Here is a 576,716-nt window from a genome sequence, read left to right as displayed (position 1 = left end):
CAGCCCTTCTCTGTACCTGTTCCAGTTTGAATTCATCCTTCTTTAATATGGGAGACCAGAACTGCACACAGTATTCCAGGTGAGGTCTCACCAGTGCCTTGTATAATGGTACTAACACCTCCTTTTATCTACTGGAAATACCCCTTCTGATGCATCCTAAGATCACATTAGCTTTTTTTCATGACCATATCACATTGACGGCTCAGAGATATCCTGTGATCAACCAATACTCCGAAGTCCTCCTCCTCCTTTGTTACTTCCAACTGATGCTTCCCTAGTTTATAACAATAGTTCTTGTTGTTAATTCCTAAATGCATGACCTTGCACTTTTCACTATTAAATTTCATCCTATTACTATTACTCCAATTTACAAGGTCATCCAGATCTTCCTGTAGGATATCCCGGTCCTTCTCCGTATTGGCAATACCTCCCAGCTTTGTCATCCGCAAACTTTATTAGCCCATTCCCACTTTTTGTGCCAAGGTCAGTAATAAAAGGATTAAATAAGATTGGTCCCAAAACCGATCCCTGAGATATACCACATATTGCGATAGGCATGTGTGGGACCCATGGATCCTGAAAGATGTGTTGTGGGGGGTGTTGATTATTGTAGCACTGGAGATCTGTCTGCAGGTTTTGCATCTGTTTTTCTGGCAGGGTCTGGTGCTGCTTTGAATTGGTGTGGTCTGTGGGGAGTTTCATCTGATCATGAGCTTAAAGAGGTTGGGGGGGTTGTTTGAAGACTGGAAGAGGGGATTCAGGAAAAACTTCTTTCAGGATGGGGTCCCCATTAACTTGTAGTTGTCTGATACACCATATGTGTTCTAGTATGGGGTGGTAGCTGACAACTTAGGGTGTGCAGTCGGAGGGGGTGTTGTTTCTATATTGAAAGGTTCTCTTGGATATTTGGATGAGTCATTCCATGATGCAATCTACTTCTCTGGTGGAGTGTCCTTGTTTGATGAAGGCAATTTTGAGTGTGTGAAGGAGTATATATAACCCAGACTTTTTCTCCTCAAAGCATATTTTGCAGTATCTGCATGCCTGGCTGTAGATAATAGATTTCTTAGTGTGGTTACAGGATCTATGAAGGTAGGTGTGGTGATCCAGGGGTTTCTTGTAGAGTTGTCTGTAGGGTTTCATTGTCAAAGCTAATTGTGGCGTCCAGGAAGTTGATGCTAGTGTGGGAGTGTTCCAGAAAGAGTTTAATGGATTGGTGGTGGTTTAAGTCATCTGTCCAGGGATGAAAATATGATTGATGTATTTCAGGTATATCATTGGTTCATTTGTCCAGAAATTCTTCATGGTGGCCCATGAATGCAACATATAACTATTATAACTCTTATGAAAAATTCCAGGACATCAGTACTGCTAGTGTTGATGCCTTTCTGATGGGATTCAATTCAAGGTTCTGAACACTTCTGGTCAATAGGATTGAGATTTTCAAAGCCAATTTAGGGATTGGGAACTCAAATCCCTTAAGGCCTCAGGAAATCTCAGTCCTAGTGACAAGAAGTGGTCAGAGCCTTACTTTTAAATTTCCTCTGCAAGACAGCACCTCCAGCACATTGTACCCCTTCATATAGTTCTGGGACATAGGATCAGTACTGGCTCAGAGAAAAGAACACTACCCAATTAATTTCCTATGGAAAATGTAATGTCAAAAGGTTGCTAAATACATGGTATGTGAACAATGCTTTCCCTCAGGAGCATGTTCTCATCTTCTTAATGCAAGCTGAATTTCACTCACCTCCTCCCATCAAGGAAATAATAGGTACCTCATTCCCAAAAATAATCAATTACATCACATGTTAAGAGAAGGTTCTATATGTGGCAAACCTGTGAGAGACCTAAAGGCAGCCGAGTTTGCCACAGGATGAAATGCCATCTAGAAAGATTTGTTTTGAAGCCAAAGGATGTGTAATTACCATACTAGGAATGCTCTTGCACTGTCGAGATGACCTAATACTGCTGGCCTTTTCCGCCTTTAATTTTGATGAGTACAAGTTACAGCAGATATTCTTCCATCATTGCAATTAATTGTCAGCACTTGCTTCATTCATTCCATGATATAATACATGGAAGCCTGTGAAAGCTTGTAAAAAATGTGTTTGCACATTATTATTATTTGATATTGATGTCAAAATTGGAAGGTCGTATTAGGCAAATACATAATAAGAAAGTGACATCAGAAGAGTGCATGATGCAAAGCGATTGTTCATACATGGGAATTTAATAAGCATCCAAAATGAAACATGAAAGTATTAGACCTAATTCTGGGAAAGGGAGGGAGTGTTTAGGACAGGAAAGAGACTAACTAAAGGAATGAGAGACTAACATGGCTAGGGCACAGGACACAAGCTGGTGGAATTATTCATTGTGAATAACTTTCACTGTGAATTAAGAGTTTTTCATGGTTGTGGATTGCTCACAACTGACCTACTTTCTACATCTGCAACTGACGAGTGTTTGCCAGATAATTTGGATGAATGTAGCCTGTTCACAAAGTATTTGCCTTGGCTAGTCTTTGTTTGTCCCTTAAGGTGAACAATTGGTCACATGGTATTGTTTAGTGCATCCCTGATGAATGACTTTCTAAACAAGAGAATGACTGACAAATAATATCTCTAGCAATGCATGTTCAGAGGAATAATCATTCATGCTAAACTCTGTAACTTTTGGGATCTGTGAGCATATTCATGAATACCCAGCAATCATCTGAATACTCATGAATAAATGATACGGACCTGTACATAGCAGCAGAGCAGTCATTCCATTTATCCAAAGGTATCTGTGAAACTGTTTTCCATTATTCTGCTATGTCAGGGAACTGACATTGAAAAACAAAGGGGAGAAGTGTGGTCAAGGGTTGGGCACACTCCTAGGACTTGGGAGGCATGAATTCCATTCTTGTCTTTCTGTGCCTCAGTTTTCCATCTGTACAATGGGGATAACAGCATTACTCTACTCATGGAGATTTTGCAAGGAGGAATACACTAAAGATTGTGTGGTGCTCAGATATTACAATCATGGGGCTCTAGAGGATCCTAGGATAGATGGAAATGTAAAATGACTGACATGCAATAACATTGGCCAGGATGGACCTATCAATTGTAAGGATGTGCTGGTTGCAGGGGTGTGTGGATATCTGGAAGGTGCTTCAGGTTAAAGAGAAGCTGGTTGGTTTAGGAGTCTGAGTCTGAAGTTGACTCTGAATGGGAGGGAGCTTTTTCCTCCTTCCACTGACACTTCTACATTTGATATTTTAGCTGAATGCTGTAATAGAACATGGAAAACGTATGGAAGCTGTTCAGAGAATGCATGTTTCTTATTTCCTCTGTTGGACCATTATTGTGCACATCACTATGGTTACTGCAGTAAAAATGAGGATTTATTTTCCTTTTAGCAAAGCGCTAAAATAAACAAATATTTGTTACAAAATAGTAACTAAATCCCCAGTGTTCCCTCATCACCAAAAAAAATCTTAATTATCAAGCACAATCTTTTTAGGAATCTGCAATACTAACTGACATGCCCAATTGTTGGTATGTTGATGTTGTGCTAAGGTTTTAAATAAAAACAAAAAAAAGTCTTTTCAACAGAGCTTGGAAAATGATTTCTTTTTTTTTCCTTTGATCATACGGGTTTTTATGAGTTATCCAATAAATCTAACATAATCACTCCGGGGATACAGATGCACACATGCTGCTTTCATTCTTGATGAGGGGAAGAGAAAAGTCAATCTGAAATGTATTAACTAATCATTATTTCTGAGAAACAAGAACCTAATAGTCCCCTTATCCGTGAATACTAAACATCTCTTTTATACCAGGACTTGCCTGTCATTCCTACTGTCAGACTAATATTGGTGCCTTCCAGTGATGACAACTCTGGGTCAAAATTGCAGCTAGGTCACTACAACTTGCCTTAGCTCCACATATGCTCATTACTTAAGGTGAATTTTATAAGACCCCCTTGGTATAGTGTTAGTGAAGCTGACAAGCTGGAATTCTCCTGGTGCTGCCTTGGAGCCCTCTGTAGGAACAGACTTTGCACATTACTAAAGAACACACCTGGAATAATCCTGTGGGGCCAGACTTTTAAGTACCTGGCAGTGCCCACCCAGCTTTTTAAAAGAGCTGAGATCTCAGTTAGACAGGCAAATGAAAAGGTCAGATTTTCCAAAAGGCCCAGCAGTTCCCATTTTAACACTGAAAGTCAGATTTCCAAAACAGTTTAGCATCCACCAGCTCTTTAGAAAATCTGGCCACATATTTGTTGCCTAAAATGGGCTGTCATGGTTGCCAAGGTAGGACAATCAAATCCAGCTACTTTTGCCTGCTGGAAATGAGTGAAATTCACCTCTGTCCAGAAAGCCAGCACAAGGCATGGGATGTGTCTGCACTGCAATCACGGGAGTGATTGCAGCCCATGCCACATACTCATGTTAGTTTTAACCTACTTGAGTAGCTCCTGCTCTGCCATAGCATCACTGTTACAGTGCCCGAGCTAGCTGGCTTAAAGGTGCCTCAGGCATGTCTATATGAGCTGCAGTCACACCTTATGATTACAGGGTGGACATACCCACAGGCACCACTTTAAGCCACTGTCATAAGTATAAAGGAAAGGTAACAGCCTCCTGTGTACAATACTATAAAATCCCTCCTGGCCAGAGGCACCAAAATCCTTTTACCTGTAAAGGGTTAAGAAGCTCAGGTAACCTGGCTGACACCTGACTCAAAGGACCAATAAGGGGACAAGAAACTTTCAAATCTTAGTCGGGGGAAGGCTTTTGTTTATGCTCTTTGGTTTGGGAGTTGTTCGCTCTTGGGATTAAGAGGGACCAGACATCAATCCAGGCTCTCCAGATCTTTCTGAACCAGTCTCTCATATTTCAAACTTGTAAGTAACAGCCAGGCCAGGTGTGTTAGGTTGAACTTTGTTTTCTCAACTTGTAAATGTTCCTATTAACTGAGAGGATTTACCTCTGTTTGCTGTAACTGTGAACCTAAGGCTAGAGGGGGTTCATCTGGGCTCTTTGAAGCTGATTATCCTGTAAAGTTATTTTCCATCCTGATTTTACAGAGATGATTTTTTTTACCTTTCTTTCTTTAATTAAAAGCCTTCTTTTTTAAAAACCTGATTAATTTTCCCTTGTTTTAAGATCCAAGGGGGTTGGATCTGGACTCACCAGGAATTGGTGGGGGGAATGGAGGGGAAATGATTAATTTCTCCTTGTTTTAAGATCCAGGGGTTTGGATCAATGTTCACCAGGGAGTTGGTGGAGAGAGATATTCTGGAGGAGGTAGACAAAGTTTCCCAAATAACTCTTAAAGGATTTGGGTGGTGGCAGTAAAACCAGATCTAAGCTGGTAATTAAGCTTAGAGGTTCTCATGCAGGTCCCCATATCTGTACCCTAAAGTTCAGAGTGGGGAAGGAACCTTGACATCCCCACTACAACCAGGGCTTGTCTGAGCCCCTTTTGTTCTGTTGGCTGCTGCTACTTCAGTCATCTGTCTTACACTGAATGCCACTTTCACATCCCTGAATAGTGTTAGCATTTTTCCACATTAGCTGAGCAAGATTTTTAAAAAAAAATAAACAACCCTGCATCCCTAGCAAACTCCCATTGGTTTCAATATGTTTCATTTGCATTCATCCCTGTCCGAACTGCTGTTTTCCAATCCTGAAAGCAAGTACACAACATACTATATAATGGACATTAGAGGCCACACGCACCCCTGAAACAACTCCATTGATTTTCAGGAGGTTCCACTAGGGGTGAACTTGACCAGAGGGGTCTTTTTCTTCTCTCAGTTCTTAGTTCTTGTTTACTTTAGTGGGAGCTCCTCCTGTGGAAATGACAGCAGAACTCAGCCCCATGTTCTGCATGGCTGGCCCTCAAAATATCTGTCAGATTACAGTGGAAAGAATCTAGACTTCATTAAAAATCAGGAAAACTAAATAAAACTGCAGAAATGCCAGTTTTATTGTTTCAGTTAAGGATCAAATTTGATATATGTACAGAATCTATTCTGGTGTAAAAAAAATTTAAAAATCCTAAAAATGTAGGTAAATCTTTGAGGTGTATCTGCAATAAACATTGAGTAACAAAAAGGGCAGGAACATGGGAAGGGATTTGGGGTTTTAATGGCATCAAACTGACACACATTTGGCTTGTAAAACAGTACAATTGGATGATTTAGGATGGGAGAAGAGCAGCTCAAAAGAGCAGTAACAAAGTTTAATTATGCTCCTTCTATTACTCTGGGGTTACGTTGAGCACTTTGTCAGGGTGGGGTTTTCAAGAAGAGGAAATAAGGACTTTGGCTTGAGAAACACAGGTACTTGAATAGACAGCCACTGGCTTTGAATACTTATCTCTGTTCAGAAGTAGAAAGTGATTACGAAGAAGCAATAAAGGTAACAAGTCGTCAGATAATTTCTAGCCAAATTAATATTTAGCTCCATCTGTAACATTTAAATGAATTCAATTCCTTTTGCAATTTTTCCAACTTGTGGGTAACATTTGTGCTTAGAACATCCCTTTTAGGGAAAAAGCAATCTTCCAGGAGAGAAATTGTGTTGTAGGGCTCCTCCTGTACCTGAAGGCTTTTTAAACAGAGTTGCAAACAACATCCTCAGCCCAATATACACAACTACCTCAATATAATGCTGTCTTTGGAGGCCAAAAAATCTTCCTGTGTTATCACAGAATATCAGGGTTGGAAGAAACCTCAGGAGGTCATCTAGTCCAACCTCCTGCTTAAAGGAAGACCAATCTCCAGGCAGCTTTTCACCCCAGTTCCCTAAATCACCCCCTCAAGGATTGAACTCACAACACTGGGCTTAGCAGGCCAAGGCTTAAACCAATGAGCTATCCTTCCCCTTTTTGAAAGGGAGATGAGTCTGTCAGAAATGTCAGTTTGTGAGGGCCCAATGGGAGCCCAGCTTTCAGGGACCCACCCCTCACTAGGGCCAATGGGAGACTAGTTGTCAGAAAACACTAAGCAGGCCAACACCAGCCACCACGACACGGCCCCTCTTCTCAAGCACCCAGACAGCGCCCCACCCCCGCCTCTCCTCTGCCCCACACCAGCACAAGGTGGCTCTTGTCACTCCCACCGGGAACCACCAATGCACGAGCCTCAATCCCTCCCCCACATTCTGCTCTCTAGTTAGGTAACAAGGACACCAAGCCAAGATCAAGGGCTGGGGAAACAATTGCTAGTCAGCGCTGCTCCTAGAACAGAAAAGTTCCACCAGTTCCAGCCCCATCCATATCAAACTTGCTTTGATCCACCGGAGTGTGCAGCCCCACGCCCACCGGAGTACTGCTTTACCGCATTATATCCGAATTCATGTTATATCAGGCTAGAGTAGTACACTATTAACCACTATTCACAGCTCGCTCCAGATGGGGACAATACTATCTCATTGTGTTTGCATCTTTTGACTGGAGAAGCTCAAGAGCAAAATATTGTGAACATGACTGGCTGCTCCATTGTATATGGAGGGGGTGGAGGAAAGAATGAGTTAATTCTTATACCATTAATTTTCTTTCTTAATGCAAAGTTTAGTTCCCAGGCATGGTGCTGAATTAATAGCACTGAAGATGCACAGTTGCCAACTTCCTTGATTTTTATTGTCTCCCAATCTTTGATGTTTTTGTTAAAGCCCCAGGTCCTGGAAGCATGTGAATATGTGAGAATCTCAGCTTTTGTTTAACACAATTGCTCCATGGTTATGGAGAAAAGCTCAAAAAATAAGTCAGATCCCATCATCTTTAAACCAGTCTCATGATATTTTGGAACCTGACTCCTGGTTTTTGAATGTTTGGCACTGGTAATGCAGAGAATGACACCCTCTGTTTCATACATAGAACAGGTTCATAGCAGAGTTTGAACATTAGCTTTCTCACCCCAAATGGTCCTTGACAGTGTTCTGAAGGGACCATCTCTAAAGGTGAGAAGGTAATTTAGGGGCACTAATGTCATAACCTAGTCCCAGATTTGGACCTTAGCATCCAAAATATGGGGGTTAGCATGAAAACCTCCAAGCTTAGTTACCAGCTTGGACCTGGTAAAGCTGCCACCACCCAAAAAATTAGAGTGTTTTGGGGCACTCTGGTCCCCCCAAAAACCTTCCCTGGGGACCCCAAGACCCAAATCCCTTGAGTCTCACAACAAAGGGAAATAAACCTTTTCCCTTCCCCCCATTCCAGGTGTTCCTGGAGAGATATACAGAAGCAAGCTCCATGAATCTAAACAGAGGGATTCCACCCTCTCTATTTCCAGTCCTGGAAACAGAAGTACTTCCCTCTTCACCCAGAGGGTATGCAAAGTCAGGCTAGTAAATCTAACACACACAGATTTCCCCCTGACTTCTTCCTCCCACCAATTCCCTGGTGAGCACAAACTCAATTCCCTGGAGTTCCCCACTAAAGAAAACTTCAACAGGTCTTAAAAGAAAGCTTTATGTAAAAAGAAAGAAAAAATACATAAAAATGGTCTCTTTGTATTAAGGTGACAAATACAGGGTCAATTGCTTAAAAGAAATATGAATAAACAGCCTTATTTAAAAAGAATACAATTTAAAGCACTCCAGCAACTACACCATGTAAATACAAAAGAAAAAAACAATAACCCCTATTGTATTATGATCTCTGTACTCACAACTTGGAAACAGAAGATTAGAAAGCAGGAAACAGAAATCCTCCCATAGCCGAGAGAGAGACAGGAAGAAGACAAAGAACTTAGACACAAACTTCCCTCCACCCAGATTTGAAAAAGTCTTGTTTCCTGATTGGTCCTCTGGTCAGGTGTTTCAGGTTACTTCTTTCCAGGTGAAAGAGACATTAACCCTTAGCTATCTGTTTATGACAACTAATTTCAAGGATCAGCGTCACCCTCATAGTTTGTATGGGCTTATCTTTGCTGTAAAGGTATCTCGAGTTATAGTTCTAGAATTGTCCCAATATCTTGTGTAAGAAATGGTAGCTAGTTAAAACTGGAGGTTACTAATCCAGAATCCAGACTTGGAGGTAGACAAATGGTAGGTATATTATTATGTACAAAGTACAACCTGCCTTTACTGTTAGTCTGTCTTCCAGTTTGCAAGCTAAACTTAGTACAGATCAGCATCCAGTATTTTGCTCTGTAACTGAACTCTGTTTAAGGGACTGCAATTAATTGTGTCAATCGTTCATGAGTATTGGATGCAATCCGCGAAACAAGGGCATGGCCTGGGCTGCTCCAAGGATTCGAGTGGTAATCCCCTCAATGTCATGAGTAGAGCTGGGTGAAATATTTTGGATGAATAGTTCGTTCACTAAAATTGCAATTACAGGTCATTGGAACTATTCAAATTCAGATTGAAAAGAAATGAAAAGAAAATTGAAAATGTCAAAGTTTTGTTTTGCTATTTTTAAATCAGGCATTGTCCCCGCACTTTGGACTACTGGGCTGTGAATAGCAGTATGCACCAAAGTACTCTGCCGTAACCACACACACAACCCTGCCCCTCTGCATGGTTGCTGCAGGAAGAGGACTATGTTAGCGCAAACTAGGAACCTTTTATTTTGCACCCATGGTATCCACATGGGGGAGTTTTCGTGCTGCACTTTGGTGTACGCTGCTGTTTGCATCCCCATAATCTGAACAGCAGACAGCATAGACAAGTCCTTAGTTTCATTTAGAAATTTAGTTAGATTGATTTTTAAAAAACAAGGGTAAACAGACAAAAATGAAGAAAAAATCATTTCAAATTGAACACAATATTTTGTTTCATGTGAACAATTTTTTTTACTGAAAACTCAAATTTTTCACGCAGCTCTAGTCATGACTAAGCATTCCCATATCCAGAGGTTTAAAACAAAGGCATATTGGTAACTATATGGCCATCAGAAGGCCTTTCCCTGATGCTGACCCATCCCTATCCTTTAATGGTAAACTACATGACTGCGAGGAATTGCGCTTCATTGTTAACTGACTTAAGAGCAACCTGATCTCCCAGAGCACTCAGATACTGCCAGGGGAGGCTCTAGGCATTTTGCCACCCCAAGCACGGCAGGCAGGTTGCCTTCGGCAGCTTGCCGGCAGAGGGTCTACTGGTCCCGCGGCTTCAGAGGACCTCCTGCAGCCTGCCTGCTGCCCTCGCAGTGACCGGCAGAGTGCCCCCCGCGGCTTGCCGCGCCAAGCACGCGCTTGGCATGCTGGGGCCTGGAACTGCCCCTGGATACTACAGCAATGGGAAGCAGTATAAACCCCTAAGATAGATCATCTCCTGTATGTGACTGGAGTTGTTGAATACTGATACTAGCTGGTGCACTCAGTTCTCCAAAGCATCAGGAACTACTGTGACAAAACCCTGTTAGTCACATTTAAAAAATTATGCTTTTCTACATTCACCATGAATATGGAGGGGAGGACTGCACTGGGAGAACAGCAGTATTTTGACTGTGTTAGTTCCACTACCTATTCATGATTTTGGAAGGTTGTGATGTGGGAGCAGAGACAAGGTACCATGACAATCACTGGGACCAAATCTTGCCATTCAAGCAGTCACAGAGCTGCTCTAAATTGTACTGGCTTGAATAGGTCTCTAGGAGCTGTTCCTCCAGTGTAAGATTGGTATGAGATTTCCCATCGCGTTCCCTTCCTGCCCCAGAATGTTTGTGCTCCACCTCCATCTGACAGACTTGCTTCTACTGTCATGGAAGATCTAGGAGGAGCTCATGGAAAGCTGGATATAATGACTTTATGCAAACACAGGATTCTTCTGTATCAGGGGACTCCTCATCATCCCTCTTAGTGCTGGTTTAAGGTCCCCTTGCAAATGGATCTTAGCAGGGACTGCAGATCTGATTCCATATGTACTAGAATCAGTTTCACACATGTTTACCAAAGCAGGCATTTATCTGGGTAATAAAAAGTGTAGCTTTGCACTCTGATTTACTGAGAAACTTCTCATAACGTAAATGACCCTTTGTTTTATTTCTTGTTTGATTTCACTGTCATTTACTTGGACTTTCTGCACAAGGCAAAAGACACAACTGTCTCTTCTCTGTGGCTTTGTTCTCAACATTGCCGTTTCAAATATCACTCCTTACAACAATTTTCCATTTGTATCAGCCTCTTTTATAAAAAAAAAAAGGGGGGGCAGGGAAGACTGTAAAAATGCCTTAACTGGCAGCACATCATGAGCTAAGAAAAATGTACATGATCAGAACATTTGTGCCTTTGGCATGGTTCACGTGCATTCTAGCAGCATCTTAGCTTCAGTAATTAATCCATAAAGTTGTTTGATTTTTTTACATATAAAAATGGAAGAGCTGCTTCCAAGTTTTCTGATTTATGATGTGATGATAGTGAAATATCACAAGACAGTCCTTTTTTCTCATGTTCTTCATTCCAAAATAAACTTATTTAAAACCAGATTCAACAATCTCCAGTCTTTTTTTTTTTTTAATAATTAAGTTTCTCCTTTATCTGGAGTCAAACTGAACTTTTTTTGAAAAGTCAGTTCCAGACTAATATTTTGTGCTGACTTGTGCCCCATCCACCTTCAGGGAAGTCAATGACACTGCACTGGGATAAGTAGACCTTGAAGGTAGCAGGTCTAAAGGCAGAATTTAGCCAAATTGTGTCTCAGCATGGAGGCACCCAGCTAATAGATTCATAAATTCCAATGCCAAAGGGACCACTGCGATCATCTAGTCTGATCTCCTCTATAACCCAGGTACAGGACTTCCCAGAATTAACTCCCGTTTGAACAGAGCATAGCTCATAGAAAAAAAAATCCACTCTTGATTTTACAATTACCAATTATCCAGAGTCCACCATAAACATTGTAAGTTTTCCAATGGCTAGTTACCCACACTGTTAAAAATATATCCCTTGTTTCCAGTCTGAATTGTCTTATTCAGCTTTCAGCCATGGCTTTTGTTACACCTTTGTTTACTAGGCTGAAGAGTTTGTATCAAATATGTGTCTTGGGTATGTCTGCACTTCAAGCTGGAGGTGCGTTTCCCAGCTTGAGGAAACGTATTTTTGCTAGCAATGATCTACCTAGCATGCTAAAAATAGAGTAGCCACCACACCATGGGTGGTGGGAGGGGCTAGCTGCCCCAAGTATGGCCAGAGCATATTGATCACCCCTTATCCTTCTTTTTGTTACGCTAAATAGATTGAGCTTCTTGAGTCTACCACTATAAGGCATGTTTTACAATCCTTGAACCATTCTCCTGGTTCTTCTCTGAGCACTCTCCAGTTTGGCAACATCCTTCTTGAATTGTGGACACCAGAACCAGACACAGTATTCCAGCGGCAGTAGCACCAGTGCCAAATACAGAGATAGAATAACTTCTCTACTCCTACTCGAAAGTACCCTGTTTATGCATTCAAGGATCACATTAATCCGTTAGTTACTTCTGAATAGAAGAGTACTTCATCACCCATGCATTACTCATCTTTCAGTGCATCACCACAAACTTCAGGTCCTTCAGCCGATCTATCTGAACAGGACTCAGAGGAGTTTTGGTTTTAAAAAAGACTTCTCTCTTTACTTAGAAGTCCCTTCTTTTTAGACCATGATCTTTCTCTGCCTCTGCCAGAGAAGTGATCTGTGTGCGCCTCTGGCCCAGACAAGATGGTTCTGATCACGGGCTTTATGTAAGTCCACAAATGCTGAGAATCTACTGATTAATACTGCTCAAAAAACGGGGGAAGGAGGAGAATCATAATTTTTCTTTTTTCCATAATTTTCTCAATTTCAAAATTTGGAGCATTGAGCTACAGCTTGCTGGGAGTTTTTCAACAAAAACTTTTACACACACACACACACACACACACACACACACACACACACACACACACACACACACACACACGCTTGATTTGTCAAAACTTAGACTGTTCATGAAGTAGGTCTGGTTCGGAGACATCTCCAAACTAAATTTTTGGGAGAAAAGTTTCATAATTGTTGAAATGGGACTTTTTATCTTGCAATTTTAGTAAATGTAGCCTAAAAGAGTTAAAAGGAGAAAAGGCCAAACTTGAAACGAAACATTTTGAAATTATCAAATTATCCCAGTAATTCTGTTCTTCTGCCTACCAAATCCAGCAAAACTCCTCCTGCCTTCCCCTCTCCATGGCTGGCCATTAAGAACAAGGTCTTCTGGACCGTCTTTTCAGCCATGCTGCAGTTACATCTCCACTCACTCATCCTGCCATATGTGCAGCATTATGTGATGATGATGAAGTCATGAAACAAAAACTTGTCAAACTGACGTGCTGACTATTCTATTTTCCAGACACAAAAATCAGATCTTGCTTGTTCCCTCCCAAAGACTCTCCTTCTAGATGAGGGAAAACAGCGAGGAGAGGATGAATAGATGGTAAGTCCCCACAAGATGGAATGTAGAATGTCACTGTCACTGGGCTAGGTTGGATTTTTAGACACTGCCATTCAGAGAGTAGTGTGGCTCCATTCTATCCCATAGAGCCTAGGTGGGAATGTGCCTCAGGGAAGGACTGTGGCATGATCCCTAAACCCACTGCTGCTGGATATGTGCTCTGGTGCCATCCAGAGTCCTTTGATAGTTAAAGCAGCTTCCTGTAGGAGGGGAAGCCTATTCTCCCAAGTGTAGTCTTCACAAAGGCAGTGAGTTCATGATTCTGTTTCTTTGAAGGACAAATGCCCCTAATGGTGCATAAAGCCGCAGTCTTTGTGTCCCCCATAATTCCTCCCTAGGCCCTTGCAAATGCCAGAGACAATCTGTCTCTCTGTACCATTCTTTAGTTGAACAGAAACACAAAATGGCAGCAGAGGTGGGGAACTTCTCTACCTTCAAAGGTGCAGTGTGCAGAAGACAGACCAGCCTCTCCTTTGTTTCAGACCTGCATATGCCATAATAATATCCTGGTTCTTTTACACATACTAGCCCCTGGCTGGCTGGGATTCTTCTCTTCAGAGTTTTCCCAGTCCTATTAGCAGTTGCTATTTATTGGTCAAACTTACCAATTCAACTATGCATCCACTAAGGATGTTATATCATCCCCTAGTGTCAGGTACATCTCTTTACAGGTCAAACAAGAAGGATAGAGATCAACATAATAGAACAAAATGACTGTCTTTATTTTTCGTTATTCTGAGATCTAAGGCTGTATGGCTTCCCCCTTTATGGAACACTTTAAAGGACAGCTGGGTTTTTTATACATGATCACCAGATCATGCAGTATGAGTTTCAGATTATGGTGTGAGAAAATACATTATAATAAAGCAGGCCTGTCTAGCTGGCAGCTCATTTCTATTGTATTATACAAGAGGTTCTTGAATTCCCTATAAAAATAGCCCCTGAATGCTGTGTGGACAGTGCGACATACATAGTGTTAGGTAATCAGCAAAGGCTCTGAGGCCGTGATTGTGGAAGTAAAAAAAAGAGAAAGAGATGCAAAAAAATGCTGTACTTTGTATCTTCAAAATCTGTGAATGCTGGAGGAAAGTGTATGTGTGTGTGTGTGTGCGCACACACGCAGTGTGAGCGTGTTTGTACTGCATCAGTCTAATATAACCTATGGTTAAGCCTTGAAAGGCCAGATCCAAAGTCCATAGAAATCAACAAAAGACTCCCATTGACTGCCATGGGCTTTGGATCAGGTCCTAAATGTGGTGTGGCTTTGGTTCAAAGCAGTAGCAGAAATTTCCATAATTAATATTTGTACCCAGAGGGAAGTAGAAAAGCCCTTGATGTATATACACTCCGATTATAGGCATAAAAATGAAGAGGGACATGAGCATGGGCATGTACTTCAGTTTTCATGGCTATGAACCTATATTTTGTAAGTAGATTTTTCTAGAGGGAAAGAAAAGTGTTAATGGGGTAAAACGTCAAGTTATACATTAAAAATATACACCTGGCGCAGTATGGCTACATCTGGAGCATTTCACAGTATTTAAATTACATTTGGCTTGTCCCTTTGTGTTTCACAGCTGTTATGGTGCAAGGAAGGATAATTAAAAGCAGCAGGTTACTATGGCATTTAATTGACTGCTGCTGAACAATTTGTGCATTTGTGATCCAAGTTAACCTGCCCAGCAAATAGTGCTTTTCAAGGTAGAAGACAATGTTGCAGAAAATAAGATAATCAAAGCATTGTGCATGAGGTGGGAAGCAAAGGTTTGAGCTGGTAATAAGATTGTTGTGGTTTAGACACAGCTGGATTTGGAAACTGCTTAAATTAAAACTAACAACCGTACTTTGCTAAAGACAACATGCATTGCCATCTAATTAGCTCTATATAGCAATGACTGGAGGCTGCGTATAACTAGCTAAAGAAGAGAACAAATGGAAAAGAAGATGGAACGTGCAACCTCTCTTGTTGCTTAATGCTGGGTTCAGTATGAAAATTAATTATATCAGTGTAAAGTGCTTGCAGTGGAATCTAAATCCTCTCACCTGGTTTTGCCTGGTTTGTTGAAAGATTTGAACTTAGGCCCTGTTTCAAATGAAAACTGGCTCATTTTATGATCTTACACTGGAAGTACCTAGGCCTTCTTGATTGGGGTAAAAATTTTTGCACATTCCCATGACTCCAGAAGTGAGGGCTTTCAGCAAACCATCAAATATTGTGAAACTCAGGGCTTGTCTACATGGGGAAGTTAGTGCTTAGTAAGCTACGGTGCAAATTAAAAATGCACTAGCTACTCTGCACTAGTTCTCCATGTGGACACTTTTACTGTGCACTAAATGTGTCCTCAGGTAGTTTAGCTTTAGTTCACTTCCAAAGCATATTAAGCTAATGCACACAAAGACCCTTTTAGGGCATGTCTACACGGGCAGAGTTACAGTGCCTCTCAAAGAGCATTGAAGGGAAACCGCTGTTGTGTGTTCACACTGACTGCTGCCTGCACGATAGCGTGTTCACACTTGTGGCACTTGCAATGCTATTCAGAGAGGTGCTCTCTGGGCAGCTATCTCAGAGAGCACCTCTTGCTGTTCTGCTGCTAAGAGTTGTGGGAAGGTGGAGGGAACTGCCGGGCATCCTGGGTCCTGTCCCAATGCCCAGTGATCCATTGCTTCACATCCCAGCAATCCCTGTGCTTCTGTCCGCATTTGGTGCCATCTTTCAACAGTTTGTGTACTGCACACCCTTCCTCTTCAGGATGCAGGAATGGATCCCGAGCTGTTGACAAGAATGCTGCTCGCACTGACCAACACGTCATGAGTGGCAGTGGAGTTATTCCTTAAACTACAAAGGCAAGAGGAGTGTGATGTTGATCTCACCACGCGTAGTAGCTACGACAAAAGATTACTTGTGGCTTTCACGGAGGTGATGACCACAGTGGAACGCTGCTTTGGGGCTCAGGAAACTAGAACCGACTGGTGGGATATCACATCGTGATGCGCATCTGGGCTGACAAGCAGTGGCTGCAGAACTTTCACATGAGGAAAGCCACAGTCATGAGACTGCGTGATGAGCTCGCCCCCATCCTGTGGCACAAAGACACAAGAATGAGAGCTGCCCTGTCACTGGAGAAGCACATGGCGATAGCACTGTGGAAGCTGGCTACGCCAGACTGCTACCAATTGGTCGCTAACCAGTTCGGAGTGGGAAAGTCGACCATTGGAATCGTGTTGATGGAAGTGTGCAGGGCCATTAATCACATCCTGCTCCTAAAGACCATGACCCTGGGCAATGTGCATGACATTGTGGATGGCATTGCACAAATGGGCGTCCCTAACTGCAAAGGGGCGATAGATGGTGCACACATTCCAATTCTGGCACTAGACCACCTAGCCCCCGAGTACATTAATTGCAAGGGGTATTTCTCAATGGTTCTCCAGGCACTTGTGGCTCACTGTGGGCATTTCACAGCCATTAATGGAGGCTGGTCCGGAAAGATGCATGACCCACACATCTTTTGGAACACTGTTGTATTCAAGCAGCAAAGAGTCCTGTGGTACCTTATAGACTAACAGATGTTTTGGAGCATGAGCTTTTGTGGGTGAATACCCACTTCGTCGGATGCATGTCGTATGTTGTATTCAAGAAGTTGCAAGCAGGGACTTTCTTCCCAGACCAGAAGATCACCATGAGTGAAGTCAAAATGCCCATTGTGATCCTGGGAGACCCTGCCTACCCCTTAATGCCGTCGCTCATGAAGCCATACACGGGGCAACTTGACAGCAGCAAGGAGCAGTTCAACAACAGGCTGAACAAGTGCAGAATGACTGGAGTATGCTTTCGGCTGTTGAAAAGCCTGCTGGCGATGCCTCTGTGGGAAGCTAGATATGGCCAATGACAATATTCCTATGCTTATAGCCGCGTGCTGTACACTCCATAATATTTGTGAAGGGAAGGGTGAAAGCTTCACTCCGGGCTGGACCACAGAGGCTCCGTGCCTGGAGGCTGAGTGTGACCAGCCAGAGACTAGGGCTATTATAAATGCACAGTGTGGGGCCATAAGGATCAGAGATGCCTTGAGGTAGCAATTTGAAGCTGAAAGCCACTAAGATTTGTTGCTGTGCTCAGGAGTGCAGTGCTTGTAATGCTAGGAGGTGATTGGTGCAGACGATGCAATATGTGGGTTTAACATAATTGTGTGTTGCTTTGCTGTGCTCTTTTTGCTTTCGCTTAATAGAATAAAGATTGTTTTCAAACAATCACAATTCTTTTATTGAAAGACAACAACCGAGGAGAGAGTCAAACACAAAAAAGACATCACCAGTGAGGAGGATGAGAGAAAGGAAGGTCCCAGAAGGAGGTGGTGTTCTGGGATGGCTACAGATTTGTGTATGTCCAGGGATCATATCCAACCTTCTCCTTAGGAGTATAACGTGGTGGGTGCTGTACTCAGCAGGGCCAAACTGCAGAGGGATGGGTGTGGAGTGCAGCGGGTAGTGGGAGTCCACTGTGCTGGACTGTGACGGGGGGAGGAGTGGAATGCTGCAGGTGTAGACTGGAGCCAGGAGGTTGATAACAGTGTGTTTGCGTTGTGTGTGTGTGTGGGGGAGAGCATGGGAAAGAGTTTTGTGACAGCAGCTGCAGGAGAGGGCGGGCACGGAGCTGTCTGCTTTGCAGAGCTACAATCGCCTGGAGTGTGTCTGCTTGGCGCTCCATAACGTTTAAGAGCTGCTCTGTGGCTTCATTCTGGTGTGCTGCGTTCTCCTTTCATTCCCTCTTCGCGCTGTCCTGCCACTCCTTCAATTCCTGTTTCTCGGTGGCAGAGTGCATCATAACCTCATGGAGAAAATCCTCACTTTCTAATTCTGCGCAGCCGTTCAGCCTCCGATAACAAAGAAGTAGGCTGGGCTCCCAAGGTCATCTCTGTGAAGTTTAAATGCAACATTTTACAGAAGCAGTATTCTGTGCAACACAGACAACACTGATTCAGTGCTTTGAAACACAGCCAGTACTCTCACACCTGTCACTAACTGGCTGACCCCAGGCAAGCACACATGAGCCACAAGACCCCCAAAATGGTGAGTAGCTGCAGAGGCAGGGGAAATCACCGTTCCTGGACCCTGATGTACACTGTACCATGGCCCTACTTCTGGCCATGGCCCCAGCCACAACTCCAGCCCCCAAGGCCATTCCCCTCCCCCCAGCTCCCAGCTCTGATCACGGCCCCTGGCCCTGACTGCAGCCCCTTGGCTCCTGACCCCAGCCTGGCCCCGCTCCTGACCGCAGCTCTCTGGGGAGGGGAACGGACAGATTCTGTTACAGGTAAGCGGGGGTGTGAGAGAAAGTTTGTGGACCACTGATGTAGACAGCTTTAATAACTCTGTACTCCAGCTGTGGAATATTTTAGAGCAGCAGAAAATCGTGACAGTTAGAACATCCTTCCCTGTTTACCTGGAATCAATGTCTGACAATAATGGATGAATCTGAGCTCAGTTAATTTATACACACTCCACTTGTGAACTATCTGCCTTGCCATCTGTGCATGGGGATAAAGAAGTTTCCGTGGGGTTGCTTTCTACCTCTTTTCAGAAGCAGGCATGCAGGAAAAGGAGGGAAGTAGATGGCGCTTGTCTCTGCTCACCATATGCTGGCCAACCCAGTTGAGCTGCTGTGAGGGAGGGGAAGTAATCTACGCCAGTAAATGTCTGACACATTATTTCTGCTCCTGAGGCAGTAGAGCCATATGCTGCCCATTACTGAGGGCTGGTGTCAGAGCTAAAATTGAGCCCTTTCTTGTGTTTCTGTAGCACCTATCATTTGAGATTCTCCAAGCACTAGATAAGCTTCACAAAACCCTTACGGTGTACAGTGGGTAAGAGCTGGATGTAATTTTGACCGAGCGTTTTGTTGAATTTCAGTTTGCCTGCTCTCAAAAATCCACATTTGGGTTTACATATTTTGTGTGTTTGGCAGTTGTCATTGTTGGCATGCTTTTAAAAATAATTATTATAAAAGCCAGGCCAGTTTTGTATTTCACCTTCTATATACTTTTCTTTTCCAGGGAGGCATGATGTCAGTATGTTTGTAGTGTAGCTGTGCAAAGCAGTTACACCACAGCTAAGCTATGTCTCAATATCTGTTTCAAAGAAACAACATTTTGCAAAGGTCAAGAGACAATAGAAAGAAAGGGCAAGTGAAGGAGTAGATGTTTCAGTTCGATCTGAGCAGGAAGTAATTGTTACGTGAGCAGGTCTGAACAAGGAAGATGTCTGTTTCTTCAGAAGGCAGAAATGATCCTTGTTACAGACATGTAGTAAGAAGGATTGGTAATTTCCTCCTTGTGAGCTTCTTTTCTGATGGGCTTATAGATTCACCAGTCTGGAGACTGTTCCAGAATTATTCTTTGCTACCCACAGTGACACCAGAAATGTATGTTGTTGTGCCAAGTGTCTGTCCCCTTCAGTTTGCGCTTGCATTCCAACAGCAGTCATTCAAAGCCAGTACTAATCCCAAGGTACTTAGAACTTGATACATCAGACAATATTCATATGAGGAGTCCTTAGACATTGGAATATATTCATTGATTTCCACAGGGTTATTTTCAATTAGTACAGATTTATCAGTCTTGCCAATGGGATCTTGCCTGAGTAAAATCTGAATAAAAAAAACTAAGTAGGGAATCTCAAAATTAGGTCCCATGAGACTAAATATTGATAGTAAAGACGAATCCAAGCTAAAAACACAGCTGGCAGATTTAAAACACTCCAAAGCTGGGGGTGGTACTCAGATCTATGGTTTTGTGTCATGAGAATCGCTAAACACTAGTAAAATGTAAAGTGAATTGCAATAAAGCCCAAATTGTCACAAATATTTTGAGGCTAATAATAATATAACGATAGGTCTTATATAGCATATTTCATCGGTAGATCTCAAAGCACTTTACAAAGGAGGGCAGTATCATTATCCTCATTTTCCCAGTGGAGAAACCGAAACACAGAGAAGCATGACTTGCCCAAGGACATCCAGTGGCAGAGCCGAGAATAGAAGCCAGGGCTGCTGAGTACGAGGAAAAAAACACTTTGTTGAATGGAGGCACATCTTCCATTCATTCTTCATCTTTTGTTCAAGAGAGGTAGGATGTTCCAGTGTAGTAGGTCTCAGACTTTTTCAGGTGGGTGTCCCCTTCTTTGTTGCAGAAAAATTTCTCATCCCCACCCCATCACATTTGTAAACTATGTATCTATGCTAATAATGCTAAGCTTAGATAATTTGTGTGTCTTGAGAGAGGTTTATGGAGAATATTTGACCTTGAAGTATAGGGGAGCAAGGTTTTCTTGACTTTAGACTGTAGTAAAATTTTCAGAGCTTGCAGCCCTTGCTGATTGCCTTTCATAACCTCCCTGGAGGTCATGAGCCACTCATGGAGGAACACTGCTCCAGCAGCTAGGGCACTGGTCACAGGTGCCAGCTACCCCCTCCACCTGTGGGTGCTCACACTCCCCAGCCCCTGGCCCCTCCCCAACTCCACCCTTTCCCCACCCCTGCCCCGCTCCCATTCCAAACCCTTCTCCAAAGTCCCTGCCCCAACTCTGCCCCCTCCCTGCCCCTATTGGACCCCTTCCCCAAATCCCCGCCTGGCCCTGCCTCTTCCCCGAGTGCACTGTGTTCCCCCTCTCCCTCCCAGCCACACAAAACAGCTGTTTCATGGTGCAAGCACTAGGAGCTAGTGGGGGGAAAGCAGGCACACATCGCGCTCAGGGAAGGAGGCAGAGGCGGCCCAGAGGTGAGCTGGGCTCAGGGGGCAGGGAGCTGCCGGTGGGTGCTGAGCACCCACCAATTTTTCCCCGTTGCTGCTCCAGGAGCACCCATGGAGTCAGCACCTATGCACTGGATTGAGAATCAGGGCACCTGGAGTATACTCCCAGCTCTGCCACTGATGCTCTGTGTGACCTTGGGCAAGTCACTTCCACTCTGAGTCCCTCTCTGTCTTGCCTATTCAGGTGATAACCTCCACTGGGCAGGGACTGTTAAGCATCTGTTTGCTGGATGAGATCTGAGTACTCAGCATCTTGCAGGACTGAACCCTTTATTAAAACATTATTTTGATATACTTGCAAAAAATTAGCCAGTATAAATAAATAATTAAGCCATGTATAAATAAATCTAAAATAGACGTCTGTTTCTAGGACTACCAGGATGCCATTAAGAAGGGGAAAAGTCAAACAAGATTTTTTTTAACATGTATATTTCTCCAGTTCTGTGGTTTCATATCTGAAGCAATATCAAGCTCTCTTCCCCTCTCAACCAGTCAATATTGAAAAGCTGCTAGAATTAACCACTAATCCTAAATAATTCATAACTTGATTCTGTTCTTTCCTGCTGTCAGCATTGGACACAAAATTGCCATGCCACTCCATAAACCCGGAATAAAGATGGGGGATTGAAATTGCAGACAAGGATTGGAATGATGCTCTGCTTCGTGTCTCTAAATCCCTCAATATTCAACAAATATATCCAGATGCAGTACTGCAATTACGCACAGATTAAACTATTCCCTGACTCTTATTAAGAAAATCTAGAGGGATTTACCCACAAAATGTCCCAAAGCCCTTACCCCCAATCAATGCATTTGTCACTGTTTTGGAGTTTTCCCCAAATGCACAATTCGCATTCTCATATCTATAAATTCTGTTTGGAAAACACTGGAAATCCTGAGCTATTTAGTACTTTTCATGCCTTCTGGGAATAGACTGTAATGAGGTTTGGAACAAAATGGATCAGGAAGTTGCTAATACCGTGTGTTTGACAATAAATAAATTCTGGATTTTAGAATATTGAAAACTAGTGTGACCATCAAAACTTGGAAGCAAGAACTGACCAGCTCTCTCAGACACTTACATGTGACATACAGCCTATGGAAACAGTCATATGTGTTTTATAATAGTACATATCAGTGATGGAGGAAATTGAGGCACAGGGGCATGAAGTGACTTGCCCGAGGTCATCCTGGAGTCAAGTGGCAGAACCCATTTTGGAAGAAGATGAAGACAATATAGAATACCTGGCACATTTGAAATGAGATTGTACAAAACTCTAGTAAATCGACATGAGAGAACCATACTGCACTGGCAGGCAGACTAACCAGATACGGTCTCCCACAGTATTCTTCCCAGCAAGTTAAAAAAATATGAGCTGGATGAATGGACTATAAGGTGGATAGAAAGCTGGCTAAATCGTCAGGCTCAACGGGCAGTGATCAATGGCTCCATATCTAGTTGGCAGCCGGTTTCAAGCGGAGTGCTCCAAGGGTCAGTCCTGGGGCCAGTTTTGTTCAATATCTTCATTAATGATCTGGAGGAGGGCGTGGACTGCACCCTCAGCAAGTTTGCAGATGACACTAAACTGGGAGGAGTGGTAGATACGCTGGAGGGTAGGGATAGGATACAGAGAGACCTAGACAAATTAGAGGATTGGGCCAAAGAAACCTGATGAGGTTCAACAAGGACAAGTGCAGAGTCCTGCACTTAGGACGGAAGAATCCCATGCACTGCTACAGACTAGAGACTGAGTGGCTAGGCAGTAGTTCTGCAGAAAAGGACCTAGCAGTTACAGTGGACGAGAAGCTGGATATGAGTCAACAGTGTGCCCTTGTTGCCAAGAAGACTAATGGCATTTTGGGCTGTATAAGTAGGGGCAATGCCAGCAGATCGAGGGATGTGATCATTCCCCTTTATTCGACACTGGTGAGGCCTCATCTGGAGTACTGTGTCCAGTTTTGGGCCCCACACTACAAGGAGGATGTGGAAAAATTGGAAAGAGTCCAGCAGAGGGCAACAAAAATGATTTAGGGGGCTGGAACACATGACTTATGAGAAGAGACTGAGGGAACTGGGATTGTTTAGTCTGCAGAAGAGAAGAATAAGGGGGGATTTAATAGCTGCTTTCAACTACCTGAAAGGGGGTTTCAAAGAGGATGGAGCTAGACTGTTCTTGGTGGTGGCAGATGACAGAACAAGGAGTAATGGTCTCAAGTTGCAGTGGGGGAGATTTAGGTTGGATATTAGGAAAAACTTTTTCACTAGGAGGATGGTGAAGCACTGGAATGGGTTACCTAGGGAAGTGGTGGAATCTTCTTCCTTAGAGGTTTTTAAGTTCAGGCTTGACAAAGCCCTGGCTGGGATGATTTAGTTGGGGTTGGTCCTGCTTTGAGCAGGGCGTTGGACTAGATGACCTCCTGAGGTCCCTTCCAACCCTGATATTCTATGACCTGGGAATAGAGTCTATTTCTCTTGAGTCTCAGTCCTAAGCAATGGGCAATGCTGCTCCCATTTTCTTATTGTGTCTTATTTCCAGTTATTTTTTCCTAACTTCTCATTGAATTCAATGGGTCTATTCACCTGCTTAAGGTTAGGCATGCTTAAGTACGTTGCTGAACTTGGATCTATGATATGTTATTGAGAGAAGGACTGCATAAAGAAGTGGACCATACTTCGAATGTTGCTAGAATCAAGATAGTCCTGATTTCCAGCCACAGAGAATTCCATAGCCGAATGTCCTCCCGTGAGAATGCTCTGCCTCTGAGCTTCATAAATTTCACCCTATTGGCCCCCAGGTTCAGTGCACATGTTTGTTGCAGCTCCCCCTGTTGAGTATAGAGAGGGAATTAGTCTTTGGAATGATTAATCCTCTGCCTCATAAGTGCAGGGACCTCAAACCCATTTTAGAAGGAGATGAGGACAATGTAGAATACCTGGCACATTTGAAATGAGATAGTACAAAACTCTAGTAAATCTACATAAGAGAACCACGCTGCACTGGCAGGCAGACTAACCAGAAGATCTAATACGTCTTTTCTATCTCTTGATTCTATTAGTTTCATTTCTCTGTTTTTTGTCTGGCAGGGATTCTTCCTCTGAAGCAGATGCAGTGTCTGAATATGCAGAAAAAGCAGCAACAACATGTCATCACTTTGTGCCTATGTAATCCTTCTGCCCCTCTGAGTTGGCAGCAACAAGGGCCGGGTTCAGTATCCAGGGATTCCGTTTCAATAACACCATGCATAACCGGCTCAAGTCCCCACCCAGTGACCTGGGACAATTACATACCACCCCCCGGGCGCCTCTAAGGGGCAATACTTCCCCTCTCGAAAGCACGGAGTCTGAGTGTAGCAAAATCCTTTTAATAAAGGAGGGAAACAATGTGGCATCATATTGGGGAAACACCACAAAAAGGATTCATAACACAAACCATGAGCAAAATACCCACCTCCAAGTAAATTTTGGCAATGGCCTTTTCCCCCTCAGGGTCTTAAGTCCAATCACTCCAAAGTCCAACAACCCAAAAGTCTCTGTCCCTGGTCAGTGCCGCTCCAGAGTTCAAAAGTTTATCTGCAGAGTTTTACCCCCCACAGCCTGAGTGGAAATGGGGGGAGGCACATGGGGTGTTAAGGGGCACCTTACGTGATCCAAGGCTGACTGCCCCGCCTTTCCGTGGAGTTCTGCTGCAGCCTGTATCACAAATGGCTCCAATCCACCAGCCACTCTGCTCCTCCAGCCGTCCCCGCAAACTACTCTGCTCTGCTCCGTGGGCCACTCCAACTGTCTCACTCACTCTGCTCTGCCAGCCGCTCCACTCCACCAGCCGTCCCCACAAACTGCTCAGCTCCACTCTGCTCACTGTTCCATGGACCGCTCCAACCGCCCTGCAAACTGCTCCGCTCTGCCAGCCTCTTAGTGATATATCTTCAGGATCCCCCCCTAGTTAACACGGCACTCAGTAAGCTTAGCTCTTTTAGTGATTTCAGCTTGTAGTGAGGGAGCCCCAGTACTATTGGCCCAAAGTGAATTCAGTTCAACAGCCTCTAGCTAGATTCCTAATGGAATCAAAATTAGCTCTGCTATTCAACAGTGGAGAGAGTAGAAGGTGCAATTGGTGTCCCAGGCCCTTAAAAGGGACCTGTACCCTCAGGTACACATACCTACCCCCAATCTCTCTCAGTTCACTGGGTTTTGGAATCCATGTCCCTTGTCTAGCGAGTGCTACTTAGTTGATGGTGAGACCCTCTGTCATAAAACAATTTTATTGCCCTTCATTCACATAATCAGAGTAACAACACTTTATTCCTCCTGCCCCAGTAACAGAGAAATTGGGGATCCCACAGCTGTCAAAGTGACCATTTGGGGCAGCCATGGGTTCATGCTAGGCAGGGTGGGTGTACCTATGCAAACAAGATCAGCCCCAAAGTTCTTTTCCACACTCCCCATAATTCACCACCAGATGTCAGGGTAGAGCTTATCCTAACTCTCCTTACACTCCCTTATTGCTGTAGCAGAGGTGGCTAATTTATTCTATTTAGAATGTAGCAAAAGTATGTAGATTGTCACATCAAGGCTGTAAGCACTTTGGGGCCATGGCCATGTCCCATTGACTGTCTGTAAAACACAGAGCCTACCATTGATGCTACAAAAAAAAGATGTCATAACAATATTTATGAATTGGCAATGTGGAGGCAATCATGCAAACAGATGTGGATTGCAAGGAAGATGTAAAGAGATCAAAAGCCATAGCTGAGTTTTGATTTTGAACTATGGAACAGCAGATAAGCAATGCTTACTCTCTCCAAGCATCACCTGAGTGTCCTCAACAATCACATGAGGATTATCATAAGTAGTTAACCCCTCGATAGTACTCATCAGCATGTGTATTCTTTGACAGGTTTCCATGCCCTGTTTAGGGTTTATGTTCCATCCTCCGTTCCCATTTCTAGTCATGTACAGGTTTGGCACAGGCAGCCATTTTGGGGAAAAAATATTTTTCTATGTTGGACAGGGGAATGTTGTGTGTTTGTGATTTGGTTTATTTTTTTAGAGAAAAAGTATGAAAGAATAGAAAGAGAGGCCTTAAAGGAAAGGAGTTTAAATAAAAGAAAGATTGTTTGGTTAGCTTTAGTAAGGAGAGATGTTGATTATGAAAGAAAAAGTATGAAAAGAGTAAAAAAGAATAGAAAAAATTGAAAAGAATGAAAGAAAAGACAATTTTTGAAATAAATTTAAAAAGTAAAAGGTTTATTAAATAAAGAGGAAATTATGAACGTGGCTTGAAAGAGGTTGGTTATTAAAGAAAAGAAAGATTTTTGGTTAGGTTAGTTCAGAATCAGCTCTATCAAGGTTCTGTAAGAGTAACAATTGTTGCTTTGGCCGATAAGATGGTTGCCTAGCGTGATATCCAGCTGGTTAAAAAAGGTGGTGATGGAGTAGTTTGTTTGGGCAACCCTGGCATCATCGTCAGTGTCTGACCCATTTTCTTCTACTACTTCGCAGCACACATACAGCAGCAGGGAGAGATAGTTCAGTGGTTTGAGCATTGCTCCGGATGGGAACACAGCGCAACATCGGCACGTAGTAGTCCCCCACTAACTGATGTTCTACTATGTCCATGTACATGTATAAAGAGTTAACGACCCCAGTAATGTCTGCAGTTCATTTGGAATCGTTTCCAATATTGCTGCCAATTCTCCCCATGTGGAAAAAAAGTACTTTTCATTTGCTTTTAATTGAACCCTTCTAGTTATCATGTTGTAAATGATGCTGACCTCCAGTTTCTCAGAATCTTTGTCGATGCTCTCGTTGATGTTCTCTACTAAATGCTGAATGCTTGATAATAACCAAATTTTACATAGTAGTATAGGGATTCTTTTTTTGACACTATCACCAACAGCATATCATGAGGGATTGTATTCCACGAATGACAATAATGAATTTCTGATAAAGCAACATTCCAATAACCGCTCAAATTTAAAGGCTTGTCCAGTTGTATTGTAAAATTGGAACTAATATTTTGAGGAAAAGCCCCTGCACAGGTGTTGCTAGGTAAGAACATGAAAAAAAAAAGCCCTTCAGTCATTGTTCCCTTTATTAGAGGTCCTAAAATTGAGACGCTTTAATCCAACTGTTACATTTTTCAGCCTATGGTCTCCGTTTCACCCAAAAAATACTCGTTTCTTCTCTGTCTTTTCTTCACCAGAATATTTTCTACCCTGTAAACGCAGTCGTGGTTAGGGTTTCCTTTTTTGTAATTCTCCAGGATAAAAAGATCCTGCAACTTCCTCTTCTCCGTAATCTTTCAATGTGTACACATACCACTGTCTTCATAATAAAATCCTAGACATGATAAATATTTCACGGTAAAGGTTTGCTGATATCTCTTTTCAAAAGTACCCTTCATTTTAAATACTCTTAGGTGATCCCACTTCTTAAAAATCACTTGTGGTACCTTTATTTTAAACTATCACTGTAGATGGTTTTCCACATGCTCAGCAACAAAAGGATCTGTTAGACTCTTGAGGGAGTCACCCTCTTTCCTTTGGTCAGTTTGGAACTGCGATGAGGTAATGCTCACCTGACTCTGAAGGGTGGGGGGAGGCAAAGCCAAGAGGGAAGAAAGGATGAGAGAAAAGGGAGAGACATTTGCCATGCTCTCTCTCTCCTCCATCTCCATCTACAGACATCATCACCAAGCGACTGAAGCACTGATCAGGGGGGATGTCCTGGCTGAAGGGCAGCCAGCCAGCCTGTGGTGAGAAGCACCTAAGTTTGTAAGGGCACTGAAAGTGTTAAGATCAGCTTAGAATGCGTTTTGCTTTTATTTCATTTGATCAAATCTGACTTGTTGTGCTTTGACTTATAATCACTTAAAATCTATCTTTTGTAATTCATACATTTGTTTGTTTATTCTGTCTGAAGCAGTTTGTTTGGACTGAAGCATGCCAGAGACTCTCCTTGGGATAACAAGCCTGATACATATCAGTTTCCTTGTTAAATTGATGAACTCATATAAGCTTGCTGTGTTATGATGGAGTAGGGAGTGGGGAGTATTGACGTGGGAGTTTTACTGGGACTGTCTGCATTGGGGATGGGATATCAGGGGGTGACTTCACTTGAGGGATTATACCTGAGCCCAGGAGGGGTTGGATCCAGGTGACACCCTTTGCCTGGGAAACTGGACAAAGGCTGGAGAAGGAGCTGGGTGGTGTGGTTGGAGGAAACTGTTGGAGGGGGTTTCAGTTTGGAGCTGGCTAGGGAAATGGAGGGAGACCCAGGGCTGGGGTCTAGGGTCCCTGCCACCCAAGATGGACCTGACTGAGGGAGTCCTGTTGTCTGTATCTACAAGCTCTGTTTTGGACTGTGTTCGTGTCGTCTAATAAATCTTCTGTTTTACTGGCTGGCTGAGAGTCACAGTGAATCACAGGAACTGGAGGGTGCAGGGCCCTGACTCCCACACACTCCGTGACAAGTTTCCAGCAGACATAATGGACCCTGCAAGACAGAGATTCCTAGGATCATGTCTGGGACCAGAGATATTGGCTAGTGTCATTCGGTTGCACAATCCCAGCAGTGGCTGGCCGAAAGTGCTCACTCATGTAGCTGGGAGCAGGTTACATGCTAGAGCAGGGTTGGGCAAACTTTTTGGCCTAAAGGCCACATCGGGTTTCCAAAATTGTATGGAAATCCAGTTAGCAGAGGCTATGCCTCCCCAAACATCCATTCATGGCCCCACCCGCCCCCATCTGACCGCTTCTCCTTCTCACCTCCCCCCGGGACTCCTGCCCCATCCAACCTCTCCATTCCCTGTCCCCTGACATCCCTTGGAACCCCTGCCCCCTGACTGTCCCCTACCACCCCATCCAACCCCTCCTCTCATTCCAGACTGCCACCATTCAACCCCCCTGTTCTCCACCCTCTGACCCCCTGACAGCATCCACACCCTCGCCCTCTGACCATCACCCCAAACTCCCCTGCCCATCACCCCAAACTCCCCTGCCGTCTATCCAATCCCCCTTGCTCCCTTCCCCCAGAGCACCAGGACAGACAGCCTCACCGCTCGGCTGGAGCCAGCCATGACACCGCACAGCACAGAGACCTAGTCAGGCTGCACTGCCCCAGGAGCTCACAGTCCCACTGCCCAGAGCACTGCTCCGGCAGCAGAACGAGCAAGCTGAGGCTGCTGGGAAGAGGAACTGCAGCGGAGGAGCCTGGGGTGAGCATCCTGGAGCAGGAGCTCAGGGGCTGGGCAGGAGGGTCCCGCAGGCCACATCCTATCTCTGTGCCAGAGGCTGTGTGTGAACAGCCTGGGAGTGGGGGTTCTCACAGCAGAGCAGGGTAAGGCCAGCTCCCAGAGTTGAGGATTGGAGTGACCTAGCTGATTACCAGTCCAGATAACATCAGGGGAATGTCACAAATGCCTTTAAAGCTTTGTTTAAAAATTCTTATCCTCGATCTGTCTGTAATTTTTGAGGCACACAGCCTTGTCTAAAAATAGCTTTAAACACCTTTGCGACCTCCTCCCCGATCTTATTCTTTAGAGATACTGCCCAGGCGTATTTACACAAAATACTTATCACCATTAAAATATATTTACGACCATTGTTGTGGTTAGAATAGGGGGCCATGTCGACCAAATCTGCCTGCCCTTGTGTGTCCACATCAGACACAACCGTTTCATTTCTTTTCAATTTAATTCTTGCCTGTTTATGTAAAGTATAAGTATCTTGATCCACAAGCCAAGCTCCAACTGCTTTCTGCTTAAAGTTTTACAGTGTTTTTAGTGGTCTGAAATGATGGTGCTACACCACCAGAACTCCCAACTTCCCCTGGAAAGTAAGTAATTTTCTTTAGCAACCTTGCCATGTATAACTCGTCTTACTGTAAAACACGTATATACACACAATCAAGTTTTGCTGTTGTTTAATACAGAACTGGCTATACACATCTTACTTTTTGAAAGACTAGTTTTTATTTGATGCAGAAGCAGAGTAATATGGGATATGGCTAAACAAAATGTATTTAATACAGAAGCAAAGGAATATAACAAATGGTTATACAAGTCTTTTTTATTTTACATTGCATCTTAATCAAAAGTCAGGCTTTTATTTTTTAACCTTTAGGATAAGGAACTGGCACGTAAAAAGTTTTAGGACTAATTTTATGGACCATACTACACACCGATCAGCCAATTTCTGCTGACACCTTCTTTGAAAGAACTACCAGCAGTACCAATGGGTCTAGTGTCTTTGTTCCCTCTCTAATCGTTTTGACAGCTTTGGTTACAGTTTCAATGGTCATGTTAAGCTGCTTCAGTTTGTAGGCTTCAACCATAATTATATTTAGGACCTGAACCATGTTCAGATGAGAAAAAATATATCTTAATCTGGTGAAATGTTTCTGAGCAATGCCGAGACAAACAGACATGGCTGAGATCATTGGAAACCTCTCTCACACATGCTGCAGAGTTTTCAAAAAGCTCTTTTCAAACAATGGTAATTGGTTTTTACTACAACTGCCCTAATAATGTCAGCCATAATGTCATCTTTGCAGGTCTGCTGATCAACCTCCTTACTTTTCACAGTAAACCATGCTTCATGCGAAGCCAGCAGGTTCATATCACAGTTATTCCTCTCAAAGTACATCTCTCTTTATCCTCTTCATCCTCTGAAGATGTCTGTCAAAAGCAGAGAAAAAAGAATGTTTTAAATTCTTTGTTGCAATCTTTTAAAAATAAAAAAAGCAAACAATTTACTTGTGCTACCTAAATCATACCCTCGTCTGTTTTTGACTCATCATCCCCAGCAGTCGCGCCGTCAGAAACTGTATCAGGTCCCTGTTATTAAACCCCGCCTTATATATATTTTTTCTTTCAGAATAATTTAAGCCATTTTTACCTCATCGTGCATTTCTGGATCTGGATCTGATGGCCACTCTCTACACACTAGAGCTGTGATCCTGTATGGTCCTGACTCGGTTATCTGCTGAAAAACAAAAAAAATCTATTTTAAGCACATAATTGTAATAATTTTTTCACAACTGGTAAAACTTTCAGTTGCTTTTACCATAACAATGTTTCCATCTTTTCATGATTCATGATCAGTCGATTGGCTTTCAGCATCCCTATCCTCCGACGATCCCTCAGCTGCCATGTCCCCATATACAGGTTCTTCTTCCATTCCTACCTATAAAAAGCACAAATATATTTAACTATAAAATATAAAACATTTATAATTTTTGAACATTTTATTATAAAATAATACAAATCACCTTACCTCCACCTTCGAGTCTGCTTTCTCCAAAGCCGGCAACAATTTTTTTCACATGCTATTCCTTTCCTTTTTTTAGAACCAGCTACAACTCCATAAAGTCTTCCTGGTTCTTTGGTTCTATTTCAGGCTGAAACACTGGGTTCAGCATTGCAGCTGTCTCTTTAGCAAAATAAGTGTAAACGAGGTGTCACTTCTGAACACAATTAGGGGCACCAAAAACAATTTGGGCTTCTGGACATCTATAGGCATCTTGTAAAAGGACATGGCTGCAGTGTCTAGGCTCCCAATTTTAAAACCACCATTCACAAAAATGCACAGCTTTATACACATGGTCAAATGCTCATTGGCTAGAGTTTTTCAAATAATCTATTCCACGATAGCCTGCTTCTGAAAAAATGTGTTCAACGACAAAGTTGTAAAACAGCTTCTGATTGGTCCAACATAATTTCCTATCAAGTCTTGCCACCCAGAACAGCTATCATTTCACTACCTGCAGCTGTAGGGGTAGGATGCTTCACTCTGCATGTGTTCAGCAACACAGACTCTCTTGCTGCTTTATTTTTTGTTTGTTTCTCTAAAACCCTTATTTCTTTGCCCTGTGCTTCTTTTTCTTCTTTATAGACTCATAGATTCATAGACTTTAAGGTCAGAAGAGACCATTATAATCATCTAGTCTGACCTCCTGCACAATGCAAGCCACAGAATCTCACCCATCCACTTCTGTAACAAACCCCTAACCTATGTCTGAGTTATTGAAGTCCTCAAATTGTGATTTGAAGACATCAAAGTGCAGACAATCCTCCAGCAAGTGACTCGTGTTTTCTATACTTTAAAACCCTCTTTCCTTAATAAACCTAACCAAAAATCTTTCTTTTCTTTAATAACCAACCTCTCTCAATCCACCTTATATTTTCCTCTTTTATTTAATAAATCTTTTGCTTTTTTAATTTATTTCAAATATTTTCTATTTCATTTTTTTAAAAATTTTCTATTCCTTTTCACTCTTTTCAAACTTTTTCTTTCATAACCAACATCTCTTTTTACTAAACCTAATCAAACAATCTTTCTTTTTTAAAAACTCCTTCCCTTTAAGGCCTCTCTTTCTATTCTTTCATACTTTTTCTCTAAAAAATCAAACAAATCACAAGCACACAACATTCCTCTGTGTCCAACATAGAAAAATAATAATAAAAAAAAATTCAAAATGGCCAACCACACCAAACCTGTACACAACTGGAAATGGGAACAGAGGGCAGGACATAAACCCTAAACAGGGCATGGAAACCTGTCAAAGAACACATGGTGATGAGTACTATCGAGGGGTTAACTATTATGATGAGGACAGAGAAAATCCAACTGTCACAACTTTCGTACCAGCGTGCTACTACAGTATGATTTTGTGGAGGAAAGCATTTAAACACCAGTAAAGGAAACCAGCCCTCTCTGAATTTTTTATTTTCAAGATTTATAGTTTAGAATTTTGACTTTATAGGGATTTTGGTCCGAAGCTTTTGGGGCCTGTGACAGGGTGGGATAGTGTGATCAGATGTCTCAATTTTATAGGGTGTTCTCCAGGCCATCTATACAAACTAGTGCAACTCTGCATTTGCAACACCATACCATAGGCACCAAATCCATGGGTGCTCCAGGGCTGGAACATCCACAGAGAAAAATTAGCAGTTGCTGCACAGCAGCACCCACCAGCAGCCAAGCTCCCCCAGCAACTCTCACCTGCCAGCAACCCTGCTGACCAACTCCTCCCCGTCACTCCCAGAGTTTCCCGTCCACTGCAAACAGCTGTTTCACAGGGTGTAGGAAGCCCAGGGATGGAGGGAGAGGAGTAGGGATGGGGCATGCTCCGGGGAGGAGGCAGGGAAGAGGGGCGGGAAGGGGCAGGGCGGGGACTTGGGGGAAGGAGTGGAGGAGGAGGTTGAGGCTACAGGGGAAGTCGGAGCCTATGGACCATACAACCTTTAGTTCACTCGGCCAAGGAGGGTGAAGACAGAAGGGAAATTCCCCCTGAGAGATCTCACCTGGCTCTGACTGAAAATCCTGCTAGTCTCTGTCACACACCCTGCACACCTGAGCACTTCCTTTCTGTGCCTTGTCAGGGATGGGCTAGATAATACTTGTCCTGCCATGAGTACAGGGGACTGGACTAGAGAACCTTTCACAGTCCCACATTTTATGATTCTATTATTCTATCCCCTGGGAAATAGGCTAATTAGCCTCTTAGGCTCTCCTCAGCCCATCCTAATCTAATTAGGCTCAGTTCTTCCTAATCAAGGCTACTCCAGAGCCACTATTTATAGTTTCACTGACCAGAGTTCTGCATCAGTTGCTTTTTGCACAACATGCTGTCACAGGGCCAAATTACACACTTCCTGTGGAAACAGAGGTGCCTGGAAAAGCCAAAGCTCATCTCACAGAATTTTCTTCAAACCATTCCTTCAGAGAGACAAGGAAGGGGGAGAGTGTGACCTTTCAAATTCACAGCTTCAGGGGTGGCTCCAGGCACCAGTGCTCCAAGCGCGTGCCTGGGGTGGCAAGCCACGGGGGGCGCTCTGCCGGTCGCCGCTAGGGTGGCAGGCAGGGTGTCTTCGGCGGCTTGCCTGCGGGGGGTCCACTGGTCCGGCGGCTTCACTATGGGAGGTCCGCCGAAGCCACGGGACCAGCGGACCCTCCATGCTTGGGGCACTAAAATGTCTAGAGCCACCCCTGAACAGCTTTGCAAGATCTTTGAAGGTGTGTCTTCTCCCCACAATGCAATTGAATATTCACCCCACCTCTATGACGTCCCCTCTGCCCCTCCTCACATATGTACAAATCTCTTAGGCTGTGGTCCTGCAGACCATTACACAAGTGTTTAATTCTCATTTAAGTCTAGACATGATGGATGATAGCTCTCATAGAAGAATTGTTGGCTTCAAAGCCTGCTGTGGAGAGGGCCAGGGACTTTATCCCCTATATATCTGATACAGATGCCACCTAAAACAGTGGTGACTGAAAGGTGGTACCATCACCCTACTGCTCAGTGGCTTATCATAGACAAAGAGTTGAAGATCTAAGTTCAGTTCCTGGTGGACAAGTATCTCTTTGAAAACCACTATGGCCATTGCTCATCAGCCATCCCAATGGCTGAGTGGTCAAAGTCTGCCTTACAGTTTCACACCTAGAGGAAGTCATTTGGGCTGTGGAGTATGAGGAGGTTTGCATTGTGTTGTAGTTGCTGTACAGATAAGTAGAGGCTATCAGTTTCCAGTGAATTCTATCTGGCATCATTCAAGTTAAAAAATATATAATCAAAGTTTACCATCTGGTTGTGAAAACCATTGGGTAAATGAACATTTTCCTAAACACATAACGTGACTATATTATGTACAGCTGATAAAAGTATGACAAATATAAAAAAGCAATATTTGAAAATTAGCCCAATTCCATGAACTATGTGGAAATACCCACTTGTGTAGGTATGAAAACTATTTTCTCCTTCTCTTCTCCAGAGCTAAAACATGTAACACCTCCATAATGTATCTGAAACCAGGAGTTTCAGCAACTCATTTTAAGTCCAGTATGTGGGGTTCACAGAACTCAGTTCCTGCCAAGTGGCTGAGATTGCCCATGTTGGGGTTTATGCACTTAGGGGAGATTTTTAAAGCACCTAGAGTAGGATTTTCAAAAGGTGCCTAATGGAGTTAGGAGCGGAAGTCACATTGAAAGTCAACGGGACTCATGCTCCCAAATCTGATAGGTGCTTTTGAAAAACATGCTCTGAATGTATAAAAGAAATGATGGAACTGACTCATCCCAATAACACTGGGATGAGTGGCAGGAGTGAAATTCAATGGGACTCATGCTCCTAAATCCCATAAGTGCTTTTGAAAATCGAGTTCAATCCAGTGCCTATTGAAGTCAGTGGAAAAACCCTTTAAAAGTAAGAATATTATGTATCCATTGGGGAGACAGCACTCCCAATACATGGACTCACACTGCTCTCAACTTGTGCAGCTATCTCTGGCCAGCATGCACAGCAAGAAGCGGCAGAGAGAGCAGCCCTCAGCTGCCCTTGGCTGCATGGACGACGTGGACTGTGTGAGGGAAGTAAATCAAGGATTCCCCTGCTCCCCTCCCCGCAACAATCTCTCTATATATTTTGTTGTTCAATCGCTTCTCGGCTATCTGAGCTAAGAGGTGAAAACATTATCTAAAAGTTCCAGCTTGGTGAAATCCACCATTTGGAAGGGGTGTCCAAGAGAAGTGCTGGCCTTGCCTTAGGTGTGAACGGCTTCCCTCGGAGAGATCCGTGATGTGTGAATACAGGCTTGCAGATAGGTATTGTACCCACTGAGCCAGATTCTGGTGTCCAACTCCAGGCTCTGTCTACTGCTCCATCAGCATCAAGAGATCACAAGGTGCTAGGAAAAAATTCCTCTGATTCAGGAACAGTTAGTAGCCCTACTCTGTCATCTCTCAGAGCTTGGCATACAGGGGAGGTAGTGGGCAGAGGAATGAGGATGGGACAGGGGGCATGCTCCTAGTGCTTAGCGCTATGGAGATTCAAGGCTGGGTAAGGCTGCCATAAGTTACAGCACGCCCCAGGCATTGCACTAACTGATACTAGTGTTTGTTTTGGTCTCTGCAGCAGTCTAGAGTCCAGGTAGCACAGAAGTGGCACCATCCGATCTGCCCCCTCTTCCTGGCCTATGCCTTTGCTGCTTTCCTCCAGAGGTGCAACCTAGAATCCAGCACCTCGTTTCTAAGTGTAATTGCTTTAGCATTGCCCTGGCATTGAAATCCTTGGTCCTATGACTGCAGTTGTTATGCCTTTTAGGCATGCCAAGAATGTAGTGATAACTGTCTGTGTAAGAGAGAGAGGAAGAAATGCCAGAGGTGTGAGCAATTTGGATTCCACTGAGGATCTCAGAGTGAAAGGGACACTTTTCCTCTCACACTTGTTAAAAATTAAAGGGCTGGAAACCCTTTCTTTTGCCAGTCCTCCTTTCCCTCTTTCCAACTTATTCTGGCCCTGTGAAAAACGCTGCCTGCTCTTTAATGGGGTTGGGGACTTGTTGTTTCATATGGTAATAGCAGCCTCTGGTGGTTTAAAACAACCTTTACAGCTGTTAATGAACTGCAGCTTATTTCTTTGGCTACATAATAAAAATTAGCACTGAGAGAATGTGTTCAAAATAGAGAAGAGACTTCACCCAAATGAGAGTTTGAATGTAACCTGAGTCTGGTTTGGCAGTTAGAAAAGTGTCCCACCTTCTCCTCTTATGCCCAACTTTCTCCGAGAGGAATTTACCTCTTTCCCAAAGGATCATCAGTATCTCCTTCCCAGGCCGGTGGTGTACCTCAGCTAACGTTGTATTCATGTTACAGTAGCACATCAAGGCTCCATATGCTTCTGCCTTGAAGAGTCTGCCAACGAAAGAGAGAAGGCAAACCAAAGGAATATTATTATCTCCATTTTGTAGGTGGGGAGCAAAAATGCAGAGAGACTAGTTCCCCAGTCCAAGCTACACAGATGGCGGTGGGAGCGGGGCAGGATTTGATGGCTTGCAGAAAAAAAATAAACAAACAAAATATATGCAACTGATGCACACTATGCTTTGCTTTTCCTGTTTAAACTCTCATGCTTTAAAAACAAGCTGGTATAACTGCTCATGACAAGAAGTTTGGGGGCTGAAGTGTGGATTTCCTGTCCCACCCTTCCCACCCAAAATATACGAGCAGGTCTTGTTCTGCATCCACCATAATCCTGAGGGTTGTTGAAACAAAGGGACACAGACTGTAATGCCACTTTACATTAGCTCTCCCTAGTGGGTTAGCTGCATTATTGCATTAGAAGTTGGTCTGGTTATACGGTACTTTCTTTGCTCCATTACGTTGTTAAGTTACCTAAGTTTCCTGGCATGTGTTTTCATGATTCCTTTTGTGTTTTGTGCTAGTGCATGAGATAACGAAGAGGACTAGTGATGCACATCAGCATTGTAGTTTTGTGGTATACATACTCGCCAGCCTTTATCTGGAAATCAGAGAGTACCATGGAGGGTTCTTTGACTTCAAGAAAACATAAACATACTAAGAATCCACTTAAAAATAGACCTTCTAATTACTATTTGAATGATAAAATGGCTCCATAATTTTGTTCCCTACATTTCACCTTATGGTACATCAATGCACAATTAAGCATATTGTGAGTGCTTACATCTTTCTCTGATGCACCCAGTATTAACCAGTCTCACCAACAGGAGTTTAGACTATATTAGCACCTAAAAATATGTGCCTCTGCTCTAATTGGCCTCTGTACACTACCACAATATAAACATTAGTAGTAATAGATTCATAGACTTAAGGTCAGAAGGAACCATTATGGTCTAGTCTGACCTCCTGCACAATGCAGGCCACAGAATCTCACCCATCCACTTCAATAACAAACCCCTAATCTATGTCTGAGTTATTGAAGTCCTCAAACCATGGTTTAAAGACCTCAAGGTGCAGAGAATCCTGCAGCAAGTGACCAGTGTCCTACACTGCAGAGGAAGACGAAAAACCTCCAGGGCCTCGGCCAATCTGCCCTGGAGGAAAATTCCTTCCTGGCCCCAAATATGGTGATCAGTTAAACCCTGAGCATGTGGGCAAGACTCACCAGCCAGCACCCAGGAAAGAATTCCCTGTGGTATCTCAGATCCCACCCCATCTAATATCCATCACAGACCATTGGGCATATTTACCTGCTAATAATCAAAGATCAATTAATTGCCAAAATTAGGCTATCCCATCGTACCATCCCCTCCATAAACTTATCAAGCTTAGTCTTGAAGCCAGATATGTCTTTTGCCCCCACTACTTCCCTTGGAAGGCTGTTCCAGAACTTCACTCCTCTAATGGTTAGAAACCTTTGTCTAATTTCAAGTCTAAACTTCCTAGTGTCCAGTTTATATCCATTTGTTCTTGTGTCCACACTGGTACTAAGCTTAAATAATTCGTCTCCCTCCCTGACATTTATCCCTCTGATATATTTATAAAGAGCAATCATATCTCCCCTCAGCCTTCTTTTGGTTAGGCCAAACAAGCCAAGCTCTTTCAGTCTCCTTCCATAAGACAGGTTTTCCATTCCTCGGAACATCCTAGTAGCCCTTCTCTGTACCTGTTCCAGTTTGAATTCATCCTTCTTAAACATGGGAGACCAGAACTGCACACAGTATTCCACATGAGGTCTCACCAGCGCCTTGTATAATGGTACTAACACCTCCTTATCTTTACTGGAAATACCTCGCCTGATACATTCTATAACCGCATTAGCTTTTTTCACAGCCATATCACATTGGCGGCTCATAGTCATCCTGTGATCAACCAATACTCCAAGGTCCTTCTCCTCCTCTGTTACTTCCAACTGATGTGTCCCCAATTTATAACTAAAATTCTTGTTATTAATCCCTAAATGCATGACCTTGCACTTTTCACTATTAAATTTCATCCTATTACTATTACTCCAGTTTACAAGGTCATCCAGATCTTCCTGTATTATATCCTGGTCCTTCTCTGTGTTAGTAATACCTCCCAGCTTTGTGTCATCCGCAAACTTTATTAGCACATTCCCACTTTTTCTGCCAAGGTCAATAATAAAAAGATGAAATAAGATTGGTCCCAAAACCGATCCCTGAGGACCTCCACTAGTAACTTCCTTCCAGCCTGACAGTTCACCTTTCAGTATGACCCATTGTAGTCTCCCCTTTAACCAGTTCCTTATCCACCTTTCAATTTTCATATTGATCCCCATCTTTTCCAATTTAACTAATAATTCCTCATGTGGAACCATATCAAATGCCTTACTGAAATCGAGGTAAATTAGATCCACTGCATTTCCTTTGTCTAAAAAATCTGTTACCTTCTCAAAGAAGGAGATCAGGTTGGTTTGGAATGATCTAACTTTCGTAAAACCATGTTGTATTTTGTCCCAATTACCATTGACCTCAATGTCCTTAACTACTTTCTCCTTCAAATTTTTCCCAAGACCTTGCATACTACAGATGTCAAACTAACAGGTCTATAGTTACTTGGATCACGTTTTTTCCCTTTCTTAAAAATAGGAACTATGTTAGCAATTCTCCAGTCGTACGGTACAACCCCTGAGTTTACCGATTCATTAAAAATTCTTGCTAATGAGCTTGCAATTTCATGTGCCAGTTCCTTTTAATATTCTTGGATGAAGATTATCTTGGCCCTCCGATTTCATCCCATTAAGCTGTTTGAGTTTGGCTTCTACTTTGGATGTGATAATATCTACCTCCATATCTTCATTCCCATTTGTCATCCTACCATTATCCCTAAGCTCCTCATTAACCTCATTAAAGATTGAGGCAAAGATTTGTTTAGATATTGGGCCATGCCTAGATTATCCTTAACCTCCACTCCATCGTCAGTGTTTAGAGGTCCCACTTCTTCTTTCTTTGTTTTCTTCTTATTTATATGGCTATAGAAACTTTTGCTATTGGTTTTAATTCCCTTTGCAAGGTCCAACTCTACATGGCTTTTGGCCTTTCTCACTTTATTCCTACCTATTCTGACCTCAATAAGGTAGTTTTCCTTGCTAATCCCTCCCATCTTCCACTCCTTGTAGGCTTTCTGCTTTTTCTTAATCACCTCTCTGAGATGCTTGCTCATCCAGCCTGGTCTACAATTCCTGCCTATGATTTTTTTCCCCTTTCTTGGGATGCAGGCTTCTGACAGTTTCTGCAACTTTGACTTGAAGTAATTCCAAGCCTCCTCCGCCTTTAGATCCACAGGTTCTTCAGTCCAATCCATTTCCCTAACTAATTTCCTTAATTCTTTAATGTTAGACCTTTTGAAATCAAAACCCTAGTCCCAGATCTATTTTTGTTTATCCTTCCATCTAGTTTGAACTGAATTAGCTCATGGTCCGGGCAGAAACAGATGCATCGTGGAGGTCAATGCCTGGCTGCAAAGATGGTGTCGCCAGGAGGGCTTTGGCTTCCTCGACCACGGGATGCTATTCGAGGAAGGACTGCTAGGCACAGATGGTGTTCACCTTTCGAGGAGGGGAAAGGCCTTATTTGCACACAGACTGGCTAACCTAGTAAGGAGGGCTTTAAACTAGGTTCGACGGGGACAGGTGAGCAAAGCCCACAGGTAAGTGGGGAACAAGACCTGGGACATGGGTTGGAAACAGGAGGGAGCACGGGCTATAATGGCAGAGAGGAAGGAGGGTCAGGGCAAAGCTGGGAGGCAAGATCAAACCAGTATCTTAGATGCCTTTATACAAATGCAAGAAGTATGGGTAATAAGCAGGAAGAACTGGAAGTGCTAATAAATAAATACAACTATGACATTATTGGCATTACTGAAACTTGGTGGGATAATACACACGACTGGAATGTTGGTGTGGATGGGTATAGTTTGCTCAGGAAGGATAGACAGGGGAAAAAGGGAGGAGGTGTTGCCTTATATATTAAAAATGTACACAGTTGGACTGAGGTGGAGATGGACATAGGAGACGGAAGGGTGGAGAGTCTCTGGGTTAGGCTAAAAGGGGTAAAAAACACAGGTGATGTCGTGCTGGGAGTCTACTACAGGCCACCTAATCAGGCGGAAGAGGTGGATGAGGCTTTTTTCAAACAGCTAACAAAATCATCCAAAGCCCAAGATTTGGTGGTGATGGGGGACTTCAACTATCCAGATATATGTTGGGAAAATAACACCGTGGGGCACAGACTATCCAATAAGTTCCTGGACTGCATTGCAGACAACTTTTTATTTCAGAAAGTTGAAAAAGCTACTAGGGGGGAAGCTGTTCTAGACTTGATTTTAACCAATAGGGAGGAACTTGTTGAGAATTTAAAAGTAGAAGGAAGCTTGGGTGAAAGTGATCATGAAATCATAGAATTTGCAATTCTAAGGAAAGGTAGAAGGGAGTACAGCAGAATAGAGACAATGGATTTCAGGAAGGCGGATTTTGGTAAGCTCAGAGAGCTGATAGGCAAGGTCCCATGGGAATTAAGACTGAGGGGAAAAACAACTGAGGAAAGTTGGCAGTTTTTCAAAGGGACGCTATTAAGGGCCCAAAAGCAAGTTATTTCGATGGTTAGGAAAGATGCGGCAAAAGACCACTTTGGCTTACCCTTGAGATCTTGCGTGACCTACAAAATAAAAAGGCGTCATATAAAAAATGGAAACTAGGTCAGATCACGAAGGATGAATATAGGCAAATAACACAGGAATGCAGAGGCAAGATTAGAAAAGCAAAGGCACAAAATGAACTCAAACTAGCTATGGGAATAAAGGGAAACAAGAAGACTTTTTATCAATACATTAGAAGCAAGAGGAAGACTAAGGACAGGGTAGGCCCACTGCTCAATGAGGAGGGGGTAACAGTAACGGGAGACTTGGAAATGGCAGAGATGCTTAATGACTTCTTTGTTTCGGTCTTCACTGAGAAGTCTGAAGGAATGTCTAGTATAGTGAATGCTTACGGGAAGAGGGTAGGTTTAGAAGAGAAAATAAGGAAAGAGCAAGTAAAAAATCACTTAGAAAAGTTAGATGCCTGCAAGTCACCAGGGCCTGATGGAATGCATCCTAGAATACTCAAGGAGTTAATGGAAGAGGTATCTGAGCCTCTAGCTATTATCTTTGGGAAATCATGGGAGACGGGGGAGATTCCAGAAGACTGGAAGGGGGCAAATGTACTGCCCATCTATAAAAAGGGAAATAAAAACAACCCAGGAAACTACAGACCAGTTAGTTTAACTTCTGTGCCAGGGAAGATAATGGAGCAGGTAATCAAAGAAATCATCTGCAAACACTTGGAAGGTGGTAAGGTGATAGGGAATAGCCAGCATGGATTTGTAAAGAACAAATCATGTCAAACTAATCTGATAGCGTTCTTTGATAGGATAACGAGCCTTGTGAATAAGGGAGAAGCGGTGGATGTGATATACCTAGACTTTAGTAAGGCATTTGATACAGTTTCGCATGATATTCTTATAGATAAGCTAGGAAAGTACAATTTAGATGGGGCTACTATAAGGTGGGTGCATAACTGGCTGGATAACCGTACTCAGAGAGTAGTTGTTAATGGTTCCCAATCCTGCTGGAAAGGTATAACAAGTGGGGTTCCGCAGGGGTCTGTTTTGGGACCGGTTCTGTTCAATATCTTCATCAACGATTTAGATGTTGGCATAGAAAGTACGCTTATTAAGTTTGCGGACGATACCAAACTGGGAGGGATTGCAACTGCTCTGGAGGACAGGGTCAAAATTCAAAATGATCTGGACAAATTGGAGAAATGGTCTGAGGTAAACAGGATGAAGTTCAATAAAGATAAATGCAAAGTGCTCCACTTAGGAAGGAACAATCAGTTTCACATATACAGAATGGGAAGAGATTGTCTAGGAAGGAGTATGGCAGAAAGAGATCTAGGGGTCATAGTGGACCACAAGCTTAATATGAGTCAACAGTGTGATACTGTTGCAAAAAAAGCAAACATGATTCTGGGATGCATTAACAGGTGTGTTGTAAACAAGACACGAGAAGTCATTCTTCCGCTTTACTCTGCGCTGGTTAGGCCTCAACTGGAGTATTGTGTCCAGTTCTGGGCACCGCATTTCAAGAAAGATGTGGAGAAATTGGAGAGGGTCCAGAGAAGAGCAACAAGAATGATTAAAGGTCTTGAGGACATGACCTATGAAGGAAGGCTGAAGGAATTGGGTTTGTTTAGTTTGGAAAAGAGAAGACTGAGAGGGGACATGATAGCAGTTTTCAGGTATCTAAAAGGGTGTCATCAGGAGGAGGGAGAAAACTTGTTCACCTTAGCCTCCAATGATAGAACAAGAAGCAATGGGCTTAAACTGCAGCAAGGGAGATTTAGGTTGGACATTAGGAAAAAGTTCCTAACTGTCAGGGTAGTTAAACACTGGAATAGATTGCCTAGGGAAGTTGTGGAATCTCCATTGCTGGAGATATTTAAGAGTAGGTTAGATAAATGTCTATCAGGGATGGTCTAGACAGTATTTGGTCCTGCCATGAGGGCAGGGGACTGGACTCGATGACCTCTCAAGGTCCCTTCCAGTCCTAGAGTCTATGAGTCTATGAGTCTATGGTCACTCGAACCAAGTTTGTCCCTTACAACCATTTCTTCTATGAGGTCCTGACTACTCACCAAAACCAAATCTAAAAGGGCATCTCCTCTTGTTGGTTCTTCAACTACTTGGTGAAGAAATCCATCAGCTATTACATCCAGAAAATCTGAGCCCTATTATTCTTGCTAGCACTTGTCCTCCAGTCTATATCTGGGAAGTTAAAGTCTCCCATGATCACACAATTCCCATTAGTGTTTACTTCATTAAAAACATTAAAGAGGTCTCTATCCATATCCAAATCAGATCCCAGCGGTCTGTAGCACACCCCAAGCAGTATCTCGGGGATGCTCTAGTAGCTTTCTTTCCCAGTGTGATTTTTGCCCAGACTCCGATAGTAGATGGATGATGGATCTGTTCAATTACAGCAATTCCTAGGTCTCTAGAAGTGTCCTGTTGAAACTGACTAATATGACAGGAGTTAGCTCCACCAGATCTCATCTTATAGATGCATCAACACATGTCTTGTTTAATCAAAAAAAAAATGTTGTTAGGCTTAGATGGCACCAAGGAGCAGTGTTTTGTTGGGAATCATAGTTTATTGAAAAGATAATGGGAATGATACCTTTCTAAAATTGCCTGTATTGTGTAAGGGTACAGTGCTTCAGGATAAGACGAACCCATGGATAGACATTGAAGCTGGACAAATTCAAATTAGAAATAAGGCACATTTCTAACAATGAGGGTGCTTAACTATAAATGACCAAGATAAGTGGTGGATTTCCCATTTCTTAATGTCTTTAAATCAATGTCTGCTTGCCTTTCTGGAAGACGTGCTTTAGTCAATCACTGGTTAACAGTCTCACTGCAGGGGTAATTGCATGAAATTCTATGGCTTGTGTTATACACGAGGTGAGACCAGATGTAATGGTCCTTTCTTGCCTTAAAATGTAAGAACCTATGAACTGTAAAAGCTTATAGAATAATGTGAGATATCACAACTTTGATTAGTGGCACAGAAGTCCTGAAAGTTTTCATGGTTTACTTTTCCAGAGCCAAATACAGTCAATGCCACTTATTAGCAACTCAGCTCACGCCCAAAAGTTGTCATTATCTGACAGTTGCCAATAAGTGAAAGTCTTGGTTTCAAGTGAATACATGCATGTGTGAGTGAGGAATTATGATATATTGTAGTTGCAGAAACATGGAAAATGTTTATTAACATTTTGTTTGATACAATGTTCAAAAAAGCAAACCTGCCATATTTGTTCCCGAGGTCAGTATTCTAATAGAGTACCACGGCAAATAGAGCTTAGGGAGAAGAGTGGCCTGAGATCTCAGGAAGACGTGCGTCAGTGATAGGAGTGTGCTTTGGGTTTAGTTTGGTTTGGGTTTTTTCAAAATCTAGAGCTTGCAGGTATGGGAGCTTGAAGGCTACCAGCCTTGAAGAGAAGGCCCGGAGAAGCAATGACTTGTGCATTCAGACAAGTGCGGCAGAGTTCGTTCAAGTTTTTAGTGACACCCATGTTCATGACAGAGGTTGTGTTTGGAGGCAAGGATTTAAAGCTGACAGGTAAAAGGAGTTAGCAAAGAGGGGCTAGCTGGAAAGAATCTGAATCTGACGGAGGGATACTGCTGGCCTGAAGTCAAACCTTTTGGGCGGAGAGATACAGACTCCTTTTCTGAGGAGCATGAGTCTGTTTTGCATGATAAACCAGCTCTGGGAGGAGAGCTGGGGATTCCTGAACTTGGCAGAGGATACTTGTTGGTATTAGCCCCAGTGCCAGAAGAAGGGTTGGATTTGAGGGGCTAATGGCGAGAGGGTGCACTCTTTACAAGGAGTTAATAAATGAGAACCCACAAAGAAGTCGTCTTGTTCTCTGTTCCTGTATCTGAGTAAATCATCGCAAGACAGCAAGGTGGAGTGAAAGAGGCCCTGCTGTGCCAGAAGGGAGTGTGCTCAAGGACTAACTATGCCAAGGAGTAGTATACATTTTGCTCATACCGCATCTTTTTATTCTTTGCATCTGCATTGCTACAGCCTATGCTAAAATGAACATGTCATGGAGCACAGGTGTGTGGTGTGCATAGCCTCCTCAGACCTCTCTGGGTAGTTTAATTGAAGCATGCCCAAGCCTTTAAATAATATGTGTGTCATGCAGTCACACAAGAATCAGAGCTAGACAAATCAGAAAATATTCCAGAGCTTGGAATAACATGACAGGACCACAGAAGAGGGAATGGATTAGCTTTGACAGAAACAGTAGTATGTGCAAAAGCAATCTTTCACTTGAAAGGAGTCAGGAAACCGTTTCGCTTTGGCAGGAGCTGGGAAGCCATTTCTGAAGTACTTGCATAATGGAAAAGTGTCTCTCCAGCCTGGATCAGTCCCATCAACTCCGAGGAAGCTGCTTAGCCAGCTTCCAGAATATATGTACAGGGCTTGCCATATGTGAGGCAACAACAAAGCCGTGCAGGCTTTTCATACTATTCTGTATTCTCTGTTTCATGTATGTATTATCTCTCTCGGAGAATGGGATTGGGAAGCCAGAAACTATGTTGAAATGTATTTCTACTGTGCTCAGTAAAAACTATGCTGATAAAAGAAAAACCAGGCTTCATGATATGTGGGGGGAAAGTGTCAGTAAATAATATCGGCCCCATAAAGGAGCAGAAATGACATTAGCAAATTGAATGAAAACAGTGGCCCATCTTTGGTCCCCAACTCCCCTTCCCTATGTTTGACTATTTCTAAAGAGTATTTATTTGTCTTTCTTATCCTTTGTCAATGCCCAAATTCCTAATAAAGTAATGATATACTCCCCAGCCCCTACCATTTTTCCTTTTTTTATTACAAGTTACTTTCTCTCTTCATATATATATAATTCACTTTCTTCCCCTTTTTTCCAGTTCACTACACAGAAAGTCTCAGAAAATGTCAAAATCGGGTTCATTTCCAAAATTGTACCCTGGAAGCTGAGCTGGAACAACATCCTGCCACTTCATCTCCCTTTCCCAACAGGAGGCCCAAACTGCAAGAGATTACCAACACCTGGGATATAGGCAGAGAAACAGCAGTGAAAGACATAAGAGGGGACAATCCTAGCCCTATTGAAGTCAGTGGGAGTTTTGTCATTGTCTTCAATGGGGCCAGAATTACATATGGCATCTTCCCTCGTCCCGCCTTAAAAATTGTATGACGAAACTGCACTTTCAGTGCAATATAAGATCACCTAAATAGAGGTGCACCTTATTTGAGGATCTATAGGTGGGATTCTCAAAAGCACTCATCACTTGCCTAACTCTGCTGCCATTGGGAACTTTACCATTGACTCCCAGAACAGAGAGAGGTCAACAGTGGGTGTATTGGAAAATCCCATCCTATCAGTTTATTTTTTTTATTGTGTGCTGAGAAATGAACACAGCTGAGGACCCAATTCTCACTATTGCCCAGTCCTCTTTACACAAGTCCAGTAATGTAAATGAGTCTTCCAGTGGGCACACAATATCACTTCCATTTTGTCATTGGTTTTATTTTTCACCTTATAACTTACCAAGTGGCAGCAGTTCATTTAAACTCAATGTCGGGATACTTTATATTATTACATGTACCCTCACTTCACATTAATGCCCCTCTATGCTGTTTAAAGGGGTCTTTAGTGTAAAAGACTATCAGGCCCTTTGCAGTAAAAGTCTTCAGGATCTAGGGCCTGGTCCAATGCCCACTGAAGAGTCTCCCATTGACTACAGTGACTAGATCAGGCTTGCAGTGAAAGAGACAAGGGAAAGAATCCCATTTCTTTGTGATGTTCCATGCTAAGGCCTTGGATTGCCTCTCTGTGGTCAGTGCCAGTTATATTTTGCCTGAAAAGTCAGCATGGAAAGTTCTATTTATGCTCGTATGGCCTGGTGGGGATCTGGCTCAGGAATCATCTGAGAGAGAGTGAAATGCTGAGAGCATGTAGCTGATTATTTAGGAGAAGACTCTAATCTGTCCATCCTGGTATTTTAGCTCTCCTTAAAATAGAACAATAAATGCACAAGTCAAAACACAGCAGCAATTTTGGCTTGATGCAAATGCAGCAGAGAATAATGTGGCAAGAGTTTAGTTTTAGTAATTTGTTCTCAATTAGCCAGAGTGGGTTGCCTGGGCTATAAGTGAAAAGTGCCTTGAAAGGAGAATGTGCCTCAGCTAAGCTGTTGTAATGTACCTTAAATTCATCCTGTACAATTGAAGTGTGTACTGGTCCCTTGGGAGATGAAATGTCAGTTTGTATCAAATGGGCTGCTCACACCAGAGACAACATTCCAGTTAGGAAAACTGCCACAGTTAGCGCTAATTCCCTTGGGCCTGATCCTCTTTGAAGATGAAGGAATGGTGTCCCTAGCCTCTGTTTGTCAGAGGGTGGCAGGAGAGAGCTCACCTGTTAGGTTCACTCCCTCTGGGGCACCTGACATTGGCCACTGTCGGTAGACAGGACACTGGGCTGGGTGGACCTTTGGTCTGACCCAGTATGGCCATTCTTATGTTCTTATGAACCTCTCTTGTGAGCTACAATCAATGGGAGTTGAAGGAGCTCAGCACTTCTTAGGACCGGGCTCTTGGATGGTTCAATTGATATTTATGAAAACATGGGATTTGGAATAATAAACCAGTACAAGTAAATTATAGCTATAACAATGTTTGTACAGCACCTGACACAACAGGGCCCTGATTCTGACTGGGGCTTTGGGCACTACCAGAATAAAATAAATAATAATAGTGATACTTGTGGCAATTTATTTCTAATATGGCACTTATTGTACAGAGACATCAAGATACCTGAGCACCATTGTCTCTGAGTGCTTCACCCACTTTATCTTCACAACACTCATAAACATAGAAAGAATTATCATCCCATTTTTATAGATCTGGAAACTGAGGCACCGAGACATTAACTGACTTGCTGACGGTCACACAGGTAGACTTGGCAGAAATGTAATCCAGATGTCTTGAGCCCCTCTCCAGTACCTTGACCTAAGACTCTATTTCCTCCCTAGGGTAAGTGATAGTTAAGGTTGACTAAGTATTTCTGTTATAATTCCCTAAAATTATGAGTGACCAATCAGGCTGAAATTCCCCAAATGAGGACACTAGCAGCTGACTGTTACTGATAGTAGCAACTCAGGAAGAAAGAGGGAGAAACAGGGATTTTTTAAAAGAGAATTTAAACCTTCTTTCCTTTTCTGGTGCACATAGGCATCACCTAAAGATCACAGAAAAGTTAGTCTACTGAAAGATTTATTGGTTTGGTTCAAAGTTTACTACTACTATGTGCTATTGAATTTATGTGTTTATTTATTTAATGTATTGGGAGTGTTTTCCTGCATTAGGATTGCCAAATTGGGCCTTTTATATTGACTACACTACTGAACACCAAACTATGTTCTAGCTCTTTAAATCAAGTTTATTATTCTGCTTTCAAAAATGTTGTTGAACAAAGTTTTCCTAGTTTGCAATCCCCAATCTTGATTCACAAACCCACCAACTTCTCCTTCAAATCTCCTTACAACTCATTTCTTCTTCAGTGCCCACAGTCACTGTACAGCGATAAGGGCCAAACCAGTTTGGTATCCACAATGGAGGCAGTGTGATCTAGTGGATAGTGCACTGGACTGGGACTCAGGAGACACAGGTTTTATTCCTGACTCATGCAAGCCACTTACCGCCTTGTGCCTCAGTTTCCCCATATATAAAATTAAGATGATTATATTGGCTCCCTTTGTAATATATGTTGATATCTATTGATGCGACATATTATAAAAGAGCTAGGTATTAATTTTATTATTGATTATTAAGGGGAAATTGGGTGTGTTAGAATTTTGAAACATGTTAATATTACAAGGTGACTTACTGGAGATGATTTACTAGGATTAAAAAAAATCTTTGCTTTAGGGACGCACCAAGTGATAATGAAGCAAAGTAAATAACAGCAGGGTCAGGGCAAAGTCTTGCCGTGGATTAAGAACCACTGAAGTAGTAGCAAGCCAAGAGGTGCATCTTCTCCTCAGGCTAGAGAGAGGTTAATAATGGGGCGCACCATGGAACACGTTAGCACCACTGATATCTAACATATTGATGATCTGGAAGAGGAAATAGGCAGGGAGCTGGTAAAGTTCGCTGGAGGCACTAACCTGTTTCAATTGGCAAAGAATATAGGAGATTGGGCAGCATGCTGCCTGGTGTAATCCAACATGGATCAGTGTAAGGGGTTTCACATTGGCCAAAATAGTTTAAAAGTCTCCTTTACACTGATGAATTTTTGAAGAAAAGTCTTAAGACATTGTCCTGGCTCAATGCAGATGCCTCCCTATGTACAGCAGCAGGATAAACCGGCCAAGAGGCTGCTTTAGTTAGACTATAATATAGAAAATGTTATACTGACATTCCATCCTCACCTTAAAAAGATTTTAAACAGAACGACAAATTAATTTAATCATAGAATATCAGGGTTGGAAGGGACCTCAGGAGGTCATCTAGTCCAACCCCCTGCTCAAAGCAGGACCAATCCCCAACTAAATCATCCCAACCGGGGCTCTGTCAAGTCTGAACTTAAAAACCTCTAAGGAAGGAGGTTCCACCACATCCCTAGGTAACCCATTCCAGTGCTTCACCACCCTCCTAGTGAAAAAGTTTTTCCTAATATCCAACCTAGACCACCCCCACTGCAACTTGAGACCATTGCTCCTTGTTCTGTCATCTGCTACCACTGAGAACAGTCTAGATCTGTCCTCTTTGGAACCCCCTTTCAGGTAGTTGAAAGCAGCTCTCAAATCCCCCCTCATTCTTCTCTTCTGCAGACTAAATAATCCCAGTTCCCTCAGCCTCTTCTCATAAATCATGTGCTCCAACCCCCAAAATATTTTTTTTTTGCCCTCTGCTGGACTCTTTCCAATTTTTCCACATCCTTCTTGTAGTGTGGGGCCCAAAACTGGACACAGTACTCCAGATGAGGCCTCACCAAAGTTGACTAGAGAGGAATGATCATGTACCTCGATCTGCAATGTCCCTACTTATACATAGGGTGACCAGACAGCAAATGTGAAAAATCAGGATGGGGGTGGGAGGTAATACGAGTCTATATAAGTTAAAGACCCAACAATCAGGACTGTCCCTATAAAATCGGGACATCTGGTAACCCTACTTATACAGCCCAAAATGCCATTAGCCTTCTTGGCAATAAGGACACACTGTTGACTCATATCCAGCTTCTTGTCTACTGTAACCCCTAGTCCTTTTCTGCGGAACTGCTGCCTAGCCATTTGTCCCTAGTCTGTAACAGTGAATGGAATTCTTCCATCCTATGTGCAGGACTCTGCACTTGTCCTTGTTGAACCTCATCAGGTTTCTTTTGGCCCAATCCTCTAATTTTTCCAGGTCCCTCTGTATCCTGTCCCTACCCTCCAGCATATCTACCACTCCTCCCAGTTTAGTGTCATCTGCAAACTTGCTGAGGGCACAGTCCACGCCACCCTCCAGATCATTAATTTTTTTTATTGTTAGCAGCAAAATTTTATGTTGCACATTATTGGAAAAATGTGACTTCTCCGGTGGAATTGTGGCATAGTAAAATATAGACTGTCCTTATAATGGAAATGCTTTCACACCTATACATACATAAAGAACCACAAAAAGAGGAAAAAATATTTAGAAGTGTGATCACCCTTTTTACTGTACTCAGAGGAGGATGGCTTCTCATAGACTCATAGACTCATAGGTCAGAAGGGACCAATCTGATCATCTAGTCTGACCTCCTGCACAAGGCAGGCCACAGAACCCCACCCATCCAGTCAGCAAGTCAGACTCTAGCTGGGTTCTTTGAATGTTGACCTGATCCTGAATAAATATAAGTAACGTACGAGGATATCCCAAGAAACGTTCTCATTTTTTGTTAGACTGAAGGTTCTCCTTCTCCTGAAACACACACTGTTATTAGCGTAGCTGGACCATCAGCCTCATCACTTACTGGAAATCTTGTTGCTGAAACCTCAACTATAGTGTTGCAATTTACTTAATGTTTTAACATTTAAGATTCCATATTGTGCTTTTATTAATCTTTTTGATCTCCTGTCACATGATAGGAGCAATCCTCATGAGGCTGGAATCCCCTGCCAGGAACATTTGTTATTCGTTACATCAGGAGGATGAAAAAACAAGTATCAAAAGAAATTCCCCTGCTACAAAAATCAGCTCCCCCCAGGCATCACTGCACTTGTCACAGGGGGCTGGGGTATCTCCCTGCCTCTGGTTCGCTGCTTTTCAGTCAGAACAACTAGGGAGTGAAGTGGGAGATTTGTTCAGTGCTGAATATTAAAGCTAGAGTCCTACCAAATTCTCAGTCCGTTTTAGTCAATTTCATGATTCCAGCTATTTAAATCTGAAATTTCATGGTCTTGCAAATGTAGGGCCCTGACCCAAAAAGGAGTTGGGGGCGGGTCGCAAGGTTATTGTAGGAGGGGTTGCTGCCCTTACGTCTTCACTGTTCCAGCTGGCAGTAGAGCTGGGGAGCTGGAGGTGGCTGGGAGCCCATCTCTGAAGGCAGAGCAGTCACTAGCAGCAGCACAGAAGTACGGATGGCAGGGTCTGGTATTACCACCCTTCTGCACTGCTGCCTGCACAGCTGGGTCCTCAGTCAGCAGCCGCCGCTCTCTAGCCACCCTGCTCTGAAGGCAGCAGCTCAGACGTAAGGAAGGCCGTACTGTGACCCCCTAAAATAACCTTGCAAACCCTCTGCAGCTTCCTTTTGGGTCAGGAGCCCCAATTTGAGAAACATTGGCCTTCACCATGAAATCTGTATAGTATAGGGTGAAAGCACACAAAAAACAGATTTCACTTGGGGAGACCAGATTCCACCATCTGTGACACATTCTTCATGGCCATGAATTTGGTAGGGCCCTAATTATACAGTTTGGAATGAGTTCTTGTACAGGTAGCGAGATAATTCTTTCTTCTCACACTCCAGGGGGAGCAACTTTCCTCTGTACAGAAAGGAGAAAGATTTGTGGTTTAGCAGCATCCCTCTGTCAATCCCTCTTGTTCTTCTCTTTCACCCTCACCCTTCTTTTCCCTGATTTTTCCACACTCCCTCCCAGAGAGGCAGTGGGACTTTATAGTACAACACTGGACTGAAAGAGACCCAATCCTGGATCTCAGCACAAATTCCCTCTGTGGCCCTGGGATAGTCAGCTTCACCAAACTTTTCATACCAGGGACCTGATATTAGACTCTTCCAGGGCTGACATTTGGGGTAGGCCACCTGGGTGACTGCCCAAGGGCACCATGGTCAAGGGGGTGCCATGCGGCAGGGCAGAGGTGCACACTGCCAGTGTAGTCAGAAACTCCTCCTGGTTTGCACGGGAGTGTTGCGTAGAGGGCACCCAGATTTCTTCATGCTCTCTCCCAGCGGCGGGGAGGAGAGTGAGTGATGACACACGGATACTTTCCCCACCTGGGCTGTGCTGTGAGGTGACCATCATGAGCTGCTCTCCTGCCCTCCTCTTACGCAGTCTGGGTGAAGAAAGTGAATAGTATCATAGAATCACAGATTCTAGGACTGGGAAGGGACCTCGAGGAGTCATCTAGTCCAGTCCCCTGCTCTCAAGGCAGGACTAAGTATTATCTAGACCATCCCTGACAGGTGTTTGTCCAACTTGCTCTTAAAAATGTCCAATGATGGAGATTCCACAACCTCTTTAGGGAATTTATTCCAGTGTTTAACCACCCTAACAGTTAGGAAGTTTCTCCTAATGTCCGACCTAAACCGCCCTTGCTGCAATTTAAGCCCATTGCTTCTTGTCCTAGCCTCAGAGGATAAGAACAATTTTTCCTCCCTCCTCCTTGTAACAACCTTTTATGTATTTGAAAACTGTTATCATCTCCCCTCTCAGTCTTATCTTCTCCAGAACCATTTTTTTCAATCTTCCTTCATAGGTCATGTTTTCTAGACCTTTAATCATTTTTGTAGCTCTTCTCTGGACTTTCTCCAATTTGTCCACATCTTTCCTGAAATGTGGCGCCCACAACTTGACACAATAATCCAGCTGAGGCTTAATCAGCTTGGAGTAGAACAGAAGAATTACTTTTCGTGTCTTGCTTACAACACTCCTGCTAATACATCTCAGAATGATGTTCACTTTTTTTGAAACAGTGTCACCCTATTGACTCGTATTTAGCTTATGGTCCATTATAACCCCCAGATCTCTTACCGTAGTACTCCTTCCTAGGCAGTCATTTCCCATTTTGTATGTGTACAACTGATTGTTCCCTCCTAAGTGGAGTAGATTGCATTTGTCCATATTGAATTTCATCCTATTCACTTCTGACCATTCTCCTGGTTGCCCAGATCATTTTGAATTTTTATCCTATTCTTCAAAGCACTTGAAACCCCTCCCAGCTTGGTATTGTCTGCAAACTTTATAAATGTACTCTTTATGCCTTTATCTAAATTATTGATGAAGATATTGAACAGAACCGGACCCAGAACTGATCCCTGCGGTCCGTTCATGCCCTTCCAGCATGACTATGAACCACTAATAACTACTTATCTTTGAAGTCATGGAAGACAGGAGAGATTCCAGAAGACTGGAAAAGGGCAAATAGAGTTCTAATCTACAAAAATGGAAATAAGGACAACCCGGGGAATTACAGACCAGTCAGCTTAACTTCTGTACCTGGAAAGATAATGGAGCAAATAATTAAGCAATCAATTTGCAAACATGTAGAAGATAATAAGGTAATTAGCAATAGTCAGCATGGATTTGTCAAGAACAAATCGTGTCAAACCAACCTGATACCTTTCTTTGACAGGGTAACAAGCCTTGTGGATGTGGGGAGCGGTAGATGTGGAGGTATATCTACACTTTAGTAAGGCTTTTGATACTGTCTTGCATGACCTTCTCATAAACAAACTAGGGAAATGCAACCTAGATGGAGCTACTATAAGGTGGGTGCAAAACTGGTTGGAAAACCGTTCCCAGAGAGATATGCAGGGAGCCCTGGAATTGCTCCTCACCCCCCACCCCACCCCACAGTCCCTAAGGGTGCGGGCGCCAACTTTCCAATGTGCTGGGAGGGGCAGGGGCTCGACTCCCAGCTCTGCCCATGCCCCATTCCCACTCCACCCCCTTCCTCCTAGACCTTGCCTCTTTCTGCCCCATTCCACTCCCTGACCCTAGAGTGCCGCACCCTCTCTCCTCCCGCTCCCCCCAAGGCCTCCTGCGCTCCCCAAAACAGCTGGCTACAGCGGATGGGAGGTGCAGGGAGAGAAGGGGAGGCATTGTTCAGTGGGGCCTGCCAGTGGGTGGCAAACACTAGGGGGATGAGGGGAGCTGATGGGGGGCTGCTGGTGAGTGCCCAGCCCCAGAGCAACCACAGAGTTGGCACCTATGCCTAGGGGTGCAGTGTTGGAGTGGGGGAGTGAGCAGCAATGCCAGCTGCTCCGTGCATCCATGTCAGTTTGCTCACATGGACACAGGTGGGAGGGGCAGGGGTTAGGGGTGCAGGTGGGAGGGGCAGGTGCCATAACCTATTCCCAGATTTGGACCTTAGCGTCCAAAATATGGGGGTTAGCATGAAAACCTCCAACCTTAGTTACCAGCTTGGACCTGGTAAAGCTGCCACCACCCAAGAAATTAGAGTGTTTTGGGGCACTCTGGTCCCCCCAAAAACCTTTCCTGGGGACCCCAAGACCCAAATTCCTTGAGTCTCACAACAAAGGGGAATAAACCATTTCCCTTCCCTTCTCCCTTCCAGGTGTTCCCTCTCTGGGTTCCTGGAGAGATACACAGAAGCAAGCTCCGTGAGTCTAAACAGAGGGACGCCACCCTCCCTGTTTCCAGTCCTGGAAACACAAGTACTTCCCTCTTCACCCAGAGTGTATGCAAAGTCAGGCTAGTAAATCTAACACACACTGATTTCCCCCTGACTTCTTCCTCCCACCAATTCCCTGGTGAGTACAGACTCAATTCCCTGGAGTTCCCCACTAAAGAAAAACTCCAACAGGTCTTAAAAAAGAAAGCTTTATATAAAAAGAAAGAAAAAATACATAAAAATGGTCTCTCTGTATTAAGGTGACAAATACAGGGTCAATTGCTTAAAAGAAATATGAATAAACAGCCTTATTCAAAAAGAATACAATTCAAAACACTCCAGCAACTACACACATGTAAATACAAAAGAAAACAATATAAACCTTACTGCCTTACTATATTTGTACTTACAACTTGGAAACAGAAGATTAGAAAGCAAGAGACAGAAATCCTCTCATAGCTGAGAGAGAGACAGGCACAGGACCCAAGAACAAAGGACTCACACACAAACTTCCCTCCACCCAGATTTGAAAAAGTCTTGTTTCCTGATTGGTCCTCTGGTCAGGTGTTTCAGGTTACTCCTTTCCAGGTGAAAGAGACATTAACCCTTAGCTATCTGTTTATGACACGCCCCCCCCAAATTGCAGACAGTGGGGAAGCTCACTGGCGGCGATTTCCTCCTAGAACTTTAAAATAAACAGATTAATACAACACATGCACCTATACATAAACCACTAAGTATATAACTAACAGACTTCTACATTTTAAGAACACTTTTTAACTACTGGATTCTGGGAAACTCTCACGGGAGAGAGCATCAGCTACTTTGTTAGAAGCGCCTGAGATGTGCTGAATTTCAAAATCAAAATCTTGGAGAGCTAAACTCCAACAAAGAAGTTTCTTCTTGTTCCCCTTGGCAGTATGAAGCCACTTTAGTGCAGCATGGTCAGTTTGTAGCTGGAACCGCCGTCCCCAAACATATGGGCGTAGCTTTTCCAGGGCGTACACAATGGCATAGCATTCCTTTTCACTGACTGACCAGTGACTTTCCCTCTCAGACAGTTTCTTGCTGAGAAACACGACAGGATGGAAGTTGTGATCCGTTGCTTCCTGCATGAGAACTGCTCCTATACCACGCTCAGATGCATCCGTGGTTACTAGGAATGGCTTGTCAAAGTCCGGGGCCCTGAGCACAGGGCCAGACATGAGCGTTGCCTTAAGTTGGGTAAAGGCCTTTTGACACTCATCAGTCCACTTAACTGCATTTGGCTGGATCTTTTTGGTCAGGTCGGTCAGTGGGGCAGTGATTTGGCTGTAGTGTGGTACAAATCGCCTGTAGTACCTGGCCAAGCCTAAGAAGGATTGGACCTGTTTCTTTGACTTTGGGACAGGCCACTTTTGGATAGCATCCACCTTGGCCTGTAGAGGGTTTATGGTTCCTCGACCCACCTGGTGTCCCAGGTAAGTCACTCTGTTTTGGCCTATTTGACACTTTTTGGCCTTAACAGTTAGTCCGGCCTGCCTGATGCACTTAAAGACCTTTTCCAGGTGTAGCAGGTGTTTGGGCCAGGAGTCTGAAAAAATGGCCACATCATCGAGGTAGGCAACTGCATATTCTCCCAGTCCTGCTAGTAGACCATCTACCAGCCTCTGGAAGGTGGCGGGTGCATTTCGCAGCCCAAAAGGAAGGACATTAAATTCATACACCCCGGCATGGGTGACGAATGCTGACCTCTCCTTGGCAGGTTCATCTAGCGGTACTTGCCAGTACCCCTTGGTTAAGTCTATTGTAGAGATGAACTGGGCACGTCCCAACTTCTCCAATAGCTCATCGGTGCGTGGCATTGGATAGTTGTCCGGACGAGTTACCGCATTTAGCTTACGGTAGTCCACGCAAAAGCGTATTTCCCCATCTGGTTTGGGTACCAGAACCACTGGAGATGCCCATGCACTGGTGGATGAGCGGATTATACCCATCTGTAGCATGTTCTGGATCTCCCATTCTATAGCAGCTTGGGCATGAGGAGACACCCGGTAGGGTGGGGTTCTGATTGGGTGAGCATTACCTGTGTCAATGGAGTGGTATGCCCGTTCAGTCCGTCCTGGGGTGGCTGAGAACAATGGGGCGAAGCTAGTGCACAGCTCCTTGATTTGTCGCCTCTGCAGACGTTCCAGGGTGGTTGAGAGGTTCACCTCTTCCACGCCACCGACTTTTTTCCCGTCGTAGTAGACACCGTCAGGCCACTGAGCATCATCTCCTTGGACTATAAACTGACAAACCTGTAAGTCTCTGGAATAGAAAGGCTTGAGAGAATTAACATGGTACACTCTGGGCTTTAGTGAGGAATTGGGAAATGCTATGAGGTAGTTCACAGTTCCCAGGCGCTCTTGGACCGTGAATGGCCCTTCCCATGATGCTTGCATCTTATGGGCCTGTTGCGCCTTCAAGACCATAACCTGGTCTCCTACCTTGAAAGAACGTTCTCTGGCATGTCTGTCATACCAGGCCTTTTGCTCTTCCTGAGCATCCTTTAGGTTCTCTCTAGCAAGGGCTAAAGAGTGTTGGAGGGTGCTTTGTAGGTTGCTTACAAAGTCCAGAATGTTAGTTCCTGGGGAAGGCGTAAACCCCTCCCATTGCTGCTTCACCAACTGTAATGGCCCCTTAACCTCGTGACCATACACAAGTTCAAATGGTGAAAACCCTAAACTGGGATATTAAGCAGATGTTTTCACAGAACTATCCACAATGACTCCAAGATCCCTTTCTTGGCAGCTAACAGCTAATTTAGATAGAGCTTGTCATTTTGTACGTATAATCAGGATTATATTTTGCCATTTGCATGACTTCACATTTATCAACACTGAATTTCATTTGCCATTGTGTTGCCCAGTCACCCAGTTCTGTGAGATCCCTTTGTAACTCTTTGCAGTCAGTTTTGGACTTAACTATCTTGGGTAATTTCATATCATCTGCAAATATGGCACCTCACTCTTTATCCCTTTTTCCAGATCCTTGCTGAATATGCTGAACAGCAGTGGTCCCTGTACAGACCTTTGGGAGACACAACGATTTACCTCTCTCCATTCTGAAAACAGACTGACTATTCCTACCCTTTGTTTTGTACCTTTTAACTGGAGTGCCTGGCAATGCTTTCAGGATCATCCAATGATCCTTAATTTAATTGAATGACAAGCCTTTTGTTATCTTAATCATTCTGCCTCTGGTTATAAACAAACTCCCAGGCCCAAAGGGGGAAGCTGAGAGCAGCACAGAACTTATCACATTCCACACTCAAGCTGTGCTGAAGCTAGGAGCTTCATCTGAGACCAGGGCATGCGCTGTGAGCAGACCTCTGGTCCAAAACACGGGGGGCAAGAGCCCTCCTCTGCTCCCCCCAAACGGTGCCCCTATGTGGAGTAGGCAGGAGGCACACATCTCCTTAACCTGCACATCCTGAGGATCCAGAGATCTCTCTCCAGATCCCAGAGCTTCCAAAGAGCCAGATGGCCTCTGGCCTCTGGCCTCTCTCCCTCCACCTCTTACCAGGTCTACCCACAAGTGAGCTTTCCTACTCCCTTTTAAATCCTCTCCCCCCCCCCCCCCCCCCCGAGTCTGTGCTTGCCCTGCCCCCAGGTGTGTTGGGGTGGGGCTGGCTGAGGCCAGAGCAGCTCCTTAACTCCTTGTTGCCCTGTTACAAGAGGTAAGAAATAAGGTCCTGACTTCCCCAATTACTCAGGGGAATCCTCTCAGAGCAAGTGTATGGCTTTATGCTTCCCTACAAACTGATCACTTTACATGGGGTTTCAAGAAGCTGCACACCCCTTGGCAACATTAACTGCCAAAGGGATTTTTGCTCTCAAAGCGCCAGAGGGAAGGATTCTGTGGAAAACAGGCATTTTCTTTGCTGCAATCTGGGCTCTGCTGTTCTGATGCTGCAGAGCTTATATGGTAGGGTTGGGGGGCTCCTGGAGTGCATGCTGCAGCACCAGCAATCCCATGCTGCCATGGCCATGGGTGGCAAGTTGTATGGGCCCGTGGTGCCTGGGCTCCAGTAATCTTGAGGGCCAGGGTTCCCAGCTCCACTAATGTTCAGGGCCGGGTCTATCCCTCAGTCCCACCTGCCACCCCCACGTGCCTCCCCTGAGTGTCCCCTGGCCCCCACTTGCTGCCCCTGAGCACCTCCCCCTGGCCCAGAGCATCCCTGTCTCTCTCATGCAGCTCCATGCTGCCTTCCTGCATTGACTGCCACTGCAGGGTCCTAGTGCAACCCATTCACTACTGCCAGGGCAGACTGACCCTGAGCCTGCCCTTCCCCCTCAGACTCTCATTTTCTAGCGGGACACTCCACCAGCACAGGAGATCCCCTCTGCCTGCAGTCACCGCTCCAGCCCCACGCTGGACAAGGGGCAGCCCCACCTCCACCCCAGTGAGGCTTCCCCCCCTCTGCAACACCCATCACAAGGGGAGATGAGGGAGAGGAGCATGTGCAGTTATAGTGGTGCGAGGTGAGTGTGCTGAGGATGTGGGAGGGGAACGTAGGGGGGTCATCCCCCAAACCTTGCTGCTGCCTGTGGGAAGAGGACTGGGGGAATCCTTCTCTCTGGCCCTTGCCCCAGGGCAACCTGTCTGCACCCCAAACTCCTCATCCCCTGTCCTGTCCCACCCCAGAGCCTGCACTCCCAGCCACAGTCCTCACTCCTCTGTCAAGGTTTCTTCTTCATTCTGAGGTACAGACGTAGGGACCCACATGAAAGCCTCCTAAGCTTATTTCTACCAGCTTATGTTAAAATTTCCTCAAGGCACATATCCTTTGTCCTTGAACGGTATTCGCTGACACCAAGTAACAATGCTGGTTCTGGCGGGACCCAATTGAGAGTGCCAATTCAGGACAAATTGCTTAAAACAGGGCAGTTACACCTAAGGCTGGGGTTTTTCCACCTCAAAGGCAAACCAAACCAGCCAGCCAGAGAGGACTTTGGTCTCATCCCACTGACTAACCACAAGTCACACAAGCAATTCCCTTAGACACTCCAGTTTCCCAGTATCACCACCAGTGCCACTCGTTATGGGGACAAATGGTTATGAAAACCAACACCCCAGTAAAAGAAAAACGAGTCTCTTGATCCCAAAGGATCAAGTCCCGGACCCAGGTCAATATGCAAATCAGATCTTACCCAGAAATCACGCTGTTGCCAATCCTTAGAATCTAAAATCTAAAGGTTTATTCATAAAAGGAAAAAGATGAGAGCTAGAATTGGTTAAATGGAATCAATTACATACAGTGATGGCAAAGTTCTTGGTTCAGGCTTGTAGCAGTGATAGAATAGACCGCAGGTTTAAATCAAGTCTCTGGAGTACATCCCCCGCTGGGATGGGTCATTCAGTTCTTTGTTCAGAGCTTCAGTTTGTAGCAAAGTCCCTCCAGAGGTAAGAAGCAGGATTGAAGACAAGATGGAGATGAGGCCAGTCCCTGCATACTTTGCTGAGTCACAAGGCATATCTGCCTTCTCTCAATGGGTCAGTTGTATAGCTGATGGTCCTTAATGGGCAATCAAGCAGGCTAGGCAGAGCTAGCATCAACTTCTCTGGGATGTCTCCCAGGCCATGGCTACACTTACAGTTCTGCAGCGCTGGTAGTTACAGCTGTGTTCGTATAGCTGTGTAGGGCCAGCGCTGCAGTGTGGCCACACTGACAGCTACCAGCGCTGCAGTGTGGCCACATTTGCAGCACTTGCAGTGCTGTTGGGAGTGGTACATTGTGGGCAGCTATCCCACAGACCACCTCGTCCCATTTTGGCGCTGTGGCTTGTGGGAAGGGGATGGAAGGGTGGGGGTCTTTCCGCTTCCTGTTCCAACGTCCCATGGTGCTTTGCTACACATTCCAAGCAGTTTGGCGGCATTGTGAGTCTGCAGTGCGATTTCTGTCGCAAATGGAGCCCAAGCTGCTAAGGACCTTGCTGATGAATGTTGCCAGCACATCACGCATGGCAGTGGAGCTATTCCTTCAGCTGCAAAGTGACAGTGAGGAGTCAGACGGTGATATTGATTCACCTGACGCTCAAGACAGTAAATTGCTTGTGGCAGTAACAGACGTGCTCAGCACCGTGGAACGGCGCCTTTGGGCTCGGGAAACGAGCACTGAGTGGTGGGATCACATCATCCTGCAAGCCTGGGATGACGAGCAGTGGCTGCAGAACTTTCGGATGAGAAAAGCCACTTTCATGGGACTGTGTGCTGAGCTCGCCCCTACCCTGCGGCGCAGGGACACGAGATTGAGAGCTGCCCTGCCAGTGGAGAAGCGGGTGGCTATTGCAATCTGGAAGCTGGCAACTCCAGACAGCTACCGATCGGTGGTGAACCAGTTTGGAGTGGGAAAGTCATCCGTTGGAATAGTGCTGATGCAAGTTTGCACAGCCATTAATCACACCCTGCTAAGAAGAACTGCGACTCTGGGGAACGTGCAGGACATTGTGGATGGCTTTGCACAAATGGGTTTCCCTAACTGTGGAGGGGCAATAGATGGGATGCATATTCCTATTCTGGCACCACCCCACCTGGCATCAGAGTACATTAATCGCAAGGGGTATTTCTCCGTGGTTCTCCAAGCGCTTGTGGATCACCGTGGGCGTTTCACTGACATTTACTCAGGGTGGCCTGGAAAGGTGCATGATGCACGCATCTTTCGGAACAGTGCCCTGTTCAGGAAGTTGATGGCCGGGACTTTTTTCCCAGACAGAAAGATCACAGTAGGGGACGTCGAAATGCCCACTGTGATCCTTGGAGACCCCGCTTACCCCTTAATGCCATGGCTCATGAAACCGTATACAGGGAAGCTTGACAGGAGCAAGGACCGGTTCAACTACAGGCTGAGCCGGTGCAGAATGACTGTGGAGTGTGCTTTTGGCCGTTTGAAAGCCCGCTGGTGTTGTCTTTATGGGAAGCTAGATTTGGGGGAAAGCAGCATCTCCGCTGTTATATCCGCGTGCTGTACCCTCCATAATATTTGTGAAGGGAAGGGTGAAAGATTCAGTGAGGAATGGACCTCCGAGGTTCGATGCCTACCGGCTGAATTTGCACAGCCAGAGAGCAGGGCTACTACAGAGGCCCAGCAAAGGGCTTCAAGGATTAGGGATGCCTTAAGGGAGCAATTTGATGCTGAGACCCAACAGTAATGTTTGGTGCCTTTGCTGTGCTCGTTTTTCCCTTGGGGTACAGTATTTACCACTTTCTGCAATAATAAAAACTATTGTAAAAGCCATGAAATCCTTTATTCAAAATACAGTACATAAAAGGGCAGGGGGGTAGAGTGGTGGACTGTACATTCAGAGGTTTGAATATGTCCTGTTTGGATTGCTGTTCAATGTCTGCTGCACTTCAGGATTAATATGCTGCAGCATCATGGGGGTGGAGTGCACAGGGTAAGAATTGTAGTTATCAGGGCTGGTAGGTGATCGTACAGGTGTTGGGGGCAGCTGGGGGTAGTAAGAAACAGGCTGCTGGAGAAGGGTGTTTTGTGCAAATACTGGGGAACAAGAAAAAGAGCTTTGGGAGGGGTGTGGGTTACCACGGTACAGATCTGCCTGCATGGCTACGAGAGACTGGAAAGAGTCAGTTTGGCGAGCCAGGAGGCTTATCAACTGCTTCGAGGTTTTTCTGGTAGCCAATTCCTTTCTCCTGCTTTCTGTTTGCCTCCACTCATGCATTTTCTCTCTCCATTCCTGAGTCTTCCTACTTTCTCTGGTGTACTGATTCATAACTGCTTTGATCAATTCTTCTTTTGGATTTTCTCGGATTTTTCCTCAAGTTCTGCAAGCGATGGGCAGGCGGTGATCCGGCTGCATTATTCAAGGTCACTTAAAAAAACATAGATAGAAACATGTAATACACAGAGGCTACATTGTTTATTATCACACAGTGAAGGAGTTTGTAGACTTTTTGTAGCATCATTCCCACATACCTAACATAGCACAGAGAGGCCACAGAAGCAAAGGCATGGCGAGCAATGGGGCGAGTGTTTCTGCCCCGACTTCACCTGGGAAGGGGAACTGCCTGATGGCTCACTGGGGTTTCTCTGCACTGGGTAGAGGAGGGAGCTGGTGTCCTGCACAGGGGACAGGAGGGAACAGGAAGCTGGCGACCTGCAAGGGGGGAACGGACCGCGAAGCTGGCGACCTGCAGGGGGGGGGGACCGCGAAGCTGGCGACCTGCAAGGGGGGGGCGGAAAGCTGCCGACCTGCGGGGGGGGGGGGCGGACCGCGAAGCTGCCGACCTGCGCGGGGGAGGCGGACCGCGAAGCTGCCGACCTGCGTGGGGGGGGGACCGTGAACCTGGCGCCCTGCACTCAAGTATCCCTACATTCTCAACAGGGTTTCCTACTGCCAGATATATCACTGCTGCCTGTTACCTGGGAAGAGAGGGAGGGTCTTCTACAGCAATGTGGATTCCGCCCCGGTCCCTATGCAGCTTGCCTGTGTGCAGCCATGGTCCCCCCACCCCTCGCTGCACAGTGGCTCGGACGAGTTAGCCTGACCGGGACAAGGATCACGGTGGCTCTCACTATAAACTTGCGCAAGCACATTGCCCACGCTCTGGCTGCAAGTTTTCAAGAGATTACCGAGGCCGATTACAGAGACGTGATAGAGCAAATCAGTGGGCTATTCCACGTTTAGGCATGCATGCAGGCAGCCATAACCCAAACCCTCCTCTCTCAAAACATAAAATCTGCTTACCCGGAACATGCTCCTCTGCTTCTTCTTCACCAACAATTTCCCGCTGCTGCGACTGGCTAGCCTCCTCCTGGCTTGAGAAGAGCTCCTGGCTGCATGCCTCCTGGGATTCTGGGGTGTCTCCCTCCACCCCAGTAGCCTCACTCTCCGCTTCCTCTACACCCTCCCCCACTTCTCCCTGCTCTGAACTCTCTATCGTGCTCCTCGGATTGGCAGTGGGGTCACACCCAAGTATGGCATCCAGCTCCTTGTAAAAACGACAGGTTGTGGGGGCAGCTCCTGAGCGGCGATTTCCCTCATGGGCTTTGCAATAGGCACTGCGCAGCTCCTTTATTTTTACCCTGCACTGCAACGCGTCCCGTTCATGGCCCCTTAGCAGCAAGGACTTTGATATCTGCCCATAGGTATCATAATTTCTCCGGCTGGAGCGCAGCTGTGATTGCACAGCTTCCTCACCCCAAACACTGATGAGGTCCTGCAGCTCGGAAGTGTTCCATGCTGGGGCTCGTTTGGGGCGTGGAGGCATGGTCACTGATTGATTGATTGATTGATTGCACTCCACACCTGGCTGAGCAAACAGGAAGGGGATTTTTAAAATTCCCGGGGCATTTAAAGGGGGGGTCAGCTGAGCCCAGGGCAGTGGAGTTTGAAACGATTACCAGAGTGGCTGAAAAGGTATGCTGGGATACCTCCTTATACCCCGGAGGCCAATAAAAGCGCTGTTGGTGTCCACACCTGATGACCAGTGCTGCATCACCAGCGCTGGAATCGCTACACCCGAGGCAGACAAGGTCTACAGCAAGCGCTGCAACCAGGGAGTTGCAGCACTGGCTGTGCTTTGCAAGTGTGGCCACATCCTGAGTTGCAGCACTGTAACCCCCTCACCAGCGCTGCAACTCTCCAGTGTAGCTAAGCCCCCAGAAGCACAGCATAAGTTTGAAATACAGGCAGTATAGAGCCAATATTTATAACTTCAACTACAAAATTGATACACACATATAGACAGCATAATCATAACCAGCAAACCATAACCTTGTCTTAGACACCTCATTTGACCCCTTTTATACAAGATTTGGTGCCCTTACAGGACCTTGGTTGCAACCATGTTCTATATGGTCCCAGTTCAAATCAATAATGTGACACACCACCAAGAGTTTTAACAAAGAATCAGGGAAAGGACCACTTGGAGTTCCTGTTCTCCCCCAAAATATCCCCCCAAGCCCTTACACCCCCTTTCCTAGGGAGGCTTGAGAATAATATCCTCACCAATTGGTTACAAAGTGAATACAGATCCAAATCCCTGGGTCTTAAGACAATGGAAAAATCAGTCAGGTTGTTAAAAGAAGGATTTTATTTAAAAACAAAAAGGTAAATATTACCTCTGTAAAATCAGGATGGAAGATAATTTTACAGGGTAACAAAAGATTCAAAAACACAGCAGAACTTCCTCTAGGCTTAGTTTCAAAGTTACAAAAAGCAGGAATAAACCTCCCTCCAGCCAAGGAAAAATTTACAATCAAAACCAAAAGATAATCTACCACGCGTTGCCTAGCTTTTACTTACAATATTTGTAATACGAGAGACTTTTTAGGATGGTATATAGGAGAAGGAGTTTTCTGACCTGATGCTTCTCTGCTTTCCAAGAGAACACACACACCAAAAACACAAAGAAAGCCTTCCCCTCCCCCACACATTTGAAAGTATCTTTTGTCCCCATTGGTTCTTTTGGTCAGGTGCCAACCAGGTTATTTGAGCTTCTTAACCCCTTACAGGTAAAGAGGAATTGTTGGCTACCCTTAGCTATATGGTTATGACACACCCCAACCCTCTGCCCTAGCACTGAGCCCCCTTCCATACCCCAAACCCCTCATCCACAGCCCTCACCCCTGCACCCCAGCCTTCTGCCTGAGACCGTTCCACACCCCAAACCCCACAGCACCAGTCCACCCCAGAGCCCTCACGTTTTTACATTATTTTAAAAAATATACAGTAACTCTTCGCTTAATGTCGTAGTTATGTTCCTGAAAAATGCTACTTCAAGTGAAATGATGTTAAGTGAATCCAATTTCCCCATAAGAATTAATGTAAATGGGGGGGTTAGGTTCCAGGGAATTTTTTTTGCCAGACAAAAGACTAGCACTCGGCTGAGCCCTCAAGAGTTAACACATTGTTGTTAATGCAGCCTCAAACTCTATAAGGCACCATGAATTGGATGGGAGAAGACAGCATGGCAGAGAGAGACAGAGACACACCCCCTGTGTGTGAGAGGGAGACTTTGAGATAGCAGCTGCTGCCAGCAAGTTCCCCCATTCTGAGCCCTATCGTGTGTTCCCCTGTTCTGTGGAGATGGAGGGGCAGGAACAGGGGAGGGGGACACCATCACAACAGCACTCCTCTTCCCCTCTCTGCCTCCCCCATACAACAATCAGGAGGTTCATGGGAGCAGCTCTAAGCAGGGGCAGCTCCAGGCCCCAGCAGGCCAAGCACATACTTGGGGGGGCAAGCTGCGGGGGGTGCTCTGCTGGCGCCATGAAGGCGGCAGGCAGGCTGCCTTCCACGGCTTGTCTGGGAGGCTCCGCTGGTCCCATGGCTTCGGTAGACCTTCCGCAGGCAAACCGCCGGAGGCAGCCTGCCTGCCGTGCTTGGGGCTGCAAAATCCCTAGAGCCACCCCTGGCTCTAAGGCAGAGGGCAGGAGCAGCACATGGCAGTGGGTGGGAGGGACACCTGAACAACTGATAGTCAATTGATAATCTGCTGGAGGGCTCCCGCACAGGGAACATGGGGGAGCTGATGGGGGGCTGCTGGTCCACCCTGGTTCCAAGCCCCCACCACTAGCACTCCAATGGGCTGCTCTTTCTGCAAGCAGTGGACCAAGCTGGAGGCTGCCAAACAACGCCGTAAGGCAGCATGGCACAACTTTAAACAAGCATGTGCTGTAATTCAGGGGTTCTCAAACGGTAGCCCAGCTCCGTGAGAGAATGAAGGGCCACTCACCTAATGAGTGGAGCCACGCAGGAATGGCTTCTCTAATTAGATCCCTGGACCCTGGAGAAGATGCACATGGAAGGGGAGGTGGTGGCATTGGGGGGAATAGGAAGTAGGCATGAGCATGCTGAGTACAAACTTTGGGGGGGAGCAGAGGATGTGTGAGAAGTGGGGGTAGGGGAAATTTGGGACGTGCAGGGCTACGGCGGCCAGAGAAAGAGGGTCCAGGGTTGTGGCTACTGGGGAGAGACTCCCTTCCTTCCCAGGTTCAGCTCTGTGGCTGCTCTGGCATGGGAGACCCACTCTCCCCGTCCTTTCCAGCCTGGACTCAGGGGCTGCTGTGGTGGGGGAGAGAACCCCACTTCTTCCCAGCCCCAGCTTGGGGGCTGCTGCAGTGGTGGAGAGAGGGCACATCCATCGCATTAGAAAGGTTAAGACTATGGATATTAAAATATGAGTTGTGTGCTTTTATGTGTAGAACAAAAAAAGTCAATTATTAAGGGTTTTTTTATATAGCACTGTGACAAAGTGGGACTGTTCTTAATGTTTTCTCTGAATCCTCTGTGAATGCCTCAGTTTCCCCTATTCTTAAGTATCTAGGTGGGGGAGGATAAGGGGGTATGATTGTTGCAGAGCCCTAGAGGGCCAGTGTGATGTCTTCAGCACAGAGACTGGCCAACTCCCTGTATCCTGGCAAATGATGGCCTCGGCCCCTCCCCTGCAAGGTGCCAACTGAAGGTGTTGGAGAGCAAAGAGATCAGGTGACCTCCTGGCCTGGGAAAGAGACAAAAGCCAGGGGAGGGGCTGGAGAGATTCAGTCTGGAGCTGGCTGGTGAAATGGAGGGAGGTGCAGACATGGTCTGGCCTCCCTGCCCCTCAAGATGGACCTGATTGAGGGGTCCTATTCTCTGTACTAACAAACTCTGTTTTAGACCGTGATCTGTCATCTAATAAACCTTCTGTTTTACTGGCTGGCTGAAAGTCACGTCTGACTCTGGAGTTGGGGTGCAGGGCCCTATGGCTTCCCCGGGAGCCTCGCCTGTGCGGGCTCACTGTGGTAAGCGCACGGTGAGGAAGGGGACGCTGAATGCTCCGAGGTCAGACCCAGAAAGGTTGAAGCTGTGAAGCTGCTTGCCCTGGAGACAGTCTGCTCACAGACAGGAGGCTCCGCGTGACAAGCACTTTTATCCAAAGTACTTTACAATGGTTAGCTAACGGTACAAACAACATTTAGAAGGATCATTAAGTGGTCCGCAAAGACCCTCAGCAATTTTCAAGTGGTCCATGGAAAAAAAAGTTTGAGAGCCACTGCTCTCATTGATCATCACCTGACAACAAAACAACGTTAATCAGGACAACTTGAAGTGAGGAGTTACTGTATATTGGCTTACAAGGCAGGGGATGGGGCAGGACTTGGACCTGTTCTGGGCACCACCAAAAATTATACAAACCTACTTCCCCTGCATGGGGACATGTTGTCTTTCTCCCATGGCACCTTCCCATGGAGGGAAGAATGTGACACATGAGTTGGAGTCTCTTCCTGGCTTCTCGATAACCAGTGATGACCTGTGCCTGCCGATAGTGGGGATGGGGGGCAGAGTGAGGGCAGCTGACTTCAGCAGTATTACTGAGCATGCTCAGTCCATGTGAGCATGCTGAGTACAAACCTAGCAGCAACCTAGGAGGGGAGGGGGCAGAGGATGTGACACCAGATGCCTCCTCCCCCACACATCGCCTCTGCAGGTAACCCTCCTGCAGTAACACAAGCGTGTGCTTAGGGGAATGCTGTGCTGCAGTGTACATGTCCTGCAAGATACTCACTGAAAGCGTAAAGGGAAGTAACGCTGCTTTTAGCATGGGAGTCTAGGCAAGAAGGAAGAGAAGTTGGAAATTCTCATTGAGAAGGGGAAAGTGGATAGAACAGGGAAGCTTGGTGGGACGATGTGTATTACTGGAATGTTAGTGTCACTGGTTACAACCCAACTAGGAAGGGGAGAGATGACAACAGTGGTGGGCTCAGAGGCACTTGACATTAGACACATCATTACCTGTTTAAAGTTCTTGGTTATAGAGAACCCCAGGACCTCAAATGAACAAGGCTCAGCCTGCTAACTAACACGGCCTAGCAGGGGAATCAGTGGGGGGCTGGTACAGTTCACTGAATCCAAACCAGAGAAGGTTCAGTTTCTCCTTTAGCACCTGTTTGTGACTTGTGGAAAGACAATTGGGTTAGCATGGGGGACTTCCTATTTGGAGACAGATGGGTGAGGTCTCAAGTAGCCATTAGTAAATCATCCTTGGAGATTTAAAAAAATTATAGATACTTTTCTAAGACTCTATTGTGGGTCTCATTGTGGTGCGTAAAGATGAACTGATCGCTGGCCTGCATGTTAACAGTTGCTCTGGGGCCAGTGATTGTGAATTGAATGTATTCAGTAAGGACCAATAGAGGACAGCTCCAACCAGCCATATTTACATTTGGTGCATAGAACGGGCTAAGTTTCCAAACAGCTCTCTCCTTCTTGAGGTGGCAACTGCCTCTACTCCTGACTTGGCCCTCCAGCCCGGTCACTTCCAAACCTCTCCCCTTCCAGGGCCATCTAGAAATAAAAGCCAAGGAATCAACACCCAACAACTGGCTAGTAGGTGTGAGGGGGAAATGCCTCCCTCTCTGGGTAGAACAGATGCAAGTCCTCTCTTCCCTCAGGGAGGGACCTTCAGGTAGTTGCTGAGGGACAGAGCCAGAGCCAGAGCCAGAGCCAGTCTTCCCTCAGGGCCTGCCAGATAAAGGACCTTCCTTTTGCCAGGTCTGCCCACAAGTGAGCTGTTCTGCTCCCTTTTAAATCCTCCCTCTGGTCTGTGCTTACCCTGCAGATGTGTTGGGGTGGGGCTGGCTGAGGCCAGAGCAGCTCCTTAACCTCTTATTGCCCAGTGTGAAATTTGTATTCCTCATCACAAGTCCAAACAGAGGGGGGAAAACCTTGAAGGTACAGCTTTCCACACTATTAATGGCTAACAAGCCTAGCAGGTCTGAGGGGCTATTTTTGCAAGTAGAGCTTTTTGTTCTATTGGGTACTTTCATCTAATTCTTCAGATGTATTGTTTGGGTAGCAAATTATTACCCTGCCTAGCAGTAACCATATGAATTTTGAATCCTTTATTATGTCCTGGTTTCTCTTTAGCTCCTTGGAAGGTGATTTTAGATGATGCTTCATGCAGCAAACATTCTGCTAAACCCAGGGTTGTGAGTTCAATCCTTGAGGGGGCCATTTAGGGAACTAGGACAAAAATCTGTCTGGGGATTGGTCCTGCTTTGAGCAGGGGGTTGGATTAGATGACTTCCTGAGGTCCCTTCCAACGCCAATATTCTATATCTCTTCACTCTGTATGTAAAACTAGATGGAGCACTAGGTGATGCTGTTCATCCCCTAATCAAAAATCATTCAGGAAGGTTTAATTAAAATTGAAGAGGAGCTTCATTTACCTCCCAAAATCCAGGCAGATGTTGACCGTTTGATTAAGTGGCTTAAGTCATTTGAATTTATATTTCTTACTACAATATGGTTTAAAGTGCTTCAGTGTATTGATGATAAGAACAAGGTCCTACAAAGCTCCAAATTAACATGGAAGAGGGAGCTAAACACGTGATCAACTTCATCAAGGAAATTCAAACATTGAAAGATTCTTGGCTAATTTTTTTTGAAGAAGCCAAACAGGTAGTTTCAAGCCTCGGCGTTGACCCCAAAATGAAAAGTGACTCAAGAATCCGGAAGAAGAAGCGATTCTTTGACGACACAGGGGATGCAGACTATATGTTTGACTGTCCCGATATTCAGTTCAAAGTACAGGTGATCTTCCCGACAATGGATTTGCTTCTATCAGAGCTAGGAGGTCTTGGTGAAAGAATGGCTGAAGTCTCAAATTTATTTTCACCTATTTTGTGTCTGCCAGATAAAGTAGTAACCCCCAATGAGATTACCTAGATTCCTGGGCTCTGGCAGCTCAGGGAGGAGGAGCCAAGGCAAACTCAGAGTCTGCCCAGCAACCACGAGGGAGTGGAGATGCCCTCCCAGGGAGTTCAGGAGCGGAGAGAGGCCATTTTTTCAGGAGAGGCTGGAGCCAGCCAGGGCAAGGGCAGGACTGGCTGTGTGGGGAGCTGGTGAGTTCCAGGCCTGCAAGCACAGTTCCCCCTGAGAACTGGCCTCTAGGGACCTAACCGCAGATCCCCTAGCTGGATTTTCCTTCTCCATGGATGATTCCCAATTGGTAGCGTTTGCTGAGAAATTTCCCCAGCCAGGCTGGGTTCACCTCCAGCTCCCCTGGTGAGACCAGTCCCCACATGGTCAGCTCTGCTAGTCCAGGGCTGCTGCCTGCTGGGTGTGTGACTGGAGGCTGGGCAGGAGGCTACAGTCTGGATGTGAGGGTAGTTGTATAACATACACCTTTAGCTCTGCACCCCTTTGCGGTGAGGGTAGTCAAGTATGTGGGAATTACTCTGTAGTTAGAGTTTTCCACCCAAGCTGCCTTGGTGACCCTGCCAGGAAGGAGTGAGGTGGGTGGAGGTACCACCAAATAATTTCATAGAAAAAAGAAGGAAGATACACCCTGCTGAGTGCGTGACGGGATCCAAAAGAACCTAGACCTGTCCATCAAAATCTGTAAATGGATTACCATTAAAGGAGGTAACCAGGTGGAGAGAGGGCGCTATAAAGTGGATGACTCTTCCATAGAAAATTTTGTTGACACTTTGGCCACAGCATATCCAAAAGACCTCCAGAGAGAAGCTCTTACAGAGGCACTTAGAATCTGTTACAAAATAAAAGAAGATTCCAACTTAAGAGTTGATGGACATATAACCTCTGCACTTATACTTCTTAATGCTCTCTTCAAAAAAGGGTTGGGAAATGTGTTTCCAGGGATTTGTATTTGTTTACGCCTACTAACAGTGTTGCCAGTGTCAGTAGCATCAGGAGAGCATGCATTTAGTAAGCTAACATTGATTAAAAATCGTTTGCATTCAGCCACCAGGGAAGAAAGGCTGAACCATTTGCTCACTTTGAGCATTGAATATGAAATGGCCAAAGACACAAGTTTTGATGACATTATTAATGAGTTTGCCAAAATGAAAGCGAGGGAAAAAAATTGCAGCTGTATAATTAATGTTCAGAACAAGTTGTAAAAACAATTTCATAAGAAGCATTATGTAGTTGCAAACGTATACGTACCATTAAGCATTTCATGTTTTTCAATAATGTATTTCAAGTATTTTCAAATTATTAAAAATTAATTTTTGAATGTATGTCACTGGTTATTTTTTACATTTCCAAATACATGTTACTATAGTATTGCAACTTCTTTTTATGGAAGGTGAAGGGTTAAAATCCATATGCATTTTATATAACAACCACTCCATTGGTATATGGATTGTGCCAGCTCTTTCTCGGATCCAAAGTCCAGAATTTGGTCTGGAGACCAGAGGCCAAATAATGATTAGCTAAGAGACAGCTCGGGTAAACAAATAATCTTGTTTTGCTAAAATAGGCCTGGTCAGCAAATTACCAGGTGTTGGAGCTAAGAACTAAATAATTGTGTCTTATTCAGAGTTGCAAATTGAACAAAGGATCCCTGTTCCTATTGTGTCAGTCTCTTCTGTAGGGAACGTCCTTCCCACAGATCCAACCTTGAGTTTATGAAAAGTTGGCACATGTCAGTATAAGATATGGCAGCCTTCCACCTCCCTTCCCAGGGACCAGTGCCTGCCTTAAGACATAAAGGGGACATTCTTTATTGCCATATACATTCACTGTTTCTTTGCTTTAACCCCTTGGAATGTGCCTGCTGGACAATCAGAGGAGTTGCTCCATTCCTATGGACCCCAAATCAGATTTCAACATATATATTTTATACTAATAACAGTTTATCAAAGTATTCATTAAATGTTAACTTGAGACCATGGGCAGAGACATTATGTAACATTTTAACCATTGGCTAATATGCTATCTTGTCTTGCTGCAAAACTTATCCCGGGGTGTGGAACTGCCTACCCCGTCACTTTCCCCCACCCATGGAAAATCTATATATTCTGTTGTAATCAATTGATTAACAGTGTCTCTGAGCCTAATAAGCCAGGTGACACTCCGCCAGCGCTGTGTGTAATAAACTCCTACGCTTAACCTCTACATGGTGTGGATTTATGTCCTTTAGAAGGGGCCCCCGAAATTGCTTTTCCCCAGGCCCCCTGAATCCTCTGGGTGGCCCTGCAGTAGCACTGACCAGCGCCCTCTATCTGCTGCTGGTCCCCAGGGCCAGGAAGCAGGGAGAGATCCTGCTGATCTGTTTCTCATTCAGTTAACAGTCCTGGCAATGCCCTGGGTGCAACCAAACCCTAAATGCACCCTCCAGCCCTGGGAATAGGACACCTGCCAAAAGCCCCCCATGGAGAAGTGGGATGGAGCTGACAATTTGAAACCACATCAGCTCCTAGCGGGACTTGGGTCTAATCAGCAGGTCGTGGCCAGGGGCGGCTCTAGGTATTTTGCCGCCCCAAGCATGGCAGGCAGGCTGCCTTCGGCGGCTTGGTTGCGGGAGGTCCCCGGTCCTGCGGATTTGGCGGCACGCCTGCGGGAGGTCCTCGGTCCCGCGGATTCGGCGGCACACCTGCAGGAGGTCCGCCGAAGCCACAGGACCAGCGGACCCTCCGCAAGCATGCTGCCGAAGGCAACCTGCCTGCTGCCCTTGCGGCGACCGGCAGAGTGTCCCCCGTGGCTTGCCACTCCAGGCATGTGCTTGGCGTGCTGGTGCCTGGAGCCGCCCCTGGTCATGGCCCTGCCAGAGCCTCCATGAGCAAAACTGGCCAACACGCAGGAAGACGTGGCCTTGGTTCCCCCAGAATAGCTCTGTTACCATGGCAATGGCTGAGGCGGTTTCAATCAGCCCTGGCAACAGGGCTGCCTGGATTCCCCCAGCCGGCTCCAGCCAGAGTTGCTCCGGCATGGAGCACCATCACCTCCTGGAAGAGCTGCAGACATTCCCAACACCGCTCAGCAGGAGGTTTGGAAGATGCTGTGTGCCATGACTTGTCAGATTCCTAGGGGTCACATGGCACATTTGTAGCCGGCAGTGCAAGGCAAGTTTAGTTTTAATTATGCATGACAATGCTTCTGAGTACACGGCCAGCGTTCTGCAAGAGATTTTGTATGAGGAGTAAAGATGACTCAATAACATGAGACCTCACTAAAGTGTTTGCTAGGAAGCAGAGAGAGACTTTCACATGCTTGTGGCATGTGAAATTAATGAGGTTCTGCTACATTTAGCATTTATTTAGTACCTGATATTCAAAGAACTCAAGGTTCTAATAACTCAAGGAAAAGAAAAATCTGCAGCCAAAATGGGTGTCAAAGTCAATACAAAGAAAGAGACTTCAATGCATATCTCCACTGATTCACAAAGGAGACTCACAGAGATACCTGTATCTCACTATAGAAGAAATTCAGAGGAAGTAAGAAGAACATAAATAAACCACTGCAGTATTGCCAGCTCCAACCATTCAGAAATCAATGTCTTTGACTCTTAGCATAAACATAGCCTATATTTTTGAAGAAAAAGTGTTTTACTTTACACTGAATTGGTTCAAATAATTGGATTGCATATCCCAGCTCCATCTCTTTAAGCCTTCATCTTGACAGAGAGGTCAGCAGCATATAGCAATCTGGTGAGCAGCATGTGGTTATAGCATAAGTTTGACCTTTCTGAAGACACTTCCCTGGGGAACTGTGTTCTTCAATTTTTACAAAAAAAGAGTAAATTAGATTAGCATTTCAGCATCACTTGGATCTGTAGGTGTAACATACACACATTGCCACTGCACTGTTGCCAAGTGTTGTAACATCATCATGAGTCTTGCAATATTTACTATTTTTCTTAAAGCCCCAGCTCCTGGAGTCATGTTGTTAGTTTTTTAAATTAAAGCTGGGATTCTCACCTAAGTGTCTAATCCTTGTGGTTGGGGAGAAAAGCTTGAAAACATGACCGGAGTGAACCCTACAGCTTCAAATGCAAGAAGGTAAATAAAAAGAACACAATGTGCATTTTTAGAACAAAAATCTCAGAATTCTGGGGAGCCTGATGAGTTTTTTCAGTGCCTGGAGTTGGCAATGCTGCCGTGGTTTATGTATGTAAGGTGCTCAGCTCCTTGAGTGCTCAGGCCCTTTGGAGAATGGAGCAATAGGACCTGATCAGTGTGAGGGGGAGGGCACCTCAGTTTGTTGTGTGGTCCCCAAATGCCCCCAAGCCATATGCCCTAGAAGGGTTAGAGCAGTGGATCTCAAACTTTTGCATTGGTGATCCCTTTCGCACAGCAAACCTCTAAGTGTGACCCACCTTATAAATTAAAAACACTTTTTAAAATATTTAACACTATTATAAATGCTGGTGGTGAAGCATGGCTTGGGAGTGGAGGGCTGACGGCTTGCAACTCCCCTCCCCCCATAACCACCTCATGATCCCCGAGGGGTCACGCCCCCCCAGTTTGAGAACCCCTGGTTTGGAGCCCCACTTGCTTCCTGCTAGGCCCAAGGTGCTTGGCTCCCTCCCACATGCTTTGGGGAGGCAGGAATTTACCACAGAAATCAGCGCTGCACTCAGATATAACAACAGCAACTTTACCTGGGCAAGGACACAAGCCAGGATTAGTAAGAGGGACCTTTCGGCAACACACACAGCACCCCCTCAACATTACAACGCACGGAGCCCCCAGTCCTTCAGAGAACTACCACTGCCCCCTTATGAGTTCATATTGCCCCATCTCAGCCTCGGTCCTGTAGACCTATTACAGGCATCTCGTACCTCTCACCGGGATCCCTGATGCGTGGATGCAACGGGAGCTCCCAGTCTCTACCGTATCACAGGCCTCCATCGCCACAGCTACCACTCCAGGCAAGCCTCCCAGGCAGGGCCTGGGCCACTTTCCCTGCCTGGCTGCAGCCACCTATGCTGCTTCTCCCTAGGCCCGTCCCTAGCCCCATGTCCAAGCTACCTTGGGGGCCTGCTTGCTCCAGCCTCAGTCACGGGGCACCTCTTTCCAATGCTACTTCTATGCCCACTGGCTGATAAAGTGGCCTATGGCCTGCTCCCAGCCCCACTTCAAAAGTGCGAAGCTCCCAGTCTAGACATGCATCCTCCTCCTCCAACCAAGAGCAGGGAGTGAGGGATGGGATTTCCTCCCAGTCCTCTGGCCAATAGCTGCATAGGGCCTGCTCTGTTTGCTCACCCCTTAATCAATTATCTGGGCTTTGGGCAGGTAGGCCTGCCCTGTTTCAGACTGCTGCTGTGGGCATGGGAAGGGAGGCCTTCCCCTCAGGCAGCCTGCAGAGCACGCAGTGGTGCTTCTAGCACCCCCCCTTGTGCACTATGGCTAAAATTCTCAGCTAGAGCTAGTGATTTGGGGTGCTGCGGTTTCTGGGGGCCCAACTTGAGGCACTTTAAAGGGGCCCGATTTTTAGAAGTCCAAAACAACCATAGCTGAATTCATTGGTGCTGCTGATGCTTAGCAGCTCTGGAAAAATGGGGCACTATTAAAGTGTCCCAACTTGAGCACCCAGACACTGGGGCACCCCAATAACAGCCATTTCTGAATATTTGGGTCCACAATAATAGGGAACAGCTGTGCAGGCAGCTTGACTTGTGCAGCAGTGACCAGCAGTGTCCTATATGCCACAAATTGCATTGAATAAATGCAGGAGAGGGCTCTGAGGTTCCCCAGAAATGGGGAAAATAAATGTAAAATAGATTAAATATGCTGTAGCTTTAACCTTGCAGACCCATGTGCTCTCCCACCCCTTGCTCTTTAGATAGACATGTGGGAATTGCCATGATGGACTAGACACACAGACCATCCAGTCCTGTCTCTGACAATGTCCAGCACCAGATGTTTCAAAGGACAGTGCAAGAACCCACACAGTATATAGCTGGGAGGCAATAAAACCCTTCCCGTGATGATCCTACCCTAACCACTAATAAAGATTGCCTTTAAAACAGGAGGGTTTATCTCCTGTTCTATACTCTGTTAGTATTAACTATTATAACTCTGGAAAGTCTTGTTAACGACATAGACGTCTCATCTCTCTTTGAACCTTGCTAAATTCATGGCCAGCAGGACATCCTGCCAGGAGACATGAGTTCCACAGGCTAGTCACACCTTGTGTGAAAACATATTTCCCTCCTCTATCAGTTTTGAATTTGCCATTTCCCAATGCAACTGAATCTCCCCTTCTTCTGGAGCAGTGAAATACTGAGATTAGAAGCGCCCGCTCTCCCAGCCCTAGACTGGGAGTGGTCCTGGGACCCCTGAAGGTGTCTAAGATATCCAAAAGAGTCTGAACCTGGCACTTCCATTCAAAATGTGTTAGGAGTTGCCAATTAAAAAAAGATGAACCTCACTGCTCTAGATCATTCCTTATTTTATATACCATCATGCTCATTCCCCAGCTGTTCCTCAATCCCGCTGAAACAACCCCCATCCCCTCCCCACCTTGCTGCTTTTCCCCCGGAGCCACTACTCTCCAGTCACCTCCTCTCCCCCCTTCCCACTCCCAGTGCTGCCTGGGCAGGGCAAGAGCAGCCACAGCAGCCCTGCCCCTCCCCATCCCATGTGCAGGGAGAGTCAGCAGGGCACAGCAGGATGTGTCTCCAGGAAGTACAGACATGCTACTTACTTTGTGGGGGAGGACCTGGGTTCTCTTTTGCTGGCAATTCCTCTCTACCCGCTCCCCAGTTCAGACAGGAGGAATGTCTCACAGTGGTTCCTTTTATGTGAAGTGCAAATGCCTTTGCTGAGGTATTCAAAGCTTGAGCTCCTACCTATGGTTCCTTCAAGTCTAGGGTCCAGCACAAACATATCAGCACCCAGAACAGTGTAATGGTCGAAAGGCGGGAAATACTCAGCAGCAAGAGAGAGATCTGAATGTTTAAATATTAGTTTTATTAGAAATTGGCTAAACACAGCAATATAATCTGAAGAGTACTGAGATGAGTACCCTACTTGGGTGCCCAGAAGGGAAGGTTCAAAGGAAGATATACATGGGTTTACAATAAAGTTCCTGCCAACTAAGATAAGGCCACCCATCCACATGAGCAAAGGGAACAGTCAGAGAAACACATTGCCGAGCCTGCTCAGGTAGTCCGTGGTGTTGAATTTTTCTTTAAGTAAATTAACCATTAGCAAAACAAACCCTTAATATATTAAAAAGTAAAATTCTAGTCAGCTATTTATTCTTTAGTTATATTTGCTTTACAGATTGCACAATTCCATTTTCCTTTTGTGTTTTTCCCTTTTTTCTATTTTTTACAAAGATACAAGGAATTTAAGAAACAATGTCAAAATCATCATTCACACATATTTAGGCACAGGTTAATAAAGCATAAATCAATGTCTGCCATTACATTCCTTTCTGTAAAAGATTTCTGACTACATTTCAGATCCAGAATGAATTGTATTTCAATGTCTACATTGACACAGAGGTATTATTTAAAAGATCATATTCAAGTGCTGATTAGAAATTTTTTGTTCTCCGAAAGGTTGATAGTAAACAATAAACACAAATATTATGTTTTCAAGTAAACATTGAGATCAACAAGTCTATTGATAATTGGTTAAAAACCATGATTCTTGATCAATTTTGAGGCTATTTGGTCATATACATAAACAAAAGTACAATCAGTAAGAAGACTTAAAAATGCCATGTAAAGATGATTTTCCTGTTCTTTTAGCTGACAAATCATTTAAATAATTTATTCTGAATGAAAAACAAAACTAAAAGTAAAGAAAATACACCTTGTACTGACATGAAAAGGCATGATACTGTATTCATCAATAAGGTTGTCTCTGATGTGTCTGGTTTTTATCAGAGTTGTTGGAAAATGATGAGTTATCACACCAATTATGTCTGGAAGTTTCCATGAAAACCTGTTATTGAAATGTTCATTTTCAGAGCTTTGTGGTGTAGATGATAACCTGCACAAAAGTATCACATTTCTGGTTAAAAACATCTGCCCAACCTTTGGAAATGGTGCTTTGGGTGCATATGCCAGCTCTGCGGCCAAAGGGCTGGTGCTACATCACAGCCACCCCTGCAATGAAGATGATGCTGAACCATGCAGGGAGGTGTGCTCTACAGACCGCACTCCATACAAAACAACCACAGCATAACTACTATTTCTTTTAACCCCCAGTGTGGAGACACAGATGAGGAAAGCCAAGTATAAAGCAGTTTGTAGCACATGACGAAAGGGTTACTCACCTTGTGCAGTAACTGTGGTTCCTCAAGATGGGTGTCCCTATAGATGCTTCATTTCAGAGGTGCATGAGCCCTTGATTAGAGATTTCCATTAGCACTGTTTGTTCAGCCCATGCATGGCTCTATACAACCTTGTGGCACACGCTGAGGATTGTGCGGGAAAACCATCCTTGGTTCCTTCTCTATCTGACCATCCAACAAAGAACAGTCCAAAGCAGAGGGGATAGAGGACAGGGAGTGGAGCACCCACAGTTATTGCAAGTAATGTCTCTATAGGTGCTCCACTTCAGGTGACTTCCAAGCAATATCCTCATGGGGTACAGGGAGCTTTGGAATCAAGTCCAAGACTGAAGACAGTACAGCAGAACTAAGTGCCACATCTGATCTAGTGGTATGGACCTAGGGGTAGTGTTCAGTAAAGGCATGGACTGATGTCCATGTAGCAGCTCTGCATCTCTTGGATGTTGGCATGTTTTTGAGTAACACTCTGGGAGTTGCCTGTCATCTGGAAGAGTGTGCTACTGTCCTCAGGGAGGCCAAAGCACCAGCTGGATCATGGCAAGCAACAATATTCCCAATGATCTCTCTCAACAGTCTCTGTGAAGAAATCATGGACACTCTAGAGCTTTCTGTGATGGAGACAAACATTCTAGGTGATTTCCAAAATTACTTGGTCCTATCCAGGTAAAAGGCAAATGCCCATCGTACATCTAACGTATGAAAGGAGGTCTCGTGGTCTCTGGGGTTTAGGAAAAAATATTAGTATATGAATATACTTGTCTAAGATGGAAATTTGACAGCACTTAGGTGAGAACTTTGGCGCAGCCGTAAGGAGATCTTATCCCTGAAAAATATCGTTAAGGCTCCAATCTCTCCCATCTTGCAGGCTGACATGGTAGGTATTAGAAAGGTCATCTTCCCAGATTACTCCTAACAGAATTCTGCACTCATGTGGGGGCACAGAATTCATATGGCCCACATATTTCTGTGCTCCTCACGCAGAAAAACACAAAAGAAATCTCTAGGAGGACATGCATCTCTACCCCGGCAGCCCAGGCTGCATGGCTGTTCTGCATGCCTGGAGCAGCTTCAGGACACAAATCACTGCAGGGGAAGGGGGCAGAGTGTGCGTGCCTGTGGGGAGACGCTGATCACCATGGGGGGGGAGGGGCTGGCCAACAAGCAAGAGAGACTCTGTCCCTCTGTTGATACTGCAGCTCAACGGGCATGGAGGAGAGTAGGTCTTTCTGTTATGCAGGAGGAAGGCTCTGTCCCCAAGACAGAAGTATAGTAGCCTGCCTAGTAAAATGTAACTTCTTGAAAATTGAAAAAACACTTAATTAAATATTATCATGTTACTGAAAATGGTTGTTTTAAAGTAAAAGAAAATAGCTTTTGTAAAAAACAACACATTTTGTTAATGTTTCTGTTGATAGTTAATTGATCTCATTCTCTGAGGCAGAAATGTAACACTGTTAATTATTCTAATGTTAGTTAACAGTTCCCATTCTCAGTCAAGTCCCCAAGGAGCAAAAAAAACCTGTAAAAGTTTTAAAGCCCCTACATTGCCAGAGTGATGTAAAGCCTTATAAATGACAGTAAGGGAATCAGCTAGGAAGATCTATGCGCGTTCTCACTTTTTCCCTGTGCCAAAGTGGCACAATGAGCTTACATTTTTACTTACCCATTTAAAAAAAAAAGACTTTTGAGGGCAAATAAAACATTTACCAAGCAGTCAACAAAATGGCAGGACAATCAGAACCAAGCACTTCCCAAAGTACCTAGCTAGGTCCAGGACAATGATTAGCAAAACTCTATGACTTTCACATGTAAAAGTCTGAGCAATTTAAAATGACATTCTCCTCCCCCCCCCCCTTTGGTGTTCTGTAACATAATTTAAATGAAGATCCAGGATTATAACTGGAATGCAGGGTATTAGTTACCAAGTATTTGTAACTTAACTTTCATGTGTTTAGGAAATACTTAATAGTTATTGTGACTTTTTTCTGTATTGTAGTGTAAATAACTTACCAAAACAATTGAAACTGGTGTGATTATATTGCGTTATTTTGACAAGTAACATTTGCAGAATTTTGCAGAATTTTAATTTTTAGGCGCATGATTCTTAAATTTTTTTTGCGCAGAATCCCCCCAGGAGTAATAGATAAATGAACCAAGGTCCAATAGGCTCAGATGGAGGTCCCATGAAGTATCTAAGTACCAGGTTGAGGTCCCAAGTTGGAGAAAGATCCTTAACCTGGGGGTAAAGTTTCCCAAAATCCTTAATAAATCTAGAGGTCACAAACACAGAAAACCCCTCTAGTGGGAATGCAATGCTGATATAGCAGCCCGATGAATCTTAATATAGCTCATTGATAAACCCAATATTTTTAAAATCCAGCAGATAACCCAAGATGACCAAGAGCAGCCAAGATTCAGGCACAAGGAGGTGATGTTGACATTGGTGGTTGAACTTTTTCCATTTCTGAAGATATGTAATTTGAGTGACTCCCTTCTATTTTAGTAATACTGGGTGCACTCCTGTTGAGCAGATGGATTCTAATCCCGTGAACCATCTAGGAGCCATGCTTGGAGACAGAGGGCCCCCAGGTTGAAGTGAAGCACTCAACTTGCATCCTGGGAAAGGAGATGAGGGGACAGCAGTAAGATTGAATGCTGGCTGCACACAGGTGAAGAAGATATGGATACCAAGCTTGCCTTGGCCAAGCTGGTACTATGAGGACATCCCTGGCCTTGTCCTGTCTGACTTTATTCATCTGCCAGAATTAGAATTAGTGGTGTCAGAGGAATGCGTAAAACAGGCCCTTCAACCAGGGAAAGAGAAAAGCGTGTCCCAAAGAGAGGCAACCTAAGCCTCCTCTTGAGCAGAAAAGGGAACACTTCTTGTTGCTGAATGTGGCAAATAGGTCCACCTTGGGAAGTCCCCACCTCTGGAGTATCCTGTGAAGAAATTGAGTCCAACTCCCATTTGTAGCCCTTGGAGAAGCACCTGCTGAATCTGCTGTGACATTCTGGGCTCCAGGAAGGGAGAGGACAGAGGTCTGAATCTGATGGGCTATATACCAGTTCCACAATTTTATAACTTTGGCGCACAGGGAGGGGATCTTGCCATTATCTATCATGATCCTGATGGATTTGCCCTTGATCAGAGATATGAATGGAAGGCAGGCATTCCTGACTGCGCTGAGTTCCAACAAGAGACTAGCTTCCTGAGATGACAATCTGCTCCGAGTTGTGAGGGTATTGAGATATGCTCCCCACCCTAACAGGGATGTATCGATTGTCACAGTTATTGTCAGAGCTAGGTGGATGAAAGGGACATCTGCGCAGACAATGTGTTGATTCTTTCACCAGTCCAGGGAGTTATTTACCTGGACAGGACCTGTCTGTCCAAGCTGTCTTGGTTGAGGAATAGTTCCTCCTGAACTGGCCTTGAAAGCAGCAGGCGACATAATCTTGTGTACTCAGTCACAAAGATGCAAGGTGCCATACACCCCAGGAGCTGCAAACAGTTCCTTACTTTAGTACAGGGGCTTCCTTGAATCATACTGAACAGATTCAACAGAATTATGAATCTGTACTTGGGAAGAAAGACTGCCAAAGAATGTAAATGTGCCCCTATGAATTGTGTTCTCTGTATAGGGGCTATCTTGGACTGCTTCACGTTTAGCTGGAGACCCAACTCCTGGAAAAGAGAGAGAGCTATCTGGGTGGAAGTTAGTACTGCTTTGTAAGACTGACCCTTGAGGAGCCAGTCGTTGAGATACAGGAAGACTAAAATTGCTTCTTGTCAAAGGTAAACAGCCACTACTGCTAGAATTTTTGAGAACACCCTTGGGGCCAAAGACAAGCCAAAGGGAAATACACCTGTCCCATGGCGAAAACACAGCGTATCTCTTGTGTGCAGGATGTATTGCTATATGGAAATAGGCATCCTTGTAGTCAAGGGTTGAAAACCAATCTCCTGGCTCTAGAGAGGGAATTATAGCTGTCAGAATCACCATCCTGAACTTTTGAGGCTTTCCAAATTTGTTCGGTTGTTTTAGATCTGAGGTCAGACCCCAACCTCCATCCTTCTTAGGCACAATACTTGAAATAAAACCCTTTTCCTGTGTGAGGGGATAGGACGTGTTCTATTGCTCAGTGTGCCTCTTGGCTCAGTATAGTCTCATGAGAGAGGTCCCTGAAGATGGACAGGGTGGAAGGAAGTGAAGTGAGTGGTGCTGACCCACCTGTTTGTTGCAATACATCACCAGGCCTGTTTGAAATGGGAATTTGGCCTCCAAAAGAGGAGAGGTGAGTAAAAGTTTGCTAGCTTGCAAACTGGAGCTGAGAAGGTCAAACCTGTCAAAATTGCTGTTTTGGTGATGACCGGGCACTCACTAAAGGATGAGCAGCTCATTTCCTTGTCTTTTTCTAGTAGGTTTGGTGGTTCTGTGAAAACTGGAGAATTGAGCTGGGTGTGATCTCTGGGCAGCTTGAGACCTGCTAAATCTCGTTTGTAGGGGTGTATATACCCAGAGACCTCAGCATGGCCCTGGAGTCCTTTGACTGTCAGATGGGAAGTCTTCAACATATTCTGAACCTCTCTCAGAAACCCTGACTGGAGTCATGACACCCTGTACATGACAAACACATTACAAATGAATCTAGCAGCAACATCAAACACCATCTAAAGACACTTGAAGAGAGTTTCTGGCTAATAACTGACCCTATTTAATGATGGCCTGGAAGTGGTCACTGTGCTTCTGTGGAAGATGTTAATAAATAATAATAATAATTAGAGACATACCTATCTCCTAGAACTGGAACGGACCTTGAAAGGTCATTGAGTCCAGCCCCCTGCCTTCACTAGCAGGATCAAGTATTGATTTTTGCCCCAGATCCCTAAGTGGCCCCCTCAAGGATTTAACTCATAATCCTGGGTTTAGCAGGCCAACGCTCAAACCACTGAGCTATCCCACCCCCTGTTGTTCAATATAGAATGCAGACATGTTGTAATTTGTGTAATCATATTCAGCCACAATTGCCTGATAGTTTGCAGTCCAAAACTGGAGGGTTGCAGATGTGAATGCTTTTCATCCAAAAGGGTCTAACTTTTCCTGGTTCTTATCATAAGGAGTAGACCTGGAGTAATGCTGTTTACCCCTCTCTTTTACAACATTCATCACAAGGGAATTGGGGTGGGGGGCAGTAGGAAAACAAATATTCTGAGTCCCTGGGATAAACATAATTGCCTGTTTACACATTGGCAGGATGGTGGCAGAAGTTTGACACACAGTCTTTGCTGGATCCAGGAATGCTTCATTAATGGGTAGTGCAACCTGGGTGGGTGTACCTGATTGCAGAATACCCAAGAGCTTGCATTGAGAGTCTTTAACCTTCTCAGCGGATATCCGGAGGGTGTTCGCCACCTTCTTCACAAGGACCTGGAATTGACAAAAATCATCAGCTATCGATGCTGTTGAGAGCATGACTGTCTTATCTGGCAACAAAAACAAAATAGGGTTGAAGAGTAGCCTCCTTCCCCCCCCCCCAGCCTCCTGTTTCTCGAAGGTCTTTTCGTGTTGGGGGTTTGGTGTAGGGGACTGTGTGACCCTAATCTCCCAGTGGAATAGAGCTGGAGGTCTGGCAAATTGCTGCCAATATGTCGCCCAAGGATCCCAGTATGACCAGTGGGTAGGACCATATGTGAGAGGGGACAATACCCATCATCCCTGACATGGACAAGGAATCTTATCAAAGTATGGGTTTCTGTAATGAATCGGAAGGGAACTTCACACTGATAAGGATGAGACCGATTGAATGTCTCTTTCATCCCCCTCAATGTCCTGCAATGGGGAGTGGGTTTGTGTCCAATAGAAAAGGGTGAAGAATCCTGTGGTACTGGGAAGCAATGGTAAGCCGGAGACTGAGGATCATTCAGCACCCATAAGCAGTGGGGACTCTGGCTTGTCTAACATTGACAAGTCCCTGGAGTGGTGGAATTCCTCGGTACTGAGTGGGTCAGTACTGATGCAACAGTTGACGTGGACAGTAGTGTTGGTTTGGAGCGCGTAGGCACCGGTGCTGAAGACTTCGATTTTTGTCAGTACCAACGGAGGCAAGTGGGAAGTTACTGCCGGTTAAGTATGATGTAGATGGTGCTGTTCTGGAGCACTGTATGTACCGTACCTCTCTGTCCTTCACAGATGGTACTGGGGCCCTGCTGGAGCTGTTTCTCTGAAGTGCTCCAAGATCTCTCAGCTCCATCAGTACTAGAGGGTCTTTTGCCTCCACAGTTCTGAGTCAAGAAGATGAGGCCACTGACCCTGTAGATCTAGTGGCAGCTCAGAACTTCTTGGGGGCTTGAGGTGGCAGACTGAGCTCCTCTTCCTGGAGCCTTCCCTGAGTCCTCTGAGGTCTTCCCCTTCCTAGAGATACCTTGGCCAAGACTGAGGGAGCACTGGATCTGCCCAGAGACAGATGTATGGGCTGGGGCATCTCCTGACCTGACTCAGAAGTGGTCGAAGGGAGTGCTCAATCAGCATCAGCTTCAGTTTGGTCTGCCGATTCTTCTGTGCTCTAGACTTGAGAGCCAAGAAAAAATTACACTCTTGGGAGATAAAAGACTCTCCCAAGCAACAGGTACACTTAGAGTGGCCGTTGCTGATCAGGCCAGCTCCTGACAAGGCCAACAGCATTTGAAACCTGCCAAGCCAGGCCTGCCCAGCCAGGTCAGAGAAATTACGCAGGAAAAATGGGGAGAGGAAAAGCTGAACCTCTCACAGCTATCATACCAATCCTAAAGCAATCAAAACTAATTAAAGCCTGGTCTGGTGTGTTACTTACATCACCTGTTGGCTTTCAGTCCTGCATGGAGCTCACAGCTGGAGCCTCCACCCCGCCCCAGGGCTGACAGCCCAAACTGTGAATCCTGCCCAGGGCTCAATTTCACAGCAGGAAACCTACCAACAGTGAAATTGACATTCTTATCAGTTTCACGGCTGCTATGATTTCATATTTCATCTCTGGCTCCTCCGGCTGTCAGCCCTGGGGTGGCGGGAAAGGGAGGCTCCAGCTGTCAGCCCTGAGGTGGCGGGGCTCCAGCTGTCAGCTCTGCAGAGCTGTCAGTGCCCCACTTCAGTTGGTAAAAGCTCTCCTGGTGAGCATGCACAGCACCGGCAGGAAAGTAGCGTGGACTCCAACAGCCAATTTAATGACTGTGGTGGCTGTAGGCCAACCTGACTTCAGTTGACCTAAACCTGTAGTGTGGACATGACCTCAGTAACAAGGACTGTAAACACGCTGCGGTGTGCACGAGGCAGAGACGCTGGAGCTCGGTCTCAGCGACGCGGTAGAGAAGGAACTGAGGACCGTTCACCTGCACAGCCCTATAAAACCATGGAGGGTGCCGCAAGGTTGTGTAGATCACGTGTGGTTGGACAGACACTGCTAATGGAAAATCTCCGATCAAGGGCTCGAGAGGTGCGTATGCACGTGCAGTGGAGCACACACAGGGACATTATTAAAAGGAGAACATAGTTTCCCCCCAGCCAATAGAGGGGACCAGTTTACAGCGAAGCAAGGAAGTGTGTGACTGCTTTTAGCACCTACGTTTACTGGTTCTTATTTAGAGCTACATGGGGCTGCGTGAACTCTCCCTGCAGCACAGCTAAAGGAGAGGCATGTTGCCATTCTTCTCTGACTCTTACCTACCAGAGTTTAAGCATGTGTCGCCCCAACCCTGCAAACACGTCTCTTCTGGGCATTCTCCTTGGAGTCAAGGCAAGCAGGTTCTGGGCCCATGGGAGTGTTTGCAGGACAGAGTCCTCAATTCTCTCTTGCAGATGAATCCTCGTTGTTGCAGTGACTTTTAGTTACAGCAATTCTTCCTTCTGTCCCTTGGAAAATGGCTGAGTTTAGAGAATGGGCCTGGCATGCAGCCCTGCTCCCACCCATCCCCAACAGACAGACTCCCCTTACCGAAGTGCAGGTGAAAGCTGGCTCCCGCCTACACCCTTGTTTTCTGTTCACATAGCGTGAGAAGTGGGAGTGGTCAGGGCCAGGCCTGTAACTGACCCACACTTCTCCGCAGTGCACAGTGTTGGGGTAACAGGGCAGGGGTGGTGGCTGGCTGGGAAGCTGTTGCAGACATGGGGAGTGGGACAGTGGGGCATGAGCTGCAATGGGGCATGATTGAAGGAGGCAGAGGAGTGGGTGCACATGCACTTTGGATGGTGCAGAGAGGAGCAGATGAGGCAGCAGAGGCTGAGCCAAAAATGCCTGGAAGCAAAGAGGCATCCAGGCAGGTAGGAAAGTCAGGTCAGGGAAATGATGTCGGTGCCCATGTGGTGAGGGGGGTGGGGTGAGATGGGATGGAGGGACAGGATGGGACTGGGGGAAGCCAGGGAAGGGGAAGTTGCAGGCATTAAGGCAGGAGATGACATGGGACAAAGCTGAGATGGTGGCAATGGACTGCATGTACAAGCCTGTTTAATGGGAAGGTTGGAAAGTGTTAAGCTGCTTGGGGCAAGCAATGGGCCCAAGTCTCCAGCTGGGCCCAAGAGATTTATGCCAGAGTTAACATGACTCCAGGATGTCACTCCCTGTGTGCAGTGTAGTGCAAGCCAATGATGCCCAGTGCAGTGCAGTCCTACAGTGCCCTGTGCAGTGTAGCGTGGGCCTATAGCATCCAGTATGGTGCAGTGCAGCCCCTATAGTGCCCTGTGCAGCAATGCAGCCTGAGAGCACCATGTGCAGTGCAGTGCAGTGTGGACCTATGGCATCCAGTGTAGTGCAGTGCAGGCCTACAGAGCTCTATGCAGAGCAGTTAGGTGTTAATAATAAGCCAGAGGAAGGGAGACATCAGGGGAGATATTAACCTCAGCTTTAGAGACGTGGAGCTTGAAGTGACACCAAGAACATTGCAGCATTAGGCGGAGCCTGTCCAGATCTTTGGTACTGGTCTTATGACAGGGCCACTCACTGACCCAGCCCTTGTGCAGGGGCAGAGATGTTCTCACACAGCAGCCACATGGATTTTCAGCACCCACTTGCCTCCAATGACTCTCTCACTCTTCTGGGAAACTAAGGCCTAAAAGAGTGCGGCTGGCCGTCTCGTTGCCTATGCGCCCTGGGAGGCATGTCCTGGGCAGAGCTCCCCTGCATTGCCCTCCTCCAGGAAGCACCAAGAGCATCGTGTGACATAATCCCATCCCTTGTTAGTGCAGTGTGCTGTCCTTTGACATCACCCCGAGCTCACAGGCCTTTATGCCAGCATGCAGCCTGATCTCCCTGGGGCAGGATCAGGACCACCAGAAACTCGCTAGAAGTGGAGGGGCCACTGGTGCCTGAACTGCGGCTCCACCCCTACTCCTTCCCCTGAGGCCCCACCTCTTCCCCAGGGCCCCACCCTCACTCCACCTCTTCCCCCCAAGGCCCTGCCTACCGCTTGCTCTTCTCCACCTCCCTTAAGACAGGAAGGAAGTGGCTATGTCCTCCCACTTTTAAAAGTGATGGGGGCCATGGCCTCTGGCTGGCCTGGGCTGGATTAGTGCCTGAAGGGACAGGGGCTGCTATCCAGCCTGCCCTGGGGGCTTTCTGCTGCACCAGAACAAGGGGAGGCAGTGTCCAGCCTCCAGCAGGAGTTCATTGCTCTCATGACCCTCTCCACCAAATACCCTTTTTATGGGGGCCAGGGGAAGAGCAGCAGCAGAGACCAGTTCCAGTTTGGGTGTCGTGATGGTTCCTCTGAGATAGAGGCTACCTCCGAGGGCTCCACTCCATACAGCGCCTGTCTGGCACTGGCAGCCTTCCCGCTTCCCCACCTGCCATGGAGGGCAGGGCCACTGCAGCTGCAGTCCAAGCACAGGCTGGCAGCAGGCCCCATGCTTAAAGCCACATGCCTGTAGCACACAGAGGAGTCACACGGAGGCTGCAGGCCGAAGCCCAGCCAGCCCTGCTCCAGCGCCCTCATAGCACACAAGGGAGTCACACGGACGCTGCAGACCAGAGCCCGGCCAGCCCTGCTCCAGCGCCCTTGTGGTGCACAAGGGAGTCAGACGGAGGCTGCAGACCAGAGCCGATCAGCCTTGCTCCAGCGCCCTTGTGGTGCACAAGGGAGTCAGACGGAGGCTGCAGACCAGAGCTGACCAGCCTTGCTCCAGCGCCTTTGTGGTGCACAGGGGAGTCAGACGGAGGCTGCAGACCAGAGCCCGGCCAGCCCTGCTCCAGCACCTTTGTGGTGCACAGGGGAGTCACATGGACGCTGCAGACCAGAGCCAACCAGCCCTGCTCCAGCGCCCTTGTGGTGCACAGGGGAGTCAGACAGAGGCTGCAGACCAGAGCCCTGCCAGCCCTGCTCCAGTGCCTTTGTGGTGCACAGGGGAGTCACACGGATGCTGCAGACCAGAGTCTGGCCAGCCATGCTCCAGCACCCTTGTGGTGCACAGGGGAGTCACATGGACGCTGCAGACCAGAGCCAACCAGCCCTGCTCCAGCGCCCTTGTGGTGCACAGGGGAGTCAGACAGAGGCTGCAGACCAGAGCCCTGCCAGCCCTGCTCCAGTGCCTTTGTGGTGCACAGGGGAGTCACACGGATGCTGCAGACCAGAGTCTGGCCAGCCATGCTCCAGCACCCTTGTGGTGCACAGGGGAGTCAGACAGAGGCCGCAGACCAGAGCTGACCAGCCCTGCTTCAGCGCCTTGTGGTGCACAGGGGAGTCACACGGAGGCCGCAGACCAGAGTCCAGCCAACCCTGCTCCAGCGCCCTTGTGGTGCGCAGGGGAGTCACATGGATGCTGCAGACCAGAGCCCGGCCAGCCCTGCTCCAGTGCCTTTGTGGTGCACAGGGGAGTCACACAGAGGCCGCAGACCAGAGCCTGGCCAGCCCTGCTCCAGCGCCTTTGTGGTGCACAGGGGAGTCACACGGAGGCTGCAGACCAGAGCCCGGCCAGCCCTGCTCCAGTGCCCTTGTGGTGCACAAGGGAGTCAGACGGAGGCTGCAGACTAGAGCCGACCAGCCCTGCTCCAGCACCTTTGTGGTGCACAGGGGAGTCACATGGACGCTGCAGACCAGAGCCGACCAGCCCTGCTCCAGCACCCTTGTGGTACGCAGGGGAGTCACACAGATGCTACTGACCAGAGCCGACCAGCCCTGCTCCAGCGCCCTTGTGGTGCACAGGGGAGTCACATGGAGGCCGCAGATCAGAGCCCGGCCAGCCCTGCTCCAGCGCCCTAGTGATGCACTGGGGAGTCACACAGAGGCCGCAGACCAGAGCCTTTCCTGCACTGTTCCAGCTTCAGTCTCCTCAGATTTGGTGCAGCTCTGGAAGTTCCTTTAACCTGGGATCTCCTGCAGCGAGAGAACTGGCTGGCAGCACATTGTAGAGCAGCCAAGCAGATCCACACGCAGCACCCAGGACAGCAGGCAGATGGCCATCAGGGCCAAGGGAAGTGTGCACTGCATTCACCTCCTTTTTCCCAATGCAAAACATAGAACAAGTCATTCTACTGAGGCACCTGGGTGTCTGCTGCAGGCACAGTGCATTCCATGGCTGCAGAGTGGGCCTGTCACCTCAGTACCTGCCCGAGTCCATGCGGATGTTTTTAATCTCCAGTTCTAGCTGTTTGACTTGAATGTCCCTCTGGTTAACCAGCTCTCGCAGTTTCCGGATTTCTTCCTGCTGTCGATAAAACATCTGCAACAGCTGTAAAACAAACAGCATTCTGGTTTTTTCTGTTGTGCCCCAGCTGGGTCTAGACATAATGCACAAGAACCTCTGTGCTCCACTGCAGCTCTACAGCATCACAGCATAAACCAGGGTGCCCAGACCCTCCCAAAGCAGCTAGGTACTACCTGACAGCTTAAACTAGGCACCTTGTCCATGCCAGGCACCACCTGTTGTCCCCGCAAAGCTCTACATCCTTAACACACAGGAAAGGAAAGAGACAGAAGAATATTCATTTCTTTCCATCCCAGTCTCACCCCCAGGCAAGGTGACTCCAATCTACCAATGGGCTGGTTGCTAAAACACTGCCCTGGCACTCAGGACACCTGAGTCCAATTCCTGGCTCTGCCACTGACTCCCTGTGTTCCCTCAGGGCAAGTCTACACTACAGTATTGAGTCAACCTAAGTTATATCAATGTACAGCCACCAAAGTAATTACATCGCTTTTACACATGCACACTGTGCTCCTGGTGTTGGCGGTGCACATTCTCACCAGGATCGCTTGCACCGATTTAACTGTCAGTGTGGGGCATTGTGGGACGGCTTCTGAAAGGCAGCCGCACACAATGCAAGCAACACAGTGTCTACACTGATGCTGCACTGACCTAACTACATCGACCTCAGCACTACACCTCTCGTGGAGGTCGAGTATTAAACCAGCATAGCAGGTGAGTACACTAAAATGTATCTCCCACCGATGTAAGACTCTGAGGCCATGTCTACACTACAAAATTAGGTCAACTTACATTAGGTCCACCTACAGCCACGGCAGTAATTCAATTGGCTATTGGTGTTCACACACTCTGGCGGAAGGAGGGTGGTATGTCCTCACCAGAAGAGCTTGCACTGACTGATGTGGGTCACTGTGGGGCACTGACAGTTGTGCAGAGCTCACCTGCTACAGGCCTCCCACCCCGGGGTCTGACAGCCAGAGACCAAACCTGAAATTATAGGAGTCACGAAACTGACAAGAATGTCAATTTCACCTCTAGTAGGCTCCCTGTTGTGAAACTGAGTCCTGGGCCCCGCTGACAGTTTCTGCTGTTGGCCCAGCAGTGGAGGGCGGGTTCCAGATGTGGGCCCTGCACTTGGCTGACAGCCAACAGGCAATGGAAATAATGCAGTGTCTACACTGACACTGCCAACTACACCAACCTAAGTGCTATGCCTTTCACAGAGGTGGAGTTACTAAGTCAGCGTAGTGGGCGACTTATATCGCTGGGGGCTACATTTTAGTGTGGACGCTTAGAGAGTTAGGTCGATGTAAGCTGCCTTATGTTGACCTAACTGCAGTGTAGGGCTCAGTCTCTCTGGGGCTCAGTTCCCATCTGTCAAACGGCGATGGTAACCATTCCTTTGTTGTTTACATCGTGAACTCCCGGGGGCAGGGGCATGGGCAGGTCTTGGCCAGCACTAGTTGTGTGCCCAGCATGCTGGCACTGAAGTGGAAGGTTTCTTTAGCTCTGCTTATGCACCCAAGTCCCACACTGCAGACCCTTGGCATTGTTTTTCAGTTCAATCTATGCCCACACAAAACATCTGAAGTTTGCACACTTTGCCAGCTGTATGTAATTCTCCCCCCACGCCCACATGCTTTCCCACAGCCAGACCTCATTCTCGGTTTTGGGGGGAGGACACTCGAATAAGTCAAAGCCATTTGAAAGCTGCATTTGTCGGTCTCCCTGTGATCTTTCCTCCACTTTTTTCTGGCCTCTCTTTTCTTGGATCCCACTTTGCTTCTGAATTTCCTTCATTGCCGTTCTTTCTGTGCTGCCCTGGTACCAGTTTGATTCTGTGGACAGCGGTGATGGTTCTTTCTCAGGAAATTGTGGCAGAGAATTCAGGATTTCAGAGCCTGGTCTCAAAGATACAAGGACAGGACCTACAATGTAAGTAGGTGAATGGTTAGCACACATATAGAGCACACAAATCAGCCCTGAACAAAACACAGGAGATCTGTAAGTTCAAATAATCAGGCTCAAGTTTGGAGTTATTTCCAAAGGTATCACACAACAGAGACAGCTCTGAGTCACTCCGGACAGATTTTTTATTGATTTTTCCTCTGCCAAGATTTTCCAGTAGCTAAAGTGTAAAATAGCTAATGACATTCTGTGAATACACCAGACAATCCAATCAATGTTTGACTCTGTCCTCTTTCTGCAAGCCTGACCTTTATTAATTCCATTCAGCCATTCCTGCGCCGTGAGTGCTGGCTGGGCTCCAGCTGTCATCGGGTAGATGTCTTCCTGGTACGACTCTGACTGCAAATACACAGACAGCACAGTCACAGCTGCCGCTGCCAGCTACTGACAGCTTCAACACGTTACCGAGAAGAATTTTCGGCATGAGAGACTAGCCATGGGAGCATTTCACAATGACTGATCCCTGGCAGCCCTGTTTTGTTTATGACTTTCACATTTGCCATGAAAATGTACTAGCCCTGACACCAAATCCACTTGGCTCCCCAATAGTAGAAGGAGAATGACAACAAAACTGCCAGAGACATTCCTCTCCTTTGCTCAACACTTACTTGCATTGGAAAAGGGTAATTTTGCAAGACATTTTTTAGTTCATGTCAGTAAGGCTGTTATTTATGCAAGCACCATATGAAGGGGGAATCCAGCCACCACTGGCGTTAGTGACACAGCTCCCATTAACTTCACTAGGGTCAGGATTTCAGCCAAACTGAATATTAAAGACAAATCACAAGCAGGAAGGAGTTGGATGGTTTGAAAGTGCTGGTGCAGTCTGATAACTGTCCCTCAGAATGGCACCCTGTAACCCCCATATTCATTATTCACATAGGGTTGTGATATTTCATACAACACATGCCATGTAAGGTATCATATGAAAGGGTCACGATCTGCTGAAACCCGTTCTTCTGTCCAAATATGTATATCATTCTTGTGTATAAAGTTATGAGATTTTGCTGTATGGTTGTTACTGAAATATGCTGTAAGTTTGCTAGTGACATATAAAGAAGGCAAACCATGCCCATGAGGGTGCTCAATGACTATTAATCATCAGGTGTAATCAAGGGATCTACAATTCAATGACAGCTGCCCAAGCACCACACAATGGGGACTGCTCAACTCTATGGCTCAGTTGCACAAGACCACACCAATAGATTGCTCAACCCCAGTGACTCAGCAAAGCCCACCAAGACACGTCTGGGCAAGTGTCTTCTCAGCACAGGGACTAAGGGTATAAAATAGGAAACAGTTGCAGTATGCCTCTGCCTTTCTCCTCTCCCACCTACGCTGAAAGCAACAGCAATGCCGAGAAGCTGATGGTCATCTGAGGAGACTGGTCCAGGCTTAAGGGAAGCCTGTTCATCCACTGGGGTGAGAAAACTGCTGAACTAAATACTGCTTAATGTAATAAGGTTTAAGATTTAGATTGTGTGTTTATCTTTTATTTTCTTTGGTAACTTTCTCTGATCTTTCATGCCTACCACTTGTAATCAATTAACATTTATAATTCTGTACTTAATAAATCTGTTTTATACTTTACCTAAAACAGTGTATTTTGTGCAAAGTGCTTGGGAAACCTAGCTCAGTTTACAAAGCCTGGTGCATGTCCTCTCCACATTGAGGGAAGATCCGACTGGGTAATAAACTTACACTGGTCAGGCTTCTAACCAGGCAGGGAAAGATGGTACAGCTCTGGGGTGCAAGGCTAAGGAGGTGGGGGGAACTGGTTGGTGCCTTTCTCTGTTCGATTCATGAGTGGCTCAGGGAGCATTCATGCAATCTAGCTGGGTGTGGGGCTCCACATATGGCTGCGCTGAGTGATAACAGCACCTGGAGGGGTTTGCTTCTTGTCACTGGCAAAGCACTGAGAGAGAGAGTCCAGGCTGGAGAGTTAAGGGAGCACAGCAGTACCCCTATTTCCAGGTTGCACCCCAGGGATCCCGTCACATGTAGCTGTTAGACAGAGCAGCATCTGAGGAACATGCACTTTTGGGTGCTTAGCATGACAGGTGGACAGGGACTCACTGGCGCTACCACAGTACCACAATGGAGTTTGTGCATTCACCCATGGCAATACCCCTGCACAATGCTGCCATAGGTTTACAAACTGTGCTGCAGCTTCCACTGACAGACTCAGTAGCTCAAGGAGCCATGACACGAGCAGATCAGAGAGTAAGTGACAGGAGGTCCTGGTTCCAGTTTCACCTGCACTGTCATTGCACCAGGGCTGAGGCTGGACACATTTATAAGCTTCTTCTACACCAGAGCATGACTGTGTTGCACATGCAGGGTAGACAGCCTGGTACCTGAGAGTGGCGCTTGATCAGGTCATGCCACCACACCCCTCCGAGTCCCCCTTCTTATCCATGGCTCTCCTTGGGGAGGCTGTGTCTGAGGGAGTTCACAGCCAGGCATTTCGCAAGCCATTCACACTTGTTTCAGTTAATCCATCCCACATACGGTGACACAGGTGACCACCAGGCAGGAGAAGAGCAGTTCCTGCATTCTGAAGCATGGGCCCATAAGGACGTGGCCTTGGCAGCAATCAAGGGCTGGGGATGTACTTTTTAAAGGCTTTTCCACTAAAACTGAAATAACTTCACTTCGAGCCCCAAACCAGTAACCTGGGAGCCTGTACGTAGATCCATAGCACTTCGGTGCCTTTGATAGGCAATTTATTCCCCACTTGCAGAGGGTTTTAAACAGGAAAACTTTCCTGAAGAAAGGGAAGCGAAACGACAGGGTGAACTTGTATAAACTTATCACTTACCAGTTTCTCTCACTGCTACCCTAATATGCAGGAGTCTCAGTCCCAAACTAAACCCATCCTCAGAGCGAGCCATTCCCTCCTAATAGCTGCTCTCCATCAGCTCAGCTCTTTGTAATGCTGCTCCTCACACGGTGCTGTTAGCTGGCCAAACTGCTGCACTGCTCCATCCTTTGGGTGTGATCCTTAGCTCTCAGCTGGAACAGCTACTCCGCTCCACCTGTAAACACTAGCTCTCCGCAGGGGACCAGATCCTCACAGCTGCTCTGTTCCCTCCACAGAACACAGCTGTTTCTTTCAGCTCCACTCTTTCAGAAAAGAAGCAGTGGTAGCAGTGACCCTCCCCAGACTCCCTACCCCCCAGGGAAGTACAGCAGCCCAGAAGCATGCACTCTCCTTCCCTACTCCTGGCTTTTATCTTATCCAACCTTGGCAACCATCACTATCCATCAGGGTGACCCCGAGCCCAGTCACTGTCCAGGCCTTTTCCAGGGGGTTCCCAACAGGAGCCTCAGGTACAAACTGTACCCCAACTATACCTCAATGTCCCCAAATGATGCACAGTTCCTATATAAATGAGGTACTGCCTCGCCCGGTCAGCTCCTTTCTCTGGTCAGTTCTACACCACGGAGCTTACAAAGGAAACCCGCTCAGCCCCTGCCTCCCCCTCTCGCTCAGCAGGGCACTATCAGCCACAGTGGCTGTGAGTGAGAGGGCTGCTGACGCACACCTACCTGGCGAGGAACAATCATAGAGACGGGCTCAATCAGGCTTTTGCCTGGGATCAGTTTGTAGAACCGGAAGATTTCACAGGCTGACACGTCAAGGCCCCTCTTCGGCATGATTCCTGAGCAGAGAGCAGAGGAAATGGCAGGTGGGGGTTGTAACAGCGCCCTTCCACCAGCAAACACCCCATGAGGGCGTACTGACCCTCCCGCCAGATGCATGCCTCAGAGGGCAGGTACAGCCCCTTCTCTTTCCAAGTGACATTACAAGAGCCAGGTGGCTTGTACTGGACAAACGGCTGTGGGACTCTGGAGGGAATTCCCATCTCCCTAAGGGATACAGCATGCTTCGTTGAGAGCTGGACTCCTTCTGAAGCAGACAGGCTTCAAGCACCTGATGGTGGGCTGCCTTGGCTGCCAGTGACCCCACTGCACAGACATGGAGAGGGGCAGTAGGGTCTGCTACCCTGACTGCCAGAGACCCCGCTACAGGGACCAATCTTATTGATCATTTTCATTAATGACCTTGGTGTGAGATAATAAAAACTGTTATGGCCTCCACTCCGGGTCTGGTTGGGAAGCCACAACCCTGGACTCCAAAGGGGAGTATGGAGAGGGGAGTCTGGGCCCTTGGGCTACCAATAACCTGACAACCAAGACTACTTAAGGCTGTTTTCCCTGGGCCTCTTCCCACCTGGGGTCACCTCAGTCCAAGGCCTTCACCTGGTGGGAAAATCCAAATCACAAGAAAGCAGGAGGAAGTCGCCACTGTCCAGGACCACAGGATACTTCCCTCTCTGCTTGCCTCTGCAGAGGATCCTCCCTCCCTCACAGGACAGCTGTATTTTGTTTTGTTGTGCTCTCCTCTGCTGGAGCTGTGGGCTGCAGGTCTGCTCACCTTCAGCACCACTCCCCAACTGAGCTAATTCGCTGCCTTTTCATTCCTCCAGCAGATGGAGCATTTGCTGCAGGTATGGGGGGTGGGGCTGGCTGAGCCCAAAATGGGCCCGTAAGCCCTTGTTGCTCAGTGGGGTGTTTGTACACCCCATCACAATGACACAAAGTTGGGAGGTACTCCCTGTATGGAGGAGGATCAGAATATCATTAAAGAAGAGGACCCTGAAAACTAGAGTAATAGAAAAAGGATGAAATTTAATAGTGTATAGTGCAAGGTCATGCACTTAGGGACTAACAACAAGAATTTTTGCTATAAGCTGGGGACATATCAGTTGCAAGTGACAGAGGAGGAGGAAGACCTGCATTTATTGGTTGATCACAGGATGACTATGAGCTGTCAATGTGATGTGGCTGTGAAAAAGGCCAATGCACTCCTAGGTTGCATCAAGCAAAGTATTTTCAGTAGAGACAGGAAAGTGTTAGCACCATTATATACTCCTGGGGGATTTCTGTGCTACTGCGCATGCAGAATTTGCGCAGAAATTAATGTTGTGCATGCAGAATTTCCTTTTTCTCTCCACAGAAATATGGGTGAATGGAAACACTCCCCTGTGAGGAGCGACTGAACAGACTGGGTTCATTATCTTGGAGAGGGACACGACAGAAATCTATAAATTACTGACTGCCCAGAGACGTGCGATTGGGAGCACCTGTTTTCTCTGTCTCAGAACACAAGAACAAGGGGACATTCAGTGGCACTGAAAAGTAGGAAATTCAAACCAATAAAAAGGATACACTTCTTCACACAACTTGCTACTAGCCTGTGGAACTCTGATGGGGCGTTCACCCCACAACAGCCCTGAAAGGCTTACGGAAGCTGAGAAAGACCAATTGTGATAGACCCCACATGAGGGGATTAGCCTGGAGAACCAACCCCTGACTGCAGCATGAAGCTCAGCTGAGCAGGTGTGTGCTGGGCTCGTATAAAGCCAGGAAGCTGCCAACAGAGATGGCGGCAGTGAGGAGGCTACAGCCACCCTCTGTGCATCAGAGAGGGAAGGAGGGAATCCAGGTACGACAAGGTAGACTAGGCCCAGAGGCCCCCATTGGAGGCCTGAGGGTCCTGCTACACTCCATCCCAGAGAGGAGCAGAAGAAAATCTTCCAAGCAGCCAATCAGAGGGGCGGCAGAGACAGGGTCCGTCAGTTGCTGTTTGGATCTGGAAGAGAGAATACTGGGTTCCTGGCCTGGCTGGAAGAGCAGCAGGACCACAGACAGCTCAATGCATGCAGGGACCAAGGAGCTAAGAAGGAGCTCCTGGCTGGCTACTGGAGGCATAGTCCCATACCAGGGCCGGGAGAAAGTAAAGACTGCATACCCCGGAAGGGGTTTGTTCTGTTCCTCCAACAGACAGTGTGTGTGACTTGGCTGGAGGGATGAGTCACTGAAGACCCACTGAACAAACCATTGACTGAGGGATGCAGGCGAGAGGTGAGTGACCCCATTACAACAGGGAAAGAGTAAGACCCCGGGAGCCTGACCTAGTGGGAAGGGCATTCCCAGAAGAGAGGTGGGTGGAGAAAAAAAGCCTGTGGGAGGCAAGTAAGAAGCAGCCAGGGAGAGAGCAGCAAGGTGGGGACTGAGCAGGTCTTGGCTGAGCGCTGTAGGGTCCCTGGCTTGGAACCTGGATTTGTGGGTGGGCCCCAGGTTCTCCTACTAGCCACTGACAGAGTGGCATTGCCTGGACAGCAGGTTCAGTGAGCCTCTGTGCCCCAGGATGGGAAAGCACACAGCGACCTGGCTGGAGTGCCAACTCACGAAGGGGAGACTGCAGCTCCTGGCATGAGAAAGGGGCTGCAGAGGGAAAGAGGGGACAACCGGTCAGGGCCTTGCACCTGGAAGAGAGCTAATCCCCAAAGCAGCCCCAAGCAGTGAGGGCTCCATGACAGGAACTCATTGCCACAGGAAGTCACTGAGGCCCACCAGAATTTAGCAAGAGGGACTATTTTATATGGCCAATAAGAAACTCTTAAATTTTAATGGTAACACACATTCTGGCAGGGCTCCTAAACCACCTGTTCCAGGGCTGAAGCCAGTCTCTGAGTACTAGAGACCATGAGTACTAGAGACTGTGTGTGGGCAAGCTATCCCACATGGTACTGTGGGGTACTTATACACACTCTGGAGGGTGGAGTCAAGGCTCTGACCACTTCCTGCCCCTCTCCATCCACTTGTTCCTGGGGGCACAGCAGCTGCATGAAATCTGCTTTGATAAAGCAGGGGAGCTCTGTGTATGAGCCGGGGACGGTTATTATACCTCCCTGCATGGGCTAGTCAAAATCTAGCTCTCAGTAAGAAGAGTCTAATCCAGGGGTCAGCAGCCTTTCAGCAGTGCTGTGCCCACTCTTCATGCAGACACTCTAATTTAAGGCTTCGCGTGCTTGTAATGCATTTGAACGGTTTTTGGAAGGTCTCTCTCTAAGTCTATAATACATAACCAAACTACTGTTATATGTAAAGTAAACAAGGTTTTCAAATTGTTTCAGAAGCTTTATTTAAAATTAAATTAAAATGCAGATGTGATTAGTTTAGTGTGATCCTTGCCCTTGCTTTTCCTTGCTGAGTTTTCCAATGTCTGGTGGCACCTACTTAGATACTTTACACTGCACGCAGGCTTCTGAGTTATAAGCTGTTAACTGGCTGGCAGGAGGTCAGCAGCTGGAACCCCTGATCCGCAGCTGAGGTGAGTGGAGCTGGCGGCTGGTAGGGCTGAGCAAGGCCGGAAGCCTGGACCCTGTCTGGCAGGGGGCCTGCACTGGAACTCCAACGGGAAGCAAGGTGAGTGGGGCTGTGGGGATCCCGGCTGGCAAGGAGCCAGCAGCCAGAACCCCAGAGTGGTGGTGGGCCGAGCGGCTCAGCGCACCCAGCTCTGAGGTTTCGGCGGTGGGCTGAGCGTCTCCGCCTGCCCCGCTCTGGGGTTTCAGCCACTGGCTCCTGCCAGCCGGGGTCTCAGTCCACTGCCAGCCTGGGGTTCCATTCACCCAGGCCAGCAGCTGTTGCTGAGTGGGACCGGTGGCGGGACCACGGCTGGCAGGAGCAGGGGGTGGAAACCTCAGAGCAGCAGTGGGCTGAGCAGCTTAGCCCACCACTGCTCTGCGGTTTCGGCTGCTGGCTCCTTGCCAGCTGGGGTCTCAGCCCACTGCCAGCCTGGGGTTCCTTCCCCCAGGCCACCAGCGAGTGCTGAGTGGGACCCCGACTGGCAAGGGGCCAGCAGCCAGAACCACAGAGCAGCAGTGGGCTGAGCAGCTCAACCTGCTGCCACTCTGGGGTTTCCACCACAGGTTCCTGCCAGCTGGGGTCTCAGCCCACTGCCAGCCTGGGGTTCCATCCCCCAGGACAGCAGCTGGCGCTGAGTGGGACCAGCAGCGGGACCACGGCTGGCAAGAGCCGGCGGTGGAAACCCCAGAGCAGTGGCGGGCTGAGCTGCTCAGCCTGCCTCGCGTGCCATCAAAAATCGGCACACATGCCAAAGGTTCCCGACCCCTGGTCTAATCTCCCAGGCTTCACGTGCTATTACTGAGCATAATGTGGCAGCTATGAATTTGTGGGCATAGTCCTTGCTCCATCTCTGCCTGACTTTGAAAGATGTCTGAGCTACGCACTATATAAACCAGCATCCTTCTGCTGCTGCCACGCATGGCGTGTTCCCCTGCAATGCTGACTAGACACTCCCAGGAGCGGCGCCAGGGTTTTTGGCGCCCTAGGCGGGGGTCCTTCCGCACTCCCGGTCATTGGCAGCAATTCTGCTGCGGGGGAGGGGTCCTTCCGCACTCCCGATCTTCAAGGCACTTCAACGGTGGGTCCCGGAGCGAGCGAAGGACTCGCCGCAGAATTGCCGCCGAAGACCTGGAGCGTGGAAGGACCCCTCCGCCGCTGAGGGTGGCAAAATGCCGCCCCCCCCAATCCTGGCACGCTAGGCGGCCGCCTAAGTTGCCTAAATGGCAGCGCCGGCCCTGGACACTCCAGAAAGCAGTGCATGGGGGAGATGAATGTGCACTCCATGATGAGACGCTGGCGTCCTCAAGGGTTGATCCAGTGTAGCATGGAACAGCTGCCCTGGCTGCAGCATCTAACGAGCAATTCAAAGTAGGTGGCAGGAGCAGAAGCCATAAACCTGTCTGTAGAGACCTGAGGTGTTATTTTCCTTGTGGAGATTATCTGCAGACAGCACAAATCTGGAGGTAGTTCTGTAATTTTACTAAGAATAATTGCCTTGAACTGTAACCACAGTGTGCTACGATTTTAGGCATTGCCCCTTCTTGCACAAAGATCAGTTTACGAGCTAAGAGTCCAACGGGAGACAAGTATATTTTAATTGGAGTAACTGGGACTGGCCCAGCTTTCAGCCACTCCAGATTTTCACCAAGTGCCTCGGTGCAAACTTACCCCACTAACTGCTGGGTTGACTCTCCTCTCTCTCGTCAGTTTTATACAGGTGTAACTGCACTGATCTTAATGGAGTTACACTCTGATTTGCACCCTGCACAATTAGACCAATGACCTTAACATCCATGCACAGCAGCCAGTGCCTGGCACTGCAGGAGGCTCATCAGTCTGCATCAAAAAGATGAAGGACTGAGCTGGCTGTGCCAGAGATGTGGGGATTGCAGAGCTGACGCTCAGAGCACTGCATCATCCGCTGCAGGGGACTTAAAGTCTCCAGCAGCAGATCCTGCACCGTGCCCGAGGGAAGCAGAGGGGTTTGGGCAATGCAGCAGGTGAGCAAAGGAAGCCATTGGAACAGCCCTATCAGTCTGCATCCTGCAACAAATACACAGTCCTGACTACCCAGTCGGCAAGGTGCTGCACAGTGCTGGGCTGTACAGAGCACCCGCAGCCCCACTCACCTCCATGGCAGTGCAGAAGAAGCAACAGCCCACACAACAAGTCCCCACATTTGTTTCAAAGCACATCAAAGGGAGAGGTGGCTGGGGTGGGCAGAACCCTGCAAGCAGATTCCTGAGTGCAACAGCCAGGCCAGGCAAAGGCAGCTATTAGCCAGTTGCAGTAGTAACTGGAAAAACATACCCAAGCAAACAGCAAGAAGCAGGGTGGGGCAGCTTGCTACCTGCTCAGCAGCATGGCTCTGCCTTTGTGCAGGTGGAGCAACCCATGTGTTTGGCTGGGGCTGGATGTGGCCCTAAGTCCTCCACCAACGAGCTGCCTTTAGTCCTGAACTACTGCTGAATCTTTACAGCAGCTTCATTTACTTTTAATGTTAATAAATCCTCCTGTCTAATGCACATTTGATCTGATTTCAAAGGTGGCTGCTCCTTGTCTTGACCCCAAAGTCAGCTCAGTGTATATTCCCCCACTGCATTCAGTGGACTAGATTTTGGTAACACTGGAAAGAAGGTCTTCTTGACAAATACATTTGACAGCATTTCTTGATGAGGTTACAAGTTAGGCTGATAAAGGTAATTGTGTTGATGTACTGAAAGTTGTGTGAGGTGTCTGACTTAATATCACATGCTATTCTGATTAAAAACTGGCTAACTGATAAATCTCAAAAGCAATTGAAAATTGCCATCCAATGGGGTGCTTCCAGGAGGGTTCCACAGGGATGAGTTCTCAGCCCAGTTCTATTCACTGTTTTAAACAATGATCTGGAAGAAGTTATAAAATCCTTGCAGGTAAAACTTACAGATGACACAATTGGTGGAATGGTAAATAACGATAAGGAGGGCAGTTCTACAAACCTACCTGACTTGCAGTAAACTGTGTCTTAATATAACCAAAAGCAAGTTCTTACACCTAGGAACAAAGTCAGATGGACGGGGTATCATAAACAGATAGCTAAGGGTTAATGTCTCTTTCACCTATAAAGGGTTAACAAACAGTGACCTGCAAACACCTGACCAGAGGACCAATCAGGAGACAACATACTTTCAAATCTCGTGGAGGGAAGCCTTTGTCTGTGGGTTTTGGGTTTGGCTTTGTTCTCTCTGGGTCCTGGACGGGACTAGAGGTGCAACCAGGTTTCTGCCAATCTCCCTGCCACAGTCTCTTATCTATTCAGAACTGTGAGTAAGAAAAGGCGGTCATAGTCTTTTAAGTTGTTTTTTTTTCCATTTACATATGTGTACTTGCTGGAAGTAGCTTAAATTGTGTTTCTGCTGGAGAAAGTTTCTTTCTATTGTTAAGCTAAAAGACCCTGTAACTTTTTACCATCTAAAGTGCAGAGATAAACCTTTTACTTTTTTTTCTTTCTTTTTATTAAAAGTTTTGCTTTTAAGACCTCTGTGATTTTTTCCTCCTAGTTAAGGTTCAAGGGCATTGGTGGGGAGAAGGGAAGGATAAATTTTCTCTTTGTGTTAGATTCACGCAGCTTGTATTGTCTCTGGGTGAGGGGGAAGGTAACATTCCTCTCGGTGTGGTGATTCAAGAAGTTGAATCAGGAGATCTCCTAGTGTTCCCAGGGCGGGAAGGAGCTGGGAGGAAGAAGAGAGGGGGAAGGGAATGGTTTATTCCCCTTTGTTGTGAGACTCAGGGAATCTGGGTATTGGGGTCCCCAGGCAAGGTTTTGGGGGGGCCAGAGGGTATCAGGCCCTGGAAAATTCCTGATTGGTGGCAGCATATCAGATCTAAGCTGGTAATTAAGCTTAGGGGAATTCATGCTAGTACCCATATTTTGTATGCTAAGGTCCAGATTTGGGAATTATACTTGACACGGGGAAGCAGTGATGCTGAAAAGAATTTAGGAGTCATGCTGGAAACCAACTGAACACGTGCTCCAAGTGCCAGATGTGGCCTAAAAAGTGAATGTAGTCCTGGGACATGGTAACGGGAATATCACGGAGCAGTAGACACATCCCTGGGGATACTATTGCCCCAGATTTAAAATTGAGGAAGATTTAGGGAAGAGCCACAGGAATAATCTGAGGACTGGAAACCAAGCTTTCCATTAGAGGCATCAGGAGTTCAATCCAATAAGCCTATCGAAAAGAGGGTTAAAAGCCTATTTAAACACAGTCTGTAAGTCCCTGCTTGAGGAGAAGATGGCTGATACTGGAGAGCTCTTTAGTGTAGCAGGCAAAGGCACAAGGAGATCTCAGATTGGAAGCAAAGTCAGCAGAGTTCAAACTAGGAATAAGATGCACGTTTTAACAGCAGAGTAAATAGCCACTGAAGCAGTTTCCAAACAATGTGGAGGGGTTTCCAGGATTTGCAGTCTTGCAGACACCAATATCAAGACCGGGTGTCTCTTTCTAAAAGGTCCACTCTAGCTCAGCTGGGAGCTCTGGGGGAGGGGAGGAGAGGGCCAGGGAGGACTGCAGGGCTCACTGGGCAAGGTTTTCTGGCTGGGTTCTGGAGGGGATCAGATTAGATGGTCATAACAATCCCTCTAGTTTAGGAGTCTATGGATCTGTGATTTACAGCAGTGTAACACTGAGTGAGAGCAGAACCGAGCCCCCTGGCTTCTCATCAAAACCAATGGAATTGTGGGCCAGTCCTGTACTCCCACTGGATTCCCTCAGGGTGTGGAACTGGGCCCCTAGTGAGATGAGAAATACACGATACAAACTCACCGATTCCTTTCTGTGGTAGATGGGAGCGGTATTCCATCAGGTAGTTCAGGTACGGCTTCTCAGTGCTTATCTCATAGTATCGTATGTTCCCATCTCCCTACAGATGGCAAGAGAGAACACAGGCATTGCTTAGTCCCTGCTGCAGGAGAGGGGGAGCCCAAGGTGGTCACCTGGTTTACCTTCTCTAGAACTTCCATTGTTCTTTTAAAGCTCTATCATATCACCTTGTATTTGTTTCCTCTCTAAACTAAACCGTCCCAATCTTTCCAGTCTCCTTCCATATAAAAGTCTTTTCCTGGCCTCCAATATTTTTCCTCCACTTGTCTCTGAACCTCTTTTATTTCTGTTATGGCCTTTTAGTCAGAGAGTGATCAGAATGGAACCCAGTATTCCAGGTGCAGGTGTATCACTGATTTATAGAACTACACTTAGGAAAGGAAATCAAATGCACAACTGCAAAATGGGGAATAACTGGCTAGATGGTGAAAAGGATCAGGGGGTTTAGTGGATCACAAACTGAATGAGTCAACAATGTGATGCAGTTGTGAAAAAGGCTGATATTCCAGGGTATCTTAACAGGAGTGTCATATGTAAGACACCAGGAGGTAACGGTCCCCCTCTATGCGGCACTGGTGAGGCCTCAGCTAGAGTAACATGTGAGTTGCCAGAGTCCAGAGGAGAGAAAAAAAAATGCTCAAAGATTTAGAAAACCTGACCTATAAGGAAAGGTTAAAGAAATTGGACATGTTTGGTCTTGCAAAAGACTGAGGCAGGACCCGATAACAGTCTTCAAACATGTGAAGGGCTGTTATAAAGAAGACTGATCAATTGTTTCCCATGTCCACTGAAGGTAGGACAAGAAGTATGGGCTTAATCTGCAGAAAGGGAGATTTTGGTTAGATATTAGGAAAAACTTTCTAACTCTAAGGTTAGTTAAGCTCTGGAATAGGCTTCCAAGGGAGGTTGTGGAATCCCCATCATTGGAGGCTATAAGAACACGTTGGAAAAAACACCTGTCAGGGATGGCCTAGGTATATTTGGTCTTGCCTCAGCACAGGGGCTGGACTCGATGACTTCTTGAGGTGCCTTTCAGCACTATACGTCTGTGGTTCTAAGTGTTCAGCGGTGCCTCTGCCCTGGGCTGCCCACTGCATGGGAGTGCAGCTCAGTTTAGGGCTAGACATATCTCTATTATTGGATTCCCAGTCCCTGCAAAGAGGAGGGGACAGGCACTGACAGACCTTTGCTCACCTGGGCCCTGACCCTGCAAGTACTCCTGTGCGTGCTGAGCTTCACTCTCACAAAGGCAGTGGCTCTAGCTCATGTGTCTAGTGTTAATGTCAGGCTTGTTTGCACAGGATCAGGGCCATGGGGTAAGGAGTAAAGAGCTAGACACATCAGGACTTTGGGAACTTTCAGATCAACACATGAAAGTATTTTTTCTGCCTGTCATATAATGAGCCAAACAGGAGGACATGTGGATCCCCAGATGCATACCACACCAGGCAATGCACAGCAACTTGTGATCCGAACTTGGACAAGTGAGCCCCAAAGGCTTTTAAGAGCAGAGTGAAATCCCATCTTTTCAGCCTCACTTCTAGCGAATGCAAGTGAAGTCTTTTCCTACAACTTTTTTGCTCATCTTTGGCTAAGACTGTGGGACGTCCTGGGAATACACGATTTTGCAGTTAATACTGAAGACCCGATTCAGTTAGTATCTGTCTATTATCCAATAAGTGTCTTATTGTTTCATCGGGGACCTTCAGTTAAAGCATAATGGCATGATTCTCATCTCACTCGAGCTAGTGTAAATCAGGAGTAACTCCACTGTAGCCAATGGCATAAAAGCAGCGTAGTTGGGAACAGAATCTGTGGCGTCAATGTTAATTCAAAGAAAAAGCACTTACCTTGCTCACCACATACAGCATGTGAGTGTCAGAGTCATAGAACGGGAACAGCAGCCCCGAGGAGCCATCCAGATCCTCCTCAACTAAAGGCACAGAAAGATCACCCTGGCCATGTCAAAGGAGAGAGAAACAGTCGCTCTCAGAACCTTAGTGCCTTGCTTGAAAATTTCCTAGAGCATCTGATCCTGAGTCCCACTGTTGCTCCCACTGGATTTGTGGGAGGGGGGCAGTTCTGAGAAGGCCCATGGCTATGGAGGGAGGGACACACAGAAGTCTCTTTACACTTCTTATTGAAGGTCTGCAGTATGGACATGCTGCTTCCATCTGCCTGCAGCCAGCCTTTAGCTCCTTTGAAACTGCTCCCTCCCATACCCAGCATCCCTTCCAATGCTAGAAAATTGCTTCCATTTCTGTTTGCATTATTGCCATGCTGTCAGCCTGCCTTGCTTCTTCACCAATTCATGTCTATATCATAACATATTATAAACAAAAGCCAAGATCCACCTATGAGTTTGTAGCTTGACAGACCACCTTGGAACTCAGCTACAAATTAATTCTTGGGTATTTGGCAGGCACAAGGGTTAAAGTGAAAGTAATGAGGAATCCTAATTGGTGAGGAAAACTGAAGCGTCTATGGCTGGATTGCTGGCTCTGACTCACCTGCTCCCATAGTGCAATTTGTCTGTTATTCCAGCGGGATGTTCCAGTAGAGAGCAGCCTTTTCATGTTTCCTAGAAACAAAACTTTATTCACTCTGTGATTCTTGTAGCTGGCTTCCTGTAAGGAGACACACAGAACATCACTATCATGGTCACATGGGAAATCCCGGCACGGGGAGACATTTTTTTTTCATTGCTGTCCAAAGCTTATTTGAGTTTGCTGAGCAGAAAAAGCACTAACTGCACCTTTCTCCTGAAGCCCCACCAAATGAGGATCTCACTGCCCATCCGCCTCTCCTCACATGGCCCTCTGCATGCAGTGGGGCTGGGCTGCTTGCCCTGCTACAGCAGTGACAGCACTGGTCCTGATGGGGCTGGGCCGCTCGCCCTGCTACAGCAACGGCAGTGCAGGTCGCACGTAGGGTTGCCAGGCATCCGGTTTTCGACCGAAGTCCCAGTCGAAAAGGGATTCTGGCAGCTTCGGTCAGCACAGCTGATCGGGACGCTAAAAGTTCGGTTGGCCGCTGTGCCAACAAGGCAGGCAGGCTCTGTACCCAGCTCCCAGAATGCAGCCGGCATCTCTCTGGCTTCTAGGCAGAGATGTGGCCAGGGGGGCTCCCCATGCTGCCCCCGCAGGCATGCGCCACCCCGAGTGCTGGCTCCAGAGCTCCCATTGGCCACGATCTGCAGCCAATGGGAGCCATGGGGGCAGCGCTTGTGGGGGGAGGGGGTGTATGGCACATGGAGCCCTCTGGCCCTCCACGAGCTGGAGGGACATGTTGCCACTTCCCAGGAGCTGTCTGAGGTCAGCACCACCTGGAGCCTGCACTCTGAACACTCTCTTGCGTCCCAACATCCTGCCCCATCCCTGAGTCCCCTCCCACACTCTGAACCCCTCGGCTCTACTCGGGAGCCCCCTGCTGCACCCCAAGCCCTTCATCCCTAGCCCCACCCCAGAGCCTGCACCCCAGCCACAGTCTTCACCCCCTCTCACACCCGAATCCCCTTCCCCAGCCCAAAGCCCCCTCCTACACTCCAAACCCCTCGGCCCCACCCTCCAAACCCCTACCCCAGCCTGGTGAAAATGAGCGAGAGAGAGAGAATGGGGGAGAGCGCGCAACAGAGGGAGGAGGGATGGAGTGAGCAGGGGCAGGGCCTTGGAGAAGGGGTGGGGAAGGGTCAGGGCCTCGGGGGAAGGCTTGGGGCAGGGCAAGGGTGTTCAGTTTTCTGCAATTAGAAAGCTGACAACCCCAGTCATATGAGGCTGGACTACCTAGGCTGCGGCTAGTTATGTGTTTTAATGTAGAAGCTTTTGTGTACTAGCACAGTGTGACCCCGCAATCTCTCCCAGCCAGTCAGAGAGAACTATTCAAACAGGCACTGGCAAGGGGACAACACAGACCTGGATCCTTTGCATCTAGTCCCAGGACACCACTCACCACAGTGTCTAGGTGGGAAACCAACACAAACATGGTGAATTTCAGGGGGGAGTCTGAGAATGAGCTGGGCAAGAAGCAGGAGGTTGGGGTTAGTATAAGAAAGGCAGACAGGCAAGAGTGGCATGAGATGTTCCTGGGACTAGTTAGGTGAGGGGACGAGGCGGCACTGCATAGGAGCAAGGGAAATCTTTGTGTTTTCCTTTCCGAGACGTGGGATGGATTAGCTCACAGAAAAGTGCAGCATGCCTCCCCAGTCACTCTGGTTATGTTGCGGTTTCCAGGTTTATTCTGCAGGTGGGGAAGGAGTGTAGCTGTAAAGCAGCATAATGCTTCGTAACATGCTAATGACTGTCCTAAAGCAGCGGCCAGGCTGCCAAGAAGAGTAAGTCACACCAAGCTGTTGAGAGGGGCTGAGAAATGGCTGCTAGAGATTAGAGCAACAGCATCCAATTGATTTCCTCTTATGAGCAGGCTCCGTTTCATTCAGGGCTGGCTCAGAGGAACCTACGGAGCTAAGTAGTGCCAATTGGGCTGGAGCAGGACCTCAGAGGGGAGGAGGAGGAGGAGACAGGAGGGCAGGATCTCTGTATCCTTGCCAACGAAGAAGCCTCAAGGGCCAGGAGACCCTGGGGAGGGTCTATGGGACTCTAACTGATGGGGGATCTGGGAACTGCACAAGCACTGGAAATAAAGACACCGGGGTGATCCAACAAAGAGACATGGAAGACTCTTTATAATACCAGCCTAAACGCAGGGTGCAGGCCCAAAACTGGGAGAGCCTGCCCGGGACCCAGGGCCGGTGCAGCCATTTAGGCGACGTAGGCGGTCGCCTAGGGTGCTGGGATTTGGGGGGTGCCATTTTCTTCAGCAGCGACCGCGGTAGCCGTATCTTAGGCCGCCCCGGTCACCGCCAGCATTTAAGGGAGGGAGCTGGGGCAGGGGAGCGCGGGGAGGGCCGCCTGCAGCAAGTAAGGGAAACTCCCCACCCCAGCTCACGCCTGCCCCGCCTCCTCACCGAGCACGCCGTGGCTGCTTCACTTCTCCTGCCTCCCAGGCTTGCGGTGCCTAAGCTGATTGATGCCGCAAGCCTGGGAGGCAGGATAAGTGAAGCAGCGATGGGGTGCTCGTGCTTGGAGCAGGGGTGAGCTGGGACGGGGGGGTGCCTCAGGGTGGAGGGTGAGGAGCCGCCGCAAGGGGGGGGGCACCTCAGGGCGGAGAGAGGTAGCTGCCGCAGGGGGGGAAGAGGGGCGCAAGGTTGAAGTTTTGCCTAGGGCGCGAAACATCCTTGCACTGGCCCTGCCAGGACCCTGTGACAGCACCCAATATAGACCCCTGCTGACACACCACCCCTTCAGTTCCTTCTTGCTGGCTACTCCGACAGAGGTGAAGGAGGGTGGGTATTGGAATGAAGAACACATCTCAAAGAACAACAGTTAAGAAGGTGAGTAACCATTTTTTCTTCTTCGAGTGCTTGTTCACATCGATTCCAGTCAGGTGACTCTCAAGCCCAAGTTCAGGAGGTGGGGTCGGAGCCTTCCACTGACTGAAGCACTGCTCGTCTAAAGGCCGCGGCGTCTCTGGCCCACTGGGTAATCGCATAGTGAGCGGTGAAAGTGTGGATGGAGGACCACGTCGCCGCTCTCCAGATTTCCTGAGTAGGAACTTGAGTCAGGTATGCTGTTAACGAAGCCTGCACCCTGGTGGAGTGTGCAGTGATTGGATGTGCAGGAACACCTGCCAGGTTGTAGCACTCACAAATACAGGACGCTATCCATGACGAGATTTTCTGAACGGCTTCATTCTCTCGATGTAAAAGGCTAGCGCCCTGTAGACATCCAGAGAGTGGAGTGTCTGCTCCCTGCCGCTGGAGTGTGGCTTAGGGTAGAATACCATGAGAAAGACGTCCTGGTTGATGAGAAACTGTGACACAACCTTCAGGAGGAAAGCAGGGTGAGGTCTGAGCTGCGCCTTGTCCTTATAGAACATGGTGTAGGGAGGATCTGATGTCAAGGTCTTGAGCTCAGACACCCTCCTGGCTAAGGTTATTGCTCCCAGGAACCTCACCTTGTAAGAAGGGTAGAGCAGGGAGCATGCTGTTAATGGTTCAAAGGGGGGTCCCATGAGCCTGGAAAAGACCAGCTTGAGGTCCCAGGCCGGGACAGGCTGACACGTTATGGTATAGCCTGCTGAGCCTTTTTAAGAGCCAGCTGACCATAGGATTAGGAAACACAGAGCAGCCCTTCGTGCCTGGATGGAAGGCTGAGATGGCAGATAAGTGCACCCTTACTGATGACAACAAAAGCCCCTGCTGCTTCAGATGGAGGAGGTAGTCCAGAATGAGTGGCACTCAGGCTAGCGTCGGGGACGAACGGCACTGACCAGGGTGAAATTCTCTTCCACTTGGCAAGGTATGTGGCTCTCATAGAGGGTTTTCTGCTGCCGAGGACCTGTCTGACCTGGTCTGAACAGGAAAGCTCCATTGGATTCAAATGGAGTTTCCATGCCGTGAGGTGAAGCGACTCGAGGTTCAGATGTTGAAGACGACCGTGATCTTGTGTCAGAAGGTCCGGGAAGAGCACCAGGGTGATCAGGGCTCCCATGGACATGGCTAGGGAAGATGTGTACCAGTACTGACAGGGCCAGGCTGGTGCTATCAATATGACCTGAGCTTGTCCTCTCCGAATCTTGAGGAGCACCTTGTGAACGGGTGGTATGAGTGGAAAGGCGTATAGGAAACAACCTTCCCAGTGGCAGAGGAATGCGTCCGCTCTGAAGCCTGGGCTGTGGTTCTGGAAGGAGCAGAACTTCTGGCACTTCCTGTTGTGTCATGTGGCGAATAGGTCTATCTGGAGAAATCCCCACCTCTGGAAGATTGAAATCGTGACATCTGGGCAAAGGGACCACTCGTGTATGTGAAACAACCTGCTGAGGTGGTCTGCCAGCTTGTTCTGTACCCCAGGGAGGTATGACACTTGTAGGTGTATCGAATGTTAGAAGTCCTGCGGCATGAGGGCTTCCTGGCACAGGGGAGAGGAGTGTGCGCCCCCATTTGTTGCGGTAGAACATTGCTGTTGTATTGTCCATCAAAACGTGGTGTGGGCTTTGCTTAAGCACCCCAGACATCACTTGAGCCTTCCTCTTTTTTGAGGGTGGGGGGAGGATAGCTCAGTGGTTTGAGCATTGGCTTGCTAAACCCAGCATTGTGAGTTCAGTCCTTGAGGGGGCTATTTAGGGAGCTGGGGCAAAAACCTGTCTGGGGGTTGTTCCTGCTTTGAGCAGGGGGTTGGACTAGATGACCTCCTGAGGTCCCTTCCAACCGTGGCATTCTATGACTGATACACATTGTCCCGGTAAGCGTGCCTGCCTGGAAGGTCTGGTATGCCAAGCGCACTGCTCTCAGCTCTCTGACACTGATGTGGCGACCTAGTTCCTACTGAGACCAGAGGCCCTGAGTCCTGCGGTCTCTCAGATGTGCTCCCCAGCCCAAGTCTGATGCGTCCTTCACTAGCGATAGAGACGGCTGCGGAGTGGCGAAGGGGACCCTGAGCATATCTCCTGAGGGTTGAGCCACCACAGAAGGTAGGAGAGGACCAGGCAACGCAGGGTCAAAATCCTGTCCAAGCTGTCCTGGGCTGGATGATACACTGATGCAAGCCGCAACTGAAGCAGTCAAAGCCCAAGCCTGGCATGCTGCACCACGGTACAGGCAGCCGTGTGTTCGAGAAGCTTCAGGCAGTTTCTCTCTGTGGTGGTGGTGGGAAACTGTCTGAAGCCTGGAATGATATCGGTCAGGGCCTGAAACCTCGCTTCTAGCAGGTATGCCCTGGCTTGGGTCAAGTCCAGTATTGCTCCTATCAACTCTATCCTCTGGATGGGGGACAGAGTCAGTTTTGCTTTGTTTAGAAGGAGTCCCAGGTTACCAAAGGTGGTTCTGATTAATCTGACCTGAGCTTCCACTGGGGTCCTGAAGGGCCCCTGATCAGCCAGTCGTCGAGGTATGGAAACACCTGTACCTGGTACCTGTGCAAGACGTGGCAACAACTGCCATGCATGATAAGACTCAAGGTGCTTCTGACAGGCCAAACGGAAGGATAGTAAATTGGTAGCAGGTCCTGTTGACCGCAAACCTGAGGTATTTCCTGTGGGGCTGAGCGATTGCGATATGAAAATATGCATCCTTCAAGTCAAAGGTGACATACCAGTGAGGGGATGATGGAGGCCAAAGAGACTGTGTGGAACTTGAGTTTCTTCACAAACTTGTTGAGTTCACCCAGGTCCAAGATAGGCTTGAGGCTGCCTTTGGCTTTCGGTATTAGGAAATACCTGGAATAAAAGCCCTCACCCCTGTGCTCCTGAGGAACCTCCTCCACTGCCTCCACAGACAGGAGCGACTGTACCTCCTGGATAGGAGCTGCTTGTGAGAAGGGTCCCTGAAGAGGGTCGGGGAAGGAGGGTGGAAGGGCACGGAAGGGTTTTGCGAACAGGGGTTGCTAACAGAGAGTTTTGCAAAAGGTGAAGGAGGAGCAAATACAGGACCCTTGGGGTAAGTGACTGACTGTAGTGTGTGTTTGTTTGTGTTTGGGGGTTACTCGCTGTGTGCTGAGCTTGTGTTTGTCCATCTGTTTGTTAGGTTCATTGTGTGAAGAACCCTGGGCTGTGGCCTGCAGTTGGAAGCTGTGAGTTTCAAAGGAAGGTTTGAAAGCTAGAAGCCTCTGTTGATTGGCTGAGCCTTAGTCAGTGGGCGGAGCTATCAAGTAGGCCACGGCTTTATAAAGCAGTGTGCAAGCAACCAGGGAGCTTTGCGAACAGAGGCTGCTAACAGAGAGTTTCGCAAGGAGTTTGGAAGGGGAGTGGGAAGGGGGCAAGAGCCCCTTGCTATTGTTTTCATTTTAAAACCTATAAACTAAATGACAATCAAAACTTCTTGCTGTAAACAACCCCTTCAGTAACTAGGCGACAATGCAGGCAGACGCCCAGCAGCAGAGTGGGGGCTATCCAGTTTATTGCACTGAGTGCTGCATGTATGATTAACTGCCCTCTGGGTGGGTGGCGTATGTGTCAATTGGGTGCAAGGAGCTCCTGGCCCTCAGAGACCATGTACGGGCTTTGGAGGCCAGGGCGGCAGAACGGGAGGAGCTAAGAGAGGCGGGGAGGTATGTTGATGAGGCTTTCCGGGACACTGTAGAATTGTCCCACCTCCAGTCAGACAGCCCCTGCGCTGCTGAGTAGGAAGAAAGGCCCAGGGAAGCAAAGCAGTCAATGGGAGCAGAGGGAAACCTTCCCATAGTTGGGACCCTCCTTCCAGATGGTGCTGGGGTTGCCTCTCGCACTGAGGTTGCCTCTCAGGGGGAGGGAACTCCAGTTGCTAGGGAAAGGCAGGTGTTAGTAATGGGAGATTCAATCATTAAAAACATAGATAGCTGGGTTTGTGATGACCGGGAGAACCGTATGGTGACTTGCCTGCCTGGTGTGAAGGTTGCTGATGTCTTGAGGCATCTAGACAGACTTATGTGTAGGGCTAGGGAGGAGCCGGTGGTTGTGGTACATGTAGGTACCAATGACATAGGGAAGGGTAGGAGAGATGTCCTGGAAGCCAAATTTATGCTGCTAGGGAAGAGACTGAAATCCAGGACCTCTATGGCAGCATTCTCAGAAATGCTCCCAGTTCCACACGCAGGGCCAGGTAGGCAGGCAGAGCTTCAGAGTCTCAATGCGCGGATGAGACAATAGTGTAGAGAGGAGGGTTTACATTCATTAGGAACTGGGGAAACTTTGGGGATGGGGAAGCCTGTACAGGAAGGATGGGCTCCACCTAAACCAAAGTGGAACCAGACTGCTGGCACTAAACATTAAAAAGGTTTTTAAACTAGGAGATGGGGGAAAGCCGACTGCTGCAGAGGAGCATGTGGATCAGACAGAGACTTCTCTTAGAGGAGAGTCTATTGATAGAGATTCTCTAGGTTATAGTCAGGAACAGAGGATGGAAGAGGATAATGTAAGGGCCAGATCAGACGAGAAACATTCACATAAAAAGGCATCTGGCACATCAGAAAAGGGCAGACAAATAAACAGGGACAAGTTTTTAAAGTGCTTGTGCACAAATGCTAGAAGTCTAAATAATAAGATGGGTGAACTAGAGCGCCTCGTGTTAGAGGAGGATATTGATATAATAGGCATCACAAAAACCTGGTGGACTGAGAGCAATCAATGGGACTGTAGCAGAGGGGATCTCTGCTCCTGCCCTGAAGGGGTTAAAAACAGCCTGGGGAAGGGGCTATGGCTGGAGAAAGCAGCCTTTAAGCTGGGCTGATTGGGGAAGTGGCTGCAGCTGAGGCCATGCCCCAAACTGAGCCACAGGGCCTAATAAGAAGGCCCGGGAGCCAGAAGCAGAATGAAGTCTCTCTCTGACTGGAGAGACAGACAGGCCTGGCTGCTCAGGGACTCACCCAGGAGACCTAAAAGAAGGCAGGGCTGGGGCGGGGAGAAACCCTTAGGAGCTGGGAAGCCCTAGGCCAGCAACTCCCCAGGCTGCAGGGCCTAATTCTAGGCCTTCAAGGTACTGACCTTGCAGAGGGGCAGCCCAAGGGTGGGTAAAGGCAGGCCAAACCCCTTTGCCTACGATGAGTGGCTGATACTGCAGTCTGCCCCAGGGCGTGGGGGCTAGACAATGACTGGGCAGTAGCCAATACTGAGGCAAAGTTGGGATAGTGGGGTGGGGATTCCCCTGGGAGGGGGGAGACTCAGTTAAAGGGGCACCGAGGTCCAGGGAGGGGCCAGCAGAGGACAGGTGGATCACCGGCCTGCAGAAGGCGCTCCGTAGCTGGAATCGAGCTAATTCCTCAAAGCAACCAGCAGGAGACGCTGTGGGGGTGAGTCCACACAGTTACAGGGACACAATCATTCCGGGGTACAAAATATATCGGAAGGACAGAACAGATCGTGGGGGGGGGGGGGGGGAGGGGGCATTATATGTGAAAGAAAAGGTAGAATCAAATGAAGTAAAAATCTTAAGCAAATCCACGTGTTCCATAGAATCTCTATGGATAGTACTTTCATGCTCTAATAAGAATATAACAGTAGCGATCTATTATCGACTACCTGACCAGGACAGTAATAGAGATGATGAAATGCTAAGGGAAATTAGAGAGGCTATCAAAATTAAGAATCCAATAATAGTGGGGGATTTCAATTATCCCCATATTGACTGGGAACATGTCACCTCAGGATAAAATGCAGGCATAAAATTTCTCGATACTTTAAATGACTGCTTCATGGAGCAGCTGGTACGGGAACCCACAAGAGGAGAGGCAACTCTAGATTTAGTCCTGAGTGGAGTGCAGGACCTGGTCCAAGAGATAATAATAACAGGACCGCTTGGAAATAGTGACCATAATATAATAACATTTAACACACCTGTGATGGGAAGAACACCTCAACAGCCCAACACTGCGGCATTTAATTTAAAAAAGGGGAACTATGCAAAAATGAGGGGGTTAGTTAAACAGAAATTAAAAGGTACAGTGACTAAAGTGAAATCCCTGCAAGCTGCATGGGCGCTTTTTAAAGACACCATAATAGAGGCCCAACGTAAATGTATGCCCCAAATTAAGAAACACAGTAAAAGAACTAAAAAAGAGCCACCATGGCTTAACAACCATGTAAAAGAAGCAGTGAGAGATAAAAAGACTTCCTTTAAAAAGTGGAAGTCAAATCCTAGCGAGGTAAATAGAAAGGCGCATAAACACTGCCAAATTAAGTGCAAGAGTGTAATAAGAAAAGACAAAGAGGAGTTTGAAGAACAGCTAGCCAAAAACTCAGAAGGTAATAACAAAATGTTTTTTTAAGTACATCAGAAGCAGGAAGCCTGCTAAACAACCAGTGGGGCCCCTCAATGACAGAGATAGAAAAGGAGCGCTTAAAGACGATAAAGTCATTGCGGAGAAACTAAATGGATTCTTTGCTTCAGTCTTCATGGCTGAGGATGTTAGGGAGATTCCCAAACCTGAGCCGGTTTTTGTAGGTGACAAATCTGAGGAACTGTCACAGATTGAAGTGTCACTAGAGATGGTTTTGGAATTAATTGATAAACTTAACATTAACAAGTCACCGGGACCAGATGGCATTCACCCAAGAGTTCTGAAAGAACTCAGATGTGAAATTGCGGAACTATTAATTAGGGTTTGTAACCTGTCCTTTAAATCAGCTTCGGTACCCAATGACTGGAAGATAGCTAATGTAACGCCAATATTTTAAAAGGGTTCTAGAGGTGATCCTGGCAATTACAGACCGGTAAGTCTAACGTCGGTACCGGGCAAATTAGTCAAAACAATAGTAAAAAATAAATAGTCAGACACATAGAAGAACATAAATTGTTGGGCAAAAGTTAACATGGTTTCTGTAAAGGGAAATCGTGTCTTACTAATCTATTAGAGTTCTTTGAAGGGGTCAACAAACATAGGGACAAGGGGGATCCAGTGGACATAGTGTACTTAGATTTCCAGAAAGCCTTTGACAAGGTCCCTCACCAAAGGCTCTTACGTAAATTAAGTTGTCATGGGATAAAATGGAAGGTCTTTTCATGGTTTGAGAACTGGTTAAAAGACAGGGAATAAAGGGCAGGAATTAATGGTAAATTCTCAGAATGGAGAGGGGTAACTAGTGGTGTTCCCCAAGGGTCAGTCCTAGGACCAATCCTATTCAACTTATTCATAAATGATCTGGAGAAAGGGGTAAACAGTGAGGTGGCAAAGTTTGCAGATGATACTAAACTGCTCAAGATAGTTAAGACCAAAGCTGACTACGAAGAACTTCAAAAAGATCTCACAAAACTAAGTGATTGGGCAACAAAATGGCAAATGAAATATAATGTGGATAAATGTAAAGTAATGCACACTGGAAAAAATAACCCCAATTATACATACAATACGATGGGGGCTAATTTAGCTACAACAAAACAGGAAAAAGATCTTGGAGTCATCGTGGATAGTTCTCTGAAGATGTCCACACAGTGTGCAGAGGCGATCAAAAAAGCAAACAGGATGTTAGGAATCACTAAAAAAGGGGATAAAGAATAAGACAGAGAATATATTATTGCCCTTATATAAATCGATGGTACGCCCACATACTGAATACTGCGTATAGATGTGGTCACCTCATCTCAAAAAAGATATACTAGCATTAGAAAAGGTTCAGAGAAGGGCAACTAAAATGATTAGGGGTTTGGAGAGGGTCCCATATGAGGAAAGATTAAAGAGGCTAGGACTCTTCAGCTTGGAAAAGAGGAGACTAAGGGGGGATATGATAGAGGTATATACAATCGTGAGAGACGTGGAGAAAGTAGATAAGGAAAAGTTATTTACTTATTCTCATAATACAAGAACTAGGGGTCACCAAATGAAATTAATAGGCAGCAGGTTTAAAACAAATAAAACGAAGTTCTTCTTCATGCAGCGCACAGTCCACATGTGGAACTCCTTGCCTGAGGAGGTTGTGAAGGCTAGGACTATAACAGCGTTTAAAAGAGAACTGGATAAATTCATGGAAGTTAAGTCCACTAGTAGCTATCAGCCATGACAAGTAAGGAATGGTGTCCCTAGACTCTGTTTGTCAGAGGGTGGAGATGGATGGCAAGAGAGATCACTTGATCATTACCTGTTAGGTTCACTCCCGCTGGGGCACCCGGCATTGGCCACTGTTGGTAGACAGGATACTGGGCTAGATGGACCTTTGGTCTGCCTAGAGGATTCAGGGGGCCTGGGGCAAAGCAATTTCGGAAAACCCTTCCATAAAAAAAAAATTGCAATACTATAAAATACTATATTCTCATGGGGGCCCCTGTGGGACCCAGGGCAAATTGCCCCACTTGCCCCCTCCCTGCCCCGGGAGGCCCTGGGTCTGACCCCATACAGCCGTTCTTATGTTCTTATGATGAAGTATCCCCTCTCTATTGTGCAGAGCACCCAGCAGTCCGAGATGATACAGGACCATGCACAGTAGAAAGGGGACAGTCGGGATGAGAAGGGGCAGGGTGGATCCAGTTGGAGATCTGGTGCACCGTCCTTGACTGCACCTTAAAAAGGCTGGTTTCGGGCCAGAAGATGGTTTGGATTGGCCAGAGCCCCGGCCTGAAGACGGGTGTTGTCTTTTCCTGCCACTCCTGTTCCTCCTCTGAGAACCGTCCTGGCAGTTCTGCTGATAGAACCTCGGAGGAGGTTGCGACCTAAAGTGTGGCGGGAGTGTGCACGCCCAGAGACCTGAGGGTGGCTCGTGAGTCTTTCAGGCTATGCATCACACCCTCAAATGGGAAGTCCTGAATGGTCTGTTGGACCTCATAAGGGAGACCCGAGACTTGGAGCCAGGAGCCCCTTCTCATGGCCACCCCAGTAGCCATGACCCTAGTGGCGGCATCAGCACCATCCAACGCGGCCTGGAGGGAACCCAAGAGACTAGCTTTCCCTCCTCCACCAAGGCTGAGAACTCGACTCAGGAGTCTCAAATTTGTTCATCGCTGCATGGCAGTTATAAGAGTACCTGCTGATGATGGCCTGTTGGTTCAAGATATAGAGCTTCAGATCCCCTGGAGAGTAGACCTTTCTCCCGAAAAGGTCGAGTTGCTTAGCCTCCTTGTTTTTAGGGGAGAGTGCCTGGAAACCCTGCCACTCATGCTGATTAGCAGCAGCCACGACAAGAGAGTCAGGAGGTGGGTGGGAGTACAAATGTTCATACCCCTTGGAGGGCACGGAATAACGCCTCTCGTTGCGCTTGGCAGTGGGCGGCAAGGAAGCTGGGGTCTGCCACAGGGTTTTGGTGGTATCCACAATAGTTTTAATAAGTGGTAGGGCAATAGGAAAAGGACCCGAGGGAGCGAGGATATCCACCATGGGATCAGCCTCCTCGACCACCTCTTTAGCCTTAATGCCCAGAACTTGAGCAGCCTTCGCAGCAGCTGTTGTAGCGCCCTGTTTTCCTCAAGCACTGGGGCTATGGTTCTGCCTGCCAATGCCTCATCCGAAGACGATGAAGAGGACGCCCCTATAAGCAGCAGAAGCTCCCTGCCATCAGCTCCCAAGGGGTCCCGCGACTCTCAGGGGAACGTCGGTGCAGTCAACACTGAACTCAGCATTGGTACGGGAACCAGAGACACTGATGGTGCCGCTGGTGAAGCCGGTGCTGAACCAGCTGCTGCCTGAGCCAATGAAGGTGGCGGGGCCGTTGTCTGTGCTGCTGTTAGTGCCGAGGTCATCACTGATGCTGAAAACGCTGTCATCGTTGGAGTAGCAGTCGTCGCCAAGGTCCGAAGAGTTGCTGATGCCGAGGCTGGTGATGATGCTGCAGCCGAAGGCTCAATATGTGGGCAGGCACTGAGGCGAGCTACACGGTTGATAGCAGGACGAATGTGGCTGAGGCCACCGAAGACGCTGCGGAGCGGTGCCCTTAGATCCCTCCCTGTCTCTGGTGAAAGGCCTAGGGGGTCCAGAATGGCCCAATGGATTCTGCCACTGAGGTGGCCACGGCTGAAGCTCTCCCCTCTCTCGCCTTGACCTCACTCGTTGGCTCCTGCTCCTCTGAGAGCAGTAGGAGTCAGACACTGACTCCGAGGTCTCCAAGACTGAAGACCACAGAGGAGCTGAGCTTCAGTGCATCGAGTGTTGAGAGCTTTGGGTGCGATTAGGCTTTCTGTCCAAGTGGACTGATGTTGAAGGACATGGAGAGGGGGAATGCCTGAGCATCATTGCCGGCTTCCTTCTTGACTGCACCTGGAGGTGGGGTGGGACCGCCAGCACAGTAGGTTCCTCCCTCCTAGGGGGTGAGGACAGCGCCGTAAGGTGCAGCAGATCCCAAGCAGCTTTGAAAGCTTCCGCCACTGAAGGAAGTGGCAGCTGCTGGCCTGTAGGGACCGGTGAACGTGGGGGGCCTGGACTCAACTGCCTCAGCTGGGCAGGAGATGATGCGGCCCTAACGGGGGATCTTGAGCTGTGGTCTGCCTGTGGTCTCATTTCCTTAGATTTAGCAGGGGGCGACTGACTATCTGGCTTCTTTTTCTTCTGAGACACTGGCAAGTGAGACCGGTGCCTGCTCTCTGCTGGGCCTCGGGAAGTGCCATGTTGGTGCCGAGCATCCCGGGACAAGTCCTTTCTCAGCATTGAGCTCGATGGCACCGTAGCACTTCGCATCGACAAGGAAGTGGTAGGAGCCGGGTCACTTGAGTCCGGGCCTGAATGGGGGTGTAGAGCTGCTTCCATGAGGTTCACTTTTAGCCGCTGCTCCCTTTCTTTAAGAGTTCTAGGGTGGACCTCGCAGCAGATCATACAGCGATCCTTTTGGTGACCCTCCCTAGGCACCACAAACATGAGGAGTGTGGATCGCTCTTTGGCATGAGCTTCACGCAGACCGCACAGTTTTTAAACCCCAAGGACTGTGGTATACCACAGCGCCAGGGAGTCAGAAGCGGCATGGGGACCCCACAATAACTCGAATCACTAACTACTAATTACTAAGATAAACTAACTATGTACAAACAACTGGAGCTGAACATGCTTGCTAAAGCCAGGGCTACAGGAAGTTCCAGCATGCCATCACTGGTGGTAAGAAGGAACTGAAGGGGTGGTGGGTCAGCAGCGCTCTACACTGAGTGCCATGAAGGCGTGACTCCACGGGGCGCCCGGACTGACCCAGCCAATGGTGCTATGGGAAAAATCTTCCAGCTACCATGCACGTGCGCGCGCGCGCGCACACACCTGATTGGAATCGATATGAACAAGCACTCGAAGAAGAAGGAGCTCTTACAGTCAGACGCACTGTGGATCAAGTTATTTAACCCTGTATACCTGTAGGATGACTCCTGATCGTGGGTCAACGAGCCGTATTTTCCTGTCCCGGCAGGCAGTGGCTAGCAGGCTGCCGTCTGTGTTGAATGACATGGAGAGGATCACGTCCCTGTGACAGCTGATTGTCTTCACTGGATTTTGAATTACAGGCTCCTTTGTGTCGAGATTCCAGATCATTATCTGAGGCAAAGAAACAGATTTTCATCACCTTTCCCTCAAACCAGCCTATTTGACAGTCAGCAAGTACAACACTGCACGCTGAATGGCTTCTCCCCTGGAGAGATGGGAGTGACGTGCTGGAATAATGTGCCTCAGTGAACTCGCACCCTTCTTCACCCATATAATTATTAGGATCACAAATCGTTTGTCTATGGCCTGCTTAGTGCATTACAGCAGTCTGTCAGGGGCATGCACCCTGCCCCAAAGAGCTGACAGTCTCATTTCCAGGGGACTTTTACTGCATGGGGAAATTGTTGCAGGGGAAAACAGGTGGAATGAACAGCAACCAGTTACGTTAACATTAACTAAACTAAACCTACAACTACACAATGGGGAAGTGAATGTTATGCGGGTTGTGACTCCTTTAGGGTCTTCTGCTCTGCAATCAGAGGGGCGACTGCAGCTCCTGTCGACATGCCCCCCGTTCGTTTTGATGGAGCTGGTGTGAGTGCCTACGGCTGCAATGCCATATCAATGCAGGCTGGACAAGCCCACCCAGGACTTGTACTTGAGCGGCTAGTCTGTGCTGAAGTCCATGCTGCTGTGGCTTCACACCTACTGGTACTCACGTTCCCTAGACCAATGCTAGCCTGGGTAAGCCTAGTGGCAGGTATAATAGGCCGGGGGAGGGTAAGCCTCCCCTGCAGCGCAGCTGCCAATCTGCTGCCTTTGAGTGCGCGGATGCCTGGGCTGTGGTGGCCCCCCCGTTTTCCCCCTGTGCCCCTCCACACCCCACCTCTTCCTGTCCCTACTCCATCCCTCTTCCGAGGCCCCCGCTGCTTGCAGCTTCTCGCTGAGTCCCTCCTCTCCTCCCCCAAGCGGCTTGCAGTGGAGTCTCAGGGGGCTGGGGGTGGAGGGACTAGGCGAGCAGTGGAGCCATGGCGGAGAGGGTGGAGGGACTAAGCGAGCAGTGGGGCTATGGCGGAGGGGAGTGGAAAGATGGTAGGTGGTGGGGTCTTGGAGGAAAGGGGTGGAGGGACTCAATGGGCAGCAGATGGCAGTGGGGTCTCTGGGGGAAGAGGGGAACTGAGCGGGCAGTGGGGTCTTGCGGGGTTGATAGAATTGGTGGGCAGTGGAGGTCTCAGGTGACGGGGGGGTGGAGAAGAGAAGGAACTAGGTGAGTGGCAGACGAGGAGGCCGTGGGGGGTGGGTGGAGGGACTCAGCAGGTGGTGGGGGTGGAGTGAGTGAGGGAGTGGAGGGACTCAGCAAGCAGTGGGGTCTTGGGGAAACAGCCTTGATGGGGGTGGAATCTGGGGGGTGTGGATGGACTTGGCAGGGGCCTCAGGGAATGGGGGTGAAGAAGAGGGACTAGGCGAGCGGCAGAAAAGGAGGGCCTTCGGGGGGGGACTAAGTGGGAGAAGGGCTTGGGGTGGAGCAGGGCCTCAGGGAAGGAGGCTGAGTGGGGGAGGGACCTCAAGTGGAGCAAGCAGGGGGCCACAGTCCAGGCACAGGTGAGCTTCTGGCGCTCAGACCAGCCTCCCCAAATGCTGGAGCCACGTGCCTGTCGCCCATGGGGATGTGTCTACCGGAGCATCAGTCAACTCTCTGACTGCAGTGTGGACAGACCCTTAGAGGAAAGGAGAGGGTCACTGAAAGTCGGGAAAGTTCAAAAGGCTCCTTTTTGGAGTTTGTACCCATGTCCCTTTGCCCAGGGTAGCTAATTAAACCCCATCCAAAGCCTGCAGTCCCACAGGCTAAACAAATCATGTCAAAGCTACCTCTACTCAAAGGCACACAGAGCAGCTGCCAAAACACAAAAAGTGGGTTCACTTTAGGGCTGCCAGAGAAACTCGGACAGGACTGTGCTCTGTCAATATCAAAACACTGCAAAACTGGGTTGATTTAGCCAAAAGTTTTGGTTTGGAGAAAAAAAGAGGAAAAAAGTTCAGATGACATTGCAATGTCCTGTTTTGACATCTTCAGAATGAAACATTTCCATTTTCCTTTCTCAACAATACAACAGTAAAAACAACGAGGAGTACTTGTGGCACCTTATAGATTAACACATTTATTTGGGCATAAGCTTTTGTGGGCTAAAACCTACTTCATCTTCCTATTGTATTTTCCACTCCATGCATCCAATGAAGTGGGTTTTAGCCCATGAAAGCTTATACCCAAGTTTGTCTCTAAGGTGCCACAAGGACTCCTCGCTGTTTTTGCTGATACAGACTAACATGGCTACCACTCTGAAATATAACGGTGTTATAATTATATTCTGCTATATTAGAATATAAATTTAAAAGTTAAAATTGACACAAAATGTTCAGATCAATCTGAAAACATTTTTTTCTGAATTTTCTTTTGTGAAAAATTTCAAATCTTCCAGGTTTTGTTCTTAATTGAAATGAAAACAAATTTCTTGCAGGTACATAATAATATTGCCACTGTAAGATGTGAAATCTGCCATGACTTGGAATTTCCATTCTCTGCCCTACACCAGACCTTCTATGCAGTATGCCTGCCTCCCAGTCTCTTCATCTCTTGAAAAGCTAGTGTTTATATACACCCTTTATTTCCCAGCATGCTTTGCCCCAGCTTACAAGTACAACATGGCTGTCCTGGGGAAAACATTTCCCTGCCTGCCCTGCTCTTCTGATAGAGAGACTGGCTGGAATGCCCAAGAGCCAGACTACTCCCTCACCCCTAGAGGGCTGGGGTGAGCCCAGGCTTTTGCCCCTGCAACCAGGACCAGCAGCACAGATGTCTGTACAAACCCAGTCTCTATGTCCTCTGCCCCAGGTAGGGGTGACCCACACAGTAGGGTAGTGCTGTCTCCAGGAGGGCTCTCCTCATACAACTTCAATGAGCTGTTGTTACAGAAAGCAACTACATGTAGGAGTACAAACAAAACTGATTGCGAAGAAACAAAGCAAGTATGAAAAACGTCTCCCTGCTGATGCACCCTCTGGGTCCCTCCACTGGGCCTGGGCCGCACATTCTGTCCTGCAGCATCTGCAGCAGGTTTGAGAGAAAGGCAAAGCTGACTCACCTTATAATCATAGCCAGTACTGAAGATAATGTTGCTGGCCGTAGGATGCCATTCAATGAGTCCCACCCTTCGAGCATGACCCAAAAGCTCCTTCCTTGCGCTGGTGATGTTTCTTGTTAGTAAATGTTTGGGGATGTCCCAGATTTTCACCTAAACAGCAAATAGCAGCAGAGTCTTTATTCTGCAGTGAGACATCCGATCACTAAGATCCAGGCCAAGTAGTGACAGTGCAACCAGCTGTGGATTAGTCTCAAAGGACAGAAATGAGGAGCAGCCTATTGACTTGCAGGCACATAATAATATTGCCACTGTAAGATGTGCAGACATTAAAATATGCCTTGAAAATATGTTAACAGCTTCTCTCACTTTCTGCCATTTAACTATCTGGGGAGAACATAAACTAAATTATTGACTCTTCCATGACCTTTATGCATATTCCAAACCTTTGCTTCCTCTCGGAGCTAAAGTCAACGAGAGTCCATAGCTCGATTCCAAAGGTGAGACATTTGTCTGGGGAGCATAATTAAACTAAAGCTTAAGACACACAATTCCCAGGAAAGGAAAGCTCTCCGATGCTTGATAAAGAATTTTCCAACTATTGTTAGTTTCTCAAACCAAAGACTCCTATAATTTACTCATGGATGAGCCTTCCATCTCTCTTAGTCATAGATTCCAAGGCCAAAAGGGACAATTGTGATCATCTAGTCTGACTATAATACAGGCCAGGGAACTTCCCCAAAATAATTTCTAAAGCAGAAAGAAAAACATCTAATCTTGATTTCAAAAATTGTCATTGATGGAGAATCCACCACTGACAATTGTTCCAGTGGCCAGTTATTCTCACTGTTAAAAATGTAGCCTTCTTTCTGGTCTGAACTTGTATAGTTTCAACTTCTAGCCATTGGATTATGTTAGACCTTTCTCTGCTAGTTTGAAGGACCTGTTATTAAACAGATGTTCTCCACGTAGGTACTTACAGATGGTAAACAAGTCATCTTTTAACCTTCTCTTTGTTAAGCTAATAGATTGACCTTCTTGACTCTCTCACTATAAGGCAGTGTTATGGCTCCAGGATATTAGCGAGATAAGGTGAGTCAGGTAATACCTTTTATTGGACTATATTCTGTTGGTACCAGGGACAAGCTTTCAAGCTTAAACAGACCTGAAGAAGGGCCCTGTGTAGCTCAAAAGTTCTCTCTCTCACCAACAGAAGATGGTTCAATAAAAAAATATTACCTCACCCACCCTGTCTCTTTCTAATCTTTTAATCATTCTTATCACTCTTCTCTGAACCCTCTTCAATTTATCAACATCCTTCTTGAATCTACTCCTACTCAAGATTGCTCTTTTTCTCCTCCCAAGATTGCATTAGCTCTTTTGGCCACAGCATCATGGTGGAGCTCATGTTTGTCTGATTATCAGCCATGACCCCCAAATCTTTTTCAGAGTCACTGCTTCCCAGGATAGAGTCCCCCATCCTGTAAGTATGGCCTGCATTCTTTGTTCCTAGATGCATACATTTACATTTAGCCTTATTAAAATTCATATTATCTGCTTACGCCCCATTACCAAGTGAGCCAGACTGTTTTGTATCAGTGACCTGTCTTCTTCATTATTCACCAAACACTCAATTTCTGTGTCACCTGCAAACTTTATCAGTGATGATTTTATTTTTTCCTCCAGGTCATTGACAAAAATCTTAAACAACATAGGGCCAAGAACTGATCCCTGTGGGACCCCACTGGAAACATACCCACTCAATGACAATTCTCCAGTTACATTTTGCAATCTACTAGTTAGCCAATTTGTAATTCACATTTAATGTGTGGCCTTGTTAGTTGTATATCATAGTAGTTTTTTAATCAAAATGCTGTGTGGCAAAAAGCATGCAAGTCAAATCCCTTACAGAAGTCTCAGTAGCCTCAGGGCTCCTCAAGCCCTTTAAATCCCAGCGGGGAGCTTGGAGCCCTTTAAATCCCGCCCGCAGCTTTGGCAGCTGGACTGGGGCTGGCATTTAAAGGACCCAGAGCTCCACAGTGGCTGGAGCCTCGGGCCCTTTCGTTCGCCCCAGGGGCTACCAGCCACCTCTGCAGCTGGGAGCCCCCTATGTGATTTAAAGGCCCTGGGACTCCCAGCCACAGCTATGACTCTACAAGGTCATGTGATGACACCATGTGTGTCTCTTTTTATACCTTCTTCCAGATACTAGAAAGATCCTGCTGGTACATGGGGGTCAGGAAATCCCGATTGGTCAAGCAGTCTCCATTGTGTATGTTCCTTCCCTATGGAGCCTCTGGGATAGTGTATTCTTTTCTTGATGGGCCATCACCACTGTCTGGCCCTCCTTTGTTGCAACTGATTGACTCGCTGTGGGCATTCCCAACCTCGCAGCATATTTCAGTAACACATATAGCAACACTTCATAACAATGATAGTACATACAATCCAACAGAATATTAATAATATTCAACAGATCAAGACTTTTAAAATGATACCTCACAAGGTATACATTATACCAAGCATATCATAATTATTCCACAGTGGTGAATATTGGGGTTCCAGGGTGCTACTTTGAGATACAAAGTGTCACGTCCAGGTCACCCCATTTACCATTTTAAAAACAGGCTGTGGTGGGGCGGTGCCCCATCCCGAGAAAAAAGCTGGAACAGGCCTTTGAGGCTGCGCAGGCCGACAGCCAATCAACAGAGGCCTGTTAGAAGCCAATCAGGGCAGGGCAGAGGCAACCAATCAGGGCCACGTTGGGCCCTATATAAAGGCTGCCTAGGGAGGAGGAGTGGCTCCTGGGCTGAGCAGTGCTGGGGAAGGGCAGAAGGCGCTGGGGAGCTCCAGCCAAGGAAAACCTCAGGCTGCAGGCCTTGCTACAAAGGGCTGGGCAGGTGCACGTGGCCGAAGGGGAAGCAGCCCAGGGACAAAAGCCTGACAAGGAGAGAGTAGGAGGGCAGGGAGGCTGCCACTAGAGAGTCCCTGGGTCGGGACCCAGAGTAGCGGGTGGGCCTGGGTCTCCCCCTTCCCCCTTGTACTACACCTGGCTGAGGAGGAGGATGGCCTGATACAGGCTGTGGCTGGTCCCTGTGACAAAGGGGCTACACTTTGAGGCTGCAGCCAGCCCCTAGGACAGGTGCAGATGGGGGGGACTGCTGATAATGCCAGACCCCCGGAAGGGGGTGCAACCAGACAGTGGGCACTGCCCGAGGGCAGTGTCCTAAAGAGGACGATGCTGAGCGGGGAGCAACGTGAGTCCGGACACCAACAGGGGAATAGACGACAAATGGGACACCACCGGCAGAGGGTGCCCCACAAAGAACAGAGCTAATTTCCAGGTGTGCCAGTGGGAGGCGTTGCAGTGATGAGTCCCAACTCTGTCACATTGGCAAATATTAACTTTCTTCCAGTCTTCTGGAATTTCCCCAATGATCCAAGAATTATTGATGATCAACATCAATAGTCCAGCAAGCTCCTCAGCCAGCTCGTTTAAAGCAGTGACTCTGAAAAAATATGGGGGGAGGGGGTGGATGATCAGATGAACATGAGATCCCAGTGAGATGCTGTGGCCAAGAGTGCTAATACGATCTTTGGATGCATAATCAGACATTCCCTTATGGACCAATCCATTCCAATAGCAGGTAACCACATTCTTAAGTGTTTTTAAGACAAGTATATCCTCACTGCTTGGAGAAACACTGGAAAGGTGATAAATGTGTTGGGTACACAGTGTGGACACAGACTGGCTAACCTAGTGAGGAGGGCTTTAAACTAGGTTCGACGGCAACAGGTGAGCAAAGCCCACAGGTAAGTGGGGAACATGGAGACCTGGGAGATGGGTCGGAAACAAGAGGGAGCATGGGCTATAATGGCAGAGAGAAAGGAGGGTCAGGGCAAAACTGGGAGGCAAGATCAAACCAGTATCTTAGATGCCTATATACAAATGCGAGAAGTATAGGTAATAAGCAGGAAGAACTGGAAGTGCTAATAAATAAATACAACTATAACATTGTTGGCATCACTGAAACTTGGTGGGATAATACACATGATTGGAATATTGGTGTGGATGGGTACAGCTTGCTCAGGAAGAATAGACAGGGGAAAAAGGGAGGAGGTGTTGCCTTATATATTAAAAATGTACACACTTGGACTGAGGTGGAGATGGACACAGGAGAAGGAAGTGTTGAGAGTCTCTGGGTTAGGCTAAAAGGGGTAAAAAACAAGCGTGATGTCATGCTAGGAGTCTATTACAGGCCACCTAACCAGGTGGAAGAGGTGGATCAGGCTTTTTTAAACAACTAACAAAATCATCCAAAGCCCAAGATTTGGTGGTGATGGGGGACTTCAGCTATCCAGATATATGTTGGGAAAATACACAGCAGGGCACAGACCATCCAATAAGTTCTTGGACTGCATTGCAGATAACTTTTTATTTCAGAAGGTTGAAAAAGCTACTGGGGGGAAGCTGTTCTAGACTTGATTTTAACAAATAGGGAGGAACTCATTGAGAAATTGAAAGTAGAAGGCAGCTTGGGTGTAAGTGATCATGAAATCATAGAGTTCACAATTCTAAGGAAGAGTAGAAGGGAGTACAGCAAAATAGAGACAATGGATTTCAGGAAGGCGGATTTTGGTAAGCTCAGAGAGCTGATAGGTAAGGTCCCATGGGAATCAAGACTGAGAGGAAAAACAACTGAGGAGAGTGGACAGTTTTTCAAAAGGACACTATTAAGGGCCCAAAAGCAAGCTATTCCCTTGGGTAGGAAAGATAGAAAATGTGGCAAAAGACCACCTTGGCTTAACCACGAGATCTTGCATGATCTAAAAAATAAAAAGGAGTCATATAAAAAATGGAAACTAGGACAGATTACAAAGGATGAATATAGGCAAACAACACAGGAATGCAGGGGCAAGATTAGAAAGGCAAAGGCACAAAATGAGCTCAAAGTAGCTATGGGAAAAAAAGGGAAACAAGACGACTTTTTATCAATACATTGGAAGCAAGAGGAAGACCAAGGACAGGGTAGGCCCACTGCTCAGTGAGGAGGGAGAAACAGTAACAGGAAACTTGGAAATGGCCGAGATGCTTAATGACTTTTGTTTTGGTCACTGCTTTCCAGCGGACTATCCCCCATTCTGTAGGGTGCTGCCTACTCCTTTGTGACTGGAAGTATGGGTTTGCATGTGGCTCTCTTAAAACCTAACTATTCAGTAAGTATTTTAGAAGAACTAGCCCATTAGAGAGAGAATCATGAATTACTCAAAGACAATGAATGGAGAAAAGCAGCAAGAGCAATCAAATAAATGTTTGGTTCTGGCTTATTTCCTTGGTCTTAAAAGAGAGTAACAAGGACCTGAGTCTCCTCCCTCACAATAGCCCCATGCTCACCCAGTCAGCATTGAGACTCTGAGAATCAGAAAGCTGAGCGTTCTCACCAGATGTCCCAGGTCACCACTGGAGGGAGTCACCCTTAGAGCACTATTCCAGCCACACGTCTTTGGGAGGGCCTCCCACAATGAGAGTTGGAGGGCAACCCCCCCATCCCCCACTCCACAAGCACAGACAGGTCCTGGTGGTGAAAGGAGAGCAGGGGAACAAAGACGCAAGAGAAGAAGAGAAAAGAGGGAGAGACTTTGAGGGGTGGGAGGCTAAGGGTTCTCATCAAATAGCCCAAAGAATGGCGCAGGTCACCACCAAGGGGATCATTCTCGGAGCACTATTCCAGTCTCACCTCTCTGTGAGGGCCTCCCATAACCCCCCCTCTCCCGTCCCCCCGCTGCACAGCTAGAGCTCCTTGAGGAGAGCAGAGGAAAAGGACAAAGGAAGCAAGAAGTGAAAGGCAGGAGGGACAGAGGAAAAGGGAAAACAAAAAGGAGAAGCCCCAATGTCCCCAGTGATTCTAAGGGACAAGTCCTAGGTGGGAAATAAAAGGCTGCCCCACAAGCTAGTGTTTTCCTTTCCTAAAAATCAGCTGGCACCTGATGGATCAGACTGAAAAGGTTCCAAACCTCTCAGAGGCTCTTACCTTCTATACAGGGACGCCTGTGTTCTAGCAAAATCGATAAAAGAAAAGGAGAAAACTCCAAAGAGGGTCCTCCTGGCGCTCACGTACATGAAAGTGAATTCTTTCTCAGTCCTCAAGGAGAGACCTCGAGAAGGAGACATGCTGAAACAAAGCCACAGGGATCTCCAAGGTTGCCCCTGTCCTGCCTGGATGATGTCAAGATCTCTCTGTGAGATCATCGCCTCCCCACCACCTCTGTCCAATAGGCTGAGGTCCTGCCAAAGGCCCTTGTGATTTCACTGCCACACCCACCCCTCCCCTGCAGTGCTGATGTCCTGCCCCTGTTCAGCAACATTGGATGTCTGAGCTGCTTCCCTTGGATCACCCCAATCAATGGCTCTTCATTGTGGGGATGACACTGACTACACAGTAGAACACGAGATGCTCTTCCCCATGCTATGCTCAGTTGTTCATAAATGAGCAGACTTTATGGATAGAAGAGACAATTAGAGCATGTAATCTGACACCCTGCATATCACATGCTTTCTGTAGAGCATAGTAGCTAGTTTTTGACTAAACACATTCCAGAAAGGCATCTAGTCTTCATTAGAAGACATCAAGAAATGGGGAATTCTCACCACGTCCCTTTCTAGTTTGTTCCTTTGATGATTCATCCTCACTGTTGAATATTTGTGCCCTATTTCTAATATGAATTGGTCTCTTTTGAGTTTCCAGCCACTGGGTCGTGTTCTGCTTTTCGCTGCTAGATAAATGAGCCCTTTAATACCCGATATTTTCTCTCCATGAAGTCACTTCCACACTTCAATGACATCACCTCCTGATCTTTTGGTTATCTAAACGGGCTGAGCTCTTTCAATTGCTCACTAGCAGGCATTTTTCTCCAGCCCTCAAAACCTTTCATTGCTTTTTGCCGCCCCATCTCCAATATTCCAAAATCTTTTTCAAAAGCGGACACCAAAACCGGATGCAGTATTCCATGACCAGTCTTACTGATGGTGTGTCACCTCCCTATGCTACTCACTGCTCTTTTCATACATCCAATGATGGCGTTAGCCCTGTTCACCACGGCATCACGCTGGGTGCTCATGTTGAATGGCTTGTCCAACATGGCCCCTAAATCCTCTTCACAGTTACTGCTTTCCTGGATACACTTCCCCATTCTGTAGGTGTGGCCTGCATGCTTTGCTGCTAGGTACAGGACCTTTCATTTGGTTCTTTTCAAACTCGTTTTCTTTGAATGGGTCCAGCTTATCAAGGGATCCAATTGCACTGAGTCACTGCCCAGTCCGCATCATTAATTTCCACTCTGTTAGTATTTTATCACCCACCAATGTTAGCGGCAGTGATTTTATATTGCATTGCAGTCAGGGCCGCCCAGAGTGGGAGGAAAATGGGGCAATTTGCCCCAGGCCCTGGGCTCTGCAGGGGTCCCTATGAGAATGGCTGAGGCTCCCTCTCCGGCCCTGGTCCAACCCCACCTCTGCTCCTCTCCTGGAGCCTCAGCGCATCCAGGAGCGTCCCTGGATAGCGCTGCAGCATGGCTCCAGCGAGGCCTGAGCTTCTCCCCACACAAAGCTGCATGGTAAGGGGGCCGGGCTGCAAGCTCCAGCAAGGCCTGAACTCCCACCGCTTGGCCTGGACGGTCTGTCAGGACTCAGCAGGGGGGTGGATAGGGGTCAGGGCAACCAGGGGATAGGGAGCAGAGGTGGGGTTCCAGGGTGGTTGGGGGGAGGTCTCTGGGGGACAGTGAGGGGACAAGGAGCAGGATGGGTCGGGGATTCTGAGGGAGGGTGGGCAGTCGGGGGGCAGAAGTGGGTGGGGGTCAGATAGGGGGCAAGGCCAGGCCATTTGGGAGGCACAGCCTTCCCTACCCTAAAGCTCATTCAGCAGTCTGAGGCTTGCAAAAGAGCCAAGCTGTTAGCTTTTCCATTAGGGCTACCACCCCTTTCACTTCTCAAATGCCAAGTTATAGTCTATATTTAATTTCAGTGCCACAGGGAGATTCATGTCAGGGGAGGGTAGCTTCATTTAAAATTAACCACTGGGGGAGGGATCAGATGAGAAGAGCAATATCCTACACCACCTACCTCCTTCCCAACCCTACCAAGGGAGACCCCCCTCCCCTGCATTCCCTGAGGCTTCAGAGGGATCAATTCAGTGGTTCTCAAACTTTTATACTGGTGAGCCCTTTCACACAGCAAACCTCTGAGTGCGAACCCCCCCCCTTATAAATTAAAAATACCTTTTTTATATATTTTATATATTATAAATGCTGAAGGCAAAGCAGGGTTTGAGGTGGAGGCTGACAGCTCGTGACCCCCAGTAATAACCTCATGACCCCTTGAGGGGTCCCGACCCCCAGTTTGAGAACCCCTGGGTTAATTTAATTTTAGCACCCTGTGTCCATTCACATCCATGTGCTATTTTGAGCATTTCAGTTTTCACAACATAGGCTCATCCCAGATTCTGGAACAAGCTCAAATGCCCAGCTCGTGGAGTATGTACATAAGCTGTACTAAAGACAAAGCCACAGTAACCATCTCCAGTTTGTGAGGGACCCCATGGAGCCAGTCTCTAGGAAACAGATAAATGCATGGAGGTTAAGTCCATTAATGGCTATTAGCCAGGATGGGTAAGGAATGGTGTCCCTAGTCTCTGTTTGTCAGAGGGCAGAGATGGACGGCAGGAGAGAGATCACTTGATCATTGCCTGTTAGGTTCACTCCCTCTGGGACACTTGGCATTGGCCATTGTTGGTAGACAGATACTGGGCTGGATGGACCTTTGGTTTGACCCAGTATGGCTGTTCTTATGTTCTAACCTAAATGAACCCAAAGTTATGGAGACAGATATGAGTCAAGGAAGCCAGCAGAGTAACAGAAACCTGGAAAAATCTCTGACTAGATGGGCTCAGGTGTTTGGTCACAAGTTGAGGTGGTTCAAAAGTTTGGATTTTTTTAAAGCAGAATTTTTTTATTGTTTCTTTAAACAATCAAACACAGCAAGCAGCAAATATTTGGCCACACACTTTTGAGTGAGGAGGAAGAAACAGTAACAGGAAACTTGGAAATGGCAAAGATGCTTAATGACTTCGTTTCGGTCTTCACCGAGAAGTCTGAAGAAATGCCTAATATTGTGAATGCTTACGGGAAGAGGGTAGGTTTAGAAGATAAAATAAAAAAAGAACAAGTTAAAAATCACTTAGAAAAGTTAGATGCCTGCAAGTCACCAGGGCCTGATGAAATGCATCCTAGAATACTCAAGGAGCTAATAGAGGAGGTATCAGAGCCTCTAGCTATTATCTTTGGAAAATCATGGAAAACGGGAGAGATTCCAGAAGACTGGAAAAGGGCAAATATAGTGCCCATCTATAAAAAGGGAAATAAAAACAACCCAGGAAACTACAGACCAGTTAGTTTAACTTCTGTGCCAGAGAAGATAATGGAGCAAGTAATTAAGGAAATCATCTGCAAACACTTGGAAGGTGGTAAGGTGATAGGGAATAGCCAGCATGGATTTGTAAAGAACAAATCATGTCAAACCAATCTGATAGCTTTCTTTGATAGGATAACGAGTCTTGTGGATAAGGGAGAAGTGGTGGATGTGGTATATCTACACTTTAGTAAGGCATTTGATATGGTCTTGCATGATATTCTTATCGATAAACTAGGCAAATACAATTTAGATGGGGCTACTATAAGGTGGGTGCATAACTGGCTGGATAACCATACTCAGAGAGTAGTTATTAATGGGTCCCAATCCTGCTGGAAAGGTATATCAAGTGGGGTTCCGCAGAAGTCTGTTTTGGGTATGTTCAGTATCTTCATCAACGACTTAGATCTGGCATAGAAAGTATGCTTATTAAGTTTGCAGATGATACCAAACTGGGAGGGATTGCAACTGCTTTGGAAGACAGGGTCAAAATTCAAAATGATCTGGACAAATTGGAGAAATGGTCTGAGGTAAAGAGGATGAAGTTTAATAAAGACAAATGCAAAGTGCTCCACTTAGGAAGGAACAATCAGTTTCACACATACAAAATGGGAAGAGACTGTCTAGGAAGGAGTATGGCAGAAAGAGATCTAGGGGTCATAGTAGACCACAAGCTAAATATGAGTCAACGGTGTGATGCTGTTGCAAAAAAAGCAAACATGATTCTGGAATGCATTAACAGGTGTGTTGTAAACAAGACACAAGAAGTCATTCTTCCGCTCTACTCTGCGCTGGTTAGGCCTCAACTGGAGTATTGTGTCCAGTTCTGGGCACCGCATTTCAAGAAAGATGTGGAGAAATTGGAGAGGGTCCAGAGAAGAGCAACAAGAATGACTAATGGTCTAGAGAACATGACCTATGAAGGAAGGCTGAAGGAATTGGGTTTGTTTAGTTTGGAAAAGAGAAGACTGAGAGGGGACAGGATAGCAGTTTTCAGGTATCTAAAAGGGTGTCATCAGGAGGAGGGAGAAAACTTGTTCACCTTAGCCTCCAATGATAGAACAAGAAGCAATGGGCTTAAACTGCAGCAAGGGAGGTTTAGGTTGGACATTAGGAAAAAGTTCCTAACTGTCAGGGTAGTTAAACACTGGAATTAATTGCTTAGGGAGGTTGTGGAATCTCCATCTCTGGAGATATTTAAGAGTAGGTTAGATAGATGTCTGTCAGGGATGGTCTAGACAGTATTTGGCCCTGCCATGAGGGTAGGGGACTGGACTTGATGACCTCTTGAGATCCCTTCCAGTCCTAAAATCTATAAAGAACTGATACATAAGTAAACATAATAAGAAAACTTGGTGATTTTCACTGTTCCTTGATGTAACCACTGAGCCTCAACTTCAGTCTTTGACAGCTGCTTGTTAGACCAGTGGTTTTCAAACTGCAGGTCGCGACCTTGTACTGGGTCGTGGTGGCTCTGGTCAGCGCCACCGACTGGGATGTTAAAAGTCCCGTCAACGGTGCTGCCTGGCTAAGGCAGGCTAGTCCCTACCTTCTTCTACCTACCCCAGAAGCGGCCAGCAGCAGGTCAGGTTCCTAGGTGTGGGGGCGCCACAGGGCTCCATTTGCTGCCCCCTCCCCAAGCACTGGCTCCACACTGGGGAGCGGGCAGTGCCTGCGGGTGAGAGCCGCACAGAGCTGCTTGTGCACCGCCTAAAATCTGGACCTGCTGCTGGCCGCTTCTGGGGCGCAGCGCGGTGTCAGAATACATAGGGACTAGCCTGCCTTAGCAACCCTGCTGCACCACTCACCGGGAGCCACCCGAGGTAAGCCCGTGCCCCAACCCTGCAGCTATTCCCTGCCCCATCCCCGAGCCCCCCCAAACCTGGAGCCCCTTCCTGCACCCCAAACCCCTCATCCCTGGCACCACCCCAGAGCCTGCACCTCCAGCCCAGAGTCCTGACCCCCTCCTATACCCCAACCTCCTGCCCCACCCGAGCCCCCCCACCCTGTCATCCTGTCCCCACCCCACAGCCCTCGCACGAAAACCCTCTGCCCCAGCCCTGAGTCCCTCCCACACCCAAAACTCCTCATCCCAAGCTCCATTGGGTCGCAGGGCATCAATAATTTTCTTCAACTGGGTCGCCAGAAAAAAAGTTTGAAAACCATTGTGTTAGACTGTATTGCTTCAAGCAGTATATAACTAGAATATTGGTTTTGATTGGTGAACTGTTGATTGTATATTGATGTGGTTCTGGTTGAATTATAAATTGTTGATTAGTTAAGAATAAGCAAGTGTCCTGATTTAAAAAATTATTCAAGTTGACCTGAAAAGAACTCAGCATTAACTCGGTAAGCTAATGATCCCAGGACTCAATAAAACGGCGTTATGTTAGGTTCCAGTCTAATATTGGCTCTGACATTTATCCAACTGGCAAATCTAGCTTATTAGATTTCAGCTTTAAAGTCTAACTGGCACCTCAGCAAATCTGTAAAATTGGCCCCCTTTCATGACCACAAACTCTTATGGTTCTCCTCTTCACACTCAGCATAGAGGCAGGCCGCACTGACAGAAATTGCCTATTCATTGTAGAGATGATCCAATAACCAATTAATTCCATTTATTTCAGTGGGCATTGAATTTATTCCTGGGGGGATTCTGTGCCATTGCACAGTGCAGAATTTGTGCAGAAATTCATGTTATGTGCACGGAATTTCCATTTCCTCCCACAGAAATAGGCTACAGAGCTGCTGGCTGCCACTATGGAGCTGCAGGACCCACAGAGCCCAACTTGCAAACAGAAGACACTGCTAGGGGAGAGCAGGGGAGGGAGCTGGAGGGTGCCTGGCAGCTGCAGTACTCAGCATGTCGTGAAGGAAGGAGCGGGTGTGCAGGAAACTCTGTACAAGCCTGTGACCCAACATCACACTGCTTTTCCTTCTGGATCCTGGGCTCTGGTGGGGAGCAGGTGTGAGTGTCTGGGCTGGGCGGGGGGGTAGGGATGAGGGTGTCTGGGCTTGAGGGGCTTGTGGCTGGGCTCTGGTAGGGAGGAGACATGAGTGTCTGGGCTGAGGGGGCCCACAGTTGGGCTCTGGGGGGCAGGGGTTTGGGTGTCTGAGCTGGGGAGACCTGCAGTTGGGCTCTGGGGGGAGGGAGTGCGGGTGTCTGGGCTGGGGAGGTGCGGCTGGGCTCTGGTGGGGAATGCGAGTGTCTGGGCTGGGGGACGTCCTGCAGCTGGGCCCTGGGGTGCAGGGGGTTTGGGTGTCTGGGCTGAGGGGGGCACAGCTAGGCTCTGGTGGGTAGGGGTGCAGGTGTCTGGGCTGAGGGGGCCTGCAGTTGGGCTCTGGGGAAGAGGGTGTGGGTGTCTGGCCCCCCTGCTGGGCTCTGGTGGGGAGGGGGCAGAGAAATAGGAACTGGGTTGTCATAGGGGTTTCCCTAACACTCTACTCCTGGGAGATTTTTTTGTGTCTGTATTGTTACACACAGAGTTGCTGATCAGTATTTTGAAATAAATACAAAATAATTGAAACTGGCGTGATTATACAGTGTTATTTTGGCAAATAAAATATGCAGAATTTTAAAATGTTGTGTGCATAATTTTTAATATTTTGGCACAGAATTCCCCCAGGAATATGAATTGGAGCTATATGCATTTGAATTGGCCTCCCAGACAGCTTTTAGAAAAAACATGAAATAGAAGATCTGGCGTAAGCTGAAATGTCTGAGGAGGCATTTAATATTCCCTTGTTATCCATTCAGGCTCAGATCCGGCTTTTGGCTTTAGTACGAAGCTGCCATCCGTGGCAGTGGAAGCTGAGCACTTGGAATGTTGGCAGGGAGAGACCCATCGACACGTGGACTGGGTAGTGCGGCATAGGAAGGAAAACACTATGGAATCCTGAACTTCAATGTGAGAGAGAGAGAGACCATTCAAATGCATTTCTAATTACTTCACACCTCTTTGTAATGTGGCAGAGCTGGATATCTGAACATTGTCACTGCTGAAACTCTCAGTAGAAAACAACCAGGCACAAACACACCACAACCAAGGGCATTGCCCCAAGCACTGTATCTCAACGGAACACCTTACACCTCCATGTTAATCTTAATAAAATTATTGCGTGGTATCCAATGCAAAGTTTGCCATGTTGGGTGTCTTCAGAAGGCTCATGATGCACTGAACATTGTTATAGTGATGTTATAGTAATTGTTGTTACAGTACTGTTACAGGTTATAATTTCATGTATATCATTATGAGGCTGAAATGTATCCTCATGGCTTAAAATAAACCCAGGCAAAAACTCTCCAAGAGCAGAGAGGCAGTTCACACCTCATCAGGGCAGGTATGGGACAAACCCAGCCCAGCCTCACAGGAACAAAGGATGCTGGCCTAGGCAGCAACAAAAGGATCTGTTAGACTCTTGAGTGAAACACAACCCTTCTTTTGGGTAATGCTCACCTGACTCTTTGGGGCGGGAGGGGGCAAAGCCAAGAGGGTGGAAAGAACATGATAAAAGGGAGAGACGTTTGCCATGCTCGTGCTCTGGCTCTCTCTCTTCCACCTCCATCTACAGACATCACCACACCAAGCGACTGAAGAGCTGACCAAAGGGGAGAGTCTGGCTGAAGAGCAGCAGCCAGCCTGTGGTGAGAAGAATCTTAAGTTTGTAAGGGCACTGAAAGGGTTAAGATCAGCTTAGAATGCGTTTTCCTTTTATTTTATTTGACAAAATCCAACTTGTTACGCTTTGACTTATAATCACTTAAAATCTCTTTATAGTTAATAAATCTGTTTGTTCGTTCTACCTGAAGCAGTGTGTTTGGTTTGAAGCATGTCAGAGACTCCCCTTGGGATAACAGGCCTGGTACATATCAATTTCTTTGTTAAATTGACAAACTCATATAAGCTTGTAGCGTCCAGTGGGCATAACTGGACACTGCAGGACGGAGGTTCCTAGGGTTGTGTCTGGGACCGGAGATACTGGCTGGTGTCATTCGGTTGCACAATCGTAGGAGCAGCTTCCATGCCAGAGGTTGTGCATGACCAGCTCAGGAATGGGGTGCTCACAGCAGAGCAGGGTCAGGCTGGCTCCCAGAGTCAAGGATTGAAGTGACCTAGCAGATCACTGGTCCAGATAACATCAGAGGGGAACATCACAACCTGCAACATTGGCTCTGTGTTTCGGGGGTGGTATCTGGCAGGACAAATGAGGTTCATGGGTCTTTCTTTCATACCTCTCTTCTCCCCAGTCCTTCAGTCAATTTCAGCTAGACTGAGAAAAAATATTTTCATTTCCACAGACCTGTAGTGCATGCAGTAATGCAGCTCTTATGTCTTGGTTGTGTGTGTAAAACACATAGAATCATAGAAATGTTGGGCTGATGAGACCTCGAGACATCATCTAATCCCACCCTCTGTGCTGCGGCAGGACCTAGTAAAGCTAGACCATCCCTGTCCAAATTGTTTTTAAATGCTTCCAACGATGGGGACTCCATCACCTCCATTGGACGTTTGTTCCAAAGCTTAACTGCCCTTAGAATTACCAAGTTTTTCCTAATAGCTAACCTAAAGCTCCATTTGCTGCAGATTAAGCCTCTTACTTCTTGTCCTGTCTCCAGTGGACATGGAGAACAATTATCACAGTCTTCTTTATAACAGCCCTTAACATGCTGGAAGATTATCAGGTCCCAACTCAGTCTTCTTTTCTCAAGACTACATATACGTTTTTCAACCTTTCCTCGTCTGCCAGAGTTTTAAAAACATTTTATCATTTTCGTTGCTCTCCTCTTGCTGGGGCAGAGCAGGACAGTTACTTCTGCATCGCTGAGAGCTCTGCCCATGCGCAGAGGCGGGGGCACGAGTGTGTCAAGGCATCTGCTGCCTGTTGCATCCCCACGCGCCATCTTGTGGAAACTTTACTTTTGTTCCTTCCTGTTTTGTTTTTCCTCCTAAAATAAGTCATTTGTATTGAAAGTGCAGGATTGTTCACTGGATATGGAAAACCTTAATGAGTGTGTTATGTTAACTGCTCAAAGAAACTCAACACATCAATTTGGAAACATGGACCAAATTAATTTCTGAAAGGGGTTTAGTTTAAGAAGCACAGGAATTGCCCAGGTAAATCCGGCCCAAGGCCCACCTAACCTAGTATCCTGTCTCAGTCAGTCCCAGATACTTCAGAGAGAAGTGCCACCACCCCACATCACCACCAGCATCCCCACCATGAAGGAGTCCTCCTAATCCCTAATGGTTAGAGTGTGGTTTAATCCCTGAAGCAGCAGGTTTAATATCTCTTCCAAAATATGCGTTAGCATTAACTCTTGTAACTTTGACTATTCTTGTTCTTCATATAAGCATCCAGTCCCTTTTGAATCTTGCTAAATTCTTGGCCTCAACATCTTCCTGACAGTGTGTTCCATAGGCTAATCACGTGTTGTGTGAAAAAGTACTGCCTTTTATTGAATTTGCCAAACCCCCTTTTAATTTCGTTGAATGTCCCTAGTAGTACCTTACTCCTCAAGTGGTTCCATTTGTTTCAGTGAGGCTCCTCGTGGAATACTGTGCAAATCAATGGGAATAAGCAGAGGACAGACTCTAGCCTTGTGTGTTTGCTTGGGCCAGATTCTGACCTCCCTTCTACTTGTATTAATCCAAAGTGATTCCATAGAGTAGCCGAGAGAAGGAACAATCCTCAAGAGTTGACCACACCACAAATGCATCTACAGCAGAGCATCCTTCTGCCACAGATTTTGCAATGTGCGCGGCCACATCTGTGTGGAAACACAGGGTTCTGAGCTCTGCACAGACATGGAGCTGATTTCCCCCCTCACTTGGTTGCAAATGTAAATGTTCAATGTCTTGCAATTGGATCATTAGTGCTTGCTCAGGTGAAACCCCCACTGAACCCTACGGGCTTGAGTGTAATGAGGAGTGACTTTGTGGAAGAACACCACTTGTTAGCCCTGTTCAGTTAGAGGAGACCCTCTCACGGAGGCTCTTGCATGGTACTTTATATTTCTATCCCAACCAAGAGCATTAGTGAATTAGAGACATAGAGCGAGCCGGGAAACTTACAGTGGCATCTTCAGAACAGGAAGCAATTACAAAGTCATCAAAGGGGCTCCACTTGATGTCCAAGACATTTCCTCTGTGCCCGCACACCCTGGGGTAGTGAGGATCAAGCTTGCCTGTCTGAAAAGAACAGCAAGTCTCTGTTAGCTCAGAAAGGCTACATTTGGCCACAGAACAGCAGGAGGTCTCCATGCAGGCTGTCCCCACAAGACCTGAGCTAAGCTCTTTGGCACCTCACATAGCAAGATCCACAGTGCTCAGTTTACTGGAAATGGGTCCATGCTCACCCTTAAGGCCATGTCCTCCTTAGCTCAGGCCAGGCCTACAATACATACTTACTTAAGTAGAACTACTTCGCTCAGCGATGTGAAAATCCATACCGAAGTGATGTAGTTATACCAACCTTAACCCCCCCATGTAGACAGCGCTGTGTTGACGGGAAAGCTTTTCCTGACGACATAGCTACCGCCTCTCACGGCGGTGGAGTTATTAAACTGATGGTAGAACTTAGAGCATCTTCACCAGAAGAATTACAGCGGCACAGCTGCATCAGTACAGACCTGCTGTTCGTCTTTGCCTTGCCACACTCCCCCTGAGCACCTTCAGGAGAAAAGCCTTGTGATGACTGAGCCCTGCCAAGGAATAGGGCACCATCCTGAAGCCACTGACCACGCCCCAAATGGTAAGAATGAGTAAGGAGCAGCTCGATTCCTAGCTCTCATCACAAGGGGGCTGTAATTGACTGGAATGCGTTTGACTGCAGACAAAGGGCATCAGGAAGACTCTACAGCTCAGTGCCAACCCTTGCTAATGGAAAACAGGAAAGTGAGTCAGTAGAGAATAGAAGAACGGCCCTCCTGGGTCAGATCACTGGTCCATCTAGCCCAGTATCTTATCTTCCTACAGTGGCCAGTGCCAGAATCTTGAGAGCATGACTGAACGCACTCCTGTATGCACACCAGACACACCCCTGTAAAAAGCTTTGTATAAAATAAGCCTCGCGAGGTGTCATTTGAAAAAAACTTGGGTCAATTATTGGATGATAAATTTATGTAGCAACATTTATGTAAAGTTATGAATTCCCTCTGTATGATGATGTTAGCACATGTTGAAGCCCACACAGCCCTGATTAGATAAAAGCACAGGTCTATCCTAAACAAAGGAGTGTGTATTTACCTCACTTTACATATAAGTAGTAAGCAGAGTCCTTGAGACAACAAGAGGGGGAAGTGGCAGGATCCAAGGCAAATTGCTTTTCACCATATGCAGGGAAGAAGAAAGAGCCAGGAGCCCCATTCACTCCCAGACTCCACATTGCCTTCCTGACTTCTCAAATAAACTTGGCTTTGAGGGTAATCTTCCAGAGAATCCACTTCAAAGGAGGACTGGACTGTAAAAGTGAGGGGCAAGAACACCACAATGTATCCCTCTCTACCCCTCTCTCTCTTTCACCTAACACGACAAGGGAACCAGCCCTTGGACTTCAGGAGCGAGCCTGGCCTGAAAATTTGGTCAGCAATGATACTGGGAACCCGTTGTAAGGCTTTTACCTTGAACCAAGTCTAGTTTGTTAAGTTTTAGTAACTAGGAAGCATTTTATCTTTATTTCTCTTGTAACCTTTTCTGACTTTAATGCCTTGTACTTGTATTCACTTAAGATCTAGTTCTTCGTAGTTAAATAAACTTGTTTTATTTTTTTAATCTAAACTAATCCAGAGCTGTTTGGGTAACTCCAGTTAAAGTCGCAAACTCTGGCCCTCTAATATCTGAACTGTCCAGCAAAGGGCACGTTTTGGGGAAAATCAGGGACTAGGAGTGTGGTGGAGTCACCCTGCAAGTGGGTAACCAAGGCTGCTGGAAGCCAGAGTATGGCTGGGGTGTTGCTGACAGGCTGCTCAGGTCAGAATTGCTGGACCAGGGACTGCAGCTCTACACTGAGACTCAGGGTGACCTGCATGCTGTCTGGCAGTTTGTGCATTTCCCAGGTTGGGAACTACAGCAGCAAAGCATTGTGAGGCATGCAAGGTTGCAGGGCAGGTGGTGACAACCCCTCGCTGGTTTGTATTGCACCCTGGCATATGGCAGAGGGAATGAACAGAACAGGGCACTTATGTCATTTATCCCCAGTTGTCCAGTCCCAGCTTCTGGCAGTCAGAGGTTTTGGGACACCCAGAGCATGGTTTTGCATCCCAGACCATCTTGGCTAATAGCCATTGATGGACCTGTCCTCCATGAACTTATCTAGTTCTTTTCTGAACACAGCTATAGTTTTGGCCTTCACAACACCCCTGGCAATGAGTTCCACAGCTTGACTGTGCATTGTGTGATGAAGTGCTTCCTTATATTTATTTTAAAACTGCTGTCCAGGATGGGGGGGCCCGAGAGCAGTCCCTGCCCTATGTCCCTGCCCCTTAGGCTCCCCGCCCTGGGCAGGTGGAGGGTCTACAGCTGCCCAACCAGCGCTTACCATGGCCCGGCTGCGGCTCTTCGACACCCAAGACCCCACCCCCTAGCCAGGCTGGAACCCAGAGCTGGGTCAGGGTAAAAGGCCAGCAGCCAGCCGTGGGGAGCCATGGATCCCCCACCTGCCCTGGGCAAAGTGGGAACATGGGCAGGGGGCTGTTCATGGGCCCCCCACCCCACCCCAGGCAGGTGGAGGGTGTGTGGCTCCCCAAGCTTCCCTGGCTTCCTGGGCCGCTCTTACCTGGACTGGGCTCCAGCTTCCAGCCTGGCTGGTGGGCGGGGCCTCGAGGGGAAGAGGAGGGGCAGGGGGCTGTGACTGTGGCGAAAAGTGGACAATCTAGGCCCATCCACTTTCAAAAGTGGGAGAGCCATGGCCCCTTGGCCCCCTCTGTTCCGGCCCCTGCACAGGCACTGTGATGTGCTGTCCAGGCACCATGAGCCCTCTCTTCCCATGCTAAAGTCTAAAGCAAGTTGAATACAGGAATGCAGGACAGCTCTTAGCCATGTGCTTAACTCTCCTGAAGTGGGATCTAAATAAACAAATGTCAAATAATCCTCTGCTGTCATGCTCCAGATCGACTCAGCAAACTCGGAAGCAAGAGTTTAGCTTTAACAACATGAATAATCCTACTAAAACCATGTGCTTAAAGCAAAGTGTGTGCTTCAGTGCTTTGGAGGATCAGGGGCCTATAGTGCTCTGCATGACCACGGAGTCTCCTCTATTCTTTAATCAGCAATTAGTTCAGAGGCCAAAAAGGCTCCTAGTCTGTGAACAAAAGCTAGAACCATGTAAATACAGAGCTATTTGCTCTCTCCCATTCTACAACTGATGGTTATTTATTATTGCTTTGCAGTTGCTCCCAGAGGCATGGAAGACACCCAGACGCTGTGGTGATGAGCATCAGGATAAAAAACACTGGGATGGATGGACAGACATGCAGACCCTTCCTGTGATAGGTGCTGTACCTCTACAAACATGTAACAGATGGTCCCTGTCCCAAAGAGCCTCTGGCGCTACCATGCATTTTGAAAAACAGGCAGCTGCAATAACCAAACCTTCTCATTGCCATCACGACCATCTGGGATCCCTGCTGCTCCACCTTCCCACTCCAGCATTGGCTATCAGGAAACGGGGCAGCCCATGCCCCCTGGGCCCAGCTGGCCTTGCTCACCTGATGGATGGGTATCACGAGGAAAGCCCCGCCCCCTGCACACTCTGTCACAACAGCAATGAAGTGGGGGTTGACAGCGCAGAAGTGGTTGTCGTGCACACTGCAGGTGATGGGGACACAGTCGTAGCACTTCTCCTTGCTAGCAGGCTTGCCGTACACATGGCGGAACTTGGAACTCCGGTACTGAGGGTGCCATGACATCTGCAGCAGTCAAAACACAGGACAGATGGTGAGGCAGGGACCATTCCCTTGCGATCAGACATTGGTGTGGGTTTGAAATTCAGCCCAGCGCCTCCCATTTACTGATGCCTGCTTACACCTGCAGTGCAATCAGCCCCAGTACACATCTGTCTCCAGAACACCGGGTCCTGAACTGCGGGCAGTGAACGCACACCCCTGGAGCTATTTCCCTCTCTTCTATATTGTGACACCACCACCACCACCACCACCCCCATTTCCCTTTTCAGACCACTCATGGGCCCGTCTCCCTTTATCTTATCTCGCCCCACCCCCAAGCTCTTCCCCAGGCCACCAGCGCAGTCAGCCAAGCCCAGCCCTGCAGCCACACTCAAAATCAAACTGCCAGCAGCTCAGCAGACACAGCATTGTGCTCTCCTGGAAAGAAGCCAAATCACTCCAGTACTTACCTGCAATGGGACTGGCCACCTGAGAGCCTTTGCAGTGGCCAAGAGATGTCAGGGATTGTTTTCCTCCTTTAACACACACACACACACACACACACACCCCGCATGCACACACACATTCTAAACCGCTTGGTCCTGCTTTGAGCAGGGATTTGGATTAGATGACCTCCTGAGGTCCCTTCCAACCCTGATATTCTATCATTAGGAGTGACTTGCCTGCTGCCTCTCTCCCTGCTGCCAGCCATACATGAGGCCTGCAATGGGTGGATCTAAATGGCACCCAACCAGGCCACTGGATGTTCTCAGGTTGACCTCAGCACCACCTGGCACTACACAGCACATCTCTCCTGCTGTAGTGCTGGGAAAGCAATTGTGATGGGTTGGGTCACAGAGACCCCCTTGAGACTGCCACCTGATGTGCTGAGACTACCTCTGGGCTCATTTTCCCTGCCAGCCTGGGACTCCGGAACCCTGCCTTGTTGAGCCAGACACGCTAGCCTGCTGCAAACGCAGACTCAAAGTCTGAACCACGTCCCCCAAAAGCTGCAGATTTAACAGAAAATGGCTTAAAAAGTGCTCCTGTCTCTAGCACCCAGATACCCAGTTCCCAATGAGTTCAAACCCGAAATAAATCAGTTTTACTCTATATAAAGCTTATACAGGGTAAACTCATAAATTGTCTGCCCTCTATAACACGGATAGAGAGATATGCACAGCTGTTTGCTCCCCCAGGTATTAGTCACTAACTCTGGGTTCTGTAATAAGCAAAAAGTGATTTTATTAAATATAAAAAGTAGGATTTAAGTGGTTCTAAGTAATAACAGACAGAACAAAGCAAGTTACCAAGCAAAATAAAATAAAACACGCACACCTAAGCCTAATACAGTAAGAAATTGATTACAGATGAAATCTCACCCTCAGAGATGTTCCAATAAGCTTCTTTCATAGACTGGATTCCTTTCTAGTCTGGGCCCAATCCTTTCCCCTGTTACAGTCCTTGTTCCAGCTCAGGTGGTAACTAGGGGATTTCTCATGACTGCACCTCGCTTTGTTCTGTTCCACCCCCTTTTATAGCTTTGCCACAAGGCAGGAATCTTTTGTCTCTCTGGGTCGCCATCCCTCCTTCTAAATGGAAAAGCACCAGATTTAAGATGGATTCCAGTACCAGTGTCCTGTGAGATCCCAAGCCTTCACTATTCCCAGCCTGAGTCACAGGAAGGCTTGCAAGTAAACAGAGCCATCTAGAGTTAGTTGTCCTGGCTAATGGGAGCCATCAAGATTCCAAACCACCATTAATGGCCCACACTTTGCATAATTACAACAGAACTTCAGAGTTATAGTTCATATTTCTAGTTTCAGATACAAGAATGACACATTCATACAAACAGGATGATCACACTCAGTAGATTATCAGCTTTGTAATGATACCTTACAAGAGACCTTTTACATGAAGCGTATTCCAGTTACATTATATTCACGCTCATTAGCATATTTTCATAAAATCATATGGAGTGCAATGTCACAGCAATGTCTCCCTCTCTCATTAGATTTCACTGTATTGCCAAAGGGAATGTCCCCCCCTCTGATCCCAAGCACATAGATCAGAGGCTGGGGAATCCTCCATTCACTGAGGCCTGGAAGTTGGGTTTTACCACTAAAAGGGAAAAGAGAGATTAATAAACCCAGTAGGAACAGAGACATTCATTCCTTTATCAGAGGGGTAGCCGTGTTAGTCTGGATCTGTAAAAGCAGCAAAGATTCATTCCTTTGTTAGGCCAGCAGCTATTTTGCACCCGTCTGTTAGAGGATTGCACAGTACTTTAAACAGTGACCACGAAAGATGAATAAGAGTCCACAGCACATTGATATTGGCCCAATTCTGTGCATGGATAGTGAGACACCATGGGACTGACCTGTCCAACTGAAAATAGGCAATCAAGTAGATCTCAGGCAGTGAATACAACCCACGAATGGTAACACCCAATCCTGCTCAAAGGCACTAGACACCCCCATCAAAGCTATTCTTCCCATGGAAGTGTGACAATAGTACAAACTATGTCCCATGTGAAGATCCTCCTGCTGCACAAAAGCATTTTCTCATGCATGAGGGCCATAGGGTGAAAGTGGCACAAAACACACAGCAAGTGAAAGCTGCACTCTAGCTTTCCTGCACAGGGTGTGTCCAGTGCAATCAGCACAAGTGTACAAGTAAGTTCAGGGTGAACCCTGGCCCCCGGAAGTCCAGTGGAGTTCTGCCATTGGCTTCAGTAGGGCTGGTTTTTAAGGTGCATTCAGTTTTAAACAACCAGAATATTATTAGTAACCCAGGACCCAAGCCACCATCTCCTTGCTCCAGTTTGACACCAGCCCCCAGGACTTTCACCAGGAATTATCCCTCGCTAGACAATATTCCACATAAATACCTGGCTAAGCAAACCCGTGTGCCAGGCTAGGAAGCGAGTCCCTCGGCCTCTCTCCCACCATATATCATGAACCAATGGTTGGAAATTGAAGCTAGACCAATTCAGACTGGAAATAAGGAATACACTTCTGACAGTGAAGGTAATTAACCACTGGAACAATCTACCAAGAGTCATGGGAGATTCTCTATCACTGGCAATGTTTAAATCAAGTCTGGCTATTTTTCCTAACAGCTCTGCTCTAGGAATTACTTGGGGGAAGGTCTCTGGCCTGTGTGCTACAGAAGTCAGACTAGATGATCACAGTAGTTCTTCTGGTCTTGGAATTGACCATCCCAGCCCTGGCTCCTTCACAGACTTTCCTAGTAGCCCGTCTCAGAAGCCCCCATCACAGGAAACCTGCTGCATCAGCACTAGCACTTTTACTCCTGCCACACAGCAACCAGCAGGAAAGTGCTTCTAAAGCTACAGTCGACTACAACAGGCCTTTCAGGAAGGTACCCAATGGCCAGGCTCTCCAGTGTCTTCAGAGCTGTCGACCCCTTTCACCTGCAGTGCCACATGATAGTGAGAGATGAATGTTGAGAGAGGAAGATGTAATAGCACAGAAGTTCGCAGCCAACGTTTGAAGGGAGGTGTCTACAAATCTTCTGAAACCTCATCTGTGTGCCCAGTGCCACCTGGGGAGCTCTCCTCAGCCTCTAAGCTTCGTGACGCTTACTACTGACATGTCAAACAGCAGGCCAAGCACTCCAACAATCACACATGCTCATGTGCCCACAGCACTTGTGATGGACAATAACAAGACAGACATATCTGTGATGGGTTGGGTCACAGAAACGCCCTCAAGACTGTCAGTAGATGTGCTGGGATACCACTGAGAACAAACTCCCTTGCCAGAGAAGGCTTCCCTCCACTCCCGCCTCGCTGAGCTAGACACATCAGTTGGCTACAGCACAGACCAAGAGGTTGGGCCACACCCCCTGCAGTGCACAGAAACTAAGATTCACTTAGCCGAGGAGCTTCTGAGTTAACAGAGACTTTCCCAGTACCCAGTATTCAGTCTTTCTGAGAGCCTAAACCCCAAATGAACAACAGACAGGACAAAGTAAGTTACCAAGCAATATAAAACAAAAACACGCACACCTAAGCCTAATACAGTAAGAAATTGATTACAGATGAAATCTCACCCTCAGAGATGTTCCAATTAGCTTCTTTCACAGACTAGACTCCTTCCTAGTCTGGGCCCAATCCTTTTCAGACCAATGTTGTGGTTTTATGGCCTGGGTCCAGCAATCACTCACCTCCCCGTAGTTATAGTCCTTTGTTCCAGTTTCTTTCAGGCATCTCTTTGGGGTAGAGAGGCCATCTCTTGAGCCAGCTGAAGATAAAATGGAGAGGCTTCCGGGGCCTTTTATACTCTCTCTCTTGTGGGCAGAAACCCCTTTGGTTCTTCTGTGCAAAAATCATGTTCCCAGGAAAGCTCAGATGTGGATTTGTGTCTCTGAAAGTCCATTGTTAGTTAAGTGTTTCTTGATTGGGCACTTACTCAGAATAGTCCTTTCTCAAGAAGCTGATCAAATGCTTCACTGATGCTACTTAAAATCAAACACATTGAGATACAAGTACATAGCCAATATTCGTAACTTCAAATACAAAAATGATAGATACATACGCTCACAGTTAAAGCCAATATCATCACAATATCCATCCACTGCTGTCCATCAGCAAGGCTCCCCGGGCATCCCAAGCACTCAGCACAGGAAGCATTCATTTGAAAGGTTGTCCAGTCAGAAACATGGCAATTTTCTTTTAAAAATTGCTTTGATTGGGTTTTAAACTGTATAGTCTACGAGAGTTAGCAGTGAGGCGTACCTCCCACTGGGCAAGCCACAATGTTCAGACACTGCCCCAGAGAACTGCACAGCTCTCTCTGCTCGATCATTGTACAGTGTCCGCTCATTACCCTTGCTGCTGCTAACTCTCACAATTATACCATCAGTCTCACAATACTGAGTGTTTTTCTTCAAGTTGCAGCTCCTGAAGCAAAGTGACTCCGTGAGAATGTTGGCTGTCATCAAAACAGAAAGTCAGTTTTTAGCCCTTGTGGCTGCAGGAACACACAACTTCATAGCGTCCAAAAGGCTCAGAAACAGGAAGGCAAATGAGCCGATTTAAGCATGAAGCTTCTGGAGTGGCTCAGGAGCATGAGTACCAACCTCAGGGCAGACTGTTAGGAAGCAGGGCACAAACTCCAAACTGGCTGTGAGTTCTACACTTCGATTTCACCAACCAAATACCAAGGGTTAACTCCTCAAGCACTACAGCAGCCTTAAGAGGGGTCACAGACGGTCCCCTTGGGTACTCGGACCTGTCTTGCCACCACAAGCTCACCTTTGTGATAGATGGTCCCTTTAAATCAGAGGTTCTCAGGGCATGGAATGTATTCGGGGCGGGGGGGCGGGGCGTGGTCAGCTTTAGGAGAGCAGCAGCTACTGGTCAGGCACCCAGCTCTGAAGGCAGTGCCACTGCCAGCAGCAGTGAAGTAAGGACGGCAATGCCATACTCCACCACCCTTACTTCTGGTGGCAGCACTGCCTTCAGAGCTGGGTGCCCGGAGTCAGCAGGTACTGAGGCTGAAGGAGCCAGCTGCTGCAGTGCCGAGGAGGGAAAGACGTCCGAGTCAGGTCTCACTCAATTCCGGTCCTCTTGCAAGCTTGACTTTGGCACCAACAATCGACTTTTCTCCTGGTGCTTTCAGTGCTTCTTTTTAGGCACTGGAGAAGATCATCAGTGCCAGGACTCCTGACTGGCAGGAGGAGCAATCAACACCAAAGCTGAAGTGCTTGGTGCTGAGTCTGAGTGCAGCTCCAATGCTGGTCTTAGGGCAGTCCCATGAGGAGGATTTTCAACCTCCCTGCCCAGTCTTTCTTGGTGCAGGGTTTGAAGTCCCTGCAGATCTGACAGTGGTCTTTCCGGTGAGCTTCCCCATAGCAGTTGAGACAGCTCCTTTGCAGGCCGCTCAATGGCATCGACCTGCAGCAGGAAGCACAGGGCTCGAAGCCCAATGACCGAGGCATGCCCCAGCACTGGGGAGCAGACAAGCCTCTCCAACCAAGCACGAAGGTTTCCAAACACACTAACTGCTGTGATAGACCCAGGCCAGTTGGGAACAGCAGAGTAGCAGAAGGTAGATATACTGGCCACTGGATTAACAGTTTTCTGTTCCCTGACTGACCAGAGCAGGGACTGCTCCAGCCCAATGAGAACACCTGACTCCAATTAACCTGCAAAGAGTCAGGTGAGGCCATTAAGCTAATGTGACCACCTGACTCTAATTAAGGCCCTGCTGATACTATAAAAGGGCTCACACCAGTCAGGCTGGGGAGAGCCAGGAAGCCAGAGGATAGGAAGTGCAGCCGAAGGGCTGGTTAATGAAAACACCCTCAAACCATCGTTAAAGGAGCCCTAAGGTAAGGGTGAAGAAGGGTGAAGCAGAAGAGCTGTGGGAAAGTGGCCCAGGGAAATGTAGCAACTCTGGCAGTGAAAAGTTGGCTGCCAACAGCTGCTACCATTAGGGTCCCTGGGTTGGAACCCAGAGTAGAGGGCAGGCCCGGGTTCCCCCCAACCCACCACTACAGGAACATCTCCTGAGAGGGGAAGCCAGGCCTCTGTCAGGACAGGAGGCTAAACTGTTTTGGTACCAGGACATAGGAGCAACAGAGACTGTGGGAGTTCTTTCACCAACTTCCTTGCTGACTTATGAGGAAAAGGGTTCAGTAGACTGTAACCCTGGCCCTAGAGAGAGAAGGGCTACGTGGGGGGTTGCAGTGAGCCTCTGAAGCTAGCAATAACCTCCTGGAAGCGCGGGAACCACAGGGACAAAGTCGGAGCTCTGCAACACTACTAACTATCAAGCTAACGACACTACAATAACTATGTGAACTAAGGAAGAGAAGGAAATCACTGGAAAGAACTGCCTGAGCAATGAGGGGAGGTCCAGCAACTATCATGAGCGGTAAGAAGGAACTAAAGGGGCGTGGGGTCAGCGGGGCCCCCTATACTGCTGCTATGGGCATGTGGCACTAGACAGTGCTGGAGCCAACCCACTGGATACCCCTAAGGGAAAAAAATCCAGTAACTGTGGTTGGGGCGTGCACACACCTACATTGGAATGGACATGTGCAAGCATGTGAAACAGCAGCAGCCAGCCTATCTCTCTACAGTTATTCAGATTGACAGGATCTCCTTTCTTCAGAATTGATACAACTGTTGTCTTTAGCCAGTCATCCAGTACCTTCTCTTGCACCCATACCATCTTATTTATTTTTCCTAACGCTTTGAGAGCACTTGTCCCACCAGCTGTTATATTGTCTGTTCCTGCAGCTCTCCCATTTTTAACTGTTTCACTGCTCTTTCTATTTCTTCTTCTGAGGATGGTTCAGTGCTGATATCCATTCTGTCTTGCAAGCTGCCCTGTTCATCTAGCATGTCTCGAATGCTTGCATCTGGATGAACTACAGGAGTCAGCACTTTGTCAAAATGCTCCTTCCATACTTCCAGCACCTCGTCAACATTTGTAGTCAGTTTGCTGGTATCTTTCTTGCTGCTTGCATCGTTGGCCTGATGGTATTTCCATATTTAACTCTTCTGCCCCTCTGAGTTGGCAGCAACAAGGGCCGGGTTCAGTATCCATGGGTTTCATTTCAATAACACAATGCAAAACCAGCTCGAGCCCCCAGCCAGTGACCTGGGACAATTATATACCACCCCCCCAGGGCGCCTCTAGGAGGCAATACTTCCCCTCTCGCAAGCACAGAGTCTGAGTGTAGTAAAATCCTTTTAATAAAGGAGGGAAACAATGCGGCATCCCATTGGAGAAACACCACAAACAGGATAATAACACAAACCATAAGCAAAAAACCCACCTCCAAGTATGTTTGACAATGTCCTTTTCCCCTTAGGGTCTTAAGTCCAATCACCCCAAAGTCCAACAACCCGAAAGTCTCTGGTCAGTGCCACCTCAGAGTTCAAAAGTTTATCTGCAGAGTTTTACCCCCTCAGCCTGAGTGGAAATGGGGGGGCATACACACACAGGGTGTTAAGGAGCACCTTACGTGGGCCAGGGCCAACTGCTCCGCCTCTCCGTGGAGTTCTGCTGCAGCCTTCACCACGACCAGCTCCACTACACCCGCTGTGCCGCTCCAGCTGTTACCGCAAACCACTCCACTCCGCTCACTGTTCCATGGGCTGCTCCAACATGCTGCAAGCTGCTCTGCTCTGCCAGCCACTTAGCAATAGATCTTCAGGCTCCCCCACTAGTTAACACAGCACTCAGTGATCTCAATTCAGCTCTTTTAGTTATTTCAGCTTGTAGTAGGGGAGCTCCAGTGCTGGTGCACCATTGGCCCAACGTGAATTCAGCTCAGCAGCCTCTAGATGGACTCCTAATGGAATCAAAATTAGCTCTACTCTTTAACAGTGGAGAGAGGAGGATGTGCAGTTGGTGTTCCAGGCCCTCAAAAGGGGCCCATACCATCAGGTACACACACCAGTCCCCAACCTCTCTCAATTCACAGGGTTTTGGCACTCATGTCTCTTGCCTAGCAAGTGCTACTTAATTGATATTGAGACATCTCTGTCATAAAGCAGTCTCATAGTTCCTCATTCACATAATCAGGGTGACAACACTTTATTCCTCCTGCCCCAACACCAAAGAAATTGAGGATCCCAGAGCTGTCAAAATAACCATCCCAGGCTGCAGTGGGCTATGCTAGATGGGGTGGGTGTGCCAATGCAAATACCTGAAATTCCTTTCCACACTCCTCATAATTCACCACCAGATGTCAGGGTAGAGCTCATCCTGACTCTGCTTACACATACAACTTAATATTTTGGTGTATTGTTTTCAGATCATGTTTTCTTGACACCTCCTGGAGTTGTTGAGCCTCTTCTTTTCAGAGCCTTGGCTCGTCCTATCTTTGGAATTTCTTCACTGCTTTGTGCAATGTATTTACTTCCTCTGCTTTCCCAGAAGTCTTGGCTTGTTTTCATGTTTCCTGGAACATTCTCTTTTCAATGCTTGTCAAGGTTTTCCTGACAATAAACTGAGCTTGTTAAGTTATTGGAAGGCATAAGCAAACAAGGAAAAGCTGGACAAGCAATGTTGGGTGTAATGAGATATTAATATGATTATACAGTGTTGACTTCCATGGAGTTATGACAATTTACATCAGCTGGGCATCTGCCCCTTTCATTTCAAGTATCTCAGAAGAAGGACTATGAGCTACATCCTGAGAATACTGGTCAGTTTTTTGCTGAGTCCTTATTCAGGCAAACGCTAGCTCACTGGGAGTTTTGCTGATTAAAAATGTAGTCACGTCTGAATTTTCCTGCATCTTGCTCAGTGCTGCATATACTGCCAGAGCATCACCAATAATCCCAATAATTCACTGAGGGGTCTTCAGCTCAAAAAAACTGAATCCAGCTTCCAAAGGGTCAGTGCATGAGGCAGGCTGCCCTTCTGCTCCCCTGGCAATGCAACTGCCCTAAGGCCAGAGATTACCTGGTTTTAGTCTAGAATGACCAGGTGTCTGGTTTCCGACTAGAATACCCAGTCGAAAAGGGACCCTGGCACATAGGCGCCGACTCCATGTGTGCTCCGGGGCTGGAGCACCTACAGGGAAAAATTAATGAGTGCGCCACACCCACTGGAAGCCAAGCTCTCCCCTCCTCACCTCCTTCTCCCCCCTTGAGCGTGCCATGTCCCTGCTCCTCCCCCTCCCTCCCAGCGCTTCCCTCCCCGCAGCCCCTTAACAGCTGTTTGACGGCACTTAGCACTTTTTGGGAGGCAGGAGGAGAGACAGGGATGCAGTGTGCTCAAGGGAGGAGGTGGAGAAGAGGTGAGGCAGGGGTGAGGACTTGGGGGAAGGGATGGAATGCGGGCAGTGCAGGGGTGGGGCCGGGGGGGTCGAGCACCCACCGGGCAGAGGGAAAGTGGATGCCTATGCCCTGGTGGTTCCAGTCAGCACCGCCAACCAGGCCATTAGAGGTCCAGCCAGCGGTGCTGCAGCACTTAAGGCAGGCTATTCTCTACCTATCCTGGCACTGCGCTGTGCCCCGAAAACAGCCAGCAGGTCTGGCTCCTAGATGGGGGAGGGGGCGCTACGGGTCTCCACGCACTGCCCCCATTGACTGGGAGCCACCCAAGGTAAGCCTGCACCCCAACCCCCTGCCTCAGCCCTGAGCCCCCTCCTGCACCCCAAACCCCTCATTCCCAGCCCCACTCCAGAGCCCACAGCCTAGAACCTACACCCTCTCCCACACCCCAACCTCCTGCCTCAACCTGCAGCCCCCTCCCATAATCCAAATCCCTTGGCCCCACCCCGCAGCCTGGAGCCCCCTCCTGCACCCCAAACCCCTCACCCCCTCCAGCACCCCAACCCCCTGCCCCAGCCCTGTGAAAGTGAGGGATGGTGGGAAAGAGTGAGCCATGGGGGGAGGGGGAATGTAGTGAGCAGGGGCAGGGCCTCGGGGAAGGGGCGGGGCTAGAGCGTTCGGTTTTGTGCAATTAGAAAGTTGACATGCACGCAGCAAGCCATGGGTGAGTGAGCCCTGCATGTGGGCTGAGTTCACTGAGAGTGGCTGGCAGGCAGAGCAAGGACACAAAACCAGCAGCAATGACCATGCCTGGGGCTAGGCTCCATGCAGAAGTGGCACCGGTATCACTTAAAACAGGTTTTAAAGCAACTCATTCAATGGCGCAGAGTTCTGTGAGGACATGTGAATATATTACACTCTGCTTACTGGGTTTAGCATCATGTGTTCACCAGTGTGACTGGGAAGGAATCTGTAACAGTGACCCTGTAATTAGCCAGGGTTAAACCCATGTGAGAGAATCCACAGGGGGTTCACACCAGTTTAACAAAATGTCTGTAAAAACACACCTGTAGATAAACTAGGGTATGAATCAGCAAGGATCCGCTGTGGAGGGGATTTCTGAAATGGGAGTAATCAGATTCTGGCAGCAAGTCCTTTCCAAGATAGTGAGGCAACCAAGAAATCAATCACTCTTAGTTGTGATGCCAACTGAAACTCAGTGTCCTGGAAAGAGAGAAACTGAAACCACACCACAAAGGTCTCCAGTGCTGCCAATTTAAGAGCTACACAGCTGCTCCCCCTCCTCCAATAAGCCCTGAGAGAAGAGAATCAATTGCTCCAGGCCAGACACAATCAGGACCAGTACCTCAGTCCTCAGCACATCTGCCAGCGCAGTCCCAGAACTTCAAACCCACTCCTGCCTTCGAGAGTGGGCTGCCAGGGTTTGTCGCACACAGCCCAGGCCCAGCTCTCCCCAGATGGGTGCGTGCAGCAGTCCTTCCCTACCGGTTTGCTTCTACTTGGGAATGAAACCATTCCCTGCAGGCTGCTCTCACATGCTTCCAGCAAAAACCAATCAGCCACGGGCTGCACTGTATATGTTACAACACAGCCTGTTTCACATGCAACCACTTACCATCTCCCTTGAGGTGGGACCGGCTGGAAGGACAAGGAGGAAGTGTTTATGGATCTTACTGGCTTTTACCTTCTGTCCATCTCTGGAAGGCAACAGTATCATAGGCTAAAATAAAAAGCACAGTCTAAAAGCAAGGAGCTTGGTGAGCCATCCTCAGAGTGCACTGCTTGCACGTCTGTGGTGTGTACCAGCCTGCATGTGTGTGTGTGTGTCTGTGTGCTAGCCAAGAGTGAAAGGGGAACCTGACAGGCTGGCTGGGAGGGCGTGGCCTAGCGCCTTCCCTCCCTGCCAGTCAGGTAACCAGGCCATGCCTGTTTCCCTCTGGCCTCAGGGATCGGCTGCCTGCTCCTTCTGTGACTAACCAGCCTCCCAGCAGCTGGGATCACGTACAGTGTCGGGGGCTGCTACTCCCACAGACTGCTGCTAAAGATTTACCTAGAGCAGAATAAGCCTGTTTCCTTTGCAGTGCATGGCACACGAGTAATACAACTAAAGCTTCAAGAGAGGCTATTTCCCCCACACACCCCTTTCATTTGCATGCGGGCATGGAAAAGCCCTGTCTGTTGGAGGGGGGACCCATGGCGGATTATAGTGAAAGGAGTCAGACACAAGCCTGGGAAGTGTTGCTGCTGCACACGCTGCACCCTGCTGTCCTGTCTCAAGGGCCCCAGGCACCTTTGGGGCCGGCCATCTTAGCACCTGGTTATTCAACATCTGATTATTCAGCCAGGACTTGCCCAAAGCATCAGCAGGAATAGCAGTGCCTATATTTCAATGGAAGCTAGGTAAATGCCTGTTACTGAGGAAGTCTTTCCTTGTTTGTCCTTATTAAATAAGGGTTGGCACACAGACTGTGCTTCTCATCCACAAAGCACTTTACTAATCCCAGCATCATTCAGGGCAACATCCCGGTGATTGACTCAGTTGTCCCGCAGAATACAGCGACATCATCAGAAAGAAATGGGGTGGGAGGGTGCTACTTTTTACGGCTTCAAAGCAACTCTGTCCAGTGGGAGCGTGGAACATTTTACAAGAAATGGTCCCCTCTTTAGTGGGTTGTAAAGCAAGTCACCTAAGAGAAGCTGTAACATGGCTTTCCAGTCAGTCTGTGAAATGGGGCTCGCAAGGGAAGGGGCACCGAAACAATACATTGGAACCAGTCAGGAGAACTAGGATACAAAAAACTGGGGTAAGTAAAAAGTACAGTATAGCAAAACCCAGTGTTGCCAGCTCTTGAGATATTTGGTATTTCCCTTAAAGCCTCAGCTCATGGAGTCAAGTGATATGATGAGACTCTAGGCTTCCATTAAAGAAAAGTCCATTCCTAGCCACTGTGTTTGCGGTGAAAACTAGAAAAGATGATGTAAGTGCAACCTAATGGCTTAGAAATCAAAAGAGAAAAAAAAACTCCAAATCCAATCTTTCTTAAAAAAATCTTGGCAGATTCACTGTCCCAGGCCAATGGGGAATGCGGAAAGCGGCGTGGGTCAAGGGATGTGCTGGCCGCGGGTTCCCGCAGCCCCCATTGGCCTGGAGCACCGAACTGCAGCCAGTGGGAGCCGTGATCGGCCGAATCTGCCAACACAGCAGGTAAACAAACTGGCCCAGCCCGCCAGGGTGCTTACTCTGGCGAGCCACGTGCCAGAGGTTGTCAAGCCCTAGACTAAAGCATTCAAAAGTCATGAGTCAGGCCACCAAAATCGCGAGATTGGCCTAAAAACTATAAGATTTTTTTAAGAAAGATTGGATTTGGAGTTCTTTTTTTTCTCTTTTGATTTCTAAGCCATTAGGTTGCAGTTACCCTGGCGAGCCGTGTCTCAGAGGTTGCTGATCCCTGCTTTAGTCCAAATCCAAAGTTTCAGCTACATCCCACATATAATAAAGTACCCTGCCAGGAGATCCATGAGTAAAACAGCAGCAGGGCAGTTCTGCAGAGCAAGGGAATGGATCACCTTAGTCACATACTGGTAAAATACTTTTATCCTTCAAAGCTATTGGTAGGGACCCCTTTGCCCTCAGGTAAAGCAGGAAAGCACATTCCTCCTGCCCTGGTGGGGGAGAAGAGGCAGGCCCCCAAAATCAACACAGTAAGCTACAGCTGGAAAGGTGCTTTTTGTGGTGAGGACACCTCTCTGCTACAAGCTGGGCTAAGACCATCCACAAAACTCACTCATTTCACAACTCCCCGACCAGAGGGCAAGACTTTTAACTTGAACTGAAGTTAAACTGGTGACCTAGGAGTCCAAAGCTTTATAAACTATTCCTCTGGGGGTCCTAACCTTCCCTTCCCCAAGGGAATTTACTTAGCTGAGATATGCAGGCTCCAGTCCCACTCAGACCTGCACAGCTGAGATTTACTTTCCAGGTAGAGTGAGCCAAACAATGACCCTGACAGTGTCCTGGAATGAGCACAGAGCAGCAAGTTCTGCTAGAAGGCACTTATTCCATGCAAACAGAACTCTCACTGGGCATTAGCAGCTCGAGGGCAAGAGTGATTTTCCCTGGTCCCTAGGGCTCTCAGGAGAAAATAAATCAGAATGGCTGGTAGGATCCTATCCCCAGCCTTGCAGATTTTCCGTAAAGGTTTTTTATAGTGAAAACTAGCTGACAGCCTGTATGTGGCCCTGGGCTCAGAGAGATCCGTCCAGCATGTGGGAGCTGCCTGTTCAAGGACTCGGGAAGGATTCGTGGCAGGGAAGCCAGCAATGTACTGGCTCCAGCAGTAATAATGAGATCTTTCTTCCCCTCCATGTTCAGTGAGTTAAAGGGCTGCATTAGTTGCCCCAGGAGTGAAATTGGGGCAGCGTGCTGGGTAGGTGCGCTACAGAAACAGGAGCGCCAAAATGCCAGGAAGAAACGCTTTCTCATTTTATTTCCAGCTAAATCAAGAAGGAGCTGTCTTCAAGCTCTCCTGCGAATTCCAACCCCACTCTGCAGACTCCGCAGATGAAGCTAGAACCCACTGTTGGAAAGGCTTGTCAGGACCCAAACTGCACCTCTGCAAGTTTACCTACTAGAAGAATGTTACAAACCCAGTGGGAGAATAGGAAGCAAAGGGTCCAATTCCTCCCTAGGATAACTTCATTGGCTGCCACGGAGCTACACCAGGGAGGCCCTCACACTACAAGGGCATTCAGCTAGACAGGTGTGTAACCTGACCATGATTGGAAGAGAGCTCACACTTCCCCAGGATCACTATTACACATGCTGCTTAAAGCACCAGTCCCCTACTATTTACCCATCCAGTAAATTGACAAACCCTTGCCATCTGCTCCCTCTCCATGCATATCATGTCACATTGCATAGGATGACAGCTCTGATAGCAGAAGCCTATTGTGAAGAGAACAGCTGCAATAGCAGTAGGGTACGTGGGTCAACAGCCTTGGTGCAAACAGTTGGTGGCCTCGTGAGGAAAGTATGAGAGTTTCCCTTTCACATCTCCTCCTGTAAACTGGATAGTGCAGCATAGACACAGAGACTTTCCGGCCAGAAGGGACCACCATGATCATCTCGTCTGACCTTTGCATGCTGCAGCAATATCCAACTTACTAGGTTAAGGCCCTGACCAAGCAAACACTGCTGCAAACAGGTAACTCACCGCCTGCAGGTGAGTAGTTCCAGTGACTCACATGCGTTAGCAGTAGTGGGACAAAGCACTTCCTCTTCAGTCAAACCAGGGCGTTCAGCACTACAGGGCGTTCCTTGGAACAGCGCCTGTCAGAATGGCCTAGCGGATTAACTGGAAAGAAAAAGGTGGGAGGGTTCGTCAGTTTCATCTGAGTAATTTTACATATACTTCCTGCTCTCTGCTGTGCCTTCAGGAGAAAGCACAAGGCTGGAAAAAGGCAGATGGTGGCAATCTTTTAAAAATGTTACATCCTAGAGAGCTGCAGAGTGGATCTGAAGGAAGGAAGACAGACAGACAGAAAACTATATTTAATTTTCCAAAGGAAAAGACACACGCAACTCCATACGTTTTGTAAACTGAGTGTACCAGACTGGAACCACTGTTAACGGCCACGAGACAGCATTTCCTGGTAGGACTCTGTTAACAGAGACTTATCTGCTGAAATATAACTAGGCAGTCAAGAGAAAATGGGACAATGGATCATTTAGGAGCTGTAGTGGAGTAAACTTCCACTTCCCCTCTTCAGCCAGGAAAGTCTGGGACTTGTCTACGTGATGGACACCAGAATCACTCTGTTGTGACTCACCTTCTCCACTATTTTGGTTTAGGTCTGAATGTGGATGCTCTTATTTGGGACAACAGTGACTTTATACTGAATTACTTAAGTCAGTGAGAAGTTGATTTTATTTATATTACAATGGAGTAGACATAAGAGAGTCCACATATCGACCTAAACTGAAATAACTGAGGGGGTGAATTGCAACTGTAATTCCAGTGCCGTTCCCCATGTAGACAAACCCTAAGACCTATTAACTAGGATTACAAGCCAAAGTGTTCAATAGTGCCTGTTAATACTGCTAATCACAGATATGTGCAGCATATGCTGGACAATCTATCTTATGTCTAATTGATCATGTCTAGAAGAACAATTCGGAATTAAACCAAAAAATTCATTGGAAAATACCAAGTTGTCAGGAAGATTTCTCAAGTCCAGGATGGAATTTCTGGTCAAAACAAAGGAGAGAGACCCACCTGAGAATACCCTGGTGGTTAGGAGACTCAGCTGGAATGTGCGAGACCCAGATTCAAGTCCCTGCTCTGATCAGACAGTCTTGAATCTGGTTGGCCCATATCTCGGGTGAGTGCCCTACTCCCAAGCTAGAGTCAGTCTCTCTGGCTCAATAACTATTTATACAGCAGGAGAACTTGAGGACCACTGCCATGATAGCCCAGTGGCTCTTGGTTTTGTTCCAATGCAAAACAAAATGTCAAACCTTCAAAAATTGTCACACACTAGAATTCTTGTTTTCCAGTCACCTCCTAGGCTCCCTGTAAGGGCTGAACAAGGGCTGCTGAGAGGTGGGGAGAAGTTCAGGGCTTGTCTATGTGGAAACTTAGTCTGTGGCAAGCAGGGCTGTGACTCTCCTGGGACCCATCCTCTTGGACACTAAGGCTCTGTTTACACTGGACATCCATCAGTAAAACTTCTGTTGTTCAGGGCATGAAAAACATGCCCACGCACACCTGGAATGACAAAAGTTTTGCCGACGAAAAGCACCGGTATGAACAGTGCTTTTTCGACGGGAGAGCACTCCTACCAGCAAAGCTACCGCCGCTCGCTGGGGGTGGGAGAGCTCTCTCCTGGCTGGAACAGGCTCTCATGCATTAAAAGTTCTCTTGTGCACTTTGACCTCTTGCTGTTTAGCAGCCTGTCAAAGTGCACTAGGACCGTCTAGTACAAGGAGCAGGGTTCACACAGCCATGTAGTGCTCAGCTGGCTGGGGCGCTCTAGATTCACGTCCTGCCTTGACACACATAAGTCTCCACATAGACAAGCCCTGCGAAGTCCACAGCTCACATCCAGGATTTGCTGTTGACTAAAAGATTATGGAATAATCAGACCTTTTGAAGCTACCGGCCTCTGCAGCCAGATAGAAATAAAGGTTCCAGAGTGTGAGAGATACAAAACAACAGCAAAAGAAAAAAACCTGTATCTTCATTAGCCTGTATCTCACACATTGCCTTCAAACCTTGCTTCTCTGCTCAGGAACGCTGTCTGATAGCTCTTCAAGTGCAAAAAGGGTGGGTTTTTTAATTGACAAACAAACCTCACAGGCATTTCCAGTTGTGAATCCATCTGTCCCAGGACAGTCAGATCCCGTCCCCACCCTCCCCACATGCCCAGAGAGTCTTCTCAGCCCACATTATAACCTGGCTGACTGAAAGGAAAGGACAGCACAGCAACCCACCAGTGGCTGATGCAGTGAAATGCACTGCCTGTGGGAGCCTGTTCTCAGTGGTGTAATGCGTTCTTTTGCTGGCAGAGGGTCTTGCACAGGAAATAGGCAGCTCTTGGCCAGGGGAATGAGTGCTTTGTGTAACTCCCCACGTCGCGTTGGGACTCTGAAGTGAGCCATCTGCCTCTTTGCTTTTCTGTGACGACAAGCACTGGAGCAGGGGTCAGCAACCTTTCAGAAGTGCTGTGCCGAGTCATGATTTATTCACTCTGACGTAAGGTTTCACGTGCCGGTCATTCATTTTAATGTTTTTAGAAGGTCTCTTTCTATACGTCTATAATATATAAGTAAACTACTCTTATGTGTAAAGTAAATAAGATTTTTTAAATGTTTAAAGAAGCTTCACTTAAAATTAAATTAAAATGCAGAGCCCCCCGGAATGGTGGCCAGGACCTGGGCAGTGTGAGCGCCACTGAAAATCAGCTTGCGTGCCACCTTCGGCACCCGTGCCATAGGTTGCCTACCCCTGGACTAGAGCCTCACTGAGCTGAAGCTGCAGCAGCTTATGTGCTCGCACCGGTGCTACAAACCAAGAGGAATCTGCATGATCCCTATTTCAAGGACTATTAAACCTCAATCATTTCAAGCCTTTCCTACATGCTTCATTCAAAGCCAGGTTCTGCCCAAGGGGAAAGATCACCATGTGCAGAACAAGGGTCTGAGCTCAGGGCAGGATTTGCTTTCCATTACAGGAAATGGCAGAGTGGGGTGCTCCCCTGCTAATGGAATCAGCTGAGCAGAGAACCAGGAACTGCAGAAGCAGCACTTGACCCAGCCTTTTCCACAGAGTCTGAAGAAATCAGATGTAGTTTTTATGCATTAAATGCCAAGAGCAAACCATTTAGCCCAGCTGTTCACAATGCCATGTATTCCCTCTGTGCCAAGCAGGCTTCTCATAGACTCATAGACTCATAGGTCAGAAGGGACCAATCTGATCATCTAGTCTGATCTCCTGCACAAGGCAGGCCACAGAACCCCACCCATCCAATTTTATAACAACCCCTGTCCCAGGACCGAGTTATTGAAATCCTCAAAATTGGTTTGAAGACCTCAAGCTGCAGAGAAACCACCAGCAAGCGACCCGTGCCCCACGCTGCAGGGGAAGGCGAAAAACCTCCAGGGCCCCTGCCAATCCGCCCTGGAGGAAAATTCCTTCCCGACCCCAAATATGGCGATCAGCTAAACCCTGAGCATGTGGGCAAGAGTCACCAGCCAGCACCCAAGAAGGAATTCTCTGCAGTAACTCAGTTCCCATGCCATCCAACATCTCCCCGCAGACCATTGAGCAGACCTATCTGATGGTAATCCAAGATCAATTGCCCAAATTAACGATCCTATCATAACATCCCCTCCATATACTTATCAAGCTTTGTCTTAAAGCCAGGAAAGTCTTTTGCCCCCACTACTTCCCTCGGAAGGCTGTTCCAGAACTTCACTCCCCTAATGGTTAGAAACCTTCGTCTAATTTCAAGTCTAAATTTCCTAATATCCAGTTTATACCCATTCGTCCTCGTGCCTACATTAGTACTAAACTTAAATAATTCCTCTCCCTCCCTAATGTTAACCCCCCTGATATATTTATATAGAGCAAGCGTATCCCCCCGCAGCCTTCTTTTGGCCAGGCTAAACAAGCCAAGCTCTTTGAGTCTCCTTTCATAAGGCAGTTTTTCCATTCCTCGGATCATCCTAGTAGCCCGTCTCTGAACCTGTTCCAGTTTGAATTCATCCTTCTTGAACATGGGACACCAGAACTGCACACAGTATTCCAAATGGGGTCTCACCAACGCCTTGTATAACGGTACTAACACCTCCTTATCCTTGCAGGAAATACCCCGCCTGATGCATCCCAAAATCGCATTTGCTTTTTTAACAGCCGTATCACATTGGCGACTCATAGTCATCCTGCTATCAACCAGTACCCCAAGGTCCTTCTCCTCCTCTGTCGCTTCCAACTGATGCGCCCCCAACGTATATCCAAAATTCTTATTATTAATTCCTAAATGCATAACCTTGCACTTTTCACTATTGTATTTCATCCTATTTCTATTACTCCAGTTTACAAGGTGGTTCAGATCTTCCTGAATAGTATCCCTGTCCTTCTCCGTGTTAGCAATACCCCCCAGCTTCGTGTCATCCGCAAACTTTATTAGCACATTCCCGCTCTTTGTGCCAATGTCAGTAATAAAAAGGTTAAATAAGATCGGTCCCAAAACCGATCCTTGAGGGACTCCACTAGTGACCTCCTTCCAGCCTGACAATTCACCTTTCAATACGACCCTCTGGAGTCTCCCCTTTAACCAGTTCCTTATCCACCTTACAACTTTCATATTCATTCCCATCTTTTCCAATTTGACTAACAGTTCCCCGTGCGGAACCGTGTCGAACGCCATCCTAAAAAACTACCAGAGGAGGTTGCAGCACCAGTACAACTAACACACCTACCAGAATTAGCAGAAGGGGAATATTTCACTAATTCTCTAATGCCCAGAACGGACCATTACAGCCTTAGGCTTCGCTAACAGGCTTATCAGCCTTTTCAGGCTTATCAGCTTTTCTGTGAACGGGGGATGTCATCTTTCTGGGCCTCAGCTCCCCAACTCTGAACTGGGGCCAACGATCCAATGTTGTGTCTATGTAACGTGTGAGCTCTTTGGGACAGGGACTGTCTCTTTCTGTGTGTGCGCAAGGCCCAGGTGCTCCTGTGATACAACCCTCCAGAATAACGCACAGTTCTCCTTGCCAAACAAATGCTTCTGCATAGATTCTCTTTTTAAAAAACATCACGCCCCTCAAGCCCCAGCCAGCCACTCCCCACCAACATGCTGGCTTGAGCACAGGCTGCAGAGAAAGGGATAAGGGAGCGGATTGCTGTGCCAAACACTACCGGAGATGCAGGAAAACAGAAAGGACTTCTCTTTAAACAATTAAAATATCATTAAAAGTCCCTGGTGGATGGTTTTCTGCCTGCGAGCTAGCCACACATGCCAGAAGTCTCATGACATGTGTGAATCTGTGAGGAGTCACCCTCCCGGCCTGAAACTCTCCTCTCAAACTGTTCTCTCTCCACAATTTCTCTTCTGTTCCCTACAGTCAGTTTCCTTCTGGAGCAAGAAGGAGCATGTCCGGGGAGTCTGACAGCTGCCTGTTGGCACAGAGTGTTGATTCTTTGTGCATGTCCCAACTCCTGATTTCAGTGTCTCCATTGTAAAGAAGCTGTGGATGGAGACTCCTGCCTGTCAAGGAGAACTGCATGTGGCTAGCTCACTGCAGCACTGAACAGTGTGCCTGCTGAAACGGCCAGAGGGATTGATACAAAGCAGTGTGGGGCTCTGCTCTCTGTCCTGCTGAACTAGGATCAAAGCATGGCTTTAGCTCTTCATGGTCCCATGTCGCACTGACAACAGGACACTGGGCAAACCCTTCTCTGTACTGGTAGAGAAAGCGTGTTAGCATTTTGCTAGTAAAAATCACATTCAAGCAAACTTCACCTGAAAGGCCCTACTATAAGCATATGGCTGACACTAGCATCACTTCCCGGGCCCATGCAGACTTGGCCAGAAAGATCCCAGCATGAGAAAATCTCTGCAGCTCTAGTTCACGCATATTACCCAACAAAAGGACCAGGAGGCAAAGAGTGGGCAAGATCTGCACTTCACGACACCAACACAGCCCACTGATAAGATGGGAGTGAGGGCACAACTTGGCCAGGATGTTAACAAACGTGAGCACAGCCTTCCTGATTGTACTGACTTTGATTTAAAGTCTTACTCTGTTGAAGCAGGAAATTTCTGCAATAAAAATAACTTCTAAAAATCTTTTATAATTTCTTCTGAAATGTCTCTCTTTTCTCCCATGAGGGCAAAGCTTAAGGGCCAGCCCCTTAGGGCCACAGATTCCCAAAGATACCTGGCAATGTGTGGTACACAGTGGGGTAAGTATGGACCCTGGGATTAAGAGAGGGGTTTTCAGGGCAGTTTAGAGGAGACAGACATGCATCTTTCATAGAAATGCATGGAAGAGCTATATCTTACTCTCCACACTCGTTTGTAAATCTCAAACCTAGACTATTTAATGAACTTTTCATCCCAGATTCTGGTCCATATAACACAGAAACGAGGCTCAGATGCATGCAGAGCACATCATTCACTCAATCAGGACAACCATATAAACATGGCAGTAGTACAGTAAGCAGCGACAGAGGGTTATCTTGTTATGCTGGCAGCAGCTGTCTTGCAATGCCTTCTAGTTAAAAGTAATCAATGCTGGTTTTTTGTATCAGAGGGTAGCCGTGTTAGTCTGGATCTGTAAAAGCAGCAAAGAATCCTGTGGCACCTTATAGACTAACAGACGTTTTGGAGCATGAGCTTTCGTGGGTGAATACCCACTTCCTCAGATGCATGTAATGGAAATATCCAGGGGCAGGTATATATATGTGTGCTAGCAAGCAAGCTAGAGATAACGAGGTCAGTTCAATCAGGGAGGATGAGGCCCTGTTCTAGCAGTTGAGGTGTGAAAACCAAGAGAGGAGAAACTGGTTCTGTAATTGGCAAGCCATTCACAGTCTTTGTTCAATCCTGAGCTGATGGTGTCAAATTTGCAGATGAACTGAAGCTCAGCAGTTTCTCTTTGAAGTCTGGTCCTGAAGTTTTTTTGTTGCAGGATGGCCACCTTAAGGTCTGCTATAGTGTGGCCAGGGAGGTTGAAGTGCTCTCCTACAGGTTTTTGTATATTGCCATTCCTAATGTCTGATTTGTGTCCATTTATCCTTTTCCGTAGAGACTGTCCAGTTTGGCCGATGTACATAGCAGAGGGGCATTGCTGGCATATGATGGCGTATATTACATTGGTGGATGTGCAGGTGAATGAACCAGTGATGGTGTGGCTGATCTGGTTAGGTCCTGTGATGGTGTCGCTGGTGTAGATATGTGGGCAGAGTTGGCATCGAGGTTTGTTGCATGGATTGGTTCCTGAGCAAGAGTTATTATGGTGTGGTGTGCAGTTACTGGTGAGAATATGTTTCAGGTTGGCAGGTTGTCTGTGGGCAAGGATTGGCCTGCCACCCAAGGCCTGTGAAAGTGTGGGATCATTGTCCAGGATGGGTTGTAGATCCTTGATGATGCGTTGGAGGGGTTTTAGCTGGGGGCTGTATGTGATGGCCAGTGGAGTCCTGTTGGTTTCTCTCTTGGGTTTGTCTTGCAGTAGGAGGCTTCTGGGTACACGTCTGGCTCTGTTGATCTGTTTCCTTATTTCCTCGTGCGGGTATTGTAGTTTTGAGAATGCTTGGTGGAGATTTTGTAGGTGTTGGTCTCTGTCTGAGGGGTTAGAGCAGATGCGGTTGTACCTCAATGCTTGGCTGTAGACAATGGATCGTGTGATGTGCCCGGGATGGAAGCTGGAGGCATGAAGGTAGGCATAGCGGTCGGTGGGTTTTCGATATAGAGTGGTGTTAATGTGACCATCACTGATTTGCACCGTGGTGTCAAGAAAGTGGACCTCCCGTGTAGATTGGTCCAGGCTGAGGTTGATGGTGGGGTGGAAGCTGTTGAAATGCTGGTTTTTTATTTGTCTATCCCATCTGCCCTCGCTTGGCATCAGTTCTCATGAAAATGAACAGCACTCAGCCAGCAAAGCCAATTTACCTTGGGCAAATACTTTCCAATACATAAACCAAATACACAGTCAATCAATAGGGAATATATACCCTCTCTCCTGTCCAGTCCTTTCCTTTGGGCTTTAGGAAGATAGCACAGAGAGGGCTCATGCAGGCCATGGAACAAATTCAGTTCTGCCCCTGAAGTCAATGGTGTGGCATGTGCTTAATGGAGCAGAATTGGACGCAGTGTGTCGTCCTTACTAAGCCCTCTTCAAATATTATCATTAGAGCGTTTTACAATCAGAATTACGGTGCAGAAATGTCTTCAGCCTTGTCATTCCCCACACCCTGTGCACCCTCCCAACGCCCCTACAGCTACCCCCATCATAAGAGGAATCATATGCGAGAGATAATTTACCTTCTCCAGCTAAATTCTGCACTTGGGCCCCAATTCAGGAAAGCACCTGGGCACATGTCATTGCAGTCAATTAGGCTTAAGCATGTGCTTAAAGTTAAGCAGGTGTTTCAGTGCCTTGCTGAATTAACACTTGTGGCAGCCCCTTCCCTACTTTCCCTCATATCCTCCCCCACTACGCATTCCCCCATGTGTAAGACACTGGCTAGCAGGCTGGAGTGCCCCAGCCCATCCCCACCTAGCTCACAGAAGAGAAAAGCCCTTCTAGTACTAGCAGCTAATGGAGATCTCAAGCTGTAAAACTGACCTGGAGTGACTCCCCTGAATCCACAGAGTGGAACTGGTGCAAGAGCAGCGTAAAGCCTTCCAGGAGGTAGCCCCTGGCTCTTCTCACTCACTGCTGTCTGTGTCCTTGTCACATGCACACAGAGCCCTTGCCTCCCACTAGCTAAACCTTGCTGACTGCAGAGGCTGCTGCTGCCTCTCCCCAGTTAGAAAGCCCTTCCAGCAGGAGTCTGATCCAGCTCTTCCTCAGGGTAGCTTATCTTTCACCAGCAGCACTGTCTTGCTCTCAGGTGGGTGAACACAGTCAACTGTTCTGGCTCCCAGTGCAAAATGAGCAGGGCTGATCCAAAGCCGGTACAAATTACCGGGGCCCAGCAGTACGGAAGGGGGCCCGGGCCCGGCTTTGTCGGCCCTGTTTAGCCAGTCCGACCTTGTTGGAGGGCCCAAAAATGTTTACAGTGGCCCGTACCCACTCTCGGCAGCTCTGAAAATAGGATGTCATCAGGCAGACAGCAGAGGTAGGGATCATCAAGGCAAATTCTCCCCCTCTCTCCTGCTTAACGGCCTCCGGTTTGTAATGAACTCCTTCCAGAAAGACGTACACCATTAAATGAAAGCAAAACTCTTGTTCTTGAGCTCATCTGGGCAAGCTGCCCAGTTCTGATTAATTTTATTAGAAGCAGCCTATTTGAAGCAAGGGAGGGTGGGCCTTTGGGCAGAGCAGCCTGAAGTATTCCACAAAATATTAGGGAGATTGAATTATTATTTTATTAAAGCCACAGAGCGCGTCTTTAGGCAATAGCAGGGTATGCTCTGCAGTGCCTTCTACAGGGGTCTGGTTAGAAGAACCTACTGTCATTCCAGGCATTCTGGACCCACTAGACTGCAGAGCAGGAAACAGGGTCCCTGCCATACAGAGATTCTCTTGGAAATACTCATCTGGAGTACTTCTGTCCTCATAGCGCCCACTTTCTTTTCAACACTGCGGCTGTGCTTGAGACTACAAGGCCAGGGCTGCCTGTAGAGCGATAGTGGAAAAGAGGTGACCAGATCTTAGACAGAAAAACTGCCCAGGACATTTTAACAGCCTGCTAAAAATACAAATGGACTCTTACCCAAAGTAGGTCAGGCACCATGAGTGTGGCCAGGCTGGCAGAAAAGGGGAATAGTCAGTTATTGTGAGCCCAGACAGGCGGAGGACTGTGTATTCCATGGCTGAGCATAGGGCCTAAATGGCTTTGCAAACATCGACATGGAGACTTAACATCTCTGCAATAAACATATTCTACAAAAATGGTTCTGATAATAATACGACCCAAGTCCTGTGTGTATTCAGCACATGATGACATCATGGGCCTGATCCAGATCTCATCGCCTTCAGTGGGAGCTGGGGCAGACCCTGTGCGCAAGAGCTTACATGTAATAAAAGTGACGTGACATACGTATGTGCATGGTACTGGCCAAATGCTGGGCCAGAGGCACCACTGCCTGGCTCCAATCCTATGCCAGAGTAACCACTTCAACAGTTAGACTGGTGTAAAACCAGAACAATGCTTTGGTCAGTCAAGACCAATGTAGTCAGAGATACAGTAGAACCTCAGAGTTATGAACACCAGAATTACGAACTGATCGGTCAACCACACATCTCATTTGGAACCGGAAGTAAGCAATCAGGCAGTAGCAGAGACCAAAAAATCAAATCCAGTACAGTACCGTGTTAAACAAACTACTAAAAAAATAATGGGAAAGTTTAAAAAGAGATTTGACAAGGTAAGAGAACCGTGTTTGTTTCATTTAAATTAAGATGGTTAAAAGCAGCATTTTTCTTCTACATAGGAAAGTTTCAAAGTTGTATTAAGCCAATGTTCATTGTAAAAATTTTGAAAGAACAACCATAGCGTTTTGTTCAGAGTTACAAACATTTCAGAGTTATGAACAACCTCCATTCTCGAGGTGTTTGTAACTCTGAGGTTCTACTATACTGGGCCAAATTCTCCTCTTACTGGCATCAGTGTAATCCCATTGATTCAACTGGGGTTGCATCTGTCCAAATAAGAGTAGAATTTGGCCCACTTCCTGGCAAGTGTTCCCATCATTCCTGCTGGCAGCTCTGCAGAATCGGGGTGCCAGTGTGCTATGGGGCAATAAAACAAACAAAGCAGCTATTTCAACAAGGAAGCTGCTGACAAGCTGAGTTCTGATTGGTTCCCTGTCAAACAGTCTGAATCCAAGTCAGGTAGCGAGTTGGATAGGTTGTAAGGCCTGATCCAGTGCCCAGTGAAATCAATGGAAAGACTCACACCCGCTGCAGTAGGTTTTGGATCAGGAGCTGCGCGAATGAAGTTAGCAAAGCCTCCCTTAGAGCTGGGCCAGTCTACACCCCACAAATTAGATGCAGGGACAGGTTGGGTTGAACTGGAGTTCACTCTGGCTTGAAAGGGCTCTGTATTTGCCTGTGTCTATCACTCACATCGCTCTGAAAAGAGACCCTTGTCATCAGCCCTGCTATTCTGCACTAGCTGGTTGGTAAACTCATGGAATGTACGGCAGTTGTGAGGGAATCCTAGGCCCCAGGGTTGACTGCGTACATTACAGTGGCCTGGCTTGTTCTTCACCATTATGTATCTGAGGTGCACATTTTCCTCTCTCTCTTACTAGTGAATAGATTGCTTTTCCTTAGGATTCAATGTTAACAAAGCTTTAAGAAAATATATTTTCCCATAGCCATCACATCAGGCACTGAGCCAAGCCCAGTTACCTTTATCCTGAGCACTTTCAAGAGACTAGAATCACACATTACTGACACCAACACAGTGGTCGAAGTCCTGGAGTGGAACTCAATTGGAATAACCCCACTGAAGTCAGATGGTCACCAATGTAACTGAGAACAGAATCTGACCCCAGGCCAATAATCTTAGTATTTTATGTCTGCTTCCTTGTTCTTTTTTAGTTCATTGTCAGATTTTCGTATTTAATTTAAGGTGGATATTTTATCCTCTATAATTCAGATTAGTCTGGCAACCAGTCTGGTCAACCTTTCTTTAAGGCCCTTATAAGGTTTTTTGTGGATTCTGTATCTCAATCCCATATGTTTTAACAATCTGTCTTAAAATACTTGATCTCTGTTGAGCATTTTGAAATATCGACAACTCATCCCAGCTTTGCCTTCTCCCCACCCACAATCAGGAAGAGTCTGCATGAGTTGGGGCATTCAAAAATAGGCAGAAGAATGCTAATATATGAACTGCATGTATTTAATATTTGCAATATGAATCAATAACAATGGGGCTGTGAGGAGGGAATGGGGGGGCATAGCACAGACCTCAATTTTCTTTTGATACAGCGACCTCTCTTTTTAATGTGAAAAATATTCAAATTATAAATAATGTATTCAATAAAATTATAGCGATAGAGTCCTGGGGCACCTTGTAGACTAACAGACATATCGGAGCATAAGCTTTTGTGAGTGAATACCCCACGTGTCTCACAAAGCAGGTATTCACCCACGAAAGCTTATGCTCCAATATGTCTGTTAGTCTACAAGGTGCCACAGGACTCAGTCGCTTTTTACAGATCCAGACTAACACGGCTACCCCTCCGATAATAAAATTATAGTTATAATTTTAATCATATACTTCATTTTAGACTCATTATAAATGACTACTAGTGATCTCTCTCATCCAAACGGTAGTTGAGTGTCCAGATATGAGTGACACAGGTCACCACTTGTCATGACTATTTTTTTCTGCAAATACTAACGCTGACTTTGCCAGGTCATTGCAACACAACACAATACACCTCCTCAAAAAGAACAGGAGTACTTGTGGCACCTTAAAGACTAAACAAATTTATTTGAGCATAAGCTTTCGGGGGCTACAGCTCACTTCTTCGGATGCATAGAATGGAACATATAACAAAAGTATATATATGCATATAAAGAAGATGCCATACCAACTCTAAGAGGCTAATTAATTAAGATGACCTGTTATCAGCAGAAAAAAAAACTTTTGTAGTGATAATCAAAATGGTCAATTACAGACAGTTGACAAGAGGTGTAATGATAGTCATCATAAGGAAATAGATTAAAGTCTCTATTCACACCTCCTTGGCATGCACAGGATATGGTACATGGCAGTTTGGACTGTTACATACATATCTCATAGATTTACAGGGTGCACGACTCTCACAAGAGCACTTGATTAACTTCAGAATATTTGGAGAAGAAACACGTTTGCACAGTTTTTGGAAACAGCCTTCCATCATCTGTCATCACATATCCATCCGTACTTCAGAGGATCAAGTGGTGGTATGTCTGGAACCAAAGCACTTCTTCCACACACATGCTTGGAGATGTGCTTATTTTTACATTTTCTGTATATCCTTCAGTGGTAAAAAGCAGAGGTTTGGTGGTGATGTAGTACCTTTGCCAATTTTCTCTGCCCTGATTTCTGCCACGCTTCCATCATGGCGGCACAATTTGACTGTCCATAGCATGCAGCCATAAATTTGGTTGCCTGTTCAATGACATCAGGCACTACTACATTGCTGTCACCCAGCAGACAGAGGGAATATCCAGCTCATAGAATGTTCACCACCACGTCTTTGCTGGGGTCAAGATAAACAGTTACTGTATCACAGCCTGAGAGTGCATGGTCAGCTGACAATCCGGTTACAATGCTCTGATGTTTCTCTGCAGCAGCACAGATGTCTATTACAGTCCTCTTTTGGACTGAGGGTTCCATAACCACTAAAGATGTTCCGCTCTGTTCAAGGTAATGGCGCAAGAGTAAGACGAATATGTCACTGCCATTTGACAATGCTGATATTCCCACCAGTTCCTCCTTTGCAGCCATAACCATTTGTTGTACAAGGATGTTGTCAGCTTCCACGTGCAAGGTGGCCATATCTTCGCTGTTGATCACCATACCTCCCTCATTTATTTCAAGTACAGTATTGTCTCTGCCTGTGGTGACTACCTTGTGCTTTCATGTCTGTTGCTAGAGCAACTTCTTGCCTCGAATGAGTTCTGTCTCAATGATGTCAATCGTTTATTATTTTCAGTAACCATCAAGTCAACTTTCTGCGAAAGGAGCTGTGTACTTGTACTCCACTGATGGACTCTGCTTGCTTCTATAGCTCTGTTATATCTTGGACATTCTTGTGCTGAAGTCTTTTTATCTGTCAAAGACAAAAGTTTACATCACCTGCTGCTAGTCTGAGTTCAGTGTAGACCCTAAAACTGGTCACAAAGTCCTTGATGATATCACCAGTATGCTATCCAAAGAACTGTGGAACTGTCAGTGACTGTGCAGGTGACTTACTGGGAGGTATGTCTAGTTGATACCTCCACCTGGAGCTGCTTCTTTGGATTAGACTTAGCACTGGGAATCCTCAAGTCACCAGAGTCAGTGAACACTGACATTGGTATAGGAGCCAACTTGCATGACAAAATATTCTTGATGTCAACCTCTCCCCTCTTGCTTGTAGGCCTAAGACTCTTGAATAGATAAAACCAATACGTGCCTTTGAACCATGTGGACCAGCCAGGTTAAAATTCTTGCATTTGACTAATTCCACTGAGAGTGTGTTGTCTACTGAGACGGTTCTTGGGTTATCCTAGACTGTGAGTCACTTTGTTACTCACTGCCTCAGAATGAGGGAACCTAATACCAGCAGATCGAGGGATGTGATCATTCCCTTCTATTCAACACTGGTAAGGCCTCATCTGGAGTACTGTGTCCAGTTTTGGGCCCCACACTACAAGGAGGATGTGGAAAAATTGGAAAGAGTCCAGCAGAGGGCAACAAAAAATGATTAGGCGGCTGGAGCACATAATTTATGAGGAGAGGCTGAGGGAACTGGGATTATTTAGTCTGCAGAAGAGAAGAGTGAAGAGGGATTTGATAGCTGCTTTCAACTACCTGAAAGGGGGTTCCAAAGAGGATGGATCTAGACTGTTCTCAGTGGTACCAGACGACAGAAGAAGGAGTAATGGTCTCAAGTTGCAGTGGGGGAGGTTTAGGTTGGATATTAGGAAAAACTTTTTCACTAGGAGGGTGGTGAAGCACTGGAATGGGTTACCAAGGGAGGTGGTGGAATCCCTTTCCTTAGAGGTTTTTATGGTCAGGCTTGACAAAGCCCTGGCTAGGATGATTTAGTTGGGGATTGGTCCTGCTTTGAGCAGGGGGTTGGACTAGACGACCTCCTGAGGTCCCTTCCAACTCTGATATTCTATGATTCTAACAGCCAGGGTTCTCAAACTGGGGGTCATGACCCCTCAGGGAGTCGCGAGGATATTTCTTGGGAGTCGCGAGCTGTCAGCCTCCAACCCAAACACCACTTCACCTCCAGCATTTATGATAGGGTTAAATATAAAAAAAGTGTTTTTAATTTGTAAGGGGGGACGCACTCAGAGGTTTGCTGTGTGAACGGGGTCACCAATGCAAAAGTTTGAGAATCACAACAGCCTGTTAGCCATTCATGCACTCTCCTCTGGGCTACGCCAGCCCTATCTTTGCCTCGCAGGTTAACAAGAGGTGCCCTCCAGTCACCAAGCACCCCAAGGCAATATTCTGTGATACGTAGCCTCTGACGCTCGCTGCTCACAGAAATTCCAGATCCTCTACCCCCAAGGACCAGTGTGCCCCCGTTTACCAGTTTTACCTTAAAACACCACTCCTTTATAACACATGGTGCTTATAATCAAATAAGAGATGATTTATTTAAGAGAGGACAGAATTTCATTTAGAAACAAGTGACAGTGGTGGAAATAAATGGTTACAATACAAAGCAAAATCATAAAAGGTGACCTAAGGCCTAAAGTTAGTAAGAGTTATGTTTCCTAACTAATAAAGTTGGCTTTCCCCCCAAAATTCAGTCAGTTGCAGAGCTGGCTGGCTTCATTAGGAGCCAGGATCCAAAGTTTTCGTGAAAACCACCCCCTCTCCACGCGATGTTTCTGCAGTGATTGGACCCAGAGTGAACCCCTCTGTCTTGTGCCAAAATACTCTTTTGTCTCTCTTCCTAGACAGGGTGATTCCCTGTCTCTTGTAATGTTCCTTTTTCACCTCCAAGTGGTTTCATTTGTTTGCAGTTGTCTCGGGTGGTTTTCCATTGATAGTCTTGGGATGGAGCAAGACTGGACAACTGAGCCTTGCATTACATTACCAGCTAATCACTGAGGTGAGACACCTCCCTCCTGCTTCAATGGGTCATTACCAAGACATATTATGTTATGAGTTTTCTGTAGATATTTTACATGATATCCCTTGTAATGAGTTCCCCCTGGGGTGCCACCTGGAGCTGGGGTACCACTGAGCCCTTTGACCCACCACCCTGGGCTCCCTTTACACTGTACTGCTGTGACAAGCTGCAAAGCCCTCCAAACTTGACATTCACCAGCATTCACACAGGTAGGGACACATCCAGCTGTAGTTACATGCAGGCTCTTTAACCACCAGCCTCCCAGCCCAACACCCCACAGCAGTACCATCTTGCCTTGGTGAAATCGAGCCAGTATATGGGTTTAATACCTGTTCCATATCTCCCTCAGCGTGAAGAGGACCATGCACACTTGTGGTAACCAAGCTGAGATTTTCCCCAGACACCTTAGTCAAACACACACTGGTTTGGATTAAAACAAAAAATAAGTTTATTAACCACAAAAGGATAGATTTTAAGTGATTATAAGTGAGAGCAAACAGATCAAAGCAGATTACCTGATAAATAAACAAAAATGCAAACAAAGCTTAGTATACTAGATAGATTAGATATGAATTAGCAAATTCTCACTCTGAGTGATAAACAGGTTGGCAGATTCTTAAGGCACAAGCTGCCTTTGTTTTGCAGCCTGGGTTTCCCAGGTTTTCATATACAGGTTAGAAATCCTTTTAGCCTGGGACCATCACTTTCCCCAGTCCAGTCTTTGTTCCTTAGGTGTTTCCAGGTGTGGTGATGTAGGGAGAGTGCGGGTCTCCCATTGTCCCCCTTTTTATATCTTCTTCCCACTTGCTGGAAAACTCTTTTGCAGTGACCTGAATCAAACAGTTCCCATTGTGTAGTGCTATCTCTGAGAGGTTTCTGTTGTACACAGTTCCTGAGGTAATCCTTGTGCTTGTGTGCATTTCCTCAATAAACCATTAACATGGCTTGGCCTTTTTACTGTGATATCTGAAAAGCTGCTTGTGGGTGTTTTTAACCTCACATGTTTCAGTAACAAATGTAGCCAAACTTCATAACTTCACATACAACGGTAGCACATATAATCCAACGAGATATTAATGTCTAGAAGACCAAGAATTTTAGAATGATGCCCCACAAGGCGTACTCTGTATGAAAGATATCCTAATTACATGAGAGTGGTGAATATTGGGGTGCCAGGATGTGATGCCCCTTACAGATACAAACCCTGCCACATGTGTTTGGTGTAGTGAGTTTGTCAGGTCTGAGATGAGAGTTGTTTGCCAAGAAGAGGGGACCCTTTGCCAAGGGGTCTCTGTGTCACATCTACATTGACTGATGGTGGTGCCACTATACCAGGGACAATGTTTAATATTGACTCCAGAAGACACCCAACTCGCCATTGAACAACTTCTGCTCTCTAGAGGGCAGCAGGCACTGCCTTGGACTGGTTCTGGTGCCTGAGGTATAGATCATAGACTATCAGGGTTGGAAGGGACCTCAGGAGGTCATCTAGTCCAACCCCCTGCTCAACGCAGGACCGATCCCCAACTAAATCCCCAAATGGCCCCCTCAAAGGTTGAACTCACAACCCTGGCTTTAGCAGGTCAATGCTCAAACCACTGAGCTATCCCTCACCCCTATTTTTAAAGGGGGGGGAAGCAGAGGAGGCAAAAGATTTATACTATCTGAAGAGAAAGACATCCTGTCCTTCTCTGCTGCCTCCATGCACATCCCTCCTCCCTTGGTCACAACTTCGGGCCCTTCGTACTGGGGTGCATTTAGAAACACGTACAAAGAGGTGAGTGGCTGCGTGAGCCACCTTTGCTGCTGATCCTGCTGCAGTGCTGACATCTGACCACGAGCTCACTTCGAAGCCACACCCTGGTGACAGTGTCATTGGTGTCAGAGGACAGTGTGTCATCCAGGAGCCAGACTGACCCCAGGGAAGATGCCATAGGTGCCATGGGAGAACAGGGCCAATCAGATGCCAGCATGTCCTGGTTTGGTCAGGAGAAGCTCACTGGCAGCTCTCCAGAGACACATGCCTGCCAGCCTGCTCACACACCACACTGCACTTGCCTGAGGGCTCCTTCTTGCCTGGATGTGCACGGAAGTAATGCTCACGTTTACATTCTCCCACCCAGCTAACAACACAGGTGCGGACTCTGTGGGTGATCCAGGACTGGCTCGAGCAAGCTCAGGCACTAAAAAGAGACGTACAGTTGCCACGGGTGGGGCTAGCTACCCTGAGTACAATCCCGTTTGAGACCAGAGGCAAATACTCAGGGCAGAGAGCCCCTCCCACTTCTCGTGCTGCCACGACTACACTTCTATTTTTAGTCCGCTAGTTTGATCAGAGCTATCACGGCAGGTCTCCTTACAATGGAAACGACACCTTCCAGCTCCAGGGTAGACACACCCTAAATGACAGCTGGGCGGCTCTGGGATGGCATTTGGCATCAGTGAAGGATACTCAGGCCCTTTGCAGAATAAGAGAGGGTGCATAAGGTACAGAAGCAGGGCAATGACATGAAAGAGGCCAGGTTCTGTGTACAGTGATTGGGGACATGCCAGCAATGGTGGCTGTGTGACAGGAGCTGTACAAATGGGATCATCATCCCAGTGCTGTAACTGTGAGCAGCAAGGTAAGGAAATGAGTTGAGCACAGGAGTTTCATTGCATTGGACGATGCTGCAAACTCTGTTAGTCAGTGCTACCCATTGTCACCCCACTCTCAGCGCCAGCACTGCTGCTGCCTCAGTGGCCTGTAATCTCAGTTTCATAGATACCAAGGCCAGAAGGGAGCACTCTGGGGGTTACAGTCACTCCAAAATTTGCCCTAGCCCCTTGTAGCGACCTACCCCAGCACTGCTGGAGGCCGGGCAGCAAGGGAGGGTGGGAGAGCATTCCCTAGAGCCCCTGCTGCAGCTCCCTCCCTGCACTCCCCTCCCAAGTCTGCCACCTCAGGACCCACGACTAGGAGCGGCAGTGGCTTGCCCGTGCCTTTGCCTTGTGGGGGCACCTTGACCCCAGCAGCTCCAACCCTGCGAAGCACCAGCACAGGGTTTAAAGTGGGGCCAGGCTGCTCACAGACACTGACCAGTGTGGCAGGAGTCCGAAGGGAGAAAGCCCCCAGCTCACCCACTGCCCCTCTCTGAGGGCACCTTCCCTCTGGGCAATCCAACTCCCAGCTCTGCACACATGGCCCCTCCAGCATCAGTGCCCTGCTAGCAAGGTAAGAGGTGGCTAGGGGAAGTCTCACTGGGTGCCTCCTGGGGGTGGTGCCCATTGGAGCAGCCTTGGAGCAATAACTGAAGCAGAGACCCCAAAGGCAAGGCCAGACTGGGACCAGCTAAAGAGGGGGGGCCAAACCCACTCTGAAGCCCCCCAGTCCCATGCCATTCAGGTGGGAACTCTCCAACCCCACTGCTTCTGCAGTTCCCTCAAGTCCCTTCTTGTGCCACTTGCTATTTCCCCCTCCCTTTACTTAACACTTTGTCCAGAAGTTTTAAACATCTCCCCTCCCGCCATGACTCCTGCCAAGTCTCTGAAAGCCAGGCTTCGCCAGGAACAACCGGTTTCTACTTTGCTCAGCAGGTTCGGGAGAGGCAGGTACCTGCTCCTATTCTTTGTTAGGGAAGGGGTGTTATGTCTCCAATGCTGGGGAATGAACGGCTCTGCTAGGGTCGGGTGGGCTTGTGTGTAATGGGAGAGGACACGTCTCCTTCTGCACTGCAGTGGCTCCAGATAGTGGGGTCACACTTGGGCTTTGGTGAAATTAACATAGTCAGTATATTTAGCGGAGTGTATCTTTATCTGCACCTTCATATGACTCAATCCAGCCAGCCCAGAAGCACCAAAGTTAGCTCTCCCAAATGATTTTAGCTCTATGTATTGTCCTAAACTAGTGACTATTTATGAGGAATAGCCATATATTCCTTTTACTTAAAGGGTAACACGCGTGACAGACATTATCCTTCTTTGCCCATGGCAGCGTAACTGACTATTGCAGTAAAGCTGACTGTGACAGGGTGCTAAGCAGAAAGCTGCTTAGCCAACCCTCTGTCACTCCAGCTCCAATGAAGGGAGGTGAATTGGAGCTGGGTATATCACCTGGCCCTGATTGAGGCAGCAGCTGTTCCAGCTTTCCCATCAGGCTGGGGCTGGATAAAAGCCCCAGGGGAGAGGGGGAAGCTGCATTAAGGGAAAGCAGGGAGGAGCAGCTTGTCTCTGTTCTCCTGCTAGTAGACGAGCAGAAAGGGATTGTGTGTATTGTGGTGGGAATGCTACTGGTAATATAAAGCACCAAGTGAGCACTGCAACAAAGGACTCAGTGACTCTCTCAGCCCAGCGGGGGCAGGAGCCGGGGGGCCCAGCAGGGACCCCGCTACGCTGACCAAGATTAATGTGGAAAATACTGTTTAACTCAAGTAGATTTTCAGATGACAACAGTGTCTAATGGACCCATTAGCCGTAGTTTGTTCAAGCACATACATACATTAAGGGTCTGATTCAATGCCAATTGACTTCAGTATAAAGCCTCCCATTAACTTCAGCGGGCTTTAAATCCGTCCATTGGCAAAAATACTGTTTTACCAGTCGCCAGCGAGAACAAGGCACTCCAAATCACAGACTCCAGTCAGTGTCCTCCCACACCTTCTCCTTTGTTTCCACTTAAATTTGTATTTGCTTTCAAGTCTGATCACTATATATAACTAACTTTAATGGAAGAGGGTACTTTAATGAACAGAAATGTGTTTTTTTCTTTTTCAGTATTACCTTGCTATTACAATCAGCATCTAGAAAGGAAATGCACAATTTAAAATAAACAAACATTCACTTTTCTCAAACTTGCACTATTATTTGTAACTATTGTAACCCATACGATAGAGATCGTCACTCGCTGACCTGAGAACTCTGCAAAACCAAAAGTTAAGAATTGTTGTGAGTTTTAAGATGTCTAAAACATTTGTTATTTTCACTTTAATATTTTAGGGAATAAATCTACATAAAGAATTGATAGAACAGAATATCAGATCGAATATGCTGAACTACTACACTGAATTACGTAAATACATTTACACATTTTGAAAGTATGTCTTATATAAATGTTTAAGAACTTTAAACAGTCAGCTTGTTAACATTATAGGCTGCAAGAGTTCCAACATCTGTAACCATTTAATTCATAATTAAAACTAGTGCAATAGCTATTTTTACTTTTTTGACAAAGCCCTGGCTGGGATGATTTAGTTGGGGTTGGTCTCGCTTTGAGCAGGAGGTTGGACTAGATACCTCCTGAGATCCCTTCCAACCCTGATATTCTATGATTCTATAGATGTATCTCTCCTCATATTTTGAAAGAGGGAATTCACGGAACTATGTATTATTTCAGCTTCATTGCATAAGTGCTGCTATGGTTAAAGGCTCTGGAACAGTTGTATTTATATATCTCAGCCATTAGCATCTTATCTTTTAGGCATAGATATTTGCTCCAGGTTGAGTTTTTGGATTAAAGAATTTTAGCCCAGATGATATTTTTTGTAGTTTCTAACAAACAAACAAAAAAAGGGCTTTATCTGGTTTTAGAGTTTTGTAAATGCGAAAAGAAAGGAAATTATCTTATGTATTCTTATGTAAAAAGCAACTTTTTTTTTTTTTAAAGTACAGAGCCTGATTCTCATTTACCTCACTAAGTCCTTGTTGCACAACTCAATCAGCATATAGGAGCTGTGATGATGCAGTTCTGGCGGGACCCAACTGAAAGTGCCAATTCAGGACCAATTACTCAAACAGGGCAGTCACAGCCCAAGGCTGGGGTTTTTCCACCTCTAAGGCAAACCAAACCAGCCAGACAAAGAGGACTTTGGTCTCATCCCACTGGCTAACCACAAGTCACACAAGCAATTTCCTTAGACACTCCAGTCTCCCAGTATCACCGCCAGTGCCACTCGTTCTGGGAATGAATGGTTATGAAAACCAACACCCCAGTAAAAGAAAAAGGTTCTCTCAATCCCAAAGGACCAAGCCCTAGACCCAGGTCAATATACTCATCAGATTTTACCCACAAATCACGCTGTTGCCAATCCTTTAGAATCTAAAATCTAAAGGTTTATTCATAAAGGGAAAAAGATAGAGATGAGAGCTAGAATTGGTTAAATGGAATCAATTACATCCAGTAATGGCAAAGTTCTTAGTTCAGGCTTGTAGCAGTGATGGAGCAAACTACAGGTTCAAATCAAGTCTCTGGAGAACATCCCCGCTGGGATGGGTCATCAGTCCCTTGTGTAGAGCTTCAGCTTGTAGCAAAGTCCCTCCAGAGGTAGGAAGCAGGATTGAAGACAAGATGGAAATGAGGCATCAGCCTTATATAGGCACTTCCAGGTGTAAGAACACTTCTTTGTTCTTACTGTGGAAAATTAAAGCAAAATGGAGTTTGCAGTCACATGGGCCAGTTCCTGCACACCCTGCTGAGTCACAAGGCGTATCTGCCTCCTCTCAATGGGTCAGCTGTGTAGCTGATGGTCCTTAATGGGCCATCAAGCAGGCTAAGCAGAGCTAACACCGATTTGTCTGGGATCTTTCCCAGTAACACAGCACAAGTTTGAAATATAGACAGTATAGAGCCAATACTTATAACTTCAACTACAAAATGATAGAGACATACAGACAGCATAATCATAACCAGTAACTCATAACTTGGTCTTAGACACCTTATATGACCCCCTTTACATAGGATTTGGTGCCACTACAGGACCTTGGTTGCAAACCATGTTCTGTATGGTCCCAGTTTATATCAATAACGTCACAGGAGCCTAGACTTGGAAGAGAATTATGTCTATGCCCACTGTAAGGGCCCATGTTACACAGTCAGAGCAGTGCCAAAGGCCCTTAGTGGAAGTGAGACTCAGTCCCTAAATGCTTTCATGGCATTTAACCATTATGCGGACACAGGAGTAATTACTTTTTAAAACAGTATCTTAGTATCAATTTCTGCCCTTGACTGCTGATGTGCTCCTCCCTTTGAGCTCAATAGGTGTAACAAGAATACACCCATGGTCAGACTTTGACCCCTAATAACAGGCCTTTAGATACCTATAGTTATTTGCCAAATCCTGTCCCTTTAATAGAAGATGTAAACTGATCAGTTATCCATGCCTCAGGTATTTAAGTGACTGTTGGTCTGTCCAGAATGGGCACTGAGATTCCAAATGGACCAGCTCATGCGTAGTTCCCAGAACTAAGAGGAAACTGGAGGATTGGGCCAAAAGAAATCTGATGCGGTTCAACAATGACAAGTGCAGAGTCCTGCACCTAGAAAGGAAGAATCCCAGCACCGCTACAGGCTGGGGACCGACTGGCTAAGCAACAGTTCTGCAGAAAAAGACTTGGAGATTACAGTGGACGAGAAGCTGGATATTAGTCAGCAGTGTGCCCTTGCTGCCAAGAAGGCCAATGGCATATTGGGCTGTATTAGTAGGAGCACTGCCAGCAGATCGAGGGAAGTGATTATTCCCCTCTATTCGGCACTGGTGAGGCCTCATCTGGAGTACTGTGTCCAGTTTTGGTCCCCCCACTACAGAAGGGATGTGGACAAATTGGAAAGAGTCAATGGAGGGCAACAAAAAAGAGGATGGAGCTCGGCTGTTCTCAGTGGTGGCAGATGACAGAACAAGGAGCAATGGTCTCAAGTGGCAGTGGGGAAGGTCTAGGTTGGATATTAGGAAACACTATTTCACTAGGAGGGTGGTGAAGCGCTGGAATGGGTTACCTAGGGAGGTGGTGGAATCTCCTTCCTTAGAGGTTTTTAAGGCCAGACTTAAAGCCCTGGCTGGGATGATTTAGTTGGTGTTGGTCCTGCTCTGAGCAGGGGGTTGAACTAGATACCTCCTGAGGTCCCTTCCAACCCTGATATTCTATGATTCTAAGGCTCTCACTTGTGGAACTCATTCCCTGAGCCTCCACCTGTGTCCCAGGAATTAGTGCAACACCCTTCTCTTTGGGTCACTCGTCACGGACTATCTTCATTTCAACAACTCTTTATTTGTTTTTTTTCTAAATCAGGCTGGCTATTAGCTGGCCCAGTTTCTGCCAGTTTTATTAGTTCATAGTTTAATGACAGACGTTATAGGACTCAGTCCTGCAAGACGCTGAGCACTCCAGCCCTGCTCTGTGAAAGCACTTCATGTGCTTAAAGCTAAGCATATGCTGGATAGTCAATGGGAGGACTTGTTCTTAAATCTCAGCACAGTTTTGAGTCCTTTCCTGGGTCAGTGCCAGAGTGCTCAGCATGTTAAAAATTATATGAATTTTCAGAGTGTATATTTGATTGGTGTTTGATTTGACTGTAATGGAAATACAGGCTTGACTGGCTAAGGAAAAAGGTGTACTTAGTTTTGGTCGGTAGCTTTAAAAAGTAGTGTGTGTGTGTGTGGTGGTGGTTTCATTTTCTTTGCATGTGAAAATGGCTAATTTTAAAATACAATACAGCACAATCTCAGATTTAAAGAACCGGTAATTAGTTATTAGTATTGATTTAACCAGTAATTTTCCCCAGAAGTTTGCATTTATTATTATTGTTAATATTATTAGTATAATTAGTTTATTTCTTTATTTATTGGCTAAGAGTTTTTTCCTATTGATTTTCTGTGAATAAATGTTGCACCCAGTGAGCTGCCATAGATGAAGTTTAAAACTGATCTGTCTGTATATACATTTTTATCCTCCTTCTGAGGATAACACAGATAAAACACACATTTAAGTGCATATTGTTAAAAAAAAAAATGTGTGCCCACAAGATGTATAGCGCCCCAACCTCCCACTTTTCTGTCTAGCCTACCGCAGGGGAAGAGGCTGGCACTGCCCATTAATTAGCCTCACTATTAAAAACTGATACCTCATTTCCAGTCTGGATTTGTCTAGCTTCAACGGCCAGCTGTTGGATCTTGCTATGCCTTTGTCCGCTAGAATTAAGAAACATTATTAGAATTTCTGTTCCCCATGTAAATACTTACAGACTGTGATCAAGTTATCCCTTCACCTTCTCTTTGTGAGACTCACGGAGCTTAATCTAGTTAGTTTATCACGACAAAGCATATTCTCCAATCCTTTAAATCACTCTTGTGCCTCTTCTCTGAATCCTCTCCAATTTATCAACACACTTCTTGAATTGTGGATACCAGAACTGGACACAATATTCTAGTAATGGTCAGAGTTAAAATAACCTTGGTACTCTTAAGCAAGATTCCTCAGTTTATACATCCAAGGATTGCATTAATTCTTTTGGCCACTACACAGTGTTGCACTGAGACCTCATGTTCAGCTGATTATCCACCACAACCCCCAAGCTTTTTTCAGAGTCACTGCTTCCCAGGATAGAATCCCTCCCTCACCCTGTAAATGAAGCTGACATTCTTTGTTCCTAGAAGCATACATTTACAATTAGCCATGTTAAAACCCATAATTTTGCTTGCACCTAGTTTACCAAAAGATCTAGATCACTCTGTATCAATAACCTATCCCCTTTATTATTTACCACTCCCCAAAACTTTGTGTCATCTGCAGACTTCATCAGTGATGAGTCTATGTTTTCTTCCAGTTCATTGATAAACATGTTAGATAGCATAGGGCCAAAACCCAATTCATGCAGGACCCTTTCAGAAATACACCTGTTTGGTGATAATTCACTGTTTACAATTACATCTTGAGACCTATCAGTTAGACAGTTTTTAATCCAGTGTGCCATGTTGATTTTGTGTCCTTCTAGATTTGAAATCAAAATGCCATCTGGTACCAAGTCAAATGGCTTACAGAAATTTCAGTATCAACCAAACAGCAACAAACCTGTAATCACATAGAAAAAGATACCAAGTCAGTTTGACAAGATCTCTTTTCTATAAATCCCTGTTGACTGGAATTGATTACATTAGTTTATATTATTCTCCTTTATTCATTTTTTATCAGCCACTCCAATATCTTGCCTGGGATTAATGTCAGACTGACTAGCTTACAATTACCCAGGTCATCCTCCTTACTTTTTTTAAATATGGGCACAACATTAGCTTTCTACCAGTCTTCTGAAATTTCTCCAGTGTTCCAAGACTTATTGAAAAAAAGCAATATTAATGGTCCAGTGAACTTCTCCAACAGCTCTTTTTAAACTCCTAGATACAAGTTATCCAGACCTACCCATTTTAAAATGTCTAACTTTAGCAGCTGCTGTTTAACATCCTTCTGAGATACTAGTGGAATAGAAAGGATGTAGTAGGACTACATCTGGCTTTTTCCCAAATGCATAACAGAAATAATGTATTGAACACTTCTGCCTTTTCTGATTGACGGTGCTATCATTTCCATCTAGTAATGGACCAGAACCAGTCAGCTGGGGACACTGGTGCAATAGGAAGAACAGATGTCGGGTTCCCCTGTTCCCATCTGTTCAGTTTGCAAAGGGGAAGCTCTAACTGGGCCAGATGCCAACTGCGCTGTGCTGTGCAAAGTAGCGAAATGCATCACCTGCCATGTTGTGTGCCTTATAAAGCAACAAAGAATCTGAATGAAGTGCTAACTACACCAACCTACTTCTGGTGGCTCTGGCTTCTCCAGAACATGAGCCAATTTTCCTGCGATACATCCCTGTTAACATGGCAATTGCATGGACTTGCCAGTTCAAGTATCTGTTCATGCCGCTCTCTGTCTGGCCCCACTCACTCCAGCGGAGCTACAGCCCTTTCACGCCAGCTGGGATCCGGCCCCACTCACTCCAGCGGAGCTACGGCCCTTTCACACCAGCTGGGATCTGGTCCCACTCACTCCAGCGGAGCTACGGCCCTTTCACACCAGCTGGGATCCGGCCCCATTCACTCCAGCGGAGCTACGGCCCTTTCACACCAGCTGGGATCCGGCCCCACTCACTCCAGCGGAGCTACGGCCCTTTCACACCAGCTGGGATCCGGCCCCACTCACTCCAGCAGAGCTACGGCCCTTTCACACCAGCTGGGATCCGGCCCCACTCACTCCAGCGGAGCTACGGCCCTTTCACACCAGCTGAGAGTCTGGCCCCACTCACTCCAGCGGAGCTACGGCCCTTTCACACCAGCTGGGATCTGGTCCCACTCACTCCAGCGGAGCTACGGCCCTTTCACACCAGCTGAGAGTCTGGCCCCACTCACTCCAGCGGAGCTACGGCCCTTTCACACCAGCTGGGATCCGGCCCCATTCACTCCAGCGGAGCTACGGCCCTTTCACACCAGCTGAGAGTCTGGCCCCACTCACTCCAGCGGAGCTACGGCCCTTTCACACCAGCTGGGATCCGGCCCCATTCACTCCAGCGGAGCTACGGCCCTTTCACGCCAGCTGGGATCTGGCCCCACTCACTCCAGCGGAGCTACGGCCCTTTCACACCAGCTGGGATCTAGCCCCACTCACTCCAGCAGAGTACTACTGATTTACACAAGCTGGGGATGCGGCCCCTCCTGTTTCAGTTCCCAGGCCCATGGCAGGTACAGCTGCTGTAGGGGATAACGGAGGGAAATCTTAGGACCAAATCTGGCTATCCCTTGGATCAGTGGAGTCACTGGTGTGACTGAGGTCAGAGTCTGGACCCCAGCAGGAATCACTGACCTTTAACAAGGAAAAATGCACATTGTGAAGGAGCAGCCAGAACTGGCTAGGGCGCTTTGCTTTCTGGGCACTGAAATGGGAAGCAATGGAGGCGATATTTAAATATGGCAACAGCAGACAAAGCTAGGGCCCCTGGCACCTGCTAGTACAGCCGAGCCAAGAATCTGCTCGGAGCTTCCCTCCTGCAAGCCACGAGCTGTGAAAAAGAGCCTGCAAACCAGCACCAACTGATGCAAAATCAAGGCCTTCATATGCGTCTGATCTGCCTCAGGCCTGCTCTTTGAAGCCTGTAGCATTGCTTTAGAGCAGAATCTGAACACAGGCATTTATGGGCCTACACAAACTACAGGCGTGCTGCCAGAGCACTTGCCCTCTCTCCTGTGGATCTGCACTGCCAGTGGGATTGATTTGAAATTCCACGGGATGCTTTGCCAATAAAATCAAAAATCAGCACTGACCTAGACTAGTCTCTGGAAAAACCCAATCCATCCCAGTTGCAGATGCTGATAACAGAGTTTAACAGCACTTTAAAAGCAGGGGATTTTGCTGTCTGATCTATTACAAGTCTGAAAATCAATTTGATAATTAACATTGAGAGGAGATCAGGCCTCCTCTCTCCCTTACCACTACTCTTTTGACACCAGTCGAAGTGAGGGGAGAATCACACCCAATGTTTCTCCCTTACAAGAAGAAAAAAAAAATCATTCTTCTGTTGGGCTCAATCATCCACTCACAACAATGTGAATCAAGAGACATCCCACCGAAATCAACAATTACTCTGGCTTTAACCTGTGTAACGGAAAGTAGCATCTAGCCCAATGCAGTTGCAGCCGGGGTGAAACTGGCCCACGGTTCCATGTGCTTTCAGTAAAGCCTGGACTTGATCGGCTGTGCTGTCCTGTTCAGAGGTCTGTGGTTAGGGGTCAGTGACGATTTCAGCGTTCATAGCAATCTTTGTGCTCACAACACAGATCACAAGGCCTTTTGTTATTCCAGTTGAATTGTCTCTGCTTTTGATATGACAGAATAGCAGGGAGAATATTGATAGTTTAGCTGTTTTCAGTCCACATTTTGCTATCTGGAGTTCTAGTGGCCAATAGATTGGAATTGCTGATTGTCTGTATGGTGATCTCACAGCTAAAACACCACCTCATGAATGAGGCTCTGAGAGCACTCCTAAAGGATCTCATCAGAAACAGCCTAGCTAACCGCACACATCTTTATGCTGTAAATTACCATCATAATCCTTAGGGACGTCACAAAAGCTCCACTGCTACTGTGACTAGGAAGCAGATCTGTAGAATGACATCAGTGCATTTAACACCACAGAAACATCCTACCTCTTTGCATGGAGGGATGTGCCTAGACACAGATTACTGGATTGCATTCTCACTTCCTTACATTAGTTTACATTTCACCCACCTCCACCTCCTACAGAATCCCCTCTTGGTTGGACTCAAGATTTGCTTAACTCTACAAATCAGGTTCTGGGTGGGGCGACCCACGTGACCCAAGTCTGCTCCAAGAGGGAAGCAGCCCGGACTTTGGCCCTGTGTGTTCTTTGCACTGACACCATCCTAGACCAAAATCAGGCTTTTATCAGGCTGTAACTGGCATTGCACTTTGCACATTACATCGGACTAAAGTCGTGCAGGACTCGTTCTACTACTTCAGTACTGAGACTCACTGTCGATCTGATCCTGCTCTCACTGAAGTCAGTGTTCCTGGTGTGCTTTGCTATTATACACAGTTCATAAGAACATAAAACCAGCCACACTGAGTCAGACCAAAGGTCCAATCTTATTTTCCGACAGTGGCCAATGGCAGGTGCCCCAGAGGGAATGATCAGAACAAGGAATCATCAAGTGCTCCATCTCCTGTCTCCTATTCCCAGCTTCTGGCAAACAGAGGCTAGGACACCATCCCTGCCCAGCCTGGCTAGTAGCCATTGATGGATCTATCCTCCATGAACTTCTCTGGTTCTTTTTTGAACCCTGTTAGAGTCTTGGCCTTCACAACATCCTCTGGCAAGGAGTTCCACAGGCTGACTGTGCGTTGTGTGCAAGGCCGTCCCTAGCCATTTTGGTGCCATACGCAGCCCACCCGTTGGGGGCGGGGCAGGAGTCAACCAGAGGAGGGGCTGGCCCCAGGCCTCTGTTGGGGGGGGTCGGTAGGAGCAGGCTTGGGGGACAGGGGGGAACCATCCCCCAGCATGAGTCGCCGGAGTGGAGCAGGGTGGGGCTGGGTCGCTCCACTTCCTGCCGCCCGGTGAGTGTGCTCAGGGGAAGGGGCTGGGGCAGAGCAGGGGGGCAGTGGTAAGTGGAGTGACTCAGCCCCAGCCCGCTCTGCTCTGCTTCCCTGACTCCCAGCTTTGAGGCTTGGGGGACAGGAGGAACCGCCCCCCCACCACTCACCGGCAAAGCATTCCACTTACCACTGCCCGGTGAGTGTGCTCAGGGGAAGGGTTGGAGTGGGGGTGGGACTGGGGCATAGAAGGGGCAGGAAGGGGGGGGCGGAGCAGGAGCAGGGGCTTTGGGGAAGGGGTGGAGAGGGAGCACAGCTGGGGCAGAAAGAGGCGGGGCTAGGGTGATGCAGGGGCAGAACAGGGGCTGGAGCAGCAAGCAGCTGCGTACTTTGCGTATGGGTAGGGACAGCCTTGGTTGTGTGAAGTAGAACTTCCTTTCATTTGCTTTAAACCTGCTGCCTATTAGTTTCATTGGGTGACCCCTAGTTCTTGTATTATGAGAAGGAGTAAAATAAAATTCCTTATTTCCTTTCTCCACACCAGTCATGATTTCATAGAGCTCTATCATATCCCCCCTTAGTTGTCTCTCTTCCAAGCTGAAAAGTCCTATTACTCTCTCCTGATACAGAACCTGTTCCATACACCTAATCATTTTTGTTGCCCTTCTCTGAACCTTTTCCAATTCCAATATATCTTTTTTGAGATGGGGCAACCAGATCTGCACGCAGTATTCAAGATGTGGGTGTACCATGGATTTATATAAAGGCAATACAATATTTTATATCTTTGCATTTATCAACACTGAATTTCATCTGCCAGTTTAGTGCCCAGTCACCCAGTTTTGAGAGAGCCCTTTGTAACTCTTAGGAGTTTGCTTTGGACTTAACTATCTTGAGCAGTTTTGTATCATCTGCAAATGTTGCCACCTCACTGTTTACCTCTTTTTCCAGATCATTTATGAATATGTTGAATAGGACTGGTGACAATACAGACCTCTGGGGGACACCACTATTTACCTCTCTCCATTCTGAAAACTGACCATTTATTCCTACCTTTTGTTTTCTATCTTTTAACCAGTTACTGATCCGTGAAAGGACCTTCCTTCTTATCCCATGAGAGCTTACTTTGCTTAAGAGCCTTTGGGAAGGGACCTTGTCAAAGGATTTCTGAAAATCTAAGTACACTATATCCGTTGGATCAACCTTGTCCACATGCTTGTCAACACCCTCAAAAAATTCTAGTAGATTGGTGAGGCATGATTTCCCTTTACAAAAACCATGTTGACTCTTCCCCCAACAAATCATGTTCATCTATATGTCTGATTATTCTGTTCTTTACCATAGTTTCAACTAATTGGCTTCATACTACAGTTAGGCTTACCTAATTATTAGCTGTTAATTAACGTGAAAATGCAGAATATTGCTAGGTCGCTGCTGCAGAAGCAACAGAAGCATACCATAGTATTATCCAGAGTTACTCACATGATCGCGACAGCATATTAAATAGTGTTTTTTCCCAAGAATCACCCATAGCTAATATTGATACATCTTGCTAGGACAGAAACTTCATGTACTGCAAACAATATATTAGCTCCTCTTTCAACTGAGAAAACAATTAAAGACTTGGCTGAAAAGGGCATATTTTCTCTGTGGCCATTGATGCCTCAAACCATAGGTGCTGACTCCATGAGTGCTCCAGGGCTGGAGCACCCATGGAAAAAATAGTGGGTGCTCAGCACTCACCACTCACCCGCCAATCAGCTGTTTGGCAGGCCCCACTGATCAGCTCTTCCCCCTCCCCCCAGTGCCTCCCGCCGCCGACCAGCTGTTTGGTGGCGAGTGGGAGGTGCTGGGGGAGGGGGAGGAGCAGGGGTGGGAAGAGGTAGAATGCACTCGGAGGATGGGGTAGAGGAAGAAGAGGCAGAGCAAGGGAGGGGCCTCAGGGCCGAGTGAGGTTGGAGCACCTCCAGGGAAAGCTGAAAGTGCAATGATTAGGGGTTTGGAGAGGGTCCCATACGAGGAAAGATTAAAGAGGCTAGGCCTCTTCAGCTTGGAAAAGAGGAGATTAAGGGGGGATATGATAGAGGTATATAAAATCATGAGTGACGTTGAGAAAGTGGATAAGGAAAAGTTATTTACTTATTCCCATAATACAAGAACTAGGGGTCACCAAATGAAATTAATAGGTAGCAGGTTTAAAACAAATAAAAGGAAGTTCTTCTGCATGCAGTGCACAGTCAACTTGTGGAACTCCTTGCCTGAGGAGGTTGTGAAGGCTAGGACTATAACAGTGTTTAAAAGGGAACTGGATAAATTCATGGTGGCTAAGTCTATAAATGGCTATTAGCCAGGAAGGGTAAAGAATGGTGTCCCTAGCCTCTGTTCATCAGAGGATGGAGATGGATGGCAGGAGAGAGATCACTTGATCATTGCCTGTTAGGTTCACTCCCTCTGGGGCACCTGGCATTGGCCACTGTTGGTAGACAGATACTGGGCTAGATGGACCTTTGGTCTGACCCGGTACGGCCGTTCTTATGGTGTCTGTGCCTCAAACCATGGGAATATCAAACATGTTTCTGATAGCTGTCCTTTACCACACAGGAAGGACATTGTCTACTTGATTATTTTCAAGACAGCAATGAAACTGCATGAGGACTATTTGAAAATGTGAACAGCATACAAAAATGGTTTGACCTTTGACAACGGATCATCATTTGCAGCTGATAATGATAATGTTAACTTTGAGAGATACCACTCAGTCTACAAATGAATGAAAAACAAAAATGACTATTGCTTCCAGCTAGCCCAGCTCATATATTGCAATAATACAGCAAACTACGCTATAGGTAAGTCAACATTTGATCCTCAAGGTCTTGTAATAAAAGTTCTCAATCACTTTGCTCATCTGCCAATTGAGTTTCAGAGTTATAGGAGGTATTTCATTTGGTTAACCTTGAATACATGGAAATGTTGAGGCACATCCCCAAGGATGATTCTCTCTACACCCTGCAGTTGAAAGGATCTTAAAATGTTTTCCAGCTATTCAAAGTTATTTGTGTGCAGCTGCAATTCTTACTTTTTTAAGGATGACAAAGATGGAGATAATGGAGAAAAACTTCCAGTACTGAAAACTACTTATATTTCTTCCACAATGTGCTAAAAGTTATTTTTACAATACAGTTTTAAAATTAAAAATCTGATCTTGTATGTGCTGAAGTTTATAACATAATGGATTCATTAAAGAGGAAGTAACAACGAAGAAGTGGTGACAGATTCTTTGGTCATAACTGTAACTTTTACCTAAAAGCACATCATCGCAAAGCAAAATGGGAAGGCTTTTCATTCAGTGGTGTGCAACAGCTCTCACATACCTGATGTCACGTTTTTATTCAATGAAGAAAACAACCTTAATCTGATTCAGCCACTTCCGCTGAAAAAAATGCTGACTTTTCAGGAACTTGTGGGCATTACTGAAGGGTTGAAGCTAACAAAAGGCTGGCTATGGATTGTGTGTGTAAGGAATAGCATGCACTGAGAGATTCTGCAGAGTGCCTGTGCATACTGCAGGAGTCTGGTTGTGTGAGGAAATGGTCTAATTCTCGATCTTCAAATTCCTTAAAACTTGTAACTTATTATGTCTTTCCCATTTCAAAGGCAGCCATGGAAGGTATATTTTCCTTGCATAAACAGACTGGGACAGATTGCAGAAGCCTGCAGCATATTGAGTTTTTTAAGGATGAGCATCAAATTAAAGTTAATTTCAGTTGTACTCAAAGAGTTTTATGAACGGATTTCAAACAATAAAGATGTTGTGAAATGTATTAAAACTATTAAGTACCATTTTAAACATTAAATTGAAGCTTCTGATAATTGCACTGTATGCTTGACAGCAGGAGAAATGTACACTTCAGAGAAAAATACAAGATACGCTAAGAGAAATGGTGTTTCCCCAAAATGTCCCCTAAAATAAAGTGTTTATTTTTCATGTGGTTTTCCATTACTTCCATCCAACAGAGATAATCACCCTAAACACTACATGGTGGTGATCATGAGCGTTGCACTTCAGAGCGAAGGCTGTGACCTGACCTGCAAACTCTTGCACAGGGGAGTAGCCCCGCTGAAGCCAGGGTGTAAATCAAAACCCACATGTGAGGGTGTCGAGGACCAGGGACCCCGAGCAAGGGGTTTGGTTACTTGCGTTCTTCGATTACATGTCTAGTTTGTATTAAAATCAAATTGGATGAAACTTCAGTGACAGAATGACATGGGCTGATTAAGTTTCAAGAGAAAGCAGTAAGATAAACACTGATTCGTTATATTTGGCTAATGTAGTTACAGAGGTGGCTGGCCTTTGGTTAGATTGCCTTGAATTCTCATTTCCAATGTGAACTTTTTTTTTTTTTTTTCGGTATTTGAATCATTAACGAAATCTACAAAATGTGCTTTGACCAGGCCTGTGATGTCACTGACAATTACCTAGGAGAACTCTGTTCACACTCATGTGGGTGTATTTCAGAGTTCCTGATTGCTATTCTGATTCAGGTCCTAAGTAAGCTGGACCAAAGTTTCAACTAATGAAGAAATCTGTGCTTTAGAAAATGATCTGTAGCCTGGCTCAGGGTAAGCTCTATGAAACGCTGGTTTGAATAAGTGATCATCTTCCTTTCAATAATATATGCACCATGTACAGCCCAGCAAATAATTCAGCACGAACCGGTGTGTGGGGCTGCTGCTCTAGAAGCTCAACACTGCCTGCAGAGATAGGACATTGTGTGACATGAAGGACAGGACCAATTTCCCAGCTGTGAGATCTGTCAGACCAGGAAATACTCTGCCCAGGACAGTAGGAGAAAGCCCAGCACTGGGTCCATTCCAGAGAGGACTGGGAGGGCACTTGGGAACTGATAGTGCAGGCTGCAATCTGTGCCTTGGCAGAGAGGCAGACACTAGTAGGTCTTTCCCAGGTAATGTCGGTAAGAGGCATCAGTGAGTTGAAAGAGAAGGGAAGGAGTCCACTTGTTTCGACAAGTGGTTACTCCAGTTTCCATCCCCATTCAGTCCTTGGTCTCTTTGCTTTGCCTGCCCCCGTGGCGACGGGGGGAGGATGGGTGTGTGTGTCAAAGGGATGCTTGTCGGCCAGGAACTAAAGGCTGATGCTCTTTACTTGCAGCCACGTGCTCGTTGCTAGGCTAGACTGGAGCCAGGCCAGGGTGCTAAGAGGCTCCATAACCTCACCAAGCTCTTCAGCAACCCAGTCTAGAAGCAATGGGCTGGATTCTTCCATCCACACTCCCTCTGGATTTAAGAGAGCTCCACCCTGTGACTATTAACAGCAGCACTGGACCCAGAGATTCAACCCGCTCCGTGTGTTGCTGGGGTTGAAGTACCCATTCTTTTCTCAACCCCCTCCCAGCTCTGCGTCTGTTCTAGTCTCTGGCTGTGTCATGTCTAACATAGACTATCAGTGCCTGGTGCAGCAGCCTGTCTTTGAATCTGTACCCAGCCAGGCACAGCAACGGTGCTGTGTAAACGATAACTGTGGCAGAAGGATGGTAATCTCTGCTTCCAGCCCATTTCCAGCACCCTGGCCCTGCAATCCACCCCACTGATTCCACACGAGTGGGGGTGGCAGGGCTGGCCTGTTGTTTGCGTTTCAGTGATATTAATGTTATCTGGCCCGCCCTGCTTTGCATGTCATAAAACCTAGTAAGAAGCTCCCCCCTAGTTAAATCCTGCCCTCACTGATCCCTCAAAGTTCAGTGGGGCTGTCTGGGCACAGATGAGGGCAGCATGCAGCCCCTAGTGCCTTCCCAGCAGTTATCTAATCAGTTTCCATGGACTTTGCATGTGAGTTCACTGATACAATGTAATAAAGACTGGAAGTTTCGGTTCATTTTTCTTGCTTATTTTCTCTGTCACTTTGTCCCAGCCAGGTACAGAAGAAGCTTTCAGATGTGTTCTCTGAAAATCCCTGTCCTTGGGAAGACTCTGCTCGTCTTTCAGGGTAGGGTGAAGTGTAAGCCCAGATCCAAGCTCGTTTATTGCAAAGCAAAGATTCCCAGGCACAATAAAATCGACACACGGCCATTTCTGTCCCGTTGACCCAAACACCCTGGGAGAAGGGTTTCCACATGAAGGGAGGTAGTGTCTCAGAGTAAATGAGCCCAGAGCTGCTGGGTGCCACTGGCTTGCTGTGTGACAACAGGCAGCTCACTACAGCTCTGTGTCTGCAGGTGAACACCCCATGCAAGGCAGCTGGCAGGGGGAATTAGTTAATGCTGTGAATGGCTGTGGAGATGGTACATGTGATTATCGTACATCCTCTGGCCCTGCAGGGATATGTCCAGTGCAGAGAATCAGCTGGGCACTTTCTGCTGTTGTCATGGGAATTCCCTATGCAGACCAGGCTGCTTTTCTTCTATTTGCAAAACTGACTTAACCTTTTCAGTGCCATGAAACCCAAGCGTACACAGCCTCCCAGGCATCTCTAGCATATTCTGCAGACAGTCAAGATACACATCACTGGCTGTGGTGCTTGCCTAACCTGACCCTGTGAAGCCAAAGGCACTGTAGCAGGTGGGTGCTCCACTCACTAGCTCGAGCAAGGTAGGAAGCACAAAACCACTGTAAACAGAGGGTCCTGTCATCTCATTATCACCACACAGTTTTCTTCTTGTCGTGGGAGCAAAAGGAGCTGCCATAATGGGTCAGACCATTTCCTGTGCTATCCTGCCTGACGCAGCACCGGGGAGCAGATGTTTTAAAGAGGAGTTGTTGACCAGCCCCAGTAGTAAGCCTATTTGCCTATGAATTGTTATGTAGGTAGATGTGTGAAATTCCTTCCTGATTCAGCTATAGTGACCAGTTTACACCCTGAAGTATGAACACTGATTAATCTTACCATCATCTCAACTTGCAGAATTACACATTACAGCTGTTCATCAAGGGCTTGATCCTGCATTCAATAGGTCAATCTTGAAAGAACATCCAGCCAAGTATTCACCTCACTGACTTCCTGCTCCAGTGACTGGCAAGTGGCACTTTGGCCTGAGCTTCCCAAGGGGTTCAGCACTCACTGTTGGGGACAGAGACTCACAAGAGCTCAGCATATCAGGGCCCCCCATGAGGCTCACAATAGGTGCTGCTTGACTCTTTCGGAAAGATGGGCAAGACATCTCCCAGCATGCAATGCGTCCACTTTTAGGGGTCCAAATGGGAGGTACGCTATCTTGAGAACCTGGTCCCAATTGTGGGTGCTGTGCTCTTGGGAATCTGGCCCTGAGCTCTGGAGAACCTGGCCTTCGGTGAGGAAAGTTTCCATGGGTTGGCTTGGAACTAATTGCCCTTTAACTTCATTGAGTGCCAGCTCGACCTCCTAGCCTTGAGATGGTCACCGCAGTTGACTACGCCCAAGAACACACAGTCTCCAGTGTGTAGTGCAGTTGGAGGATACCTGGTGCGAAGAGAACACAAGGAAACGCCTCCCCACCAACTCTCTCTTTATTTTGTTCTCAATATAGTGGCCCTGAAAGACGCTAGACTCACACAGCTGTGGGGACTGAAATCTGCTGTTTAGGAGTGAGTTCCACTACACCTTTCACACAGCTTTGAGCAGATCCTGTTTTTTCTCTGCATCCCAGGGCTTCACAGCTCCACCTTGCATTGTTTGCTCAAGAAGGAGGTTGTGTCACACTCGGCAAAGCCAGTGATTGTTGTGTATATTTGGCACAAAAACAACTGGATTATATTGCTTGAAAACAAGCCAGTCTTTGCTCGAAGATACACCAGAACTCATCACAAAAGCACCAAGGTGCAGGAGGCGTTTCTATGCGTTATGAATTCTTCATACACCATTAGGGACAGCAGGACAATTCCTGCCCTCTCCACCTCACTCCATGGCTGAGCATCAGCCCCTTCACCACCTCCACTGGCAGGAGGAAATAGAAATCTGCCTGGCCTCTGCTAAGACTGCCAAATTCCTGCCACTTGTGGGAGTGACTTCTGTGACTGAGAGCTCTGTGAAAGCAGTTCCATTGCACTATCACTGTACCAGCGAGACACCAGCCTGATATGGAGGCTAGGCCCAGGATTTCATTGCACGCAGGCCACTGACCAGCCATGATTCACTGATGATTGTATGTCACAACCAGCCTTTGCTGGAGGCAAGTCTCACCGCTGTCCCCACTATTAGCAACCTCCAACAGCATTCCCCACATCCACCTCCCAGCCCAACAGCTGCTGAGTTGGTTACAACAATATTCATTCATCTGTATCACAACAGCACCTACAGACCCCACGCAAGCTCAGTGCCATATTGTGCCAGGCACTCAACTACCATAGTGAGAGAAAGTCCAGGTCCCAGCGACCTCATCATGTAAGCAGGCAGCCCAGACATAAGAAGGGTACCCATAGCACAAAGGTCCTTTACCCCCCAGCCAGCCCTTCCGGTACGCGAGAGCAGGTCTCTCCAGACTCACCTTTCCTCTGAGCCCTCCAGTTGTACAGACTGCCATCAAACACTGGTCAGGATTCACAATCTTCTTCCTCCTGCTCAGTCTAGCAAACCCAGTCAGTGCCCTCAATCCCTTTTCCCCTGTGTCACCAACACCTGCAGGCTCTGGCACTGCAAGAACTTTGCTTTCGAATGAAGATGATCACGCTGCCGTGGTGGCTCTCTCCTATGCCAGTTCCGCAGCTCAGGCCAACTGAAAGCCCAAGCTGACTGCTCAGCGCTACGGTTAGTCAAAAATATCAAATTCCTACAGTTTTGGACATGAACATGCTGTGAAAAGCATATCCCTGTTTTTGACCAGCTGTGCTCGGTGCCAGGCTTGGCATGTCTCCGTTAAGGCTGCCCTGTGCATAGTGACAGATAAATTACTGTGAAGTTCTTGGGGTTCTTCAAATGCACATCAACTGGGGGGCAGTATCTCAGAGTTTGCAGTGAGTAGTGGGCAGCTCATTGCAGCTCCAGGGGGCAGTTCTCCCAATGCATACCCTGCACTTCCCACAAGCACAGCACTTGCAAGCCCAGTTATTCGGATGAAATGGACCTGATTGCTATGCTTCTGCCGGGAAACTGGGGAGTGGGATCCAGGCTGGGATCACAGTGTAGACAGACAAGCTAGTTGGAGCAGAGGCTTTGTGCATACAGATGGATGGGGACTTGGACTTTTCCAGGGTATTTCTGTCCAGGTTCCATGGCAGCTCTTTGGACATGCAGGATGACATGGACTGCTTTGCTAGCACATCCTAGTGGACTGAACGAATTTGAAATTACTTTGATTGATGGAGCTGGAGCCTGGGCTCAGGCTGAAAAGTCTCCAGTTGCCGGGTTATTGCCTAATGGTCCATTATGGGGATACCTGCACCTTCTTCTGAAGCAGCTGGTGCTGGCGTAAGAGCCGGGATTCAGGGCGGGATGGAGTGCTGGTCTGATAGAGAATGGCCATGTGCCTGGGTTCCATGGACTGGACCATGGTCCTGGCACAGGCTAGGGGAGCATGTCGTGCTGGCAGAGTGTGCAACGGATTGAGCTCTGCGGTAACCTTCACTGATGGACTGCTACCCAGAGTGCCCTGGAGAACAGCAGTCATTATTATACTCCAGAGCACTGGCTCTCAACCTTTCCAAACTATTAGACCCCTTTCAGGAGTCTGATTTTCCTGGGGCCCCCAAAAGTTTCACCTCACTTAAAAACTACTTGCTTACAAAATCAGACATAAAATACAGAACTTTCACAGTACACTAGTACTGAAAAATGGCTGACTCATTTTGACTGTATAATTATAAAATAAATCAAATTTGAATATAAAATATTGTACTTACATTTCAGTGTAGTACACAGAACAAGACAAACAAGTCATTTCTCTGTATGAAATGTTAGTTAGTACTGACTTTTCTAGTGCTTTTTACGTAGCCTGTTGTAAAACTAGGTAAATATCTAGACGAGTGGATGTACCCCCTGGAAGAATCTGCATACCCCCAGAGATGTGTGTGCCCCTGGTTGAAAACCCCTGCATCACATGATTCGCAAGTTAGTGGCACACGTGTGCTCCACATACAGCCTCAAGGGTGCTGATGCGAGAGCTCCCATAGACTGGGCTGGACCTGGCCCAGGCCCACAAAAAGCTGCAATGCTCTGAATTCAGAACATCCCAGTGCATTTGAAAGAGTCTTTGAGCCAGCCGGTAGAGTTTGTCTCTCCTGGAGGGGTGGGCGAGAAGGAGAGAGATTAGGCCCTTGTGACTGTAATCTGTGCATAGCAGTAGGTCTGGTTTCCTTAGGGATTTTTTTTAAATTATGGATGAAAACCTGGCTCCACTGAAGTCAGTTGCAAAACTCCCATTAACTTCAGTGCAATGGAGACAGCACAAAGATACAACAGCCCAAAGCTGTGAGTGCCACTGCTGCTCATCAATAGAAAGGCACGCTGTGGGTGAGGAGGGTCTCCAGCACCATGTGTGATGGAAGTGGAGAATAGACCAAGGCACATGCTGCACAGTGCTGGTCAGAACTACTTTGTCAGGCCAGTTGCACTTTTCCTGAGGGCAGGGCCAGCCTTAGGATTTATGGTGCCCTAGGCGAGATTATTAAACTGGTGCCCTTGTGCCTGATCTGCTCTTAGCAACACAAACGTAAGCTTACAGTATTGGAAAACTTGCCACATTCACGTTATTAAAACCAGTTTAACTTAATTAAGCACACTGTAATGCTGATGGACTAGCACTAAAGAAGCAGAACTATAGAAAAAATTCTGATATGACAGAATTATGCAAATAATATATATTTTTTAATTTATCAAAAATTTATTGGAAAGTTATATGAAGAGGTATTGAAACAAAGATTTGTTTTTAATTAAAAGCAATCTTTCTGGTTTTTTGGCTGCAAAATCAGTTATAATGTCATCGTACGACAAATACAAAGTCGTGTCTTTTTCGATCGCAAGAATAGCAAGACCAGTTAAGCGTTCCTGACTCATGGTAGAGCGGAAATAGTTTTTAATGAGCTTTAGTTTTGAGAAACTCCGTTCTCCTGATGCTACTGTTACAGGAATTGTCAATAGAATACAAGTGGCAATGTACACATTAGGATATATGTCAACAAGTTTGCGGATATGAATAAACTGTACAATGTCCATCACCGATTTTGCCTGTGGCAACATTGATGACAGTGTACTCAATTCTTCGTACATTTCAAGTCCATTTAAATCAAAACTATCGCCGTGCTTAAGGAGGCTCTCTAGGTTCTTGCACTTTGTCATTAGTTGCTCTTGTTTTCCTATTTCATTGAATTTAGTTATGTCATACAAAAATCCAAACTGTTCATGGCGTACTTGCAAGGTATTAAACCTTTCATCAACAGCAGATACTGTTTTATCCATCACAACATTAAAAAGTTCAACCTCAAATTTCTTTTCTGGATCGTCTATGGGCATGATCTGCTGTACAGATTCTTCACAAAGAAGTGACCCTGGCCTTTTTAACTCATATTAACTATGTATTTACTTTATGAAAGTTGGAGAAAACATTGTGAAAACGTAAAACATTGGCTGCCCAAATTCTGGGCTGGCAACAGTTATACTGACTCACAGGGAAAAAAAAAGCAGGAGAATCTTAGTACAACATATGGTCACTCTATACCAGGGGTCGGCAACCTTTCAGAAGTGGTGTGCCAAGTTCACTGTAATTTAAGGTTTCTCGTGCCAGTAATACATTTTAACGTTTGTAGAAGGTTTCTCTCTCTGTCTATATTATATAAATAAACTATTGTTATTATCTGAGGTCTTGGCCACCGGTCCTGCTCAGGCCACTGCCAGCTGAGTAAATGAAACCCCAAACCGGCAGCGGGCTGGTGGCTGGAACCCTAGACAAGGATCCCAGGCCCTGCTCAGCCCGCTGCTGGTCTGGGGTTCTGACCACCAACTCCTGCCAGCCAGGATCCCGGCCGCCAACCCCCCCTCAGCCCGCTACCAGCCTGGGATTCTGCTCACCCAGGCTGGCAGGAGGCAGAGTGGGGCTGGAGGCTGAGCTCCTGACTGGCAAGGGGCCGGCAGCCAGAACCCTGGAGTAGCAGTAGGCTGAGTGCTGCTGGCACCCCAGACTGGCAGCAGACTGAGCCACTCAACCCCCCACCGGCCCTGCTCAGCCCGCCACCAGCCCACTCAGCCCGCTGCCGGCTGAGTGAATGGAACCCCAGGCTGACAGCAGGTTGAGTGGTTCAGCTGGCCTGCTCAGCCCACTGCCAGCCTGGGGTTCCTTGGGGGTCCCCAGGCCAGCAGCAGGCGCTGAGTGGGGCCAATGGCTGGTATCCCAGCTGGCAATAGGGCAGCAGCCGGAACCCCCGAGCAGTGATGGGCTGAGCCGCTCAGCCTGCTGCTGCATACCATCAAAAATCAGCTCACCTGCCACCTTTGACACGTGTGCCGTAGGTTGCCGACCCCTGCTTTATACACTAGTAAGGAGATGAGCATATTACAGTTGTTGGAGGGTTCTTATCAGGAGTAACAGGCTATAGGAAAGTCAGTCAACATTTTTTGTTTCTCTGATGAAAACTGGCCCACTCCCTGCCTCAAACCAAACCTGTCACTAATAATTGTCAACAACTTAATTTTCTGTTTTTGGCTAAGATATTGATTTTTTAAAAAAAAAAATATTGAAATTGGATTCAGGATTGTTAGCAAGAATTTTTGGCAAACAAAGTTGTTAAATGATAATCTAAATGGCAACACAGTACTGCTTTCATGCTTGGCTCACCCCCCAGCCTGCTGGTCCAACAGCTGCAATAGACCCCAAAATCCACCTCTTGGGGTGCAGAGTGGCAACAGCAGCAGCAAACCCTCAGGTGCAATCACACGCCAATGGGCACCACCACCAGCCTTACGGACCATGGTGAAGTTAGCACAGTATCTGATCTCAGACAGGTCACCCATGGAGCCACAGCAGCTCATCTTGCCCTGTGCAGCTCCCCCCAGATGAGACGAATCGCTGGCAGCTGCCAACCCGGGGAGAGGCGCTCCCCAGCTAGGGTGGCCAGATCCAGATGTCCTGACTTTATAGGGCCAGTCCTGATATTTGGGGCTTTGTCTTATATAGGCACCAACTACCCCCACTTAGAGTGACCAGACAGCAAGTGTGAAAAATCAGGACAAGCAGTGGGGGGGGCGGGGGGTAAAAGGAGCCTGTGTAAGAAAAAGACCCCAAATATCAGGAATGGCCCTATAAAATAGGGATATCTACCCCAACCCCTTGTCCTGATTTTTCACACATCTGGCTAACCCCAACCCAGCCCTGTGTGACATTTCAATCCTGGCTCGCTGCTCAGGAAGTGAGTTACTTTCACTTTCATTCCTCAGCAGGTAGTCAGCCTCCCCTCCCCCGCAGCACCTCACTGTCACGGAGTCCCCGGCGATGCTCTGGAACTGCTCCCCACCAAGCCAGTCAGGACTTTGGGGAGCCTCCTCTCCCTTGGAGCAGACTTGTTCAGGGCAAGAAGCTCACACGGCTTCACCTCCTGGGTCTCTCCTTGGAGCATTCAGCATCCTCTGCCCCTCCGTGTGCTTCCCACAGTGAGCCCACCCAGGCGGGGTCCTGGGGAAGCCACAGGGTCCTGCACCCCCACTTTGCAGTCAGACGTGACTCTCAGCCAGCCAGTAACACAGAGGTTTATTAGATGACAGGAACAGGGTCTAAAACAGAGCTTGTAGATACAGCGAACCGGAGCCCTCGGCCGGGTCCATTCTGGGGGCAGTGAGCCAGACCCCCACGTCTCCCCTCACCCAGCTCCAGTCTAACAACCCCTCCCAGCCCCTCCTCTCTGCTCAGCTCCTTTCCCGGGCCAGGAGGTCACCTGACCTCTTTGTCTCCAACACCTTCAGCTGGCACCTTTGCAGGGGAGGGACCCAGGCCATCAGTTGCTAGGAGACACAGTGTCAGGCATTTAGGTGCACTGGCCCTTTGCTCTGCCAGATACTTAAGAACTGCCATGGGGACACTGAGGCACCAACACAGTATTCAGAGAAAACATTAGGAACATTCCCAGTTCGTCACACTCACCCAACCCAGCCCTGACGGAGGGGAGGGAGGAGAGAGAGGGGTGCTCCTGGGGAGGAGGGAGAAAGGAGGGGGTGCTCCATGGGGCAGGGGGAGAAGAATGGATGTTATGGGGGACAACAAAGGATACTGGTTCCAGAGCCACAGAGCCTGCCTCACCTGACCTCAGCCGGGGGAAAGAGTCACACTCACAGGTGAGCTCCTTTCCCAACCCTTCCCCCTCCCCTTCCCAGAGACCCCAGCAGCCAATCCCGTCCCTCAGACTGTGCTGCATTCGGCTCTCTCTAGGACCCAGCAGCCCTGCTTCTCCACTGTCTGGGCTGCCTGCAGAGTGGTGCCCCCAGGCAGAGTGAGGCCCTACGCGGCTGCCTATTCTGCCTATGCCTAAGGACGGCCCTGCCTGAGGGTTTTCACAGTCGTTATTGCCTTTGGCTGATGGAGCAGCGGCTCTGCCTTATGTTACAAAGGCATCTGCAGCAGGAAGCCCTTTGCATGTCTGCTATGAAATCCATGGGCCGTATTCTGCCCACAGTTATGCTCCAGCAGCTCCAGTGAAGTCAATGGGATCACACCGATGTATCCATATTTGGGCCTGTAATGGCTACAATACAAAGTTACTTGGAATTAACCGGAGGAAGAATCCCGAAAGAGTATCACATGGCAAAACAGACAGAGCGACACGCCTGCCTCAGCACTTTGCAGGCACAGAGCGACACACCTGCCTCAGCACATTGCAGGCACAGAGCGACACACCTGCCTCAGCACTTTGCAGGCACAGAGCGACACACCTGCCTCAGCACTTTGCAGGCACAGAGCGACACACCTGCCTCAGCACTTTGCAGGCACAGAGCGACACACCTGCCTCAGCACTTTGCAGGCACAGGGAACGCAGAAGGAGCCACTTCATTCTTACTACACAATCCTGCTTCCCCTGCTCACACCTCCACTGACACCAGTGCTGCGAGTGTCCCACAGGTATCTAGAGTCTTCCAGGAGCAAACATCACCTGGGGAATTTAACATATAGCAGGCCCCTGTCCACACTGTGCATCCCTGATCCCACATGGCCTCGAGAGCTTCATTCTGCACAGTGCGGAGCACCCTCTAAAAGCTGCTCAGCAGCACTTTGCAAGGTCAAGCTCTGAGTGATCTCCTCACATCCCAGGGTACTTCAGCAAGCATACTCATGTCTCCGCTGTTATGCCAGAGGGGACTGCTTAGTGTTCAAAAGCCTTGGGGATACACAGAGATTCCCTGGAGTCAAAGGTTCAAATCCTGCCAGGGTCAACTCATTCCTTTATCCTTCTCAAGGCAGTACATTGAGCTGCATGTGGCCTGCTGCATAGCAATCAGGGGGTTCAGTAAAACCTCCATCCTTCTCATACCACCGAGCTGTGCTTCAGGCAGAAATGCCCTGGCACTGACTACAGAGAGCAAGAAGGGGCACTAGTGAAACCCCTGTGCTCTGCACTCACCCATCTCTGCTAGTCATCTCCCTCGTGCTTGGCACTGGTGGTAACAAGGCAGCACTAGCTGCCACTGCACTGGACCCCTTGGAACAGGTGGATAGGTGAGATGACTGCCCTTACCCAGAGAGCTGACTGTTGTTTAGACATTAAAATTCCCTGGTTGTCATTAGGCAGCTTCTGAGCTGAATTTAAAATAACCATTAAGTTGTGTCCTATGAGAAATAGCAGCAAGCAGAGCCCAACAAGCAGCATCTGGGGGCTCTGGGACCAAGCTACACACAGTATGGGACCCAGGCTCGTGAAGCTGTTCACAGCCAGCTTTGCATGCTCCTAATCGTGGGGGATTCCCTGCCCACAAAGCTGCTACACAACCGAGGGCCAGCCAGTTTCTCTGCCTCCGGCTCACGCACTGCACCCAACCTTCCTCCGGGGCTTCTGGAAGGCAACGTTCCCATGTCTGTAAAGACCCTTGGGAAAGTGACCAACAGAGTGCGAAGGACATTACAATGAACCTAGGCCAGGAATCCAAATGGACAGCAGTAACGGCCGACCTGTCACCGTGGACAGGTAACGGCCGACCCACCAGCTTGAACTGGTGTCTGCAGCTCATGGCGCTTCTTCCTGAGAGACCCACCTAAAGATCCTAGAGAACCTGATACTGGAGTCCCACCCAGATGACCGACTAAAAGCAGGGTAGGATCCAGAAGCAGCAGCCTCCGGGATAAAGGGCCGGCTACACTATTGGAACAGGGACTCTGCTGTGCAGAAATATTGTACTCAGCCCCTACATGGTAAGGGCCTGCTGCCGGGGTCACAGAAGAGAAATGAAGAGTGGGTGTCCACCTCCTCACTCAGGTGCACCATTCACCTTCCTGCAGGAGCAAAGAGCAGACAGCGTTTGTCTCTGGGAGATTAATTCAGAAAAGAGAAAGCCCAGAGTTTAAAAGAAGGTGAAACATTGGTACTGAATTTAGCATGTGGAGAGTCCATTGCTCACATCAGGCCACTGCGTCACAGAGAATTCAGGCCACTCACCCTATCCCCATAGACCAGATGAGACACTGTCTTCTGTTCCTACTTGCGTGTGTACATGTAGTGTGTGTGAGTGACAGAGCAAATCTGCGTGTCTATGTCTATGTACAGTTTGCGTGTGCACATACATACGCCTGTACGCTCACATGTGCTCCGCAAACACAGTTCTCCATTAACACATTGGCCCAGATCTTCAGCTGTGTAAATGTGTGCAGCTCCATCAAGCCCTGCATTTGATACGACAAAGATAACAAGGAAATGGCACTGGTCTGAGAGATGCACAAAGTCCCCCAGAGCTGCTGGCTTCCAAGGTCTTTTGGAATCAGTCTCTGGCCTTGCACTGGTCACTGAGCTTTTCCTAGGCCCTTTACCTGCAGCATTGTCAAAAAAGGACCAGGGCTCTAGCCCTCCGGAATAATTAGCAAATGGTAGGCAGGACAAGTGACATTAGGCAAGATCCCCCAGTCAGTTCCCTCTTCTGAGGGGCAGCAAAGACCCTTGTCCCAGTGCAGGGACTCAGCACTGGCCTGTTCCCATTTCACGAGAGCTGACAGACTCCTTGCGTTGCGCAAGTTGATGCAGAGCACAAAGATACAAGGCAGGGCTATTCTCCCAGGCACTACAGAACACAAACCTATTATTGCACTCAGCACCTCACAGTCAACGCACATCATTTCCCTATGGGGTGACCCGATGTCCCGATTTTATAGGAGCAGCAAAGAATCCTGTGGCACCTTACAGACTAACAGACGTTTTGGAGCATGAGCTTTCATGGGTGAATACCCACTTCGTCGGATGCATGTAGTGGAAATTTCCAGGGGCAGGTATATAGGGACAGTCCCAATTCTTGGGTCTTTTTCTTATATAGGGTCCTATTACCCCCCACCCCAGCCCGATTTTTTACATTTGCTGTCTGCTCACCCTATTTCCATAGCCAGCATTCGCAGTTTCCCCTCCCTCTGATGGGAGCCCAAGTGACAAACCACTCAAATCTTCCTGAACCCCAGCCCACAGCAAAACAGCAGCAGGTTTTACCCCTTCTCTGTAACTGTATTCAACAGGGCTGGCTGCTGCAAAGGGCTCACCCCATGTCCAGAGCAGCCTCGGAGTTCCTGAAGGGGAAAGTGCATAGAACCAAATTCATCCACACAGCTGAGAAAGGAAATGCCAGGTCCATTTCCAGGGAACACAGATTGACTACTGGATACAACAACAGAGTACCAGGAAGGCAGCATATGAATGCCAACTTTTCCGATTACTCCAAAGGTTTGAATGTCACAGGTAGATGAAGATTTACAGAGGTCACCGGCTGCAGCAGATCTGTGGATCTATTGCCGTGCAGAGATTTGCGGCTTGTGCATACAGGGCGGCTCACACAACCCACGGCAGCCTATCTGCGCATCAGCAGGGGCACTGCCCTTCTCCCTGCGGCAGGTCTCCTACCTTTGCAACGCTCATGCAGAATCCCTCCCGGGCAGCGTGAAGCCAGCTCGTCTCTCTCCGCAGCAAGGCTCCCAAATTCTGCCCCCGCGGCGCCGTCTGCCCGTGCCTGCCGCTGGGCGAGCCCTGAGTCACGTTCGTCCGGGAACTATGAGCCAGGCTCTCTCCTTGCGGCTCCCCGGGGAGGCTCCAGAGCAGCCGGCCCGCCTTAGCGCAGGGAGCGGGCGCCGCAGTGCTCCGGAGGCGGGGGCCCTGCGGGGAAGCCCGTTGCCTGGCAAGGAGGCGGGAGGAGCCAGGCAGACACCTGGCCAAGGTCTCCTCCCGCCTCGGGGCGGCGGTGTCTGGGGGAGGTTCCAGCGCCGATCCCCCCCCAGCAAGCGGGAAAGGAGCCGGGCGGGGCTGAGACAAACTCGGCTCACTGGGGCGCCGCACCTGCGAGAGCGGGGGCCCGTACCCGGCCCGCTGCCCCGCCCCGCCGGGCTCGCTCCCCCGGGTGTCTGACCCACTCCCCCGCCGGGCTAGCCCCCCCGGGTGTCCGACCCACTCCCCCACACCGGCCCGCCCGGTCGTCCAGCCCGCTCCCCCGCCCAGGATCGCTCCCCCAGGTATCCGAACCGCCCCCCGGCTGTCTGACCCGCTCCCCCGGGTGTCCGACCCACTCCCCCACCCCGGCCCGCCCGGTCGTCCAGCCCGCTCCCCCGCCCAGGATCACTCCCCCAGGTATCCGAACCGCTCCCCTGCCCTGCCCTGCCCTGCCCTGCCCGGGCTAGCCCCCCCGTCTGACCCACGCCCCGCCCGGTGCAGCGGAGGCTGCTGCTCTGCTAGAAACGCGCTATTAGGGTGCGCGGAGCAGGCTCGGGTCACCTGCTGCAGCCACCGCCCTTCTACCCCCCGGCTCCTGCTGACTGCTATTGACAGGGGCTGAAAGGGGGCGGATCGGAGCAGGGGGCGAAAATTGACTGGTCTGGGGGGTCAGGCAGCATTAGGCGAGGGGCTAAGGGGAAAATCAGGAATGGGGGGAGGAGGTGGAGTCAAGCCCAGGAGGGAGGCGCTGGCAGAGGGCAAAACCCGGCACAGGCAGGGGCAGAAGGGTTGCAGATACTCCAGAGGACGGAGACACCAGGGCTTGGCACACTAGCGGGGGAGGGGGGCGAGAGGCGTTTTTTGTTTGAGCAGAGGGACTTTTGTATGGTCAGAGAACTGAGCATGCTCGGTAACATCTGCTGAAGCGGCTGCCCTTCACGCTGCTCTTATCAGCCCTGGAACTCTGCTGCCTGCTATTTACTGGGGCTAAAAGGGGGCGGATCGGAGCAGGCCGTGCCCTGGGGCGGAAATTGACAGGTCTGGGGGGTCAGGCAGCTGGAGGCAGCATTAGGAGAGGGGCTGGGGGGAGGAGCAGGAGTTAAGCCCAGGAGGGAGGTGTTTGCAGAGGGCAAAACCCAGCACAGGCTGGGGCACAGGAGGTAGCAGTTACGTCAGTGGCACTGAGACACCAGTGTTTGCTTTTTTATTTCCCCTCTCACAGCCAGCACCTCTCAGCATCCTCTTCCCAGGGCTGGGTTCTTAAAGACACAGGCATCCCAATGTCTAGTCACTGCATCTCCTCTTTGTCTGATCTAACCTACTGCGGTTATGTCTACACTACAAATCTCAAAGCGTAGTCATGGGTGCTAGTGCTCCTGGTAATCCACTGCAACAAGAGGATTAGCTCTGAGCACTGGGAGCCGAGCCTGTCCACACTAATGCTTTAAAGCACTCAAACTTGCTGCGCTGTGGCGGGGGGGGGGAGATTTTTCACACCCCTGAGTCGGCAAGTTAGAGCGCTGTAACTTGCCAATGCCAGTGTAGATAATCCCTGAGGGTTTGGCTACTCTTGCAGGTGTGCAGCGCTGGGAGTTAAAGCTCTCTTCGTACAGCTGTGTAGGGAAAGCGCTGGAGTGTGGCCACACTGACAGCTACCAGCGCTGCAGTGTGGCCACATTTGCAGCATTTGCAGTGGTGTTGGGAGTGGTGCATTATGGGCAGCTATCCCACGGAGCACTTCAACCCATTTTGGCGCCATTTTGGCACCGTGGGTTGTGGGAAGGGTTCAGAGAGTGCGGGTCATTCTGCTTCCTGTCCCAACGCCCCATGATGCATTGCTTCACATCCCAGCATTCCCTGTTTTTCCGTCCACGTTTAGCACTATCTTGACTCTCTCAACGGTCATCAGGACCTAACCAGATCAGCCACACCATCACCGGTTCATTCACCTGCACGTCCACCAATGTAATATACGGCATCATATGCCAGCAATGCCCCTCTGCTATGTACATCGGCCAAACTGGACAGTCACTACGGAAAAGGATAAACGGACACAAATCAGATACTAAGAATGGCAATATACAAAAACCTGTAGGAGAACACTTCAACCTCCCTGGCCACACTATAGCAGACCTTAAGATGGCCATCCTGCAGCAAAAAAACTTCAGGACCAGACTTCAAAGAGAAACTGCTGAGCTTCAGTTCATCTGCAAATTTGACACCATCAGCTCAGGATTAAACAAAGACTGTGAATGGCTTGCCAATTACAGAACCAGTTTCTCCTCCCTTGGTTTTCACACCTCAACTGCTAGAACAGGGCCTCATCCTGCCTGATTGAACTACCTCATTATCTCTAGCTTGCCTGCATATATATACCTGCCCCTGAAAATTTCCACTACATGCATCTGACGAAGTGGGTATTCACCCACGAAAGCTCATGCTCCAAAACGTCTGTTAGTCTATAAGGTGCCACAGGATTCAACAGTTTCTGTGCAGCAACATTTCTGTGGGAAATGGAGCCCGAACTGCTGAGGAGTATGCTGACGAGTCTCACCAGCACATCACATTTGGCAGTTGAGCTATTCCTTAAGGTGCAAAGTGATGAGGAGTCTGACGATGATAGCAAGTCGCCTGACGCGTATGACACTAAATTGCTGCTGGCATTCACGGAAATGCTCAGCACTGTGGAATGCCGCTTTTGGGCTCAGGAAACAAGCACTGAGTGGTGGGATCACATCATCATGGAAGTCTGGGATGACGAGCAATGGCTGCAGAACTTTCGGATGAGAAAAGCCACTTTCATGGGACTGTGTGCTGAGTCGCCCCCACCCTGCAGCGCAAGGACACGAGATTGAGAGCTGCCCTGCCGGTGGAGAAGCAGGTAGCTATTGCAGTCTGGACAATTCCAGACAGCTACCAATCGGTTGGGAACCAGTTTGGAGTGGGAAAGTCGACTGTTGGAATCGTGTTGATGCAAGTTTGCAGGGCCACTAACTGCATCCTGCTAAGAAGAACCATGACTCTGGGGAACGTGCAGGACATTGTGGACGGCTTTGCACAAATGGGTTTCCCCTAACTGTGAAGGGGCGATAGATGGGCCGCATATTCCTATTCTGGCACCACCCCACCTAGCATCCGAGTACGTTAATCAGAAGGAGTATTTCTCTATGGTTCTCCAGGTGCTTGTGGATCACCGTGGGCGTTTCATTGACATTAACGCAGGCCGGCCTGGAAAGGTGCATGATGCACGCATCTTTCGGAACACTGGCCTGTTCAGGAAGCTGCAGGCAGTGACTTTTTTCCCAGACTGGAAGATCACAGTAGGGGACGTTGAAATGCCCATTGTGATCCTTGGAGACCCCGCTTACCCATTAATGCCTTGGCTCATGATACCGTATTCAGGGAAGCTTGACAGGAGCAAGGACTGGTTCAACTACAGGCTGAGCCGGTGCCGAATGACTGTGGAGTGTGCTTTTGGCCGTTTAAAGGGGCGCTGGTGATCTCTGTATGGGAAGCTAGACTTGGGGGAAAGCAGCATCCCCGCAGTTATATCCATGTGCTGTACCCTCCATAATATTTGTGAAGGGAAGGGTGAAAGATTCAGTCAGGCATGGACCTCCGAGGTGCAACGGCAGAAGGCTGAATTTGCACAGCCAGAGAGCAGGGCTACTAGAGAGGCCCAGCACAGGGCTTCAAGGATTAGGGATGCCTTGAGGGAGGAATTTGAGGCTGAAAACCAACAGTAATGTTTGGTGCCTTGCATGGGAGTGAAGTGCAGTGGTTACAATGTTAGTAGGAATCTGTTTTTCGTAAGCTGATTTGCAGTGCCTGTTTCTTTCCTGGGCTAAGGTATCTTTGACTTTCTGCAATAATAAAGACTGTTTTCAAGGCCAAGAATTCATTTACTGAAAAGAAAATAACTTTATTGACAGACTCCTAACATTTTGGGAACCTAAAAGGGCAGGGGGGTGGGGTGGGGAACTGTACAGTCACAGGTTTGAATATGTCCTGTCTGGAGTGCTGTGCAATGACTGCTGCACTTCAGGATGCCTCTACTGCATGGTGATGGGGGTTAAGTGCAGAGGGTAAGGGTCGTAGTTCTCAGGGCTGGTTGGTGAACGTACAGGTGTTGGAGGTAGCTGGTGGAGATAAGAACCAGGATCCTGGGGAAGGGGGTTCTGAGCTGACATTGGGGCAGAAGGGAAAGAGCTTTGGGACGGGGAGGGGGGTGGCACGGTAGTGCTCTGCCTGCATGGCTACAAGCGCCTGGATAGAGTCCGCTTGGTGTGCCAGGATGCTTATCAGCTGCTTTGTGCTTTTCTTCCTGGCCACTACGTTTTTCTGATGGATCCTGCCTTCCCTTTCCCTCCAGTCCTGTACTTTTTGATTCTCTCTGGCAGAGTGATCCATAACTGCTTGCAGCAGGTCGTCTTTGCTTTTTTGCGGCTTCTTCCGGAGGTTTTGGAGTCTTTGAGCTGTTGATAACACAGGCAGCCGAGAACTCAAGGTTGCTTGTGGAAAGGCAAAAAAGGCAACACTTAACAGAGGCAGCATTGTTTATATCAGACAGTTATTCCCACACAGTGAAGGAGTAACATTCTTCACAATAGCATCATTTTCCCATACCAAAAAGAGCGCACATAACCCACAGGAGCCCCGAAATGGTGAGTAAGGGGGACTGATTGCTTCAGGGCTGTACTGTCCTTGAGGTTTCTGTGCATTGGGGAAAGCAAACTGCTGCAGGGGGCACCTATACTGAACACTCTCTCAACATTTTCCACAGGAGTTAATCCTGGAAGATATCTCGCTTCTGCGGGTCACCTGGTAAGAGCAGGACGGTCTTCTACAGCAATGCGGATTCCGCCCTGGCCCCTATGCAGCTTGCCTGTGTGCAGCAATGGTCCCCCCACCCCTCACTATTCCACATCTAGGCATGCATGCATGCAGAACCCTCCCTCCTCTCCCGAAAAATTTCCATCCTGAAAATAAAAGCTGCTTACCGGGAACTCGTTCCTCTGTTTGTCCTCCACCAAGTACCGGCTGCTGTGCCTGGCTACCTTCCTCCTGCTTGAGAAGAGCTCCTGGCTGCATGTCTCCAGGAACTCTGGGGTGTCTCCCCCCACCCCAGGACCCTCCGTCTCGGTTTCCTCCTCCCCCCTCCTCCTCCTCACCCCCCCCGAAGTCTCCATCATGGTCCTCAGATTGGCAGTGGGGTCACCCTCAAGTATTGCACCCAGCTCTTTGTAAAAACGGCAGGTCGTGGGAGCAGCACCGGAGTGGCGGTTTCCTTCACGGGCTTTGCAATAGGCACTCTGTGGCTCCTTCACTTTAACCCTGCACTGCAGCGTGTCCCGGTCATGGCCCCTTTCCAGAATGGCCTTTGATACCTGCCCAAAGGTATTGTAATTCATAAGGCTGGAGCGCAGCTGGGACTGCACAGCTTCCTCACCCCAAACACTGATGAGGTCCAGCAACTCGCCATTGCTCCATGCTGGGGCTCGTTTGGCGTGTGGAGGCATGGTCACCTGGAAGGATTCACTGATTGCACTCCACACCTGGCTGAGCAAACAGGAAGGGGATTTTTAAAATTCCCAGGGCATTTAAAGGGAGGGTCACCTGAGGCCAGGGAAGTAGAGTTCGAACTGATGAGCAGAGTGGCTGAACAGGGATTCTGGGATACCTCCAAATACCTCTGGAGGCCAATAACAGCGCTTTTGGTGGCCACGCTGGCGGAGCAGCTCTGCATCACCAGCACTGCAGTCGTTATTCCCCAGGCCGAGGTGGAGTACAGCCAGCGCTGTAGCTGGGGAGATACAGAGCTGTATGTGCCTTGCAAGTGTGGACGGTGAGTGAGTTGTAGCACTGTAAAGCCACCACCAGCGCTGCAACTCTCCAGTGTAGCCAAGCCCTGAGACTTAATTCAGTGAAACATTTACATCTATCCCCTCAGAAACAAAGAATCCCCCATCACTGTATCTGAGGGCATAGAGTCTCCAAACACTTTCCCAAGTTGTCTTATCTGCTGCTGGGATTCCCTGAATTTTTAATTCTATTTTTTTCTTCTCATTTTTAGAGCAGATGTTTATTCTGTTGGATCATCTGACTTCCACTCTGACTGAATTTCTGGCCTATTGTTTTGAGTCAATCCACCAATGGTGTAAATATTGGTGATCAGACCAATAGGCTGCCTAATCTAGTATCCTGTCTTGTGACAGTGGCCAATGCCACATGCTTCTAAGGGAATGATAAGACCAGGCAATGACTCACTGAACCATCCCATTGTCCACTCCCAGCATCCCTGAATATCTTGGCTAATAGCCAATCTACTAATCCTGAGGGACTGATCTAATTCTTTGTTCAACCCATTCATAGTTTTTCCTTTCAAAATATAATAAAACACATCTACAACCCCGAGATACCTTTACAACCACAAGAATTCTAAAATCATGAGTTACACACCCTCGAGCCAAGTAATTTTAATAAATAAATGAGGCTGGATAACCGTACTCAGAGAGTAGTTGTTAATGGCTCCCAATCCTGCTGGAAAGGTATAACAAGTGGGATTCCGCAGGGGTCTGTTTTGGGACCTGTTCTGTTCAATATCTTCATCAACGATTTAGATGTTGGCATAGAAAGTACGCTTATTAAGTTTGCGGACGATACCAAACTGGGAGGGATTGCAACTGCTCTGGAGGACAGGGTCAAAATTCAAAATGATCTGGACAAATTGGAGAAATGGTCTGAGGTAAACAGGATGAAGTTCAATAAAGATAAATGTAAAGTGCTCCACTTAGGAAGGAACAATCAGTTTCACACATACAGAATGGGAAGAGACTGTCTAGGAAGGAGTATGGCAGAAAGAGATCTAGGGGTCATAGTAGACCACAAGCTTAATATGAGTCAACAGTGTGATACTGTTGCAAAAAAAGCAAACATGATTCTGGGATGCATTAACAGGTGTGTTGTAAACAAGACACAAGAAGTCATTCTTCCGCTTTACTCTGCGCTGGTTAGGCCTCAACTGGAGTATTGTGTCCAGTTCTGGGCACCGCATTTCAAGAAAGATGTGGAGAAATTGGAGAGGGTCCAGAGAAGAGCAACAAGAATGATTAAAGGTCTTGAGAACATGACCTATGAAGGAAGGCTGAAGGAATTGGGTTTGTTTAGTTTGGAAAAGAGAAGACTGAGAGGGGACATGATAGCAGTTTTCAGGTATCTAAAAGGGTGTCATCAGGAGGAGGGAGAAAACTTGTTCACCTTAGCCTCCAATGACAGAACAAGAAGCAATGGGCTTAAACTGCAGCAAGGGAGATTTAGGTTGGACATTAGGAAAAAGTTCCTAACTGTCAGGGTAGTTAATCACTGGAATAGATTGCCTAGGGAAGTTGTGGAATCTCCATCGCTGGAGATATTTAAGAGTAGGCTAGATAAATGTCTATCAGGGATGGTCTAGACAGTATTTGGTCCTGCCATGAGGGCAGGGGACTGGACTCGATGACCTCTCGAGGTCCCTTCCAGTCCTAGAGTCTATGAGTCTATCTTTTTTGTGCCTCTTTGTTCCTGAGCCTGTAGGGTGGGTGCAGTAAGGCCAGATCCAATGCCTTGAGCCTAAACACCTGAATGAATCTTAGTCTGCCCTCCTACTCCCAAACATTTAATATACCTAAGGCCATATCTACAGTTTGAGTGTGGGTTAACTCAAGTTATGTCAGCATGGAGTCACTACAGTTACTATGTGACTGCTGTACATGCCTCCTGGACTCCTTGCCTTAGCAGTCAGTGTACTCACCAGAAGCACTTGTATCAATTCAGAGTGAGGTACACCATGAATAGATATCCCACTGTCCACCCACTGTATTTTGGGAAGCTTTGGCTTGGCAGTATATGATGGGTACCAAACAGGTCAGAAAGAGGTGGTTTTGGACATGGGATCAAACTTCTTATAATGCATTGTTAACCATCCACTGAACTAAGTGAGGTTACAGCAGGATTTTGCAAAATGGAGTAAGCATTTTAAAATGGGGTTTTAGTTACAATATAGAATCTTATTAAAACAAGTGTAATGAACAATTTAAAATGTTGGGAGGCAAACAGGAGTTACAATGTTAGAACAGTGAAGTTTGGTTTGTTCATTTGATTCAAACTAAAGTAATATTAATAATAGTAATTAAAGAAAAGAAATAATTTCATTCTTCAGCTCTACATTGACTTACAAATGACCCTTCAATCCAGAGGTGTTGAATGGGTCACAGTTTATGTAATTGTCTCAAGGCTATATAATTTTTTTGAAACAATCTGAGCTGGTGGTTTCGGCATCCAACAGAACATACCACACATTACAATTAACATTAAACTTATCAGAATAAAGAAAAGAATAATTGGGGCCCATCCTTTAAGAATAGCTTACCAATGGTGTGTTATAATTTGTTCTGCTTATGCAGATACTCTTTACATTTCAGATCCCTGATGTAAAATAGCCAAACTGCGTGTCTGAACCTGGGCCTGTGTGATTTCAGTCAGTTGGATAATTTGGTCATTTTGTACAGACTTGTCCAATTGACCCACAAAGAAAAGTTAAAGTGTAGAATATTACCGGTATCCAGTGCATTAGTTCTTTTATCCTCATGAGTTGGGAAGTAAGAGGTTGAGGTAGGAGTTTTTAACATACAGTAACTCCTCACTTAACGTTGTAGTTATGTTCCTGAAAAATGCGATTTTAAGTGAAACGATGTTAAGCGAATCCAATTTCCCCATAAGAATTAATGTAAATGGGGGGGGGGTTAGGTTCCAGGGCAGCTTCCCCTACTCTGCAAGCACCAGAGGCGGGGGTTCAACCTTCAGCCCGCTCACTCCACTCCTTCCCCCAAGCTCCCACCCTTTATCTGCCTCTTCTCGCCCCCACCTCCTCCCCCTTTGCTTCGCTTGCTGTGTCCTGGCCCCTCCGTTCTCCCTCCCCTCCTTTCTAAATGCCAAGCCAGCTGATTGCCACTTAGGGAAGGAAGAGAGAGCCTACAGGCTGAGTCCTCGCTCCTCCCCGCTCCCTCCTGCCCGGGGCAATCAGCTGGCTTGCCACGTTCGGGAGGCAGGGGAGGAAGGGGGAGACTGTGTGCTGAGTTCTCGCTCCTCCCCCCTCCCTTCTGCCTCCAAAACACCACAAGCCAGCTGATTGCCGCAGGCAGGAGGTGAGGGGAGGAGGGGAAAGGAACTGATTTGCAGAATCTGCCGGCAGGCGGGAGGCACTGGGGGGAGGGGACCGTAGGGAGGCTGCCAGCTGTGGAGAAAGCAGGCAGCCAAACAACGTAAGAGCGAAGCATTGCACAACTTTAAATGAGCATGTTCCCTAATTGCTCAGCAACGTTAAGCGGGACAACTTTAAATGAGAAGTTACTGTACATTGCTTTACTGGTGGTTCTTGCCACAAAAGCTCCTTTAATCCAATGGCACTGTAGCAAGGCTGAGACTCACCAGTGCAGCGCCTCCTGCTGGTCATCTCAGGAATTAGTTCTCCAGTGTACAGAGTGCCTCCTACTGGCCAGTGTCTCACCTACCGCTGGCACTTGTGCCCCTGCCAGACCCCGGTGGCCTTTACCTTGGGGTGCAGCCTCCACAGTAACCATTTATTCTGGGTTTCCCCTCCCAAGGGAACCCCTAACCCTCTAAACCCACCTTGCCTCAGTGGCTACTGCCAGTCATCTTCTTGCCCCCGCTCACTGGAGCAGACTGTGGTGTAATGGCCACTCATCATTGGCAAGGGGTTAGGACCTGCTGCCATTTTAGCAGTCTCACATACCAGTGGAGTGAAAAACTATGCCTGTGGGAATTAGCTTATTTATGTTGCAGTTTTACAGGGAGCACATCCCTATAGTTTGAAGTTTCATACACATACATGTTGTGAAAATGCTCCCTGTAGGACTGTGCTGCCCACAGCAGCGAAAGGTCCAACTTTGCTAAAAAAAGGTCTTTCAAGCAGTCTCACATGTAAAACCAACCTGATTGCTTTCTTTAACAGTGTAACAAGCCTACAAGCAGTACATGTGGCATATCTTGCCCTTAGTAAGGCTTTTGACCTTCCATGACCTTCTCATAAACAAACTATGGAAATGAAACCTAGATGGGCATAACAAGTGGGGTTCTCCGGGGATCAGTTCTGGATATGTTTCTATTCAAAATCTTAATGATTGAGATCATGGCAGAAATATAACCATTTTCAAGCATGTACAAATAAAGTAGCATCTTTTTACAGAAGCTGTTTCTCACCATCTATACGTATCACTAACTGCTGCAGATAGCACATTTCTACACATAGCATGTCTCATATACTATAGTACAAGAAACTGCTGCCTATAGTCATTTGCTACATCGGGTAGCAGTTTAATACAATAGCCCCTTCGAACAATCTATAAATATCAGAAAGTGCTACTGGTAGCACATTCCTACGAGGAACAGTATCCTTCACTACACGCAACCCAGGCTTGCTCCCCTGGGTGTCCTGCCCACTGCCCCACCCAGCACACTCCCCTGGGTCCTGCCCAGGCTCGCTCCCCTGAGTGTCCTGCCCATGGCCCCGCCCCACCCAGGCTCGCTCCGCTGAGTCCTGCCCATGGCCGGGCCTGGGCTCGCTCCCCTGGGTGTCCTGCCCACCGCCCACCCTTCCTCCCCCGCACCCAGCAGCCACCAACAGGACCTGAAGAGAGCACACAGGCAGACAAGGTTGATAACGTCATCCGGCTCCTCAAGCCGCTCTCACAGTTCTGACCTGTAGTTGCTCAACCTACGGAAGTGGGAACACTGCAGCGTCTCCAGCTGGACACAGAAACTTTCGCCAGGCGCCATCCCAGTGTATTGGGAGAACAATGCAAATCTTTAGACCCACGTAAAAACCCAGCAGATTAAATTGTTGGTTTTTGGCAACTGGCAAATCCCTGAATAAACTGGCCAGACTGGTCAAATCCCAGCCAGGTGGGAACCCTGAGGCTCCCAGGCCTATCATCGCCATGTTACCACTGAACACAAGCTTGGAAAGCAGCTTTCCCAGCTCTAAGGCCCGGGTGTATTGTTGTTCCTTGCAGTGCCTGAGTGACATGATTTTAAATCTTTATCTGTTTACGCCAAATGAGTGAGTGTGACAGCGTGCTAAGGTGTGAGTCTCCCACCCTCTGAGTGCCACTTGACACGTCTGCACTCACCTGGGGGGGTCTGTGCAGCCCCATTAGGCTCTATCTTGCTCTTGCTCATCTGGGAGGAAAATGGGATCCCGCTGAGTCTGATTCCACTCCCGCTTGCTTGGAGCGTCCATGTGGCCCTGCTGGCCTGAGCCCACTCTCACTTGCCCAGGGTGTCTGTGCAGCCTGGCTGGGTCTGATCCCGCTCTCACTTGCCCAGGGTGTCTGTGCAGCCTGGCTAGGTCTGATCCCGCTCTCACTTGCCCAGGGTGTCTGTGCAGCCTGGCTGGGTCTGATCTCACTTTTGCTCACCTGGGACATACATGGGGTTCCACTGCTCCTGATCCTGCTCTTGCTCTCTTGGGTCATCCCTGGGGCCCTGCTGGGCCTGATCCCGCTCTCACTTGCCCAGGGTGTTTGTGCTGCCTTGCTGGGCCTGATCCTGCTCTCATTCACCAATTACAAAACCAATTTCTCCTCCCTTGGTTTTCACACCTCAACTGCTAGAACAAGGCCTCATCCTCCCTGACTGAACTACCTCGTTATCTCTAGCTTGCCTGCATATATATACCTGCCCCTGGAAATTTCCACTACATGCATCTGAGGAAGTGGGTATTCACCCACGAAAGCTCATGCTCCAAAACGTCTGTTAGTCTAGAAGGTGCCACAGGATTCTTTGCTGCTTCCACAACTGGAAGAAATTCTAGGCCAGATCCTCAGTTGGTGTAGATCAACATAGCTCCATTGAAGTCAACTGAGTGACCCTAGCTGAAGCTCTAGCCCTAGAATTCTTATACCCGAGTACAAAACAGCTGCCACACCTCTACCCATTCCTGCTGTGATGCCTGTGTAATGACACAAACAGCTCCCACTCCCGATTCCCTACTTTGGGTGACTCTGGGTGCACTGAGCAGGCTCACCCGAACTGCGCATGCCCAGTAACCTTTGCTGTTGCTGCTGCCCTCTCTCTGCCCTCACTTCTACTTACGATTTGCTGCCTCCTCTTTAGAGGGGTTTAAAAGCATTAAGGGGGCAAATCGCGGGGGTGGGAGCTGTCAGGGCCTGAGCAGGAGGCAGAAATTTACTGGCCAGGGGGGATCAAGCAACTGTAGGTAGCAGCAGGAGAGGGGCTGAAGGGGGAAAATCGGGGGTGGGGGGTGGGAGCCAGGGTTAAGCCCAGAGGGGCAGACACTGCCAGACTCCGTGCGGGGACAAAACCCCTGTTTAGGGAGGGGGAGGGGGGGAACAGTGACCCCGTGGGCTGAACCACCTGCTCTGCTTGCAAATCTGGGGGAGTGGGGGCAGAGGCTGTTTTCATTATGCTCACAGGACGCTGCATGTCAGCCCCGGAGCAGGGGGCGGGTTCCTAGGGCTGGGGTCTTAGAGGCATTCGTAAAAGTGTCTTCTATCAGTTTCTATGTCTATATGAAACCACTGCAGCCTCTTTCTCTTATATAACGTGCTCAGTTGCTAACTCCCTCCCAGAGCCCACATGTCTGCACCCCCTCCTGTACCCCAATCCCCTGCCCCAGGGTCGGAGCCTGCACCCCTCACCCAAACTCCCCATAGCCTGCACCCTCCCGCACCCCAACTCCATCCCTGAGCCTGCACCCCAAAAAGGGCTGGATTAACCTTTTGTGGGCCCCCATGGGGGAAATGGGCACATGGGACAGGAGGGCAGAGTCCTCAGAGCTAGGGGCTGGCCGGGGGCAATGGGAGATCGGTCATGGCACGGCAGGGACAGCCCCACTCCACCCAGCCCAGTACAAGGGCACTGTTTACAACCCAGGAGCTGCCAGACACACACTGTCCAGCCCGGCCCTGCGCTGCCATCGTGCTTCCCCCCCCGGGGGTAGGCCCATGCTGCACCATGCTACCCCCCTGCCCAGCACCCCTCTGACTCCTTACGTCCAGTGACACACCACCCAGAGACCCCCACAAACCTCAATGCCCTCCCAGACCACTCCCCCACCCACTCAGAACCCCCCACAGATCCTCTCACTGCCCAGTGCCCCCCTAGCTGAAGACCCCCCCACAGCCCTCCCACAACTGCACAGTGTCCTGCACCTCCCCACCCAGAGCCCCCCCACAGATCCCCTCACTGCCCAGTGCCTCCCACCACCTCAACTACACAGTGCCCCACACAGACCGCCCCACACTTCCCAGCACCCCGACACACACAGATCTCCCCCACTGCACAGCCCCCCAACACACAGGAATTTTTCCATAGTTCATTGCAGTTTGGAAGTGTGATTATTATACCTTGTCTTACAAAAGCCAAACACTATTACATATGCACAAGGTCAATAACCCCCCTGACCCTCATATACAGAGTTGTGCTTCTGCACATAGTATCTATCTGAGATGAATATTGAGCTCCCAGCTCTTCAGGAAGCAGTAAAGAGTCAGAAGCCAAGCCACATGTTGACTCTTATTGCAAACAGTATGGGTGATGCACGAGGCATTCTGAAGCAAGAGGAGATGACTGGGAAACTTTAAATAAGACATAGAAAAAACAAAGTTCCCTAGGTTTTGTTTCTGTCAGATTTATTGTATTATGTATCGTTAAGTGTTTAATATAAAAATCAGGTAGTGAGGTTTACAATGTTGTAACAAGAAATTAGGCTATTACCATTATCCAGTCAACTTACACACTACTATTTTGAATTAGTGATAATTCACAGAGCGAGAAAGAAGAAAGCTGAATTTAGAGAACAATTATTAACCAGATTCTTGGTTATTCACCAGCCACTTTGCTCCAGTCCATAGCACAAAGCACCATAAACCCAGTACAATCTGGTCAAGAGACTATTCACCTCAAATTGGCATCTGCTACACTCCCTCCCTGCCCCCCCTGCCCCGCCCCCCCCGTTCCTCGGATATAACTAAGTGAAAAGGTGGCATGGCTGAAGCATTTAGCAGGCAGCTGAAAACTAGTATAGAGCACTGTACAGTCCCTGAGAAGACTGCTTAATTCTGAGCACTGGGTCTGCAGCTAGTCAGCAGGGATACTGAGGAGACATAACTGGCACCTTAAAGCACCTTTACCCCCCTTCTTTCACAAACTGCACTAAGCAGTTTAGATACAGCCCTGTATCTGATCCACCTTTTATCCTTTGTGTATAAAAGAGTGCATTAAAGTATTTCCCTCTTTAAAAAAAAAAAGTCTTTAACATTCTGTCCTAAATTTTTGCACAAAACCAGTGATATCCATGACAGTTCTACACATGGATCAATACCAGTACACTGTAGCCTCCAACTTTTTTACAGCTTTCCAGTGTTTTATAGTGAGACATTCTCTACAGATTTGTCACCAAGCTCAAGGACTGCAGTGAAAAGACAGCAAGGCCTGTGTGCTGGACTGCCCCAGACGAAGGGCCAGACCCGGCTATGTAAATGGGTTAGAGGGATCTGTAATGGGTCCCTTCCCGGGGTGGGCCTGGTGCCACCGCGCCATTGGCACCATTGTAAACCCGGCACTGATCCCAAGCTCCCTCCCACAGCAAAACTCCCTTGGACTTTTTCTGGATGCCACCAAAAAATATAAAACCCTGCTCCCCCAGTGCTACTTTACTGCTACAGGAGACTTGATGCAGTGAAATAATTTCCCCACATTCCCTCAAACTCTGCATCACACATTTTGAGTATTTAAAAGAGTCTCTCATAACTATTTGTCTATGTGAAGTCTCATAACAGTTCACAAATTTTAGGATTGCCTTTTGCTGCATTTATCTTGCCTGTGAATCCAGCCCTTACAGTCCCATGTTCATATGTCACTGCTTGTGTGAAGCAGCTGATTCACAAATATTCAGTAAGTGTGTTATACGGTGTCATCTTACATCCTTCCCAACGGCAAAAATCTTCTGCAACAGTGAAGGCTTGGGCTCATGACCAGTGGCTGCAGAACTTATGGATGGTCCGCATTTCTGCATCTTTGTGCAAAACTCACCAAAATAAAAGCTGCACTGACAATGGAGAAGAAAAAATAATTGCACTCTGGGTATCTGCAACACCAGATTATTATTGGTCAATCAGGGGTCTCTCTCCTAAACCAAGGTGGAATGGATTTCTTTAATGTAAGTAGTCACAACATATGATTAAAGTCACAGATAATACCTGTCTTCTTGGGGAACCAGGGCACAGTATCCAGTCTGTCACACACACACACACACACACACACACACACCCAAAACTGATCAGAGAAAAAACTTGCATAGAGCAGTTAATGGAGGTGTGAGACTCACCTGGATTCCTGATGACAAGTTTCAGGCAACTCTCCTATCCTCATCCACACCCAGTTTAGCAGTTAGACAAATTCTAGTAGTGAAACTCTGATTGATATCTGATTGCTATCCAAAATACTGAAGCAGACGAATGTCATTGTCAGCCCCCTGAAGGAACATCAGCCATAGTAAGAAGTGATCAGCTCCTATTGTCTAGCCTAAAGAAATTCCTTGAGTCATCAGTTTACCCATAAACAAATCTAGTGTCTTCCCTTCAGCCAATTGCATATTTTCTCTACAAAACCATTTACTCACTCTCTAGTAAGAATTCTTATGCATGCATAGACCCAAATTCTGCCTGAGTTCCTCTGAGGTTTCATCTACTCCTGACTGATCCAAGACTCTGAGCTAAGATCATCTGTGAAGCCTCACGAGTTCAAGCTTCCTGGAGTGGGTGAGATCCCTCATTTTCCCTCTCTGTTTCCTTTTCTACCTCAGGTATTAACCTTTAATAATGTAACTTATTTTGTTTAGGTTCTCCTTGAGTAGTTATCACTATTAGTCCATAAATAACTTTACTCTTGTGTTTGAATCTTCCACATGTATTCTGCAGCAATGCTTCTTTTACCTAAGCTACAGATCCTTGTAGCGCCCCAAAATACTCTGCAGTTTGCTCATCCAGTGGGTTACTGCCAGTACAATTGTGATGTAAGAGTGGGGATAGGGACATGCTAAATCTGGGACAAATAAGGATGTCAGCTTGAAAGTGCTGTTTGATTCATTCCACTGGGCACACAAGCAGTACACTGACAGACCATTATCCAGTGATGAGCTGCTAAAATCTTAAAAACTGGTTCCCTATAAAAAGTTCTGATTTAAGGGATGTGCCACAGTATGTATTTTTTTGTACCAATAGGGTTACCATACGTCCGTATTTTCCCAGACAGTGATTTAAGAACCTAAAAGCCAGACATCTCTGGGAAAATACAGATGTATGTTAACCCTACCTGAAGTTCTTTCTTAAAAAGATAGGCCTGAACTAGAAATGAGCTCCGTTCCACATGTGTGGGTCCCTGCCGCTCCCTGGGGTTGTACTAGGGTGACCAGATGTCCCGATTTTATAGGGACAGTCTCGATTTTTGGGTCTTTTTCTTACATAGGCTCCTATTACCCCCCACCCCGTCTCGATTTTTCACACTTGCTGTCTGGTTACCCTAGGGTGTGCACATGTGTGGGTCCCAGCTGCTCCCTGCCCCCCCATTGAAGCAGGTGTGCAAGGTTACTGCCCTGGGAACTGCAGGGCACCAGTGGATCTGGGGCTGGCTGCAGACAGGAGCATGGGGCAGGGCTAGCTGGAGGCAGGGGGTGTGACATGGGCTGGGTGCAGCAGGGGTGGCTGTGGGCAGGGGCTGACTGTGGACAGGGGGGTGTGGCAGAAGGCGGCTGGGGCAGACGGTGGCTGAGGCAGGGGCTGGCTGTGGGGAGGGGCTGGCTGCAACGGGGGGTGCAGGGGATGCAGGCAGGGAGGCTGTGGGGAGGGGGTGAAGATGGGCAGGGGCTGGCTGCAAAGGGGGGCAGGGGGTGGCTGCAGGGGGCAGGCAGGGAGGCTGTGGGCAGGCGGGTGAAGATGGGGGGGTGAAGATGGGCAGGGGCTGGCTGGGGCAGGGGCTGGCTGTGGGGAGGGGCTGGCTGCAATGGGGGGCAGGGGGTGGCTGCAGGGGGGGCAGGCAGGAAGGCTGTGGGCAGGGGGTGAAGAAGGGGAGGTGAAGATGGGCAGGGGCTGGCTGGGGCAGGGGTTGCGATAGAAGGTGGCTGAGTCAGACGGTGGCTGAGGCAGGGGCTGGCTGTGGGGAGGGGGTGAAGACGGGCAGGGGCTGGCTGCAAAGGGGGGCAGGGGGTGGCTGCAGGGGGCAGGCAGGGAGGCTGTGGGCAGGCGGGTGAAGACGGGGGGGTGAAGATGGGCAGGGGCTGGCTGGGGCAGGGGTTGCGATAGAAGGTGGCTGAGTCAGACGGTGGCTGAGGCAGGGGCTGGCTGTGGGGAGGGGGTGAAGACGGGCAGGGGCTGGCTGCGGGGAGGGGCTGGCTGCAGCGGGGGGCGCAGGGGCTGGCTGCAGGGAGGAGCTGGCTGCGACAGGGGGCAGAGGGTGGCTGCAGGGGGGGCAGGCAGGGCGGCTGTGGGCAGGGGGGTGAAGACAGGTAGGGGCTGACTGTGGGCAGGGGGCTGCGGCAGAAGGTGGCTGGGGCAGACGGTGGCTGGGTCAGGGGCTGGCTGTGGGCAAGGGGGATGCGGCAGACGGTGACTGAGACAGGGGCTGGCTGCAGCGGGGGCACAGGGGATGCAGGCAGAGTGGCTGTGGGGAGGGGGTGAAGATGGGCAGGGAGGTGCAGGCAGGCAGGGGCTGGCTGCAGGCAGGGGGATGCAGCAGACAGTGGCTGGGGCAGGGGCTGGCTGTGGGGAGGGGCTGGCTGCAGCAGGGGGCTCAGGGGGGGCAGGCAGAGCGGCTGTGGGGAGGGGGTGAAGACAGGCAGGGGGGTGCTGCAGGGAGGTGCAGGCAGGGGGTGAAGATGGGCAGAGGCTGACTGCGGGCAGGGGGTAAAGACAGGCAGGGGGTGGCTGCAGCGGGGGGCTGGGGGTGGCAGGGGCTGCAGGCAAGGGGATGGGGCAGGGAGTGGCTGTGGGCAGGGGATGTAACATGGGCTGGCTGCAGCAGGGGCTGGCTGGGGCAGTGGGGTGTGGCAGAGGGTGAAACTGGCTGCGACGGGCAGCAGCAGGGGCTGGCTCAGGCAGGGGGGTGCAGCAGACGGTGGCTGGGGTAGGGGCTGGCTGTGGGGAGGGACTTAGGGGATGCAGGCAGGGGCTGGCTGTGGGGGAGATGGTGAAGATGGGCAGGGAGATGCAGGCAGGCAGGGGCTGGCTGGGGCAGGGGGGTGCGGCAGACGGTGGCTGGGGCATACGGTGGCCGGGGCAGAGGCTGGCTGTGGGGAGGGGCTGGCTGCAACGGGGGGCGCAGGGGGTGGCTGCAGGGAGGGGGTGAACTCGGGAGGGGGGTGCGGCAGACGGTGGCTGGGGCAGGGGCTGGTTGTGGAGAGGCGCTGGCTGCAGCGGGGGGTGCAGGGGATGCAGGCAGGGCGGCTGTGGGGAGGGGGTGAACATGGGCAGGGAGGTGTAGGCAGGGAGGGGCTGGCTGGGGCTGGGAGGTGCAGCAGAAGGTGCCTGGGGCAGGGGCTGGCTGAGGCAGGGGCTGGGTGCGACAGGGGGCCAGGGGGTGGCTGCAGGGGGGGCAGGCAGAGCAGCTGTGGGGAGGGGGTGAAGATGGGCAGGGGGTGAAGACGGGCAGGGGCTGGCTGGGGCGGGGGTGAAGCCGGGATGTGGGGTGCGGCAGACTGTGGCTGGGGCAGGGGCTGGCTGTGGGGAGGGGCTGGCTGCAGCACTTTTCATGTGCACATGGCATTCAGTGTGTCTTCATTTTACAAATACAACCCTTTCTCCATTTGTTTACAAAGATCCCAGATCTGACTACAGTCGGGGAAGATTTCTGCAAAGAGTACAGCATTAATATGAAATTGAGACATGACACTGACATTGCACTGGCCCTAAGTAACGTTTCTAAAGCACAAGAAAAACAACAAAGACATTATGCTAAAAGGAAGAATTCTAAATATGGGGAAATAACATTTGAAGTTGGGGACTTTATTCTGTTACTGAAAGCTAGAAGGAGAACAAGAAAAGGAGGAGTAATGGAATCTAACTATCGGGGACCATACAAAATTACGACTGTTGAGAGTAAGAGTGAAATTACAAACCATCTCAGGGAAACAGTTAGGAACCATGTACAGTATCGCACACTTAAAACCATTAAAAGAGCCGGCAACATTAGCTGCTGAAAGCGCATCAGAGGGAAAAATCGGAACTGAAATTGGAGTTGGTGACACTGAACCAAAAACACCCACAGAAGAGATTAGAAAAGTGGGTGGCAGTGTATCTCACGACAGCACAGTGAAAAACATAGAGGTCACAGCAATGGAAGAAGAGGAGTATATAGGGCAAGATGTGTCAAACAATGATACAAGTGATGCTGATGACAATTTTGATGACATGGTTACGGAGGAGATGGAAGACAAGCAGTGGATTCTGAAAGGTAATTGGTTACTGCACCTTTCTTAGACAGACTAACATACATCATAAATGGAACCATGTTAAAGATTTTCATGTACAAAGTGGCGGCATTCACAGTAGTAAAACAGAGAAAAAGGAAACTGTATTATCATGCATGTAATATGTGTTAATATTTTTTTCCTAGTCAAATTTCTAATGATCGACAAACACACAGAGAGACTGGAGGCCAAAGTGAGAAACATAAAATTGTATGGCTCTTCATTTCATTGCCTGAAACCGAGAAGCTGGATAAGTGATGAGGTACATTTAAGTACAACTAAACATGTATTTGTTAATGGGATTGATTCATCAAATATTGAAACTGTGCCTTTTCTTTCATTATGTGTTGTAGGTTATTGGTGTGTATTTGAGCTGTGTGGTCGAGAAAGCAGATGGAAAGGTAGGTTAGTTCCTGTGATGGTACATGACACAATACATTGATTCAATAAGTAAACAATCACGTGAACATGTGGCACAATATATTTAAGTCCAAATACCCTTGAAATATCAACATAAACCTGAAATTGCAACATTTCTGTGTATTTACTGCTGCCAAACGTTTACTGAAATGTATTTGGAGGTGCATATCGGACATACAATAGAGGGCCACATTAGTTTTGCTGTACAGTTCAGTGGGTCCATTAATTGAACACAAGTATGCGAACAGCTTAGTCAGTTTTTACATTAAGTAAGACAGCAAAGAATCCTGTGGCACCTTATAGACTGACAGATGTACTGGAGCATGAGCTTTTGTGGGTGAATACCTACTTCGTCGGATGCCTGTTTTTACAGATCCAGACTAACACAGGTACCCCTCTGATACCATTAAGTAAGACAGAGCACATTGATTACAAATCATTTTGTTTTTATAGGACTTTCTTACATATACATATCTGATTTGTAACACTAAGGATCCCTTGCATGTCTGTCTATATTAAATTCATTATGTTCTTGACGTGCCACAATTATTAATGCATTAATAACTTTGTTGACTGTTAACAGGTACAAGCCATCTCATCAGTAGTTTCCACTGTCATTCTCTCAGGCAGAGCTACACAAATGAAAGTGAAGGTAAATGCTAACACACTTTCATGCATAGCATGAGAAAAGCACAATTTCATTCAGTGAGTTAAACAGTGTGAAACAGCAAATACAATGGTATGTTTGATGTGGAGGAGTACTGTAACAGTAATACATGTAATGAAATTGGGAAATACAGTATAATGTACATTTCATGGTTTGCTTCACTGGAAACTGTAATTCTAATTCTATTTTTTTTTTAAATAAATACAGAGTGAATTACTTCAAACTGGTATATTATTGCTTCCTTACCACACACCAGGTCATTGGGTTCTTGCAGTAAGATGTTTTGTATTGTACTTCTGGATTATGGGCAATAAATGTGGTAATAAATAAGAAATTTGTAACACAACTATGGCAGTGGTGATATAATTTCCCGTGTTGTGGGTTTTCAGTGAGTTCAGTGCATGCAAAGGAAAGTGGACTGTGAATGTTAAAAATAAAATGCTACTGTCAAGTTACGTTATTAATGTAACTTGGAAGAATCCATTCTGTAATGAATTAATCAATGATTTCACAATATGTTTTTCCCTTATGTGTTGCTGAGACATTACAAATGAGCGTATGTTAATTGCATAACGATTGTTGATAAATCATATAAAATGTTTGAAATAATCACATTACCAATATCATTTGTGAATATATTTAAACTTACAGATAGTCTTGTTGAAAAAAAGGAATTGTTAATAATTGATCCCTTGCGTGATGAGATGAGATATGAAAGAACATGCCTGAGGAATTGGAGGTGATTTATTAGATACTTACTTTTACAGTGGACATTAACTGTTCCACTGAAATTTTTTTAAAGGGAATGTAACAATAGTGAGACTAATATCTTCCTATTAGCTACAAATAAACACTGAAGCAGCATGTACTTGTGCTGAATGTGCCTAGGAATGGACTTTGAGTGAACTTGTGTGATGTGACTCTGGGGAACGACTTCACGGAATGTGGACACAAGACAGTAGCGTGTTGCATGATTGAGAATGTGTCATTATCAACATGGGGCACAGCAACTCAGATGACACACTGTGTAAGTGTGAGACAATAATATGAAAACAAGTGTGTACCTATGTGAGCAATGAGTCATTTCAATCATTAATTAAAAAGCGGGAGAATGGATTTTTATCTATGTCCAGAAAAGAGAGGGGGAAAAAAAAAAAGGAAAGCAAAGCTCATTTATGCAGTCAGCTAATGTGCTCTCTAAAAATTTCAGAAACTTCATCAAACGATTAACTAGCAAATCCTCATCTGATTGGAACAGTAAAATTGTGCAGCATCCCAGACAAAGTGATGGCCACAACTGTGGACCACTCATCTTAAAGGTACTGAATACCAAATTGCCATTATTATTTGTTATGTATGTGTAATTATCCAGAGTGAAAGTAAATGCCAGCGATTACTAGTGGCACTGCCACCAGCGTCCTTGCCAAGGGTGTGCGGGGTGGGCTTGTGACCCCAAGAAGGGATGGGATCTCCGGGGGAAGGTGCGGTGCTGGGGGGCCAGATTCTACCAGCCAGCCCTTCCTGACAGCTGCTGCAGCGGCCAGGAGCACCAGGCCTTTGTAAATCACTGTAACCCAGAGCCCCTTTCAGTCCCGCACAGTAAGCAGCCCTGCCAGGAGCATCCAACAGCATTGCCGAATCCTATGGCAGGGCCGCTGATGTGGGGGAGGGGAGAGGGATAAAGGGGGCAGTAACGTTAAAGCATAAAGCACTGCCACAGCAGAAGTGTAATGTCAGCCATGTATAGGCAGGAACCAGTGGCTGGTTCTTACCAGTATGCTGAACCGGCCCACTTTCACCTCTGGTAATTATTATGCTTATTTTAAATATCAGTGTTATTATTTTACAGAAATGTATTTGCAGCACAAAGACTCAGTATGATAGAAACAACACAAGAGGCTAATACTGCATTTAGAAGACATATAGCAATTCTTCTAATGAAGGAGTCAGGTAATTTCTTTCTACCATGTACTGTGGACTCATTAGACACATGTGAAGATAACATGAAGAGTGGAATTATGTCACATAACAGACAGTTATCTTAATACTCCTAAAGTGGGATATCTCATAGGTTTAGTTCTGTAATGGAGACTATGAATCAATAATATCTTTCAGTACACAAAAATTTGAATGGGGTGAATGGTTGCTATTGATTGACCAGTTAAATGAAATTGGCATTTTTAGATACAGGTGCAATAAAGTAAAAATTTGAGAAAATATGACTCACAAAAAAGAAAAAGATATGTTCAAACCATTGACTGGATTAAAATATTGACAATTAATAAATAAAGATTTGCATTTTCAGTGTTGGTCGTAACGTATTCATCATTTCGTAACGCTATATTTATTTTTAAGAAAGCGTGGAGGACTACTGCATATACTGCAACCTTGTCAACTGTGAAAAGGAAAGTGAGGATTGCATGATGGTAAGAAACATAGAATTGTATGAAAAATAAATGCCATAAACTGCTTAAGGATCATGATTCTTGTAAAAATTCCACATCAGTAAACATTTTCTTCATGCTGATAGGCATATGTTAGGTAATGCTCACATATGGAAGGAATAGCATGAGTGAATGCAAAGTATGTGTAACATTATAACTTCTATGATTTCATTTCTTAATTGTTACTTATCAAAGGTCCAGTGTGATTCTTGCAAGAGGTGGGCACATATGCCCTGCATTACAGAAGGAACCAATCAAGAAAACCTGACAGATGAGAAGAAAGAGTACAACTGCAAAAAATGTGCATAGGTCACTTCTTTACCAAAAAAAAAATTTAAAAAAATTGTTTAAATGCCTCTTGTTCAAAACATAATGCAACCAAAGAAATTTATTTATGTATAAATGTTTTTTTATTTGAAAAAATTGTTCTCTGTATTTGTGTCCATGTATATAATGCAAATTATAAAATTATAACAGTAAATTTAAAAAATGTAAATGGAATCGTCATAGTGTGACAAAGTTCCTCCTCCACCGTGGTGGGTCCTGCGCTTATTGGCGGATTTGTTCACCTCAGTGATCTTCCCCTCTTGTGGAACCCACAGTCTGGGTCAATTCCTCCTGTGTCTGATCAGAAGTTGGGCCCACCCTCTGCTCTGGGTTCCAGCCCAGGGCCCTGTGGATTGCAACTGTCTATAGTGCCTCCTGTAACAGCTGCATGACAGCTGCAGCTCCCTGGGCTACTTCCTCATGGCCTCCTCCAAACACTTTCTTTATCCTCACCACGGGACCTTCCTCCTGGTGTCTGATAACGCTTGTACTCCTCAATCCTCCAACAGCACACCCTGTCACTGTCACCTCCTTGCACCTCTTGCTCCCAGCTCCTCACACGTGCACCTCACTGACTAACTGGGAGGCTTTTAACTAGTTCCAACCAGCCCTTGATTGGCTTCAGGTGTCCCAATCAATGTAGCTATCTCCACTGCCTTCTAGAAAGATCTTAATTGGCCCCAGCTGTCTTGATTTATCTGGAGCAACTGCCATTTGGTTACCATGGTACCAGGGATTTGTGTAGCCTGGGGCTAACAAACCTGTTCCTCACTACTTTACTGTAGCCATCTGGCCTTGCCCCATCACAATGGGCCTGCTCCGTACCCCCTATCTTTACTTCGCTTTTCACGTAATCACATGCAAAAAAGTGAAAGAGAGCTCCTAAATCATCCAATAGATCAGTTTGGCACATTAGCCAGGAGGAAAAAGATCGTGAGTGTTTTCAACCACAAACCCCATCCCTCCCGATTCACAACCCCATGGACAAGGCAGCAGCAAGTCCAGCCCAGATGGTCACATTGCGTGGTGGAAACTGCACCTAGTTGCAAAACAAGAGAGTTGCTAAACCTGTCGTCACACCTGCAAGGTACTGCAGTGAAAGAAGAACATCTAATACAGGCCCCAGAGCCCAGGGGGCAAACTGAGCCACGGGGCTAGGTTGTGAGGCCATTTCAGCTCTCATGGAGGACAGGGCTTTGGGATGCAGAGACATTCAGATACCATAAGGGATGAGCATGGCAGAGAAAGCCAGAGAACAGACTGATAGGGATGATAACCTCACAGAGAGACCATTTCAAAACGAGAACCAGCATGCAATTCATGGCACTTGATAGGATTGCATCAAGGCCTGGTGCTCCTTCTAATAAGCCTAGATTAGTAGCTGGGAGCTTCTAAATGATAAACATGCCAACACGAAATGAAATTTCTTCCCTTTCAACGGAAGTGGTCCTCTCATCGAAAACCCTGTGCTGTGGGTTCATAAGCAATACTGACATGATCCATCATGCAGAATGGATTGTTTGCATTTCTCTGGATCCCCTGGGAATTTGAAGCTGAAGGTCTGTGTTTAAACATGCTACCCTCAGCTAGGGTCTCCTGCCTTATTTGGGGACCTGCACATTGGGTTCATAACCAATGTCAGGAGCTGGACAGACACTGGGCTGGCCTGCCGGGCTTGAACCCCAGTGGTGTGCATGGGTGCTGCTTCCTGGAGTTTCATGCAGAGTGTGATGGCACTTTGCCATCCCTTGAGTGCTGGGATCCCACCACTGTGCCTCTCTGCTCACACAGCAACAGTGTGCATTTGCCATGGGGACAGGCATGTGTAACGCAATCCTCTGGACATCAGCCTCAGTCCAGAGGTTCCCATTTGGAATGAGCACCTAGAAATGTTTGTTTTTCCCAGGCAATTGTTCGAATGGCAGCTCTTGCTCCCTGGATTGCCTGGGAAGGGGTCCCTACACCAGGCTTCTGGCCTGAGGGGTTGATTTAGTGCAGGGGTTCTCAAACTTAACTGCACTGTGACCCCTTTCTGACAACAAAAATTACTTCATGACCCCAGGAGGGGAGGCCAAAGCCTGAGCCCGCCCGAGTCCCACTACCCTGGATGGGGAAGCCAAAGCCTGAGCCTCACCACTATGGGCAGGGTGGGCCAGAGCTGTAGCTCAAGGGTTTCATCCCCAGGCAGGGGGGCCTGCAGCCTGACCCTGCTCCCAGGCTCAGGCCCTGGGCAGAGGTCCTCAGGCTGGAGCCCTGTGTCCCAGCAAATGTCAGCCAGCTCTAGCGACCCATTCAAAGGGACCCTCCTACCCCCTTTGGGGTCCCAACTCAGTTTGAGAACTACTGATTTAGTGATATAAATGTGAGACTGCCATGTTATGGAGGGTGAGGCAATGGAGTCATTTTGGGGGTTAGTTAGCAGGAACGTAACTCAGTTTATTCAGTGCAGTCTGTCAATCACTACAGAGAATTCATGTATATGCTAATGGCATCCATCTAAGAAGCATGACAAAGAGCTGAAGGATGCCTGCAAGGCCCAAACTTCAAGTATTCCGAGAAACACTACATCTGCCAGCAAAGCCGTGTTACAAGGATAATTGGTCATGCATATTATAGGTCAGGGCAGCTGGACAGCTTTCCAAATAGCCCCATTATCATCAGAAACATGTACAGGTCTGGATTCCCTCATTGGCATGTCTGAGTCTATACTCATTAGCCAAAGTGCCTTTCCTGGCACTTTTTAAGAATGATGTCTGCAGTGTTCTTCTGTGTCTCCAGTGAACATCGACAGCACAAGACATTCAGCACAAAGCATGTGCCCCAGTTGGGGGGCACCATTTAACTAGGCCCCCAAGAACTAGCAGAGATTACTGTTCTGATTTAATCCCTGCTTCTGCGATTGCATCCACTAGGACAGCCCCCTGCAGCCGTGTGGAGCCCATTAACGCCAGTGGGGTTCAGCACAGGCTTAATGGTCTGTGCTCGATGTTCCCACTGCAAGATCAAGGCCCTTAGAATCTTTACTGAAAAATACAAAACAAAACTCTCTCTTCACAGTTGTACGAATACCTTCCAAAGGGCTAGATCACAGCTCCCGACCATGCTGCACAACAAGGGGTAGCACATTGCAGCCCCACTCTGGAAAGGAGACAGCTCAAAGAGCCACAACCCACGCCCTCTTCCCTATTTGTTGCAGGCAGAGCAGAGGTGAAAGTAAGATGGTACGGCCAGGTATGGTGTACCAGGGTGGCCTGGCTTCCCCAGGAGGCTTCCCCAGTGGCTAGAGTCCCAGGCCCTTTAAATTGCCACCAGAGTCCCGCTGCTGGAGCCCTGGGGTAGTGGCAATGGGGCTCCGGGAGCTATTTAAAGGGCAGGGGCTCCCGCTGCCTCTACTGCCCTGGGCCCTTTAAATAGCCACCGGAGCCCCACCGCTGTGACTCCAGGGGCTATTTAAAAGGCCTGGGCTCCCGCTGCCTCTACTGCCCTGGGCCCTTTAAATAGCCACTGGAGCCCCACCGGTTACCCCAGGACTCCGGGAGCTATTTAAAGGGCCTGGGCAGTAGAAGCAGGAGAGTCCTGGTCCCTTTAAATTGTCCCCAGAGCCCCACTGCCAGAGCCCTGGGGTAGCAGCCAGGGCTCTGGCAGCAGTTTAAAGGGCCCGGGCCGGTAGTGGCGTGCGAGCCCTGGGCCCTTTAAACTGCTGCCGTAGCCCCTGGCTGCTGCTGCTACCCCGGTGGGGATGGGGAGGGCACTTCCTGGTACAGGACGGGCTGGGGCTGGCTCTGAGCCCCTCCCATCCCCGCCCCTTGCACCCAAGGCTCCACCCCTTCTGGGGGCCAGAGCCGGCCCCAACCCAGCCCCGTACCAGTAAGTCCCTGTTTCTACTTTCACCCCTGAGGCAGAGTGTCATTTTCTGTTGGGGTTAGTACTTCCCTCTGGTGCAAATAGGAGCAATCAGGGAATTGTGACTCCCTGAGATGCAGCTGGGGCAGGGCAGCTCTGTACCTCTTAGGACGGCTGCGTCTTTGGGACACAATGTGGCCCTAAATGCATACAGCAGCAGAGACTGTAGTGAGGACAAGCAGATTGTCTTTTTCTGAGTTCTCATCTTTTCTATTTCTTTGTTCTGTTCCCTCCCTGAAGGTGGCTGAATAAGGCAGCAAGCAGCAGAGGATTGGTATGTGCCATCCATGTCCATGCAGCCGCCTTTGGATACACAGAGAAGCGTACCCTGCCCCAAACATACAGCTGATTCCAATCAAAACCTTCCTCTGAGTATTGCCTGGACAGGGGTGTTTCCTCTAGTGTGTCTCAGTCAGCAGGCTGAGTGAGCTGTAATTAATTAATAATTACTAATAAATGTGCAGCATTTAACTCCCTCATGGGCACCCTCTGAAAAGAGCGGCGACAGCAGCCTTTGGGTGAGGGGAATATCGTTAGTTAGGTTACAGAGTAGCAGCCATGTTAGTCTGTATCTGCAAAAAGAACAGGAGTACTTGTGGCACCTTAGAGACTAACAAAATCTCTCAGTGCAGGAAGAGGCTAGATCCCACTCCCTGCACACACCCACAACACCATAACGGAGTGTGTTCTCCAACCCTACGGCAGGACAAATAGCAACGCTCAGTGATCCAAGGCAAGTGGAGAGAAGCATCTTATTAGCCACACCCAGGGTCTCATTTAATACTGCCCCTCCCACTGGCTCTTGGTTGTTTTGGCAACATTATTTGCAAGTAGCAAAGTCCACATGGAGAAGTGAATGATTAATGCATGGTGGCAGGACTGGTGTGCTCCCTGTTGAGGAACTATCAGCTTCATAGCCTTGGGTCCAGGAGTGTCTGGGCGTGACCTTCCTCTCACCCCTAGGCAGGTCAGGAGAAAGGACACACAAATCACTGAGGTGACTCTGATGTAAAGCTGGTGCAAGGGGGAGGAGAAGCAGGGCCTTTGTGCAGGGTTACAAATCAAAGTAAAAATATGCTTTCCAATGGCTAGGACTGAGTAACAAGTTACAGTGCTTGTTCAAGGTAATTTCCTCCCCCATCTTCCTTTTCCAGCAGTGGCTGACTAGCTTAGTCAAGATCCCCACAGAGTCCAAGGTGTGACGTTGCACTCTATATGATTTTATGAAAGATGCTAATGAGTGTGAATACAATGTAACTGGAAAAGGCTTCATGCAAAAGGTCTGTTGTGAAGGATCGTTACAAAGTTTATAATCTACTGAGTGTGTTCATCTGAGGGTGTGTCTGCACTACGAAATTAGGTTGAATTTATAGAAGTAGCTTTTTTAGAAATCGTTTTTATACAGTCGATTGTGTGTGTCCCCACACAAAACGCTCAAAGAGCATTAACTCGGTGGACAGTACCAAGGCTAACGTTGACATCCGAAGCCTTGCACTGTGAGTACCTATCCCACAGTTCCTGCAGTCTCCACCACCCATTGGAATTCTGGGTTGAGATCCCAATGCCTGATGGGGCAAAAACAGTGTCATGGGTGGTTCTGGGTACATGTCGTCAGGCCCCCCTCTCCCTCCCTCTGTGAAAGAAACGGCAGACAATCATTTTGTGCCTTTTTTCCTGGGTTACCTGTGCGGACGCCATACCATGGCAAGTCTGGAGCCCGCTCAGCTCACCATCACCCAACGTCTGCTGGGTGCCGGCAGCCGTGGGACCATTGCTACACAGCAGCAGCTCATTGCCTTTTGGCAGCAGACAGTGCATTATGATTGGTAGCCATCATCATTGTTTTCCTGGGTGCTCTTTTACCTGACCTCAGTGAGGTTGGTCAGTGGTACCTGGGCAGACATGGGAGTGACTCAGCCAGGTCATTCCCCAGTCATACTGCACTGTCTTCTGACAAGCACCCAGGAGATGACGATGGCGAGCAGTCGTACTGCACTGTCTGCTGCCAGCCTAAGATGTATAAGATAGATGGAATGGCTCAAAACAAGCAATAGACCAGATTTGTTTTGTATTCATTTGCTCCCCCCTCCTTCCATGAAATCAACAGCCTGCTAAACCCAGGGTTTTGAGTTCAGTCCTTGAGGGGGCCATTCTGTGTGACAGTTGTTTGTGTTTCTCCTTGATGTAAAGTCACCCCCTTTGTTGATTTTAATTCCCTGTAAGCCATGTCATCAGTCGCCCCTCCCTCTGTCAGAGCAACGGCAGATAATCATTTCGCGCCTTTTTTCAGCACAGACACCATAGCACTGGGAACATGGAGCCCGCTCAGATCACCACGGCAATTATAAGCACTGTAAACACCACGTGCATTATCCTGAAGTATATGCAGAACCAGAACCTGCAAAAGTGAAACCAGGCGAGGAGGCGAAGGCAGTGCAGTGACGAGAATGATGAGGACATAGACGTGGACATAGACTTCTCACAAAGTAAGGGCCCTGGCAATGTGCACATCATGATGTTAATGGGGAAGGTTCATGGCATGGAACGCTGATTCTGGGCCCAGGAAACAAGCACAGACTGGTGGGGCCGCATAGTGTTGCAGGTCTGGGACAATTCCCAGTGGCTGTGAAACTTTCGCATGCGTAAGGGCACTTCCATGGAACTTTGTGACTTGCTTTCCCCTGCTCTGAAGCACCAGAATACCAAGATGAGAGCAGCCCTCACAGTTGAGAAGCGAGTGGCAATAGGCCTGTGGAAGCTTGCAATACCAGACAGCTACCGGTCAGTCGGGCATCAATTTGGAGTGGGCAAATCTACTGTGGGGGCTGCTGTGATCCGAGTAGCCAACGCAAACAGAGAGTTGCTGATATCAAGGGTAGTGACTCTGGGAAATGTGCAGGTCATAGTGGATGGCTTTGCTGCAATGGGATTCCCTAACTGTGGTGGGGCGATAGACAGAACCCATATCCCTATCTTGGTACCGGAGCACCAAGCCAGAGAGTACATAAACTGCAAGGGGTACTTTCAATGCTGCAGCAAGCACTGGTGGATCACAAGGGACGTTTCACCAACATCAACATGGGATGGCCAAGAAAGGTACATGACGCTTGCATCTTCAGGAACTCTGGTCTGTTTCAAAAGCTGCAGGAAGGAAGGGACTTTCTTCCCAGACCAGAAAATAACCACTGGGAATGTTGAAATGCCTATAGTTATCCTTGGGGACCCATCCTACCCCATAATGCCATGACTCATGAAGCTATACACAGGCAGCCTGGACAGTAGGCAGCAGCTGTTCAACTATAGGCTGAGCAAGTGCAGAATGGTGGTAGAATGTGCATTTGGACATTTAAAAGCGCGCTGGTGCAGTTTACTAACTCGGTTAGACCTCAGCGAAACCAATATTCCCATTGTTATTACTGCTTGCTGTGAGCTCCACAATAGCTGTGAGAGCAAGGAGAAGACGTTTATGGCAGGGTGGGAGGTTGAGGCAAATTGCTTGGCCACTGATTACATGCAGCCAGACACCGGGGCAGTTAGAAGAGTATGGGAGGGTGTGGTGCGCATCAGAGAAGCTTTGAAAACCAGTTTCAGACTGGCCAGGCTACAGTGTGAAAGTTGTTTGCTTCTCCTTGATAAACCTCCCCCCCCTTGGTTCACTCTACTTCCCTGTAAGCTAGGCACCCTCCCTTCCCCCCTTTGATCACTGCTTGCAGAGGCAACAAAATCATTGTTGCTTCACATTCATGCATTCTTTATTAATTCATAACACAAATAGAGAGATAACTACCCAGGTAGCCTGGGAGGGGTGGGGAAGGAGGGAAGCACTGGGTGGGGGAGGAGGGAAGGACAAGGCCACACTGTACTTTAAAACTTATTGAATGCCAGCCTTCTGTTGCTTGGGCAATCATCTGGGGTGGAGTGGCTGGGTGGCTGGAGGCTCCCCCACTGCGTTCTTGGGCATCTGGGTGAGGAGGCTATGGAACTTGGGGAGAAGGGTTTTTGGTTACACAGGGGCTGCAGTGGCAGTCTGTGCTCCTGCTGCCTTTCCTGCAGCTCAGCCATATGCTGGAGCATATGAGTTTGATCTTCCAGCAGCCTGAACATTGACTCCTGCCTTCTGTCAGCAAGATGACGCCACCGATCATCTTCAGCCCACCACTTACTCTCTTCAGCCTGCCACACTCCTCACGTTCACATTGTGCTTTCCTGCACTCTGACATTGTCTGGCTCCACACATTCTGCTGTGCTCTGTCAGTGTGGGAGGACAGCATGATCTCAGAGAACATTTCATCCCGAGTGCATTTCTTTTGCCTTCTAATCTTCGCTAGCCTCTGCAAAGGAGAAACATATGCAGCTGGTGGAGGGAAAAAAAGTGAGAGTGGTAGTTAAAAAGACTCATTTTATAGAACAATGGGTACACTCTTTCATGGTAAACCTTGCTGTTAACATTACATAGCACATGTGCTTTCATTACAAGGTCACATTTTGATGGCTTCACCCATGTGGCTAACAGCGGGGAACATTTCTGTTCAGCCACAGGCAAACAGCCCAGCAGGAACGGGCACCTCTGAAAGTCCATTTAATAAAACCACCCTATTTCAACCAGGTGACGATGAATGATATCACTCTCCTGAGGATAACACAGAGAGATAAAGAACAGATGTTGTTTGAATGCCAGCAAACACCGGGACCATACGCTGCCATGCTTTGTTATGCAATGATTCCTGACTACGTGCTACTGGCCTGGCGTAGTAAAGTGTCCTACTATGAAGGACGGAATAAGGCTTCCCTTCCCAGAAACCTTTTGCTAACTCTTTGGGAGTACATCCAGGAAAGCTTCATGGAGATGTCCCTGGAGGATTTTCACTCCATCCCCAGACATGTTAACAGACTTTTCCAGTAGCTGTACTGGCTGTGAATGCCAGGGCAAATTAATCATTAAACACGCTTGCTTTTAAACCATATTTAATATTTTACAAAGGTACACTCACCAGAGGTCCCTTCTCCTCCTTCAGGGTCCGGAAGCCTGCCTTGGGTGGGTTTGGGGATTACTGGCTCCAGGTCCAGGGTGAGAAACAGATCCTGGCCGTTGGGAAAACCAGTTTCTCCGCTTCCTTGCTGTGAGCTATCTTCAACCTCCTCCTCATCCCCAAAACCCTCTTCCGTGCTGCGTTCTACTCCATTGACGCACAGGGTTGGGGTACTGGTGGCTGCACCCCCTAGAATGGCATGCAGCTCATCATAGAAGCAGCATGTTTGGGTCCTTGACCTGGAGCGGCCATTTGCCTCTCTCGGTTTTTGGTAGGCTTGCCTGAGCTCCTTCAGTTTCACGTAGCACTGCTGCGGGTCCCTGTTATAGCCTCTGTCCTTCTTGCCCTTGGAGATTTTTTCAAATGTTTTGGCATTTCGTTTACTGACACAGAGTTCAGCTAGCAAGGATTCGTCTCCCCATACAGCGATCAGATCCCATACCTCCCCTTCGGTCCAAGCTGGAGCTTTTTTGCGATTCTGGGACCTCATGGTCACCTCTGCTGATGAGCTCTGCATGGTCACCTGTGCTGATCAGCTCGCAACGCTGGCCAAATAGGAAACAAAATTCAAAAGTTTGCGGGACTTTTCCTGTCTACCTGGCCAGTGCATCTGAGTTGAGAGCACTGTCCAGAGCAGTCACAATGGAGCACTGTGACGCTGCTCAGCCGCGGTTTGTCCCTCAGCGGGGCTGTGGGGTATTCCACCGCCTCGCTACCAATATTCTTAAGCCCGGCCCTAGGTCAGGGCGGGGCAACAAACACTGAGTCCAAATGCTCAGGCCCTCAGGCAGGGCTGAGCATCAGTAGTAGGTTTCGGCCTCCTCAGGCCAGGGAAAGGTGGAGTCTGCCACCCTTGGATGGGTGGCAGCAGGGACGCAGGCCCTCCCACTCCACTGCATCTCAGCCCAGGGCCCTAGCAGTGGCGGGGAGTCGCTGCTGTCAGTGGGATCCTGGCCACAACACACTGACATTGGCTCTGGCAGTGCTGCAGCCAGACTGGGGTCAGCTGCCCCCAGGCTACTTCCACTCTCCCCCTCGTCAAGTATCTGAGTCCTCATAGCATCACCAGAGGTCTCGAATACCATCGGTTCCTCTGGGTAAGTGTGCGAGGGTGGGCTCAACGGCTCCTTGGAGTAGCTGGCGCGGGGCAGCCTCGGCCCTTCCTCGGGGTAGCGGGCGTGGGGCAGGCTCGGCCAGTTGTCGTCGGGGTAGCGAGCATGGGGCAGGCTCAGCTGGCCGGGTGTGAGCTCCAGCTGGCAGTGGCCACAGACGTCTGGTCCCGGCGGTGGCTGGGCTCCTTCTGAGCTCTGCAGGTCAGCTTTTATACTTCCGGGTCTGCGCCGTGACCTCTGAGGGGTGGGCGCAGGACCCGGCGGCTCCGCCCACCGCTGGGCTGGGGGAGGGTTGTCCCTCAGCGGGGCTGTGGGGTATCCCACCGCCTCACTACAAGCACTCTGGGATAACTCCCGGAGGCCAATACCGTTGAATTGCGTCCACACTACCTCAAATTCGACCCATCAAGACTGATTTGAGCACTAATCCCCTCGTCAGAGGTGAAGTAAAGAAATCGATTTTAAGAACCCTTCAAGTTGAAAAAAAGGGCTTCATCGTGTGGACAGGCGCAGGGTTAAGTCAAGGTAACACTGCTAAATTTCACCTAAAATCATAGTGTAGACCAGGCCTTATTTGTATCTATGTATCATTCTTGTATCTGAAACTAGAAATATGAAATATAACTCTGAGGGCCTATTGTAAGTATGCAAAATGGGGGCCATTAATGGTGGTTTGGAATCTCGATGGCTCCCATCAATCAGAACAATGAACTGTGGATGGCTCTGTTTGCTTGCAGGACTTCCTGTGAGTTAGTCTGGGAGCAGGGCTGGCTCTAGGCACCAGCCCTCCAAGCATGTGCTTGGGGCGGCACTTTCTAAGGGGCAGCACTCCACCCCCCCCTTTTTTTTTTTGCTTGGGGTGGCATTGCCGGGAGCCGGCCCTGGCTCAGCCACTCGCCGGAGCCAGGATCCACGCCCTCTGCCCAGCCCGGCGGTGGCCTGCACAGCCCACTCTGGCAGGGAAACGCAGCGCCACCCTGGGGAGACTCGGAGTGGCAGCGGCAGCAGGACCCCTCCTCCCTCCCTGCATCCCGGGCCCCACTTCCCTCCCTCCCTGGATCCTCACACTTTCCGGGAGCTCCTCTCGCAGCCGCCCAGAGTGTGTGAGGAGCCGGGGAGGGAGGGAGGCGGGGTCCCCTGGAGCCGAGCCTGGGCTGCGGCAGCAGCAAGAAGGGCTCCCAGAGTCAGCGCCGCCCGGAGGGGGGAAGAGGGACAATTTTCCCCAGGCCCTGGGCCCCGCAGGGACCCCCACTGAGTATGTCAGAGGCTCCCCCCGCCTCCGGCTTCCCCCATCCCCCGGTGTCTCAGCTGGTAAGGGAGTGGGGCTGCGAGCTGCAGCCGAGTGGCAGGAACTCAGGCCCTTATGGAGACATGATGTGGCTGCAGCGCTGTCCGGGAGAGTGGGCCGACCCGACTCCATCCCCCCAGCCCTGACCCCCAGCTCCGAGCCCAGACCCTCTGAGCCGGGCACCCCCAGACCCCATCCCCCCACAGCCCTGACCCCCAGCTCTGAGCCCAGCCCCTCTGAGCCGGGCACCCCCAGACCCCATCCCCCCCAGCCCTGACCCCCAGCTCTGAGCCCAGACCCTCTGAGCCGGGCACCCCCAGACCCCATCCCCCCACAGCCCTGACCCCCAGCTCTGAGCCCAGCCCCTCTGAGCTGGGCAACCCTAGTCCCCATCCCCCCCAGCCCTGACCCCCAGCTCTGAGCCCAGCCCCTCTGAGCCGGGCACCCCCCCGACCCCATCCCCCCCGACCCCCAGGTCTGAGCCCAGCCCCTCTGAGCTGGGCAACCCTAGTCCCCATCCCCCCCAGCCCTGACCCCCAGCTCTGAGCCCAGCCCCTCTGAGCTGGGCACCCCCCCGACCCAATCCCCCCCGACCCCATCCCTGACCCCCAGGTCCAAGCCCAGCCCCTCTGAACCCGGCACCCCCGACCCCATCCCCCCCAGCCCTTACCCCCAGCTCCAAGCCCAGCCCCTCTGAGCCGGGCACCCCCAGACCCCATCGCCCCCAGCCCTGACCCCCAGCTCCGAGCCCAGCCCCTCTGAGTCAGACACGCCCTAACCTCATTCCCCCCAGCCCTGACCCCCAGCTCTGAGCCCAGCCCCTCTGAGGTGGGCACCTCTCCGACCCCCCCCCCACAACCTAGACCCCCCAGCTCTGAGCCCAGTCCTCTGAGCCGGGCACCCCCCCAACCCCACCCCCCTCAGCCCTGACGACCCACTCTGAGCCCAGCCCCTCTGAGGTGGGCACCCCGCCGACCCCATCCCCCCCACAACCCAGACCCCCAGCTCTGAGCCCAGTCCTCTGAGCCGGCACCTCCCCGACCCCATCCCCCCAGCCATGACCCCCAGCTCTGAGCCCAGCCCCTCTGAGCCAGGCACCCCTTGACCCCATCCCCATCCCCCTCAGCCCTGACCCCCAGCTCTGAGACCAGCCCCTCTAAGCCGGACACCCCCCCAAAGCCCATCTCCCCACAGTCCTGAGCCCAGCCTCTGTGAGCTGGGCACCCCCCAATCCAGAGCCCAGCTCCCCACCCAGCCCTGGGCAACAGCAGCACCACCTCCAGGCAGCGACAGCCCATTGGCACCAACCATCACCATCACCCAGCAACAGCCCATTATGTAATTGCAAATGTAGACATACCAGTAAAGCATTTAATGTTTTTAAATAATGTATTTGGTGTATTTTCAAATTATCACAAATTAATTTTTGAATGTATTTCACTAGTTATTTTTTACATTTCCAAATACATGTTACTATTGTATTGCAACTTTTTTTAGGGAAGGGGCCTCCGAAATTGCTTTGGCCCAGGCCCCCGGAATCCTCTGGGCGGCCCCGCCCAGAGTGTGTGAGGAGCTGGGGAGGGAGGGAAGTGGGGTCCCCTGGAGCCGAGCCCTGGCTGCGGCGGCAGCGAGAGGGGCTCCCAGAGTGTGTGAGGAGGTGAGCGGCCGGCTGGGCTCATCAGTGCTGAGCAAGTAGCCCTGCAGCCGAAGATCCTTGCCTTCCTGCCCGCCAGGGCTGGGCCAGGGCACCATGAGGCTGAAGAGCAGCAGGTCCGGGGGACTCTCCAGGTCCTCGGCTGCCAGCATGTCGGGGCTGAGGGCAGTGAGCACGAACTGATCCACTTCAGCCACCAGCAGTGCCACGAAGCCCAGGGAGGGGGCCATGTTCTCCGCTCCGTCCCGCAGCCGCATGGCCACCTGGAAGTACTCTCGCTCCACTCCACCCGCATGGGGACAGAGTCAGCTGCCGTGTGCTGGTAGCGGATCCCATGTTTGCGGGGGAGCCCAGTGCTAGGGCGGCAGGGGGTGTGAGTGGGTGGGCACTGGTGGTGGTGGGGGAGCTCAGGTTGCGGGGGTGGGGAAGGCAAAAATTTTTTTGCTTGGGGTGGCAAAAAACCTAGAGTCGGCCCTGTCTGGGAGGAATGAAGGCTTGGGGTCTCACAGTACATGTGACCATGTCACCTGGTACTAAAATCCATCTTAAACCTGATGCTTTTCCATTTGTAAGGATGGGTGAGGTGTGATGTTGCAGTCTATATGATTTTATTAAAATTTGATAATGAGTAAATATAATGTAACTGGAATATGCTCCATGTAAAAGGTCTCTTGTAAGGTATCATTACAAAGCTTATTATCTACTGAGTGTGTTCATCCTATTTGTATAAATGTACCACTCTTGTATCTGAAACTAGAAATATGAACTATAACTCTGAGGTTCTATTGTAATTATGCAAAATGTGGGCCATTAATGGTGGTTTGGAATCTTGAAGACTCCCATCAGCCAGGACAATTGTCTGCAGATGGATGTGTTTTACCTGTAAGTCTTCCTGTATACGTGTGTGCTGGCAAGTGGGCAATGAAGTCTTGCAGTGACATGTGATCATGTTACCTGAACTGGAATCCACCTTAACCTGGTGCCTTTTCATTGAGAAAGAGGGGTAGGAACCCAGAGAGGGACAAAGGATTCCAGCCTTATGCAAAAGCCATATAAAGGGGTGGAACAGAACAAAGAGTGGAGAGACCCAACATGAAGAATCCCCTAGCTACTACCTAAGCTGGAACAAGGGCTGTGCTAGGGGAAAGAATTGTGCCCAGGCCTGGAAGGTGTCCAGTCTGAGGAAAAAAACTTACTGAAGCATCTCTGAGGGTGAGATTATCTATATTCTGTTTGATTAGACATAGATTTGCACATTTTATTTTATTTTGCTTGGTGACTTACTTTGTTCTGTCTGTTACTACTTGGAACCACTTAAATCCTACTTTCTGTATTTAATAAAATCACTTTTTACTTATTAATTGACCCAGAGTATGCATTAATACCTGGGGGAGCAAACAACTGTGCATATCTCTCTATCACTATTATAGAGGGCAAACAATTTATGAGTTTACCCTGCATAAGCTTTATACAGGGTAAAATGGATTTATATGGGTTTAGATCCCATTGGGAGTTGGGCATCTAAGTGTTAAAAACAGCAACACTTCTGTGAGCTGCTTTCAGGTAAACCTGCAGCTTTGGGGCAAGTAATTCAGACCCTGGGTCTTTGTTGGAGCAGATGGGAGTGCCTGGCTCAGCATATGAACAGAAGAACATAAGAACGGCTGTACTGGGTCAGACCAAAGGTCCATCCAGCCCAGCATCTGTCCACTGACAGTGGCCAATGTCAGGCACTCCAGAGGGAGCGAACCCAACAGGCAATGATCAAGTGATCACTCTCCTGCCATCCATCTCCATCCTCTGACAAACAGAGGCTAGGGACACCATTCCTTACCCATCCTGGCTAATAGCCATTCATGGACTTAGCCACCATGAATTTATCCAGTTTTCTTTTAAACACTGTTATAGTCCTAGCCTTCACAACCTCCTCAGGTAAGGAGTTCCACAGGTTGACTGTGCGCTGTGTGAAGAAGAACTCCCTTTTATTTGTTTTAAACCTGCTGCCTATTAATTTCATTTGGTGACCCCTAGTTCTTGTATTATGGGAATAATTAAATATCTTTTTCTTATCCCTTTCTCAACATCACTCATGATTTTATATACCTCTGTCATATCCCCCCTTAGTCTCCTCTTTTCCAAGCTGAAGAGTCCTAGCCTTTTTAATCTTTCCTCATATGGGACCCTCTCCAAACCCCTGATCATTTTAGTTGCCCTATCCTGAACCTTTTCTAATGCCAGTATATCTTTTTTGAGATGAGGAGACCACATCTGTATGCAGTATTCAAGATGTGGGTGTACCATGGATTTATATAAGGGAAATAAGATATTCTGTCTCTTATTCTCTGTCCCTTTTTAAATGATTCCTAACATCCTGTTGGCTTTTTTGACTGCTGCTGCACACTGTGTGGACGTTTTCAGAGAACTATCCACGATGACTCCAAGATCTCTTTCCTGATTAGTTGTAGCTAAGTTAATCCCCATCATATTGTATGTATAGTTGGGGTTATTTTTTCCAGTGTGCATTACTTTACATTTATCCACATTAAATTTCATTTGCCATTTTGTTGCCCAATCACTTAGTTTTGTGAGATCTTTTTGAAGTTCTTCACAGTCTGCTTTGGTCTTAACTATCTTGAGCAGTTTAGTATCGTCTGTGAACTTTGCCACCTCACTGTTTACCCCTTTCTCCAGATCATTTATGAATAAATTGAATAGGATTGGTCCTAGGACTGACCCTTGGGGAACACCACTAGTTACCCCTCTCCATTCTGAGAATTTACTATTAATTCCTACCCTTTGTTCCTTGTATTTTCACCAGTTCTCAATCCATGAAAGGACCTTCCCTGTTATCCCATGACAGCTTAATTTACATAACAGCCTTTGGTGAGGGACCTTGTCAAAGACTTTCTGGAAATCTAAGTACACTATGTCCACTGGATCCCCCTTGTCCACGTATTTGTTGACCCCTTCAAAGAACTCTAATAGATTAGTAAGACACGATTTCCCTTTACAGAAACCATGTTGACTATTGCTCAACAGTTTATGTTTTTCTATGTGTCTGACAATTTTATTCTTTACTATTGTTTCGACTAATTTGCCCGGTACCGACGTTAGACTTACCTGTCTGTAATTGCCGGGATCACCTCTAGAGCCCTTTTTAAATACTGGTGTTACATTAGCTAACTTCCAGTCATTGGGTACCGAAGCTGATTTAAAGGACAGGCTACAAACCTTAGTTAATAGTTCCGCAACTTCACATTTGAGTTCTTTCAGAACGCTTGGGCGAATGCCATCTGGTCCCAGTGACTTGTTACTGTTGAGTTTATCAATTAATTCCAAAACCTCCTCTAGAGACACTTCAATCTATGACAGTTCCTCAGATTTGTCATCTACAAAAGCCAGCTCAGGTTTGGCAATCTCCCTAACATCCTCAGCCGTGAAGACTGAAGCAAAGAATCCATTTAGTTTCCCCGCAAAGACTTTATTGTCTTTAAGCGCTCCTTTCGTATCTCTGTCATCGAGGGGCCCCATTGGTTGTTTAGCAGGCTTCCTGCTTCTGATGTACTTAAAAAAAATTTGTTATTACCTTTGGAGTTTTTGGCTAGCCATTCTTCAAACTCCTCTTTGTCTTTTCTTATTATACTCTTGCATTTAATTTGGTAGTGTTTATGCTCCTTTCTATTTGCCTCACTAGGATCTGACTTCCACTTTTTAAAGGAAGTCTTTTTATCTTCTATCACAGGGTACTGGAGTCCTGAGCTGGCAGGAGTAGAAGTAGTCTTGGCACATCAAGCAGCAGCTCCCAAGGGGGTTTCTGTGATCCAACCCATCACATGGGGACCCAAAGAGACAAAGGGTTCACACCTTGTGCCAAAGCCATATAAGGGGATGGAACAGAACAAAGGGGGCTGCAGTCATGAGAAATCCCCTAGCTACCAACTGAGCTGGAACAAGGGCTGTACTGGGGAAAGGATTGGGCCCTGACTAGGAAGGTATCCAGTCTGTGATAGAAGCTTATTGGAACATCTGCGGGTGAGATTTCATCTGTAATCACTTTCTTGCTGTATTAGGTTTAGGCTTGCATGTTTTATTTTATTTTGCTTGGTAATTCGCTTTGTTCTATCTGTTATTATTTGGAAACACTTAAATCCTACTTTCTGTATTTAATAAAATCACTTTTTACTTATTAATTAACCCAGAGTATGCATTAATGCCCTCCCGGTGGGCAAACAGCTGTGCATACCCCTCTATCAGTGTTATAGAGAGAGAACAAATGATGAGTTTAGTCTGTGTAAGTTGGTACATCTATTTTTTTATTTGGGGTTTGGACCCATTGGGAACTGGGTATCTGAGTGTTGGAGACAGGAACACGTCTCAAAATGTTTTCAGTTAAGCCTGCAGCGTTTAGGGGATGTAACTCAGACCTGGGTCTGGGGTTGTAGTAGGCAAGCATGTCTGGCTCAAACAAGGCAGGGTTCTGGAGTCCCAAGTAGGGAAAACAGGCTCAGAGGTAGTCTCAGCACATCAATTGGCAGTCCCAAGGGGATTTCTGTAATCCAACCCGTCACAAAGGCACTGGTTTTCCTTTTCCCCTCAGGAGAAGGGTAACTTAGGGGGTGTGATGAAGCGGGGACATTCCCTTGTTATGTTGTATGTGAGCCTATGTGAGTCTTACTGTTGAGCCTATGTGAGTTTTACTGTTTTGCATGAATACTATGTGTGCCTCTGTTTCCCTGTGTGCTGTACCAGTGCCTAGTTTGTGGGAATAGAGGTATGTGAATTTGACTGAGACCCTCGAGCAGGTGAGGGTGCTCCAGCTGCCTGCACATATGCTACGGCCGGTGCCCTTCGTAACCCAAGACCCAGGAGGGGATCAGCCAGGTGATGACCAGGTGACACTTTGCCTGGGAAGCGAGACAAAGACCAGAAGAAGGAGCATTGGGCGTGTCGGAGGTCGGGTCGCTGGAAGCTGGGCAATCTATGGTAGGGGACTGGAAGAGGGGGAGTCCAGGGCGTCTTGGCTGAAGGTCACTGATTTCTGTGCTAACAAGTTCTGTTCTATGCTGTGTTCCCGTTGACTAATAAACCTTCCGTTTTATGCTGGCTGAGTCACGTCTGACTGCGGAGTTGGGGCGCAGGGCCCTCTGGCTTCCCCAGGAGCCCTGCATGGATGGACTCACTGTGGGAAGTGCATGGTGGGGCAGGGGATGCTGAATGCCCTGAGGTCAGACCCAGGAAGGTCGAAGCTGTGCAGCTTCTTGTCCTGGCAACAGTCTGCTCAGAGGGAGGAGGCTCCCCCAGAGTCCCTGACTGGCCTCATATGGAGTAGTTCCAGAGCATCACCCCAGTGACTCCATGACAGGGGGTCGCTGCACCTCTCCTGATAGTCCAGTATAATCCTTTGTGGGTTGACCATACAAAGAGAGGCGCTGACTTTCTAATGTGCGGAGGATTGCTTGACCCCTGCTCTGCCCCAGGCCCTGCCCCCACCCCGCCTCTTCCTGACCCATTCCGCCCCCTCTCCCAGCATGCTCTGCCCTCACTCCTCCCCCTTTCCCCCAGAGCTTCCTGCATGCCGCTGAACAGTTGATCACTGGTGTGGAGGAGGTGCTGAGGGGAGGAGATGCTGATCGGCGGGGCTGCTGGGGGATGAGAGACGCTGGGGGGAGGAGGAGGAGCTGATCAGAGGGGGAAGGGGGAGCTGCTGGTGGGTGAGCACCTACCATATTTTTTCCATGTGTGCTCCACCCCTGGAGCACCCAGAGAGTTGGCACCAATGCATACAAACATCATGCCAGAATATCAAATGATCAGGTTTTGGTTTTCCAGTGGCATATGACACGACACTTTTTAGATACAGATTATATCCATCGTGAGTTGGGTTACATGGAGCAGTCAAGCCAGCTGAAACTCACTGCTAGGTACCAGGGACCCCTTGAGTTCTGCATAGGGATGCTCTTAGGGTCACAATTGCCAACACCAGAAGTTCAAAATTCAAGACTTCAATCCCCCCAAAATCTTGAGATTTAATCAATTTTTTTGTTTTGATTCAACTGCTGAAAACTGAAAAATTTTCAATATTTCAAAATTTGGGGGATTGGCTTTTTCCTATTTCTCCCAATTTTTCCTTTTTTTGCTTGAGTGCAATAGATGAACATCTACATTAATTCTGTTGCCCTTTCCTCTCTCTTTTTTTGACTAACTTTTCAAAATTTCTCCACAATTTCTCCCACTTTGAGAAATTGGCATTACAGTGCTCCAATCTTCCTTTTACTGTACTGTCACTTTTTCAAAGTTGGAAAAGTTAGAGGGGAAAAAAGAAGAAGTGTGTGAGAGCAGGGGAACATTGTACATCATTCATTTTTTGCATTTAGTGGTAAAAGAGGAGAAGAGAGAAAAAGGGGGCTAATGAAGATTTAAAATGTTGAAAATTTGCCAGTTTGGAAAAAAAAAAAGGGTTTTCTTTCATTTGAATGTTTCCATTGAAAAAATGGTGCCAAAGCAACAATCTCCCATGAAAAAATTCATTTTAAAGAAAATCTCATTTTTTGACAGAAAATGTTTGTGGTGAAAACATTTTGACCAGTTCTTTTGAGTATATAGAGCCAAGTGTCTGAAAAGGTTGCCTCACACTGCTTGGAAAGCATGCAAAAAACTCAAAGGGAAAACTGCCATCCTGGCTTATGCAGATACATAATGAACTTGCTAAAGAATTAGTTTTGAAATGAAAATTCAGGTAAAAAGCAAATAAAATACTGACCAAGCTGCCAGGATTTCAGAAGCAGGTGTGAGGCTATTGTCAGGCCACGGTGGTGCAAGGGGAATTAGTTAATACAAACACTCAACACACTCTGACATAGATTTGATGTTATTTGATTTCTCTCTGGAAATTAGGCAAGGTGCCATTACAGCTGTTTGGGTGAATGTCCATTAGCCAGGCCCTGCTGCTACCAGGCAGAACTCTTTCTTTTGGTTACTGACATATTTTCCTTTTTCAAAAATCACATTCTTTGGTAAGTTTGAGGTATAAAAAAGCCAACTCCACACTCAAGTGTAGCCTAGTGGTTGGAGCGCTGGCTGGGAACTCAGGAGACCTGGGTTCTAGTTTTGCCACTGTCTTGCTGGATGACCTTGGGCAAGTCATTGTGCTGTAGCTCAGAGGCAAAGTCCAACTCATGGATCTCTGCCTGTCTCTCTGTATGACCTGCTGAGGCCATGGTCCAGAGCCTGAGGTTGATATCACAGCCACCATTCTAGGAATGCCAGTCTCAGGTGCAGCACCTGCTGGAATACCACGGCAGGTGGGGCTGGGAACCCCACTCTAGCGGATGCCTTAGCTCAGGCTGGCCAGATGCTGGGATGGAGGGGTTTCGCTGTTACCCAACATGAAAGCAGGGCTTTTCCCAAACCCTGGGGAGAAATGGCTTTATTGAAAAGCTGTGCTGGCCCCTAACCTGGGCAAGCCCTCTCCCACTGGGCTAACTCAGCCCTGGATAAGGCCAATGTGGAGCCCCACAGCGAGAGAGGACCTTGGGAGGGACTGTGCTGTGGGGATGGTACAGTCTGCTTCCGCTTATGGGCTGGGGCGGAGGGAGCAGCACCATGATCCACCACCACCCCACCCCCTTTGGGGCTGTGTGTGCCCCAGGGGGACTTGGAAAGGGTAGACCTTGCAGCCCCCCTACTCCACAGCCAGTGTCTGCCCCTTGGCTCACTGCACCTTCCCTGCCTTGCCATCAGCTCTCCGCGTATACAGCAACAGGGATCAGATGTGGAGGAGGGAGAGGGAGAGAACGGTCCAAGTTATTTAAGGACCTGATCCTGCAGTCCTTACTCCCATGCACAATGATGAGGTCCATATTAGCTGTTACCACTCAAGGAAGAGATCTTGGAGTCATTGTGGATAGTTCTCTGAAAACATCCACTCAATGTGCAGCGACAGTCAAAGTGAACAGATTGTTAGGAACCACTAGGAAAGGGATAGATAAGATAGAAAATAATCATAATGCCACCCTATAAATCCAGGGTATGGTTACACCTTGAAGAGTGCTTGCAGTTCTGGTCATCCCAGCTGAAAAAAGATAGATTAGCATTGGAAAAGGTACAGAGAAGGGCAACAAAAATGAAGAGTATGAAAAAGCTTCCATATGAGGAGAGATTAAAAAGACTGGGACTTTCCAGCTTCGAAGAGAGACGACTAAGCAGGGATATGATAGATGTCTATAAAGTTATGAATGGTGTGGAGAAAGTGAATAAGGAAATGTTATTTAATCCTTCACATAACACAAGAATGGGGGGTGGGCATCACCCAATGAAATTGATAGGCAGTAGGTTTAAAACAAACCAAAGGAAGTATTTATTCACCCAATGCACAGTCCACCTGTGGAACTCATTGCCGGAGGATGTTGTGAAGGCCAAGACTATAGCAGGGTTCAAAAAAGAACTAGATAAGTTCATGGAGGACAAGTGCATCAATGGCTATTAGCCAAGATGGTCAGGTATGCAACCCTTTGCTCTGGGTGTCCCTAGCCTCTGATTGCCAGAAGCTGGGACTGGACAGCAGGGGATGGATCACTCAATTATTGCCATGTTCTATTCATTCCCCCTGAAGCACCTGGCATTGGCCACTGCTGGAAGACAGGATACTAGGCTAGATGAACCCAGTATGGCCGTTCCTATGTTCTTGTCACTGGAGTCAGCATGAGCCCAGCGCTGGAGGCGTCATGCAGGTGAGAGGCCCATTGGTTTAGATACCGTCCAGCACTGTCCCCGTCCCCATACTGCTCTGCATTCCAGCCTTTGCACTTGTGGATGCTGTCTGAGGGTGGATGGCCATGGCACTGGGCAGAAGGGGCACCCAGCTGTCCAATCACCACGCAGCTCCTTTCCCCAGCAGTTAGATTTTACTAAGAAGCCAGCAGCATGCACAAGTGGTTCTAACTATTCCTTTCTCGTTGCAACACCTTTCATTTGTCTGGGCTGTCACGTTGTGCACTGCCCCGGCTGGGTTAAGTACGGTACAATCTTCTCTGGTCTTGCCTCACCTCTGTCCTTTTGTGCCATCTGTACATTTTACCACCGCCTGCTCATTAATGGATGTCTTCAGCCCTAGTCCCAGTCCAGACTCTACTTGTAACCATCTGCTGTGATTATTACATCAGCTCTATTATTATCTACAGCAGAATGGGAACTCACTAAGCAGAGGGTAACAATCCGCTTGCAAGGAAGGGCCCACTGACCAGCTCATAAGTAGGAGGTCAGCTCTGGCCTCAGAGGAATCACTGCACAGCCCCAGGGAACATAGTTTAATTGGGTTAACCCCGAGCGTGCTTAAACATCAAACATGTGACCTCCTGGCAAACTACTGTAACTCCTCGCTTAACGTTGTAGTTATGTTCCTGAAAAATGTGACTTTAAGTGAAACAATGTTAAGCAAATCCAATTTCCCCATAAGAATTAATGTAAATAGGGGGGTTAGGTTCCAGGGAAATTTTTTTCACCAGACAAAAGAGAGACACACCCACACACACAGTATAAGTTTAAACAAACAATTTAATACTGTACACAGCAATGATGACTGTGAAGCTTGGTTGAGGTGGAGGAGTCAGAGGGTGGGATATTTCCCAAGGAATACCTCACTGCTAAATGATGAACTAGAACAGCTGAGCCCTCACGGGTAAACACGTTGTTAATGTAGCCTCACACTCTACAAGGCAGCACAAATGGAGGGAGGGGAGACAGCATGGCAGACAGAGACAGAGAGACATCCTGTGTGTGTGTGTGAGAGAGAGATGTGCATTGCCCCTTTAAGTACACTACCTTTTTAAGTAGATCAGCAAGTTGAGACAGCCCCTGCTGCCAGCAAGCTCCCTCCGTCCTGAGCCCTGTCATGTCCCCGTTCCCTCCACTCTATGGAAATGGGATAAGCGAGGGGCAGGAGCAGGGGGACACCCTGACATTAGCCTTCCCTCGCCCCCCCCAGCACAGGAAGCAGGAGGCTCCCGGGAGCAGCTCCAAGGCAGAGGGCAGAAGCAGCACATGGCAGTGGGGCGAGGGACACCTGAACTGCTGGAAATTGAAAGCCTGATGGGCAGCTGCTGCACAGGGAACTCAGGGGAGCGGGGAGCTGATAGGGAGAGCTGATGGGGGGGTGCTGGTCCACCCTAGTTCCAAGCCCCCACCAGCTAGCTCTAAGGGGCTGCTCTTCCTGCAAGCAGTGGACAAAGCAGGTGGCTACCAAACAACGTTATAAGGGAGCATTGGGCAACTTTAAAAGAGCAGTTTCCTAATTGATCAGCAACATAACAATGTTAACCGGGACGATGTTAAGTGAGGAGTTACTGGAGCTGCAGAAAGATGCCATGGTAGCTTCAAGAGTTCCATCAGGTCTCTCTCCTTCACTAACTCAGGGGCTTCACACAGTAACTCTCAAACAAGTGCTTTTGTCTTAATACTTGCTATGATTATACACCCCCCCCTTTACATTGCCAGCAGAGCACACTCAAAGACACCGGAAGGCTTTCTGGATCACATGTGCCTCATCAGCCTCCGATACGGTGCACACAATTAAAGTCACCTGTGATCAATCAACAAGCATCCCGTGACACTCGCTTTCCCAACCTTATTACACAGAAGGGCCACATGACCCTAAAAATAACCTGGAGTGGGCCAAACAGAGTCTGTTTTGTAGGTGTTTAGATAGGTTAGTATCTACAGTATTGTCTATTTAAAAAGAAATAAAGAAATCAGTGCATAAAATGTGAATAAGAATTATAGAAAACAAAAAAAACCCCATACAGAACTCATAACTAAACTAAACTGATATAAACATGACGACAAAATGCTAATGAATCGGCTGTTAGTATATTGTGTTGAAGCAGGCTGTGGGCCTTACGAAATGCTCTGATGGGCTGCGTACAGCCTGCGGGCCATAGGCTGGGCACCTCATTTAATGTGGCTGCAGCAAGATGGTGGGGAGGAATGGACAGGATGGTTCAGAGAGAGAGACAGGACCTGTGTTGGCCCTGAGCCCACAGCTGTGTGCTGAGTGGACAGTGAGCCAGGAGGTCTGGGCAGGACACAGTCCTCCCAGCTAAGCACCTCCAAAACGCTGTGCCTATCCTCTGCGCTGGCCCTGCTGGCCTCAGGATTGTCCATCTCTCTTAGAAAGGAGAGTGATGCTGTTGCAGAGCTCCAGGGCCAGGGATGCAGGCGCAGGACACAGCCACTTCTCTGGCTACATCTCCTCCTCCTCTTCGCTAACGGCTCCGTCCAGGTGCCAGGCCACCTGCTCTGCTTGCTCTTTCATGTACTGCACCTTGATCCGCTCCAGCTTGCTCAGCTCCGCCTCCAGCTCCTCCCGGTGTGTCGCTCGCCGGTTCCGCAGCACCTTCATTGGGAAGGGATTCATGTCATTGAAAGCGATGCTCATCAGCTTCCTACCGGGAGAAGACAGGGTGCACGGGTGAGCTAATCAGCTGAACACCCTGGTCCTAGTGTGTGAGTGCTGTCCGCTCCTGCCGGGGCAGCACTGCCCTTGCATTGTAACAAAGTGACCAACTTGTAGCCAGGGCTGGACTACAGCTGGCAGCCACAGGCTCTGAGGCCCACACCCAAGGACTAATCAGCTGATAGTGTCAGTCCCCCCTTACCCCAGTGTAAAGTGGTTCAGCTTCAGCAGCCAACCTTCCTCTGCCCCAGCCTGGAAAAGAAGCCTCTGAGCTTGGCAGGGCGAGCCATGAACACCCAGGGGGACCTTCCTCCAGGCAGACACATGCTCCTCATCTACTGCTAGGATGGATCCTGCTCCTGTGAGAGGCTGGGCCCTTGTCCCCTTAGCAGGCTCAGTGGTATGTCCCAGGACTCCCTTGCGGTGGGATTAGTCCGAGGGGCTATGTTTCCCAGGGAAGAGATTTGCTGGCCAAATCTTGCCTTTCATCCCATGCCCATGGTGCACACTCAACTTTGAGAAGAGCAGGATCCTTCTTCTCCAGCAGAACAAAAGCAAACCCCAGCCCCAGCGCAGCTGTCCTGTCAATGGCCTTAGTGGCTGTGAATCCTGGATGTGTCAAACTAACTGCTTGTTCTGTTTTGGGCACAAACTCAATTGCACAGGCAACAATTTCTAGGCTTAACTAGAGATCAGTGACCATCACTGAACAAAGGCACACGGCCAACCCTTGTTCCTTCCCCAATCTGCAAGCACAAGTCCTAGGCCTTGTCATTATTTCATCTAGTTTACATGCCTGCACAAGTGACTGGCCAAAGAAGAAGCTGAGAGTAGCTCTTCTCTCACCTGCCGTCTCCAATCATGTGGGTGAAAAAGCGAAGGTACTGATAAACCTCCAGGCTGTCATGGATCCGCAGAATCTCCTCTTCGTTATACTTAAAGATGGCAAGAGCATAGCGGAAAATCACCTAGGACAAGTTAAAATGTGTTTAGAGGGCACAGGGCCCCCAGAATCTCCCCACTGAAAGCTCAGGGTGTGGAGCACTCTGGCACTGGTGCACTATGGGACGAGATGGGACAGCAGGTGTCTGTGCTGCACACCAGAGGGGACCTTCAAAAGCCAACACACGTCTCCTCTCACTCTTTGTCAATTTGCATTGTTCATTCTCTGTGCTCCCCTTGGAGAGTGAATGCGCTACAAGAGCAGATGCTAAAGTGGGAGTTAAATGCACAGCGCTAATGAAAACACTGTAAGAGGCTCTCCCTCCTTGAGGGGGTGGGGAACGGAGAACAGAGTTCAGGACTGGCCCGCTCCCCAAGCAGTGGTACCTGGCACCAAGGAACAGGCACTGGTGGCTGCCCACATCCTCATGCCCTCTCCTGGCCACTTCATGGTCCAGCAGCAGCTGCAGTGGCATCCATTGTGTCTGCCCAGCTCCAACTGCTCTGAGATCTCCCTACCGAGGGCCAAGACTGTACCCTCCTCAACTCTGGCTGGCTGAAGCCAGGCCCAGAACATGCCTGGTCTGCTGCCCTCCAGCCCGCTCTCCAGGCTGAGGAAGGAGAAGAGAAGATCCCCTCCCAGCTCCTTTCCCCAAGCTGAGAACGTCCCAAGACCCCTGCAGCTCCAGGGCCCCCTCTAGAAGCAGGAGAAGAGATGCAGCAGGTCCCCAGGCCTTCCTTAGGGCAGTGATGTAGGACTGCAGTGGTAGAAGCTGGGAAGGCCAGGAGAGGGCGTGAGGCCCAGCTGAGGGAGGTCTGGGCCCGGCTGCCCCACCACTAACAAGCTGATGCCAGGGTAGTAGAACGGGAGGCAGGGGAGGGACCTGATGAGCTGGGGTATGTGTCCTCAAGCCAGGGAGGTGAGAAATAGCTGTGTGGTGTGTATGTGCCTGGTAATGGGGTGAATGCTGCCCTGTCTACGCATGTGGGGGCCGTTTGTGTCAGAGAAACAGGATGGGGGTGTCTGTCAGGTCAATGTGCGTATGTGGGCACACGTGTGCCAGGGGAGAGGGAGGGAGGTTGTGCTAAGGGTGGATCAGTAGATTTTGATGGGGCTTGTCAGTTTTCTAACTGTTTTTGTGGGGCACAGTGAGGGAGGGGGTGCTGCTCCTCAGGGCATAGCTGGGGTGGGATTCCCATCTCAGAGAGGCGTTCGCAGGAGCGCTCATTGAGTTAGCGTGCTAGGAATAGGACGGAGCCGTGGCAACGTTAACAGCGGGAGAACTAGCCGCCGCAAGCATTTGCCTGTTCGAGAGCCTAGATACGTGCTTGTGTGGCTAGCCCTGTGCCCGCTCTGGGTAGCACGCTAGCTCTGTGAGAGTTAGTGTGGGTTTGTCTCCTCGGGCTGGGCTCAATCCTTCCATTCCAGCCCCAGTACAGACAGACCTGGAAGCCACAGGCCCACCATCATTGCCAGAGACATGCAGAGAGGCTGAGCAGTTCATCCAGGGAGTTGTGGGACCAAAATGATGACGACACCGGTCTGCTGCCCAGCTCAGGGTGGAGTGTGTCCCCCTTGGGTCCGAGTGTCCAAGAACACACAGCTCTGAGAGCCTGGCACAGCTAGGGCCAGGGGTGGCTCCCTACCTTTGTTCCTTCGTACAGGAAGGCGTCCCAGACCCGGAGGAGGATGTCGCTGACCAGGCTGTCTACAAAGGCCACCAGGAACCAGTTGAAGGTGATCAGTGAGACATCAATCCTGTGCTGCTCAAAGTGAGCTGTAAGCCTGGGGAGCTTTTCTGACAAGAAGTCTTTAAAGACTCTTTGATCCACCTGGGTTTGACAAAGCGGGAATCCATGAGATACAGAGGCAGGTGCACATGAAATGATGAGCTCTAAATTAGCTGTTACCACTCAAGAAAGAGTCATTGTGGATAGTTCTCTGAAAACATCCAATCAATGAGTAGTAGCAGTCACAAAAGCAAGCAATGTTGGGAATCATTAAGAAAGGGATAGATAATAAGACAGAAAATATCATATTGCCTCTAAATAAATCCATGGTACGCCCACATCTTTTATTATTAATTATTATTATATATATATATGGCAACAAAAATGATTAGGGATATGGAAAGGTTCCGTATGAGGAGAGATTAATAAGACTGGGACTTTTAAGCTTGGAAAAGAATGACTAAGGAGGGATATGATCGAGCTCTATAAAATCATGACTGGTATGGAGAAAGTAAATAAGGAAGTATTATTTACTCCTTCTCATAACACAAGAACTAGGGACAACCAAATGAAATTAACAGGCAGCAGATTTAAAACAAACAAAAGGAAGCATTTCTTCAAACAACACAGAGTTAACCTGTGGAACTCCTTGCCAGAGGATGTTGTGAAGGCCAAGACTCTAACAGAGTTCAAAAAAGAACTAGATAAGTTTATGGTGGATAGATCCATCAAGGGCTATTAGCCAGGGTGGGCAGGGATGGTGCCTGTAGCCTCTGTTTGCCAGAAGCTGGGAATGGCCGACAGGGGATGGATCACTTGATGATTCCCTGTTTTGTTCATTCCCTCTGGGGAACCTGGCATTGGCCACTGTTGGAAGAAAGGACACTGGGCTAGATCGACCTTTGGTCTGACCCAGTGTGGCCATTCTTATGTTCTCCCTAGTTAACTGGAAGAAGAGTGCTGCAGTGCGAAGGCTGGTACTGCAGCAGCATGTGCCTGGAAAGTCAGTGCTATATTAGAGGTGGGGTGGGGGTACGGCCTGGGACAGAGCTGGGGGGTTGAGCACCCTCCTGCAGATTAGAAAGTCAGTGCCACTAGGCCAAGAGAGCACATTCTGTAACATATACCCCTGCCCTGACTGTGACACACACACAACAGCTTTTCCTCCTCCTGCTGGCTGCCCACCACCAACAAATGCAATGGAATGGCACCAATAGCTGTGATTTCTGCTGCAAGCATGCTGCAGGATCAGAAAGTCTGGCAGACCTGCCTAGACTCTGATGCATCAGACAGACAGAGGAACCCTGTGTCCATGGGGGAGATTTTAAGAGTCTACACACTCTTACTGAGTTGCAACTGGGCTCCAACTCAGACGAGTCTTGGCGGTCTCTCTTTTTGGAACAGGGGAGACATATATGATGGGCCTAACTCTCCCACACCTACCAGTATCACAGCAAGGTCAGGCCCTTCCTGTGTGATTTGAGCGTTTCAGGCTCGGCTGTGCCACTGAGGCCCAGTCCTGGGCAAAGTGCTCTGTGGGTTTGCCCCACCCTGGCAGAAGCATTGGACGATGGTGATTTCTGTGAAGTTACTCCAGCTTACACTGTGTAACCGAGGCCCCATGATGGTCTGTTTGCAGGACATCTGGGTGCAGGCAAAACATGTGACAGGCTGAAGCAAAATTTCTACTGGTCTTATCTTTTTGAAACAGTGAGAGATTATTCCAGGCACTGTGATTTGTGCCAGAAGTGCAAAGCGTTCAAGGGACCTAGTGAGGCACCCCTCCAGCCTTTAACCCATTATTGGGAAGGCATTTGCCAGAGCATCTGTGGATATTGTAGGACCGCTCCCTAAACCTTCCAGGAACGGGAAGAAGTATATTTCTGTGTTGGTAGATTTTGCTACCAGCATTGTCTAATATTGAGGCAGAGATAGTGGCAACAGGTCGTTTGCTATTTTTAGCAGAGTGGGTTTTCCCAGAGCAATATTGTCAGACCATGGGTCTAATTTTATGTCTTGTTTTTAAGCAGTTATGGGAAATGTATGGAGTAAAACACCTAAAAGCTGCTCCCTACCACCCACCAATGGTCTGCTGGAAAGGTTCAATGGGACCTTGAAATGTATGATGAAAATGTATGTGGACAGGTGGCAGAATGATGGGGATGTTCGGCTGCCATATCTGTTGTATGTGTACAGGAGTGTACCCCAAGAATCTACTAGGTTTGCTCCCTTTGAACTGCTCCATGTAAGGCAGGTTAGCGGACCCCTAGATCTGATTCATGACTCTTGGGAAGGTAATATTGAGGAGACAGAGTAGCCAGTGTTGGAGTATGTGTCTCATTTTAATGAAAAATTGCAAGGTATGATGGAGTTGTTTCAGCAAAATCTAAAGGAAAGCCAGGAAGTTTGAAAGGCGTGGCATGATAGACATGCCGAAGAAAGAGCATTTGAAATAGGAGATATGGTGCTTGTGCTGGATCCTGTGAGAAAGAATAAAATGCAAGACATTTAGAATGGAGACTTTGAAGTAGTGGAAAGAGTTAATGAAATTACCTATGATATGAGGAAACCCCCTGGATTCAGACAATGCTGAGTGACTGTGCAGTTAATAAAAGTGTCTCCTCTCCAAGCTGCCTGACTTCCCAGGACTGGCTGGACAGCATGGGCCTGATTCTCATGGGCCCTGCTCCGGGCCCTGCAAAGTAATCCTAAAATTGGCTTATGCAGGAGGGCTGCACAGAGTCCAGAGGCTGGGCTGCAGGAGTCGACCATGTCCCTTTAACATCTCTGTGCAGCAAGTACCCTGCTGTCTTTCACCCCTGTGATGGAGCCGGATTCTCATGCTCACCTGTGATGCTATTAACGTGTTGCTGTAGTAATCCGCCGGCATCAGGTTTTCCACAATGTGAACCAGGCACCAGAATGCGCTTTCCTCCTCTTCTAGGACCAGGAGAGCAATGGCCGCCAACCTGCAATGGGCAGGACACCATGAAACAAAGCAGACAGTCTCTCTTACCTGCTGAGCAGACACTGACCTGCAACAGCACTGGTGGGAAATCAGAGATTCTGGTTGGCATTGGTCTTCTAGTTTCAGGTTTTACATTAAATCTTTGTGTGTCTCTGGTGCAGGCAGCACAGGCTGCTGGGCAGTGACAGGTCAGCCAACAAGTGCGCTTTGACAGGGCCTCAAAGATCTCCCTGTATCTCCCGGAGTAACCAGGCTGGCTGGAGCTCATTGCCATGTCCGGCAGCACTGCCAGAGCACTAGAGAGTAGGCAGGGCTAAGCAGTGAAGTTAGACTCATGCGGCCAGCGCCCCAGCTTGGGTACTTGGGTGGGGCTCTATTGAAGCCAGTGGAGGTGTGCTGATTTACACCACCGGGGAGCCAGCCTCACGGCACTCTGAGATGGGGGCGGCTCTACCCTGATAGATTCATGTGACACAGATTACTTCCCTTCCCCCCGCCGCCAGTCATCCATTCATCACCGTAGTCCTGAGCCTCTCCGCTGTGATCAGCTCAGAGGAGCAGAGGGTGCCTTGTGCTGGACAGGATGAGCTCTCTGGGGCAGGGAACTTGTCTGCAGAACCCCAGGCATGTCCTAGGTGCCAGATAATATACACAACATCCCAGCCTGCTCCCAGAGCCGGATGGGAGGGAGGGTACTAGGCAGCCTTTGGGCAACCTCACACAAACAGCTGGGGAGAAAAAAGGCCATGTGGCTGCCAGGTGACTCCGCATAGAGCAGAAGGCACTGGGGGGCAGAGGGGCCTACATGGCTGCCGGGCAATGCCCCGCAGAGAGCTGGGCAGGGACAGGGGACCACGTAGCTGCTAGGTGACACTATGCAGAGAGCAGGCTCTGAAGAGTAAAGGCAGCTTCCCAATATCTACATCAAGTCTTCTCCACTAAGTGGAGTGTCACCAGGACAGTCGTGTGCTATGCGCGCCAAACCTCAATTACTGCACACCAGTTCAGACCTTGCCTTTTCCCATTGCTTAGGAAGCAGTGGCTGACAGGCAGCAGCACGCACATCGTTCCGCTTGGGCAGCTCCCGGAAAAGCGAAGTGCATGTTACTGCCAGCAAGCCAATTCCAGAGGCTGCTGCACTCACACGCCCAAGTGCTTCTGGAGCGACTGCGGGTGCCGAGCAGCTCCCAGGGTTTGGCCAACGTGATACAAATGACTGAGGTACATGTCACGTTACTATACATCAGAGCAATGCTCCAGGCGTCCTAAATCGCGGCATGAGGGCTAAGAATACTGAGTGAGGATACAAGAAGTCTTTTGAAAAAGTCACTTTATTCTGCCTCTCTCCTATTCCCGGAATCTGATCCCATTGTTCTTTAGATGCTCAACAGTCACGGAGGAGCTATAATGATAATATAATATCTGGAGACAGATCCATCTCATAGAACTGGAAGGGATCCTGAAAGGTCATCGAGTCCATCCCCCTGCCTTCACTAGCAGGGCCAAGTACTGATTTTACCCCAGAACCCTCAGTAGCCCCCTCAAGAATTGAACTCACAAACCTGGGATTAGCAGGCTAATGCTCAAACCACTGAGCTATCCCTCCCTGCCCCAGAGGAAAGTGCCTGTTTGGGAGTCGGCTCTGTACCTTTCCTTCAGCGGAGGAGTGACAGCATTCCTCCTGTCACGGGACCGATCACCTGACTTTGGAAGTTTGTTCCTGGCTGGAGGTTAGTAGGTGGGTTTGCAGCCCATGAACAAAGGGCATGGTGAATACTGGGCACCGGAATTGGCCTGCCTCTCTTAGCTCTGAACAGGGGACAGGGAAAGCACAGGGCTGGCGGAGGAAGAGGTGTCAGACTCTCAAAACACAAACAAACCTTCATTCAGGACATTGATCGCCAGTGTGTGCGGGCCACAGGGCATTTGCCTCCTTGCCAACTCTGCTATGAGCAGCATTGTGACAAATGGGCCTACAAATCCACCCAACTTGGGAGCGCAGCTGTAAAAAGCATGTAAAAGTTACAAGTTGTTCCAGTAACCTATAACAACAGACGTTGATGGGAACAGGCACAGAAGGGAGACAACTGAAGGGAGACTAACTGAATTACTCTGAGAAAAAAAAGCCCAAGTCACTATGACTCAAGGACTGCAGTGAAATTACGCTCGTTAGAAAGAGGAAATGTGGCGCTGAAAGTTCATGAGCCAAAACTGGTATGTCGGATACTGGGCCTTTTTGGTGGACATAATAATGAGGGGATGGGCTATTCCACCCACCACTCCCTATTGGGGTCCTTAAAGAGAGATTTTGTGGGGAAAGATTGAAAGAACAAACGAAAAGAATAGATAGAATAGGCAGAGGCTACTGGAGAGAGCTTCACCATCATGGTTGCCAAGCCCGCCATTTCCTGTCACCTCCGGCTTTCATCACCCTGATCCTGAGAGGTGTTGTGTGACCAGAACTGGCCAGAGAGGGACCCAGATGACATTGCCACTCCTGCTGGCTGCAACTGAATGTCAACCCCCACCTGGGACGACAATTACTACCACCTTTGGTACCATCTAAGGGGGCATGGGCAAACTATGGCCCAGAGGCCGCATCCGGCCCTTCAGACATTTTAATCCGGCCCTTGAGCTCCCGCCGGGGAGCAGGGTCCATGGGCTTACCCTACTCCGTGCGTATCGTGGCTCTGCGTGGCTCCTGAAAGGAGCAGCATGTCCCCCCTCTGGCTCCTACATGCAGGGGTGGCCAAGGGGCTCCACATCAACCCCGACCCCACATGCTGCCCCCGCAGCTCCCACTGGCTGAGAACCAGTGGCCAGCGGGGGCAGCGCCCGCGGATGGGGCAGCGTGCAGAGCTGCCTGGCCGTGCCTCTGCATAGGAGCCAGAGGAGAGACATGCCGCTGCTTCTGGGAGCTGCTTGAGGTAAGCACCACCTGGAGCTTGTACCCCCCCCACACCCCAACCCCCTGCCCTAGCCCTACCCCTGATCCCCATCCTGCCCTCTGATCCCCTTGGTCCCAGCCCAGAGCACCCTCCTGCACCCCAAACCCTCACCCTAGCCCCACCCCAGAGCCCACCCCCTCAGCCAGAGGCCTCACCTCCCCCACACCCCACACCCCAATTTCATGAGCATTCATGGCCTGTCACACAATTTCCATATCTGATGTGGCCCTCAGTTCCAGAAAGTTTGCCCACTCTGATCTAAGGCCTGTCAAACAAGGGAGATTTTCCTTCTAAAACACTCTCCAGCTGAGAAGGGATGTTGTACAAGGAAGCCTTAGTTTATACTTTACATTTCAAAGGCTTTAGCTGTTTTTCCTTCTTTTCTGTATCTCCAGTAAAAGGTTAAAAGGCTCTTTAATGGTGTGTTTGCCATGGCATTAAAGCAAGCCGAGGTCTCTGTACGCCAAGCTCTGGCCCTTGTTTAACACTGTTTAATGTCAAAAAGTGACTGGGTGATGAGAACACCTTTAACTCACACATTCCATCTAAATTACTGCAAAAGCGGCCATCCCAGCTCCCCCACCGGGGGAATCCCTGAAGAACCGACACTATCATTCTAATAGGAAACGTCCACCTGCTTCCCTCTCCTTGTGGTACTCCTCTGCCCCCTCGCTGGAGTATCTGAGCACCCTGTTCTGCGACTGATCCTCCAGGAGCCCCCAGGACTCAGGGGCAGCTCTTATCCCCTGGTACAGAGACAGCCCAGCAGTGAGCGGCCTTCCCTGCTGTTCTGGCAGTGGCACCTCTGTGTCTCACCTGTTTAGCCCCTGGCAGTAGCCGATGGCAGGATTCTGCCAGGAGAAGGCCAGCAGCACCCTTCGGAGCTTGGGGACCAGCTGGGAGGTGGGAGATGTGAAATGCCTGTTGTTGGTCAGGGTGCGGGGCAGGTCCAGCTCGATCTGCCGGGAGGCGGGGTGCTCCGTGCGCTCACACTGCCGCAGCAGGCTCTCGTAGTGGTTGGCGGCGTGGTGGTGGGACAGGCGCTGGGTCACTATCCATTTCCAGACCCTTTGGCGGTGCTCCACAGGGATGCCGCAACGGATCAAGCCTTTCAGCTCTGCAGAGGGGCTCAACTCAGCCACACTGGCCCATCTCTCACCAAGAGGCTTCTCTACCGCTGTGTGGCTCAGCAGGTTGTTGGATTTGATCTCTAGGGCTTGGATTTTAGCCAGAAGCTTCCAGTCCTCAACCTCGTATTTGGGAATGGTCATAAACCCGTAGTCATCATACTCTCTGGAGAGGGCAGAGCAGAGCAGGGGCTGAAACCAGGTGCTAGGTGCTGGACAGTTTGCCCAGTGAGATACTGGTACGCAGGGTAAACTGAGTCAGAGGCAGCTACGGTGCCCAGCCCCATTCCTGCTGCTCTAGGCACAGCGTCTGTCTCCCTGGGCAGCGCCTGTGCGAGAGCCAGCTTTGGGCCCTCCTCCTAGAACTACAGCTGCTAGAGATGGAAGGAGCCACCAGACTGCTGGGCCTCCTATCCCCTGAGCACCAACACTTCCACGTGTCCTTCCAGTGCCCCCTTTCTAACTGTGTTCAAACCTTAGCCAGCCTGGTCGCGTGGCCCCTCAGCCAGGAGTGGGGCCCTGCTGGGTGCTGCACACGCGGTCCCTACCCCAGCCGCTGACAAGCTGAACAACCAGACAGACCTTTGCCAGATTTCCCTCGCCTGACTCCAGGGTTTGTCTTCACTGCAGCTACCCGCACCCCCCCCCCCCGCCCCTAGTATTGTCCTAACCCCTCCCTCCACACCCATAACCCTCTCACCCCACTGCGCTGGTGCTTGACACCCGGGTGGGCTAGAGTGCAGGAGTCGTTTTCACTCAGGCTGGTAACCTGCCCACTTTTCAGTGAGGTTGCAGACTAACCCATCCAAGTGCTGATGGCTTTCCCATGCCTTCCCACAATTTCCCTGTGCTCTCAGGACAGACAAGTTCTGCCACAGTTCACTGAGACTCTCAGAGCCGCCCGGCTCATTGCAGCACCAAGCCCCAGAAGTCTGAATGATACACCTGGCCCCAGTAACTCGAGTGTGGATGTGCAGTGCAGCTGCTCACACCCAGGTTAGGCTAACCCGCTGCTCACCTCCAGGTGACCCTGAAGAGAAGACAGACCAGCCTCACACTTCCTCCCGGCCTCTGCTTATCCCCAGTATCCCATCCGCTGTGGAAGACACTTAGCTCCAGCTCATGGGAGATGTGTGCACAGAAACCCCAAACTGCCTGCATGTGACGGCTGCTCAGTCACTTCCCCTTCACAGCGGGGATGAGCCTTGTGCTCACACCAGGCTGACTGCACCGCCTGGCTAAGCAGAGCGCCCCAGCTCAGGGAGGGCAAGGAACAGCAAATTCAGCAGTGAGGTGTGTACTGAAAACGTTATTGCTGATGGCACCTTGTCTGGCTAAATGCACAGAACAGGCTCCATCGCAGGGGCCAGGGAGTGCTTCGTTTTAGGGATGCATCTTCCCATTCCAGAATCTGTAACCCACGCGTGACTGGGCTGTGGGAGACATGCAGATCCATCCCCCAGGTTGCTGCCAGAGATCCTGGAGTTGGGCTACGCACACTCTGTGCAGAACAGCAGGCCTGTCCGTCTCAGCACGGGACAGCTGGGAACCTTGCAGACAGAGCTGCCCCAGGACTGTTCTGAGCCGAGCCCATCCTGTGACAGAGAGCCCTTCTGCACTTGCCACATACCTGCCACAAAGCAGTGATGCACGCTCCTCGCCCACATGCCCCTTACCTGACAGGGTTCAGCTGAAGAGCCTCCGCTGCTTCCTCCTTCGCATCCCACTGCAGCGCCTCCTGGATCAGGCTCTTCACCAGCTCGGCCTCACCGCTGGCCACGTCAGGGGAGGCCTCCTGCAGCCTCCGCAGCATCATCAGGTATTTGCTCTCCACCTGGCAGCTGCGGGCTTGCAGGCGGGCACACTGGAAGAGAGTGTTGGGGGTGCCATCAGAGTGACTGTGCTGCAGATGCACAAGACTGACAGCCCCCGACGTGTGTCAGCCATAAGCAAAGCCCAGATTGCCTGCCCTTGCCCCTGGAAACTCCCACACAGAGGCACCCAGCGCCAGATGTCTGCCCCAGTAGCTGCCTGCATCTCTCGTGTTCATGGGCAAGCAATTACTGAATCAACTGCACGCCACGGAGCACAATGGAGGGTGGAAGGAGCAGCCACAGCAAGGCTGCTGCAGCAGGAAAGAGCCAGAGCAATGCAGGGGCAAGGAGAGCAGCTCGGGTGCTGGCAGTGGGTCACTGCTGTGCAGCAAGGAGGGTGTTAGAGGCTAAAGCAGGAATCCACGGGAGTGTGTGTATGTGTACAGGACACTGCATGGGGAATTTTCTTGCGGGGCGGGAGGGAGGTCAGAATTGCCCAGAGTGAAATTTGGCCAGGACACCTAGGTTCATACCTTGACCATTTTGAAGAGGCATCTAAAGCCTTACCCCGTCTCGTCTATTCCAACTGCTCCTCTGCGGCTTCCCAGCCAGGCAGTGCTACTCCTCTACTGGCCAGGAACAGTACTAGTGACCAGCAGAAGACTCAGCTGAGTCTGAGACTGGCCACTGCCCAGACCAATAGTGAGAGACAGGCCTGCCCCAGAGAGCTCAGGGCCAGGCCAAAGAAGGGGTGGGAGAAAGGAAGCATTCTTCTCCCAGATATACAGGTGGAGATGCTGAGGGACTCGCCCAAGGACACGCCACGCTAGGAGCTCACTGGAGACATCTGCACATTGGCTGCCACAGTTAGGAAAGCAAACAAGGTGTTAGGGTGCATTGGGATGGAGAACAACATGGAACTAACACAGTGCCATTATACGCAGCCCTGCCTCGCCTTTGTCTGATTCGTGTGGGAAAGACTGCACCCCACTTCAGCAGAGTCACTGCAGAACTAGAGGGGACCATAGTGGGGGAGGAGGAGAACGAAGGGCTCTGAAGACAGATTAACAGACTAACTGGGACTGTTTACTGTAAAGAGGAGATGAATAGGAGGGAGCATGACAAGAGTACAATCATGAATGGAACAGCAAAGATAGGACCAAGGGCAGTGCCCGCTCCATCCCACAATACAATAACATGGAGAAACTCAGTCAAATCAAATGGTGCCAAATTCTGACAAAACAGAGAGGGAAACACTTTTTCATACAGCACACCATTAGTCTGCAGAACTCACTGCCACATGAGGTGTTGAGACCAAGAGCTGAGCAGCACACAAAAAAGGACTGAATGTTTCTGTGGCTGAGTATCCGGAGTTATGATAGCAGAGATTAAAATGCAAACAAGTGCTTCAGAAGGGACAAACTACAAGCGTTGAGTGTCAGCCGACCTCTGACTCCTCGGGGCTGAAGGAAACTTGCCCTGTGGGCATCTTAGCTTCAGTGCTGCATCCTTCTGGCACTGGCCCTTGTCGGCGACAGGTTACTGAACCGGATGAGCCTGTTCCTATGTAAACCCCGGAGCCTCACGTGGCTCTAAGTTTGTGTCTGGCCTGGAGCTGAAATTCGTAGAGAAGCAGAAATTTGATTTTGCAGACCCCAACTCTACTAATGCTTCATCATCCCTTGAGACCCGAACAAAAATTAGGGTTTGCCTGTATATCATTTGGGAAACCCTTGAGGGAAGATGATCAGAGATCCCACGTCGGGGTCACCAAAATACAGAGTGAAGGGGTGGATGGGAGTCTACTGGGAACAAGACCCTTGTTGGCTTACTGTGCATCTGGGATTGGGGCTGGGTAGAAAGGGAAACTTCTGCATTGGTGCTCACTTCACAATGGCTAAATGAACAGCTACCATCTCTCTCCACAGCTCAGCTCACCTTCATCAGCAGGAATTTCTCCTTCTCGGCAACGCTTCTCCAGAGCTTCGTGACCTGGTGGATCTCTGAGTTGAGGAACCGGTTCTGAGTTCTGTAGGCATCTAGGTCATCCTGCCAGAAAGCAGAGCAGGTGCTCACACCAGGATGCCAGCTGGCAGACAGCAGGCAGGCTTTTGCTCTTCTCTGTTTTAAATCCTCACAGAAAAACTAAGGAATGAGAAGATGACTCCATAATTTAAGGTAAAATACATTACAGGGAAGGCATAATTCTCCCAAACAACATCAGAGACACAGGAAATTTAGACATTAAGGCTCAACTTAAAAGAAATTCAGACACGTTCAGGTCTGGAATACACAGGTAGGGCACCCAAACCACCTTACCTCTGCCCTGTAATAGTGCATAATGCTTGGGAGATGCTGCAAGGAGACAGGCAGAGAGATTTGGGTTTGGTTCATTTTTAAAAGCCAGGCCTGAGGCATTCCAGGCACCAACAAACCCCACCTCACTGCAGACAACAAAACCCCACTGTGCCTGCAGCGCTTCTCTGTTGAGAGACACAAGTGTCCATTCTAACTGCACAGAGGAGGCTGGGAACTGCATGTTGGGCCAGGCTGTCTGAGGGAAAATGTGGTTTACACAGAGGACACATCTGGACAGACTGAGTGAAGACAGCAACAGAGGAGGAGCTAAGGGTTGAATGGTGGATGATTCAGCTGAGTCAGGCAAAACAAGCTCTAGGCTACCACTTCCCCAGTCAAACCCTTCAAAGCACAGGACTGATATCAGCCCAGCCCTCGCCAAGTGCCTGCACTTTGGACAGCAAAGGAGCGGCACAAACCAGTCCCAGGCTCCTGCTGTACCATACACTAACAAGCCCTCCAGCTGCTGATTTGGCTGTGCCTGCCTCACAGACCTTCAAATGCTCAATCTCCTCCTGCTGCTTGTACAAGGTATCCGCGGCAACAGCATCAGCCTCTTGCACTGGCTCAGAGAGATCCAGGGCAATCTGCTCCGTGAGCTTCAGGATGACTTGCTGCTTGGCCTGGTTCTTGTCCATCAGGAGCTGCACGTGCTTCTGCAGCTCCTCCACACGGCTGTCCCTCAGAGCCAGACTCTGCTCCAGCTCCCTCCTGTCGCTCTCCAGGGCTTCCACCCGATTGCTGAGCTCCACAATTTGCCTCACTTTGTGCCGCACCAGCTCCAGCCGGTCTCTGTCTTCTGCAGCTGTCAGGTACGTGCTGGATGCTCTCTTCTCCTGCTGTGCAGCCTCCAGAGCCTTGTGAAGAAGCTTAACCAGCTCCTGCGGGGACATGGAGTGATGGTCACAGCACACGAACCACAGGCAATACAGCACCGCCTCTGAATGAGGGCGCAGCAGACCTGGGGGTTCTAGTTATGGACAGGGCACTATCTAAGGGGATCTGGGGGAGACATCCCCTGGGCAGGACACCCCAGAGCTGCCTTTTGCTGAGATGTGGGCACTAGCCAGAGTCAGAGAACAACTACAACAGCAGAGCTGTGCTGCCAGCCTGCCCTGGGAGCACCCAGCACGGAGGGGTCTCCATGCTCCATAGCCTGTGCCACCCAGAGGTGCTGTGCTGTTTGCAAGGGGATGCTGTGCATCTCACCTGGCCCCGGGCTGTCCACAAGCACCTTCCTGAGGGCTGATTGGATGCAGAGACCCAGGGCAGGGGCGGTGCGTGCTGGCTCCAGGAATCCCCTTGTCCTGACAACACTTTCCCGGTCACCTCCCCTCCCTGGAGCAGGCTTGGACTCATGGCCACAGAGGAAACTTGCACGGTCTGGGAGAAGGCCATCGCCTGCAGGAAGTAAACTAAGGATGGAACCAACTGCTCATCATGGGCCTGCTTCCTCTCCTACTGACAAAGGTGCGAGCCCAGTGACCCCCCCCCCGACCTGAGCGGGGTCAAACCGTTGTGAGCCCACTGACCCCCCCGCTCCTAGTCACACGGGTGTGAGCCCACTGACCGCCCCGCCCCTGCCCCGAGTCACACCGGTGTGAGCCCACTGACCCCCCTGCACCGAATCACACCAGTGTGAGCCCACTGACCCCCCTGCCCCTAGTCACACCGGTGTGAGCCCACTGACCCCCCTGCCCCTAGTCACACCGGTGTGAGCCCACTGACCCCCCTGCCCCGAGTCACACCAGTGTGAGCCCACTGACCGCCCCGCCCCTAGTCACACCGGTGTGAGCCCACTGACCGCCCTGCACCGAGTCACACCAGTGTGAGCCCACTGACCGCCCTGCCCCTAGTCACACCGTTGTGAGCCCACTGACCCCCCTGCCCCGAGTCACACTGGTGTGAGCCCACTGACCCCCTGCCCCTAGTCACACCGGTGTGAGCCCACTGACCGCCCTGCCCCTAGTCACACCGGTGTGAGCCCACTGACCGCCCTGCCCCTAGTCACACCGGTGTGAGCCCACTGACCCCCCTGCACCGAATCACACCAGTGTGAGCCCACTGACCCCCCTGCCCCGAGTCACACCGGTGTGAGCCCACTGACCCCCCTGCCCCGAGTCACACCGGTGGGAGCCCACTGACCCCCCTGCCCCTAGTCACACCGGTGTGAGCCCACTGACCCCCCTGCCCCGAGTCACACCGGTGTGAGCCCACTGACCCCCCTGCACCGAATCACACCAGTGTGAGCCCACTGACCCCCCTGCCCCTAGTCACACCGGTGTGAGCCCACTGACCCCCCTGCCCTGAGTCACACCGGTGTGAGCCCACTGACCGCCCCGCCCCTGCCCCGAGTCACACCGGTGTGAGCCCACTGACCCCCCTGCACCGAATCACACCAGTGTGAGCCCACTGACCGCCCCGCCCTGAGTCACACCGGTGTGAGCCCACTGACCCCCCTGCACCGAATCACACCAGGGTGAGCCCACTGACCGCCCCGCCCCTAGTCACACCGGTGTGAGCCCACTGACCCCCCTGCCCCGAGTCACACCGGTGTGAGCCCACTGACCCCCCTGCACCGAATCACACCAGTGTGAGCCCACTGACCGCCCTGCCCCTAGTCACACCGGTGTGAGCCCACTGACCCCCCTGCCCCTAGTCACACCGGTGTGAGCCCACTGACCCCCCTGCCCCGAGTCACACCGGTGTGAGCCCACTGACCCCCCTGCACCGAATCACACCAGTGTGAGCCCACTGACCCCCCTGCCCCTAGTCACACCGGTGTGAGCCCACTGACCCCCCTGCCCCGAGTCACACCGGTGTGAGCCCACTGACCGCCCCGCCCCTGCCCCGAGTCACGCTGGCATAAGCTCAGTGACCCCTCTCCTGCCCCAATTGAGAACAGCTCCAAAGAACATCACTGGAGAATCAAGCACAACACACTAGCAAATGGTACGCCAAGTTGTGCTCATGCTAGCACCTAGAGGCTTGATCCAAAGCTCTCTGTGGTCTTTAGAACCACCCCATTGGCTTTGCTGGGCTCTGAGCAACGGTCTGCAGAGCAACCTTACCTTCTGAGACTTGACTTCCTCTGTCAGCGTGAGGACCTGCTGCTGCAGAACAGCCAAATTGTCAGGGGAGCTTCTCTCACGTGCCAACCCTTCAGTGAAGGCAGGGAAACTGCTGGTCAGCCACTTCGCTTTCCTAGGCCAGTGTGACCTGGGCCCAGCCCATGTCTCCTCTCGGGCCTGCTCCCTGCCTGAGGGAGACAAGTGAGAGGAGGGGAGTCACTTCTCCTGTGGGAAACCAGCCCCAAACTGAATGAGCAGTTGGAGAATGACGGACACACAGTGCCAGCTGAAGTGCTGTATCTAATGTAGATACACAGGGCTCGGCCCCAGCCGAGCTCCATCGGCCGGAGCTCCGCTGGAGTCAATGGGGCTATGCTGAGTTGCGCCACTTGAGGAGCACCAGTAATGGCCATTTGGGGGGAAGACTGGCTGCCAAGTGAAGCCTGACCGCTCTGGTGGGAGGATTTGCTGCTCAGAACAGAGAGCAAAGAGGCAGGAGTGGCTGCTCTAAACTTCAGCCATTGGGAAAGTGCTGTCAAAGCCCATGCGCGCTGTCAAGGTACCCCACTGCTGCAGGCACCAAAACGAAAACAGGGCCAGGTCCCCAGCTTCTGCAGAGTGGTTTCAAGGAAGCTACGCCAATCAGTGCCAGCTGGGGAAGCAGCCCTGCGATGTTCCATAGCAATGAGAGGGAGCTGCTCCGGAGCCCTGGAGAGCAGAGCACTAGGGTTCAATGTCCCCAGAGGACATCGCAACCCTCCCTAAGGCCTTGGCTACACTTGTGAGTTACAGCGCAATAAAGCAGCCCCGGGCGCCCTAGCTCAATCCCCATCCACGCTGGCAAGGCACGTAGAGTGCTCTGACTCCGCGACTATAGTGCTGCTGGTTCTCCACCTGGGCGAGTAGAATAGCGTTTGCTGCACCCTCGCTGGAGCACCATGACGCCAGTGTGAACGAGATGTTGCATTACTGTGCTCTGATCAGTCTCCGGGAACATCACATAATCCCCTTAAGTCAAGTGGCCAGTTTTGTCATTGTTGTGAAATTGGCTGCAGGAATGTGGAAATGCCCTTTCAAAGCTCTGTTTCGGAGAAGCTGGGTGCTTATCAGCTCCAAGAAAAAGCAAACATTTACTGTTTGCTTTGAGTGAGTAAGAGAGAGGTGTGTGTGTGGGGGTGGTGTTCTGAACTTACAAGACAGCATGCTGACACTCCCAGCACCCCAAAAACCCACTCTCTCTCCCCCTACATACACACAACATACTCCCTGTCACATTTCACTCCACTCCCACTCATCTGAAAAGCACACTGCAGTCACTTGCATGCTGGGATAGCTGCCCATAATGCACTGCTCCCAATGCCACTGCAAGTGCTGCAAATGTGGCCACGCCAGCATGCTTGAAGCTGTCAGTGTGGACAGACTGCAGCGCTTTCCCTACCGCGCTCTCTGAAGGCGGGTTTAACTCACAGTGCTCTACATCTGCCAGTGTAGCCAAGCTCAGAGAAACCCCCGTCTCCTTCAACAGGCGGTAGGGCTGCTGCACAGTGATTTCAAGATACCAGACTGGGATACAGGCCACAAAGGGCAGTGAGGAGAAAGTACCTGGACATTCTGCCTCCCCTTCCACCTCTTGTTCTTCTGCTGGAGTCCCAGGGTGCTCCGGGAATCCCTCAACATCCGAGATGCTTCTGCCATTCCCCGGGAGCTGCCTGGTGCCACAGATATTGTAGATTGTATTTCTGAAAAGACAAAGAAACCCAGGGAGCCCAAGAGCCAGGAGCGCCGTGGTCACTGAGGCCAGCCTGATCACTGGCTCCCCTGAATCGCCACGCAGGAGTGCTGCTCCTCACTTTGTTATGCAGGAAGGAAAAAGTAAGGCAGAGGGGAGGAGTTGCGAGAGGGGTCATTGGGAGGTACCATCGCTTGGCATAAGAAAATCCAGAAAAACATCCATCATAAGAACGGCCATACTGGGTCAGACCAAAGATCCATCTAGCTCAGTATCCTGTCTTCTGAATGTAACCAATGCCAGGTGCCCCAGAGGGAATAAACAGAACAGGTAATCACTGAGTGAGCCATCTCCTGTCAGTGATCATTGGTCCATTTTGGTCAATTTCATGGTCATAGGATTTTAAACGTTGTAAGTTTCTTGATTTCAGCTATTTAAATGTGAATTGTCACAGTGTTGGGTCCAGACCCAAAAAGGAGTTGTTGAGGGTTTGCAAGGTTATTGTGTAGGGGGCTGTGGGACTGCTACCTTTACTTCTGAGGAGCTGGAGAGCAGTGGCTGCCGGCCGGGAGCCCAGCGCTGAAGGCAGAGTCGCTGCCAGCTGCAGTGCAGAAGGAAGGATGGCCTGGTCTGGCATTGCCACCCTGACTTCTGCACTGCAGCCTGCAGAGCTGGTGCCTGGCCAACAGCTGCCGCTCTCTGGACGCCCAGCTCTGAAGTCAGCATCACAGAAGTAAGGGTGGCAATACCGTGGCCACCCTAAAATAACCTTGTGACCCCCCCTGCAACTCCCTTTTCGGTCAGGACCTCAATTTGAGAAACGCTGGTCTCCTCTGTGAAATCTGTACAATACAGGGTAAAAGCACACAAAAGACCAGATTTCATGGTGGGAGATCGGATGTCCCAGTTCGTGACGCATTTTTCATGACCCTGAATTTGGTAGGGCCCTACTCATCACTGATCACTAAAAAACAGATAAAAAACAGGCCAGATCCCAGCTGGTGTCAATCAGCCATAGCTCCACTGGTGTCAGTGGGGCCAGATCCCAGCTGGTGTCAATCAGCCATACCTCCACTGGTGTCAGTGGGGCCAGATCCCAGCTGGTGGAATTAAGCAGAGCGCCCCATAAGCTCTGACCATTCACCACAGCTGAGAATCTGGCCCAAAGTCCTTCCTGTAGGTGAACGTTGTGCTAGTGATGGTGGCAGAAGAGACTGGTACAGCATACAGAGTAGGCAAAGCCAGCTCTTTCTTTCTTTGTCTCTCTTGCATCGCACTTGCGCGTTCCCTTATTTGCGTCAATTTGTCTTGGTTACAGTAAGTACAATCTACAGGGTCCGCTGGACATAGCCAAACTAGACTCCTAACAAAACCGGTACCTGGCTATGACAGAGATAGGTGCTTTGGAAATACTGAGAGGAGAGAAACAAACCACGCCGCAGAGGCTGGATCTGAAGATAGGGGATGCAAGGACACGCTTATATCCTCAGGCTCCTAACTGAGTGTCTGTTTCTGCTGCCCACCTGACCCACAGATAAGAGCCCTAGCTAAACTACCATGCTGTGGGAAACAATTCAGCCTGTCCTACCCCACCCGAGATGTTCTCCAGTCCCCACGGAGCCTGAATTTGTGGCATTTTCCTCCTAGGAAAACACAGCGTGTGGTCCCAGTGGGCTGGCTGGCAGTGTTAGCCACCAGGACTGTCAACAGAGTTAGCTGTCGACATTAGTAGCTTTTCCCCTGACTAGTATTAGAGGCTCTAGTTTCCATGATCTGGTGCTTGTGCCAACGGTGAATGCTAGGGCTCCAATCTCCAAAGCACTTACATACAGCCAAAATTTGGGCACGCACAGGCTTAGGCACTCTGCTGGATCAGAACTCGAGAGGTCAGGGCCTGATCCGGCTCCCACCTTAGTCAGTGAGAGCTTTCCAATGACTTTGATGGGAGCTGCATCAGGCCCTTGGAGAGGCTGGAAGTCCATGTGCATGTGGGGCCTGATCCTGCAAAGGGCTGAGCACTCTGTCCCTGATCCACTTCAGCATAAGCTTAACTTTAAGCACTGAGCAGTGCCACTGACGGCAACGGAACTGCTCACACGCTGGGAGTTAAGCACTTGCTGAATCGGTTCTAGAGCGCTCAGCGCCTTGCAAGGTCAGCTGCTTTGGGCCAACACCACATGACTACTTCTGTGCATGCCCAATGCACCTGATCAACACCCACTGGAATCAGCAGCAAGAGTCCCATTGACTTCAGTGGGCTGTGGCTCACGCTCTACTGCGCACTTATGAGATTGTGCACATCACCAAAAGTGCTCGTGCAAACGGTGTATGGACACCGGCATTTAAAAAAATCCAGGCTGTAGATCTGCTGCTGAGATTTACTGGTCAGAGAGCCAGAGAGTGGACAAGGAAACACTGCAGAGAGCTTGCATTTCCTCCTGTGTGGTATTCACTCTATTGCGCTTGAATTCCCACGTCTGCATGAAGGGCTTACCCGCACGACACATTTCTTGTCTTGTGCTATAGTAATGCTCAAGAACGCCACAAGGCAGCAGCCCAACGCACCAGCCACACCTCCACCGCCACTTACTGTATTTCAGTCCAAGGGTGTTTGAGGGAGATGTTCTGGAGGGCAGCAGACAGCTGGGGAGCGGGTAGAGAGGCTGCCTTTAAACCTACCACATCTGTAGGGGTTTTCACAGGGGGCAAGAACCCCTCGCCTTCAGTGTGCACTAGAAAACCAGGAGAGAAATTAGATGAGCTCCCAAACCTTTGATTAAACCCTACCTCTTTACATTAGGCATTAAGCTTTGTCATATTCTTTCAGCTCAGTCTGTGTATCTGTTCAAGGCAGACCAGAGGAAGCCATCCAACCTTCCATGTAGTTTTCTAGTGAGACAAGGTAGGTGAGGTATGCGAGAGACCCGCTTTCGAGCTACACAGAGCTCTTCTTCAGGTCTGGGCAAGGTATTACCAGTGTCACAGCTAAATATGAGATTGAACAGACAGTTTAGCACAGAGATGGATTAGGGGTTTGTGGGGCCCTGGCCAGAGCAAGTAGGGCCCCTTTCCCACCTCTTCTGCCTGCCGTCCCCCCCGCATGAGGCCACCGCGCCCTGACCTCGCTCCCTGGCTGGAGAGCTGGGGGATGGGAGAAGTCGGTCAGGGTATGGGGTGCCCATTTTTCCTCGGGGCCCCCAATTGGCCAGGGCCCCTGGGCAGAGGCCCCATTGGCCCAGTGGCTAATCCACCACTGGTTTAGCATAAGTAAGTAGCACATAATCTATCTGTTTGATCTCATATTTAGCTGTGACACTCGTAGCACCTTTCCCAGACCTGAAGAGCAACTCCCTTTGGCTCGAAAGCTTGTCTCTCTCACCAGCAGAAGCTGGCCTAGTAAAGATATTGCCTCACCCACCTTGTCTCTCTAATAGCCTGGGCTACAACACTCCATCCAACAATTGTAGTTTGCTACACAGATAAGAGCCCAGAGGCCTGAAGATGCAAAAATCTTTATATTCATCCACTGCCAAGGTAACCTAAATTGACTTTAACTGTTTACATTTTAAAGTGTACAATGCAGTAACCCTGAGTAAGGTCCACACAGAAGCCAAACAAGGGAAAAACAGAACTGTGCTGGCATCATTTTCCCCCGCAGACGGTTTGTATGTATTTATACTCATAATGAAACTGATGCCACAGAGCCTGGGTTACTGGAAAAGACAGTAATAGCTGTCAAGTAAAAGAGAGACCAGCACACATCTATGCCTCTTTTAAACAGAGCTACAGCATTTGCTGCCAAATGTTACCTTTTTTTTTTTTAAAGCAGGAAAGTCTGCACCTGGGGACAGCTAAGCATCAGACTAGCCCCGAGCAGCACCCTGCACCAGTCACATGGGTGTAACTGTGTGATCATGTACTGACACAGATTGCAAATGGAACAAAAGGTAGGCCCTTCGCTGCAGGCCCTGGAGCCCCCTCAGGAGTTCCTAAGAACCGTACGGGGTTCACTCCAGGGAAAAAACAAGAGCAACTGTAGACATAACTCTGAATGCCTTTGACCCCACCAACCCGGCTGCCCCCAGACAGCCCCAGCTAGACACAGAGCCCTGGCTGTGTATGAAAGTCAGTCCCTTTACTGCAGATGAGCTAGCATTGCTCTCATGACAAAGGCCAAACGTTTCAAGCTTGGGGCCCTCCATGTTGGCACTTCAGTACCACCTTGAAGTCAGTGGGAGCTCCAGGAGCTCAGCACCTCTGAGACCTGGCACTTGTTTAGATGCCTTGTTTGAAAATTTTGGCCCAAAATCTCTGTACACAGATCAGATAAGGGGGAAATAGTTAACTCTTTAATACCTACTGGTTTCATTTGCAGGCAGAGCTGCCATGGTGACGCTGTCCACAGGAAGCCCAGTCTGGGTATTGCAAAACGCCCAACGCTTCATCTGCAGTTGCTGCAGCCAGTACATCATGGCCTCTCTGCTGACTGCCTAACATTACAAAAAACAGTTTGACGTGGCTCTCTGAAGAGCCAGTTGCAGTCCGCTGTGAGGTCCCTGAAGAGCTGATCACCACCTCCCTGCTCCAATCCAGCTGACGTTGGCCAGGCAGGAGACACCTGCTCCCAGTTGTAACCCTGATTCAAGAGGCATGGGGTAAATCCCAAACCCTCGTCTCCCAGCATACTGCCAATTGCCTACTACATTAGACGGCTGGTCTCCTTGTTCTAAAGGAAAAGCCTGTCACAGCTGGAGATTTCTGGCCCTGCTGCATTGGGCAGAGAGTGATACAGAGGGAGTCGAAAGCTGTAGGAGCTAGTTTGCAAAGGCTCCATCCTCAGTAGCTCTCGTTGCTAGTGATCCTTTGCTCTTTGCCAGAGGAGTCCCACAGAGATTGGGATTTGACCACGGGGCTCTGCATGTGAGTCAGGTCAGGCTTGGTGTCCTCAAGTCCCCAAGCACCAAGGAATCCTTTACTAAATCTAGGTGGGGAAAGAGAGGCTTGCGACCGCTGCATCTGACTGTAACTAGAGGTAAATGTATATGTTTTACAGGGGAAGTTCTAGGCACTTTGGGCAAAATTCAGGCAGACATAAACCCCAGCCAGTGCTACTGACTTTAACGGGACTGAATAGGGCTTTTAATTAGTAACCACATGCCTCTCTCCCACCCAAATCACCCCAGTGAGCTTCCAAGTTCACCCAGCACCCGTCCCCAAGCCAGGAAAGCTCAGCATTGTATCAGAACGGTTACATCCTGGAGCTCAACTGCTCCTGACTTAACTTGCCTTTTAAACTCCATGTCTGATTCTGCTCCCATTGAAGCCAGTGGAGTTATCCTGGTTTTACAACAGCATTAATCAGTGAGAGAATCAGGCCCAAAAGGTGAAGGCCTGCATGCTGTCATGGTAGTGCTTAAACCTTGCGATTGAACTTTTACCTGGACCATTTTAATGCTGGCCCATTCATACTGACAGCTGCAATACTAGCTCCTACATTTCACAATAGCCAGCAGCAGCAGTTGCCTAGAAGACATTGTGCTCACCTTAAGGATAAACACTCTGCTTGGAGTTCTGATTTCAAAAACCCCTTCATCTGCTTCCACCTTGCAATCAAAACCAGCGCTGGAGAGATCAATGCTCCCCAAAGGGTTAACATCTTGAGCTGTCCTGCAGTACAGCAAGTGACATTTATTTTCATCATAAAAGAACCAACGAGACTTCCAGGCCTTGATTGGCCCCTTGACCCCAAGTTTATTTAAATAGCCACAGAGTTTTTTCCTGGGTTCTTCTCTGCTGGGATTGAGCTGTGCATTTCCCAAGTTCCTATGAGGCGACGACACAGCTCCCTCTTTCGCTGAGCCTGTATTACCGCTGTTATCATCTGAATTTGACTCAACTGGCTTGCCTGGAATCTCTCCACTTTCAGGTCTCTTTTCCATCTCTTCCAGGGAAGATCTCCTAACCCTGGAATTAGAATTGCAACAGGAAATTTACTAGGTAAAGTATAATGGCAACTCATAAATACTGTTGAGAATTCATTTGTAATGGCCCAATATGTTCAAAACAGAGTGTTAAAGTTTGGCTCCTACGTCCATACGCCTAAAGTAGCATAAGAACGGGCATACTGGGTCATACCCAAAGTCCATCTAGCCCAGTATCCTGTCTTCCAACAATGGCCAATGCCAGGTGCTTCAGAGGGAATGAACAGAACAGGTAATTATCAAGTGACCCATTCCCTGTTGCCCATTCCCAGCTTCTGGCAAAACCAAGGATAGGGACACCGTTTCTGTCCATCCTGGCTAACAGCCACTGATAGACCTATCCTCCATGAATTTATCTTGTTATTTTTTTAACCTTGTTATAGTCTTGGTGTTCACAACATCCTTTGGCAAATGGTTCCACAGGTTGACTGTGCTGTGTGAAGAAATACTTCTTTTTGTTTGGTTTAAACCTGCTGCCTATTAATTTCATTGGGTGACCCCTGGGTCTTGTGTTAGGAGGAGGAGTAAATAACACTTCCTTATTTGCTTTCTGCACACCAGTCATGATTTTATAGAGGTCGATCACATCCCCCCTTAGTCGTCTCTTTCCAAAGCTAAAAAGTCCCCATCTTATTAATCTCTCCTCACATGGAAGCTGTTCCGTGCTCCTAATCATTTGTCTGACTTCCAAAGGTGCTGACCTTAACCTGACTTCCCTGACATAGCTCTCACCTTCCCCATGCCTTTCCTCTAGCATCCATTCATCTTGCCATTCCCTTTTCCATTCTGAAGTCAGAGTGGGCTGACAGGAGAGAAGTGACATCACGACACTGTGCGCTTTAGAAGTGAACATGCTAGACATAGTATCTTGGCAAGTCAAAGCAGAAATGTGGCAGATGTGGCAATTTCCTGTCATATTCTTGACAAACCTTACTAGGTTCAGTTTAAGAATCTCTGACAGTGTGAATTGCCTAAAGGCCAACAACAGGGTTCATTGTTGTATAACAGCAATTCCTAACAGGCCTGACAAACTCACTACATCTAGCACACCACTTTTGCGAAAACAAAAGCAAGTACTGTAAAAGGGAGAAGCACCAAGTAAAATCTCTCTACAGAGTATGCAGCTAAACACCAAGAACTGGTCAGAGACACAGCTAGTAGATCTGCTGTATTCTCAGGAACAGAAAGGGAATTATGGTTCAGGTTTGCAGGGAACATCCAGCCCACTGGAAGACAGTCCAGCAGGCAGGGGAAATTGTGAAGCCAATTCCATGGAAGGAGGCTGACAAAAGCAGTAATCATGTTCCATCCAGCCCAATTGCATCACTGCAGGTGGGACAGTCAACAGGTGGACTGTGACCCTAAAAATTCCCCAATGCCAACCATCAAAGGGTTCACTGTTGTATTACAGCAACTCCTAACAGGCCTGACAAACTCACTACATCTAGAACACCACTTCTGTGGAATTTATCCATAAATGAGGTCAAGTAGAGGTCTCTAAAAAAGCTTATATCATACTGCTCCTCAAATCATTGTGAGATGCATATACAAATTACATTTAAGGCCTTGGTATATATACTGAAAATGTTTTAAAATTAGTCTCCAACCAAAGAGAAAAACAGGTTTTGTCCAGACAGGAAGTAAGATATGTATCTCTCCAAATGTAAACTAAGCATTGTAAGCCAACCCAATGGAAGCCTGATTTACACACTGAGTCACCAGGAATTAGCTATAGGAGTAGCTTAGGTACAAGCGATCGTGACTTGATTACATTTATAATGTGCAAGCAGAATAAAATCCAGATCACTAATATATATAGTTGGTGCTTTAATAGGGCCTATTTCACAAAACTAAAAACAATTATGAACCAAAGCAGGTGGGAGGAAGAATTTAAACAGAAAAATGTGAATGACAATTGGTAACTATTTAAGAATACCTTCCTAGATGCTCAAAAAGCCAAAACTGAGGAAAGAGACCATAAAACCAACCTGCATTAGAGGGGAAGTTAATGCACAAGGCAGCTATATATATGAAAGGAACAGTAGAAAATTCATAAAAGAAGCAAAGGGACACAAGGAGAAATCTATGGCCAGCAAAGTTAACGGCAATAAGGAGTTTTTCTAAATATACTAGGAACAGAAAGAATTCTGACAATGGTATTGGTCCATTAGTATACGGAAATGGTAGAATTAACAATAATCATACTGAAAACGCAGAAGCATTCAATAACTATTTCTGTTCTGTGTTTGGAGAAAAGCAGATGATATAGTCTCATCAAATGGTGATAACGCTCTTTCCATTCCACCAGTATCTTGGGAGGAGGTTAAACAGAAGCCATTTAAGTTAGGCATTTTTAAATTAGAATGTTTTAAGAAGAGCTGGCTGACAAGCTTGCTGGACCATTAAAGTTAATTTTCAATGAGTCTTGGAGCATTGGGGAAGTTCCAGAAGACCGGAAGCTAATGTTCTGTCAAATTTTTAAAAAGGGTAAATGTGATGACCTGGATAATTAGAGGCCTGTCAGCCTGACATTGATCCTGGGCAAGATAACGGAGTGGCTGATATGGAACATCATTAATAAAGAATTAAAGGAGGGTAATTTAGTTAATGGAAATCAACATGGATTTATGGAAAACAGATCATACCAAACTAACTTGATATCTTATTTTTATGAAATTACAAGTTGCATTGATAAAGGTAATAGTACTGAAGTAATAAAGACTTCTATATGATTAAAAACCAGAATATAAAATTAACAGGCTACGCATTAAATGGATTAAAATTTATTAATAGATAGATCTCAAAATGTAACTGTAAATGGGGAATCATTACCAAGTGGGTGTGCTTCAAATGGGGACCAGCAGGGATTGGTTGTTGGCCCTACACTGTTTTACATTTTTATCAATGAACTTGATTTAAGAAAGCATACAATCATCACTGATAAAGTTAGCAGATGTCACAAAAATTGGGGGAATGGTAAATAATGAGGAGGACAGGTTACTGATTCACAATGATCTACATTTCTTGGTAAACTGGGTGCAGGCAAACAATATGCATTTTAATATGGCTAAATGTCAATGTATATGTATACATCTAGGAACAAAGAATGCAGGTCATACTTACAGGATGGGGGACTCTATCCTGGGAAGCAGTGACTCTGGAAAAGATTTGGGGGTCATGGTGGATAACCAGCTGAACATGAGTTCCTAGTGGGACCTTGAGCAAAAGGGATAATGTGATCCTGGGATGCATAAACAGGGGAATCTCAAGTAAGAGAATAGAGATTATTTTACCTCTGTATTTGGCACTGGTTCAACCATTGCTCCAATACTGTGTCCACTCTGGTGCTCACAATTCAAGAAGGATGTTGATAAATTGGGAGAGGTTCAGAGCAGAGCCATGAGAACGATTAAAGGATTAGAAGACATGCTATCTAGTGAGAGACACAAAGAGCTCCAGCTATTTAGCCTAAAAAAGAGAAGGTTAAGAGTAACTTGATTACAGTCCATCAGTATCTAAATGGAAAACAAATATTTAATAAGGGGCTCTTCAATCTAGCAGAGAAAGGTGTATGATGACAATAGATTGAACCTGAAGCTAGATAAATTCAGAGAGAAATAAGGGTGTACCTTTTCAATGGTGAGAGGGATCCACCTGTGACAGATGGCAATATCCTGGGCATATTTTAGGAGCGCCATTGTATTAAAAATGCAAGTGCCTATTGTGACGATGTACCCCATAATGCTTTATGGGAATATGACGTAACTGGAATATATTTTGTGCTGCCTGTGCCATGTAACATATCTCTGTAAAGGTTATGGTCTACTATATCTATTCACCCTATTTGTACACATATATCATTTTGTACTTGAGGTTAAGAATATTGGCTGTAAACTTGCTTGATTTCTAAGTAAGTTTTGTGAAGCATTTGGTCAGTTTCTTGAGGAAGGAATTTGCAAGGTTAAGTACCCGATCAGGAAGCACATGGGGGACAAATGCATCTTGGAATGCTCTAGTCCACATCAGAAGTCTTCCTGGAGACATGCAAGATACCATGTGGACAATGGCTTCTGCCTGTAAAGACTGAGTCATGCATGGACATGACTTGCCCAGGTGACTCCAGAACTCCATCTTGGAGCTGGACTGTGCATAGGAGAGAGGAGGGGGTCTCCACCCACAAGAGAAAGTCTATTTAATCCCCTGGGAGACCCCTCCGTTTTGTCTTCAGCTGGCTAAAGAGGGAGCCTCTCCACCCCCCAGGATACTTGGAAGAAACTGGAACAAAGGGGTGTGAGTGATTGCAGGACCCAGGCTAAAAGGAGATTAGCCTGTAACAGGGAGCATTCTGGAACCGGTGAGGATCTTACCTGTATTCAGTTTGATTAGACACAGATTTGCGCATTTTATTTTATTTTGCTTGGTGACTTACTTTTTTCTGTCTGTTACTACTTGGAACCACTTAAATCCTACTTTCTGTATTTAATAAAATCACTTTTTACTTATTAATCGACTCAGAGTACGTATTAATACCTGGGGGAGCAAACAACTGTGCATATCTCTCTATCACTGTTATAGAGGGCGAACAATTTATGAGTTTACCCTGCATAAGCTTTATACAGGGTAAAATGGATTTATTTGGGTTCAGACTCCATTGGGAGTTGGGCATCTGAGTGCTAAAGACAAGAACACTTCTGTGAGCTGCTTTCAGGTAAACCTGGAGTTTTGGGGCAAGTAATTCAGACCCTAGGTCTGTGTTGGAGCAGATGGGAGCATCTGGCTCAGCAAGACAGGGTGCTGGGGTCCTGAGCTGGCAGGGAAAGCAGGGGGAGTAGTAGTCTTGGCACATCAGGTGGCAGCTCCCAAGGGGGTTTCTGTGATCCATCCCATCACACCTATGTAATACTGTAGGATTTTTCTGGAATTTCTTTAGCGGGAAGACAGAATTACAGCAATACTGGGGCAAAGGGAATTGCAAATGCCCACCTAAGGACTCAGCTTTTCAAGGTTTGCCCTGCAGGGGGATCTTTTGTCTGCTGATCCCTTGTTACCTGAGGACAGCTCGGAGTGCATTCTCCAGGGACAAAACAGGCAGAGAAAGGACTTGTGAATAAATAGCCTGAGTTTAAGCTGACTCAGGGCCTTCTGTCTGATTCAGCAAACAGACTGGCCCTCTGGTTCTTATAACTGGGCAGCTACACTGTGATCGGTCTCTGAAGAGAACATCAGCAGGCCTTCTCGGGCAAGCTGTGTTTTGCTGGCAATGACTGAGGGCTGGTCTACACTAGGGGAGGGGATCGATCTAAGACACGCAGCTGAAGTCGAAGTATCTTAGATCGAGTTACCTCCCATCCTCACGGTGCAGGATCAATGTCCGCAGATCCCCATTGACTCCACTACCACCACTTGCTCCAGTGGAGTTGCGGAGTCGACAGGAGCGTGTTTGGGGATCGATATATCGTGTCTAGATGAGACACAATATATCGATCTTGAGAAATCGATTGCTACCCGCCGGTACGGCCGGTAGTGAAGATGTACCCTAAGTGTGGGCAAGGAACTGTGCAGCCTGGAAATACCTTGGTCAGGTGGGAGAGAGACAGGTGTCTCGTCACCTAAGAGACACTGGCTGGGGAGCCAGAAGCCTAGGAGTGGATGCCCTTGCTGGATCACTGAGGGGAAAAGCCAGGTGTGGTTGCCATGAACTGGGATACAATCTACTGTTGAATATTCCATTTGCCGACATGAACATGTAGATTTCACGAAGGCAGGTGCTGTATGGAATTTCACATCATCAGTAAATGTTAGCTCCTGGACTACTTTTTCCTCTGTAACAAAGTCACACAGGCAGGTCTAGCACATTCTAGTGAGTAGGGAGCCACACTCAGATCCGCTGACACCAAATGGTACCGCATGCCACAAGTGGTGACTTTGATAGAACCGCTTGTGGAGCAAGGTGCTATTCAGTATGAGCAAGTGGATTGGAATCTGCTCTTACATTATAGGCAATTTTCTCTCTTTGCCCAGTGTCCATGGAGCTTCAAGTCTATCGGGTCCATCAGCAGGCTCCATTCATTCAGTTCTCACCTTTATGCTGTCACTCCATTTCCCACATTAGGGGTGTAACACTGGCAGACCAGACCCACTGCTGCCCAGGCTGCAGGCATTAGACAAAGCATTGACGCACTTATAATTGGAAACCCCAGATCAGTTCATCAGAATGTTACTATTGCTCAGAAAAGGTATTAGTCTCATAAGAATATATTTAGCGTTTAGACTCTATGAAATGCTTGTAAATTGCTGCATGCATTAATCTCATTTACAATGTCTGTATTCCATGCTATAAGGAAATATGGAAATTTTACTTTATAACTTTGAAAATGTTTGCTCTGAATTTGTAAGCTCAGGCATGGGAACCACACATCCCCCTGCCCATCCAAACGGATTATCAAAATCAGATGTGCCATCAAGGAACATCACAATGCAAAGGGCTGGTTAATGGCACTATCTCATCTGGGCAATGCTACATGCAAGAAAGCTCATCCTGTGGGCTTAGAGGCCAAGTGAAGGAAATAAAACAAAGCTACAGGGCAGTGTGACACTGCACCCCATATTTTTCACAGTGGTATTATTATGATATGGTTAAGATATAAGCATAATGTATTTTATGTAAGATAAGTCATGTGAGGTGTCATTGGAAAGGTTATGATTTACTGAATATGATTACCCTATTTGTATGCATGTATCATTTTTATATCTGAAGTTAGGAAGATTGACTATATATCTGTATTACAAATGTGTTTACACCTGGGGAATGCCCACTAGGCAAAAGGCACTCAGTCTAGATGGCTGTCTGAGAAGGATCCATTCAGGCTGAAGAGCCATTAGGGGGAAACAATAGGCCTTAGAAGCAGCTTATTTCCCACCTTGGGCCTTCCTGAGGACGCTGCAGACAGCCTCCGACTCATGGCTGCTGTGACACTACACTAGGTCACCTGGTGCTGGACGCCATCTTGGGATACCAGTGTTTTTCCACTGACTGGGTAGGAACCAAGCTTTGAAACAAAGGGTTCCAGCCATATGCAAAAGCTATTTAAGGCAGGGGAGTGACATCATCGTGGTTCTTCTCTCACTCCCCGCTCAAAAAGACTCCTGAAAACACCTGAGGAACAAAGATTGAACTGGAGGAAGTGCTGGACCCATGCTAGAGGGATTTTTAGCCTGTGAATGGAACACCTGGGGATTCCAAGCTGTGAGCTAGTGCAGCTTGTCCCTTAAGAATCCGCAGCCTGCTTGCATCATCATTTAGGGTGAGAATTTGCTATTCATACCCAATCTATGTAGTATATTAAACTTAGTTGACGGTTTTGTTTATTTGCTAGGTAATCTGCTTTGATCTGTTTGCTATCCCTTATAATCACTTAAAATCTGTCTTTTGTAGTTAATAAACTTGTTTTTGCTTTGTCTAAAACCAGTGTGTGGGAGTCCTAACTTGGGGCAGAAAGCCATTGTATATTCTTTTCCACATTGAGGGGGTGAATTTCATGAGCTTATGCTGTACAGTTCCCTGTGCAGCCCAAAATGGTATAATGTTGGGTTTGCACTCCAGAGGGGAGTGTGTGCCTGAGTAGCTGGGAAGTTCCTCAGCTGGAGACTTCTCAGGCAGAGCTGACTACAGTGTCTGCATGTAACTGCAGCTGGGCGTGTCCCTATCTGTATGTGTGCTGGTGAAAGTGCAGGCTGGACGCAGCAGTGCAGTGTAAAGGGAGCCCAGGCTGGTGGGTCAAGGAGGCTCAGTGGTACCCCAGTTCCAGGTGGCACCCTTGGGGGGAACCCGTCAGAGACATTTTTTCATCTTTTTGACTGTTTGAACTCTAAAGTGCCAGAGACTCTAAACTGAAGCCCGAGATTCCCAGGGACTGCTTCTGGGTCTGCCTGCAGAGTTTGAATTGACAGATCACCACAACTCTATCACTTTTAGGATTTACATGGTAACTTGTTTGTGTGTATGTGTTTGTTTGCTTTAACCTGTAAACAGCTCTCATTTCTTTTTTCTAGTTAATAAACCTTTAGATAGTTTATTACATGATTGGCTACAAAGGTTGTCTTTGTTGTCAGATCTAGGCTACCACTTGATCTAGGGTAAGCGACTGGTCTCTTGGGACTGGAAGCAACCTGGATGTGGAGTGATTTTTGGTGTAAGTGACCATTTATCACTAAGTCCAGTTTGTCTAAGTGGCCAGATAGACTAAGGGGACTGTCTTTGATTCCACAGTAAGACTATTACAGTGATCCGGGAGTTCACATTTGTTATTGGCTTGGAGAAATCTAATGATAAAACACATCACCAGTTTGGGCTGTCTGCACGGTTTTTGACAGTCTGCCCTCAGGCAGGCACTCACTGTCGTAAGCCACTCCAGACAGCGTGACAATGGGTGTAGTCGTAGCAGGATTCACATGCCACAGGTCAACTGGGTTTATAGATCATGACCCCAGTGCTGTCAAAAGTGTAATGTAATACCGAGAGTTTTTACAGATTAGTCACAATGAGTGACTCACAGTCATAGGAAGGTCTTCACAAAAAGACCTTGAAAAATTACACAGAAATAGGAGAACAGCCTATAAAAAGAGAGCCTCAGATCAGGAACTGAGCGCTTTGCTGATAGACTTTGACCAAGGAGCAGGGTTTGAGCATTCCCTTACACGCCAGATGCCAGAGAGACCGCTGCAGCAGAACTGTTCGGCTGAAGCTCCTGGAAGCCCAGAAAGAACGTGAGCACCAGATGGTGGAACTCCGAGGCAGGGAGAAGAAAGAAACTAACGAGGCCGAGGAGAGAGCCTACCAAAGATGCAAAGCCTCTCACTGAAATCAAGGAGGAAGATCATCGGAGACACCTAGAGCAACCAGAAGACGAGGAAAAAGCACATCAAAAACAGATGGAAGCTCACACACTGCATCTCGAAGTCCTGCAGCACAAAAGCAGTAGGCTCAATCTCTGAGTACATCCCCTCCCAACAACAGGGAGTGGGAGAAAGCCTGCCCAATTTACCCAGAGACTGACTGCCCTGAGGAGTTCCTGTCGACCTTTGAGAGACTGTGTGGGATCCATAAGAATTCAGAGGCTAAGTGGACGCCTATCCTCTTAACCAGATTAACGGGGAAAGCAAGACAAGTTTTAAATGAAGGAGGGTGATGCCACAGTGTATAAGGGTAGTGATCGATGTATCGGGGACTGATTTACCGCATCTAGTGTAGACACGATATATTGATCACCGATCGCTCTGCCATGGACTCCGGAACTCCACCAGAGCGAGAGGCAGAAGTGGAGTCGATGGGGGAGTGGCGGCCATCGATCCCGCGCCGCAAGGACGTGAAGTGATTCTAAGTTGATCTAAGATACATCGACTTCAGCTACGCTATTCTCGTAGCTGAAGTTGCTTATCTTAGAACGATCTCTCCCCCATCCCCCAGTGTAGACCAGGCCTGAGATTTAAAGAAAATGTATTGAAAAAGTTTACGATCACTCCTGAGTCCAATCGATTACAGTAAAATCTTAAAATGTTTGACAATATCATCCACGTGGAATAGGTGCGTAAGATGTGTAATTATATGAAAAAATGGGTTGAACTGCTGCTAGCCATGAGGCTTCTCTAGCTGTGAGCAAGCTAAAGGACACTGCTCAAATACCATGGTTTTGCCATGTATCTTTAACCTGGGAGTTGCCAATATAAGTTTTAAGTCTGATTCAGAAAGAAAAACTGAAGAAAGGCCAGGAAGACACACATCTCACCCTGATTGTTTGGGCAGGGCAGACACACACCTCGCCCCGACTGTATTTTATACCACATTCACTTTTATAGGAGGAAGTTCCTGTTACACTGACACCAGGTAACCCTCACATTGGAATTTACCTCAGAAGCTGCAGGAGAGCCATGGAACATGGAGCCTAACTCTATATTTCTATGTAAAATGCAGGAAAAGGTAGATGTGGCAAGAGGAAAACGCTGGATTAGGGCAAGGACCAAAGTGGCTGTACCCACTACCTTAACCTTGCCTGTGTCAGAGAGGGAGCTCCTCCTGCCTTGGCCAAATGCCCACCATACGCAGGTATTTAACATGTGGACTTGGAACCAGAGGTGAAAGTAAGCCAGTACAGTCCAGTATGGCATACTGGCAAGAGCCAGTACGCCGTGCTGGACCACATCGACCCAGGCTGGGGCTGGGATTGAAAGGGCTCAGAGCCCCCCGTGGCTGCAGGCAGCCCAGAGCCCTTTCAGTCCCGGCCACGGCTCCGGCAGCAGGGCTGGGGCTGGGATTTAAAGGGCTCAGCGCTCCCCGCGGCTGCGGGCAGCCCAGAGCTCTTTGAATCCTGGCCACGGCTCTGGAGGCCGGGCTGGGGCCAGGATTTAAAGGTTCCGAGCTTGCCTCAGCGGCAGGAGCTCTGGGCCCTTTAATTTGCCCCGAGGGGCTCCCAGCCACCTCTGCATCTGAGAGCCCCTGGTTGATTTAAAGGCTCCGGATCTCCTAGCCACAGCTGGTTCCCCAGGGCCTTTAAATCTTGAGAGGCCACGCCTCTTCTGGATGAGGCCACACACCCCTCAGGACTCCAGCAGTGCCAGTAAGTCCTGTAAGTTACTTTCACCCCTGCTTGGAACACTGACAACACTGTAAGGCCTGCCGAATAGTGACTGAAAAAATCAAACCCAGGCCGCAATCACCCAGGGGCACCATTCAGCCCACCCATTACCAGGGATAAACAACTGGAGGCTGAGAAAACTAGAAATCCTCCTGGCTGCAGGAGCCAAGTCTGCCTGTCACTGAAGGGCCAGAGGGAATTTACCTCCCCCTTGGACTGGTTATTCCACAACTGTCCACTATGGGGTCTCTGGCATCTTCCTTGAAGCAGCTGGCGCTGGCCACTGCAAAGCTATAGCTACACTACACACCACATTCAGCAGCATGTTGTTTACGTGTACCTATACATTGCAGTGAAAAGCAGGTTGTGTCCACACTACAGTGTCTAGCTTCACATATCAACGAAAGGCTCTGGTGGGGGACAGACAATGGGGAGAAACTTCAGCAGCTCCCCACTGTCAGCGCATTTTCCCACTGTCTCCTCATTGCCAGAGCCTCTCCCTGCGGCAGGGCAGGGCACGGCTCCAGCAGGATGGAGCCTTTCTCCATGGCCAGAGCCCTTCTCAGCTGCAGGAAAGACATGGGCAGCAGGACACTGCACTGCTAGAAATAGCAGTATAGATAGGGAGGTATGGCTTGGGCGAGTAGAGAGCGTGCAGGGTATGCATAACCACACCCTTCTGGCATCTTTGCTTCCCTAAAACATGCCTCACCAGCTACACTGCTATTTATACCTGTGCTCTGGGTACGTGTGTATGTATGGGACAAGCCACCAAAGCAGCGGGTACTGTCAACGTAGCCCCAGAGACAGAGATCTGGGCTGAGCAGACCTGAGCTGACCCGGGGCAGTTCCAGGGTCCTGTGAGTGACAGATGAGAAGCTACATTGACAGTGGGGAAGGGGTCACTCAGCGGGGAACAGAGCATGCAGGGGTCAGCAGCAGCCCCTGGATGGCATCGAACTGACTCAGGACAAGTTCCTGGCAAGGCTGTACCCCGCCTGGGCTCAAGGACTCACAGTGGGAGCTGGGAAAGCCTTGGCGGAGTTGTGCCAATTGCAGAGATCAACTCTGGCTGTGGGGCACATCGGCCAGAGGAGGTCCACAGTCCAGGCCTGCTGCCCCCTCCGCCCTGTGGTGCGGTGTGTGTGGGAGGGTAACCCCAGGATACTCACTGCCCCATCTGCCCTGTGTGCCGGAGACACCGCACTGCCAGGGTGGGGGGTAACCCCAGGACGCCGCTGCCGCCCCCTGTGCCCCGTGGGACGGTGTGCATGGGGAGTAATCCCAGGAGATCGCAACTGCCCCCTGTGGCGGTGTGGGATAACCCCAGGACACTCATTGCCCCGTGTACTGGTGGCACTGCACTGCTGGGGTTGGGGGCAACCCCAGGACACCGCTGCCCCGTGTGCCGGAGGCAGCGCACTGCCGGGGTGGGGGGTAACCCCAGGACACCGCTGCCCTGTGTGCCCCGTAGGACGGTGGGGGGTAACCCCAGGACACACGTTACCCCGTGTGCCAGAGCCACTGCACTGCCGGCGGGGGGGGTAACCCCAGGACACCGCTGCCCCGTGGGCCAGTGGCACCACACTGCGGGGCGGGGGCGTAACCCCAGAAAACTCATTACCCCGTGTGCCGAAGGCATGGCACTGCCGGGTGGGGGGGGGACCCCAGGACAGCGCTGCCCCGTGTGCCAAGGCACCGCACTGCCGGGTGGGGGGGACCCCAGGACAGCGCTGCCCCATGTGCCAAGGCACCGCACTGCCAGGTGGGGGGGGACCCCAGGACAGCGCTGCCCCGTGTGTCAAGGCACCGCACTGCCGGGTGGGAGGGGACCCCAGGACACCGCTGCCCCGTGTGCCAAGGTACCGCACTGCCGGGTGGGGGGACACCCCAGGACACCGCTGCCCCGTGTGCCAAGGCACCGCACTGCCGGGTGGGGGGGGACCCCAGGACAGCGCTGCCCCGTGTGCCAAGGCACCGCACTGCCGGGTGGGGGGGGACCCCAGGACAGCGCTGCCCCGTGTGCCAAGGCACCGCACTGCCGGGTGGGGGGGGACCCCAGGACAGCGCTGCCCTGTGTTCCGGACGCACCGCACTGCCGGGTGGGGGGGGAACCCCAGGACAGCGCTGCCCCGTGTGCCAAGGCACCGCACTGCCGGCGGGGGGGACCCCAGGACAGCGCTGCCCCGTGTGCCAAGGCACCGCACTGCCGGGTGGGGGGGGACCCCAGGACACCGCTGCCCCATGTTCCGGACGCACCGCACTGCTGGGTGTGGGGGGACCGCAGGACACCGCTGCCCCGTGTGCCAAGGCACCGCACTGCCGGCGGGGGGGACCCCAGGACACCGCTGCCCCGTGTTCCGGACGCACCGCACTGCCGGCGGGGGGGACCCCAGGACAGCGCTGCCCCGTGTGCCAAGGCACCGCACTGCCGGGTGGGGGGGACCCAAGGACACCGCTGCCCTGTGTGCCAAGGCACCGCACTGCCGGGTGGGGGGGACCACAGGACAGCGCTGCCCCGTGTGCCAAGGCACCGCACTGCCGGGTGGGGGGGGACCCCAGGACACCGCTGCCCTGTGTGCCAAGGCACCGCACTGCCAGGTGGGGGGGGACCCAGGACACCACTGCCCCGTGTGCCAAGGCACCGCACTGCCGGGTGGGGGGGACCCCAGGACAGCGCTGCCCCGTGTGCCAAGGCACCGCACTGCCGGGTGGGGGGGGACCCCAGGACAGCGCTGCCCCGTGTGCCAAGGCACAGCACTGCCGGGTGGGGGGGGACCCCAGGACAGCGCTGCCCCGTGTGCCAAGGCACCGCACTGCCGGGTGGGGGGGGACCCCAGGACAGCGCTGCCCTGTGTTCCGGACGCACCGCACTGCCGGGTGGGGGGGGAACCCCAGGACAGCGCTGCCCCGTGTGCCAAGGCACCGCACTGCCGGCGGGGGGGACCCCAGGACAGCGCTGCCCCGTGTGCCAAGGCACCGCACTGCCGGGTGGGGGGGGACCCCAGGACACCGCTGCCCCATGTTCCGGACGCACCGCACTGCTGGGTGTGGGGGGACCGCAGGACACCGCTGCCCCGTGTGCCAAGGCACCGCACTGCCGGCGGGGGGGACCCCAGGACACCGCTGCCCCGTGTTCCGGACGCACCGCACTGCCAGCGGGGGGGACCCCAGGACAGCGCTGCCCCGTGTGCCAAGGCACCGCACTGCCGGGTGGGGGGGACCCAAGGACACCGCTGCCCTGTGTGCCAAGGCACCGCACTGCCGGGTGGGGGGGACCCCAGGACAGCGCTGCCCCGTGTGCCAAGGCACCGCACTGCCGGGTGGGGGGGGACCCCAGGACACCGCTGCCCTGTGTGCCAAGGCACCGCACTGCCAGGTGGGGGGGGACCCAGGACACCACTGCCCCGTGTGCCAAGGCACCGCACTGCCGGGTGGGGGGGACCCCAGGACAGCGCTGCCCCGTGTTCCGGACGCACCGCACTGCTGGGTGTGGGGGGACCCCAGGACAGCGCTGCCCCGTGTGCCAAGGCACCGCACTGCCGGGTGGGGGGGGGACCCAGGACACCGCTGCCCCGTGTGCCAAGGCACCGCACTGCCGGGGGGGGGGTAACCCCAGGACAGCGCTGCCCCGTGTGCCAAGGCACCGCACTGCCGGGTGGGGGGGGGACCCCAGGACAGCGCTGCCCTGTGTTCCGGACGCACCGCACTGCCGGGTGGGGGGGGAACCCCAGGACAGCGCTGCCCCGTGTGCCAAGGCACCGCACTGCCGGCGGGGGGGACCCCAGGACAGCGCTGCCCCGTGTGCCAAGGCACCGCACTGCCGGGTGGGGGGGGACCCCAGGACACCGCTGCCCCGTGTTCCGGACGCACCGCACTGCTGGGTGTGGGGGGACCGCAGGACACCGCTGCCCCGTGTGCCAAGGCACCGCACTGCCGGCGGGGGGGACCCCAGGACACCGCTGCCCCGTGTTCCGGACGCACCGCACTGCCGGCGGGGGGGACCCCAGGACAGCGCTGCCCCGTGTGCCAAGGCACCGCACTGCCGGGTGGGGGGGGACCCCAGGACACCGCTGCCCTGTGTGCCAAGGCACCGCACTGCCGGGTGGGGGGGGACCCAGGACACCACTGCCCCGTGTGCCAAGGCACCGCACTGCCGGGTGGGGGGGTAACCCCAGGACACCGCTGCCCTGTGTGCCAAGGCACCGCACTGCCGGGTGGGGGGGTAACCCCAGGACAGCGCTGCCCCGTGTTCCGGACGCACCGCACTGCTGGGTGTGGGGGGACCCCAGGACACCGCTGCCCCGTGTGCCAAGGCACCGCACTGCCGGGTGGGGGGGTAACCCCAGGACACCGCTGCCCTGTGTGCCAAGGCACCGCACTGCCGGGTGGGGGGGGACCCAGGACACCACTGCCCCGTGTGCCAAGGCACCGCACTGCCGGGTGGGGGGGTAACCCCAGGACACCGCTGCCCCGTGTGCCAAGGCACCGCACTGCCGGGTGGGGGGGACCCCAGGACAGCGCTGCCCCGTGTTCCGGACGCACCGCACTGCCGGGTGGGGGGGACCCCAGGACAGCGCTGCCCCGTGTGCCAAGGCACCGCACTGCCGGGTGGGGGGGGGACCCAGGACACCGCTGCCCTGTGTGCCAAGGCACCGCACTGCCGGGTGGGGGGGGGACCCAGGACACCGCTGCCCTGTGTGCCAAGGCACCGCACTGCCGGGTGGGGGGGACCCAGGACACCGCTGCCCCGTGTGCCAAGGCACCGCACTGCCGGGTGGGGGGGGGACCCAGGACACCGCTGCCCTGTGTGCCAAGGCACCGCACTGCCGGGTGGGGGGGACCCAGGACACCGCTGCCCCGTGTGCCAAGGCACCGCACTGCCGGGTGGGGGGGTAACCCCAGGACACCGCTGCCCTGTGTGCCAAGGCACCGCACTGCCGGGCGGTGGGGGGGGACCCCAGGACACTGCTGCCCCGTGTGCCAAGGCACTGCACTGCCGGGTGGGGGGGGGACCCCAGGACAGCGCTGCCCCGTGTGCCAAGGCACCGCACTGCCGGGTGGGGGAGACCCCAGGACAGCGCTACCCCGTGTGCCAAGGCACCGCACTGCCGGGTGGGGGGGTAACCCCAGGACACCGCTGCCCCGTGTGCCAAGGCACCGCACTGCCGGGTGGGGGGGACCCCAGGACAGCGCTGCCCCGTGTTCCGGACGCACCGCACTGCCGGGTGGGGGGGACCCCAGGACAGCGCTGCCCCGTGTGCCAAGGCACCGCACTGCCGGGTGGGGGGGGGACCCAGGACACCGCTGCCCTGTGTGCCAAGGCACCGCACTGCCGGGTGGGGGGGGGACCCAGGACACCGCTGCCCTGTGTGCCAAGGCACCGCACTGCCGGGTGGGGGGGACCCAGGACACCGCTGCCCCGTGTGCCAAGGCACCGCACTGCCGGGTGGGGGGGGGACCCAGGACACCGCTGCCCTGTGTGCCAAGGCACCGCACTGCCGGGTGGGGGGGACCCAGGACACCGCTGCCCCGTGTGCCAAGGCACCGCACTGCCGGGTGGGGGGGTAACCCCAGGACACCGCTGCCCTGTGTGCCAAGGCACCGCACTGCCGGGCGGTGGGGGGGGACCCCAGGACACTGCTGCCCCGTGTGCCAAGGCACTGCACTGCCGGGTGGGGGGGGGACCCCAGGACAGCGCTGCCCCGTGTGCCAAGGCACCGCACTGCCGGGTGGGGGAGACCCCAGGACAGCGCTACCCCGTGTGCCAAGGCACCGCACTGCCGGGTGGGGGGGGGGACCCCAGGACACCGCTGCCCCGTGTGCCAAGGCACCGCACTGCCGGGTGTGGGGGGGGGGGGAGCCCAGGACACCGCTGCCCCGTGTGCCAAGGCACCGCACTGCCGGGTGTGTGGGGGGGTAGCCCAGGACACCGCTGCCCCGTGTGCCAAGGCACCGCACTGCCGGGTGTGTGGGGGGGTAGCCCAGGACACCGCTGCCCCGTGTGCCAAGGCACCGCACTGCCGGCGGGGGGGACCCCAGGACAGCGCTGCCCCGTGTGCCAAGGCACCGCACTGCCGGGTGGGGCGGGGGGACCCAGGACAGCGCTGCCCCGTGTGCCAAGGCACCGCACTGCCGGGTGGGGGGGGGGACCCAGGACACCGCTGCCGCCCCCACGGCGAGCCTCCTGCCATGCTCGCGGCGCAGCGCCGGAGGGTTGCGGGGAGCCCAGGGCGGGCTGAGCCGCTCCCGCCGGGATCCGCACGCTCTGGGTGCGGCCCTGCGCCCCCTGTCCGCCCGGGCCCGCGCTGCCCTTACCCGGCTCGCAGCGCCCGGCCGGTCTCCCCGCCGCTTGCTGCGCACGGGCCGTGCCAGCCGGGGTGCAGCGCGTCCGCCTGCTCGGGGATTGGCCGGGAGCGGCGGGACCGACGGCAGCCGGCGGTGAGAGGCGGGGTGCGCACGGCCATGGACTGTGCGTCCGCAGCGCCCTCCGCCGGCCCGAGCGGCTCCTTCAGGCGGCACTGGCCGCTGGCTCTGGGCAGCTGAAGGCCGCAGCACCGGCACACGCAGACACTGCTCCGCCCTGCCCCCCCCCGCTGCAGCGGGCTGGGGCGGGAGAGGCGACACGTCCCGCCGGGGCTCGCCAGATCCAGCCACCCCGGCACGCGGGTTCCCCCCCCCCACGCTGGGCGGGAGAAGAACATTTTTGCCGGTATAACCGGGACTTAAATTCAGCCGGAGCCGTCCGGGGCGCAGCGCTGGGAAACGTTTCCAATCCCACAGGGCCAAAGCCCCCACCCTGCGCAGACCCAGCGCCTCCGCAGCGGGGAAGGCCGGATCCCCGAGCCCCGGCGGGATGTGGGGGGTGCCCGGGAAATCCGGCCTCGCTGGGTGGCAGGAGCAAGGTGCCGCAGCCCGAGCGCGGACCCAGCTGCTCGCGGGTGTGGCCGCACTGACAGCCAGGCCGTGGGTGCTTCCGGCCGGCAGCCCCGTCCCGGGACCGCAAAGTGGCAGTGGGACGGGGCCGCTTGCACCCGCGGAGCACGCGCCCCGCGCCAGGGTCTCTCCTGCGCATGCTCCTCCCGTGACTGGCGGTTTCAATACGGCCGCGCCCGTCTCCTGAGTCGTGGGGCAGGCGCGCGGTGAGGGGCGCCCCGGGCCCGGGCGGGGAGGAGGGAGGGTCTGGGCGGCGGCGGCTCGCGGCCCCGCGTGTGTCTGCCCGGGGTCTCTCTCCTTGTCCGGCCCGGGCCTCTCGCCGCTTGTTCCCAGGCAGAGTTTGAACCCGGGACGGGACGGGGGGGCTGTCACACCTCCCCGAGAGCCCCAGCGGCTCTGCCCCCCCCCCCCCCCCGTGGGGCTCCCCTGACGGGCGGGGCCCTCTAGTGACCCTGCCTTCCCCAGCGGCGCGGCCCTGCTCGGAGCGGCCGGGCTCCGTGCTACTCTCGGGACAGCGAGTGCCCACCTGAGACAAACAGGAAACGAACAAAACTCCTTCTCTCGGCTGTAATCTGGTCCCTTTTCAGGGTCCCGGCGAGCCCCTTTCTCGTGTCCGCCTCAGGGTGAATAGGAGTGGCTGCCTTGCCTTCCTGAGCCCATTCATCATTGTGTGAGCTTTCCTCAGTTTCCCCCCTGCTCACCTTCTCTGTGGAGTAAGTAGTCCCCATCCTTCCTCGGATGCTCTCTTTCCACTCAAGGCAGTCACATACCTCCTTTCTCAGGCTCAGTTTACAGCTCCCTTTATGCAGTTGTTTAATAACTCTTTGGGGGATTGTATTTCTCCAGTTCCTGTGTTGCTGATACAATGAGAAATTTGAAGTTACTGCACAGTCGAGAGCATGGGCCTGTCCAGGCTTTGGGGAGTCCTCAGTGTTTCTGCCTCCGTGCAGACCAAGGGACGCTGCTCATTGGTTCAGAATATGGGATCCTGGAGCTTGACCCAGCCATTCGAGGGGTAAGTTACTGGTGGAAGTTCCAAAGCTTTGTTTAGGGCTGTTTTCCTGATGCTAATTCTGGGTTCATGCTTGCAGGATGGTAAATGTTTTCATGCCCATTGACTTTACTGGTCATTCAGAGCACTCTGAGTGTTATGGGGTTGGACCTGGTGACAATATTTTGTGATCAATCTCTCTCACTCTCATGCACACGTGCACAGTAGGTTGGCTGTGCATAGTTGGAAATGCGTTTTACTGCCAATAGTTGTGTTGTGGTGTGGCTGCAGTGTCTTGTGTTCTATCCACCTATAAAGATCATATAATCTCTTTGGATTGTAAACTCCTTAGTTTCAGTCGTTGTCCCCACTGGGTTCTATATAGCAGTAAGCATGCTCTAGGCCCTTCACGTTCATTTTGTTTAGTGCCAGCATTATGTCTGCAGCACTGTAGGGTACACCTGCAAAAGTCTCTGCTCTGAAGAAAGCTTGCAGTCTGGAAGGCAGACAAATCTACATTTTAATTATTCTGGTCATGTCCTGGTAAAGTTACATGCCCTGTCCAATTCAGTTCTTTCTGCTACTGCATTCTGAAGGTGCTAAAACAGGAAAGCCAGAGAACTCTCACTGAATTAATAATGGAGGCCTTTAGATTGGTGTCTGGTGAAGTTCCCTTCTACTGTACAGGAATAATAGGAGTCAACCGAGCTGAATAGACATCAATGCAAAGCATGTTATGAGCCATTATTTTTAACTGTTTAACTGAGGTTCCTAAGCAAAGAACTGCCGTAGACATGAGCTTATCCATGAGTGAACTCTGTAGCCCTGTTCTGCAGTGCGCAGGAGCTCCTCAAAAGCTCCACTCTAACCCTGCACAGCTCAGTTGCTCCTCAGAAGGCTGGATCTTCATTAAAAAGGGGCTATACTAAGAGTCTGTAACGGGGGCCCAGAGAGACCAAGTACCTTGCCCACAGACACAGTGAGTCAGTGCAAGAGCTGAGGTCAGACCCAGAATTCTGACTGTAACCGTTAGACACGTTGTCTTGTAACTAGCGCACCAAGTTCTCTTGGCTTTTAAAGCACTCAGATGCCTAAGGGGTAAAGCATCTGAGGTGTGTTATCAGGTTCAGTCAGGCTTTATTTGGCTGCTGCTTCATTCTCGCCCGTTGTTTTCCGACACTCGTGCTCAGCTTCTTGGCTCTGCCACAGGCAGATATGCCTTCCCTCTCCCATTTTTTTCATAGCTTTCAAGGACAAGAGGAGCCTTAATTATATAAAGGGACATAGCTGAGTACTTAAATTCTGACACTGAATCTAGTTTGGGACCATTTCATTATGGAGGTGTGATGGAGTGTACTTGCCCTGCACTGGACAAGGAGGCATTACCCATGACTCTGGGCAGAGGAAGCCACACACCCCTTCACCCCTGCTGTCCATTTTCCAACTGGAGTATCAATATAAAAGGGAGCAGCCCAGCTCAGTCAGGGTGGACCACAGAGGAGAGAGGACGCACATTGCAGGCTCCTGCCCGAGAGCCCCAGATTGGGGAGGCCAGCCATGCTGAGACACTGGTGGATACTTGTCTACCTGCAGTCGCCTGAGAGACGTTGGAACTGTCGGGAACTTCACAGGCCTAAGACCTCAGACACCCATGGACCAAGTCACTGGAAGACTGAGTAGGAAGCAGCCCAGAGAGACTAGCTGTTGATCCGATTGTAGAACCGAGCAATAAGTCAGTGTGTTTCAGTCGGATCCCTACTGACCCAGTGATGAGTGCACTCGCCGCTGACAAGGGCCTGAGCTGGGACCTCATGGACTAGGGAGGCCTGGGTCCCCCTACCACTAGCCACCATCTCCAGCTATCAGGCCACACTGCCTGGCTAATGAGAACAGCCATATTAGCACTGGCCTGGCTAATGAGGACAGCCATATTGACTCTGTATCTGGCCCATGCAACCCTGTGAGGAAGGGCAGTTGTGTTGACTCTGGCCACTAGGCCACACAGCCTTCGAGTGAGGGCCACCATATTGATTCTGGTCACTAGGCTAAGGGTGGGCAGTTGGACTCAATTATGGGGCTATAACACCCGTTTCCCTGCTTCAAAGGGGGACGGAGGGGGGGCAGATTATCTCAGGTACAGGTCTCTCGCAACTTACGTGCATTTAACATGTGCGATTTCAACTTTATGCATAAGGCAGGAGTGCGGGCGGGGGGGGTGTCAAGATTTAAAGGTCCTGGGGCACCAGCTGTGGCTGGGAGTCCCGGGGCCTTTAAACCACACAGGGGGCTCCCAGCTGCAGAGGTGGCTGGTAGCCCCTGTGGCAAACTAAAGGGCCTGAGACTCCAGCCACCATGGAGCTCCTGGCTGTTTAAATGCCAGCCCCAGCCCGGCTGCCAAAGCTGCGGGCGGGATTTAAAGGGCTTCACCGGGTTCCCCACCGCGTGGTTTTACCCAGGGATGTGTTTGGCCAGTGTTTTGCAAAACTTGTACAAGCAATGTTGCGTGCTCTTCCTTCTGGCTGCAGCAGCCATGAACTCATAGGTAGGGTTTCAAAAGGTACAGAAGTTGCCTTCCAGATGAAGATGTAACCCGAATATGGTGTAAATTTCAGTTCCACTCAGAACACAAGGGAAGAGAAGTTTTTCTGTCTTCCTTCCTTACCAGCCCTCGCTTTGTGGCAGTGCTTCCTCTGGGTGGGTCTGGGCCCTGTTGTCTGTGGAATCTGTTAGTACTGCACAGATTTGTCTGGGAGGCACGCTGCAGAGCAGCATGAGGCACTTCTCTCCCTTGCCGAGTGCACTCTGTCTGCAGCAGTCCCAGAAGAATTCTCTTAGTTTGTGATGAGGAAAGACACGTCTATAGAATCTCCATACTGATTCTAGTGACACCGTCAACTTGAAATCTAGTGAATTACAAAAATTGAGTTGTCATTAAATATTCTCACCCTGCCCCCGACATGCACATGCATACCACTAGCCAGTGTGTATGGTTTTACAATCACAGCTTTGGGTTTTATAATTGCTTTTCTCTCCTCAGTTGCTGTGTGAAAGGGCCACACAGGTGGGGGAAACTGATGTATTTGTACAGGAAAAATAGTCAAACTGGCTCTAAAAAATGTGCTCTCCAGTGTACCTAGTAAAGAAGCTAAAGGAGAGAAGAGACAAATTTTCTCTAAACTTCTAGCTGTAGTATTCTGATGTGTAGTTTGTAAAACCAGCATATGAAAACATTTCAGTCGTGTATTTAAGGTGATGCTATCCCTCTACTGTCTACATGCTCCTTCAGAAATATTGGAGCAAATTCAGCAGGAACTTGCACCTTCTTATAGTCCCTTTGAGGTGGGGGGCATAGGGGCCATAAAATGATACTTAATGGGACACATTCTGTTAAGGAGCATTGCTATTTGTGAATTGATCTTTCACTTAAAAAATAATCAGTTTGAAAAGCAATGAAATATTTAATGTAACTGAGAATAAAGACAGGTATTTCCCTGTCTGATGTCTGAGTTGCCTGGCTCAGTGGTGGTGAGTTCCGTTATTCTTACTGCTCCATGTGAGGTAATATTTGTGCTGTATTTTTTGGAGATGTTGGGTGCCTAGAGTGTATAGATAGTTGCCCCCTCTGGATTCGCATAAATCTAAACAAAGTAATACATAGTCATTTTCTGATTGTTCTCTCTGTCTAGGTGATGAATGACATTTCCTTGACTGTGGATGGTTTTCTGCCAGAAGATGGAAGTGGCCACATTGTGGGCATTGAAGATCTGCCAGATCAGGAGTCTGTGTGTATTGCTACAGCAGCTGGAGATGTTATACTGTGCAACCTCAGCACAAAGCAGGTAAGCTGGAAGGTAAAAGGAGAAGTCATAGCCTGCCTCCATTCTTACCCATGCAGCCTTACTGACTTCTCTGGGGTTTCTTGGGTGTAACTGAGGGCAGAATGTATATAACTTGGAAGTGTTGGTCATCTGCTTAATTCCTGGACAATGAAAAGTAATGAAACATTGGGAACTATGCCCTCCCTCCACCCCACTTCAGTACCTGCACCGGAAGTCCTACTGAAATCAGTTAATTTGTTAACCTCAAAGCAAAATAGGTTCATAATTCAGCTTTGTTTTTAAATAACAAGATACTTACCAGTTAGTGCAGGACATCTTCAGAGAAAACTAATGTATATTAGAAACATGTTTCTGATGTATAGATCTCATTTAAAGAATAGAAGCTTTACATTCCATGATTAAAGGTCATGAAGCATAACTGCCAGGCAACATTAATGAGAAACCAGAACCATTTAGCCCAGGGAATAGTGTAGGGGACTGGGACTTCAGACTTTGTTTGGGGTGGAGCTCTAGTCCTTGCTCTGCTATGGATTTGTGTGCTATCTTGGGCAAGTTGCTTAAATTCACTAGGGTCCTATCTACAATGACGCTTCCTGAAGATCTGCTGTTGTACTCCAACTGGTGCAACTGCAAAGGAAGTAGCAGCGAAGGGGAGTTCTAGAGTAGGCAGGGCATGGTCCAGAGTTAGGTGACACCCTGGCAGCCAGTCTGTGCTGACACTTGGGGTATGTCTACACTACAAAATTAGGTAGATTTTTATAGAAGTTAATCTTTAGAAAAGCAGCAAAGAATCCTGTGGCACCTTATAGACTAACAGACGTTTTGGAGCATGAGCTTTCGTGGGTGAATACCCACTTCCTCAGATGCATGTAATGGAAATATCCAGGGGCAGGTATATATATGTGTGTGCTAGCAAGCAAGCTAGAGATAACGAGGTCAGTTCAATCAGGGAGGATGAGGCCCTGTTCTAGCAGTTGAGGTGTGAAAACCAAGAGAGGAGAAACTGGTTCTGTAATTGGCAAGCCATTCACAGTCTTTGTTCAATCCTGAGCTGATGGTGTCAAATTTGCAGATGAAATAGATTTTATACAGTCGATTGTGTATGTCCCCAGTAAGCGCATTAAGTCGGCAGAGTGTGTCCTCAGTACCGTGGCTAGCATCGACTCACAGAGCAGTGCACTGTGGGCAGCTATCCCACAGTTCCCGCAGTCTCTGTTGCCTACTGGAATTCTGAGTTAAGCTCTCAATGTCCCATGGGGCAAAAACATTGTCGCGGGTGGTTTTGGGTACACGTTGTAAGTCTCCCCTCCCTCCTGTTATGCTATACAAAACACACAGATTCTTTTCAGGGGGAAAAGGCACATACGCCGCATTTATAGAAAATACAACAGTTAGCATGGGCTTTTCAGTCAGTCACTCACTCACGCCAGTTGATGTTAATAGTTACCAGTCTGTTGTAGCTCGAGTCAATCTAATGGTCAGTTAGATTGAGCACGAGTGAGTAGCTGGGCTCTGTCCGTTGCGATCTGATGCTCCGAGGCTTTGCAGGACTGAACCAAGAGTTCCATGGCAAATCACCCCAGCTTTATAGTTGTAAATTCCCATTTGAGTCCATGCATTTTGCAATGTCATCCTGTCCTTAAGTGATGTTAATCTTGGGGTTTTGTGCTGTTATCATTTGATGGTTATTGGGCTTCCCATAATTTATCTCCTATTTGTTGTCTCGCCTTCGGGGGTGCCTGCCTCACCTCTCAGGTTGTCAATGCTGCTAATATGTTTAGCTTGGGATACAGTGGATGTTTTCTGATTGTCTCCTGGTCTTTCCAAGTCTCTCACTTTTTCTTGACCATCTGGACATTTGTGATGGCTTTCACACCTTATTTTTCATGATGCATGTATTCCTCATTCACACAAACAATCTCTTACAGAAACCTTCAAAGGTATACAGACAGCAGTATTTTATATTCAGCAGAATACATTGTAAATCAAACCTTGTTAAATCTTATAACTAAAACAATTCACACTGGGGCTTCAGGCCCTCAATGTTCCTCTAATCTCCTTAACATAGACGCAATACAAGATCCTGTAAAAGCAGCAAAGAGTCCTGTGCACCTTATAAACTAACAGACGTTTTGGAGCATGAGCTTTCGTGGGTGAATACCCACTTCGTCAGATGCATGTGTGGAAATATCCAGGGGCAGGTGTATATATGCAGGCAAGCTAGAGATAATGCGGTAGTTCAATCAGGGAGGATGAGGCCCTATTCTAGCAGTTGAGGTGTGAAAACCAAGGGAGGAGAAACTGGTTCTGTAATTGGCAAACCATTCACAGTCTTTGTTTAATCCTGAGCTGATGGTGTCAAATTTGCAGATGAACTGAAGCTCAGCAGTTTGTCTTTGAAGTCTGGTCCTGAAGTTTTTTTGCTGCAGGATGGTCACCTTAAGGTCTGCTATAGTGTGGCCAGGCAGGTTGAAGTGTTCTCCTACAGGTTTTTGTATATTGCCATTCCTAATATCTGATTTGTGTCCGTTTATCCTTTTCCGTAGCGACTGTCCAGTTTGGCCGATGTACATAGCAGAGGGGCATTGCTGGCATATGATGGCGTATATTACATTGGTGGACGAGCAGGTGAATGAACCGGTGATGGTGTGGCTGATCTGGTTAGGTCCTGTGATGGTGTCGCTGGTGTAGATATGCGGGCAGAGTTGGCATCGAGGTTTGTTGCATGGATTGGTTCCTGAGCTAGAGTTACTATGGTGCGGTGTGCAGTTACTGGTGAGAATATGTTTCAGGTTGGCAGGTTGCCTGTGGGCGAGGACTGGCCTGCCACCCAAGACCTGTGAAAGTGTGGGATCATTGTCCAGGATGGGTTGTAGGTCCCTGATGATGCGTTGGAGAGGTTTTAGCTGGGGACTGTATGTGATGGCCAGTGGAGTCCTGTTGGTTTCTTTCTTGGGTTTGTCTTGCAGTAGGAGGCTTCTGGGTACATGTCTGGCTCTGTTGATCTGTTTCCTTATTTCCTCTTGCGGGTATTGTAGTTTTGAGAATGCTTGGTGGAGATTTTGTAGGTGTTGGTCTCTGTCTGAGGGGTTAGAGCAGATGTGGTTGTACCTCAGTGCTTGGCTGTAGACAATGGATCGTGTGATGTGCCCGGGATGGAAGCTGGAGGCATGAAGGTAGGTATAGTGGTCGGTAGGTTTTCGGTATAGGGTGGTGGTAATGTGACCATCACTTATTTGCACCGTGGTGTCTAGGAAGTGGACCTCCCATGTAGATTGGTCCAGGCTTAGGTTGACGGTGGGGTAGAAGCTGTTGAAATCATGGTGGAATTTTTCCAGAGACTCCTTCCCATGGGTCCAGATGATGAAGATGTCATCAATGTAGCGTAGGTAGAGAAGGGGCGTGAGTGGACGAGAGCTGAGGAAGCGTTGTTCCAGGTCGGCCATAAAAATATTGGCATGTTGTGGGGCCATGCGAGTGCCCATAGCTGTGCCACTGACCTGGAGATATATATTGTCATCAAATTTGAAACAGTTGTGTGTGAGGATGAAGGCACAGAGCTCAGCAGCTAGTTGTGCTGTGGCATCATCAGGGATACTGTTCCTGACAGCTTGTATTCCATCTGTGTGTGGGATGTTCGTGCAGAGAGCCTCTACATCCATGGTGGCTAGGATGGTGTTTTCTGGAAGGTCACCAATGCATTGTAGTTTCCTCAGGAAATCAGTGGTGTCACGGAGCTAGCTGGGAGTGCTGGTGGCATAGGGTCTGAGTAGAGAGTCCACATATCCAGACAGTCCTTCAGTGAGAGTGCCAATGCCCGAGATGATGGGGCGTCCAGGATTTCCGGGTTTGTGGATCTTGGGTAGTAGATAGAATAACCCTGGTCAGCGCTCTAAGGGTATGTTGATTTGTTCCGGTGTTAGTGTAGGGAGTGTCCTGAACAGATGTTGCAGTTTCTTAGTGTATTCGTCAGTGGGATCTGAGGGAAGTGGCCTGTAGAATTTGGTGTTGGAGAGTTGTCTGGCAGCCTCCTTTTGGTAGTCAGACCTGTTCATGATGACAACAGCACCTCCTTTATCAGCCTCTTTGATGATAATGTCTGGGTGGTTTCTGAGGCTGTGGATGGCATTGCGTTCTGCACGACTTAGGTTAATGAGGCAAGCGGTGTTGTTTTTCCACAATTTCTGCCTGTGCACGTCAGCAGAAGCATTCAGTGTTGAGGTCCAGACTGTCATTTCAATCCTCAGGAGGAGTCCATGTGGAGTTCTTCTTCTTGTGCTGTTGGTGGGAGGGTACCTGTGTATCAGTGCGCTGTTCAGTGTTATCCTGAAAGTATTCTTTGAGTCGGAGACGGCAGAAGTAGGTTTCCAGATCGCCGCAGAACTGTATCATGTTGGTGGGGCTGGCAGGGCAGAAAGAGAGTCCCCGAGATAGGACAGACTTTTCTTCTGGGCTGAGTGTGTAGTTGGATAGATTGACAATATTGCTGGGTGGGTTGGGGGTACCACGGTTGTGGCCCCATGAGGCAGATAGGAGTTTAGACGGCTTACAGTCCTTTTTCCTTTGTAGAGAGGTGAAGTGAGTAATGTAGATCTCCTGTCTTATTTTAGTGAAGTCGGTTTGTATGGAAGTTTGGTTATTAATGAGAATCTCCAGGTTGGAGAGCTCTTTTTTGATGTTTTCCTGTTTGTTGTATAGGATGCTGATCAGGTGGTTCCTCAGTTTCTTTGATAGAGTATGGCATAATCTCTCACTGTGGTCTGTGTAGTATGTAGATAGCAGTAGATTTTTTACCTTTAGTCCATTTGGTATGATGTCCATCCGTTTGCATTTGGAAAGGAAGATGATATCTGTCTGTATTTGTGCAAGTTTCTTCATGAGGTTGATGGATTTCCACTCCATACGGCTAAATACAGTGCCTTGCATGGTGTCAAGTATCAGAAGGGTAGCCGTGTTAGTCTGGATCTGTAAAAGCAGCAAAGAGTCCTGTGGCACCCTATAAACTAACAGACGTTTTGGAGCATGAGCTTTCGTGGATGAACACCCACTTCATCAGATGCATGTAGTGGAAATATCCAGGGGCAGGTATATATATGCAGGCAAGCTAGAGATAGTGAGGTAGTTCAATCAGGGAGGATGCGGGTATTGTAGTTTTGAGACCAGCCTGGACCAATCTACACGGCAGGTCCACTTCCTAGACACCACGGTGCAAATAAGTGATGGTCACATTACCACCACCCTATACCGAAAACCTACCGACCACTATACCTACCTTCATGCCTCCAGCTTCCATCCCGGGCACATCACACGATCCATTGTCTACAGCCAAGCACTGAGGTACAACCGCATCTGCTCTAACCCCTCAGACAGAGACCAACACCTACAAAATCTCCACCAAGCATTCTCAAAACTACAATACCCACAAGAGGAAATAAGGAAACAGATCAACAGAGCCAGACATGTACCCAGAAGCCTCCTACTGCAAGACAAACCCAAGAAAGAAACCAACAGGACTCCACTGGCCATCACATACAGTCCCCAGCTAAAACCTCTCCAACGCATCATCAGGGACCTACAACCCATCCTGGACAATGATCTTTCACAGGTCTTGGGTGGCAGGCCAGTCCTCGCTCACAGGCAACCTGCCAACCTGAAACATATTCTCACCAGTAACTGCACACCGCACCATAGTAACTCTAGCTCAGGAACCAATCCATGCAACAAACCTCGATGCCAACTCTGCCCGCATATCTACACCAGCGACACCATCACAGGACCTAACCAGATCAGCCACACCATCACCGGTTCATTCACCTGCTCGTCCACCAATGTAATATACGCCATCATATGCCAGCAAAGCCCCTCTGCTATGTACATCGGCCAAACTGGACAGTCGCTACGGAAAAGGATAAACGGACACAAATCAGATATTAGGAATGGCAATATACAAAAACCTGTAGGAGAACACTTCAACCTGCCTGGCCACACTATAGCAGACCTTAAGGTGACCATCCTGCAGCAAAAAAACTTCAGGACCAGACTTCAAAGACAAACTGCTGAGCTTCAGTTCATCTGCAAATTTGACACCATCAGCTCAGGATTAAACAAAGACTGTGAATGGTTTGCCAATTACAGAACCAGTTTCTCCTCCCTTGGTTTTCACACCTCAACTGCTAGAATAGGGCCTCATCCTCCCTGATTGAACTACCGCATTATCTCTAGCTTGCCTGCATATATACACCTGCCCCTGGATATTTCCACTACATGCATCTGACGAAGTGGGTGTTCATCCACGAAAGCTCATGCTCCAAAACGTCTGTTAGTTTATAAGGTGCCACAGGACTCTTTGCTGCTTTTACAGATCCAGACTAACGCAGCTATCCCTCTGATACTATACAAGATCCTGTCTCTTACATTTCTTTGTTTTAAGGTTTAGAAAGTATATGTAACTAGAGTGCCTAATTTGTAATAGATATAGGAAACCATAGTAGACATTATAACTTATCCTAAAACAAAAGGGTGACCATAATCAGTCAGAAGGATTGTTCTGATCTGTCAGTCCTTTCTGCTATTCCAAAAGGCTGGCTGGCAGGATGAAATCAAATCATACATTAATTCTCATAATACAGTTATAAAATCCTGCTCCTACACTCCCTCCCTCCCTCTGTGAAAGCAGCTGCAGACAATCATTTCAAACCTTCTTTCCTGGGTTACCCATGCAGACGCCATAGCACAGCAAGCATGGAGCCTGCTCACCTCACCGCTGCTGTTGTGAGCAATCGTAAACACCTTGCGCATTATACTGCAGTATATGCAGAACCTGGCTAAGAGACGGCAGCATGAGGACGATTGTGAGGAGTACATGGACACAGACGTTCCTGAAAGCACGGGATGTGGCAATTGGGACATCATGGTGGCAGTGGAGCTGGTTGATACAGTGGAACGCCAATTCTGGGCGCGGCCAACACGCACAGAATGGTGGGACTGCATAGTGTTTCAGGTCTGGGATGATTCCTAGTGGCTGCGAAACTTTCGCATGCATAAGGCCACTTTCCTGGAACTCTGTGAGTTGCTTTCCCCTGCCCTGAAGCACAGGAATACCAAGATGAGAGCTGCCCCGACAGTTGAGAAGCGAGTGCGATAGCCTTGTGGAAACTTGCAACGTCTGACTGCTACCGGTCAGTCGGGAATTAGTTTGGAGTGGGCAAATCTACTGTAGAGACTGCTGTGATTCAAGTAGCCAATGCAATCACTGACATTCCGCTATCAAGGGTAGTGACTCTGGGAAATGTGCAGGTCATAGTGGATGGCTTTGCTGCAATGGGTTTTCCTAACTGTGGTGGGTTGATAGATGGAACGCGTATCCCTATCTCGGCACCGGGCCACTTTGCCAACCAGTACATAAACCGCAAGGGGTACTTTTCAATGGTGCTGCAAGCACTGGTGGATCACAAGGGACATTTCACCGACATCAACGTGGGATGGCCGGGAAAGGTGCATGATGCTTGCATCTTTAGGAGCTCCAGGCTGTTTGAACAGCTGCAAAAAGGGACTTATTTCTCAGGCCAGAAAATTACTGTTGGGGATGTTGAAATGCCTATAGTTCTCCTGGGAGACCCAGCCTCCCCTTTGCTCCCGTAGCTCATGAAGCCATATACAGGCAGCCTGGACAGTAATAAGGAGCAGTTCAGCTATAGGTTGAGCAAGTGCAGAATGGTGGTAGAATGTGCTTTTGGACGTTTGAAAGTGCGCTGGCACCGTTTACTGACTAGGTTAGACCTCAGCAAAACCAATATTCCCACTGTTATTGCTGCTTGCTGTGTGCTCCATAATATCTGTGAGCGTGAGGGGGAGATGTTTATGGCTGGGTGGGAGGTTGAGGCATATTGCCTGGCAGCTGATTTTGAGCAGCCAGACACCAGGGCGATTAGAAGAGCACAGCTATGCACGCTGCACATCAGAGAGGCTTTGAAAACCAGTTTCATGACTAGCCAGGCTACCATGTGAGAGTTGTGTATGTTTCTCCTTGATGCAAACCCATCCCCTTTGTTGATTTTAATTCCCTGTAAGCCAACCACCCTCCTCCCTTCAATCACAGCTGGCAAAGGAAATAATGTCACTGTTGTTTTGAAACTATGCATTCTTTCTTTATTAAAAAAAAAGTGAGATAACTGACAAGGTAGCCCAGGTGGGGTGGGGGAGGAAGGAAGGACAAGGCCACATTGCTTATTGTAGCCATACTACAAATCAGAACTGTTTGAATGACAGCCTTCTGTTGCTTGGGCCATCCTCTGGAGTGGAGTGGCTGGGTGCCCGGAGCCTTCCCCCATGCGTTTTTGGGCTTCTGGGTGAGGAGAATATGGAACGTGGACAGGAGGGCAGGCGGTGGTACAATGGGTGTAGCAGCAGTCTGTGCTCTTGTTGGCTTTCCTGCAGCTCCACCAGACACCTGAGCATGTCCGCTGGTGCCCCCATTAGCCTCAGCATCGCTGCCTCTTCTCATCACTTAATGCATTCCTGGACTCTGCCACTGAATGCCTCCATGCATTCAGCTGTGCCCTGTCAGTGCAGGAGGACTACATGAGCTCGGAAAACATGTTATCGCACGTCGTTTTTTTGCCTTCTAATCTGCGATAACCTCAGGGATGGAGATCGTAGGGGGAGCATAGAAACATTTGCAACTGCGGGGGGATAAAAAGGGAGAGTAAAATTTAAGATGATACATTTCTGAGAACAAAAGGGAGACTCTTTCACAGTGAATCAAGCAATTCACAGAAGACAGAACGTGTGCTTTAGGTACAAGGTCAATTTAGCCTTTTATACTGAGTGCCTGCCGGTACGGTGACACATCACACACAGCTGGGCAACAGAATTCAGTTTCCAGGCAGCCATGGTAAGCCAAAGGGTATGTGGTGTTTGGCTTCTAATGCCTTCATAACATGTGGGAATGGTTTCAAACTGCAGCATCCTACTTTCCCATAGCAAGCAATGCCGGTTGGGTTTGCCATTTAAAAGGAGGGGCAGCGGTTTTTGGGTGGATGTGCAGCACACACCTCCCCCTACCCCACTGCGTGGCTATTCTCAGGGATGAGCCCTTTTAGCCAAGTGCAAACAGCCCAGCATGACTGGAATCCTTTTACTGTTCCCTTACAAAAATTCCCCTATTTCAACCAGGTGACCATGGATAATATCACTCTCCTGAGGCTAACATAGAAAGATATAGACCAAATGTTGCTTGAATGCGACCAAAACCCAGGACCATTCGCTGCCATGCTTTGTGCTGCAGTGATTCCAGACTACTTGCTACTGCCTTGGCGTGGTAAAGTGTCCTACCATGGAGGATGAAATAAGGCAGCCCTCCCCAGTAACCTTCTGCAAAGGCTTCCAAAGTATCTCCAGGAGAGCTTCATGAAGATGTCTCTGAAGGATTCCTGCTCCATCCCCAGACAAGTTAACAGACTTTTCCAGTAGCTGTACTGGCTGCAGATGCATCCCAAGTCTTCATGGCAAATCAGACATTAAACTTTTAATTTTAAACCCTGTACTGTAGTTACAAGTGTGCACTCACCAGGGGTGCCTTCTTCACCTTCAGGATCGGGGATCCCACCTTAGGAGGGTATTGGCTCCAGGGTGATGAAAAGGTCCTGGCTGCCGGGGAGAACGGATTCACCGCTTGCCTGCTGTGCATTCTTCTCCTCCTCCTCTTCCTCATCCACAAAATCCTCCTCCTCCCTGTTGCATGAGATGCCCCCATTGCAGGTATCCACGGACAGTGGTGAGGTAGTGATAGGGTCCCCCTCTAGAATGTAATGCAGCAGATCATAGAAGGAGCATGTATGGGGCTCTGACCCGAAGCGACCGTTTGCATCCTTTGTCTTTTGATAGACTTGCCCGAGCTCCTTAACTTTCACGCAGCACTGCCGTGTAGCCTTTGTCTATCATGCCCTGTGCAATTTTTGGCGTATATATTATCATTTCTTCTTTTTGATTGGAGTTTTGTCTGCACAGATTTTTCTCCCCATACAGCAATCAGATCCAGTGTCTCCCGTTCAGTCCATGCTGGAGCTCATTTGCGATTCTGGGACCAGTGCTGCTGAGCTTGCCACACTGATCAAACAGGAAATGAAATTCTAAATTTCCCGGGGCTTTTCCTGTGTACCTGGCTAGTGCATCGGAGTTGAAAGTGCTGTCCGGAGTGGTCACATTGGAGCACTCTGGGGTAGCTCCCGGAGGCCAATACCATTGGATTGTGTCTGCACTACCCCAAATTCAACGCAGCAAGGTCGATTTTAGCGCTACTCCCCTTGCCGAGGAGGAGTACACACGTTGAATTTAAGAGCCCTTTAGGTCGACGGAACTGGGTTTTTTGTGTAGAAGCATAATAAAATCAACCTAATGCAGCTAAATTCAACCTAATCCCATAGTGTAGACCAGGGGTTGGATAGCTGCTATTGCCATCTCAGCCAACTTTGTTCGCATGGGGCATTTTTGCAAATGTCACTCAGACTGGAAAAAAATAAAAATAAAAATCAAGCTTAGTCTGAAGACTGCGTGAAGTATTGTCATTTAGTGTATGAAAGATCATGTCCTATAGTATGTATTAACAACTTGTCTAATGAGTCAGAGATGATACTTTCTGGCACGAGCACTATGGTCAGAGTTAAGGTTTAGCTTCTAATCTTATATGTCTTGGCTTTACAAATTGATTTCTCAGGCTTAACGTTGTTTTAATGCTTACTGGTTTTGCTTGGAATGTGTTTTGGTGTCTTGAAATTCACTGTGTGGGTACTGAGACTCCTTCTGTGTAAGACTGAGTCATTTTGTAGGTATCTGGAGTTTCCCTTCTCTTCACCAAAAGGGGTTGTGGCCTGTTACTAGAGCACAGCTCTGGCAATCATGAGTAGCCAAAGCTGGTGCAATTGTCATCTCCCCTAGCTCCTCGTAAATCAGAACAATAGATTGGAGAGACAGTCAGCCTTTCTTGCTGTTGTATATGTATCATCTGTACATACACAAATACCTCACACTGCTCATATTTCTCTTACAGCTTGAATGCGTTGGGAGTGTGGACAGTGGTCTGACCACCATGAGCTGGAGTCCTGACCAGGAGCTTGTCCTGCTGGTTACAGGTACAGATTATAGTCTGTTTGTAAACTCTGTTGAGCAAATACAAGATAGTTTAGTACAGCCTTGTATCAGTTTTCATAGGGCCGAATTCTGCCCCTTTGCTCGTCCTGAACCATGCTTGCGTAATCCAGTTACCTGGCCCTGAACAATTATGACACACACACGTTCTGATTCAGCAGCTTTACAGATCTCTCTCAAGGAAATAAAATCTGGTGCTGCATTCAAAAAAACTAGGATAGTTGTGTTAAATTCCTCGTGACATTCTTCATAGCAGAAATTGCTTCTAATCCTTTGTATCAGAAGCAACAGCAAAAGAGTCATAAAGCTGAAGACCAGAAGGGATCACCAGATTTAGTTTGTCCTCCTATATAGCACAGGCCATTAACATCATCCAGCACCCGCACACAAAACCCGACAACTGAAATTAGTCTCCTGAGGGCTGTAATATATTTGTCTAAACTAGGGCCATCAAGCAATTAAAAAAATTAATTGTGATAAATTGCACTATTAAACAATAATCGAATACCATTTACTTAAATATTTGTGGATGTTTTCTACATTTTCAAATACATTGATTTCAATTATCACACAGATACAAAGTGCACAGTGCTCACTTTATTTTTAGTACACATATTTGTACTGTAAAAAAACCAAAAGGAATAGTATTTTTCAATGCACTACAGTACTTAAGTGAAATCTCTTTATCCTAAAAGTTGAACTTACAAATGTAGAATTATGTACAACCCTCCTACCCCCGCATTCAAAAATAAAAGAATGTGAAAATTGTAGAGCCTGCAAGTCCACTCAGTCTTACTTCAGCCAAACAAGTTTGTTTACATTTGCAGGACATACTGCTGCCTGCTTCTTGTTTACAATGTCACTTGAAAATGAGAACAGGCATTCTCATGGCACTGTTGTAGCTGGCGTCACAAGATATTAACGTGCCAGATGTGAATCTTTAGCACATGCCCCTTCATGTTTCAACCACCATTCCAGGGGACATGAGTCCATACTGATGACGGGTTCTGCTCGATAACAGTCCAAAGCAGTATGGACCGCCACATGTTCATTTTCGTTATCTGAGTCAGATACCACCAGCAGACGGTTAATTTTCTTTTTTGGTGGTTCATGTTCTGTAGTTTCTGCATCAAAGTGTTGCTCTTTTAAGACTTCTCAAAGCATGCTCCACACCTCATCCCTCTCCAATTTTGGAAGGCACTTCAGATTCTTAAACCTTGGGTCGAGTGCTGTAGTTATCTTTAGAAATCTCGCATTCGTACCTTCTTTGTGTTTTGTGAAATCTGCAGCGAAAGTGTTCTTAAAATGAACATGTGCTGGGTCATCATCCGAGACTGCTATAACATGAAATATATGGCAGAACGTGGTAAAACAGAGCTGGGGACATACAATTCTTCCACAAGGAGATCAGTCACAAATTTAATTAACCTATATATATTTTTTTTAACGAGGGTCATCAGCATGGAAACTTGTCCTCTGGAATGGTGACTGAAGCACGAAGGGGCATACGAATGTTTAGCATATCCTATACGTAAATACCTTGGAATGCCAGCTACGAAAGTGCTATGCAAATGCCTGTTCGCACTTTCTGGTGACATTTTAAATAAGAGGGCAGCATTATCTCCTGTAAATGTAAACAAACTTGTTTGTCTTAGCATTTGGCTGAAGAAGTAGGACTGAATGGACTTGTAGGCTCTGAAGTTTCCATCGTTTTGGTTTTGAGTGCAGTTATGTAACAAAAAAAAATTCTATATTTGTAAGTTGCACCTTCACAATGAAGAGTTTGCACTACAGTACTTGTATGAGGTGAAGTGAAAAATACTATGTCCTTATTTTTACAGTACATATATTTGTAATAAAAATAAACACTTTGATTTCAGTTACAACACAGAATACAATGTACATGAAATACAATACAATGTACACGAAAATGCAGAAAAACATCCAAAATATTTAATACATTTCAATTGCTATTCTATTGTTTAAGAATGCGATTAAAACTGTGATTAATTTTTTGAGCTAATTGTGTGAGTTAACGGCCATTAATCAACAGCCTTAATCTAATTTATTGTGTTCCACAGACAGAACAGGAGGGCCTGAGGTGCCCCAGTGCCCAAGGTCCCTGGAATGGTAGGGAATTGTTTAGTGACATACACCAAGATAACCCTGGCAAGTGATCAGCATCCCAGGCTGCAGAGGAAGGCAAAAAATCCCAAGGTCACTGCCAATCTGATCTGAGGGAAAATGTCTTCTTCATCCCACATATGGCCTGTTAGACCCTGAGCATGTGAGCAAGAACCAGCCACCCAAGCACCTGAGAAAGAGAGTGCTTAGTGCCACCTCAAAGCATTGGCCCACCCCAGCCAATTTTCTATCTGTAGCCATGGCATCTCAGATGCTTCAGAGGAAGTAGATTGGAAAAAAAACCCAGAATAATTTGTGAGGGGAATATCCTTTCCTGACCCCTGCAGGTGACCAGCTGAAGCCCTGAAGCATGAGATTTTTTAAGAGTATCTGACATGGACCAGGAGTGACTCTAAGAACTGCCAGGCCCTGCCATGCAATTCCACTTGTTCTTATGTCCAGCTTTCTCTCAACATTAAGTTGTTTGCCTGCACAACTCCTCCTGGGAGACTTCCAGAACCTCATCCCTCTGATGATTAGAAACCTTCAGATTTCCAGCCTGAATTTGTTCATGGCCAGTTCATATCTTTTTGTTGTTTTTTGTCAATATTGTCCTTTATCTTCGATCACTCTTCTCCCTCCCTGTTATCTCTGCCCCCTCCGCCCTGATATATTTATAGAGAGCAGTCACGTTCCCTCTTGACCTTTGTTTTGCTAGGCTTAGCAAGCCAAACTCTTCCAGTCTCCCCTCATAAGATAGGCCCTCCATTCCCCCGATCACTTATTTGCACCAGTTCCAGTTTGAATTCATCTCTCTTGAATGTGGGTGATCAGAATTGTACAGGCTCCAGATGAGGTCTTACCAGTACCTTGTAAAATGTCATTACTACTTTTCTCTCTCTCTCTATTGGATATGTCCTTCCTGATGCATCATAGGATCATATTTGCCTCTTTCTCAACTGCATCACATTGGTGCTCATTGTCATCCTGTTATTGATCAAGGCACCCAGGCCTCTTTCCTTTTCTGTCACTTCCAGCTGATGAGCCCCCACTTGATAGCAGATGTTTGTTTAGACCCTAAATGCATGACTTTGCGTTTCCCACTATTAAATTTCATCCCGTTTCTGTACGCCAGTTCTCAAGGTCATCCAGGTCTTCCTATGTAATATTCCAGTCCTCCTCCATGTTGACGATACTTCCCAACTTTGTACTGGAGAATCATAGAAATGCAGGGCTGGAAGGAACATCAAGAGGTCATCCAGTCCAGCTCCCTGTGCAGAGGCGGGGCCAAGTAAACCTAGACCATCCCTGATAAGTGTTTGTGCAACCTGTTGTTAAAAACCTCCAGTGATGGGGATTCTACAGTTCCCTTAGAAACCTATTCCAGAACTTAACTGCTCTTAGAGTTTGGCTTGTACGGATATCTAACCAGTCTCCCTTGCTTCAGATTTAAGCCCATTACTTTTTGTCCTTCCTTCAGTGGACATGGGGAGCAATTGATCAGTCTTCTTTATAACAGCCCTTAACATATTTGAAGACTGTTATCAAGTCTCCCGCAGTCATCTTTAGTCCTCTAACTTATCTGTTCCTTCCCTGTTTTGTCTTGGGTTCCTTCTGCCTTGTAAGTATTAATTGTGTCGAGCAGGAGTGGGCAAACTTTTTGTTCCGACGGCCACATCGGAGAATAGAAATTTTATGACTGACCATGAATGCTTACAAAATTGGGATTGGGGTAGGGGAGGAGGGGAGAGCTCTGATTGGGGGTGTGGGCTTTGGGGTGGGGCTGGGGATGAGGAGTTTGGTGTGTAGGAGGGTGGTCCAGGCTGGATCGAGGGGTTTGGAGAGCAGGAGGGGGATCAGGGCTGGGGCAGGGGGTCGGGGCCTGGTGAGAGGCTCAGGGGTGCAGACTCCGAGCGGCGCTTACCTCAAGCAGCTTCCAGAAGCAATGGCATGTCCCTTCTCTGGCTCCTATGCAGAGGCGTCGCCAGGTGGCTCTGCACACTGCCCCATCCACAGGCACTGCCCCTGCAACTTCCGTTGGAGTGTGTGGGAGCCAGAGCGGGACCATGTCACAGCTTCCGGACCAGCGTGGTGCGGCCCCAGCCCTGCGCCGGGCCCGGCTGGAGCACTGGAGCAGCCCCCGACCCAGCGCCAAAGCCGAAGCAGGCTGAGCTGCATGGTGTGGTCCCCCGTTCCACAGTGGGAGTTCGTGGGCCGGCCTAAAACGGATCTGGCCCGCGGGCTGTAGTTTGCTCACCCCTAGTGTTGACTTTCTGGTCACCATTAACCTTTTTAAAGAAGACTGAAGCAAAATAGCATTAAATACCTCAGCCTTCTTGATGTCATCAGTTAATAGCTCTCCTTCCCCACTAAATGGAGGACTAACACTTTCCTTTTCTTTCTCTTGTTCTATAAATACGTTAGGAACCTTTTCTTATTGTCTCTTATCCCTTTGCTAGTTGTAATTTATTTTGCACCTTAACCTTTATGATTTTTGTCCCTCTGTGCCTGAGCTATTGTTGTGTACCCCTTCCTGCAATTTGTCCATGCTTCCACTTCTTGTAGGTTTCTGTTTTGATTTTCAGGTAATTAGAGAGTTCCTGATGGCTCCATATTGGCCTCTTAGTATTTTTCCTATCTTTTCTTCACATCGGGATGGTTTGCAATTGTACCTTTAATATTGTCTCCTTGAGAAACTGCCAGTTCTCCTGAACTCCTTTTTTGTTTTGATTTTCTTCCTCTGGAATCATCAGCAAATTTCATTAGCACACTTTTACTTCTTACACCAAGGTCATGAATAAAAATATTGTGTAAAATTGGACCTAGGGCTGATCCTTGAGGAGCTCCACTAGTAACCTTCCTCCAGTTGTTCACCTTTGAGCACAACCTGTTGCCTTTTTCTTCTTGAGCCAGTTCCTTACTCACCTTACAAGTCTTGTATGAACTGTAACATTCTGGGGTGCTAGCCAGACCAGTGAGGAGCTACGTCACCCCTGCCCTGCAAATGTGGGTGCCTCCAATTGGTTTGCTGCTGTTACTCCCACCTGGGCCGCTCACAGTCAAATAGCATGCAGGTCACACTCTGAGTGCCTGCAAGCCACACATCAGTCACGCTCTGGCTTCCACCAGCCTTGGTTACCCACTTGCAGGGTGACCCCAACACACTCCCAGTCCCAGATTTTCTCCCAGAACATGTGTTCTGCTCTGTCCTGCCCTCTCCTGAGCAGTCCAGATATATTAGATCCATTGTCTCTCTAAGGAGATCAGTATACAACAGTCTGCTACTTTAAATGGAGTTCCCCCATTAGCCCAGTTTAACCACAACACGGATTAGTTTTGATTAAAAAATAAAACAAGTTTCTTTATCTACAGAGAGAGATTGTTAAATGTGTACAAGTACAAGGCTTTAATGTCATAAATGGTCACAAGAGAAATAAAGATAAAACACTTCCTAGTACTAAGCAAACTAGACTTGATTCAAGATAAAAATTCTTAACTACATGCTCCTAGGAACAGGGCTGACCAAATTTCAGATCAAGCTCTTTTCCAAAGTCAGATGAGCTGATTTTAGTTGTCATCTTAGGTGAAAGAGCAAGAGATGTATAAGGAGAGAGAACTTGGGTTGTTTTTATAGTTCAGTCACCTTTTGAAATGCATTTTCCTGAGGGCTCCCTCTAGTTCCTTCCCACTGTGAGGAAGGAGACAAGGAATCCAGCTGTGAAATAAGTTCCATGCTGTTGTTTGCAAAGGTGCAGATCTATTTGTTCCTGCCCCACACTCCTTCGTTGCCAAAGAATGTGACCAGTGATGGGCTATCATGGCTAGAGGCGTCAGCTTGTCCTTTATCTTTGAGAAACAGGTTTGTTTACCCCCTCCTCAGACTTGTCTAGTAAACACACTTCAGTCATGATTTCAGCTTACGTTCGTAACTTTACATATAACATTGCTACACATGTTTCATCATGGTATTACTGACCATTAAATTATTAGTTTTCAAGTGATACGTCACAAGGCCTATTGTGTACAAAGATTTGTTTAGGTGTGAATACAGGGGTGCATTCAGTCACAGTCGTAAACAAAAGTATTGAGTAAAATTGTTCTCAAGGCTGATGCTTGGGGAACTCCACTAGTAACATCCCTCCTGTCCAGTAGTTCATCTTTGAGCACAATTGTTTTCCTTTTCCCCTTGAGCCAGTTCCTTATGCACCTTACAGTTCTTGTATTAATCCCCATGTTCTGTCATGTGGTCCCATTTCAGATGCTTTACTGAAGTCCAAGTATATTAAACAAAGCAAAAGGCTTGGTGTTTTAAAGGTGCGCATGAGAGACCAAAATAAGTGGACAAGTTTTACTCTCCTTTTCTTATGAACCTCAATGATGAATTAAGGGGAGCTCTCTGGCTCTTCTGAAACATCTGGAGGTCTTAAATGCAAGAAAAAATGATCAGCTTCTTGCTGTATTCTCCCTGGTATAGTCTTTATATTGAGGTCTCAGTACCATTATTGAAGGAACTTCTGCTGGGCAAAGAGGCTGCAAACTCTTCTTGTTATCCGACAGTTTGGAGATGTCAGACTGTAGTTGAAGAGCAGAACTAGGGCTCTGATCTGGGGAAAGATCCTGTTTCCTGTCTAATGATGATAACGGAGAGAGAAACAGTTCTGTTTTTTTTATGCTGCTTATAACTAATGTGGCATGTTAGCAGTTTAAATGATTCGGTTATGTGCAAACAGAAAATATGTTACTATAAACATAGAAGTCAGGGTGATAAAGAATCCGATGGCTCTTCTCATAGGAGTTGGGGTTTGCTGACTTTGCCTGAAACTTCTTTTCCTTTTTTTTACCCCCGTTTTCGTGCAGCGTGCTTATTGGCCTTTTCTCCAGAAGTGTCTGCATTGCAATGGTGCTGTGCATATGAAGACCCAATCCTACAAGGTGCTAAACATTACCTGCAAAGCACTAAATGTCCTCAACTCCAACTAATTTGAGTAGTAGCACTGTGTTCTTTGTAAAATACTTATAGCACCTGTTCTCCCATAGGAAATTGTGACCCTCTCTACTTATAGGAATTACTGTCAACTTAAAATCTAGTCCAGGGATTGGCAACCTATGGCACGTGTGCCAATTTTTAATGGCACTCTGCTACCTGCTGGGACTCCACGTGCCATTAAAAATCCTGCCAACGCGGCATGCGGGGTCCGCAGTCCTGGGCCGGAGTGCCAGCCCGAGCGCAGCAAGCCGTTGCCCCCTCCCTCACCTTCCCCTAGAGCCCTGCTGCTGTGCATGCAGCGCTCTGGGGGCTGGGGCTAGGCACCCCTGCGGGGCAGCGTTTGGCTCTATGGGGAGGGAAAGACGCTCCCTGCTCATCTGGAGCCCTGCTGCCGCGCACACAGCACTCTGAGGGGTGGGGTGGAGCAAGGCTGCGCGTGCGGGGGCAGCAGTGGCAGGGCTCCGGATGAGTGAGGAGCCTCATGGTAAGGGGGCCGGCTCTGGGGCCGGGGGGGGGGTCACGTTTGGGTAAAAGGTGAGGGCAGTCAAGGGACAGGGAGCAGGGTGGGTTGGATGGGGGGGTGGTTGGGGCGGGGGACTCTGGAGGGGGCAGTCAGGGAGCAGTGGGAGTTGGATGGGGCATGGGAGTCCTGAGGTCTGTTTGGGGGGTGGATAGGGGTCAGGACAATCAGGGGACACGAAGCAAAGAGGGTCCTGAGGGAGCAGTTAGGGTGTTGGGGGGTCTCTGGAGGTGGTGGTCAGGAGACAAGGAGCTGGGGGGGTTGGATGAGTCGAGAGTTCTGCGGGGGCTGTCAGGAGGTAGAGGTGTGGAGAGGGATTGGGGCAGGCAGGGAGCAGGGGAGGCGTTGTAGGGGTCCAGAGTTCTGGGGATCCTGTCAGGGGGCGGGGAGCGGTTAGATAGGCATGGGAGTCCAGGGGGTCTGTCTGAGTGCGGGGGTGTGGGGAAGGGCAGGGGACAGGTAGGGAATTGTAGGGCAGCAGTCAGGGGATAAGGGGCAGGGAGGCTTAGATAGGGGTTGGAGTCCCAGGAGGGGATAGATGGGACAAGGGGGGGGGAGTTCTTGGGGGGGCAGTCACTCAGCCCTCTGCCCTAAGCCCTGTACCACCCAACCCTCTGTTGACTCCTTCACCCCCCCATGACCCTAGCCCTGACTAGTATCAGAGGGGTAGCCATGTTAGTCTGGATCTGTAAAAGCAGCAAAGAATCCTGTGGCACCTTATAGACTAACACGTTTTGGAGCATGAGCTTTTGTGGGTGAATACCCACTTCGTCGGATGCATGCCCTGACTGGCACCCCCACACATACCCAGCCCCCCTACCCTGACACCTGCACCCCCGTCACATGCCCCCAGCCCTCTGCCCTGACTCTTGCACCCGCCACATCCCCAGCCACCCCCACATCCCATGCACCCTGCACATCCCCACCCCCACCCTGAGCACCAAACGGGAGCCCCTGCACCCCTACTCACATTCCCACCTGCACCCATCACACCACTTGGGAGCTGCCCAGGTAAGTGCCCCCACACCCAAACCTCCTGCCCCAACCCTGAGCTCCTTCCCTCATTCTAGCTCCTGGCCAGACCCTTCACCCCCAGCTCTGTGCTCGGTCCACTCCCACCCTCAGCTCAGTGTAGAGAGAGGAGGAGAATGGGCCAGAACCAGGGAGAAGGTAGGTACCCACTGTATGTGGGCAGGGCCGGGACCCCAGACTAGTAGTGGGCTGAGCGGGTCTGGCAGCTGGGATCCCGACTGGCAGAAGCCGGAGGATGGAACCCCTGAGCAGCAGTGGGCTGAGCCACTCAGCCCACTGCTGGTCTGGGGTCCTGGCTGCTGGCCCCGAACAGCCCACTACCGCTGTAGGGTCCTGGCCACCAGCCCCACACAGCCCGCTGCCAGTCTGGGGTTCTGGCTGCCAGACCCTTCCCAGCTGGGGTCCCGGCTGCAGGCACCACTCAGCGCACTGCCGGCCTAGGTGAACAGAACCCCAGACCAGCAGCAGGCTGAGTGGGTCGGTGGCGTGAGATCAACATTTTAATTTAATTTTAAATGACGCTTCTTAAACATTTTGAAAATCTTGTTTATTTTACAATACAACACTAGTTTACTTATATAATATATAGACTTGTAGAGAGAGACCTTCTAAAAAACATTAAAATGTATGACCAGCACGCGAAACCTTAAATTAGAATGAACAAATGAAGACTCGGCACACCACTTCTGAAAGGTTACCGACCCCTGATCTAGTCAGTTTCAAAGTTGCATATGAGGTAGTGTTCAAGAACTGCTTGCCTCTGAGGGTACGTATGCACTACGGGATTATTCCGATTTTACATAAACTGGTTTTGTAAAACAGATTGTATAAAGTCGAGAGCACGCGGCCACACTAAGCACATTCATTCGATGGTGTGCGTCTGTGTACTGAGGCTAGCGTCGATTTTCGGAGTGTTGCACTGTGGGTAGCTATCCCATAGTTCCCGCAGGCTCTCCCGCCCATTGGAATTCTGGGTTGAGATCCCAGTGCAAAAACAGTGTCGCGGGTGATTCTGGGTAAATGTCGTCACTCATTCCTTCCTCCATGAAAGCAATGGCAGACAATCATTTCGCCCCTTTTTTCCCTGGATTGTCCTGGCAGACGCCATAGCATGGCAACCATGGAGCCTGTTTTGCCTTTTGTCACTGTCACTGTATGTGTATTGGATGCTGCTGACAGAGGCGGTACTGCAGTGCTACACAGCAGCATTCATTTGCCTTTGCAAGGTAGCAGAGATGGTTACCATCCCTATTGCACTGCCTGCCATTGTAAATTGGTGATGAGATGACTGTTATCAATCATTTTGTACCATCTGCTGCTGTCATGGGTGTTCCAGGCTGGCCTCGCTGAGGTCGGCCGGGGGCGCATGGACAAAAATGGGAATGACTCCCCAGGTCATTCTCTTCTTTATGTTTTGTCTAAAAATAGAGTCAGTCTTACCTAGAATATGGGGCAAGTCTACTAGAGAGCCAGAGAGCACAGCTGCTCCGGGTCAGAGCCCCAGAGATCCTGCAGAAATGATGAGCTGCATGCCATTCTAGAGGGTGCCCCTGCAACACCCCCACCCGTTGCTTCCCTCCTCCCCCAACCCTCCTGGGCTACCATGGCAGTGTCCCCCCATTTGTGTGATGAAGTAATAAAGAGTGCAGGAATAAGAAACACTGACTTTTCAGCGAGATAAAATGAGGGGGAGGCAGCCTCCAGCTGCTATGATAGTCCAGGCAGGACATTAAAGGATGGGGGTGAGAGGAACACAGCCTCCCACTGCTAGATATTCCAGGGAGTACAGAATCTTTTCTTTAGACATGAAAGGGGGGGGGGCTGATGGAGCTCAGGCTCTGCTATGATGAGGACGGTTACCCAGCATTTTGTACCATCTGCCAGGAATGACAGGGAGTCATTCCCATTTTTACCCACACGCTCCCGGCCGACCTCACCAAGGCCAGCACTCATGGGATGATGACGGTTTTCCACCATTTTGTACCATCTGCTATCAGGGAAGGAAGGGGAGGGGATGCTGCTGTTCTGCGTTGCAGCACCGCGTCTACCAGCAGCATGCAGTAGACATAGGGTGACATTGAAAAATGGCAAGAAACGATTTTTTTCCCTTTTCTTTCACGGGGGAGAAGGGGTGGTAAATTGACGACATATACCCTGAACCACCCGGGACAATGTGTTTGATCCTACAGGCGTTGGGAGCTCAGCCAAGAATGCAAATGTTTTTCAGAGACTGCGGGGACTGTGGGATAGCTGGAGTCCTCAGTCCCCCCTCCCTCCCTCCATGAGCGTCCCTTTGATTCTTTGGGTTTCCGTTATGTTTGTCACGCAGCGCTGTGTTGAGTCCCTGCTGTGGCCTCTGTTTATCATAGCCTGGAGATTTTTTCAAATTTGTAACGGAGCTGTGATAGAACAGATTTGTCTCCCCATACAGCGATCAGATCCAGTATCTCCCATACGGTCCATGCTGGAGCTCTTTTTGGATTTGGGACTGCATGGCCACCCGTGCTGATCAGAGCTCCACGCTGGGCAAACAGGAAATGAAATTCAAATGTTCAAGGGGCTTTTCCTATCTACCTGGCCAGTGCATCCGAGTTCAGATTGCTTTCCAGAGCGGTCACAATGTGCACTGTGGAATACCGCCTGGAGGCCAATATCGTCGATTTGCGGCCACACTAACCCTAATCCGACATGGCAATACCAATTTCAGCGCTATTCCTCTCGTCGGGGAGGAGTACAGAAACTGGTTTAAAGAGCCTTTTATATCGATATAAAAGGCCTCGTGGTGTGGACGGTTGCAGGGTTAAATCGGTTTAACGCTGCTAAATTCGGTATAAACGCGTAGTGTAGACCAGGCCTGAGGCTCCCTGCCAATTTTTGTGGCTTTACAATCATATTTTCTTGTTATTGATAGTGATTTTTTTCCCCTCTGCTTTTGCTACGTGACAAACAGGGGAGCTGAATTCAACCTTCTCTCTGACACTGGGGAATACCACACACGTAATTTTTAATCCTGGCTTGTATGTTTACCATGCAGGTCAGCGAACTCTTATAATGATGACAAAGGACTTTGAACCAATTACTGAAAGGGAGATCCACCAGGATGACTTTGGGGAAGGTGAGTTGTTGCAGTGAACACAGACATTCAAAAGTATTTCATTGTTATCTCATAAAAATGAATGAAATGAACAAACAGACCTGCATGAACTCTGCCCAGGAGGCAGCAGGATACTACTATCAGGTTAGTAGATTGCAGCTGAGTGTCAATATTTTTCTTGGCAGCAGAGGTTCTAAATATGTCAAACCTGCTGCAAAGTTACCCAGCTGCTGCAGTGCTGTTAGCGACATGTATTGCTAGGAAATGCATCCCACAGAATAGCTCTAAGAGCTTGTCCTGTAAAAAGCCTGCACCATAGGCCAGGAAGGCAATGCTGCCTTGGGGTTCTATTTGTCTGTCAAACTGCATGGTGTCATTTTGTAAGTCTTCAGATACTGCAATTGTCTCTCCTGCAGGAAAGTTTATCACTGTTGGTTGGGGCAAAAAGGAGACACAGTTCCATGGATCAGAGGGCAAACAGGCAGCTCATCGCAAGCAAACGGTACTGCACTGACATATGAGGTCTCCATGCTGCCCGGATGGGACAGCTGTACAGAGAGAGCTATCGTCTTTCCCTCCGTGCTATGCGGACGCTCCTGCTTCTTCCCTGGCATTCTGTCCTTATTTCTACCCGTTTCTTTATCACCTAATTTGTTCACTGTTCACTTGATTTAAGTCAAATACTTTTTCCTTCTCTCTACTTCAGTAATGCAGTGTTGAATGCCTGTAATGCTCACTTAGCACCTGACAGGTTAGGAGTGGTTTTCAAACACAGTAGGCAGTGTGGATAGTGCTGCCTGGAGTTCCGCTTGCCCAATGCTTCCCATTATAAGACCCTGTTTTCAGTTGCTTATATCTTTGCCAAACTTTAACTGTTTGTGCTGAAACTTCCATGCCAGGTGTCTGCCACAGGATTTTTTTTTAAAGTTTCACCTAAAATGGTTCAACTGTTTTTCTGAGAACGAGATTGGGAAGAGTATTTTGTTTTAAGCAAGTTTTTTAAAAAATATTTACTGCTGTTTCATTGACAAACGATAGCACCCCAAACCTTGGGGCACAAACTTGAAATTTGGCAAGGCATTTGTGTCCGGGATGTGCCTTTTGCTGTTTCCATGAAAATTCCCCAAAATTGGTCAAGTTATAAGCCTCCGGGAAGTCTTATTTCACGCTCGTTAAAGTGCAGCAGCTAAATTCTCTGGAGATGCTGTTTGCACTGAGCATTCTCTGTCCCCTCATATCTCCTACATGACAACTGGGCTGCACATACACCATTCCAGGCTTCAGGGTCTGAGCAGGACTTTCCCTACATTTGCTGTCCCTGGCTGAATGGGGCTGCTATGGCACCAGAGCTGAGAGCAGGGATATTGTGTCCTTTGCGCTCAGTGACCCTTTGCGGGGGCCCAGAGAGTGTGGAGCAGGAAGCAACCTGACTTGAGCGCAGAGGGACAAGAGTTGGGTGGGGAGGGGGTAGATTGGTGCAAGAAGTCAATGCGAGGCTGGGGAGATGGGGGAGACTGATATAGGACAAGGAGTTGGGAGTTCTTTAAGCAGGCTGGGCAAGGAGACTGAGACTAGGTGCCTGGGGGAATAGACTGGAGCTAGCGTGGCTGGTTGGGGTGCCCCCAGGGGGAGGTGAGGGCTGGCTAGGCAAGGAGACTGGGCCTGGAATGTGGAAAGTGGAGAGCAGTGGAGACTAGCACTGGGAGACAAATTGGGACAGATTGGAGAGTACAGGGCAGGAGAGGGGTCAGGCTTTGGGGGAAATGGGCAGAAAGGTCTTTGCCCACTAGAGCATGCTCCCCTCCTGAGCCCGGAATGGAGCTCAGAGTCCCTGAGTCTCATCATTTCTGTGTCAGCAAATATCTGAAACCCACTGGCAAAGTGTCTCCTCCCCCTCTGGTGGCTGGTCCCAGTTGAAGCTCAGAGTTATGAACACCTCAGGAATGGAGGTGGTTTGTAATTCTGAACAAAAGTTTATGGTGGTTCTTTTAAGAGTTTACCACTGAACATTAACTTAATACAGCTTTAAAAGTTTACTATGCAGAAGAAAAATGCTGCTTTCCCTTTATTTTTTTAGTAGTTTATGTTTAACACAATACTATACTGTATTTGTGTGCGCGTGTGTTTGTCTGCTGCTGTCTGATTGTGTAATTCTGGTTCAAAATGAAGTGTGTGTGGTTGAGTGGTCAGTTCGTAACTCTGAGGTTGTTCTCTACTGCTAACAGTTACTCAGCTTATGTGGTAGAGGTCTATGCTGTGGGTCTACGGTTCCAGCCCTGCTGATGGCCTGTGTGGGTGTCGAATTCAGTGTGATGTCACATGGTGGAATTTTTTTTTTCTCTTTCCTTTTTTAAATCCTAGGAAATAACACAAACAAAACTAAGTTAAAGAAACACTAAGATGGTCAAGTCAAGCACTCAAAAGTTATGAAAAGCCAGAATGAAGGATACCTGTACAGCCTTAACTCTGCTCCCTTGTGTGTTTACATTATGATACTGTCTTTAATTACATGATCGCATACAGTTTTTTCCACAGGACCCCTGCCTTGTTCAGCGTACAGGATGGACAGTGGTGACTTAATGAGAGCTAGTCAATATTTTATTTTAGCCGCATAATTCAATGTGTGTCCCATGCCTTATTTTTTTTCACATTGTTTGAACTCTGCTATGAAGATGAAATTCTGAATTTCCTCCTGGGCTCTTCTTTGGCACTTCATCACCAAAGTGAGTGCTTCCCAAACATTAACAAATGTATCTTCACAGCACCACTGTGAGATGTGCAGTGTTATTGGGAATTGAGGCACAGATTAAAGCCAAAAGATTTCACTAATTTTGGATGCCCAGTTTGAGACACTTGGGGCATGATTTTTCAGCGTACATACTATTGTATAGTTCTTCATATGTTCACAGCACAGCTCCCTTTAACCTGAGTTACAGCTGTGAGAGCTCAGCACTTCTGCAGATCAGACCCCAGGGTCTCAAGTTCAGGGTCCCAGAAAATGAGGAGCACACAGTTAGTGATTGATCACCTCTTAATGTTTTGGTGTCAGTGCTTTGCCCGGCATCACACAAGAACCCTGTGGCAGACGGAGGGATAGAATCCTCTTCTCCAGAGTGGCATTCAACTGTTCTAACCAGAAGAGCAGCCTTTCTCTTTCTGCAGTTCCCTGCCTCATTCGCTGCACACTTTCAGACTTCTGCAACCCATCAGACAGGGTCCCATAGACAACAGCCCCCTTCACTACACAGCCCTGGTTCATCCCTAGAGCACAGTCTGTCCTGTGCACTGAAAACGTGAGGAGACCTGTGGCTAAAATGGATTTGATTGTCATTAAAAGCTGTATAATAATGCAGGTGCACAAGGGGACCAAATTAAGGCTGTGTGGACAGTCTTCAGATGCATCTGAAGAAGTGAGGTTTTTTACCTACGAAAGCTTATGCCCAGATAAATCTGTTAGTCTTTAAGATGCCACTGGACTCGTCGTTGTTTTTGTGGATACAGACTAACACGGCTACCCCCTGAGTTTTATTACTGGCATTTCCTAACTGTTGAGTTCTTAACTTTGCCACCTTAACATTCTTTTAACGCCTGTTTTTGTTGTTGTTGATGTAATAAACTACATAATGGACTTGCAAAGGGTAGGGGCAGCCAATAGCTTTCTGTAGCCAAAGGCCATTTCAGCAGCAGCCATTTCAGGCTTGCACCTGATCCTTTGTTTTTTCTTGTATAACTTCAGGAAGTGCCACCTGCTTCATCCTCTGATGATGGCCAACCCCGAGTCACCTGGAGAGGAGATGGGCAGTTTGTAGCAGTGAGTGCTATTTGTCCACAGACAGGTATGGGATTAACTGATCTAGAAAACCTGCCCAGCCCCAAATTGAAGTATTTACCTGTGCTGGTGTGGGAGGCTGTTACCAGTTTATCAAGATGGCAAAGCCGCCTTACTTTGTCATATTTAGTAACTGGCAATTAAAGAAAAAAGCTGAAGGCTTTTCCTTCCATTTTTGGGCCTAGTGTTCAGTATAGATGGGTCTGAGTCAAACTCTCGACCTGAAACACCCCTGTGCAAGAAATGGGGGCCCAGATTCCGACTTCACAGCTCTGCTCTTTCTCACTTTCCATGGACCTAATTTTCTGTCTCAGAGATTAGCCAAGGTCAGAATTGGTGTGATGGCTATTGCACAAGAGGGGTGTTATTTTATGCTGCATCCTGGAAAGCAAAGCAGTGGCTAGAATTGCTGGTGTGTTTTTTTTCACCCTCTCACTCCTCCCTGTCACAGGCTAGGAGCAAACTTTTGAAACCATGCTCTTCTGAAAGCAAACCTTCCCAAACTGCTCCTCTTGCCCGGTAGAAACACCCAGTTTATGTGGCCTTTGGCTTCGTTTCCAAGCATATTGGGGAGTATCACGACTTGCTATCACTAACTGATACTTCACTTGTTTGGATCAAAACCTCAGGTGCTGGCTGATAACATTGAGTTACAGCTGTGTCCCTACACAGTTGTGATGCCAACGGAACGTCCTAGCTTATACAACCAAAGTGTGCAAGTTAGGCTGCCTTCTGCAGGGCCAGACCTCAGCCTCCCCCGTCTGTTATCGGGGGCGGGGTTGTGCATTCTGTCAGAACATGGAACTGTTACCAGAGAAGCTGGTCTTCCAAACCGTTTGGATTTTGACCCTCATTTATTTCAAAAGTCAGCTGGCCCCTGATCTCATTTGAGACCACGTACACAAGGAGTTAATGTTACACATCAAGCTTTTTTTTAATTGTGACTGGACCAAAACTGTTCAGTGCATCTCAGAATGCAGAAGAAGTCATTTTTGGAATCGGAACTCTCAGAAATGCAAGGAAATGTGAAACTCCGAGTTATTTGGGAAGTTTGAGTATAGAATGCACATGACAAACTCCAAGCAGAAAGGAGTTATTGTATGGCGTTTTAAGCAGGAGAATGGTCACAATCCGAATGTCCAACCTTGTGCATAGTCACTCACAGCTGTGTCATAATTGTAAGCTGCACAGCAATTCCAGTGAGCCTGTCTGCAGCTGCCATTATCTGTGAGGGTGCCAATACTTCACATTTGTGCTCTGGGTCTTCAGGAGGAAGTTGTCCCTTTCCACCCCCCACCTCACCCCACCAAAAGCAGAGGACACTTCTCCTGAGTTTCCTGTTCCCCTCCACCCCCCGCCCCCTTACCCTTGTCTTGTGTAGGGGCCCGGAAGATCAGAGTGTGGAGCAGAGAGCTGGTCTTACAGTCGACGAGTGAGCCTATCCCAGGACTAGAACAAGCACTGGCCTGGAAGTGAGTAATGAGCAGCCTGTGTTCCTGGTGGATGAGGTTGGGTTTTGTTCACTGGCTGTGGGGTTTCCTCAGCGTCTGTCAGAGCCTGAAGGATCCTTTCCCTCCTTTGTTTTCCTGCTTTGAGCTGCCCTCCTTATGGTCAAACATGTAAGGAGGAAGAGCCGTTTAGAGCCAGTCATTCCTGTTTCCCAGGACCTCTCCTTCCCCTCTCCCCCCCCCCCCACCCTCCACTCAGGAGGTGAGACCAGAGCTGGTAGGAGAGCTTAGGCCCTGTGTATAGTCTTATAGCAACCCCATACCAGGCTGGCTCAGCTTTGGGAGGGACAGCAGCACTTATCCTCTCCTGTGCTAATATTATTTCTACAGTGGTGTTGTGAACCCTGAGTAAGGTCTGCGTGGTGGTGCCAGAGTCTTGGCTGGGGGCCTGATAAGAGCACATGCTCTGCTGCTCCTTGGGTTTGTGTGCTTCTGGGCAAGGGCAAGCAGCTAGATGTGTTCCTTACCTTAAATCTGCAATCAGTTGTGGTCGCTCATGCTTTACCCCTGCATTTGTTTTAAGGCCCTCTGGAAGCCTGATAGCCTCCACACAGGAGAAGCCCAATAAACATGATGTTGTCTTCTTTGAGAAAAATGGTCTCCTTCACGGGGAATTCACCCTCCCGTTTCAGAAAGGCAAAGCCAAGGTAGGTGAGGGGTCTAGGATGTTGTCCTCCTGTGTATACAGTGCTTGCTGCTTCTTGGTGTGGAGACCTGTCTGCTGAACATGAAGGGTTGTGGTCAGTAGTTATGGGTCCAGATCTGAGTAACCCCAAATCTAGAGTAGTCCGGATCCAGATTTCAAATTAGCTGTTGGTTCCCATCTTGGTAGTGAGCTGAATCTAAACTGCAGATCCAAATTTGTATCTAGCTCTGATCTCTGCAGACTGGGCCCTTCATTGCCTTTAGTCACTGACAGACTTGCCCCGAATCTACAGAAAGAGAGGGGAGGTAGGAAGCACCAATTTGTGACTCTTTACAAGAGAGGTTATGTGAAAGAGTCCTTTGTAGTACGCACGGGTGGCCTTATTGACTCCAGCTGGGCACTCAGCACCCTGGGAAATTCAGACTTCTTTAAAATCAGGCTCTTATCTCTCTCTTGGTCACAAACTGCCTAGGAGCAAGAGCAGAACAATGGGCTCAACCCGTCTCCCACTGAAGACAGTGGAAGGCTTCCAGTGGCAGCACTGGGAGCTGGACCAGGCCCTGTATTTTTAAGTGCACTCTCTACTGAGGAGACAGCAGCCTCTCCAGAGACTCTAGCATTTGATCGCCAAGATCTCCTGGAGACAGTGCTTCCAGCCTCTGGACGGTCTCGCCCCAGATGGGGAGGAGGCTCTGTTTCAGCCTCACCACTGTGTCTTGAAGCTGGGGTGAGGTTGCAGGTGATGCGTGGGAAAGAGTAAGATCTAAAATAGGGCAAAGCACGACTGTTGTGTGAATGGAGAGTGTGAGACTCTTCATTGGGCTTGCTTAAGCTGTTCCCTCCCTCAGGCACTGTGCAGAGTGTATAAGAGGTTCTACTTAATGCTCCCCTTAGTTTCTTAAGACAGGGCTGTGGTCTACCATCTTAAATTCATTCCTGGGGGATTTCCTGGCATAAGCTTTGTAATATGTTACTGCCTTCTATTACCTGTAATGGTGTGCTCCCTTGTATGTTGTCTGGGCAAGGAAGGAGCCAACCACCATTTTTTAAGCTTGAGTAGATGATTTTGACATAGTGGTCTGCCTTGTGTATGGACAGAAACACCAATGAGAGACTCTGTCCCATCAGGTTAACGAGCTGCTTTGGAACTTAGACTCTACGATCCTGGCAGTTTGGTTGGAAGATGTTAAGAAAGAAAAGAACTCTGAGACAAACACCTATGGTAAGAATACTTTCAGTGCCCTGACTGCCCCCAAGTGCATGTTAATTAGGAGGTGTGGAGAGGCAATATGTCAGAAGACGTGGAAAGATTCTGCTCAGTGGTCTGAGATGCCTGTGCAAGGTCAGGAGAAACTGCACTAGTTCCCTAGATTTTGCTCAGGCATTGTCCAGGCCAGCTGCTTTGGAAGCAATGCCAAAGCTCACTGCCCATCGTTGGGCTTCTGAAACAGCTGCGCCAGTGCCTGAAGAGCCCAGCTCTTAATGCTAATGTCCCCTTGGGGAATGGTCTTTTGTGAGGAAGAGGAGGGGCACAGATGTTTTAGGTTCTTTTTAGCAAATGTTGAGGTCAGGGTCGCTTTGTGCTGAGTGCTACACAGAAACAGTAAGAGAGAGCTCCTGGCCCAAGGAGCTCACCATCTTAATAGGCAAGGTAGAGGTTGGGAGGCAGGAAGGGTAGTTATCCCGCCTGTACAGATAGCAAAGTGACTGGGCCCTGGTCACATAGAGAGGCTGGTGGAACAAGGATTGAACCTGGATCTCTTGTGTCCAGTGTAGTGTGTTAACCCCAAAGCTAGTCTTCCTCTCTGGAGCACAGGGTGACTGAAGGTTAGACAGTCTGAAGGGCTGCTGAAATAATCTTTGGCGGTGGCCATGACAGAGATAGGGCCTGAGCCACGGCATTCAGCTAAAACTGCGGGATCCTCGCAAGCTGGATGGGAGGATGCGGCTGGGTGCTAGGTGTGACCTTACTGCCCCAGCCCCCATGCAGTGTGTAATGACTACATTTCTCTGTGTAGTTCAGCTCTGGACAGTAGGGAACTATCACTGGTACCTGAAGCAGAGCCTGCATTTTGGCAGCGCTGAGAAAAGCCGGCTTGTGTCACTGCTGTGGGACCCTGAGATCCCATATCGACTGCACGCTCTCTGCAGGGGATGGCACGCCCTCTGCTACGACTGGCACTGGAGCACGGACTGCAGCACTGGGGAGGAGAGCCACCTTGTGGCCAACGTGGCCGTTATTGATGGAGGTGATTGTTGGAGGCCAAGTCAATGAGTGGGGGATGGAGGGGGAATATGTTAGACGTTTGTGTGTCTGGTGTTTAGCAGGTGTCTGTCTGGGGCATTGCAATGCTTGAGTGCTGCTTCTCTCACTTAGGGACGTGATAAAAGACACTAGTGTGTGGGAGAGCTCCCTCCTTCAGGGCTAAATCCTAAGCCCCTAAGAGTCCACAGGAGTTGAATTAATGGGCTTTCAATCAGGGCCTCAGTGAGCAGAGCAACCCTTCTTTGTACCCCTCCCCACCCTCCAAGCCTCCTCTTCCTCTGGCAGTGTTGCTGTGTCTGTTACAGTCTGAGTCAGAGCTGGAGTTGCAGTTGGGGGATGGTGCATAGCCTGATTTTTCTGTTTCCTCAGATAAGGTGCTGGTAACCGCCTTCCAGCATTCTGTGGTGCCTCCTCCCATGTGTACCTTCCAGCTCCAGCTCCAGCAGGCAGTGAACCAGGTCGCATTCCACACAGACCCCACAAAGAGCGCAGACCTTGCTGTCCTCGACGCCAGCAACAGGATCTCTGTTTACAGAGTTGGTGTGTATTTTCTTTTTCTCTCAGTTCCTAGGTTTGCTTCACCTCTGCTCCCTCCATGGTCTTCTCAAGGGTGTCCTTTCAGGTTTCAGACCTCCGAGTGACATGTCTGTATGAGCAGGGACCTATGTTCCTCTCCCGCCAGATAAAGGATCTAGGCTTGTCACCTGCAGTTCACTCTACTATCCCAGCAAGTCTGACATGAGTGCAGCATCTGTGGTTCACTCTCTCTCGGCACAGTGAGCAGCCAGCTTTCACAGAGCATTTATTGTATGTAGAACAGAAGAATTACAGAGAAAACAATCCTAAAGAAACGTTCAGTTTACCCACACACTGAGGGACACTCAGTTAGTTCAGCACAAGCTCTTTTACAGCACAAGCTCTTTCTTTGTCATCTGGGCTTCTTGATCCGGGTCTGATCCAGCCTATGCAGTTCCTCCCAGGGGGTGATACTTCTCTGGAGTTGTTTGCTTGTCCCAGGATTTTAGTCTGGGAATTTAGTGTAGCAAAATCTCATGCCGTGAGTGAGTCAGTAACAGAGGGGTCAGGGAGGAGTCATTTGATTTGTAAAAGCCTACAGAATCATAATTTCAGTGGTGTCTATCTCTGTGGTGTGGTAGAGGAGACTTGCTGACATCCCACCTACCCCCACTCCCAGCTTCATGTCTTGCAGTTGGAAATTTATAATTTAATAGTGTCAATGGATATGGGTCAAGTTGGGTATCTTTTGAAAGCTTTCTCCCACAAATACAATGGTACCAAGCATGACAAACCTAGAACAATCATGAAGATATATACTTCAGAAAATGTTTACAAATAAACTTATTTTAGTTCTACTTTACCACAAGGATGCATTGCTTATGTTTAAGAAAAAACAACCCTTAGTAATTCTAGGGAATTTAACCTTTATTCATCAGTCTTCATCCGTGTTGTCTCCTCTAGGGCACCACTGCTAGACACATTGTCACACTGATCCTCATCTGCGCTGCGCTGTGCTTGCATGTTTCCGTGTAAAGCGGTTTGCTCTTCAAACATTTGTAGGGTGGTGAGCATCTGGTCTTTGCACACAAACATTTGATTAGCTAAAGGATTGATGTAGGAGTGTGTGCTATTTCACACACAACTGGTGTAATGAGTCCATCCTCAAAGATCCATCCAGGCCTGACTGGGGAGGGTAGTTCTGGATTTGCTCAGTCATCCTGGAGTTTGCTCTCTTGATAACAGGTATAAATGCACCCTCTTGTCTGGGGCAATTTTTCTCTGTTTGTCTGTTTCTTGGAAAACATCTACCATTGTAGCTCTGCAAGTGTCATAATGGTGATCCTCAAATGTTAAGCTCAGCATATGAACTTCTCCAGTGCATTTATGACCTCCTCAGCAACAGTCTTAGCTGTACAGAGCACCTTCAATGTGAGGAAAGAGTCTTCAGACACTGAATCAGATGGCTTCCAGTAAGATGATTTGGTCTTTCCAGCCAATCTTCTAGTAGTGTCACTAGAAATCTTGGCACGGAAACCTTGCAGTGTAGCAGGGTTTAACAGTCTGGGTGATAGGAACATGTCTTTGAGCGATAGACAGCAATTCTGTTCCCCAGCAGCAGGCACAAAACCAGAATCTTGTGGAAGTCTTGAGTAGCCTCTCAGAGAGAGTACTAGAACATCTGTGTCTTGTGCAAAAGTATGGAGTTTGGTGGCACTGATGGCATGCAAGAAACTCTGTGAGCCTCCTCATGGGAACTATGAAGAAACTCCACTGAACAGTGTGAGGCAAGGCAGCAGCTTCGTTATGCCACATGACAACAAAATTCTTGGAACTATTCTTCACATGCTGAAGCATTTTTCCTGCAAGGTATGCTGTTAACTCATCTCATCCTTCTTGTGGGTATGAAATGGTACATTATGACATTGGAGATGTTCTTGGAGTCAGTAATTTTGCATTGGACAGGTGCAATGCCACGGAATCTTCTTTCTGGTGATATTTGTAATTAATTCCTTTGCATACTCATCAAACACGAGATGGACTTCATTATAGGTCCAGTATTTTCCCTGTCATCTCATAATGAAGTGTTCAGCCAAATCTTGGCAAGTGTTAAGTTTCTAGTTTGCGAGTTTTTACCTCAGCCACACATCTATGTTTGCTATGTTGTAAAGTCTCTGTTGGCATAAGGTTCCGGTCCCCTTGTCAGTAGGTGCTAGATTAGGAAGACCATGCAAAATGGCCATGAGTTTGCTTTTTGTCTGACACACATGCATTGTTCTGTCGCATTCGAATATTGGAGAACTCAGACTTTCCCAAAGTCTCACATAGATAAGCATCATACTGAGATCTGGACACAACCAGGAGATGAACAAACAATGATCTGCGTGAGATTAGCTCTGTACTGATCCCTGCCACTTCACCCTGACTTTTCTTTGCGTTCGAGCACAGGTTTCATCTGTTCTTCTTGTTTGGAATCCATAGATTGATGGAGCTTGGGATAATTCTTTTGGTTTTGAAGGCTTCATACAAGTCATGGCTAAGGCTAAGATTTTGTCACAGATGCTTTTAGTAAAAATCATGGACAAATCATGTGCAATAAACAAACATTCACGAAAGCCCATGACCTGTGTCTGACTTTCACTAAAAATAGCCTGATAAAATGGGGAGGTGGGTTCAGCTCAGCACCCACTGCTGCTGGGGCTCTGGTGTCTCTTGTTGAGTCGGAGCTCCAGGGTCTCCCCCGCGCGTCAGCTGAGCAGCTTGGGGGGGGGGGCACCACCCATGGCAGCAGGGAGCTCTGGGGGTTCCCTCCCACCTGCAGCAATTGGGAGCTCCGGGATCCCCCATCACCTATGGAAGCTGGGCTACTGCAGAGTGCCTTTGCCCCCCAACGGCATCTGGGAGCTCTGGGGGTCCCCCAGCTGTGGCTGGGCAGTTGTGGGGTCCCCCACCAGAGTGGAGGGTGGGGGACTGGGTTGGAGCTCCAGCCCCAGGGCAGAAAATGTCACTGAGGTCAATGGAAGTCACGGATTCTGTGACTTGCGTGATCTCTATGACATAATCATTGTCTTAGTCATGTCCCAGAGTATCCATTCAGCTGACATCTTTAACAATCTCATCACTGAAGACTGTTTTCGTCATGATATTAATGAGCTCCTGTAGGTCATCCATTGCGTATCCATGAAACTCCCATGTACTGCAAGACAAAATGCTTTTCTGTAAAAATTTAGCAGTTGCAAACAGTCTTCATATTACTGTTGGCATCAGCGCTTTTTTCTTTTGATAGTGCCACAACTTTTTCAGCTTTTAAGGATGTGTGCTATTATTCACGTCTATGGGTAGAATTACTACAAACTATGTCCATATCCCACAGTTCATCATCAATAAGTGCTTCCAGAGCCTTTCAGCTAAGCATTTGTTCCTCTTCAGTCCCATTCAGAGCAACTATTTCTCTGTACTTAGGCTCTAGATTGGCCATCGCCGCTGCTTTCCTACCCATTGCAGCTTCTGCAAGGCAATTGATGAACAATTTGAATTGCATGGTTTGCAGGAGTAAAATCAGTATTTGTTTCTGTTGCTATTACCTTTAGATGCAGCACATTACATATATTCTTGGTGCATCACTCGATGTGATATGCAATGTCATGTGTGGGTGTCTTTTGGGTCATTGCACTCATTTAACTTTACTTTCCATGGAACTTTCTTGCTGACTGCTTCATACAGATTCTCACCTGTCTCACATATTAGAACTGTGCTTAATGGATGCTTTCAGGCTTATGGCAGAAATAGCAAAGGTTTTTCTCAAAGCACATTCCATGGCTTGTATAAGGCAAATCTCACCTACAGTTTGCCCTTGTCCTGGGATCTTCAACTGTTTTCTGATCCTTGATGTACTTCCTCTCCAGTCTTGCCAAATTCAGTTTTGTGCACTTCCAATAGCATGTATGGTCCCTGCAAGCATTGTGTTTAGGTATTCGCCAAAGATTCAGCTACTCTCCCCATTGATGCCTAAAAATGATCAAGACCAAAGTAAAAAGAAGTATTTTGTAATAGATTGCTTTGAGATTGTAATTAATTACATGATGTAACTATGTGGGTACTGTTTGCATAGAATATCAGGATTGGAAGGGACTTCAGGAGATCATCTAGTCCAACCTCCTGCTTAAAGCAGGACCAATCCCCAAGTAAATCATCCAACAGATTTTTGCCCCATATCCCTACATGGCCCCCTCAAAGATTGAACTCTCAACTCTGGGTTTAGCAGGCCACTGCTCAAACCACTGAGCTATCCCTACCCCCTAGATGCCGATGCAGTCCAGTCCAGTAATTATTGCCTGGATACTGACATCTTAACCAATGCCTCATTGCCATTCATAATAGATAAACAAAACTGATAATCAGTACCACTGACCTGCTTCATTTTTGGTGATGATGGCAAATCAGCCTGAAGCACTCCTTTCATTTATAGTAATCTGTAACATTAAGAACTCAGGTATCATGTTCTGAGCATTTAGCTGATAACACAGTACTGTCAGTCGAGGACCATAATTTAGCTTTGAGTGCTGTGTTAGGCCTGTGTTTAAAAATCCAATTTTTAATTATTATTTAACGGTTTCATGCATATATATCTGCATAATTGTTCTAGGTTTGTCGCGTTTGGTACCGTAGTATATGAGCGAGAAAGGGCTTTTGAATGATACCAAGTCAACCCATTTCTGATTACACTGTGTTATGAAAATTTCCACCAATCCAAGGACCCTGGAGCTGGGAGCCAGGCGACACTAAGTCCCTGGTGCCATACTGCGGAGGATGAAACCATTGGAATTATGATTCTGTAGATTTTTATGAATCAAATGACACCTCCCTTACCTTTCTATCACTAACTCACCCACAGAATTACACATGTTCCCAATAATTACTCTCCCACTGATTTATAGCTCCTGGAGGAAGCTTGGCAATGCTGCCTCATGTAGCTAGTGTACAATCCCCAGCTCACAAGAATACAGATCACATTTCTAGATAAACAAGATAATGATTATCTCCTATGCCAATAGCATCCGGCACATCTCACAATAATAGTTTTTTGAAGTTTCCATACTTCCAGGGTCTCTCATCTGCCACCTTCTGCACATCATACTCCACGCCTGTCCCTAGGTGTGCTCCTCCCTCTGAGCTATGCTGAGTGACGCTGATGCTTGCAGATCAGCCTGGCTCACAGAACTTTCACTCTCAAATGCCCAGGTCTCAGACTCCTCCCCAGCCTTGTATCTATGGCCTCGTAGTTGATGGGAGGCTTGCATGACAAGCAAACACTGTGTTTAACGCCATTCTAGCTGGATGCCATCTCAGGTGACTCCTTGCTGAAGCAATGGCATCTGCACGTGAGTTTGTGTGTGGCCTGTTCCCCCTTTTTCTGCAGAATGCTGTGAGGCATAATGTGTAGACTGCCAGGATTGGTTTGGCATCCTTGTCCTGAAGATGACTGGGATCCCAGAGTGTAGAGATGGCAAAGGCCCCTCAGCCCTAGTTCAATGCAGGATCGGTCCCTCATGGACAACCCATTGAACAGCACAGCTGTCAGTCTGCTGAGCGATAGGAGGGCTCCCCACACTCCTCCAGGAAGGCTGTCACCTGTTTTTGGTTTCATGCTGCACACTTAAGAGTATGACTCTTGCTGTGCACAACGGGGGCAGTTGACGTAGAAGAAAGCATCATGAAAAGGCCACTGCACGTTGAATTGCGCTCAGTAATGGTTCGATTGGGAGCAGTGTATTTTGCAAGTCTTTGGTGGTTGTGTTTGAAGGGTGCTCTAACATGCCTGTGTGCTCCATTTGCCAGGTGACAGCACTGTGAAAGACCCCACTGTTACACTGGGAGGAAGTGGATTTAAAGCTTCTGTGGAAACACCTCATCTGGAAAAAACCTACAGGTACTGCAGGCCCATCGTGAGTTCTGGGAAACAGGGCCCGGGGCTGTATATAGGCAGTGGCTGACTGCTGGGTGAGAGATGCCTCCTGCTTAGCTTAAGGGCCCTTGTTCCTGCTGTACAGGGACGCTGACCTCAACTGACACTAAGGAAGCACAAACGAAGCCCCTGGCCAGGCAGCGTGGCACCCTCTCTCCCAGGGTGGCTGGTTTGGGACTGAGCTCTGCCGGCTAGCAGGGGCTGTGACCATCTCCAGGGTCTTAGCTTTTAGCACGGGAAGAAACACCACGTTCTGGCACCCCTAGGAACAGACTTTGTCATGCCGTAGGCCGTGCTTGCCTCCCCAGGGACAGGGGCAATGGAGGAATAAGGTGCACTAGTGAAAGGCTGTTTGTGCTGGAAGGGCCAGTGAGTGCTTCAGCCCCTCCCTTCTCTGTGCTCTCGCACATCAAGCCTAGCTGACCAGGCAGTTGTCTCCCACTTTGGGGACGCAGATAGCTCCCTAGGCACATGGCATGGCATGCCAGATTCACCACTTTGGGCTAAAAGTGTGTGCTACAGATCAGTCGGCCTGGAGTGTGACTATGCCCTTTACTCTGATCGTCTGCATGTGCCATTCTTCGAGTGACTGCATGTGTCCATTCCACTTCTGGTGCGTGTGCACTCAGGACACCAGTGTCAGAGATTTGTCCTTTAGCAGTAACCATTGAGGTGATGCATATGCCCTCTGCTGCCTTCTGCTGCTGTGCAGTCATATAAAAGGTGGACCTGATTCCCCTCAGTTCCTTCTTACTGTCCATGGTTGGTAGTCAGCACATGTTAGCTGCTTCTTAAGAACATAAGAACGGCCGTACCGGGTCAGACCAAAGGTCCATCTAGCCCAGTATCTGTCTACCAACAGAGGCCAATGCCAGGTGCCCCAGAGGGAGTGAACCTAACAGGCAATGATCAAGTGATCACTCTCCTGCTATCCATCTCCATCCTCTGACAAACAGAGGTTAGGGACACCATTCTTTACCCATCCTGGCTAATAGCCATTTATGGACTTAGCCACCATGAATTTATCCAGTTTTCTTTTAAACACTGTTATAATCCTAGCCTTCACAACCTCCTCAGGTAAGGAGTTCCACAGGTTGACTGTGCGCTGTGTGAAGAGGAACTTCCTTTTATTTGTTTTAAACCTGCTGCCTATTAATTTCATTTGGTGACCCCTAGTTCTTGTATTATGGGAATAAGTAAATAACTTTTCCTTATCCACTTTCTCCACATCACTCATGATTTTATATACCTCTATCATATCCCCCCTTAGTCTCCTCTTTTCCAAGCTGAAGAGTCCTAGCCTCTTTAATCTTTCCTCATATGGGACCCTCTCCAAACCCCTAATCATTTTAGTTGCCTTTTTCTGAACCTTCTCTAGTGCTAGAATATCTTTTTTGAGGTGAAGAGACCGCATCTGTACACAGTATTCAAGATGTGGGCATACCATGGATTTATTTAAGGGCAATAATATATTCTCTGTCTTATTCTCTATCCCCTTTTTAATGATTCCTAACATCCTGTTTGCTTTTTTGACTGCCTCTGCACACTGCGTGGACATCTTCAGAGAACTGTCCACGATGACTCCCAAGATCTTTTTCGTGACTCGTTGTAGCTAAATTAGCCCCCATCATATTGTATGTATAGTTGGGGTTATTTTTTCCAATATGCGTTACTTTACATTTATCCACATTAAATTTCATTTGCCATTTTGTTGCCCAATCACTTAGTTTTGTGAGAAAACTTCAAGTGTTTGTTCATGTCCACTCCAACTAGGTGTGTGTGCACGCAGGTGCAGGGTAGCCGGAAGATTTTTCCCATAGCAGCCTCCGTCGGGTCAGCCTGGGCACCCCCTGGAGTCATGCCCACAGGGCGTCCAATGTAGAGCCCTGCCAACCTGCCACCCCCTCGGTTCCTTCTTACCACCAGTGATGGTTAGCTGGAACTGTGACATTGCGCTCCATAAGTTTTATGGAAATATGTTTATAAGTGTGAATATGATGTAACTGGAATATGCTTTATGCAAAAGGTCTCTTGTAAGGTATAATTGCAAAGCTTAGAATCTACTGAGTGTGTTCATCCCGTTTATTTGCAAGTATTATTTCCATGTCTGGAGTTAGGAGAATAAGATATATACCCTTGTATTACTGAGGTAAACATATTAAGTGGAAGTCATTAAGGGTGCTTCAAAATCAATCACCTGTAAATGGTTCTGGGTGCTGGAGATAGGTGACTTGCTGATCAGTTTTTGGTCTGCGGCTTTGCGGGCATGGACCAGTTCTGGGTCTGTTTCATCAGGCTAGTGTGTCTGGCTCAACAGGACAGGGTTCCGGAGTCCCAAGTTGGCAGGGAAACGGGCTCAGAGATAATTTCAGCACATCAGGTGACAGTCCCAAGGGGGTCTCTGTGACCGAACCCATCACAGGAACGTCCCTTAGCCTTTGCTTAACAAGCCGGTGGTGATGTCTCGGTGCTCCACGGCACTCTCCGGCACCAACACCTCTGGAGAGAGAACTTAGTCAGTCTCTGAGCTCCTGGTGCTCGGTGCCCCAAAGCACAGCTCCTCCATGATCTTCGTGTTCAGAGACATCAGAGTCAGACTCTTAACATTCCAATAAGAGCAGGAGGTTCAGGTCACGGCAGGAGAGACGTACTTACCTTGCCTCTTGGCCACCACAGTGGCAAAACCCTTCTCAGTGGTCCTTCTGGACTCCATGGGATTTTCACCAGAGCCAGGGAAGGAGCCAAGAGTCCTGCTAAGTGGCGACTTTGGTGGCTTTGACCACCTTTATCCCACTGGCTGAGTGACCAGCCACTGAACCACTGACACCATTGTCTGCAGCACTGGCAGTGGCTTCAGGTCCAGCTTCGGCACCAGCTGCAGCTCCAGCGCTGACATTGGCACCAGCTTTGATAGTGGTTCCAGTGGCACCAGTAGCGACCCCAGCACTGACAGCGGCTCCAGAACCAGTAGTGCTGCCACCGCAGTCTGGTGCCCACAGCCCCCTCCCCAAGCACGACACTGTCCGTGTCTGCTCCTGCACAGGACCCCCAAGAGTCACAGGATCCCTTGGGTGCTGATGGCATGGAGCAGCTGCTGTTATTTGGAGCTTCCTCCTCTTTGTCGCCGAACAAGGCACTGGCTGATACCACCGTAGCCCCAGCGCTCGAGAACGATTGGGTGTTGCAGCAGTTGCTGCACTGGGTTGCCCAGGGTCTGAGTATCAAGGCAGAGGAGGTAGTAGAGGACTCTGATCCCATGGTGGATATCCTTGTGCCCTTTGGATCTTCCCATATTGCCCTGCCACTCATAAAAACTATCATGGACACGAACAAAACCCTGTGGCAGACCCCAGCCACGTTGCCACCCACTGCCAAGCGCAGTGAACGGCAATACTTTGTGCCCTCTAAGGGCTATGAACATCTTTATTTCCACCTGCAACCTGATTCCCTTGTTGTGCATGCAGCTAACTAGCGTGAGCGGCAAGGTTTTCAAGGTCCCTCCCCCAAAAACAGGGAGGCTAAAACACTTGACCTTTTCGGGAGGAAGGTCTGTTCCAAAGGTGGATTGCAGCACCATATTTCTAACCAACAGGCCATGGTCATCCAGTTCTCTTTGAGTACCTCTCCTGCAATGGCATACTTTGCAGAGCTGCTCCTCCTAGACTCCCGTGCTGAGTTTTCTGCCTTGGTTGAGGGGGGCAAGCTAATCTCCCGAGCTTCCCTCCAGGCGGCGCTGGACTTTGCTGATGCCGCCATGAGAATCATGGCTGCAGGAGTGGCCATGAGAAGGGGCTCCTGGCTCCATGTCTCTGGTCTCCCATATGAGGTCCAGCAGACCATATAGGACCTCCCTTTGAGGGTGTAACTCTGTTTTCAGCTGTCAGAGAAAAACTCAGTTCTCACTTTTTGTTTGGGTGCAGCGGAGTCAGATACTTTATTATTTTTTAAGCAATTGCAATTGAGGGAGGGAGTGCTCTAGGACACAGGGTCGCCCCAGTCCCGGACAGGTCTCTCAACAGGTAAACAATTACAGCAAGCATTTATACTTTTCCTCTGACTGTCCCCTTTCTACCATGCATGGTCCCATATCACTTTGGACCACTGGGTGCTCCGCACAGTAGAGAGGGGATACTCCATCAAATTCTGTGCCCTCCCACCCTTCCACCCCTCTTCCGCATCCCTCTTCAGGAACCCCTTGTGATGGGTTTGGTCACAGAGGTCCCCTTGGGACTGTCACCTGATGTGCTGTGACTACCTCTGCACCCATTTTCTCTGCAAGTTTGGGCCTCCAGAACCCTGCCTTGTTGAGACAGACACGCCAGTCTGAACCACACGCCCTAAAGCTACAGATTTAACTGAAAACAGCTTAAAAAGCACTCCTGTCTCTATCACCCAGACACTCTGCTCCCAACGGGATCCAGACCCCAGATAAATCCATTTTACTCTGTATAAAACTTATACAGGGTAAACTCATAAATTGTCCACCCTTCATAATGCTGATCGAGAGAAGCTGTTTGCTCCCCCAGGTATTAATTACTTACTGTGAGTTAATTAATAAACAAAAGTGATTTTATTAAGTATAAAAAGTAGGATTTAAGTGGTTCCAAGTAATAACAGACAGAACAAAGTAAGTTACCAAGCAAAATAAAATAAAACAAAACACACACGCTTAAGCCTAATATATTAAGAAACCGATTACAGATAAACTCTCACCCTCAGAGATGTTCCAATAAGCTTCTTTCACAGACTGGACACCTTCCTAGCCTAGGCCCAATTCTTTCCCCTGGTACAGTTCTTGTTAACTCCAGTTCAAGTGGTAACTAGGGGATTTCTCATGACTAGAACTTCCTTTGTTCTGTTCCACCTCCTTTATATAGCTTTGACACAAGATGGGAATCCTTTGTCTTTCTGGGTACCCACCCCTCCTTCTGAATGGAAAAACAGCAAGTTTAAGCTGGGTTCCAGTACCAGGTGACATGGTCACGTGTCCTGTGAGACCCCAAGCCTTCATTTTTCCTGGCCTGACTAACAGGAAGGCTTGCAAGTAAACAGAGCCATTTACAACTAATTATCCTAGTTGATGGGAGCCATCGAGATTTGAAACCACCACTAATGGCCCACACTTTGCATTATTACAATAGAACCTCAGAGTTGTATTTCATTTTTCTAGTTTCAGATACAAGAATGATACATTTATACAAATAGGATGTCCGCACTCAGTAGATTATAAGCTTTGTAATACCTTACAAGAGACCTTTGGCATGAAGCATATTCCAGTTACATTATATTCACACTCATTAGCATATTTTCATAAAATCATATGGAGTGCAACGTCACACCCCTTTCACAAGCAACTCCTTATATAGCTGGTGCACTAACTCCTTTCACTAGGAGTAGTGGAAGAGGTTCCTCAGGAGCAGAAGGGCAAGGGTTTCTATTCTTGGTATTTCCTCATACCAAAAGCCAAGGGCGGGCTCAGGCCCATACTAGACCTACAAGAACTCAACAAATTTGTGAAGAAGCTCAAGTTCCGCATGGTCTCTTTGGCCTCCATCATCCCTTCATTGGATCCAGGAGATTGGTATGCTGCACTCGACTTGAAGGACGCGTACTTTCACATAGCAATAACTGTGCCACAGAAAATACCTCAGGTCTGTGGTGAACAGCACCCACTACCAGTTCACAGTCCTCCCATTCAGCCTGTCAGTGGCGCCTCGTGTTTTTACCAAGTGCATGGCAGTCATCACTGCTTTCCTGCTCAGATGGCAGGTACAGGTGTTCCTGTACCTCGACAACTGGCTCATCAAGGTCTGCTCCAGGTCTCAAGTGTCGACTTCATAACAGCAGTGTTCGATGAACTGGACCTTCTTCTCGACGAGGGGAAATCAACGCTGTCCCTGGTTTAGAGGATAGAGTTTACAGGGGCAGTACTGGGCTCGACACCAGCCAGGGCATATCTCCCGGAAGCAAGGTTCGGTCCCTGGGCAAGGGCGTACAAAGTCTCAGGCAGTTCCCCACCACCACAGCAAAGAATTGCCTGAAACTCCTGGAAAACACTGTGGCTTGTACCTGCATAGTGCAGCATGCAAGACTCAGACTTCAACCTCTTCAGTCATGGCTAGCATCAATGTATCGGCCAGTCTGGGATAGCTTGGACAGGATCGTAACCCTCTCTTGCACAGTCCTCGACTCCCTCCTGTGGTGGCTCAACCCACAGATAGTATATGTAGGGACTCTTTCACCAGCCCTCAGCTGTCTCTTTTGCTAGTGACGGATGCGTCAGCTCTGGGCTGGGGAGCACATCTGGGAGCTCAGAACACAAGGCCTCTGATGTCAGGCGGAACTCGCTCTCCACATCAAGAGTGATGCACCAGGCATGCCTGACTTTCCGAGCCCACCTAGCAGGGAGATGTGTATCAATCATGACAAACAACACTACAGTGATGTTCTATATCAGGGATCAGCTACCTTTGACATGCAGCCCACCAAGGTAAGCCCTGTGGCCAGCTAGTCTGGGCCAGTTTGTTTACCTGCCACATCCGCAGTTTCAGCCGATCGCGGCTCCCACTGACCGCTATTTGCTGTTCCAGGCCAATGAGGACTGCAGGAAGCAGTGTGGGCCAAGGGATATGCTGGCTGCTGTTTTGCTGCAGCCCCCATTGGAGTGGAGTGACGAACTGCAGCCAATGGGAGCTGCGATCCGCCGAATCTGCGGACACGGCAGGTAAACAAACTGGTCTGGGCTACCAGGGGGCTCACCCTGGCGGGCTGCATGCCAAAGGTTGCCGATCCTTGTTCTATATCAACAAACGGGGTTGGGGGGTGCACGTTCCTTTCCCCTGTGCCAGGAAGCCCTCATGTTGTGGGACTTCTGTGTAGAGCACTTGATACATCCGCAAGCATTGTACCTCCCTGGAGTACAGAACGAGTTGGCAGACTATCTCAACAGGTTGTTCCACAGCCGTGAGCGGTCCCTTCGCTCAGACGTGGTGACCTCAACTTTCCATTGGTGAGAATTTCCCCAGATAGACCTGTTTGCCACGCGACGCAGCAGGAAGTGCCAGCAGTTTTGCTCCTTCCTGAATCACAGCCCAGGCTCGATTGCGAACGCGTTCCTCCTCCTATGGGGAGGCCATCTCCTATACGCGTTCCCACCCATCCCTCTCGTTCACAAGGTGCTCCTCAAGATATAGAGGGAAGAAGCTTTGGTGATATTGATAGCTCCAGCCTGGCCCTGCCAGCACTGGTACACATCACTCCGGGAAATCTCAGTGGAAGCTCCAGTCATCTTGCTGCTCTTCCTCGAATTACTAACTCAGGATCGCAGCCCTCTCCAACACCTGAACCTCGAGTCGCTGCACCTCATGGCGCGGAAGCTCCATGGCTGAACCCAGTGGAGCTTTCTTGCTCGGATCAGGTTAGGCAACTCCTCCTTGGCAGCAGGAAACCCTCAACGAGAGCCACTTATCTTGCCAAGTGGAAGAGATTTCCAGTCTGGTGGGTGCAGCACCGTTCATCCCCGACACTCACCTCTGTGCCATTTATTAGACCATCTTCTCCATCTCAAGCAGCAGGGGCTGTCCATGTCATCAATAAGAGTTCACTTGGCCACCATCTCTGCCTTCCGCCCAGGTGTAGAGGGCCGCTCAGTCTTTACTAACCTTGTGATCAGACACTTCCTTAAAGGTCTCGAGAGCCTATCTTGGCTTGGGACCGCAATCTATTCCTTTCCAGATTTACGGGACTCCACTTTCAGCCTTTGGCGACATGCTCCCTGCTCTATCTTTCATACAAGGTAGTGTTTCTGGTAGCAGTAACCTCAGCCAGGAGGGTGTCTGAGCTCAAGGCACTGACATCAGAGTACCCTTACATGGTGCTCTATAAGGACAAGGTTCAGCTCAAGCCTCACCCAGCCTTCCTCCCAGAGTTGTCTCCCAGTTTCACATCAACCAGGACATCTTCCTCCCAGTGTTCTGTCCTAAGCCACACTCAAGCGGCAGAGAGCAGAGGCTTCACTCATTGGTTGGCCGCAGGGCACTAGTCTTCCACATCCAGAGAATGAAGCCATTCTGAAAGTCTGTCCAGTGGCAGTGGCGGACAGAATGAAAGGTCTTCCTGTCTCCTCTCAATGTATCTCGTCATGGATCACGCCCTGCGTCCATGAGTGCTACAACCTGACGAAGGTGCCGACTGCTCTTATCAATATGCATCAGGGCTCAGGCCCCTTCAACAGTGTTCCTGACTCAGGTTCCCACCCAGGAAATCTGCAGAGCAGCGACATGGTTCTCCACACACACTTTCACTGCGCACTATGCAATCACCAAGCAGGCTAGAGACGATGCGGCCTTTGGAAGGGCAATGCTCCAATCGGTGGATGACTCCGAACCCACCTTCTGAACTTGGGTTTGTGAGTCACATGTTTGGAATGGACCGTGTCCTTCTGGTCACGTGACTTGGGCTCATTTTCAGAATCACATTGGCTCATATGTGTCTTGATCTAGAGAGAGATGACGTCACTCTCCATCCAGGCATTTTCGCCCTTGGTATACAACAGAGATTCCACATTGGTCGAGGGACATGGATCTTTGGTCTGGAAGAGATGGGGGTCTAATGCCCTACCAGTGGCCATACTGGAGTCTCTGAGGGGTTCCTCTCATTGCCAGCTCCTCCCTCCAGGTCCCCAAATAGACATCAGGATAGTCTGTGAGATGGCATGTGAGGTCACACTCAGTATGGGGTTGGGTGCTGAGCAGCAGCCCCAGCAGGATGGGTGCCCCAGCAAGATCTCTATCAGAGAAGTTAAGGAAGGTTCCACCTCAACTTGCTCTGTGTTCTTCCTCCTCCTCCTCCCTGGTATGTCCAGTGTGTCCTCATCTCTTCAGGATGATTACAGGGCATATCGGGACCTGTTGCAGAAGGTGGCTTCCTCTCTGGACATACAAGTGGAGGTAGTTTAGGAGAGCTCACATTGATTGGTGGATATTTTGGGTTCAGTAGAGCCCTCTTGAGGAGCCCTCCTCATTAACGAGGCCATTATGGAGTCCACAGAGGTTTTGTGGCAAACACTGCCTTCTCTACCACCGACGGCCCAAAGGACTGAGGAGGGAGGTGGTATGTCCCTTCATGGGATTTTGAGTGTTTGTACAACTCCAACACCCCCTTAGGGTTTTTGGTGGTCTCAGCTGTGATGGAGAGCACATTGGGCAACCTGTTTCTACCCCAAAGTCGAAAGAGGCAAATAAACTCTCTCTTTTCACTAGGAAAAATTATTCTGTTGCTAGGCTGCAGTTTCGTATTTCAATTCAGCAAGCCTTGCTGGGAAGATAAGATTTCTTCCACGGGGGCAATGTTCTCAAGTTTGTAGACAAGTTACTTGAGATGCCAAACGAGTGTCTGGCAGTAGTGGACAAGGGAAAACTGTTTGCTTGGACCTTTGTCCCATGCAAAGCAGCCTGGAGAGACTGCAGCCAGGGCCATGAGCCTCTGCTGTCACAATGTGTACATGTTCATGGCTTCAGTCATCAGGTCTTCCTCTGGAGGTCCAGCAGACTATTGGGTATCTCTCCATTGAGGGACTGACCCTATTTTCCCAGCAGACTGATAAGAATCACAGTTGCAAGGACTCCAAGGCTATGCTGAAGTTTGTGGGGTTTGTACTCCGCTCTCTAAAAAGCAATTCTGCCATCAGTCATTCCACTGTTTCGAGCCCTTTACGCCGTAGCAACCTGTCCAGACTAGGAGGAAAAGGAAGAGTCATAGGAGGAGACCACCACCACCTCACTTCTCATGCAGTGAGCTTGTCCAGACAGCCTGGAAATGCAAAGCAGTCTGATTCTTTTGTTGAAGACAGCTTACCAGTTTGCCTTACACCAGCTTCTGTTCCTGTTTTTTCCAATAGGTTTTTTACTTAAGTGCTTGGACCCATACTAACACAGACAGGATGGTCCTAAACACTGTGGAATTGAGACACACCCTTCAGTTTATTTCTGTTCCCCACCCCCAGTCCCCTTCATCCATCCCTTTACAGAGGCCACTCTCACAGGAGGTCCTCCTTTGGGAAGTCGAGTCTCTCCTGCTATTGGGAACCATAGAGAAGATCCCTTATCTCCACAGAGGGAAAGGATTTTATTCATGCTGCTTTCTAATTCCAAAGGCAAAATGAAGGCTCAAACCCACCTGAGAAAGCTAAACAAATATGCAAGGAATTTTGCACGGTCATCATAGCATCCATTATCCCCTCCTTGGATCCTAGTGACTAGTATGCTGCCCTTGACTTGAGGGATTTGTATTTCCGTGTGTCAATCCATCAGAGCCACAGGAGATTCCTCAGATTTATGGTCAGTTTACATTCCTGACTGTTGGCCTATCCATGGCCCTGTGAGTGTTCACAGAATGCATAGTGGTTTCCGTTCCTAAGAAAAACAGTTCTGCTGTTTTCCATACCTGGACCACTGGTTGGTGAGAGGTCAGTCCAAGAGCCAGGTGGAATGCAGTGTGGTCAAGTTTGTATTCAGAGTGCTAGGGCCTTTGATCAATGAGGAAAAGTCAGTCTTCTCCCTGCTCAGAGAATAGAGTTTATAGGTGTGGTCCTGTATCCTATTGTAGCTGGGGCTTTCTTCCTGTAAACCAGAGTCCAGACTGTCATCCATCTCATTAGACGTAAAAGCCCATCCAACCATGGCTGTAAGGAACTGCCTCAGACTTCTGTATGTGGTCTCGTGTATTATGTGGTTCAGCGTGCCAGTCTTCATCTAAGGAAGTTGCAGGGCTGACTGAGCTCAGTGTACTCCCTGATATGTGACTGGACATGTGGGTCTGAGTGCCCACGGCAGTCTTAGCCTCTTTGGACTCATGGATGGACCCAGCCAACATATGTGTGGGAGTTCACCTTCATTCTCCCACCACCCATACTGACTCTGGTTACAGATGCTCCTGCCCTAGATTGGGGAGCCCACCTGGGGAATCTACAGACTAACAGTCCCTGTGATGGCCAAGATTTAGCTCTCTACATAAACATGAGGGAGTTGAGAGCCATTCATCTAGCTCAGGGGTGAGCAAACATCTGGATATGGAAATTGTATGGCGGGCCATGAATGCTCACAAAATTGGGGGTTGGGGTATGGGAGGGGGTGAGAGCTCTGGCTGAGGGTGTGGGCCCTGGGGTGGAACTAGGCATGAGTGTTTGGGGTGCAGGAGGATGCTCTGGCCTGGGACCGAGGGATTCAGAGGGCAGAAGGGGGAATCAGGGCTGGGGGGTGTCAGGGGTGCAGGCTCTGGGAGGCTCCCAGAAGCAGCGGCATGTCCTCCCTCCGGCTTCTACATGGAGGCACGGCCAGGCTGTTCTGCGCGCCGCCCCATCTGCAGGTGCCGCCCCTGCAGCTCCCTTTGGCTGTGGTTCCTGGCCAATGGGAGCTGCAGGGGTGGCACTTGGGATAGGGGCAGTGTACGGAGCACCCTGGCTGCCCCTACGCGTAGGAGCTGGAGGGAGGGCATGCTGCTGCTTGCAGGAGCCGTGCAGAGAGGGAAAAGCCCTCAATGCTGCTTCCCGGCTGGAGCGTCGGAGCGGGGCAAGCCCTGGACCCTGCTCCCCAACAGGAGCTCAAGGGCCAGATTAAAACATCTGAAGGGCCAGATGCGGCCCCTGGGCCGTAGTTTGCCCACCCCTGATCTAGGTTGTCACACTATCCTGCCCCACATCAAGGGAAGGAATTTTCTGTTTTATCTGTAAGAACTAGTAGACATGTTCTACATGAACAGACAGGAAGGGGCCATATCGTATATTTTATGCCAAGAGGAGATGCACCTTTGGGTGTTTGGAACACAGAGATTCACCTCAATGTTTCCTACCATCCGGTTGTCTGGAACATTCCAGCAGACCGCTTGAGCAGGTCTTTACTAGTCTTCACAAGTGGTCTCTCTGGCCTGATACAGTCAGACACCTATTTTAAGCCTTGGGTTTCCCCACATAGACCTCTTTGTAACTCAATTCATAAAGCATCAGCAGTTTTGTTCAAGAGCAGGTCACAGTCCAGTGTCTCTGACAGACGCTTTCCTGTTGCCTTAGAAAGACAAAATTCATTTATGGTTCCCCTCTGGTTCCACTCCTCCCCAGGGTGCTAAAAGTCAAGCAGCATTATACTCGCATGATTCTCCTAGCACTGGCGTGGCTTTGCCAGGATTGGTTTTCCGCTCTGCTGTGTCTCTCAGTCAGGACTCCATTGACATTGCCTCCAGAAGCAGACCTGTTTCACAGGATCATGGTCACCTTCTTCATCCCATGCCAGTTGCTCTTCATAACCATGGAGTGTGCAGGCTGTAACACCCTAGGAGGAAGTCTCTTCAAGGGATGTGCAAAACAACCTCTTGAATTGCCAAAAATGATCATCTTGGTATATTTACTTGTTAAAGTTGAAATGATTCTCCCTGTGGTCTCAACAAAAGGGATTTCTCCAGGCCAGGTTCCTATATAGCAGTGGTCCCCAACACGGTGCCCGTGGGTGCCATGGCGCCCGCGGGGGCATCTTACTGCGCCCGCGTCCTAGCCCCCGGGAGAGCACCCGCCGGCATTTCGGTGGGGACGCCTCTCGATGACGCCACTTGTCACTGACAAGTGATGTCATCGGGAGGCATCACCCCCAAATTTCAGCAGCGACGCCTCTTGCTGATGCTGTTTGCTGTCGACAAGCGATGTCATCGAGAGGCGTCACTCCTGAATTTCGGCGGGGACACCTCTCGATGACGTCGCTTGTCGACGGCAAGCGGCGTCATCGAGAGGCATTGCTGCCTAAATGCTGGCGCCCGCCTGCCAAAAAGGTTGGAGACCACTGCTAAACAGCATATTCTGGAGTATTTCTTCTACCTGAAACAACAAAGTCTTCCTGTTAGTTCCATCAGGGCTCACCTAACAGCTATCTCTGCTTTCTACCCTCCAATTGCTAATCACTCAGTTTTTTCTAGTCTGATGTCACTCAAATTCTTGAAGAGTCTAGCCTGGTTATCATTCCCAAGTAGAGGATTGTATTGCTCCTTTAGATTTGAATCTGATGTTGACAACGCTGATGGGTCTGCCCTTTGAACCACTGGCTACCTGTTCGTTGCTTCATCTTTCATTTAAAGTAGCCTTTTTTGGTGGCAATTACCTCTGCAAGACAAGTAGGAAAATTGCAAGCCGTGGTATCTGACCCACTGTATACATTTTTAAAGGACACTTTTAAAAGTATGCTTATGCCCCATCTTAAGTTTCTGACCAAAGTGACATCAAGTGAGAAACTAATTGGGCAGTGTAACTACCAGCCTTCTTTCCTAAGCCTTGTGCCCATATATTGGATGTCAGGAGAGCATTAGCTTTTCACTTGGACAGAACTAGATCATTCTCATAGCTGTTTATGGCAGTCATGGACAGGATGAAGGGTACTCCAGTCTCGACTCAGAGAATCTTGTCATGGATTTCCTGTTTGTGTTAGCTCATTGCCAATGTGACTCTGCCAAGTAGCATGGTAGCACACTTGATGAGATGGCACACAGCTTCTGATGCTTATCTAACTCAAGTGCCTATACAGGACATTTGTAGAACTGCACTTGGTCATCAGTACATACATTTGCATCTCATTATGCCATATCTCAACATTCTAGAGACAATGCCAGGTTTGGACATGTAATTGTACAATCACTGTTCAGAGAGACTCCAATCCCACCTCTGAATTCATCACTTGAATTCACCAAGTGTGCATCACTTGAAGTGGCGTGGTTATGCACAATCACTCGGAGAAGAAAAATGGTTGTTAAACTGTTCTGTAACCCTTGTTTGAGATGTATTGCACATGTCCATTCCATGTCCCATCTCCCTACCCCTGTATAGCACCATCTGTCAACTAAGAAGGTGCTGTGGGGAGTCGGGAGTGACTCTGCCCTTTATACCATTGCTCAGCAGCACAAGGTGGCAGAGAGCACAAGCATTGTTCCAACAGCTACTGGTAAGGGAAAAATCTCCGACGATGCACGCTGGGTGCACCAAAACCTGAAGCAGAATGAACATGTGCAACATGTCTGGAAAAACAACAGTTACAGGACAGGTTAGTAACCTTTTCTATCCCTTTGCTGTCTGGCGTGCCAGGGATGGCTCTCTTCTCCAGGTAATGATGGTGGGTGTGACTGGCACATTGACACTGACTCTCAATCTCTTTCTTCCAATCGTACAGAGTCGAGGTGTGCTGCGGCGAGGGCAAGCAGGTGAATCCTCTGACATTCCGACTTTTCACCTGGCTGCAGGATGACACCTTCTTGGCAGTCAGCCAGGGGCAGCTTGCAATGCACTCCATCATCCACCATCTGACTGGAGGTCCTGAGGCCGAGGGAGGATGCCTACATCTCCGGTACTGGAAAGGAGCTTTATACTCCTTGTGCTGCTTATGAAAACTTGCAAGTGATTCTAGAAATGAATAAAGGCCTCTAAGCTGTCATGGGATAAGAGGGAAAGTCCTCTCATGGACTGGTAACTGGTAAAAAGGTAGGAAACAAAGGGTAGGAATAAATTCAGTTTTCAGACTGGAGAGAGGTAAATAATGGTGTCCCCCAGGGGTCTGTATTGGCACCAGTCCTATTCAACATATTCATAAATGATCTTGAAAAAGGGGTAACAGTGAAGCGGCAAAATTTGCCGATGATACAAAACTACTCAAGATAGTTAAATCCCAAGCCGACTGCAAAGAGCTACAAAAAGATCTCACAAAACTGGGTGACTGTACAACAAAATAGCAGATGAAATTCCGTGTTGATAAATGCAAAGGAGTGCACATTGGAAAACATAATCCCAACTATACATCTACAGTGATGGCGTCCAAATTGGCTGTTACCACTCAAGGAAGAGATCTTGGAGTCATTGTGGATACTTCTCTGAAAACCTCCACTCAATGTGCAGCAGCAGTCTTGAATACTGTGTAAAGATGTGTTCAACCAAACTGAAAAAAGATATATTGGAATTGGAAAAGTTTCAGAAAAGGGCAACAAAAATAATTAGGGGTATGAAATGGCTACCATATGAGGAGAGAGTAATAAGACTAGGACTTTTCAGCTTCGAAAGAGATGACTAAGAGGGGATATGATTGAGGTCTATAAAATCATGACTGGTTAGAGAAAGTAAATAAGGAAGTGTTATTTACTCCTTCTCATAACACAAGAAATAGGGGTCACCAAATGAAATTAACAGACAGCAGGTTTAAAACAAACACAAGGAAGTATTTTTTCATACAACGCACAGACAACCTGTTGAACACCTTGCCAGAGGATGTTGTGAAGGCCAAGACTATAACAAGGTTAAAAAAAAACCTAGATAAGTCCATGGAGAATAGATCCATCAATGGTTATTAGCCAGGATAGGTAGGGATGATGTCCCTAGCTTCTGTTTGCCAGAAGCTGGGAATGGGCAACAGGGGATGGATCACTTGATGATTCCCTGTTCTGGTCACTCCCTCTGGAGCACTTGACATTGGCCACTGTTGGAAGACCGGATACTGGGCTAGATGTACCTTTAGTCTGACCCAGTATGGTCATTCTTTATATTCTTATGCTCCAGGGGCTGGGGATGGGCTTGTGGTACAGGTGCTGGCTGTCTTCTGTTGGTGAGGCAGTGCACCTCGTAAACTCTGGGTGCTACCAGGCTCCTCCCTACTGTTGACATGTTGTGGCTCATCGTGGGGATTTCTTGGCAAAAGGTATCGCATCAGATTGGATATCTATGTGCTGCGGTGACGGGGATGCTAGAAATGGCTCTGTAATACAAGAGTCCATGTGCCCCTAGGTTCAGCACATTACTGGGGTCTTGGCAGAGATGCTGTTGAATGAGTATGGAGCACAAGGCGGTGTCATGCTTCTCCCAGGGGAGCTCCCACTGGGTCAGGGCCAGACACGTTCAGGGCATGGAGACAAGAAGCTAAATAGGGGACTTGGCTCTTCAGGGATGCCAGTCCAGCATTTCCTCTCAGCCCTGAGCTTCATCCCACTCTGGGAGTAGCCAAGAATCTTTCCCTGCTGCCACACCCAGCTGGTAGTTTGTACTGGATTCTGTGGCCTGTCCAAGCAACTTGAGGGTCCCCACTGCTCATGCCGGGGGGGCAGCTGAGCCACCAGAATTAACTTTACCACTTGGGGGTAGTAAAATTGAATGGGCGCTTGATCAGAATATCTGCTTCTCTTCTGAGTATCTGCACCTATGGGTGCTGCACCATAGGCGTACCTGTGCACACTCAACCAGACAATGCAAAGCAGGGTGTCTGGGCCTATGCTTGCACAAAGCAGCACCTTGTGCCTCCTAACAAGGGCATGTAAGGACCAGTCGCCATGCAGTTCCTTCTCAAGTGCCCGCAGCTCAAGACAGAGCGATTGTGCATCCAGCTGATTCTACGTCCTTCAGTTTCTCCATTTCTTAGTTATTTTGTTCTACTTAGTTTATTTTATAGCTGTGATTAGAAGGAAGCTAATCCCTTCTCTCCTCTTTTACTTGGGCTTGCCACCTCCTGGGTTATGCCAAAGACCTTGGGGTTTAAGCCCCGCCAGACCTGCCACAGGTCTTTTCCCCATAGTGGCATGCATTCGAACTGCCTTTGCTGCCTTGGAGGCACCCACACCCTGTCTGCGGGTAAGATGTGTACAGGCAGATCATGGAATGATAGAGGAGCTACATTCAAGGTCCTTCTAATGCAGCAATCTCTAGCCCCAGTGGGGTCTGCTTCCTCCTGTTATATTTGTTAAAAATCTTGGCCTGACCAGAGAGACTGGGATGCAATCCTGCATTGTGACAGCATATTCCACCACAGCTCTGTCTACTTCTATAGCTCTACTAAAGGGTATTCCTATATAAGAAATTTGTAGTGCTGAGACTTGGTCTTCCATCCATACCTTTGCCAAGCATTATGCTGCTGTTCCTCCTTCCAGGGACGATACTGCCTTTGGTGACACAGTCCTCCAAACCACCTTAGACTTACCTCCTGAGCACCATCTCTCACTGGATTACTTCTTGGGAGTCTCTGACAGGGTAGCACTCATAGGGACATATACACAGAGAGCTTACTTAACTTACAGTAACTTGAGTTTTTCAAGGTGTTTTGTCCCTGTGAGTGCTCCACCTCCTGTCGTCTTTCCCCCTCAGCTGTGCTTCACAGTCAAGAAGGAACCAATTGGTAGCAGGTTAAATGTCCTCCTTACGTGCCCTTGTGCAGGGACACGAGGTACTGCTTTCCACAAGCGCGGGACTATGCACACTGCTTTGCATTCTCAATTTGAGAGCACACAAGTGCATGCATCCTATGATTGAGCACCTGTAGGGACAAAACATCTCAAAAAACTCATGTTACTATAAAAGTTAGTAATGGCTCCTTTTGACCAATGAGAGGACTATAGCTGCAACCCCCTCTGCCTTCCCAGCATGCTCCAGGCACCTCTCAGTGAGCCCCACAGCCAGGTATCTTGCTGGGAAAGCTCCATGTTTTGTAGTCGTGCCCATTGTCTACTGATGGGTTTAGCCTGAGTTCTCTTTCTTCTAAAGCTGCTAGATTCAAAGGGTGTTGGATTGAAACATGGGCAGACGTGCCCATGTATGTTGTAGAAATCCATTTATTTGGGGACCCACTGAAACCTGGCAGTGCCCGATGTTGCGGTCCTGTGATGTAGGCAGGTCAGAACCATGTTTGAGTTGTGTCCGAATGTGCAACAGCTGTGTGCTAGGAATGGGGGTTAAAACATGCCCATCTGTACATCCCAAGACTCATGATGAGAGTGAGTAGTTAGTGCCCCATGATCAGTGAAGTGTTGCTGGCAGGCACATGTTCCAAGCCAGTGGATGCCAGTGAGGGCTGGGGCCAGGACTTGTACTCTTCTTCATAGTATTAATTGAATTGGTGCAAGTTTAACATCACTCTGCAGAGAGCTGTTATGGAGACTAATGTGTTATCTATCCATTCACTCCAACTAGTACTACCAGAAACAGTGCCTGCTAGCCGCTCACTTCCCACCTTATTAAATGTAGAGGCATGTCCTCTACACTGGATGCATATCCACTGTAGCATTGTAACATTCTCTCTCATGTACTTTTTCTAGTTTGTCTGTGCCTGTGGATGGGGATGTGATCAGCCTGTGCTGTAATCCGAAGACCCGAGCAATAGCTCTGCAGCTGGCTGATGGGCAGATACTGAAGTACCTTTGGGGTGAGTGTAAGATACCCATCAAGATGGCTAGCTTAGGAACTGATGGCTGTCATGGATCTGTCCTGCAGTTTAACTAGCCAGCTGAAGTATAAGAACGTGCATGGACCTTGCAAGTTGATGATGTTGCTTTTCACATTACTTGGCTCTTTGGACTTTGTTAAAGTACTGATTCGTATCTGAATGTATCTAATTTTTAAAGAAAAGAAAGACCGTAGCTGTGTTTTGAAATGAAAGGCCAAGCTCAGTGGCTTTCAAAAGACAGAAGTGGTATTGGGGGCTCACCTACTTTTGCCCCTTTATCCCTAATGGAACAAATGTTCAGCTGAGCCCATAGACCCCACCACCCTCTCGCAGCTGCTATCATGGATCTGCAGGAATTATGCTGTGCCCCAGCTGTTAAATAGTCTCTTGGAGGAACCCCTTCTTTCAGTGTGCCAGACCCCCAAAGGGTCCCACTCTTCCTTCAAGGTAGGCCCAGGAGCATCACCACCTCTGAGACTGAGCCCCTGGGCTCCAGCACGCCTGTTTGCATTATGAGTTCTGCCCAGAGAGTCCACCTGAGAGAGCCTCCTGGTAGAGACTTGTACACCCTTCAGGGATCAGTGACCCTCCTCAAGTATTTGTAGTGACTCCAGGCAGCCTTTTCCAAACAGATCGTGCCAGCCTGAGGGCTGGGCAAATGGGCCCACGCCCAGGGTGCCATAGCCAGTGAGGCACCACAAGGGGCTCAGGCTTCCCCTGGCTGGCTGTGACCAGACTTCTCTTTTCCCCAGCCCCACCCCCATGTGGGACTGGCAGGCTTCTCCCCACCCCTCTGGCCCCTCACTCTTCAGTTGGACAGCTGGGGGCTCTGGCTCTGCCCCAGCCCCAGGAATCCCAGAGCGACACGGCTTGCTGCCGGGAACGGAGCCGAGTCCCTAGCTGCCTGAGGCCTTGCATCACTTGATCTCCGGCAGAGGCCAAGAGGAGCAAAACTTTTATGTGAGTTGGGGTGGGGGCGAGAGCCGGGCCGGGCAGGGAGGTAGGGGGGACTTAAAGTGACAGTGCGCTCACTGTCTCTCAAACTCCCCCCCCACCCCACCCCCACACACTTGTATTATTATTATTATTGTTATTGCTGCTTGGTACTTCCTGTCAAAATGCTTGTGGTGAGCCAGGAGTGGCTAGGGGCTGCAGGAGGGCCGTGGGCTCTGGCAAGATGCAGCCCCCATGTGACAGCGTGAAGCCTGCCTTGATGCGCAGGCCAAGCGCCAGGCACCACAAGCCACCGCAGCAGTATAGAAGTAAGTATGGCAATACACCATATATCATGCCACCCTTTCTTCTGCGCTGCTGCTGACATAATGACGGGTTTCAGAGTGACAGGCTGACAGTGGCCTGGGAATTTGCCAGTTGTAGCAGTTACTCATTGTGACCTTATCTGACTAAAACATATTTGCAACAGATCTGTACAAAATGTGGCATGTAAGATGTCTATGAAAAGGCTATGATTTGCTGAACATGTTTATGCTATTTGTATGCATGTATCATTTTTGTATTTGAAGTTGAGTATTGGCTCTATACCTGTATTTCAAATGTTTGCTCCTGGGGTAACGCCCACAAGGTAATTGGCCAATACATTTTGAAGGGACTAGTCAAAGTAAGTGGCTTATCAAGGGACACTTAAATCACAATGGACCATGGGAGATGCCCATCTACATTGAATGGACTTTCCTGTGGACACTCCATATGAAGTATAGGTAATGGCCCGGAGGCGATGGGGTAGGCGTGAGAGGAGCCCATAGGAACCAGTGGTGATGATGGGAGAGATGGCACCAAAATACAAGTTTGCCCAGGGCACCATTTTCACCAAAGCCAGCCCTGCAAACAGAGTAGTGTTTGGTATTCAACTGATACAGGGCACCAAAAGTCCTTAGATTAGCAAAGAGAAGTAAAAGTTAAGACATAGTCCATCTGGCTAAGACAGTGTGATCAGCCAGCCAAGCTGCTATGGCCTCCATTCCAGGCTTACTCGTGCACATTCACTCTCTCTCTCTGCCCCTTTCTCAGTCCCAGGTAAGAGCTCTGTGTCTCTTCAAAGGGAGCACTTAACTCCGCCATCCGGCACCTTTCTCATTGTTCTAAAGTTGGAGCCTTGGCTTGGCTTCCCTGCTGAGAGGTGAGGGAAAATCTCCTTTCTGCTCATTAGCTAGGTGTGAACATTCTGGTAGCTGGGGCTTCCCACTGTCTCTTGGATTCTCCATTGATGTGGGTCAGTTTCAGCAGGTTCCAGGCAGTTATTTGATGACCCATTCATTGCACCCCAAATGGCAAGGGGACGTGTACACCTCATGTCTACTGTTCTTCGCCAAGAGGAGAGACAAGCTTTTCACCCCCAGTGGATAGCAGTGCAAAGTACAGAGGGAAACTGAGGCATACATAGGATTCATATACATATTACTGAAAATTACCATTTTGTTACATTTGCTATATGCTGGACTCAAATGGTCTCCAAGCTCAGTTCTGTTTCATATCATGCGCTGGTACTCTTACAACAGAATGTACTCGTACAACACACCTCCGTTGTTTTTATGAGGCATGTGTGGCAAAGGGTGTAGGTGTAATGTTTGTTTTATTTGCTGACTTGGAAAATAGCCTTAATCTTCTCTGTTAATCTTCAGAGGCTCCCATTCCAGCCCTCGAACCGTGGAGGAGCAGCACTGGCTCTGCTGTTCAGTTCCCTTCTCTGTGTGTGCAGACTGCACTGGCCATGATTGGTGGAGAAGTAAGTGAACAGCTGGTGGATTCAGCGCCTAGTTCTGGAAAATTAGCCCCAAACACCTACCATGTGTTCATGTGGGCCAGTAGGACTGAGCATCAGGAGGACAATATCTAGAAACGTTCCTTAACATTGCTGTCTCCTCATTAGTGCCTGCAGGGTGAGCTGTGTGTGACCAGCGTAGCCACCTACACATGCCTTGCCCAGAGAATGTCTGGTGATTTATAATTCACAAAATCCAGCATTATTATGGAAAACCCTGCATTAATTTGGAGACTTAAATGTAGGAATGTTTAGATGGTAGGTCCCCATGGCAACTGGAGCTCTGCACTGTGTGCACATGCAGTACTTGTCAATATTTTATATGGCATTAAACGCTTAATACAGCTGAACAGTATAGCCAAATTACGTTGTTGTGGAATCTTGTTACACTTCCTGTATGCAGTGTAGTTGTGTCAGTCCCTGGATATTAGAGAGACAAGGTGGATGAGGTAATATCTCTTTATTGGACAAGACAAACTGTCAAGCCACAAAGAGCTATTCTTCAGGTCTGGGAAAGGTACTCCGAGGGTCACAGCTAAATGCCAGGTGGAACAGGTTGTTTAACATAAGTAGTTAGCACAAATTCTAAGAGACCATTCAAGGTAGAGTGGCCCATTAACACCTCTGCAGCCAGAGGACAAAAAGATGGGGGTAGTGAGTTACAGGTTATTGTAATAAACCATAAATCCAGTGCCTCTGTTCAGGCCATGATTTTTAGTATCTAGCAGAATTATGAATTTAAGCTTCCAGGCTCATCTTTTGAAAGTGGTGTGCAGGTGCCCTGTTAGGATGAGGACTGATAGGTCAGATATAGAGTGATTACTTTGTGAAAAGTGTTCACCCACAGGTGATAGGGTGGTTTATCACTTTCCTGTGAGAGTTTATTCCAGTCTGTCTGATTTCACCCACATAGTTGTTACTGGGGCATTTAGTGCACTAGATGAGGTACAGCACATTTTGACTTGTGATAGGCATGTGTAGGATCTATGGATCTTGAAAGATGTGTTGTGGGACGTGTTGATCATAGTAACAGTGCAAATATGTCGGCAGGTTTTGCACCTGTTCTGGCAGAGTGTGGTGTTGTTGTGTCTTGGTCTGTGGGGAGCATACTTCCATTGGTGAGCTTGGAGAGGCTGAGGAGTTGTTTGAAGGCCAGAAGTGGGGTTTCCAGAAAGATTTGTCTCCGGATGGGGTCCCAATTAAGCATGGGTTGTAGTTGTTCTATGATACCGATATGGGTTCCAGCATATGATGGTAGGTGACAATTAAGGGCTGGCAGTCAGAGAGGTTTTTATTTCTGTATTGAAACAGGTTCTCTCAGGGTATTTGGGTGGCCCATTTCATGATGCAATCTACTTCTCTGGTGGAGTGTCCTTCTTTGGTGAAGGCGATATTAAGGTGTATATTCTGAACTTTCCCCCTGGAGCATATTCTGCAGAATCTAAATGGCTGGCTATAGATAACAGATTTCTTGGCATGTTGGACTGGATATATGAAGATGTGTGTTGATCCAGGGTTTCTTGCATATTGTTGTCTGTAGGGTTCCATTGTTGAAGCTGATCATGGTGTCCAGGAAGCTGGTGCTGGTGTGGGGGTGTTCCAAAGAGAGTTTAATGGATACGGGGTGATTGTTGAAGTTGTGGTGGAAATGTATGGGAGAGTTTAAGCCATCTGTCCAGTGGATGAAAATATCATGGATGTATCTCAGGTATATCATTGGTTTAGTGATGCATTTATCCAGAAAATCTTCTTCAAGGTGGCCATGAAGAGGATATTGGCATATTGGGGAGCCATCCTAATACCCATGGCTGCTCCCATGGTTTGGACAAAGTGTTTGTTTTTGTGGATGAGGATGAAATGGATTTGGTTGTCCATTGTCTTGTAAATATTTGAGACAGGCAGCTATGCTGTCATTGTAAGGGATATTGGTATATTGGGAGGTGATATCTGTGGTGTTGAGGATGGTGTTCTGAAGGAGGTTGTTAATATTGCAGAGTTTGTGGAGGAAGTCAGTTGTGTCTTGGAGGAAGCTGGCCCTTTGTGTGGTGAGTGGTTTGAGGATGGTTTCTAGGAGTCGCGACATTCATTCAGTAAGAGAGCTGTGGTCAGATATGATGGGACTGGCTGGGTTCCTTTGTTTGTGTAGCTTGGGAAGCATGTAGAAGGTCCCTGGTGTGGGTTCATGGAGGATGGGTATGTAGTTTCTCTTGGAGTTGTTTGGGGAAGGATTTGATGATATCCTTGAGTTCCAAGGTAAATTAGTGATGTGGGCTGGTCTTTGAGTTCTTTATAGTACTGTAGGTGATGTTGGAGAGATGTCTGTTTGCCTTGTTAAGTTGAACCCAACCCAACCCAAAATACACGAACAAAAGCACCCAGACAGACCCCTCATATCAGGCCACAGCACTCTTACTGAAGGAATATTGTAATAGAAAGCAATCACTCTTATCTGATTTACCAACCCTCATCCTCAAAGGAAACCTGCACACTTTCTAAAGACAAGCCTGGAAGCTTAAATTCATTACTTTGCTAGACATTATAAAAATCATGGCCTGAAGAGAGAGCCTGGATTAATGGTTTCTTACAGGGGTAGACAACCTATGGCACGGGTGCTGAAGGCGACAAGTGAGCTGATTTTCAGTGGCACTCACACTGCCCAGGTCCTGGCCACAGGTGCGGGGGGCTCTGCATTTTAATTTAACTTTCAGTGAAGCTTCTTAAACATTTAAAAAACCTTATTTACTTTGCCTACAATAGTTTAGTTATATATTATAGACTTATAGAAAGAGACCGTTTAAAAACATTAAAATGTATTACTGGCACGTGAAACGTTAAATTAGAGTGAATAAATGAAGACTCGGCACAGCGCTTCTGAAAGGTTGCTGACCCCTGGTTTATTACAACAATGCACTGGTACCACTCTTTTTGTCTTACGACTGCAGAGGTGTTAGTGGGTCACTTCACCTTGAATGGTGCCTTAGAACATGTGCTAACTACTAATGCTAAACAATCTGTTCTGCCTTGCATTTAGGTGTGCTGTTCAGGGTACCTTTCCCTGACTTGAAGAAGAGCTCTATGTGGCTCAAAAGCTTCTCTCTCTCACCAACAGAAGTTGGTCCAATAAAAGATATTCTTCGAGTGATTGCTTATATTCATTCCAGTTAGGTGTGCACGCACCGCATGCACGTTCGTCGGAAGACTTTTTACTCTAGCAACACTCGGTGGGTTGGCTGGGCCCCCCCTGGAGTGGCGCCGCAATGGCACTGGATATATACCCCAGCCAACCCAGCCACACTTCAGTTCCTTCTTACCGCCCATGTCGGTCGTTGGAACAGTGGAGCGCGGCTTAACTGACCTCCACTTCCCTAGCTACTTGTAGTTCTCGTTCGTTATCATGTACATAGTTATATAGTTATAATCCTTATATATAGTTATATAGTTTTTTTATTTGCTAACATAGTTAGTTTAGTAATAGTTAGGGGGGTTCGGGGACTAGCCCCTTCCCCGCACCCGGTGCTGGAGCCCATGCCCGGCTCACCGGGTTTCAAACCGTGCTCAGCCTGCCACAAGCCGATGCCGACAGGAGATCCGCATGACTCCTGTTTGAAGTGCCTCAGGGAATTGCACTTGACGGCAAAGTGCCCCATTTGCAAGGCTTTCAAGCTGAGAACAAAAAAGGAGCGGGACATCAGACTTAAGCAGCTCCTCATGGAGGCAACCCTCACCCCTCCACTTTTGGCACCGAGTGCTGGTCAGTCGGTGAACAGAAGCGCCTCCGTGGCACCGGACCGCACCAGTACGCCCAAGGACTCACGGCACTGAACGTCACCGGCACTGGTACACCACACTGCTCAACCTGTCCATAGCCAGCCCAATTACTCTGCCTCTCCAGCCGGACCTCATAACGCAGGACCATGGCAATCTTCGCCACCCGGACCTGCAGGCCTTCCACCTCACAGTGTGGCTCCTGCGTGGCTAAACAGGTCGGAGTTACGCTGCTCCGCTCCGATACAACATATACTCTTGAGTAGCAGAAAGCCTGCCACTCGGTCAACATATCTGGCCAAGTGAAAACGTTTCTCCTGCTGGTGTGAAACGCAGAATAATACTCCCTCTCAGGTCTTGATCCCCACTATCTTGGACTACCTCTGGTCCCTTAAGCAGCAGGGCCTGGTGATATCGTCTCTGAGGGTGCACTTGACGGCCATCTCCACATTCCATCCAGGGAAGAGTGGACACTCCGTGTTTTCCCATCCTTTAGTTACTAGATTTCTCAAGGGCCTGGAGCGCTTCTACCCCCAAGTACGCCGCCCTGCCCCTACCTGGGACCTCAGTCTAGTCCTAAGCAAGCTTATGCTTCCACCATTCGAGCCATTGGCAACTTGCTCGCTGCTATACCTGTCCTGGAAGACAGTTTTCTTAGTAGCCATTACATCGGCCAGACGAGTCTCCGAGCTTCGAGCGCTAACGGTGGACCGACCATATACTGTCTTTCACAAGGACAAGGTACAGTTGCGACCGCATCCGGTGTTCCTCCCTAAGGTGGTGTCGGCCTTCCATACCAATCAGGACATCTTCCTTCTGGTCTTCTTCTCGAAGCCTCACTCATCTCGGTGGGAACAGCAGTTACACTCCTTAGATGTCCGTAGGGTGCTTGCTTTTTAAATCGATCGGACGAAGCCCTTCCGGAAATCACCCCAACTCTTCGTTGCTGTGGCTGACCGGATGAAAGGCCTACCTGTCTCCTCCCAGAGGATCTCCTCTTGGGTGACAGTGTGCATCCGCACATGCTATGACCTGTCTCATGTTCCCTCGGGCCATCTCACTGCACATTCTACCAGATCTCAGGCTTCATCAGCCGCCTTCCTGGCCCATGTACCAATCCAGGAGATATGTCACGCAGCTACCTGGTCCTCGGTCTACACCTTTGCTTCGCACTATGCTCTGGTCCAACAATCTAGAGATGATGCAGCCTTTGGCTCAGCGGTTTTACACTCTGCCACATCTCACTCCGACCCCACCGCCTCGGTAAGGCTTGGGAATCACCTAACTGGAATGGATATGAGCAGTCACTTGAAGAAGAAAAGACGGTTACTCACCTTTGTAACTGTTGTTCTTCAAGATGTGTTGCTCATATCCATTCCAAACCCACCCTCCTTCCCCACTGTCGGAGTAGCCGGCAAGAAGGAACTGAAGGGTGGCTGGGTCGGCTGGGGTATATATCCGGTGCCATTGCGGCACCACTCCAGGGGGGCACCCAGCCGACCCACCAAGTGTTGCTAGGGTAAAAAGTCTTCCGATGAATATGCACGCGGCGCGCGCACACCTAACTGGAATGGATATGAGCAACACATCTCAAAGACCAACAGTTACAGAGGTGAGTAACCGTCTTTTACCTCATCCAACTTGTCTTTCTTACACTTCCTGTCAGGGCTGTCACTAATCATTGCATTAAATCATTATTATAGTTTGGTTTTATTTTTCCAGTTCACTTCCTTTTTAGAAACTGGATGTTAATCACATATCCAAATCCACACACTGGCCTCTATTATAGTGGGTTCCCAATGTCCTGTTTCCATGCTGCCAAATGGAGGGCCTTGGGCTGCTCACAAGCTAAGCAAAACAATGTGCACTGCACAGCTGGGTCTGATGGCTTTCAAGCCATTAGTCTTGTCGCCCGACCAGAGTTATTCAGAGATGGCAAGTGTGCTGTTCCTTATCAAGGATGCTACCTAGGTCAAGTTTGAAGCTTTCAGTAGAAAGACATTATTGAGTTTCCAACCGCAAGGGTCTGGAGACCCTTTATTTCATTATTTATTTTTTTTAAGCAAGTAAACACTTTTTATATTGAGACCTCAGTGATCAAACAAATTCCTATCCAACTTCCTTCAGTACTTGACTGCTATGTTGAAAATATGCATGAGGCATTCCAGTCCACTTGGAAATCTGACAATCTAAAGGTAATGGGCATATAGCAAAGGCCCATCTCAGTTATAACAATGGTGCCGCTAAACCAGTGCTGTAACATATTGTAATTGTCCATCCTTTTCATTATAGGAGGCCATCCTGGGTCTGACTGATAGATGCCGTTTTTTCATTAATGATGTGGAGGTACCAAAGCTTGTTCTGATGCGGTTTCACTTGTCTGTGTGTAATTATTAGATTTCATCTGCTGCTGCTTGTGCTCATAGATTTAATTGGATTCGCTTTCCACAGGTGGCTTCCAATGTTACCTCATTTGCCAGATACGATGATTTTCTGCTGGTGACCACCCACTCCCACACCTGCCAGTGTGTATCTTTGAGGGACACATCACTGAAAGGTAAACGTTCAGATACAGCCTTTGGTATGTAATAGGCCTTACCGTTTGCTTCCTGGGCCCTTTGCCCTCATGATGAAACCTAGACAAGCTCGCTTCCAAGGCCCCATGTCGTGGCCATGGTGCCGCTTCTTGATTGTCCAGACTGGCTGCTCCTGATTGGTGCCAGTGAGTTCCCTATATTCTCTCTTGGCTGTGACTGGGGAGACTCTTCATCCACTTCTGGGAGCTCCCTCCCTCACTTCCCAGCTCTCCCTAGCGCAGGGAGGAGTAGCTTACTCTCCACAAACCGTCGTTGATCTGTGATACAACAGGAGTGACCAAAGGACACTTGAAATCACTGTGCCTTGGTCTGCAGAGAGAGGGGGAGTAGCTGGGGGCAAGCCTGAGCATGCAGGCCATCTGCCTGCCTGGCCCCCAGGAGAAGTGGTTGGGGACAGCACTGGCTGTGCAGGCCACCTGCCTGCCTGGCCCCCAGGAGGAGAAGTGGTTGGGGACAGCACTGGCCATGCAGGCCACCTGCCTGCCTGGCCCCCAGGAGGAGAAGTGGTTGGGGACAGGACTGGCTGTGCAGACCACCTGCCTGCCTGGCCCCCAGGAGGAGAAGCAGATGGGGACAGGACTGGCCGTGCAGACTACCTGCCTGCCCGGCTCCCAGGAGGAGATGTGGTTGGAGAAAGGACTGGCCGTGCAGACCACCTGCCTGCCTGGCCCCCAGGAGGAGAAGCAGATGGGGACAGGACTGGCTGTGTAGGCAAGCTGTCTGCCTGCCACCCATGAGGAGGAGTGGCTGGGGGAAGGACTGGTGACCTGCATGGTCAGTCTTGTCCTCAGCCGCTTCTCCTCCTGGGGTGCTTCTCCCCCCCTCCCCCAGTAGGAGAAGCAAGTGGGGACAGGACTGGCTGTCCAGGGTGCCCCCAGGAGGAGAAGCAGCTGGGGACAGGACTGGCTGTGTGGGCCACCTGCAGGGGAAGCAGTCAGTTGGCAGGAGCCACCTCTTGTTCTCTTTGATAGGCTTTGCCTTCACCTCCCAGAACAAGGCTGAGTGCTCCTGGTGGGGGGCAGGTAGGATGGAAGGGATGCCTGCTGAACCATGTTGGGCAGCATCTGACTGGCACCTGGACGTGGGAAGCTTGGGGGTGTCCTGGAGGGGCAAAAGGATGAGGAGGAAAGGCAATGTACATGTTCTGTGCTTCAGGCAGCTGCTTGTATGTGTGTATCTGCCTGGTGTCTAGACTCAGCTCCTCAGGCATTGGCTGTCTCCTCTAGTCTGTGTGTGATGGGGCTTGGCACAATGGGACTGTGAACCTGACTGATGCCCGGGGGCACTACTAGAACGTCGCTAACAACGGGTGGGTTCCCAGCAGGAACTCAGCAGACACCTGTGGCTGGACTGGGGAAGTTGCACTGTGTGTAGGGACTTATCATACCCTTGCTGAGACCTCTGCCATTCTCAGTTCTGCAGGCAGGCTTCAGCAGTTCCTCTTCTCCCAACGAGACACTGCGCAAGGTGGAGCGGGGCTCCCGCATCGTTACTGTTGTACCCCAGGACACCAAGGTCATCCTGCAGGTCAGCTCTCATGGTATTGCCGCAGCACCACGTGTTAGCCCACGCTAGGGAAGCCCCACCATAAGGCATTACTCAGCTGTTTGGAGAGGGTAGTAGCTAGCTAAGCTATATATTATCATGTACTGTGTAACAGCTGCTCTTGCTTTCCAGGCTATGGGATCACCACTCACAAATTGCTGAACTGTAGATCCTGATCTTACTGGATCCTAATTATTACAGCTCATGCTGCCTCTCTGGGAGCCCCTGGCAGGAGAGGGATTTTCAAATAAATAAGTCTTCAGTGGCTGCTCGTGGTGATACTGAAGCATCTCAGTAAATTACAGGGTCAGAGGGTGATCTCTTGGTGCTTATTGTCTGTAGTAAAGGCCCTGCTTCAGGAGGGCTGAACATCCGCACTTAGGGCTAGATTTTCACCCACTGAGGATGGTGAATTCCTCCCCTCCTCCTCCCAAACCTCTGCCAAGCACTCTTGAACTCCAGCCCCATGGGAATGGGAGGTAAATGGACTCTTGGCTTCATTTGCATGAAAAGGAAACTGTCATGTGTGCTTCCTGCTCTGACCCTGCCCACCTGCTTTGATACCATCTGTTGTGTGTTTCAAGCGCACCTGCCCCCACCCACTTGCTCTGATACCCGCGATCATGTGCGCTTCGTAGGCTCTTGCCCTGCCCATCTGTTTTCATATTTCAAGAAGGGGAAGTACACACAAACATTAGAAGGCCGGTTATACAGAAATGAAAGGGAACAGTCACGAGTGGAATGCCTGCAAACTGCAGGGAAACTTTTTAAAAAAACACCATAACGGAGGTTCAGACTATACTTATACCCCAAATAAAAAAGAGTCGAGGACCAACAAAGCTGCCGTGGCTAAACTGGGTAAATGCAGTGGTTAGAGACAAAAAGGCATCTTTCAAAAACTGGAAGTCAAATCCTACTGAGGAAAATAGAAAGGAGCATAAACTCTGGCAAATCAGGTGTAAAAGTATAATTAGGGAGGCCACAAAAGAATTCAAAGAACAACTTGCAAAAGACACAAAAACTAATAGGAATTTTTTTTAAGTACATCAGAAGCAGGAAGCCTGCCAAACAATCCTCTAGGGCCACTGGCTGATACAGATGCTAAAGGAGCACTCAAGGAAGCCAAAAGACAAAATGAATTCTCTGCATCCATCTTCACTGCAGAAAATGCAAGAAAGAGTCTCAACCTGAGCCATTCTTCTTATTTATCAAATTTGAGGAACTTTTTCAGATTGAGGTGTCAGTAGAGAAGGTTTTGGAACAAATCGATTAAAAAGTAACATTCACCCAAGAGTTCTGAAGGAACTCAAATATAAAATTGCAGAACTGCTAAGTGTGATATGTAACCTATTGCTTAAATCAGCTTCTGTACCGGTTGACTGGAGGATAGCTCATGTAACACTGATTTTTAAAAGAAGCTCCAGTGGCAATACTAGCAATTACAGGACAGTAAGCCTGACTTCGGTATTGGGCAAGTAGTTGAAACTATAGTAAAGAATGGAATTATCAGACACATAGATGAACATAGTATGTTGTGGAAGAGTCAAAGCTGCTTTTGTAAAGGGAAATCATGCCTCACTGATGTATTAGAATTCTTTGAGAAGGTTAACAAATGTGGACAAGGGTGATGCAGTGAGCATAGTGTACTTGGACTTTCAGAAAGCCTTTGACAAGGTCCTGCACCAAGAGTTCTTAAGTGAAGTAGGCAGTCATGGGATGAGGTAAGTTCTTTGAGTGCTGGTCCTGCATGGGGGGATGCATGCATGCCATGCACCTGAGTCCAGGAATTCTTTCAAGCAGTGTCCGTTGGCGCACACACACATCTCTTCGTGCTTCTGCCAAGATATGAGGCACCGTTCAGACTGATGCCTCTCCAGGTCTTTCTTATGGCTGCATGATCGGAATTGGAATCGTCTGTCCTCTTCTCCCTCAACTATTTGTAGCACCTGTAAAGGCAATTGTAAATAGTTTTTATTCTTCCTAGCTTACTGGTTAGTTAAAGTTCATAGTATAGTGTGTTTTTTCCTTGGTTGGGGATTCCCTCCTTGAGTCTTGGATTATGTCTAGAGACCCAGGTTTCAAGAATTGCATCTCTTGCTCTCGCTCCTTCTCTGTCAGCGATGAACATCAGCACTGCTTCTATTGTCTGGGCGAGACAATATCTCTGTGAAGTGCAGTATTTGTTGCTCATTCCCACCCAGAATTCTGACAGCTCACAAGCTCTGCCTACAAGAAATACCTGATGGAGAAGGCTATGAGGTCCCTCTCCAATCTATTCCAGGGAGACCCCTTCTACATTGGCCCCTCCAAGCACATGCTTGGTAGCAGAGTTTTTAGTACCTAAGCCCAAAGATTCTTCCTCTAGGGTTTCCCATGAGAGCAGAGGGAACTCATTGGGGGTAAGGGCAGATCCCTATCAAGGACGGTCCATAAGAGATGCATTGCCTCCCCGAGCCTGTCGAAATTGGGTGAGACTTCGTGTGTGGAATCTAAAGATCTGGATCCACTGAAAACCCCTAGAGTGGAGGGGAAAGCATGTAAAAAGAAAGATCTGCTGATTCTATGATCACCCCAGTATCAAAGCATAAGGAAAGACATCCGGCGGTTCTGTCTATGAGCTGTGTCAGTGCTATGGTGCGGTGCTGGTGCTGCAGAGTTGTTAATGCTGCTAGTGCTGCTATTCTTGGGGCTCTGCTGTTTGTTGCGTTAGGAGAAATGCAGCCTGTAGATTCAGTAGGCCTCGATGTTTTCATAAAGAGACCACAGGCTTGGTTCTGTGTCAAAGGTGCTCATCCAGGTTCATTGTCAGAAAAACACAGTGCTAGTGTCCTGACCAACAGGTCACAGGGACACTGACAAATGTATGCCCACGACAAGCTCAGGCTCAGCATAACAGGATGCTGTCCCCTCGGCCAATACAAAGATGCCCCTCCTATGACTTCTTCTTTTATACATTGATACAAGGTCTGTATCACACTCCAGATGTTATTAGTTGCCACCCTTATTCTTGTACCTGCTAGTTTGAACAAAAGATCCTCTTCCATTATCCTGTCATCCCATCCTTATCATAAGAGGAGTCGGTGTGTTCCTGTACCATCTCTTAGGAATGTGTTTACACAGTTACTTGAGAGCTATGGATGTTCTTGTACCATCCTCTCAGGAATGTGCTTACTTAGTTTTAGCTAATACCTAGTATGTTGCGATTCTGCTAAGGCCAAGCATACTCTGGTTCACAGCCTTTGGCCCATACTATTAGTTGCACTTACGGCTCCAGCAAGGCCTACACTTATCGTTGATATCATCTAATTTGTCCGATGACCACTGGGCTTCCAGGTATGCACTGGTTCCATCAGACTTGACTGCTGGAACTTCACTGACACTGGAGCATATGGAGACTTACACAACACTGGAGAATATAGTCCTACCTCATCCTCAGTCTCCCTGCTTCTCCAGCCTAGCCCTCTTCAAGGATATTACTACACTAGAGAAGGATGCTACTATGGTGTTTCAGGAGCCATCCCACTTACAGCCCTTCGGCAGGAGTGCTGCAGTACAGATGACCTCGCTACTACTGGAGAAGCAATTTTCAGACTCAGCTGAGTTGGAGGTGCTAGCCGCTCCAATACCTCCAGGGAGACAGTTGAGTTCTGACAGACATTCAAGGAGTCGCGCTCAGTATCCCTCCGGATACGGCTTCCTCAGGAACTGCTGGTACTGATTTCTTTGGGTACCCTACAGCTGACTGACCCCTCCTTCTGGCTTCGTTGGGGTCCATAGGCAGGCGTCCAGGTCCTTCTTAGGGATCCATCAGTATATGTGGAGGAAGACATTGATCAGGACCTGCAGGTCCTCTCCATCTCTGCTGGATGACCATAGGAAGTACCAGGAACTACTGCAAAGAGTTGCTGATGACATCCAGATCCCACTGGAGGAGGTCCAGGACCCTCAACACTGGCTCCCGGATCTCCTGCAACCAGAGGGACCAACTAAGGTGGCCCGCCCAGTTAATGAGGCTGTCCTGGAACCATCCAGAGCTATACGGCATCTTGTGCCCCCACACCAAAAAGAGCTGACAGAAGATATTTCATCCCCACCAAAGAAGCTGAATTTGTTCTGCCACCCCAGCCCCAACTCACCGGTGGTACAGGAAGCTAAGGAAAGGGCCAGGTTGCACTATCAAAGGGACATACTGACTGACAAGGGTTCAAAGAGATTGGACCTCCTGTGGAGAAAGGTCATCCTCTCTGCAGGCCTGCAATTTTGTATTGCTAACTACTAAGCTCTGTTAGCGAAATATGATTTTAATAACTGTTCATAGAATATCAGGGTTGAAAGGGACCTCAGGAGGTCATCTAGTCCAACCCCCTGCTCAAAGCAGGACTAATTCCCAAATAAATCATCCCAGCTAGGGGTTTGTCAAGCCTGACCATAAAAACCTCTAAGGAAAGGGATTCCACCACCTCCCTCGGTAACCCATTCCAGTGCTTCACCCCCTCCTAATGAAAAAGTTTTTCCTAATATCCAACCTAAACCTCCCCCACTGCAACTTAAGACCATTATTCCTTGTTCTGTCATCTGCTACAACTGAGAACAGCCTAGATCCATCCTCTTTGGAACCCCCTTTCAGGTAGCTGAAAGCAGCTATCAACTCCCTCCTCATTCTTCTCTTCTGCAGACTAAACAATCCCAGTTCCCTCAGTCTCTTCTCATAAGTCATGTGCTCCAGGCCCCTAATCATTTTTGTTGCCCTCCACTGGACTCTTTCCAATTTTTCCACATCCTTCTTGTAGTGTGGGGCCCAAAACTGGACACAGTGCTACAGATGAGGCCTCACCAATGCCGAAGAGAGGGGAGTGATCAGATCCCTCAATCTGCTGGCAATGCCCCTACTTATACAGCCCAAAATGCCATTAGCCTTCTTGGCAACAAGGGCACACTGCTGACTCATATCCAGCTTCTCGTCCACTGTAACCCCTAGGTCCTTTTCTGCAGAACTGCTGCCTAGCCATTCAGTCCCTAGTCTGTAGCAGCGCATGGGATTCTTCCATCCTAAGTGCAGGACTTGGGACTTAGTGCAAGCCTGCAGACTTTATGGGCAGGCTTCCCATGGAGGACAGAGCCCAATTTAAGACCTTCAAAGAGGAGGGCAAGCTAGTGGCAAGAAACGATCTCCAGGCACAGCTTGCAGGACCTCATGAGAAGGGATTCTTGGCTACAATTGTCAGGATTTCCTAGGGAGGTCCAGAACACCTCCAGGGTCTCTGCTCTGAAGAGTCGAATCGTTTTAATGAAAGAACAGATGAGTTCATGTATTCAGTAAAGGACTCGACATTGACTGGGGATTTAGACTCCAGACCCCAAGAGGAAACACCAGAGACCGTCCTGTAGACCAAGGTTATCTTATTACCAGCACTCAGCTGAGCCTCCACAAAAATGGCAGGTCATTCAGAGACCTCGCTTCTCGGCTTCCTCTTCTGCCATGACTTCTGCCCATTCCCAGGCACTTGCTAAGGGCCACTTTCAACATACTGGTCAAGACCAACCTGCCACCACTGATGCCACCCACCTCTTCTCCCATCGTTTTTGGGGGCCGTCTCATGCTGTTCACTCACAGATGGAGGATGATCACAACAGGCAAGTTGGGTCTTGGAGATTATTCATCAGGGATACTCCATAGTGTTCCCCTCCTTCCTTCCTCTCACGCCCCCTTTCCAGTCCCCTTTAAGGGACCACTCTCATGATTCTTCAACAGGCAGCAGAATCCCTCCTACACAGAACATGTCCCACCTCAGTATTATGAGAAGGGGTTCTACTCTCCATATTTCCTAATTCCCAGAAGAGATGGAGGATGGAGACCCATCCTGGACTTTCGGCAACTCAACATCTTTATTCAAAAGTCAAAATTCCACATGATTACATTGGCATCAGTAATTCTCTGCCTTCAGAAGGAGATGTGATTTGCAGTTCTTGACATGAAGGATGGATGCTTCCGCATAGACATTTACTCCTCATACAGGAGATTCCTGTGTTTTATGGCCAGGAACATTTCCAGTTTCAGATCCCCCCCTTTTGGACTAGTGACAGCACCCAGAGTATTCACGAAAGTCCTCTCTGTGGTGGCAGCCCAGATGAGACACCAGGGCTACACAGTTTCCCCATATCTAGACAACTGGCTCCTGGTAGGCCGCTCCCACTAGGAGGTCAGGTTGACAACAGAGTTTCTCATACAGCTCCTTCCTGCCCGAGGTGTTTGCATAAATAGAGAGAAGTCTGTTTTGTCACCCATAAGGATGATAAACTTTATTGGAGTGATATTGGACTCTCTTTCTGCAAGAGCATTGCTCCCTGCAGACAGATTTCAGATAACGAACATCCTGGTTGCATGCATTACCCACAGAGCAAGAACTACAGTGCAAAGGTGCCTTACACTGTTAAGCCATAGGGCACCTACACGATGCTGTTTGCCAGGCTTCATTTGCGATGTTTGCAGACCTGGGTCTGCTCAATCTACCTACCGGAAAAGGACCACATCAACTGCATGGTGACCATTCCCACCAGATTGATTGGCACCCTTGCCCGGTGGTTGAACCTGGAAAAGGTAAGGGTGGGCTTTCGCTTCAGTACTCCCACCCCTAGTGCCATTGTTGTGATGGACCCCTCTCTCCTGGGGTAGCGTGCTCACCTGAACAACCACACTGCGCAAGGTCTCTGAACCCCACAAGAGGCCAGACTACACATCAACATACTAGAACTGAGAGCAGTCCATCTCACATGCAGTCCAATCATATGCTCACTCCATGTCCAGGTGATGTCTGACAATATCACCACTGTGGCTTACATAAACCAGCAGGGCAGAGCGAGAGCTTGTCCCCTCTGCCTGGGAGCAGTCAGACTCTGGAATGGGTGTGTCAGGAACCACATCACCGTCCAGGCTGCTTACCTCTCAGGAACCTATAACTCCCTAGCAGACAAACTAAACATACGCTTTTCGGCAGACCATGAATAGGAGATCCACAATTTCGTCCTAAGTGAGATAGCCATACAATGGAGTGCATCTCAATGGGACCTCTTTGTGTCCCAAATGAATGGAAAATTTCCACTGTATTGCTCCAGGGTAGTAGTGGTTCGTGGTTCCCAGGGTGACGCCCTCCTGCTGTCATGGAAAAATTACCTCAGACAGGGGTTTTTTTGCCTGTTCCTCGGCTTCCACAGATGATATGGAAAATATGTCAGTGTATGGGGCCAGTGTCATTCTTCTAGCACCTTACTGGCTCAGGCAGTTCTGGTTCCTGGAATTTCTGCCAATATCTGCCTGCCCCCCAATCAAGATCAGCCCCTTCCTGAACCTCCTGACCCCGGACAAAGGAAGAATCAAGCACCCTAATCCATGGTCACTCCATCTCATGGCCTGGTGTTGGGATGGATGTCAGAAATAGAACATTCCTGCTTGGCTCCTGTTCAGGCTATCATTACCCAAAATAGGAAGGATGTGACTAGAACTTGCTATGTGGCCAAATGGAGGCATGTCTCGGCCTGGGCACAGCTCAGTCAACATTCTCCAGCTGCTGCAAATATTCCCATCATTTTAGGTTATCGCCTGTCCTTGAAGACCTCAGGTCTTGCCATTAGTTCATTGCTAGCCTACCTTGTAGCAGTTAGTGTCTGCCTTCCCTCTGATGGACAGACGTTCTGTCTTCACGAATCCAGCTACAGTACAATTTATGAAAGGCCTAGTCAGGTCCTTTCCACCGGTAATCAAACCTGCACCTCAATGGGACCTTAATTCCATTTTGTCAACACTTACCAAACCAACCTTTGAGCCCTTGGTAACGTGTTCCATGACCCTCCTGTCCATGAAGGTTGCATTTTTAGTGGCTATCGCTTCGGCCAGAAGGGTCAGCGAGTTCAGAGCCATCACAGCAGCCCTCTGTATACAGTTTTTCCACAAGGAAAAGATTTCCCTTCATCTACATCCCATGTTTCTACCCAAGATTGTTTCTGAATTCCACGTCAAAGTATTCATTTACTTGCATTTTTTCCAAAATCCCACACTTCTGCTGAAGACAGGAGACTTCACTCTTGATGTCTGGCATGTCCTGATACTCCATCTGCAGCAAACCAAACCAATGAGAAAGTCACCAAGTCTTTTTATCCCCATGGCAGAGAGATTGCATGAGTAAGCCATATTCTCCCAAAGGATTTCTAAGTGAGTTTGGGGATTCATCCTAGAGTGCTACAGGTTAGCACACATCCCTCCCCCTGGAGGGTGTCACAGTTCACTCCACGAGAGCCCATGCCACTTTCACAGCATCTCCATATGACATCCTGTTACAAGACCTTTTCAGGGCAACCACCTGGAGATCTATCCACATGTTCGCTACATGTTACGCTTTACTTCATGCCTCAGCTGCAAATGCAGCTGTGGAATCAGCAGTATTGCAAGCATCTTTGCTGATGGCTTCTTTGCATCACCTGCAGTCAGAGCACTGCTTGCTAATCGCCCATGTGTGGAATACACATATGGACCAGCACTCGAAGTAGTAGTGGTTACTTCCAGTAACTGAAAGTTGTTTGAGGTGTGTGGTCCCTATCTGTATTCCACTACCTGTCCTCTGTCTCTTCTGCTCTGGATCCTGTTGTATTTATGGTAAGAGGAGGAACTGAAGAGGTGTCGTCCTGCACCCTCTGGCTCTCTGTCAGGTGCACGAGGAGCTCTACTGCACACGTGTGGGCCAACGGACACTGCTTGAAAGAATTTCCAGACTCAGACTCATGGCATGTATGCATACCCACATGTGGAATACAGACAGGATACTGGGTTAGAGGGACCGTTGGTCTGACCCAGTATGGCTGTTCTTATGATGCTTTGTCCCAAAGGCTTCTGTTAATGTCCAGTAAGAGGAACACTAAAGACCAGACTATCAGCAATGGGAATGAGCTGCAGCAACCCAGGGCCCAAGAAAGTTGCTCCCCGAAGCGGTTCCTGGCTTGATTAGAATGTGTCGCGTTTCCCCCTTAAATCTCATCTCAGTTTTATGGAAAAGCCATGCAGCTGTGGACCGTGCCTCAGACATATGATAAAGCCTTCTGTAAAGTCGAGGGAACTTGCTTGCTCAAATGCCTGTGTAGCTTGCCCCTTCCTGGGGCTTGATTTCATTGCCAGTAGGAGAACAAAGGTAGCCCAGTCCTTCTCCCTAGGCTGGGCTGCTGGAGGATTCCTGTCTCAAACCCTGCTCAGCCCACGCCCTAGATATTCTCATTACAGGCTCACTCGTAGCTCCTGTCTGTCTGAGCAGAGTAAGGAACTGCCTGATTCAGAGAGTTGGCAGAGCCTGCTCCAGCCTTTGCCAAGAGTAGTGTGGAGTGTTCCAGGAAAACACTGTGTGCCTGTTGCAGTCCTGTTGTTAGTGTAGATAGCACTTTACGTTGTAAACATCGAACCCTTCAGAGGCTGGACTCCCTCCTGGCCATTGATACTGTCTGCTTCTTGCATTTCTCTGCTTGCACTGAGTCTTCTCTTGGAATTCAGCCTCCTTTTGGGGTTGCTTTTCTTCTGGGGGTCTCTTGCACTAGCACAGCACTGTGATGTTTGACTCCATCACATTCCTTCTCCCTCTGCAGCCATTGTGGGGAGGGGGATGTCTTACGGAACTGTAAAGACATTGAAACCATCTCTTGCATTGAGTAAAACTGTTTCTTCAAAGTGACGGTCCTGCCTCCCCTTCACAGCAGTCAAAGTGAAGCCCCCGTTTCCTCAGTGGGGGTGACGGGAAGTTGGGGGTTGCTGGCCTGGCCATGGCTGACCAGGATTTGAGGTGCAGAGCTCTTAGCATACTTAGAAGAAATTATTGTTGGGATTAATTTTTTAGATGCCAAGAGGGAACTTGGAGACTGTTCACCACCGAGCCCTCGTTCTGGCCCAGATTCGGAAGTGGCTGAACAGGTGAGTGTCACTAATCTGCATCAGCCTGCGTCCCCCAGGCTCTTATGGGGTGAGCAGCTGGAGAAGGGTCGCACTGTCCTGGTGCGATATTGACTGGGGCCTGCAGAATGAGGGCATTAAGCTAGAGTGAAAGGGGGACTGCTTCGGGAGAGTTCACGAAGAGTTCTGACTTAGGAAGTGGAAACAAACCAATCTTGGCAGCTGGGCCCTCCAAGTAACTGCCACCTGCAGGCAGAGGCATCTCAACATTTCTCTTATGTATGTACAGCTTGTGCTACGTGCCTTAGTCCCTGCTGCAAGGAGCTTGGTAAACCAAAGGACAGACAAGTAGGTGGAGGTTAGGGGACAGGAACAACCATAGGCAAATTACATGTAGGTCATCTGGATTCACTGAGCAGCACTGCAGAACAAGCTGGGAGAAATGCCATCTCTTCCCCCCCCCCACCCCCCCCATAATTATAACTCCTTCTCGAAGACAAGACTATCGCATGGGCTAAAACCTTGCAAAATGTCACTGTTCTAATGGAATAGAAAAGCGCCTGAGACTAGAGCTGAATTGATAGTTGTTTTTTCAGCCATTGAACCAAAAAATCGAGGTGGGGGGGATGATTTTGGGTTAAACCTGGAACTGAAATTTTTCACTTTTTCCTTTCCAAAATGAAATGATTTAATTTTTTTATTATGCTTCTGGGTGTGTTTTACTTCTTTAAATTTTTTAACAACTCCTGGCCAAATTTCAATGTGAAATATAGTTTTGAGAAGTTTCACTTCAAGAATGTCAATTAACTGTTTGGACTTTTTCTAATTTTTTTCATTTAGGTGTCTGAAACTGCTGGATTTGTGAAAATATTTTTTTCATCTGAAAAATGAATTTTGGGGCAAATAAACTATTCACAGAAAAAAAATCTGCCCAGCTCTATCCGCGACCAATACACTGTTATCTTTAAACCCAAATGTAACTCTCTATCTGGTTAAATGCTACCCCAGTGTCATGTCCGGCTGGGCCAGAACAGGAACTGGGCATGGGCACGGGCACGGGCACAGCCAGCTTTCTTTGCAGAGGGAAGGCAGTGAAAATTAAGCCATAGAGGTTTATTTATAGTCTGGCAGCTGTTCCCCTCTCTCCCTGTGTGTATTAGATTGTAGTGCACATGCCTCTCTAAAAAACTGCTGTATTTGACCCATTCCAACAGGCTTATGTTTAAAGAAGCATTTGAATGTATGAGGAAGCTGAGAATCAACCTCAACCTTCTTTATGATCACAATCCCAAGGCAAGTTTGAGTCGTGTTTGTTTCCCCCCCTTGCATGTTTTTCTGCCTCCCAGGGAGTGTGGGATTTGCCAGAGGATGTTGTGAAGGCCAAGACTGTAATAAGGTTCAAAAAAGAACTAGATAAGTTCGTGGAGGATAGGTCCATCAATGGCTACGATAGGTCTATCAAAAGCAGTGGATGTGTTATTCCTTGACTTCAGCAAACCTTTTGATACGGTCTCCCACAGTATTCTTGCCAGCAAGTTAAAGTAGTATGGTTTGGATGAATGGACTATAAGGTGGTGTGACAGACCCAGGCCAGTATGGTACAGGAGTCTGGTAGAGGGCAAATATACTAGTCACTGGCTGAATAGTTTTCTGTTCCCTGAGTGACTAGAGCAGGGGCTGCACTAGAATAATCAGGAACCTGCTAGAACCAATTAAGACAGACAGGCTGATTAGAAGACCTACAGCCAATCAAGACAGGCTAATCACGGCACCTGGGTTTAAAAAGGAGCTCACTCCAGTCAGGGATAGGGGAGCTAGAGGAGAGGAAGTGCGTGTGAGGAGCTGGGAGCAAGACCCACAAGGAGCTGAGAGTGAGAGGCTGTGCTGCTGGAGGACTAAGGAGTACAAGCGTTATCAGACACCAGGAGGAAGGTCCTGTGGTGAGGATAAAGAAGGTATTTGGAGGAGACTATAAGGAAGTAGCCCAAGGAGTTGTAGCTGTCATGCAGCTGTTACAAGAGGCACTATAGACAGCTGTAATCCACAGGGCCCTGGGCTGGAACCCGGAGTAGAGGGCAGGCCCGGGTTCCCCCCAAACCTCCCAACTCCTGATCAGACACAGGAGAAGTTGATCCAGACTGTGGGGAAGATCACTGAGGTGAGCAAATCTGCCAATAAGCCCAGGACCCACCAAGGTAGAGGAGGAACTTTGTCACAGTGGATAGAAAGCTGGCCAGATCGTCGGGCTCAACGGGTAGTGATCAATGGCTCCATGTCTAGCTGGTAGCCAGTATCAAGCGGAGTGTCCCAAGGGTCAGCCCTGGGGCCAGTTTTGTTCAATATCTTCATTAATGATCTGGAGGATGGCATGGACTGCACTCTCAGCAAGTTTGCAGAAGACGCTAAACTGGGAGGAGTGGTAGATATGCTGGAGGGTAGAGAGAGGATACAGAGGGACCTAGACAGGTTAGAGGATTGGGCTAAAAGATACCTAATGAGGTTCAGCAAGGACATGTGCAGAGTCCTGCACTTAGGACGAAAGAATCCCATACACTGCTACACACTAGGGACCTAATGGCTAGACAGCAGTTCTGCAGAAAATGACCTGTGGGTTACAGCGGACAAGAAGCTGGATATGAGTCAACAGTGTGCCCTTTGCCAAGAAGGCTAATGGCATTTTGGGCTGTATAAGTAGGGGCATTGCCAGCAAAGCAAGGGACGAGATCATTCCCCTCTATTCAGCATTGGTGAGGCCTCATCTGGAGTACTGTGTCCAGTTTTGGGCCCCACACTACAAGAAGGATGTGGAAAAATTGGAAAGAGTCCAGCGGAGGGCAACAAAAATAATTAAGGGGCTGGAGCACATAGAATCATAGATTATTAGAGTTGGAAGAGACCTCAGTAGATCATCTAGTCCAACCCCCTGCTCAAAGCGAGACCAATCCCCAAATCCCTAAATGGTCCCCTCAAGGACTGAACTCACAACCCTGGGTTTAGCAGGCCAATTCTCAAACCACTGTGCTATTCCTCCCCCTCATGACTTATGAAGAGAGGCTGAGGGAATTGGGATTATTTAGTCTGCAAAAGAGAAGAATGGGGGTGGATTTCATAGAATCATAGAATATCAGGGTTGGAAGGGACTGATAGCTGCTTTCAACTACCTGAAAGGGAGTTCCAAAGAGGATGGATCTAGGCTGTTCTCAGTGGTATCAGATGACAGAAGAAGGAGTAATGGTCTCAAGTTGCAGTGGGGGAGGTTTAGGTTGGATATTAGGAAAAACTTTTTCACTAGGAGGGGATGAAGCACTGGAATGGGTTACCTAGGGAGGTGGTGGAATCTCCTTCCTTAGAGGTTTTCAAGGTCAGGCTTGACAAAGCCCTGTCTGGGATTATTTAGTTGGGAATTGGTCCTGCTTTGAGCAGGGGTTTGGACTAGAGGTCCTGAGGTCCCTTCCAACCCTGATATTCTATGATTAGCCAGGATGGGCAGGGATGGTGTCCCTAGCCTGTCTGCCAGAAGCTGGGAATGGGCGACAGGGGATGGATCACTTGATGATTCCTTGTTCTGTTCATTCCCTCTGGGGCACCTGACATTGGCCACTGCTGGAACATAAGAACGGCCGTACCGGGTCAGACCAAAGGTCCATCTAGCCCAGTATCTGTCTACCGACAGTGGCCAATGCCAGGTGCCCCAGAGGGAGTGAACTTCACAGGCAATGATCAAATGATCTCTCTCCTGCCATCCATCTCCATCCTCTGACAAACAGAAGCTAAAGACACCATTCTTTACCCATTCTGGCTAATAGCATTTATGGACTTAGCCACCATGAATTTATCCAGTTCCCTTTTAAACATTGTTATATTCCTAGGCTTCACAACCTCCTCAGGTAAGAAGTTCCACAAGTTGACTGCGCTGCGTGCAGAAGAACTTCCTTTTATTTGTTTTAAACCTGCTGCCTATTAATTTCATTTGGTGACCCCTAGTTCTTGTATTGTGGGAAGACAGGATACTGGGCTAGACGGACCATTGGTCTGACACAGCATGGCCATTCTTATGTAATCAGTGTTTATAAAGCTCTGTCAACACCATATCAGAATCCCACTGGCCAATTAGGGGAGGAAGCTTTTCCTGGCAACGGAGGAGGCCGAAGGCAGCAATGCTGGTGGAACCTGTGCTGCTTGTATCTACTAAGGCCTTAATTCTGCAAGTGGATCCATGTGGATGGATTCTCAGCAGAGGGGCACAGATCGGAGTGAAGAATACTGTTTGCATGCAAAGAACTATAGCGTGTGCAAATGGCAAGAGTAGGGTAACTCGGCTTTAAAGTTGGATACGCCCATGTGCAAATTGAAATGACCCTTTGAAGTCGCTCTGTGTGTTTTGTGTTAATGTGCCTGTAAGTAACAGCATCAGCACTGAAAGGGTTTTGTTCACTTCAGGTTTTTCTGGAAAATGTGGAAACCTTCATAAAACAAATAGATTCTGTGAACTACATCAACTTATTTTTCACTGAGTTGAAGTAAGTATTGGTCTTCTGATAAAAGAACATCTGGTAAATAAAGCCGCAGTATCATTGTTCTGGAAGCAGGAGAATGGGGGCTGGGTCTCAAAGAACCAGAGGATTCAGTCTGACCAAGTGGATTGTGACTGCTTCCAACTGCCAGTCTAGCTGGCTGTAGACCTGGTCCATCTAGGCAGAGGGATTCAGCAAGATGGACTCACTTGTGGCTATTGGTTTGATTTGGCCATTTGAGGACTTACATTTTGTCTGTAGCAGTTTGTAGTAGGGCTGTTGATTAATAAGATTTAACTCAAGCCATTAACTCAAAAAAATTAACCATGATTCATTGCCGTTTTAATCGCACTGTTAAATAATAGAATACTAATTGAAATTTATTAAATATTTTGGATGTTTTTCTACATTTTCATACACGTATTCTGTGTTGTAATTGAAATCAAAGTGTATATTATTTTTGATTACAGATATTTGCACTGTAAAAATGATAAAATAGAATTTTTCAATTCACCGCATACAATTGCTATAGTGCAATCTCTTTATCATGAAAGTGCAACTTACAAAAATTTGTAGGTTTTTTTGATTACATAATTGCACTCAAAACTAAAACAATGTAAAACTTCAGAGCCTACAGTTCCACTCAGTCCTACTTCTTCTTCGGCCAATTGCTAAGACAAACAAGTTTGTTTACATTTACAGGAGATAATGCTGCCCTCTTCTTATTTACAGTGTCACCAGATACTGTGAACAGGTATTTACATGGCACGTTAATAGCTGGCATTGCAAGGCATTTACATGCCAAATATGCTAAATATTCATATGCCCCTTCATGCGTTGGCCACCATTCCAGAAGACACGTTTTCATGTTGATGACACTTGTTAAGAAAAGAAGTGTGTTAATTAAATTTGTGACTGAACTCTTTGGGGAGAATTGTATGTCTCCTGCTCTGTTTTACCCACATTCTGCCATATATTTCATGTTATAGCAGTCTCAGATGATGACCCAGCACATGTTCATTTTAAGAACAATTTCACTGCAGGTTTGACAAAATGCAAAGAAGATACCAGTATGAGATTTGTAAAGATAGCTATAGCACTGGACGCAAGGATTAAGAATCTGAAGTGCCTTCCAAAATCTGAGAGGGATGAGATGTGGAGCATGCTTTCAGAAGTCTTAAAAGAGCAATACTCCGATGCAGAAACTACAGAATCCAAACCACCAAAAAAGAAAATCAACCTTCTGCTAGTGGCATTTGACTCAGATAATGAAAATGAATATGTGTCGGTCCGCTCTGCTTTGGCTTGTTGTCGAGCAGAACCCATCATCAGCATGGACACATGCCCCCTGGAATGGTGGTTGAGGCATGAAGGGACATATTAATCTTTAGCGCATCTGGCACATAAATATCTTGCGACGCCAGCTACAACAGTGCCATGACAACGCCTGCTCTCACTTTCAGGTTACATGGTAAACAAGAAGTGGGCAGCATTATCTCCTGCAAATGTAAACAAACTTGTTTGTACATAATTCTACATTTGTAAGTTCAACTTTTATGATAAACAGATTGCAGTATAGTACTTGTATGAGGTGAATTGGATCACTATTTCTTTTGGGGTTTTTTTTACGGTGCAAATACTTGTAATCACAAATAAATATAAAGTGAGCACTGTATGCTTTATATTCTGTGTTGTCATTGAAATCAATATATTTGAATACGTAGAAAACATCCAAATATTTAAATAAATGGTATTCGATTATTATTTAACAATGTGATTAATTGCACTGTTTTTCATCACTTGGCAGCCCTAGTTTATATTTTTTCTGGTTTGCCGTGTGAATGTGAATGTTTGAGAAAATCTAACCAGTTGCTTCAGTAGTTGACAGCCTCTGATTTCGGGGTCTCCTGTCGGGAACTGCAGAGGGGAATAAGGAAACCCTTTTTTCTAAGGTTTTAGATTATTGTTCAGGCTCCTGACCAAGTGATTTTTCAAAAGGCTGAGTATGATTTGCTCCCTTTAAAGTCACTAGGAGCTGCTGGTTTGCTCCCCACTTCTGAGAATCAGGCCACTTCTTTAGATGCCTAAACAGAGTGTGGAGTCTCATTTTGAAAATCTCAGCCTTAAATCTTTGTTTGGGAACCTAAACAAACGGCTTAATTTTCAAAAGTGCCAATCATCTTCATGTCAGACAGAAATGTCTGAGCCCGCCTCCTGCCTGAGGCGTTCAGTTGTCTGAGAAAGAAAAAGTCACCTTGAAATGGAGTCTGCCGATTGCCCTGTATCAAGTTTTATGTTACCCTGGGGACAGGATAAGAGAACAAACCATGCATGATGGATATTAATCCACTTCATGAGTCCTTTCCAGTTGTGCCAGATAATGACAGGATAAGGAACTACATAGAAGAGAGAGTACTAGTAATCTTAAAGTGTATTGTACAGTACTCCTCATTTAACGTTGTCCCGCTTAACGTTTCATTGTTACATTGCTGATCTTTTGGGGAACAAGCTCGTTTAAAGTTGTGCAATGCTCCATTATAACGTCGTTTGGCAGCTGCCTGCTTTGTCCACTGCTTGCAGGATTCTCTGGAAGAGCACCCCTCCTTGGGGGGAGGCTCCCCTCAATTCTCCGTAAGGTATATGGCTCGGCTGGGCAGCTGCCCAGCAGCAGTTCAGCTGTCCCTCCCTCCCTGCCCTCTGCCTTGGAGCTGTTCCAGGAGCTTCCTGCTTGGTGGGGGAGAGGGGTGCTAATATCAGGATGTCCCCCTGCTCCCGCTCCCCGACTCTGTACCCCTTCTCCACAAAGCAGAGGAGGGGGACAGGGCTCAGGGACAGAAAGTAGGGAGCTTGCTGGAAGCTGTTGCTTCCTGTCTGAACTGGCTGATCTGCTTAAAAGGGCAGCGTACTTGAAGTGGGGTCAGTATACTTAAAGGGGCAATGCACGTTACTCTCTCTCAGTCATGTGCGCACCCGCCCAGTACTTTGGAAAGTCTGCAGCTGTGCATGTGCTCTCAGGAGGAGGGAGTGGTGCATTCCAGCTGGATAGTGTGGGCTCAACATCATGTTCAGTTTTTTCAGGGAAGTGTTTGCAGCTACTACCCTGCATCTATTGTGTTTCCTCCCTCCTGCTTCAGTCCATGCTGCTTGTAGAGTGTGAGGCTACATTAACAACAGCGTATTAACCCTTGAGGGCTCAGCCAAGTGCTAGTTCATCATTTACCAGCAAGGCATTTCCTGGGAAATATCCTACCCTCTTACTCGACCACCTCAACCAAGCTTCACAGTCATTCATTGCCGTGTACAATATTAAACTGTTTATTTAAAATTGTTTAAAGCTTATACTGTATATGTATATAATATCTTTTGTCTGGTGAAAAACTTTTCACCGAAACTTAACCCCCCCCATTTACATTAATTCTTGGATTTGCTTAACATCGTTTCTCATAAAGTCGCATTTTTCAGGAACATTCCTACAATGTTAAGTGAGGAGTTACTGTATATGTTTTCTGGCATGAGTATTTGTGCTGGGCTGTGACTTGGGGCCCAGCTGGTATTTATAGTGCATATTTCTTCTTAGAGAAGAAGACTTCACAAAGACTATGTACCCATCTCCAGTTAGCAGCAATGTCCAGCTACAACAGTGTCCTGATCAGAAAAAAGTAGACCTTATCTGTGATGCAATGAGAGCTGCCATGGAAAACATCAATCCTCAAAAGTAAGTGAAATGCCATCTGCAGTTTAGAACAGAACAGTAATAGAAAGTCATTTTTTAGAGCTGGCTAAAAAGTAAGAAAAAATTTAATTTCAGAGGGTTTGAAGTGAAGCCCTATTTTTCTTTTTTCTTTTTTTAAATCTGAAAATGTAACTCTCTTTTCACTTACTGACAATTAGCTTTTGATACGTGAAAAACTGATTTTTTTTTAGAAATTTTATTTAAAACTTTTAACAAAAAATCAAAATTTTTGACAGTAGGGAAAATGTTTTGGTGAAAAATTTTACTTCAGAAAAAAGGCCATTTTTCAACAATAAACGTTGTTTTAAAAAAAAAAAAAAAGTTGACTAGTTTTAGTAACTTGCTCTCGGTTCTGTCGTCCAAAGGTAAAGGCTGATGTGGTGAGGAAGCTAGTTCTCTGTTTTAATTAAGGCATATCATCAGAGTTTATACATGTACTATATCCCAGGGATCATCCCAGGCAAAATGTTCCTCCTTGATATGTTCTTCACCCTTTATTCTTTTCAAATAAAAAACAAAATCCCCAAATCCCAACCCTTCCATTAAAGCAAAGACTACAGTAAAATATTCAATAATAGAACTTAAAAAATACACATGCCTCCGACGAAGTGGGTATTCACCCACGAAAGCTCATGCTCCAATATGTCTGTTAGTCTATAAGGTGCCACAGGACTCTTTGCTGCTTTTAAAAAATACAGTAGAACCTCAGAGTTAAGAACAGCTTGGGAATTGAGGTTGTTTGTAACTCTGAACAAAACGTTATGGTTGCTCTTTCAGATGTTGAACATTGAATTAGTAGAGCTTTGAAACTTTACTATGCAGAAGAAAAGTGGTGCTTTTAACCATCTTACTTTAAATGAAACAAGCACAGAAACAGTTTCCTTAATGAAAAGATTTGACAAGGTTAAACTTTCCCTTTATTTTTTTAGTAGCTTATGTTTAACATACTAATGTACTGTATTTGCCTCTCCCCCTCCACCCTCTTTGTCTTTGCTGCTGCCCAACTGTGTTCTTCCAGTTTCAAATGAGGTGTGTGGTTGACTGGTAATTCTGGTGTTCGTAACTCTGAGGTTCTACTGTAGATTGTTGATCTTCTCCTTCTGATTGGTTTCTTGTTTTGTTTCTTGTTGTCTGTTTCCCTCAGATACTGTCTTTCAATACTGACGTCCCATGTGAAGAAAAGCACCCCAGAACTGGAAATTGCCCTTCAAAAAGTGCACGAGCTGCGAGGTACAGTGCTCCTAGTTCAGATGGCAAGTAAAGGGCTGCACACCTGGGGAGAGTTCACAGTAGCTCTGATTATTAGCATTATTTACCCCTGGTTTTTGACTCTGAATAACAGAAATTTGTCCAGGCCTCACAAAGTTCAGTTCAGAGTCTATGAAGTTAGCTGTCACAATGAGATAGCACGAAGAGATGGAGTCACATATGGTTACTGTTGCCTGGTGGTGTGATCATTATTCTGTAGTCAGGGATTGGTTAATCATATTCGTGAATGAATATGGGTGTTTTAGCTGCCTCCATGATCCCGGTTTTTTACATGGTTGTTCTGTGTGCCCCTGCCTGTCGCTGGTCCCTCAGCGTGGCACACGTGATGTCATTCTGCAGTGATATAAGCAGGATGCAAGTTGTGTTATCCCTTGCTTCAGGCCAGGCCCTGAAGACTGCCATGCTGCTGTTCAGGTTACTACATGAATAGCTGAGGCAGGCTTCCCCAGCATCTCTTTCAAGCACAAGACTGAACGGGATGATTTAGTTGGGGTTGGTCCTGCTTTGAGCAGGGGGTTGGACTGGATGACCTCCTGAGGTCCCTTCCAACCCTGATATTCTATGATTCTATGAATCGTTAGAGCAGGGGGACTGCCAGTCTGTCTCTGAAATCAGACCGTGCTGTTTCTAGTGAGCTAAGTGAGCATGCGTTCTCGTGGTGTGCCTGGAGCTCACAGGAACAGCCTTTGATTGGTGCAAGGTACAAGTGATTTTTCATGGCTCTGTTTCCCACAATTACAGAGACTGTTTCACCAGCAGCTGAGGGGGTGACTGCAGAAGCAGCGTTGAAGTATCTGCTCTTTCTGGTTGACGTCAATGAACTGTATGATCACTCCCTGGGCACATACGACTTTGATTTGGTTGTCATGGTGGCAGAGAAGTCTCAGAAGGTCACTACTGTTCTTACCGCTTTCTAATTTTCAAAGCAAAATTACCAAAGTTTCAAAGGTGGATCAGTTGACATGTTGTTTCTGAACCATAACTCTGTACCAGTCCAAACACCCATCTTCCAGCCCTAAAGTCCGAGCGCCCTCACAGGCCAGCCTCCCGGCTCCTGACTGTCTCCTCAGCACTGTTTGGGAAATCACCTGCTCAGGTTTGGGAAATACACCCTCCCTGGGGCAAGGGTGCTTTGTCTTTGGAGTGCAGAGTTAATGGGGTGCTGACTTTGTGCCACTAGTGAGGGGTGGGTCTCTGGAGGGAGGTGTAGAAATCTTGGCTTTCCACTTCTGTGCTTTTGAGATGATCAGGTACATGGTGTACAGTGACCTCAGCTGAGTGACAGGTTGTGTGCTTGTGAATTTTCCAGTTGGGTTTCGTTTAGGAGAGGCTCTCCATGACACTTTGTTTCTGAACTGGCTGGTACTTCACAGAGATCCCCAACTTCAGGGAAGGAGCTGCCGCTGGCCCTCAAGTAAAAACACCCTTTATAGTGTTAGGGGTTTCTTCCCAACCGTTAAGGCAGGAAACACCTTTTTTAAAATGAAATGTGAGATTCTGGAATATCCACTCTCTGGCAGAAAGTCAGACAAGGCAGAGAAGGAAACAGTTTTGATGAATATTGTCAGGATGTCACAAATTAACACAATCATAAACTGAAAATAGAGCCGTCCTTTGTCTGCCCATGACATGCTGCGCAGTTAATTTTCAAATCTCAAAGCCAGTAATGAACTAGCTAGAAGGGCCTAAAACCATAAACCAGTGGTTCCGAACCAGGGGTCCATCAACTCATCTAGATATTTGCCTAGTTTTACAACAGGCTACATAGAAAGCATTAGCGAAGTCAATACAAACTAACATTTCATGCAGACAATGACTTGTTTATATTGCTCTATATTCCGAAATGTAAGTACAGTATTTATATTCCAATCGATTTATTTTATAATGATATGGTAAAATGAGAGAGTCAGCAATTTTTCAGTACTAGTGTGCTGTGACACTTTTGTATTTTTATGTCTGATTTTGTAAGCAAGTAGTTTTTAAGTTGAGCTGAAACTTGGGGGCATGCATGACAAATCCAACTCCTATAAAAAAAAATTGTAATTGTAAATATACCTATCTCCTAGAACTGGAAGGGACCTTGAAAGGTCATCAAGTCCAGCCCCCTGCCTTCACTGGCAGGACCAAGTACTGATTTTTGCCCCAGATCCTTAAGTGGCCTCCTCAAGGATTGAACTCAAAACCCTAGCTTTAGCAGGCCAATGCTCAAACCACTGAACTATCCCTCCTCCTTCCCTCCTGAAAGGAGTATAGTGGTCTGGGAAGGTTGAGAGTCACTGCCATAAACCATCCAGAGGGAGTGATATTTAGTAACTTTCAGCTAGCAGATTTGATTGATAGTTCCAGCTTTCCTTGCTGATTATGGGCTGCATGTTGGGGGAGATGCAGTTGCCAGGGTAATATTTGACTGAGCAGTTTGACATATAAGAAGCAATGCAGTTATCTGATGTGCCTTGCAGGACCCTAAGGAGTACCTGCCATTCTTAAACACCCTCCGGAAAATGGAAACCAACTATCAACATTATACTATCGACAAATACCTGAAAAGGTACAAGAAGGCACTCTGTCACCTCAGCAAATGTGGTAAGTGCCGTGCATGTATTGTGTCTCTGGGACATGATTCTCTTACAGCATTTCACATTTCACCACCTTCTACAAAATAGGGTAAAAAGAAAATGAGTGTCACAGGAAGCCAGTGTGGGATCCTTGTTTATCTTTGTTGCTGTTGCACAGATTAACTTCATTACTTGATTTTATACCTTGCTTTGGAAAGACACTTTTTATGGAGGGCTCTTTTGCTGAAGCACAAGTTCTGTTGTAAATGTGGCTTGTAAAGGAAGCAAGTTGATCATTAGGTTCTGTTTGTTGTGGGCGTGCAGAGATGGCGTTGTGTGGCTGAAATAATGGCACAGTCATTAGTTCCTGTGTCCTGAATGGCTCAGATTACCTCGTTGTTCAGGTTGTGGCCAGGAAACAATCTTGGCTCCTATGACAAAGCTCCTATGGGCTGTGGTGGCACCAGGCCTGCATCCCATGTCCTACAGAAGGTGAGGTGTAGCTCGGTGATACTCAGATCTCAGTGGTTCAGGAGCCACATTAATGATCACACAGGAGTGTGAAGTCGTTGTTTCATTTACTGTAGTACTATAGATTCATATTTAAACAGTATGACAGAGGACATATTTAACTTACACACACACAATTCTTACAGCAAAATGACTGATGAAGTATTATTTCATCAGCTACAATTGGTTAATACTAGGGCGCAGTTAACTCACAAAATTAACTCAAAAAAATTAATCGCAATTAAAAAAATCGTGCTGTTAAACAATAGAATACCAATTGAAATGTATTAAATAGTTTGGATTTTTTCTACATTTTCTTATATACATTGTATTCTGTGTTATAATTGAAATCACAGTGTATATTATTTTTTATTACAAATATTTGCACTGCAAAAATTATAAAAGAAATAGTATTTTTCAGTTCACCTCATAAAAGCACTGGAGTGCAAGCTCTTTGTTGTAAAAGTGCAACTTACAAATATAGATTTTTTTTTTTTTGTTACAGAACTGCACTCAAACAAAACAATGTAGAGCTTCAAAGCCTACAAGTCCACTCAGTCCTATTTCTTCTTCAACCAATCACTAAGACAAACAAGTTTGTTTACATTGACAGGAGATAATGCTGCCCTCTTCTTATTTACAATGTCCCCAGAAAATGAGAACAGGCATTTGCATGGCATTTTTGTAACTGGCACTGCAAGGTGTTTACGTGCCAGATATGCTAAACATTTGTATGCCCCTTCATGCTTTGGCCATCATTCCAGAGGACATGTTTCCATGCTGATGAAGCTCATTAAAACAGTGTGTTAATTAAATCTGAGGCTGAATATCTTGAGAGAATTGTATGTCCCCTGCTCTGTTTTACCCGCATTCTGCCATATATTTCATGTTATAGCAGTCTCGGATGATGACCCAGCACATGTTCATTTTAAGAACAATTTCACTGCAGATTCACAAAACGCAAAGAAGGTACCAATATGAGATTTCTAATGATAGCTACAGAACTCAACCCAAGGTTTAAGAATCTGAAGTGCCTTCCAAAATCTGAGAGGGACGAGGTGTGGAGCATGCTTTCAGAAATCTTAAAAGAGCAACACTCCAATGCGGAAACTGCAGGGCCCGAACCATGAAAAAAGAAAAAAAAGATGCTGGTGGCATCTGACTCGGATAATGAAAATGAACATATGTTGGTCTGCACTGCTTTGGATCGTTATCGAGCAGAACCCATCATCAGCATGGACTCATGTCCCCTGGAATAGTGGTTGAAGCATGAAAGGACATATGAATCTTTAGCACATCTGGCACATAAATATCTTATGACGCTGGCTGCAACAGTGCCATGAGAATGCGTGTTCACTTCAAGTGATGTTGTAAACAAGAAGCAGGCAGCATTATCTCCTGCAAATTGTAACAAAACTTGTTTGGCTGACCAAGAAGTAGGACTGAGTGGACTTGTAGGCGCTAAAGTTTTACATTGTTTTATTTTCAATGCAGGTTTTTTGTACACAATTCTACATTTATAAGTTCAACTTTCATGATAGAGATTGCACTACAGTACTTGTATGAGGTGAACTGAATCACTATTTCTTTTGGTTTTTTACAGTGTTAATACTTGTAATCAAAAATAAATATAAAGTGAACACTGTGCACTTTGTATTCTGTGTTGTCATTGAAATCAGTATAGTTGAATATGTAGCAAACATCCAAAAATATTTAAATACATAGTATTCTAGTATTGTTTAACAGTGTGATTAATCGTGCAATTAATTTTTTTAGTAGCTTGACAGCCCTAGTTAATACCATAGTAAAAGCATCCTGACTGGTTAATAATTAAATCACAGTGTTTTAATATCATGTGCTGCAAAGAGCCCCTTGTGGCCCGTGAGCCGCAGGCTGAGTATCACTGGTGTAGTTGGTAAGTTGTGCTATGGCCCAAAGCTCAACCAGCCAGCCTTTCCTGCAGCGGAGGTGAACTGGTGAGAGTTGTGTAGCCTGCCGTGCTGTGTCTGTACCACTGGAGGACAGTCAATTGTTTCCTCAGGTACAGAGCACTTCTCTGAATTTCTCAGCTTGGTGAAGGATCAGAATCTGTATAACGAAGCCCTGAAGTTGTATCCACCTGATACTCCAGAACACAAGGTGCGTGACCTGTGATGTGTACCTAGGGAGTGGTTCTGCATTGTTCATGGAAAGCTGGCCCCTGTTGGCTGCAAGGGGTTAATATGGAATGCTTGAAACCAGGAACTCCTATTCTCTGCACTGCACTTTCAAACTGTTTTATTTTGTTTAATGGTGAGCAGCAGCTGCTCTTACTGCCCCTCGGTGGGTGGGGAAGGGGATGTTAATAATGAGAAGTGTCTGCAGTGCTCCCTGTCCCCCTCATTTGGGGGGCTGCTGCTCAGATCCCAATCCTTTGCAGCATTGCTGTTCCTGCCCCCCCCCCCATGTGTTCCCTGAGAGATCTGCCACCCACCCATTGCCCTTCTGAAGTCACCCTGCAGCCTGTGCAATAATTGATCTGTTATGGGCAGGAATCCTGAGCAGCAAGAGAACAACTGACCTGTAGCCAAACGAAGGCTTTGGCCTCATGGGATCTTGCCATGGTGGGTTTCACACTGCCTGCATGACAGCTGCCCTGAGAACACCCAGCCTCAGGAGGTGCAGAGCGATATGCACATGTGCATGCCTGTGTGCTCTTGTCACGTGTGAGAGAGAGCGCGTGTGCATTCTTGTGCCCTGGGACGTTGGCCAGGGCAAGCTCTGAGCCTGAGCCAGCTGGCTGCTGTGAGCTAAACCAGGACCAATTTCCTTGGCTCCTCTCTTCAGGCCTGCGGGTGATTCTGTTCTCATTGCTTGTCTGACTCTCGCAGGCTGTCGGCAGTGCCTTCGGGGAGCACTTGAAGCAGAAGCATCTGTATGAGCAGGCTGGGCTGATCTTTGCCCGCTGCAGTGCATTTGAGAGAGCCCTCGATGCCTTTCTGAGCAGTGGCAGCTGGCAGCAGGCCCTCTGCATGGCCTCTCGGCTTGGTTACACGGCGGATCAGTTGGCTGGGCTTGCAAGGAGCCTGGCAGGTAAGATTTGTTGGCTGCACAGAGCAGAGGTGGCCATTTGGAGTCACTGGTTCAGTGTGGAACTTTCTGACACTTCACTGGGAATGTCAGATTCTTTTTGCAGCAGAAGGGTGCGTTTTTCAGAGGCCAAGACCCTCAGGGAAAAAGGGCAGAGCATAGAGCTGAAATATTGCTAAGAGGTGTGCCATGCCATCTCACAGCATTCCTACCCAAGCTTGATGTGCTTAGCTGCTGGGGAGGCATGTCATTCATTGCAGGAGCCAGGACCAGCATGGGAGGGATACCCTTGGATGCACCACTAGCCTGGAGCAAACAATCCCAGTGAGCTGTCTTTTGCATCCTTCTCTGGTGGAGGTGTGTTGAATTCTCTTCTGATGCACTTTGCCAAAACCACTTAGTTTTCTCACAGTTCTGGAGCAGCGAAGCCCCATGTCTCGTCCAGGCCTAGTGAGAATGGGCAGAGCTCATGCAGGGCTCAGTGCTATCCCCACGTACAGGACTGCTTGTGAGAGGGAAGGCTGTGGAAGGAAGTGTATTCGCTTGTTCTAGAACAGAGGTCCCCAAAGTGTGGGGCATGCCCCCCTAGCGGGATGCAGAACATCACCTGGGCCAGTCCCATGGAGGGGGGTGGGGAGAATGGACGGAGCTCTGGTCCTGCCCCCAGCTGCCTCCCCAGCTCCTAGCCCCATTCCCAGCCTCGGCACAACTCCACTCCCAGCCCCACACCAGCCCCCAGCCTGTGCCACTCTGTTCCTGGCCTAGAGCTGAAGCTGGGGGCAAGGTTGGGAGAGGAGCCGCACCTGGCCGCGGCCCTGGCTACCGGCCCCCACCCAAAACATGGCCGCACCCAAGCTGTGGCCTCATCCTCGGCCCTTTACCCCTGTCCATGTCCCTGCCCCCAGCTGTGGCCCTGTTCCTGGCTTGGCATGTTGGGGGGCGGGGGTGGACAGGGGTAAGGGGGGTGTGACCCTCAAAAGTTTTCGGACCACAGTTCTAGAAATTGCCCCAATAACACATCAGTGGGTCTGATGGTCCCTGTACACTCTGCTCCCCCATTCCCCACTCACAATGTGACCAAAATGACTCTTTTGCAGACCCCACCCTCCTCCAGGCCCGGTAAATGTAACTGTGTGTTGTCATACAGTGGGGTTGGCCCCAGCAGGGTGGCATGGCTTTGGGGCACCCTCCTCCCTGCTGGTTTGCCGGAAGCCCTTGGCTCCTGTGTGCCTGCTCTCTCATTGGTGTTATTCCTGTGACTTACTGCAGCTCCCTGCGTAGGGAACGGGATTGTGACAGTGGCGGGCTGCTCCGTCCAGCAGACAGAGGTCTGACAGATCCAGTGGCGGGAAGTAAGGCGTACATTGTGAGCCATGAGGGGAATTCACCACTGGAACAATTTTTTTTCATAGATTCAGTGCCAAACAGGACCATCGTCATCATCTAATTTGACCTCCTTACCAAGAGTCACGCTGAGTGTTCCATCACCAGCAGCTTTAAACCAAGAGCTTTTCTAAAGAGATGCTCCAGTTGAGCTGGGAGTTAATTCAGGGAAGTCCTATGGCTGCGTTGCATGGAAGGGCAGGCGAGATGATCAAAGTGGCCCCTTCAGACTTTTAAAAATTTGACTCTTATTAGAAGCTGTGGGTTTTAAAACAGTTTTCTAAAAAGCTTAACTGGATAGTGCAGCACTGGGACCCAGGGGGCAGGGCAGAGGGCTGAGAGTCAGGAGACCTGGGTTCTGGTCCCTGCCCTGCCCTGCCCCTCACCTGTTGGGTGAGCCTGGGGAAGTCATTTCTCATCTCTTCCATTTCCCTTCCCCCTCTTTGTGTGCAGACCGCAGGCTGCTTGTGACGCACCAGGCATCATGGGGCCCCAGTGTCAGTTGGACTCTCTGGGTACTCCTGTCATGTATGTGATTATTACTGATGAGGATTAGATGGCAAAGCTGCTGGGGAATTTTCACGGCACAGCTGCCTTTCCTCTCTCTCCTTTACGCCCACTTCTGGTCTGAGAGATGAGCACTCATTGAACAGAGAAAGGATGACTGTCCCTGCAGACCTCATGCTGGCCGTGAGAAGGCTGGGGCAAGTTCTGCATGAGCAAGATCTGTAAGGTCTAGATCAAGTTAATAAAGGAAACCTCCATAGCTATTACTTACACGGACACATGTTCATTCGCTCTCTCCCCTGGGCACAGGGAAGATGGATGCAAACAGGCTTCCTTCAGCCAGCCAGAAGAATTAGTATTAGTGGGCTCATGGATGCTACAGACTGACACTGCAGGTTCATTAGCCCCAATGGTGGGCACTCTTCACTTTTAGATCAGGGCTCTTGTCTAGACCCAAACTCTAGCTATTCCTGAAATGCTTAATTCTGTCCTTCTTTTCTAGGAAAACTAGTTGAACAGAGGAGACATGCTGAGGCAGCCATACTCCTGGAGCAGTATGCACAGGTACTGTGCACCCTGGTGACACCTTCCCTTCTGCCTGCCCTCGTACTGATCTCTTGACCCAAGGCTTATGTCCCCTCACTGTCATATAGACTCTCTCTGTTTGGGCACCTCTGACAAAAAGATTAACCAGCCTGGGGCTGAATAGAAGCTAAGCAGAAGCTATAGGACAGGACAACAAAGCCTGTGGTGTGCTCCCAAGTGTTTATGGGGGGACTTACCAGGGGTATGGTTGAGCTGGGTTTAATACATTTCAGTAGGCTGCCAAGAGTCCTGAAAGGAACACGTCAGTGTCTGCTGCTGCAATAGCTATTGAAGAATACTGGCACTGGATGTGTTGCAGTTTAAATCACACTTGTGCAGACACTTAAGTAGCCTTGATTTTTGCCCTCTGCTGTAAGGAACTTGAAGCCAGTCTCTCTTCTCACGTGCCTGTGGAGTGAGCGACTGCCCAGGAGTGATGCTAACCCTGGCATGGCCGGGTTAGGTTTTGGGATGGCAGGGGGGATAGTGGAGGAGAAAATCAACAAAACTTGGAGTTAAGATGTCCTTATGCTGAAAATATGTAGATGGCTTCAGGCAGGATTTCCTGGCACTGACTGCAATACAGTTGTGATGGGAGCTGTGCTTGAGCGGTTGTAATCCAGGAGCCCAATGCCCCATGCCAGAGGTAACACCTGATTGTAGGACAGTAACCACTGCGTCCTTGGTCTCCTTTCCCCAGGACTACGAAGAGGCTGTGCTCCTGCTCTTGGAAGGGACCGTCTGGGAAGAAGCCTTAAGACTAGTAAGGACATTCCAAAGTACTAACTCCTAGAGAGTTCCTAGTGTGAGACTGTGTGTGTCTATCTCCTGAGAGAACTCTCCACTTCCTCACCTTGCTCTCTCCCCAGATTCACAAATACAGCAGACTAGACATTCTGGAGACCAACTTCAAACCTGCTATCCTAGAAGGTGAGTCTCTTATTGTGAGGAGTCCTCCATGCAGGGGGCTCTCTGCTTGTTTGTAATGGAGTCCTAGGGAATGTGGTGAGACCTGGCATCGGAAGGTGTTTCATTGGCTCTGCCTAGTTACAGGTGGATGGCTATTTGTAACACCGACAGTGGGCAGGATTGAACCGGGGACCTCTGGAGCTAAATACATGAGCCTCTACAGCATGAGCTAAAAGCCTTCAGCCAAGGCTGTAGAGCAGACGCATTAATATCTCTTTCTAAGTGGTCTTGGTGCCACTAGATGAGACAGAGCACCACGCCCAGGAGGTGTGTGGGTTACATACTTCCCCTAGCTAAGGAAGCATGTCCCAAACTTCAGAGACTTCCCAGCTGAAATCCCGGATGAGCCCCCACATGTAACACCGACAAACCCCGTTCGTCGGCGGACAGGATTGAACCTGGGACCTCTGGAGTTAAATACATGAACCTCTACTGCCAGAGCTAAAAGCCACATGACCGCTAGCTAAGGCTGTAGCAGACTCAGTAATCTCTCTCTCAGTGGTCTCGGTACCACTAGATAGGACCTTTGTCCAGATAGGACACACCAGCCCCAGGAGGTGTATGGGTTACATGTTTACATCTGACTCTGCTCAGCACAGCTTAGCATGCAGCAACGTGACAAGCATTTTTGACTCAGTCTTGCCCTCCTTGAGATCAGTGGCAAAATTTGCCCAGACATCAATGCTGTGTGATGGGATTTATGTGAATGGGGGAGAGTCAAGTTGGAAACATAGGAATATTGTTGGTTAGTAAAGGAAGTGCACTGACAGAGCTGTGTGCAAGGAAAGTGTATGTATATGGAGCTCCTCTGTGGAGGAGTTTCAAAGGGGCTTAGCCTTCCCTCTGCTACTTCGAGGGCTAAAGGAAGGCTGGGCTGATATTGCTGGAGAATTCTCCTTCTCTTGGTGTTGAGGCTGGGAGCTGGGTGCTCTGTTCTCCTGAACCATCTTAATGACAGGGGAATAGAAGAAGAGTCAGTACTACTGTGGCCATGAGCCTTAAAACAGGAGCCTCAAGTTAGGCTTCTAAACGCCAGGCTAGGCACATGGATGCCTTTGGCACTCTGGGTTTAGCATACTACCTTCAAGCTCCTGCTGGCTTTTGTTAAGCTTGGAATTTCAATCTATCCTATGTGATTCCTGAACAGTTCTGCCCCCACTGTGCTGGGCTTCTAGGCTTCAGAAAACTAACACAGCACATGTTAACAATACGAACATGTGTTGACTCTAGCACTGCTTCCAAAGGGAATTGAAAAAGGGTTTAAAAGTATAGAATGTGCTTATTTATCTTTGGCCTGAACCTAACACCATCTGCTCTCTCTGCAGCTCAGAGAAATTATTTGGTGTTTCTGGATTCTCAGAAAACAACATTCACTCACCACAGAAAGCGCCTCCTGGTGGTTCGAGAGCTGAATGAGCAAGCCCGCCAAGGGCTACTGGGTATGTTTTTGAACTAATGCAGGTGCTCTAGTGTCAATAACTAGCGATGTCTTAATGAATTCCTGAAAACACCAATGATGTGGTTTCCTCATAGGCGCATAAGAACGGCTATAGTGGGTCAGACCAATGGTCCCTCTAGCCCAGTATCCAATCTTCTGACAGTGGCCTGTGCCAGGTGCTTCAGAGGGAGTGAACAGAACAGGGCAATCATCGATTCCCGGCTTCTGGCAGTCAGAGGCTTAGGCACCCAGAACAAGGGGCTGTGTCCCTGTCCATTTTGGCTAATAGCCATTGATGGACTTATCCTCCATGATCTTATTTAATTCTTTTTTAACCTAGTTTTTTGGCCTTCACAAACCCCCTGGCAACAAGTTCACAGGTCGACTGTGCATTGTGTGATGAAATGCTTCCTTTTGTTTTAAACCTGCTGCCTATTAATGTCATCAGGTGACTCCTGACTCTTGTGTTACCTGAAGGAGTAAATAATGCTTCCTTGTTCACTTTGTCCTCATCATTCATGATTTTGTAGACCTCTATTATATCCCCCCTTAGTCATCTCTTTTCTAAGCCAAACAGTCGTCTTGTGCTCTCCTTATGCCCTAATGTAAACGGCTGTCGCTGGGGTCTGCTGTGGCTTGTGAGTGGCCTTCTGGCAGGGGCAGCTCTAGGCATTTTGTCGCCCCAAGCACGGCAGGCAGGCTGCCTTCCTCCGAAGCTGCGGGACCAGCGGACCCTCCGCAGGCACGCTGCCGAAGGCAGCCTGCCTGCCGCCCTCACGGCGACCAGTAGAGCGCCCCCCACGGCTTGCCGCCCCAAGCTCCTGCCTTCTGGTTTTATATTTCTTATAAAGAAGATTTTTTACAAGAGTCAGAGAATTAGAATGTGACCTGTTGATTTTATTCACTTTGAAATCTTTGCATTTCCTGCTTTACAATTTAATTTTTTTCTTCTACAGAGCTGTCTGTGCGGCAGCTTTCCTGAGTTGTATACTTCAACATACATGTAAAAGCCCCACAGGAAAGGACCATAATTTCCTTTCCACGCTGGCCAGTTGGGGTTTAGTCATGATCTGGACACACGTTGCATTGTAGAGCATGTGTTAGAGGTCAGGTTTCTGGTTCACTCCTCTTTTGCCAGTTCAGGGAAGCCCATGGTGATTATTTTAAAAGAAAGCTACTCCTCTTTCTTCGAGACTGTGTCCCTATGTGCACACACCTATGAACTGGAGACTGTAAAGTGGTGTCCACTGGCCCCATCAGTGCAGTGCAGCTCCTAGTGCTCCCACACGAGGGCAGATAAGGAAGTGTGGCCCAGCTACCTCTCAATACCTTTTCAAAGATAGAGGCAGAGTGATTGCATGTCCATTTATTCTTCTTCGAGTGCTTGCTTATGTCAGTTCCATGTTAGGTGTGTGTGTGCGTGGCTGCCAGAGATTTTTTGCCTTAAAGATTCCGTAGGGCCAACTCTGGCGCCCACTGGGGTCCCGCACTCGTGCCGTTATATGAGGCTCCCCCAGTTCCTTCTTGCTATCCGTGCGCGCACTCAGTTCCTTCTTAGTGCCCATGACGGTTGCTGGAATGCCTTTCTCCTTTATGTGTGCCTAGTGGTTTTTCTTCTACAGTTCTTGTACATAGTTATTTCTTAGTGTTAGTAGTTAGTTAAGTTCAGATAGTTAGTAGTCCCTTCAGGGACATTTTGTGCTCTGTTCTCCTGGCTTCAAACTGTGTTCCACCTGTCACAAACCTATGCCAGTCAGCAACCCCCACACAAGCTGTTTAAAGTGTCTGGGGAAGATGCACATCAACGACAAGTGCAGAATTTGTAAGGGCTTCAGGTCGAGGACACAGAGATCCATCCAAAAGCCTTGCTGATGAAGGCAGCCATTAGACCATCCTCAGAACCATCCCACTCTGATGTTGGTACAGAGTGCTCCACTGGCACCAGGCTCACCTCGGCACCATTCACCATCACTATTGTCGAGCAAGTCACGCAGGAAGCAGCGCACAGATCGAGGGCGCTTCCCTGTGCTAAAGACAGACAACGAAGGGGTGCAGGCAAAGGACCCATGTCGGGCCATTTGCTCTCTTTAGAGTGGCAAGAGGCAGCCTCTCCACCAGGGCTCCAAGCCCAGTAAGGAAACCACCTCTGAAACCCAGGAGCGGTAGGGAACTCTTACACCTGGTGGTGCTTTCAACGTCAGAAGTGTTTCAGGTGGCCAGGGACTTCTTGGCTCTACCAGTGCCACCCACACCGCAGGTCTTGTCTCCAGCTGCAGAGTCAGTGAAGGCACCCCCTTCCAAAGGGAAGCCCACCATGGGCCCACCGCAACAGTGACTGGGCCAACGCCAGTCCCCAGAGGCCTGGCACCGGTTGACAACACCGCAGCCCCAGTGACATCCGTCTCAGTCTCTCCAATACTGGTCGTCCTCTCAGCACCAGTTGCTGATGCTGCGGCGCCAATCACCAACCCTTCGGCACCAGTCTCCGACACCTTGATCGCTGACTCCATGTCCCTCTCCACTGTCTCGGCACTGATCTCTTCCACTCGGCACTGCTCCTCGGCCCCCCATCATAGCCAACAGTGAGAGGCTCTGACTTAAGTTCCCTCCAAGCTGCATGGCCATGCAGCTGCCTGTTAAGCTCTGCACAGGGGCTCAGGGCTGCGGTGGGGACCTGCCTTGGCCAGGGGAGAGGAGTCCCTCGGCCCAGCCCACCCCCAGTGGAGCTGCCACGGCAAGGGAGAGGCGCCTCTCCCCTGGCCCCAAGCTGCTGTGGTCAGAGAGGGCTGTGGGGAGTCCTCTTTCCCCACTGCAGCCCTGGGGCAGCCTGCACCAGAAACCCATCATCCCTGGCGCCACCCCAGAGCCTGCATCCCCAGCTAGAGCCCTCACCCTCTGCACCCAACCCTCTGCCCCAGCCCTGAGCCCCCTCTCACACTCCAAACCCCTCGTCCCCACCCCTGCCACATGAATTTTGTTATGTGCACCAATGTGGAGGTGATGCCTGGGGCCCCTGCCACCACTGCTGGTCCCGGATTGCTGCTCTGGGGCAGTGCCAGCCAGAGCAGCTGCTGGGCTGGTTCTGGGGTCAGCATTGCAAGATTCATGGAGGTCACGGAAAGTCATGGAAGCCGTGACTTTCCGTGATCTCCGTGAATGATTCGCAGCCTTAATTATAATATCTGGGACTCCGTGGCTAAATTTAAGGACTCCCTGCCACAGGAGCTCAGACAAGAGTTTGCATCCATCTTGGAGGAGAGCAAACCAGTGGCCAGAGCCCCTCTCCAGGTAGCGTTGGATGTGGCCAATTCAGCGGCCAGATCTATGTCCTCCACAGTGTCCATGCGATGCAGTTCATGGCAGCCATCCTCAGGGCCATCTCAGAAGGTGCAGCAGTCTATTCAGGACCTCCTATTTGAGGGCACTGCTCTGCTTTCAGAGCAGACATACCAGGCTGCATGGCCTGAAAGATTCCTGTGCCACACTTTGCTTTTTGAGCCTTACCCACTGAAGGCCTCTAGGAAACATTTCCGGCTATTTCCACCACCTAGATTTTTGGGTCCACCTCTTCTTGTGGCAGAGCTCCTACAAGAGACAGGGGCTTTAAACCCTACTGACCCACCTCATCCTCCTCGACTGCCCTGTCAGGCCTAATGCATCATCCAGAGGGCCCATGGCAGGTATTTTGAGGGTATGCCCAAGGACAGTGTTCCAGTCTGGCCTCAGGATCCATTTCCCCATTCGTTTCTGAACCATTTCCTCATTGCATGGACCCAGGTGACCTTGGATCGTTGGGCGCTCAACACTGTAACACTGGTTACACTCTGCAGTTTTCCTCACTTCCTCCTTCCCTCCCACTCCCTTCCCTCTACAGCGACCCTTCTCATGAGCATCTCATCCAGGAGGTGGAAACCCTTCTACGCGTAGGGGCCATAGGGGAAGCTCAAGATATGAGGGGAAAAGGGTTTTATTCCTAATATTTCCTGTCCTGAAGGCCAAAGAGGGCCTCAGATCCATCCTAGAGCAGTGTGGCCTCAATAAATATCTCAAGAAGTTGAAGTTCCATGTGGTCTCCTTAGCCTCCATCTGCTCTCTGGATCCAGGAGACTGGTACGCTGCCGTCGACTTACAGGATGCCTACTTCCATATTTCTGTTGCTGAGGGTCCATTGGGCACAGGAGATTCCTCTGATTTGTAGTGGGCCAGCGCCATTAACAATTCACAGCGCTGCCCTTCAGCCTTTCGTATGCTCCAAGGGGCTTCATGAAGTGTATGGCAGTAGTGGCGCTTTCCTGAGACGTTGAGGCAGATCTACCTGTACCTCAGTGGCTGGCTTGTTAGAGGCAGATCACAAGCCCAGGTTCAGCACAGCCTCTATTTAGTGCGGTCCACCTATCGGGATCTGGGCCTGCTTATAAACAAGCAGAAATGAACTCTGACCCCTGTTCAGCGGATAGAGTTTAGAGGAGCAACTCCACCCAGGCCAGGGCCTTCCTGCCAGAGTTCCAATTCTGAGCCGTGTTGGACTTCATTGTGCACGTCAGGGCAAACCCACTCACAACCGCCTGGGTATGCCTCAAGCTGCTAGGCCACATTGTGGCATGTACTGACGTGGTCCAGCACACACATCTGCCCCTCAAACCCCTGCAGACGTGGCTGGCCTCTGGTTACACTCCGAGCAGACAGTACTGGTCATAGCCCTGTTGAAGACCTTCCATTAGAACAGCCCAAGCTCTTCGGCATGGATACAGACTCCTCACTGCATACCCTTAAGGATTCAAGTCACTGGGAATTTGACAAAAAGACATTGTAGCAGATCCCAAACACACAGCCTTCCTGACGGTTCCAATATCATCCACAGCAGGCCTCTTCTAGGCCTTCGGAGCCTTTCGGGGGAGATCCAAACCTCACAAAAGGGGACCACCCTTCTACCACTACCTAGTCAGCACCTCCTTCTAACAGACAGTTTTGACAATGTGGTCAAGAGAACTGAGCAACCTATTTTCCCAGATCCTCTGCTGTCTACCATCCATCCTCCTTTCGGGGACTGATTTATCCCACTTTTTGTCTGCCTGGAAGCACGTCACTTCAGAAAAATGGAATCTAGAGGTAGTTGATGTGGAATATTCAATCCACTGCCCCGTCCCTTTTCAGGAACCCTTCTCATGAGGAGTTCTTAGAGCAGGAGGTCCAATCTCTCCTGTTCTTGGGGGCAATCAAGCCAGTTCCCCCTGAGGTTCAGTTCTATTCCAACTATTTCCTAGTTGTGTATGTATAATGGAGATATACCCATTTCCTAGAACTGGAAGGGACCCTGAAGGGTCATTGAGTCCAGCCCCCTGCCTCCACTAGCAGGACCAAGTACTGATTTTGGCCCAGATTCCTAAGTGGCCCCCTCAAGGATTGAACTCTCAACCCTGGATTTAGCAGGCCAATGCTCAAACCACTGAGCTATCCCTCCCCCAGTGGGGCAGATGGTCAAGACTAATACTTGATCTCAGAAAATTGAATACCCGTGTCCTTTCATAATACTTCAGGGTCGTGACATGAGCCACCATAATTCTATCCCTAGATCTGGAGGACTGGTTCATCATCCTCAATCTCTAGGACACCTACTTTCTTGTAGTGATCCTCCCCTTCCACAAGTGTTTTCTGCATTTCCAAATAGGCTCAGATCAGTAATGAGTCCTCCCCTTTGGTCCTCTCGATGGCAGCAGCCCATCTACATCAGGGGATCACCACAGAAATCCCATACTTGGATGACTCGCTCCTCGGGGTCCATCAGTTCTAGAGGGCCAGTCAGCAACCTCAAAGGCACTAGCCCTATTTCATTCTCTGGATCTTTGCATCCATCTGAAGAAATCTACACCGACTCCAGTCTAGAGGATACACTGCATTGGAGCCAGACTCCCTAACTGCCAGAGCCTACCTATCCAAAGAGAGGTTCTCCACCATGTCCAGGTTTAAACTGTACACTACAAGGCAGTCTGCAAACAACTGCAAGTACCTCCTTACAACTCCTAGGCCACATGTTGGCATCCATGTTTTGTCGCATCTCATGCAAGACCGTGCCTCACCTGCCTTCAGATGTGGACAGGCACAATCTCTCTACATGCTTAACAGTACCCCTGAATCCTGGGCTTTCAGCTGGTGGAAGGACCCATTGCCAGGCTGCAAGGGAACCCCATTTTCACACTCTCCACCATCAAAAATCCTCACAATGGACTCCTCTCTTTTGGGTTGGGGGGCCACCTTCAGGGCCCACAACTCAGGGCAGGTGGTCCTCACAAGAGACTATGCTTCACATCAACACCCTTTGAACCGAGAGCCATCTGCAATGCTTATGAACACTTCCGTCACGACATACAGGGCCACTCTGTCAGGATAAGGCTGGACAGTAGGGCAGAAATGTGTCATATCAACCAACAAAGCAAGAGGAAGTTCCCATTCCTTATGTGTAGACTTGCTAAAATTGGAACTGGTGCTTTTCCCATCAGATAGATAAGCCATTGAGAGTTCTACTAGGCCTCCAGAATACAATTGCAGACTCCCTAAGCAGGAACTTGCGTCATTCTGTCTTCCAGAACATCTACCAAAAGTGGGGTCTCCCCGGAGCGGACATCTTTGCTCCCCCAACCAGCTTTGCTCCAAGGGAGGACACAACTGCAATTAATTGGGAGATGCCCTGATAACACCATGGAGCCATATTCTGCTGTACATTTACTTGCTTCCACCTATAATTCTCAAGACCTTGATCAAACTGCGACAGGAAAGAGCAAGGCTTGTTCTCATAGCATCGTCATGGCTGCGCCAAGTCTGGTTCTCGAAATTCCTTCACCTCTCTGCCTTCCCCTCAAAAAGGGTGTCCTGTAAACCTACTACTTGCAAAACTTACCTGCAGAATCAGAAACATTTCCATCCCTGATGTTCTCTTAACTCTTGTCAAGCCTCAGAAGTTCTTCTCTCCTAGATCCTAGACTACCTGTTGGACTTGGACACCAGTTTTGTCAGTGAGCTCAGTCAGATTCATCCTTCCACTTGGCCATCGAGGGCTTTTCAGTGTTTGCCCTTCCTATTACGACCAGGTTCCTTAAGGGCTTCCCTCTGTATGGAACCTGCTACCCCATAGGACCTTAATTTCATACTCAGCACTTTAAGGAAACAAGTAACTATCTGTACTTTCCTGCACCTCATTCCTTATAGCTATCACTTTAGCTAGACGAATGGGAGAACTTGGTGCACTCATGGCAGACACACCTTTGACTACTTTCTACAAGGATATGGCTACACTATGTCCTATCCTCATTTCTCCCTAAGGTTTCTTTGGAATACCATGTTAATCAGGAAATTAGTCTACCAGTGTTTATCCAAAGCCTCATGCCTCCAGACAGGAATCTAACCTGCACACGCTACATGTCAGAAGGACTTTTGCCTTCTACTTACACAGACCCAAGGCCTTCAGTACTTCTCCCAGACTCTTTGTATCCTTTGCTGAAAGGATGAAAGGGCAGCCCATTTCAATGCAAAGATTATCAACGTGGGTCTCGGGTTGCATTTTAACATGCTATGAGACTGCCAGAATACAGCCCCTCATGAAGTGACAGCACACTCCCCTATAGCTCAGTCCACATTTATAGCCTCTCTGAAAGATGTTGCAGTTGAGGAAATCTGCAGGATTGCAACTTGGTCCTCATCCATACATTTGCCAAGCATTGCACTATTTTACCAGCTTTCAGAGCTGATGTGTCACTTGGTGAGTCCTCCAGTCTGCCTTGGATTTGCCTCCTCACCACTCACCTCCATGTTGAGTTACTGTTTGGGAGTCTGCTACGATGGAGCACCCAGAAGGACACACACTCGGAGAGATTATTTACATGCACGGGAATGAGTTCTCCAAGATGTTTTATCCCAGTGGGTGCTTTGCCTGCTGCCCTCCTTCCCCTCTGCCGTGGTGTGTCTGACTTGGTGATTGAGAGGGAACTGAGTGGCAGTGGGTCTGCACCTCCCTATGTGTGCCCTTGTATGGGACCACGAGGAGCTGCTCTGCCAGACCCACAGACACTGCTTTACAGTCTCCTGTCAAGAGTGTATAGGTGCGCGCATCCTTCTGGGGAACACTCATATCAGCAAAACGTTTTGAATTCAAAGTACTGTACAGGTAACTAACCTCCTCATCCTGCTGCAGGGGTAAACAGCCCAGCTAAGTCTCTGTTCTCTCTGACTTCGCTGTTGAAAGATCATGATCACCACCAAGGGTAGGGGGATGAGGGCCATATTTTACAGCTGCCCTCTACCATGTCCTGGGGGAGCCTGACTGGGACAGGGGCTCTCCCAGTGCCACCAGGGGACTGGTCCAGCAGTAGAGGTCCCATGTAAGACTGTTTCTTGTGGAGGGAAAGTTGGAGATGAATGAGGAATGGTCCCATTCTCCATATTTCCATGGTACTTCGACTTCTCCAGACAGACCCTGCTTGGAGCTAGGATGTCCTGTGTCCCACCCCTGGACTACCCATTGGCATCTGCTGCTCTCAGTGTAACCATGTGCTGTTGTTTTTTCCTCTGGTGCTTGTAAAATAACCTCCACCTTCATTGGGATCGGGGGAAGGTCTAACTTGTTGCTAATTTGTTTTGCAGACGATGAGGCACCAAACTGTCTGGAGGCAGACCTTATTTCCGAAACCAGCAGCATCGTGACAGCCAGTGACATGAGTGGCAAATACTCGCACAGTAACTCGAGGATATCTGCGTATGTCCCTGCCCTCAAACCAGATTGCAGCTGTTCATGGTGGAATGTGTAGCTGGATCTAACTCCATCTGCACACTTACGCAGCGATGGAATCTCGCTACTGCAGGGCTATGGGTGCAGACGTGAGAGTGCACCAGCAGTTTTAGAACTTGGTTTAAAAAGAAGAAATGTGCTGCAGGCAAAGCTGGTCCTGCAGGCTGGGTCAGAGTTTCTGCTGCAGTCCAGCCCCTTAGTGCCATTCCAGTGACACAAGCAGCGAGATCTGTCCAGCTGCCATAGAAGCTGGTACAGCCCCTGTACAGCAGCTGCTTGGCTACTCTAGGGAGCACCAAAGCAAACAGACCCGTCCTTAGGACCAGCTCCTTGGCAGCCACATCCAGCAGGCAGTGGGTGCAGGTGGGAAGCCAGTGCTCAGTCTGTGCCTTGGCTGGCAGCCCACCTGTCTTTTGCATGTTTTAGCAAGAGGTGTACGTACCCTGTTAAGATGCATGTGTTTGCAGGCTTTATTGGGGGAGACGGAGACAGACCGGGGGGCGGCTGGGAATTACGACTTCCTCTTGTAAGAGGAAAAAGAAATGCTGGTTGTTCTGTCCCGTTCTGTTGCCCATCGTGATATTGGACATTCCTTTCTTCTAGCCGATCCTCCAAGAACCGTCGCAAGGCAGAACGCAAGCGTCACAGTCTGAAGGAAGGGAGCCCTCTGGAGGACCTGGCCCTTCTAGAGGCCTTGGGAGAAAATATCCGTACTACTGAGAACATGAAGGGTAAGGCCCCCTGGCTGAGCCAAGCCAGCATCCGGCTGTCTGAGGCCAGATGCCACCTTCTGATCTTGAAGGATGGGATGCAGAGAGTAGCTACTGCCCAAGGCTCGAGAGTGGGGGAGGGGGTCCCTGAAGAGAGCAGCCTCCTCCCCAGAGACACCTTGGCAAGGAGCCAGGATCAGGACTATTGCTTGGCTTTGCTAGTCCAAACCTCTGCAGCTGTCCCTGCTCTGATGAGTACAAAAATAGTGCCAGCCCCCAGGTGTAAAGTATCAGAGTGAGATGAGCTGGGCTGCGCTAATGTGAAGAGAGCTCCCCTCATGCTGAGCCCACCTGGCAGCAGAGGTAACAGCAGGAAAACAGCAGCTCTGTTCCGCTGCTCCTTTCGCTCCGTCCCCAGTGCTAGAACAGCACCGCGCCTTGCTTAGTGAACCTGGTTGATTGCTGTGATGGAGCTTGCTCTGATCTCTTCTCGCAGGTGAAGTGCACAGCTTATTAAAGGGGCTTGTGCTCTTTGGTTACGATGAGCCAGCCAGGGAGCTGCAGCAGGCCCTGGAAGAAGCTTTGCAGTTGATAGAGAGGTCACTCCCGGAGATCTGGACCACAGATCTGCAACAGAATCCTGCTAACCCAGTAGGTGCTTGCTCCCTGATGGTTGTGACCTGAGTCGCTGTTTGCAACTTACAGATTTGTGGTGCTGTGGTATCGTTTGTAGAGACAAACCCTGGAGTCTTTAACTCAGATAAACTGACTGAAGTCGGTCGCATGTAGGTCTCCAGATCTGCTCCTTGTTGCAGTATGTCAGATAAACCTCCTAGATGAAGTGAGCTGTAGCCCACGAAAGCTTATGCTACAATAAATGTGTTAGTCTCTAAGGTGCCGCAAGTACTCCTGTTCTTTCTCCTAAACAGTGTATTTCTGTAGGAGTGCTGCACCTTCCCACTGCTCAGACCCTGGGCTGCCAGCCAGCATGTGCACTGCCTGCTGTCTCCGGTGCTGGTTAGGAGTGATCCGACTGGATCGAGAGAGCTAGGAGACTTTGATGGCTTGTGTGTTCCTTCCATATTCAAGCACTGACTTCATATCAGAACTTTGTGTTAAGTGAAGCAATTGGCCGTCAGTGCAATATACTCTTTGTTTATATGTTTATAATTGAGCAAAGAAATCTTTATAATGGTTGAACTGTTAACATCCTGAATTAACCGCTCACATGTCTTACCGCCACTGGACTTCAAATATTAACATTACCAATACAATCACGCTAGTCTCCGTAGTGCCCTTGCTCTTGTACGATATATACATGCCCCATGATGAATGGGACAGAAAAGGAGGAGATGGAGACTTCCTACAGTATTGGCAGCCCCAAGTGGTCAATATCGTGACAAGCTTAAAAAAATCACAAAACTCTTTAAAAATATGAAAATGTGAGAGGTTTTTTTCCATGTTTTCTGGTTTCCCAGCCTATAGGGTTAACTCAGGTCACATTCTGAAACTTTTCTCCCTAAGTACCAGGGCTAGAAACATATTTTTAATGCAAGTTGAGGTTCTGCAGTCACCTGCCTCTAAGAGCTGGGTCTTTAAGACAGAGACACATATCACAAGACTTGTGATTAAAATCTCAAGAATTGGCAACACTGCCACAGCAAAGGAGGCTGGCACATGGGTGTGGAAAAGATCTCACGTGTGGTCCTGAAGTCCAGGTGCTCCAATGATGCCATTCCTGCCAGCCCCAACTGCTATCTTTGCACAGGGCTTCAGTAGGCTCTTTCAATGTTAACCACCAGCTCTTACAGATCACTGATAGAGTGGCTCCCAGGGTGCTGTGTCTCCTCTGGTGGTGCCCTCAGATTGCAGCAGTGTTGTGCAGCTTTACCACCCTGGACTAGCCTCTATGCAACAGTCTCATCACACAGTTTGTCACAGAGCCCTGCACTGGTTCTAAATTTGATAACAGCTGTCTGGGCGGCCATGAGTTCAGCTGCAGATGGATGGATATGTGCTGTTAGCATCATCTGCCGAAAAGGCCAAGCATTGTCATGGGGAGAGGGGCAGGAGTGCAGATCTCCCTTTGAAGCCAATGCCCATATCAAGCAAGCTCCCATCCTGCAAAGGGAGCACTAGCTACTTCAGTGGCAACAGGCAGAACTGCCAGTTGGGTGGATCTTGGGGAGCTTGGTTTTGGAATCTTCTGCTTCATTGTTATAAGGACTTGAGTATTGCTGATGTGCCAATATTACCTATTCCACAGGTCCTGGGCCCCAATTCAACGGCAAATAGCATTATGGCCGCCTATCAACAGCAAAGAATTGCAGGTCCTGCAGTACAAGGTTAGTTAAAGCATATGGCATACTAATCATAGGTGCAGGATATCTCCACTGGTGACGTCATTAGGGCTAGCTGTGTTACAGAGCTGTGGCCTAATGATGCAGTTTGGAGATTGATTTGGTAGGTCAGTCCTGTTTCTGGCATTAAACAGATGTCTCCTGTAAGGGTTACACTTCTCCTTTCATGAATTCCTGTGGCAATGTTGTTGTACTAGGAGTGCATGGCACTTATACCTGATTAGACAGACCAGGTTCCTGCTTCACAGGAGCTGCAAATCCTAAGGAGAAGGGAGATTATTTAGGTGGTCTGACTTAAATCATAAATCATTTATACCTGCACTTTTTCACTTATAAAAACTCACCTGGTTGAGTTCCCCCCCGCCCCCTACAACTTGTCTAATGTTTTAAGATAAAATGCAACCAAGTTAAAGAGACCCAAAAGTAGCTTGTGAAATGCTGAAAAAGGAAGTCATTGCCCATGCACTCCTGGGTGAATGTTTACCAGTGATGGCCATTGCTGGGTCAGGACCTTGAGAAATCAGAGCTAGAGGCTTCCTGGGCACAGCTGGGTGATGTTTTTTTGACACACAAGATTTTTAGTCAAAAAATGCATTTTTGGTGCCCCAAAGCTATCTGTAAATTTGGGCTGATGAATAATCGTTTTGGTCAAGAAAAAACACAATTTAAAAGTCTAAATGTTTTGTGTCAAATTCAAATGTGGCCCGTTTAAAAAAGAGTCGGAAAACACCCATAAGTGATCAAATCAAAACAAAAAGGTTGGGGGGGGGATTATTTTTAGTCATCTTAAATGTTTTGGTTGACTTGAAACAAACTAACTGAAATATCCTACTCCCCCAAATCTAGTTTCAAATTGACCCAAAACATTTCAGTCGATTTCAAAACAAAATTTGAATCTTTCATTTGATGGGGGAAAAAACTGAAAAAGTTGGTTTGGTGTCATATTAAACTGGATTTTTTTTTTTATTTGATCCCTGCACCAAAAAATCCATTATTCACTCAACTTTATTCTTAAGCCTTCTGCCGCCAGGGGAGATCTCTCAGCTAGAATCAGCATTGGCTCAGAAGAACCCAGCCCATTCCACTGCATCATTCTGCTCCTTCAGAGCATTGTCCAAATGATCATCAGTGCTATGGAAGATGTTAGATGATGATCAGTGGAATCCTATGCCTATAGGGCAGCCATAGCACCCCCTCCATGCTGCCCTGCCAGCTGCCCACCCCTCTTCTGGAAGGGCTTCAGGTTTGAGGATAGCTACGTCTTCATGCCAACTAGGAGCATGACATCCACACTGTAGACTTCCAACAAGAAGCTGGTTGTGTTAACGTGTGCAATGATGTGTTGCCTGTCCACTGAGAATTGGACTGAGACAACTACCTTATCTCTCATAGCTAGAGTAATAGGCCTGTAAAGACCACTAGCCAGGACCCCTTTCCTCATTACTCGCACGGAAAGGGTGTGTACTGCTTTTCCTACTCCTCTGTTGGGTGTTAGCATTGCAGAACCCACACAATGGAGGAGGGTGAGCTGGGTTCTTCCATCCTCCCCCTACTGGTTACACCTGTATTAACCTGTTGCAGTGTTGGTATGCACTGGGGTCGTGAAGAATTTGCTTTGGCCTGAAGAGCATGTATTACTAGCAAGATCTACAAGAAGGAAAGAATCCAACTTGACTAGGTCCCACATGGGTTTGCAGGCTTACTGTCAACAGAAATATTTTCCTTGTGTGAGTGGACATGTTTGAGGTGGAATAATTGAGCTGGTGAACTTAGAACTCCACAAGGCCATGTTTGGCTGTCCTCTTCAGAGCAGCAGTGCACTTTTAAGAGGAAAATGAAAAACTAAAATGTCAGGAGCAGGGATAGTTTATGGGCTTTGTCAGAAAGCATTTCTTTGACTTGCAACAGAAGGAGTTTACTGGTGGCGATGGTTGTCGGACTGTCTGGAGCTGTTCATGACTGTGCGGCTATTCAGGGGAGACTGTCAAAAGCAGGGCAGACACCCCAAACTGGTGGTATGTTCTAGAATTAGGTTTCACCAACCATCCAGTAACAAATGTGAACTCCTGAAGCACTACAGTACTCTTACCATGGAGTCACAGAGGGTCCTCTTGGGCACTCCAGTCTACCTTGCTGCCCAGGCAAGCTGGGACTAAGTGATAAATGGTCACTTACACCAAGAATTACAAAAGATTCAAGTTGCTCCCAGTCTCAAGAGACCAGTCACTTACCCCCAGGTCTGTTTGTATCTCGCACCAAGGACAAGGTTCATAGCCAACTCTATAGTAAACTAACTAAGGGTTTATTAACTAGGAAAAAGAAATGAGTTAGTTACAGATTAAAGAAGGCAACAGATATACACAAATGAGTTAGACTGTGGTTCCAAAAGGTGACAAGTTGCAGTAATCAGTTAGCACTGATTGTCTTTTAGGACTAACCCAGGTTGAGCCTGGAGATCTCTGCTTTTGTTTCCTAGCTCTAGCCCTGTGACAGTCCATACAGCAGAGATGAAGAATTTTCATGTTGGCTATCTTCCCTTCCCCCCGCCCCCCCTTCCAGAATTCAAGCTGATGGGATGAGTTTTCTTGCACGTAGCACCTTCATGGATATAAGAGGGCCATCAACCCAGTCTTTGTTTCACAGGGGCCCATTATCTTGGTAGTCGTCCTTGAGGGGTTGGGGAGCCACTCCTCCTACCTCGGTTCAGAAGTTCAGAGCAGGCACTTTTACAGTTATAAAGCAAAACTTACATATTACCTTATAGCATGGGTTACAAGCATTACAAGTTGTCTGCAGCACCTTACAAGCATTTTATAGTCTAACACCTGTCTTGAACAATACTAACAGGTGGTCTGGTCTGGTTTCAGTTCTCAGCAGGCACCTGGTCTACTAGTGTAACAATGGTATCTGTAGAAATGCTTTTGCTTGGGGTGAAATCTGGCAAACCCATCTCAGTCCCAAAATAGTTAGATTGGCCAAGTTGTAAATCGATATGTGTCACATGCCCCTTGAGGCCCTCTAACTGGAGTGGTCCTGCTGAGCCCCACTTAGACATACTTCCCTTCAACCCCCTTAGGCCAGTCTCCTAAAAGAGAAACTCTCATCTGTTTGAAAACTTGTCAGCAGCCATTGATGGGCAGCGAAAGAGGAGTCATGGTGGCTTTCCAGTGTTCAGCTCCTAAGGGAACTTCAGGTAACCTTACCTTACCTTCTCTTCTCTTGCCTTTCAGATGCAGAACTTCTTATTCCTCCAAAACTCAATAAAACCATCCAGTGGAAACTGAATCTCTTACAGTAACCTGAGGCCAAGAAATCCTGCTGGACGGACGGACGCACGCACGCACGCACACACACACACACGATCATCGCCAACCCTGGAGAACAGGAAGAGAGGTAGTCCCCATAGAGGAGCCCTTACTGGTGTTGTCTGAGTTAGACATCTGCCAACTCTCTTCCTCTCTCCTTTGGCAGCTCTGGTGCATTGTCCCTAAGACAGTTTACAAGCCAGCCTTCCTGCCTGCAGTACCTCACTGCTGCCATGACCGTTCATGTCATTGTAAATAGCCCAGTTTTACCCTTTTGATCCTGTATCCCTAATAGTCCAGCTGATGCATTTTAAAGAATGTTAAACAGAGCAACAGTCTCCCTGCTGCCCTGAGCTTTGTTCTACTGTTTAAAGTTGGATGGCTGTTACAAGACATTAGCCAAATGCTGTCTTGTCACACCATTGACTGCAGTAGAGCTACTGTACTCTAGGCAACTAGGTCCTCAGTGCATCTATGCCAGTTTACACCAGCAGCAAGTATGGCCCTAGGCTTACACTGCTGTATGTTAGCCCAATGTGCCATAGTCTGCTCTGTGTCAGTGATTATTGTACACAACCTCTCCTCTTACCAAAACAGAGCATAATAAAGAGATTGCTTAAACTGTGTCCCCAAACTGCCCCAGGTCTGTTTGTTGGACAAATGTTGTTTTGCATGAGCACTTCAAATCAGACTGTCCACAGCCTCCTGGATACAGACATGAGCTTTCACATAGCTGGGGTCTATGAATGTTCTCCCTGGCATCCTGGGGAAAGGGTGGGGCACACAAGCCAGGTACAGGTGACTTACCATTTTCATCAGGCTGACAGAATAAATCTACAGCTAGCAAATCTCCTGTGCAGAATTCCACTGGGACTCCACAGCCTGAGGGTGACAGACATTGCAATTGCATGTAGGTTATGAATGGTTTATGGACTACAGGGCCAGGGCTTGTGTGCAGCTCCACAGGGAAGGGTTGCCCCAGCTCTACAACTGGGAGGGTGATTAGCGTGACTCACTCAAGCCACACCACCCCTGGTAACTGACGGCTTGCAGCTACTGGGTTTTCCTGAGAGCAGCAGACAAAGAAAAGGGCTTTTGGTGTAAAAGGGCTGCATCTAAACTGCCACAGGGCCTTCTTTCTAATCCAGCAAAAGAACAAGACCTTCTCTCCAAGGGGGCCTCAACCCTTGTGGAAGGGTTGGAAAGACTTCAGCGTACTAGGGCCCTATAGAGTGTGTTTAAATCCAGCTATTGTGTTTTTATGATGTTTCAGCTGTAATTGTTTTACCTTGAGAATAAATGTGCTTGCTTCAAAGGATCTGTGTGGTAACTTGTAAGTATGCACTATTCATAGGCCTCAAAGAAAGCAATGTGCAGGTGCAGGCCCTTAGGCAGACTGGTTTGTTGAGGATATCACAACATAAGGCAGTGGCTGAGCACCCTTAAGCCTCTCCGCCCCCCCAAAAAAGAGTAGGACAAAGGTCCCTGCCCAGAGCCAGGTGATTGCTGGAGACCTGGTTAGCACACCTAGAGTGGACCATGGACCTACACGTTCAGTGAATTTGAAACTCTAGTCTACAAGCCCAGACCCATTTTGGGCACTAAGGGGTAACCTATTAGAAAAATTTCATTGCGACCATAGCTGGTGGTCAGCAGCGGACTCACTGTAGATACTGAAAGTGGTGCTGTTTTTCTATATCACTTAATCAGGGCTTTAACCTTTTTTCATTTGCAGATCCATAAAAAAATTCAAATGGAGGTGGGGAGCCCTTTGAAAATCTTAGACAGTCTGTGTCCCCGGACCACAGGCTGAAAACCACTGCAATAGACAATGGGTCTGAACCAGCTGCTCTATCCCTTTTACAGTCAAATAGGCTACTGTGAAAATTCTTATGAAACAGTGAGATAAAAGCTGTTAATGTACAACACAGAATGCTATGAACATTTAATACAGCCACAGTGGAACACAGATCCAAACTTCAGTTTAGCAGCTTGGTTTGTTACCAGTATCTGAGAAAGAAACAGAGGTTCTCAGACATCTACAGTCCCCTCTGGGTGGCAGTATTGATTTTAAGCTCAATCCTGTCCACTCTGTACTCAAAAGCATTTCCTGTAGATGAAGAAAGGACCCTGTTCTTCATATTCTCTTCTGTAAACCCAGAGCTGCTGAAAGGCCTTGAGTGATGCCAAAATTGACCCTCCAGTCCAGACAGAAGACTTTCTGTCAGGGGATGCTGCTGCAATGGGATTATCATTGGGGCACATCTTGGTCAGGTCGCTCTGGAAGCGGTCAGGGAAACCCCTCAGCATGGTACAACCTCCACACAGCAAGATATTGCCCATCAGCTTCTTCTTGAGATCAACATCACATTTACTGAGGCAGGTCATTGTCAGCAGTGGAAGCGCTGGCTGCTGTGATCCTATCAAGGATGGTTTAAAGAGCATTTCAGCACACAGGAATCTCTCTTTGCCAATTGGAATTAGGTGCCCATCTGGAAGTTCGTAATCAACCTGCTGTTTCCGGAGAGGCAAACTCATGTCATGCTGAAGGTCCAGAGACGTATAACAACACTTTTCCTTGATGTCTTCTATCACACTTAGTTGTTCCCCAGTAAATGTTTTCCCCGCCTCATTTAATAACTTCATGAGGTACTGGGTAAGGTCTGATCCAGCATAGTCTACGCGTCCAGTAATGCTTGGCATAGTATAACCTTCGTAGATAGGGACCACATATGAAACGCCATGGCCACTTTCTACCACAAGAGCAGAGGTCTTTCCATATGAATACATAGATAATCTGGACTGGTAGGCGATATGCATGGCAGGAGTGCAGAACGTTTCAAACAGCATCTCAGCATATTTCTCCCTGTTGGTGGTAGGACTCAGTGGAGGGTCTGATACCAGCACCGCATGCTCCTCTGGCTGAATCTTCATCTCTTTGTGGAAAATGTATTCCCAAATGTCTTGGACACAATCCCAGTCAACCACTATGCCATGTCTCAAGGGGTTGACCAGTTTTAGGGGTATTTTCACATCCTGAAGTTCTTTTCCAACAAAGGCTTTCTTTGCGATTGTCCCCAGTTTTAGCAGTCTCCTGGAAATGCTTGCCCACTGTAGATGAAATAACATGGGAGGGACGAGGCTCTCCAGCAAATCCACACTTACAGTAACCTGTGCCAATGTCTATGATCACTGCTCTAGTCTCCTTCACAATCTTGGGGCTTCCCTGAGTTGATGATGCGCTATCTTCTTTAGGCTTTTTACTGGCCCGAACCAGTACTGCCCGTTTTGCAGGACCTTCCTGGATTGTTGCTACTGCTACAGAACTGGTGCTTCCTTTGACTGACATTTCCTTTCCTTTTGTCACGGATGTGGATTCCCTTTGACAGTGCTGGCAGAAGCCATGGCAAGCTGAGAAATACCAGGGGTAATTTTGGAACTTTCATGCCACTGACCTCACTGATTGTGACATCAGCTGCCTGCTGCCCTTTGGGCTACAGCTTAGTATTTCAGAACTCTTCTCTACTTGAGGCCTTTGGGGGAAATACACTGCTTGTTTAGCATACCAGAGAGCTACTGGGGTTTGCCTGCAGCTGTTTCTACCACCATATAGCCTAAACCGGCTCTGAGTAGGTGACAAGGGGGCTGGTCTGTGCCAACCTTCCCCCCTGCTGCTACTGGCTGTGGAGCTGCGGTGGGTGCAGATACAGCAAGCAGGCATGTCTGCAACGCACGTAAAATGGATTGTGCTAGGACATGTCTAGCACTAGCGTCAGCTACATTTTTTTCAAGGAAACAAACTGCCTCCTCCCCAGCCTCCTGAGAAGGTCTAGATCTTTTTAAAAGTCATTTACTAACAAATATTCCTTTGGGGCCTGATTTGTTTAATATTCAACAGGTTTCCATCTCTCAAACTGTGTGATTGTGGTAATTTAAAAAAAACGACGACGAAAGACAGCCCATGTGTTGCTGGACCCTGTCACAGTGATTTGCTTAAGAACATGCTGAAATACAGAAAGTCAGACTTGTGCTGTATAGCCCTTTTTAGCCTTATCACCCCATTCCTGCCATCCACGTGTTTGCCACTAAGAAATACAGAGCCATAACAGTCCGTTAATGAAGAGGTTTGGCATGCAGTGAGGTACAACAGGGACACTGTTGTAAACCACCAAAATGAGGCTGCCTCCTACTGAACAGCACCATTGTCCATCACAACATCAATATGAAACACCTTCAGCAAGGTCCAGTACTGGTTTCTACCCCATCTAAGAGGGGAAGGGGACATGGGACTGCTGTCTAAGGAGGATGGGGCTCTCTTCAGATCCATTAGTGCCAGGGCTTGGCTAGAGCAGTCCTTATTGAGATGTGAACGAATATCTGTCCCTTGGGCTGGATGATTCCTCTGCAGTGTTCACAAGGAGCAGAACAGTATCTTAGTCTTCGCTTAAAATAACACTAGCGATCTTTTGCTGTGAATGGCAAAGCCAATAGTGTCACCAATTCATCCTGCTCAGTCTAATGTAGACAAGTTCCATACGGGGCTCGCAGCAGCAGTCCTGCAAGGGTGAAGGCCCTGGATTCTGACAAAGTAGTGCAGCATTGAGCCCCTCAGAGGAAGAGACCAGACACCCTTAGTACAATTTGATTTACATCAGAGGTATGCCTTCTTAAACAACTGGGTTATGAACTACATCAAAAGCAAGACAGGCAGATTTTAAAGCCTAGCAGTGTGGGTGCTCAACATCTCTCAGAATCAGGTCTTGTGTCTAGAGACCTCTGCAGAGGTTAGACTTTCAGGCCTGCTGCGCAGCTAAGTGTGAAAATTAAGCATCCACAATCTCAGTGAGATACACTAGGCATTGTGTATGGTGGCACCGAGGCTTTTTAGCAGAGATTCCCTTTGATTGGACATCACTTTGACAATATTTTGGCAATCACCATGCCAGACCCAGTCAGAGGAACACAGCCGAGAGAGAAGTCAACTTACACGTCACTGGGAGCCACAGGAAAGTGTCCTCCCCCCATACACACAACACTGTAAATACCGACCTGGGACCTGTAACAGGGTTCTGATCAAAGCTCTATGGAAGCCAGCACCCTGATCACCACCACCACCACCTAGGGCACTGCGTGCAGCTGAAACAGACGAGCTCACTTACACCTGCTGGTAGCCTGACGAGTTAATGAGTAATGAGCCCACTGGCTGAAGAACCCGGGATGGAAAGCAGACAGTATAAAAGGCTAATCCAGGGAGCAGGAAAGGGCTTCTTAGAACTGCTGCCATGTAGTTGAAATGTACCTGGAGCGTAAGAGGAGGCAAACACACACACGGTGAAGGTACCTTGGTGGACCTGTGCACTGCTTCCTTCACAAAGTGGGCTGCCCAGCCAGGGTTTTCTTGGAGAGGAAGGCTTGAGAGGTGGCTTGTGACAGGACAGGCTGAATCTGGAAACGATGGAGGAGTTCATGCTCAGAAGGGGATGCGGAGGACATTCCAGCAGACCAAGTGACAATCTGCTGGGATGGCAGGCAGAGCATCGGCATGTGTTTCAGGAATTCATGGAGGAGCAGACCCAGGTACAGCAGCAGTTATTACAAAACTTAATTCCTGCCAAGGGGGAGCAGGCCTTGAACTCTAAAATGAGCCCTGGGGATAATCCAGTGTTCCTATGGATGTTCAAGAGAATCGCTGCTAGCACAAGCTGGGATAAAGTATTATGGGGGTTAGCCTCTTACCTGGCATGAGAAACGCAATCTGCGTACATGGTATTGAGTGAAGAGCAGGCCACGAATCACCACGTGTTAAAGGCAGCTATACTGGACTATGTAGGCTTGTGGCCGAAAGGTACAGACAGAAATTTAGGGAAGCCACATGGACTTACAGGGTTGGGCCCAAAGCTTTCGTACAGAAGTCGAGAGATTGGGCCTACCAATGGCTGAGTTCAAAGAGGCAAGATTTGGAAGAGGTCATGGATACCATTATATTAGAACAATTTATGCAGAGCCTCCCAGATACCACTAAGGTCTGGATGAGGAGGCCAGCCAGAGACAACGGATGCAGCAGTAAAACTGGCCAAGCGTGTTGAAGCAGAATTTCCCAGGAAAGTGTCTCGTCCCTCACAAGCAGGGAATGTGAGGGGGGGAAAGAGACTAGATCCCTCAAGCAGGAAGGTCTGGGCATGAGAGACAGGAGGAGAAAAAGGCTGTGTCAAGCAGCTGGGATATTACTTGCTGCCAGTGCTGGGGGGAAATGCTACATTAAGTGGGACTGCCCATATATGTAACGTGGACTGGGGTAATTTGCAGTTAGACTGGAGTGATGGAGACATCTAGGAAGAGTGCGAAAACAATCCCTCTAAGGGTGGGCCATAGGCCAGAGGATATTGACCTAGCAGCTGGTTGTTCACTCGTCTGGAACAGGCTGATGAAACCACAGTGATTTTGGGAGGGGAAAACCCCTGTATGTGGAATGCATACACGGAGAAAAAACTAATATCCAGTGGCAGTAGTCCCATTGAAGGTATACAGGAGGTTCCATCCTGTGGTCATGGGGACTCTGTGGAACACATTCCCTTTAAGGAGAAGAAAGGAGGCCTGGGGAAAAGCAACCTCAATGGGGAGTGAGGGAAAGAGGGGCTGGGATTAAACATGGACCTAGAGCCCACAAGGTGCGATATGAGAAAACCCTAAACAGAAACAATCCAAGAAAGTGGGTCAGAAAAGCTGGGCAAAGGAGAAGCAGGAAAGCAAAAACCCTAGAAAAATACCAACAAGCTAAGAAAGCAAGGCCTAGGTGGGGAATACCATGTAAAGAAGCTGCAGAAGGGGATGAAAGAGCAGGGATCACCCACATAAAGGACAATCTGAAGAAGGGGCAGGAGGTGAACGCAGATATCCCAGTTAGGGGGACTGTAGGAGGGAGTGACCCCCCAGAGCCTCAAAAGGATTTTGGCGTCTCTGGCCAGGAGGGATTTTATAATATTGTACACAGGCAGCTTGTTACCCTTCCCTTTATAGTTATGACAGGAGTAAATGTGGCTTATGCAAAATTCTGCTAAGCATCTGATACATATTTAATAGATTCCAATGCAGAAGAGACCATTGGAATCATCTAGGCTGACCTCCTGTATAGCATGGGCCAGAGACCTGTCCCACAATAATGCCTAGAGCTGAGCAGGTTAGAAAAAACATCCCACCTTGATTTAGAAATTGTCAGTGATGAAGAATCCACCACAACCCTTGGTAGGTTGTTCCAATAGTTCGTTATGCTCACCATTAAAAATGTGTGCCTTACTGCCTGTCTGAATTTGTCTAGCTTCAACTTCCAGCCTTTGGATCGTGTTATAAGTAGGGCTGCCAAGCGATTAAAACAATAATCATGATTAAACAACAATAGAATACCATTTATTTTAAATATTTTTTGGATGCTTACTACATTTTCAAATATATTAATTTCAGTTACAACACAGAATACAAAGTGTACAGTGCTCATTTTATATTTTTCATTACAAATATTTGTACTGTAAAAAAACAAAATGTATTTTTCAGTTCACCTCATACAAGTACTCTTTATCATGAAAGTTGAACTTATAAATGTAGAATTTTGTACAAAAAAAACCTGCATTCAAAAAATAAAACAATGTAAAACTTTAGCGTCTACAAGTCCACTCAGTCCTACTTCTTGGTCAGCTAGTCACTCAGACAAACAAGTTTGGTTACAATTTGCAGGAGATAATGCTGCCTGCTTCTTGTTTACTGTGTCACCTGAAAGTGAGGAAGGCGTTCTCATGGCACTGTTGTAGCCAGTGTTGCAAGATATTTACGTGCCAGATGCACTGAAGATTCATATGTCCCTTCATGCTTCAACCAGCATTCCAGAGGACATGCGTCCATGCTGATGATGGGTTCTGCTTGATAATGATCCAAAGCAGTGCGGACTGACGCATGTTCATTTTCATCATCTGAGTCAGATGCCACAAGCAGACTGATTTTCTTTTTTGGTGGTTCGGGTTCTGTAGTTTCTGCATCAGAGTATTGTTCTTTTAAGACTTCTAAAAGCATGCTCCACACCTCGTCCCTCTCAGATTTTAGAAGGCACTTCAGTTTCTCAATCCTTGGGTCGAATGCTGTAGCTATGTTTAGAAATCTCACATCGGTACCTTCTTTGCGTTTTGTCAAACCTGCTGTGAAAGTGTTCCTAAAATGAACATGTGCTGGGTCATCATCTGAGACTGCTATAACATGAAATATATGGCAGAACGTGGGTAAAACAGAGCAGGGGACCTACACTTCTCCCCAAAGGAGTACAATCACAAATTTAATTGACACATTTTTTTAAATGAGCATCATCAGCATGGAAGCTTGTCCTCTGGAATGATGGCTGAAGCACGAAGAGGCGCATGAATTATTAGCACATCTGGCAGGTAAATCTCTTGCGATGCCGGCTACAACAGTGCCACGAGAACGCTTGCTCTAACTTTCAGGTGACATTGTAAATAAGAGGCAGGCACCGTTATCACCCGTCAATGTCGTAGCGATTGGCAGAATAAGAAGTGGGACTGAGTGGACTTGAAGGCTCTAAAATTTTACAGTTTTGTTTTTGAGTGCAGTTATGTAACTAAAAGAATTAATCTGCATTTATAAGTTACACTTTCATAATAAAGAGACTGCACTTCAGTACTTGTATCAGGTGAATTGAAAAATACTATTTCTTTTCTTTATCATTTTTACAGTGCATATATTTGTAATAAAAATTGAAGTGAGCACTGTGCACTTTCTAGCTTGTGTTGTAATTGAAATCAATATTGAAAATACAGAAAAACATTCAAAAATATGTTACACATTTCAACTGGTATCTCTTGTTATAAATGCAATTAATTGCAATTAAATTTGAGTTAATCTTGTGAGTTAACTGTGATTAATTGACAGCCCTAGATTGAAGAGCCCATTAAGTATTTGTTCCTGGGAACGGACTCCCCTTTCCTCTCCAGGGAGACCTTGTGTGGTAAGGCCGCTTGGTGAAGTAAGCAGCATGCACATCTCTCCAAGGTACCTTCACTACATGTTTTTCTTTGTCTCCCGGTAAGTTCCAGGTACAATACAGCCATAGAGCAGCAGTAATGAGAAGCCTCTTCCTGCTCACTAGGTTAGCCTTTTATACTGCTTGGGTTCTTCAGTGGCTGCGCTAATTACTTGTGAACTTGTCAGGCTGTTAACAGTGCCCTGTCATCCACCGCCTTCATTTCCTCAGCTCAGTTAGGGCCCATTTTCCACTAGGACTCAGTTTTCTGCCTGACCGAGCTCTACCTTCCTTATGGAGGCAGCGATCTCTCACTGCCCCTGCAGTTTTCTTGTCGGCTTTTTCATGGGCCACCCATGGGGGCTTCCATCCTCGTCACAGAATAAGCACTGCTTAGGTGAGGGTTACACTACAACTCAATTTCCTCCCATGGGTCAGCCTACAGATCCTGGCTCTGGATTTGCCTGTTCCTTTGTAGAGCACACTGGGGTTTCTTCCCCAACAGACCCCTCGGGTCTCTGAGCCCCCTTAAACCTGTAATGGGTTAAGAAGCCCAGGTAACTTGGCTGACATCTGACCCAAAGGACCAATAAGTGGACAAGAGACTTTCAAATCTTGGTGCGGGGAAGGCTTTTGTTTGTGCCCTTTCTTTTGGGGGTTGTTCGCTCTTGGGACTAAGGGCTTGGCTACACTGGAGAGTTACAGCGCTGGTGGTGGCTTTAAAGCGCAGCAACTCACACACCATCCACACTTGCCAGGCACATCCAGCGCTGTATCTCCCTGGATAAAGCGCTGGCTATACTCCACCTCTGCCTGGGGAATAACGATTGCAGCGCTGGTGCTGCAGCGCTGCTCTGCCAGTGTGGCCACCAAAAGCGCTGTTATTGGCCTCCAGAGGTATTCGGAGGTATCCCAGAATGCCTGTTCAGTCACTCTGCTCATCAGTTCGCATTCTGCTTCCCTGGCCTCAGGTGACCGGCCCTTTAAATGCCCCAGGAATTTTAAAAATCCCCTTCCTGTTTGCTCAGCCAGGTGTGGAGTGCAATCAGTGAATCCTTCCAGGTGACCATGCCTCCACGGGCCAAACGAGCCCCAGCATGGAGCAATGGCGAGTTGCTGGACCTCATCAGTGTTTGGGGGGAGGAAGCTGTGCAGTCACAGCTGCGCTCCAGCCGTAGGAATTACGATATCTTTGGGCAGATATCAAGGGCCATGATGGAAAGGGGCCATGACTGGGACATGCTGCAGTGCAGGGTTAAAGTGAAGGAACTGCGGAGTGCCTACTGCAAAGCCCGTGAGGGAAACCGGCACTGCTCCCACGACCTGCCATTTTTACAAAGAGCTGGACGCGATACTTGGGGGTGACCCCACCACCAGTCCGAGGACCACGATAGATACTTCAGAGCATGGGAGAGAGGCGGAGGAGGAGGGGGGGGAACCGAGAGTGAGGGTAGTGGGGTGGAGGGAGACACCCCAGAGTCCCAGGAAGCATGCAGCCAGGAGCTCTTCTCAAGCCAGGAGGAAGGTAGAGTCTCGCAGCAGCTGGTACTTGGTGAACGACAAGCAGAGGAGCGGGGTCCTGGTAAGCAGCTTTTATTTTCAGTATGGAAATGTTTTGGGAGAGGAGGGAGGGTCAGGGTTACACAAATGCCTAGATGTGGAATAGCCCATTGATGTGGTCTATCACGTCGCGGTAATCGGCCTCGGTAATCTCTTCAAAAGTTTCAGCCAGAGCGTGGGCAATGCGCTTGCACAAGTTTATTGGGAGAGCCACTGCGGTCCTTGTCCCAGTGAGGCTAATGCATCCGCGCCTCTGTGCCGCGAGGGGTGGGGGGACCATTGCTGCACACAGGCAAGCTGCATAGGGGTCAGGGCAGAATCCGCATTGCTGTAGAAGACCCTCCCGCTCTTCCCAGGCGACCCGCAGCAGCGAGATATCTTCCAGGATTAACTCCTGTGGAAAATGTTGGGAGACTGTTCAGTGTAGGTGCCCCCTGCAGCTGTTTGCTTTCCTCAACGCACAGAAACCCCAGTACAGCCCTGAAGCAATCAGTCCCCCTTACTCACCATTTCGGGGCTCCTGTGGGTTGTGTGTGGTCTCTTTGGTATGGGAAAATTATGCTATTGTGAAGACTGTAAACTCCTTCACTGTGTGGGAATAACTGTCTGAGATATAAACAATGCTGCTTCTGTTAACTGTCGCCTTTTTTTGCCTTTCTACAAGCAACCTTGAGTTCTCGGCTGCCTGTGTTATCAACAGCTGAAAGACTCCAAAACCTCCGGAAGAAGCCGCGAAAAAGTAAAAAAGACCTGCTGCAAGCAGTTATGGATCACTCTGCCAGAGAGAATCAAAAAGTGCAGGACTGGAGGGAAAGGAAAAACAGAATCTGCCAGAAAAATGCAGCAGCCAGGAAGAAAAGCACAAACCAGCTGATAAGCATCCTGGCACACCAAGCAGACTCTATCCAGGCACTCATAGCCATGCAGGCAAAGCACTACTGGGCCGCCCCCCTCCCCCCTTCCCGTCCCAAAGCTCTTTCCCTTGTGCCCCAATGTCAGCTCCAAACCCCCTTCCCCTGCATCCAGGTTCTTATCAGCACCAGCTGCCTCCAACACCTGTACGTTCACCAACCAGCCCTGAGAACTACGACCCTTACCCTCTGCACTCAGCCCCCATCACCATGCAGTAGAGGCATCCTGAAGTGCAGCAGTCATTGCACAGCACTCCAGACAGGACATATTCAAACCTGTGACTGTACAGTTCCTCACCCCACCCCCCTGCCCTTTTAGGTTCCCAAAATGTTAGGAGTCTGTCAATAAAGTTATTTTCTTTTCAGTAAATGAATTCTTGGCTTTGAAAACAGTCTTTATTATTGCAGAAAGTCAAAAGATACCTTAGCCCAGGAAAGAAACAGGCACTGTAAATCAGCTTAGGAAAAACAGATTCCTACTAACACTGTAACCACTGCACTTCACTCCCGTGCAAGGCACCAAACATTACTGTTGGTTTTCAGCCTCAAATTCCTCCCTCAAGGCATCCCTGATCTTTGTAGCCCTGTGCTGGGCCTCTCTAGTAGCCCTGCTCTCTGGCTGTGCAAATTCAGCCTCCAGGTGTTGAACCTCAGAGGTCCATGCCTGACTGAATGTTTCACCCTTCCCTTCACAAATATTATGGAGGGTACAGCGTGTGGATATAACCGCGGGGATGCTGCTTTCCCCCAAGTCTAGCTTCCCATACAGAGATCTCCAGCGCCCCTTTTAACGGCCAAAAGCACACTCCACAGTCATTCGGCACCGGCTCAGCCTGTAGTTGAACCGGTCCTTGCTCCTGTCAAGCCTTCCTGTGTACGGTTTCATGAGCCAAGGCATTAACAGGTGAGCGGGGTCTCCAAGGATCACAATGGGCATTTCAACGTCCCCTACTGTGAACTTCCGCTCTGGGAAAAAAGTCCCTGCCTGCAGCTTCCTGAACAGGCCAGTGTTCCGAAAGATGCGTGCATCATGCACCTTTCATTGACATTAGCACAGGCTGGCCTGGAAACACTCACGGTGATCCACAAGCACCTGGAGAACCATAGAGAAATACCCCTTCCAATTAACGTACTTGGATGCTAGGTGGGGTGGTGCCAGAATAGGAATATGCATCCCATCTGTCGCCCCTCCACAGTTAGGGAAACCCATTTCTGCAAAGCCATCCACAATGTCCTGCACATTCCCCAGAGTCACGGTTCTTCTTAGCAGGATGCGATTAATGGCCCTGCAAACTTGCATCAAAACAATTCCAACGGCCGACTTTCCCACTCCAAACTGGTTCCCAACCGATCGGTAGCTGTCTGGAGTTGCCAGCTTCCAGACTGCAATAGCTACCCGCTTCTCCACCGGCAGGGCAGCTCTCAATCTCGTGTTCTTGTGCTGCAGGGTGGGGGCGAGCTCAGCATGCAGTCCCATAAAAGTGGCTTTTCTCATCCGAAAGTTCTGCAGCCACTGCTCGTCATCCCAGGCTTGCATGACGATGTGATCCCACCACTCAGTGCTTGTTTCCCAAGCCCAAAAGCAGCGTTCCACGGTGCTGGGCATTTCCGTGAATGCCAGCAGCAAGTTCATGTCGTACACGTCAGGCGACTCGCAATCATCGTTAGACTCCTCATCGCTTTGGACCTTAAGGAATAGCTCAACAGTCAAACGTGATGTGCTGGCGAGACTCGTCAGCATACTCCTCGGCAGTTCGGGCTCCATTTCCCACAGAAATCGTGCTGCACAGAAACCGTTGAGAGAGTCAAGATGGCACCAAACGTGGATGGAAAAACAGGGATTGCTGGGATGTGAAGCGATGCATCACAGGGCATTGGGACAGGAAGCAGAATGACCCGTCCCCCTGCCCCCTTCCCACAACCCACAGCACCAAAACGGGATGAGGTGCTCTGTGGGATAGCTGCCCATAATGCAGGACTCCCAACAGCACTGCAAATGCTGCAAATGTGGCCACATTGCAGCGCTTTCCCTACACAGCTGTACGAAGACAGCTGTAACTCCCAGTGCTGCACACCTGCAAGTGTAGCCAAGGCCTAAGAGGGATCGGACATCAATCCGGGCTCTCCAAATCTTTCTGAATCAGTCTCTCATATTTCAAACTTGTAAGTAACAGCCAGGCAAGGCGTGTTAGTTTTATCTTTGTTTTCTCAACTTGTAAATGTTCCTTTTGCTAGAGGGTTTACCTCTGTTTGCTGTAACTTTGAACCTAAGGTAGAGGGGGTTCCTCTGGGCTCTTTAAATCTGATTACCCTGTAAAGTTATTTTCCATCCTGATTTTACAGAGATGATTTTTACCTTTTTCTTTCATTAAAATTCTTCTTTTAAGAACCTAATTGATTTCTCATTGTTTTAAGATCCAAGGGTTTTGAATCTGTGTTCACCAGAACTAATTGGTGAGGGTATACTCTCAAGCCTACCCAGGAAAAGGGGTGTAAGGACTTGGGGGTGGGGGAAGAAATTAGTCTCAACTCTGCCCAGGAAATGGGGGGTTAAAGACTTGAAAAATCTTTGGGAAAAGGCAGAGTTCCAAGTGGCTCTCCCCTAAAATTTGAAACACGCTTGGTGGTGGCAGCTTACCGTTAACCTAAGCTGGTAAATAAGCTTAGGGGGCTTTCATGCGGGTCCCCACATCTGTACCCTAGAATTCAGAGTTGGGAAGAAACCTTGACAACTCCCCAAAAACCCTTGAGAGACTTCCTAGTCAGATACAGTGCAGGACCACAGTGAATCTACAAAATACTGAACTTGAGGCTACTTTATTTGTCTTCTGAAAAGTTAATACAGACGTGTCAGTCGTATGCTGTTTGTACTAGCAAGGAACCTTTCCAGGATTGAATTTGTAATTCAGCTAAAAACAAAAATCTCTGCAACTTGACAAAAAGTTTTGGGGGATTGTTTTTAGCCTTAGACCGATCAGCATTCAGACTGATTTTTACAGTTATTTTGGCCAATGTTTCTTGAGATGTTCCTTTAGCTGTGGAATGGTAGACTGGTGTTGCTTGCACACATGACATCTGAGGGGCAACTTGAGGAGCTCAGAGGTCCCATCTTTAACCAGAACTTTTCCTTTGGTCTTTACCATCTCTATCACATCTGAAGGAAACAAAAGACATTTGGTATCTATGAGGAGTGTGCACAGTGCTTTACCTATACAGCATTTTATCACTGCAGAATAGGATTGTTCTACCCCAACATTCGACATTCTTTCTTCAGCTATTCCACCTGGAAATAGAAGAGGCTGTCCCATTGTTAAACATAAAGCCAATCAAATGCTGTGTGCTAGTTTTGTCAGAAAACCAATGTTACCCAATATCCGAAACTAAGCAGGACCTTCCACTTTTTCTAACACAGTTTAAGATTTATATTAGCTTTGAAAATACATGAAAATGATAAAATTATACATCATGGAGTAAATTTTATAAAGTCTTTACCTTGAGAGTTTAAGAAGTATTCTGTAGTAAAAGAATTCCAATGCTTTTTGTTTTTAAGGCAAGGGGAATCAAAATCCTGGCTGATTACATGGAGATGTACGTGACTGAAACACAAGTAATCATGATTTTACATTTACAAAAGAATTACACCAACGTTAGCTAGATAAGCATGTTAAAGGATTCTATCCTTTCCCTACTAAGCACTGTGGCACAAGTTCACACCTGCCCTAAACAGATCCAGTTCCTCTGGATGTCTCTGGGACATATTCATCAGGGATGTAAGTTACATGTGGGGATCAAACAGCTGTAAATGGTAACTCACAGGGAGAGACATTGATGAAAATGGTGTTAGCAAGGAAGGCAACTCACAAGGTTGTGTAGGATAAAACAAGGTGATTAGGAGGCAGAAAGGAATGCAGCCCAGAATTACTTCTAGTGCAACTCCAATGAATGCCACACTCTCAGCAGGTGGTTTTTCCCGGGGGCGGGGGAGGGCACGCATGTGTCTTGGCTGGCAACATTAAGTCAGGGGACTTAGGAAAGCACTTTAGCCCAAGTTTATATGTGAGTCGGAGCCTTTGGCTCTATCTGTACTACAAATTCAACCACTTCTCACAACCTGGTGGCAACATGGTCATCCCATAAATCAGCTGTAATTTGTAGGACAGCCTGGACCTTAACTGTGCTTTGTAACCAGGTTAAAGCCTTGGTCAAGGCTCAAGACAAAATGTAGTTCTTCAAGATGTGATACAGACATGTATTCCATTTAGGTATGTGCATGCCCAGTGCACCGGAGCCAGCAAACTTTGCCTAACAGTACCCACAAGGGGCAGCACTTGCGCCTCACGACTATACCCCCTCCTCTGGCTAGATGAAGTGGTGCTGCCTTGACCCTTCCTTCACACCAAATGCCCACAGATGCAGAGGGGATGTGGGCTGGGTCATAGAATACACGTCTGCATCACATCTCAAACAGTTACACAAGTAAACATTTCGTTGAGTAGACGCAGACATGCATTCCACTTAGTGAGTCGCAAGCAACACTCACAGAAAGTGGGATAAGTGATCGACTATCAGAGTGGTACTCTTTGCGATGCAGAACAGCCACAGCCCGATTTCCTCCTGGCAGCTCACACTCCAGTGTTCTCTTCCTTGCCTATAGAATGATGCATCGCACTTGTATTGTCAGGAAATACATGAACCACTGAGCCCCTGATGCAGTCGAGCAAAGTGTGACAGGTATCGTAGATGGCCCAAAGCTCCAGCACACTGATATAAAGGAGTGAAGCTTCCTGCTCCGACCACAGACCATGGACTCTCAGCAACCCCAGATGTGCTCCCCAACCCATCAGGGAGGCATCAGTGACTACAATCCTAGTTGATAAGGGCGGGGTGAAAGTGGGCCAGTAGGGGTAAGAAGTGGCTGTCGGTATTGTCCCATATACAGCCGATGTCAAAGTGCTGCCTTTTGCCCCCTCCCCCCCCGGTGGGGGGGGGGAAGGGGCAGCTGCCCCCGGACCCAGCAATTTAAAAGCGGCTAGAGCCAGGTCCCCACAGCGGTAAGTCTTCTACGTTACCTTCACCTCGGGTAAGGGAAGGTCCTGAACCATCTGCCAGGATGGAGTCTAGGATCAATAGAGAGAGGCAGAGCAAACTGTCCAAAGGGTGAAGGGTTGGAAGGTGGGCTGCTCCTGAGCTACGTTTGAAGAAGGCAAAGATGCAGCCTGGCAAACTGACTCAGCTGAGTGAATGCGGACATGTGGCTCAAGAGCCTCGGGCACTTCCGAACTGTCATGGACGGCTGAGACTGCAGAGTGAGACAAAGGCACCACATCTCCTGAAAATGGTCAGCAAAAATACTCTCCAACTCACAGAGTCTGTTAGGGCCCCAGTGAACTCAATTTTCTGAGTGGAGACCAAAGGTGACTTTTCAGTGTTTAGGATGAGATCCGGAGGGTTGAGTAAGCACAGCATAACGTGTATGTGAGAAAGAACATCTCTGGACCTGCCCCTTAGTAGCTAGTTGGCCAGATACAGGAAGACAAGGATTCCCTTCTTCCTGAGGTACGCTGTCACTATGACCATACATTGGGTAAAAACCTGGGGGGCAGAAGACAGACTGAAAAGGATGTGCACTGAAAATGGTGGTTCACCATGACAAATTGGAAAAATCTTCAGTGGCTTGGGAGAATCGCCACATGGAAGTAAGTGTCCTGAAGGTCCAGAGCAGCAAACCAGTTGTTCTGAGACAACACGGGGAGGGATACTGCAAGGGGACTACTCAGAACCTGAGGTCTCTGATATATTTGTTCAAGTTGCAGAGATTGAGGACAGGGACCCAGATTTGGGAACCAGAAAGTACCATGAATAAAAACTTTGACACTGGCACTCCGGAGGGACCTCATCCACAACTCCCAAAGCCAGACCTGTATCTCATGAGAGGGGTCCCTGAAGAGGAAGAGACAGAATGGGGAGGTAGAGTGCAGGAGAACTGGACAGCATAGCCCAATGTGATGGTGTTTAGGGCCCAGCTGTTGGTGGTAACTGAGCACCAAACATTGTGAAAGTGAGCTAGCCTGTCCCCAAATGTCAGGGACCAGGGTAGTGGAAGTCACGACTGGAACTCTGCTCTGCACAAACAAGTCAAAATGGGTGCAGAGGGGGGGGAAGATAGCTCAGTGGTTTGAGCATTGGCTTGCTAAACCCAGGGTTGTGAGTTCAATCCTTAAAGGGGCCACTTAGGGATCTAGGGCAAAAATCAGTACTTGGTCCTGTTAATGAAGGCAGGGGGCTGGACTGGATGATCTTTCAAGGTCCCTTCCAGTTCTAGGAGATGGGTATATCTCCAATTATTATTATGTCAACTGGCTGAACCCAGAACCTGAATGTCTCTGCCCCTGGGACCTAGGCCCCTTTCTGAGGTAGTTCCACTTTCTCAGGGGAGGAAAAGATTGTCCAAAGAGGCAGTGCAGGCAGTATTGTTGCTGTGACCACCACACTGGCAATTTTGCACTGCCTGTGTATACTCCCCCAAGGAACATACACTAGCTCTAGAATCCTTGAAGGATTTCAGTTTTGTTTGAAAAGAGAACCTGACCGTTGAAGGGCAAGTCCTATATGGCCTGATGCACATCTGGAGCAATACCCAACTTCTGCAGCCAGGATGCCATCCTCATGGTTACCACTGAGGCCATCACTCTGACTGAAGTATTCACTACATCTAGCACAAACTGTAGCAACGTTCTGGGCACCAAGAAGCCCTCAGCAATAAATGCCTGAAATTCCTCCCTGGAGGTTTCAGGCAGCTGGTCTGTAAATTTAGACAGTCATCCAATTTACCTGTGTCAACAGTGAAAACGGCATAGCCAGCACCCACTATGCCTCTATTGTCTCCAGTGCTGGGAGTGGCGTCAGTCCCAAAATCAGCAGACAGTGTAGAGGTGGAGGACAGGGAGCGCCACCACAGTAATATCAGTAGCATGAAATGCAGCGGTGCTAAGGAGTTTTCTGGTGCCAATGAGGTTCGTTGTGCTGAGCCCGGCACCAGACTCAGTTCCACAGATGGTGGTAAGGCAACATCAGGATGCGGTACCAACAGACTCAAAGGTTCAGCAGCCTGTCCAGACAGCGAAGCTGTGGATGACATAGCTGTGGAGAAGTCCTGAATCAAAGCAGAGCTCGGGATGGAAAGGCAGAGGAGGTCCACCATCGCTACCACCCGATATGCTGCTGATGTGGACACCATCAATGTCAGCATTACCCTTGTCAGTACCGGACTCAACGGACGCCCGGGGGCTGGAACCAGGGTCAGCGATATGGGGCCTCTCACATCCCTATGTGGTACTGGGGAGTGGTGGAACAGAGGCTCCATCCCACATGCCAGCAGTAGCCATACTTTTCCTGGAGGAGTAAGAAGAGTCTCCTTGAGATCTCGAGCGTCACGCTTGGTCTTGAGACCTTTTCTTTGGTGCATTCAAAGGAGAGTGGTTTTACGCCTCTTTGGAGAGGCGGTGGCTCCAGAGCATGAGCCAGTACCACTCACGGATGGCAACCTCTGATCGGACGTGGGCCTTGGTACTGAAAAAGGCCTTGTGGCCTGCTTGAGAAGGCTCTGCTTCAGACACAAGTCTCCAGGCACTTGAGTCCCTTTTGTGAACAATTTACAAACTGAAAACCACTCTTTGACGTGAGCCTCGCCTAAGCGGAGCAAGCACCTTGTGTGAGGGTCGTTGTTGGGGATTCCGCCCACACCAGACAACGTTGAAATCCTGCTGAGGGTATCACCAGGGAAAACTACTTTACTAAGCCAGGGTACCAACTAACTACATGCAACTAAGTCAAAGGATGAGGAATTGTGAGGTTAAGAACTACACAGCGCTCCCATTCCAGCCAGGGGCGGATGGTAAGAAGGAACTAAGGGGGAAGGGGGGGTTGAGATGGTGCCACAGCATGTAGTATGCGGAAGGGCTATGGCCACAAGGTGCAAGTGCTACCCTCTATTAGTACTGCTAGGCAAAATTCTCCAGCCTGAAAGATTCCTGTGCCACACTTTGCTTTTTGAGCCTTACCCACTGAAGGCCTCTAGGAAACATTTCCGGCTATTTCCACCACCTAGATTTTTGGGTCCACCTCTTCTTGTGGCAGAGCTCCTACAAGAGACAGGGGCTTTAAACCCTACTGACCCACCTCATCCTCCTCGACTGCCCTGTTAGGCCTAATGCATCATCCAGAGGGCCCATGGCAGGTATTTTGAGGGTATGCCCAAGGACAGTGTTCCAGTCTGGCCTCAGGATCCATTTCCCCATTCGTTTCTGAACCATTTCCTCATTGCATGGACCCAGGTGACCTTGGATCGTTGGGCGCTCAACACTGTAACACTGGTTACACTCTGCAGTTTTCCTCACTTCCTCCTTCCCTCCCACTCCCTTCCCTCTACAGCGACCCTTCTCATGAGCATCTCATCCAGGAGGTGGAAACCCTTCTACGCGTAGGGGCCATAGGGGAAGCTCAAGATATGAGGGGAAAAGGGTTTTATTCCTAATATTTCCTGTCCTGAAGGCCAAAGAGGGCCTCAGATCCATCCTAGAGCAGTGTGGCCTCAATAAATATCTCAAGAAGTTGAAGTTCCATGTGGTCTCCTTAGCCTCCATCTGCTCTCTGGATCCAGGAGACTGGTACGCTGCCGTCGACTTACAGGATGCCTACTTCCATATTTCTGTTGCTGAGGGTCCATTGGGCACAGGAGATTCCTCTGATTTGTAGTGGGCCAGCGCCATTAACAATTCACAGCGCTGCCCTTCAGCCTTTCGTATGCTCCGAGGGGCTTCATGAAGTGTATGGCAGTAGTGGCGCTTTCCTGAGACGTTGAGGCAGATCTACCTGTACCTCAGTGGCTGGCTTGTTAGAGGCAGATCACAAGCCCAGGTTCAGCACAGCCTCTATTTAGTGCGGTCCACCTATCGGGATCTGGGCCTGCTTATAAACAAGCAGAAATGAACTCTGACCCCTGTTCAGCGGATAGAGTTTAGAGGAGCAGTACTCAACTCCACCCAGGCCAGGGCCTTCCTGCCAGAGTTCCAATTCTGAGCCGTGTTGGATCTCATTGTGCACCTCAGGGCAAACCCACTCACAACCGCCTGGGTATGCCTCAAGCTGCTAGGCCACATTGTGGCATGTACTGACGTGGTCCAGCACACACATCTGCCCCTCAAACCCCTGCAGACGTGGCTGGCATCTGGTTACACTCCGAGCAGACAGTACTGGTCATAGCCCTGTTGAAGACCTTCCATTAGAACAGCCCAAGCTCTTCGGCATGGATACAGACTCCTCACTGCATACCCTTAAGGATTCAAGTCACTGGGAATTTGACAAAAAGACATTGTAGCAGATCCCAAACACACAGCCTTCCTGACGGTTCCAATATCATCCACAGCAGGCCTCTTCTAGGCCTTCGGAGCCTTTCGGGGGAGATCCAAACCTCACAAAAGGGGACCACCCTTCTACCACTACCTAGTCAGCATCTCCTTCTAACAGACAGTTTTGACAATGTGGTCAAGAGAACTGAGCAACCTATTTTCCCAGATTCTCTGCTGTCTACCATCCATCCTCCTTTCGGGGACTGATTTATCCCACTTTTTGTCTGCCTGGAAGCACGTCACTTCAGAAAAATGGAATCTAGAGGTGGTTGATGTGGAATATTCAATCCACTGCCCTGTCCCTTTTCAGGAACCCTTCTCATGAGGAGTTCTTAGAGCAGGAGGTCCAATCTCTCCTGTTCTTGGGGGCAATCAAGCCAGTTCCCCCTGAGGTTCAGTTCTATTCCAACTATTTCCTAGTTGTGTATGTATAATGGAGATATACCCATTTCCTAGAACTGGAAGGGACCCTGAAGGGTCATTGAGTCCAGCCCCCTGCCTCCACTAGCAGGACCAAGTACTGATTTTGCCCCAGATTCCTAAGTGGCCCCCTCAAGGATTGAACTCACAACCCTGGGTTTAGCAGGCCAATGCTCAAACCACTGAGCTATCCCTCCCCCAGTGGGGCAGATGGTCAAGACTAATACTTGATCTCAGAAAATTGAATACCCGTGTCCTTTCATAATACTTCAGGGTCGTGACATGAGTCACCATAATTCTATCCCTAGATCTGGAGGACTGGTTCATCATCCTCAATCTCTAGGACACCTACTTTCTTGTAGTGATCCTCCCCTTCCACAAGTGTTTTCTGCATTTCCAAATAGGCTCAGATCAGTAATGAGTCCTCCCCTTTGGTCCTCTCGATGGCAGCAGCCCATCTACATCAGGGGATCGCCACAGAAATCCCATACTTGGATGACTCGCTCCTCGGGGTCCATCAGTTCTAGAGGGCCAGTCAGCAACCTCAAAGGCACTAGCCCTATTTCATTCTCTGGATCTTTGCATCCATCTGAAGAAATCTACACCGACTCCAGTCTAGAGGATACACTGCATTGGAGCCAGACTCCCTAACTGCCAGAGCATACCTATCCAAAGAGAGGTTCTCCACCATGTCCAGGTTTAAACTGTACACTACAAAGCAGTCTGCAAACAACTGCAAGTACCTCCTTACAACTCCTAGGCCACATGTTGGCATCCATGTTTGGTCGCATCTCATGCAAGACCGTGCCTCACCTGCCTTCAGATGTGGACAGGCACAATCTCTCTACATGCTTAACAGTACCCCTGAATCCTGGGCTTTCAGCTGGTGGAAGGACCCATTGCCAGGCTGCAAGGGAACCCCATTTTCACACTCTCCACCATCAAAAATCCTCACAATGGACTCCTCTCTTTTGGGTTGGGGGGCCACCTTCAGGGCCCACAACTCAGGGCAGGTGGTCCTCACAAGAGACTATGCTTCACATCAACACCCTTTGAACCGAGAGCCATCTGCAATGCTTATGAACACTTCCGTCACGACATACAGGGCCACTCTGTCAGGATAAGGCTGGACAGTAGGGCAGAAATGTGTCATATCAACCAACAAAGCAAGAGGAAGTTCCCATTCCTTATGTGTAGACTTGCTAAAATTGGAACTGGTGCTTTTCCCATCAGATAGATAAGCCATCGAGAGTTCTACTAGGCCTCCAGAATACAATTGCAGACTCCCTAAGCAGGAACTTGCGTCATTCTGTCTTCCAGAACATCTACCAAAAGTGGGGTCTCCCCGGAGCGGACATCTTTGCTCCCCCAACCAGCTTTGCTCCAAGGGAGGACACAACTGCAATTAATTGGGAGATGCCCTGATAACACCATGGAGCCATATTCTGCTGTACATTTACTTGCCTCCACCTATAATTCTCAAGACCTTGATCAAACTGCGACAGGAAAGAGCAAGGCTTGTTCTCATAGCATCGTCATGGCTGCGCCAAGTCTGGTTCTCGAAATTCCTTCACCTCTCTGCCTTCCCCTCAAAAAGGGTGTCCTGTAAACCTACTACTTGCAAAACTTACCTGCAGAATCAGAAACATTTCCATCCCTGATGTTCTCTTAACTCTTGTCAAGCCTCAGAAGTTCTTCTCTCCTAGATCCTAGACTACCTGTTGGACTTGGACACCAGTTTTGTCAGTGAGCTCAGTCAGATTCATCCTTCCACTTGGCCATCGAGGGCTTTTCAGTGTTTGCCCTTCCTATTACGACCAGGTTCCTTAAGGGCTTCCCTCTGTATGGAACCTGCTACCCCATAGGACCTTAATTTCATACTCAGCACTTTAAGGAAACAAGTAACTATCTGTACTTTCCTGCACCTCATTCCTTATAGCTATCACTTTAGCTAGACGAATGGGAGAACTTGGTGCACTCATGGCAGACACACCTTTGACTACTTTCTACAAGGATATGGCTACACTATGTCCTATCCTCATTTCTCCCTAAGGTTTCTTTGGAATACCATGTTAATCAGGAAATTAGTCTACCAGTGTTTATCCAAAGCCTCATGCCTCCAGACAGGAATCTAACCTGCACACGCTACATGTCAGAAGGACTTTTGCCTTCTACTTACACAGACCCAAGGCCTTCAGTACTTCTCCCAGACTCTTTGTATCCTTTGCTGAAAGGATGAAAGGGCAGCCCATTTCAATGCAAAGATTATCAACGTGGGTCTCGGGTTGCATTTTAACATGCTATGAGACTGCCAGAATACAGCCCCCTCATGAAGTGACAGCACACTCCCCTATAGCTCAGTCCACATTTATAGCCTCTCTGAAAGATGTTGCAGTTGAGGAAATCTGCAGGATTGCAACTTGGTCCTCATCCATACATTTGCCAAGCATTGCACTATTTTACCAGCTTTCAGAGCTGATGTGTCACTTGGTGAGTCCTCCAGTCTGCCTTGGATTTGCCTCCTCACCACTCACCTCCATGTTGAGTTACTGTTTGGGAGTCTGCTACGATGGAGCACCCAGAAGGACACACACTCGGAGAGATTATTTACATGCATGGGAATGAGTTCTCCAAGATGTTTTATCCCAGTGGGTGCTTTGCCTGCTGCCCTCCTTCCCCTCTGCCGTGGTGTGTCTGACTTGGTGATTGAGAGGGAACTGAGTGGCAGTGGGTCTGCACCTCCCTATGTGTGCCCTTGTATGGGACCACGAGGAGCTGCTCTGCCAGGCCCACAGACACTGCTTTACAGTCTCCTGTCAAGAGTGTATAGGTGCGCGCATCCTTCTGGGGAACACTCATATCAGCAAAACGTTTTGAATTCAAAGTACTGTACAGGTAACTAACCTCCTCATCCTGCTGCAGGGGTAAACAGCCCAGCTAAGTCTCTGTTCTCTCTGACTTCGCTGTTGAAAGATCATGATCACCACCAAGGGTAGGGGGATGAGGGCCATAATTTACAGCTGCCCTCTACCATGTCCTGGGGGAGCCTGACTGGGACAGGGGCTCTCCCAGTGCCACCAGGGGACTGGTCCAGCAGTAGAGGTCCCATGTAAGACTGTTTCTTGTGGAGGGAAAGTTGGAGATGAATGAGGAATGGTCCCATTCTCCATATTTCCATGGTACTTCGACTTCTCCAGACAGACCCTGCTTGGAGCTAGGATGTCCTGTGTCCCACCCCTGGACTACCCATTGGCATCTGCTGCTCTCAGTGTAACCATGTGCTGTTGTTTTTTCCTCTGGTGCTTGTAAAATAACCTCCACCTTCATTGGGATCGGGGGAAGGTCTAACTTGTTGCTAATTTGTTTTGCAGACGATGAGACACCAAACTGTCTGGAGGCAGACCTTATTTCCGAAACCAGCAGCATCGTGACAGCCAGTGACATGAGTGGCAAATACTCGCACAGTAACTCGAGGATATCTGCGTATGTCCCTGCCCTCAAACCAGATTGCAGCTGTTCATGGTGGAATGTGTAGCTGGATCTAACTCCATCTGCACACTTACGCAGCGATGGAATCTCGCTACTGCAGGGCTATGGGTGCAGACGTGAGAGTGCACCAGCAGTTTTAGAACTTGGTTTAAAAAGAAGAAATGTGCTGCAGGCAAAGCTGGTACTGCAGGCTGGGTCAGAGTTTCTGCTGCAGTCCAGCCCCTTAGTGCCATTCCAGTGACACAAGCAGCGAGATCTGTCCAGCTGCCATAGAAGCTGGTACAGCCCCTGTACAGCAGCTGCTTGGCTACTCTAGGGAGCACCAAAGCAAACAGACCCGTCCTTAGGACCAGCTCCTTGGCAGCCACATCCAGCAGGCAGTGGGTGCAGGTGGGAAGCCAGTGCTCAGTCTGTGCCTTGGCTGGCAGCCCCCCTGTCTTTTGCATGTTTTAGCAAGAGGTGTACGTACCCTGTTAAGATGCATTTGTTTGCAGGCTTTATTGGGGGAGACGGAGACAGACCGGGGGGCGGCTGGGAATTACGACTTCCTCTTGTAAGAGGAAAAAGAAATGCTGGTTGTTCTGTCCCGTTCTGTTGCCCATCGTGATATTGGACATTCCTTTCTTCTAGCCGATCCTCCAAGAACCGTCGCAAGGCAGAACGCAAGCGTCACAGTCTGAAGGAAGGGAGCCCTCTGGAGGACCTGGCCCTTCTAGAGGCCTTGGGAGAAAATATCCGTACTACTGAGAACATGAAGGGTAAGGCCCCCTGGCTGAGCCAAGCCAGCATCCGGCTGTCTGAGGCCAGATGCCACCTTCTGATCTTGAAGGATGGGATGCAGAGAGTAGCTACTGCCCAAGGCTCGAGAGTGGGGGAGGGGGTCCCTGAAGAGAGCAGCCTCCTCCCCAGAGACACCTTGGCAAGGAGCCAGGATCAGGACTATTGCTTGGCTTTGCTAGTCCAAACCTCTGCAGCTGTCCCTGCTCTGATGAGTACAAAAATAGTGCCAGCCCCCAGGTGTAAAGTATCAGAGTGAGATGAGCTGGGCTGCGCTAATGTGAAGAGAGCTCCCCTCATGCTGAGCCCACCTGGCAGCAGGGGTAACAGCAGGAAAACAGCAGCTATGTTCCGCTGCTCCTTTCGCTCCGTCCCCAGTGCTAGAACAGCACCGCGCCTTGCTTAGTGAACCTGGTTGATTGCTGTGATGGAGCTTGCTCTGATCTCTTCTCGCAGGTGAAGTGCACAGCTTATTAAAGGGGCTTGTGCTCTTTGGTTACGATGAGCCAGCCAGGGAGCTGCAGCAGGCCCTGGAAGAAGCTTTGCAGTTGATAGAGAGGTCACTCCCGGAGATCTGGACCACAGATCTGCAACAGAATCCTGCTAACCCAGTAGGTGCTTGTTCCCTGATGGTTGTGACCTGAGTCATTGTTTGCAACTTACAGATTTGTGGTGCTGTGGTATCGTTTGTAGAGACAAACCCTGGAGTCTTTAACTCAGATAAACTGACTGAAGTCGGTCGCATGTAGGTCTCCAGATCTGCTCCTTGTTGCAGTATGTCAGATAAACCTCCTAGATGAAGTGAGCTGTAGCCCACGAAAGCTTATGCTACAATAAATTTGTTAGTCTCTAAGGTGCTGCAAGTACTCCTGTTCTTTCTCCTAGACAGTGTATTTCTGTAGGAGTGCTGCACCTTCCCACTGCTCAGACCCTTGGCTGCCAGCCAGCATGTGCACTGCCTGCTGTCTCCGGTGCTGGTTAGGAGTGATCCGACTGGATCGAGAGAGCTAGGAGACTTTGATGGCTTGTGTGTTCCTTCCATATTCAAGCACTGACTTCATATTAGAACTTTGTGTTAAGTGAAGCAATTGGCAGTCAGTGCAATATACTCTTTGTTTATATGTTTATAATTGAGCAAAGAAATCTTTATAATGGTTGAACTGTTAACATCCTGAATTAACCGCTGACATGTCTTACCTCCACTGGACTTCAAATATTAACATTACCAATACAATGACTTTAGTCTCCGTAGTGCCCTTGCTCTTGTACAATATATACATGCCCCATGATGAATGGGACAGAAAAGGAGGAGATGGAGACTTCCTACAGTATTGGCAGCCCCAAGTGGTCAATATCGTGACAAGCTTAAAAAAATCACAAAACTCTTTAAAAATATGAAAATGTGAGAGGTTTTTTTCCATGCTTTCTGGTTTCCCAGCCTTTAGGGTTAACTCAGGTCACATTTTGAAACTTTTCTCCCTAAGTACCAGGGCTAGAAACATATTTTTAATGCAAGTTGAGGTTCTCCTGCAGTCACCTGCCTCTAAGAGCTGGGTCTTTAAGACAGAGACACATATCACAAGACTTGTGATTAAAATCTCAAGAATTGGCAACACTGCCACAGCAAAGGAGGCTGGCACATGGGTGTGGAAAAGATCTCACGTGTGGTCCTGAAGTCCAGGTGCTCCAATGATGCCATTCCTGCCAGCCCCAACTGCTATCTTTGCACAGGGCTTCAGTAGGCTCTTTCAATGTTAACCACCAGCTCTTACAGATCACTGATAGAGTGGCTCCCAGGGTGCTGTCTCCCCTCTGGTGGTGCCCTCAGATTGCAGCAGTGTTGTGCAGCTTTACCTCCCTGGACTAGCCTCTATGCAACAGTCTCATCACACAGTTTGTCACAGAGCCCTGCACTGGTTCTAAATTTGATAACAGCTGTCTGGGCGGCCATGAGTTCAGCTGCAGATGGATGGATATGTGCTGTTAGCATCATCTGCCGAAAAGGCCAAGCATTGTCATGGGGAGAAGGGCAGGAGTGCAGATCTCCCTTTGAAGCCAATGCCCATATCAAGCAAGCTCCCATCCTGCAAAGGGAGCACTAGCTACTTCAGTGGCAACAGGCAGAACTGCCAGTTGGGTGGATCTTTGGGAGCTTGGTTTTGGAATCTTCTGCTTCATTGTTATAAGGACTTGAGTATTGCTGATGTGCCAATATTACCTATTCCACAGGTCCTGGGCCCCAATTCAATGGCAAATAGCATTATGGCCGCCTATCAACAGCAAAGAATTGCAGGTCCTGCAGTACAAGGTTAGTTAAAGCATACGGCATACTAATCGTAGGTGCAGGATATCTCCACTGGTGACGTCATTAGGGCTAGCTATGTTACAGAGCTGTGGCCTAATGATGCAGTTTGGAGATTGATTTGGTAGGTCAGTCCTGTTTCTGGCATTAAGCAGATGTGTCTCTTGTAAGGGTTACACTTCTCCTTTCATGAATTCCTGTGGCAATGTTGTTGTACTAGGAGTGCATGGCACTTACACCTGATTAGACAGACCAGGTTCCTGCTTCACAGGAGCTGCAAATCCTAAGGAGAAGGGAGATTATTTAGGTGCTCTGACTTAAATCATAAATCATTTATACCTGCACTTTTTCACTAATAAAAACTCACCTGGTTGAGTTCCCCCCCGCCCCCTACAACTTGTCTAATGTTTTAAGATAAAATGCAACCAAGTTAAAGAGACCCAAAAGTAGCTTGTGAAATGCTGAAAAAGGAAGTCATTGCCCATGCACTCCTGGGTGAATGTTTACCAGTGATGGCCATTGCTGGGTCAGGACCTTGAGAAATCAGAGCTAGAGGCTTCCTGGGCACAGCTGGATGATGTTTTTTTGACACACAAGATTTTTAGTCAAAAAATGCATTTTTGGTGCCCCAAAGCTATCTGTAAATTTGGGCTGATGAATAATCGTTTTGGTCAAGAAAAAACACAATTTAACAGTCTAAATGTTTTGTGTCAAATTCAAATGTGGCCCGTTTAAAAAAGAGTCGGAAAACACCCATAAGTGATCAAATCAAAACAAAAAGGTTGGGGGGGGGGATTATTTTTAGTCATCTAAAATGTTTTGGTTGACTTGAAACAAACTAACTGAAATACCCTACTCCCCCAAATCTAGTTTCAAATTGACCCAAAACATTTCAGTCGATTCAAAACAAAATTTGAGTCTTTCATTTGATGGGGGAAAAAACTGAAAAAGTTGGTTTGGTGTCATATTAAACTGGATTTTGTTTTTTATTTGATCCCTGCACCAAAAAATCCATTATTCACTCAACTTTATTCTTAAGCCTTCTGCCGCCAGGGGAGATCTCTCTGCTAGAATCAGCATTGGCTCAAAAGAACCCAGCCCATTCCACTGCATCATTCTGCTCCTTCAGAACATTGTCCAAATGATCATCAGTGCTATGGAAGGTGTTAGATGATGATCAGTGGAATCCTATGCCTATAGGGCAGCCATAGCACCCCCTCCATGCTGCCCTGCCAGCTGCCCACCCCTCTTCTGGAAGGGCTTCAGGTTTGAGGATAGCGACGTCTTCATGCCAACTAGGTGCATGACATCCTCACTGTAGACTTCCAACAAGAAGCTGGTTGTGTTAACGTGTGCAATGATGTGTTGCCTGTCCACTGAGAATTGGACTGAGACAACTACCTTATCTCTCATAGCTAGAGTAATAGGCCTGTAAAGACCACTAGCCAGGACCCCTTTCCTCATTACTCGCACGGAAAGGGTGTGTACTGCTTTTCCTACTTCTCTGTTGGGTGTTAGTATTGCAGAACCCACACAATGGAGGAGGGTGAGCTGGGTTCTTCCATCCTCCCCCTACTGGTTACACCTGTATTAACCTGTTGCAGTGTTGGTGTGCACTGGGGTCCTGAAGAATTTGCTTTGGCCTGAAGAGCATGTATTGCTAGCGAGATCTACAAGAAGGAAAGAATCCAACTTGACTAGGTCCCACATGGGTTTGCAGGCTTACTGTCAACAGAAATGTTTTCCTTGTGTGAGTGGACATGTTTGAGGTGGAATAATTGAGCTGGTGAACTTAGAACTCCACAATGCCATGTTTGGCTTTCCTCTTCAGAGCAGCAGTGCACTTTTAAGAGGAAAATGAAAAACTAAAATGTCAGGAGCAGGGATAGTTTATGGGCTTTGTCAGAAAGCATTTCTTTGCCTTGCAACAGAGGGAGTTTACTGATGGCGATGGTTGTCGGACTGTCTGGAGCTGTTCATGACTGTGTGCGGCTATTCGGGGGAGACTGTCAAAAGCAGGGCAGATACCCCAAACTGGTGGTATGTTCTAGAATTAGGTTTCACCAACCATCCAGTAACAAATGTGAACTCCTGAAGCACTACAGTACTCTTACCATGGAGTCACAGAGGGTCCTCTTGGGCACTCCAGTCTACCTTGCTGCCCAGGCAAGCTGGGACTAAGTGATAAATGGTCACTTACACCAAGAATTATAAAAGATTCAAGTTGCTCCCAGTCTCAAGAGACCAGTCACTTACACCCAGGTCTGTTTGTATCTCACACCAAGGACAACGTTCATAGCCAACTCTATAGTAAACTAACTAAGGGTTTATTAACTAGGAAAAAGAAATGAGTTAGTTACAGATTAAAGAAGGCAACAGATATACACAAATGAGTTAGACTGTGGTTCCAAAAGGTGACAAGTTGCAGTAATCAGTTAGCACTGATTGTCTTTTAGGACTAACCCAGGTTGAGCCTGGAGATCTCTGCTTTTGTTTCCTAGCTCTAGCCCTGTGACAGTCCATACAGCAGAGATGAAGAATTCTCATGTTGGCTATCTTCCCTTCCCCCTGCCCCCCTTCCAGAATTCAAGCTGATGGGATGAGTTTTCTTGCACGTAGCACCTTCATGGGTGTAAGAGGGCCATCAACCCAGTCTTTGTTTCACAGGGGCCCACTATCTCGGTAGTCGTCCTTGAGGGGTTGGGGAGCCACTCCTCCTACCTCGGTTCAGAAGTTCAGAGCAGGCACTTTTACAGTTATAAAGCAAAACTTACATATTACCTTATAGTATGGGTTACAAGCATTACAAGTTGTCTGCAGCACCTTACAAGCATTTTATAGTCTAACACCGGTCTTGAACAATACTAACAGGTGGTCTGGTCTGGTTTCAGTGCTCAGCTGGCACCTGGTCTACTAGTGTCACAATGGTATCTGTAGAAATGCTTTTGCTTGGGGTGAAATCTGGCAAACCCATCTCAGTCCCAAAATAGTTAGATTGGCCAAGTTGTAAATCGATATGTGTCACATGCCCCTTGAGGCCCTCTAACTGGAGTGGTCCTGCTGAGCTCCACTTAGACATACTTCCCTTCAACCCCCTTAGGCCAGTCTCCTAAAAGAGAAACTCTCATCTGTTTGAAAACTTGTCAGCAGCCATTGATGGGCAGCAAAAGAGGAGTCATGGTGGCTTTCCAGTGTTCAGCTCCTAAGGGAACTTCAGGTAACCTTACCTTACCTTCTCTTCTCTTGCCTTTCAGATGCAGAACTTCTTATTCCTCCAAAACTCAATAAAACCATCCAGTGGAAACTGAATCTCTTACAGTAACCTGAGGCCAAGAAATCCTGCTGGACGGACGGACGCACGCACGCACGCACACACACACACACACGATCATCGCCAACCCTGGAGAACAGGAAGAGAGGTAGTCCCCATAGAGGAGCCCTTACTGGTGTTGTCTGAGTTAGACATCTGCCAACTCTCTTCCTCTCTCCTTTGGCAGCTCTGGTGCATTGTCCCTAAGACAGCTTACAAGCCAGCCTTCCTGCCTGCAGTACCTCACTGCTGCCATGACCGTTCATGTCATTGTAAATAGCCCAGTTTTACCCTTTTGATCCTGTATCCCTAATAGTCCAGCTGATGCATTTTTAAAGAATGTTAAACAGAGCAACAGTCTCCCTGCTGCCCTGAGCTTTGTTCTACTGTTTAAAGTTGGATGGCTGTTACAAGACATTAGCCAAATGCTGTCTTGTCACACCATTGACTGCAGTAGAGCTACTGTACTCTAGGCAACTAGGTCCTCAGTGCATCTATGCCAGTTTACACCAGCAGCAAGTATGGCCCTAGGCTTACACTGCTGTATGTTAGCCCAATGTGCCATAGTCTGCTCTGTGTCAGTGATTATTGTACACAACCTCTCCTCTTACCAAAACAGAGCATAATAAAGAGATTGCTTAAACTGTGTCCCCAAACTGCCCCAGGTCTGTTTGTTGGACAAATGTTGTTTTGCATGAGCACTTCAAATCAGACTGTCCACAGCCTCCTGGATATAGACATGAGCTTTCACATAGCTGGGGTCTATGAATGTTCTCCCTGGCATCCTGGGGAAAGGGTGGCGCACACAAGCCAGGTACAGGTGACTTACCGTTTTCATCAGGCTGACAGAATAAATCTACAGCTAGCAAATCTCCTGTGCAGAATTCCATTGGGACTCCACAGCCTGAGGGTGACAGACATTGCAATTGCATGTAGGTTATGAATGGTTTATGGACTACAGGGCCAGGGCTTGTGTGCAGCTCCACAGGGAAGGGTTGCCCCAGCTCTACAACTGGGAGGGTGATTAGCGTGACTCACTCAAGCCACACCACCCCTGGTAACTGACGGCTTGCAGCTACTGGGTTTTCCTGAGAGCAGCAGACAAAGAAAAGGGCTTTTGGTGTAAAAGGGCTGCATCTAAACTGCCACAGGGCCTTCTTTCTAATCCAGCAAAAGAACAAGACCTTCTCTCCAAGGGGGCCTCAACCCTTGTGGAAGGGTTGGAAAGACTTCAGCATACTAGGGCCCTATAGAGTGTGTTTAAATCCAGCTATTGTGTTTTTATGATGTTTCAGCTGTAATTGTTTTACCTTGAGAATAAATGTGCTTGCTTCAAAGGATCTGTGTGGTAACTTGTAAGTATGCACTATTCATAGGCCTCAAAGAAAGCAATGCGCAGGTGCAGGCCCTTAGGCAGACTGGTTTGTTGAGGATATCACAACATAAGGCAGGGGCTGAGCACCCTTAAGCCTCTCCGCCCCCCCAAAAAAGAGTAGGACAAAGGTCCCTGCCCAGAGCCAGGTGATTGCTGGAGACCTGGTTAGCACACCTAGAGTGGACCCATGGACCTACACGTTCAGTGAATTTGAAACTCTAGTCTACAAGCCCAGACCCATTTTGGGCACTAAGGGGTAACCTATTAGAAAAATTTCATTGCGACCATAGCTGGTGGTCAGCAGCGGACTCACTGTAGATACTGAAAGTGGTGCTGTTTTTCTATATCACTTAATCAGGGCTTTAACCTTTTTTCATTTGCAGATCCATAAAAAAATTCAAATGGAGGTGGGGAGCCCTTTGAAAATCTTAGACAGTCTGTGTCCCCGGACCACAGGCTGAAAACCACTGCAATAGACAATGGGTCTGAACCAGCTGCTCTATCCCTTTTACAGTCAAATAGGCTACTGTGAAAATTCTTATGAAACAGTGAGATAAAAGCTGTTAATGTACAACACAGAATGCTATGAACATTTAATACAGCCACAGTGGAACACAGATCCAAACTTCAGTTTAGCAGCTTGGTTTGTTACCAGTATCTGAGAAAGAAACAGAGGTTCTCAGACATCTACAGTCCCCTCTGGGTGGCAGTATTGATTTTAAGCTCAATCCTGTCCACTCTGTACTCAAAAGCATTTCCTGTAGATGAAGAAAGGACCCTGTTCTTCATATTCTCTTCTGTAAACCCAGAGCTGCTGAAAGGCCTTGAGTGATGCCAAAATTGACCCTCCAGTCCAGACAGAAGACTTTCTGTCAGGGGATGCTGCTGCAATGGGATTATCATTGGGGCACATCTTGGTCAGGTCGCTCTGGAAGCGGTCAGGGAAACCCCTCAGCATGGTACAACCTCCACACAGCAAGATATTGCCCATCAGCTTCTTCTTGAGATCAACATCACATTTACTGAGGCAGGTCATTGTCAGCAGTGGAAGCGCTGGCTGCTGTGATCCTATCAAGGATGGTTTAAAGAGCATTTCAGCACACAGGAATCTCTCTTTGCCAATGGGAATTAGGTGCCCATCTGGAAGTTCGTAATCAACCTGCTGTTTCCGGAGAGGCAAACTCATGTCATGCTGAAGGTCCAGAGACGTATAACAACACTTTTCCTTGATGTCTTCTATCACACTTAGTTGTTCCCCAGTAAATGTTTTCCCCGCCTCATTTAATAACTTCATGAGGTACTGGGTAAGGTCTGATCCAGCATAGTCTACGCGTCCAGTAATGCTTGGCATAGTATAACCTTCGTAGATAGGGACCACATATGAAACGCCATGGCCACTTTCTACCACAAGAGCAGAGGTCTTTCCATATGAATACATAGATAATCTGGACTGGTAGGCGATATGCATGGCAGGAGTGCAGAACGTTTCAAACAGCATCTCAGCATATTTCTCCCTGTTGGTGGTAGGACTCAGTGGAGGGTCTGATACCAGCACCGCATGCTCCTCTGGCTGAATCTTCATCTCTTTGTGGAAAATGTATTCCCAAATGTCTTGGACACAATCCCAGTCAACCACTATGCCATGTCTCAAGGGGTTGACCAGTTTTAGGGGTATTTTCACATCCTGAAGTTCTTTTCCAACAAAGCTTTCTTTGCGATTGTCCCCAGTTTTAGCAGTCTCCTGGAAATGCTTGCCCACTGTAGATGAAATAACATGGGAGGGACGAGGCTCTCCAGCAAATCCACACTTACAGTAACCTGTGCCAATGTCTATGATCACTGCTCTAGTCTCCTTCACAATCTTGGGGCTTCCCTGAGTTGATGATGCGCTATCTTCTTTAGGCTTTTTACTGGCCCGAACCAGTACTGCCCGTTTTGCAGGACCTTCCTGGATTGTTGCTACTGCTACAGAACTGGTGCTTCCTTTGACTGACATTTCCTTTCCTTTTGTCACGGATGTGGATTCCCTTTGACAGTGCTGGCAGAAGCCATGGCAAGCTGAGAAATACCAGGGGTAATTTTGGAACTTTCATGCCACTGACCTCACTGATTGTGACATCAGCTGCCTGCTGCCCTTTGGGCTACAGCTTAGTATTTCAGAACTCTTCTCTACTTGAGGCCTTTGGGGGGAAATACACTGCTTGTTTAGCATACCAGAGAGCTACTGGGGTTTGCCTGCAGCTGTTTCTACCACCATATAGCCTAAACCGGCTCTGAGTAGGTGACAAGGGGGCTGGTCTGTGCCAACCTTCCCCCCTGCTGCTACTGGCTGTGGAGCTGCGGTGGGTGCAGATACAGCAAGCAGGCATGTCTGCAACGCACGTAAAATGGATTGTGCTAGGACATGTCTAGCACTAGCGTCAGCTACATTTTTTTCAAGGAAACAAACTGCCTCCTCCCCAGCCTCCTGAGAAGGTCTAGATCTTTTTAAAAGTCATTTACTAACAAATATTCCTTTGGGGCCTGATTTGTTTAATATTCAACAGGTTTCCATCTCTCAAACTGTGTGATTGTGGTAATTTAAAAAAAACGACGACGAGAGACAGCCCATGTGTTGCTGGACCCTGTCACAGTGATTTGCTTAAGAACATGCTGAAATACAGAAAGTCAGACTTGTGCTGTATAGCCCTTTTTAGCCTTATCACCCCATTCCTGCCATCCACGTGTTTGCCACTAAGAAATACAGAGCCATAACAGTCCGTTAATGAAGAGGTTTGGCATGCAGTGAGGTACAACAGGGACACTGTTGTAAACCACCAAAATGAGGCTGCCTCCTACTGAACAGCACCATTGTCCATCACAACATCAATATGAAACACCTTCAGCAAGGTCCAGTACTGGTTTCTACCCCATCTAAGAGGGGAAGGGGACATGGGACTGCTGTCTAAGGGGGATGGGGCTCTCTTCAGATCCATTAGTGCCAGGGCTTGGCTAGAGCAGTCCTTATTGAGATGTGAACGAATATCTGTCCCTTGGGCTGGATGATTCCTCTGCAGTGTTCACAAGGAGCAGAACAGTATCTTAGTCTTCGCTTAAAATAACACTAGCGATCTTTTGCTGTGAATGGCAAAGCCAATAGTGTCACCAATTCATCCTGCTCAGTCTAATGTAGACAAGTTCCATACGGGGCTCGCAGCAGCAGTCCTGCAAGGGTGAAGGCCCTGGATTCTGACAAAGTAGTGCAGCATTGAGCCCCTCAGAGGAAGAGACCAGACACCCTTAGTACAATTTGATTTACATCAGAGGTATGCCTTCTTAAACAACTGGGTTATGAACTACATCAAAAGCAAGACAGGCAGATTTTAAAGCCTAGCAGTGTGGGTGCTCAACATCTCTCAGAATCAGGTCTTGTGTCTAGAGACCTCTGCAGAGGTTAGACTTTCAGGCCTGCTGCGCAGCTAAGTGTGAAAATTAAGCATCCACAATCTCAGTGAGATACACTAGGCATTGTGTATGGTGGCACAGAGGCTTTTTAGCAGAGATTCCCTTTGATTGGACATCACTTTGACAATATTTTGGCAATCACCATGCCAGACCCAGTCAGAGGAACACAGCCGAGAGAGAAGTCAACTTACACGTCACTGGGAGCCACAGGGAAGTGTCCTCCCCCCATACACACAACACTGTAAATACCGACCTGGGACCTGTAACAGGGTTCTGATCAAAGCTCTATGGAAGCCAGCACCCTGATCACCACCACCACCACCTAGGGCACTGCGTGCAGCTGAAACAGACGAGCTCACTTACACCTGCTGGTAGCCTGACCAGTTAATGAGTAATGAGCCCACTGGCTGAAGAACCCGGGATGGAAAGCAGACAGTATAAAAGGCTAATCCAGGGAGCAGGAAAGGGCTTCTTAGAACTGCTGCCATGTAGTTGAAATGTACCTGGAGCGTAAGAGGAGGCAAACACACACACGGTGAAGGTACCTTGGTGGACCTGTGCACTGCTTCCTTCACAAAGTGGGCTGCCCAGCCAGGGTTTTCTTGGAGAGGAAGGCTTGAGAGGTGGCTTGTGACAGGACAGGCTGAATCTGGAAACGATGGAGGAGTTCATGCTCAGAAGGGGATGCGGAGGACATTCCAGCAGACCAAGTGACAATCTGCTGGGATGGCAGGCAGAGCATCGGCATGTGTTTCAGGAATTCATGGAGGAGCAGACCCAGGTACAGCAGCAGTTATTACAAAACTTAATTCCTGCCAAGGGGGAGCAGGCCTTGAACTCTAAAATGAGCCCTGGGGATAATCCAGTGTTCCTATGGATGTTCAAGAGAATCGCTGCTAGCACAAGCTGGGATAAAGTATTATAGGGGTTAGCCTCTTACCTGGCATGAGAAACGCAATCTGCGTACATGGCATTGAGTGAAGAGCAGGCCACGAATCACCACGTGTTAAAGGCAGCTATACTGGACTATGTAGGCTTGTGGCCGAAAGGTACAGACAGAAATTTAGGGAAGCCACATGGACTTACAGGGCTGGGCCCAAAGCTTTCATACAGAAGTCGAGAGATTGGGCCTACCAATGGCTGAGTTCAAAGAGGCAAGATTTGGAAGAGGTCATGGATACCATTATATTAGAACAATTTATGCAGAGCCTCCCAGATACCACTAAGGTCTGGATGAGGAGGCCAACCAGAGACAATGGATGCAGCAGTAAAACTGGCCAAGCGTGTTGAAGCAGAATTTCCCAGGAAAGTGGCTCGTCCCTCACAAGCAGGGAATGTGAGGGGGGGAAAGAGACTAGATCCCTCAAGCAGGAAGGTCTGGGCATGAGAGACAGGAGGAGAAAAAGGCTGTGTCAAGCAGCTGGGATATTACTTGCTGCCAGTGCTGGGGGGAAATGCTACATTAAGTGGGACTGCCCATATATGTAACGTGGACTGGGGTAATTTGCAGTTAGACTGGAGTGATGGAGACATCTAGGAAGAGTGCGAAAACAATCCCTCTAAGGGTGGGCCATAGGCCAGAGGATATTGACCTAGCAGCTGGTTGTTCACTCGTCTGGAACAGGCTGATGAAACCACAGTGATTTTGGGAGGGGAAAACCCCTGTATGTGGAATGCATACACAGGGAGAAAAAACTAATATCCAGTGGCAGTAGTCCCATTGAAGGTATACAGGAGGTTCCAATAGAAAGGGGTCAGGGTAGCGGAAACCTTGCCCCATCCTGTGGTCATGGGGACTCTGTGGAACACATTCCCTTTAAGGAGAAGAAAGGAGGCCTGGGGAAAAGCAACCTCAATGGGGAGTGAGGGAAAGAGGGGCTGGGATTAAACATGGACCCAGAGCCCACAAGGTGCGATATGAGAAAACCCTAAACAGAAACAATCCAAGAAAGTGGGTCAGAAAAGCTGGGCCAAGGAGAAGCAGGAAAGCAAAAACCCTAGAAAAATACCAACAAGCTAAGAAAGCAAGGCCTAGGTGGGGAATACCATGTAAAGAAGCTGCAGAAGGGGATGAAAGAGCAGGGATCACCCACATAAAGGACAATCTGAAGAAAGGGCAGGAGGTGAATGCAGATATCCCAGTTAGGGGGACTGTAGGAGGGAGTGACCCCCCAGAGCCTCAAAAGGATTTTGGCGTCTCTGGTCAGGAGGGATTTTATAATATTGTACACAGGCAGCTTGTTACCCTTCCCTTTATAGTTATGACAGGAGTAAATGTGGCTTATGCAAAATTCTGCTAAGCATCTGATACATATTTAATAGATTCCAATGCAGAAGAGACCATTGGAATCATCTAGGCTGACCTCCTGTATAGCATGGGCCAGAGACCTGTCCCACAATAATGCCTAGAGCTGAGCGGTTAGAAAAAACATCCCACCTTGATTTAGAAATTGTCAGTGATGAAGAATCCACCACAACCCTTGGTAGGTTGTTCCAATAGTTCGTTATGCTCACCATTAAAAATGTGTGCCTTACTGCCTGTCTGAATTTGTCTAGCTTCAACTTCCAGCCTTTGGATCGTGTTATAAGTAGGGCTGCCAAGCGATTAAAACAATAATCATGATTAAACAACAATAGAATACCATTTATTTTAAATATTTTTTGGATGCTTACTACATTTTCAAATATATTAATTTCAGTTACAACACAGAATACAAAGTGTACAGTGCTCATTTTATATTTTTCATTACAAATATTTGTACTGTAAAAAAACAATGTATTTTTCAGTTCACCTCATACAAGTACTGTAGTGCAATCTCTTTATCATGAAAGTTGAACTTATAAATGTAGAATTTTGTACAAAAAAAACCTGCATTCAAAAAATAAAACAATGTAAATCTTTAGCGTCTACAAGTCCACTCAGTCCTACTTCTTGGTCAGCTAGTCACTCAGACAAACAAGTTTGGTTACAATTTGCAGGAGATAATGCTGCCTGCTTCTTGTTTACTGTGTCACCTGAAAGTGAGGACAGGCGTTCTCATGGCACTGTTGTAGCCAGTGTTGCAAGATATTTACGTGCCAGATGCACTGAAGATTCATATGTCCCTTCATGCTTCAACCAGCATTCCAGAGGACATGCGTCCATGCTGATGATGGGTTCTGCTTGATAATGATCCAAAGCAGTGCGGACTGACGCATGTTCGTTTTTCATCATCTGAGTCAGACGCCACAAGCAGACTGATTTTCTTTTTTGGTGGTTCGGGTTCTGTAGTTTCTGCATCAGAGTATTGCTCTTTTAAGACTTCTAAAAGCATGCGCCACACCTCGTCCCTCTCAGATTTTAGAAGGCACTTCAGATTCTTAATCCTTGGGTCGAATGCTGTAGCTATTTTTAGAAATCTCACATCGGTACCTTCTTTGCGTTTTGTCAAACCTGCTGTGAAAGTGTTCCTAAAATGAACATGTGCTGGGTCATCATCTGAGACTGCTATAACATGAAATATATGGCAGAACGTGGGTAAAACAGAGCAGGGGATGTACACTTCTCCCCAAAGGAGTACAATCACAAATTTAATTGACACATTTTTTAAAATGAGCATCATCAGCATGGAAGCTTGTCCTCTGGAACGATGGCTGAAGCACAAAGAGGCGCATGAATTATTAGCGCATCTGGCAGGTAAATCTCTTGCGATGCCGGCTACAACAGTGCCACGAGAACGCTTTTTCTAACTTTCAGGTGACATTGTAAATAAGAGGCAGGCACCGTTATCTCCCGTCAATGTCATAGCGATTGGCAGAATAAGAAGTGGGACTGAGTGGACTTGAAGGCTCTAAAATTTTAGTTTTGTTTTTGAGTGCAGTTATGTAACCAAAAGAATTAATTTGCATTTATAAGTTACACTTTCATAATAGAGAGACTGAACTTCAGTACTTGTATCAGGTGAATTGAAAAATACTATTTCTTTTCTTTATCATTTTTACAGTGCATATATTTGTAATAAAAATTGAAGTGAGCACTGTGCACTTTCTAGCTTGTGTTGTAATTGAAATCAGTATTGAAAATACAGAAAAACATTCAAAAATATGTTACACATTTCAACTGGTATCTCTTGTTATAAATGCAATTAATTGCGATTAAATTTGAGTTAATCTTGTGAGTTAACTGTGATTAATTGACAGCCCTAGATTGAAGAGCCCATTAAGTATTTGTTCCTGGGAACGGACTCCTCTTTTCTCTCCAGGGAGACCTTGTGTGGTAAGGCCGCTTGGTGAAGTAAGCAGCATGCACATCCCCCAAGGTACCTTCACTACATGTTTTTCTTTGTCTCCCGGTAAGTTCCAGGTACAATACAGCCATAGAGCAGCAGTAATGAGAAGCCTCTTCCTGCTCACTAGGTTAGCCTTTTATACTGCTTGGGTTCTTCAGTGGCTGCGCTAATTACTTGTGAACTTGTCAGGCTGTTAACAGTGCCCTGTCATCCACCGCCTTCATTTCCTCAGCTCGGTTAGGGCCCATTTTCCACTAAGACTCAAGTTTTCTTCCTGACCGAGCTCTACCTTCCTTATGGAGGCAGCGATCTCTCACTGCCCCTGCAGTTTTCTTGTCTGCTTTTTCATGGGCCACCCATGGGGGCTTCCATCCTCGTCACAGAATAAGCACTGCTTAGGTGAGGGTTACCCTACAACTCAATTTCCTCCCATTGGTCAGCCTACAGATCCTGGCTCTGGATTTGCCTGTTCCTTTGTAGAGCACACTGGGTTTCTTCCCTAACAGACCCCTCTCACTCCAAGGGTCTCTGAGCCCCCTTAAACCTGTAATGGGTTAAGAAGCCCAGGTAACTTGGCTGACATCTGACCCAAAGGACCAATAAGTGGACAAGAGACTTTCAAATCTTGGTGCGGGGAAGGCTTTTGTTTGTGCCCTTTCTTTTGGGGGTTGTTCGCTCTTGGGACTAAGGGCTTGGCTACACTGGAGAGTTACAGCGCTGGTGGTGGCTTTACAGCGCAGCAACTCACACACCATCCACACTTGCCAGGCACATCCAGCGCTGTATCTCCCTGGATAAAGCGCTGGCTGTACTCCACCTCGGCCTGGGGAACAATGACTGCAGCGCTGGTGCTGCAGCGCTGCTCTGCCAGTGTGGCCACCAAAAGCGCTGTTATTGGCCCCCAGAGGTACTCAGAGGTATCGCAGAATGCCTGTTCAGCCACTCTGCTCATCAGTTCGCACTCTAATGCCCTGGCCTCAGGTGACCAACCGTCAGACCCGCCCTTTAAGTGCCCCAGGAATTTTAAAAATCCCCTTCCTGTTTGCTCAGCCAGGTGTGGAGTGCAATCAGTGAATCCTTCCAGGTGACCATGCCTCCACGTGTCAAACGAGCCCCAGCATGGAGCAATGGCAAGTTGCTGGACCTCATCAGTGTTCGGGAGGAGGAAGCTGTGCAGTCCCAGCTGTGCTCCAGCCGTAGGAATTTCAATACCTATGGGCAGATATCAAGGGCCATGATGGAAAGGGGCCATGACAGGGACACGCTGCAGTGCAGGGTTAAAGTGAAGGAACTGCGGAGTGCCTACTGCAAAGCCGGTGAGGGAAACTGGCGCTGCTCCCACAACCTGCCATTTTTACAAAGAGCTGGACGCGATACTTGGGGGTGACCCCGCCGCCAGTCCGAGGACCACGATAGACACTTCAGAGCGTGGGGGAGAGGCGGGGGGGGGGAACCAAGAGTGAGGGTAGTGGGGTGGGGGGAGACACCCCAGAGTCCCAGGAAGCATGCAGCCAGGAGCTCTTCTCAAGCCAGGAGGAAGGTAGAGTCTCGCAGCAGCTGGTACTTGGTGAACGACAAGCAGAGGAGCGGGGTCCTGGTAAGCAGCTTTTATTTTCAGTATGGAAATGTTTTGGGAGAGGAGGGAGGGTCAGGGTTACATGCATGCCTAGATGTGGAATAGCCCATTGATGTGGTCTATCACGTCACGGTAATCGGCCCCGGTAATCTCTTCAAAAGTTTCAGCCAGAGCGTGGGCAACGCGCTTGCACAAGTTTATTGGGAGAGCCACTGTGGTCCTTGTCCCAGTCAGGCTAATGCATCCGCGCCCCTATGCCGCGAGGGGTGGGGGGACCATTGCTGCACACAGGCAAGCTGCATCGGGGTCAGGGCGGAATCTGCATTGCTGTAGAAGACCCTCCCTCTCTTCCCAGGTGACCCGCAGCAGCAAGATATCTTCCAGGATTAACTCCTGTGGAAAATGTTGGGAGACTGTTCAGTGTAGATGCCCCCTGCAGCTGTTTGCTTTCCCCAACGCACAGAAACCCCAGTGCAGCCCTGAAGCAACCAGTCCCCCTTACTCACCATTTCGGGGCTCCTGTGGGTTGTGTGTGGTTCTTTGGTATGGGAAAATTATGCTATTGTGAAGACTGTAAACTCCTTCACTGTGTGGGAATAACTGAGATATAAACAATGCTGCTTCTGTTAAGTGTTGCCTTTTTTGCCTTTCTACAAGCGACCTTGAGTTCTCGGCTGCCTGTGTTATCAACAGCTCAAAGACTCCAAAACCTCCGGAAGAAGCCACGAAAAAGCAAAGAAGACCTGCTGCAAGCAGTTATGGATCACTCTGTCAGAGAGAATCAAAAAGTGCAGGACTGGAGGGAAAGGGAAAACAGAATCTGCCAGAAAAATGCAGCAGCCAGGAAGAAAAGCACAAAGCAGCTGATAAACATCCTGGCGCGCCAAGTGGACTGTATCCAGGCACTCATAGCCATGCAGGCAGAGCACTACTCTGCCCCTCCCCTCCCCATCCCAAAGCTCTTTCCCTTGTGCCCCAATGTCAGCTCCAAACCCCCTTCCCCTGCATCCAGGTTCTTACCACCACCAGCTGCCTCCAACACCTGTACGTTCACCAACCAGCCCTGAGAACTACGACCCTTACCCTCTGCACTCAGCCCCCATCACCATGCAGTATAGCCATCCTGAAGTGCAGCAGTCATTGCACAACACTCCAGACAGGACATATTCAAACCTGTGACTGTACAGTTCCTCACCCCACCCCCCTGCCCTTTTAGGTTCCCAAAATGTTAGGAGTCTGTCAATAAAGTTATTTTCTTTTCAGTAAATTAATTCTTGGCTTTGAAAACAGTCTTTATTATTGCAGAAAGTCAAAAGATACCTTAGCCCAGGAAAGAAACAGGCACTGCAAATCAGCTTAGGAAAAACAGATTCCTACTAACACTGTAACCACTGCACTTCACTCCCATGCAAGGCACCAAACATTACTGTTGGTTTTCAGCCTCAAATTCCTCCCTCAAGGCATCCCTAATCCTTGAAGCCCTGTGCTGGGCCTCTCTAGTAGCCCTGCTCTCTGGCTGTGCAAATTCAGCCTCCAGGCGTTGAACCTCAGAGGTCCATGCCTGACTGAATGTTTCACCCTTCCCTTCACAAATATTATGGAGGCTACAGCACACGGATATAACCACAGGGATGCTGCTTTCCCCCAAGTCTAGCTTCCCATACAGAGATCGCCAGCGCCCCTTCAAATGGCCAAAAGCACACTCCACAGTCATTCGGCTCAGCCTGCAGTTGAACCGGTCCTTGCTCCTGTCAAGGCTCCCTGTATATGGTTTCATGAGCCAAGGCATTAACGGGTAAGCAGGGTCTCCAAGGATTGCAATGGGCATTTCAACGTCCCCTACTGTGATCTTCCAGTCTGGGAAAAAAGTCCTGGCCTGCAGCTTCCTGAACAGGCCAGTGTTCCGAAAGATGTGTGCATCATGCACCTTTCCAGGCCAGCCTGTGTTAATGTCAATGAAACACTCTCAGTGATCCACAAGCACCTGGAGAATCATAGATAAATACCCCTTCCGATTAACGTACTTGGATGCTAGGTGGGGTGGTGCCAGAATAGGAATATGCATCCTATCTGTCGCCCCTTCACAGTTAGGGAAACCCATTTGTGCAAAGCCATCCACGTCCTGCACATTCCCCAGAGTCACGGTTCTTCTTAGCAGGATGCGCTTAATGGCCCTGCAAACTTGCAGCAAAACGATTCCAATGGCCGACTTTCCCACTCCAAACTGGTTCCCAACCGATCGGTAACTGTCTGGAGTTGCCAGCTTCCAGACTGCAATAGCCACCCGCTTCTCCACCGGCAGGGCAGGTCTCAATCTCGTGTCCTTGTGCCGCAGGGTGGGGGCGAGCTCAGCACGCAGTCCCATAAAAGTGGCTTTTCTCATCCGAAAGTTCTGCAGCCACTGCTCGTCATCCCAGACTTCCATGATGATGTGATCCCACCACTCAGTGCTTGTTTCCCAAGCCCAAAAGCAGCATTCCACAGTGCTGGGCATTTCCATGAATGCCAGCAGCAATTTCATGTCGTACGCGTCAGGCGACTCGCAATCATCGTTAGACTCCTCATCACTTTGGATCTTAAGGAACAGCTCAACAGCCAAACGTGATGTGCTGGCGAGACTCGTCAGCATACTCCTCGGCAGTTCGGGCTCTATTTCCCACAGAAATCGTGCTGCACAGAAACCGTTGAGAGAGTCAAGATGGCACCAAATATGGATGGAAAAACAGGGATTGCTGGGATGTGAAGCGATGCATCACGGGGCGTTGGGACAGGAAGCCCCCTCTGCCCCCTTCCCACAACCCACAGTGCCAAAACGGGACGAGGTGCTCTGTGGGATAGCTGCCCATAATGCAGGACTCCCAACAGCACTACAAATGCTCCAAATGTGGCCACATTGCAGCGCTTTCCCTACACAGCTGTACGAAGACAGCTGTAACTCCCAGTGCTGCACACCTGCAAGTGTAGCCAAGGCCTAAGAGGGATCGGACATCAATCCGGGCTCTCCAAATCTTTCTGAACCTGTCTCTCATTTTTCAAACTTGTAAGTAACAGCCAGGCAAGGCGTGTTAGTTTTATCTTTGTTTTCTCAACTTGTAAATGTTCCTTTTGCTAGAGGGTTTACCTCTGTTTGCTGTAACTATGAACCTAAGGCTAGAGGGGGTTCATCTGGGCTCTTTAAATCTGATTACCCTGTAAAGTTATTTTCCATCCTGATTTTACAGAGATGATTTTTACCTTTTTCTTTCATTAAAATTCTTCTTTTAAGAACCTAATTGATTTCTCATTGTTTTAAGATCCAAGGGTTTTGAATCTGTGTTCACCAGAACTAATTGGTGAGGGTATACTCTCAAGCCTACCCAGGAAAAGGGGTGTAAGGACTTGGGGGTGAGGGGGAGAAATTAATCTCAAATCTGCCCAGGAAATGGGGGGATAAAGACTTGAAAAATCTTTGGGAAAAGGCAGAATTCCAAGTGGCTCTCCCCTAAAATTTGAAACACGCTTGGTGGTGGCAGCTTACCGTTAACCTAAGCTGGTAAATAAGCTTAGGGGGCTTTCATGCGGGTCCCCACATCTGTACCCTAGAATTCAGAGTTGGGAAGAAACCTTGACAACTCCCCAAAAACCCTTGAGAGACTTCCCAGTCAGATACAGTGCAGGACCACAGTGAATCTACAAAATACTGAACTTGAGGCTACTTTATTTGTCTTCTGAAAAGTTGATACAGAAGTGTCAGTCGTATGCTGTTTGTACTAGCAAGGAACCTTTCCAGGATTGAATTTGTAATTCAGCTAAAAACAAAAATCTCTGCAACTTGACAAAAAGTTTTGGGGGATTGTTTTTAGCCTTAGACCGATCAGCATTCAGACTGATTTTTACAGTTATTTTGGCCAATGTTTCTTGAGATGTTCCTTTAGCTGTGGAATGGTAGACTGGTGTTGCTTGCACACATGACATCTGAGGGGCAACTTGAGGAGCTCAGAGGTCCCATCTTTAACCAGAACTTTTCCTTTGGTCTTTACCATCTCTATCACATCTGAAGGAAACAAAAGACATTTGGTATCTATGAGGAGTGTGCACAGTGCTTTACCTATACAGCATTTTATCACTGCAGAATAGGATTGTTCTACCCCAACATTCCACATTCTTTCTTCAGCTATTCCACTTGGAAATAGAAGAGGCTGTCCCATTGTTAAACATAAAGCCAATCAAATGCTGTGTGCTAGTTTTGTCAGAAAACCAATGTTATCCAATATCCAAAACTAAGCAGGACCTTCCACTTTTTCTAACACAGTTTAAGATTTATATTAGCTTTGAAAATACATGAAAATGATAAAATTATACATCATGGAGTAAATTTTATAAAGTCTTTACCTTGAGAGTTTAAGAAGTATTCTGTAGTAAAAGAATTCCAATGCTTTTTGTTTTTAAGGCAAGGGGAATCAAAATCCTGGCTGATTACATGGAGATGTACGTGACTGAAACAGAAGTAATCATGATTTTACATTTACAAAAGAATTACACCAACGTTAGCTAGATAAGCATGTTAAAGGATTCTATCCTTTCCCTACTAAGCACTGTGGCACAAGTTCACACCTGCCCTAAACAGATCCAGTTCCTCTGGATGTCTCTGGGACATATTCATCAGGGATGTAAGCTACATGTGAGGATCAAACAGCTGTAAATGGTAACTCACAGGGAGTTAACTTAGACATTGATGAAAATGGTGTTAGCAAGGAAGGCAACTCACAAGGTTGTGTAGGATAAAACAAGGTGATTAGGAGGCAGAAAGGAATGCAGCCCAGAATTACTTCTAGTGCAACTCCAATGAATGCCACACTCTCAGCAGGTGGTTTTTCCCGGGGGCGGGGGAGGGCACGCATGTGTCTTGGCTGGCAACATTAAGTCAGGGGACTTAGGAAAGCACTTTAGCCCAAGTTTATATGTGAGTCGGAGCCTTTGGCTCTATCTGTACTACAAATTCAACCACTTCTCACAACCTGGTGGCAACATGGTCATCCCATAAATCAGCTGTAATTTGTAGGACAGCCTGGACCTTAACTGTGCTTTGTAACCAGGTTAAAGACTTGGTCAAGGCTCAAGACAAAATGTAGTTCTTCAAGATGTGATACAGACATGTATTCCATTTAGGTATGTGCATGCCCAGTGCACCGGAGCCAGCAAACTTTGCCTAACAGTACCCACAAGGGGCAGCACTTGCGCCTCACGACTATACCTCCTCCTCTGGCTAGATGAAGTGGTGCTGCCTTGACCCTTCCTTCACACCAAATGCCCACAGATGCAGAAGGGATGTAGGCTGGGTCATAGAATACACGTCTGCATCACATCTCAAACAGTTACACAAGTAAACATTTTGTTGAGTAGACGCAGACATGCATTCCACTAGTGATTTGCAAGCAACAGTCACAGAAAGTGGGGTAAGTGATCGACTATCAGAGTGGTACTCTTTGCGATGCAGAACAGCCACAGCCTGATTTCCTCCTGGCAGAGCACACTCCAGTGTTCTCTTCCTTGCCTATAGAATGATGCATCGCATTTGTATTGTCAGGAAATACATGAACCACTGAGCCCCTGATGCAGTCTAGCAAAGTGTGACAGGTATCGTAGATGGCCCAAAGCTCCAGCACACTGATATGCAGGAGTGAAGCTTCCTGCTCCGACCACAGATCGTGGACTCTCAGCAACCCCAGATGTGCTCCCCAACCCATCAGGGAGGCATCAGTGACAACAATCCTAGTTGGTAAGGGCGGGGTGAAAGTGGGCCAGTAGGGGTAAGAAGTGGCTGTCGGTATTGTCCCATATACAGCCGATGTCGAAGTGCTGCCTTTTGCCCCCTCCCCCCCGTTGGGGGGGGGGAAGGGGCAGCTGCCCCCGGACCCAGCAATTTAAAAGCGGCTGGAGCCAGGTCCCCACAGCGGTAAGTCTTCTACGTTACCTTCACCTCGGGTAAGGGAAGGTCCTGAACCATCTGCCAGGATGGAGTCTAGGATCAATAGAGAGAGGCAGAGCAAACTGTCCAAAGGGTGAAGGGTTGGAAGGTGGGCTGCTCTTGAGCTACGTTTGAAGAAGGCAAAGAAGCAGCCTGGCAAACTGAACCAGCTGAGTGAATGCAGACATGCAGCTCAAGCACCTCATACACTTCCGAACTGTCATGGACGGCTGAGACTGCAGAGTGAGACAAAGGCACCACATCACCTGAAAATGGTCAGCAAAAATACTCTCCAACTCACAGAGTCTGTTAGGGCCCCAGTGAACTCAATTTTCTGAGTGGAGACCAAAGGTGACTTTTCAGTGTTTAGGATGAGATCCGGAGGGTTGAGTAAGCACAGCATAACGTGTATGTGAGAGAGAACATCTCTGGACCTGCCCCTTAGTAGCTAGTTGGCCAGATACAGGAAGACAAGGATTCCCTTCTTCCTGAGGTACGCTGTCACCTCCATACATTGGGTAAAAACCTGGGGGGCAGAAGACAGACTGAAAAGAAGGATGTGCACTGAAAATGGTGGTTCACCATGACAAATTGGAAAAATCTTCAGTGGCTTGGGAGAATCACCACATGGAAGTAAGTGTCCTGAAGGTCCAGAGCAGCAAACCAGTTGTTTTGAGACAACACGGGGAGGGATACTGCAAGGGGACTACTCAGAACCTGAGGTCTCTGATATATTTGTTGAAGTTGCAGAGACTGAGGACAGGGAACCAGATTTGGGAATCAGAAAGTACCATGAATAAAAACTTTGACACTGGCACTCCGGAGGGACCTCATCCACAACTCCCAAAGCCAGACCTGTATCTCATGAGAGGGGTCCCTGAAGAGGAAGAGACAGAATGGGGAGGTAGAGTGCAGGAGAACTGGATAGCATAGCCCAATGTGATGGTGTTTAGGGCCCAGCTGTTGGTGGTAACTGAGCACCAAACATTGTGAAAGTGAGCTAGCCTGTCCCAAATGTCAGGGACCAGGGTAGTGGAAGTCACGACTGGAACTCTGCTCTGCACAAACAAGTCAAAATGGGTGCGGGGGGGAGATAGCTCAGTGGTTTGAGCATTGGCCTGCTAAACCCAAGGTTGTGAGTTCAATCCTTAAAGGGGCCACTTAGGGATCTAGGGCAAAAATCAGTACTTGATCCTGCTAGTGAAGGCAGGGGGCTGGACTGGATGACCTTTCAAGGTCCCTTCCAGTTCTAGGAGATGGGTATATCTCCAATTATTATTATGTCAACTGGCTGAACCCAGAACCTGAATGTCTCTGCCCCTGGGACCTAGGCCCCTTTCTGAGGTAGTTCCACTTTCTCAGAGGAGGAAAAGATTGTCCAAAGAGGCAGTGCAGGCAGTATTGTTGCTGTGACCACCATACTGGTAATTTTGCACTGCCTGTGTATACTCCCCCAAGGAACATACACTAGCTCTAGAATCCTTGAAGGATTTCAGTTTTGTTTGAAAAGAGAACCTGACCGTTGAAGGGCAAGTCCTATATAGCCTGATGCACATCTGGAGCAATACCCAACTTCTGCAGCCAGGATGCCATCCTCATGGTTACCACTGAGGCCATCACTCTGACTGAAGTATTCACTACATCTAGCACAAACTGTAGCAACGTTCTGGGCACCAAGAAGCCCTCAGCAATAAATGCCTGAAATTCCTCCCTGGAGGTTTCAGGCAGCTGGTCTGTAAATTTAGACAGTCATCCAATTTACCTGTGTCAACAGTGAAAACGGCATAGCCAGCACCCACTATGCCTCTATTGTCTCCAGTGCTGGGAGTGGTGTCAGTTCCAAAATCAGCAGATAGCGTAGAGGTGGAGGGCAGGGAGTGCCACCACAGTAATATCAGTAGCATGAAATGCAGCGGTGCTAAGGAGTTTTCTGGTGCCAATGAGGTTCGTTGTGCTGAGCCCGGCACCAGACTCAGTTCCACAGATGGTGGTAAGGCAACATCAGGATGCGGTACCAACAGACTCAAAGGTTCAGCAGCCTGTCCAGACAGCGAAGCTGTGGATGACATAGCTGTGGAGAAGTCCTGAATCAAAGCAGAGCTCGGGATGGAAAGGCAGAGGAGGTCCACCATCGCTACCACCAGATATGCTGCTGATTATCCGGCCTTCTGACTACTACCCCATGCTACTCATCCATTTGGGCACAAATGATACTGCGAGGTGTGACGCTGAGCAGATCAAGAGTGACTACAGGGCTCTGGGAGTACGGGTTAAGGAGTTTGGAGCGCAGGTGGTATTCTCTTCGATTCTTCCTGTTGAAGGTAGGGGTCCGGGCAGAAACAGATGCATCGTGGAGGTGAATGCCTGGCTGCGAAGATGGTGTCGCCAGGAGGGCTTTGGCTTCCTCGACCACGGGATGCTATTTGAGGAAGGACTGCTAGGAACAGATGGCGTTCACCTTTCAAAGCGGGGAAAGGCCTTATTTGCACACAGACTGGCTGACCTAGTAAGGAGGGCTTTAAACTAGGTTCGACGGGGACAGGTGAGCAAAGCCCACAGGTAAGTGGGGAACAAGACCTGGTAGATGGGTTGGAAACAGGAGGGAGCACGGGCTATAATGGCAGAGAGGAAGGAGGGTCAGGGCAAAGCTGGGAGGCAAGATCAAACCAGTATCTTAGATGCCTTTATACAAATGCAAGAAGTATGGGTAATAAGCAGGAAGAACTGGAAGTGCTAATAAATAAATACAACTATGACATTATTGGCATTACTGAAACTTGGTGGGATAATACACACGACTGGAATGTTGGTGTGGATGGGTATAGTTTGCTCAGGAAGGATAGACAGGGGAAAAAGGGAGGAGGTGTTGCTTTATATATTATAAATGTACACACTTGGACTGAGGTGGAGATGGACATAGGAGATGGAAGGGTGGAGAGTCTCTGGGTTAGGCTAAAAGGGGTAAAAAACACAGGTGATGTCGTGCCGGGAGTCTACTACAGGCCACCTAATCAGGCGGAAGAGGTGGATGAGGCTTTTTTCAAACAACTAACAAAATCATCCAAAGCCCAAGATTTGGTGGTGATGGGGGACTTCAACTACCCAGATATATGTTGGGAAAATAACACCGCGGGGCACAGACTATCCAATAAGTTCCTGGACTGCATTGCAGACAACTTTTTATTTCAGAAAGTTGAAAAAGCTACTAGGGGTGAAGCTGTTCTAGACTTGATTTTAACCAATAGGGAGGAACTTGTTGAGAATTTGAAAGTAGAAGGAAGCTTGGGTGAAAGTGATCATGAAATCATAGAATTTGCAATTCTAAGGAAAGGTAGAAGGGAGTACAGCAGAATAGAGACAATGGATTTCAGGAAGGCGGATTTTGGTAAGCTCAGAGAGCTGATAGGCAAGGTCCCATGGGAATTAAGACTGAGGGGAAAAACAGATGAGGAAAGTTGGCAGTTTTTCAAAGGGACGCTATTAAGGGCCCAAAAGCAAGTTATTCCGATGGTTAGGAAAGATAGAAAATGTGGCAAAAGACCACCTTGGCTTACCCTTGAGATCTTGCATGACCTACAAAATAAAAAGCCGTCATATAAAAAATGGAAACTAGGTCAGATCACGAAGGATGAATATAGGCAAATAACACAGGAATGCAGAGGCAAGATTAGACAAGCAAAGGCACAAAATGAACTCAAACTAGCTATGGGAATAAAGGGAAACAAGAAGACTTTTTATCAATACATTAGAAGCAAGAGGAAGACTAAGGACAGGGTAGGCCCACTGCTCAATGAGGAAGGGGTAACAGTAACGGGAGACTTGGAAATGGCAGAGATGCTTAATGACTTCTTTGTTTCGGTCTTCACTGAGAAGTCTGAAGGAATGTCTAGTATAGTGAATGCTTACGGGAAGATGGTAGGTTTAGAAGAGAAAATAAGGAAAGAGCAAGTAAAAAATCACTTAGAAAAGTTAGATGCCTGCAAGTCACCAGGGCCTGATGAAATGCATCCTAGAATACTCAAGGAGTTAATGGAAGAGGTATCTGAGCCTCTAGCTATTATCTTTGGGAAATCATGGGAGACGGGGGAGATTCCAGAAGACTGGAAGGGGGCAAATATAGTGCCCATCTATAAAAAGGGAAATAAAAACAACCCAGGAAACTACAGACCAGTTAGTTTAACTTCTGTGCCAGGGAAGATAATGGAGCAGGTAATCAAAGAAATCATCTGCAAACACTTGGAAGGTGGTAAGGTAATAGGGAATAGCCAGCATGGATTTGTAAAGAACAAATCGTGTCAAACTAATCTGATAGCGTTCTTTGATAGGATAACGAGCCTTGTGGATAAGGGAGAAGCGGTGGATGTGATATACCTAGACTTTAGTAAGGCATTTGATACGGTCTCGCATGATATTCTTATAGATAAGCTAGGAAAGTACAATTTAGATGGGGCTACTATAAGGTGGGTGCATAAGTGGCTGGATAACCGTACTCAGAGAGTAGTTGTTAATGGCTCCCAATCCTGCTGGAAAGGTATAACAAGTGGGGTTCCGCAGGGGTCTGTTTTGGGACCGGTTCTGTTCAATATCTTCATCAACGATTTAGATGTTGGCATAGAAAGTACGCTTATTAAGTTTGCGGACGATACCAAACTGGGAGGGATTGCAACTGCTTTGGAGGACAGGGTCAAAATTCAAAATGATCTGGACAAGTTGGAGAAATGGTCTGAGGTAAACAGGATGAAGTTCAATAAAGATAAATGCAAAGTGCTCCACTTAGGAAGGAACAATCAGTTTCACACATACAGAATGGGAAGAGACTGTCTAGGAAGGAGTATGGCAGAAAGAGATCTAGGGGTCATAGTGGACCACAAGCTTAATATGAGTCAACAGTGTGATACTGTTGCAAAAAAAGCAAACGTGATTCTGGGATGCATTAACAGGTGTGTTGTAAACAAGACACGAGAAGTCATTCTTCCGCTTTACTCTGCGCTGGTTAGGCCTCAACTGGAGTATTGTGTCCAGTTCTGGGCACCGCATTTCAAGAAAGATGTGGAGAAATTGGAGAGGGTCCAGAGAAGAGCAACAAGAATGATTAAAGGTCTTGAGAACATGACCTATGAAGGAAGGCTGAAGGAATTGGGTTTGTTTAGTTTGGAAAAGAGAAGACTGAGAGGGGACATGATAGCAGTTTTCAGGTATCTAAAAGGGTGTCATCAGGAGGAGGGAGAAAACTTGTTCACCTTAGCCTCCAATGATAGAACAAGAAGCAATGGGCTTAAACTGCAGCAAGGGAGATTTAGGTTGGACATTAGGAAAAAATTCCTAACTGTCAGGGTAGTTAAACACTGGAATAGATTGCCTAGGGAAGTTGTGGAATCTCCATCGCTGGAGATATTTAAGAGTAGGTTAGATAAATGTCTATCAGGGATGGTCTAGACAGTATTTGGTCCTGCCATGGGGGCAGGGGACTGGACTCGATGACCTCTCGAGGTCCCTTCCAGTCCTAGAGTCTATGAGTCTATGATGTGGACACCATCAATGTCAGCATTACCCTTGTCAGTACCGGACTCAACGGACGCCCTGGGGCTGGAACCAGGGTCAGCAATATGGGGCCTCTCACATCCCTATGTGGTACTGGGGAGTGGTGGAACAGAGGCTCCATCCCACATGCCAGCAGTAGGCATACTTTTCCTGGAGGAGTAAGAAGAGTCTCCTTGAGATCTCGAGTGTCACGCTTGGTCTTGAGACCTTTTCTTTGGTGCATTCAAAGGAGAGTGGTTTTACGCCTCTTTGGAGAGGCAGTGGCTCCAGAGCATGAGCCAGTACCACTCACGGATGGCAACCTCTGATCGGACGTGTGCCTTGGTACTGAAAAAGGTCTTGTGGCCTGCTTGAGAAGGCTCTGCTTCAGGCACAAGTCTCCAGCCATTTGAGTCCCTTTTGTGAACAATTTACAAACTGAAAACCACTCTTTGATGTGAGCCTCGCCTAAGCAGAGCAAGCACCTTGTGTGAGGATCGTTGTTGGGGATTCCCCCCACACCAGACAATGTTGAAATCCTGCTGAGGGTATCACCAGGGAAAACTACTTTACTAAGCCAGGGTACCAACTAACTACATGCAACTAAGTCAAAGGATGAGAAATTGTGAGGTTAAGAACTACACAGCGCTCCCATTCCAGCCAGGGACGGATGGTAAGAAGGAACTAAGGAGAAGGGGGGGGGTTTGAGATGGTGCCACAGCATGTAGCATGCGGAAGGGCTATGGCCACAAGGTGCAAGTGCTACCCTCTATTAGTACTGCTGGCAAAATTCTCCAGCTCTGACATGCTAGGTGCATACACAGCTACATCTACTCGAACAACCAGTCTGCACCATAAACTGGAACATTCACCACTCTGCTCCAATTTTTACCAGTGTTAGGAGAGCAAACCTTCATGTGGGCTTCAAAGAAAAGTCTACTTCTGACTTCTAGAAGATTAATTAAAGTTGCCATTTTCTTATAAAATTTTTCTACTTATTTTTAAAGATGCGATCATTATATATTTGAGTAAACAAAAAAAAATCTTGAGAATAATAAAAGATAGCTACTACTACCTGTTTAACTTTTATATAGTTTAAAACAGTGGCTCTCAAACTTTTATACTGGTGAACCCTTTCACATAGCAAGCCTGTGAGTGTGACCCCCCCTTAATAAAATAAAAACACTTTTTAATATATTTAACACTATTATAAATGCTAGAGGCAAAGCAGAGTTTGGAGTGGAGGCTGACAGCTCGCGACTCCCCATGTAATAACCTTGCAACCAGCAATGAGCTCCCAAAATCCTAAGAACTGGTTCCCTACTGGGTCCTCGGCAGCATTTTGGCAGCAGCGTCTTCACTCGCTCCAGGTTTTCAGCAGCATTTCGGTTGCGGGTCCTTCACCTAGAGTGAGTGAAGGACCCGCTGCTGAAGACCCAGTAAGGAACCGCACAGTGAGTACAAGCCCCATGTGCCTGTCTCCTCCCCCACAATCCAACCCCAACCCACGTTCTGCCCTCGACTGCCCCCCCTCAGAACCCGCAACCCATCAACCCCCCCGCTCCTTGTCCCCTGACCACCCCCTCCCAAGACCCCCCCCACCCTAACTGCCCCCCCCAAGACCTCCCCACCCACCCAACTCGCCCTGCTCCCTGTCCCCAGACTGCCCTGACCCCATCCACCACCACCCTGACAGACCCCCGGAACGCCCACGCCTACTGAATCCCCCCCATTCCCTGACCACCCCCCGAGAACCTCTGCCCCATCCAACTCCCACTCCGCTTCCTGTCCCCGGGACTCCCTGTCCCTTATCCAAACCCCCCAGCCCCTTACCATGCCGCTTACCCCCACCTCCTCCCTCTCCCAGAGACTCAGCGCGCCATGTCCAGCAGCAGACCTGGACAGCGCTTTAGCGGCCTGGCTCCAGCGGGGCCTGAGCTCCCACCAGTTGGCCCAGAGCTCGCAGCCCCGCTCCCTTCTCCAACTCAGAGCCACGTAGTGAGCTCAGATCCCGCTGGAGCCACGTCACTGCAGCGCTGTCCAGGGCCGCTCCTGGATACGGCGCACTGAGGCTCCGGGAGAGGGGGACATGGGGGTAACCTGTATGGTAAGGGGCCAGGGGTTGGATAAGGGGCAGGGAGCCCCGGGGACAGGGAGGGTTGGGGGGGAGGGTTGGATGGGGCAGAGGTTCTGGGGGGGCGGAGGTCAGGGGACGGGGGGTTGAGTAGGGGGGGAAAAGCGGAGGCGGGAGGACCCTCAGAGATTCTTGTGGGGGCCCCTGCAGGGCCCAGGGCAAGAGGCAAATTGCCCCACTTGCCTCTCCCCTCCCCGGGCAGCCCTGCCAATCCGTCCTCCCAGCCCCGGCCCGGCCCCCTTACCATGCCGCTCAAAGTGGCAGGAACTGCAGAGCTGTGCTGGCGGCTCAGCATACTGTGGCTCTGTGAGGGGGGGAGGGGGAGCTCAGGCGGGCCGGACAGGACGGTCCCGCAGGTCGGATGTGGCTCGCGGACCAGAGTTCGTCCACCCACCCACCCCTTTAGCAACCGGTTCTACACCGGTTTCTAAATTTAACAACCGGCTCTTGCAAACCGGTGCAAACCGGCTCCAGGTCACCACTGCTTGCAACCCCCTGACGGGTCCTGACCCCCAGTCTGAGAACCTCTGGTTTAAATGGTCTGGATTGTTATGTTGCAGTCTCTACACCTGTTAATGACATCCAATATTCCTGTTTCTCGAGACTCATACACTCATCATAAATCACAAGAATTTCAATTTGCAAATTTTCAAAATAAGGCCTTATCTCAGTAAATCAAAAAGGCTTGAGTCCAGTACACAACTTGGCTATATAGGCATGAGATCTATACCACCTCCAGCAGATAACAGAAATAAAACTGGTTGAACAATCTAGCCTTACCTCATGCTGGGAACTGCATGGTAACCCAATCGGAACTCCAAGCTATCTTTATGCAGGCATTGTTGGATCAGCTTTTCCCCAACAGCATGCATGTGTTCTAGTAATTCAAGATGCTCTTTTGTTACTGATTTTAGACTGGAGATGGAGTCCCAGGGTAAGATTAGCCAGTGGTAACGAGCTTTGGGATATTTATCCTTAATGATTACAACCCTTTCATCTTTGTAAACCTAGTAGAGAGAGAGAGAAAAATCAAGGTTATTTACCATTGACTGGGGTTCCCTGGAACATCATAATAAAAATCAACTTGAATTATCCAAATATTTGGCTTCACTAATCCACACTTATATGCTCCATGCCAGTGTCACAGAACCATTCAAAAGCAGTTAGTGTGATATGGGGCCAATGTACATACAGGTGTACAGAGTGCACCTCTGAAACAAGGCAGGGCTAAACTTACTCCTTATTTCCAAAGCTGGGATGGAGGAAGGGTGAGTATGGATCTGTGGAGAAAATACATTTGGAGCTCTCCAGTGACTGTTAAGTACACTATTGTTTCCCCATCATAAACATACCTCCAGAGATCCATACTGACTGATTACCAAGGAATAAACACTTATCTGAGAGACAGTGGAGGAAAGAGTCTTGAGATTTTCTATTTGATTATATAAGTCTCCTATAAGCCGTACTCAACACATTTTACTACCACCTGTGAAGTATTTGGATCAATATATCTCACCTTCTGGGCACTGCTCTGCAGGCAGCATAACCAAGATAATTTACAAAGACTTGCATGTGCAGTGAGATAAACAGGCCTTTCCACATCTAGTTTATAGATCTATAAATTCCAAGGCCCGAAGGAAGTGCTATGAGCATCTAGTCTGACCACCTGTATAACACAGGTCAGAGAACTGCCCCACAATAATTCCTTTGAACTAGAACTGATCTTTTAGAGAAACCTCCAGTGTTGATTTAGGCAGACTGGCCGCCTAGGGTAAGGAGTCACTAGGCTGCAGTAGGCGTGCTCAGAGACTGCATTCAGCAGACCTTCTAGGACGGGACTCATGACCCCCTCGCGTTAACAGAAATAATGAAGAGGCAAAAAGCTGTGAAAGCCTTGGTGCTCACTTGTCCAGCTAAGGTGGTTTCACCCAGAAAGCCACTTGTAAGGAGAGGCTGTAGAAGACATATCCCTAACTCCCTGAAGTCTCTGTATTTACTGAGGTCAGACCGAGATCGCTTAGCTGCGTGGGACATGCTTCTGGAGGGTGAAGGAATCCTTTCGTCAAACATTTCAGCAGAGGAGGCTCCAACAGAAATTTGCCATTTATTGCTTGTCAAACAGAAAGCAAGCACCACAGTGTTGTGCAAAGGCTTGTATTTTTAGTTGTCCAAAGCGGGTGAGAGATTTAAAAAGAATAGTCAGCCTGTTAAATAAAACAGGTAGAAGCTGTAGACTGACTGTAGTACAAAGAGAAGGAAGCACATTCAGGCTGGGAGACCTGTGACTAGGGCACGCAGGGTTCCTAGTGAGGTCAAAGATTGGTATGACAACGAGCTAAGCGATTCTAGAAACAAAAGGAGAAGTCTACTGCAATTCCAATTGTATTCATGTCTTCACTAGGCAATTCCAGTCGGAGGAGTTTCCAACTCCTTTCTGGGCATTGCTTTTCTAGTGGGGGAAGGAAAGATCACTTATTGGCAGCTGCTGGGTTGAATAACTAAGACTTGTGGATTGAACAGCTTGAGGGAATGAGTTTCACCATCCTGACTGACTCCTCCCCTGAGTGGGACCCTGGTAACTACCATCATACCACCGGCTCTTTGTTGGCCTGATCTTTAAAGCCATACCACCTACAAAGGGGGAAACAAATGACATCACCACCTCCACCAGCTTCAGCTAAATCCTCCACAGTTCCTGGGGAGATGTAAAATTCAAGTTCCTACTGTTGCCCCTCCTCTATTATGGCATTTTCCTCCCCCATCTAATTTCTCCTCTTGCCTGTCTTTGCCTTCTGCCCAAGCAGGGTCTGGCTTGGCCAACCAAGACAAAGCCACCTTTTACAACACTTCTGTGAACAGAGGTCAGCCACTCGACCCCGGTAAGTGTTTGCCAGGTCTTGAAGTGGCTAGTAAGATTGCATGTGGTGTCTTTGCCCTCCCTGCAGTTAGGCTTCCAAGGAGACAGGCTTGGTTTTCCATCCCTGCTATCCTCTTCTTAAACTTGTGTGTACATCTTCCTGGCTTTGGTTTAAAGGAAACAGAATCAAAGTTCAGTAACTCAAAACTGTACAAAACTGGCTCTCCTTCCTGCAACTAGGACAGATAATGCCATCTTTAACACCACCCAAAGCTGGCTAGCAGAGATTTCTCCCAATAAAAATTCCACACAACAAATGAAAAAAAGAATCAGGAAAACTGTTAAAATAAACTTTTACTCAACTTTTTAAGTTTCAAGTACTTTAACTGTCTCCCTTCTTTATCGGGCAGGCCTGGTCTACACTACAAAGTTAACAAGGTCAACGAAACCTGCCTTGGTCAGCCTTGTCGTGCACACATGGCTCCTATGGATGTAAGTTCCCTTTTACCCTGACTTAACACCACCTCCAAGAGCGGCATATAGCCAAAGCTGATCTTCTTGCGTCGACAGTGTGAGTGTGACACTGCATTACTTAGGGCGACTGCAGCTGTCCTCCAACAGCTGTCCCACAATGCCCCACACTGAACACTCTGGTCAACGTGAACTTCACTGGCGAGCCGTCATGGAGACCAGAAGAACCCTCCCCTTTAAAGCCCTGCAAATTTTTCAACTTCCCTTTCCTGGTTGCCTGACTTGGCGAGCACACCTAGCATCTCTCCATTGTTGAGTGCAACTGCCCACCTGATCATGCCAGCTACACGTTTCAGACACACTCCTGACTGGAGCAGACAGGAGATATTGGATCTCCTGGGCCTGCAGGGAGAGGAGACTGTGCAGGTACAGCTCAGAACCTGCCCTAGAAACGTGGCTATCTCCAAGCAGATTTCTCAGGGGATGCAGAAGGGCTACAACAGGGACCAGCAGCAGTGTTGCATGAAAGGCAAGTTGCTGCTGCAGGCACATGATAAGGCCAGAAAGGCCTTCAACATCAAGCTGGTGCCAAGCTACAGACCTGCCGCTTTTACAAAGAGCTGAATGCCCTAGTCAGTGGAGACTCCACCACTCCCAACAGTATCATGGATTCATCCGAGAAGCCAAAGTCACAGGCCCCTACCATGAACTGTGAGGAAAAGGAGGATAGGGGACAGATAACCAGGGGATCCAGCTACGCAGCAAGCCAGGACCTGTTTTTAACTCCAGCACAGTTCAGTCATAGAATCATAGAAGATTAGCATGGAAGAGACCTCAGGAGGTCATATGGTCCAATCCCCTGCTCAAAGCAGGACCAGTCACCAACTAAATCATCCAGCCAGGGCTTTGTCAAGCTGGGCCTTAAAAGCCTTTAAGGAAGGAGATTCCACCACCTCCCTAGGTAACCCATTCCAGTGCTTCACCACCCTCAGAGTCAAAAAAAAGTTTTTCCTAATATCCAACCTAGACCTCCCCCACAGCAACTTGAGACCATTGCTCCTTGTTCTGTCATCTGCTACCACTGAGAATGAAGCTGTGGAAGACAGCCTTGGAGAAGTTAGGCTGCTGGTCCTTTATTCAGTAGCCTGTCCAGACAGCGAAGTCTTAAAACACTGTCCTGAAACAAAGCAGATTCTGTTACAGAATAAAATTCTATTACTCAGAACAAAAAATTCTTCTTTATTAGTTCTCAACATACACTGGCTGGCACTCAGCAGTTCTTGAAAGCGTCCAGCTACTTGTTACTGTGCAGTGTCACACAACTCAGAAGATCATTCACAAACAAAATCAAAGGATGCATTAACAATGTTATATTCCTGTATATACACACAAAGCATTTACCACAATTCATAGTGGGCTGCAAAAGAGCAGAGCCAGGTGTAGCACACCACTATGCTGTATGCTACTCTGGCTCACAGTTACAATGCTCTTTCATAGCTTCCCTGAACTGTATAGCTCCACGCTGAGCTCTTTTAATGGTGTTCTGTCTGGCAGTTCAGATTCAGTAGCCATATGCTCCACCTCTGCCCTCCACCCCATGGAAAGTTTTCCCTCTTTGCTTCAGATATTATGCAGGACACTGCAGGCAATTATGACCATTGGGATATTTTTCTCATTGAGGTTCAATCTTGTGAGTAAACAACGCCAGCAACCCTTCAAATGACGAAAAGCATATTTGACTGTCATTCTGCACCTGCTGAGCCAGTAGCTGAAGTACTCCTTGGTGCTGTCAAGCTGCCCTTTGTACAGCTTCATGAACATGGGAAGAAGGGATAGACTGAGTTGCCCAGGATCACTATCAGCATTTCAACATCACCAATGTTAAGAAAGAAAGTCCTTGCTTGCAACTTTCGGAACAATCCTGGGTTCTTAAAGGTGTGAGTGTCATGTACCTTCCGTGACCAGTCCACCACACTGATGTAGATGAAGCATCCCCAGTGATCCATCAACACTTTTATAACCATAGAAAAGTAAGCCCTTTCTGTTGATGTACTCTGTAGCAAGGTGGGCTAGTGCCAAAAAGGGATATGTGTGCAGTCTATTGCTCCATGGCAGTTCGGGAACCCCACAGCTACAAATCCATCTACTACATGTTGCACGTTGCAGAGAGTCAGTCCTGCACACTTGCATGACAACAGCCCCTGCAGTAGATTTCCTGACTTCAAATTGATTTCCAGTTGATTGGCAGCAATCCAGTGTTGCACTTTCCACAGTGCGATCGCCACTCATTTCTCCACTGTTGGTGCAGCTCTCATTTTAATGTCCCTGCACTGGAGGACTGGGACACGTTTGGCACACACATCCAGGAAGGTGGCCTTGTACATCCTAAAGTTCTGCAGCTATTGCTCATTATCTCAAACCTGCATAATAATGTGATCCCACCAGTTAGTTCTTGTTTCTGAGGCCCAGAACCAGTGTTCCACCATCTTGCAGCTGCTCCGTGACCACCAACAACCTAGAATCGGGTCTTGCTATGTCCCACAGCAATCTGTCCACCAAGGAATCATCATGTTCCCTGCATCTCTTCTTTTAGCTCTGCAAATACTGCAGAATGTTGCACCCTGTTCTTGCAACAGTCATGACAGAAGTGCAGAGCTATGCAGGCTCCAGGCCACGTGGGTTTGTGGGATTTTGAAGAAAAAAAAATGCAAAAATCATGGGATATAGATCACATTATGGGATGAAGACAGTTGCAAACTGAGAAGTTGACCCCATGCTTCCAGTCATCCCAATTGACTCACTTTGGCCCCATCATGCATTGCCAAAAGACTGGATGGTGGCAAGTTGTCTGCCATATGGAGAAAGACCTGCATTTGTGAGGTAAGCAATCCAAGAACAAAACTATCCAGGCTTATACTAGAACTCAATCTCATATAATCGAAGGGGGTCAAGATCCAAGTCTGTTTGGCAAAGTCTCTCTGGCTGAGAACAGCAAAGTGAGGGGAAACTTATGTAAGGTCAAGAGGGCCAAATACTAGAATAAGTGAGCCCAAACTAAAGCTGCTATGATCCTAGCAGCGCTCTCTTATGCTGTATTCCATAATAGTTTGGGAAACACCCACCTCCAACTCCTTTTAGCTGAAGGGCACCAGTCAGTCCCAGCCAGCCCTTTCCTTCTCTGGTCTAATGATAGGAGCAACTCCAGGTAATTCAGCTGGAAAGGCCTCAGAAGAAGCAGGAAGCCATTGTCTTCCAAGGACCTTCCACCAAGATTGTCTTTCACCTGATCTCACCCACCTTGCTGGCATTCCTAAGTTGGTTGAATTTCAGGACCTAGTCCAAAGTCCAACTACTCACCCACTAAAAAATTTAATAATTGGAGATATACCTATCTCCTAGAACTGGAAGGGACCTTGAAAGGTCATCAAGTCCAGCCCCCTGCCTTCACTAGCAGAACCAAGTACTGATTTTTGTCCCAGATCCCTAAGTGGCCCTCTCAAGGGTTGAACTCATAACCCTGGGTTTAGCAGGCAAATGCTCAAACCACTGAGCTATCCCTCCCCAAACTCAGGCATTTGTTTATGGTTGGCTGGGATGTGAGCAAATTCTTGTTTAAGAACAGGCTCAGAAATACAGGATCTTCACCCTCTTGCACACCTAGAGGCCAGGGGGTTACCTAGGTTTCATCTTGCTGGAGTAATTTTCCTCCATCAAGATGGAGATTCCAGTCTCCATCTCATAAAATTACTTATTATGTAATTACTCAAAGTGTGTTCTGAGACTCAAGATCATCATCTGTTGTTTCAGCTAATAAGAGTAGACAAACTTCCACTTATTATCTTGCAGACTATAGCAGAGTGCTTTTGATATCTCGGTGGGAAGGAGGATAGCCACCACCACATAACTGAAGTTTGAAGAGAGACTGGTTCAGACATTAGGCAACAGATTCAATATTGTGATACTTAAACATTCCAGTTATCAATTTAATAGATTTATAACAAAAATGAGATCCACCTTTTTAGACTCAAAGCTAAGCTTTCTTGGTTTTATTTTTGTTAGTTTTTGTGTTTTAATAAAATTTACGACACTAACACAGTGTCTCATTTCTTCACCAGCCAGTGAGGGTCCAGAACCTTGGAGGACCCAGGAGACAACTGGTCAACTTAACAGCCTAATGACCTCTCCTAATTAGTCCCTAGGTCTCGTAAGTGCCTGCTCTAAGCATGGTATTGTGATTGCATTTCAGATTTATTTTTTGGGATCCAGATGTTGAAACAAGTGATACATGCTTTATGCACAAAGCTATAAATGAAACCAAATGACCATAACAGAGGAAAATCGCGTGCTAGGGACATGACTGTCACAGCGTTCTTGGATTCCATGAAATTCCACCCACACTCTCTTTTGTTAATTGGGTCACTGAATCTACCTTTCCTGAACCACAGGTATTAAGAAAAGCATTTGGGGAGCATCATATTAACAATGGCTCTCCAAGGTTATAGAGGTTTCCTGCTGGCCTGATGGAACAGGACTAATGCATCTAGAACACAAATTGATATACATACAGTACATGCACATTTGGTAATTTTAACATGCACTTGGCTCAACAGCATTCTGAATGGGATGCTCATTGAATGTGGATTGGTAAATTATTCAAAGTATAGTGTGGATCATTCCCACCTGCATTTCTGGGTCTTGCATAGAGATCTTCAGACCTTGACTCCAATGTCCTAAATGTTCCTAGAGTATAAATAGAATAGGCACTTTTAGAAGAAATATAAAAAAAAAAAAATCTAATGAAATTGAAGCAGAATCCAAAGTCTTCAAATAATTTTTACTGTAACTCCATTGCTTTGCTGATACAAATACATACCTGTGTTAAAATGGTATTTTCTTTTTTAAAAAACCCAGGAAATAATCTCTTTTTAACCATTTTTTTAAAGTAAAGTTTGCAAAGTAAAACATTTTCAGTTGGGAAATTCCAGAATTAGAGTTACCCAGGCAACTTTAGTTTGGCCCTCTTATACATCTGCATGATGAGACAGCCCTTAACTGCATGATCACAGGCCATATTTCTACAGGACTCTGCATTGTTCAATGCACAGGGTGGATGGTGCTCTGGGAACATGACAGCCATTAATATTTCTTTGTATCTTTGTCATTCAGTGGATGACCCCAGGCCTTGCTCTATGCCACCATTCAAACCCTCTACCGAATGCAACACTTTAATTTCATTTCTATTGCACCCAACACCATAACAACTTAACCTCATACACATTAATACGTTTAGCTTCAACAACAATATGGGTTTAGGGTGGGTGAGTTGTGTGTTTTTAAACAGATGGTGCTCAGGCACTGGGAGATTACACCAATGTCAGCAAAAGTCTCTACTAGCTTTGGGTCTCTCAATGACTGGGTGCCCTGTTTGAGACACTTGGGGCCTGATTTTTTTCCCCGAATATGTAGCATTGTATAGCACTCTATATATTCAAAACATGGCACAGATATAACAAATTAGCCTTCATAACCCCCTCATGAAGCAAGTGTGTAAGCATTACTACTCTCTCAGAGGTTCTCAAACTTAATTGCATCACAACCCCCTTCTGACAACAAAAATTACTAAACGACGCCAGGATGGGAGACGGAAGCCTGAGCCCACCTGAGTCCCGCTGCCTTGGGCAGGGGGACAAAGCCAAAGCCCGAGCCTAGCTGCCCCAGGTGGTGGGGCTCAGGCTTCAGCAAGTCTAATGCCAGACCTGGTGACCCCATTAAAATTGGTTCAGGACCCACTTTGGGGTCCCAATCCACAGTTTGAGAACCACTGTGTCCATTTTATGGATAGAGAAACTGAAACAAAGGCAAAATGATTAGCCCAAGGCCACAGAGCTAATGAGTATCAAAGCCAAGATTAGAACAACACAGGATTCCCTGTGTCCCAGCCCTGTGCTCCTGCAGGCAGAAGTGCTCAGGTCTTGTGGAGGAAAAAAACCAGGCCCCAAGTATGGCACACAGAAAACGAGGAGCACAGAGTTAGTGGCAACCTCTGAAAAGTTTGGTTTCAATGAGTGGGTAGAGGCAGGGACAAACTCCCATTCTTTTAACATAGTTTTTTGATATGTGATGGACGCTTAAGTGTGCTACTCTGAAACGTGACTAGGAAAAGATCAAGGGGTTTCATTGGTTCCCACTTGCTATTTCCAGGTCAAATCTCCTCTATTTCCAAGTAAAACAATGGATTTCCTAGCTGAGCTCTTCTGGCTCACACCATCACCAGCCAACAAGATTCTTTGCAGCAAGAACCAAAGCCCTGATCCCGCAGTCTGCTGCAGGCAGCTGTGTGCACCCATGTGAATCCCCACTGATTTCAGTAAGGGTCCGCCCACGTAGATCAGACTGCAGGATTGAAGGCTTAGTTAGCAATTCTGTGGCTGATGTACAAGCCAGAAGGGAATTCAGCTTGCTCCCCCAAAGTTATGTTGGGTTTTCCATGCGAACAGGAGTCACTCGAGTAGAACTGGTTTCTGCTCTACAGTCAGCTGAGTTGACTGACTACACTGAGGCTCAGTCTACATGGAAGAGTTTTTGATGTTCTCCCACAATTGCTGTAGCACCAGTGCAGCTCCACCAGTGCTGGCAATGATGGGCGTGCTAGGGTGGGGTATTCTACTGCTCACCTTGTGGTTGGAAGAGCTGTCATGGGGAGAGGAGGAAGAAGTACTGGTATTGTTTGGCTTGCAGCTTGAACTACCATCTTGCAAGTCTGGTTGCTCCATTTTCATACTTTTTTCAGACACGTTTTTCATGTTACTATTCCCAGAGTCTATGTATGGCCTCTTGTTTGCTTTTGTCTTCCCTTCTACTCGTGCGCCAGACACCTCTGTGACTTCCAAGAATTGTATAATATAGGGGTAAAGTTTATTCACAAGATGTAGAACCTGTCCTGGCTTCAGCTTCACTTCCTCATCCTTGCCAATATCCACCAAGTCAACACTGGCTGGGTTAACTCCCATCTTTGGACAATCAAAAAAAAAAGCACAATGTAGGAACTGGCATACAAGTATAGTCCCCAAATTCAGATATACTAAAACCCAACTCCTCCAAACTGTTCTAGGGCACCCCTGTCCCTGCAACGCAGAGACAGAAGAGTAAATGGCATTTCCTCCACCCTGCTCCACATACTGGCCCATTTTAATGCAAATCAAAAATTGGAGTTGGAGATATAGATTTAGAGCCTCATCCTGCAATCAGAACCCTGCAAACCCTGCACCAGCATGAAGCCCTGATGAGCCTAATGGGATCCCATATGGGAACAGCGTGTGTTAGCACACCTGGCTGGGACCGCATACCACCATGAAACCCTGTACCCCACTGGGGCCTGTGTTGGTAGCACTGGCTGTGACCCCACCAAAACATGCAGCCACACTGGGGTCCTACAGGGGTACAGGTTGATGGAGCTGGTTGTGACCCTGCCTTGCCATGAGGCCCCTGTGACCTCAATGGAGCTGGTCCCACATTGGTACAGGGTCCACATTAATTGTACTGGCTGTGACCTCACACTGCCATGAAGCCCATGACCGCAATGACATCAGTTCCACATGGGTACAGGGTTCATGTTAGGGATATTGGTTGCAAGATCGAGATGTGTCTTCACCTGGGTATTAAGGCCTTTGGCATACTTTTAAGTGCTTGGAAAATAAATAAATAGCAGCTGCATCAAGTCTGACTCAGATATTCAGCATCAGAAACCAGCATCTTGGTTTCAAATAATTGTACTTTCTGATCAGTCTCCTTTATAGTGATATTTGTCTTCTTACTGTGCTCCAACTGCATGGCATCTTTGGAAGATTCTTAGCATAAGCTGGTTTATTTCATTGGTGACTAGCTCTGTGAGAAGCTTTTGCCATTCCAAATATGTGTGAGAACAACTATGGCAGGCCTAATGCTGCCCTCAGGTACACAGGAGTAATGCCATGTGCAGAACTGGAGCTCATGTTACAAATATTTCAAATAAAAACACAATGAAAAAATATAACAAGGAGTCCTCATGACACCTTAGAGACTAACACATTTATTTGGGCACAAGCTTTCGTGGGCTATAACCCACTTCATCAGATACATGGAGTGGAAAATACAGTAGCAAGTGTATATATATCCATAGTACATGAAAAGATGGGACTTGCAGTACCAAGTGGGAGTCAGTCTAATGAGACAATTCAATTAACAGTAGAATACCAAGGGAGGAAAAAATCACTTTTGTAGTGGTAATGACGGTGGCCCATTTCAAACAGTTGACAAGAAGGTGTGAGTAACAGGAAGGGGAAATTAGTATGGTAAAATTAGTTTTTGTAAAGACCCATCAACTCCCAGTCTTTATTCAGGCCTAATTTGATGGTGTCCAGTTTGCAAATTAATTCCAGTTCTGCAGTTGGAGTTTGTTTTTGAAGTTTGTTTGTTTGTTTTTGAAGAATTGCCACTTTTAAGTCTGTTATTGAGTGACCGGGGGGTTGAAATGTTCTCCTACTGGTTTTTGAATGTTATAATTCCTGATGTCAGATTTGTGTCCATTTATTCTTTTGGCCACTGTACATAGCAGAGGGGCATTGCTGGCATATATCAGCAAACTCGGCAATGCTCTTTACAGCTGCCCTATTAAAGGGCAACTCACAAGGTGAGTGTAACTGAAACTCTGACCTACCTTTTCATTCATGGCTATTTACAAATCTATATAATCCTTGTGTGTTTCTTCTTTTGAAAACTCAAGTGCTTCCAGAAGCTCTGCTGGTGGCTCTAGAGGTAGCATTGTCCTCTCCAAGTCGGTTATAACTAAGGCTGTTTTTGTCATGGTTATTTTTAGTAAAAGTCATGGACAGGTCACAGGCAATAAATAAAAATTCACGGAAGCCCGTGACCTGCCCCTGACTTTCACTAAAAATAGCCCTGACAAAAGGGGTAGGCGGGTTCAGCACCCACTGGTGTGTTGTGTGGGAGCTTCAGGGTAACCCCACTGCCTGCCACAGTGGGGCAGCTGCAGGGTCCCACCATGGCGGGGTCCCCCAGCCCTCTGCCACAGCTGGGCAGCTGCAGGGTTCCCCCACCAGGGCAAGGACTGGGAGCTGCAGGGGCGGGGCTGGCTGGGAGCTCCAGCCCCAGGACAAAAAATGTCATGGAGGTCAATGGAAGTCACAGGCTCCGTGACCTCCATGACATAACCATAGCCTCAGTTATAACCAATACCCCAGCATTGCGGGGGGAGAGGGGGACAAAACAGAGAGGGGTCAGCTCTTGGAGAAGACTATACTACAGTCAAGTTCACTTGAGGTGGAGCTACTTGTATTCTTGAGGAACTGGATTCCCTGCTTCCATGATGCATCTGAGGAAGTGGGTATTCACCCACGAAAGCTCATGCTCCAAAACGTCTGTTAGTCTATAAGGTGCCACAGGATTCTTTGCTGCTTTTACTGCTTCCATGAAATGCTTTTAATTAATTATACAATCAACACTGGACAAAACCAGATTCAGCCTCTAAACACTGCCTCCAGGTTTCTCTTTAGCAGAGTTCCTGTTGGATATCTGCAAGGCCCACACAATGGCACTATGACTTGAAGCCCCGGGCACTTTGCATGAGTAGAGGTTTTAACTGGAATCCCAGGATATTCTGCTGAATTATAATGCCCTACATTTTCTGCTGCTTTCTGAATAATGCTTTATGCTGAATAAAATTTTCTTCATTTTGCATCCTGAACCATGTGCTGTTTAAAGGCTACTCCCTGATGCCCTAGCACTGCACTTCATTCAGGCCAGAAGCAATCCTCGTATACACTGAAACTTGCACTTAGTGCCATCTTCAGCGACAACTGCCTGTCTGAATACAGTCACAGTGTTCCCAGGGTTTCTTGTACAGTTATATTCAAACTGTAATTAAAGCTTGCTCACGAGGCACCCAGTGATTGCTGATCCCTTAGGGGTTGCATTGAATATAGTTTGCAGCCACGTGTAAAACATTTATCAAGCAGCTGGGGTCTTTGGAAGAAAGATTTGTTTCTAACCAAGCTCAGTGAGACTGCAGTGGTGCTTTTTGGACCTGTAGGGCACTGCATCCAGAGTACAGTATTTGTAGTACAGCAGTGTAGTGATTTCTGTGAAAAGCCAGTCTCTCTCTCTCTCTCTGGTAGGCCACCAGTCTAATTTGGACACAAATTAGTTGTGACAAAGTTAATTACCATTAGATGGCCTGAATAAAATAAGTTTTTGGATCCCAACTCTACCCCTAACAGTCAAGTGGTAGTTGGGACTGCAAGGATAACTCCCAAGATGATCAGGTACTATGATGATTAACACACCCAGAAACCAGGACAAACAGAGAGGCCTTGTCAAGGCTAGGAAAACAGACTGTTTTATTAAATATATCTGCTAACCCTGGGGGAGGCTGAAAAGGATCCTAGCGGGAGCAGGGAAGAATCCGTTGATTGTCCTTCATGTGGGAACGAATGATACGGCTAGATACTCTCTGGAATGTATCAAGGGAGACTATGCCAGACTGGGAAAGACGCTTAAGGAAATCGAGGCTCAGGTGATCTTCAGTGGGATTCTGCCGGTTCCTAGAGAAGGGCAACAAAGGTGTAACAAGATTATGGCGATCAACAGATGGCTCAGGCAGTGATGCTATAAGGAGGGCTTTGGGATGTATGGCCACTGGGAAGCATTCATGGACAGAGGACTGTTCTCTCGGGAGGGACTTCACCTGAGTAAGGAGGGAAATAGACTTCTAGGATGGAGGCTCGCCGACCTGATTAAGAGAGCTTTAAACTAGAAGTTTGGGGGAGATGGTTGGGAGATGTCCAGGAGATCTCCATGCTGGAATTTAACCTTGAGAGGGAAGTAAACAAAGTAAGAGGGGATACAGCCGTGGACAGAAGAATTGGCATAAGGAGGAAGGGTAGTGTAGATAGCAGACTAACAGGTGATGCTGGTGGTAGAATGTCTGTGCCTAACAGGGTAAAGAATGTGAGTGAAGCCAAACGGCAAAAATTAAGATGTCTGTACACTAATGCGAGGAGCCTAGGGAACAAAATGGAGGAACTAGAGCTACTGGTGCAGGAAGTGAAACCGGATATTATAGGGATAACAGAAACATGGTGGAATGGTAGTCATGACTGGAGTACGGGTATTGAAGGCTATGTGCTGTTTAGGAAAGACAGAAATAAAGGCAAAGGTGGTAGAGTAGCATTGTATATCAAATGATGAAGTTAACTGTAAAGAAATAAGAAGTGATGGAATGGACAAGACAGTCTGTCTGGGCAAAAATCACACTGGGAAAGAAAGTTACTAGAGCCTCCCCTGAGATAGTGCTTGGGGTGTGCTACAGACTGCCGGGATCTGATTTGGATATGTTTAATGTTTTTAATGAAGTAAATACTAATGGGAAATGTGTGATAATGGGAGACTTTAACTTCCCAGATATAGACTGGAGGACAAGTGCTAGCAAGAATAATAGGGCTCAGATTTTTCTGGATGTGATAGCTGATGGATTCCTTCACCAAGTAGTTGAAGAACCAACAAGAGGGGATGCCATTTTAGATTTGGTTTTGGCGAGTAGTGAGGACCTCATAGAAGAAATGGTTGTAGGGGACAACCTTGGTTCGAGTGATCATGAGCTAATTCAGTTCAAACAAGATGGAAGGATAAACAAAAATAGATCTGGGACTAGGGTTTTTGATTTCAAAAAAGAGCTAACTTTAAAGAATTAAGGAAATTAGTTAGGGAAGTGGATTGGACTGAAGAACTTGTGGATCTAAATGCGGAGGAGGCCTGGAATTACTTTAAGTCACAGCTGCAGAAACTATCACAAGCCTGCATCCCAAGAAAGGGGAAAAAAACCATAGGCAGGAGTTGTAGACCAAGCTGGATGAGCAAGCATCTCAGAGAGGTGATTAAGAAAAAGCAGAAAGCCTACAAGGAGTGGAAGAAGGGTGGGATTAGCAAGGAAAGCTACCTGAGTGAGGTCAGAACATATAGGGATAAAGTAAGAAAGGCTAAAAGCCAAGTAGAGTTGAACCTTGCAAAGGGAATTAAAACCAATAGTAAAAAGTTCTATAGCCATATAAATAAGAAGAAAACAAAGAAAGAAGAAGTGGGACCGCTAAACACTGAGGATGGAAAGGAGGTTAAGGATAACCTAGGCATGGCCCAATATCTAAATAAGTACTTTGCCTCAGTCTTTAATAAGGCTAATGAGGCGCTTAGGGGTAATGGAAGGATGACAAACGGGAATGAGGATATGGAGGTGGATATTACCACATCTGCGGTAGAAGCTATACTTGAACAGCTTTATGGGACAAAATCGGAGGGCCCAGACAATCTTCATCCGAGAATATTAAAGGAACTGGCGCATGAAATTGCAAGCCCGTTAGCGAGAATTTTTAATGAATTGGTAAACTCAGCGATTGTACCGTACGACTGGAGAATTGCTAACATAGTTCTATCTTTAAGAAAGGGAGAAAGAGTGATCCGAGTAACTATAGGCCTGTTAGTTTGACATCTGTAGTATGTAAGGTCTTGGAAAAAATTTTGAAGGAGAAAGTAGTTAAGGACATTGAGGTCAATGGTAATTGGGACAAATTACAACATGGTTTTACTAAAGGTAGATCATGCCAAACCAGCCTGATCTCCTTCTTTGAGAAGGTGACAGATTATTTAGACAAAGGAAATGCGGTAGACCTAATTTACCTCCATTTCAGTAAGGCATTTGACACGGTTCCACATGCGGAATTATTAGTCAAATTGGAAAAGATGGGGATCAATATGAAAATTGAAAGGTGGATAAGGAACTGGTTAAAGGGGAGACTACAACGGGTCATACTGAAGGGTGAACTGTCAGGCTGGAAGGAGGTTACTAGTGGAGTTCTTCAAGGATCAGTTTTGGGACCAATCTTATTTAACCTTTTTATTACTGACCTTGGCACAAAAAGCGGGAATGTGCTAATAAAGTTTGCGGATGACACGAAGCAGGGGGGTATTGCTAACACGGAGAAGGACCGGGATATCATACAGGAAGATCTGGATGACCTTGTAAACTGGAGTAATAGTAATAGGATGAAATTTAATAGTGAAAGGTGCAAGGTCATACACTTAGGGATTAATAAGAAAAATTTTATACATTGGGGACACATCAGTTGGAAGCAACAGAGGAGGAGAAGGACCTTGGGGTATTGGTTGATCACAGGATGACTATGAGCCACCAATGTGATATGGCCGTTAAAAAAGCTAATGCAGTTTTAGGATGCATCAGGGGGGTATTTCCAGCAAAGATAAGGAGGTGTTAGTACTGTTATATAAGGCACTGGTGAGACCCCACCTGGAATACTGTGTGCAGTTCTGGTCTCCCATGTTTAAGGATGAATTCAAACTGGAACAGGTTCAGAGACGGGCTACTAGGATGATCCGAGGAATGGAAAACCTGTCATATGAAAGGAGACTCAAAGAGCTTGGCTTGTTTAGTCTAGCCAAAAGAAGGCTGAGGGGGGATATGCTTGCTCTTTATAAATATATCAGAGGGATTAATATTAGGGAGGGAAAGGAATTATTTAAGCTTAGTACCAATGTAGATACAAGAACAAATGGGTATAAACTGGACACTAGGAAGTTTAGAGACTTGAAATTAGACGAAGGTTTCTAACCATTAGAGGAGTGAAGTTCTGGAACAGCCTTCCAAGGGGAGTAGTGGGGGCAAAAGACATATCTGGCTTTAAGACTAAGCTTGATAAATTTACGGAAGGGATGGTATGATGGGATAGCCTAATTTTGGCAACTGATCTTTGATTATCAGCAGATAAGTATGCCCAGTGGTCGGTGATGGGATGTTGGATGGGATGGGATCTGAGTTACTGCAGAGAATTCTTTTCTGAGTGCTGGCTGGTGAGTCTTGCCCACATGCTCAGGGTTTAGCTGATCGCCATATTTGGGGTCGGGAAGGAATCTCCTCTGGGGCAGATTGGCAGAGGCCCTGGAGGTTTTTCGCCTTCCTCTGCAGCGTGGGGCATGGGTCACTTGCTGGTGGATTCTCTGCAGCTTGAGGTCTTCAAACCACAATTTGAAGACTTCAATAACTCAGACATAGGTTAGGGGTTGTTATAGAAGTGGATGGGTAGGGTTCTGTGGCCTGCTTTGTGCAGGGGGTCGGACTAGATGATCACATTGGTCCCTTCTGACCCTACAATCTATGAGTCTATGAGTAAAGATGTTAAACCCTGTCTACCCTGGATGCTAAATAGCGTTTAAAATTGTGTTAATTAAAACACTACCTTTTCTCCAAGTCTAGACAGCCCAGACAGGCCACCCCCAGGTCCCAGCAGTGTGGATGGGGGGACAACATGAGCAGCAGCAGAAATCTTAGGCCACGTCTACACCACAGGACTATAGCACCACAGCAATGCCATAACGAGACACAGCCCTCCAGTGACAGATGTGGTTTTTCCATCACTGTATTAGTACCATCTCCCTGAGCAACAGTAGCTAGGTTAATGGAAGCATTCTTCCGTTGACCTAGCTGCATCTACACCAGCAGTTAGGTTGGCACAGCTACAGCTCTCAAGGGTGTGGATTCCTCACACCTCAAGCAACATAGCCACAACCACCTAAATGTTAAATCTGGACCAGACATAAATATTAGCCATCTTCTAGGATGTTACCCGGTGCAAGAAAGAGGAGTGAAACAGCCCTCCCACTGCAGCATACAGAAGAAGTATTACAGCACTAGCTTATCCACTAAACTCCCTGACTGACCCCTTCTCCAGTGTCTGGACATTTTAGATTGCAAGCTCTGTGATGGGTTGTGTCATCTGCCATGTTTTGTAAAGCGACAAGCATAATGACAACCCTCAGTAAATAAAAGTAATACTGGACATCCATAAATGAACATACCTGTTTGATCTTGACATACCCTTTATTACAGTCCGCTTTTAGCTGCACTGAAAAGTAGAAACAAAGCATCAGAGAATTACTTAAACATCGGAGTCAGACTGCTGGAGTAAATTGGCACAGCTCTACTGACACCAAATTCAGGTGGGGATCTGCCCCCCCAACGTATGTTCCTATTAGCTTTCATCAAATGGGTGAAGACAGAAATATAGATCCTAATTGAACTCACTCGTTCAGTTATTTAGTTAATTTACAATTAATAAATAATACTGAGAGAGTCAACACATCTATTTAGAAGCCTTGACAAGTATATTAAAACTGTATGCAGCTTAAACGTAGTATCGACCTCATTCTGAGTTCACATTTTCTGAAATCCCAGATTTCTGTATTAAAGTTGTGTCAACATGTGTTGCTAATATTCTTCTCCCTAGACAAAATTACAAGCATCTACATAGCAGATTACTAGAAATTACAATGAGACTACTTAACAACTGTCCTGCCTTATCAATGGGATTTCTATTAATGTACATGAAATAAAGTTTCCCAGCATTGGCCTTTCTAAAGTTCCAGAGCTCACATGTGGCTTATAAACCATACAGTTTTTTGACTCACACCTGTATAATGATTCCAGTCATAAGCAACCGACTGATGTGCCTGAACAAAGGAGGAAATAGACTGGAGTCGTCCCAAGCATCCACTCTCATCAGATTTTATAGATTTTTCAAAGAGCTAAGCTTGGTTGTCAAAATATTCGACAGAGCTTCTTTAAAAAAAACTGCAGCTAGCACCACTTGGTATTTTATAGTTGTACTAGACGATATGATACAAAGGAAACTATGACTAAATCATATACTCGCTACAGAACCTTTTATAGAGTTCTATAGCAGTGGTTCTCAAACTAGGGCCGCTGCTTGTTCAGGGAAAGCCCCTGGCAGGCTCGGCCAGTTTGTTTACCTGCCGTGTCCGCAGGTTCTGCCGAGCGTGGCTCCCACTGGCCGCAGTTTGCCACTCCAGGCCAATGGGGGCTGCAGGAAGCGGCATGGGCCAAGGGATGTGCTGGCCGCCCTTCCTGCAGCCCCCATTGGTCTGGAGCGGTGAACTGCGGCCAATGGAGCCGCGATAGGCCGAACCTGCAGATGCAGCAGGTAAACAAACCAGCCCAGCCTGCCAGGGGCTTTCCCTGAACAAGCAGCGGCCCTAGTTTGAGAACCACTGTTCTATAGAATTTAACAGAGACTGCTACCCTTGCTACAAAATGCATATAGTTACTTTTCAATTTATGAAATGCACCTACTGGCACTTCTAGGAACATGAACAATATATAAAAATCAAATTCACTGGAACCTGGAGAGAATGTCAAACTCAAAACACTCTCCACCATCTGTAAAAGCAGCAGAGTCCTGTGGCACCTTATAAACTAACAGACATATTGGAGCATGAACTTTCGTGGCTCCAAGGTCATGCTCCAATATGTCTGTTAGTCTATAAAGTGCCACAGGACTCTTTGCTGCTTTTACAGATCCAGACTAACATGGCTACCCCTCTGATACTCTCCACCATCTATCAGTTCTATATGAGTTTACAGGTTTTCAACAGACTATGTATAAAACTGTTTTACAAAGATCAATTTCTACTCCTCCTGGTGGCAGAAATGCCATGTTCCCTCATGCCTGTCAGATTATAGGGCCCTTTGCGATCTCCCATAAAGAGAACAGAATAGCTGTAATAGGTAAGCAGCTCTACCTAGAGAACAGAGATCTTCTGTGGCTAGAAGACCCACTGGATTGGAGCCCCATGACTGATGATTACACAGCAACCCAGAGAGATGCCTGCTTTCATTTTCAGAGAGAAGCTGTAGTTCCCACCTGAACTGCCTATCCCTTAAATGTAAGATTAAACCTCAATCACTGCCAGCTGGGCTTTAGAGTTTACAGTCTATCAAAATAATGTAACCAAACAGAAGAACAATGAAACCTCACAAAATGAATCTCACAATCTGATATGACACCATCACAGAATTTCTATACTTGTACCTCACAGGTTTCTTACACTATTTTTGGAACTGCTGGGATGTCATCAAGCCAGCAGTTGCATGTAAACTGAAGCTGTAACTTACCTTGTTGCCGTGAACACTTCTTGTCTGTTATCTCCGTCTCTGGGCCACGTCCTATCACTACTGTTTTTAAGTGTGGCAGTTTGATTCTCTGACAGCATTTATCTTTCCTCACTAGCCAGCATACCTGCATTATTGCTCTGTGGGAAAAAAACAAGAGGAGATTGTCTGACAGGATTACATTCAGATAGAGATTATGAGAATTTTTCAGGTTTATTTTACATCAGCTGGGAAAAAAAGCCACTCTTGGGCCAGGTCTACACTACAGAGTTTTGCTGGCCCCGTTTTAACATAGAAAAAACAAAACAAGATACACATTACACGTTGAAGAGGCAGCTATACTGGCAAAACAGCCCTTTTGCTGATATAACCTGTGTCATTCTTAGAAGCGGTTCACTACATTAACAAAATATCTCCTTATGCCAATGTAAGCTGCATCTCCACTAGGCACCATGACAGGAGACTTGGAATTCCAGGGTTCTATTCCCACTAAATCAGGGGTTCTCAACATTTTTCTTTCTGAGCCTCCTCTCCTCCCCCCCCCCATAAAAACTCCATGGACCGCTGGTGCCACAATAATTTTTTTTCTGCATATAAAATCCAGGGCTAGTATTAGGGTGTAGCAAGAAGGGCAACTTCCCAGGGCCCCATGAAGCTAAATTGCTCAGACTTTGACTTCAGGCCCGAGTGGCAGGGCTCAGCCCCAGGCAACAGGGCTTCAGTTTTATGCCCTGAGTCACAGGAAGTCTAACGCCAGCCCTGCTTGGCAGCCCCACCCCGGAAGGGCCCCTAGACCTCTGATTGAGAACCACTCCACTAAATCACTCATTGGGTGACCCCAGTGGTGAGCTGGAGCCAGTTCCCACCAGTTTCCAAGAACCGGCTGCTAAAATTAGACCTCAGTGGAGAACCGGTTGTTAAAGGGCCAGGAGGTGGGCAAAGAACTCCAGTCTGCAGGCCGGACCATCCTGTTGCTCCCAGGATTCCCAGCTGGGGAGGCTGAGGCTCCCCGGGCCCCTCCCGCACTTCTCCCCAGCTGCAGCATGGCCAGCTGCCTGCACCAGCTGGGCAGCTCAGCTGAGCTCGGGAGTCGTCCTGCTGCCACTTTTTGAGTGGCCCGGCAAGGGGGGAGGGGGGACTCTGCAAGCTCCAGGGCTGGCCAGAGGGGAGGAGAGGGGGCAAGTGAGGCAACTGGCCCAGGCCCCGGGGCCTCCAGCCCCATGAGTAGGTCTCCCCACATGTTCCCTTAAATCAGAACCAGTTGTTTATAGGGAACTGGTTGTTTAGATTTTGGCAGCTCAGGTGACCCTGATTAAGTCATGTAAGACTCTGGTGTATTTTTCCCAGGATGGGGTCATCCTGAAATTACTGGGGCATATTTACAACCTGAGCTATAGATTAAAGGTTCGTCATCCTCTCACCACCACCACTACGTTTTTGATCCATCTGCATTGCAGCAGGACAACTGCTACCTATTATGCTGAATAAGTCAAGCGACTAAACATAATTATATATTTGTACTGTGGGTGGAGTTTTTTTAACTACACATATAAGCATGTCTTAAATCATCTCACTCAAATTATGATGTGCATTAATTTTCCTACTGGAAAAAGCCCTAATCATGTTGAAATCTAAAAGGGACAAAGTTTGACAGAATATACAAAGTACCTCCCAAACAGGTAATTATGTCTGTACTACTATCCAGCATGGAAAGTTCTCTCTCTGGAAAACCTCACATAAATTACCGGTAACCATTTCATTTTTACTTGACATACCTTACTGGATAGCTACAAAAACAAGGAATCTGGTGGCATCTTAAAATGGCACAGATTACTGGCTAACTGTTATTTTACAGATGATTTTGTATCAAAATTCAAAACAGAGCAGTTAATTTTAACATTAATCAGTCACCATATCATATGGATCAAGTACCAAAGTGCCATTATCAGAGGAACATAGGATTCCAAGTGACCTTCTGAGTCACTGAATCCAGTCTTCTGCAATTGCAAGCAACCCTGTCATATAATCCTACTTACAAACTTATCAAGCTTCCTCTTAAAACTACTTAGGTTATTTGCCCCACTAGTATTGGGAGCATGTCCCAGAACCTCACTCCTCTGATAGTTAGAATCCTTTTTCTAATTGTCCAGGCATAATGATGCACTTCATGGTACTTCAGTGTCTATATTGAGTAAAGACAATTTTTTTCAGGAATGAAAATGAACTCAAGTGACTGAGACAAGGAAGACCTTGCCAGCCGATGGTGCGCTAGAACAGCATTTCTAAAACGGAGGATACTCCAGGGGGTCCGTGGGCCCCTCTGATCAACTCCTCCCTCTCAGTGCCTCCTTTATGCTGGGGAACAGTGATGTGGTACTGGGAGGGAGGGGGAGTAGCAGGTACTGTACACGCCACTCCCGGAAGTGGACAGCACATCCTTGTGGCCAAGGGCAGAGGGTCTCCACACACTGCTCCTGCCCCGACTGCCAACTCCGCAGCCCCCATTGGCCAGGAACTGCGGTCAGTGGGAGCTGCGGGTGCGGTACCTGCAGGCAGGAGCAGCGTGTGGAGACCCCCTACCTAGGAGTCACTGCCAGAGATGTGCCAGTCGCTTTTGGGAGCTGCGAGAGGTAAGCACCACCCCCCTCACCCCATCCCACACCTCTACCCAGAGCCTGCACCCAAACTCCCTCCCAGAGCCCACACTCTTCACCCCCTCCCACATCCCACCCCCTGCCCCAGCTGAGCCCCCTCCAGCAGCCAAACTCCCTCCTGCACCCAAACTGCCAGCCCAGACCCTGCATCCTTCACCCCCCCTTCACCCAATCTCCTCCTGCACCCAAACTCCCAGCCCAGAGCCCGTACCTCTCACTCCCTCCTGCACCCAAACTCCCAGCCTAGAGCTCATATACCATCCCACACCCAAACTCCCTCCCAGAGCCCGTACCCCCTCCTACACCTCAACCCCCTGCCCGAACTTGGTGAAAGTGAGGGTGGGGGAGAGCGAGAGACAAAGGGAGAGGGGACAGAATGAGCAAGGGCATGGCCTCAGAAAGGGGGCAGGGCAGGGGCTGAGCAGGGGAGCTTGGGGGTCCCTGAAAAATTTTAAATCAAAACGGGGGTCCTCAGGTTGCTAAAGTTTGAGAACCGCTGTGCTAGAAGCATGTCTATTCCAGTAGCTTTCAACCTATAAGGAAGTGACATAACATGCAGCACTGCTGTCAGCGATATAAAACTGGAAGAGAGATCAATCAGCACAGTGCTGAGTAATACTTGGTTTGTACAGCTCAGCTGGTGACACACAAAGCAGATCACTGTTAGTTTTAACCATTTACTATTGCATTTTACAAAAAAAGGTCTTAATTCAGCATGCTCTACTCAAGCAGAACTTTGATTAATGTCAATTTGAATTTCATTCGGGTAACAAGCATGAAAGAAGGGCTCCGTTCAGCCCCAAGATATGCTGACTAGAACAAAGAGTTAGGGGCAGAGAGAAGTTATGGTACTTTATATTTTACAGCACTAGGTGGTGTTTCTACTCTATATATTACTTTTTTATTGTAGCAACAGGGATGTGGGGGACTGCAAAAGGTAAGAGATCAGTACCTCCTTGGTGGGTATGAATCACTTCAATTGGGGTACATTGACACCACCCAGTCTGCCTAATTCAGAGACAGTGGCTATCTCCATGTAAAATCCTAGGGGAAACAAGGCACTGTAGTTTTCATCTTGATGTAGCTAATTGAGGTAAACCAGGGGTGTGGGGAGGGTAGAGAAAAGGAGGAGGGTAATACGGTTGTCTTCAACACTAGGTACATTGAGAAAAAGTTACCTATGCTTTGTCTCTACTAGGATTTATACCGCTACTGTATCTTCCATCTGCATCTGATGGAGTGGGTTCTAGCCCACGAAAGCTTACGCCCAAATAAATTTGTTAGTCTCTAAGGTGCTTCAAGGACTTCTCGTTGTTTTTGCGGATACAGACTAACACGGCTACCACTTTGAAATCTACTAGGATTGTACATGGAGATGTTGTTTGGCTAACGCATATCTTCCAGAAAGGCATCCACAATCTTGATCTGCAGACATCAAGAGAGGGAGAACTCACGATTTCCATTGGTGGTTTGTTCCAATAGTTATTCTAAATTTGTCTTAATATTTATTTTAATTAGTCAGGTGTCAGCTTTCAGCCTCTCTCTGCTACATTAGAGTCCTTTAGTAGCTGGTATTTTCTCTCCATTAAGGTACTTATACATGAATAAAGTCACCTAATTTCTTACTGTTAAATTAAAGAGCCTGAGCTCTTTATGTCTCTCACTGTAAGGCATTTTCCCCAGACCTCAAAGCTTTTTTATTGGCTTTTTCTGCACCCTCTCCAATTTTTCAACATCCTTTTTAAAATGAGGACACCAGACAGGGATGCAGTATTACAGTATTGGTCTCACCAGTGCTGTATACAGAAGTAAAATGACTCTCTTATTCCTATTCACTATTTCCAACGTCACGCTGAGCTCTCACATTCAGTTGCATGTCCACTATATAGCCCCTACTTCCTTTTCAGGAAAATTGATTTCCAGGATATAGGTCCCCATTCTATAGGGTTTACCTGTAATCTTTGATCCTAGATGTATACCTTCGCATTTGGCTGCATTAAAACATGTTTTGTTTGAATGGGCCCAGCTTACCAAGTGATCCAGATGGCTCTGTGTGACAGGCCTGTCCTTAGAATTATTTACTACTTTGCCAATTTTTGTGTCATCTGCAAATTTTATCAGTACTGATTTTATATTTACGTCCAGATCAATACTGAAAGTATTGAATGGCATTGATCACTGAGGCCACGTCTACACTACAGCATAAAATCGAAATTATTAAAACCGGTTTTACAAAACTGGTTTTATAAAAATCGATTTTACACGTCCACTCTAGGGCACATTAATTCGGTGGTGTGCGTCCATGGTCCTAGGCTACCATCGATTTCCAGAGCGGTGCACTCTGGGTAGCTCAGTAAAAAAATGAGACCAATAACTTCGATTTCCGTCCACACTAATCTTAAATCGATATAGTAATATCGATTTTAGGGTTACTCCTCTCGTTGGGGAGGAGTACAGAAATCGATTTTAAGAGCCCTTAAAATCGATTTAAAGTGCCTTGTAGTGTGGACGGGTACAGCGTTAAATCGATTTAAGGGGCATTGATCACTGAGAATCCCACTTCTTTTACCAGTAAAGATGTAGCTAACATGAGTGCAGTGGGTCTTTTGGAGTGTTAATGGTGATCTTTCTCTCACACAGCATAGGACAGCAGCATCAGGGCTCCTCCCAAGTTATACTGATAAAAGCCAATGGGGGACACACTTACAGGAACACCTTTTTTGGGTCAAGTATCAGAGGGGTAGCCATGTTAGTCTGGATCTGTAAAAGCAGCAAAGAATCCTGTGGCACCTTATAGACTAACAGACATTTTGGAGAATGAGCTTTTGTGAGCGAATACCCACTTGCATCTGATGAAGTGGGTATTCGCCCACGAAAGCTCATGCTCCAAAACATCTGTTAGTCTATAAGGTGCCACAGGATTCTTTGCTACCTTTTTTGGGTTAACTTATGAAATTTAAACTAAGCTGAAAGAACAAGACTGTCCAAACAGGGGGAGGGGTTATAACAGGATAACTGTTTACATCTGTTTAAATTCACACCTTAACTACACTACACCACACCTACACATACACACTGGGGGGGAAGTGATAGCTCAGTGGTTTGAGCATTGGCCTGCTAACCCCAGGGTTGTGAGCTTAATCCTTGAGGGGGGGATTTAGGGAACTAGTGTAAAAAATCTGTCTGAGGATTGGTCCTGCTCTGAGCAGGGGGTTGGACTAGATGACCTCCTGAGGTTCCTTCCAACCCTGATATTCTATGCAATAGCTTGCCAATGTAAGCAATTTAGATTATTTGTTTTTAAAACAGATTGAGGGCTTGTCCACACTAGTACTTTACAGCACTGCAACTTTCTTGCTTAGGAGGAGTGTGAAAAAACACCCCACTGAGCACTGCAAATTTCAGTGCTGTAAAGTGCCAGTGTAGACAGTGCACCAGTGCTGGTAGCTATTCTCCTCATGGAGGTGGCTTTGTGCCACAATTACACAGCCACATTAAAGCACTTCCACGGCAGCACCAGTGAAGATGTGCCCTTAGTGATGCAGTTAAACTGGTGCAAACCTCTGCTTCGACACTTTAAACTTGGTTTAGTTTAAACCTGTTCCTATTCAGCTTAACCTAAACTATATAACTACACCAAAAAACACAGCAGAACTGTCCCATCTTGTCAAGGCCTTAAAATGGGGCAGCTCTGTACAGGCCAGGCCTCAATCACAGCACATTACACATGCGCCTTGTACTAAAAGAGAACCAGCCCCTCCTCACATACCCCAGTCCCCCTCTTCTCCCCCCATCCACTGGCCCCCACCCCACTCTTCTCCACCCCCCAGTCCAGCAACCCCCAGCCCCGCTCTTCTCCTCCTCCCCCCCCACCTCAACCCCAACCCCCAGCCCCGCTCTTCTCCTCCTCCCCCCCCACCTCAACCCCAACCCCCACCCCGCTCTTCTCCTCCTCCCCCCACCTCAAACCCAACTCCCACCCCGCTCTTCTCCTCCTCCCCCCCACCTCAACCCCCACCCCGCTCTTCTCCTCCTCCCCCCACCTCAAACCCAACCCCCACCCCGCTCTCCTCCTCCTCCTCCTCCTCACCCCCAGCCCCGCTCTTCTCCTCCTCCCCCCACCTCAAACCCAACCCCCACCCCGCTCTCCTCCTCCTCCTCCTCCTCACCCCCAGCCCCGCTCTTCTCCTCCTCCCCCCCACCTCAACCCCAACCCCCACCCCGCTCTTCTCCTCCTCCTCCTCACCCCCAGCCCCGCTCTCCTCCTCCTCCCCGCCCCAGCCCCAGCCCCACTCTTGCTCTCCTTCTCCCCGTCCACCGGCCCCTTCACACGCCCCAATCCCCGCTTATAAACCTCCCCGCTCACAAATCTCCTCACTCCCGCCCCGGGGGAAGGGCCAGTCAGCCCCTCGCTGTCGCCCTCAGAGGCCGGCGCCTGCCTCGCGGGGCACGCCGGGAGTTGTAGTCTCGCAGCCGGCCCCGGAGGGAGGGGGAGAGGTCACAGCCTGTCATCGGCTCTCGTCTCCTCGCTCCTCCCCGCATTCCTTTCCCATCGTTGATTCGTCTTGGCCACGGAGGGGGCGGGACTTCCGGGGCGAGGCTTCGCCGGCTACAAAACTCCCCGGATGCAGTGCCGCAGAGACCGGCTCGGAAAGAACTTTCTAGAAAAGTCGGGAGCGGCTCGAGCAGCCGAGACAGACAAACCGAGCCCGCCTCGTCCCGCCCGCCCGGTGAGTGGCCGCTCTCAGCGCGGCACCGCCGCCGCCGCCGCTCCCCTCCCCGCGCCTCCCGCCGCCGCTCCGGCCCCATCTCCCAGCCCCGCCGTTCCCCTGCCCGCTCCCCGGCCCTGCCGCTCCGGCCCCATCTCCCAGCCCCGCCGTTCCCCTGCCCGCTCCCCGGCCCTGCCGCTCCGGCCCCATCTCCCGGCCCCGCCGTTCCCCTGCCCGCGCCTCCCGCCGCCGCTCCCCGGCCCTGCCGCCTCCCGCCGCTGCCCTCCCCGCTCCCCTCCCCGCCGCTCCGGCCCCATCTCCCGGCCCTGCCGCCTCCCGCCGCCGCTCCCCGGCCCCGCCGCCTCCCCTCCCCGCGCCTCCCGGCCCCGCCGCTCCGGTCCCGTCCCCTCCCCGCCCGCCCGCGTCTCGGGGCTCACGGTCGGTTCCCGCAGGCCGGCCGCCATGGTGAAGGAGACCACGTACTACGATGTGCTGGGGGTGAAGCCGGGCGCCTCGCAGGAGGAGCTGAAGAAGGCCTACCGCAAGCTGGCGCTGAAATACCACCCCGACAAGAACCCCAACGAGGGCGAGAAGGCAAGTGGCCCCGCGGCGGCGGGAGGGGGGAGCGTGGCCCCTGCACGTGGGATTGGGGCCCGACCCGGGCTCCCGTTCACAGGCTGTGGAAATACAGGCCGTGTGCATGGAGGTGGAAATGCCTAACTGAGAGGGGGTGTCGAGTGGCCCCTGCACATGCAAGTCTCACAAGCGGTTTAGTCTTAAACAGTTTATTCCAAGTAGTTAGTGGAGGGATACTGGTGAGCTGCAATGTAGTCACTATCGCTTAACACTTAACTTACTCTGATCTGTTTCTTACAGTTCAAGCAGATTTCTCAAGCCTATGAAGTACTTTCTGATCCCAAGAAAAGAGAGTTGTATGACAAAGGTGGTGAACAGGCTATTAAAGAGGGTGGTACTGGCAGTAGTTTTGGGTCACCCATGGATATTTTTGATATGTTCTTTGGAGGAGGTGGAAGAATGCAGAGAGAGAGGAGAGGTAATTTGACGATTTCTGAGATACTTCCTAAAGTGACCATTTACTATTGAAGTATTTACTGGAGACTATGTAATTGTTCATAGTATGTTGTAAGATTATGGATGCTAACTTCTGTAAAATACCTCTTACAAACTAAACACTGTTGTTGTTAATGCTGTGCAATAGTGTCTGAAATGATTAGAAACCATATCTGGTTCCAAGCAAATGACATTTTAAGTAAAACATTATGCTCTTTACAGGTAAAAATGTTGTTCATCAGTTGTCAGTTACTTTGGAAGATTTGTATAATGGTGCGACAAGAAAATTGGCTCTGCAGAAGAATGTGATCTGTGACAAATGTGAAGGTATATTAATGTTTACTGTTGGATTTTTATGATGTTTTTCAGGTAACTAAACCCAAATGAACTGATTTTAATTCCAATATTAAAATAAACCATCTAAATCCAGGGTAACTTTTTTGTTTTAGGTAAACTGTAAATGTACTTCTAGTTTTAAGTTCCTTTTTGAGATAAACCAAAATCAATTCTAATTACACTTTGTCTTGTCATCAGGCCGAGGTGGTAAAAAAGGTGCAGTAGAATGCTGTCCCAATTGCAGAGGTACTGGCATGCAAATACGAATTCACCAGATAGGACCAGGAATGGTTCAGCAAATCCAGTCTGTGTGCATGGAATGCCAGGGACATGGGGAGCGTATCAATCCTAAGGACAGGTGCAAAAGCTGCAGTGGAAGGAAGATTGTTCGAGAGAAGAAGATTCTAGAAGTTCATATTGATAAAGGTAATGCCTTCAAGGAGAACTTGGCTGAGTTTTGTAATATCTTAATAGATTTGTATTAACCTTGAATTTGCATGATACAAATTTCATAATTGAAAGAGCTATTATCCAGTGTCAGTGTTACATGCACATTAAAATGTGTAGCAATAGTATTACTTAGTCTTAAATGGTAAAACGTGTGCAGAGCTCTAAATGGTAGATTGGGTTTCAAATACCTGATGTCATGGCTGATGTCAGTGCAAATTGCTGCTCACTTGTTTAGTAAGCATTAACTTGACTGTACCTAGTGTCATGTTAGTTGCATATTGATTACTGGATATGCAAACAGTGGATTGATTCATAGTGAAGAGAAACTGACAAGCAGACTAATGTCAGAATGCTGACTAATTACTGACATCGGTTAAAATAAAACAAGCAAGTGGAACACTTGGTGACTTAAGTTGCATTACTCCTTTAGAAATTCTGTGCACAATATTTTAAAATTCTGCAACTTCATTTGTCAAATACAAAGACTCCAACATGGCAGTGGGGAGCACAGGCCCCTGGCTGTATGGAGGTGGGAGATCATCCTGTAATCTCCATTTCCTCCCTCCCTCCTCTTCTCCCCCCTCCCCTCCCCAGGGACTCAGCAGTGAGGCTGCACTTGACCAGTGCAAGGGCTGGGCCTGCCCCACGAACACCCAGGGGCCATGCCTCTCTGTGCCAAGTGTGGGCTGGCAGGTTCAGTCCAGCAGGATCAAAGTGTGGAGTGGCTTAGTGTGGGGCAGTCTTGGTGCTGGTGACTCAGTGGGGGAATCTGGATTCACACAGGCTCGTTCGGGGTGCAGGGGCAATGGGGCTCTGCAGGGGGGTCCAAGTGAAAGTGTATGGAGGAGCTGCTGCTGCTGCCAAGGAGATACTGCATGCCAGGTTCCCACATCTTCTCCCCCTCCTCCCATGCCCTTTTCCTCCCACTCCAGCCCCACTTCAGGTATTCACCACTGTACAGAAAACAGGATGGCACACAGAACAGAGCACAACTGGCACTAGGACCCAGGAGGCGATGTCCTGCTGCAGAGTCAGCTAGCCTTTATGGAACCCTCTTTTTTTACCTGGGCAGCTCTGTGTGCTTGCAGAAATGGAGCAGGGGCAGTTGCACATTACCCTGTATGCCTCCCCAACTGCACTACTGGAATCCCCAGCCCTATGCCCCCCATGTAGATTTACCACTCCGCTGGCTGCTCCAGACACAGAAACCCCACTGGCGTGTGACCACTCTTGCAGCTTCCCTTTGCTTCCCTGTCTGTTTTTACACCATAAACTGATAAAGTTTGTGGTGTAAAAACATGTTAAGCCTGTAATGCAGATGTGGCCAACCTGAGTCTGAGAATGAACCAGAATTTACCAGTGTACATTGCCAAAGAACCACAGTAATATATCCGCAGTCCTGTTCTGTTCCTCCCCCTCTCTAGGCACTCCTAGTGCCTCCCAACTACCAGCAGCCCTGCTGATCAGCACCTCCTATTCATTCCCGGCACCTCCCAATCAGCTGTTTCATGGCATGCATGAGGCTTTGGGGAGAAGCAAAGGCATGGCAGGCTCGGGAGGGGGGTGGAGTGGGGACAGGGCCTGTGGCAGAGCCAGGGGTTGAGCAGTGAGTGCACACACCCCAGCACATTGGAAAGTTGGCAACTGTAGGTCCGTCCCCAGAGTTGGTGCCTGTACAAGGAGCAGCAAAATAATTTCTGAAGAGCCACATGTGGCTCCAGAGCCATCCCTGCTGTAATGCTTAGAACTCAATCTGTTAAACTGTCCTAACAGTCTCACTCCAGGTACTATTGACCTACATTAGCTTGAACAATCTCCGGCAAAGTTAACCAGCAGAGTTCACTACAAACAACTCTCTTCAGAGGTAGGGGATGGGGAAAGGCCATATTGTGCAGCAGATGTAAAAAGCCTGTATTGCTGAATAGGCCTTGTCAAAAGCTGGTCAGTACTGGTGGGGGAAGAATTTAGGCAGTCACATGTTAACCACTTCACAAGCATGCAGCACATCACCAACTGGCTGCTGTGCCTGACCCTCCCAGTAACTGCATTCTACATCGACACTTGAAGTCTCTGTAATATGCCCAGTATTTTCAAGGAGGGGGAATATTGAAGCAACAGTTTCTGGGAGTGGGAGGTGCAGAAGTTGCATGTACCTTAAAAGGTGTCAGCACTTCCAGGATCTAGTATCTTCATCTTGAATAATTCAGATCTAAATTTGTTCTTACTAACATGATTGAAACATGCGAGCCTCCAGGGTGCAGAGGGCTTTTCCTTAGTGCCTAAGGGAGTTGCATGCCTTTTGACAATACTACCCTGAATCTCTCCACTGTTGCCATATCTTTACAGTTTGGCTGTTTGCTGTCAGCTCAGCTGGTATTGAGTTACTTTTTTCTTTCTGGACAAGTATCCACATCACAAATTACTGTGCTTAACACTCCCGGCAGTCTCTGAAGACAGGGTCTGAGCTCTAACTTGAGCATCCAGCTGGGACTGAATGCTGATAACATGGTATGGCAAAGACTATGCTACTACCTGTATGGTCACTTCATGTATGAATAGAGAATTTCAGCATATAGCATGGAGTCCTAAAACACAAACTTAAATTACTATAGGATTCCACTTTCTTGCACTTTATTGAGAATAAGGAGCACTGGAACAAATTGTAAAAGCTGATGGTGGGTGAAGGGAGGGGATCTGGCTGCTGGTGGGTGCTAAGCACCAGCTCATTCCACCAGTCTTGAAATGAAGACTTAGATGTGCTAAATCAGAAAAGAAGGGTGTTTCCTTTTGGGGTAAGACCTGCCTGGTTGTGTAGCAGTGGCTTTTTGATGTGAGAGAGAACTGAAGGTCTTATGAAGCAGACTTCCTGTTCTCTCACTCACAGCATCCAGATCATGCTTAACCCTATTTTGCTCTGCAGCAGCTCTGTAAAAAGCCACCAGTAAGTGGAGATACAGGGAGGCTTTAAGTAAACCCTGTGGGACTGATGGTTGTAAGTAGTCATCTCAGCTGCTGTTCTGCTTTCATTGAGGAATGATCTTTATAGATGGCAATCCTGACTAGAATTGGGCTGCTTGACAACTAAGCTGCAAGAGTGCCCAGCAGTTTGATATGCTTCCATGGCCCAGATTGTCTCTGTGCAGGGCTCTGGAAACTTAGCTGCTTAGTCATGTGTTGTGCTTTGGAGGGGGAGAAGTAGATGCAATATCAGAACCTACCAATCACAACCGTTTTGTCACACAGGTTGGAGCCTGCTAAAGTGATGCTACTTATGTACTGTAGATATTTAAATTCTAATTACATGTGCCTTTGCAATAGGAATGAAAGATGGTCAGAAGATAACATTCCATGGGGAAGGGGACCAAGAACCAGGACTAGAGCCAGGAGACATCATTATTGTCTTGGATCAAAAAGACCATTCTACATTTACAAGGTAAAGATCTAGCTGAAAGACCTACACTCATGCTTGAGATGCTTCTGTGTTGTCCAGAAACTTCACACATTAGGACTGGGTTATTACTTCCAATAGGTACTTAAACTCAACCACCTCTATCCAACTAGAGTTCAATTGTTGTAAGCTGTCTTAGAATCAGATGAATACTTGGCTTATTCCTTTATTCCGAACAATGGAAAAGCACTTGGTGGGGGAGGGTACTCAGTGGGGCCCTGGCTGCTGCTGAGCTAACTGCAGTGAAGGGGGGGCACAGACAGATTCTATTACGGGGGTGGGGCGCTCAACAGGAAGAGTTTGGGCACCACTGAGTCTCTGAATATTTGCAGAGATACTTGTTCAATTAGTCTTACAGCTGTCATTGCACTTGTTGCTTTGCAGATGTAAGATCTCTCCGAATGGCGCTTAGACAAACCAAAGAGTGGGTAATTGGGACTAGGTTATTACAGAAATCAAGGTCAAAATCATGAGTGTTCAGCACATGCCTTCAGGCTGACTTGCTGTGAATATCTGCAGTGATTATTGCAAGATGTTATCAAATATCCATCTACTCCATTAGCTGTCTTTCAAGCTGCTAATTTTCTAAGACATAGCTGTTAGACAACCAAGCCTGGTTTCAAGAAAGATGAAACGAAACCTCAGGTCTGAGTCTGTCCATGTGGATCCTGCTTTTGGTGCCCATGCTCATCAAACTTGCAAGATTAGAATCTTTTGACCAGCACTGTCTGATGTGGTGCTTATGTACTGCATGTCTCTCTCTCTCTTCTCTTCTCCCACCCCCACCCCCCGGCATGCGGGAGGGCATATTAGGCAGAGCAGCCACAACTTTCTTTCAGTTGCTCTTGCTCTTACCAGTGGCAGGAAGCTGGAACTCAGTGGTGTCTGCCTGGTACTGTCTAGTACCTTTTTTAAATCAATTTTGTAAATACTAGCACTGTTCAGGGATCTTCTCTACCCTGACAGCCCCGTTTGTTTTCTTTTGAACTACTGCTTGGCACCAAGGCACCCTCCTACATAATGACGAAGCCTAAACCCTCTAGTCTCCATCCACACCTATTGTGGGATTGTCTGAAGTACATTTGGTCTCTTCTGTTTGGACAAGAGCCATGTTCTGAGCCATTACTCTTACGGGCCACTTTTCCCCAACAGAGCTTATTGCTTCAGAGATACTTGGCTAATGTGCTGTGTTGGAGCAGCTCAAGGGGAATACCTAATTTGGAAAGACATGCCTCTGGCTGCAAAAGGGACTTCTCTGCCAGAGATCCCACTTCCTCAGCACCCAGTAAGGAGGGACTCTACCTTAAAGGGTCAGGTTATTGAGAGAGGGGCTGCAGCTCCTTCAGCCAGCCATCCTTTGTCTTCCAAACAGCACCAGCTGGACACTTGGCACCAAAGTCTACTACTGCCTCCACTGCATCAAGGCAGGACAGAGCTGAGCAGTGTTCTAAGGACAATTCAATGCTGATATTACTCTAAACTGAGCACAGAGCCTGATAATCAGCTTCCTAGCCTAGAGTTCTTTACCTTGCTGTGCAAGCACCCTGTGGAACTAAGTCCACTCTGCTACTGGCAGAATTCTCAGTGGGTTAGACTCCCTCATGTTGGGTCTGGTACTGGTTCCGGAGTCCTTATGCTACTGGCAGACTTCTTAACTGACTATTGATACTTCACCCCAGCACCAACCCCGGTTTGCCACCGAAATTAATCCTTTGGTACCAGTATTCCCCCTAGCCTACCACCTGAGGTCAGAACTAACCCCTAGAACAGATTTGCGGTTCATCTTCCCCTGCACACTTTCTGCTGAATCAGACCCTTCACCCAACATCCCCCTCCATCCAGGGATTCGTGATGTAAAGCAATTTACAGCTCACCCTCAATCATGCCAACCAACTTCAGGGGTTAACTTAGGCTCCTAAATCCCCCAGAACATGTTGACATCCCTTAGCAGACATCACCTTGGGCATCAGGGTTTTTTGATCTGATCCTTTTAGCTACCCACCCTTGCCTTATTGGACGTTCTGGGGGCCCCATCTGGACAGTGAATTTGGTTTGAGCTGAACAACCTTTTTCATGGAGTTGCTGGTGATGCAAACGGGGGGGGGGGGTTTGGCCTGGCTTTAGCCATATGTCTCAAAACAGCCCATTCCATGACCACAGCCATCAACACAGTAAGGACATTCTGCTTACGTCCACAGGGATTCTAAAGAAGTCCAAACAACCCTCAACAAGCTCTCCATTGACAATCTCTTAGCTCCTGCAAGGATGAATTACATACCCTAAAAGGGCACAGGATCTGCTGTCGGGAGAAAACATGTAATGTATCCAGGCTAGTTCAGACAGAACTTTCTCCCATTGGCACCAGATGTTGCTGATTATTCCATGTCTCACTTTTCCCTTAGATAGCCCGTTCCCTTCCCAACAGCTGGCTTCTCAGTTGGGTTCAGAGCCATCCATGTTTCAGTCCCACTAGAGCATCCTTATGTCTACTCCATTTTTTGGTTCCTGCATTTCCCATTTTTCTCAGACATGGGCTGGGATTGCTACAAACCAGTGGAAAACATGCATCTCCTCCTTTAATCTCCAATTCCAGTCCTGGCCCGGCCCCTCACCTCCCCACTTCTCTGCTCCTCTGAAAGGACCCACCTTACATGATAAACTGAGGGATTGTTGATATGGAATTCTTGCATCATAAGTACTCAGGAGTTCAGAGGGAAAAGTTGCTATTCTTGATATTTCCATATCCCCAAAAGAGCAAGGGATGCATCTTGTGCTGGACCTGAGATGATTAGACAAACATACACAGCACTTACATGATTTTTGACAGACCTCACTTCCACTCTCTCCAAAGCTGCTTGAGGTCTGTTTACAACCCCATCAAACAGCATATGGACACACGCTTCATGGTCTTAATAGGAGTAAGATTACTAGCTTCCATAAACTGGATGATCTCCTTGCACACCATCAAGGTCTACCATTCTGTAATCTGTACCTTACCTCACACTGCAACACTGATTACAGGTGCATCCGTGGCAGGTTGGAGAGGCCCATCTAAACCACCTGCAAGTTCAATTCATGTAATTTTGGAAGAGTCCTCAGTCCACTTCAGTGTGCTATAACTCCAGACAAGTGGACTACCCTGCAGAGCCTTTGTACTGCTACTGGAAGGAACTACTGTACAGATCTGACAGACTGCACCCCCACCTGTGGTTACACATTGTAGAGGTGCTAACTCACCGCTCCTCCCCAATGTGTCAGGAAGCAATTGTCCTGTGAAGGTGGAACCACTTCCACATCTTGGCTCCATGGCACTTCACCTACCAGGAACAAACAATGGAACAGATTTCTTCAGCAGACACTACTCACCCAACCATTAATGGTCACTGAAGACTTGATCTCAGGCCTAGCAGATAAAATAAGTTTAGGAAGGCGGCAAGCCAGTCCCTGGTCTCAAAGGTTGAGACACACTGACCTAGACCATCCCTGATGCACCTGTTTGTTGCAATGCCCACAGTTCTGCTCCAGGGCAGGTGACAGCTAAGGCTCCCTCATGGATGCCTTCCTCATGCCTTGGTCTCAAGGTCTTCTCTACCTTTTTTTTTCTCTCCACTGCCATGGCTCAGAAGGAAGATCTATCAGACTTGCTAGCAGAGTAATTATCCTAGATTCTTGTTGCGCCAGACATCAACTCCTGGGCCTACTGTATCCGTCCACACAGCCACCAACTTCTCTGCCCAGTCTGCCAGACTTATTCTAGGAAACCGGGGGACATTCTCCATCTAGGCCCATCTTTACATCTGGTTGCTTGGAAGTTGGCTCCCTAAGCCCTACAGACAGGGACTGCTCTACAGAGGTCCAATAAATACTTACATACAGCAGGAAGCCCTCTACAGATGAGTCTGCAGATCAAAGGAGAAGTTTGTCTGGGCTTCACAGCACTTGTGCTTTAGAAGCCCCTATTCCTTTGCAAGCATATATGGTGACTGGTTCTTGCCCATCCACTCATTTGTGTGCCCCTTCCTGGGACCTGTATGTAGTTCTTATGGAACCCCCTTTGAGCTCTTATTGAACTCTCTCTCCACCATCTTGCATTCAAAGCCACCATTTTGGTGGCTACCCTGCCTAACAGAGGAGTTAGTTGTATTCATGCACTGTAGGCAGACCCTCTTACATTGTTTTCAATAAGGATATGGTGATGCTGAGATCCCTAAAGTTCCTCACCAGCATGCTATCAGATTTTCACTTAAATCAAACTGTCGGACTCTTTGCTGTCCTCAAATGAGAGACAGGCTGAACACAGATGTTTCCAGAGGAATCACTTGAAGAAAGAAGGGCTCATGCCCATTCAACGTGGGGGAGAGGGTGTTTGCTACATGCACCGGTACCAGAAGTTTTTCCCTCAGCAGTATACATAGGGGACTATTTCTTGCACCCCTGGAGTGGTGCACATATGCCACAGCATATAGGGTGCCACCAGCCCCATCCATCCATCCTCAGTTCCTTCTTTTTGCCAGTGATGGTGCATGGAACTGTTGCTGCTTCACCTTGAGCTGTTGCTTCTCGTTCATTCAAACCCATTTACCTCATGTATTGTGTGTGTGTGTAGTTTCCCTCTAGTTTTAGCTTCCTTATTCGTTAGAGACTTTAAGCCCTGTGATCACTGTAAAAGGCCCATGCCCATTAGCAATCCACATAACAGTTTACGGTGATTGGGTGAAGGTCATATTAAGTGCAGAATCTGCAAATCCTTCAAGCCCAGGATGAAGGAGCATGACATTCACTTGAAAGCACTTCTTATAAGAGTCTGCCCTTACCGCTAGCCTGCAGATTCCTTTGTTGTTCTCTGCCCTGTAGCCTCAGCTAGGGTAGATTTTTTTTCCCCCTACATGAGGGGGTTGCGAAAATTACAAATGCCCTCTGGCAAACCGCCTCCTCCTCCTCCTCCTTGCCTGTGATCTCCAAGAGGGTTGTGTCCAAGAACTTGGTGCTATGCAAGGGTGTTAAGTACCTTTTTATCCCCATCCTGTTCCCAGTTCCCTAGTGGTAGAGGCAGTCAACCACAGAGAGAGAGACAGAGTCAAGCAGCGATTACCCTAAGAATAAAGACTCAAGGAGACTAGACTTGTTTGGGCATCAAGTTTATTTGGCCTCCAGTCTGCAGTTGCGATTGGCCAACCATCAGGACCTCCTAGGCAGCTATGATTTTAATATGTGGCAGACCATGAGTTTGTACTCCATCCAGAGGTAGACTGCTTGGTTCTTCTAGAGGTGGGATATCCCCAAGTGGATCTGTTCACCATCAGGCAGAACTGAAGTGCCACCACTTCTGCCCCAAATGAGATTTGGGCAAGGGCTCTCTCTCCAATGCCATCCTGCTGTATGCATTCCCCCCGCTCCCACTTGTGAGCAGCATCCTGGCAAAAGTCGAGAGAGGGGGCCCAAGTTATTGCCCAAGTGTGGATACGCCAACATTGGTTTGACACACTGAGTTTGGTAGCACACACCCACCCCACCCCTTGGCCACTGCTGAACTGACCAGACCTGCTGTCAGAGGGCTATGGTCACCTCTTGCACCCCTACCTCATGTCTCCCCACCTTGTGCTGTGGATGCTTGTCAAGATCCCTCCCCCACTCTGAACTTTAGGGTACAGATGTGGGGACCTGCATGGACACTTCTAAGCTTTAATTACTAGATTAGATCTGGTAACACTGCCATCACCCAGAAATTTCAGTGTCTGGAACACTTCCTGTCCCCCCAAAACCTTGCCCTCCCTGGGCAGCCTTGAGAGGCTTTTTCACCAAGTTCCTGGTGAACACCGATCCAACCCCTTGGATCTTAACACAAGGAAAACTTAACCATCTTCCCCCCATCAATTCCTGGTGAGTCCAGATCCAATCCCCTTGGATCTTAAAACAAGGAAAAATCAGTCAGGTTCTTGAAAAGAGAGGTAAAAATCATCTCTGTAAAATCAGGATGGAAAATACTTACAGGGTAATCAGATTCATATAGCCCAGAGGAACCCCCTCTAGCCTTAGGTTCAAAGTTACAGCAAACAGAGGTAAAATCCTCTTAGCAAAAAGGAACATTTACAAGCTGAGAAAACAAAAATAAGACTAACACGCCTTGCCTGGCTGTTCCTTACAAGTTTGAAACATGAGAGACTGATTCAGAAAGATTTGGAGAGCCTGGATTGAAGTCTGGTCCCTCTTAGTCCCAAGAGCGAACAACCCCCAAAACAGAGAGACTCTTCTTTCCCCCTCCCCCCCCAAGATTTGAAAGTATCTTAACCCCTGATTGGTCCTCTGGTCAGGTGTCAGCATTTACTGAACTTCTTAACCCTTTACAGGTAAAAGAGGCATTAACCCATAACTATCTCTTTATGACACGCCCCCCAAATCTCAGTGTGGAACCACGCTGGCGGTGATTTCTTCCTAGAACTTTAGAATAAACAGATTAATAAAACACATGCACCTTTACATATACTACTAATTATGTAAACCTACAAGATTTTTCACATTTCAAGGACAATTTTTAACCAGTTGATTCTAGGAAACTTTCACAGGAGAGTGCATCAGCTACTTTGTTAAAGCTCCTGAAATGTGTTGAATTTCAAAATCAAAATCTTGGAGCGCCAAACTCCATCGAAGCAGTTGTTTGTTGTTTCCCTTGGCAGTATGAAGCCACTTTAGCGCAGCATGGTTGGTTTGTAGCTGGAAATGCTGTCCCCAAACGTATGAGCATAGCTTTTCCGGGGCATACACAATGGCGTAGCAGTCTTTTTCACTGATTGAGAGGGAAAGCCACTGGTCAGACAGTTTCTTGCTGAGAAACACAACAGGATGAAATTCTTAATCTGGTCCTTTCTGCATTAAAACTGCTCCTACACCATGCTCAGACATATCTGTGGTTACTAGGAATGGTTTGTCAAAGTCTGGGGCCCTTAGCACAGGGTCAGACATGAGTGTTGCCTTAAGCTGGGTAAAGGCCTTCTGACGCTCATCAGTCCACTTAACTGCATTTGATTGTGTCTTTCTGGTCAGGTCTGTTAGTGGGTCAGCGATTTGGCTGTAGTGTGGTACAAATCGCCTGTAATATCCGGCCAAGCCTAAGAAGGATTGGACCTGTTTCTTTGACTTTGGGACAGGCCACTTTTGGATAGCATCCACCTTGGCCTGTAGGGGATTTATTGTTCCTTGACCCACCTGGTGTCCAAGGTACGTCACTCTGTTTTGGCCTATTTGACACTTTTTAGTCTTAACAGTTAGTCCTGCCTGCCTGATGCACTCAAAGACTGTTTCCAGGTGTTCTGCCCATGAATCAGAAAAAATGGCCACATCGAGGTAGGCAACTGCAGATTCTCCCAGTCCTGCTAGGAGACTATCTACAAGTCTTTGGAAGGTGGCTGGTGCATTTCGCAGCCCGAAGGGAAGCACATTAAATTCATATACCCCTGCATCGGTGATGAGGCTGACCTTTCTTTGGCGGGTTCATCTGGCGGTACTTGCCAGGACCCTTAGTTAAGTCTAATGTAGAGATGAACTGGGCACGTCCCAATTTCTCCATTAGCTCATTGGTGCGTGGCATTGGATAGTTGTCGGGACGAGTTACAACGTTTAGCTTACGGTAGTCCACGCAAAAGCGTATTTCCCCATCTGGTTTGGGAACTAGAACCACTGGAGATGCCCATGCACTGTTAGAGGGGCGGATTATACCCATCTGTAGCATGCTTTGGATCTCTCGTTCTATAGCAGCTTGGGCATGGATAGACATCCGGTAGGGTGGGGTTCTAATTGGGTGACCATTACCTGTGTCAATAGAGTGGTATGCCTGTTCAGTCTGCCCTGGAGTGGCTGAGAACATTGGCGCGAAGCTAGTGCACAGCTCCTTGATCTGCAGTCGCGTCCAAGGGTCGCGGAGAAGTTCACCTCTTCCACGCCACTGTCACTTTTTCCGTCGTAATAGACACTTTCAGGCCACTCAGCGTCATCTCCCCCCTGGACTGTAAACTGACAACCCTGCAAGTCTCTGGAATAAAAGGGCTTTAGACAGTTAACATGTACGCTTTAGGGTTGAGGTGGGGAATGCTATGAGATAGTTGACAGCTCCCAGCTGCTCTTGGACTGTGAATGGCCCTTCCCATGATGTTTCCATATTATGGGCCTGTAGCGCCTTTAAGACCATAACCTGGTCCCCTACTTTGAAGGAACACCCTCTGGTATGTTTATCATACCAGGCCTTTTGCTCTTCCTGAGCATCCTTTAGGTTTTCTTTAGCAAGGGCTAAAGAGTGTCGGAGGGTGCTTTGTAGGTTGCTTACAAAGTCTAGAATGTTAGTTCCTGAAGAAGGTGTAAATCCCTCCCATTGCTGCTTCACCAACTGTAATGGCCCCTTAACCTCATGGCCATACACATTTTCAAATGGTGAAAACCCCAAACTAAGATGTGGTACAGCCCTGTAGGCGAAAAGCAACTGCTGCAACACTAGGTCCCAATCATTGGAGTGTTCATTTATGAATTTAAGTATCATGGCCCCCAGAATTCCATTAAACCTCTCCACCAGGCCATTGGTTTGATGATAGTAAGGAGTGGCAACCAAGTGATTCACCCCATGAGCTTCCCACAGATTTTTCATGGTCCCTGCCAGGCAATTAGTTCCCAAATCTGTAAGGATGTCGGAGGGCCAACCTACCCTGGCAGAAATGTTTGCTATGGCCTGGCACACACTTTTAGCCCTGGTGTTGCATAGAGCTACTGCTTCCAGCCATCAGGTAGCAAAGTCCACGAAAGTCAGTATGTACTGCTTTCCTCTGGGGGTCTTTTTTTGGGAAAGGACCCAGAATATCCACAGCTACTCACTGAAATGGGACCTCAGTTATGGGGAGTGGCTGGAGAGGGGCTTTGACCTGATCGAGGGGCTTTCCCACTCATTGGCACCCCTCGCAAGACCGGACATAATTAGCAATGTCCTTGCCCATTCCCTCCCAGTGGAAGGACTTCCACAAATGGTCTTTGGTTCTATTTACCCCAGAATGGCCACTGGGATGATAATGAGCTAAGCTCAAGAGCTTTACCCAGTACTTAGTTGGAACTACCAACTGTCTTTGAGGACGCCAGTCTTCCTGGTGTTCACCAGAAAGAGTCTCCTTGTATAAAAGTCCTTGTTCTACAACAAATGGGGATCGGTTAGAAGAGCTGAGAGGCAGTGGGGTGCTCCGTGCCACCACCCAAGCTTTCTGAAACCTGTCATCTGCTTCCTGCTCAGCCTGGAACTGTTCCCTTGAGGCTGGAGACATCAGTTCCTCCTTAGAATGTGGACTTGGGCTTGGTCCCTCTGGAAGTAATGTAGGTGATGGGGTTGTTTTCGTTGATTGTGAACTGCTTTCCACTGGTGCACTATGTGATATTTCAGGCTCTGGCTGAGCCTCTTGGGTAGGGCTGTCCGCTGGTTCTGCCAGTTCAGGCACACTGGTGCCCTCCGGCGTTGGAGTTGTAGATGGGTTTGCAAGCACTGGCATAAGTGCTGGCAACGGTTCTGGTGCTGGTTGCTTTTCCAGTTCCGGGTCTGGGACTGGATGCACTATGGTTGTTGCAGTCGTTGGCAAGGGATCCGGTTCCACCACCTCTGTCTGGGTCTCTGGTAACAAAGATGGGGCCCTTGTGGACGGCTCAGGAACAGGGATGGTTGTAGAAGCTTGCCTGGCTTGGCTGCAGGTAACTATCCCCACCCTCATGGCCAGCTTCACATGGTTGGCCAAGTCTTCTCCCAGTAGCATAGGGATGTGATAATTGTCATAGACTGCAAAAGTCCACATTCCTGACCAGCCCTTGTACTGGACAGGCAACTCAGCTGTAGGCAGGTTTACAGATTTTGACATGAAGGGATGAATTGTCACTTGGGCCTCTGGGTTGATGAATTTGGGGTCCACCAAGGATTGGTGGATAGCTGACGCTTGTGCCACAGTGTCTCTCCACGCAATAACCTTCTTTCCACCCACTCTCAAGGTTTCCCTTTGCTCCGAGGGTATTTGAGGCATCTGTGCCTGGGGATCTTTGGTGTGATTGTGGTGTAATGAACTGTCATCGATTGGGGTTCTTGGGGCAGTTGGCCTTTATATATCCCAGTTCATAACATTTAAAACCATTGCCCAGCTGACTGGTCACTGGGTCGAGGTGGGTTGCTGGAGACTGGTGAGGCGGGACTATAGGGTGTCTGGGGCTTTTCTTGGGTTGTAGGTGGGGTCTTGGGTTGTCCCCAGTGGTAGGGTTTATTTTTGGGTTGCTCCCTGTGATATTCGCTCCCCTTGCTAGTAGCTTTTTTCTTTTCTGCCACTTCCACTCATCTGGCTCCAATCTCCCCTGCCACGGTTACAGTTTTGGGCTTCCCATTTAGGATGTACCTTTCTTTTTCCTCAGGAACACCCTCTAAGAACTGCTCCATTTGCATTAGGAAGGACAGCTCTTCCAGAGAGTTAACACTTGCTCCTGATACCCAGGCATCCTAATTCTTTCCAATGTGGTAGGCGTGTCAGGTAAATGACACATCTGGTTTCCACCTTAGGGCTCTGTACCGCCGACAGGCATGCTCAGGCGTTAGCCCCATTCTGATTCTGGCCTTGGTTTGAAAAAGTTTATAATCGTTCATGTGTTCCTTAGGCATTTCAGCCACCACCTCTGCTAAGGATCCGTCTCTTATGTTCGTTCTTTCTCTTTTGATTCCAGCCTAGCCAGTTCTAGTTTATTGCTCTACTGGTACTCATTTTCCTGCTTTCTTGTGCTGGCCACACCCCTCTGCAGTTCACTGAAACTGGGATGCACTCAGCTCAGGGCTGCTTGGTTAGCAGAAACTTTCTAACTAGCTATACCTGAGAGGTAGGTAGAAAACAATTCAGCTTGTAAATTCCTTTTGCTGGCTGCTTGCTCACAGCTTGAAGCCTCATCTTAACAAAGACCCTTGTTAAGAAAACTTAACACCTCTGCCTTCAGGCTGCTTTCTAAGCAGCTAGAAAGGAGGGGAAAAAAAATCCTACTGGCTTTTGGTTCCTAAAAAATCCCTCACCGCTGCTCACCATGTCAGGGTTCCTCCCCCACTCTGAACTTTAGGGTACAGATGTGGGGACCTGCATGGACACTTCTAAGCTTAATTACTAGCATAGATCTGGTAACACTGCCACTACCCAGAAATTTCAGTGTCTGGAACACTTCCTGTCCCCCCAAAACCTTGCCCTCCCTGGGCAGCCTTGAGAGGCTTTTTCACCAAGTTCCTGGTGAACACTGATCCAACTCCTTGGATCCACACGAGAATTTAACCATCTCCCCCCTCCTTTCCCCCACCAATTCCTGGTGAGTCCAAATCCAATCCCCCTTGGATCTTAAAACAGGGAAAAATCAAAGAAAGGTAAAAATCATCTCTATAAAATCAGGATGGAAAATACTTTACAAGGTAATCAGATTCATATAGCCCAGAGGAACCCCCTCTAGCCTTAGGTTCAAAGTTACAGCAAACAGAGGTAAATCCTCTCGGCAAAAAGGAACATTTACAAGCTGAGAAAACAAAAATAAGACTAACGCCTTGCCTGGCTGTTCCTTACAAGTTTGAAACATGAGAGACTGATTCAGAAAGATTTGGAAAGCCTGGATTGACGTCTAGTCCTTCTTAGTCCCAAGAGCGAACAACCCCCAAAACAAGGAGCACAAACAAAGACATCCCCCCCACCAAGATTTGAAAGTATCTTATTCCCTTATTGGTCCCCTGGTCAGGTGTCAGCCAGGTTTACTGAGCTTCTTAACCCTTTACAAATAAGAGGCATTAACCCTTAGCTATCTGTTTATGACAATGCTGCATTGCTGAACCCTGAAGAATGGATCTATTCAGAAGGAGTCCAGCAGGGCCTGCTGAGGAGTAGAAAATCCTGGACTAGACCTTCCTGCCAAAGTGGACAAGGTTATTCCACTGGGTGGCTGAACGGGGCGTCTCCCCTTCACGTTCTTGGTGCAGTTGATCTCTGCCTTTCGTCTGCCTGTCCAGGGGAAGATTGTGTTCTCCCATGACATGGCAGCCAGGTTCCTCAGAGGTCTTGTTTTTTTCCCTAAAGTTCAGTTCCCAGTCCCTCAATGGGATCTGTTTGGTTCTGTCCAGGCTCATGAGCCTGCCTTTTGAGCTTTTGGCCTCATGCTCCCTGTTTCTCCTATCATGGACGGTAGCTTTCCTGGGGGCAGTGGCAACAGCAGGGCGAGTTTCCAAGCTGCATGCACTGACCTCGGAACTGCCATATACGGTCTTGTATAAGGACATAGTCCAGCTCTGGCCCCACCTGGCCTGCCTTCCCCAAGGTGATGTCCACTTTCCTGACATCTTCCTTCTGGTCTTCTGCCCCAAGCCCCATGAGACTAGTGAAGAGAGGCACCTCCAAGCTAAACATAAGAAGGGCCCTGCCTTTCTACCTAGATCAAATAAAGCTTTTCCATAGATCAACTTAGCTTTTCATCTCTACAGCTGATGGGATGAAGGGCCTCCTGCTGTGCACGCAGAGGATTTCTGACTAGATTATCTCTTGCATAAAGGCTTGTTACAAGCTGGCAGGGGCCCCACCACCGCTGATTGTCAGAGCCCGCTGAACTGGAACTCAGGCATCCTTGGCGACTTTCTGGCACATGTTCCAATCCAGGATATCTGTAAAAAGGTGGTCCTTGGTGCACAGCTCACTATGCCAGCATGCAGCAGGGTTCACCAGAGCTGTGTTGAAATCTGTCTGCACTCCTTACCCACCTCCATGGGTACTGCTTGGAGTCACCTAAGTTTAGTTCCAGTGATTGCTCGTGTCCATTCAAGACAGTTACCTTTTTCTGTAACTGGTGTTCTTCGAGATGTTTCTCATGTCCATTCCATAACCCACTCTCCTTCTCCACTCCCAGTTTCTGGCAAGAAGGAACTGAGGGTGGAGGGGGCTAGCGGTGCCTTATATGCTGTAGCATATGGGGGCCAGTCCCCTAGGGATACTGCTGAGGGAAAAACTTCTGGCACCAGTGCACGTGGCGAGCACACACACAAGTTGAATGGACATGAGCAACACATTTTGAACACCAGTTACAGAAAAAGGTAACTGTCTTTTACTCTTTAGACAGAACTAAGCTGTTCAGGAAACTGCCCTGTTTTCAGCACTAAGGAAGGCTGACGGGCTGGCCATCTCTTACCATAGACTATCCAAGTGGATCACTCAGTGCTTCCCAATTTACCAACTAGCAGCTAAACTCCTTTCTTCAGGCATTAGGTCCAAGTCAGCTAAACCCAAGCAGCTTCCTTGTATGCTAAATATTGCTGTAGGTAGGAATCTGTTGAGTAGTCCCCTGCCTCAGCCATTCATTTACCAGTTATACCCTGGATTTGGTGACTAAATCAGTCCAAACTTGGAAGGGTTCTGTGGTCTGTCTAGTTATAGCTAGGACTGCTCAGATGTTTTCTGTTTATTTGGGGACTGATGGAGCAGAATCCACCCTGACAGACTCAGAACTTACTAATCTTACAATAACAGATTCAGGAATTCTCTATATGGATCCTATGTCCCACCCTCCATCCCAGCTCCTTCAGAGTCCATCTCTGCTTTGAGATTCTGGATTAGCAAGAGATCTAAGGTGGCTGGGGCTGCTATGACTGCTACCCCTTTTGGATGGGGGAGCACAAGCACAAAGGATGTGTAAGTGTGGCCCCAGCAGACCCTACTAGTCAAAAGATTCTGATCTCACGTGTCTGAGGTGCATGCACACCAAGTGGGATCTACAGACAAAACCTCTAAAAAAGCAGTTTCTGTAATGTAACTGTTTTGTCTCTCCTTAGTACTAGCCTTGAGTGCAAGTGGAACAAAGATCAGCAGTGGCTGTCCTTTAAATTAAAGAGAACCAGCACCACACTGCTGTAAGCTTGTTGAAATCATCCACAGCTCTTTAACAGTTTAGCCAGTTGTGGCACTAGGAGCCATACTTATCTTTCCCCAGATGTGGCATAAGGCAGACAATAGGAGTGTATGCAATCTAGTCACTCATGTGGGAGTAGGGCTAATTGGGTCTATTGTACTGGCCAAAGCCAGGTTAAAATCTCTTGGGTGGTATAAAGCTTCTGTATAATCTTCCTGTAATTAACTAATCTATGTGGGGAGGAAAGGGTGGACTAACTTCTGGACTAAAATCAGATTTCTGCAAAGATATACTGGGCAGTTCTAGTGTTAGCAAAGATTTTCCCAAAATTTTCAGAGCTCTTGCATGTGATGTATTGATTCAAATATAAACTGTTCTGTAGGCGAGGTGAAGACCTGTTCATGTGCATGGACATACAGCTGGTTGAGGCACTGTGTGGCTTTCAGAAACCTATTGCAACACTGGATAACAGAACTATAATTATTACCTCTCATCCTGGTAAGTGTGTTTAAAAGTATTGCTGTTAAACTTGTGCCGCTAGCAAATTATCCTTGAGTTCTCCTGTTGCTTAGTAAAGGGACCAAAAGAGCATTCCAAGTAAGAGTATTGGGGTTAAAGTATCTAAAAAATATTAATTTGGGCCAGAAAGTGTAAATCTCTTGCTCAGAGTCTTGTACTGTAAAAACGCTCTACTTAATCTTAAGTTTTAACTAGTATGTTCTGGTGGATGAAGTATCGGATTAATAACTCAAACTAACGAAAGATGCAACTTGTACATTCTGGTGTAACTTTCATAACTAACTTCACCCCACTCCACAACAGATAAGACCCTATTACATACATGACTGTTTGCAACTTAACTTGACCAGATATGTGGTAGGAATTTATGAAGGCCCCAACTCCTGTGAAAACTGGAAGTCTTGAGCTCAGAATTCATGGAATAGTGTCTGTTCAGTCAGAATATACTCCATAAGAGGCCTTCTTTCAGGATGCATGAACAAACAATTGCAAATTTATTCAGTGGTGGTGTAGCTGTGTCAGCCCCAGGATATTAGAGACGTGGTTCGTGAGGTAACGTTATATTGGATCAACTTCTGCTGGTGAGAGAGACAAGCTTTTGAGCTACACAGAGCTCTTGAGGTCTGGGAAATGTACTCTGGACATACTCTATTTTGCTGTGACACTATATGTTCAATTTTGTAACTACTTATGGCAGTGGTCCCCAGTGCAGTGCCTGTGGGCGCCATGGCGCCCGCGGGGACATCTTAGTGCGCCCAAGTCCTGGACCCTGGGAGAGCACCCGCTGAATTTCAGCGGCATTTCGGCGGGGACGCCTCTCGATGACATCACTTGTCGACATCGAGAGGCGGCGCTGCCAAAATTCGGCAGCATTTCGGCGGGTGCTACACCACCACAGTGGTCCTTTGTCTGGTGCCCACCAGACAAAAAGGTTGGGACCACTGACTTATGCTAAAATTAGGGGAAGGTGTCGTGGCCTGTTAACACCCTTGTAGTCATAGGTAAGTCTGTCACGGATTCTGTAATTTTCTGCGACTTCTGCAGCAGCTGGTGTGACTGATCCCAGGGCCGCTGGGGTAGTTTCATACCACCACCACCCACCAGAGCACCAGTGGCAGTCCCGGGCCACATGCCACTGCCCCAGAGAACCACAGTGCGTCCAGCTGCCATGGACCCAGGGGGTACCCCACAGCTCCAAGCAGGGGAAATCCATGGAGCTGCAGCAGCAAAAGTCACGACAGGTCACGGCTTCTGTGAATTTCTGTGTTTTGCCCATGACCTATCCATGACTTTCACTAAGAATGACTGACAAAATCTTAGCCTTACCTATGACTTAAAGGTGTTTTGTGGATATTTTTAGTAAAAGTCACGGACAGGTCACAGGCAGTAAACAAAAATTTGCAGCCCATGGCCTGTCCATGACTTGTACTATTTATCCCTAACTAAAACTTGGGGGGGGGGGGGGGTGGCCCAGGGCCCCCGCTGGTGCTGAGGGGGAGAAGATTGGTGGGGCTTGCAGGCTCCCTACTGAGCTTTTGCATGTCCCACAGCTCCTGCCAGCTAAGGAGCTGTAATCACTGTTCCCACTGTAAGTGCTGGCTTTGCAAGCGCAGCTCCCATTGGCTGGGAACAGCTGCAGGCGCGGGGCCTGCGGGCTTTGGCAGTGTGTGGAGCCCCTGTCTTCTCTGCCTAGGCCAGTGGGAGCCTCCTACCCCTAGGTAATTGCCCCCTGCATCCCACAACCCCTTCCCCAGGCCCTGAGCCACCTCCCACGCACTCAGACTGCTGCTGCTGGCTCATGGGTTGCGAGGCTTGGGCAGCCCCTGAGCCATCACTGGTTGCTGCAGAATTGAGGTCACTGAACCCATGACACACTCACACACCTCCTAGCCTTTGTCCTAGGACCAAAAAAAAAGTATTAATAGGTTACAGATTGTTGTAATAAGCCACAAATCCTGTGTCTAAATCTGTGTAATAGGGGTCTAGCAAAGTTATGAATTTAAGCTCCTAGCTCAGCTTTTGAAAGCATTATGCAGATGTTCTTTGTGGATGACAACTGATGGTCAGCGATCGCTCTGAGAAGTGTTCACCCACAGGTGACATGGTGTTTGTCTTGATCATTTTCTTGTGAGCTCATTTGAGTGTAACAATTCTCTCTGAATATTTGGGTAGCCTATTCCATGATGTGTGGTCTACTTCTCTGGTGGAGTGTCCTTGTTTGAAAGCAGTTTTGAGCATGTTAAAGTCTGTCCTAGACTTTCTCCTCCATGCATATTCTGTGGTATCTGAGTGCATGACTGTAGAGAAAAGCCACAGAATATGCTCTAAGGGCCACCCAAATACCCTGAGAAGACCTGATTCAGTACAGAAATAAAATCCCCTCTGACTGCACACCCCTAGTTGTCACTTGTCATCCCACACTGGAACCGGCATGGGGTATCCTCAGACTGCTACAACCCGTGCTTGATCAGGACCCCATCATGAAAGGTTTTTCTGTACCCCTACTTCTGGCCTTCAGGCAACCTCCAAAGCTCATCAAAGCAAGCACCCCTCAGACCCAGACATCAACTTAAAGCAACACCAGATACAACCAGAGCAGATGTATGACAGCTCCCACAACACCCTTCCCGAGATATAGGGGTCCTACACATGCAGTGTACCTCATTCAGTGCGCTCACTGCCCTGATTACTTACCTAGATGAAACCAAACAACTGCTACACTCAAATGATGATCAAAACCAGTCACCTGTGAGTGAACGCTTCTTACAAAGCGATACTTTATCTGACCATCAGTTGTCATCCACACAGGACACCTGCACAACACTTTCAGAAGATGAGCCTGGGAGCTTAAATTCATAATTTTGCTGGACACTGAAAATCACAGATTGGTTAGACACTGTATTTGTGGCTTATTAAAACAACCTGTAACCCACTAACTTTTTACCCTGTGACTACAGGGATATTAATGGGCCACTTCACCTTGAGTGGCCCCTTAGAATATGTGCTATCTGTTCATATTTAGCAGTGACACGGAGTACCTTTCTGTGTGGCTTGAAAGCTTGTCTCTTACCAACAGAAGGGCAGGGGTTGGACCAGATGACCTCCTGAGGTCCCTTCCAACCGTGATATCCTGTGAACAGGAGTTGGTCCAATAAGAGATTCCCTCTCCCACCCTGTCTCTCCATTCACATTATATAGCCTTTTAAGACCACTTCTGGGTAGAAGAGAGTTGACACTATCGTTTTACAGGCAACTAGGTTTTTAGCAGCCTTCATGAAGTGGGATCTGGGTCAGTGTAGTTCCATGAATCTTAGCCTAGAAAACAGTGTGAAAGGGAGTTGAGGGGAGATCACACAAATGTAGCAACTATAACAGCTTTGTCTTTTGTGCCTTGGTTTTTGCTTTAGGTCAGATCGTCAAGCATGGAGATATTAAATGTGTGCTGAACGAGGGGATGCCAATTTATCGCAGACCGTATGAAAAAGGACGCCTGATCATTGAGTTCAAGGTAAGAGTTAAGTCAGTTTTGTATAGTTAAAGATGGCTTAACATTGAACATAGTGGAAACTTGTCAGGTTAAAGTTGACTTCTGTTTCTAATGGAGGCAAGAAGACCGTGAGGTACTCAATCTTTATCTGTTTCTGCATTCAGTTCTGCAAAAGGCTATTAAGCTAATCCAATATACAGGGTTATACTGCTTAGAATAAAGCTGAAATACTGACCTTTTTAAAAATAACCTTGTGTCTCAAATAGCATGGAGAGGATCTTAGATGTGGAGACTTTTTTTTTCCCCCTTTGGCAACTACTTTATTGGAATGGTCATCTTGTAGGCAAAACATAGATGGAGATCTGGAAAAACTGATAATGGAAGGCAGCCAGTCTGTATATGAGGTTGGACAATGAAGTAAAATGCTAGGTTGCTTTTTGTTTTATTTCTTTCTGAGAAGACTTGGGAGCCTAGAACTAGCAGAAGAGCCCAGGACTCTGCTACAAGCTGATGCTTGTAGGAGCAAGGTAGCGCACACTTCTCAAGTAGTAATACCCTATGGAGAAGAGACTGTACAAGCAAAGTTCACAAAGGGCCATTCTTACTGATTTTTCAGGTAAACTTCCCAGAGTGTGGCTTCCTCTCCTCTGATAAGCTGTCTCTGTTGGAAAAACTGCTACCTGCAAGGAAGGAAGTGGAAGAAACTGAAGAAATGGATCAGGTAGAGCTGGTGGACTTTGACCCATCTCAGGAAAGAAGACAGCATTACAATGGGGAAGCCTATGAAGATGATGAGCATCATCCTAGAGGTGGTGTTCAGTGTCAGACGTCTTAAAATGGCCAGTCAATACCCATTGTGATGCTTGTTTTGTATGCATTAGTGGAAGAGTGAAGAACTACAAGCAGCTCATGCTCTCACTCCTTGCTATTGTTTTGTTTTTAATATTCAACCACAGTTTTTAAAAAAGTTAATGAATAAAATCAATAATATTAGAAAGTGACAGGCTGACTTTGCAATTTATGTAAAGTTCAGGGTCAAGTTCAGCTGAAGTTGACCATGAGGTCAGTTACCCCTGGCTGCTTGTCTTTATTTCAGGCCTTGTAATTCCTGTATTTTAATTGTGTGCAAATGCACTGGCTTAGATTCGGATTGAGTGGTGGTCTTTTAGATTCTATGCCCTGTTAATGAAGCATACCCAAGTATTTATTTATAATTCATGTTAAGATCTATTAAAGTTTCTGTTCTAATCAAGCTGTAGAATATAACCTGTGACTGTCTTGGACTTGTACTGCTATTCATCAAATCAGGACTTGCTCTAATGCAGCTGCCCAGTGCTGTACTGATTACCTCACTCGGACAAGGATGCTGTCAGTCTTCACATGCCCTCTTAAACACCTGGCTCCCTCAGCCTGCTGAATTTGAGATTTTACTGATCTCTTGGCTGCCAGCTTCATTCTTTTGTGACCCACTAGTGGATAGAAAAGTGAAGCTTCCTACTGTTATAAGCACAGGCAGCTTATCAGGCACTAGTGAACAGTGGAACTGCATTAACATACCTAATTAAGGAGAGAGAGAATGTTAACCCTTACTTGTGAGTGAGGCAGGCAGAACAGCTGAGCTCGCTATTGTAAATCCCTGAAGTAGTCTGCATACTGATGTGAAGTTTGACCTCCAACCTGATGCATTAAGTTAGAGGAAGTAGCACAGACTCAGTACTGGGGAGTGAAGGTGAAAGATGCATGACCCTGTATAGGGAATTCAATATTAACCAGAAGAGTGGGTGACCAATTGAGTCTAGTATTTGTATCAAAATTCTCCTCTTTCTTTCTGTGTGTATAATCTTAATCTAATTCTTGAAAGACTCTGTATTGTTCCAGTTAATGTAGGCAAAACTTTTCCAATATAATTACAAAACTATTCAATGGCTCCTAAGACTATTTTGTGGTATATGTTAGTCTGTGTTCAGGCTGGAGGAGGGAAATGCACAAGGTTTCTGAAAAGGGCTGTGTTCAGCTTAGGTCACATGTATTGAAATATGAAGTGGCACATTTTAGTCAACTACCTACTTAAAATACACCGGACACATGAGGTGGGTGAAGTAATGTATTTTATTGTACTAATGTCCTTTGGTGTTCTTGCCCTGTTGTCTTCAGATTCGTATATTTTTCACAAATCTCGCAGATTTACTAATAGTGGCTGTTTTGTCATTGTAGAGCTCCAGTAACTGTAGACGCACTGTGTTATAGGTGAATTCCATTAAAGGTAATGGAGAGGGGTGTTGTATGATTGTCTGACAACCATACACCCTGAAAAATGTTCTTGCCAGTGCATGGGAAAGACACTGTAATGAGCAGTGTAACTCAAAGGAGTGAGGAGAGGGCACTGTCGCCACATCACACAACCTGGTTGAGGGAGGGTTCTTACATTTTGGATGGTATTCAACACAAAGTAGAAGAAATTATGTATTTCAGCTATTCTTGCTACTGCCTTTATCATGCTCTTAGAGCTATGGCAAGAGGAGTAGGACTGTAAACAAGCTGCCATGCAATAACCTAGAGAAAAACAATGTACTTGTGTTTTCCATAGGTGAATCTGAAGGTTGTTAACTTGCTCCACAGCCATTTCTCCTGCAAGATACAATGTATCAGTCACTTGTTGGCTTAACTGCATGTTTCACAGGAACATTTTCATCTTAACTGTTTCCCTTACCAGAAAGCATTAAGTGCTATGATACATTTGCTGTTTAGTAGCTTAGTTTACAGCCCAGGAGTGGAGTTCTCACAGCAGAGCAGGGTCAGGTTGGCTCCCAGAGTCAAGGGTTGGGGTGATCTAGCAGATCACCAGTTCAGATAACACCAGAGGGGAATGTCGCAGTGTGGCAGGGAGCAGGATCTATGTGCAGCTTGTTACCAAGTGACATTTGTGATTTTAAGTGAGTCTTAAGTACAGTGGCTAAGAACAGTCAGGAGGTCAGTTCTGTTTTGTTTGTTGCAGGTGAGGGAAATAAACACAAAGCAGAAAAATGACTGCTGGTGAGGCAGCTACAAAACTGGAGCTAGCCAGCAGGACTGGATTAACCTTTTGTGGGCCTGGTGCCAAACATACGTCTGGGCCACTGTGGAGCCTGGAGTGTGGAGGTCAGTCTCCAGAGTGAGGGGCCAGCCAGAGGCAATATGGCAGGGCAGGGGCGGCCCCACTCCACCCAATGCAAGGGCACTATTTACAAACTGGCAGTTGCCAGACAGACAGGGGCCTGCCTGGCCCTGTGCTGCCTGCATGTCCCTTCCCCTTAGGAGCAGGCCTATGCCCAACTCCCTATGGCCAGAGTCCCCTGGATCCACTATACCCAGTGCCGCCCAACCCACCCACAAATGTACAACACCATCCCTGACCCCAGCCCCACCACAGAACCCCTACTCCCTAGTGCCCTAACACACATCTTCTCCCCTCACAGCACAGCCCAGCCCCTCCCCACCCCAGTGCCCCAAGGGACTCAGTCCTACACACCCTGCTGCCTACTGCACTCACGGGCCCTGCTGGGAGGTGACTGACTGCTGGGCTGAGCCAGCAGCACAGCTAAGGCTGGTCCCAGGACCAGGAATTGCTCCAGCCCCTTGGGAGTGGTGCAATCAGCAGGCTCCCTCAAGATGCATTTGCCTGGAGGGGTCCAGTCAAGCTTCCCCACATTGTCATCTTGTCCCACTCTGGTGCCCTGTGCCCCCCTCCAACAGACTGGCCAGGTTTCTGCTCCAGTCCCAGGTGCCTCCGCTCTGGGGAGCCAAGTGCGACCACAGGTGCTGGGAAGCAGAGACTGCCTGGAGCCGGAGGTGCACTGGGGTCTGGCCAGGTGGCTGAGAGGAGCAGGCGGTGAGGCCAGGGAGTGGAGAGGAGGAAGTGGTGGGTGGGGGGAGCCAGTGGGATCTCAGGACACAGTGGAAGTGGAGCAGGCTGAAGCCCCTTCTGAGCATAGGCCTGGCTCCATGGAAACACTCGGCACTACTGGCCAGACTGGAAGCTGCAGAGGAGGAAAAGGATTGTGAGTTTCAAATGTGGCAGGCCAAAATGAGACTCCAAGAAATAGCTGCAGGCAGGGAAACTGGCAGCAGAGGCAGCCAGAGAGAAGGCTGCACACACAAGGGCCATGGATGAATAAGAGAGAGAAGAAAGAGAGCAAAAACACCAAATGGGCTTGCTGGAGAAGCAGAACCAGAACCCCCTGATCCCAATGACTCCCACCACTCCAAAAATCCACAAATGGGAATAATTATGTCCTGCATACAATTAAAAGGCTGATATATTGCTGAATATCTGACTACCTTTGAAAGGCTGTGTGTAATACATGACATCCCTCAGAAGAGAGTTTCTATCCTGATTGCAAAATGAACTGGTAAAGCTTGAAATGTATTCAATGGAATGCCTATTGAAGATGCTTTGGACTACTGTAAATTTAAAAATACTGTTTTGTGAAGTTTTCAGATTTCCCCTTGTGACAGGGCCAGATGGCTACAGGAGACTGATCAAAGACAGCTATATTAGCCCCAGGTTAAGCAGGTCCCTTTTCCCTGGGTAAGGTAACAAGGGCAGGTCCAGAACAATCAGGAACTTGCCGGACCAAATTAAGACAGACAGGCTAGTTAAGACACCTGGAGCCAGTTAAGAAGCTGCTACAATCAATTAAGACAGACAGGCAGGCTAATCAGGGCCCCTGGTTTAAAAAGGACCTCACTTCAGTTAGTGAGGGGCATGTGTGAGGAGCTGGGAGTAAGAGGTGCAAGAAACTAAGAGAGTAGATGTCCTGCTGGAGGACTGCAAAGTACCAGCATTATCAGACACCATGAGGAAGGTCCTGTGGTGAGGATAAAGAAGGTGTTTGGAGGAGGTCATAGGGAAGTAGCCCAGGGAGTTGTATCTGTCATGCAGCTGTTACAGGAGGCACTATAGACAGCTGCAAACCACAGGGCCTTGGGCTGGAACCCAGAGTAGAGAGCGGGCCCGGGTTCCCCCCAAACCTTTCAACTTCCCATTTGATATAAGAGGAGTTGATCTGGACTGTGGGTCCCACCAGAGGGGAAAGTCCCTGGCCTGTCCCCTGACCTGTTAGATGGGCCAGCAGAGACTGTGGGGATTGTTCTCCTTTTCCCCATGCTGGCCAGTGATGAGGTTAGCCAAGTGAACAGCAGATTTGTGCCACTAACAAAAGGAACCAAACTGGGGACTATGGTGAACCTCTGAGGTGACAAACCTGCCAGAAAGTGCAGAACCCACCAAGGCAGAGGAGGAACTTTGTCACACCCTAAAACAGAGTTACATTTAGGAATCTTAAGGGGGATACTGGTACAAGTAGTGGGGTACATGTAAACAAAGATTTGTTGGGGATATGGGTGAGGGGTAAACTGGTGGCAAGTTTGGAGGGAATGTTGGCTCTTGTTGCTCAAGAGCATTTCCTAGGTGTGTGTAAGGCTGATGTGAAGCAGTGTCTGTGGGACAAAGATGTAAAGTCTGTGGATGAGGTGGCTTTTGTAGTGGATGCCTTCGAACAGAATCAGGTGTCTATTGAGGGCAGGCCACAGAAAGAGGTTTTAAAACTGACAGGAAGGGAGGATCCCATATTTCCCTTGGGAAGAAAGAAAGGGGTTGGGAGCCTAAACATTCTCTTCCACCAAAACATTCCTCTACTGGTAATTCCTATCACAAATCTCCTGTAAAAGCAGAAGAACCCAAACGGTGCTATCGGTGTAATTCCACTGGTCACCTGAGACATAAATGCCCTGTGCTTGGAGGAAGTAGGCAACCAATAGCTCATGTTAGTTCTGCTGTTCTCAACACAGAACCTCCCCACCCCCCAGGGAATTGAAACCCTGTGAGATTAGCCTCTGCAGAACTAGACATGGAGCATGTTAAAGGCTGTCCAAATTGGTGGCAGGGAATACTTGGGGCAGACGGATACAGGAGCTCAGATCTCTCTGGTTAGGCAGTGTGGTCCCAAAGGCCAGTATGTTACCTGACCAAATGGCAGAGATTGTGGGGGTGGGCGAAAGATTCCTTGTGCCACTAGCTAAAATCCAAGTGGTGTGGGAAAGTTTGGAAAGTGTTTTGACTGGGGGAGGGGAGCAAAGGAACACCTCCTAGGCAACCTGCTCTGGGTAATAATTTTTTTCCGTGTAGTTCAAGTTAAAGTATTTGCCTGTAGCAGGAGGGAGTGTTATGCTGGGACCCGTGAGGGAACCGGTGAGATCTCAGGAACTGCTGAGAGAATGGGAGAGAGTCTCCTTGATTGTTCTGCAGCAGGGGGAAGCCACATGCTTCCAGGTGGGAGGGTGGTTGAGACCAACTCCTGCACTGCAGCTGGAGTCAACACCAGATCAGGAAGGGATGGGGGTGTGATGGCAGCCAGGGAGAGACCTGTTCATAGTGTTAGCTGCCAGCCGGTCACAGCTGAACCAGAAACAGATCCCGCTCTAGGGAGTAGAAAGCAACGTGTACTGAAGAAAGCCCAGAGAACGGGGAGGGGATCTCACAAACCACTGAGGTGGGTGAGGATTCCTGTGGCTCTAACACAGGGAAGCAGGGTGCTTCAAAGTATGAGAGGGGCTGAGGCTAGCTCCTTTCCAGCAGAAGGCAACATGACCTCAGGGGCAGGAGAGGTGTTGTCAGGGATTAAGGCAACTGTCCCAGTTGTTAGCTGGCAGTTTGGCCACTGAACAAGAGACAGACCCCTTCCTAGGGAACATAGAGAAATGTGTCTGATTAGGAGGGGGCCCTGAGGAGGAAACTGGGGAAGGAATAGTGGGGGCACAGGAATGTCTCCTCACTAGTCACTTGGGGCAGGATGCCCAGGACACTAGGCACAGATGGCTGGGTCAGCGTCTGTGCACCAGGCACTCAGCCTGTGACCCAGGCTTTGAGAAGGATCCTCAGGGACAGAGAAGGTGGGTGGGCAGAGGGTACCCCAATCCAGGTCCCCATTGTTCAGGATGCTATTTCTGATAAGTTTTTGGAAAGTAACTGTGTCTCTTTAAATCAAGATGAAGCTCCAATGCCTGTGATAACAGAGGAGTTGGGACCAGAAAATTGCCAGGGGGTAGTTTGCCAGAATACAAATGACCCAACTGACAGAGAAGGGGGTGTTTTCCCCCAGGCTGATGAGAAACAGGAAGCAGTTATGGGAAAGCTGCTGGGAAAAGGTGCATCTGATCAAAGGGTAAATACACCTAGCCCAGAGAGCACAGATCACAGCCCTCTAGGGGACAGGGAAGGACTCAGTGCTGGGAGGGGGAAACACAGGGAACCTCAGAAAAGGAGCTGGATTTTCTGTATATATACAGTCCTGGGGTTCGGAGGGCCCAGCCAATGTGCAGGCTCCCCCTGGACCCTTACCTTGACAGACCCTGAGATATCAAAATGCCAGAAATATGATTAAATTAAGAGCCCACACAGAAGGGAACAGTGGAGGGAAAGAAAAGCCAGTGACTGATAACATGGGAGAACATCAAAGGACACCATGGGTAATGGGAAAAAAATAGCCTCAAACTACACTATCTGAACAAAGGGTATGGTGTCATAAAGATATGTGTAAATACCCATCTGTGCTAAAAATGTTGGTATTAATGTTAAGTTCTGGGGATAAGAATTTTGACGTAGATGTTAAACCTTATGCTAATACTACTTTTCAATTAATACCTGTAAACAGGTCTAAAACTATCACAGCAGATTAAAAACCTGGCTTGCTGTGTGTGAATGGGGTAACTGAGGCATGCTGCCTCATGGCCTTGATGGCTAGGTGCCAAGAGAACTGTAACACAAACTGCCTTCAAGCTAGTCAGTGACTAACCCTCGTGCAGTAACCAAAGGGGGGAGGTGTGATGCTCTGTATCTTGGGAGAAGATGCTACGCACACACCCCGTTCGTCCTTGTAAAATGATTGTGCGGTGTCCAATGTAAAGTTTGTCATGTCGGGTGTCTTGGAAAGACTCATGATGCACTGGGCATTGTTGTTATAGTGATTGTTACAGCAATGTTATTGTAATGTTATAGGCTGTAATTTCATGTATATAGTTATGAGGCTGAAAATAAGGCCTGGTAAAAACTCTCCAAGAGCAGAGAGGCAGTTCACACCTCATCGGGGCAGGTATGGGACAAACCCAGCCCAGCCTCACAGGAACAAAGGAGGCTGGCCTAGGCAGCAACAAAAGGATCTGTTGGACTCTCAAGTGAGTTACCTCCCTTCCTTTGGTCAGTCAGGGACTGTGATGAGGTAATGCTCACCTGACTCTGAATGGGTGGTGGGAAACAAAGCCAAGAGGGAAGAAAGAACATGCTAAAAGGGAGAGACGTTTGCCATGCTCTCTGTCTTCCACCTACATCTACAGACATCACCAAGTGACTGAAGCGCTGATCAAAGGGGATCTCCTGGCTGAAGGGCAACCAGCCAGCCTGTGGTAGAGGCATCTAAGTTTGTAAGAGCACTGAAAGGGTTAAGGTCAGCTTAGAATGTTTTGCTTTTATTTCATTTGACAAAATCTGACTTCTTGTGCTTTGACTTACAATCATTTAAAATCTCTTTATAGTTAATAAATCTGTTTGTTCGTTCTACCTGAAGCAGTGTGTTTGGTTTGAAGCATGTCAGAGACTCCCCTTGGGATAACAAGCCTGGTACATATCAATTTCTTCGTTAAATTGACAAACTCATATAAACATGCAGCGTCCAGTGGGCATAACTGGACACTGCAAGACCGAGGTTCCTAGGGTTGTGTCTGGGACCGGAGATACTGGCTGGTGTCATTTGGTTGCACAATCCATAGAGCAGCTTCCATGCCAGAGGTTCTGCGTGACCAGCCCAGGAGTGGGGTTCTCACAGTAAAGCAGGATCAGGCTGGCTCCCAGAGTCAAGGATTGGAGTGACCTAGCAGAGCACTGGAGAACACCCGAGGGGAAGTGACCCTTCTATGGATCTTTCATCTGCAGCCTGAATTTCCTTTCCAGCACTCATTGCAAAGCACCCCCTCCAACTGCTTGTCAGCTACTGCAGTCATCCAAAGGGGCTGTGGCAGTAGCTGGTACAAGATTCAGCTACAGGCACAGCCAGTAAAAGGAGGGAACACAGAGCCACTGGGAGATCAAGCATCCATCTGTACCAATGAATTCACAAACCCAGGAGAGTTTTGTTTTTTTAATTACGTGGGATCAGGACAAGCCCTGGGGAGAACCACTGTCCTAATCATTCTTGCCTCCTCTTATCACTGCTCTAATTCTGCAATACCCTTTTTGACAGGTGGTGACCACATGCACTTTGGACTTCTGTTGTCTGTGTGACAAGAACCAGAGGAGGAGTGAAGAGAAAGGGCACTTTACAATGTGCTAGCTGTCTCCCCCCCAAATGCTAGCTGTCTCCCCCCCAAGGGCTTGCAGGTCCCTGTGTTAAAGCGTAGTATGGACACATCATGAGGTACAGAGGATCCTACTTAAATATCTTCATTTTCAGCTCCATGACTGGCTGATGCAAAATAGCATAAATTATCCCCAGAAACATCTAAAATTACCAATTACAGAGGTAGGAAAGTAACTACTCTGCTCTCTAAAATATTGCTATGTCTGATGAAGTAAAAACTCCTTTTAAACCAGACCCATACAAACTAATGGGAACTGAACACTACAGTTTTAATGAACGGGGCCTAGTCCAATGGGGATAGTTTTCTTTATGATGATGTATTTCTGGTCCACCTTCTCACAGCTCCATGTGAACCGAAAGACAAAGCCACAGGGGATGTAACAAATCAAAGGGGTCCATCACAAGTTGCCTTCTTAATACCACCACCCAGCAGATGAGTCTAAACTAGATCTATTGTCTGTCAGTTATAGGGAAGTTACCCTGGTTTCAAATACTCCTTTAGGAACAAAGCATTTAGTACAAAGATGAAGACAAGAAATAGTGCACTAGAGATCCAAGCAAATGGTTTTGTGTGTGAAAACAAAATTAAATCTATATTTTGAAACAAACGCATAGAAATAAAACTGTACCATGAAAACAAGGAACAGCAGACAGCTTTTAAAGACATTGGTGATTGTTTGCAGGAAACTGTGTTATCTCAAATGAAGACAGCGCACAGTTTGACAGGTCCAAAGGGTTGTCTTCACTATAGCGTTAGCTTGAAGTAGAACTTGAATGTTGCCCCAACCTGAATCCTATCCCATACACACACCTCTAGCTTGAATTAAGTGGTGTTTTACGCTCAAACTAGCTGGTGGGGGGAGGAGAAAAGGAGGCAGGCAGGGGTGTTGCTAGACCTTGTAATACAGTGTGGGGACGGCTGGAAGTAATTAACTAAAAATGCACACAGAAGCCTGTATTGATCCTTTCTTCAGGGTGGCCTCAACCTGTTTTCCAAGGTAGTCAGAATGCAGCTGGGAGCAAAGCCCACATGTGCAGCTTCTTGTCATGTAAGCCATCTGTGGGTGGTTCTGCTGCATAGAAGCCAGAAGGATACTTTGTTAAATGAGGATCAAGTTAGATAGTTGGCATCAGGCACTCCGGAGCCTGGTAGCACTGCAGCAATGCCATCCAGAACCAACCAGTGAAAGCCATCCCACTGTCCCTGGGGAAGATCACCGTCGACTCCGCCATCCCCGGGACAGACAGCCGACTGTGACCTGACATCGTCGTGACAGACACAGAAAAGAAGAAGGCCTCCTGGTAGACGTCATGGTGCCTTTCGAAAACCTGTCCCCTGCCTTCCACGAGGCCCGAGCATGGAAGGAGTCGAAGTACGCCTCGCTGGCTGAGACCCTGAGAGCCCAGGGCTACCAAGTCCAGGTACACACCCTGATTGTGGGAGCCCTGGGCTCATGGGACCCCCGCAACGAGCTGGTTCTGAGAGCATGTGGGGTCGGTCGACGCTACGCCCAGCTCATGAGACAGCTCATGGTGTCCAACACCATCAGGTGGTCCAGACACATTTATACCGAACACATCACCGGACACCGCCAATACCACACTGAGTAATTGAGACAGCCGATCAGGGAAATAACCCACTTGTTTCCCTGAGGGACCAAGGGATGCACCCCACCCATGTACCTATCCACTAAACCGATACTGACTTGGACTCCTTATTCATTCCATGGGTGGTGAACCCGAGCCCACTTATTCACTGACACTTTAAAAACCCTTACACCCCAGTCTGGGTCTATGCCGGTTATGCAATATGTATGTATCTTTTCATCCTTGCAAACGGTATCTATAACTGTTGTGATATAGCATGGCCAGAGGGCAGCAGGAGAGTGTTAGCAGGGAGCCTTATTCCCTGCAAGGGGAGGAAGGTTTGTTATAGATTAACTAGAGCACCTGAAGCCAATTAGAGCACCAGCAGTCAGTCATGTGATAAAAACCCCTGCTTCAGTCAGACAGTGTGGGAGTTGGAGCAGAGAGCAGTTTTGAAGAGAGACAAAAGGAAAGTTTGGAGGAGTGCTGCAGTGGGCTGAGAAATCCAAAAGGAACCCTAGGTAAGGGGCACCTGGCTTGTGTAGAAGGAAGGCTAGAAGCCCCTTCCCAAGCTGAAGGGCAGGAGAGGGAAGTAGCCCAGAGGAAGGAACTGCTAGTTCAAGTGGTTCACCACAAACCTCAGGGCCCCTGGGTTGGGACCTGGAGAAGAGGGTGGGCCCAGGTCCCTCCCTCTCCACTCTCCTCCTCAAGGACACTAGTGGGGTAATTAAAATACCGGTTCAGAGGCAAGCAATGGCGCCCTGAACCTTCCCCAAAGAAGAGAAAGCGCGAGACCCAGCGTAACAGTACCGGCAATTTGCCACATGTGGTGTCAAGAGTGGGATCTGCGCACTGGGGACTTAGTCCAGGGTTAGGCAAAACCCTCTCTTCTTCTTCGAGTGATTGCTCACATCCATTCCAGTTAGGTGTGCGCGCCGCGCGTGCACGTTCGTCGGAAACTTTTTACCCTAGCAACTCCAGTGGGCCGGCAGGTCGCCCCCTGGAGTGGCGCCGCCATGGCGCCCAATATATATCCCTGCTGGCCCGCCCGCTCCTCAGTTCCTTCTTACCGCCGTGTCGGTCGTTGGAACTGTGGAGCGCGGCATAGCTGTCCTCCACGTCCCTAGCTCTCCTAGTTCTCTATCGTTTATCTATCGTTCATCTATAGTTCCATTATAGTTGTTAATTAGTTTGTTAAGTAGATAGTTAAGTTAAATAGTTGTTAAGTAGTTCTTCGCCGGGGGCTTAGCCCTTCCCGGCACCCGGCGCCAGGCTCATGCCTGTTTCGCCGGGCTTCAAGCAGTGTGCGGCCTGCAAGAAGCCCATGCCTACCAGCGATCCCCACGAAGCGTGCCTGAAGTGCCTCGGGGAATCGCACAGATCTGACAAGTGCCGCATCTGTAAGGCTTTTAAGCCGAGGACAAAGAAGGAGAGGGATCAAAGGCTCCGAACTCTCCTAATGGAGGCGGCACTTGACCCGACGGCTTCGCAGGCCGTGGTATCGGCACCGGCACCGGATCGCTCCGGCACCGAGAAGACTCCTCGGCACCGACCTTCTCCGGCACTGGAGTCAGAGCCAAGGCCGTCGAAGTCTGATACTCCGGCCAGGCAGACCCGGCTAGAGCGCCCGGCCTCGACATCGGCCGTGGCGCCGCCGGCACCGTCAGCACCGTTGACTCCGGGCCCGGCGGGTCCGTTGAGTCCGGTACCACCGAGCTCCCCCATGAGATCTGGGGTTGAGATAGTGGTCCCGTCCACACCGGAGACCTTCGCCTCGGCTCGGGACCTTATTGCCCTGACTGAGCCCACTCGGCTGCCACCCCCGGTACCTCCGGTGCGGGTCACGTCCAGAGGCAAGCCCATGATATCGGCACCGCCCAGAGGCAGTCGTTCACGATCCAGGTCCCGACGTCTTGGGCGCTCCAGATCCCGACGCCGCTCGCAGTCCCGGCACCGCTCCCCTCAGCGGTACCGGTCGCACTCGCGGCACCGGTCGGCATCGAGACGGTCGCGGTCAGGCTCCAGTCGTCGACACCGGCACCGCGATTCCAGGAGCAGGTCCCGACGCTACTCGCCGCACCGGTCGACCTCCCGGCACCGAGCTGGTGGCAGGTCCCGGTCTCGGTCGACCTCCCGGCACCGAGCTGGTGGCAGGTCCCGGTCGACCTCCCGGCACCGAGCTGGTGGCAGGTCCCGGCACCGAAGCGGCGCCCGGTACCGATCAGGATCCCGGCACCGTGACAGATCCCGGTCCCGATCCCGATCCCGGCACCGATATGACTCCCGGCACCGGTCCCCGGCACCGAGACGATCCTCCGTGCCGGCCCGCGCAGACCCTTACCATCCAGGGTCGGCCCCACCATGGCCCTCGAGACAGCCGTCCGTATCTTCCCAGACGGACAGCGGGTATGCGCTGGGCACCGACAGGCAGGCGGCGCTGTTCGGTGATCCGCCGCTGCAGGACCAAGGCCCACAACAGTGGGGATTCTGGACACCCTGGGCATACCATCAGGCCCAGGGCCCCCAGCAGCTCCCTGCTAGACCGGCGACTGCGGAGCGTAGGGCCCCTGAAGCCTCGTTGTCTCGCCCCCCTCCCTCCCCGGAAGGGGAGGACGGGTCCAAGCAGCAGGACTCCGCTGCGGCTCCGGAGGCAGAGGCGAGGGCTGAGGAAGACCCCCAGTTAGACACTCTCGTGCCTGGGGTCTCATCTTCCTCCTCCCCGGATGAGGCGGTGGCGGGTACCTCCTCCAACAGTCCCCCCCCGCTGGATCTCAGGGCGCACCAAGACCTCCTCAGGCGATTGGCTCAAAATCTGAGTCTGCAGGCAGAGGAGGTCTCGGAGATAGAGGATCCAATTGTAACCATCCTCTCTTCTGATGCTCCCACCAGGGTCGCCCTGCCATTCATACGGACCATCCAGGCCAACGCCAACACCATCTGGCAGTCCCCGGCCTCCATCCCTCCGACAGCGAAAGGCGTCGAGAGGAAGTACATGGCCCCTTCTAGGGGATACGAATATCTCCATGTACACCCGACTCCGGGTTCACTGGTGGTGCAATCAGTGAACGATAGGGAGCGTCACGGCCAGGAGGCTCCAGCCCCCAAATCCAGAGAAGCCAGGCGGATGGACCTCCTTGGCCGTAAGGTGTATTCGGCTGGGGCGCTGCAGCTCAGGGTCTCCAACCAGCAGGCCCTGCTGAGCAGATATGCCTTTAATTCCTGAGTGGCAGTGGACAAATTTAAGGAGCTGCTGCCACAGGATGCTCGCCAAGAGTTTACGGCCATCTTGGACGAAGGCAAGAAGGTCGCACGCACGGCCTTACAAGCCTCCTTGGACGCTGCGGACTCGGCTGCCCGTACCCTCGCGTCAAGAGTTACGATGCGTCGCATCTCCTGGCTGCAGGTTTCCGGCCTTCCGCCGGAGCTCCAGCATACCATACAGGACCTTCCTTTCGAAGGCCAGGGCCTGTTTTCTGATAAGACAGACCCCAGACTCAAGAGTCTAAAAGACAACCGAGTTATTATGCGGTCCCTCGGGATGCACACCCCCGTGATGCAGCGTAGACCCTTTAGGTCGCAACAACAGCAGCAACGTAGGCCGTTTTCCCAGTTCCGCCAGCGGCAGGACCTTTACAGGCGCCGCGGCAGGAACGGAAGGCGCAGGCAGTCGGGGAACCAAGGGGGGCAGAACCAAGGCTCCTCAAAACCCCCGCCTGGTCCTAAGCCTTCATTTTGAAGGTGCGCCCGAGGGCGCGGTAACAGTTTCCCCTATGGATCCTTCCCCCCCGTTTTCCAACCGCCTTTCGTTTTTCCTCCCGGCGTGGTCCCAAATAACATCGGACCGCTGGGTCTTAAGCATGGTGCGGACGGGATACCGCCTGCAGTTTGTTTCATTTCCTCCTTCCCGCCCTCCTTCCTCGTCCCTCTTCAGGGACCCCTCTCACGAGCAATTCCTTCGGCAGGAGGTGCAGACGCTCCTCAGCAAAGGAGCTATAGAGGCGGTTCCGGAAAACGAGAAAGGCAAGGGATTTTATTCCCGCTACTTTCTGATCCCCAAGGCCAAGGGGGGCCTCAGGCCTATCCTCGACCTGCGAGAACTCAACAAATACCTCGTGAAGTTGAAGTTCCGCATGGTATCCCTGGGGACCATTATTCCATCCCTGGATCCGGGAGACTGGTACGCCGCCCTCGACATGCAGGACGCGTATTTCCATATTGCCATTTGGCCACGCCACAGACGCTTTCTCCGCTTCGTTGTGGGGGCTCTTCATTATCAATTTGCAGTCCTCCCATTCGGCCTGTCCACGGCCCCGAGGGTGTTTACAAAATGCATGGCAGTTGTCGTGGCGCATCTTCGGCGCAACCGTGTCCACGTGTTCCCTTATCTGGACGACTGGTTGATTCGGGGCACGTCGGAACAGCAAGTCAACAGCCATGTCCGCCTGATCACCGGCATGTTTGCAAGTCTGGGCCTCTTGATAAACACAGACAAGTCCACCCTGAGGCCCACGCAGAAGGTGGAATTTATCGGGGCCGTCCTGGACGCCACTGTGGGCAGGGCCTCGCTGCCTCTGCAGCGGTTCCAGACCATGGCGGCGATCGTTCAACGTTTGCGGTCAGCCCCATTGACGTCAGTGAGGACATGTCTAACCCTGTTAAGCCACATGGCGGCGTGCACCTTTGTGACCGACTACGCTCGGCTCCACATGAGGCCTCTCCAGCTGTGGCTTATCAGTCATTACAGGCCGGCAAGGCAACCGTTAGACATGTTAGTCACAATCCCCCAGAAGGTCTTAGATTCTCTCGGCTGGTGGTTAGACCAGTCCGTATTATGTGCGGGTCTTCCCTTCCACCCCTCTCAGCCCTCGGTATCCCTGACAACGGATGCCTCAGATCTAGGCTGGGGGGCCCACCTAGGGGCCCTGCGGACACAGGGCCTGTGGTCCCAGGAGGAGGTGGGGCTACACATCAACATGTGGGAGTTGAGAGCGGTCCGCCTTGCTTGTCAAGCGTTCTGTCATCAGCTTCAGGGTCGTTGTGTCGCCGTGTTCACGGACAACACGACGACCATGTACTATATCAACAAGCAGGGCGGCACCAGGTCCTCCTCCCTGTGCCACGAGGCGATACGACTCTGGGACTTTTGCGTAGCCCACTCCATTCACCTCAGGGCTTCCTTCCTCCCTGGAGTACGGAACACACTGGCGGATCGATTGAGCAGATCCTTCCTGTCACACGAGTGGTCCCTTCGCCCGGACATCGCTCTCTCCATTTTCCGGAGGTGGGGTTATCCCCGGGTGGACCTCTTCGCGTCCAAGGGGAACAGGAAGTGCCAAGCGTTCTGTTCCTTTCAGGGCAGGGAGCCGGGGTCGATAGCGGATGCCTTCCTCATCCAGTGGTCGACCCACCTGTACTATGCGTTTCCCCCGTTCCCTCTGGTCCACAAGGTCCTCCTGAAGATGCGCAGAGACAGGGCTCTCGTGATCATGGTGGCCCCGGCATGGCCCAGGCAGCACTGGTACACCATGCTGCTGGACTTGGCCATAGCCGACCCAGTTCCCCTGCCCCTTCATCCGGACCTGATTACCCAGGACCACGGGACCCTCTGTCACCCAGACCTGCAGTCGCTGCACCTAGCGGCGTGGCTCCTGCGTGGTTGACTGGTTCCGAGCTGCGCTGCTCCACGCCTGTGAGAGAGGTGCTCTTGAGCAGCAGGAAACCATCCACAAGAGCTACATATTCGGCGAAATGGAAGCGCTTCTCCTGTTGGTGCGTAGAGAGAAATCTCCGCCCTATGGAAGTTTCGATAACCGAAATCTTAGACTACGTTTGGTCCCTCAAAGGGCAAGGTCTGGCCTTATCGTCGTTGCGAGTCCACCTAGCAGCTATCTCCACCTTTCACCCGGGTGCGGACGGTCGCTCCGTTTTTTCTCACCCGACGGTGTCAAGATTCCTTAAAGGGCTGGAACGTTTATTCCCTAACGTCCGTCCCCCTGCTCCAACCTGGGATCTTAACCTGGTGTTGTCCCGGCTCATGGGGCCCCCCTTTGAGCCGTTAGCTACTTGCTCCCTGCTCTACCTCTCTTGGAAAACTGCCTTTCTAGTGGCTATCACCTCAGCTAGACGGGTGTCGGAGCTCCGAGCTCTTGTGGTAGACCCCCCATATACGGTCTTCCACAAGGACAAGGTGCAGCTGAGACCACACCCTGCTTTTCTGCCCAAGGTGGTCTCAGCCTTCCACGTCAACCAAGAGATTTTCCTTCCGGTTTTTTTCCCAAAACCTCACTCCTCAGGCAGGGAGCAGCAGCTCCACTCGCTGGATGTCCGTAGGGCTCTCGCGTTCTACATAGAGAGGACTAAGCCCTTCCGAAAATCCCCCCAGCTTTTCGTGGCGGTAGCAGATCGTATGAAAGGGCTTCCTATCTCCTCCCAGAGGGTATCCTCTTGGGTTACGTCCTGTATCAGGACCTGTTATGACTTGGCCCATGTCCCTACGGGCCGTGTGACTGCGCATTCTACCAGGGCGCAGGCGTCGTCGCTGGCTTTCCTTGCCCGCGTGCCCATCCAGGAAATCTGTCGGGCAGCGACCTGGTCATCGGTCCACACCTTTGCTTCCCACTACGCCCTGGTCCAGCAGTCGAGGGAGGATGCGGCCTTCGGAACTGCAGTGCTCCGTGCCGCGACTTCTCACTCCGACCCCACCGCCTAGGTATGGCTTAGGAGTCACCTAACTGGAATGGATGTGAGCAATCACTCGAAGAAGAAAAGACGGTTACTCACCTTTGTAACTGTTGTTCTTCGAGATGTGTTGCTCACATCCATTCCACACCCGCCCTCCTTCCCCACTGTCGGAGTAGCCGGCAAGAAGGAACTGAGGAGCGGGCGGGCCGGCAGGGATATATATTGGGCGCCATGGCGGCGCCACTCCAGGGGGCGACCTGCCGGCCCACTGGAGTTGCTAGGGTAAAAAGTTTCCGACGAACGTGCACACGCGGCGCGCACACCTAACTGGAATGGATGTGAGCAACACATCTCGAAGAACAACAGTTACAAAGGTGAGTAACCGTCTTATCCTTAAGATGGACAACATGGTCAAGGCCCTTCTACAAGCCACCGTGGCACAGCAGGAGGCTACCCGGGTCCAAGCCACCGCCCAACAGGAGGCGACTAGAATGCAGCAGGAGACCAATTATCTGTTGATGAGTCAGGCTGCTCAGAACCTGGTGAACCAGATGAAGGCCCATAAGGAGCAGAATCGCAACTGTGAAGGGACCCGGACCGTACAGGCTAGCCATTGCCTACAGAAAATGACACAGGAGGATGATGTGGAGGCATACCTCCTGGGTTTTGAAAGAGCAGCCGTGCGGGAGGCCTGGCCCCGAGATCAATGGTCTGGTATCCTTGCCCCAGTCCTGTGTGGGGAAGCCCAGGTCTACTACGATATGGCTGCAGAGGCTGCAGCAGATTATTCCCAGCTAAAGGCAGAGATCCTGGCCAGGTTCGGAGTAACGACGGCACTGCGAGCCCAGAGGTTCCATGAGTGGCGATATACGGAGGACAAGACACCCCGATCACAATTGTTTGACCTGATCCACCTGACCCGGAAATGGCTGTGCCCTGAGGCCCTTAGCTCTGAGAAGATGATGGAGGTACTGGTATTGGACTGGTATATGAGGGGGCTACCACCAGGTCTCAGGTCTTGGGTTGGCCAGAATGATCCCTCTACCTGTGATGAGTTGGTCTCCCTCGTGGAAAGACAGCTGGCAGCCCACGAAGTGTTCCAGACCCCAGGTGGGGAGACACGGCAATCCAGGAAGCCAACCCCAAACCCAAGGCCCCGGGCTGTTGAGAACTATAGGAGAACTGTAACTGTGAGGAAAGACACTGAGGCCAGGAAGGGACCTGGGAGTTTGGGAAAGAAAGTGGGGGGGGCCGGCCAAATAGCCCCAGGCAGAGGGTGACAACTGGAATAAGGGGTCGGTGTTATGAGTGTGGAGAATTGGGGCATATAGCAGCCCAATGCCCCAACAAGGAAGAACCTATGCAGTGTAATCTGCGGGATTACGGGGAGCAATGTGGTCTAATCGGCCTGGTAGGGGTCACAGTGACATCACATAGATATACCAGACCAGTAAAAATGAATGGTATAAAGACCATAGCATTAATAGATTCCAGGAGTGCTGTCACACTGGTCTCGGGGAAGTTGGTGGGAACAGACCAACTAACCCGGGCCAAAAACACAGGGGTAACGTGCGTACATGGTACCGTGAATTTTTACCCTACAATTCCAGTACGGATTGAGATCCAGGGGAATACTACCAGGGTTTCTGCAGGGGTAGTCCCCAAGCTCCCCTACCCTGTTTTGATTGGGAGAGACTTCCCCAGGTTTGAGAACTTACTTATCCCAATAGAGCCAAGGGAGGGTAGCAACCCCCAGGCTGAGACGGAGGCAACTACAGATAGCCTCACCCCAATGTTTGCCGAATTTGCTCCAGAGTTATTGTAATCCCCTGGAAAACCCCGAAGGTCAAGGCGAGAACGAAGGGCAGATAAAAGGTTAGGGACCAGGATTCTAGCAGTGAATCAAAAAAATTCCCTTGTGGGTAGACGAACCCGCTCAGGAGACCAGGAGATAATTCAGGCCAAGGAAGACTCTGAGGCGGTTCCTAGCCCAAGTGGGAGCACCCCAGGGGGAAGAGTAGATATAGGCTCCCTAGAATTAGGTCAGTTCGGTACTGCATGTGAGACCTTTGGGCAGGACCAGGCCGAAGATCCATTATATGCGAACGTGAGGGAGGAGGTAGTGGAAGTAAATGTGTGCCTGTGGAAGGAAAAATCAAAGGCCCAAGGCCATATTATGTGCAACGCGATCTTTTGTACAGGATAGAGCAAATACGAGGGGAAGAAGTAGAGCAACTCTTAGTCCCACGGAAACACATAAGGGCAGTACTAGAGTTAGCTCACAGTCATGTATTTGGGGGACATCTGGGGTAGACAAGACACTGGATAGAATCCTAAGAAGGTTTTATTGGCCAGGGATACATGCAGAAGTCCAGCATTATTGTGCCTCCTGCCCTGTATGCCAGTTGCATAGCCCCCAACCTCACTTACGGGCCCCATTAGTACATTTGCCTATTATTGACGTCCCTTTCGAGAGGATAGCCATGGACATAGTGGGCCCATTAGAAAAATCGGCACAGGGCCACCGAAATGTACTGGTCATCCTTGACTATGCCACGCAGTATCCAGAGGCCATTCCTTTAAGAAATCCCACATCCAAGGCAATAGCAAAAGAACTACTACAGGTTTTTGCCAGAGTGGGCATCCCTAAGGAGATCCTGACAGACCAGGGAACCCCGTTCATGTCAAAACTAATGAAAGACTTGTGCCCTGCTCCGCATCCAGGCCATACGGACCTCAATCTACCATCCACAAACAGATGGACTGGTCGAGCGATTTAATTGTACCCTTAAAAGTATGATCTGGAAGGTGGTAGCACAGGATGGAAAAGACTGGGATACCCTTCTACCGTATCTAATGTTCGCTACACGGGAAGTCCCCCAGGCGTCCATGGGTTTTTCTCCCTTTGAACTATTATATGGACACCACCCACGCGGGATATTAGATATCGCCAGGGAAGATTGGGAGGAACAACCCAACCCAGGAAAGAATGTCACTGAGCATGTGACACAGGTGAGAGAGCAAATAACTCGAGTAACCCCGATAGTACAGGAACATTTGGAAAAAGCACAAGAGGCCCAGCGGACATATTACAACCGTCGGGTGAAAGTACGGAGATTTCAGCCAGGGGAACGGGTGACGGTGTTAGTACCAACAGCAGAAAGCAAACTTCTAGCCAGTTGGCACGGACCATATGAGATAGCGGAAGCCATTGGGGAAGTGAACTATAAGGTTAGACAACCAGACCACTGAAAGCCAGAGCAAATCTACCACATCAACTTACTGAAGCCCTGGCATGACAGAGAGACGTGTCTGGTCATTCGAGGAGCTCTACCTCAGACAGACCCACAGGGACAGGTAAAGATATCTCCTGAATTAACCCCAAAACAACGAACAGAGGTCATTGAAATGATCCACTGGAACCAGGACATATTCTGTACACAACCGAGCCGAACAACACTAGTCCAACATCATATTGTCACCAGCCCTGGAGTAAGGGTGACGATAAGAACATACCGAATACCGGAAGCTAAAAGGGAAGAAATTAGGATGGAAGTGAAGATGATGCTGGAACTCGGGGTCATTGAAGAATCCCACAGCCAGTGGTCCAGTCCGATCGTCCTAGTCCCCAAGCCTGATGGCACCCTGAGGTTTTGTAACGACTTCCGGAAATTGAATGAAGTATCCCACTTCGATGCCTACCCGATACCATGCATTGACGAGCTAGTTGATCAGTTAGGCAAGGCCCGATACCTAACCACTCTGGATCTGACCAAAGGATATTGGCAAATTCCCCTGGCCAAGGATGCCAAGGAAAAGACTGCCTTCTCTACACCCGATGGCCTGTTTCAATACACTGTCCTCCCTTTTGGACTCCATGGGGCCCCTGTAACATTCCAAAGACTTATGGAAAAGTTATTACGACCCCATGCCAAGTATGCCACCGCCTATCTAGACGACATAGTCATACATAGCCCTGGCTGGGAAACGCACCGAGAAAAAGTAGCAGCGCTGGACGCCCTGAGAAAGGCCAGTCTCACTGCTAACCCTCTCAAGTGCGTGATAGGACTAGCTGAGGCCAGATACCTCAGGCATGTAGTAGGGAGAGGTTTGGTAAAGCCCCAATGGAACAAAGTGGAGGCAATACAAGGTTGGCCTCGACCAATCCGCAAAAAGCAGGTCAGAGCATTTTTAGGGATAGTAGGATACTATCAGAGATTCATCCCTCATTTTGCCACAAGAGCAGGGCCATTGATGGATCTGGTAGAAGCTCGGGGCTCCGAGATAGTAAAGTGGACTGATGCGACAGAAGAAGCATTTGCAGATTTACGGACAGCGCTATGCTGCCATCCAGTACTCATAGCCCCAGACTTCGAGAAGGAATTCATCCTACAAACGGACGCCTCAGAGGTGGGGCTCGGTGCCGTCCTTTCCCAGATGGCAGGGGAGGAGGAGCACCCCATCTTGTACCTCAGCCGGAAGCTCCTGCCCAAGGAACAAAAGTACGCTGTTGTTGAAAAGGAATGTCTGGCGATAACATGGGCTATGGAGACTCTCCGCTACTATCTCTTGGGGCGCCGGTTTACCCTCGTGACAGACCACGCCCCGCTCCAGTGGATGCACAGGAACAAGGAGAAGAACGCCAGAGTGACGAGGTGGTTCCTCTCTCTGCAGCCTTTCTATTTTCGGGTCCAGCATAGAGCTGGAAGCCAACATGGCAACGCTGATGGCCTATCGCGATGGCACTGCCTCTCGTCCCAAGTAGCCCAACCCCTTGGTGCTGAGCAGGGGTGGGGGAGGGGAGATATGTGATACAGCATGGCTAGAGGGCAGCAGGAGAGTGTTAGCAGGGAGCCTTATTTCCTGCAAGGGGAGGAAGGTTTGTTATAGACTAACTAGAGCACCTGAAGCCAATTAGAGCACCAGCAGTCAGTCATGTGATAAAAACCCCTGCTTCAGTCAGACAGTGTGGGAGTTGGAGCAGAGAGCATTTTGAAGGAGTTGGAACAGAGAGACCAAAAGGAAAGTTTGGAGGAGTGCTGCAGTGGGCTGAGAAATCCAAAAGGAACCCTAGGTAAGGGGCACCTGGCTTGTGTAGAAGGAAGGCTAGAAGCCCCTTCCCAAGCTGAAGGGCAGGAGAGGGAAGTAGCCCAGGGGAAGGAACCGCTAGTTCAATTGGTTCACCACAAACCTCAGGGCCCCTGGGTTGGGACCTGGAGAAGAGGGCGGGCCCAGGTCCCTCCCTCTCCACTCCCCTCCTCAAGGAAAACTAGTGGGGTAATTAAAATACCGGTTCAGAAGCAAGCAATGGCGCCCTGAACCTTCCCCAAAGAGAAAGCGTGAGACCCAGCGTAACAGTACCGGCAGTTTGCCACACCCCCATAACCCAAGCCTGACCCCAGATGTACAGTACCTTCCCTCTCAACCTGTGTAATTTTCATTTCAGATATTTACTTTAATAAATTTTTAAATGCAGCAGAAAACCCCACTGTATTAGAATACTTTTGTCCTGAAAAAGCAAAGTAGCTTAGGATCAATAGAACCCATCTTTGCAAAGGTGGAGACTCTCTCCTCCTGTTTATTCCATTCTCATTCCCTGAAAGAAAGAAATGAGCCATCTGCTACACTTCTTAGAAAGTCAATCATTTATAAATTGATGGTTGTTTTTCCATCTATAAACAGCACAAAGGAAAGGTACAGACTTCACAAGACAGAATAATCACTTCTACAGCAATTAAACTGCTTTAACTACCCAGATACAGGGTAATGAAAGTGTTCTATGTACTGACATTGTACAGCTAATTTAGACCAAGTACTGAAACAGTTCTGGGCTCCTGAACTGAAAATTATACTCAGCATATTTGGACTCATAAAAGCATGAACATGTTCAGCCCTTCATTAAGAAGCATGCTCCAAAGCAAGTTAAAAACAGTTATGGTTTCCAGAGTTTCAAGAGGCCGTCTTCACTGTAGGTGGCGATCAAGTTCTGATGGGGATGATGAGCGATGCCAATTACATCCTTTTCATGAACCTACAGGAGGAACAGAAAAAAAACTGCTGCAAGTCTTCCCTTCACATCACCTCAAACCAAATCATATTCTCAGGCATAAGCAACAGTAAGATGAGTAAAGGTTCAGAGCACATGTCAGTAACTTAGGGCCAAGCAATGCAGGAAGTGTGGCTATGCCAACGAGACCCCACCCCACATATTGTGTAGCTGGAAACCCCTTTCCAGACCAATGGCAGGCAGCTGTGACACAACGCCATCCAAGACTGCCTAGTCCAGGAGTAGGCAACCTATGGCACGCGTGCCGAAGACAGCATGCAAGCTGATATTCACTGGCACTCACACTGCTCAGGTCCTGGCCATCAGTGCGGGGAGGCTCTGCATTTTAATTTAATTTTAAATGAAGCTTCTTAAAAACATTTTAAAAACCTTATTTACTTTACATACAACAATAGTTTGGTTATATATTACAGACTTAAAGAAAGAGACCTTCTAAAAATGTTAAAATGTATTACTGGCACACGAAACCTTAAATTAGAGTGAATAAATGAAGACTCGGCCCAACACTTCTGAAAGGTTGCAGATCCCTGGCCTAGTCAGAGCCATCCCACCACCTCTGGGGAAGGTAACCGTGAACTCCGCCATCCCTGGAATGGACAGCCAACTGCGACCAGATCGTCCTAGTGTGGACATCACAGTGGCCTTTGAGAACAGGATTCTGGCCTTCTGCAACGCCCGAGCTCGAAAGGTGGAGAAATACACCGCTCTGGCCATGCCTTTAGAGCTAGGGGTTACAAGGTTCAAACACACACACTGACTGTCGGAGCCCTGGGCACATGGGACCCCAGTAATGAGTGAGTGTTGCGGAAATGCGGAATCGGTCAGCACTAAGCTTGGCTGATGTGGCAACTCATCGTACTGGATGCCATCAGGTAGTCGAGGAACATCTATTTAGAACACATCACTGGACATTGGCAATACCAGGAGAGAGGAGCTGGAGTGCCGTGGAGAAGCGAAATCAGGAAAGTAACTGCAATACTTCTCTAAATGCTCAATTACTGAGGGACAATCTACTATATATGCTCTCCACAACCAACTCTTAGTATAAACATTCATGAGTAATGTACCTGAACATTTGGATGTTAATATCTAAACTGTATCACTATATGCATTTGCCTAAATTCGGGTTATTGCACATTATGTACTACATGCATTTTACGAGTTTTAAACCACACTTTGTACTTTTGGTTAATTTATGTACAGACACTCTTTCCTTAACATGTGTATTATATGATTTTAATGTTAGCTTTAATAATAATTCCTAAATCTGTTCTTCTGTTGGTGTGCTTATAACTATTCATTGCTGTAATGTGCTTATAGCAACGATCCTTTATTAATCCTTTATAAACTATTTATAAACTGAACCTTAATATAAATTGTAACCTCTGGTTTATAAGTCTTGTCTGGGGGACCATTACACCATTCCTATAATGTATTTTACGCTATGTTACATGTACTCTCAACCTTAAGTCCATTTTATTATATTAGTCTGGAAATTAAAAAAAAAAAAAAAAAAAAAAAAAAAAAAAAAAGGTACTATTCATCCAAAAATAGTTTCTTAAAATGCACGATATTTCAGTGTCTCTGGAAAGCCTGAGGAGTCCAAATCATTCCATTAAGATCAAGATCATTCTGGGCAAAAATGGTCTGACATTTAAGTAGCTCAGTTTCTTTAGCTCATCCAAGAGAAGGTTATGAGATGACTTGATCATGGTTTAGAACAGGATGGGCAAACTTTTTGGCCTGAGGGCCACATGGGGATTCCGAAACTATATGGAGGGCGGAGTAGGGACCACATCGGGATTCCAAAACTGTATGGAGGGCGGAGTAGGGAAGGCTGTGCCGCCCAAAACAGCCTGGCCCCACCCCCTATCCACCCCTCCCACTTCCCACCCCCTGGCTGCCCCCCTCAGAATCCCTGACCCATCTAATACCCACCCCCCGCTGCTTGTCCCCTGACTGCCCCCTCCTGGGACCCCCCCGCCCCTAATAGGCCCCCAGGGACCCCATCCCTTATCCAACCCCCCCCGCTCCCTGTCCTCTGACCCCTATCCATACCCTCGCCCCCTGACAGGCCCCCTGGGACTCCCACACCTATCCAACTCCACCGTTCCCTATCCCCTGACCGCACCCCTCCAGAACCTTCGTCCCATCCAACTGCCCCCTGCTCCCTGTCCCCCAGGACCTCCTGCCTCTTATCCAACCCCGCCCTCTGCCCCCTTACTATGCACTCAGAGCAGCAGGACTGGCAGCTGCGCCACCTGGCCGGAGCCTGTTGCACTGCCCAGCAGGAGCTCGCAGCCCCGCCACCCACAGTGCTGCTGACACAGAGAGCTGAGGCTGCGGGGGGTGGAGGGAGACAGCAGGGGAGGGGCTGAGGGTTAGCCTTCCAAGCCAAGAGCTCAAGGGCCGAGGAGGACGGTCCGTCCGCCCCACCCCACCCCACTCCCATAGTTTGCCCACCTCTGGTTTAGAAATCTCTCTATGGGGAGATTTCTGACAGTAGAGGAGTAACACAGCAGACAGGAAGCTGAAGCAGGGCACATTCAAACAGGAAGTGAAGCACAATTTGTTTTGGAGGTAACAGCAAGAGTAACTAACCAGTGGAGCAGTTTAGCTGGGTGTGAGGGACTCTCCAAAATCAAGACTGGATCTTTTTAAGAGAGCTGCTCCAGATCAACCAGAAATGAAAGGCTTGGTGCAGGAATCACTTGGTAGAATTCTCTAGCCTGTGTTACGCAGGTGATCAAACTGGAGAATCTTAATGGTCCCTTCTGACTTTAGACTATGACTGTGATTGTTTTTCCAGAGCTGTGTAAAAGTGATCCTGGAATCCCAAACTACTATTATGGTATGGTGGAGGCCATGCTGAGGAACCATCCTGCTCTGTTCTGCCACAGCTTGTGCCCTGTGCCTAGTCTCCAGTCAATGACCCGAGACCCCTTCCTCTTGTTTGGCCCAATTCCCCCTCTCCACTCCAAGTGTGGCTCTAGAGCAGCTAGCGCTCTCTGGGCGCCCACGCACAACAAGAGCCGTTCTATGGAACCCAGCCACTCAGAGTGCAAAGTGGAAGAGTCACACCCCTAATGCTTTAACCTAAAAGGAAAGTGTGCAAACACAAACTGTAATAGAAGTGTGTGCACTTTAACCTGTGGGAAGTGCAGGGTTAAATCACTGTATATAATCACAACTACTTCAAAAATCTTTTAAGGAATTTGTGGCTACGTTCTAGCTAAAACTATCTATTTTTATTCTTAAACACATTTTCCTCAAAATAACCCAGCTCTTTAGCTAAGCACTCAGGACCAACCCTACAACCACCACCCGAGGGTGCTTGTCATGGGAGTACAGTAACGCCACACATAACATTGTACTAATGTTCCTGAAAAATGCTATTTTAAGCGAAATGATGTTAAGCGAATCCAATTCCCCCATAAGAACTGATGTGGGGATGGGGAAGAGGTTAGGTTCCAGGGACATTTTTTGAAATGGTGGAGTCAGAGGGTGGGATATTTCCCAAGGAATACTTTGCTGCTAAATGATGAACTAGCACTCAGCTGAGCCCTCAAGGGTTAACATGTTGTTATGGCAGCCTCATACTCTACAAGGCAGCACGAACGGAGGGAGGAGACACAGCATGGCAGAGAGAGAGAGTATGTGTGCGTAAGTAAAAAGAGAAAGACACACACCATGTGTGAGAGGGACGCGCACTGCCCCTTTAAGTTCGCTGACTCCACTTTAAGTACACTGCCTTTTAAGTAGATCAGCAAGATGAGACAGCAGCTGCTGCCAGCAAGCTCCCTCCGTCCTGAGCCCTGTCGTGTCCCCACTGCTCTATGGAGATGGGATACAGGAGCAGGGGGAGGCGGACCCCCTGACATTAGCACCCCTTTTCCCCACCCTTTGCACAGCAAGCAGGAGGCTCCTGGGAGCAGCTCCAAGGCAGGGGGCAGGAGCAGCACATGGCAGTGGGGGGAGGGACAGCTGAACTGCTGGCAATTGATAGCCTGCTGGCCGGCAGCTGCACAGAGAACTTAAGGGGGCTGACAACAGGGCTGCTGGTCCACCCTGGTTCCAAGCCCCCACCAGCTAGCTCCAATGGGCTGCTCTTTCTGCAAGCAGTGGACAAAGCAAGTGGCTGCCAAACAACATTATAAGGGAGCATTGGGCAACTTTAAACGAGTGTGTCCCCTAATCCATCAGCAACATAACAAAATAAAGTTAACCGGGACGACGTTAAGTAAGGAGTTACTGTAAGTGGTCACTATGGATTTTATGTTTGCATGAATATTCTAGAACTGATGAGAACACAGATTCTACTTCATGTTTACATTCAAATAGCTTGTGCTAAGTACTCACTGTCAGAGTTCTCTCCAGCTTGCCAGTCACTGTGCTGAAACAATACAGCACAAAGTCTTCACCCACACAGTAGATCCATTCGCCACGTGGTGAAAGGGCACAGCAAACAAAGTCACCTCCTTCTCTCTTACCAGAGCTGAAGCTTCTTACAATCTATAAAACCCAAAGAAAGGTTCACTGGATTCACATGTGGCAGCAACAGCGCTACTCTAGCAAAAGTTAGCTTCAATTAGATACTGGGGTCATGAATTTAGTTGCCTAAATAATCAGCCTGATTTTCAGAAGGGCAGAGTACCCAGCAGTTACCACTGAAAGGAGAGATCAGGATTTCACCCACTACAATGCTTGGAAGGATCACAAATCTTTTCCTGATTCTAATACTGGTTAAGCTCTTTCCTAGATGCTTCAAAGGGAGATGCCTGGGATCACATACTTGTCCTTGCATGTTCATGATGACCACTGTGTTTGATCTGTTGCAAACAACAAAGTGTTCTGGATTTTTAGGCAGCAGAACCACACTATTCACGGTGATGTCTGTTCCTGCAGTGCTGCCAAGAGATTTGAAGGTGTTGGAGCACTCAGTTGTCTTCATATTCCAAATCTATTGAGCAGAATACAAAGTGGAATCACTTTATGATCAGGCACATTTCTGCATTTTAATTAAAAAGACACCACACTTTTGGAGGAGATACTATGCATTTAAAAAATGTCTATTGAAACTAGAGGAAAAAGAGTAATGAACACCAAAAATGGTAAATTCAATAGGTTCAAAGATTTTTAGGCCAGAAAAGACCATTATGATCATCTAAGCCAATTGCCTATATAGCACTGGCCTTAAAATTTTACCCAGCAATTCCTGAATCAAGCCCAATAACTACTGGGTGAACAAGAACAGGTTTCTTTAGAAAGATATCCAAATATGAAGATTACTTACCTGTAGCTGAGGTTCTTTGAGACGGACTCTGAACAATCCCACTCAGGGGGTGCTTTGACCAGTGCAGCCTGAATGGTAAAATTCTACTAATGGTAACAGTTGGCACAATCACATACCTCCCTTGTCTCCTGTCACTGAACTCCGGACATTCTAGGGCCAGGGTTTAAAAGGAGAGTAGCACTCTATTGCCTTAGTTCCAACTCCAAGCCCTTTGGAAAGCAAGACTAACTCCAAAGTAGCGGGGAAAAGGAGGAGGGAAGCGTCAATATGCAGAGTCTATCTTGAAGAATATCAATTATAGGTAAGCAACCTTCATTTCTTCCTTTAAGCGTCCTCTGCATATTCCCGCTCACGGCAAGCTGCCTTTGCTCCATTTGAAAGAGTTCTGATGCCTTGAGGAATGGATAATCTTTTCAATTTATAAATTTCATAAATACCTAACTCATCTAGAAAGAGTCTGTTCAGAAATAGCTTTTCCCTTGTTTTTTTGGTCCATAAGTTATAAACAGCCTTGAAAACTGTCTATACTTAGTCTGTTGAAATAAAAACATAACACTCTCCTTGCATCTAACATGTAATTTAGTTTCCCCATTATGAGTATGGGGTTTCGGGTAAAATTACGATTAATTTATGTGAAAATCAGAAACTATTTTTGGTAAAAACTTAGAATGAATGTGAAGATTAACTTTATCCTTATGAAACACTGAATGGTGGATCAGCCATTAATGCATGCAAGTCACTTATGCATTTCACTGCAGTGACTGTATTGAAAACACTGTTTTTACAGATAGATGACATGAAGAACAGCTCCCCAAAGGGTCAAAAGGAGGTCTAATTAATTTTACTAGTGCTACGTTCAAATCCCAGGAGGGCACAGGAGTTCTTACATGAGGATATAAATTATTAGGGTCTTTTAAAAACTTCTTAACCATATCATTAGGAAAATGGATTTTCCCCTCTACGGGTACATGACATTCTGAGAGATTAAATTTAACTGAAGATAATGAAAGAGGTGTCTTCTTAAGATACAATAAATACTCTAATATATAAATAGAACCATATAAGAATCCACATTATACAAGGAAATCCTTTTCCATTTAAGACTACAGCACATCCATGTGAATTCTTTTCTACAATACTAGAGTACATTCTGTACTTCAAAAGTCTTTCTTCTACCAAAGCTAAAGGTCATGCAGCCCAGAGAAGAGACCTAAGGTCCAGATGACAGACCTTCCCTCTTTGCTGTGTCAACAAGTCCAGTCTCAGTAGTACAGGTTCCACTAATCCTTGTGACATGTAATCAAATCCAGATTCCATTGCTGTCTGGGCCATGCTGGTGCTATTAAAATCAGCCAGACTTGTCTTATTGTGTTTATCACTCTCTGAATGATGGGAAATGCATACATTAGACCTTACACCACCTTGTAGCATCCAGGAATCTACATATAATGGGCCCAATGACAAACCCTGAGCCCTGGCTATGATAAAACTACCTTTAAGGGTAATTATCTCTAAGACTAAATGCCCCAGTTTGCTACAACACACAGAACAGAACAACACAATCCCATACATGGCTCGTAGAAGCAAGTGACCAATTTACCTTCACTGTGCCGTCAGAGGACGCACTGATAATATAGTGACCATCCTGTGTAAAAGTAGCTTCATTAACAAATGAAGAATGACCACGGAATTCCTTCAGAGTTTTTCCCGATTTTAAGCCATGAATCCTGTTACAATATTTTAAAAAACATGGTAATAGAATAATTAATCTAGAGAGGTACTATTCAGAGATGTAAAATAAAGAAAGAATTCAGTTTGTTGTCTGATGTACAGAGCAAGTAATAAAATAGCCTAACACATCTGCATCTAGAATAATACATTTGTCATCACAAACTCCTTTCCCCAAATATAATATCTGACCATGAAAAATGTATCATCAACTTGAAAACTAATAAATTAAAAAAAAAAGTTAGTTAAAGGTAGTTTCAAGTATACACAAAACATAAAACCCCAAGAACGGGCAGGGGAACACAGATTTTTGTTTTAGTTTTAAGGTGAATTTAGTGATCATGAAAAGCACCAGCTTAAGAACCCTGGAGACTTAAGTCTTATTTTTTTTTCATTTTGACCATGATCTGTTTACTGAGTTCAAAGCAAATAGATCCTATGCAGCAGAAGCAGTATAATGTGCTAGAACTCTTTTCTGAAGGGAGTAATCTGAGCATGAAAAGGACAATTCATGCCTAAACTCTCAGCTAACACTGCCAAGAGAATTCCATTGCTGCTTAAGATTTTTGGTAACATGGACACCAGCCCCTAATCTAGGTACTTCCATGGCCCCAGTCACATTAGCATCTAAGCAACCACCAGCTACCTAAAAAATTCACAACTCTTTTCATTCCCAGGCTCTAGAAAAACTAGCGTGACTAGTTTACAGAGCAGTTATGAGATGTGGAAGCACGCACGTGTGGTAGAAGCTTTGAGAGAAGGCTAAGCTGAAGGAGGGAATTTGCCATTTACTTTTGAAGAAGGTTGTTCTTGTGGTCACTTCTTCCTTATGAGAGTGAGTTCCCATAATCTAGTAGGCCCAGCTCCTGCATGCACAAGCCTTTTCCGAAGGGGACAGTTTCACTGCTCCAAGAACCAAAGCAGTCATGGGGGCGCATTGGGCTGTTTGGGAATGGGTAAGAGAGGTGCAGCCCTTCCTGCAGTAGGGGAAGGTCTCCACTCCCCTTATTCCTAGAAGATGTAAGTGATGAGCTGCTTCTTGGGCCACAGAGTTAAAGTCCTCAGGTCCAGGAAGTTCAACGGCTGCGCCACTTCCTGGAGGTGTCTGTCTGGGGGGGTGTCTCACAATGCTTCCTGCTGGAAGCAGAGAAGATGGAACTCTGTTGGCAACGTGCTTCTCACTGACTAAGGGAGGTTATAGAAAGTTGTGGCAGGTGTGATGTCACATGTTCACGATGGCCACAACCTTTCTTCTGTGCAGTTCCTGCTGGGAGGACAGACACAAGTGACCCTGCAGAACCTTTTAAACTCTCCTCAGGCTGCAGCTGCCTGAAGCCCTTTTCTGTGGAGAAGGAAAATGAACTGAGATGACCACTGTTACATATAACCCACCAGCAGCTATCGAATGGTAGCGACTGGGTTCATTCAGAACTGGTGCTGAAGAACGGCCCCTATCTCATTATCGGCAGGGACCATCAGGTCGCAGTACTGGCCTTGTAGCCAGTTTCAGAAACAGTTGTTCTAAAGTTTGAATGTAAGCCAATGAGAGGTGCTCAGCTGGCCTTTCTTGCTGGGACATATGACAGGTGTAAAAGTACTGAAATGGCTGAATCTGAGAACAGAAATGCTTTTAAAAAAAACAAAAACAATACATCATGGCTAGCACCTGCTGTGAACATTGGAATGAAAATAGGTTAACACAAAAATAGGTTACAAAAATTGAAAGGGCAAAAATGTAAACTATTTGTTCAAGAGGAAAGAGCCAAGTATTTTTATTGATGTTCAAAACATTAAGGACTAGCTTTCATGTAAGCTAAAAACATCCAAGAGTTTAAGGCAAGTGGACTGAAGAAACAATACTTGGAACTTCTATTAGAGCTTCTTGTACATTACAGCCCTCAAAATGTATAACTTACCTGATTGTCTGATCAAAAGAAGCACTAAGAATCTGACTGCTGTCTTTAGAGAAACTGAGGCAGGTGACACCTTTACTGTGAGCTCGTTCAAATCTCCTCAAACACTGCCCACTCTGAATCTTCCATACCTGAGGGACATCCAAAATACTAGTTAGAAAAAGGACTCCTCTTAAATCAAGTGAAATTCACAAGGTAGCCAGGACTAAGATGAAGAGTATCCAGGATCAAAAGATAAGCTACAATAGCACTGGAGGTGGTGTTTTTACCTCCACAAAATATTTAACGCCGTGAGACATGTATCTAAGAGGCACCTGCATGACTCTACTCAATTTGGATTCAAACAAGACTCTGGCAAATAGAGTGATGAAGTTTCTCGTTGATGTGGGAGAGGGGATGGGATTGATTTGAGGAGTCTACTGTATGGAAGCTACACACAAGAACATGGAATCACAGAATATCAGGGTTGGAAGGGACCTCAGAAGGTCATCTAGTCCAACTCCCTGCTCAAAGCATGACCAATCCCCACCTACACCCCAAATGGCCCCCTCAAGGATTTAGCTCACAACCCTGGGTTTAGCAGGCCAACGCTCAAACCACTGAGCTATCCCATTCCCACTCCAGGGGAAGCTATGTTTTGGGAAATGACTCAGGGCAACAAATTTCCCACCTAAACAAGGACAAATCACTGCAGATAAAATGGGTGGGAAAATGCCCCTCATTAGAGAAGACTTTAAATTGATGTTTGAGACTCATGGAGAGAACGGGGGAAATCAGGGGAGACGAGAGAGCTGATCATTTGAGGGGAAAGGGGGAAATCACCCCAGATTTTATAGCCCCGTGTGAGATGCTAAGAGAGAAAAGGGGCAGAACTAGAGAGAATTTGTATCAGGGGGTGAGAGGCAAGTGTCACATACAGGGGAAGGATCCAATTTACTTCCCTCCCTGCTTCCTCGGCCAGCCACTTCTCCCCTGGGAACTTCCTGGCTGCACAGAGACAGTTCAACACCCCCACCCCCTCCGAGCGTCCCACTGACCTTCCCCTCCCTACAACTCCGACTTCTCCCCTCCCTGCCTGACACCCCCATCTCCCCCCACACCACAGGGGACCCCTCCCCCGCCAGGCCCCAGTCTCTGCCCCTCAAATCCCAGCAGTGCCAGGGGCAGATCCTGCTGCAGCTCCACTGGGGCTGAGGCAGTTCCGAGGCTTCTCTATGTTATGTGGTATGCCTGCTCTTTCCCTTCTCTGTTACTAGACACAAAAAGCAGCTTCAAGTTTGGCTACATCTGAAGGTTAATATAAAACCAGCACAAACCCCATATAGTGAACCTGTCACTGTGGCATTGCACCACTGCACCAGTCTGAGTTAGGAAGATGACTTTTCTGTTGAAATTTCAGATTAATTTCATCTTTGTGAATAACTATTACAACGTCAGGTTCAGAATCACCCCAGCGCAGAAGCTGCCATTAGAACTTTTTCTCCTTGCACTCTGCTGTGACAGATTTACCATGAAACGGGCTGCATTTCCCTCCCCATTCCAGGACTGGCCAATTCTTTCAAATTTTCAATATTATTTCATACCCTAAAATACATCAAATTCTGGAGATACCTGAGAGCACTCCACAGTTAGGGATGGGTTTAAAATGGAGCATAAATTCCTCATTTTCTGCAAGCAGATGGCCAGGCAGTGTGTAGTGTCACTGAATTAATCTGATTTCTGAAATTTTCTTCATAGGATTTCAATAGGAGCTCTTTAAATTTGGTCTCTGGGTGAGCTTTTCCTTTCCTGTCCTACTTTTAGCTGCTGACCACTCTCTTACACACTACATCTACTCCATACTTGGCAAAGGCAGTGGATTCTGACTAGAACTTGTACAATAAGTAGGGTGGTGGATTTTTTTTCCCCAATAAAAATGTTTAGCTTTTATTCTTGCTCTAATTGGAAGTTTATACACTACAGACAAAAGCCCGATTGGAGGCAGCCAGCATGGGCACACAAGGCCTTCTCTGTTAGGAGTTACACTTCTGTCAGATGTGATCCTACAGCTGGTGCCCAGCTGTTGGCATGAGAGACACAAGAGATGACAGATAAACAGTGTCTGCAGTTGCACTTGCCTCACCCCGCTGATCCTACCTCTAGTCCAACCCTCCTCCCTTATTAACTATATAAAAAACCTAGGAAACATACAAAAAACTTTGCTGTGTAGCAGCCATGCTTGCTACATACACACCCACCAACTCCATGCCAGACACAAACCTACAAAAGTAAGACAATGAAAAGTTAAGCCACCTAACAGTACATACCCTCTGCTCTTTCTGCCATACGCCCACACCTTACCATACCACAGCTACTGTACACCATCCACGTAGTGCTATCTCCTAGTAATGCCAGCCTTCCACAGCTCTTTAGTAAACTACTCTCTCCCAACACTATTACACCAAACATCCAACTACTAGTGTTTTGGGGAGGGTTAAAACTAATCAGGTAAAGGGGTGCGTGCACAAGAGCAAAGGGGGAAGAGCTACGGTTGCAGCAGATGGTTGCTGTGGTATGGTTAGGTGTGTGCCAGCCACCTTTTTTATAAAATGCTATCTCATGATACCCCTCCATAAATTTATCAAGCTTAGTCTTGAAGCCAGATGTGTCTTTTGCCCCTACTACTCCCCTTGGAAGACTGTTCCAGAACTTCACTCCTCTAATGGTTAGAAACCTTCGTCTAGTTTCAAATCTAAACTTCCTAGTGTCCAGTTTATATCCATTTGTTCTTGTGTCCACATTGGAACGGAGCTTAAATAATTCCTCTCTCTCCCTGTTATTTATCCATCTGATATATTTAAAGAGAGCAATCAAATCTCCCCTCAGCCTTCTTTTGGTTAGGCTAAACAAGCCAAGCACATTCAGTCTCCTTTCATAAGACAAGTTTTCCATTTCTCAGATCATCCTAGTAGCCCTTCTCTGAACCTGTTCCAGTTGAATTCATCCTTCTTTAACATGGGAGACCAGAACTGCACACAGTATTCCACATGAGGTCTCACCAGTGCCTTGTATAACGGTACTAACACCTCCTTATCTTTACTGGAAATACCTCGCCTGATGCATCCCAAAATTGCATTAGCTTTTTTAACGGTCAAATCACGTTGGTGGCTCATAGTCATCCTGTGATCAACCAATACTCTGAGGTCCTTCTCCTTTGTTACTTCCAACTGATGTGTTCCCAGTTTATAACCAAATTTCTTGTTATTAATCCATAAATGCATGATCTTGCACTATTAAATTTCATCCTATTACTGTTACTCCAGTTTACAAGGTCATCCAGATCTTCCTGTATGACATCCCGGTCCTTCTCTGTGTTAGCAATACCCCCCAGCTGTGTCATCTGCAAATTTTATTAGCACATTCCCACTTTTTGTGCTAAGGTCAGTAATAAAAAGATTAAATAAGACTGGTCCCAAAACTGATCCTTGAGGAACTCCACTAGTAACCTCCTTCCAGCCTGACAGTTCACCCTTCAGTACAACCCGTTGTAGTCTCCCCTTTAACCAGTTCCTTATCCACCTTTCAATTTTCATATTGATCCCCATCTTTTCCAATTTAACTAATAACTCCCCATGTAGAACTGTATGAAATGCCTTACTGAAATCGACGTAAATGAGATCCACTGTGTTTCCTTTGTCTAAAAAATGTTACCTTCTCAAAGAAGGAGACCAGGCTGGTTTGGCATGATCTATCTTTCGTAAAACCATGTTGTATTTTGTCCCAATTACCATTGACCTCAATGTCCTTAACTACTTTCTCCTTCAAAATTTTTTCCAACACCTTGCATATTACAGATGTCAAACTAACAGGCCTATAGTTATTCGGATCACGTTTTTTTCCCTTTCTTAAAAATAGGAACTATGTTAAAAATTCTCCAGTCGTACGGTACAACCCGACTTTACGGATTCATTAAAAATTCTTGCTAATGGGCTTGCAATTTCATGTGCCAGTTCCTTTAATATTCTTGGATGAAGATTATCTGGGTCTCCCGATTTAGTCCCATTAAGGTGTTCGAGTTTGGCTTCTACCTCAGATGTGGTAATATCTACCTCCATATCCTCATTCCCATTTGTCATCCTACTATTATCCCTAAGTTCCTCATTAGCCTCATTAAAGACTGAGGCAAAGTATTTGTTTAGATATTGGGTCATGCCCAGATTATCCTTAACCTCCATTCCATCCTCAGTGTTTAGCGGTCCCACTTCTTCTTTCTTTGTTTTCTTCTCCTTTATATGGCTACAGAAACTTTTACTATTGGTTTTAATTCCCTTTGCAAGGTCCAACTCTGCATGGCTTTTGCCTTTCTCACTTCATCTCTACATGTTCTGACCTCAATAAGGTAGCTTTCCTTGATAATCTCTCCCATCTAAAATGGCATCCCCTCTTGTTGGTTCAGCAACTACTTGGTGAAGGAATCCATCAGCCATCACATCCAGAAAAATCTTATTACTACTAACACTTGTCCTCCAGTCTATATCTGAGAAGTTAAAGTCTCCCATGATCACACAATTCCCATTAGTGTTTACTTTATTAAAAATATAAAAGAGGTCTCCAACCATAATCAAATCGGATCCCGGTGGTCTGTAGCACACCCCAAGCACTATCTCAGGGGAGGCTCTAGTAGCTTTTTTTCCTCAATGTGATTTTTGCCCAGACAGACTCTGTCTTATCCATTCCATCACTTCTTATTTCTTTACAGTTAACCTCATCACTGATATACATTGCTACTCCACCACCTTTGCCTTTATTTCTGTCTTTCCTAAACAGCACATAGCCTTCAATACCTGTACTCCAGTCATGACTACTATTCCACTATGTTTCTGTTATCCCTATAATATCCGGTTTTACTTCCTGCACCAGTAGCTCCAGTTCCTCCATTTTGTTCCCTAGGCTCCTAGCATTAGTGTACAAACATCTTAATTTTTGCCATTTGGCCTCACTGTCATTCTCTACCTGATTAGGCACAGACAGTCTACTACCAGCATCTCTTATAAGACTGGTATCTACACTATCCTTCCTCCTTATCTCCATTCTCCTGCCCACGGTTGTATTCTTTCTTACTTTGTTTTCTTCCCTCTCAATGTTAAATTCCAGCGTGGAGATTACCTGGACATCTCCCAACCATCTCCCCCCAATTCCTAGTTTAAAGCTCTCTTATCAGTTGTGCCAGTCTCCATCCTAGAAGTCTATTTCCCTACTTACCCAGGTGAAGTCCATCCTGAGAGAACAGTCCTCTGTCCATGAATGCTTCCCAGTGGTCATACATCCCAAAGCCCTCCTTATAGCACCACTGCCTGAGCCATCTGTTGATTGCCATAATCTTGTCACACCTTTGTTGCCCTTCTCTAGGAACAGGCAGAATCACACTGAGGATCACCTGAGCTTTGATTTCCTTAAGTGTCTTCCCCAATCTGGCATAGTCTCCCTTGACATGTTCCAGTGACAATTTAGCCGTATCATTCGTTCCCACATGAAGGACAATCAGTGGATTCTTTCCCGCTCCTGTTAGGATCTTTTTCAGCCTCAGATCCACATCCTGTATCTTAGCATCTGGCAGACAGCACACCCTTCTGTTCTCCGGATTAGCTCTAGTTACAGGCCTGTATATTCTTCTCAGTAAGGAGTCCCCAGTCACGTAGACCTGCCTTTTCCTGGTGATGGTGCGATTCTCTGATCTATTCCCTGTTCCCTCTGGCTGAAAGTCCTCTCTATTTCTATTGTCCCTTGCAATCCTCCGCAACCCATCCTGTATCGTCCTGGGCTCATATTTGGTGTTGTCTCCATTGACTCTTCCCCTCTTCCTATAGGACTAGCTGCTCTTCTCTTCTTCCTTGTCCTCTCACCTTAGCGACCACCTGCCATGCCCCTTCTTCATTTTCCAACTCCGCAAACCTGTTCCTGAGCTCTATTTCTCTTTCACTGGCCCATCTTTTCCTCTGCCTGGTTCTCTTAGTCACATGCTTCCACTGTCCATTTTCCTCACCCAGCAGTCTCCCCTCAGATTTCTTTGGTCCTGCTTCCATCTGCAAGTCTGAGCTTTTCCCTTCAGCCTCCTCATGTCTTTGCTCCATTATCTGCTCGAACCCCCTTCTAAACTCAACCAGAGTTTCCACCTGCATCTCCAGTCCTCGGCTCTTTTTTTCCATCAGCTCTATCAGGCAGCACTTCATGCAGACAAAACTCTTTTCAGATACCCCTTCCAGGATCATGTACATGCCGCAGCTTCCACATCCTCAATGTGTCTTTCACTGCTGCCTCTGAATTGGTCATAGCTTTCCCACCTAAAACCTGTTAGTCCAGGAAACACAAACCGAAGCAAACCACCACCACCTACAGCAAAACAAACTCCCAGTAGGCACCAGAACACCGGCAGACTACCACCCACTCCCTTCACTGGCCTGTCTATTCCTCTGCCTAGGTCTTAGTCTCCCCCGCAAACTCCCCTTGAAACTCTCCTGTTTACAGCTCTGTTTGCTGGCTCCTGTGCCGCTGCAGCTGTCTATGCCGCTGCCTGACTGGCTACCTTTATAGACCCCTAAGCAGAGAAGTCCCATCCCCCAATCAGGGCTCAGTTTCTCTCCCAGCACACTGCTCCTACCAGCCTCCACATATGTAACTACAGAATACAATACACAAAATACAAAAACCTTCTCCTCCAGCAGGCTGGAAGAGAAGAACAGAACTCCCACTGAAACTCTCATTTACAGCTCTGTTTGCTGGCTCCTGTGCCGCTGCAGCTGTCTATGCCGCTTCCTGACTAGCTGGCTATAGTATGAGAAAATATATTAATGTAATGTTTAAGAAAAGTTTTGTAAATGAGTTCCAGTAGTCCATGGATCAGGGACCCAATCTTATGAGGCTCCACAGGCTTCTGTATAGATTATTGAGGTTAATCTTTCTATCTACCCAATGAGACTCAGTGTTCAGTCTAGAAGATACCATCAGAGATGCTTAATTTTACAGTTCTCAAACTGAGGATTTGTGTCTCCAGAGATAATAGGCTTGTTAACAGCAAAAATGTTTTTTATATAAATAAATAATATAGAGAGGTGAGAAATAACAGACCTGAACCCTATTGTCCCTCTGCAAATTTGTGTAAACAGAGTCAATCCCTTACCTCTCTCTAAAGGTGCAAAGTTTCAAAAAGTTCAGTAAATAGAATTGAGGACGGAATGAATTTGGACAAGGAGAAGTCTGGAGATAAATGTGAGAAGCGAAAGACGTGTTTGTTTTGTTAAAATATTATATGTTTGCTATTGAAGAAAAAAATCCAGAATACTTAACACTGTTGTTTTCAGGGCTTTGGAGTAGAGCCTGGAGCGTTAAGGTTTTTGCCTGTAGCCGGAGCACAGCTCCAAAGCTCTGGTTATTTTAGTTAAATTAAACAATTTAAATGTCTGTCTGGTGATCTCCTCCAATACAGCATGGCAAGAAAATCCTCCAAATATTAATGATTAACCTGTTGAACTGAAGATCGTTCACTTCCCAATGGCTTCACAAATATCTGCTTCAATTACCTTTGGTAAATGAAATAACCAAACCACCATTCATTTCCTGATACAGCTGTAAAACTAATCTGAAAAGTTTTAAAAATAAATCACTGTTTAAAAATGTATAGTATCTACCTGCTAAAAATGAAACCTATATCTATCTCTGAGTTGTGAAGACTATGTATTAAGGTTATAATAACCAACACGAATGCACTTTTATGTAGAAAACCATGATTAAACTGAGTCTTCCTGACTAGTGATTTAAATCATGATTTAAATCAAATCCACTCTGATGCCTGTGAGTGGAGGAATAAAGGGTCTAGACTGTTAGGCGGCTTAACTTTTCACTGCCTTGTTTTTGTGGTTTTGTATTAGGTATACCAGCAGCAGCCCTAATTGCTTCATAACACAGTTTATGTATTATTCAACATGCATCCTAATGGGGAAAGTCAGCCTACACGCAATCTGCTTGTTCCAGTCCTGCTCAGCAACAGAAGGGAGAGCGGAATTGTTTCGACTGTGCTAGACAAAGCAAATGATTTCAAATAAGCTAAAAGTTTATGGGGAGTATTAGCCTCGAGGCTGATTTGGCAGATTATGTAAGTAACAGATTCTCACCTGAGCCCACACAGAGGGTTCAGTTAGCCCCAAACTACCATCTTCAGTTCTGCTACTCCTAAATATGGTAGCATTTGGGGTAATCAAAGTGCTGGACAGAGAACCCTGTATAGAGACAGGCCAGACTAAGGACGGCAGGTGTCCTATATGTGGTTCAGGAGATAGGTTAGCCACCCACTTCTGCACCCCCCCCAACCCCCCCTGAGTCAAGCCTTAAATTTCAATGCCTTTGGCTTTGCGTTTAAGTCAAACCCTTCCAATACCCCAACTTTAATTTAAAGCCATGTTAAAACAGAACTATTGTGAGGGACAGCAGGGGTGTCACTGACAATAGAAATGGGGATGTTAGTTTGCAGGCTCATCACATAGGTAGCTACTGTCCATTGCAGTGATTTACCCCAGACTACCAACATCTTCACCACAACTCTCTTTTGAAAGTGACTGGCTGATCTGAAAGATTCCAATCAACCCAGCAACTATGACTTTCCCCTACAAACATCTAACCGCAGTATATAATCTATCATTGAAATAAGTTTCTGTACCAGATGACTGGGCAATAGCTAATGTGATGCCAATTTTTAAAAAAGGCTCCACAGGTGATCCCTGCAATCACAGGCATGTAAGCCTCACTTTAGTACCAGGCAAATTGGTTGAAACTACAGTAAAGAACAGAATTGTCAGACACAGATGAACATACAGATTTGCTGGGGAAGAGACAACATGGTTTTTGTAAAGGGAAATCATGCCTCATCGATCAACAAGAATTAGAAGAGTGGTCAACAAGCACGTGGACAAGAGTGCCAAGAGGCTAGGGAGGGCCCATTCTCATTGGGGTACATCCTTAACTAATGTGTGCATGTAACTCCCATTGGTTTGAATAGGAATGAATGGCGTAGTGCTCAGAACCATCTGAGAAGCTCAGCGCACTGCAGAGAAGGCATCAAGAAGAGAATGCAGTACAAATATACAGGTGTCCCTAGCCTCTGTTTGCCCCAACCTGGGAATGGGCAACAGGGGATGGATCACTTGATAATTGTCGGTTCTGTTCATTCCCTCTGAAGCACCTGGCATTGGCCACTGTCGGAAGACAGGATACTGGGCTAGATGGATCTTTGGTCTGAGCCAGTGTGGCTGTTCTTATGTTCTTATCTACTGCACATCAGTTTCCCCTTCCCTTGTATGCGTGACATGCCATCAAGCTGATATCCAAAGTAGAAGCTGTTTCCCACTTGAGACTAGGTTATCTGGGTTTGGTTTTAGGATGCCTGAATTCATCTGTCCCGGCAGCTCTTCCTGGTGCGGAACACCGATGGCCATAGCACTCCTATCAGGACATTAGCTAGACAAGAAGGATTGCACCTGTCAGCAATGGGGCTGCTACTAGGGCAGAGGGCTGCCTGGCCTAAAGCTGTAAAAGACTTTCCACCCCTTCCTCCTCCAGAAAGGAACAACAGGCCACTGATTTGGAACAAAAAATAAATATTCACCTTGGAGCTATCCTTTCTTTTCCCTTTAGAGGTTAAATGTCACTCAAAACCCCTCATTTGGGTTAACATCGATTAACGGATGAATTCTGTTTTCCATCATTTATGCTGTTTACACTTCTGACTATTCATATTAAGACAATGAAGACAGGCTAATTTCATGTGTGTTTCTAGTTACTTTCAGGTACTCATGCATTAACAGTACGCTCTGCCATGGCAGGGTTTCAAATGCTGCAGGGCATACAACCAACCATCTGCTTTCCCTGCCATTTAACAAACAGCACGAAAACATTCCCATTAGGTTGTCGTTCTTCTAAGTTAACACACAACCTACATGTTGGATCCCAACTACTTAATGATGCTCTAAACTGTTTTACTAATTAGCACACTGAGAGGGAGAGACCTGGGGTGGGAGGAAACTCATGAAATAAACTAAAGAAAGACTAGAGTACAAGTTGTGACAGACACTGCAATGTCCTGCACAACCCTCACTGAATGAAGTTAAACCGTTTTAAATCAAGTTTAAGTATCACTGGGGTTCACTGTATTCAAAATGCAGATGTCCATGTATCATTGTGGGATTGTACAGAACCTCTCTGCAGGCAGACATGACTAAAGTAAACACCAGGAAGTGGTATCAGCTTCAAAGGACTTGTTTAACGAATGTGCCAGATACAAATAGATTTTTGATTAAGTGGGTTTCCTAGGAAATATCTAGGAGGTGAATGCAAATGTAACCCTCTAAACCAGTTAAGCAAAGCCTCAGCCTTTTCCATTGGCTACTGATTACCTGCTCCCAGAATCTCTAGATCAAAGACCCCAGCCAAAAAAGGATCAGCTGATTTATTCATGAGGGTGCTTGTTCTGAGCCAAGACAGTTATGAACTGGTAACCATAGTAAAACCCCTTGGTGGGTAGTGAAGGACTGACTCCTACCTTGTTGGCATTGTGATGACTTTTATTGTTTTAGTACGTTTTCCCAGTAATGCTTTCACCTTTGGAATAAGTGTGCTTGCTTGGGAAGAGCTGTGTGGTACTTTATAACTATGGGCAATGTTACAGCCTATGAGGAGAAAGAAAAGTAGACCTGCTTAAGCAGTCTGACTTGCTGGAAAATTCAGTGTAGACAGGTACCTGTGCAGCATGAAAATTCCCAGCTCAGGAAGGAGTGAGACACACATCTCCACCCAAAAGAGTGACAGCTGGGGAGCCAGAACCTTGAAAGTGGGTGCCCTTGGTGAACCATAGAGAACAAACAGAGGTTCAGTTGACCTGAAACATGACACAAGTCTTCCAGGAGTGAGCTTGCACCCCATCCAGATGGTAACTCCCCAGAGGTGTCAGATTGAGAATCACTGTTCTAGAGGATCATAGTGGGAGCATCTCAAAGCCAGAGTGTTAGATACACAAATAGAAACATTACACTTGTTCATATCTGAGGCTACCATACAGCATGCACTGCATATACTAAATGCCTTGTGCAAGTCTAAAGGACAGTAGTTATTGAACATGCATACACATCTCCTTTTTTAGAGGATATGATTTGAAAAATTTCCCAAACTAACACGACATGTTGACCTTTACAGACCACTAGCTTGTATAATTATATATTTAGTTGCCTTGTGTAACAAGATCACAGGGCACAAAACCCACAATTCCCTGAGTGTAAAAGCAATTCCCTTCTCAAGACAGGCACAATACTATAATCCAAAAAAGTGTGTTAAAGAGTACCTTTGTAGGCCAACTTTAAGACTGGAGAATATGAAATTATAGCAAGAAATTTGTTTTCAGTGCATGGGGAAATTAACCATAGGAACTGAGTATTAGCCCTTCTTCCACCTCACACTCCTCAAATTTAAAGGGTGCAATGTGTACATTTGATTTAGCCTAATCTTTCTGCACTTCCTAACAGTTTCTATGTCCTAAAACTTGTACCTTGATCTTCCCATCTTGTGCTCCAGTTGCTAACATTTCTGTGTCTCTACTGAAACACATGCACAGAACTGCATCATCCATCATCATAAAGTTATCTTGTGCTTGGTATTTCAGATCCTAAATGAAACAGCAAGAAGATGTGTCAGTCACAGCAATGGAGGATAAAAGAGAACTAAAACTAAACAGCAGTAGCTAATTACTATCAATTCACGGAAGAATACAGCTCATAACTGTAAGTGGCATATTATGTTCACGAACATTGAACAGGCCACATTCCATGTGGCACCCGCAATTTGAACAAAAAACCTGTGCCACATATGTGGGGAATGGAGAATACTGTGAGGTCACATAATAACTAAAATACAATTATGGAGGGAAAGAATCCCCAGTTAATCAGCCCAACAGATGTTTTACTTCTAAATTCAAAACTATGATTGAATCAGTCAAAATCATACCTATACCCAAATTTGTTGAACCAGCAGTAATAACAAGTCAACCAAGCTTTGGTTCTGAGGCTGCTTCCAAACTTTACAGTACCCATTGCTAAATTAAATATATACCTAAATTCTTCATCACCGCAAAATACAAAGCATTTAGTTAATATAAAAAAATTAAAACACAGCAAATAATCACATAAAACAAATATTAAAACCAATTAGATGATGGGATCAAACACACACAATTGGGTACCACCTGGTTGGAGCATTTAGTTTTAAAATATTGTTATGTATACAAGTGTTAATAAGTATCAGAGAGGAAGCCATGACAGCCTGCATCCACAAAAACGAGGAGTCTGGTGGCACCTTAAAGACTAACAGATTTATTTGGGCATAAGCTTTTGTGGGTCAAAACCCCACTTCTTCAGATAGAAGTGTTAATAGTTACCTCATTGCTTATAATGTGTTATAAAATACAGCATATATTAAAGACTGGTAAAAAAGAAAAAAAAAACCCAAGCATTGGAATGTGCACTCTACCCCATCATGTAAAATAAGTGACACCCTTGAGAATACTGCATTTCCAAGAGTGTCAGAGGGAGGAGTATTGAGGACCAAACACAAACCTAGGCCCTATACTGAATAAAGCACCTCAAAATGCAACGGACAAAATTACTGACAAGGCTTTTTAATGATTTACAAGTGTGGTGCTAAACTTTGAGCAAAAAGTCCCCTGGAAATCCAAGTTTGAAAAAGATAAGAATATTCTGATAGCAGAGCATGTCGTTCTCTATAGCTATTCTACTCAAATAACAAAAATAAAGGTTATGTTAATGAATAATTTAGGATGATACACATGTTGTGAACCATATCCAAAGATGAAAAACTGCTAAATGGCAAAAATAAGGGCTATATTATATTAATCATAAATTATTAACATTAAACTATGTATAGTGAATGAGTTTGGATAGGCCACAGTAATACTTATGCTTAGGCTTTTGCCTAGTCTTTACTTGACAAGAGTGTTGTCTTCCAATTTCTCTTATGTAGACTTGCTTAAATGAGGCTTACAGCTGACAAGACAAAGGTGATGTTCAGTTCATGGAATGTATCATATTGGAGGACGTACATAAGAGAAAGTTCATTGGTACAATAAAATATACAAAATGTAATGCTAAAAAGTCCCTATTTTGGGAAAAAGTAACAGGTGACATGAAGACACGAAAAAGAGGGGACAGCAAACCTTAGATAAATGAAGCCTGCCCATGTGTAGTATATGGGTTATATAAGCATTATCTTCATGTTGATTGGATGAAAACTAATGAATATGAATTATGGGAAGGTACCAAAAACCAAATGAAGAAAGGCCCAAATCCAGAAACTCAGGAGGAAAGCTTCCTGGTACCCTAGAACTCGATAATTTGGACCCCATCTGCTCCACCCTAGCTGTTTTATTATGTCATATGTATATGACCAGAAACTATAAGTGACAATAATTCTTTTTTAAAATTCATAAATAAAAGCAAGAATTGGGTGGATTCATGCCTGTTTTCAACCTTACATGCTCAGCTCTGTTCAATCAGTGGCACCAGTCTACAGGACTGATCACTCTGGCAACTGGTTAGTCTCCTTAGCAGCTCATACCCCAAGTATTTCTCCAGATGAGTCTGCTAAGTACAAGAAACCATGTAGTGGTTTTGCAATTATTATTTTTATATATGTCTATTAAGGGTACATTATATGGCCCCCTTTACCATAGTATCTGAGCACTTCACAATTTAATATTCTCATCCTCAAATACCTCTGTGAAGTAGGGCAGTGCTTTTATTCCCATTTTGCAGATGGGGAACTAAGGCACAGAGAGATTAAGTGACTTATCCAAGGTCACACGGGGTGTCTGTGGCAGAGCACAGAACTAATCCTATATCTGCACCTCCCAGGCCAGCACCTGGGACAAGCCTTCCTCTCCAAACTCATTTTAGTTAGATTAATCTGGATTTGAAACCTGGTTTCAGAGTTGAAAAATGCACTCTCTAACCACCAATCAATCCATTTCCCAGTAAATGAATCCAGAACTAATTTACCTTCCTGATCTTTCCAGTAGTGAAATTCCACACTTCAATGAATCCATCCACAGAGCCTGTTACCAGATATTGACCATCTGGAGAAAACCTAGCACATTCCACGTGTGACTTCTGGCCAAACTGTTTTCAAACGAAATAAAAATAAGATTTTAATATGAGGTCAGTTTCATTTTAAATCAAGTTAACTCTTTGGTGCCAGTATATGATATATTCCATGGCTAAAGGTTAATTTATTTTAAGTTTGTGGTGGAAAACAGCTGCCAGCTCTACTGGGCTGCCTACTAAACCAAAAAACCAACCAACCAACCAACCAAACAAAAAAAAAAACAACCAACCACTCCTCCTTGATCAAGAATTATTTATGCAGCTGCTTTACTTCTATGCCAGCCTATGCTTTCAAAAATAGTCAGGTTAGTTTTCATTAAGTTCTGCAATCATGGATGTCAACTGAGACCTTTACAATGTCTATTTAACAAACATAACTAACCTTAATTAATACTGCTGAAAAAAAATCAGAAGAAAAATTGTTTTGTTTGAATTGTTACTTGTTACATGAAAAAAATTCAGAGAGAAAAAGCCACTTTTCACTTCCCCTTCTGCCCCCATATTAGAAAAAAGGGGGTACGGAAGTACAAGAGTGAAAAAGGTTTTCTCCTCCTCAGAAGTGTAACAAAATTTTTCATTTCAAAATTTGTCATAATACAAAATTTGAACCAAAATTATTTTTTTCCACAATATGTTCACTATGATTGAAAAAGCAGTTTTTGTCAAAAAAGTTTGATGAAAATTTTGATTTATTCTAGCAATTACAAATAAGTGAATATAGTGGCTGGTAGAAATATACCAACACAAGCAAGCAGCAGAGCCAGTTTCCAGGCAACCTACTGAGTGCAGCTTGCCTATAGTAGGCTGCCTGATTTCCTACCAACCAGGTGGTGCAGCAAAGTCAGCAGACTGGCTCTTAAGCACAGTAGCAGTAGCAGTTCGCCAGCTGCTCTAAGCATTTGCCCAGGGCTGCAATAGCTCCTGCACCTGCTTAGTCCTAATCCTGCTCCTGCCTCACTCCAGGTAACCCGGTTCTGATCCTCAGCTTAGCCTCTGACCCTGGGTTCCGATTTCTGGGTATCGATTCCTGCTCCAACCACTAGACATGACTGCTTACATCCAGGTCACTGACACAGACACCCCTGCAAACCACATTTTCTGTTTATCATCTCTGCAAGCTGCTTGTTCTGAAAACTGGCAGAGCTACTGAGCATGAACTGGAACTACTGGGATTATGGAGTTCACCTATGAACCCTGGAAACTCCACAACAGAAAAGCTGCCTGCTGTAAATCAAGCTTTGCAGGTGCACAGAAATTTCAGAGCAGAATTTTTTGATGTATTGAAATCCGTATGAAAAGCTTTTTGTTGTTGTTGCTGAAAGCTTTCTACAAAGATATTAGTTACAACAATATTAATTTAGTGCTGCACTTAGTATCAAAGTTCCCATGATTAATGGACGTTATCAACATACATGCACAAAACCAAATTTTTAAGAATAATTTTTTTCCTATAGATAATGAGAGCCTTAATCAACTGGAACACAACAGCTTTTAAAATTCAAAACTCAAAAACAGCTAAAATTGGAAAAACATCTATATTTTCCTGAAATGTAATTAGCATTCCCCCATCCTTCACTGGAGTTTTCATCAAACCTTCCAAAAATGTACTTCTGGGCCAAGACCAGGCATGGAAACATTTAAGTAAAAAGGATAAATTTTCAAAAAGCTATGAGCATGTGAAGACTGGGAGTTAAAATGAAAGTCTTGGCTTAAGGTAACTATAGCAAGTATGACCAAGCATTATACAGAAAAAAGTTAGTAGAATTCTACCTTAATGTGTCTGCTCAGCTGTGTGGGGAACTTTTCTTCTTCTACATCTTTCACGGCTGCTTTACCTCTGAACAAATCAATTGTCATCCCTGGAGGAAGCAGTCCCTGGTGCTGCTGCCATTTCAGTGCCTTATGAGAAGCCAAAATGATTATAGTTAGAGATTCTTTTCATGAAGTAAGCTCAGTCAGTGTAATCCTCTGAGGAGGGGCTGTGTTACACCAAATTCCTCAGTATAGCAAGATTTTCCTAGAAATCTTCAATAAACTTAGCACTTCTACTTTTGAACTGAGTGGCCACTCTAAGATTTTTCAGATTAGTTACTCAAAGCAATGCTGTTGCCAGAACTCTGGAAACCAGTGCAAAGATTTGAGCATATCTTTGTTATTTCCAAGTGTTCCTAGCAAGTGAGAATAGCTGCAGGCCCTCCCTAACTGTTTTTCTTTCAGTACTTTATTTATAAAGGATGAGAAAAATATGAAGTTGCACACATTTAGTAGTTAATTCTGAATGAGCTGGCAAAGAACTATTTACATATAAAAGTAAAGGACCTTTCTTTGATAGTGTTTTTGTGAACAGATAGAAGAATAAAATTTACTTTATTCTAAAGTCCTACAGAGCCACTACAGTAGAATCATCATTTTCCCAACACAAGACATAATACTTATTTCAAATCAATATATATGAGAACATAAGAACACCCACATGGGTCTGACCAGTGGTCCATCTAACCCACTATCCTGTCTTCCAACCCCGGCCAATACCAGGTGCTTCAGAGGGAATGAACAGAACAGGCAATCGATTCCCTGTAATCCACTCCCAATTTCTGGCAAACAGAGGCTAGGGACACTCAGAGCATGGTGTTGCATACCTGACCATTCTGGCTAGTAGCCATTGATGGACCTATTCTCCATGAACTTCTCTAGTTCTTTTTTGAATCCTATTATAGTTTTGGCTTTCACAACATCCTCTGGCAAGGAGTTCCAGAGGATGACATGGGCATTGTGTGAAGTAGTACTGTAACTTCTCGCTTAATGGCGTAGTTATGTTCTTGAAAAATGCTACTTTAAGCAAAACAATGTTACGCGAATCCAATTTCCCCATAAGAATTAATGTAACTGAGGGGAGATATTCCAGGGAAAAAAAATTTCTCAAGACTCTCTCTCTATATATATATGTACACACACACACACACACACACACACACACACACACACACACACACACACACACACACACACACACACACACACACACACACACACACACACACACACACACACACAGTATAAGTTTTAAACAAACAACTTAAAGCAATGATGCTTGTGAAGTTTGGTTGAGGTGGTGGAGTAAGGGCTGGGATATTTCCCAGGGAATGCTTCACTGCTAAGTGATGAACTAGCACTCGGCTGAACCATCAAGGTTTAAACACATTGTTGCTTATGTAGCCTCACACTCTACAAGGCAGCAGGAATGGAAGGAGGAGACACAGCATGGCAGTGTGATGATGAACTCATGCTATCCCACTGGATCACACCACTCCCTCCACTTTCCAAAGTACCAGGGTGTGTGCGCGCATGTATGTGAGAGAGACAGACGCACACTGGGTGTGTGAAACAGAGAGAGACACTCATTGCCCCTTTAAGTACACTGACCCCACTCTGAGTATGCTGCCTTTTAAAGCAAGTTAAGACAGCAGCCGCTGCTAGCAAGCTCCCTTCGTCCTGAGCCCTGTCCTGTTCACCCCGCTCTACAGAGATAGGGTACAGGAGCAGGAAACCCTAACATTAGCATTCCTCTTCCCCCCGATCCCTTGCACAGCAAGCAGAAAGCTTCTGGGAGCAGCTCCAAGGCAGAGGGCTGGAGCAGCACACGGCAGTAGGGGGAAGGATATCTGAACTGCTCGGGGACAGTCTGCAGGGCTGCTGCCACACAAGGAACTTAGGGGAGCTGATGCGGGGGCTGCCGGTTCACCCTGGTTCCAAGCCCCCACCAGCTAGCTCCAACGGGCTGCTCTTTCTGCAAGCAGCGGACAAAGCAGCCGGCTGCCAAACAACGTTATAAGGGAGCATTGGCACAACTTTAAATCAACATGTTCTCTAACTGATCAGCGATATAACAATGAAACAAGGTTAACCGGGACGATGTTCAGTGAGGAGTTACTGTACTTCCTATTGTTTGTTTTAAACCTGCTTCCTATTAATTTGATTGGATGACCCCTAGTTTTTGTGTTATGTGAAGAAGTAAATAACATTTCCTTATTCACTTTCTCCACACCAGTTAAGATTTTATGGACCTCTATCATATTCCCCTCTTAGTTGTCTCTTTTCCAAGCTACCTTTTCCATTTCCAATATACCTTTTTTGAGATGGGGTGAACAGATCTGCACACAGTAATCAAGATGGGGGCATACCATGGATTTATATAAAGGCTTGTGATATTTTCAGTCTTATTATCTATCCCTTTCCTAATGATGCCTAATATTCTGTTAGCTTTATTGACTGCCACTGCACATTGAATAGATATTTTCAGAGAACTATTTACAATGATTTCAAGATCTCTTTCTTTAATTTATTTTAAATAAAGTTTAAGCAATGAAAAAAGTTACAGTAGAACTTTATTAGTTCACACTCACCAGGAAGTCCACTGCAAGTCACTGAGTTTTGAAAAGGAATAACCAATTTAAAAAGTAGGGACAAAATCTCATGAAATATAATTTATTTGAATAGCTTATTTTAGCTTTATTATCATCTATTAATACTAGTAAGTATTTTGCAACCTATTTTATAAAACACAAACAAAAAACCCCCTAAACTACAAACATGAATTTTAGGAACATGACCTCTTACTATAGTTATTAAATAGAATCATAGTATCTCAGGGTTGAAAGGGACCTCAAGAGGTCATCTAGTCCAACCCCCTGCTCAAAGCAGGACCAATCCCCAATTAAATCATCCCAGCCAGGGCTTTGACAAGCCTGACCTTAAAAATCCTCTAAGGAAGGAGATTCCACCACCTCCCTAGGTAACCCATTCCAGTGCTTCACCACCCTCCTAGTGAAAAATGTTGATGTGAAGAGGGAAGAGACTTATTTGCGTGTGCTATTTATAAAGTGTAAGATGAATGTGGTTCTACTGTGGCAACCTTAGGAATAGGCCACCCAAATTTCAGTCTCCTACATTAAAAGTCTAGAAACAAATTGGTATAGTTAGTAAATATATTTTCTTCAAAAATTACCTGCCCCAACAATGCCATAAGACGCGATGGAGGTACTACACTGACTTCTCCAGCTAAAGCTTGTGCAATAGCAGCTCTCCGTTTCTCTTTGCTGCTGCCATCTGGGTATGCCTACGAAGAAGATACATGTGAAATTATCATTTTCTGCACAAATTTTGTCATAGACCAGTGTCACTTTGACTAAAAATAAGATATGACTACAAGTGTTTAAGGAGCCAAGGAGCAAAGCAAATTAAAAATAAAAAAAGACAATTTGAGTGGCCAAAGAAAATTCGAGATGCAAAACACACCTGAAGAAAGGGATTAAGTTTAGATTTAAACAAACCCAGTCTAAAACAAATATATTATAGACAATACCTGGCAATTTTATAACTTTTTTTATATATAAAGCATCTTCAGATCTACAAGAGTGGACAAGTATTGTTTCCAGCTTTTTAAAGATGGGAAAATAAGGCACAGAAGGGTTAGGTGACTTGCCCAAGATCACACCAGAAGGATGTGGCAGAAATAAAAACGGGACTATGATTGCCTGAGTCTCAATCCAGTGTTTTAACCACTTGTGAATCTTAAAAAAGGATGTATTCATGAAGTGCTTAATAAAAATGGCAAAAAAACATTAAAAACTGCAGTATCATAATAGAATAAAAACAACAATACTGAAACCACAAATACAGAGTTTGAGAGATGGGGATGGCTTACAGAGAAAAAACAGGAAGGGAAAAAAATACGAACAGAGTAAACTTTTCATTAATAAGTGTGCCGTGCAAAACAGTTACATTAATTACAAATTCTCCAAGTCATATAACTATAACTTTAAAAAAAAAATTCCACAAATACAACTTACCTCGCGAGGGTCAAAGTAGGACCTAGCCAGGAGATTCTCAAGGTGAATGTATCTCTCTGGCTGAGTTTGTTTTAACATGATCATAGGGTCAGTTTGCCTTAGGAGGGATCTGGCAGCACCCAGCTCACGGAGCTCTATTAATTCAAGAACAACCTGGAGTAACAAAGAAATATAGTTAGTATCCACAAGATAAAATACAACTCTTATGTTAACAGTTAAACAATGGGATAGTATTTACTACTGCAAAGTGTGAATATGATCTAAAAAATAAATTATTCACAAGCTGTTTCTCCTTGCTTTGAATAAATTTGTTTTTAAAAATGGAGGTAGAATGTTATATATAGATGCAAGAAATATTTTCCACGTCAAACGTCAAGGATCATTTGTTCACTACTGATACTGAAGGCATGTATTTGACACACATCCAAAGCTGAACTTCCTATCTATAAAGTAATTCTACAAACCAATGCTTTTAAGATTTGAGCAGTACATCACAGGGGGAAGAAAGATCTTGACAATTAGATGTGCAATTTGTTCCTTCCCCACAACCCAAGTTTTTCCCTCAGTAGCATTCATCCAATGGTGCACAGCAAGCATTCTGGCCCAGGTCACCCAAAACCAGCCTATGATTTTTCCTTGTGACATTCTGATAGCTTTCAGTTTGCGGTTAATGGCAGCAGAGTGGTGACCGTAAATGCACAATGGGATGTGTGGCTGGTACTGTGTCGGTGACACATCCACCTGTTCATAGAGGTCGATCAGGGTCTTGTCCGGCAGCTTGAGGGACTGTATGGCCTGCAGCACTGTGTCCCAGTGCCCACTGTTGATATCAGCCACGAAGCTCTCAATGCTGTCCACAGTGTTGAGGGACACGGTGGTCTCCTCCTGGAGGGTGGCCAGTGCACGGTGAAGGCTGTTCTCCTTCAGGTACTGCATGATGAGCCGGATCACACTGCGGGGGGAGGCGCGGGGACAGAGAGGTCTCAGGATCAAAGAGGCCTCGGGGAACAGGCGCAGGGTCACCCCCCAACCCGATACCCCCAGGCACGGGCCCAGAATCACACTCCCTGCCCGGGAACGGGGCCGCGGTCACCCCCTGCAACCCGGGAACACCCGGGAACGGGAACAGAGCCGGAGCCACCTTTCCCACCAACCCAGGAACGAACGGGCACGGGGCCACCCCCACTCGGGAACCGCCGGGGACAGGGCCGCGGCCACCCCCCACTCGGGACCTCCCGGGAACAAGGCCGCGGCCACCCCCCAACCCAGGACCCCTGGTCACCCCCCCGCTCCGCTCTCACTCCGAGGACTCGATTTCTATCGACATCTTGGAGCGCCCAGGACCCCCTCAGCTCCCACCGGACGGAACAACACGCGTCACTTCCGGCCTCGCGCAGCCCCACTTCCGTGGGTGGGCCAGGACGAGTCACTCACTGCTCAGCACGCATGCGCAAAACAGAAGCCGGGGCAGACAGGCGGAGCGCGCGCTCTCCCGCTGTGTGCGTATTACGCATGCGCAAAAGGCAGACGCAGTCAGTGCCGTGCAATGGGCACCCGCCCAGGCCGGCGGTCTCTTTACTGCGCATGCGCACAATGAGAGCGTTACCCAATCACGGCGTTCGACGGGAAATTGGAAAAAAAAAATCAAAAACACCGCAACCAGCGACTGTTAAACATTGAAATCTGAGGTGAAGGGAAAAAGAAACCTAATGGGCCCCTCACGTGACCGGCCGAGCGCGTCCCGCGGCCCCGTGAGCCGCCAGGTGCGTGCAGTGGAAACTGCAGTAGGGTGCTATAAATACACAGCAAGTGAAAAGCTGGGCCTTGCCTTACCAAGGGGGGGGGTCAGTGCTCACGAGGCCAGTTCAGTCAAGGTGGAAAGGGCCTATTCTCAACACTTGACAAGAAGGTGTGACTGTCAACAGAGGGAAAATTTATGTAGTGACCCAACTACTCCCAGTCTTTATTCAGGCCTAATTTGATGGTGTCCAATTTGCAAATTAATGCCAGTTCTGCAGTTTCTCATTGGAGTCAATCCCTGCAACAGACCCCATTGCTAACTCTGCCAGCAAATCTATTCAAGGGACACCATCATATGAC

General features: G+C 47.9%; 8 protein-coding genes across 27 annotated transcripts; 2 read left to right on the top strand and 6 right to left on the bottom strand.

Moving 5' to 3' along the window:
- Nucleotides 1–90,057: 90,057 nt before the first annotated feature.
- On the bottom strand, nt 90,058–208,337 carry CORO2A (coronin 2A). Its single transcript, XM_030567777.1, has 12 exons — nt 208,176–208,337; nt 145,340–145,540; nt 141,708–141,824; nt 125,175–125,324; nt 121,966–122,145; nt 107,701–107,817; nt 107,041–107,145; nt 105,134–105,230; nt 96,657–96,769; nt 93,353–93,443; nt 92,793–93,064; nt 90,058–91,160 (listed from the first exon to the last, which is right to left on the bottom strand). The coding sequence occupies exons 1-12, from the start codon at nt 208,188–208,190 to the stop codon at nt 91,029–91,031; spliced, it is 1,590 nt and encodes a 529-aa protein (XP_030423637.1). The 5' UTR covers nt 208,191–208,337; the 3' UTR covers nt 90,058–91,028.
- A 46,710-nt stretch (nt 208,338–255,047) lies between these two features.
- TBC1D2 (TBC1 domain family member 2) lies at nt 255,048–298,030 on the bottom strand. Of its 6 annotated transcripts, XM_030566973.1 has the most exons (15): nt 297,928–297,994; nt 284,272–284,446; nt 280,541–280,961; nt 279,358–279,487; nt 277,588–277,729; nt 274,871–275,007; nt 273,269–273,456; nt 270,692–271,078; nt 269,778–269,888; nt 267,702–267,889; nt 265,715–266,191; nt 261,831–261,951; nt 258,899–259,084; nt 257,156–257,277; nt 255,048–256,298 (listed from the first exon to the last, which is right to left on the bottom strand). In XM_030566973.1, the coding sequence occupies exons 3-15, from the start codon at nt 280,934–280,936 to the stop codon at nt 256,097–256,099; spliced, it is 2,787 nt and encodes a 928-aa protein (XP_030422833.1). In that variant the 5' UTR covers nt 280,937–280,961; nt 284,272–284,446; nt 297,928–297,994; the 3' UTR covers nt 255,048–256,096. The 6 variants fall into 6 exon arrangements, with proteins under 6 accessions (XP_030422833.1, XP_030422832.1, XP_030422831.1 ...); XM_030566972.1 differs by lacking the exon at nt 284,272–284,446 and having other exon boundaries at nt 297,928–298,030; XM_030566971.1 differs by lacking the exons at nt 284,272–284,446; nt 297,928–297,994 and adding an exon at nt 281,711–281,884.
- A 211-nt stretch (nt 298,031–298,241) lies between these two features.
- ELP1 (elongator complex protein 1) lies at nt 298,242–447,362 on the top strand. 7 transcript variants are annotated; one of them, XM_030566038.1, is made up of 38 exons: nt 298,242–298,321; nt 299,392–299,560; nt 303,223–303,375; nt 314,423–314,504; nt 321,502–321,576; nt 326,218–326,298; nt 326,694–326,779; nt 330,014–330,113; nt 331,488–331,578; nt 332,138–332,261; nt 333,389–333,482; nt 334,279–334,509; nt 334,896–335,066; nt 340,881–340,971; nt 355,206–355,379; nt 359,098–359,204; nt 361,865–361,968; nt 368,062–368,115; nt 368,221–368,326; nt 369,781–369,893; nt 379,781–379,854; nt 381,048–381,126; nt 384,274–384,353; nt 387,925–388,062; nt 389,225–389,310; nt 390,091–390,239; nt 391,809–391,932; nt 394,456–394,553; nt 395,285–395,486; nt 397,876–397,937; nt 398,659–398,721; nt 398,828–398,888; nt 400,253–400,366; nt 409,000–409,111; nt 409,748–409,875; nt 410,351–410,505; nt 412,121–412,199; nt 415,445–416,145. In XM_030566038.1, exons 2-38 carry the CDS (start codon nt 299,411–299,413, stop codon nt 415,510–415,512), a joined length of 4,059 nt encoding a protein of 1,352 aa, XP_030421898.1. In that variant the 5' UTR covers nt 298,242–298,321; nt 299,392–299,410; the 3' UTR covers nt 415,513–416,145. The 7 variants fall into 7 exon arrangements, 6 of the variants coding, with proteins under 6 accessions (XP_030421898.1, XP_030421897.1, XP_030421899.1 ...); XM_030566037.1 differs by lacking the exon at nt 298,242–298,321 and adding an exon at nt 298,667–298,751; XM_030566039.1 differs by lacking the exons at nt 298,242–298,321; nt 409,000–409,111; nt 409,748–409,875; ... (1 more) ...; nt 412,121–412,199; nt 415,445–416,145 and adding exons at nt 298,837–299,258; nt 440,208–440,319; nt 440,956–441,083; ... (1 more) ...; nt 443,332–443,410; nt 446,659–447,362.
- Nucleotides 416,960–419,054, bottom strand: ACTL7A (actin like 7A). The gene is given in 2 exon segments (XM_030566042.1): nt 416,960–418,576; nt 418,578–419,054. Coding segments are annotated over 2 exon segments (1,251 nt in total). The 5' UTR covers nt 418,869–419,054; the 3' UTR covers nt 416,960–417,616.
- Nucleotides 429,808–498,460, bottom strand: APTX (aprataxin). 9 transcript variants are annotated; one of them, XM_030566046.1, is made up of 9 exons: nt 498,360–498,460; nt 491,339–491,475; nt 489,226–489,272; nt 480,981–481,316; nt 478,987–479,046; nt 471,759–471,985; nt 431,550–431,657; nt 430,502–430,605; nt 429,808–430,163 (listed from the first exon to the last, which is right to left on the bottom strand). In XM_030566046.1, the coding sequence occupies exons 2-9, from the start codon at nt 491,466–491,468 to the stop codon at nt 430,009–430,011; spliced, it is 1,167 nt and encodes a 388-aa protein (XP_030421906.1). In that variant the 5' UTR covers nt 491,469–491,475; nt 498,360–498,460; the 3' UTR covers nt 429,808–430,008. The 9 variants fall into 9 exon arrangements, with proteins under 9 accessions (XP_030421906.1, XP_030421908.1, XP_030421907.1 ...); XM_030566048.1 differs by having other exon boundaries at nt 498,356–498,447; XM_030566047.1 differs by lacking the exon at nt 498,360–498,460 and adding an exon at nt 494,942–495,033.
- On the bottom strand, nt 448,137–451,882 carry LOC115653181 (actin-like protein 7A). Its single transcript, XM_030566043.1, has one exon. It carries the CDS (start codon nt 450,083–450,085, stop codon nt 448,835–448,837), a length of 1,251 nt encoding a protein of 416 aa, XP_030421903.1. The 5' UTR covers nt 450,086–451,882; the 3' UTR covers nt 448,137–448,834.
- A 136-nt stretch (nt 498,461–498,596) lies between the features above and the next one.
- On the top strand, nt 498,597–523,835 carry DNAJA1 (DnaJ heat shock protein family (Hsp40) member A1). The gene is made up of 9 exons (XM_030566044.1): nt 498,597–498,719; nt 499,151–499,292; nt 499,575–499,752; nt 499,992–500,096; nt 500,304–500,531; nt 503,874–503,988; nt 518,294–518,409; nt 521,838–521,938; nt 522,534–523,835. Exons 2-9 carry the CDS (start codon nt 499,161–499,163, stop codon nt 522,750–522,752), a joined length of 1,194 nt encoding a protein of 397 aa, XP_030421904.1. The 5' UTR covers nt 498,597–498,719; nt 499,151–499,160; the 3' UTR covers nt 522,753–523,835.
- Nucleotides 523,836–545,196: 21,361 nt separating this feature from the next.
- On the bottom strand, nt 545,197–576,025 carry SMU1 (SMU1 DNA replication regulator and spliceosomal factor). The gene is made up of 12 exons (XM_030566123.1): nt 575,918–576,025; nt 575,358–575,568; nt 574,617–574,769; nt 573,773–573,883; nt 570,538–570,666; nt 568,663–568,782; nt 566,142–566,258; nt 554,579–554,706; nt 552,535–552,661; nt 550,434–550,601; nt 550,001–550,153; nt 545,197–545,605 (listed from the first exon to the last, which is right to left on the bottom strand). Exons 1-12 carry the CDS (start codon nt 575,941–575,943, stop codon nt 545,507–545,509), a joined length of 1,542 nt encoding a protein of 513 aa, XP_030421983.1. The 5' UTR covers nt 575,944–576,025; the 3' UTR covers nt 545,197–545,506.
- Between the last annotated feature and the right edge of the window lie 691 nt (nt 576,026–576,716).

The sequence above is a fragment of the Gopherus evgoodei genome, chromosome 6 (assembly GCF_007399415.2).
Source record: "Gopherus evgoodei ecotype Sinaloan lineage chromosome 6, rGopEvg1_v1.p, whole genome shotgun sequence".
NCBI classification, from domain to species: domain Eukaryota; kingdom Metazoa; phylum Chordata; order Testudines; family Testudinidae; genus Gopherus; species Gopherus evgoodei.
The sequence above is the reverse complement of the archived record's forward strand: the minus strand, read 5'-3'. Positions and strand labels throughout refer to the sequence as shown.

Excerpts from the sequence above, each read along its gene's own strand:
- TBC1D2 (XM_030566971.1), bottom strand. The coding sequence starts at position 281,739 with ATGGATGCTAGAGGAAAGGCATGGGGAAG. Across the intron at positions 273,457-274,870 it reads AGGGGAGGCAGAATGTCCAG|GCAGGGAGCAGGCCCGAGAG; the intron begins GTACTTTCTCCT and ends TGTCTCCCTCAG. Across the intron at positions 266,192-267,701 it reads CTTCAGCTGAACCCTGTCAG|AGAGTATGATGACTACGGGT; the intron begins GTAAGGGGCATG and ends TGCCCTCTCCAG.
- CORO2A (XM_030567777.1), bottom strand. Across the intron at positions 105,231-107,040 it reads TGCTGTATGTGGTGAGCAAG|GGAGATGGGAACATACGATA; the intron begins GTAAGTGCTTTT and ends TGCCATCTGTAG. Across the intron at positions 91,161-92,792 it reads CCCCCAAAACCGAGAATGAG|CTGTTGCAGATGTTTTATCG; the intron begins GTCTGGCTGTGG and ends TTTGTTTTACAG.
- DNAJA1 (XM_030566044.1), top strand. The coding sequence starts at position 499,161 with ATGGTGAAGGAGACCACGTACTACGATGTGCTGGGGGTGAAGCCGGGC. Across the intron at positions 499,293-499,574 it reads ACCCCAACGAGGGCGAGAAG|TTCAAGCAGATTTCTCAAGC; the intron begins GCAAGTGGCCCC and ends TGTTTCTTACAG. Across the intron at positions 499,753-499,991 it reads AATGCAGAGAGAGAGGAGAG|GTAAAAATGTTGTTCATCAG; the intron begins GTAATTTGACGA and ends TGCTCTTTACAG.
- APTX (XM_030566046.1), bottom strand. The coding sequence starts at position 491,468 with ATGCAGGTATGCTGGCTAGTGAGGAAAGATAAATGCTGTCAGAGAATC. Across the intron at positions 489,273-491,338 it reads GAAGTGTTCACGGCAACAAG|TGCAGCTAAAAGCGGACTGT; the intron begins GTAAGTTACAGC and ends TCTACTTTTCAG. Across the intron at positions 431,658-471,758 it reads CATGCAGTTCCCAGCATGAG|GCAAGGAAGAGAACACTGGA; the intron begins GTAAGGCTAGAT and ends ATCATTCTATAG.
- SMU1 (XM_030566123.1), bottom strand. The coding sequence starts at position 575,943 with ATGTCGATAGAAATCGAGTCCTCGGA. Across the intron at positions 575,569-575,917 it reads ATAGAAATCGAGTCCTCGGA|TGTGATCCGGCTCATCATGC; the intron begins GTGAGAGCGGAG and ends CTCCCCCCGCAG. Across the intron at positions 568,783-570,537 it reads AGCTGAGCAGACACATTAAG|TTTGGCCAGAAGTCACACGT; the intron begins GTAGAATTCTAC and ends GTTTGAAAACAG.
- ELP1 (XM_030566039.1), top strand. The coding sequence starts at position 299,411 with ATGAGAAATTTGAAGTTACTGCACAGTCGAGAGCATGGGCCTGTCCAG. Across the intron at positions 361,969-368,061 it reads TGGCCATGATTGGTGGAGAA|GAGGCCATCCTGGGTCTGAC; the intron begins GTAAGTGAACAG and ends TTTTCATTATAG. Across the intron at positions 390,240-391,808 it reads TGGCAGAGAAGTCTCAGAAG|GACCCTAAGGAGTACCTGCC; the intron begins GTCACTACTGTT and ends TGTGCCTTGCAG.
- LOC115653181 (XM_030566043.1), bottom strand. The coding sequence starts at position 450,085 with ATGTCAGTCAAAGGAAGCACCAGTTCTGTAGCAGTAGCAACAATCCAG.